Below are 476,487 nucleotides of genomic sequence, written 5' to 3'. Positions count from 1 at the left end.
TTTTAAACTAAATCAGTGGGAATTGTGTTTCCTTACCACCATGCTTTGTGCCTTCCCCAAGAAAAGGCTCTGTATACCACACTGGGATCAGAAATTTGTTTTTACCTGAAGCAGCTTCTGCCAGGTCTTATTGTTGCAACAGATTAAGGGATTTGGTTTTTTTTTTTTTTCTGATTTGATAGCCTGTGTGCAAGAACTCAGTATATTTGGAATTACTATTTCAGAAATTGCACAAGATACATTCTTTAGAGGTTATCATAAAGAATTTCCAAACACTTTGTACACATAGAGTTAACTTACAGACATCTCTGAAAGTGGTGGAGTTCAGGAGGTTTCAGACTCAACTTTGTAGAAGTGCTCAGAGGGACAGTGATTCCAGTGTACCAGGAAACAACACATTACTGCAGCTGGTGAAGCTACACCTGTCTCATGGTCAGCTGGTGTATTCTGGGTCAAGGATAGAGGCAAAAAGGAAAAGTCAGGATAGATATTATGAAATTATTACTCTCCCCTCCACACCAGAATTAGATTTTAGAAGCCCTAACAGCATATTGAAACTGTCAAAGGAAGCAATCAGCGTGCAATGCTGCAAGTCTCAGTTTAAAAATCACAGGGGAAAAAAAAAGTATATATATAATTTATTAACAGATACAAATTTACTCCAGAGACTTCCCAATTTCCCAAATTCAGGCTAATGAGATTGAGGCAGATTTTGAGGTGCCCACCAAGCTGAGTTCCACCACATTTGGGGTTTTATAGGAGTAGTCTGTCAGAGGGGGTGATGTTGTAGAGCAGGAGACAGCTGGCATGATCTATTCACATGGTATCATTTACTTTCCCCCATGCTATAGGTAGAAAATGGATGCAGATATGAAATATTACAGAGATTCAAACATTTCTCCCATTTTTAGGAAGCACTGATCAGTTTTGAGTTAGAGTAGGAGGGACTGCATTTATTTATTAATAAGCATACCACTGTGTTAACACACTGCTGCTGGACTATTTTAATTGGGTAACAACAGCCCTATGTGGAGGCTAGAATTTGTAGTGCTGTAGTGTTACACATTGAAGCTGCAATATCATCCTTCTAGAATTGGGGCTGTGTGTTCAACCATGCATTATTATTCTGGGGACTACTGACCTGAAAAAAAAACTGAAAAAAGACCTGCTTGTCTTTGCTTCAGTACAAGCACATTGGATGCTTTTAGCTGTGGTTATCTGAAGCACTTACGAAATCTCAGCTCAACTCAAAAAACTTTATCTTTCTTCAGCAGGAGCTGCATCGAATTCCCAATTACACAGGGAAAGCTGGATGGGTGATAACAGCCCCGCCAGGATTTTAACTGACAATGCTGCAGTTGCAATTCTGCTCTTTCAGCTGCAAAAGCAAACTGGGAAATACAAATGATTGCCTGGAAACTGCAGGATATACTAGTTAAAGCTGCCCTATTTGAATTTGCAGGATAATGCAAATAGGTCTCCCAGGCAACAATTAGAAATCACCATACCATCTTTTATTGCTTGAATTAGATAAAATTTGTATCTGAGAAATATGATAGTGCAAAAAGATAGACCTGCAGCACTTCATCAGGACACTATGTATCAGGATCCTACCAAAAAGACTTGAGCGTCAGCTTTTAGGTCTTTCATTCATTTATTTGTTACACAGCACTGGATGTTGTCCTTTTAAGCGAAAGGCCAGAGTGCTGCTAGGGGTAAACCCCTAGAAGATTACTAAAGCTCACAGCAGAAGTGTGAGTTCAGCACTAAGAGAAGTGGGTGAAAGATCCTGGAGAAAGCATGCTGCTAAAGGTGGGAAGTGCGTGAGGCTCCCCTGGCAGGATCTCCCTGGTGCCTCCCTGGGGCTGCTGCGCTGTGCAAACACCTCCTGGGAGACCTCGGTGTAGCTTCAGACTTCACAAGAATGTACCAGCATCACCCATGGAAGGATTTTCCTGTGACTTTAGAATGGTCCATGGGCAACGTCCATGCAGTTGGAGGAGCAGACAAGAGATACTTGAACACCTGTGCTGCAGTAGCCCTTGACAAGCCTTAGAAATTGTAAAGGTACACTTTCCACCCACGCAAATACTCAAGACAGCAAGGTATCTGTGCCCTCTTTGCTCACAATATGTATCTACTTTCTATAAAAGGGAAACAGAACAGTAGTAATTCATTTGCTTATATCCCAGACAAAGAGAGGCTGTACAAAGAATGTTAAGATATATGTTAAGACATTCTGGTTGAGGATTATATTAATTAAAATAGCACCCTGCTACTCTCCTGTCTCTCCATATTCTCTCTGAGTTCTCATGAAACTGGACTGTCTCTGTCTGTTAAGGAGGGACTCAGAAATAACTTTTAAGATGTTTGCTGTCATTCTGGTCATTTCTTGTATGCTGTTGTATGGACTGTGCACCATTTGTTATCTTCCATGGCATATGTCAGAGCATATTCATGCTGCAACATGCTGGTGCTGAAGGTTCAGTTACTCAGTGCCAGACCACGGGATGAGGAACAGAAGGAGTCGTGTCTGTAAAAAAGCCAAGTGACCACACTGCTGACAGAAAGAACAACTGTTGCAAAAACTGTTGCAAAAACTGTTGCAAAAAGCTGCTTCTGCTGCTTATTCCACAGTGAAAAGTGAACTCTGCTTAGCTCCAGAGGCTGGACTGCTGGCTCCCCTGTCCTCTCATTAGACTGGAACCTAACTGTGTCTAGCACACAAGCATACAGTGTCCCTGACTGGCCTGTCAGGATCTGTGAAGTTTTGCTACTCCAGCTGCAAAGTCACACAGCCCAGAGGAGTCAGTGTGTCCAGCCCTTGTCTATGCAGCAATAAATATTGTTAACTGTGTGCCAGATTGCAAACAGTACAGAAGCACCTGCAGCCTGGGCTGGAAAGCTAACTGAGCATTTTTCTACCTTCTTCAAGAGAAGAAAAAAAAAAAAAAAGAAAAAAGACAACAACACCTTCAAGTCTGTTACATTAGATGTATTTATTAAGTAATATAAGATAAACGGATTTCTTGTCTCTGTTGAAGAGAAATCTCTACTAATGATTATGGGCCAACAGCACAGCTGCAGATTCTCTTGCCTATTTTATGAATTTATGTATGAATTGCCAAACAACGGCAGTGCTGATGCAGGGCACACAGCTCCTTGACAGCTCCTTGCCCTGTTTTAAACACAGCTCCACTTTCTAGCAAAGAGTTTTCTTAGACCTGATGCTTCTGCTTATGTGGGATATGAGATTCCTTTACCCAAGATCCAGTTTTTTCAGGCTCACAACAAAAAGCACCAGGAAAAGGAAAAAGTCTGTTTTATAACAGCAACTTGCAGCTATTTTTGCCTTTGGAATGTAACTTCCAAAAGAAAGATAAACAAAATACTAACTATAGACAGCAAAGATTTATTAGGACAGATAGTATTTCATTGGATTCCTGCACCTATTTCTTTACTGCACATATTACTCGTAAAATCAATTTCTACATTCTTTCCAAGTTGAATGGCATCTGTTTTTCCACAGTAGCAAGCACAATTTATAGCTACCCACATCAACTACCTTGGTGCAAAACATTGTCCTCTTCTATATCACCCATGCTCCCTTTTAATTTTTTTAAACTTTTAAAAATAGATTCATTCCAGATGATTCAAGCTATTCCCTATATGTGAACTCAGTTATGGTTTTCTTCTTTCCAAAGATGGCAGAACTGCCATCACCCTCTTTACCTTTACCTCCTTTATTAATTAGACACAAGTATATAACAACTACTAATAATTAGAGTATGGCAATAAAAGTGAACCTAATTCCACTTCAGTGTTTTCACCATACATGAGATATATTATTGCTACACCTGACAAGACCTTTCATCAACTCCAGATTCTCCAGTCATCTTTCTCTTCCACCTTATGCTCCCATGCCATCCCACCTCTGGAAGCACAGCAGCTCTTCCCTGACCTCCACGCCATGGCACACAGCCCCAGGTGGCTGTGGGAGAGCCCTGGGACCCAAGGGAGGGACAGCCTCTGGCCCTGCAGCCTTGCTCTGCTTCATCTCCCAGCACCAATCTTCTGTTTCCACTACACAGGGCCTGCCTGAAGCTCCACAAGGTACTGTTGTTTCTTCAAACCATTAAATGAGTGTTCTGAAGGGATTTTATACTTTCAAGGATCCCTGCTGTCAACAGGATTTTCACAGGTTGTGAGTTAAATTTGCAGAAAATTACTGTGCAGCTCCTGCACAGTAATTACTCTGACAGCTCCTCGACCTTCTCTCAAAGTGACACTAAATACACCAAAGTTCAAGACCTGTTTTAAGACCATGAAATGATATATATGATATACAGGAAAGCATTCAAGATTGTCAGTAATACAGAATGTTATCCTCCAAAGGGGCTGAAGCTCATTAGATGCTTCTGAGTAATTTCAGAATGCTGTTTGTCCACATCCAAACTCAGTGCTAATTTTTAACCTTGCTTTTCTTTTGATTAACATAAAACTGAACATTAATTCAGTGATTAACCCCCAGCAGATAAAAAATAAATAGTCTGAAGGGGGATGTAACATAGTCAGAATTGGGTTTAAGCATGGTAGTGTACTGAGTTGTTTACCAAGGGCATTCAATCTCACTTTATTAAGCTTTTACTTAGAGTCTCCTGAAACTACATACAAAAATCTTCCTCTTTCTTTCCCTTTAGAAATCTGTAGCAATCTGGACACCACACCCACAGACACAGCAATTTGGAGAAACTTCATTGTACAGGGATACTAAAAATGTATGTTCTCATAAATTAAAATTTTTGTCTAAAAGAAAAAAAGTTTTGCCAGTGTTTTGAACCTTAAAATTATTATGAATGTACCAAGTAACAGTAGTAGATGAAAGAGAAATCACCAATTAAAATGAAGATGAAAAAATACGTTCATGAAAAAAAAGCAAATTTTAACCAAAGAGATACAAGAAAGGGCTGAGAAACATAGGGGTCAAAAATACTTAACTTTGCTTCTGCAGATTTTGCAATTTAGGAAAGAATTTTTGTATCACACACAGATGTTTACCAAAGCCATGCCACAGCGAGCAAAGTGGATGAAGCCCATGTATGAAAAATAATGGAAGCAACATTTCATCAGATCTTAATACAGGCAAGCTTTACACTCCAGTGATGAGTCCTCAAACAAATGACTGCAGGAGATATATTCTGAGTCATGAGAACACAGCATTCTATGAGACTCTGGCTGTACTGCTGCAAAGAATGGCTGCATAAAAACATCTTAAATTCTTAAAGGCTGTGATATAAACACTTTTTTCATAGCCACCCTGCCAGCATTACTAACAGCTCTGCTTCTCATCTCCAGCTCCAGTGTGAATGTAGCACTCACCCTACATTCCAAGCTATAGCCAGATACTGGAGTCTGTCCAGCCAGCCCCAGGACAAGCACTCTGAGCTCTCCCAGAGAAGCAGGCCTGGGCAGCTCTTCAGAGGGGATGACATAATGGCTTGCAGCTGAAAGGTTCCCTTTGGAACAAGCTGCTTTTTCAGAGCTGCATACAGCCTATTTACTCTGGTACAGCTCATCTGGAAGAGATAATACAAATGTTCCCACTACTCTCCCATGAATTGCTTGAGTTATTGAAGTGCTGGACATGACAAAAAAATTGGACTGTATAATTTTAGGTGTTAGGATTGCATATATTAAAATATGTGCTTTTTAATCACAGAAAGAACTAGGTTGAACATTTAAGGGTTGAAAGCAGGTACCTTTATTAATTTTCTTTCTAGAGTGTGTAATTCCCCATCAAACATGCATAGATAATGCCTTGCAGCCAGCAGCACCACAACATATGGAGCTTTGCAGTTCATGTAAGGAGAGAACTGGGTAGTTTGTATCTAGGACATAATTGCTTAGCAATGTTTTAAATAACACTTAAAACCCTGCAATAAAGTGAAAACTAGGCTTAATGTATTCAAAGCCTCTTCAAACTTAGAAATTCCAGAGACCCACAATCTCTTTTAAATTTAACAAAACACTTGCAAATATCTTTCCTCCAAATATCTTACAGCAGGTAGGTTAAATTTCAGACCCTGCATTGCTTTTCTCCCACAGAAGACAACATTGGATTGAGTGAGCTGTGCTACCAAATCCCAGGGCAGCAATCTCCAGCATCCAAAGGTGTGTGGATGAGTCAACCCTACAGCAGAGCTATGGTATCTTGTTCGTTGTCCCGACATCACTGAAAGCAACACATGATGAGGAATCTCTGCTGTCATCACCAGTGATAAAAATGTACACTGGATATAAATTAGACTAGAAAAGCAACATCTGCTACTATGTTTGTTTGATACTAGGAAAACTTGATGAAATTTTTAAAAATAACTTCAAAGACCTGAAGAATTGTCTCTTTTCATTACCATGGCATTCAACTGATTCTTTCAAATATGAAACCAAAACACTACACAGACATCTCCTATACCTCTCTGTTATGTTCCATACAACTATGCTGACTGTATACAGGTAAATACTTTACCTTTTTCAGATGTTTAGTCATAAAATGAAAGGGTTTTTTTTTCATACACAGTGTCTGAACATAGGAGTTAGAGAACACTAAGACTCCATGAAACAGTCCAACAAAACATTTGAAAGCAAAAGGAAGAGCTACACTGCCAAACCCAGTACCCAAGCCTAAATAGCTAAAATAACCTCTTCTAATAACCTATCCACTCTACTAAATGCTTGGTTACCATAGGAAATTATTAGCATGGCTTTTTTAGTGATGCCCTAAAAAAACCAGATGATAGCACTACAGCCCGTACTGTAGATGAATTAAATCAATTTAAGTCTTAGAGAATTATGTTTTAAATAATCAGGTTATTTCTATAAGCCCACTTCTTAGTTATGGCCTGCAAACATTTTTGATTCTGCCCAAAATAGCTAGGCAGCATGGCATATGATAAAATCACAAGGCTGCATTAGTGGCTGAGTGTACTATTTAGATTAGAGAAATTACTTAAGCTTTTCATAAACCAGGTTGAAGCTTTTCTGGTGTCAATTCCCATTCACACAACAAACACCATTGTACAGAGTTCTGCTGTAAGTACAGGCACTTGTGCTTATCTACTAACAAGACTCTGATGGGAATGGCAGGGCTCTGCTTCCCCTTGTCAGTCAGTTCAAGTACCTGCTCAGTCAGAACTCACTGTTCCCTTCTCCTTCCACAGCAATTAGCACTGACACTACAGAACTTGCTGCAGTGCTCACACTGCACCAACACTTGGACCTCAGGCAACGATCCAGCATGCAGGGAAAATTGTAGTGACTCTTTATTTGACATAAGCCTTAAACATTGGCTTATTTGTTGGAGACTGTCTTTGCTACAGTTATTTTTATGCACTGTTAGCTGCAGAAGCCATAGCAAATCAGGTAATTGGCTGAAATAGGTTTAGACCTCTATTCGTCCCACCTAATTTCAGGCATCTGAGGCATCTGAACTGTTAATACAGTCACCCAAACTGCACAAAGCAGGTGCCCAAAGACAGCATTCTTTAGCAAGTGCTCAACTTTGTAATTTATTATTTCCTTTAATGCAATCTGTACATCTATGTTTTGTTTAATAAAGTATGGAAGTTAACTTTTTTACAGCATTTCCACTATTTGCAGTCAGAACTTACTGCATCAATGACTGCCAGGTTTGGAAAGTATTTGAAGTCTGGGCTCCAACAAGACACAGGTGCAAAGTGCCCTGAAGAGTGCACACCCAGCCTTAAGCTCAGAGCACAGTCTGCTTCGGGGAAAAATCTGAGTGTGTCTGCAAAGAAACAAACCATGACAGATGACTCTGCCAGTTTCATTCCTGCCAGACTGGAGAGATGACATAACCACGGGTCTTGTGTTGTGACTTGGCACTTCTTTAGCACCTCCTCATCCAATAAGAAAAAAGATGCAATTTAAAAACAAGTGATGTTGAATGTGCTGGGCTGGGTGAGACTGCATTCTGGTGTACCTTCAGTTCTGAGGCCTTGCTCACACAGGAAAACTACAGGGTCTAAACTGCAGTTTAAATTAAAACAAAATGAATCATATCCCATCTAGTTAAATCAGTGGAAATCACTTCAAGGGTACTAATTTAATTTCTACAGATTGTCTCATTGCAGCTCAGCTATTGCAGATACTCATGGTTAAACATTAAAACCTGCTGCAGACTCTTAAAAAATGAATTTCAGTGTGATTTGAGTAATTTCAAAATTCTATTTATTCTAAGCTATAGATGTTCATATGCCTTCTGGTACTCTAAATCCTCAAAAATTACAAGCTGAACAGTGTAAACTAAAATCATAACCGGTGATTTTTCATTAAAAGATCTTCCAGTTTTTCTGCCAACACTGGCATAAACACATCTAGTAAGACTGTGTCACGACTCACAGACAGTCAGTATTTTCATTTACTGTGAAAGGGGAACTTTGCCCCTGTAAGTATAGATGACATGAGTACAGAGACTCATGTACAGCATAATTGACAGAAGAATACCTGTTAAAACAGGAGAAGGTATCATAGAAATGGATGCAGTTAATAGGAAATGAAAATCTACATATAGATGACAGAGGTATCTGCAGCTTGAAGAGTTGGGATAAAGCTCCTCTTTTACTCTCTGCTTCTCTCTCTCACTCTGTCAATCAATAATACACACACAGAGAATCTGTGCTTTTAGAAAAGATGGAAAAAAAGAAGTACAGTAGCAGGTCTGACTAAAGGAGTGGGAGTAAGTGGGGAGGGATGACATCACACAGAGGTGTAAAACAGGCCTAAAATTGTAACATGGTGTCCTCACCCCAGAGGGATAATTCACGATCAAAGGAATTCAACGGTAACATACTAGACAGGATTATAAATTGGGAAGTGAGCAAATTGTGCCTTTTTCCAGAATGGGCATAGGCTGTTGATAGGAGGATTGTGCACAGTCCTTAAGGCTCAAAGAATTTCACCCCAGAATTGGCAGGAAGGGTGGCATCCTTTATGTGATGCCCAAAACACCTGAAGAGACTTTGGGAATCGAAGGAAAAAGTATAAATATAACTCATTTCCCCTGTTAAGGGAGTTGCCATTCACCAACTCTTGCATCACATCTGTAGGACTTAATTTCCTTAAGCATCTTTGGATTCTCTGGCAGAAAGAGGGCAGCACAGTAATGCTGGAGATCTAGGAGAAATGAGAGCCCTTTAAAAACACTTCAGTGAGAGCTTTAAACTCTTCTACTTCATATCCAAAAAGATTCCTAAATCCACAGTGTACTAGTTTTGTTCCCTATCTGACTATTTATATCTTCTGTTGGGCCGTAATGAAATCTGATGTTAAATGACAAGCTTCATTCATGCTGCCAAAATTCTAACGAGCTGCATTCCCAGCTTTCTGAATGAGGAACGAGATTCCTTTCCCATAGAAAATGCTGGGGAGTGGAGAGGCAGCAGACACATGGCAGCAGTAGCAGAAGGACTGCATGGACTGCAGCACTGGCCAGGGAATTGGGAAGGCAGTGGAAGAGGAACATTGTTCCCCTCACAAAAGAGGCTGTTCTAATGACAGAAGTCTCACAAGTGAGGATTAGATATTCCTGTACCACACACACACAATGCTCCATTCATTCCTCTGGAAGGAATGAACTGCTGTCACCCAAACACAAGACAAAAATTGGATTCCCTACAAGAAAAGTTCAGTGTATGTCAAAGTCCACATCATTCCACTGTGATAACAAGCCTGAAGTATCAAAAGGCATATGCCTTTTATTTTGCTGATGGATTGCAGAAACATTTCACTTCCTACATGAAATGGTAAACAGGACTTTGTTTTCACCAGTACACATACATTCATAAAGACTGGTATGTTGTGTTACCTAAACTCCACAGAAAACTGGCCAAATGTAAGAAAAGTTAGGATGTGTCCACTTATGGTAAAATATTTTCTTTGTCGGTCTCTTCTTCATCTATATAGAATATGGCCCTAGAAAGAAAAGTTGAGGAATAACATTCCTAGAAATATCAAATGAAGGTGGTCTCTTCTTACTGGTTTTTATACATAGACCATGGTATTCCCTTGTTCATGAGTTGTGCCTACATTCCCTGCTTACATAAACCTAAGCATGGTGGCTTTAGATCTGTGGGGATTCTTACATGGGAGCTTATTCCAGGTGTCTCGTAAGTTGAATGTATGTCATGTTCTCTGGAGAAGCCTAATATGCAAACTGAACAAATGAATCAATGACTGCACTAAACATTGGCTAAGATATTCTGTCTGCCTCTGTTTGTCACACCTTGGCTGGGTAGTTCTGAATATACAAACAGCTTAGAAAAAAACAGGCAAGGAATTTATGGAACAGTATTCCACATGATCTCAGAATTTCTTACAGCTTTCAAACAGGGACTGTTCCTTAATTCTGCTGCACAATGTGGAAGGAAAGATACTGGAAATAAACTGTGGACATTTTGTAATACCGCTACAGAGAGTGCAAGGGAGGCAGCAGCACCTATTGCTATACCTACCCCAGAAAACAAGAGATATCCATCAGTGTGAATGAGCTGCCATCTTCCTTTTTATCCTAATGTTCTCTAAGTTACTTCTAACGCAGCCCACAGACTAGCAACAATAAATTCACTTGGAGCTATTTTAAGGATGGACAGTTCTGGTTTAAAACAAATTTCATTACCGCATCATTTATACAAAGAAACAAATTAACTCATATCAGCATTAAATTATAGGCTGTGGTAGTATTGTAACCCCTGCTGGAAAATCTGCATTGTGCAGTTCAGCTGCTAATCAGATCTTTAGTTTAATAAAATTGTTTCCATTTAAGGTTAATCACATTTGCAATTTGCTGCTGCCAGAGTTTCTAATTGCTCCTAGTAAGGGCTTTCAGGACACTAGGGAACTGCACATTCAGTTCTTGATCTGATTCTATTTTGTGCTCCATCTTACAATGGATTGCTCAAATAATTATTTTTAAATAATTCTGTGACTATTCAGCCGAAGTTCTATCTCACAGGCTATAGGGAGACTGCATGTCCTTTGAATACTGATGCAAGACCAAGAACTCTATTTAGCTGCAAAAACATTTATGGGAAGTGAATTTCAAAGCAATTGCAGCATGCTGACAATCTGTGTACAATCATTTAAATCACTGAAGTGCTACCACAAGATGCTCAATTAAGCACCAGTGCCTAGATGTAGAGATTGTGATTGAAAAATTGGAGAAATAGCTTGGGGCTATTTTGAAATTGCAGAAATTTTGAATATATACAAAATCCTAAAAGTAAATAAATAAACATTAGTTCTGTTCAAGAAAGTCACTACGCTAGGAATAGTTGTCTCAAATTGTTGTGTTTGGAACTCCACAAAACTGTAGCATGAGTTTTCCCCTTACACAAGAACTGTGTGATGAATAGAACAAACACAGATCTCTTCTGATAAGGGTACTTTTGAATTCAAAAGTGTTTCTCACATCTTGTGCTTGAAAATGTATGACAAAAGCAAAAATCAGCCATGGAATGCTGCTAAGAGTTCACTCAAAATATCGAGTTTCTCTATGCCTTTCTTACTAAAGTGCTGATACTTGATGCACTTACAGAAAGTAGATGTTCAGCTTCGAATATAAAATTAGTCCTGTTTCAGCAGTGAAATAATCTTCTACCTGATTTTTCCAATTCAGTCTTCAATAGTGGTTTATCACAAATGCATAATTGTAGATGACCAATGCTTTGAAACCATTGAGAATGCAAATATTTCTACAGGATTGCTAGCTCAGCCTATCTACTGCTGTCTTGCATTCAAATTTCTCAACAGAGTTTATTTATGTTACAGTCTTAAATTGTGCTATTAAGACATTGAATGTCCTGTGACTAATTCAAAATATTCTTGGTTCCTCATAATTGCAAATGTACAGCTTTCTCCCTCTCTCCCAACACTAGAATTAATTTTGCCCTCAGCTGTATCTATTCAATTTCCATATATTATAACTGCAGTTAGAACTGCAAGGGCCTTGTTTTGCTCCATTGAAATCAATGTTAAAACAGCAGTTTAGTTCAATGACAATGTGCACTAAATTAGGCCTCAGTCTTTGCTACCTATTGAAAAGAGAGACTAGGAAATAGGGTTCAGCAGCTCCTGGCTGCTCTCCCTGAGGAGCTCCTGCACAGCTGCTCATGTCTTCAGCTTGACGCTGTAATGGCAAGAGCATTAGCAAAGAGATGGAATTAGAGACAGCCTGCCCCAGAACTCCCTCGAAACGCTTTGAAAATACTAATGAACTTGTATCCCCTGCACTTTGCTGTTTGACATGCTTAGGTATCATCCTATCCTTATCTTTGTGGAGTTGTTTTTTTTAATTTCTTGCCATGAAAGAAGCTTTAGAAGCTTCTTACTAAGTACAAATGAAGTTGACAGAGCTTCCCCTCTTTTTCCTTTAATTTGGTTTTACTCTGACAAAGCACTTTCAGTATCTGTCAGGTGAAAGTTCTCACACACTGAAAACCACCAAAATATGTAGAGCAGAATGCTAACGCAATCTTAAAGAGATTAACAAAATCTTGTGAGCACAGACATTATTGCACTACACCAGTTGCTAGTTTCTCATGCTTTAGAAATTATTTCATTGCAACAAAACTACCCAGGATTCCCCCTCTTGAGGACAAAAGTCAAATCTACAGCTACAGCCAATATCAGACTTGCCAATACAAGATACAGCTTTGTGCTGCCTAAAAGAGGCAGCTGCCTATGGGACCCATGATCTGTGCAGTAACTCCAGAATGTTGATGCAAATATAGGAAGAAGTGACAAAGGAGGCAGAAGATTTTAAAAGTACTGAGAACTAACATCAGAACTTGGGTTTGAGACATTGTGATGATATACTGCTCATGCCACTGGGGCTAATGCCAGACAACAAAAAAAGGAGGCATAGAGAATGAAAAAATAATCAGTCTTTGGGTTAAGTAGACAATTTTGCTCCTGCCTCAGGCAGTCTGTGAATGCAGCACAAACACACCAGCCTAGGCTCCAGGGTGTTGCAGACTGGAGCTACATTTTCTGCCATTTACTGCCTATCTTCAACAATCAGATTTTGGCAATAGTTGTTTTAAAGCTTGCTGAGTACAGAAAATCTCTCCCTACAAGTGGAACAAAGACATTAAAAAATATGAGGACAAGCAATTACACTTCAAATTAAAAACTGTGGCAATCAGTTTCAAATATTTCGGAAGAAACTAAGACAATTGTTTCACCCAGTCTGAAATGCAGTTTTTAATATACACAGGAAGCATAAGAATTTTATTCAAAGGCAAATGCTATTTTTTTCTGGCTTTACATTTTTCCCCACAGAGTAGTGGATTAAATGCAACCAGTAAAATATATTCCTCACAGTACAAGTTGGCTGAAGTGGCATTGGCTGTATACAAATGCTGTATAACATGCCTGTACCAAAGGTAAATTTAGTTTTTGGTGGAGATGGAGGAGAGACAGACCCAGAAATGGAAGAACATCCCTCAAGCAGCTGGGCATTTGAAATGTTATATGTAATTATCCCATGACAATGTGTGCACATGCACTTCATCTGAAGAAGATTCACTCAGCAGCAGAGCTATTACTTGTAATTACATGTTCAGTGCAGTAGTACAAAGTGTCTAATATAGAGTCATTCAGTGGGATTTGATCTGTTGCATTCCTACAAAGGTTTATGCCTAAGAGTTAGTTATTTAAAGCTGTGAGTGTGAGGATTATCCTCTTCAAAAAGGGAAGCATATTTTCATATCCTTTGCCCATCTGTCAGATATCACTATCTGCTTTACATCAGCTGAAATTAGCTGCCACGTGGGAGCCATAAAGAACTACCAATTACTTTTTCTCTCTTGCATTAAATGAGCTGTGGTTCTTCATATTAGCTGAGGAGTACATTTCTATCAATACATCTACTGCAAGATGGTTCATATTTATACACAATAACCTGGCTGTGATGGTTTGGATGCAAAAACATTTCAAATGTCAAACAAGTTGATACCATCATGCACGAACACTTTCGATATCTACTCATCATTTATAAAAGTGTTGTGTGCAATCTGAAGTTCAAGATGGCTTCTCAATGCTCTTGCACAGTTAGACTGGTGATGAGGCTCTTCAAACTCAATGTGCATTTATCTGTACTACAGGCATACTGATTACACCATGTCCCAAACAGCCTCCAAACCGTTCATACAGTTTGCCACAGGCATTCAAAGCAGAGGCCCATCCTGGATATCCCTTGGCAACTCCCAAAGTCCTTTGGGGTAGCACTTGCATCACAAACACCATCTCAAGTGGCATGTTCTGTGAAGTTAACTTTTTTAAAACAATACATTTTTAAAATGTTCATGATGCTGGATCTATGGACACCATTTAAAAATAAAGGCCTCATTTAAATGAAAAGATACTTTTAAAATGTTGTTAATGGAAAAAAACATTCAAAATCCACCAAAAAAGTCCTTTCGCTGAAGATATAATAGAGTGGATTCAATTTTTAATTTTCCTTCCACATCTCAAAAAATTAGAAACACATAAATGAAATTTCAGCAAGCTGAGCAGGTCTTTTGCGACCCTTAGAAACAATTTGGCAAGTTGTTTTAAAGGGCTGCCCTCAGCCATGCCACAAATAGAAGGAACAGATTAAGAAAGTGCAGAGCTGATGTTACTCTCCACAGAAAGGAAACTACACAGTGATAGCACCAAAAATATATTACAAACTTTCTCCTTGTTTTAAAATACTCTAGACTTCTTTGTAGCATAGTAAAAATAGAACAAATGTATTGATTCTACTGCCTAATCCTCTGGTCCTAAACTTCTGATTCCTGTACAAAGCAGGGCCAGGCAAGTTCTCGGCACCTTCTGCAGACCGAACGCTTTCTTATCAAGTTCTGTGGAGCAGAAAATACTAATCCACTCTGCTGGCTAGGATATTTTAGGCAGTGGATGAGAAGAGGGAAGAGAATAAAAATAGCTTTATTATCCTAGTCCTTGAAAGGCAAAAGTGACATACAGCAGTCTTAAAAATATTCTGTAGATAAATTAAGAAAATGAAATCTTTTATTCTTCCACACCTATATTTTTCAAAAATTTCTTTTGGGTTTGCTGCATATTTTAAGGTTAGTCTGGCAACCAATACCCTTCACAGGAAAGTTGATTCTTTTACACTGGCCAAGTCCAAGTTTTCCAGGAATATAATGGAAAAATCACTTGTTAATGTGAGACATGGACAACGTGTCACCAGTAGGCTCCATGCTGTTCCTTTACCCTCCTTTTGCCTGCCCTTCCCTCCCCTCCATCAAGTTTAAGGGTAGTGATGACTGTCTTCACAGACTGATTAATAACATTTCAGATCTGCTCTTTCACCGTATTAATGCAGATTGTATTTACAGTTCTGACCTGACCTGAATGACCAAGAGCTGTACTCTGCAAATAAATTGTCAGATCCAGTACAGTATTTTAGAAACTTATCATCGAGGCAGTCTTCCTTCCAAATGTATAAACTTAGGTATTAAACCTAGAGATAGATGCTCTCTAAAAATACAAATGTACAAATGAATCATTTTTATTTGAAAATATCAGCATCTGTTGAGACTGCAGCATAAAGGTTTAGTTTGGAACTGGTCCAGGCAAAATAAATCTTTACAACTGAAGGATAATATGACAGCAGAGGTAAATCTAAGCATTAGGAACCAAATAGTTCCTTTTCTGTAAATTACAGAATTTTAGATCTCATATGAGTTCTTTTTTATCTGGACTTCTTAGTACATTTGGAATTAAACATTACATAGAGAAGAAAGGAAAGGGAAAAACAGTTAATCTTTCAGATATGTTGTTCAAAAAGGCAAAGTCATTACCATGTAAAAGATGGAATTAAAATACATTCTTGACAAAAGAACTAACAGAACTAAAGAACTATGTTTGAAATTAACATTTTATTTTACTTTTATCTTTGTTTATGCATAAAATTTCCAGATGCCAGTGAATCATTACAGAGTGCTTTAATTAAAAACATCTCCATTGACCGAGTGCATGAAGGTCTATTGAACACAGTGTCTATATTGGTAGAGCCAATATAGCTTGACCTATCATCTGTGTGTAGGGTAGGTGGAATACAACCAGAAAGCACATTAGAACAACACAGCTCAATATTTATTGGATTCCAAGTCCAATTCAGTTCCCTTCTTGCACCAAATAGTCTGAAAAACTGAAATGTAATTGGCTTAAAAACAAATGAGATAATGCATCATAAGGCAGAATATTTTACACATATAAATCTACTGCACTCAGGACTGAACTTCTGTCTTCACAGCTATTTGGATGACATTTTTACTCTATTCACCCTGGGTTTTAATTCCTGTAGGCAGGATTATAATAAAGAGCTGATCAATACAATAAATTTGTTCAGATCTGCTGGTCATTAAGGAATAAGAGTGTTTTGAAGCTTACAATAATTTAGATTATTCACATTTTACAGTCATGCAGTCATAAAAGCATGTTTCTTCATGATACCTATGAAATCAGCATTTGAGTTTCAAAATATACTTAACATGCACAAGGAACATTAGACACATGTTCACTGAAATTACTGGTAAAGCAGTAGGAATACACCTTTCCCATTTCATGCACCTGTTAATGTTGGTGGATTAGCAATCCAAAACCAGTAAACTTATACTTTCCACTTTTAATCTAAAACTTTGAAAATAAACTTTCACTATGTTTCAAAGAATCCATTTTCAAATAATGTTTTGCACATTTCTAATTTCAATGCAAATAAACATACTATTTTATTAACATCTCACACTAACTCCAGGAAAGGGCAACCTGGATGGACAACATGATTTAAACTAAATCCATGGATGGTCACATAGAGATTGTGTTAGGAGCAAAATCAGAACACCTGTTTGCCTCAGTGTTAGGCAAGAGCCAAGAGCTGTGCCTCTGGCAGAAGGCAGTGGGTTTCCTTGCCATTTGCCACACTTGTAAGAGAGTCAAGTTAAAACACCTCTTGGATACATCAAAAGGGGCTCTTTTTTGCTAGTTACCTATGAACAAGGCCCATTTAGGTCATACTTTCTGGAAATATTTAATATGAGAATAATTTAATTGGATAATGTGCCAACGAGTACCTACCCAAACAAAGAGAAGTGGCCTACTTTCACTCTTATTTCAGGCCCCAAGGAAGGATTACAATATTCTCCAACATTATGCCATGAGCAGCTGTCTTTCCTGTTCTTGTACTGCCTCACCAGTGAGGAGGCTGCGGGTGCATGAGAGCTTGGGAGGGGCTCAGCTGGGATGGCAGATCTCAACCAAGGGAGCACATGAAACACATCCTTAGGAAAGCATCCTCTGAAATACAGGTGCAATATCAACACCCTTCTGGGCCAAACAGGCTTAGAAGATTCAGAGCAGAAATAACAGGCAGATACTCTGAAACACAGTATATTTTTCTAGACGAGACTTTGCTGCTCATAAGTTCATGTAATAAATTTCTGCTTTTCTGATGATGATGGAGAGATTGCAAAACAGCTGCCTTTCCTTGGATAAATCTGCTCCCCCTGAAGCCTTTCCTTTTTTAAAATAAATTTGCTGTTATTTCAATAAGGACAAAAAAATCCTTCACTGTAAAAAGTCTGCAGAGTGGAATGAGAAAAGTCTATAAGCATTTTTGAAGGATACATTAAACAAATTAGATACATAGAACATCATATTTCTGGAAAGAAAAAGTGTTTGTTTCCTTTTCTTCATTTTTCATTCTTTTTACCCAGAGAGCTTTGATCATGACAAACTGAATCCAGTTGGCTCAGCAGAAAGAAGTAAGTCATTAATGAATTTAAATCCTGAGGAAATTCTTCTGGCTTCAAATAGAATATTATAGTTGTTGGCAGTCAATAATTTATATTGGTCATTATTTGTTTATCATTAAAAATTGCTAATTTTGATACATGTTAATCACATTGCTTTGGATACATGGTAATCAGATCACTGTATTATTCAGCAGGAAATTCTGAAGGTACTTCACCTCCTGTGGCGGACTGGCAGTAACCAGCCACTGAGAAGAAAGGTCAAACTTACACTGACTTACCTCCTGGGGAAAAAAAAGGTAATGGAAAGGGAGATGAAATGCTGGAAAACAAGTTTTCCTCAATACTCCCTTATACACCACCATGACTGCTGGGACATTCAAGTCCAGATGCTGCCTTATTCCCTTCAGCAAGCACTGCTACAGCCCCAGAGAAATTGCATCATATTTTATGTGTATAAATCAAAGAATGAAATTGATTCATGAGGTCTAGAGGAATGTGTAGATTTTTTTCCCCTCACAGTTTAGTCCTGCTTCTGGACTGACTTCTGCACATTGATTTTTTTTTCCTGTGCAATCAATTTCACTTTGGATTGCTTCTAGCAGTTATTTTGTTGCTATAGGAGCTTCCACATTTTCTCTAAACTATACTGATGTGCAGTTATCTCACTATTCAGCTTCTCCTGATGAACCCATGACACTGACATCACCTTGGTCCAAGTGTCTTCATTTCTCCCACTTTCTTTTCCTAGTCCCTTGTAAGCAGCACAGAATAGTGACTTCTACACAGCTTTATCTCAACTATTTCCTTTTGGATACACATTCCATTTTTTGCAGCTGTAACCTTTGCACTGAAGAAGCAGGAGTTGAAATACCCCATTCTTGCCCATCTGTATAAAGGGCTGTCACATTATTCAGAATTCCATCACAAAACACAAACCCACAAAGGTTTCACCTCCCAAAGCTCTCCTTAGGCTGGCACCCCGGCACACTGCTGGTGATGGAAAGCTCCCAAAGAGTGAAGTGCATGAGAAATCAGGTCCATGTGAAAGATGCTTAACCCTCACTAGAAATAGTGGTGAGGTTCCAAAGCTCATATTAGCGAAAAAGGAAAAACATATGTCATCATCCTGGCTAATAAGCAGAGTCACTGTCTATTGAATTTAACAGCAAAGAGCTTTGTTTCCTCTTTTAAAAATTGTTAGCTTTTACATCCTGTGCTAGCAAGTACTCATTTTCCTTAACATCTAACACTTTTTTAGAAAAGGAAAAAAAGGTTTCAGCCTCGACAATTGATTAAACATATGAAGGATGGAAATGCCTCTCGTTGAACAACCCTTCCATGGATTGTCAGCCTAGACATTTGGAAGTCTTGCAGCTTACATTACCATAGTGAATTTTGGCATAGTTAATTTTTCTGAGAATAAGATCTGACAGCCATCAAAACCACCAGGATATCTGCATCACCAGGAAAGGACTGAAAAAAACCCAGTTCTATTTATTGCGCAGATATTCCAGGATATCACACAGTGCTGCCACAATGTATCCACATTGCCCCTTGGCTGGTTGAACTGCACAGCCATTCATCCTTCAATAGCCATATCCCACTGCAGAGCCTTGGGAGGAATTTAATCACTTGCTCTTCCCACTGAGAGCTCAACATCAATGAAAATACAAAAGCAAATACTAACGAATAAAAGGTCAAGTCAGCTAAAGACACAGGAAAGGGAATGCTAATCCTTGCTTAGGAATTGTCAGTATATCTCCCTTTCTGCCAGCAGCAATATTTTAGGCCCGTCTTCAAAAAGGGTGCCCTGAGTATGAAAATCCTCCTGCTATTCTGAATGTCTTTGACATGAACTGAATGCCTGTTTGAGCAGTTTCTTGCAAGCACAGAACCAGACACTGCACTACAATCACAGGCACATGAGACTGTCTGGCTCACTGCACACTGTTGATCCAACACAGAATAGACACCCTAAAGGCTTCTGCAAACATCATCATGAGACAACTGCTATTTTTAACCTAGTTCATCCACTACTCTATGCACTTACCAGTGTAGCTAATAAGAGTATAAGATGAGGATCTTAGTATTTCCCCAAAATAAACAGCCTATTTAAATGTAATTATAATTTAGAATTATGAAGCTATACAATCAGCTTCTGTACAACTCTGGGATAAAAAGGAGTATCAATTTGATTAGTGCCAAAATGCAGAGATGAATGCTTAGAGCTGCCATACCAGCCTCAAAGGGCACTGGCTGCAGAAACATGTAGGAATAAGCTGGTGGATGCCTTTAGAGAAGCTGGCAGATAGCAGTTTTTCTTTAATTTCTTCACTTGATAGATAATAGAACCGCTTCCTTTAATTCAAGAAGCAGCAGCTTGTGTGCTGAATTGAATGCTATGTAGTGCCTTTCCAGTGCCCATTTAGGTAAGCAGCTGTCCAGGGCAGCTGTAGGTCACTGCAGGCAATGTAGGGTTAAGAGACTGAGCAGAACTGAGTACAGAACAGCTGAGAGAAAATCAAGTAAATCCAGTTACCCAACTTCTAACATTTAAAATGAAAATACCAGTATTGTGTTACTGTAGCAATATTTAAACTCATTCTTTTCAGAGAACTTTAAGTTCAGTTCTTTGCAGTCAGGTCATTCCAGTAACATTTATCTCAGCATTTCTATTCTAATAGCCTCCTATTTTAGATGTTTTATAACTCACCTACCTATAAAAATATGCTTCAGACTCAGAAAATACAATCTCCTTTTCCTGGTATTACTTATGAATATAGCACAAATTTTAACCCAATTCCACATTAGTTCACAGGTGAGTAAGAAAAGCAAAAGTCTTTAACATGGCATTGAAACAGTATTGGTTGTATAGAGAGGAAAAAAACAAGACATAGAAAAGAGGAATGAGAAAGAAAGTAACACCAAATTAGGATGGAACAGACAAAAAATAAGTGGAAAGGAAAAATCTAGCAAATGAAATGTTCTCTACATTTTCAAAAGTGTTAAGCCAGCCATTAAGCAGTCTACCCAATAGCAGGTGCTTAAAAAAATACACTTAATCTGGACTGGCTAAGCAGGCAAATCCAGACTATTGGGTAGAAGTGAAAAGAAACAATTATTTACATGAAGAGAAGGAGATTGAAAAGTTTGAATTTAAAGCTCCTGAATTGGCTTTTCGTCTTTGGCTTGTCAAGATGAAGAGGTTGCAGAACTGTCTGAAGTGGCCTTTTGGCATTTCCCTGGCTGGTACAGACCCTTTAGAACAGTTTTACTTCTCTTTGATCCTCATACCTCCAATCAGATGCACATTTCAGAGAAAAGGGAAAGCACTTCCACACTCTGCTCAGTGCACAGGGGATAAATAAAAGAGGCACTCTGGAAAGCATTTTGAAAACTGACAGTTCAAAGAGAGTCAGGACGTTCAAAGCTGCAGAGACATAAATTAATCATTCTTCATCCAGCACGTAAGTGCTATGTTTTTACTGTGTTTCTTCATTTGATGTCAGCAGTCTACCATATCTGTGAGGCACAGGAGCACACAAGTTCATTCCCCATGATAGTAATCTGACACTATTCACTTTGAATCCTATTGCACATTTTAGAAATAGATAAATTTCACAGTTCCTTTGTGTTTCCGTTTTGTTTAAACAACTGTGGCTAAAAGAAAATAGTAAGTTGCATTTCCCTGCCCTCCACAAAATACTGATCTTTATGTTTAATTTTTTTCCTGTGTATGTTGACGTTTGCTTTATTGATTGTGCAAGCATTCAGACCTGTCATGCTGTGGGAATCAAGGCATGCATTTCTTACGGAGCCAATTACTTTCCATAAATTTAATCTTCTCTTTCACTGGTTTTAGCAGCATACGAGAGAGTTCAGTGTTATTTTTATGCTCTGTGTTAGAGAAGAAAAAAAACTTGCTTTCGAAATGTAAAAAGGGGCAATGGCTGGGACAATTTTATGTGTATTCTTGAGGCCAAATAACTGGAATCTTGTGTCTGATGTTTTGTAGAACAGGGATGTGTTCTGGTTTAGAGTTATATTGCAGTGGGGTAGATTTCTAGAAAGAAAGGAAAAACAGTTTTATACTAGCTAATTTTAAATGTGGTTTTTACTGGAATACCCTCTCATGACTTCTACTCATGGATTTTCCTTTTCAGTACAGTAAATTAGTTAACATATGAGTGTGGACCACAGTTTCTGTCACTGGCTGCTGCTATGCAGACAGTGAGAGGTGGTGGTGTTTATTTTTATTAGGCTATGTATTATGTAAGAATAAAAATGTAGGTTTGCTTTTGCTTAAGTGAAAGGAAAGTTCTGAAGGAAAGTAAAAGAAAAAAATCAAATCTCTAAAACTGCATACATGACCAACAGTAATCTAATTCAGTAGGAAAGGGGATTCTACCAGAACTTGTGAAGAGCTTTCACAGACTTGCTGTTAATCTTCTGAAAATGTGAAAATCCCTGTTTTATTTTAAAACAGTGCAGGCAAGGATTCCACTTTTATCACCCTTCTGTCACACACAAAATTGTATGCAAGGAAAGAAAACTTATTTGAGGGAACACAACCAGCCTACACTGGAACAAAAGCGCTTCTGCCAGGAACATACAGGTCTGCAGAGATGGGAACTAAAGTAAAGAAAAGGAACTCTGGCTACACACCGACACTCCAGCAAACAGAAATAACTGTTACTACATAAAATAGAAATATGAGATACAAATAATCCCGCTGGTCACATCTCCATCCAGGTATCTGATAACAAATAAGCTCCAAGGGAAGTCATACTTATATATAAAGCGAAACTGCTCACAGTTATATCTGTGAGCAGATCTAAATTGTGCACTAGTAATACCTTTCAAGTTTGAATACCTACATATTTGCTTGATTTTTCTGTTAAAAAAATATGTACCTGAATCCAGAAGACTATTCCCAAAATCACTTCATGTCTGATATCCTCTATCCCAGCTGAAGCCACAATCAGTCTTTCCAGTTACAGTGTTTCAACAACAAGTAAAATGGAGAGGAGCTATAATTTTTAGGATACTCTCCACAAGTTTCTGGGGTGATACTGTCACTGCCTCCCAGTGCTCTCTATCTTCCTTTAGCTTTTTCAAGCATTTTTCTTGTCCTTCAGATTGCCTGCTCTCTGTTTTTCTCGCTAATATTCTTACCATAGAGTCCTTGACACTTCAGAAGACTAAAGTAATGAAGAAAATTGCCCTGTATTCATAAGTAACTGCTCTCCCAGCAGCAGCACTCACTGTAAGTCCTGTTACTCAATTTGCAATATCCCACAAGCCCCAATACAGCACATTGTCTTTGCCAGCACTCAGCCAGTGCCATGGCCAGCTGCCAGCATGGCAACAGCTACAGTGTCTAACTCTGGAGAGTCTAGGCTGGCCAGAAAATTCATCATTAGTATAGCTGCAGTAATGAGTAATAGTAGAGAAGCCTCACAGGGAAGTCTAGTAGATGTGAGACTCTTCAAAAACAAAGAGGTCTCTAAAATGGAGAGCAGGTATTCAGAGCAGGTGTAAGAGCATCTAGAGAATAGACAGGAAAAAGAAGAATGTCTTAATTGTATTTAAAGGAATATATACTTTTCCATGTAGCAAAGTGAATCTGATTCTGTACAGCAATTAATATGAGCTTCAAATATGCACTTCTGGTTTTGGAATTCTGAAATGCAGTGGAAGAAAAAAATTCAAATATTTTCTACAAAAGTTGCCTTCCAGGGAATGACTGCTGACTGGAGACCTCACCATAAAGTTTTCTTTTACAGAAGAATGCAGTGCTGTTTTGAAGCCCTGTGCATTCACCCTGGGGAATCTGCAGAGCACTTTGTACTGTAAGAAAGATATCTTGCCATTAATGACTAATGACTGGTGGGTAATCCTGCAGCAGAGTCCCTTTATCTGACAGGGCTGCACACATGGATGACTTGCAGCACAATTATCCTACTGTGGTTGCTAGGTGGCAAATGTAGTGCCTAGAAAACATCTGATGCTGACAGCGACTGTAAACTGTTTTGTAGGAACAGCTTTGCCAGTGCATAAATTCTGCAATAAAGGATTTTCTAAACTAGAGCTATTGCAAACAAAAGCACCACAAAAATCAAATTTATACTGAACTTTTGACATATACAGCTTAACCCACATTTCTCAAGATAAAAATTTATAAAAAACAGAATTTTGTAAAAGCTGAGTCAACAAAACAGCTAGGTCACTAGAGGAAAGGTTGTTCAGATCCACCATTTACAGGCACTCATAACTCTGCCCTCCCTGGAGGGAGTTGGCACTGCTCAAATAAGCATCTTAGCTGGTGAAACAAGGATGTAAAATTTTACTTGCAAAATAGTCAAGCACCAATGCAGACTTGTGCACTGCTCACCATGCAGAGTTAACACCTTGAATTCCTTAGTCTTCAACCTCCCCCTTCCCTAAGGATTTGCGTATGTTGGTAGCTGGAGTACCAAGATTCACACCCTGAACTCTGTGATCCTTGCAGCTTTGTGGCCTTCTTCAGGAGACATGAGCCTCACACAGTGACCAGTGCACCCTCTACCACTGCCAACTTCCATTTCATACCTTCATCATTTCTGCTCCCTCTGTCTAAACTGGTCACAGAATGCTACCAATAATCAAAATGTAGCAAAAAGCACATTCTCTGACATTTAGGATTTGACACAGCTTAATGCAGTTACAGTAGCAGAATCAGCCCAAGTTATGTCCAGCTACAGATTTTCAGAGGGAGAGTACATGTAATCCTAACAACCAGATACAAAATCTTTACTAGACCCTTGAAACAATGGAAGTAAATGGAAGAGGGGAAAGTTACAGATAGGTTAAGTTGCAGGAATCTGAAGGAGAGCGAAGGTCTTTGAATAAACAGCATCAGAGCATCTTATGGCTCATAGTAGAGTGAGTAATTGCTAGTACTCAGGAAATTAATCTGAAGATCTTAATTGCAACTCAAACAATTACTCAAAATCAGACTACTGTAATATTCTTCCCTACTAGTAGATAAAATAGCTCCTTCATGTATTAAATATTGCCTATGTTAAATGTTCTGATTACTCTGATGCAATATTCCCATCCTCGGTTTCATAGGTTGTGTTTATTCCCAGAGGAATAAACAACAACATCAAGGCAAAATTTACCAGGAAACTTGCAGGAAAAAAAAAGATGACTGAAGTTACCAAGAGACTAGACGAAGCTGTCTGAATTGATTTGTCAATTTGGGCTTAGGTTTCCAGATTGCTTCCACCTTCCCTTTGTACATCACTCAACAGCCTATTTTGTCTCTAAATCACCCCTAGCTTCTCTCCTAACACCAGGCAGTTAGTCCTGAAGTGCAGTAGCAAATGTTTCATTCAATTTCTATTCTGGGTAGGTATCAGCCATGTAGTATTCTCTGATTCCCATAAGGGCTGACACTTCCAGTTTGAACTGTTTACCTTGATCCGTTTTCAGAAGTGCTCCTAAAATTCAATGCTAAATCAGGCAAATTGGCACAAATGTTGACATAACAAGGGATTTCTTTTTCTCTTTGCTGCAGAAGGGAAGGTTCAAACTAGGCTTCATCTGGAGAGATGTTTCACTGCAAGGCAATCTGTCACACTAAATGCAATGCACTGGGGGCCACTTTGATTTGTGTCACTGCTCTTACACTGTTTCAGGAAGCACCTGCTGTAAAAAGCAGAACTACTGTGATAAAGTCTAATAAGACTGTCAAGAAGTTACTAAACATTTCACTACTCAGTCTCAAAACAATCCTACTCCAATCTGAATGCCTACTTCTATATGCATGTAGCTCAAGTACACTGTGACGCATATGGACCAAATTCTACTCTATATGTTGAAAAGGTAGAAAAAGCCTGATGTAAACACATAAATTTGCAATCTAAATTTGGGTTTCCCTAGCTAATACATCCAGTACATGTCTTGAAGACCAGACAGGAAATGTGGCTCAAGTAGGGGATGCAGTAACAGGGAGAGGGCTAAAAATCTATTAGATGTTCAAAGCCACTTTTTGTTTATTGGATCAAAAGCACTTAAAATGGTAAACCTGAGAGAGAAAACTTCAGTTTCAGTGTAGAGGATGCAGTACTTACTGATCCATACCTCCAAATAGGCCAAAGTCTAACAAGATCCATACATAAACACTAAAGACTTCTTTACAATTGGGGGTTTTAATACCTGGAAGAAAGAAGTTACTTAATAAAATTTAGGGGCCCATAGTCCAGAGGCTTTTTCTGAACAAAAAACCCAAAAACCCCAAGCACATACATAATGGTTAGCAATGACTTTTTTTAAAGACATTTTTTAAATTTTGGTTCCTGCTCCTCTGGTCTACCTGCAGGCTATGAAGGTTGCTAAGCTCATGCTAATCTAATCTTCCATTTTTGCAGTCCTTCAGTTTCCTACTAAGAAACCAGCCAGAAGCTGATTGCAGACTGTTTGTCCTAAAAAAAGAGGCTGCTTTGCCAAAGGAAGAGCATATTCTGGGCCACATTACTGATGACAGAAGGAAATAAGAGCATTCTAGATTCATCCAGGCTAGGAAGAGGTTGCTACACACAGGAACACAAAATATGTGGGGTTTTATCCATGGATGAGAGAAGGAATGAAAATAAAAATGTTTGCCTCTGATTCCAGTCTTGCAACAGGGAATAGCTTTGTTGGAAATCTCTTCATGGCAAAGTCAAATTGAAAGAAAATGCTGAACCACTCTACCAAATGTTCTTTCCAAATGTATATCAAAGAATCTATTTTTCAGCATAACAGTGTTACCTATAGTGCCAAGCAAATGCTGTTCCTGCAAAGTGAAGTTTGTTACACTGCCAGATCTTTCAACTAGGGAACAGTCACCTCTCATGTCTGCCACACATTGGGCCTGCAGCCTAATTACAGAGCAACATTTGATTTTGCTAAAACCTGTATGGCGTCAAGTTTAATGTAACATGTTTTAAAATGGCTGTTGGATGCTAAGTAATAATCTGGAAGGATGGAACTGTCTGCACCCAGTTGCACGGAGTGAGCCTGAGATGGTGGCACACTCATCAGATGTCTTTCTGGCAGAGAGCTTTAGAAATAACTGCTGCACAAAGGAAATGCTTTGTACCTTGTTCATCAGTTTTCAGGTACAAAAACAGTCTCCAAAGCATGAGAGAAGGATGTTTCAACACAGCAAATTTATATTTTTGCATATTTTGAAGCAGTGGAAGTGAATAGGAGATAGCTGCAGCTATCTCCTAGTGCAGCAGCAGAATAAAGATTATACTTTTTATTGTCAATATGACATATAGCACTGTTTTCACCTTTTATCATCTATGGAGTTACATATAAAAGCTGTCTTGTCAGGACAGAAGGCAAGGCATTCAAGCAGAAACACCTCTTGTCCCAGCTTACATTCTATGCCAAAAAAGGGCTACAGCCTTCAGAATCCTAAATTAAAGCTTATGCTCAAATGGGTTTTGAACAATCCATTTTCCCTGGCCTGGATTCACAGTCCTTCATTATGAAGTAGCACTTACAGCACTAATCAGCATTAGAGAATGCATCATTCAATTATGTTGTCATACAAAAACTATCTTTTGAGGCTTTTCTTTTAAAGAGGTAAGGTGGGCATTCCTAGCAATAATGCAGAAGTGGATTGATTCTACTATTCAGATACACAGTGAGTCTATTCTCACACTAATCTTAAAAAGGCTTTTACACTTCATGAATCATACCCATAATTACAAATAGCTGAGTACAAAACCCAACAGATGCTTTCTTAAGCAGAAGGCTAAGGGAAACTGGTAGGGTTCCACAGCAGAAGAATGCAAGAAAAGCTTCAGTGATGTGTACAGCATGCCCTGGTAGAGGAAGCAAATACTGGTTTAGTATTACCCTGAGGTTTTGCAAAATTTAAAAAAAAATTAAACTTTGACCTGTCCAAACTCCTCATACACTTTCATCCCTTTTCATGCACAGAACTGGATTAATAATTTCTCATGCCTTTCTTTCAGATTAAATAAGAAAAGATGAAACCTGCTCAAGTTGCTGGAGAGGGTCAGCCTGGTCCCATCTTCTCTGTATATGTGGTCTTGAGTAACCTGTAAGTAAAGGTGCAAATTGTCACTCAGACCTTCTCAAAGAGAGACAGCAGCACTTTGTCCTCTTTAACAATCCCCCCACATACCTGCAAAACAGCTATTTCTAAGGAACAGTTAAAACACACTCAAGAAAACAGTTCTGTGTGGTCTCTTTCCCTGATAAACTTTCTAGAGTGCAAAATGGTTACTGAACACATTTTGCACCAAAGAGTGCTACAAAACAACAGAAAATAGAACAGATATTAGGGGTGTAATGTGTGTCTGTTGCATATTCACTGTCTTTCCAAGTGCAAATGGAGGAAGCACATGGTTTATTTTACTAGCCACCGTTTCAGAAGTAACACAACATATGCCCCTAATTAAAGGAACAAATATTGGCAGTAACTGTTCAAAAATTAAGAGTAATAAATACACAAAGAATATACTTAGAGGGCACAGGATGTAACTGACAGAAGGAAACTCCAAAAATAAGTACATTTAAATTAGCCACATTAGCAGACAAGAAGTGTGTGATGTGAATTTGCAACAATGGAAACAATTTATTTCTAACAAAACAAAATACAGGCAAATCATAATCTAGTCGTTAATTTCTGTGACAGTGGTACAGCCCCTAAAGAGAAACCAAAGAATCTCTATAATTAGTAACACTTAAAATCAACACTGTTGGAAACTATGCTGGGGTCAGAGTAGCTACAGCAGAGAGCTCGATGATGTGACAATGGCAACTACAACTGACCCGAGAATTCTTCTGTGGATAATTCCCAGTGAATTCCATAAGCACATGTAATGGTTTAAAATGCTGAGTGTTTGTGATATGAAAATATCAAAGCAGGAGAGTATGCTTTAAATGATAGTATAAATTCAGAAAATTGTCAAATCTGTTTATGTAACTTATGAATATTGAGGAAGAAATCTTACTGATAAACTTGTAATTCTTTTTCAAGGAAGAGAAAACTATCTCCTGTACCAGCATGTTGCATGTTCACAGATGTACATTACTTGTGCACAGCTAAGGAGCAACAGTAAATAAATGAGAGAAAACTCTCATTTTTTCCTCCTTAGCACAGCTGAAAAACATATCACTCAATGGCTTTAACTGAGAATGTCAGTATGTTTCAGCAGCTCCTAGTGAAGAATCAAGTGGGTTCTTTGCTCCCCATGTGTGGATCTGAGATCATTATATCTTTGTCCCTGCTATAAGCCTTAGGCATTAACTGGGACTGGGTGAATGTGGAAAAGTAAGAGAAGCTTTTGAGCAATTTTGAAGGATTAACAACCCTGTACTTTCTTCACAGCAGACTAGAAATTTCCCATCCAAGCCTGCACAGTGCAAGCAGCCCGTTTACAAAGATAAGAAATTGATGTGAATGAACCTGCTTTGTTCTCTGTGACATTTACTAAATATGAGATACAAAATTACTGTTAAAACTTTCTCAAAGGCAAAAAGTTTTCAAATTACACCAAAAGAGATTGCTGGTCTTTTTCTCTTAAGGCTGAGCTATTGCTGGATGGCTTTTACCAGTCAGCTTTGTCATAATTGCATTCATGATTTTTGTACAAAAGGGCATGACTCTTCTCACTGAAATGGATTGGGACACTTTATATACAGTGGAGACTCCATCCATGGTTATGTAAGTAAAACAGGCATCTCTACAGAGATTAAAGTATCTAAATTGGATTCTGACATTTTATTAAAGTACTGGCCCAAAGGCTACCTCTGTATCTGCTCACCTGACGGTTACTGCCATGACCAATACTGCTTTGCCAGACAATCCAGACCATTAATTACCAATAGTGAAAGTAACCCAGTGTCTGTGCTTGCTCTTCCACATCTTTCAAAAAAGATTCTGAGCTTTTAATGGTATGTTTACTACTACTTTATCATCTCTTCTATGGTGGTTGATGCATAAAGACTGTGTAAACTGATGCTGTGCTACACTTATTAGGTCCAAAGCTTAAGTAAACTATTAATTTCACATTAAACAATGACTTTTATAAAAACGTTCTTAACTGGCTGTGGTATCTCAGATATTCCACGCCACCACGCATTTTTGATTGAACAAACTACAGGATGGTGTGCTTAGGGCAGTGTGTACCATGAAACAGCTGCTCTGCTAATGCTGCAATTTGGCTAGATAGGATTCAGGGGCAGTCCAGTTACCTGTCATCTTATGAAAGTCTCCTGACATGCCAAGATGTGTGAAGGGGGTTTACAGCTTCCAGGCAAAAGATGCCTCATGTCTGGATGGTTTGGACAGCAAGCAGAGGAGGTGAGGCATCCATGTGGGTACTGGGCCATATTTAGCTTTCCACTGAATGAGAATGGAACGAGACCATGCATCTTGTCACATGCTTATGGTGGACACTGCATTTATGGAAGGAAAAATTATTTTTACTCCATAGAAAATTTTGCAGTTGCACTGGTTTTGGTTAGAAGAGGGAGTTTTCTTCACAGTAGCTAGTATGGGGCTATGTCTTTGATCTGCCCTGAAAGCAAGGTTGATACTTAAAAGTGAATAATAAAGTTATCTAATTCTCTCCCCCATCCTGCTGATGGGGAGCTCGGTTGCTGACTGGAGTTAAACCACAATGAGATAGACTGTGTTGTAAATCAGGTTTTTATATAAGTCATGGTGACTTCCAAACTTGATCTTCTGTCACAGTCTATTCCCTCAAAACTCATTTTGCCAGACTTTAGATGAACCTCAGACAAGTTGGGATCTGTGTTACCAGTAACTATACCACATCAGAGGAGTTGCAATATTCATTTCTACTCCATAAGAACTAACTTCAGTGGAAGGGTGAAAAAACCCTGTATTGGGCAACTTCCTAACTGCACCACCACGGCACGAATTATCAAATACAATGGGTATACTGGGAATGGGACCTTACTGACCGTTCGAGGCAGACGCCCTCAGGGCAGCCGGGCCCGCTGGCTGCTCGAGGCTCACAGAAGGAGAGCTGGCCGGGCCCAGCGGGGCCATCAGTGCCCCAACAGCGTGGCCTCCTTGCCCTGATGCTGCCCGGAGAGCCGAGAAGGCGCCTCTTGCGGGATCACAGACGCGTCCGAGGGGTTTTACCCCAGGGAGCTGGCGAGGGGAGCGCTGGGGCTGGGTCAGCGACGTTCGGCGCCCTCAGAGCCTGCGGGGGCGGCTGCGCCCTCACGGCCTGGCGGCGGGAAGGAGCGCGACCCTTCATGGGAGACCTTAGCACAGCCTCGCCTTCCGCGGGCCGCCAGCGCCCAGATCCAACGGCACCAGGACAACACAGCCTAGGGAAAGCGGCTGAGGGAGCTGGGTTTCTTTAGTCCCGAGAAGAGGAGGCTAAGGGTGGACCTCATCACTCTCTACAACTGCCTGAAAGGAAGTTCTAGTGGGCTGGGGGCCGATCTCTTCTACCGTGCTTCTACCACTAGTGAGAGGACCAGAGGAAATAGCTTTAAGATGAGCAGGGGGCTGTTCGGGTGGTCAGGCACTGGAATAGGTTGACCAGGGTAGGGTGGCAGCACTGTCCCAGGGACAGTCTGGATGTGGCGCTGGGTGATGCGGTTTAGAGGTTTAGGGGTGATTGTGGTGGTGCTGGGTTGACGGTTGGACTAGACGTTATTAAAGGTCTTTTCCAACCTTCAGGTTGCCACTATTCCATGTCTCCACGATTCTCTGACTCCACGGGTCTACGAATCCATTCTGACCCCTCGCGGGGCGGGGCGGGAGCGATCGCGGCTGTCACGGCAGGGAGGGAAGGGCCGGGAGGGCTCCGCCCGTCAGCTGTTGCTGCCCGGGCCCCGATTGGCGCCGCGCGGCGCCGCCCGGCCCCCGCTATAAGGCGGCGGCGCGGGCGGGGAAGGAGTTGCCGCGGCCGCAGCGGGGTTGGTGAGTGTGCGGGCGTTGTGTAGGACGGTGATCGTGGGGAAGCGATGCGGGGGGAGGCTGGGCTCGGCTGGGCACCGTGCGGCGAGGGGTGGGCTCGCCGCGCTGTGAGCCGGGGCGGGGGTCGGTGAGGCGGGTAGGGACCCGCGCTGGGGTTGGGGAGGCCGCCTGAGTGCCCCCCGCCCCTGGGCCGGGGCCGCCCCTTGCTCTTTGTGTGCGCGGCGGCCCGCGGGAGGGTCCGCGCCCGGCCCTGCCGGGGTCCGAGCGCTGCTGGGCGCCCCGCAGGCCTCGCTGAGCCCCGTGGGTGACTCGGGGTTCCCCCGGGCCAGGGCGGCCCGTGCCGCTTCGCCGCCTGCCCCGGGGCCCGGCCCCGTCTCCCGGCGGTTTGCAGCCGCTCTGCCGTGCTGCAGTCACAAGGCAATGCCTCACGGCTCCTTGGTGGCTGCTAGGGGTGGGCGCCGAGCTCCTCTCGACTGGAGAGGCTCGTCCCTGTTCACCCAATGCGAGGAGTTCAGTACATGCTGTAGGGTATGTCCAAACCGACCTTTATGATGACAGTCCTGGAGTTTACGGTAACGCAAGTTGTTAAAACTGAATCTTGTTCCTTCCTCCGCGTATCTGCAGTGTACCGTGCTGTCTCGTGCTCTTCCTTTTCCAGATACAAATGCAGGTGTAGTAGACGTTACATCTGTCAGTAGATGTTGCTTTTGAATAGACCTAAAGAACTTGAAACCACTTATGAGACTCTTGCCTTGATTAGCAGGTAGGTGAAACAGTAAGGGATCTTTCCCTGACAGCTTGTGCCAGAAGCCAGTAGTTAAACATGATTATGTAATTAGAAAGCCAAGAGTGAAAGGCACTCAGGATGCAGAGCAGCTAGAGACCAATGTGATCTCCCTCCACAGGGGAAGAGTGAGGATGAAGACTTGCTAGACAAGATCCAAAACCAGCGTGACCTTCGCCTTTCTAATAAGGTGACTCAGAAACTCTGCGTAGAGGACTCCTAGCCAGACCTGCTGGTGTAGGTACGTGACTGATTCTTGAGTACTTGCTGTCTGAAGATTTGACCTGTGTATAAAAACTCTTTGCATATCAGGAACATCAGCTGCTGTGTAGCTGCTGTTAGACAAAGCCAGACATCCCCAAAACTGTCCATCTGGAGAGCTACCTTGAATCTAAATAGAAAAACTTACTCTTATCAGTAAAGTTAATGTTGGCATCTCAACAATTTTCCTAATATATCAAGAATTAAGCTATGCCACAAGATATATACAACATGTTACTTCTGGTAATGGAATGTCGAAGTTACTCTTATCATGTCATTAGAGCTTATCATTTTCATTAGAGCTCCATGTGGACGTGACACTGACAGATAAAAATCTAGAGTCTAACAGATGTTTTGCCAGCAATGCAATTGCCTCTGAAGCAAACATGGTCTTAACACTGTAAGCATGTTTCCAGGTCTACATAAACTGGCTGACTTGCCTGACAGGCAGTTACAGCATAAACCTCCTCCACTTGCTGTGCTGCTGAGAAAGTCTGTCTGCTCTTGAAACTGTCGTAGCGTCTGGAAAACATCTTAGACTGCTGCTCTCTCATCTCTCCGTCTTGTCTTCTGTAAGCTACTAACTTCTGTGTGTTTAGCTTGGTGCAAAGCTCTAAAAGTGAGCCTTGATTAAGTCTAAGGTACCACTACACCTCATGTGGGAACTAACTGCTGTTCCAGCCAATGCCATTAGGTATCAACTTTCATTCTAGAGTTTCTAACAGTTGCTTGAATGCTAAGTTCTTGGAATACAGTCCACAGCTAATTAGCCACAGAAAAGCCTTCCCTGTTCTTCTATTCCTCATCAAAACTGTAACAAGAGTTGGGAAAAGATTATTTGCCTTGAAGGCTTCTACTAAACAGCTCCTTGCTTCTAAAATAGCCTCTGGCCAAGCCCCAGCTTGTGCAGCGTAACTTGGCATTATCAGAAAGAGGTGGTATTAACCAGAGTTAACGAAGAATAACAGTGACGCCACTTCTTTTATCTGTAAGTGGTGAAGCTTGAGCACTCCTGTATTGTAAACACCTTGCTTTCTGTTGCTGGGCACACTTGTGTGCCAGTGGTAAATGCACAGCACTGGTATTCCCAATGGGTTCTCCTCTTGTCTTCCAGTGGCAAGGATGAGTATGCAGCATTCCTCAAAAGGAATCTTACCAGCACATACAGGAGAAAGCATTTTTCACAATTAGAAGCATGTTGATTACAAGCTCTTGTTGGAGGCTTTTTAACTAATGAGCCTTTACTGATTTTTTTTTTTTAATTTTTTTTAAGCTGAAGGTCACTGATCGTTTTATTCTCATTTCCTTTACTGTGCCCCATTTAACTTACTTTAGATGGAATACTACAATACAATACAATAGCTCCCACCTCCTTCCCCCCAAAAAAGCCTAAGGACTTAGTACTTGAACCTTGAACATAACTGCTTGATAAGGATTTCAGTATATTTGGGTGACCTATAGTAGATTTACTATGGAAGCCTCTTCCTATAGCTTTGGTTTCAATGGTAGCAGTGAAATATGCCTGCAGGCGTTAACAATAGTGAACTTACCAGCATAATGCCTGTAATAATGAAAAACTTGGTTTAGAAACTAATTCCAGCCTTGCACTGCATTTGTTCCCTAGCAGCCTTCTGCAATTTGAACTGCCTTTCTGTTTGTCCTTTAGTTACAGCTTCTGAATTGGATAATAAAACTTCACAAATGAATTTCTGAGTAGAAGCTGGTATTAGCAAAAAAAGCAAAAGCAGCAGTTACTTATGGAAATATGGTTTTTAGCTGGTATTTTCACTACTTGATTGCTGAAAGAACTGAAATAGGCTATTTGCAGTTCACACCTGTAATCGTGACTAATCTTGCTAATGAGTAAATATACTTAGATACTTGATTTGATAGCAAGTATGGTAGGAAGGGACGTAGCACTACAAGTGCCACCAAATATGTATGGATGGTGTTGGCAATCCCTTTGAAGATCAGGAATTTACAGCCTCTAGTATCTTACAGTAAAAGTGATAACTGAAGGCACTGCTGCTCCTGGTATGCTCATGGGGTTTTTTAGCTCAGGTAGGCTTTAAGGGGAAAGTGAGTCAGAAACCTAGTTGTGGCTTTTAGATCAGTTTAAGAGGATCTACAGAACACAGCATTTCCCCTATCAAGAAGGGGAGTATGGAGACTGCTTAATCTGCATTTCAGTTGCTGCTGGAAGTAGCCAGGTTGGGGCTGTGTGTCTAGAAAACAACAGAGAACCCACAGGCCTCTCTGGAAGTTCTTAGTAATATAATGTGCAAATGTGCAGTGCCTGCCTGAGAAACAAGGTAAACTATCTTTTATGCTGATGGTATTCTGTTTTAGCTGGATCAAACAGTGCTGCTGTTCAGACATGCCCTGAGGAAAATGAACTACATGAAAGTCACTCTTAATCACCCTCAGCTGATCACCCTGTGTTGAATAAGCATTGCAGAATCAAGGTGATTATGACAAATCATACACTTCTCTGGCTGCAGTGGGCACACAGCCCTGCTGAGGGTGTGTGGTGTGGTCAGGTATGGTTTTACTACTCAGGCAAAATTGGGTCTGCAGAACTTGGCTGGTTCTATCAGATACACCACAAGCTATTGATTGCTGTAGTTTACTGGGCTGAAATGTAACCAGAGTGTCTGCAAGTTACGTGACACTGGACTCTAATACATGCTGAACTTCTCTGTTGTAGAGGCATCCCTGCTGAAATGGTTATACACATGGGTCTGTCATTCCATGAGACATCAGGGAACAAACTTAGTCTCCAGCTTGAGCTGTCTTGGTTAAGATTCTGCACTGTAATTGCCTTTACTCGTGTTGAAATGCAATGTTCTGGTGCAGTGGGTAACACTCACTAACCCAGCAGTCCTGGCTCAAGGTGGGTTAAGACTGACTCCTCCTAAGGGGTTTGTATGAAGATGCTGCACTTGCAGCTGAGACTGCAGCCTTGATGGTGAGGAAGAGCCTTTCCTGGAAAGGCGTATGTGACTCTCAACAGACTAGCAGGCAGAGTTACTCCTGTTGCCCCACTGCCAGTCAGTGGGTACAGGTCAGGAGAAAGGCAGATGTGTACTTACAGACTCTAAGGACTGCACTTTTCATACCTGAAATGGCAGTATTGAGTCCTAGCCTGATCTTTACAGTGGTACAGAGGTAAGAGATGTTCCTGTGTAGGAGTGCCTCTGGTCTCTACTGAAGTCTTCACTGAGTTTGTGTTTTGTTGTAGAGCTAGGGTAGTAGGAAAGAAATGGTAATGAATGAATGACTAGTTGAAGGAAGGAAGTGAAGCTATCAGCTTTATAAACAATAACTTTGAAACTGAAGACAAGGCTCACATGACCTTTTAAATAGGCTTGTGACTTTGGAAGGGGAAGTAGCAAATGATAGTACCTGTATATTTTTTGTCCTTCTCAAACTACGGAAGTCTTGGAGCTCTTCCAATTTCCTGCCTGCTGCCTCTCTTCTAATTCCAGCGGTAGTCCTAACAGGCTGCCTTTCTCTTATGGTTTTAAAGCCAGTAAGAGGAGCAGAAGCTTTAAATAATGATATTCCCATTGTGCTTCGTTAGTCTTAAATATAGGTCTATCTGCTTCTTATGAAAAATAACTCAAGTTTTACAGGCATTTATCAGCTCAATGAACAAACAATTAATTACCATGTACTCAGCCCTTCTAAGCAGACCAGTGTTATGGACAGACTTAAGAGTAGTGCATTAGCATTGTAATTACCTTCACAATTAGTTTACCAATCCAGAAATTCTTAGTATATAAGAAGGATGTTTGTAAATTAAATTTTAAAAAGGGCCAGACATTTAAATGTACTTTTTCTGTAGGATTCCTTGAGGAAAACTAAAGGTAGTTGAATTGCTACCTTGTCACGGATTTGAGATCTCACTCATGATACAGCATTTCTATCAAATAATCTTAAATCTCCCTATACTAAACTATAAATTCCATACAGCCTTCTGCCTTGTTTAATTAACATCTCCTAGTAAAAATTGTTACCTCTTAGTAGGCTGACAACGTGCTATCTCAACAAGCATGTCAAGAGCCAAAGCATGGTTCTGTTATTCTGTGACTGAGCACCACAAAGCACTGAGTGCAAGAGGGTCACATACTATTGTGGAGGATACCAGCCATGAATATAATCTTGCTGAGTGGTGAAACTGCACAACTTCATTATGTATTTTTAACCCTTCAGGAGTTTGAAGATGCATCGACTGACAGTGAGGACAGAAGGATCTCCTTAAAGAAGAGTACGACCTGAGCTACTGGCCATGTCTATCACGGATCACAGCCCCACCACTGGTGTGGTGACTGTCATTGTTATCCTGATTGCTATCGCGGCTCTGGGAGCCCTGATCCTGGGCTGCTGGTGCTACCTGCGGCTGCAGAAAATCAGCCAGTCTGAGGATGAGGAGAGCATTGTGGGCGAAGGAGAAACCAAAGAGCCCTTTCTGCTGGTGCAGTACTCTGCTAAAGGACCCTGTGTGGAGAGGAAAGCTAAGCTAACTCCAAATGGCCCAGAAGTACACAGTTAACTTGGGACAACATGTGCAGATGGACTATGCTCATGATGTGTGTAACCAGCAGAAGCATCTCAATACTGTGAAGAACCTGGTCATGTGCACACTACTCATCAGAAGACACCCTGATGAGAATAAAATAAGCTTTGTTTGCAACTGCATGCACTGAGAAGTTGCACTTTGCATCGACTGTGTATCCTAATTCCTCTGTGTCAGGAACTGACTCGCCTGGCGCAATGCCTATTGCTGGCAATGGGCACAGGGATATACTAGTGTGAAGAGACTACTACTGGATTTTGTTACTTGAATGTTTAGCTGAGCCTATTTTGATGGATCTACTACTGTAATGTGAACTACTTTACAACTGTGAACTGTAAATAGGCTGCCAGAAACGTCTTGCTTTGTGTTCTGTAGCATATGGGAATATGATGCAACTGTATATAATATACAAGGGGACTCCTGAGCCACAACCATGGATGGGATTCCAGACATTCAAAACCAAATCTGCAGTTAAGGCTTGCTTCTGCTACTAGATTGAGTGTGCAGCCATTAAGTCAGAACTCCTCTGAACAATTTATTGGACTAATGCGGAGTACTTCATTTGAAAAGATGGGATAAGCCTTCAGTAATATGCTGAGGGAGGAAACAGGAGCTACAAGAAAGGAACAAAGTTCCTTTAGTTGCAGCTATGTTGGTTAACTTTTGGCTGCTAGAACTGAGTTCTCTATGTAGCTACTGCAAGGAAAATGCTATTTTGATGGATTCTAACCTGGGAACTAATGATGGATACTGAAACCTCAGGGAAAGTCCAGACGGTTTCCAGGAGTTTGAAACAGCAGTAGAGCAGGCTTTTCTCTTCCATAGGTCTGTGTGCTGAAACTGCAGAAGTGGTTCCTTAGCAAAACTGGCTTAAGTGCAACTAGTATGAATTCTTCCCAGAACCCTAGTTTGTGTACTTAGCAGATAGGGTGTATGTTAACAGCCTGTTATAAAAAGGCATTTTAGTCTACAGACAGTCAGTTCTAGAATTCAATTAAAGTATCTTGTATATAACTTTTGATCTAACTACTGCAACAGAAGTTTCAGTCTTTTCTACTGTCAACAGGGGGCAAGGGTTATTGCTGGTTAGTTTGTAGAAGTTTTTAGCTAGCAATGGCCAAGTCTTTCCAGATGACATACATTTCCTGCTCTGTGCTGGCGTTCAGCTATAGGAACTGTAAAAATGTCTTAAATGGGAAGGTCTGGATCTTAGAGGTTTGGGGGAAGGATAGGAGACTGAAGGGGAAGGAATAACCCTGAGCAACCACTGGCAGCTTACATATTCTAAAACACTTTGCATAGGCACACATGCTTAGAGGCCACTGGCCTGTTTTCTATTACTTTATACATGGCCTCCTTTGCATACTGATATTTTTAAACACTTAATTGCCTAGCCTTAATTCAGCTCTAGAGGAAGCATTAGACTTGCTTCTTGGACCTGTACATATGGAATAACTAAGGCCTAGCAAGCTTGCCTGAGAATTTTAATTATATGCAAGACAAGAATGGCCTAGACAAAAGTTGTCCCCTCCTTCTACACTAAGAGGCTGAATTGCATTGTTAATGCTACATTTGCCTTTTTTAAATTGAAAGCTGTAATTTGAAGTAAAATAAATGCTGTCAGTAGCAAAAACTTAGCAAAAAGCTCCTGCTGTTGCCCTAGAGTACAACATAAAGGGTACAGCTGATAGATGCACTTACCCTGACACATGCTTTTTTAAGATACTACTCTCAAGAGACGCATGTATAGCCAGACCTATACACTTAAATTGCTGTATTCCAGACCTCTTAAAAGCAAAGAAAAAAGGATTAATTCAGTAAGACTTCCTTTAGTTTTCAGCAGAGAGCAGTTCACACATGGCTCTTGTGTCCAGGACAGTCAGAATACCAGTATACAAAAGTGATACAAAGTGCTGAAGTTCTAGAACAGAACAGTTGTAGCAAGATGACTTTGTCCATTCAAGTTTACTGATTACACAGATGAAGTATCTCTATTTTAATTCAGCAAAGAGAATGCAGTGTAAAGGGCAACTTCAGAAATTATGGAAAAATATAAATCAAAGGTCTAATTTCTCTTCTAGGAGCTGTAAGAGAAAGCCAGTGAAAAGTAACTGGTCCTAAGTCAGAGGTGCTTCATACTGCTGCCCCTAAAAACCAGTATCTTTAATTTAAATGGATAGGTGTTTGCAAGTTAGTGCAATAGTAAAGTGCAGAAAGTGTTTTCCATTCTCCTCTTCTCTTTAGATGGGCGTATCTAATACGTTGTTCAAGTATACAAAAATATTCCATTTGATTTTTTTTTTTCTAGATCACGTGGGGGAAGAAGTCTTTATTTACAATGAATGTCAATAAAATTTGCATAAATACCTACCTAATACTGCATCATTTGACTTGTGTAAGCAATTATTCTGTCCTATTTCCACTACTGTACTCTGTCTCTACAGTATCAATATCATCAATCCTTTTTTCCTCTAATGTGGCAGTAGCTGTAGAAAGAGATATATCATTATCTTCAGAAAGTGTTTGCTCAGATTGAAGGGATTTTTTAATTTCATCTTTGCTCTGTAGCTTTCCTCCCCTTGCTGCCACCAGAATTCTCAGTAAAGCATTCTCTTTAAGGAGGTTTTCTGATGCATCAGCTAATTCTTGAAGCTTTTCAGCCATTTCTAACAATTCTTGATTCTTCTGGTCATATGTGGCCTGTAACTGCTCACTGTGGAGCTGCAGAGTCTTGTGCTGCTTTTCCAGTGTGTGTTTTTGCTGCTGTAGTCTCTGCTCCTCTCTCCTGGCTTCAGAAAGCTGTGCTTCAAGCTGGTCATGGGCCTGATGAAGGGCACTGATTTCTGATCTTAACTTCTGAATTTCTTCCTCTAAGTGTGAGATGTGTCCCTGCTGTAGAACTGACTCCTTATGTAGGCATTCTTTGGTACAGGGCTCTGATGAAGAAAGACTTGAGTGATGTAAAACAAATTTCAGGAGATTAGGAAGGTTAACTGAAAAGTCTTCAGGGAACTTCACACTTTGCTCCTTCCTAAAAAGACATAACAAATTAATAGTAAAATGCTCAGGAAGATTAAGCAACTATAATTTTTATCAAAGATCTACTGTTCAACTCCAGTTTGATATCTTGGGGTTTTTTAACAAGCACAGTTAGTACAGCAGCTAACAGAAACCCAAACTCATGTAATAAAGATGGAGCACATGGATTTGATGAACCCTTTTCCCTGTATGCCAGTCTGGGTGCTGTAAGCATCTCTGCACAGGATTACACTTGAGAAAAAAAATTTCTGCTCACTTTCAGAAAACTGATTTTACTCTTCAAAATAAAGAAGTATCCTGAACATGGGTTATGAGCTTAAAGTACATACTGGCAGCATCACTGTGTGATCAGAGCACACTGACGTTAATATTTGTAAGTTGAAGGATGATATTTGAATATTCTTAACTCTACATATATTGTTAGAATTTAATTCCAGAGGTATAAAGCTATCTGATGGGAAATGACTGTTTTGAACCTGTAACTTATCCTGGAAGCAGCAGCTAAGTGTGTTCCATCTGAAATGCACTGCAAGGGAGCAGTTTGCTTTTAAACAGTAAGTCACTTTAGTCAGAAGTAAGGCCTTTTGTTATCAAAGAAATAAATCTCTTGTTCCTCTTACTGCTTTGTCTTCATGTCAGAGGTGATGAAGGAAGCAAACCAAACAAGGTTTTTCGCTTGGTTTTTGTTGGTGGTTTTCTCCCCTGAAGCTGTGAATACTAAGCCCAGCATATGGAGTAGGTAAGCCCCCTGCCTTCTGCAACAACATAAACTGTTCCAACCTGGCAAGAGAGGCCAAGAACAGCAAGTACCAAATGTCCTCCTCAAGACTACCAACCACTAAAAACACCACCTCCAGCTGTGACAAATGTTACAATTACTGTCCTTTGTGGACCCTGTACACACATATGAGGCTAAATTGTTCCCTGAGGACTAGACTGGAACTAATTCTTGATCTCTTTCTGAACAAGTTACATCTTCCACCTTTCACTTAGCATGTTCCAGTATAACACAAGTTTACTTCCTCCTGCAGCACAGCCACTTCCACCTCACTATGTGTCACTGGGAAGCCAGCTAATACTTTATCACTTTCTATCTGCTCCAGCTTTGCCAGTCAGCAGCATATTCTCTCTTTCCTGAGGCAGCCATTAAAATGAAGAAAAGCTCAGTTTACTTCCCCTTGGCTGTAAAATTCATGGCTAGGGTAATGGTATGTAGTATACATTGATACGGGTTAATTACACAAGTGAGAAAAAGGACATAGAATAAGACCAGAGAAAAATCATTGCAAAGCAAGAAAGCCTGATTCACATATAATACCCAAAGCCTCCTGGTGCGTCTGTACAACACACACCACAGACAACTCTTGTGTTCCCTTGTGTGGATGTTATGTTCTGAATTGCTTACCACATGCATCTGGAACAGGAGTTCCTCAGTTACCAATTACGCTTCACTCAAAAATGCCTTCTGTGAAATCCAACTCATAAGCATGTGGGATATAAAACCATTTACTGAAAACTACTTATTGTACTTTAGGTAGAAGACAGATACCATATTTTATCAATAATTCAAGAACTTCAGTCAGATGAGGCTCCTGGTCATCAAGATGAAGTTATTTCTGGCAGTGTAAGCAACAAGAGTTTTTCTCCCCTGCAGACTCCTGGTGATCAACCAAGTTACTCCTGTAATTACCATCAGCAGTTTCTCAGCTGACAATCAGCTCACATCCCAGATTAATGAATCATGACATGATTTAGGCAAAAAATAGTCTGCACTAAATCAAAATTGACTCATTATACTGTGGTAATATTTTACTATATCATCATCCACATTTATTGATCAAAACCACAGCGTGTATCAAAGAAGCTAAAAGGCTATTTAAAACAAATAGCAGAACAAAATATTAACAGCATGTGGTGGAAAGAAATTAAAAATTGAGTTAATTTGCAAAAATTGTCTCATAAGGCAAATGGATAAGAAGCTGAATAAAAAAAACCTTAATATGAGGCACCTTTATACCAAAACTGAATATATGACTACTCTAGTAGTGCTACAGATACTAAAAATACTATCAGATCCTAATTTTTTACCTAATCCTAATTAACTACCTGCATGCAGCAAAACATAAAAAACACTGGAGAGGAACAGCAGGAGTGAAAGCAATGACTAGAGGTAAGGTACCTTTATGAAACAAGCTAGAACATTACAAAAATATTAAAACTACTCAGTCTGTCCCTCCAGAGACAGTCCCGAGCATTACAGAGACCAAGACAAAATGAGTACCTATGAAAAGAAAAAGGGAGATGATCCTTTACAAGTTGGAGTGACTCAGAACTGACATAAATGAAACAGTTTCTGTACTGGATTAAAACATGAAAGGCAAAACTCATGTTTAAAGGCACAGGTTTAAAGATTTTGTGGTAGGTAACTGCCCAGTAACAATAGTCTGAATTCCCATTTGCTGATGCTAAGAGTCCTTGAGGGAGATGGGTAGAAATATGTAACTACTGGTTGGGTTACTTTGTTGTTTTGCTAGTGGTGTTTTTTTTTAAACTAGAGTATGTATGAAGAAAGAATGCATATATAGAAATGAATTACTCTGTGACATGTAACCAGGTAATTACTGCACCTTAGTAAAATGGAAGTTAACTTAGTAAAATGGAAGTTAAAAATCCACAAGGAAAAGAATTACATTACCTCTGATGAGGAAAAAATAATATGGTTGGGAGACGGTCTGTCATAAATTCCCAGGGAAGGTCATTTCGAGTTACATCAATTCTGTGAGGAAAAGACACACTGATGAAGAGAACAGGCAGATGAAAAATCTGCATTTTCTTGTAAAATGCCATTTTAGGGATTGGGAAGAAGGAAATTTAACTATCTGTGAAAGTAAATGTCTTATGCCAGAAGTACATTGTGCATGTGAGTCAGCAGAATTAATTACCAATATTCAAGATGATGACTCTCAGTTTAACAAACATCTATGGATTTTTTTCCCTAGAAAAATATGTTCAGTATTGCCACTGCTCTCAGCTAGCAATTAAATCACAGTCGCTCACTGTGTACACATGGCACACACTGTGTACACACCTTCCTTCTGAGACAGACATGCCAAACAAGAGACAAGTTATTTCTATTCATGAATATGTTCCTCAAGTAAATCTCTCTTAATATTGTCCCCTCAAGCAGTCTGGGGAGTAAATTACTTTGCTTCTTCCAAGGACCAGCACATACTTAAAGGCAATCTTTTTTTCCTAAAGCTCTGTGGAGAAAGGGGCACAAGATGTTGTGCATGAAACACTTGGTTCAACTGTTTGTTATGGTGTTCTTCTGCATTTTAGGCTTTCTTTGATCACTAATAAAATTATTATTAATTACAAATTATTACAGAACAAGCTGACAATTACACCAGTAATACTGCTGTGAAAAAAATGGAGCAAATGAGAGAGCTTCAAAGCTTGGAAGACAATGGGTGTAGACTTGAAAATAGCATTGCATCTGTGGCAATAAAGCCACATTTATAAACAGGTGATGAAACTCCAGCTTTTTAATTAATTTATTTTTTTCTCTACATCTCATGCTGCCTTCTGGAGTAAGTTCAGTCAGAATGAAATAAAGATGTAATCAGAGCAGATGTTTTAAGTATTTATGCATATACTTAAGTATACTTATTGTTATCACATACACGAACAAGAATGTTTCAGTTGCACTGAAACATTAAAAAGCTGGAAATGCCACAGGAAAACATATAAAAATACATTTTAACATACATGATACACATGCACATACACATATAAAATATATTTCTGTAAACTGGTTTTAGCTGGGATAGAGTTAATTATCTTTACAGTAGATTGTAGGCTGCTGGTTTAGATTTGTGATGAAAATGGTGTTGCTAACAAAGACATATATATACAAATAGCATATTACTATTTGCTACAAATCATCCGAAAGAAAGTTATTGATCCACCTCCTGAAATTAGGAAGTTTCAAGGTTAATTGCACAGCTTAAAAATTAATTTTGATGAAAGTGGATAACTACTGCAGTGAGATTGAAAACCACCAAATTTATACAAAGGAAAAGAGAACAATGCATTCAAAGAGAAATGAAGCAGATGACATTCACATCTATATTGCAAGGTTTTAGAGAGAAAAAAAAAGTAATTATTTTCTAGGCTGATGACCTCAATGATCTTACATTATTCTGGAGAGATGAAATTAGAGTATTTTTTACCTTGCCACGGTGAAACTGTCAGGAGGCAAAAGCCGAGCAAGTTGAATAAAAATGTGATTAAGAGAAGCACAGAATCCACACCACTGTGCGTAATAGAGCAGCAAGACATTCTGGAAAATCAAATGGAGAAGAGTTTGGTTATCTACTGGAGTTAATCTGCAGAAAGGAGGACTAATTTTCACAACATCTAGAACAGGAACTCTTGAAATGTGAAATCAATTTTTTTCCTAATATTAATAAACTTTATTATAAGTTATTCACAGCTGCCTTCTGACTACTAACTTAACACACAAAAATTCTTGGGGAATTCTCTTTCAATTAAGTCAAAATGAAAAGATTATTTAGTTTAGGATCATTCCCTTTAAGTGAAAATGCACCAAACTTTACTACACTTCCCAAAATTATTCTGCAGTCTAAAAAATCCTATATATCTAACATTGACAGTACACTTCATATGGGGGGAAAAAAACGATATCCTGACTTCTGCTTTCTGCCTCTAACCAGCAAAGCAGGAGTTGGGGCTGCTGAAAACCAACTGGAGACACAGACATTCACTGCAGACTTGAATGACAATGGATATTAATCCTTACTGTCACGTATAGTAAAAGATCAAGGTAATTGAACTGTACTCAGGATGACATCTTATTTTCAGGGCATGCATTGGAAAGCTTTTGAATTCTTACAAACCATCATATTTTATGTTACAAGTAAGAAAAGCACATCAATATTAAACAAGACTGAGACCCCCTCCTTAAAATCTGTGCCATTTTCTACAAAAAAGCTTTCAAGTAATGAGGTGTACCTTTGCACTCAGAAACACAATCTCATGGAAGGTCTTAGTAGTCACTTCAGTGATCACATGCTGTTCATGAAAATGGACTGAAGGGTCATCAACCAGATGCCTTTTCAAGGGACTGTAGAGAACACTGAAATTTTTAATGAAGTTCTCTGAAATGAAATTGATACATAACAAAGTTACTTCAGTTTCACAGAGGTGATTTTGGCAGTTTTTTATTTGGAACTCACAACTTATAAAGAAAACACAAACTCAAACCTGGTTTCATGTCATTAATTTCTGGCAGTTTGGTATCAACTCTTGAGTAACCACAACTGATGTAAAAACCAGATAAAGTTTCACCACTGGGTTTTTTTTTTAATTTTGCTCATTACAGTCTTGTCACTTCCCACACCAGACTTTAATCTTGTGTCAATGTGCTCTAACAATAATTCTCTGTTCTCCAAACCACACATCTGCTAAATCATAAACAGTATCCTCTCTCTATTTTTTACCTTCTACATTATCTTGAAAGCCTTCCATATTTATTTGCATTTATTTTTCCATTTTTAGTTACTTTCTCTGCAGTTCTTTTCTTTTGACCTTTAATTATCAGCTGTTTCCATGCCAATATCACTGAGCCCCTTTTATCTACCAGTGACCACCTTGTTCTTTGTCCTATTTTCTCCTTAAGGTATTTAACAAGTAGCTAGCCACTGGTAAAAATTTAAAATAAGCTCCAAAGCCTTCAACTACTTTCAGCTACATTACTCTGAGCTTGCACTACACTCTCTAAGTTGCTGCAAGGTATCAGCAATATCCCTGTTCTTAATTTGGATACAGAAATATTATTCTGTGCATTAAAAAATCAAAGTATTCAATAATCAAGACAAAAGGTAAATTATGAAAAACAATAATTAATTGATCAAACAGAAACACCTTGTGCTTGTACTTCTAGCACAAAAACTAGGCCCAAGTAAAACTGGCACTTCTGTACAGACAATACAAAATACCAGATCATCAAGTTTATCTCTGAAATGCAAACAGCAGTACATTTAGTTCTTTATTCAGCATTTCATTAAATTCTCACATCAGGCCAAAACAGGCTTTTTTCTTTTTAGATCTCCAGATTTGGACTATCTATGCATGATAGTAACTGAAAGGAAGGGGTTAATTAAAAGACATATTCCTGAATTTCTAGAAACCATCTGTGAAGACTGAGATCTCACAAAGGTATTAAGCACCAAACTGTTTTCATAGTATGAAATATTAAAAGAACTTAGAGAAGTAAAACAAAATTAAAATAAAAAGCACAAAACCCAAGTATAAATCAGAGACTCCTTGACAAAATACACAGAAGCAAAAGTTTTCTGGAAGTTCAAATGATGGAACAGAAATACACTGAGTTTTACTCTGCAGAGAAACCTTCACCACACTCAGGAAATCCTGTGACCTAAAACATGTTTGAGACAGAAAGTACTGGGAGCACAAAGACGGAAGGAAATTTGTATGTCTTCATTCTGATCTTAGTATTTCCTAAGTATCCTTTTATGGTCACTGAGGTTTTAGTTTGTTTTTCCAGAGTCTTTTCCTGAGGGGTTTGGGATAGAGACAGGATACAGGGCTGCATGTGATCCTTAAGAAGAACATGGCTATTTGTTCTGTTGTGCATACTTTTGTACTTAGATTTATGGCAAAAAGGAAATGTAATTAGTGCTATGAAAAGCATATTGATATATGTTCTTGGGCAATTTATTTTAGTACATTAATTTTCTTCCATGTATACTTATATAGCTAACATTAAAAAACCCAGTATTTTCTGAAGGTAGGCTCAGTTTTGCACATCAGCATGACAGGCAAATAAATGAACATGGTTAGGAATATTTTGTCTTATTCAAGAATTGCAAATAAATGAGAATTGCAATCCTTGGCTTCTTTGGTTTGGGTTTTTTTTTTATTTCTTTTTTCCTCCTCGAATTCACACAGAAAGATCGAGCATTGGCAGATTTGGCCACAACCACGTCAGAGCTCTACCTTGCTACCTTGAAAACAGACACACTTTTCAAAATAAATTTAAAACAATTTACGTTGGTTTCAGATGACAAGAGGATAGGGAACTCTCTGCTGAGACTGACCCCCTAAGTGGTCAGTATCTCCCAAAATTCTGTGATATTTTAGTACACAGAACAGCTGAAAAAACACCAACACATACAAATGTCTTCTGTAATATCAAGTATGTTACATAAATAGAAATTTTTCTTCCACATGGAAATTTAGATCTTACCAATTCCACTAATGCACTAGGCAGTAAAGAATCACACACTTTAAGGTTCACTTCTTTTAAAGCAAATTACTTATGGTATATGGAACTTATTTCTTACAACACCTAGAATATTATTCTGTTCTAGACAACAGAATCATTCATAACTGCTTGAAGTTAAATAGAATAGAATAAATTACAATTCCCAATGTTAACTTCACAGAGCAGTCGCCCTGTTCAAAATGGCATTAAGTTTTCCATTCCTGCTTGGAAACACAGTTTTCTGAATTCAAGCATTTGTATAGTTGATACTGTACCCAGGGTAGGTCCAACAAGTGACTGATTCTGGTCCAGGACATAATGCACTTCCTCTTTCAGGTCAACAATGGCAGCAAATTCCTTAAGATGAGTAGATCTTGATGCTCCTAGTCTCTCTGCATATATCCAAAAAAGATTTGAATCCAGTAGGTAGAGATTCAAGGTTTTGTTGGTCCTGCAGCTCAGACCAGTAATGTTCGTGCTACTAATATTAAAGTCAGGAATAAAACAATTCCTATCCTCAATGTGAGGAATAGAAAATTGAGTATTATCTTTCTTCCCATGGGAAGAAAATGCTACTTTGGGGGTCTGAAAGATGGTCTTCTCAGAACTAATGAAACTTAAAAAATGCCTGTTTACTGTCCTGCAACATGCAGTGTAATAGCTAAAGGGACTATAGAAACTTAAGAAATTGCTGCATTCTATGGTATTTGATATTACTTGAAAAAAGGTATGTTCCTGGAGGTAGAAAGAGTCCAAAGCTGCTTCTATCTCTAAAAAGTTACAGTGTGGCACATGAACTTTATTTGGTTTGACACCAAGAGTCTGGTTAACACAGAGCTCACAGACATTGTGAGTTCTGGAGATCGAATGCCACTGTGGAAGCACCACTGTGTTACAGCACGGGTACTTGGCTATGGAAAATGGTTCAGAGAACTTCACGGGTGCATCTGTCACAGAGGAATCAGAAGCTGGTGAATCAGAGTCTCCTAAGTGCTGAAGATCTGGCTCAGCTGCTTGGCTTTTATTACACTTGTGGTATTCCAAGGCCACTTTGGTAATCTTTGGGGAGGAACAAAAGATAGAAAAAAAAAAATCAAGATTAGCTGTACATAGTTCACCCAAATGCAGTTATCTGTTGCAGGTTTAACAACATTATTTGCAATTAGAGATGGAATTTCAGAAACACGAAGCTGATTAATCTTTGTTCTTACAAAAACTTACAGAAGGCTCCAACTTGACAACAAAGTTAAATTTTCAGGTATTTCAGAATATAAACATTAAATATACGGAACAACAATGTCACTTTAAAATATTATTCAGTCCACCACACCAATTGCACAGGTGGTGCACAGATTTTCTAAGAATCACTAAGAGGGCTGAAGCAATGTTTGTATTCTCCCAATCATGGGCATGTATTTGTAATACTCCAAGTGTCCTCTGCATATTGTAACTTATTGGGAGAAGAAAGAAAGCAGGAAAAAAACCCTGTCCCTCAAAGCAAATATTTCTATGCTACATTACCATTTTGCTTTTCATAACCAAGGGTAAATAAGGAGAAAAAGAAATGTGTATGGACCATAGAAGGAATTCCCTTTCCAGAAGACAAGTAACAGAACATGTAAGAAAGAAAAATGAAAGAGGAAGTTTCCTTTCATCCTTATTAACATGTTAAACAAAATACAAAACATACACACACTGCTTACAGAAGAACACTTCCACAAAAACCATTATAATTATCAAAGGAATGTAGAAATGTCACATCCAGGAGGGTTGTTGCGTACAATACCATCAGTATTACCACGTGGTCTACAGCAAAACTTTGTCACACTGTTTTAGAATTAGTTGTTAGGAGTTTTCATCCTGAAAATGCTTAACTGAATACTCAAAAAAAGCTTGTCCCCTCATACTATAAACTATTCTGAAGATACTGACTAGCTCGAGAAACACGAAAAGATAGTAGGAAAAAAAAACCCCAGATTTGTGGTCAGAAATCTCATTTCAGTGAGCTGTGATCAGGAAAAAAATATGCTCTGAGATCTTTCGACATACAACTTGAGAGCCTTGTTCTCTGCAACTGCCTTACGGTCAAGCGGTTTCATTTCTTGATGAAACCCACAGGCTGGCTGAAGTAAACAGCTATTCCCAGGGTAAACAAGTTGCATAATATCTCTGTCAAAGTGAAGCTATACAAGGACAACTGGAATATTTTGTATCTCATTTCAAATTTTGATATAGATAAACACTGATATTCAGTAGAATGAAATTTGAAACAGAACATCCACGTTATGTTGAACTGATTTGACCTAAATAAGTGGTACCTGTTATTGGAATGCTTAATCTGTGACAAGCATCACTGAAATAAGTGTAAGACAGGTTACTATGAGTAATGGCAGCTCTTTTCCAGGCATAGATTTCCCCAACTCTATTTTGTAGCAGTCTAATGTAGCTTTTATCATGTCTATTTAGTTTGGCTGAATACAGTATCATAAGGTGCTTTCCTTCTTTCCTTTTGTTTCACACACTGCAATATTAATTAGGCCTCCTTGTGGAAACTATATATTTCAGGACACATGTAAGTAAGTCGGCACTGTTACTGAAACTCAGCCCTGCTTTTGGTCTTTCACAAACACTTTCACAAACACTTAGAGCTACATGATCACCACTGCAATGTGCAGCTGTGTGTTATACTAAATGGGATGATGGGCTCCAGCTGAAAAATAGCCCAGGGACATAAAACTAGTTTTCAGCCAAGTTAATTTCCCTATCTCATTTCTGCACAGCTCCACAAACTCCTGTCCTAGGCAGTTCAGAATGGAAATAAATGGCAGAGGAAGAGAAAATTGGAAGGTGACGTAGGAAGCACAAGCACCACTGGAAAGACAGGAGAGGAGAAATAGAATGGGGTGGACAAAACAAACGAGGCTTCAGTTCCAGCTGGCAAAGACCTGCATCTCTTACACAGCACTCACCACAAAAAGGAGGAGGTCAAGGAAGAGTTAGATGCTTGTTCTAAACAGATGTCGAATGAGACAAAGGCACGTTTGTGTGGGATGCAAACCAGTGTAAGGGAGTTGTGATAATAGGGCTTAAAAAGTAGTTTTAAACAAAACTGGATACATGGAACAGTGAAATAAAATGAGGTATCTGTCACGATTAAGCACAGACCCCTGACTACAGCTCTCAAGTTGCAGTATTTTTGAATTTAAAAACAATTATTTCACTTACTTCATCTAAAAGAGGATGAATTTCTGCTAGGGGATTGTAAGGTATAAATATAAGAAGTGCTGGTCCTTTCTTCAGCTCATTGTTCAGAAGAAGGCTTTTCCCACCATGCGGTCTAAGCCAGCGTATGAGCATCTCCCGATTTTCCAGAGCCCATTTGCAAATGTTCTCAGCAGTGAAGTTCATGATGTCTTTTGGATAGATCTTGAAGGGAGAAAAAATAGTTCTTTGTCCTTAACCTGATTTAGTAACAAATGCAGTTCTTCAGTATGGCATTGCTTTGTTACTGTAACAACTAGAACTCTCTTTCTAAACATAATGCCACTACTCAGCAAACTTCAGCATTTCATACACCCTTTCCCTTTGGAAAAGCTTTCCAAATGCTCATCAGATTATAGTAACATCCACATGCAAAAAGGATTCTTCCAGGGAAGCTCTTCTTTCTTTTACTACATCTCTATAATCGTGACTTTTCTCAATAGTACAAATTTTCTTTTTAAGTGAAAGAGCTCTAAGCTGGTACCAACACATGTTTTGATTTACAGAATGTTATAACATTTTTTCCCACTACTCAGTCACCATATTAACTTATTTTAAATTAGCCTTTTAAAACCCAAACATCAAGGCCACATTTAAAACTAATATTTCTTATTCCTAAACACAGAGAAAAGAAATGTATAATAAAAAGTGCTCATAGCTTCTAGGATCAATTTTAATATATTAAGGAAAGTTTATTTTACATAATTTGCATAGGCAAAAGTAATTTTATGTTATTTCAAAATATCCCTGCTTTCCCTAGTCTCAACTGAATAAAATACACATCACAATAATTCACAGAGTTTCCACTCAGTACTAGTGTGGGTAGGTAGTGTCTCTAAGCCAAAGAGCAAATTTGAAAGTTAGTATTTTCAGCCTTAGCTTTTCAAAAAAAACCAGGGCATGTGGATTGTTATTATAAATTCAACTAACTTAATTAGTGTGATTTTTCTAATCAGTGTCATGTTATACTTTGAAACCAAAATGCAAGTTTTCACTATTCCTACTATCCCTCCACAAAATCTTTGTCCATATCCTCATTCAAGTAGTCTTCTAATTCTGATCCCCTGAGCATCTGTGTAGCATCTCAGAGTCCCTAGAGCACAGAGCAATACTCACAAGAGATGTGTTGGCATGTCTGTGCAAATACACACTGCCGGGATGCACCAGGGAGATCTCCTCTGCCACACGTTTATCTGTGATCACTCCAAAGCGTATCGTCCCCAGGTAGTCTGAAAGGGCAGATTTTCAGTCTTTAAATACAATTACCCACACTGAACTCTCCTGAAAGCCCTAGAACACCACCCTCAAACCAGAACATGTAACAGTGCTGTGTAAAGGCACAGAAATCTGTGAATAGAGACTGCCAATACTGGTGACTTAGGCAGAAGAAAGGTGGCAGAAAGGACAAAAGTGTTCTTCTTCTGCACTCCACGTATAGAGAACATTTACCTCAATTGTCCAAATTCTTGACTTGCTTATTAAATATAGTATGTGGTACCATACTATAAACCTTGCTATGGTTTATGGCATCTCAAAAGCCAAGATGATATATGTAAGAGAAAGGAATGAACACTGTTTAAGTGATGTACATTTACAGTAAATATGTGTTATTTATAAATATTTATTCTATATTTATAAACTGCTTATCTTTATGTTGCAAAGCACTAATTCAACATATAAATGTGAAAATCACAGAACAAAATATAGAACAGGCTCTTTACCATAATAGTGGCACAGTAAAAAATAAGAATAGTGGTATCAATCTCCTTCATACGCTGACAGGAAGGAATATTCACAAAACCTGTTACTCTTAATATGAAAGTTCTATCCAAACTTGATGACCCAAAAGGAGGTATTAATCACCACAAAGTTTGCATGTGTAAACACAAACAAGAGGTTCTGTATTTTAGATTATCAGTGCAAAACAAGACCGGGAGAAAGCCCTTCTCAGGCTGCCTTGTATGCTGGTGTATCCTTCAATTGCAGCCTGCCATATCTTTTATTCCATGGGGGCTGATCACACAGTAAGCTTTCTATGTAAGCAATCCTCACACTGTAATGAGACAGCCTCACAATTAGATCAACATCAAGAAACACTCAGAAGGAATTAATTCTTAAGTTACAAAATATGGCAAAAAACTACTGAAGCTCTTACACATAACTAATTGACAGACACCTTAAATTATGAAAATGGAGTTTTTACCTTTCTTTAATGAATGTAATGCTGATGTGAAGAATGTTAAATAGCCAGGAGGTTGAGGTGAAGCATTGAATTCAAAAAATCCCACAACTCCAGGCTGAAATAATAAGAATTAGAGTTACTTAAGCAATTTTCAAGTATAAATATATGGGACTACAGTAAAACACAAAAGACTCTTAAAAGACAACAATGTTTACTGAAGAGCAGACTCTTTTTGCTGCAATAAAAATTTTAATATTAAAAGACTGAATCAAGATCAGTTCTCATTCAAACAATGAAGCTGTCATTCAAAAGCTTATGTAAGAGAGAGGGGCTTTATGGATGCTACGTTTCTAATGGTGTGTTTCCCATGTTAGAGTTCACCAAAAACAATTAATATTTGCTTTGAAATTATATTTTCAATCAGTTGCAGCACCAAGATAAGAACCATAAGGATCATAAAGATTTACTTTAGAACTGGAATATCAAATATAATTTTTTAGAGTATAAAGGCCTTAAGCAGTAACACTTTGTTTATGTTGCACATGAGCATTTACATATGAATTCACGCATTTTGTGTGTGAATACCTGAACTGCTAAGACAAGTGATCATTCCATTTTAAAGCAACAGTCACAGCAAATCCTTTCAGTATATCCTGCAAGAGTCAGTGAGAGACCAACTGCACAAAAATCTTGAGAACTCCACATTCCATCTGCATATCCACAAAGCTCATCAAATTGCCATACAGACAATTCAAAATTTAAAAGACTCATCCCAGAATACACCTACTGATTTTCCAGGTGAATGACTATTAAATTCAGGAAAAGAATCTGGCAGAAGCTGACTTGGAACAGAGAGATACATAGTCTAGGCTTCTCTTGATCCAATATTTTAGTTAAGCTTTGGTTTTAAATTTTTAAAAATAGAATCCATTAAAATTATTATTCATTATGTTTTTAATGCATCACTCAAATGGGCTTAAAAAACTTTCAGGACGGAGTAAGTGATGGAATTTGGTTATTTGGTGTTATTTGTCTCTCAGTTCCACCAGTACATACAGAAAGTATTTCATACACAAAGCAAAAGCACTCCAGGGACTGCTGTGGAACAGAAGATTCCAGACTCACTGAGCACCCATTTGTGTGGCAAATATATTCTCACAGAAGTATTTTCATTTGGTATTTCAGAGGCTGCTTTTTTTTTTTTTTTTTTGAGTTCTACATATAAAACATTTCTTTTTAAAACATGAACATACATTTAACCTGTTATTATTATTAATATGGATTTAGTTATTCATACCAGCCTTATACACTGACCTAATTCAGTACTAATTAGCAATCTGAAGATGTTCACCAATAACAACATTGCCCATTCCAGCTCATGACTTCTCTTTCTAGGCAAGAATTCTCTTCATGAATGAATGCTCAGCACAGACCCTTGTTCATAAAGATACCTCATGAGGTGCCCCAAGAAAATTCTCAATAATAAAAATGACTTACAAGCAATTTGTGAAATTTCTGCAATAATAATTATGAGAACAAAATAAAAATATGAATAAAATACTAGTGAAAAAACACAGCAAAATAACAGCACTCACTCTTTCTTTTTTAAACAAAATACAGGTTAGTAATTAATGTCCATCTTTTTCTCTTAGTTCCATACTAAGACAGTTAAAAGAAACAATCCCTTCTAAAGAACTTTTAAAGCATTCAACTGAACCAAAATAAGGAGACAGGTAAGATTATCAAACTTTTAGCTTGTCATTTCCTAGGCCCATTTTTGAATACTAATGCTGTACCAAGTGAATTTAGGGCACCAAACAGTGAATGAATGGAGAATCAAAAGTGACAGTAAATGTGACAAGCCAGAAGTCAGATGTAGAAATATTTATGTTATTTAAAAGGTAGCATTCTGATTCTGACTGCCAGTTCTGTTACACAGTAAAAGCAGCTTAAGACTTCCAGATTGTGAAGAACATTTCCCAAAGAAAATTTTTGTAAAGTGTTTTTTCAACAAAAAAAATTGTAGTGGGAGAATAGATGCTACTATATACTAATATAGTATATTAATATATAGTATATTAATATATATTAATATATAATATATTAATATATAGTATATATATAGTATATCTAGTATATATAGTATATATAGTATATATAGTATATATAGTATATTAATATATTATATATATTAATATTTACTAATGCTCTATGCCTAATCAGTAATCTGGTTAAATTATGTCCTTTTAATGATCATCCCAGACCAGTCAAAATTGCCACTCTGTTACAGGCTGCAATTACACATATGAGAAAAGGGACTAAAATGTTGTATTTCTTCCCAAGCACCATGAAAATTTGCAAATGAAGTTTTTTACAAGACTGAACATTTCCAGGTGCTGCAACTAACCACAATTCTCTGTTGTACAAGTGAGATTCAAGTCTCACAGAAGAGGTATCTCTATGTAAACAAGAGGCTCTTAGTTTGGAATACAAGTAGGCCAAGGAGAGCTTGACAGCAACACCTCCTTTCATGTAACACCCTCCAAAACTCAGCAACTGCTGCAGCAACATCTGTCTGCAAACAATTCACAAGGACATCTGCATCCAGTCTGCTATTGATGATCAGATGCTTCCAGGCAACCACCTGTGTGCAGTTCTGGGTACCCAACTTCATGTAGGCACTTTGAAATAATCAGCTGAGCAGGGTATGACCAGCTGCTGTCCAAGGTCAGAGGAATAAATACTGACATGTGACACGAGGATGCTTAGGAGCATTAGGAGCAGGGGCAGTGCTAGAGTGGAGCTTGATGGAGCTTTTGTTTCAGTGAAACAATTCTCAGTCCCTGTCTCAAACCAAGTGCCTGTAGGAAGGGCTTTGGAACAAACCTGAGGACATCAGTAGTGAAAAGTTTGTAGCACCATCTCCTAATGAAACTCATATATGGAAAGACGAAGTCATTAATTGCAACAAAGCTTATTTCTTGCTTGGTCTCTTCACTACAGGAATGGAAAGTAATGTGGCATGCAATAAAATCAAGTAACAGACTTGCCAAGAATCTCAACAAGTACAAAACAGCAAGTTCATGAAAACTTTCACAATGAACAGAGATTTTCAGATGAGCAATTTCTGTTGGAAAAAAGCCAGCACAGTTTTATTACTGAGCCATGCCTCAAACCTATCAGTCATTGGAAGGAATAAGCAAGCATGTAGATGATGAGCAGCATGCTGGAATTCCCTGAAGTCTAGAAGAAATTACCAACCACTCAGGCAGAAACCAAGGTGATGAGGAATAACATGGGAGGCCCTTTTCCCGATTAGTTGAAAAGACAAAAACCTACAGCTAGAAGTTAATGTTTTTCATCTGCCAAAGACAGTCAGCCAGGATGTGTACTGATACTCAAGCAATTCAGTATTTCTATAAACACTTTAGAAAAGGGAGAAAAGGGTGAGTAGCAAAATTTGTAAAGGTTGGTGGGAATCATTGAAACTACAGCTGACTTGAAGAGCTGCAGAAAGACAGCATTAAATGACTGTGATGAAAGAGCTCTGAAATTTAAAGGCCACAAAAAGCGAAACAATTTTCAGAAGAAACAGAAGATAGGAAAAAACCCACAGCTACCGATTAGTTTTTACAATTAGATAAATGCATTTAATATGCAAGTTATTTTTATCCCTATTTGTTATTTTTAAAAAATGTTTTGGCTATATTGCATTGAGGTAAGGTGGATGATTTTTTTCAGACTCTCAGACTTCAGCAGGCAGGCAGTTCCTGTCAGATGAGGAATGAGAGATGCCAGTTTGGATTAAAATGAAACTGGTACACCTCTGCAGTTCAGAAAACAAAAGAAATCTGATTACAGGTACTCACAAGTACCTCGAGTTATGGCAAGAACTGCATGTCTTTCTCCTCGTTTAACTTAGATCTTCCTTAACATTCCAAGATTTTAACTGCTTTCCAAACAGCATATTTTCCTTGCTCTCAAAAATTAATTCTTATCCATTTCTACTTTTGCACTAGTATTGTTCCACAACCACAAAGAAACCAACGTTAAATAGCATCAGAGAACAGAGGATCTCAACTGCCGAGTTGTCAACCGGATTTTTTTCATGGGGTTTGAGCGCCCTCTTGTGAGAGCAACATGGCATGTCACGATAGTCGTGATTAGGTCGGGGAAAGAACAAAAGACCGAGTAACAAACACCACTTGTTCTTACATTTAACTGGATTCTGGTCATCAGTTTTTTCTGCATTTGGTATCAGAACACAGCACGGAAAATTAGACACTGATGATGACAAATCTTTCACAAATTATTCTGAGCTTGAAATTCATCAGCTTTTCAATGAAATCATAAAAATATGATCCAGCAGCAGGCAGTTGCCAAAGTGCCCCAAAACAATCCTTGAGAGCCTTCTGCCTTTCTCTTCTGCTAAGTATTATTTTTATATAGAGAAGATGAAAAATCAAAGGAAGACACTAGCCAAGCATCTCAAAATAGCAATTCATTTGCGCCATATGTGTCCAAATTTCCTGTAATGTACCCTATTCCCCAAACTTTCTCACTTAAACACAGGACTAACTCCTGGATTGTATCTTCGCCTACAAAAGGTATGAATTTCTCAACTCACATGGAAAACATTGTAAATTGTTCACATTGCTGACTGTTTGAAGTGATAAAACAACCTGTCTCTTTCTAGTTTAAAACTAACTTTCCCTTTGTGTTTGTTTTTCTCTGCATCCAACTTCATAAACAACTCTGTTGCTTTCACCTTATCTATATCTGTTACTTTTGTATCCCCTCCCTCCCCTCTAGCCCAACTTTACAGAAGGAAGATATTGAGCACCCGGAGCCATGCTTGGGGACAGAACCTCAGGCAGGAATGACTGTGGGGCACCACAGCAGAGCAGCCTCTATTCATGGCCATTTCTGAAAAAAACCAGAACTAACAAATGCTGAATGTAAACAGAGACTCAGCACTTGGAGCCACAGAATTTCAAGCACAGGAACGGGGGAAGTTTGAATACAGGAACAAAAATATCTGTTCAACTGCTAAGCAGCATTTAAAAAATACTTTCTGTTCCCCCCTAAATTTGCCTTTTATCTTAGTCTTTTTCCAATGGAAGTGCACCTCTTACTGTAAAGCAAATTTAAGCTTAATGACAATATGCTCATTAGTTACCTTCTGCAGTCTACCAAGAAACAACACAAATCAAAAACCAAGCATGGTTTTTTTCAAATCTCTATAAGACTATTTAAGAGTTTTAGAACAGCAAAACTGGACCAATGGAAGGAGAACAGAATTGTATGTGATCATAGAAAGTATCAGCACCAGAGACAGGCCACAACTCACTACTCCTGACTCACAGTCCCTGCTTAAAATACTGGAAAACCAAACCCAGCAACAGTTCCTGGCAAGAACAGCACAGCACCTACCCATGGGAACTGGCACTGTGTGTCTCCTATGCTGTGGCAGCTGCCACTCAACAGCACATCTCAGACACCACCCTGCAGCAGAACCACTCACTCCAACATGCACCAGCTCACACAGGATCTGCTTCAGCCCAAGACACTGGAGGGTCCCTCCCATGTTGTGCTCACTACCACAGCACTGATTTGTTGATCAGGTTTTCGACACTGCTCTAAATTCCCCACTGTGCACTACAAGAATGAACAGTTATGAAGGGATTTTAAATGGCTCTGTTTTAAGAACATTTTGTCTAATTGAAGATACCAGTCCAGTATTGTTACCAGTCTTGGCACCCCTGAACACAACAGACCAAAATGAATAAAACACCATGTACCAGTGGATTAAAATCATCAAGTTACCACATACAAAGTGATTAGGAGTCCTTACTTTAACTGGTCTCACATTTGTTTCCATTTAACAGACTTATCCTACTAAAAAAGCTTAATACTCCTTTAAAAATTAAACTAATGATTATATATATATATATATAATCAAATGCTGTCCCAACTTAGACTGCAGGATTTTTGTGAAAAGATTTCTCCCTTCTTTCTTGTTCGTATGTAACAGTTTGGTGAGGTAACAACTTTGATTGTTGTCTCTACAAATTAAAGTAATGTACATTAAGAGCATCACTAAATCATAATGGTAACTACACAGGGAACCAACATTATGAATTTGTCATTTCATATTTTTATGATTTTAACAAATTTACAGGGCAGTGATTTACAGGATCCTGAAAATAAGCTAGTACTTTGGAGCAGATCAAATTTAATCCTTAAACAAGTCACACTCTTTCTGAACCACAGTGGTAAAGCTAGAGAAGAGAGACAAGTACCTCATAATTTGAGAGGAAATCTAGTAATTTTGATCGAGACGAGATGTAGAGTAGTGGTGTCATCACCCGGCGAACAAACTTTTCAATATAAACAGCACTCATAGGGCCTTTGTATTCAATTGGTCCAAAACTAGTACCAAAAAAAATAATAAAACATTAAGACTTAAATTAACAATAGAGAGTCCCTCCTGGGGGTGGCAGATAGGAGTTACATAGACAGCATGCTCAGCCTCTAGGGGATTGCTCTCCGTGCTTCACCAGTGGCTTCTGTAACTGATCAGGGAGTTGTGTTAGCAGAGGGATGCGCTGGAATATCTGTGGAAGGGGCAGAGTGTTGGTGAGCATGGAGGGATGGAGACCACTTCTGAATCCCATTAAAGAACTTGGTATAAATTACATGATCATATACAAATCTTTCCACTTTGTCTGAAGTAAACACATGTAACCTAAGAATACAGATTTGAAAAGACTATATTCACTTCTTTTTCACTGTCTCAAACAGTATCAATCTGAAAAGGTGCAATATTTGTACATAGGCTTTTACAAGCAGCAATCAGTAAAGCAGGGACAAATTCAGTTTCACTGCTGATGAACAGACTCAGCAAAGCTGCAGTTTCCCCCCTGCAGCCGTCTGATAAAACAGCTCACACCACATTAGGCAGTGCTAAAACAGCAGGTGGGCTGTGTCCTGCAGCTATGATTTCCAGAGGCTCTCCTCCTAATTATCATTGGGTTGGACAAAGCATCATTGTCCCAAATGAAATCAAACACAAAAAGCATAAAGAATTAGTCCATTTCCACTGAAGAATTTAATGTGATGCATATTTAACACAGCTTGTACACACAGACACACTGGAAATTATCCAACTTGCACTGAGATACCTATATTGAGGTGCTTCAAAATGGTCTTCTAGAGCTCACTAGATCATTCTATGTCCTACACTGGTGTATTATAAACCTCCTTCTTCACAGCAACACTCACTGCTCAACATGTCCCATGCCCAGGGCACCACATGTGAGGTCTAGTATCTCAGGCATGAGGGGTGCATTGCCCTTCAGGGTTTTTATGAAGTATCAGTAGGGATTTACACCTCATCTTGTTACAACTCTGTTTAATGTTACTGATGATAACAAGTGCATCCACATACTGGGCAGTAATTTCAAAATCAAGTAAGCTTAAATCAATGTACATCCAAGTGGGATTGTAGGGTTTTTTCATTACATTTTGAATTATGCCAGTATCTCTTGTGTCTATTACAAGTTCATCTTATAAAGACCAGGACCGTTCCTCCTCAGTGCAAGAATTCCCCCCAAAAAACAAAATCAGCCTCTGTAATGAAAGAGAGCTGCAGTTCAAGACTAGTAAAATAGAAGGGATAAACTCTTGTCTGCAGCATTAGAAACTGTGTTTCCTTACCTTGTGCTCCACACAAAGAGAAAAAAAATGGATAATACATGCAAATACTAAAAAATAAAAGTGGGTTTATATAAAATTTTATACAATGATATCTCAACATCGGGATCATAAAAAAGTGAGTGCAAATTTCAAGACTAGAACAAGGTCTTCAGTATGTAGTGCAATTTAAATATGTGCTTAAATTCCACTAACTTCAACAATCCTTAAGTACATTCTTTAATCCTGTCACAAATTAGGACCAGTTGTTATAATCCATCTACAGAGCAAGCAGACATCTGAAATTAATACATAACTCTGAATTCTTTTCATTGGAGGCAGAACTTCCAGGAGATGCACAGGCAAACTGAAATTTCCATAAGGATGGATTGCCCAGCATGTCATTTAATTGACATTTACAGCCCTACTTGGTACTTGAGTTGCATACAGGATGAGCTCACCTAGAATCTCCTCAACAACTATTTACTGAAGCCAGAAATGTAACATTTTCAAAATGCAGCACTTTATATGACATCTCTGTTTCCCAAAACAACAATAAAAAACCTAGACTGTACATATGAAGTCTTACCTCCGATGGTACAAGTGTATCACAGGAAAATAAAAGAAATGCTTCTGCTTCCTGCATTTCCCCTGGTTCCACCAGCAATTTACAGCCACAAACAGCACCTGCAAAGCAGGTAAAAATTCACAGCTAACGAAGTGCATTACTGTGACCTATTTTATCCAAGATGTACTTTATGTACTTTTTCTAATCCATTTCATCTGATATTTTCAGGGCCTTTTCAACTCAGTATTCCATATCTGGCACACACAGACCTTTTTCTTTTCTTTTTTTTTTTTTTTTTTTTGCAACAGCAGTCCTTTTGGTCACTATTCTTTCTAGCTTTTATGCTTCTCAATCTAAATGCTTCAAATTTATTAATTTAGTCATAACCCACATTAATTACTTGTTCTTAAGAGTGGAGCCCAACAAGTGGAGGTTTAGGACAGCTGTGAAGTGTTCACAGGCACCCAACTGCTTGAAAGCAGTGCTATAGCTACAATCTCTACTTGATTATCAGTGTCTCCAAGGACCCCAGAACTGGAAGCAAACTCCATGGAATTTCTGTCTGAAGGCAGCTGAATAAATCTGAAAACACTTCACAACAAGAAATTCGTAGACTTCCCCATTCAGAAGCAGAAATAACAGACAACTGAGCAGGAATCACAGGCTGTCTCCATTTAACACTCTGTATGCTAAATTAAAATGAAGGTGACACATGAATTACCCTAAAATGTAAGCACTTGAGTCCTACTGTTTTCCATGAGAAGGCAGAAATTAGCATCAGCTTGGACAGCAAGAAGCTGTCAGGTCATGTTTAAAATTGATATCTTCTCTGAAGTTACCTGGTCTGACAATCTGCTGGCCACGTGTTCTATTTCTTCTCTCACTGCAATGGACTGCCCGCACCACGGCGCGTAGAAGAAATACAGCACAATTTCTGAATCCTGACGGAGCTGATCTGCATAGTCTAACTGCCCCCGGAAAAGATCAATGACTGGAGATCGTGTGGAGAAAAAATTCACTGGAAGCTTTGCTGGCATTGTTACATCTTTTGCTCGGCTGCAGGAAGAAAATGAAGAGTGGTTATTGAGACTGTACAACAGTTATTTTAAAAGTGTGCCCAAAGCCCTAAGTTTTATTCTCAGCAAAAGTCATGCAATGAGAAAACTTTAGAAATTGATGCAAAATGACTACAATTTGTGTTACCTGAGTCAGTTTCAAGCAATATTATAAACATTTAAAGATAACCCTTCACAAGCTTTAGAAAGTCACACTGTGATACCATGCACTGTATTTATGGTACATTAGCACACACTCTTATGGTTGGTTGCTGTAGAGCATAAAATTACCAGGAAGAGTGATTTCTTTGGATTTCTTCCCTGGCCTCATCCTCTTTTAACACCTGTACTTTAGGTAACAGCACCCTGATAAGAAAAGAGATACTGGTCATAAAGTTTTGTGATGTGATCTTTATATAAACACAGACTATTACCCTGCCTTATGCTTTGTTTTAAAGTATTCTATACTTCAGTTCTTATAGATTGTATTAGGAAAAAATATGTAAATGTGTGCTTGTTTATTTTACTGAGGAGAGCAGAGATTGCACTGTTCAGGGCACATCCATATACAGACAGTATCAACAAACAGAGAGTCTAAATTTAAGGAGACTATGACAGAGTAAGTTTCTTAAAAGTTTCTTAAGAGAAATTAGATTGGCCAGTAAGCAATATGAAGAACATAAACCAACTACTCAAGAAATTATTTCTATCCAATCATCAATCAAACAATCCAGAATTTGGCACTTCCAAGGTGTTAAGAAATTGCTATGGTATACACTGCCCCAAACGCAGGTGAGTGATCAAACTCTCTTTTTATATTCTCCCAATTTAAAAATTTTACACTAGCTGTATTTACACTAGAGTAAGTCAGACTGAAAACTGGACCACACTACTGTCATGCTCAATTTTGCCTTGGTTCATAATGGGACTGGAAGCTTTAGGAAAGATTGTGCATTTCTTTACTTAGTGTTGCAATAAAAAGCTAATACAATAGTCTTATCACCTGATATTTGATCCTTCTCAGGTTAAAATTTTAGCAATTGTGATACAATCATTGAACCCTGAACACTGTCAAACATATATTAAGCAATCTCCTAACAACTCTGCCACATTTTCAGACTTTACAATCTTTCTAGTTTTTAAGAAGTACCTTTGTCTTTACAATACAGCAAAAACCTGTATTGTAGCTCTTCTCTCATTTCCAGGCTATTCACTTAGAGCTTAACATATTAGAATTGCCCCCAGTATATTTTCTACAAGTTATGGAAATTCTTAGTTTGTATGCAAGAGAAAATTGCTTCAAAATCCAGAATTTTGAAAATATTAAATGGTTCCTAATGTTTATAATTCATTAATTCCCCCACTCACAACATTATGTTTTAACACAGACAATCAAGTATCTGCTTTCTTCTATGGACTTCCACTTTTGTTCCTTCCCTTGTCCCCCAACAACCAACACAGCACCTCATTCCCAACTCTTAAGTTCTTCAGTCACCTCATAACCAACACCTCTGGTTCCCTGCCATTCCTGCACCCTGTGCTTATCCAAACTGCCAGCTGCTTCCCATGATTTCTGCCTGGACAGGACACAACTCCAGTGTGAGCTCTGGCACACACAGAGGCTGAGCAGCTGCTGAAAGCACAACACGGCAGCAAATGCTGGTCTCACACCTACCTCTTCAGAGACATCAGACAGACTTTATCCTCTTTATCTAGTTTAATGAAAATACAGCCTCAGTATGTTTAAAACCTCTGCTTCCTCTACTGAATCAAACTGAAAGAGGATGACTGGTTCAAGAATTACAACGTAAGCCTTAAAAATGAGATAATGAATTGGCCCCAAACTGCAAGAATGGGTAGAACAAATCAGCAGAAGTCTCGTGACATAAATGAGTCAGAATCTACAGGACTCCCTTCAAATATGAAAAATCTCCAGTAATTACTAAAAACCAAAACACAGTAAATCAATAGCTAGCAGCTGCTTAAGGAGATTTACTAAGTAATGTCTTCCTCTGCAATACCAAACACAAATAGAATACCTTGACTAATTCCCAGGTTTCCTAAGAAAACCCCTAAAATTTAAACATGTAAAAACTGAGGATTACATAAGAAATGATTACACAAACATAATAATCACAAACTCTTTATTAAAACACTGATTGTGTTATTTGCCTGCTGCCCAGAGCCTATAAAAACTTAAACTTTCCATGAGAACACCCTGGTAATAAAGGAAAGCACATGCAAGTGCCTGCAGGACAAGTCCCTTTGAGCACAACCAGAATGGGACTGTCTCAAAGACATTTGCATAGGGTCAGAAATAACTCAGGTTCTAGACCACAGGCTTTCCGTAACAACCCATGCTAAGTCAGGTCTCATTTGACTGTTCCTTGAGTCACTGCAAACCTGCAATACTTCAAATCTCACTAATGGATTGCCTTGTAGTAAAGGAATTTTCCCTTTCCATAGCTTTTATCCATTGATCTTGAAAGTGATATATAGCAGTGGTAGTACCTATGATCTGGTGCTGCGTCTTGCTAGGAAATCATACTGACATGTGGTGAGAAACTATGTCCTGTATTCACAGTTAACATGTGCAATTAACCATCCTGCAAACTGCACGAGGAATTTTTACACCTGAATTTTCTGTGTTTCTGACAGCAACCAACCAGGGAATACCTTTGTGATATTAAGTATGTCTACTTAACTACAATCTGAAAAGCTGAACCCCTTTAATCAAACTTCCAGAGTACAGGGTGGTGAGAACCACATTCCAATCACATTCCGTCTGTGAGCTTTCAAACACAGCTGGCAGTAAAATGAAAGGAATATGCAGGTTTTAAATAGAGGACAGCAGCAAGCATCACTGTAAGTATTAAAAAAAGCATTATTTTTTTAGTAATAGACAGTACACCAGGGAGGTGATTATGTTCAGAAATCCTTCACCATATATTCTGTAATATGGAAAGAGCTTTACAATTTCATCTACATTATCTGGTCACGGTGAAATACAGACTCCTGCAATGGAGGCACAGCTACTCATAGGCTTAAAATTAAAATTATTCATAGACTTAAAATTCACTCTGATTCAAATAATACACCTCTGTATTACAGGTAAGCAAAAAAGGCCTTAGCATTTTTCAGAAGCATTACCTTCTGAAGGTAATGCTTCTGAATCAAGTGTTTTGTAAAATAAAAATTTGTCAGATGCTGAGGAACAGGGACATGATCAGTTCCGTGTAGCCTTCTCCTAAGCTCAAAATTAAACCCCAACCACAATAGATGTTCTTAATATAGTATGACCTGAAGCACGTAACAGTCACCTTGACCTAAAACCCATGCAGAAGGTTCAGACCCTGGTTTAGGCTCTAGAACCAAGCAGTCTGTGCCCACCGCTCATGGCCGCCGCTCCCCGCCCTGCCAGTACAAACATCTGCTGGTTCAACGTACACCAGCTCCGGGCAAACAGCAACTGGACAGCCCTCTGCACAGAAGGAAGCTCCAGCTCCCAAGAGGAGCACCACCAGATCGGCAGGGAAACCACAGAACACCTTTCTATCCGAAGCAGGTGCAGGCAAAGGGGGGTGACGATATCAACACAAGAGCCAGAAGAGACTCGTTTGGCCCCCAGCGATGCTGAGAGCGCCGAGGGCAGGGCTGCACCCCGAGCCCCCTCAGCCCTTCTGTGGCACGGCGAGGTTCCAGTTTCCTCTGGAGATGAGCAAAAGCAGCTCTGTCTCAACAATGTGCCTGTCACAGGACCACAGAATGGGGCGGCTTGGCAGGGACCACAGTGGCTCATCTGCTCCCACCTCCCTGCTCAGGCAGGGTCATTCCATAGCACATGGCACAGGGTTGTGTCCAGACGGTTCTGGAATATCTCCAGTGAGGGACACTCCACAGCCTCTCTGGACTATCTGTTCCAGTGCTCGGTCACTGCACAGAGAAGTTCTTCCTCATGTTCAGGTGGAGCTTCCTGGGCATCAGCTCCTGCCCATTGCCTCCTGGCCCACTGCTGGGGGCCACAGAGCAGGGCCTGGTCCCTGCATATCCTGATCTTGCCCTCAGGAGCTGTCCCCGCGAACCTGCCGCCACAGCACGACAGCCCCGCTGGGGCAGACAAAACACTCCGCTCCTCCCCACCCACGTTCTTATAGCCCCTGCCCACCTCGGGACGCCGCTGAGGGGGACACAGCGTCCCGCCGACACACGACGGGGCGCGGCTGCCATGGGCACCTCCTGTGGTGGGGCCCGGGAGGAGGGTCCGTCCCCCAGCCCGGGGATGCCCGTGCCCGACGCGGCCCGGCCGCAGGGCCACACGGCGCCACAGGGCGAGCCCTACCGCCGGGCTCCGCCCGCGGCTCTGCCCCAGGCCCTGTGCGGCAGCGCCAGGGCGAACAGCGGCGGGCCGGCGGCCGCTGCCCCCCGCCCGAGCCCCGGGTCCGCCCGCTCCCCCGCCGGTACCTGCAGGTGACTTTGAGGGCGACGAGGAAGGCGCAGCCCAGCACGATGGCCGCGCCGCACAGCAGCTCGGGCCGTCGCGCCATGAGGGCGACGCGAGGCCGCAGCCGCGGAGCCGCCGCGTCGCCAGGGCCGCCGCACACCGACATGGCCCGGCCGAGGGGGGCAGGGCCGCGGCCCCGGGCCGCTCCCGCTCGCACACGTCTCCCACCGCCCGCCCGTGAGGCGCGCCGGCCCGGGCGGGGCCACTCCTCCCGCCCGCCAACCCGCCGCCGCCACGTCCGCCCGCCCGAGCAGGCGCACAGCCCGCCGGGCGCTCGTCCTGCCCGCGGCACCGGGAGAGCGGCGCGGGAAGTGCTGTGCCTCAGGCTCTCGGCTTTGGGAAGAACGGCACGGGCAGTACTGTGCCTCCCGCTCTCGGCTCTGGGAAGAACGGCACGGGCGGTACTGTGCTCGCCTCCCGCGCTCAGTGTTCCAGTTCCGTCAGCGGGATCAGTGGGTGGATAAACCCTCAGCCTCCCCCGGCCCCAGCTCTTCCCCACCAGCCCCGCGCCGCAGCCACGAAAGATTGCACACCGGCCTTACAGAACAAGGATGTCATGTTTAGTTTTGTCTAGAATTACTTCCAATGATTTACAGAGCACTTACATTAAACAATGAAAGCATTAAATTGAGAAAACAATTCAGAAAGGCACACGATACAATCAGGTTTTGTCACACAAATAACAGTGTCCATAGTACTCTGTCTCACGCTCACTTTATTACAAACAATGTAAAAAAATCAGCACTGCAGCAGGTGGTATTTCAAGCACCAAGCTAATTTCATACTCCAAGGTACTGCAGCCCAGCCTGGAAGGAGCAGTCACTTCACAAGATCCCCAAGCTCTGGCTGAAGCACACATAAGGTGTTGGTTTCAAATTTGTTGTGCTTTTGTGAAGTGAAAGGGACACAGGATCCATGGCGTGTATGGATATCATTGAACTTTGGTTCAACACTTTTTACATACACAATGTATGCCCAATGACTACATTCGAACTACTGAGGTCATTGTTAAAGCTCTTCTAATTAAGGTCAGCCAGGAACAGAGAAAAATACTTGGGGGAGGGAAGAAATCTAGTTTTAGTTATTTTGAATGAACAGCTGAAAAAAGCTTAGTTTGGGGGGAAAAAAAGGGGAATAAGCAAACACATAAAAAAGCTGAAAGCAGGATCTGCAGAAGCCAAAACACAACAGAAGCTCCAGTGACTGGAAAGCCCAAAGGCTCAGCAGTCAGGAGTCACCTCAGCCTGCAAATTGTTCCATTTCCTGTGCTCTGCAGGAAAGGCAATGGGAAGCATCATCCAGCGTGAAGCTGAGGCACTGGTTCACATCCATGGCCAAGGCTGAAAACATGTCCCAGCACCAAATAGCTCCAAACTGCTTGTCTACATCACAACTTATTGGCCATTTCTGTTACTTTAGTAATGCCATGAGCTAATGACAATACAGAAAACTGCAAACAAGCAGCTAGCGACACAAATACCAACCCAGTAAATGTTTAGCTACAGGTGCTCAAGCTTTTGCTAACTGGCAAATCATTGTTTTTACAAAATCTCAGTCCTGAGAGGCTACATGCAGAAAACAGCTTTGTGTAAAGTTCTCTTTATTACAGGCAACATTAGTCCATACAATAATACACAATACTGACATACAAGTGTAATCTTTCAAAATCATCATTTAAACAGCAAAGACCAAGAAACAGAATTTTAACTACTTCATTTTCAAAAATTAATACTTTTTTCCTCCCAAGATCCTTTTTCAGTAAATTATATTGAAACATACAAATAGAGAAAAAATACCCATTCAACGTATATTGTAGTTAAATGGTTATTTTGTTTAAAATCTTTAATAAGAAAATCCTTTTTAGCAACCTACATATAGATAAGTAGCAAACTTTGTTTTAAACAAATCCTCTCCATTAAAAGATCTGAAGAATTTTCATCCATCATTTTCTTAGCCCACTAACACTCTCTTTTGCAATACCTTGATACCTTAAAGTTTTTCAACTGAAGGTCTGAGACTAGGGGGCTTCCTAGATATTATAACCACTCTTCCCCCCTTCTATTTCCTAACTTTCTGTCCAACAGGAGGTGAGTAAGCACATAATACTTCAGATTTTTTTAATCACCACTCTGTTTCATGAGAGCATAGACAGGTCTGCTCAATCCCCCTAAATCTACCATACTTTGCTGTTCAGGAGGAACAATGTATGCCAATAAAAGCAGAAAACCTGCAGCTTTTCTGTCACATGCTTTTGATTATTGTCAAATTTTCTGGTTTATGCTTCCAGTTGATAACATGTATGTGTCATCTCAGTATTAGTTTAAATCTTTAAACAAAAAACTATATTTTCCAAAGTCATTATCACTGGGAGCAATCAAGTGGTCTTTTCTTGCTTTGCTGAGTTTCATTCTTAAAACTTGTCTTCGTTCTTCCCACTCACGGAGTTCAGCATTTCCATGAGCAAATTTACAGTTGTTTCCTTCAGTGCAAGTACCAGCCATATATCTGTTAAGATAGATTTTACACAGTGTTTTCATAGAATTATCATGATCACTACTGTGTCTAAATTAGAGTATTTACTTTTAATATAAGATGATACGGAGGTTGTCTTCATCATGTTCATAAATACTTTCTAGTAACAAATACTCGATTTTAACAAATTTGGATAGATGCTAACAACATTTCTACTTGCCTTAAAGCTCCAGTATCACTGTCCAGCTAGGTACTATTCTTGGGCTCTAATTAATATGCAGATGCCTGAGTAAATTTGTAATAATACCAGCAATATTCACTTCACACAGCTGCAATGAACCTACAACCCTTCATTAACATCACACAGGCAATTAATTTGTTCCACAATTAGGCACCTTGTCCCTCCCTGAGTTCTAAAAGTTCTAAAAGAGACATACCTATCACAAATGCTAAAATATCCGGTTGGGAAGCGATACTGCCAGCAGTTTTGATCATCCTCAGTGTGGAAAACCTTCTCCTTATGCTTTTCAGAAGAAATGTGACCCTGCCATTGCTTCTCACTATTACAGTTCTTCCCACACATCCAACAATGAAAATCCACCTGTTTTACAAAGAATTTGAAAACAAAACATTGAGAATTCAATGCTGTAAGCACAGAACTTCTCCTAATACATTTTGAATGTTTTCTTTATATTGGTCTGCAGAATATTGTTTACCTAAACAGACAGAGTTACTAAAACAATCACCTAAAGTTTATGATCTCCAGTGGCTTTAGAAGAACTGAAGTACAGCGTCAGTTACATTTACCATAGCTATCTATGGTCTAAGGAAGCACCAAGAAAATAAGGGAGACAACCTAAGTTACTGACTGGGAAAAAACAAAGCCCAACAAAACCCCACGTGCTTGGATTTAGGATTATACCTATGAGTACTTACTGTAACTTCAGCATAGTCAGTTGGCATGTGAATTTGCTTCCCATTTTCTTTGTTTGCCTGAGCAGCTGTATCATCTCCTTTTTCTGGTTTTTGACTTTTTAGCCATATTTCATACAACTGCTCCAAGTCTTGAACTAATGAGAGCAGAAGCTAAAATAAGTAATTAGCAATTAAGGCAAGAGTTTGAGAACACTAGATAAATGACTGAGTTTGTGAGCATAATTCAGCCCCGCCTATTCTAAGAAGAAAAAGGGAAGGAAACAAATGTAGACAGTTACACAGTTCAGAGATGAAGAGCCAAGGGGAACAGGCATCTCTGGCTACTTACCAAGACCCCTCTGTGCCTATCAAGGGGACAGCAAGAGGTTACAGGTTTCTGAATGGACACTCAAAATACAGATAACAACTGTGCTGCTGTGTATTAACACCTGAATTTTAAAGTACTGATCTAATGTGTGCTACAGTTTTTGGTAAATTCAGTTATTGTTAAAAAACTCATCAAGCAACAAATATACAATACAGCTATTTTTATTTAAAATAAATGGGTTTACTTAAAGTCAAAGAAAAGGGCACCTGCAAGATTTACTACAAAAGACAGTGAAAGAGAGTAGATTAAAAGGTAATTGAAGTACAAGAATGAAAAGCAGAACAGTTAGATTTACAACACTAGATTTACTCTTCTACTTACTGCTGTTCTCCTTCATGTAGGTCCACATCTCTCTCTCCTCAGGACTGTGAGCAAATGAGCAGTTTCCATCATACTGACATTTCTTGCCTGAAGCAATATGATTGCACAACTGGAACATGAATTTTAAAAAAATCCTTAAGAATGTAAAGCAGAATGGATGCTAGTAGAATTCTTAATTTTTGTCAGCCTTGGACAGTGTCACCCCTCCCAGTCAAACACTTACATAATGTGAAAAATAAAAATGTTTATTTTACAAAAACACTAATTTAATGTAGTTAGAAAAAGTAAACTGCTGGAAGCGAGTACTATGAATGCTTTTTGCCTCCTACCACACTACCAGACCACAGACTAAATTATTTCAGAAATATTTGCTTCCACTGACAAGTAAGGGCTTCAATAGTAACATGAGATCAGTGCTTTTCTAAGGCTGAACGTTGTAGGAACACTATGAACATCTTCCTACCAACTCCCATGGGAATTTCTGCAGAACTGATGAAACCAGCCCAATTACTAGTATTTACCAGTTACTATTATCTATTTTCTTAACCAAAACGTTAGTTTTAGGTTAACATACATCAAACTGCAGAGGCACTTGTTTCTTTGCAGGAAGAGGACGAATGGTCATCCACTTTTTACGTTCATTAGACATTACCAGCACCACACGGCGATCTTTGGTCCATCTAGAAACCACAAGCATTCAATGAACGAAAATACTGTTTAAAAAGCCACAATCTGTGCACAGAAGCAGAACCACAAAAGTTCAGAAAGGTTATTTTTAAAGCTTTCACCATGTATTTGAGATTCAACTAAGTTCTATTGAAACTTGACCAAAACTGTTAATACAAAAAAAACCTCCAAAACCAAAACACAAATGCTTTGGCAGCCACCAAATTGTTTCTCAGTACCAATTATTAGCATACTACAAAGACATGACGCTTTCCTACTTCACTACGTTGGGTTCTTTTTAAATTCCTTCAATGAGGCTTTCCTAAGAAGCACCATAGTTCCCAAAAGAGGTTTAAAATGGCTGACAAAACAGTAGAATTTTCACCATTTGATTTACTTACGGATGTCTTGCCTTTGCACTACAGTATTTTTTGTTTCTGTCTGGCTCACTAACTTGACCATTTCTCCAGCACTGCCCACAAACAAACTTCATCTTCAAATTAAGTGATCCATATTTCATTTGGTTCCCAAGAATCTTAAGCCAAAAAAATAACAACAACAATAAAAGGAATTTTGTATCTACAAAGAAATCCATACATAATTATGAATTACCCCCTATGGCAGGAGTTTCAACACATGCTGGGAAGCAGATATTACACTTCATGCATTGTAATAGCTCAGCTTGTCATTTCAAACTAGACATTTCCTAACAAATGCATTTTTTATTGAACTTATTTCTGATTTAGGTATATGCACCCTGAAGTGGTGATAATACGTACAAACTAAACACGTAAAAGGGCTGTGTATTGAAAGGATAATTAATTGCCTCAGAGCAGTTGACTTTGACCTTATATTTACATTTTATGTTCCACCTGGGTGGGACAGAACAAGCAAAGAAAAAAAGGAGTTGCACAGCAGGAAAGCAGGCATTTTAGTCTGAGTGAGCAAGCTGAAGAAATCCTCCAGTGGAAGAGATTACTTGGAGATCATTAGAAAAGTAATTTCTAAAATAAACTATATTAAACACACGCATTAACAAAAGTATATCACCAGAGTCACTGGAGAATTAGATGAATTGAAAAATGAAAATACCTGTGATCCATGTGCACTAGCTTCCATGTTCTGCCAGTATTTCTTTGATTCTTGAACTATAGTATCATGTGAAATACCTGTAAAGGAAGGGCAACAGTCTTTTGAGTACTTATGACTGTTGTAGCCTCACAGACATGCTCAAACTGGAATGCTACTGAAGCTCCAAAGCTTTTATCAGTTTAGGTTTTTTTTAATGTATTATGTAAATATTCACCCATTCATGTGATATACATAACACACATTTACATCATGGATATACATTAAGTCCATACACGCACACACACACATATACACACACCCACACACACACTTAAGAACATCATAAGGGCATCCAAAACAGAAATACTGTCTATATCATCACAACGGAAAACATACAAGTTTTTAAATTACAGATTGTTCACAAAAGGTGCATCTTTGAGTGTTTACACATTATGTACTAGAGCTCTAATGACAATACAATTATAAATGCTGCACTGTAGTGTGTATCATAGAAAACCTATCCAAAATGCAAGCTGAGAAGCACCATGCTTGCTTCCCGCACTGATCCCAAGTTGCTAATTTCAGAGGGAGTCAAGAAAAGGAAGGAGTGGCAATACAATGAAGAGTAAAGCAAGCATTTTACCAAACATACCTGATTCCTTTTGCATTATCCAGACCTTAAGCTCTACCAGACTGTGAGCATAAAAGCATTTATCTTCTCGTAGGCAGCCATAATGCACCTCATGTCTGCACAGGTCAAGCTGACACCGCACTTGGAAAGGGCGGATTTTGGAATACTTCACCATAGTCTCTCGCAGAATGTGGACAAGGCACCTGTTTTAAAAACATTCAGCTTTACGTATTTTTTAAAATAACCATCCCTCACCATAGCATATTCAAATATCCTTTAAATACTTTTCACTTGAAATCAGAAAATGAGAAAAGTTGCCAGAAGGAGGTCACATCTAAGCATCGTTTCTAGGCTGAGTGAACAGCACTAAACAGCACTCTTGTGATTCCATTGTCCCCTTCTACAAAGCATTGGTGAATTCCATCCAACTGGATCATTGATTTCCAAGAGGAAAAGCATATCATGTCCACTTTCAAGTACATATTCTGATCTAATTACTAACACAAGTACTTATTCTTTTGTAGAGCACCATTACAGGAAGAGGTGATGCATTGCAGGAACAGCCTAGCACTTGTAGCAGCAATGTTTCCTCAATACAGGGAACTGGAGTACAAAGCAATTCCAATGCTCCCACTTATTTTCCATCATACAAAGACAAAAGTCTCTTAATTCTCTAACACTTATTTTATACTATTACAACTATAAAAACTTAGTTAGCTTTCCAAGAATAATTAAAGACACTTCCCTCACATTGTTTTTTATCAACTGAGTTAATAAGAACTATGGTCTATTTCATACACTGTAATTAAAGTAAACCTGAGTTAAAACTACAGCAAAATAAGCAAAACAGTTCCAAGAAGGAGCAAACTTAGGTGGTCATGTATTAATTTAACATTACACATTTATTTACATCAATACAGCTCACCAGGTAGATAAGCTATTAACAGCCTGACACCAAACCCCATAAGATTCAAAGATGAGAGCAGACACCACTAAATGTAAATCATTGATAAAGAAACAGTCAACTTTAATTTAGTTACATTTGTTAGCCCTTGTTCTCTGTCTTGCCTACACAGCCAAAGTGTAACAGTCAGTTAGCAGGGAAGAGAAGTTAACTAACAGGTAAAAAATGAAATTCAGTATTAAAAACTGCCTTTGCTTTTAAATGGCAATTTATAGAGATGGTATTTCAAACATACTTGTTATCTTCAAAATCATGCATAGCAGGGTGAGAACAAGAAGATGAGTTATCCTTGTTCCTTTTGCTTATTATTCTGGGCTTGTGATCAAAACATTTCTGGAACATAAAAACAAGAATTGTACAGTATGTATTTTAGACAATTAAAAATATACTTTACCTTTAAGTATTTGTTAAAATCTTTTTCTATTCTCTAATCTAAAGGTAGCCAGATTATTGTGGAAAATCCATTTCAAAAGTTACAAAATAGTCACGCATGAACCAAAGCATTTCTTTCCACATAATTTTATCATCTGTTACCATTTCTACTGTGTTATGAGAAATAAAGCAGCACCTCACAAAGAAACATAAATAATCCATGGTATTCTTGAAGAAGTTGGGACACAGTCAAGTTGATTTTTCCAGGTCCTCCAAAAAGATCTTCTCGACTGAAGGCTCCTTTGCGTTCCAATGTCCACACATCGATCTCCTCTTGGCAATATGCAAACGTGCAATGGCCTGGGTATCTGCATTCCTCCTCAGCAGCAACATCTCAAAGGATAGCATTGAATAGGACATTGCTTTTACACAACTTTTATTGGAGATCCATCTTAAAACTTCCACTATATCCATTTTGGATACTTTTAATAAAGAAGTTCCATAGATCTGTTGTAAATGGGTCACTTAAATCTAACAGAAGCAAAACCTTATGCTGAAAGATTTGCTGAAAATGTAGAACTCCTCAAAACAGCTAATGTTTACCCACATCAACTATCCTGTACTAATCTATGGCAACAATGCTGAGAGCCCAGAATTCCCTCTGCTCAAACAAAGCTGCTCATTAATCCACAAGTCATCTTGTTTACATCACAAGCAGAGGTTCATACTGCAAAAGTTTTAACAAAAATGCTTTTTTACTGCTGTGTTTAACTGTGACCGTCCAACACTCAAAAGCAAAATTATTCCTGATGAAGAACAATACAGAAGTATGCTGCATGTTCTCTAAATAATCATATTGATGGTCAAAATATGGCTCTCCTTACAGCCTTTGAAATTATAAACAACCCAGAACTTCCTTCTCCACCTCCCATAAGCACAAATAAAAATTCATTCCATACTTCACTACGGAAAAGCTAAACTATATTACTTTGAGTGCATTTGCATTTTACTCTCTATAACACATACCTTTACATATATGATATGGTCCCACATACTGTGTCTTTGTTGGTCTTGGACGTATTTTTTTCCATGATTTATCTTCAGAGTTTTTTATTCTGCCAATTAAAATATCCTTCTTACATTTATGTTCTAAATTGGGATGGTAAGCGTAATCCAATAATTTAGGACCTGAAACAATCACAGAAAATTGCTTGTATTTGCATAAATTTCATCAAACATTAACCTGTCCCTACACAGACTGGCACAGAAGCCCAAAAGCAAAGTCCACAAACACACTGTATGGAATTCCTACTTGCAGCAGCAGCTCTGAAGAAGCAAAAGTCATTAACCACCACGTTGAGCACTAAAAAACCCCAAAAACCCAAATACTTACAAAAGGCAATCTCAGCAGAAAAAAACCCACAAGTTATTTTATATTTGGGGAGGGATATTGTGTTCAACCTTAAGGTTACTTTGGGTCAGCATATTGTTGCATTTTTCAAATTCCGAAGTATCCATTCCCATAACACTAGTTTAAAACTTAAATTGCTTATGTGTAGTAAGTCAATGCAGATGAATTTCAATGATCATTAAATGGCTCTCTTAACCTTCAACATTTATTTTATTAGGAGAGGTACTATGTTCAGAGACAAAACAACCTTGGTAAGAAGTTGACACATTCGAAAAGGATAAATGCCAATCCCAGAATTTTGTGATTTTGGAAACAAAAATATGGGTAGCTTCAAACTGTCTTTAGGATGGTACTAACTGAAGACATCAGGAAGAGCATCTGATGATGAGCAATGCTCACTGAATTTTGAGACTGAAGAACAAGAGCATGACCCAGTTTACTCTGGACAGGAAGATGATGGAAGAGTGTAATTTCAAAAGGTAGTAAAAGCAGGATACATTTAAAGGCTGTGATAGGGATGGAAAGAAATAGAAGAAGTAGATGCATTGACACCAAAAGTGAAGCCAGGAACATGCTAAATATTTTCACCAATATTTTATAGCTCCTACTTAAGCACATGTTCTATGGTTTTTCAAACTTCACTTTGTGGATTTTCTTGTAAAATAATTTTAAACTAGCATGGAAGTTCTCAGGTGTGACAATAGTCATCTTCTAAATGTCTCAATTCTTTATTAGTATATCAATACCAATGATACCTGCAACTTTAAACACAACGCTTATTTTTAAGATTAGTTTTAATAGAAGCTATTGCCTTTAGAATATGGCTCAGTTTAACAGCAACAGCTCAGGCCTAAAAGATTAGTTATATTAAAGACCAATACTGGTTAAGCTCCTTTAAGTCAATACAGTGGAGTTAATTATTACTAAAGTTTGGAAGCCTTATGATTATGATTTAGAATTAGTTTGAAAGAACAATAAAACAGATGGGATGTGAAGGTTACCAGGTACTTTGAACTGCAGTTCAATTCCCCATGGCCAATCAGAGAGAGAGTATTGCAAGTTTTATTTAGTCTTGAGCAAAGGTGTCACTCTTCACAGTACCCTGGGGTTTGGGAGGAAAGCGGATACAGAATGTGAATGACCTCACACACAGGGAAAGCGTGTGGTGATTTGTGCTGGGTTTAGGAATCAAGAATCTATTAGGACAAGAAATAAAGACAAGAAGAAAGAAGATAAAATAGTGACTGAAATAGTTCACCAATCAAGAGATCGCGCTACATGTGCAAAGAACAAGGCAGGATTGACATGGGTTTAGAAGCCAACAGTGTTAAATTATGAACATGAAGATTTTAAATGTATGCTTTTTAATTAAAAAAATAATAAAAAAAATAAAAATCAACCAGATCAAGTCCAACAGCCCCTTACCTTTTTTGACAAAACATAACTGGCAGGCCTGTCTTAGCTCATGTGTGCCTTCCAGTGGGTTCCTCCCCGCCAGGGCTGGAGATACAGGTATATTAGCAGTTGTACTGCTAAAAACATTGGAAAAGTCATTTCTAGTTTGGCCTGCAATTCCCATGTAATTTTCGGACCCAAACAAACTACTAGGACCATTTATCTGTTGAAAGAAAACATATTTTACTTGATACATATAATTTATTTATCTACAATTAAAACTTAACCAACAGAAATTTTTCTTCAAAGCCATAATATAAATACCAACTTAAAACACACACCTGAGAAGAGACATGGAGATTTTACAAAGGCCACAAACACAGCACAAACTAAGCATAAAACAAGAGCCAACCAGGTACAGGCAAAACAGCAGCCTCTGTCAGGCTAATTATTACTCCCTCCTGGCTCCTAAGGATGCAATCCTTCATGCCACTCTGCCCACATAATCAATACCAGCAGCATGACTGAAAATGCACAGCATGACTGCAATACAGAGACCAGACAGATTCTCAGACACAAGGTGGCATCTGCTCTGTTCCTGAATCAGGACAGCTCTACAGGATTCCTAGCATTTGGTACTCAGATCATAAGGGATTTTAGATTGATTATTTTACAATTCAACAGTATTTTACAGGAAGTTCCCCAGAATGGAAAAACGGTTGTCACAGTAGTCAAAATTTGCATACATAAAACAACCCTGTAAATTTTTTGTGTTACTGTTCCTGTGAGTTCCTTTACAACCATTTTCCAATACAGAACCCACTTTTAATGCCAGAAATGCTATTTTAAAAGAAAAATATAAACTTCAGCTGTAAAAATTCAGATCTGTGTAAAGCCTCCAAGGTGTTAACATTTGAACTAACATGAACAAACACATGAAAAATACGTACAAACAATGGGGAATTATTGCTGCTAAGTGTTGGTGTTCCATCTCTAGAAGCTGAACTTGAGACATCTAAAGGAATAAAAAGATGTTTTAATTATATGAGTTCCCCAGAACATCCCATGCAAAAAATAATTTATCATTCCTGAGAAATATCAGGTTTGTGTTTTTTTGACAAACACCAAAGTTTGTTTGTTTGCTACAAGAAGTTTTTTTTAATCATGTAAAAGCCCTTTGTAAACATCTGGGCTGAAAAGTTATTAGGCAATCATCTTCAAAATAACCATCCAGTTACCACCAGCAGTAGCTTCACAGCCAGATACTGAAGCAACATGAAGGTACTTGTGCAGTGTAAAAAGGATAGAAGATAAGCAATATGTGACTATGAAAAAATGAGGAAAGAAGGGTAAGAGGATTCTTCAATTTTTGATTTTATTTTGCAAATTTGGCTTTGTTCTGAAGACAGCATGGTCCTGTAACACTGGTAATTAAAGAGAAACTCTATTTTATCTTTTGTAGTTTGTTATTTATATCTTGTTATTTCACATACCTGATTTCACTACATAATTATAGCCTGTATAGCTTGAATCCAAACATGTAATACTGGTATCTCCTCAGAGTACACAGTTATATTACCCTTTTAGAATTCTTGTTTATTGCCAAATCATGACAAATGGTTTAAGCTGTATGATGAAGTTTGTTTAAAAAAAAAAATTGATGGAATATTGTTTCTCCTTTAAACTTATTCACCTGAAACAAATACATTTACATAATAGATGCAGAAAATCTAAACAGAGGGAGCTTGGAGCATGCTTCTGCAGACCCCAAGGAAACAAAAGCTTTATTTTTGAATTCTTGCATACAACCAACACTCAAAAACTATTAGCACAGACCAAATGTTATGCGTTAAATATTACTGAATAGCTATGAAAATTAATTTATTAAAAAGAAAAGCCACTCAGCTAATGCAGAACTCTCATGATCATAAAAGGTTAAATATTAAGACTAATTTCTTACCTCTTTTTGGGTCACTGATTGAAAAGGTGCTTAATGGTGAACAAAAGTTTTCCAGCGAAGAAGCCAAAGGCTGTGAAAAGATTTCTGAAAGAGAAGCTGAAGGAACAAATCCTGCAGTAACTGGCAGTGTCCCCAACAAAGAGGCAGAGAAAGGTACACTAGGAGCTACACTTCCTGCAGGGATAGGTCCTCTGGCTCCTGTGGTTTGCTGGAAAAAAAGAGAATTTAAAGAATGTTCACACCAAGAAAGAAAGACCTCAAGAACATAATCTACCACAGCCTTTCTTTTAGTAAAGTTTCTGCACAGAGCTACAGTAACCAAACCCTAAATAATGCCCTAGGTGCAAGGCATTATCCATTGGCCAAACACTTTAAAGGTTCAGTTACCAAACACTTACTAAATTAGCAATAGGTTTGGATTTTTTTTATCACTCGGATCATAGCTGAATTTCCAAACCATGTTAAAAACATAGACAACAAGGAAGAGTAGGAAGAGTCAGATATTAACAGTATTTGGTTCTAAATAAAGAGAACATAATTCAAACTGTAGTACAGCAAAGAGGTGAGAGCTAGCTTTGAAGCAAATCCCCAGATCAAATCAAATGATAACATGTTCCACAAAGGCCAGGTCACATTCTTTCCTCCCATGAAAAATAACATAACCTTCTGTACACTTTTGTTAAGGACATACCAAGTGGAGGGAGTTTTGCCTCCCCTCTTCCTGCCATCCCAAGAAACTCCCTCCTTGTCTGGAGGTTGACCAAGTAGGTCTGCACAGAGTCTGCTCAATGGGAAACTCCACGTTCCCCAGGTCACCAGTCTACAATTCACTCAGGCCAGCTGTACAACTCACTCAGTTCTACACTCCAAAAGACTGCAGCCTATCTTGGAAGACTGCATTTCCTCCTGGCTTTCACTATGGCAAACTTCCTTGGGTGTCTTAAAACTTTCTCAATTTCTGAAATATTTTCTAAAACACAAAGTGCATGAAATAGAAAATTAGAAGCCCAAGTGTTTTTTATTTAAAGATTTACAACTGTATCCAGAGCTGAATGAGGAATTAAAATCACTACTAATTGAAGAACTGAATATGCCACAGCCTCATTTAACACTGCAATACTAATGCAGTACAAAATAAATATTGCAAATGACTGGCAGAGCCACAGCAGGAAGTTAGTAACGTCGGTAAAAAGTTCAGATATCTCTGCTTATCAATCAGAGCTCTCATTGTGACTAACAGCTGAGGAACACTGGAGGCTTCACAGTCTGTTCTAGGTCCGGAATAATGGTGGAAGTAGGAACAACAATTCATATAACTAAATTTCTCCAAAATCTCTTCTAAAAATCTAAGAAGTCAGACTCATGATAGCCTATTGCTGTTCAGCCAGGTGCTGGACCTGGATAAAGCTCTGATTGCATACATACTAGAGAGCACCCTAGAAGGTCACAGCTCAAGTATTAGTCTCCTGCAAAGCTTTTTGCTCATGTTTAACTATAGTTCCTATAGCTACAGGGTGAGCATTCCGACACACTCTCCAGGTTCTAAGGGGGTTTATTTGCACAAAAAACCCCACACTAGCCCAGACTTCAAATGTCCAATTCACTTTTCACAACACTTCCTTTAAGTAGTACTGGGAGTAGCACAACATTATTTCTGTAGTAGTCCTGCTATCTTTACAGCCACATTTACAAGAATCTGCACCTGAAATAAAAAAATCAACCTATGTACAAATACAGCTCAATCTAACTAGGAAGGGTAACACACACTTCACCACTAGCCCACTTGATAAAAATATGAGATTCCATTCATGAAGAGTGTCTTTTGAGAAAGAAAACAGACAAAAAAGTCTTACCATTACACTTTCATCTGGATCAGGCACAGAATCAAGTAACTCATCAAGTTCTTCTCCAATAATTATATCTCCATCTCCACAATCTAAACATGCTTCAGGCATAGAGAAAGAAACATTCCCTCCATTTGCCAACACTGCAGAAGGCAAAGGAACCTTTTCCATCTGAAGAGGCATAACAGTAGGTAAAGATGGTACAGGTACTGGTGACACTTTAGACACTTCAGAAACAAAGTTTGATGAAGAAGCAGCAGAAACCATCTCTTGTTTCTGGTCAGATAAATCTGAAATAGGTAAGATGGGAATGACTGGAACCTTTGTTCAGAGATGGGAGGAGTTCTTGCATAACTTTTACCCTGACTGTGGAGGGTGAGCGAGTGAAGAAATGTGAAGAATGTTTAAGCAAAACCACATTAAATGTTTTCAGCTTCCATCAGCTTCCAAATCATGTGGACCTTTATCTCAGTGTTTATTTATTACTCAAGCTAAAACAGATAGAAGTTATAGACCTGATACTTTACTAAATCTTTGGCATATTCGCTGCTCCCTATTTTTCAAGTTAAAGAGAACAGCATGAGGACATGATCAATACAGGAGCAATTACAATCATAACAACTTGAGGAGACTGAAAGGAAATTTGCTCAGTCACTTTAATATGCTGTTTTACAGATAAACAGATCAGACTTTTTAGCACAGTACTTTCAAATGACAGGATGAATTTTCTTCCGAATTTTCCTAGCAAATACAGTGAGATATGCATGGCATATCTAGCTCCCTAGCATTAGTAATGTAACACAACAAGACTTACCTAACTCAATATCTTCTACAGAAGAACTCTGTAATTGAGAAAAAAAAAACAAAAACAAACCTCTCAGCACTTTCCACAAGAGCCATTAAAAATTTTCAATTACCTATTTATGGACAAAGAATGTAAGCCCTCTCAAATTCAGGTTTTATAAAATCTAAAACTTATGAAGTTTAAGGTAATTTAAAGATCAAGTTATTTTTTAGATAAAGCAACCATTTGCAGACTGAAACTCACTCATAGTATCACTAAAATTTGCACCCAGACAACTAAAGTGAGACTGATACTGCAGGGAATGAAAGAGTCTAAATGGTATGTTAAATGAGCTGTTCCTACATGTCCTCGTGCATTTACAGCTAAATTGTCTCTATGCCTGTGAAAGAAGTCTGTAAGACAAACATGAACTCCACTACTGCTATTCAGACACATTACAAAGAGCAAGATAAATGCCAGTTCAGCTGCTAATGAAGATCAAATTTGGACAAACACATACAGTAAATGGGGTTTTACCCCAGCACCCTTCATTTTGATAACTGTCAACTAAAGAAAATAAAAAATAAACCCATTAAATTTGCTCTTGCCTTATGACATGAAAAATAAATATATGCATTGCACTGGATTTAATGTTTTAGCTAACATTTATTCTACAAAGAGAACTTGAATGATAATCTTATGTCTTAGTCTGCCACAAGTGTACAGCAAAACTGAACATAAAGATCAGCAAAACCCTAAAATCCCAAATAACAGCCTCTAATATAAAGTGTCAGTTGCACCATTTTCTCTTCATCATCATGAAATTATGAAACAATTATTCCCTGCAATTTACAGTCAGCTTGCACTTGGAACATGTAAAACCTTACCTGAGTTGATACATCACTAGAAACTGAATTTGAGGAGGGTGGCTACAAAGAAAAGATACTTTCATTAAATACAAATTTGACATCAAGACAGGGAAAGCTTACTGTAAAATGTTAAAATCTTACCTTTGCTCTTACATATGCTTTCCTTATTTTTAACCCTAGTTTTTGAGCTAGTTCTTGGGTAAGCTTAATCACACTTTCATCCTAAAAGACATAAATAAAATTTCATCATTTACATGTACTGTCATCAAGCAAAAAGACACCTGTTTATATCTCAGTCTGCATTCTGCAAGATTCCTATATGCTGACAGAAAGTGGACAGTATCCTTCTCCATTTATTTGGATTTAAAATACTGTAAAGACTTTGCAACACCAGAGAAATCCAGAGTTTTTTGTTGGGTGGTTTTTTTGAGTTTTTTTTTGTGGGTGGGTGGTTTTTGTTTGTTTATTTGAGGAACACATTTGTTCTTTGAGGGGATGGGGGCTTATTTTTTTATGTTTTGTTTTTACACAACTTGAGGGCCACATTCCTGATTACCATATGAGCTACTACATGACACTGATGAATATTTAATAAGAAATCTGGGGTTTGGGAAGAATTGCATCCTACAATTAGTAAAGCTGAGTTAAAAACGTCATCATATTTCCCTCTGTCATACAATTATACTGTCTACCCATTTGAATTATTTTAAGATTTAGTATTCAGATCATGTCCTACAGCTAGAAAAAGCTATTTATAAAACTTATATAAAAGCATATTAACCTTAAGCAAAAACATTCGGAGCTGGAGGTGCAAAGTGAAGATCCAAAGTCCAAAGTTACACATTCAGATAAACTGTTTTGGAAACACAAGTGAAACCTTCTCTCTATCAAGAGGCAAACCTACGCCCAACACTTCCTCTGGTCACCTCACTGTAGTTTTAATGCAGAAAGGTGAAAAAGCAGCAAGTCAGTGTTCTGTCCTGTGATCAGTCTATTTTGAGCAAAGCATGTACAGATTCCATCAGCATTTAAGTTCAAATTAGGAATGAATTTCTGAAGTGAAACCTCTAAGTCATCCTCACTCACAGCATTTTAGTTTGCACTGTGAAAGGTCTCAGTGAACCAAATTGGTTTTGGATGTAACTAAAGCCCTGCAGGAATGCACTTGATACACTGCAGCTCTTAAAAATCCCAAACAAATAAAACAAAAAAAATCACAACCCAACCACACAACCAATTATAGAAACCAGATCATCAGGAGCAGCATTTCACTCTACGGATCATCTTCTACTACACCACACACTGCCTGCTAACACAGACAGAGCCCAAAATCAGGGGTGCACAGCAAGTGATTTACATGGAGGACAATGCACTGCTAAGAATGTTACTAAACACTTGGAAAGCTAAAATACAGTTATCAAAAGAATAAATGTACATTATAATTACAGTGGGGTTCTCTACATGCCATAGAGAATTCAAAAAAATTAATTCATTGGTTCTAGTGCTTATTGCAAACATTCACAGCACTTGACCCCTGCTGCATTTCTTCTGCTGAAAGTTAACACAACAAACTCAGCTTGGGGACTAATTTCTGCCCTCAGTCTGCACTTTCACAAGAAAAAATAATGCTTAGAGGAATAACAAAGATTTTATTGCATTAAAAAACCCTAAACCAGAAGAAACCACTTTGGTCTTGATATATGTTTCAATACTTTAAAAATAATCACCACTATACAATCTACCCACCTGTGGCACAGCAAGAGAACATTTTGCTACAGCATCATAAGCCTTTTTATACCTTCCCAGTTCATTCAAAGCTTTTGCTTTCCGATAGAGAGCTCTGAAATTGTTTTCATTCAATCTCAGTGCTATCTCACAATCTTCTAGAACTTTTTCATACAATCCCTAGGAGAAAAAATAAAAAAAAGATACTAAACAGAACTATTATCGTGGAAGTAGTGAATTTGAACTGTATTAGACAAAGATATTTAAACACTTTCAAACATTCACCAAGGCCACTGTACACTGCATTTGAGTTTTGCAAAGTCACCAAATTAGGCAACTGAAAACAAGCAGGATCATCATAATGTAAAATCCAGTAACAGTTACAAAGAAAATTTAGCTTTTTCACAAGAGCCATCTTGTTTCACAAAGAAAGCAGCCGACTCAGTGCAGTCAGCAGTGTAAATGGATAAAAATACTGTTCCATCAAATTCCAAGCCTAGTATGACTTTTATGTTAATTCTGGTGTTAGCAACTAAAAATACCTTGATTATACTTGTAAAAAGATTTTAACGAATGTGCCAAAGTGATGATTTGAAACATGTCAATCCTCAAACTACCATCAAGAGCTTTTCACTCACTAGACTTTGTGTCTTCATACCCTGTTTGCACCCTGCTCTGGAGAAATCCTAGTTTAAACAGCAGCTTACCATATTTGAAAAACACGCGATCCTGTTCACATGCAGCTTCTCTAAAACATCATCAGAAACATGGATTTCTTCAGAATTAGCATAATCAGCTATGTTTATAGCTTCTGTATAATGACTCAGTGATCCTCTCCAATCACCTTCTCGATATACATCATTTCCTTCATGAAAAAGATTTCTAACAAGATCTCGTATAAATAACTGGAACAAAGAACAGAAAAACTCATCAACAGCAGTTTTTTCTTTATCCTCCATATTTAAAAAAAATTAAGTAGAAAATTTATACTTGTAACTTCATGGAATTAGAGTGAAATGCAAAACTTTTGTCTACTTTAGTATTTTTCTTCTGACATTTTTCCAAGACAGCCTCAAAGATGTATTTATATGTTCCATATACTCTTTCAGCAAGCAGCAGCCATAGCAACTGGCAAAGTAGGAAAACGCAAAAGCTGCTTTTGCAAAAAGGGTTTTTTCATCAAAATGTGAATGACTGCATTTTTATCTAATATGTTCCAAAATCCAATGAAACCACCTACCACTAGAAAAAGAGCTAAAGAGTCGGAAAAAAAGCCACAATTATGCAAAATCATAACACATACAGAAACAAAATACATTCTGTAAGTTTATGTGACTGAAATCCTTTTATTGTGCTACTCTGAACTTTACTCAGAATAGCGCATTGTTTTATTCAATTAAGGCCCCAAATTTATCCCCAACACCAGCAGAGAAAGACTTCATCTGAACTGCTGTATGAATAAATTCAGGACACCCAAATATCTGAATACCTGTATCATACCTGTAGTAGTAGTACCTGCCCAGTTCCAATATTGAGACTTTTAAAATCACCATTCATACTATAACATTACCTAAATGATGACTAAAACCAAGAGTCACTGTAATAACATAGGCCTACGTTAAAAACCCTTCTGGAAATTAAAAAAGTAATTTCATTACCTCATATTGTTCTTGCGTCCCTGGATAGGGCAAAGTAGATCTAGAAAAAAATTACAAACTTCACTTATTATACATCTTGCTAAAAAGAGAATCACACTGAGGAATGCTAGCTCTTAGTAAAAGCAGCCTTGCTTCCTGCAACAGGCAAATAAATCTCTGATGTTTGCCCACAGCCTGCACTGAACAAGGAAGAGTGCTGTAGATGAGTTTTGATTTAAAAACTGTGCTTTCTTATTACTAATGACTCATTTTAAGTTACATAGTGAGTCTGAACTCTGCTGTTCAAGATGTAATAAGGTTTTGAATGATTTGAGAGTTTTAGACATCAATGTTGTTTGTTTAAAAGCAATTTCCTTCCTCTCCTCCACTGTGCAGAACCATATTGTAGATGAGGAGAACTGCAATCTTCTTGAAAGTATTATAAAATGACAAATTATCTGTCAAAAAGCACATCAATTTTAATTAAATCACACCAACTACAGGAATTTTAAGAGTTCTTTTGTATGACATGGAATAGAGATGTTCTCTAGCATGGAAGAGGTATTCTACCTTTTCAGGAAGAAAAACTGGAATTCTTTTCCATACAGATTAATGGAGATTCTGTTTTTAAATAATTTTAAAATTGAATGGAGGGTTTTGGTTGGGTTTTTTTTCTTTTTTTTGTGGTGGTGGGGGTTTTTGTCAGGTTGGTAGGGTTTTTGCTTTGTTTTTGTTTTCAAAGAATGCCTTATATGAGCAGTGAACTAGTATGAAATTTCAAAATTATTTTAAGACAACCAGGATATTCAAAAGAGTATGGCATTGACCCACATGAAAATTACTTAGATGGTTTCTCAGTGGTTTAAATTTTAGCTCCAGAGAGTTAAAACAGGTAGTGGTAAGCAAACCCATCCCTTTCAGTAGCAGCCCAGTATTAGGTGTTGCTATTATTAAGGTGGATTTTCAGGCTAGCAACATTTTCTACCCACAAAAAAAAAAAGATTAAATGCTGATTTTCCTCAAAGGCAGAAAAGGAACAACCTCTCACCTTCAATTTACTCTGTTTAAGCACAAAGAGGAGTTCTATCTTTTCTTTAAAGCTGCTCCCTATTTCGCATGTTAGTGCTAGCAAATATTCTGAGGAAAATCACAGAAGGACCTTCCCAGAGCTATCCATCTCCATATATATAAATATATATATATACACACATGTGAATGAGCATACAAGAATAAAAACCACAAAATCATACTCTATAAACTGGAGTCCTTTCTTAATGTCCTGTTGTCTAGTGCTTCTCTCTTCCGACACATTGGACATGTTATCCTGAACATCCACTTTTCGGATATGCCACTCCTCAAAAAGGAAGAGAGATAAATGGCTGTTACAATATGTATCAGTTTGCATTTGGACCAGAAGGATCCACTCTCACACCAACACCAAGTCCATTGTGCAAAGGTGATTCTGCACCTTTGAGAGCTTGAGAGATCACTGCACAAACTCCTGACACAACTGAAGTGCCACAGCGACAGAAGGAGAAGCCCGAGGTCACAACCAACACCCCCTCTGTCAGCACCCAGTTACACAACATTTCTGCAGAAAACCTTGCTTCCAATTTCTCATTTATCTTTTCTTTCCACTTCCTCCAGATGATGCAGAGTCCTGTTTGTGTAACTACACCAAGCTACAAGCCCAGCTTTTCATGCACTACTGCTAGACTGAGCTGAAGTTCCACACTGTCCCCTTTCAATAGCTTTACACTTACTTGCTTGTTGAAGTAGAAATAAACTCAAGATCCTGGTATACTTATTAATAAAACCCAAACTGATAAGAAAGCTATCATGAAGTCTAGTCCTAGAGCATCTCATCATCCCCCAAACACTAAGGTGTAATTAGAAGCAAACACTACTGCTTGATTAATATCTACCAGCTGGCCAAGATGAAAACCTTGGACACTTCACCAGTAGGAAAGACACCGACTTCACTTGAAAAACTGAATTACTTCAATGTAATTCCACATCATCAGCTTGACATTTTAATTTAATTTATCTCAATCTGTGATTTTTTTGTGTCTTCAATTTACTGAATATACAATACTCAAGTTAAGCTAAAATTATCAGTATAACCTTCAATATAAGGCTATTTGAAGTGTGCTGTCACAACTGTACATGGTTATGCCCAATTGCGATGCAAGAATACAACTTATTTTTACAAAAAAAAGATCAATAGGCCAAAGTTTTATTCTGAAAATACTCAAGTTCAGAAAAAGGCTTTTAGCTAGAGGAAATGCTTATGTTTTTTGAAGAAAATTACTTTTTGTAGGAATTTATAGCTTAAAAAAAATTTGAACTACATGCAGTACATTTCTGTGAGCATGAAACTAAGTTTAAAACAGCCAGTATTTTGTGCCAGGTTGCCATTTCACATCAGTGGCAGAAGAATGAAAACAAAGTGAAATGAAAAACAAACCAACCCCCTGCAAACTCCACAAAATCCTAGCTGAGGACAGAAACAGGCTGCAGAAGATACCCTACTTTCTCTGAATGACTTGAAATAAGGAAACAAACTGAAGAATTTTAAGCTCTGATAATGTTTACAAACCTTTTCAAAACCCCTTAAATGAATGTATGAAGTTTAGACTACTTCAAGTCATTATGAGTTAGTCCTATTATAATACATTCCTAAAATGAGCATTAAAAAAAAGAGGAATTTTCTTAAGGTCACTAAACAAATTATTGGAAGCATTCCAAGGTCCCCATTTCATCTCACTTCCCACTGTGATCTCTCGTAAGAGCAAGCTTTATAAAAACCATGAAAATAAAACTCAGACTTTACATAAATATCATGGACAGCTGTGATAGTTCACCAACACGAATTTCTCAGAAATTGCTTGCTTGCGTATATAAATAGCCCTCAGTAATCTACTCTTCAGAGAGGAAGTAACTGTTTTTCATGTCATTTTATGCATCACCTTTTCTTCCCTAAGTTAATGATACATATTGTGCTTTTGGCATCTATATTAAAGACTTTTATTATATTATAAAGGTTTTTATAAATAACAGCATATCTATGAAGAAATCAAAACGTAAATGCCTAAAGGGCATTTTACTGGGCATCTGAATAGTTTTTATTTACTCGCCCATGGATTAGGTTTTAGAATTCAAATGAAGTCTTGTAAGAATCAGAAATTCTCACACTAACTAAAGAAAGCAGGAATATTAGCACATGCTTTCCCACAGAAGTAAGCTTTGGAAAACACATTTTAGTCCTGTGAATTAACAACTGACAGTGTAATACCATGCCACACAAGGGTCTTGCATATGCCATGATGTGGGCAAATATTAAAATCAGCTTTACTAATTTTAAGAAATTCCAATATTCCACCTCAACTTGCAAAGATATGAAAAAAGTCCAACACAGTAACACCTGCATTTATTTATCACCTCTAACATAAACATCTAAGAATGATATATTGAGCTTGAGGATGTGCAGACTCAGTTTCTCCACAACAATAAAGTTAATGGAAATGTTACAAAATGGGATCACATATATAAGAATAGCTAGCAAGTCATGAACATATGTGAGTGCTGAAATTTATTATTCAAAACAGTTTTCTATTTTTTTCCTACTCAATTGCATCCACAAGATATTCAGGCAAAAATTATCTCTTCTTAAAATACTTTGACAATCAAATTGCTCCAATATCTGATGATTTTGCAGAGAATTTAAAACTGCTTCAGATGGCACCTGTAATAGTACCTCTTCCACTCAAATTTTCCTCAGATCCTCTGGAGCAACAAGAAACACGTTAGACTGAATTACATCCAAGGCAAACAACAATCATGTCTTGCCTTTTAATGTCATCCATCCACTTTCCAAGATAAAATCTCCACCAATATAGCAACACCCCTTTTCCTCCATTTACAGGGACAGAATTTAAAGAAAAATAAACGTAGGCTCCTACATACATTTCATCAAGTCTAAATGTTGTTTTGTTGCTTGAATTTTTACAAGAAAAGTAAAGCCTGTTGTTTTACTCTCTGTGCAATTCACTGAGAGAAACAAGCTACAGAAAAAAAATAGTATGTGAGCTGAAGAAAAAAGCAGACTAATGTATCACTAATTAACATCACAGGCAGAACTGACTGTTGCATTAAACGCAGTATTTCTACACCTGCTGCTATGAGATCAATATAAGCTCAATTTACTAAATGTTGTAAAGAAAAAAAAGCTGCCTAAACACAAACATTTAAAAGAACCATTTATCCTGTTTTATCTTTATCACAGGCTTTAACTCATCCTGTTTTCCAGAAGCAGAAGCCAAGTGACAGAAAGTACCCTGCCAGGAGCCAGTGACACCTTTTCTGACAGATGTTGGTCCATTTATACAAACAGGAGCTATGAAGGACAACAGGTTTGTGCCAGTGCAGGCAGACAGGAACATCTCCACTTCTCTCATACACAGCCACTTATAACTCTTACGGGTTATTTGCTTTTCTTCCAGCATATGGCAAGACAGTTTTCTTCTTTTCTGTATTTTAGCATTGCCGAGGCATTTAAGATTCATTTTAAAGGACATTCCCAATATCTAGTATGTGTCACGTGCCATATTCAGGTACAAGGGCTTTGAATACAACTGCTAGACTATCTTTACAAAACAATTTTCTGGAAAAAAAGCAAATAAATTAATACAGAATGTAGAGAATTGAGTTTTTCTGTAGAAGGAATAAAAGCCTTGACTATTGTAAAAAGGAAGGTCATGCTGTGTAAAACTTTGGAGAGTTGAGCCTTTCCATTTCTAAACTGCAGGACCAGAGAGCAACTATCTCCAGTTTGCCATGCACACAAGTTCCCCCAGTTGAAAATTCAGTCCCAAAGGACAGGGAACTGGGCAGGACTGATCCTTTCTCTTTTTGCACGTTGCTTATTTGGAGATGAATGGAGAATACTGTGAAAATGCATATAATTTGGGGGCCAGAACTATCCCCCCTGGGAATTAATAACCTTCAGCTGACCAAGTAATTCTGTTATTGTTTGTTATAGACATTCGTGGCTCTGGCTATTATAAATATTTCAAGTAAGTATTCTCTCTACCTTCAGGTCTAAATGCTGAAAACAACTGGAAGTCAGTGGTCCTTGCTGCACTTCCCTCTCCAGAGAGCTAAAACTTAAAAGCAAGTACAGCATATAGACATGTTCTTTTAAATTACAGGAGCACATCCTCTTGACATGTATCTCCAAGTTCACCATTAACACAATTACTGGGTTACAGAAATCTCAAATTGGACCTCTGTACAGTACAAAGCACATCAAAATTTTATCATTATTGTGGTTGATAGATCTCTACCAGCCTCGGTGGTTCAACTGACTTACCAAGTAAAATCACACCAAGGGAAGAGACCCCTTCTGTATTCTAGCATCAGCCTCCTCCCCTTCAACTCAGTCAGAAATTAACCCATCATCTACACCACCATATGGCAAAACTTTGGTCAGAAGCTGTGAAACCAGAAGACTGAGTATAAAACACCACCAAAAACAGTTCACCAGTGTTTCCATATAGGAAAACTGTACTCCAGAGGAGAGAAGTTACACCTATAATAAAGGGAACACCGGAAAGAGAAGAGCAAGACTCAGAACAGCAGGAGTGAATACATGACTAAGAGGCAAGCAGTATAAATCCCTTTCACCTACAAGAAGCAAAAGCCTCTCTCTGCTGCTACCTCTCACACCACTAACAACAGCAACAAGCATAACACATTCAGGCATTTGGATCCAAAAGCTACACACGCGTAATTCCCACCCCAGGGGCACAAGAAAGCAGAGCTCTGCCTCGACAGAGCCAAGTGAGAAGTGGCACTCGTGCAGCTACACCAAAACCACTTCCTTGAGAGATGCCACCAGCACAAACATCTCCATTACCCCCAGCTCCAACCCAGCCAAGGATCCAACTGGACATCGAGCACATGCCATCAGAGAATAAGCCTGACCCAAAGCAGACTTGTCAAAGCTATTTATTGCTCTACCCAACCATCTGACAGATTAAAAGCATAATTACAGATAATAAACTACAGCGCAAATCAAAGCATGCCTTACAGAGATTGTAAACTGCTCATCAGACTTGGACTGGCATCAAAATAAGGAAGTGAAAATAGAAATCTTACTACAAGATCTGTATAGAATAAATATGTTCCTCAGACAGCAAAAGCACAAAAGATTTTATGCTCATGTTCACACATCATTGAGCTGTTATATGAGACATTTCAAAAATGTAAGATGCTGGGGGAGGAACAGGAAAAGCATTACACAGCACACATTTCAATACTTCCAAGTCAACTCCCCTGCTTAATCTAATGCTTCTGGCCACAATCACAGAATTCTGTTATGTCAGCTCAAAAAAACCACCTGTAACACAGACATAACTCAGATCCACTTTTTATTTCTGAAAAGTGAACTTGACCGTTGTAAAAATGAAGTATCTGAATAAAATTAAATAGAATATATAGCAGCAATTTAAGCTCTACTCATTACCCACTCTTTACTTACCTTCGGTATTTAGTTGCATCTCCTCCCATTTGTTTCCTAACCACAAAATAATAAGATACTGCTCAAGATTTACTTTCTACTTTCACGGCTTTGCTACTTTTTTTTTTTTAAATCCACGTAAGAAACAGGAGAGAACAAAGACGCTTTGTGAAGTCACTGCATTTCCCCAGGAAATTAAGAAGTGGGGCTGGAAGACTTCGGTTTATGATTCTCAGATATTTCAGTAAAGAACAGATCCAAAAACCTAACTGAAGGAGGAGTATCTTACCAATAAATCCAGAATTATCAACAGGATTGACACCAAGATAAACTCTGACACTCGATTTTGATGACTGCAATCGCCAATATTTGAGTTTCGATGTTGGTTTTGGTTCTGGGGTTGGTTTGGGGTTTTTTTCCCACTTCCTGTAAGACAGTTCTGACTCTCCGTACCAAAGCACTGAGCGCTGCCGCCCGGAGCTGCCCGGGCACACGGCAGGCACGGCGGACAGGACCTTCCCCGGGCCGGAGGAACGACACCGCGCACTTGTCAGCACCGAGAGCCCCAGGAACGTCCCGGGGGGCCGCGAGCGAAGGACGAGCCCCGGCCCGGCCACTGTCAGCGCTCCAGGCTCTCCGGGTTTGCTCGAGTCCCGGCGCAACAGGAGAGCTCCCACCCTGCCGGTCCGGCTGCCCTCAGCGCGCCGCGCCCGCCGCCGCCTTTGTTCGGCCGAGCGGTTCCGGCAGCCGCCGAGAGCCCTCCGGCCCGGCCCGGCCCCTGCTCCGGCGGCACCGACAGCGGCCGGCCGGGAGGGGACACACGGCCACCCCCGGGAGCGGCGCGGCGACCCCGCAGCTCCGCCTCGGCGGGGAGCGGCGGCGCCGAGAGCCGTCGGGAGGGACGGGCGGGACCGGCTCCCCGCTCCCGGGGCGGAGTAGAACGGCAGCGGGGCCGGCCGCGTCTGGGCACTCGTCCCTCGGGCGGAGGGAGCCGCGGGGGCACCGGGATGCGGTGTGTCCGTCCCTCCCCCCGCCCGTACCTGCTGTGAGGCCGCGGGAGCGCAGCGGGAGGCGGGGCCGGCGGGACGGGCGCGACGGCGGCGACGGCGATAACGACACCGAGAGCGGCGGCAGCGCCTCCTCCGCGCCGCCCGCGAAGCGCCGCCGCCCCCGCGCGCCCCCTGCTGCCGGGAGGCCGCGGGCACAGCCCGGGGGCGGCCTGACCCGAGCTCGAGCAGTGCGGGCTTCCCATTGGCTCGCCACCATTGTTTTGGGAATCGCTGCTTCCGATTGGTGGCGGCTGGTTAGCGCTCAGCTGCTGAATGGCTGGCTGCCTGTGGCCCCGCCCCCGCGCGCCTTTCCCCTCAGCGGGCCGGAGCCCCCCGGCCGCTCCGTGGCCGTGTGTGAGCTGTGCTGTGTGACCGGTTGTACAGACAGCGGCACGACCGAGCCCGGGGCAGCCACCGCTCAGGGCCGCCGCTCCGGGCAGCGGGACGCTGCGGCCCTTTAAGGCTCCGGGTGGTTCTCCCGGAAGCCGCCTGACGTGGGCAGCTCGCGGGATTACTCTCGCCCAATGACGTCACTCCCGGCGGAGGGCCGCTGCGCGTGCGCCGGAGGGCGCAGCTGGGGGCGCGCCTCGCGCCGTGCGCGCGCCCCGGTGCGCTCAGGGCTGTGAGGCGGGACGGGAGCGCGCGTGAGCCCGGGGAGCCGAGCCCGGGGGGCCGAGCCCGGGGGGCCGAGCCCGGGGGGCCGAGCGCTGGGGGCCGAGCCCGGGGGGCCGAGCGCTGGGGGCCGAGCCCGGGGGGCCGAGCGCTGGGGGCCGAGCCCGGGGGGCCGAGCGCTGGGGCTCCTCGTGTCGGAACTCTCAGAATGCCAACAATTGTGCCCAGGCCCAAGGGGCGTTGCGCCGTCGTTCCTCTAAGCCGCGGCCGTGGCCAGTGTGATCAGCGGCAGGTCATGACCAACGTGGTGAAGGGTCTGGAGGGGAAGTCATTTGAGGAGTGCCGGGGGTCACTTGGTTTGTTCGGCCTGGAGGAGACTGAAGTCACACATCACTGTGCTCTTGCACCCTTCTCACGAGGGCCCCTGGAAGGGCAGATCCTGATCTCTGCTGTCGTGACCAATGACAGGACTCAAGGGAATGGCCTGAAGTTGTCAGGGGAGCTTTAGGCTGGATATTAGGGAAAGGTTCTTCCCCAGAGGGTGGTCAGACACTGAACAGACTCCCCAGGGAAGTGATAACAGCACCAAGCCTGGCAGAGTTCAAGAAGCATTTGGACAAGGCTCTCAAATCAGGAACACGGTGGGATTCTTGGGGATGTCCTGTGCAGGGCCAGGAGTTCGAGTCAGTGGTCTTTGTGGGTCCTTTACAACTGCGGATTTTCTAATTCTTTCCTTTTTTCAGCAGCATTAATGATGGCAATGTCAATAGTGCAGTTGACCAGACTTGTACAGATGCCCCCACAAATACTGTGGTGACTGATGTGACCTGTATGGTAGGACTGCATAAAAAAAGCTTTGGAAGTTTCAACCAGAATAGTATGAAGATTAAACTACCATTAATCAAGTCTGGAAGGGATGCAGCCAATTAGTAGCCCATCAAATGAAGTTATGCTGATGGAAAATTCCTTGACCTGGTGAGGCTTAAAACATTAATTATTAATAAATTAATGTATTAAACATTCCAGTCTAATTTCCCTAGAAGGACAGTGTCTAAATTGTTGAAGCTTTGCCTTGAGGCTTTTCCCAGTCCCAAAGGGTGACTTACCTCCATCTGATCTCAGCCCTGTCATTCTTGAGGCTAAGTGTGTGAATTCAATCACACCAGATATTAAACAGTGCTTAAGTGTATAGTATGGCATTTAACAGATCCCTAAGACTCAGTGTGAAATTAAGCCTTTGCTTACTGCAGGATCTAAAGGGGCATGAGAGAATAAAAGATCATGCATAGAACAACATTTATATAAATGGATCATAAACCATGAAATCGACCATAAAAATGGTAAGAAGGCTTATCCAATTCCAAATTACAATTGTTTGAACACTAAGCAGCTTAAGAAAGCAAGCAGTATGAACATTCTCATCCAGAGCAACAAACCACTGGTGAGGTAAAATCTTTTGGCTGGTAGTAGTATGATGAAAATATTAATCTTAGCTGTTAATCCTTTTGATCTATAGGTATTACATAAATCATGTTGCTGATTTTTCCAAGCCTGCTGTTAGGATTTCCTGCATATTATTCACCTGGAGAAAATGACCTGTTGGGAATTTCTGACTACTTTGGGAATACTTCAGATATAATAAGGACTGCAAATGTGAGCCTGAAAATCGCGCCAGGTAAAGCTGAATTACTAAAATGTCTATCCAAATACCCTGCCTTTCAAACTGTTAGAAAACAGAGTAAATGTTGGGTTAAAATTAGGAGGTTATTGAACAAACTCCTGATTTTAGAAGTTACATTCCTATAAAATCTGAAATTAGATTATGAAACAAAACAAGCAAAGGGACTTCTCTTGAACTCTAAACAAACTTTTGGAGAGGAGACTAAACCCGTCTGACCTTCTGTAATTCAAATATTATAAAGTAAATTCCTTTGGAACCCATATTTATTATGTGCTCACTGATCAAGAGGATTACATGGGTGTGAATGATAGTTCCGGATGAGTGGAAGATGCTTGTTTTTTCAGTCTATTCCTTCATCTGCAGCATCTGAAGTCCTTATCATGCAAGACCTTCTGATATGAGGATCACAGTTCACTGGAATTTCTGATGTGAATAAGTTATTTATGGGTGGAGATAATTTGAGGAATGTACTCCTTTCAAAACTGTTTTGATTTTGGTGTTTTGATTTTTTTTTTTACATTTTAATCAAGTTCTTGATCTTTCCCAGACTCAGAATTCCATAATAATATACGGATGATGACATTTCTCTCTTTCCTCACACAGTGGTTATGGAATACATGGTCATTCCAACGCTGCATGTGTTATGGGAAGGAAAAAAATTCTCCTTGAATAATTAAAACATGAAAATTCAATTTTTTTTTTTCTTTTACATCTGTAAAAAGAGTCAGTTGTGGTCACACATGAATTTATGTTATAATGTAACAGTAGTTATAACTACTACCCAAGGAAATATTCCACAACAAAGAATGCATACATTCTATAAATATTTCACCAAAACAGAGCTTTATCCAAACAAGAGTATGAAAAGGAGAATTCCTTTGGTGAAGGCATGCTTGGGAATCTTGACCTGAATTAACCAAACTGAAACGCTTAAGCCATACTAGAACTTTATCAGAAACCTGCAAAATTAAACTGAACTAAATTAGAGTATGAACAATTCCCTTCCAAAGTGATTTAACCAAAATACTGCTCTTTATTCAAAGTAATCATATATAGATTAAATATAGTCTAATGGAATGCATTCTAAAAGTCAATTTGCAGTTGGTGGCTATTGTTCAGTTTGCTGCCACTACATGACACCCCTGTTTTGCTTAGGATGCCCAGAGGTGAATGAGCTTTACTCTGCCCAGAACAGGATGATCTATGGCACATTCTTGTAACTGGCCAGCATATATGGAGGAAGACTCTCACCAAAGGTATTGCCAGTGTTAGGTTTTGTTTCTGCTTTTTTGTTGGTAGTGATGGATTCTTAATATCTCTGTGATACAGCATTGAGTATTGCATGCAAGTTATGCTCTTTGTGGTATTTTATTTGTTCTGTCATGTGCATACCATGCTTTTGAAAACCCTGACCTCTGCATCTCTGAAAGAGCAAAAGCTTTTCCTTTTTAAATGCTAATGAAATTGTACATTATAATTTCCAGCACTTACCAGTCAAATTATGGGTTTGAGTCTTGAAAATAAGATGATTTTTAGTTCAGCAGCAACTACATCAGTCTGTATGTTTTTTTAATCCATGCAAGAAAAAATATCCTGTAATAGACAACACTTGCCTCTGTATGAATGAAGAGGTTGTGGTGGTTTTTTTTTCCTTTTATGCTTATTCATTCTTAAGCATATATATGTTATAACTTGGTTACCCTGGGACGTGAGCTAAACAATGTATCAATATCTTCCAACTACACAAATGGGATGTTGCAAAGCTGTGTTTGTGACTTGTCACTTTAACAACTGTTAAAGTTCAAGTGCCTTTTGCCTGCCATTCTTGCCCTGGCACAGACGTGGTTTCTGCTATTGCTGGGAGATGGGCCGTGGTGGAGGGGAGCAGAGTATTTGACAACAGCCACAGGGCAAGTTAAACTGTAACTTTCATGGTATGAGCCCGATGTTACCTATGAACTTTTCGTTTCCTTGGGAAAGTATTTAGCATTTCTAAAATTAATTTAAGATTTCTGCCATGTTAAAATTTTGTTGGAATTGGTGGAGGGCAGTGAACACCTGTGGGCTTTTACAACAGATAGTATCTTGGACTGGTTTCAATGTCTCAATCGTAATCCGCAAAAATTAAACTCTCGTTAGCAGCCATTCCTTACCGCCTCGCCACGGATTACCTCTCTCGATCCACGGGGAATTTCGCTGCCACGGGCCAGCAGGGGGAGCGAGTCCCTCCCGGGGAAGTCTGACCCTGCCCACGACAGGTGGGAAACGAGGGTTCCTCTGGGCTGGAAGGGGTGACGTTAGAAAGGATCGCTCCAATTAAAAAAAAAAAAAAAGTCAACCGTTTCAGTGCAATGTTTGAGCACACGGAAACCAGACATACTAAGCGGGGCTAAGCTGGATTGTGTTCCTGCCAGCCACCACCAGGAGCATTAGCTTCAGACCTCAGGATGGCCTCAGAGGAGAGTCATGAGTAAAATATGATGCATTGTGATGAAGTCATGGATGACTGATCTAATGAGGATGTGAACAAAAAACACCCAAAACCATTTTTCAAATGGGTGACTGGTTAGAGATCTTCTGTTAGCCAGAAGAAAAGAAAAAGTGGAGGTGGGATAGTGCCGGTCTCTGCATTTAACCTTCTCTTAAGGGTGCTAACCATTATCATGGGCAGGGGGGAGATGGATCCAGGATTTTTTCCCCAGCTAGCTTTCCTCCCTGAGGTATCTAAGTTACTCAAACCTCTCAGTACATTTGGCAACAAATCAAACTGCACTATCTCACTTTGGCAAGGGGAAGGATAAGAGACAGAATCGTTAGGCTGTGGGTGGTGTTACAGCTTAGACTGTCTCCTGATGGTGTCACACAGACTGTAACAGGTAAAGTGGCAAAACTGAAGCCATTCCTGAAAGTGTTTCTGGAGCAAATACCCAAACCCTCTCTTCAAGCACACTGTTCCAAAAATGTAGTCATTAATTTTTTAATCATTACAATCAAGGTGCCTAGCTAAGATAGCCTTCCTAAGCATTAATTGTCCAAAGTATGTAAAAATTTGCAAATAAAGCTATTTTGCTAGACTACAATATTTAAGATTGGTTTGCAGAGCCACACACACACACAGAGCTTTCAAAATGTGTTTTAGAAATGAAATGGAAGATTCTGTATTAATTCAAACAAGGAATACTAAAGAGTAAATAAGTATGAGAGGCTGATGAAAGTTCTGTTCTGCTGGCTCTCAGTAGGTTAACTAGAGCTTTCCATCTACTGAGCCTTGACACTGCATACTGTTAAGATCTGTGGATTTTTTAAGGTGCTTACCATTTGCTTAGGAGAGTCATACATTTGCAAAATTTCTTACAATCAGACAAATGGTTTTGTGTGGACATAAAGGCTGTATTTCAATAGGAATCATCTATACATTGCTTCAATTCTTGATTTAGCAATATCCCAGCTCATTATAGGTAATTTTGGCCAGGGTAATGAGCAGTCACAAGTTCAGATAGTTCTATGGGCAGTTCCCACTTCATGTTCAGTGAGCTAAGGACCCTTTCTGAAAGTGCAGGATCTGTCTTGAAAAATGAAATACTGCTGTATTTCAAGATACTTCAGGGATTCAAGGAAAGCACATAATGAAGTTTTCAGTTTGTCAACTCTTCTTTCTGAGATGCTTGTCATTTTGTTAATATTATGTTATTTTTTACAGTTTCTCTAAAAAAATAGTAGAACTTTTCCTACCATTTAAAAATAATCTTTTTCTTCCTTATTATTTATTGTGGTTAGGAATTATTAAATTCGGCAATCTATGTCCTATGATATTGGATTATTTTATTCTATTCCATTTTCTCAGAAGTGTGGTCTTATTTGTATGTAATAAACAGGCTTTGAAGATTAAGGCGAGGAAAATTACACCTATTTTCTGACCTGTTTGCTACTATAATATTTATATCACTGTTGTAAGTAGCTAACCCATTATCATGAGCTTCAGCTGTTTACATCACATCTCAATTTTATCATTTGCTTTTCTGTAGCTGTGGGTGCACTGACTAATTTAGCAATATAAGGTGTGTCTGATTACTTCCTTTGGAAGACAGAGAATGTCACTGCGTTCACTGCTTGCATGAAACTCAGGAAGTGTTTTATTCAATGCATAATGCTCGTTGGAGCTGTACTTTAGAGCTATGTTTTTGTTACCTTCAAGATCTTGATTTTTCACCTGACCTTGTCCATATTTTCTTCGCTTTCTGTTTAGAGGTTAACTACAACAGGTCTTTAATGCTAGAGAACTCTGCTGGAACTGAAATGATGGAATATGGGTAAAGTGAATTGATCTCTTTTCTATCACAGGTTATATATGAGGTTTAAATCTGCCAATAAAGAAGATGGGGCAGGACAAAACAGTGGCTTGTAATCTAATTCAGTAAAGAATGGTGCTTTGCCACGTAACACAGCAGAACTGAGGAATAACTCTCTCCACAGGGAGTTTCCTGCCAAATTAGCAAAAAACCCTTTCTTTGTTTTTTAGCTTTGCTGGGATCTAGAAGGTCTCTTGGTAATGTAAAAGGCAAATTAGTGTGACATTTCAGAGTGTGTATTTAGTACAAGCTGTCCAGGGGAGACCAGGCAGGAAGGTGTGTGCTGGTGCTGCTGGCTTTGCCCATGCTTGTGCCTGTGGATGTGTGCAAGGATACACATCCAAAGGAAGCCCTTTTGTAAAGCAAACCTTGTGTGGCTGTCGAACGCTCAGCACCAGTGCACATTTCAGAGGTTAGCTTTGGAATAGTTTTAGCCTGAGCACACAGGTTGAATGTCATGGTTGGAGCACACCTTCCTGTCTTGTTCCCCAAAGGAATCCCATGCTCTGAGACAGCTCTATCAAATGAACCTAAGCACAGTACATGGGGATGATCAGTTTAGCTCACTTTTGAGCCACAATGAAGTACTAAATCAGACCCACTCTTGGCAAGTTAGATTGCCCTGAGCAGGAATGATTTCTCTGAAGCAAGTTTTGCCGGAGACTGCTAAGGTTGCTTACAATCCTCTTGAAGCTGGCAATCAGATTATCCTTTTCGTAGGTGAGCTAAGTAGGTTAAACGTCTTGAAAGCCTCTAAACTGTATCTCTCATATCCTGAAAGCTATTAACACATCAGCACTGAGTCTGCTTCCCTGCAGTCTTAGGTCAAAGGGGGTAAATGTTACACCTCTCTGCCTTGCTTAATCATATTCAAATAGAAATTCCCCAATCACCATATTGGCTCCTATGAATTCTCAACTCTCTCCATGTACTATGGAGGAAGCTCAAGCCCTTCATATAAAGAATGCCACCATGATGCTCAGTTATAGACCAATACCCTAATTCCTGCAAACAGGATAAGCATTTATTCATCAGCTTATTGTAACTGTCAACTGTTATTCTGAAAGGTCAAGGAGTCATCCAAAACTCTGGTTTACAAGCACTAGTGAAAATGGCAAAGTCTTTTGAAGCTGTCTGAGTCTAAAAGCATACTTAAGGAATTCTTCAGATTCACCTCTGGCACATTGCAAGCAATTGGAGTTTCAAGTTCCTAAAAACAGTGTTTGCTTTTGGTCTCTATCATTCTGCCTCACATTGCAGAAAAAACTGAAAAAAAATTTAATAATGTCTCCTGAAATGTAGTGAAACAAAGTCCATGTTACAAAACTAAAAAATTTTTATACATACTGAATAATTCTGAATTTAAATAACACTTGAAATAAGGAGTGGCCAGACTTGACTAGGGTCTTTCAAAGAAAATACCTTTGACAGAAACATAAGGAGAATGAAGTTCGCTGACGCATCTGATGTACTTCTGGTTTTATATTGCTAAGCATCAAACTGATGAGAGCTTTGTTTGTTTTCTTTACAATTATTACTGAAATACAGGATGCAAAATACATCTTTTTTAGAGGGCAGGGGGTAAAAGAATCTTCCCACTTTCCTGTAACACTCAGACTTTCCCAGATAAAATTTTTTTGTAGAATTCACCTTTCATTCCTTCCTGGCCATATTAATTTGAATTCTTGGCTTTTCTTGGGCAACGAAGTGTTTTAAAATACAAAAAGAATAAACAGTAATTTACTTGTTGTTTGTCAAACTAGAAGGATTAGCATTTTAAGGAAGTCATAGAAGTAGATCGGGAAAGCATGAGAATTCTTTGAATGCATCCCTGAAGCAACCTGTGCTAATGGAAAGTTCCCTGCCTGTGACAGAGGAGGGGGTTGGAATGAGATGATCTTTAAGGTTCCTTCCAACCCAAAGCATTCCATGACCCTATGAATGCTGCTATAGATGCCCTAAGAAAGAATTATACATTGCATTCCTCTGTTCAGCATCCTGGTATTCAAGCCAATATGACCCTAAAATGATAAAATCTCAGGGTAAAATTGATTTGCCGTATAGGCAACACAATTGTTGGAAGTTTGTGATTCCTCGGAGAATTATTCTGAAGAAATTAATATACCTAAAAACAAAGTTAGCACATTTTCTTGTTCCCTGAAAGAGTCAGTATTCCCCAGTAAGCACACAGCTCAGGATTTTGGGAAGCACATCTAAACTGCTGTGCTAGCACTGCCTAATTTAGTAGTGTTGACATAACTGCAGCTGTGAGCTGGATTGGAAGCATCCAGGTGTATAGAGACTACTCCGACAAACATAGACAATTTCAGAAATGATGAGAGTTCCATGACAGTGGACTAACAGACTAACAGAGTATCCTTAGTTTCATGGACTTCTCATTCTGCAGTATGGAAGAGAATCCACACAAATATGCGGTTTACAGTCGCCAGTACAAATAATGGCACCGATGGAGCAGCAAGACCTTTCACAACAGTCTTAGTCCACACAGCTGTTGCAAGGTAGGCTGGAGATACATGGAGTAATGTTTTTAGGGAACAACTGCAATTGCAACAGAATTGCACTGCCATTAAGAGTGAGGTTGCTACAACAGGCAGAGCCCTGCTGTTTCTCATACTTCACTTTAATCAACTTTTCAGTTTTTCCATGCTGTTTGAATCTGTTTTATGAATCTGTTTTTGTGTTTCCACAAGATTTGAGGTTTGAGTTTGTATGCTGTAAGACTCAAAACAAACCTTGGACAGTTGAGGTTTTAACTTAAATGCTGCACTCTCAAATGTGGCACCCCACCCATTTGCTGTATATAAGAGGAGGTTTTTAATTGACAGGAGAGTTAACATTCTTCCAAACCTCAGTCTGGAGCATGTATAATTATACTGAAGCATTGTTAGAAGCTATTTTAAAAGGAAATGTTGCCTGCCTTCTGAGGTTTTTCTATATACATGTAGTCTGGGCATGTCAGCCTTTCTTTAAAACTACAGCATTGTTATTCTTGATCAATAAGCAGCACTTTACTACAGAAAATTATGAGCAGCTGGGGTCTTCAGATTTGCACCTTGCCACTGACTTTGTAGAGAGCTTCAGTTATCCTGGGTCTCACTTAAATTTGTAAAATGGAACTTAGGCAGCTGTGATTATTTATTAACATAAAAAATGTATTTTCTTCTGTAAACTGCTCAATCTCAGGCATGAGATAGTTTATATATTTTTGTTACCTTGTAGGTATATACTGGTTTAACTGAGGTCAGAACCTATAATAAATATTGTTTACACCTTATTTATATTTTCTCAAGACTAAACCTTCTCTAACTGCCAGTTGAAATATTTTAGTCTTGAACTTACTGCCCTTCCTTCCTTTTCTCAAAGGTTCTCTGAATTATTACTTATAACAAATATTTTAATTAATAGCCTACATTTTTTCTGAGGGGAGGAAAAAGGTTGTCTTTATTAAATTTTATTTTTACTATAAAAATATGACACATTCTAAATGTGTGTAGTCCCATCTTACTGTTAGTCAATCAGTTTTAAAGAAATCCTTCCCTAATTAGGCTCTCCCATCTCTACCTCTTCTGCCTACTCCATTCAGCCTTTTTCCAGACACAGGCCCCTTCCAAGATGCTTTTCTGATAACAGAACAGGAAGTTCTTTATCTTCTAATGTTGTGTGACTCCAAATTTAATTATATACTTTAAGCAGGTGGAAAATATGCCTTGTTCAAAGAGAAATTACTTGGGCTGGCACGAGAAATTTCAGGGCCTATGGCATAAAGTCAGATCAGATGATCTGACCTTCAGCTCCTTGAACAAATGATGAGTAATTTAAGAAGCCCAAGATAAAAAGATGATGGACAGAGGCCAGAACAAAGTGATGGAAAACAAAATTCAAAGACCAAAAACTTGAAAGCAGCAGCACACCAGTAAGCAGTGACACTTGTTTTGAGAGTGACCCTTCTGCAGGGGATTGTGCTGCTCAGTGTCCTCACATAGGTTTCTAAATCCAGTATTTCAAGTAAAATTAGGACTGCTGCAGCTCCTCCTCTTCCTTCAACTTGCTGTCATAATGATCATAAAAGGACCCACCTCATTCCAGTCCTTCCAGTTGTGCAGTAATCAGCTAATTATGCAGATTACAGAAAACTGAGGGGGGGATGCAATATATGTCCTATGGTAGAAAATGTTTCTCTCCATACATGAGAAAAAGGATCATTTAATGCTTGTATTATTTAGATCTTAAGATACATTCCCTCCCCTAGGAACAGGAATGAAGTCATTACAGAGAATTAACTATTTTACATTGCCTTACATTTTAATTCTACTTTATTGTATGAATATGCAAAACATGTTTGCACATATCCATAGACAAAATATGTGTTGCTTCAGCAAAAATAAGTAAATGAAAAAGACCAGTCGATGGGAAGAAAATGGATGTTCAGCAGCATCTCTGTGCACAGTTATCCTTGAATATCCATCCATTTGGAAGAGTGATGTGCATTATTGGCTTTTTGATAAAAACCATACAGGTTGGTTTTTTTTTTTTTTTTGTAGCTGTCAGAAAGAACCAGTCTAAACAAAAATTCAATATAGTATTTTACAGGATAAAAATTAGGCTTGCTTATGTAATTAAGTTGGCCCTCCATTCTAAATAAGACTTGAACGCAACCAAAGATTATCTGTCCCAGGCAAATCCTTCCTAGGGATTACATGGTGCATAAACTAATAAGGATTTGTCTTTCTTTTCTTCTTTCTGAGAGAGGAAATAACTAGGGGAACATTAAAACATTAATGTGGCATTAAAGAATTGCAAACAGAATTAGGAAATTAGGTGGTTGTGAGTCTCACAGCAGCATCAAATCACCATTAATTTGAAGTATGCAGATCCTACGTTCAGACACACAAAATTTAGAATACATAGAACTGTTTTGCTCTGTGAAGTATAAAGGTCAATTATACATAAGATGTTTATTTTAAAAGATAATATGAACATGGTCAGCATAAAATTTAGTATGCACCATGTTACTCCTATTTTTGGGGTCACAAAACAAAGCTAGACAAATTTTTTATCATTCAGCACAATTTAGATGAAGATAGTTATGGTAAAGTAACTGAGGCACAATTAAAATGTGGTCGTTTACACCCTAAAAAGGAAAAAATATGTTTAGTACCAACCATCTGAAAGACTTGCATGAACACTGGAAAATGGCTATTTGGGAAAACATCTGTTTATTTAAAAGGCTAATCAGTGAAAGCTATAACCTAGACTTGAAACTAGAAAGCTGCCAAAGGAGTCAGAGAAATGAACTACTTTATTCCCAGTCACTTTTTGACTGTGGATTTTGAGATTACCCATTACTGGATACTATATATATATTGTAGGATAAATACCCAGAAGAATTTAAGTCCATTTAGTAAGATTCACACTTCTAACAGCTGAAGATAAAACTGCTATTTTTAAAGCTTTACTAGGACTGGTTCCTCACTCCCTTTTTTCCTTTCCAGCTTGCACATCCTGACATCAGTTAGCAAGGCCTGGTACACACGGTACAGCAAACTCCCTCATCCTATACAGTAAATGCAAAGAGAACAGTGGTTCCATCACTGCTGGTACTAGTGGGGTAGTTCATGGTGTTTGGTCTCTTAATTTTAGGCTGGTATTTCATATGCAATTAAAACCTTTTCTCCCTTATATGTAGGAAAAATAGTCTTTATACATGTTATTCTAAAGAATGCAGCTCTACCTGTTTAGGATGGTATGAACTTTATTAGTCACAGGAGCTGTAGATAGGATGGCTTGCTATGGAATTCAGTAAATATAGTATCACCATGAGAAATTTGCTTTATATTAAACCAAGGAAGTAATTTATGAATTTGGATCAGATCAGAGAATCACAGAATGGGTAAGGTTGGAGGTGACCACAGTGGGTCATCCAGTCCAACTTCCCTGCTCAAGCAGGGTCATCCTAGAGCACATGACACAGGATTGCATCCAGGTGGTTCTGGAATATCTCCAGTGAGGGAAGCTCTACAACCACTCTGCGCAATCTGTTCCAGTGCTTGGTCACCCAAAGATCATCTTCCTTGTATCAAAATAAAAAGAATGACGAAGTTTGAAGATTGCCAAACCCATTGGTGTGCTAGTTTGCCATCTGTACTACGAAATTATGCAACATATCTTTATGTCTTTGAAGATTTATTGAACTCTGTAAGAATTAAATATCATCCTCCCTGAGCACTGTCACATGTACAAGGTACTGGGACTTCAATTCAGCAGCTTCCTTCACACTCCACTGTTTCCTTAGCTCTTTGTGACAGTGAGTCTATAATTGTCCTGAATATGTGGTGTTCTGTCCATAACTGATCTTTTCAAAGGAAATATAAAGTCTATAGAATTATAAAATCTTTCTTAGTTTTAGGAAAAAGTATTCTTAAGCCAGTAATTGATGCTCCAAAGAAGAACAAGCTTAAGTCTTTATAATTATAGGGTATGTAAATTGTTCTAATTTATTTATATTGTATATTACCCATGGCATTTGTTGCCTTCCAATGCAGTGGAAAATAGGTCTACACAGAAAACATAACTATATGTTTGTCATGTTGGCCCAGATTTGAGAATGTAGTTAAACTCTTACCTTTTATTAAGATGAGAATCCCTACTTCTCACTGGAAATCAAACAGCTGCTAGTGCCTGAACAACATGTTGTTAACATCAGCCTGTTGTGCCCTGACACTCTGTGCATACTCTCAGCAAATGACTGTTGCACCTTCTGGCTGATTTGGAAGTATCTGGTTTATTTCAGGTATAGCAAAACATGATGTTAGTGCTGACAGTTCTCTGGTTCAATTACTTCTTATCCCAACTGCTCTGCAAAAGCAAAGAATAAAAGTAGAAGACCATCCCACAGAGATTTGGAGATGAGAGATTCAGAGCCTACTTGACAAGTGACATATACTCAGTTCTTCAGCACTATTTAGCATATTTTTGATCTTACATGTCTTAAGATACAAATTTTCCAATACTCACTTATTTCCTACTCTTAAATTCTCCAGCTAATCCCAATGTTCCCTACCCCTCAGTACTTCCAGGGATTTTTTGACCCTCAACTGTACATTCAGTAACTTACCAGTTCCCAAAGCAGTGTGGATGGTGTTTAAAGACAGAGGGCTCTTGTGCAGATTAGCCTGGAACAGAGGAGTGCTACATTCTACTCAGCTTTCCTTTGATGGACACATAACTTAGGGGTTTATCCTGGTAAGTGTTCAATTGCCATAAAACTGCACAGCTGAGGAGCAGCAAGAAAGACAGGTCCTGAAATAAAGCTGCAGGACAAGCAGACCAGACCAATAGGGTGCTCACTGTCGACAGGGTGAAGAACAAAACAATTAAGAGGTGAACAAATAAACAGGTAACAAAAATCTTCATTTTATTTTTAAGTCATTTAAAACGTGTAGAGACAATGAAAAGCAGTGGACATAGTAAAAGTTACCCAAAACCATGCATTTCTTTGTCTTCTCTCTAAATGGAATATAGTCTGCAGTCTCTATAAATCCATATTCTCCACCCTGGATACTGTGTTCAATTCTGCAGCCTCCCCCCAGCCTCAGTAAAAAGAGAACTGGAAGAAGATTCAGAAATGGCCAACAAGGACAAAGGCATAGACATGGGATTTCATAACACTGAGTTAAAATGGTAGGAAAGTAATTCTTTATGAAAAGGGCACTGCTTCTGTTTGTGACAAAGATGTCTAGATAATAAAAGCAGACAAAATCACAAGTCTCTTTGAATTCAGTACAGATGATTTCCCTGGTGCATTTGCATATTTTACTTGTGATAGATGGAAAAAATTATTATAAATTAATTTGTTATTGCAGTAGAACAGGCCTACTGCCTACAGGCCATGGTTTCATAACAACGTTTAGGCAAAGGGAAGTGATATTGGAGTCTCTTTCCCTGGAGTCTCTTTCCCTGGCGGGGTGGAAATGCTAATTTGAAGGTATCTGCTATCACATCACAACATAAGAATTGTGTAGGTGGCAAGAGACTTCTGCAAGTTCTGTAGTCCAACTTGCTCCTCATGGCAGGTCCCGTTAAAGCAGGTTTGCTTTTGGCCATGTTCAGTTGAGTTATGTGTATCTCTAAGGATGGAGTCCCCTCTCTGGGTAAGTTGTTGCAGTATTTGATCCTCTTGGTTGGGAAAAAAAAATTGTTTTCTATATTTTCTTGTTGTAGGTTGTGCTCATTGCTTCTTGAGCACCTCTGGGGAGAATATGTCTCCATCTTTTCTACAGCCTTCCATTAGGAAGTGGTACCCAGCACGATGATCTCCACTCACCATCTTCTTTAAACTTGAGCAAATCCAGCTCTCTCATCTTGTATGTCATGAACTGCAGCTGCCTGAGCAGTTTGGTGGCCTTCACTAGCCTTGCCTTAGTGCATCAATGGCTTTTTAAAATCAGACACAGAGCTGCAGATGTAGTGTCACAAGTGTCAGATGGAGGGGAAGAGTCAGTTCCCTCCATCCCACCAGTGGTACTCAGCCCGGTTTGCAGCTGGGCACGTTTGCTCCAGGAGCACACAGCTGACTCACTTTCAACTTGTCCACCACAACCCCCAGCTCCTTTTCTACAAAGCTGTTCTCTATCCAATCAGTTCCCAGCCTGTCCCACTCTGTGGGGTTACACCAACGCACTTGTAGGGCTTTGCATTTGCCTTTGTTGAGATTCATGAAGTCCCCAGGAGCTCATTTTTCCAGTCTGACTAGGTCTGTCTGAGTAGCAGCCCTGCCTTCCAGTGTATCAGCCACTCCCCCCAATTTTGTATCACCTACAAATGTGCTGAGAGGTCACTCTATCCCATCATCCTGGTCATTACATCAGCCATTGCAAGGCTGATGTAACCTATATAAAGAAAGCAGAGTTATCTTCCAGAGATGTGCTGTAGACTTCAAATTTTGTTTTAGAAAGTGCACACATTGCATTGCCAAGTCTTTTTTTTTCTCAAGATGTAAAAATAAGAAGTAGCCCTAGGTTCCACAAGAAGCAGGCTTTGGGTCTTTTTTTGGGTGCAAATGCCAAATGTAGGACTTGATTTAGAGAGTGCAAATCTTCTGGGAGGCAGAGATGACTGTCAGAACCTAAGAGCTAAGCAAGCTAGAAGTTATTTATAGAGTCCTTCCCCAGCATTTCCAGTGTGTGCCTTTGCTCAAAGACAGGCAATGTATTTCCAAGCTATAAAAATGGACAGAAATGCATCAGTATTTCTGTCTGAGGATGCTCTGAGGATGGTGCTCTGAGGGTGTTCTTGCAATCTTGTCACCTGCCTGGGTGGTTGTATGCACAGGATGGACTCTGTGTTAGCAGCTGTTGAACTTAAGGAGCAGAAGAGAGAATAGGGAACAGGAAAAAATCGAAACCAGGAGGATGAAAGAAAAAACTGTAGGAGCAATTCAGCTCCTCTACAGACATTATAGCCAGTTTCAAGAACATTTCTGCAAAAACAACCTCTCCAGCACGTAACTGTCTGTTATGGGCAGTGACACACTAGTGTTTTTGCAGCATGGACAGAGTAACATTGCTGCCAAAGGGCATGTAAAGGACAATGCTACAGACATGATCCCCAAAATTCTCTGAGGACATATTATTCTACCCACAGACTTACTATTACCAGAGACATTACAAGTTATGCTTTAGGCTGGTATAGTCTTAACGTTGGATTTTGTTCTGTGTGGTAGAACTGCATTTGAGATAATACATGTACATTGCAAAATAATATAAAATGGCTTAGTAGAATGTTTTCTAATCTTCCACGTGGATCTTGTATTTCCAAACTTCACTTTATAACTCTTGTACATTTTGGGACAACTTCTCCAACAGCATGGGCTGAAGTAAACATTGGTAAACAGGAAACATTGGTTGTGAAAAGGAACTAAGAGAAGATGGAAGGACATGAAAGCGAGGAAACCCAGCCAAACCTCCAAACATAGGAACAAAGGCACTGAATGTTTCCAAACAAATACTCAGATAATTAAGGCTGTTTGGTTTGGTATTTTTATGAAGACAACAAGGATAAAGGAGTCGTATACTACTTGACATTCAGCATCTGAAGGAGCATACACTTGTAAAGGATATATTCCTGGCAGAACCTGTGTCCCAGTCCAATGTTTAAGAAAATGTGGGATAACTCAGAGACATTTACCAAGTATAGCAAGAAGTAAACACAGTCATTTGACTTAACTGCTGGGAAGCAACTCTTCAGTTCTAATTATTCTCATACCCTTACAGTAAGGCACGTGCTTCTTTCCTTATTTTCCTCCAGAAGTCAGTGCCACAGAAGAACCCAATCTGGGACTTAACCTGGGATGCAAAACATCAAAGTTCTGTTTCCCAGCTCTGCTACAGCCATCGTAAAGCCCCTTAAGCAAATCATCCTGCCTCCATTCCCATCTCTAACAATGGGAAAATAATTTCTTTCACCATTCTTTATTAGTTCATTAATTCAGTGGGGCAGCAAGTATGTCCTGTGGCTCAATTGCCATATGCTTAATGCTGTAGGATCCTAATTTTTAGGGCTTTGCTTAGACACCTACAGACCCTAGTACTTCTGTTCTCATCAGCAACACTACATTTGTTCACAACAGCTAAATACAGAGTAGATATACATTTGGCACAGGTAGGTGCCATGCTTTTTCATTTCTCAGGAAAAATAACTGCTCTTACTAAATAAAAAAATTTAATGGAACTGTTATTACCACAAAAATATAGCTTTTCAGCTGTTTAGTCAGCAGTAAATCTACTGTTACACTGCTCTCAAAATCACTACCTTTACCTGGTCACAGGATAGTGGGTAACTTGCACTTATATTAACTATATTTTAGACCATTCTAGCACTTTCCATCAACATTTTAACATTTTGGGTTAATATAATCTATTATTTTCCTGCATGTACATAATCATGGACACTGAGGAATGAGGCTTTTAGAACTCACTGAACAAGTGTGCCGATGACAGTATTATGCTGTGAGAATGTTCCTCAGTACAGCCATGTGTCTCAATTATATTAATCTATTTCTCAGATTTAAAACCAAATTAGTTAAAGCAATCATAAGGCACATGCAGCCTTGCTTGAGAAAGTATATTTGAAAAGCAAATGCTTCTCCCCACCCCTGCACAGCTCCAGTTGACAGACAGAAAGAATTCATCTATAAGAGGGAAAATGCCATTTGTCACATATGACTTAGGCCAGTTTCCAACTGCTTCAAGTAGAAAAAGAAATATGACAGGTCTACACTGCCACATAAGTTTTTAGTTAAAAATTTAAAGGGAACTAAAGCTAATTAAAATAGGACTCCATCACTGTAATCCATATGAACTTCCAAACTGTTACTAGTATATTTTCTTAGCAATATGCCATGACAGTTAACTGGACAATCTAGCTCCCCCTCAGTAAAAGTATTTCCTTCTACCAGATTTCCTCCCCTCTCACCAATTTCACTAGATGTTCTCCTTTGAACTTTTACTACAGTCATGGGAATCAGAACTCATGACTTGCATTCCTTACTTCATCACTGTATACAGATTTTTGTGTACTACATATCTTTGTGTACTTTCTGATAGAAGCAGCTGTAGTCTGAACATTTCAGTTGCATTTGAGTTTTCAGTGGTTTTAAGGTTACTTTCCTTTCTTCAGAGAAAAACATATCAGCTGCACTAATACATTGCATCAGTCAGTCTCCTGAAGAGCGACATGAAATGTAATTCATCTTGCTCCCTTGGATACTGTTTTCATTGTCATATGCAATGGTATGCTGGATGGGATACTGTTCAACTGGAAGTTTCATTAAACAGCTCTCAGACACCATTAAAATGTTCTAATAGGTGTGACTTATTGACCGGAAGAGTCGGTAAACAAATGAAGTATAAGTGACAGTACAAGACCAGAGTAACAGTAATTAGCGATGTGACTCCATGAGTAATAGGAAAATTGCCCTGACCCAGTTGATGGCAATAGCAATGAAATCTTAAAAAAAAAAATTGAAAAGAAAAAATCCCTGATAGATGGGGTTTCTACCAACACTTATCAGGGTCATGGACAACATTTCTGGTTGCCACACAACCCATTTCACTATTCCGCTCCACCTCTGTTGGGACACACAGTGGTAGCTGTGCTCCCCATGTTGGCCAGAGCCAGGCACAGTGATGGAACAGAAGGACAGGCTGGCAGCATTGTCTTAGCACACTGTACCTGCAGCTGCTTGGTACAGATCTGCAGGGCATCCTGGGTTCACAGGAAGCCTCCAGCAACCTCTTTGCAGAGCACCAGCACTCAGGTGGGAACCCAGCAGGCTTCTGCTGTGTCAGGTTGACACCATCACCCTCTGCCTTGTCATGCGCCATGCACAGTCCTGGCTGAGCTGCCACACCTCTCCTGCTGTTCTGCACGTGGTTGCACCAAGGCCTACCAGGTGTATGAGAGCATATCAATATCCTGCCTTCAACTGATGTTCCACATTTATCCCACGCTACCCTCACTTCAGTGCCAACACAAACATTTCAGAGAGCCTGGATTAATGAGAGCATAACAAAAACAAATCTGATCTGTCTGTGCATGCTTTTTATCTGTTGGAATCACACCACATACGATTTTCTACCTCTGCTGAATAAAGAGGAATGTTATAACACAGAAATCAGGACATTTTAATGCAAAAGTAGAATTATCCTTCAGTATGTGCATGAAAAAAGATTTTGTTTCTTTGATGAAAATACCATTCACACAACTCCCCCACCAAACCACCAGCAGTTCCCCAATAGTACGATGATGTGGCCAAGAACAAGTTCTTGGTAAGTTCCATTAAAAAACTTTATTTTTATTTCTCTTTCCATATCCTAGCAGTGTAGGTCTCCATGGGATCCAATGGGGGTAATTTCCTGGAATATAATAATGCCAAAAAAAAGAAAAGGATGAACACCATAAGACAAAACACACGCACACAAAAATCAATACTCCAAATTTCAGGGCTCCTGGTTGCTTGAATAACTGACAGGAAATGCACTGGTTTCAGTGCAATAATAAAAGGTCTGAAGACATACTTGGAAAGCATGAGCATAGAAAAAATCCCATAAAAGCAAGTGGTATTGTCTGTGTGTTGAGAGAGACAATGAAACTGATTGCATTAAGGCACATAGTTGTAGTTTTTACAAAATAGTACAAGAGTTGGAAGGGGAATGGAAAAAATATGCAAATATTATACAACGTACAACAAAATACTTTGAGACTCTATTTTGTTTGAGGTACAATTTAAAATTTTTTATCAAGCTACAAATATCCATAATCAGTTTAGGCGTTGGTTGTTCTTTAGTCATCCAAGAAAAGGAGCAATCAGTAGATGAAGTCTGGCAGATGCAGACTCCAGATAGAGCACAAGTCTTCAGCACCGGTTATAATTAACCACTAGACTAACTTACAACACAGTTCCTGCCTTAACTCTTCAGATCTAGATTAAATCACCTAGGAACTGCTGTAATTGGAAAAGAAAATATAGCTACCCGAGCCGGAAGGTCTGGAGGAGCGGAGCGGCGGCCCCCGTCAGAGAGCTGCGGGGTGTGACCCCCTGTGCCTGCGCCGCGCTCCGCTGCCCGAGTGACAGATCTCAGCTCTCCCCGGCTCTTCCAGCGGCAGCTCCTCCCTTCTGGCCAGATGGACAGCACAGCTCGGTCTTGGGCTCCGGCTCCGGGGGACCCGGCTCGGGGCAGAAGGCAGCCTTTTATAGCCGGCACGCCGCCGCACCGGCTCACACCTACACACTCCGCTGTCGAGCACGGCGCCGCTGCCGGGACCCGCGTTCGCGCCCGCCGCTGCCCATGGCGCCGCTGCCCCCGCTCCTGCTGCTGCTGCTGCTGCCGGCGGCCGGTGAGTAGAGCCGGCCCCGGGCCGGAGCTCGGGACCCTCACGGTCCTTCCCGGTAGGGAAGTGGCCCCGTCCGGCGGCACCTCCGCGGGCTCTGCTGGGCGCGCTCCCTTGCCCGGACCCGGCCGGATGGGGCTTGGCAGCATTGGGGGGCAGGTGGGAAGGGGATAGAGAAAGGAGCGCTAGGAGAAACCCTCACGGGAAATGCCTCTCTTCCCACGCCGGAGAGCAGTGCCTGTGACAGGTGTCCGGCGCTCGGGCACAGCTGGGTGGAACTCGCCCACGGGAAAGCCCGATGTGCCGCTGACAGCGGCGGCTGAGTGTGTCCCGCCAGCCCGGCCGGTGCCAGCCCGCTCCTGCACACGGGACAGGTGCTGGGGGGGCTCGCATTGCTTCTGTAAAGTTCATCAGCAATGGACAACTCTGCTAACGAAGTGCCGTGTTTCAAACCAGTTTGCAGCTTGCACGTGCAATAACAATCTTTTTGATAAAGCCAGTGTCTTTACTCCCACTCTTCTCCGGGTATTGCAGTGAGCTGTCGCAGAGCACTTGAGTTACTAAGCAGTTCAGAAGCAGGAATTGCTAGAACTGAGATTGCCTACAAAACCCTAACTGGGTTGTTCTGAAAAATGAGTCAGTATTTATGAATAAGTTATGATGTGAGAATGTAATTAAAGGACCCCTGCCTCATACCTTCGCACAGCCAATTACTCACTTTGCAAATATTTAATTATTTTCTTTGTCTCCTACATTCTATTTATTAAGCAGTATTAAAGACCAGTTGGAACAATTCACAGTCCATTTCCTCATGGGTTTCCTGAGATATTAATCTGTATAATATCTGAATATACTCATTTCTCTGAAACTGTATTATCGTCCCTCTTTTTCCGATAGGTAGGTGGGCTGACACAAAAAAGCATCCTCTAATTTTAGATTCCCATGGTGACAAGGTAGAACCCAATTTTACCTACAACTACATAAAATTATGTGGAACTTCAGCTGCTCAAAGGCTGGTTCTCACTGAATACTGTGGTCGCTTGGTACTCCAACCTCAGGATATTCAGCAGGTGGGGAGCCTACTATTAGTAAACATCACTAGGCATTGTTTTAAAGTGATTAAATTAACCTCATGCTGAACCTTTGTGACAGCTGTAAGGATAAAATCCTGTCTTCCAGAATAGCATTCAGCTGCCTTAAGTAAAAGATTCTATTGCACTATTTTCTTTTTAATACATTCCTACACAGCTTGCAAATTCACCACACCAAATCTTGCAAATTGCAGAGTCCTAAGGAAAAGAACCTCAATTCAATCCTAGAACAGATTCTGGGCACAGAATGAAGCAGGGTCTGGGGGAAGGCAGTCGTGTTATTAAAGACCATGAGGTAAGGTGCTTGCATAATGGGGCCAACTTAGGGCCCCACCAAGCTCCCTGCCCCAATTCTACTTCCTGACCTCAGATTGCCCCTATGATTCCTTCTGCATTTTGATCATCCCCCAGACTTCATCCTTTGCATGGCACAAACCTCAGCAAGAACATTAAGGAAAGCAATGAAATCACTGCTCCTGCCAGCTTGCAGTGCTCATTACAGAGAGCCTGGCTGCGCTCCGGTAGCTCTGAGTCAGGCACCTCAGTCACCCATTCCGTGGGCAGTGAGGAGCACGGGAAATGCAATTTATGTTTCTCAATTGGTCCAAAGTATCAAAACAGGCAAATTCAACCTCTCCAAAAATTTACATGTGATCAGAGTTTGTGGAGATAGCATCTAAGTAGTCTGGGCAATAAAATGAGGTGAAAAAGGCCATTCCTGATAGCTTATGCAACAAGAGGTAAAAATCTAAGCAAAGACTAAGAAGATTCTATAAGGCATACGGTCCTTTTTGCAAGATTTTGGAGATATATCATGAAGCCTGCTTATTCCCAAGTTTCAAGTTCTGATCCACTGGAGCACTGTGACTGCACAGAGATATCCTTATAGGAAATTTTACACATATTTAACATCAAAAATGTTTCTGTAGCCTCAGTCTTTGAAAGAATGGCTTAAAAATTCTTTTTAAACCCACAAAGCATCATACACTGTATTAGATGCTAATAATGTAGTTAGGTATCATAATTATGCAAAGTTGTACATCTCAATAAAAATATGATAATCAATCTGGAAAAATAATCATTATCTTTGCATTGAGCCCATTGCAAAGAGTAAAATGTTATAGGAAATACGACCTTTCACAAAAAATTGATGTGATTCTAATTTTTTTCCCCTTTCCACATATGGAAATTTAAGGGAGTGTATTTTTAAAATACTCTTTAAAGCAGTGAAATTAAAATAAATGCAATCTGGCTCACCCCCTTTTCCCCCATCTACTATGTTGTGTTTGCAGACACAATCTGCATGACAAAACCCAAAACCAGACTAGACATCAAGGGACAACACTGCTCTTTCAGGAATGCATATTATGCAGAAAGTTCATCACTTCTACTTGTCATTGATATAAATCAAGGGACCAGAAATTGTCCAAAGTTAGCAAACAATTCTCTGATGAAACCTGGAATATGACTTGGAAATTCTTATTTTCTTCTTCCTGACTTGCAGCTCTCCTGTACCATTCTTCCCCACTGCAGAGGAAACCCAGCTTTGTCATTAACCATGTTTCCTTCAGACATTGCTGGCTGCCTACAAGAGCAACCATTACTAAACATTTAAGAGTATAAGCAGTTGTCATTTGTAAGGCTGCAGCCTTATTGCAGGGTTTTTCTCAGCTCAGAATTTACTGAACCTGTACTGACAATGAAGATAATGCTTTCAATACTATCATAAAAATAATCTGTTTATAAGCAAATATAACACTCAACATACAGGTAATATTCTGGAACAGGGGTCAGGCACAACAGATACTCTTCCCTATCTTAGCAAGGAAGTTTAGTGCCAATTCAGCAGTTTTGAAATGAAACTGCAATCGACTACATAGCAAGGAAGCTTTTCTTAATTCCTCAGGATGCAATACCTTTTAATCAATAGCCAAAGCTGCATGTGCAAGTTTAAGCGCCCTTGTTTCAACACTTCTCTCCCTGGATCACATGCCTACAAAGCAGGAGGTACAAGATCTGGGAGTAGTCACCAGTCAGAAAAGTACTAAATGCTGTCTCAGAATTCTTCCTGAAGTGTTTTTGTACCATTATCAAACACAAATCAATTGAATTTCTTAATGAGGTGATTTGCTGAGGTGTTTAAATTCCATTGTTTCATGAAATTACAAGTGCCGGAGGTCACCAGCATCCCACACATGTTACTCAACTGTGCTGGGGCCAGTATTTCTTTTTGGCAGATTTTCCATTAACTGATTATAGTTAATCATATAATCTATTATAATATAATCTATTACAAAAGATTACTCTATTAGGCTATTATAATAGATTATGTGATTATACAGATTATATAAAAACTGCATTTTTACATATAGTTACTCTACAGGAAAATAAATATCAAAGCCTTCAACAACGTCTAAATATTTTTTTCTGTTGCCTGTCTCCCTCACAGGTATGATCAGCTATTAAATCTTAATGTCTTTTGCAATCTGTAACCAGTACTGGGAGTTCAGGTTTATAAACTGTTCTCTTCATACCAAAATTAGTAATTAGTTTAATTAGTGAGAAACTCTAATCAGAAACTTTCCACTAATTTGTCGTATAGTCATTCAGTTTCTAAAACTTTGCTGTGAACAGCTTGGAGCCTGCACTGCAAGGAAAGGCTGTCCATTACCATTAGGCGTCTTCAACGTGTGAGTTCAGCCTGCAGGATGACAAGAAGCCCTTAGAAATGTCACCCAGTGCCTCAACATTTTGCTGCTGCTCGGGACCTCTTCCTTTAGTACTGACATGGGATAGTTAAAATACAGTTCCTAAAGAAAGTTTTGTTATGGAGAAATAATAGTGAGAATGCCTTAAACAACAACAACCCCAAACAAAATTAAACAGAAAAATAACCGAACCCCACCTTTCTTCTTTCCCTGGAAATGACTCCATGCATACATCCTGCTCTACATCCACCACACCATCCCCACCAGTTATTTGGCTGCTTTGTCTAAAAACGAGGAAAACCAGAACCCTATCATAAAGGACCTATTTGTTCCAATGGAAAGCACTACATTCTACAAAATAACGTGGGCAAAATTACATGTTATGTTATGGAGAAAGCACTGCAACCCTGGGGCAGCTAATCTTAGCAGATGGGTGAGCCTGGGCACAGAATGCACACTGGCCCTTGCCAGTTTGAGGACTGGAAATGACTGCAATCTGCCTTCATGGGAAGAAACCACTGTAGCTATTCTCACTGTTCAGTATTGTGCTCACTATGGACTAGGGGAAAAGGGACTGGGTCAAGCAGCGTGGCCCCAAAGCGTCAAAAATAAAACTGCATTATTTGCAAGTACTGTCATTTATTATCAGTGCTTTAAAAAACCCAAACAATCACCCCAATTTTCTGCTTGCATGTTGGATTCAACAAGAGTTTTTCTTCCACAGTTTATAAAGGCACTTTTGGGGAAGGCCATTTTAGAAATCGAAGAGGAATTCTGGAATTAGCAGGAGCCATCAGATGTACCACAGGGCGCTCTCCTTTTGCCTACCTACGCTATGGATGCTACTGTGGCCTGGGAGGAAAAGGATGGCCCAAGGACAGAGTAGACTGGTGAGAGTAACTATTTATCTGAGTAATTAAGTGCTGAATGCAGATGACAGATAAAAGGGCTAAAATATAAATTAGGCCTATTTAATTTGAGAGATGGAACTGAGTTTATACACACCTCGGACTGCTAAGAAACTCTGAAGCATTCTAATTGCATTTGTGTAGATCTACATGATCTTGCTTTTAATTCAAACTCTCATTGCATTAATACAGGATTCACAGCACAACTGAGTTTCGTTGCTGTTGCTGTTCAGCAAAGAGCTGAATAATTAAAGTCTTGTTGGAGAAGCTTTAAAGCTTAAACACTGAAGTAAAAATTTTTTTTAAGTCAATTAAAAATCTTTTGATTTTACTATCTTCCATGTTATTAGTATTCAAAATAATATATTAAAAATTATGCAAAATTCAACCTGTTGAAAAACAAGAATAATTCTAAAAACCAAGCCTTTCAATTTAGTACTGAATTTAGCATACTGACTATCATCCATGAATTTAGAATTGAACATTGGCTGACAATAAGATGATTTTCTGGATTATGTTCTGGTTTTGTTTGCTTCTTTTCTTCTTGTTCTGTGATTTGGGATTTTTAAAAAACTTTCTATGCATGAAACGGAGTTACTGAGCTGTGTTGTTCAACTGTTAGGATCTTTACACAGCGATTCGTGGGGAATGACCAAGTAATTACTTAATAAGCACAGGAAAAAACAATAATTGCAAAGTGAGGGCTCACAGCATTAACTTTTCCTATTGCAGATACAAATTCCTCAGGCAGCTTAAACACCATGTGCCTACTGTAATATGATGGTTTTAGGCTACCAGGAGGAAACTGAATGGATGAATGAACACTTTGTGGATACACCCTGTTCTTCCACCAAGTCAAAAAGAAAGGGTGTAATTAGTTTGCAGCAAAAACTTACGAGCTGCCTAATTTCAGGTCCTTGTTACCTCCCCTACTTTTTGTTCTGGGCTTGCAATGACTCTACACCAGCATATTTTAATGCCTTTTTAAAGCATTAAAATGTCATTAATACTTGCCTGTACTGTTCAGTTTCACAAAATCATAGAAAGTCAATAAATTCTTTGTGCCAGTTATGACAAGAATAATTTTGAAATAACAATTTTGAGCAATTGTCCAAACTTCTGATGATACTGAGCTAACAGTTCCTTTTGTGGAAGGGGCTAGGAGAAAAGCATATCCACAAAACACTGAGAATGCTTTGAAGATTCAACTAGCTCAATGTATATCAGACATTCTTCTTATCATTGATTTCATGAAAAAGCAATAGTTTTTCCCAGGGAATGTATTAAACAATTACCCTGGTTTGGTTACTGAGCAGGTAATGTTTGTACACTCACTGAGTTGACTGTTTTATTGTTTCATAGCTGTAGTAACCCACTGATAAAGCCTACCCTAAATGTATGACCATAAATTACCATTTCTGTTGCTCTCAGGTGCTGCTTTCACCACGACTGCTGCTACGGTAGGGCAGAACAAGCGGGCTGTCAGCCAAAGACTGAAAGTTACCACTGGGAATGTGAAGACCATTCTGCTGTGTGTGGTGAGTGAGCACTTGGAGGGTTTTGGTGTTGGGTTTTGAGGGTCAGTTGTTTGTTTTGTTTGTTTCTTACTTCTACTGATTATCTCATTAGAAAGATATTTTCTTAATTTACCGTAAAACTCTTAGTTTACCATCCTTTCTTTTGTGACATTTTTTGGCCAGGATACTGTGCCTCCAGAAAGCACAGCTATACCAATCAACTGAATGCAGTTTTCTTCTTCTTAATCCTTCCCTACTGACTGACATAAGCAAACAAAACAGTGATCTAGAAGTGTCTATTACCTTTCCAGAAAATACAACCAAAACCTTCCTCCTTTTACTCAGCATTGACATTTGTTGAGGAACCTATGTTACACTACTCCCTGCAGGTCTCCAGCTGGAGAGCAATGACAAACAGAAGACAAAAAAATTTAACAGTTTATAAAGGATCTTCTCCCTACTTAGCAGAAAATATTTCCCAGCAGTTGTAAGCTTATAATGGACAAGTTTTTGGCATATTTACCCCACATCAATTGCACTGATGGCTGCAAATTATGAATGAATTCATAATTACAGTTTACAATTTCAAACAGTGAAGTAATAAAATATTTGATGCATATGTTTATTTCTGGAAGTTAAATTAACAAATGTTAATTTGAAAATATTTATATAATACAAGTGAACAAATTGCAACAGATTGCTGACCACATCCTGATAAATTTTGTTTGAGTGTTCCAAAATGTACTTGCCATGCTGTGGTAAGGCAAGGACAAAGAGATCTCAAAGAAAAAAAACCCAAAAAAAAAGCTTAACAGGAAAATCCAGCTTTTCTCTTACATTATTTGTTCACAACTCCCAAAGCTTTAGCAAATGTTTTCCAATATACCTCAAAGACTCAATGAAACTGTGCTTCTCACAAGCCCCCAACATTTGCAGGGCTTTTTTTCTTGTCACGTTTTTGTTTTCATTTTTTGTGTGTTATCTGGGGGCTTGTTTGCTTGGTTTTTGTATTTTTTTTTTAAATCAGGTACAGATCAATTACTTTGCATGTAATGTTAAACTTCTACATAGCATGCAAAGCAGCTTGAGAATTGGTTATTATTTGCACTACAGAAATGCATAAACTTGTTTAATTCATAAACTTGTTAAAAACAAGTTTGAGTTTCTGACTACCATGGTTTAAAGGCAACAGAGCTGGCCATTCACAGAGAACATAAAAACCTCTCATTTCATATCTCAGTTTAGAATTTGCTGAAAATAAACAAGAGTTTTGACATTACTTCCTTTCCTCCTTCATATTCAACCTTTACTTCATTCAAGTGGCTCCCTCATTCAGAATGTCTACTTGCTCATTTCTTTCTGTGCTCCAAATGGACAAAGCATCTTCTTTCTCACACTAATTAATCACATTACAGTCCACCCTTATTTGGCTGTGAAGATTCTGCTCCTGACAATATTTAAAATAGTGGCCAAGACAGCAGACATGTTGTCAGGAAACAAAGTCCCTGGCATCATGGAGAAGATAAAGTCTGGAGCAGTACCAGGAGAAGAATAGAAGGAATAGTTCCCAGTTAACATGTTTTGATTTTTTATCCTCTCATGTTCCTTATGCTATTGAGTAGCTCTTAGGGTAGCTAGTTGCAGCATAAACAAATATACATTAAGAACACTTCGATTTCATGGCAGAATCTGAGTTTGTTCACAAAACTGAACACTTGTTCTGCTCCTGGACAGATCTCAAACAGAGATTTGGCTAAGCTTTTAAAATGGTAAACACTCAGACAAATGTAATCAAGGATTCTTCAGTTTACAGACAGTTACAGAGAGAAAAAAACACACACTTCTGGGTTGGCACACTGAAACCAAAATACGTTGCTGTAGAAGAAAATGTTCATGCCAAGAAGAAATGCTCATGCCAAGAAATCTGTTACGTTACAACACTACAATTATAAAACAAACATGACAAGACGTGGATTTTATCACACTTAAACACACTTAACCTAACTTCTTACTGAATGCCTTAATAAAAAAAGGTGAGAAATTTAGGCTAGACATGGAACATCTTTGCATGCCATGTATATATCCCATATATTATGTTTCATGCTCTATCCTTTTGTAGATTGAAGGGTATGTGAATGGAAATACTTTCCCAAAGTCAAGTTTCACTAGAGCAAGAGGGCAGCCAGGGAGGGTCACATAACAATTCTAAAGAGGGATCAGTTATCAGAGTTCCGTTATTTAAAAACTTGAAGAAGAGTATTTAAGTCTTTTTCTGTCTACTGTATTTTCACCTGCCAAGATCAGTGATCACTGATTGATCCATATGTTCTGTCTTACCAAAGCTCAGTACAGTTCCTATTGCCTTTGAAATATGAGGCATTTTTACAGCAAATATGGAATGCGAGGGAGAAATTCTTGGTATTCCATTTGGTATTTTTAATTTCTTTAGGCTAATAGCAAATTTATTTTGTTTTCTTTCAGACTCACTAGAAGATAAATGTCAAAAAATGGCATGTGAATGTGACCGTGAAGCTGCCAAATGTTTTTCTAAAGCTCCCTACCATAGAAAATACCTTTTGTGGCCAGACTTTATGTGTGGTGAGATTCAGCCTTTGTGTAGGTATTAGACATATGATTCTGGATGTATTTAAACCTAAGATGACTTTTTGTCACAGTAATGACAACAAATTATTTTCCCCTTTCTTGATACTTCTTCCTGCCACCTCAGCCTCTCCACCCCAGAATGGCCAAAAGTAAACATTTTTCCTCTTATTTACCTTCTCCAGTGCACTCTTATTGGCTAAATAGAAATCTGAGTATATCAGTTTAATGAGTAACTGACAACATTCATTTTGTTTATATTCAGATTCACAGAATCATTTGCTGTGAACTTTTTATCCCTCCTCCACTGGCTGTAAGATACAAATCAAACTTCTCCACTAATATTTATCTTAACATTGTCCAGCTTTGAACTGACTGGAAACAATGCATAAAGTGACAGTGTCAGCACAAAGAGCCCTCTCATCCACATTAAACACGTATTATAAAGCCTAATTTAACTGTTGCATCTCATTCATCTTAAGTAATCCTACCTGCATTAAAGAAGGCCTAATATAATATTTTTTTCCTAGCATTTACTTTTAAAATAGATTTCTAAACAGCTGCCTGTTTGATTCGGCTCAAGCTCCTTACTCTACGTATACCCTGAATTTCCTGTAAGCACAGAGAGAAGTTCTACCCTTAGAACTTCAGTCAGATTTAAAAATGCAAATGCAAACCATCACCAAAACAGTAACATGAAGAAATGTAGAAGTCTTTGGGATCAACTGGCTTTGCCATAAGTGTTTGATCCTGGACAGCAAGAAGTGTATATACCTCAGCAGGATGTAAAGATCATTTTAGCTAGGATCACTTTATAGACTTTTTTAACCTTTTGGGAAGAGATATCAGTACCATGAGTTGCTGATAATCCACTGTTCTATATCTGCTAATTTTAACAGTTATAGAGGCAGGAGTGTTTTACGTCTACTTTCCCCCACCCCAACTCACTCAAAGATGCAGGGCTAGAGAACAGTTTTGCACAAGTCAAAGCTAATGACATGTCCTTCAATATTAAAAAAAAAAAAAAACCCAAACAAAATAACCCACCTCTATAGGAACAGTGAAGATTTCAAAAGAGATCTTTAATCTTGAAAAATATTGATAGGCAAATTTTGTTCATATTACTGACACAAATGAAATAAATGAAACAACAAACCAATGTGGAATGCAAAGGGACAAAGCTCTCGAAAAATCTTAACTCTTGCTTCAGTCAAACGAACATACATTAACAAATACCAATCCAGCTTACACAAAATAACTTTCCTGGCAAGATTTGCTTACAGATATCAATACACACATTATATTGCTGCAAGTAATTACAGTGTCAGGTCACTTTTCCAAAATAATCCTTTTTAAGAGATAACCCTGAATTCAAGAATTAGCAACAGAATTCAAGAGGAGAGAATTAAAAGAGCTATTGATGACGTCTAAGTGATCTGAATAAAACATTTTCCATGGCAATCACATTTTTCAAGACACAAGAAAAACTCAAGCAGTCTTTGCCTTCAACTGCAGGAATTTTAGAACAAACTCTACTGTGAGACTGTGTATAGGGCAGTCACAACTTGACATGTAAAGAAGACTGAAATAAATTAATTACTTTCAATATCAAGCCTATCCAGGAAGGGCATTCCTTTGGCACACTTAAGTTGAGGAACGCATCACTGGTATGAAATGCTAAGTTTAAAAGGAAAAGAAAGAAAAAAATCACTGAAGCAGTGCAAAAGACACTGATTTTAAGGCAGGCTTGAAAGTACACAGAATGCTGAGGACAGAACAAAGAAGTTTATCTAATCACAAATAGGGTGAGATGACTGTATGAATTTTACATGGCTATACAGAAATGTGCTTTTTTTTTCCCTTCATCCTCCAATTTGGAATCAGCTGGTTTAAAAGTAAGTTACCTTAAAGCTTTTTTGTATGTTTAAATTAACATAATCCACCATTTTCACTACCACATACATAAAGAAGAAAAGCAAAGTTTATTCAAAATGTCCATTTTTAGAAGCTAAACAGCTCAAGAGTTCCAATGCCAATCACTGCACTTGTGTCTCCAGACGCCTTATCTCTGTAACCACAAGATCAATGTTTATAATTGGGTTAAAATACAAGGCCCAGTAAAACAAACAATTGCAGACAAACTGAGGAATAAAAGGCCAAAAAATGGCAACAAAAAGTCCCTGGGTTGAGACTTTCCAGAAATGTCTCCACATTCTGTGAGGAATAGTCCTGTGAAAAAGGAAAGGGAGAGGCTTAGAAGAACTTTTTGGTTCCTTTTTGCCCATTCTAAGAAGAGCTCTGATAGGTGCTGCAGCTTTAAATTACTTAGCCCTTACTCAGATACCTGTCAAAACACCATTTTGAGCTCCAGGAAAAACTTTCTTAAAACCCAGTAGTACCAGATTTAAAGAGGAAGCACTAAGTCAGTGCACTTAGAGCCCAAAGCCCAGCAGGTGCCAAGCGCCATCCCAGCTCTGCCTCAGGTTAGCCCATGTTCCCTGGGCTGCTCTAGGCACGTTCTGCCCTCTATCGGCTGGCAAAGGGAAAACCCACTACACACTAAGACAAGAATTCCTCCCATTCAGTTTCCAAAAACTGGGAATAAAATATCACACCAACTATGAAGTAATATAAGTATGCTGAGGTACTAACAGAAAACACAAATTCTGCTAAATTATCAGAACCAGTATCAGTACAACTGAACTTATTTATGATTCTGAGGACTCATCCTTTCTTCACTACACTCTAAGAATATCGTGACTAAATTCTGTTGTATTTAGCTCTCAGCTGACAGCTAATACCAGGCACTGTAAGAGGCATTTCTCAAGGTAAGGGTTAATATCTCCCAGTGGTTAAGAACATACTTATTACTGTTTCCGCATTGCTATATCTGATAAGTAAGAGCAACTGTAAAAAACCCTTGGGAGCATGCACTCCCAATATTCAGGAGTATTCAGGAGCAATAAAATATTCAGGAGCAAGCAGTAGCATATGTGGGAATTCAGACTCACATATTGTTATTAACGTCAGATTTCAGGTAATTTCAGTGAGCAACTGTAAAATTATAAGACTCTTACTTTCTCTTTATAAGGCCATGTACTTCCTACCCTCTTAAGCAAGCTCAGTAAGACTTACTTCAATTCTCTTCTTGACCAGAGCCTCCAAAAGGAGAATAATTCCAGAACAGAGAGCAACATGGCATTCACAATTATAAATCTTGATGTCCAGTAGTGCACATCGAGCCAATCCCAAGCAAATTCAGCAATCAGCTGGTATGGCAAAAATAAATACTTTACAATGAATTCTCTCCATTGTCTCCAAGAAGGATCTTCAAGGTCCTGTAAATTAGGATAAAAAGACTGTTAATCAATTTTCAAACAAACACAACACTGGCTTATTTACACTAGCCTTTTGTTGAAAAGCTGTGTTTTTTATACACTGAAAGTAGTAATTTATTACACTTGCTAGCAGGTAATACTGTAATGCAGTCATTTCCATTAGATTAGAACATTCACAGACAGCCAGACCTGATAATGCCATTTGTTAAAATGAGTTAAGAGCCTTTCTGCAGTCATGTGAACTTCAGAATGATCAGTTTCACACATTTAAAGTCTTAAAAGCCTTAAATCAATCTTATTAAAGGTAATGGGTGCAACACTGGTGATTGCATACAATAAGATCAAAGAACCACTTACTCTGTAGGTTTGTTGTTTTTAAAGTCAGAGTATAAAGAGATAAAATGGTGAATAATTACATCATGTGTTTTTATGCTGCTAGTATGAAAATCCTTATAAGTAAAGCACTAGCATGTTACATATTTTGAACACTTACTAGCACTTTTGTGACAGTATCTTCATACTGATCCTCTTGCATAGGACAAATTGTGTGGATGAAAGGTAGGAAAGCTTCTGTATAATCAAACAAATACAGGTATAACATACTGAGTCTTGGAGAACTCTTCAGTGCATACAGAAGAAAGAGTGATTTTCCGGGGTTGACAGCCTGAAAGGTATCAAATTATCAAGTTTCAATCAGTGAAAAAATAAAATTAAAGGGACATGCTAGCTTTTAGGTTTTCTGACAATCACTTTGCAAAGGATTGTTTTTCAAATACAACAGTTCATTAAACTGAGCAGTTTTACACAGGTAATTTCACTACCTTAACACTCCTCCTGGCTTTAAGAGAATCTTCTATTAAAGACATTATTTTAAAAATAATTAATATACATGACATGATACACTTTATATAAAATTTACCTTATATTCCCAAAGGTTCTGTGGTGGTTTAACACCTAAAGCTTTCACACATTCCAATTCTGTGATAATAGCTCTCCTATGGTTACTGTTCTCTATACTGTAAGGCTCTTTGGTGAAATCCTCCTCAGTCAGTGTTAGGAGGAGTCTACAAAACCAGAATTCAGAGGGTTAACAGTGTCTATTAATCAAAAAAGATATGAGTAACAAATACACAACTACATACTGAAACAATAAGCTACTGATACAAGGTAGCATCTTTTGGTTTACAGAATCACAGAATACTTTGGGTTGGCAGAGACCTTCAAAGATCATCATTACATTCCATATCAAGTGTTCTATACCAACTGCATCTCAGAGCCTGGGTTTTAAATTTCCTTCTTTTCCAGTTGCCTCTCGCCTGTTTTCAGCACGGCTGTTGGGTGGAATATATATGCATATAGCACATGCATATCTCCACAAGAAAGGAAAGGTGGAAGGGGTGGATAATACATCAGTAGAATTTTACTCTCAGTATCATTTCAGTCTGCATTGTCAGCATTTTAAAAGGTTCTTAGAAAACTTTCATGTGGCTTGCTTAGTATCTACTACTAACGCTTTCAACAGTTAAAACTTCCTCTGAATTTTTTTCTAATACATCAACAGCATATTCCCACAATCTGTGAAACAAAGTATGGTCATTTCACAATAAGCCATCCCTAATGGATCTATCAGTAGTCCAATCACATGACAGTTGTCCTTGACCATCAGGCCTCTCACCTTCCGTTTACTTTCTCCAGTAAAAATCTTTCTTTGTAATGCGAAGCCCATGGGCCCAGCTGCTCTAGCCAGAGTATCACTTCCTCAGCAGTCCACTTAGCAACAGGCTTGTGGACAAGAAGATCATCTTCAAATTCTCTGCTACTCCAGTGATAGCCAAGTAGAACTACCTACAGGTAGATTACAAAGATAAATTAAAAAAGATCTTTTACTTGCAATGCAAATACATTAATGATATAAATAAGCACACAATAAGGGGCTTCATGTGTAGAATGTTCCATTTCATGGAGACTAGAATATTCAGATTATAAGAAAGTATCTTGAAGTTTTATCCTCTTTGTCTAACTTCCATTTGCTGTACATTGCAGTTGTAGTTCCTAACAGCTCTGAAGGCCACATTACTTACTCTGAGACTACAGCTGAGCTTTTGTGCTGTCTTTTTTAGGTGCATGCAATTTAAGAATATTTGATTGCATGCTTAGTGAAGCAAACAGAAAACCAAGCAGATAAAACTTACTGCTACACAAGTTAAAGCTGTCAGAACGCCTGAGAAAAACCCTCCTCCACGAGGACTGAGTCTTCCTATGTTCGGAACTGTAGGCATCTGGTCATTCCCATATTTTTGGAAAGTTGCTAAGCTGCGTGCTACATCACTGTTTTGTTGAATATCTTCTTTTCTTTGTTCAATGGCATCAGAAAATAGCTTTTCAATAACATCCCTAATAGAAAAAATATTATAGTGTAACCATTTAGGCTTAACATTCAGAAAAGGGACTCATTTTTGGAGTTTTGTTTTCCAGCCTCTACTGAAGACTATCATTTTGAAAGCAAGAAAAAATTAGTTATTAAAGCTTAGTAAACTTTAAATTGTATCAATCACTTCCAATATTTTCCTCAGCTTCTAAACCTAAAATACCATGTAACTCCGAAGTTATTTCTTATATAAAATTAGAATTCTGTGTGCTACTGGTAAGCAGCCTCAATTATTAAAAATGCTAAGCAAAAGACAACAAAAAAGCCTACCATCACTCCTACCATCTATTTACTAAAATATTATTAACCCCAGATAAAGTATTATTAACAAAAGGACTTGTGGGTAACTCAAGACAGCAAATAGATATTTCTAGCTTTGTTCTGCAAAATGATCACATTTTTTTCAATAAATAATTCCTGTAACAGTAATAACTACCCAATTATCAAAGATCACTCTAACTTAGAATTATTAGAAAACAACCAGCAATATTAAAAGATTCAGGATCCCACCTCTCCATCTCCCAAAAAATTTAGAAGAGGGGGAATGCCCTCTTCCCAAACAAACCTCCTCCCTCAAAACAAAACCAATCAACCAATTCACTACTTAATTCCCTGTGCTTGAACAGTTCATTACAAGTGCAGAAGATGAAAGTCTTTGGGATTTAAATTTCTTTGCGACAGTTCAGATTACCAATAAACTAAGAAAATTTGCAGCAACCTCAAGAAACCAGAAAGCTAGTTTCAGTGGTTTAATTTATCCAAAAAGAGCATTCACAAAACAGTTCACTCACCTGAGGAGGATGTTGACTTTGGGGAATCCTTCCCATTTTTCTCTGCATTCAGGGCATTCATTCTTCTTCGACGACACCCACCACAGGGCCAAGCAATGCCTACAGAAGCTGTGCCCACAGTTCAGGGTGGTGGGATTGACCAGAATGTCATAGCAGCAGTGGCACAGGAACTCACTGACAGATATCTGCCGACCCATGCCAGGAGTAGCACATGGTTCAACATTTGCCCTCTCTGTTTCCCCTTCTAAAGTCTCATCTTCTTCCATTTTCTTTTACACCTTACACAAACAGAAAGCTCTCTTAGATCCTCAATCCAGTCAAGGCATTACTTCTGCAAAGCAACAAGAAGAAAGCTATTACAGAAATTTAGAATTGTAAGCAATGTGATTTATCATTGCACTGCTTTTGTCCCTCAGATGTTTTTAAACTTTTTAAGTAACTCAGCCCTCCTCAAAATGAAACATGATCTACTTTTCAATAACATACTCATTGCCAACTACAATCAAAACCAGATTCTAGATGTAAATAGCTCCACTCAATCTCCCTACACTTTCTTCTCCTGTGTTACAAAACACATAAAAGTGAAACAAAGTAACTCACTATGATTCACGTAACTTTTGACAGTATCTTTAAACAAAGTTTTAGTAAAAGTCACCAGTTAAAGGCAGTATCATTAGAAAATACCATCAGAGGATACAAAGATAAAACACCAGTATAACCAGTAATGATCTAATTTACTTCATCCCTCTTCTTTCCAAGCGTATGGAATAAAACATTACTAACAGAGGTCAATGCTAGACATTGCTGGACAATGTAAAAAAACCGTTTGATCCATGAAAACATATGCTTCAGCATCATAAGGTATTGACCTGCACACCTTCCCAGCAAAGCTCTGAACTCCGCATTAACTTCACTCACAGTTACTTAGTATTACAGAAAATGCACAGATAAGAAGAGTTTAAGATGTTTGCAAGCTTACCAAAAATATGAACCTACTTGTTTGACGTTCCTATTTCATTCTCTTAGATGGCAGTATATAGTTTCTTAAGAAAAACACTGACTGAGATCACTCCCACTTATGATATGTTATAAGATACCAAGAACTAAACAATTTTCTCCTCAGGCACTGCCAAACCAAAATACGATTACACTCTCCACCATGTGGCTTGCTTACTATTAAGTTACCAACTTGCCATCCAGATCAAGCACAAAGAGGTAAGCATGCAAGCACGTAAAGAATAGAAATTAAGGAAAAAAATCTAGTTTCACTATTGGTTTCTCAGAAAGAGAAACCAATAGTGAAACTAGATTCCTCAGACCTGCAAACCTGTATCTCCCTGGCAAAGCACAGGCTATTGGCTTTCTAAAACACAAACCTGAAACAGCACTTATAAGAGGAGAAATAAAAACAAAGTTTTGCACCTAATAACATTCTTCTTTTTCCTGAAAGACAGAGGCAACAAGATTTCTGTGGGTAGAAAGATATTTCACCGCTCAGTCTGCGTCAAGTAAGTCAGCAGTAGAATGATTCCTAGCTCCTCTCCTGTCTCTTCCCAGCTCCAACTTCCTGCCCTCCGCACTGCTTCCTCAGGCGCGGCACGACCGGTGCGGGCCCGCGGCGTTTCCTCAGCGGGCAGGGCAGGGCAGGGCAGGGCAGGGCAGGGCAGGGCAGAGCAGGGCAGGGCAGGGCCGGCCCAGCCAGATCCCCCAGCAGCAGGCTCGGACCCGCGTTGCCCCGGCTGCAGCCCCGGGCCGAGGAGGGGCCGGGCCCGCGCCGCCGCTTCCGCCCCGCCCCGCGGACACCGAGGCACCGCGGCTCCTCCCCCGCCGCTGCGCCGCGTAACGCCGCGGCCGCTCGCCTTCTCACTGCCAGCGTTTAACATCACGGTTACCATCACTCTATGCTCACGGTTTTGGAAATACATGCACTTCTCACATATTCGTGAGAACTGCGGTACGTTTGCTTAATGTACACTACACACCCAGGTAGCCTTCCCACGCAGAAATTGTTCGAGGCTGATCTTACAATAAAGATTCGAGGTGTAATCTCAGAAGCAAATGAGACTTTCAGGTGCTAGTTTGATTGCAGTGCTAACCCATCCTGTCCAGAGACTATTTTTACCACGTAAGAGTCTATCTATCCACACACTCATGGTTACTTATATCAGTCTCTTGCTCCTTTACTGCAACTCTTTTTGACTAGAGTCCAAATCAAATTGATTCACTCTCTACAGAAGGGGTTGGGCCTCTTCTCCCAGGGAACAAGTGACAGGATGAGAGGACATAGTCTTGATCTGCACCAGAGAAGTTTAGGTTGGACATAGGAAAGGGTGATTAGACATTGGAATGGGCTGCAGAGGGAGGTTGTGGAACCACCATCCCGGAGGTGTTTAAGGACTGGACCATGGCACTAAGTGCCACAGTCTGATTGATTATGGTGGTGTTTGGTCATAGGTGGGACTCAATGCTCTCAGAGGTTTTCTCCAACCTAATTGATTCTGTGATTCTGTGACTTTTTAAAGTACCCCTGAGATGTATTTTTTCCACTGTTCAACACAGCAACATTTTCTTGAAGATTTTGTTCCAGTTTGATACAAGCTACTAGTGCAGTTCAAATGACATGTCAGTTAACTATTCCAGCCTACTTCAATAAAGAAAATAATAGTCTCTCATTGCTTCCTCTCTCATATTACCCAGCTTTTTCCAGAGAACTAAACAGCCAATCCTTAAATTACCCCAGCATAAAAGAATTCAAACTCTTCTGGATCTGAGGAAGTTCATCTAGATCTACCTCAGTATGTGAGGTGAAAATGTAGCCCAGAATACTTAGGCCTTGTTCTAGAATATAATTTTTTACTATTTTTGTGTGTGTGTTTTCACTTAGCTTTACATTCACTATTAGTAAAGTGACAGAACATATAAGTGTTTGATAGTCTGTGCAGCAGACTTGATGCGAAAACGTGGCCTTTCTGTTTCCAGTTTATAAAACTTTTGACATATCAAAAAGCCACAGAGTCTCATAACTCAGTGCTTGTATTGCTCTCTCTCACTTTTTAGATGTTCCTTCTGCTTATGTAACAATACATACATGTTGAGGTAAAAAATGTCTAATCTGTATGACATAGCACTTCAATTCCTATTGCAGTACTTTATTACACCATCTCACTGTTTGACTTGCAGTTTATTTTGTAGGTGAGGGAAGCATAAGAGTTCCTGAATTTGTCACCTACTTGGGGGAAAATGTCAGGCTTTTAAAATAGCCATCAACCACTTTGAATTGCCACGAGCACTTAAACTAGAAACTGCAGAAATGCATCTTAAAAAAACTGAGCAGTAACCTGAAAATTTTAGGCTTTTGCCAATTTACTGCAAAATAGAAACAACTCTACTACCATCTCTTCTAGTACTATCTACAACTGTACTAGTATCTTTCTGGGAACCATTTAATCATACTAGTTGCTTTGCTGGAAGTGCCTGTAGAATAAATTCCTTATACTGAAAAGGCAAAACTTAATTCTGAAGAACCTTTAAAAGCTCTAAGTCCTGCATAATTTCTATCTTGTCCCGTATACAGAATTTACCCTCCAGTTTATGCAGAACTTTCAGTTTGTTTTCATTCTGCTGGAATTCTGGAAAAGACACTTTAAGAGCAGTGTGAACTCCAGCCCTGCAGCACACACACTGAGCAGCTCTGCCGCCCGTCCCACAGCTCCTGCCCTCTGCCCTGTGCAGCACCTTGTCTCGGGCAGCTCCTCCTGGCTCGGCACTGCTGCGGGACACTGCTGGGCGCTGAGCACCTTGTCTCGGGCAGCTCCTCCCTGCTCGGCACTGCTGCGGGACACTGCTGGGCGCTGAGCACCTTGTCTCGGGCAGCTCCTCCCTGCTCGGCACTGCTGCGGGACACTGCTGGGCGCTGAGCTCTGCCCTGCTGCAGTGAGTGTCAAAGCGGCCGTTGTGACGGGCAAACGCTTCTGCTGTAATGCTGCAAGACTTCCAGTTCCGCTGGACTTATCATCGTTAAGGCATCGTCACTAGCAGTTCTCCACCATCCTCCCGGTGTCTCCTAGGCAGATTCCTATCCCGTCTTTCTTGCTGGTGCTAGTTACGCACTTCTGGCCTGAACGGTGAGGGCTTTGTGGGCGAGGCCCACATCCAGGACATTTCACCACAGCCCACAGAACTGCGGCTGGTGTAGGACTTCCTTCCCCACTGCAGCCCTGCTGCAGGCACTCGGGTCCCGCGGCGGCCTCAGGGACGGGCAGGCGGCGGAGGGCACGGTTCGGGGCAGGCGGCGGAGGGCACGGTTCGGGGCAGGCGGCCGAGGGCACGGTTCGGGGCTGGCGGCCGAGGGCACGCTCCGAGGCTGGCGGCGGGCGGACGGGGCAGTGCTGCCCTGAGGGCTCCGCCCCGGCAGGAAATGGCGGCGCTCCGCGCTCACGTGCGCGCTCACGTGCGGCGCGCGGGGCGGCCCCGGAAGCGCTCGGCGGGGCGGCGGGCGGTGCCGGGCGGTGCCGGGCCGAGCTCCGGCGGGCGGGGGCGCGGGATGGAGGTGATCCGGAGCAGTGAGTGACTACCCAGCCCTGCGCCCCGAATGCCCCCGGCTCTGCGCCGGCGGCGCACAGCTGTCCCGGCTTCCCGGCTTCCCTGCCCTGGGCTGGCGGCTGCTCCGGCCTCAGCCTCTCCTCCGTGGCGAAGGGGTCCCCGCTCTCCCGCTCACCCATGAGGCGAGCCCTGAGCGGGGAGGCGCCCCGGGGCTGAGGGGTGGCGGGCAGGCCCAGGGCCCGCGGTGCCCGCCTGAGGGGGCCGGGCTGCCGGAGGATGCCGCTCGCAGTCTCAAGTGTGTTTTACCCCTTTACTCGCAGATTTTAAGGATAACCTAAACAAAGTGTATGAAGCCATTGAAGAGTCGGACTTCCTGGCCATCGACGGGGAGTTTTCAGGTACGGTGGCAGCTGTGTTGTGATTGTGAGCTGCTGGCAGTGTCTGAGGGGTCGTTTGCCCTCGGTGCCCGAGTTCGCTCCTCTGATGTGTCTCACGCTTGGTTTGAACAAGCTAAAGCTGAGGCTACCAGAAAGTGATTAAAACATTTGCTACGTGCGATAGCAAGACTTTGGTCAAAGATACAGGTTATGCTCATGCTGCTTCTGCTCCCACAGTGATCCTTCAACATATTAACTGATAGTTGCAGCTCAGGGTAGAAAAGACAAGTATTATATATCTCAGGAAAGCAATGAATTGACATAAGTGAGGGAAGCCCTGCAAGTGTTTGGATAGTGAAAGGCAGCACTAAAAACGTGTGTGTTTGTAAAACCCAGAGGGTGTATGCAGCAGAGCAATGCATTAATAGGTACTTTGCTTTTGGAATCTGGAGTTTGGTTCACCCATGAGACATAAATGTGAGCAAGACTAGGTTTAGTTACAAGTGGTGCTTATGTAAATACAATTGTTACTTATTGCCTAAGGTGACTAAGTTATTCAGTAAATCTCAGGGCAGCACTCTTCCCATTTGTAGTTTGGCTTTGATGCTGCATTGTGTTGTAAAGCCCATCTACATTAGGATACTGGTAGGTCTTGCCCTGTTACTGATGTATTGAATAGGAACTAGAATGACAGAACTTTTGCAGAGGAGCTTTTCTTCTATAACACCACTATTAAAATGAGTGGCTTTTATGCAGTAGTATTTATCTCAACTGAAGTAATTGTAGCATGTACTTTTAAGTGAAAACATTTTTCTTAAATTACCAGTTATTGCATTGCTTTGCTGTGGTTAATTTTTAAAAGCTTACCGAAAGCAAAATATATTCTGCTTTTTCAGGGATCAGTGATGGGCCTTCAGTTAGTGCACTAACAAATGGCTTTGACACTCCAGAAGAAAGGTATCAGAAACTTAAAAAGGTAAAGTGTTTACATGGACTAAAATGAAAACTGGAGCTGCTTCAGGTGCATCTTTTGTGTGGGACCAACAGGTGGAAAGAGAGATGGAGCTTCCCTCAGTTCTTGTCTGTTTGTGGAATGAAAGTGCATCCTGAAGTCATCTTGGGCCAATAGTAAGATGATTAAATGGGGATGAAAATTAGTTGAGAAACTCTGGTGTATTTACCTTAAAATTACCAGCAAAACAAATACTGGTTAAGAAGATTCACTTAATTTTGAAAGGGAGAGAAATCATATGTGGATCCTGGTAATCTTTAAAGGTGTACATGTTTTATTCTCATACAAAGTTTTCCTTTCCTTTCCAGCATTCCATGGATTTTTTGCTCTTTCAGTTTGGCCTTTGCACTTTTAAATATGATGACACAGAAGAAAAGTATGTTACTCTCTTATTACTTGTTTTTTTTAATTGAGGATTGTCTTAAGTAATGCTGATAAGCTGTATTGACATGTATCTCATCTTTTCTACAGGTATATAATGAAGTCGTTTAACTTCTATATTTTTCCAAAACCCTTTAACAGAAATTCGCCAGATGTCAAATTTGTCTGTCAGGTTAGTAGAAAAACAAGTCTGATTTTTGTTGGTTAAGGTATATCTGAAACAAACTTCAACTTAAAAGGTAGAAAACTGTACGTTTCTGTTCCTGTTTCTTTTTGGTTTTTGTTTTTTGGTTTTTTTCTTATAAGTAAGCACAGTTAAGAGCAATCCCAAAAATGAGCTTTAAAGGAGTATCCTTGACTTCAGTTTTTAAATCTTGTTACGCATTACATTGTGTGGTTTCTGGAACTGGAGATAACATTCCAAACCTAGCAAGATGATTCTATTTTTTTTCCCTTTCTCATTGAACTTCCAGTTTCCTTGCTTTTTTAATCCTTTATTCTCATCTGCTTATCTCACTTTTGCTGCTTCCCAGGCTATTGCCAACATTTTTCTGGTCTCAGATTTGTTCTCCTGAACTGCATTTTGGTTTCTTTAGTTTCCTCTCTCCACACAGTTTGTTCTTTCATCTTTATCCCTTAACCTATTCATTGTTCTCGTACTTTATGGAAGTTGAAAATAAATAGAAGTAGCATACTCTAAATTCTTAGTGGCTTCTTTAGAGTCACAGACTTGATTGTTCTTGGCTTTGGACTTTGTATAATTTCTTGAAAACTGTGAAAATAACTGAGTTGATCTTTTATCCCACAGCTACTTTTGCCAATAGTAAAGCGTTTTTCCTCTTGTTGCAGAGTTCAAGTATAGATTTTTTAGCAAACCAAGGATTTGATTTTAATAAAGTTTTTCGCAATGGTGAGTTGTTTTGGTTTTTGGGTTTTTTCAATTTCTTTCAATGATGACACCTTTCATCGTTTTCTGCAAAAAGAAAAAAGGCTGCCATTCATGATACTGTCTTAACACGTAATGAAGTTCTTGAATTATTCTTATCCAGTCACTGTTGTGCTGATAGTAACTCCCTTTCCAGGAATTCATTGCATAATTGAACAGAATGGAATTCCCACTTACATGAGAGCTTGGTTGTTTATTTTTGTATAGAGGCAAAGCATGAATAGAGAGAGTTACAATGTGTGGAGCTGTAATGCACCAGTAGTAATGTCTGGGAAAGGTACCAGTGCATTGTGATAGGGGCTGCTGCAGTCTACTATTGAAGTGATGCAGATAGCAAGGAAGAGAAGTGCTCTTTGTGGTTGTGATCTGCAGCTCTGCAGTGCTGGGGCACATGCCTTGTGCAGAGGAGGCTCTTTAGGGCAGTGCTGCCAGCTCACCTGGCATGTGCTGGAAGGCTGGACAGACACAGAACCAGTGGGATCTAGAGCAGATGACTGAAAAGGAAGGATCTGTTTTCAGCCTTCAGGGGTGTAACAGAGGCAAATGCTTGAATGCCTACACAGCCCTAATTTGTCTCTAATTATAATGAGTTTTTACTTTTTTTTTTTTTAAATTAGGAATTCCATATTTAAATCAGGAAGAAGAGAGACAGCTAAGGGAACAGTATGATGAAAAACGTTCTCAAGCCAATGGTGCAGGATCTCTGTCATACATTTCTCCTAATTCCACAAAGTGCCCTGTTACAATTCCTGAAGATCAGAAAAAATTCGTTGACAAAGTAGTGTAAGTAACACTGTTTAATATCCTTTGATGTTGTTAAAAGTGAAATGTGAACAGTAGTGGACTTTTTGTGTGTTGAAGCCATTTTTATTAGTTCACTGTTTGTAAAATGCTGCTCTTTTTGTTATGAAGCATTTTCTTGTCTTTTTGGGGAGAGCTGTAAACTTCCAAGAAATAAAACAGTAGATATAGCAGCAAATAATCTCTTTGTTCCAGGGAACAAATAGAAGACTTATTAAAGAATGAAGAAAATGAAAGTTTGGAACTGGAGCCATGTACAGGGTCAGTTTCTGAAATTGCATATCTTCTAACTTTTATTTTGCTCATACAGAATTAGGGGAGTGACAAGGAAGACTATGTTTACTTGGGTTGACTGTAGCAAAGTCTACATTTAACTGACTTTTTAATGTTGAGAAAACATGGTGTCTACGGGTGTTGTAATTTATTTTGAGCTGTAACTTCTGCAGGTAGTGGCAAAATATTTAAGCATAGCCAAGAAATGTCTTGTATATGTGAGCTGCCTTTTGTTGTTGCTGAAGTGTTCCATAAGCCTTGGATATGCATTTTATAATCAAACTTTTCAAATCTATTGAGCTATCAGTTTTTCACAGTGGACAGTGTGTGACTGTTTTTAGTAGGTCTCCTTCCCAAAAATCTATTTAGTTTCAGAGTCTAGGTATTTGGAGAGTATGATTACATAAAAAACTTTAAAAAAAAAGAATTTAGAAGTAGTAGAACATGGTGAAGCTGGGGACAAGGTACCATTACTGTATCTATATTGAGTGGTCATGACTACAGAATACTCTCTTACGAGAAGAGATTTGGGTAACTGTAAAAAATGGTGTAAATGCCTTTACAGCTTGGCAACAGAACATCAGAATTCAGTAAATCTCTTCCTAGCTTATAGGTTCTGGTGGAAGTGACTTTTGCATTAAAAATCTTTCTAAAAATGAATACAGAGTCAGCTTTTACTGAGTATAATTTCTTGGAAACACTGTGTAAGGGGATTATTAGTAACATGATTGTCTTTTGGTTTTAGATTTCAAAGGAAATTAATTTATCAGACCTTGAGCTGGAAGTAAGTTACTGGTAATACTGCCTTACTGTATATTTTTGTACTTTTGATAAAAAATCTGGGTAAGATCTGATCTACTTAACCTTGGGTGATTCATTTAGACGTTTCTTTCCCTTTAAAAGAAGACTTGTATAATGTTCTGAAGATAAATTACCTTAAACTTATTTGTAATGATTAACTTAGGTATTTTACAGCTTAGTATTTGTTTTATCTTGGCTAAATAAACGCTCTGAATAGAGTAGCACAGCCTAGAATTATGTAACAAATGCAGCATGCTAGGTTTTCAGTGAACAGAAAGTGCATGTGCTTATACAGATTTCAGGGCTCTGCCTGAAAACTGCAAGTTCTGTGGTAGGTACTAGTATGTTTATAGTTTCCTGTTAGATGGCAAGCATAAGCATTTCTGATAACTTATTACATTGCCTAAATATATCCCTTAAGGCCTTAGGAGAAACTCTAAAACTGTAGAGTAAGGTTTTCACTGTTCTGATTTTACCAAGATGTGGAAAATCCACAAGTCTTTTTTTTTTTTTTTTGTATGTTTAGTAAATTCGGTGTTGCAGCACTGAATCTGGCACTCTGTTACTTACACTGGAAGTGGATAAAACAAAGATTCTCTCTATAAAGTGGAATCTCAAGAAGTGAGCTTGAGAACTAATCTGAAAGGAGGCTGAATTGTTTTCAACAATTTTTTCAGTGAAATTTTTTAAATATATGGGTAGAATATCTATAGCTTTCTGTAGCATATAGCTTTATGTTTGTCTGACACTTATCTTTGCATCTTCTCTGAGTGGATGGAAGAATGTGTTCTTGAGTTATGTTTTTTTAACATTCAGCAGTGTTGCTCTACTGCAGCTGTGTACACTGTGGGTGTGTATTGGAGAGAGAAAGCTGAGCTGTGAAGGTAGCATGGAGATAATTAAAGCAGAAAACAGTGAAGTTACTGATTGTGTCCTGACCTCTTCACAGGTCGTTTTCTCTATTGAGGTGTTCTCTTGTGCGTCAGTGTTTTGGTGCATCCACATGAGGCAACTCATAAGTGAGATGTAGACTCAAAACTCTGAGGAGTCAGGGTGGAGAGGACCCAAGTGTTTGGAATGTACTCTCCAGTACTAATTTTAGGAGTAGCTGGAGGACAAGGAAACTTGCTGGTTCTGCAGTGGTTAACACAGTTGTGGTTAGTTTATTATAACGAGATGATGAGACTAATTGCTATTCATTAGGCAGTAAAAGGCAACATTCTTTTATCAGTTGGATGCTCTGTGTATGGTAGTACTTTAGAAATTGAATGTGATTGTGGTGGCATGATGCAACCCTGTAACAGCAGTGATGACATTTGAGTTAATAATTCCTATTAAAATCTACTGCTAGCAGAAAGTTAAGGGCTGTTAATATATCCTTAAATAAGTGACAGGTTAAAGGTATGCAGTCTCCAAAGAAGCTGTCTTGAGGCTGCGAGTAAATGAGAGCCTTCTCACCAGTATTTTTGTTTTGGGTTTCTTGAAAGCTAAGATTCTAGATTGTGATGAAATATATAGATGATGTTTACTTAATATCACTAAAATAAGAAGTTACAGGTTCCACAGCCATAGCATGGGAAATTATGTAAGTACTAGTTACAGTTTAAGTAATGTAAGGATACCAGTTAAACTAGCCTATTGCTTATAATTTTCCATTATTTAAAATTAAAAAGAAACTTGTAATAATTCTTTTACACCTAAGACTTACAGTAATAATGCAACATGAAATTACTGAATCACTGTTGTGGTTTCAATATGCTAGATGCCAAATGAATAGCTATTTATATGTACTTTTCATTTGTTTTCATGTAGGTATCCAAAAGGTATCCATGTAGAAACTCTGGAGTCAGATAAGGTAACTAGGCCTGTTATTGCCTCTAACATTTGTTCTGTTTAAAGGAAATTGTAGTTCTCAATTTTACCATCTCTCCTGACTTCTAGATCTAAAACTTGAGCTTTGTTATGCAAATGCATATATTGGAATACAGTGAACTAGTTCCTAAATAAATAAATCTTCCCAACATGTGGAGTGTGGGCATGTATTTGTGTGGCTTAATATTACTTTTAATGGGTATTAAAAGGTGTTTTAAAATACAGTGGATCTGATGTTCAGTATTTGTGAAAAGTAGATTGTGATGTTAGAGGAAAAACTTCGGCATCACATGCTGTATCCTCACTTCCCAGCACAAGTCTCTGCTCCAAAAGGTATTTGAAGCAATATATTTATAAGAAAATGCTGATAACGTTTTTTGAGAAGTGAAAACTGGATTTAGGAAAAGTTGGGTTTGGTGGATGAATCAAATACAGCTTTCTAAAGCAGGCTTCTGGGAGTAGGTGATAAAGTGGTGCCTACAATAGAAACAGTTGTGTTGCCAAGTAACTGCTGCTGAGGTATGACAGTTTTCTTTACAATGTAAATTTACAGAAACTTGCAGCAACCTCAAGTCTGAACTTTCCAGTCATTCCTCAAACTATACATTTTTTATTTTAGAAGGAGAGATACATTGTTATTAGTAAGGTAGATGAAGAGGAACGAAAAAGAAGAGAGCAGCAGAAACAAGCAAAAGAGCAGGTAAGTAAATTCAATTTGATTTGTTTTTGTGAGAGAGGATGGGGGAGAATCTCTGACTTCACTCAGCAATGTAAAAATGCGGGGTAGGGTTTGGTAGTGTTTCCCTTTGGCTTGCTGTGGGTGGCTGAAACTGATCTTCTAAATTCTACCAGATAACTCAGGCTTTGCAACAGAACAAAAAGAGTTGCAAGGCACTCTAAAAAACTTTTAAAAATCAGACTTTGTGGAATACTGATTGAGGGTATTCTGGAGCAGTGAATACCTCCTTCATGTATCTGCTCTCTCCCAGAAGCGTGGCCTAGTGATAGGAAACATCAGTTTCTTGCAGAAATTCTTGAGCAAGTTGTTACATTGTTTGGATTCACAGTCTCCCCTTCGGCTTCAAAGCTTGATTGTTCTTGGCTGTCTGAGTTAGTGTCCTGTGCAGTTAATGTGTCATTTTTCAAGAGAAACACTGCTATGGTTACAAGCTGACCAGAAGGTCATGCCTGGTATATTCAGGCACTCTCACTGTTTATGGGACTTCGTATTTTGCTTCCTGAGTGATGCAAGTTTCAGGAGGTCTTAAGACTTGAATTGTGGGAATTCTTGATCAGACTCTTGTGATTTGTCCTTTCATATATCAAGATAAAGTCAGTTTGGACGGAGCAAATAATACTTCCATGCAGAAAGTCTTTTAAGAGGGAAAAGAGACATCTAAAGAGACATTAACTAATGTGACATCTCTTTACAGAAGGCAAGTCAGGAACAATTTACTGCTATAGTAGATTTTTCTGAAGCATTTTTAGTGGGCATATTACTTGCTCTGATGAGTGACATTCAGAGCTGAACTAAAGTAACAGTGAATGTTTTTATTGAATTTCAGTTACGGTTGAATAAAGACAGATAACACAAGGCAGAAATTACTTCCCTAGACCTGAAAAAGAAAAATCCGTTACAAAAGTATGTGCTGTAGTCAGATACCCCCCTGTTGCTGTTGAGCAGTTAGCAGAGTAATGAAGGTACCAGTTCTCAGTGGCAAGAAGGAATGACCTTTATTGTTTTGATTTCATCATATATATAGAGTTCTCAAAAGTCACCCAGATTGGTCAGTCAGAAGCCTTCCCCCAGGCCTGATTGGCCAGGCCTGCACTGTCCAAGTTCTAGGACACTGTTCCAACAACATCCAAACTTTATCTTTATTTATAAAACACAAGAAAATTCTCATGGGAAAAGCCTGTGCTAGCCACACCCCCCAACCAATCAAGAGTCAGTTTATACAACAATATTATATAATGTATATAATTTTAATGTTTCTTCTTGGTTTTGTTTATATAAATAATGAAGAATGTATATTCCCCAATCTTAGTGTTAGCATAAAAGTACAATCTGATTTAATAGAAGTAACAAGCAGGATTCAAACAATATATGTAAAAGGCACAGCTGAAGATATGTAGGTTAATTTTAATATCTGCTGAGCTGTTTGCAGTGTAATAGCTGCTGAGCACTACTGGAGATCCTGTGCTGACAATGAACTGAGTGCAGCTGTTACAGCTCTGGTTGGGATGAAGTTACCCTTCTTTGTAGCAGCCCAGATTTTGCTGTGCTTTGCATTTGTGGCTACACCACCAGTGATACTATCCATGTGTTTTGTCTACTGCTGAACAGCATTTGCACAGTGTCAAAGCTTTCTCTCCCACCCTCCTCCAAAAGCAAGGAGGCTGGAGGGGTTGGGCTCTTGTTATCTTTATCCACAAGTCTTGTTGTCTGTCTTTGAATTTTTGAGTGAGGGGAGTGAGCAAGGGGCAGAGTGGCTATTTGGATTCTCACTAGGGGCACCAGGGCAACAGCCTGTGAGTTGTCCTATTTGACAGAGAAATCGAGCTACTTGTAAAACAGGAATTCTGTCAGCAACATCCTGCTTTGACCTCTTGTATCCTCCAAATATTGACATTTCCTCTGTGATCTGTTCTTGGTTATGTCTGAGAAACAGTTTGAGACAAACTGGGTATATCTACCAGTTTTCAGGTACAGTTTTGGCAATATTTGTATTTATGTTTCATTAATTTCAACAATATTTGCTTACAGGAAGAATTGAATGATGCTGTAGGATTTTCCAGAGTTGTTCATGCCATTGCTAATTCTGTAAGTTAACATGATTTTTAATCTACCTCTGTTCATAAGAAAGAAATAATTCAAAGAAAGGACTCTCTTGCTGTAACATTTTGGAAGAAAAGGTGAAATACAAGTTAAAGTGACTTAAGTTTGTGTTGCTTCATGTTTTACAGTTATTGATCCTAGTTGGCTAAGTAAGCTCTTAAACTGAAGAATGATGTGAAGAGTTATTATCTGTGAAAGTCAACAATACCAATTTCTTAGGGCTTTTACATATCTAAGCTTTGGGATTTTTTTTCTCTGTTCTAAAATGATTGTGTGTTTTTTCCCTTTTTTTTTCCTGGCAGTTAAAGGCTATCAAAGGAGGACTGTTGTCATGTCAGATGAATCAAAGTTAACATTTAAAAAACTTCTTGTGTTTTCTCAAGAAGGAGCTTGCTTGTACAACATCTGGCATGAAAGGTTCTGCACTGTGATAAGCCAGACCATGCCCTTAATACCTATTGTGTATTATAACCATAAGGAATATATTGTGTGTTGTTGTATAAGTAAATTAAAAGGAAATTACTTCAATGTCAAATAAATTACATCTGGAAACCAAGTTGTAAGTTCTAGTGCATCTTCTCAACATTTGAAGCTGCTGCAGAAGCCTGTGATAAATTGTTGGGAGTAGAGGAAAAAGGAGTGGCTGCTCTGAGAGAATGGAGGAGTGTGTGGGCCAGGCACGGAGCAAATGGGGAGGTTTGATGTGTATTTGTTCCCAGCTGCTCCTGGATAGCATCTGGGATAGGGGATTTTACAGATTCCCTTTGCCATGGCTGGGACTGGAAGTGTAACAAACATTTAATGTTCTTTTTGCAGGGCAAGCTTGTTATTGGGCACAACATGCTGCTGGATGTTATGCACACCATACATCAGTTCTATTGTCCCCTGCCTGATGTAAGTAATCTTTTGAGTGTTCCGATGATGAAATAAATGCCTTTATATATTTGTCTTTTAGTCTTATCTCTCCACACTTTCTTGTGAATGGAAGAATTGGTCTGTCTGTGAAGAATTATAGGAAAGTGTTTTTAAAAACATCCATTTGTTACTTCTGGGCTACGGCCTTATTTTCTTAAGTCTTTATCTAGAAAGTTTAGTTGGATTCTGTTGTTCTCCTTTGCATTTTAAAATGTTCGAATCAAATACTGAAATTGTGTTTTTTGCATATATCAGATATATTTAACTGTCTGACGTTATAAGATAATGGTGTGGAGCTTCAGAACAATTGTGGTGTTTATCCTGTTGTTTACAAAATGGAGATTATGTGCTTTCCTATAATATAGTACACTTCAAATGATAAGCAGTCTTGTAGCAGGATGATATTCACCGGGGTGAAGAGGTGTAATGTTAGAATAATTGGAGGGAGCACACTTTGACTGCAGCAGGGCAGTCTGACAGCTCATGTCTGGACAGTCTCACAGTTCAGTTAAACTAAGCAATGTATTGGCGCCAAGAATATTGTCTGAAGACCCCAAAGCTCTTACTGGAAGGATGCCTCATATGACATTGTTACTTGCAGTCTTAAAGGGCTTGTGGGTGTTATGGGAAGGAATTGATTGTAAGATGGGAAAAAGAAGTTTGGGACCTGTCTGGATGGTGTTGGAACATAAGCAATTGTTAGTTGTTCCTGTACTTTTGACACTTGGCTGATCTAAACCTGTAGGCAGTCACTGAATATCTGGAGTGACTGCTTATATTCCATTGAAATGCTAAATGCTGGGAACACTTAAGAAGAACTGTTAACTAGGCTGGAATTAGAGGTAGCCCAGGTTATAGAATAGGATAAGGTGTTGGCAGTGATAGAACACCTAATTACTAATCACAGACAAATCAGAAATACTTAGTCTGTAGTTGTGTGCAATTGCAGATGGTGTCTATGGTAGTGCTGACAGATACATCTCTTACATGGTGAGAATTCAGTTACTGTAGCTCACTTTTAGAGACTGTTTGGATTATTGTAGCTACTGCTATCTGTCCTCCTGAGGCTGTAAACAGTTCACTGACTTGGATTTTATCTTCCGGTTTAATGTTAAATTAGGACCTAAGTGAGTTCAAGGAAGTAACATCATGTGTCTTTCCCCGGTAAGTTCTTAGTTCAAACTTTCAACCATTTCAGTATAGTCTTAGCAAGCTGATCTTGTTTGTCCTAGCCCTGTACCCTAGCTGTTACTGGAAAAGAAATTTGGATCAAGTTAGGCAAATACAATTTTTAAAGTGTTCCTGAGTAGCTTTTCTTTTTTTTTTTTTTTTTGGAAAAGCAGTGCTGTTGGTTCACTTCTTGGCAAAAGATGCACCTTTGCTACTCCCCTGGTTTTGGCATGATGTTTGGTGTTTTGAGCATATACTTCATTTGGAACAAGATTTATTTATACTAGTTGTTTGCATCTCTTGCTGTTCCTTAGTTGCTGTCCTTTTTCATGCTGAACAAAGCCAAGGAATGTGTTGGCTGTTCCAAGATCCAGCAGTAATTTTCAGTAGGGTGTATCTGCTGTTTCCCAGCTAATACACTAAAACGTTTTTTGAGGATTTGGCAAAATGGGCATTCTTCTGTTTCAACCTATTTAGCTCTTGTTTTGTTTCTAGGTTACTGGATACTAAACTGATGGCAAGTACACAACCTTTTAAGGTAAATTAATATTATAGAATGATTTGGAGGATACAAACTTGCATTAATATGTGTATTGAAACAAATTATATTTCTTTTTAGAGAAAAACATCTAATAATGTTTTCTCTGATGCTCCTTTTATTGTAGAAGAATGATTTTTCTTTACCTCTTATCTGAACTTGCAAAATTTATAGAACACAAATTTTTACTCTCCTACAAGTCCCACTAGTGACTTTTGTGTTTGAACCTTTAAGGTAACCTGGCAGCTTTGAATTCCAAAATGGTTTTTGGTAGTTAAAATGTGATCTGTAGATTATTTTCTTCCTGTTAAGTAGTGCATCCCCTCAGGAGTTTAAAAAAAGTGCTGTTCATGAACAAATAGGACCTGAAGCTGCTCCTATATTCAAAGTCCTGGAGTACTGTGAATGCTGACTTGGATTTTTCTGGAAAAATGCTTTATCATCATTAGGTTCTCTTGTGGCCTATTGCTTAGTGGGTAGTCAGCAGGAGGAAAAAAAAATATGGGTTTCTCCTAAAATCTCTTAGAGCATGAATTTTATTCCTCTAAAGAAGTATTGAGATAAGTGTTCATAAGCTCTTGTTTTCCCGTGTGCCTTTGAATTTATTAAAAAAACATGCTGAGGAAGCAGCATCTATCTTTGTGCATAACTCTGTGACTCGAGAGCATTGCATAACAAAGCCTTACTAAAATATACTTGTAGGTATTGTCAGGTTTGTGTTTCACACTGCTGTGGTAAGAATAGAGGCTTTGGCATTCTGAAAAGTAAGAATCCTCCACGGGTTTTATGGTTGGTACAGTTATGTTGATATTTGTAATTTCAGAGCAGGTGCTTGGGTTCTTAGGCTGTTGTTACGAAATGCTGCTTTGGGTTGCCAAATTGATGCATCATTTGAGCTTGTTCGTTGTACTTGGTTCTTGATAACTCTTCAGTCTGCAGACTTGATGAGGAATGTAAACAGCTAAGCTTGATTCAGAACCAAAGGAAATCTGGTCCTCATAAGTCTCAAACAACTTTAAGAAAGATTGTGTGAGATGTTTTGCTTTCCCTGGCTGTTGATTCTGCATGTCTCCACTGTACTGATTGGCAACATGTATTTGATGAAGAACTTCAGTAAGAAATTAATCTGTAATACATCTTTGTGGCTTTGTCGTTTTCATGCATATGTAGATTCAATGATGCTGCTCAGCTCAGTTGAAGTGTAGGAGCAATTTTCTGATTGTCAGGCTTCTTTCACTGTCTCTGTATTACTTTAAATCAGCAGTATTCACACTTAAAAAACTATTCAGGAATGTCCAGTCAGCAAGCACATTTCAATACTCACCTTGAATGACCTCAACCATTATGATCAATATTTAGAATATTTTGGCTTGCTGTTTGTGTTGCCTTTTCCCTTGCCACATGTGCCCTGCATGAAACCAGATTCAGATAGAAATATTACTGTGGCACAATTAATCAATAATTCTGAGAAGTATTAATTAACGCTTATGACTCATTATGATGCAGGTGAGGCAAGTTAACTTTGAAATTTGTCATGACACACCTCTGGTGCATTAGTTTGAAATGGGGCTAAGTGTAAATCCTTAGAGAACACAAGGTGGCAGCAGTAAATACTCATTTGATCCTATTTGATTTCAGTTTCCAGGGAAAATGTGCTTGGCATTGGCAGTTAATGATGGCTTTTCTTGCAGGAGATCATTAATAATACATCACTTGCAGAACTGGAAAAGCGTTTAAAAGAGGTTCCATTCAGCCCTCCTAAAGTTGGTAAGGATATATCAAAATGCTCTTATTTCTGAAGTGTTTTCTTCTTCCAGAGGAAACAAAATGTTTTGATTATTTTTGTTCTTGGTCTGAAATATAAATTCCTGTACTACTACTTGATGTTTTGATGAAGGGACTTGAAATGAGGGCGTTATACCTACAGTGCAGTTTTATTTGGAAGTGTGACCAGAACTTAATAGGAATCCAGATAGTAAAAGAATGGATGTGTGCAGTAAACAGCAGCTTCACCATCTTCTGGGATGTTTTTTTAGATTAATTTTTGAGGATTAATTTGAAATTGGTTTAAAACTTTCATTTGGTTGTTGTCCTTCAGATCAAAGCCAGAGCACTCCAAGAGGCACTTGGACAAACTAAACCAAGAAAACTTACACAGTAGTGACCAGTTGTGTGTGTTCTAGAAATTATTGAGGTTCCTTTAGTAGGAAAATGTTTTTTTTTTTGCTTTGAGGTGAGCACAAGGATATGTAATCAAAGGGCAAGCTTAGCTCAAGGTTCTGGAATTTTTCTTAAGCTGCTGATTTAGAAAAGGGAGGGTAATACTGAAGAGTGAAGATATTCTTTGTGGGGAATCCTACTGTCATTGTCTTAGAATTAACACTCCATTTTGGCTAAGTAGGTCTGGGGATTAAGGGCTTTTTATTAGGAAATACTTTCCATCTTAGGAGCCTTTTCGTATTTAAAAATGCCAAACAAAATTGCCTTTTCAAGAACTTAAGAAGTTTCAAAGATTCTGAAAATTTTATAAAATTCTCTGAGTGATGTAATGGTCTGACAAAATCAGCCTGTGGGTAAGCATACAGGATTATCTTTATCTTTTGTGGTAATACATTTATAAATGGCTTTTTCCCCTCAGAAAGTGCAGAAGGATTTCCACGTTATGATACAGCATCTGAACAACTCCATGAAGCAGGATATGATGCTTACATAACTGGACTGTGCTTCATTTCCATGGCTAATTTCCTAGGTACCTATGAAATCTTTTCCAAACCTTCTCCCTGGTGCTGTCTGTAGCTGCTTATTACATACTGAATTTGTGCTTCATTTATCAGGTTCATTCCTCAGTCCTCCGAAAAACCATGTGTCTGCTAGATCAGAACTCATTGAACCTTTTTATAACAAGTAAGTAGTTGTATTAAAAAACCTGCTGAAACATGGAAATACAGCACCAGCTTTAGCAGATCTATCTGTAGCCTTGGAATCAATGGCTAACTGCATTTCTCTTTAAACAGAAGTTTGATTGCTTTTCTGGTTCATGCTGGTAGTGCTGGATAGAGGCTGTGAAGGAAATGCCTTTTCTTTTGAGAATGGTTTACTTTCTGCTGACCTGTGAAAGGACACTTTCAGGAGTACCCAGCCTGTTTTAATGGCCGTGCCCATGCCAGTTAGATATGTTTAGTTGAGGATGTATTTACAATTAAGAAAATTATTTCTGGAGTAAGCTTCTGAAGTAGTGGAACTGAAGAAAAACTGGTCAGGTGCTCTTATGTTGTAGGACACTCAGAAACTGGTGACAGTGAAAACTGAGTACACCTAACAGTCTGGGAGAGCTGAAGTCTCCATATGGTAATGTCAATCCAAGGAACACAAAGCACTGGTATTAACATTGTTGGGTAACCCATTTCTAAGATGGCATAAGAAACATACGTGTGTGAGTTATGAGATGGTGCTATGAGCAGTATTTTACTTTTGAATTGGATCTTCATGCAAACTCCTTGAACAAATGGAAGTAAGAACTGAGGAATCTAGAAGCCTTTATGCACAGATTTGATTCTCTACATATTTAATCTGTAGATTTTACCTTAGGAAACTTCTAAAGGTACTAAAATGTGTTACATAAAGGAAAAGGAGTTGACAAAAAGATTCTAGAACTTACTCTGTTTAAATTTGTGATAAATTCCATCCTTTCAAACCAAGTAATACAAGAGTTGGCAAAATTAATTATTTTAGCTTCAGATGGCCCACACAAATGAGGAAATAATTGTGATCAGTGGCTTTCACCTTTCATTGTTCTGAAAGTTGTATTATTATAGTGAGAGCAGTTATGTGAATCTCTTGACACTGAGACGTGAGGCAGTAACTCCGTATATTTTAGCAGATCTTACAAATATTCCCTAGATAAAACATGGACCCACAGTGACTGCTTGATTTGAAGGTGAAGATAAGATTGATCAGCACAATTTCATTTTAAGATGGGATTTGTTGTAGGTTGTTTTCAGGAACACCAACACACACACATGGCAGCTAGTAGATGCCAGTTAAGCAGGTTAATTTTTCAATCATTAACCAAAATTCTTTCTAGAAATGCATATTTGCAACAAGCACAAACTGCAGCTTCTGCAACTGTCACAATAATACGTTAAATTTAAGCTTTTCAAATTAATTGTGTACTTCAAATATGACATTCCTCTAGCAGTGACATTTCAGAGTTCTGAGAGTGAAAGGAAGCTTGCTGTGTCTGTTCTGGCTTCAGAGTTAATGCTGCCTAACTGTAATGGAAGGAAGAGTTAACAAAAAAATTGTAGGGAAAACAGCTGCCTTTTTTTTTTCCTTTTTTTAAGCAAGAACTGAAAATTACTGTTTGCTAGAAAAGAATGTTTATCCATTCTGTCATTATTCAGAACTTGTAGCTTCTTGTTTCAGAAAAGCTGTATATTATTTTTGAATCATGGAAACCTGGAAGACTTTCCACATCTTACTTTCACACGATTTTAGTAGCTTAGCCGTATTCTAACTAACATCTGCCACATCACCTAAGTCAGAGCCTAGAGATGAGGCTATCTCACCTTTTCCTTACAGTGAGCAGGTGAAGGCTTGTATTTTAAGCTGGTTTTCTTTCTCCTATAATGCAAACTAACAAACCAGAATAAGATAATTCTACTTATTTTTTAAATAAAGAAGATTTAAGTACGTGTCAGAAGTCAGGGCTGTGAGGTATTTAAATGAACAAGTCTCTTGCTCTGTTCAGTTGGTCTCTGTCTGCAGCACTTGGTGTTTTTAGCACCTGTAGTAGCATCCAGGGCTCTGCAGTTCAGAGGTACCCAAGGGTGCCTAGTGAGTGTGTTGCTTCTGGGCCTTTTTGGCAGGTGTGCTCTGGGCTGCCAGCCACCTTCCTGCTACATCTAGTTGTCCCTAGTTTGTGGTCTAGAATCTTTCCCTAGCTGAGCATTCTCTCTTCCTACTGGGGAGAAAAAAAAACTATCTTCCTCCTTCCTCCAGAAGTTCTACCTGATCCTGTGGGCAGCAGTCAGAACAAGGAAACCTTTTCCTTTGTGCTGTAGTCATGTTCTTCAAGCAAAACACAAACTACAGCATGCAAACAGTAAGCTAAACAAATGAAGGTTATACCTTATGTCACAAATTTTTTCCTGAAAGAAGCTGAGGACAGGAGTTTATTGTAAGGCAGCTTTTAGAAGCAGCTCTGTTTGAGCTATTATCAAGATAGTCTTGCAAATGTTCTTTAAAGCAGACCATGATTCTTGGGGTTGCTCATAAAGTCTTAATTTCAAGATCTCTGAATATCTCTGAATATTAGATGTTAATACTTAAATACGGTTTAGTGATGAAACTTTCACATCATTGCTAGGATTTTGGAAATGTTTCCTGTTTGAATGGGCTTGTCACTACTGTGATTAGTGAGAGTAAATACAAAATTGAAACATCAAACTCTGATTTTTATTAACTTAGCTTTCAAATGAAGGTGATAGCTTTTTCAAGAATAAATTTAATGTCTTTCATTGTATCAGCAAAATTATGGAACTTCCTGGCTTGCTGTTCAAGAGTGATGGCCAATATAGGTTAATGTTCATAAAGGTTAATGATGAACATAGGTAAAATCTTTAGTTTTAGGACTTTTGTGAGAGTGGAACTGATTAAAAACAGACTTTGCCTTAGGGTTGTTTGGCTCTTTTAGGCATAATGCAGTGAGTTATATGATAAACAACTCAATAAGCCAGGAATTCCAGAGATGCATTTCTGTAATCTTTATGCTTTATTGTATATACAACATCTTTGAAAAATCCTGTTCGTCTGCTGTGAGTAATCCCTGATGAACATTTACGAGTTGAGATGGGACTCTTTATTGCAGTATCTAAACTCTTATGTGTATCATTTGGATACTGTTATTGCGTCATGTACTTTGGAGTTGATTTGAAATTTTTTGACTGTTTGGTTTAGGGCAACAGCTCTTTTCTTCCTTATTTTCTTGCCCCCACCCATGAGAACCTCAAACTTTTAATGACAATGTTCTTTTCTGTCTCTTTGGGTTGTTCGAATGCTGTTTATTCTCTTGATGGAGCTGGAGGCAGGGCGTGGAAGAGGTGTAGAGAAATGAGAACACCATGTTTTATGGAGCTGAATAGCGTCATGATCTGTAGAAATATAAATTATCTTAGAAATGTTTTTTTAATAAAATGGATATCAGAAACCAAAATCCATGTAAATCACTTGGTTTTGTGCTATATTTGTGAAAATTTTCTCAAAGGGAGCTGGGTTCTCTGGCATGTATTGCAAATCCATCAGCTTTTCTATATTAAATTTTCTTTGCAAAATTATTGCAAAAGGAGATTGGTGTGCTTTTGTACAGTTTGACCAATAACTTTCCACTCACAGTGTAGGAATGAACAGTCGCTCTTCTTGTTCTTGCAGCCACATGTGGCTGAAATAGTCACTGACCTGGACTGGTAATCTGAGCTGGGTTTAAAAAGATGCTTTTTCTTTTTTCAGCTGGGTCGGTTTCTCTACACAGTTCATCACACAGCTGGGAAAACTTTCATGCTAGCTCAGTGCAGAGGAACAGTGTTGACTTCTTGAGACGTTTATGTGAATGGCACAATGATAGCATTCCTCTTCTCATTTTACTTGACTTGCCACAGAAACAATTGTCTTCCAAGTAGCTACCTCAAAATACCTCAGAGTTCTTATGGAGAAATGGATCTCTGTCCTCTGACTGTAGTCCCTAAACAGTGTAGGAAATAACTTTTTTTGTAGCTTGGTCTGCTTAGCTTGTAAAGAAATGTAGCTGTGACATTGATTTTCACAACATTAACTCACAACTTCATGAATCTTGCTAATTTAATAAAGTGTTCATGCTGTCATACAGAAAAGCCTTATTAATGTTCTGCAGACAGGTGAGGAATCTTAGAACCATAGTTATGGATTCTTAATTATGAATTATGTTGGAACTCAGTGTTCATAATCCATGTGGTGTAAGTTAGTGCTACAAGATGAAGTTAATTCTGTAACATACTTGAAGTGCACTAAATATTAAAAGGACTATTTAGACTACAGGGAGTATGTGTGTTTGTGTGTGTATATGCTGTTTAGTGACATAATTGTTTGGCCAAACAAATAAATGTAGGATTTGTCTCAGGCAATAAAAAACTGATCTTAATTAATTTCAGATATATATATATTTTTTTCTTGGCATAAGTCTGTTCTTGCTGTTGGCCACTGTATAGCTTGCTTCAATATGATAATCCTGGGGGAGGGAAGCTTAACTAGTGTTCTCACCAGAAGTTTTTGTTGTGTTTTTAGTAGACATCATCTTTATTTTCAAGAAAACTACTACCTACAAAACTTAAACTAACTATTTGAGTGCTTTAAAAAGTAGTTGGTTTCAAGAACTTTGCAAAAGTTTGTTCAGACAGGTCAGCTTAAAACAAACCTGCTTTTTTTTTTTTTTTTTTTTTTTTGTAAAACCCCCCACTTTTCCTATCCTGCATGGATAATGGACATCCTCTATCTAGCAGATACTAAACTGCTCTTATTGTCCACTAAAAATACTGTATTTAGCCTATTTAGGCTGTGCTCTTTCTCTGCACTGGGGTCTGAAGAAGGCTGTGTCTCCTACTAACAATGACCTTGACCTTATTTCAGATGAAGATGTGAGCACAAATCATAGGTAATAAATCAAATTGAGCGTCTTCTGGCAGTCTGCAGTCCAGCTTACTAGCAGAGCACAGATCCCAGTTCTTTTCTGCCCAGCTGGATGCCTGTTACAGTGTTGTGATCCTGCCTGATGTCTTCCACCAGAGGTGGAATGTAGTCATATCCCTTCTATTGCTCCTTGGATGATGTGCCCCATGCTCCTTTCTTTGTTTTCCCCCTCCCTTTAATTCCGTCAAAGATACCCTTGTGGTGTGATCACTGTGCCTCCTTGTTTTCTGAGTAGATGGCTTTTTTTGTTTCATTTTTGAGCAACAGTGCTGTCACTATTACCCTGGATCTCTAGGGTATGTCAGAGGAAGGATATCTTCCTTTGTTTCCTTGTGGAAGCTGTGTTTTGAAGCTTGATTCCCAAGATGCCACTCTTCAGTTTAGACAGGTATGATGAAGCCAAGTCTACAGGAATCTGGCACCTGAGGCTAAACATAAGAAGAAACTCTGGCTTCTTTGTAGAATGTCTTTATCACTCAGTACTGTGCTGGAATTGGTGAAGTTCCTGAAGTTAATTGTTGAAGCTGTTTCTAATTTTTATAGATAAAGTTCCTTTTAGGTGCTGCAGTGCTCAGAGGGATGCAGTGCATGTTATACCATACCTTCCCTGAGACTCAGGAAGATAAATTGGATGGGACAGTGTGTGGCACAACTGGGGACAGTTCTCTCACCCTGTGGCTCACATGTGAACCTGTCATACAGTACATTTTACCTCAGTGTTTGGGGCTTTTTTCTTTCTCCTATTTAGAGCAAAAACAAGTTAACAACTGTATTTCAGTAGACTTTTCAGTGATACGGGGAATCGTAAAGGCATGATATCCTAACTCTTAGAAACTGCTAGTGAGTGTGGTATGATACAAAGAATCTCTAGGGACTTACAGATCAGTCTGTACACTTAAAATGTTTTTATCAGCTGTTTACATCAGTTAGTACTTAGTTGAATGCTGTAACTGTAATCTGATAAGCATTTTAGAAGCTTTTTAAAGTTACGATGGACAAGTTATTTATTTTAGCCCTCCAGTGAACACTCTACACAGCAAATGTTGTGTAACATCAATGTGGCATCGGTACCTATGACAGGATTTTAGGCTGTTTATCTTATTTTGGAAGGAAATATTTTTCAGAGCTGAGTAAGAGCTTTTATTAAAAGCATTTCTTGAATGTTTTGAGAAACTCTTCAGTTACATGTTAAAGAGGAAAAGACTCATTCCAGTTATCTCTGAAGAAGTCATGATGGCTTTTGCAGTTTTAGGTTTTAAGATCCATTCTGTCTAAAGCATGGTGAAGTGCTCAGAAAATGGGGAGATTTATGTGTGTTTAGAATGATGGCAGCTTTTACACTACCCACTGTGCAAAGGGCTCTTACTGCGCAGAGCTGCCACTTGTTACGTGTTCCTTCCCCACTTGTCTTAATTGTTTTCAACAGTAACAATTTGGGGCTTTTTTCTCCTTGTTTTCTTGAATAAGTAAAATTGCAGGCATAATGCCAAGTAACTTTTTGAATCTGGTGGTTGAATAAGAGATTAGACTTTGTTTGTTTTAACATAGCTTAAGATAAGTTTGGGTTGGTTAATTCTGCTTCTTCAGAAGAAACATGTAGAAAGAGTGTGAAAAGGAAAAGGTCTTCAGGCAGCAATTTGCTAATGGTTCTTTTCCATTTTGCTTTAGGCTATTTCTTATGAGAGTAATGGACATACCATATCTCAATTTGGAAGGACCAGACTGTAAGTAGCTTCTTTCACTGTAAACTTAGTACCATTCTGACAAACTTCCTGGAGGAGGAAGTGTAAAGATTAATTATATGTATCTATAGCATGGGATATCAGCATATCTGTCAGCTGTGTTTAGATTATTAGCAACTTATGAAATTATTTAAATATCTGCTCCCTTTTATTTTCTTAAAAAAAATAGTAAACACAGAAATTCTTCAACTTTGACCAGAGAATCTGCATTATAAATGGGGTTAATGAGAACAAATTACGTTAATGTTACTAAATGAAAGAATTCAAAATTAACAGTTTTATGGTTATTTTGGGTCACTATTCTTATGTACCATGGCACATAAAAAGTGGGATCTTAACACTGTCCTCTCACCCCAGCACTAGGTGCAGGATGCAAATTAGCGTATAACAAATGGTTCTCAAAACCTGGTGGCCACTTTGTTCTTTGAATTGATGTGCAGCAGTACCTCTCCTTATCTTCAACCTCAACAGCAGATGTGCCGCATGGAATTATGATAATGGAAAAACATTACTTAAAACATTTTTATGTTTCAGGTTATTTCAGTTTACAGGCCTGGAGCTGTAATTAGTTGATAATACATTTAACGGAAAAGAGATTTTACTAATGTAAAAAATGTCCTTACTCTTATGGGATGTTTCATTATGAGGAGGAAACCTTTGGATGAGTGTTTCCACTGATGCCTTAACTTAGGAAAATGTGAAGCTCTGGAGGTCAATCTGGTCCTTGACTAGGTGAAAGCTTAATTTTATATTATGAAGTCAGATACACGATGTCTTGAAAATTATACCCATTTGGAAGCAATGCTGATGGGGAGACATTTTCCACTTCTTGCATCGGAAAGCTCCGACTGGAGTGTGACTCTATTAGATGCCAGTTTAATAGTAACAGAATGCAGTTCTGGAGAGATGGAAGTAACTGTTGGAGAGGGAAATACATGCAGTAAGGGCATATATTTAATTTTAAATTCAGTTAGGTGGTCAGATCACTGAGCTCTGGCTCTGTGGATCTGTTGGAATGGTAATCTAATTACGTTGCATCTTCCTTCCCCAACTGTTTGATACTTAGTGGAAGAATGGGTAAATACTTTGGGTCATTGAGAGAATGCCAAAGCTACTAATTTGTAAAGATGCTACTTCCACTTGCTGGCCAACTTACAGGATTGTTTTGATACTTTGCCAAGAAGGGTTGCCAAAAAAGAGTCTGCCTCTGAGAGTCTGTCTCTTTTATCTGAAAGCCGCTCCTGTAGAGCAGACTGATGCAGATGTTACAGGAGAACCTGAGCCAGGGAGGCTTTCTAAGCCTCGGAAGGGAAAGCACTCAGGGGGTGGCATGTTGGACTGGCTGTTCTAGACACTTTTGTTGCTATTCTGAGATGTAAACACTACTGTAGGTTGAGGAAGCTGTCTGGTGGTTGTCTGTGGGGACAGTTTTGCAGAGAGGCAAAGCCATATAAAGAATATAGCCTTGTTTCAATGGTAGGTGCACTTGGAGTCTGTATTTTTTAAAAAGAGATTGAGGCACAGCTAGCTGGGTGACTGTTGGAAGTTGTGGTTTGTTTGTTTGTTGTGTAGTAACACAGCAAGTTTGTGCTATTTTTCTTGAAATAGCGGATTTCAGTTAGGTTAAATAGAATGAATGTGACTTTCATCGTCTTCTTTCATTACTGTGTATTAGAAACTCGTTTAAAAGAATGAAGTTGCCACACAAAATAATTGCAAAGCAGAATAAAAGTCAAATCTTTTTCACCTGAGTAGGTAGAAGTTAGAGGTGTTGACAGCAGATTCGCAGTGAATTTAGGGACAAACTGATACAGGAAGGTTAGGAATAGTTTATTAATCAATATAAAAAGGCTGTAATATCTGAAACTGGAGTTGTTCATGCTACAGTTTTCTACTACTGGATTACAAATGATTAAACTTTGAGTTGCTCTCTGTTCACTAGGCTGTACAGCAATCAATTGATCTTCTGTTGCTTGTGGGGGCTTGGTATTTGACTCATATAATGCAAAAAAATTGAATTTTAGTCCTTAAATGTGGTGTCCTTTTAGTTTAAGTAGCAGATTTAGGGAACAGGATTTCACCTCTGCTCATGAAGGTATTGCCTTTATAACTGCTTGTGTCTCTGTCCAGCCTGAGTGAGCTCTCAGTGCTCATGTACACCTGTAATTTATTACTAGGGAGTTTCTGGTAAACTCAGGCTAACTGACTTGTTCAGGTGAAACAGATGAAGACACTTAGCAGTAAGAAGTGGTTGATGGTCTGATTTTGGACATCTGCCTTGGAAAGCTCTCCAGTTTTAATGCTGAAAGCTAAGGACTTCAGAAACTAGAAAAGTTTGTATTACAAAAGAATTCAGGAGGGTAATTCACTAATTTATTCACTAAAATGAAAAACAGTCCCTATGTCTCTATACCAAAAGAAGAGAGAAGCTTTTCCTGAGAGTGTTACCAGGTGGTCAGATTAAAATCTGATCCCATCAAGCCGTTTGTAGTTAACCCTTGAGTTACCTTGAAGAAAGTGGAGCAGAACATTGCAAAGTGGAGCACTGGACTTTAATGGTTCAGCCTCTGTCATCAAATGTGAAACAACACATAAGACTTGGCAATGTGTCATGCATAACAAAATAGATCTCTGCAGATACCTGTGGAGAGGCCCAATTAATGATTTGCAAATGGTTTTATAGGAAAACGTAAAATATTGCAGCATCTTTGCACCTGAAAATAGTGATCCACTTGTTTATTTATGATTGGAATTCACAGGTTATAAAGGCTCATGTTTCTAGTGAAAGAAACTTCAGGGAGAAGTGTGTAAAAGTAAGATATATAGTGATAATTTCTGCTGTACTCTTACGATTTCCAGCAGTTTGATTTGGATTCTCTCTCTCAAAATCACTAAGTTCCAAATTACTTTCTATGTACACTATAGACTTCTTTTGTACTTCTTTAGATGTTGGCCTTATTAAGCTTTTTTTTAATTGTAATTTTAAATAATAATAAAAAGTCAGTTGTATATGCTAGCTTGTACCTAATATTATATGAAAGCTGAGTTGAACATTGTTTCACAGGAAGTTTTTTATTGATGGAAAAATGGCAAAATTGAATCCGTAATAGGAATTTTTTAAAGGTGGAGCATGAAGGGGCTGTTGTTTTTTTCTTCTGTCCTTGAATTTGGTTTGGTGCAAGGGATGGGAAGGACTAAATTAGTGGACGTTTCCCACTGCATGAAACGCTGTTTCAATTTCTTTTACAGATGAGCTAGTAGGATTTAGTATATCTGTCATGCCTAAGTGCAGGCATCTTCTCACTGTGCCTGGTGTGGTTTAATAGATCTTGGCCTATTTTCTTATTTAAAAAAGGAAGTGGGGGTTAAAAGATGACTGTTTTTAGGATATTCTAAAGATACTAGTAAGTGACTCTTATTTTAACAAAAGCGTTTTTGTTTTGTAGTGCAGCCAAAACGAGATCATGTTCTTCATGTTACTTTTCCCAAAGAGTGGAAGACTAGTGACCTATACCAGCTTTTCAGTGCCTTTGGTGAGTGATATAGTCTATCTTTCCTTACCTTTTTTATTTTTTCTTATTATTAGCAATAAATCTGGTTTGCTTTGTTATTTTAGTCTGTTGATGCAGACTTCCTCCTAGTGTAGGTAACGATGAATCTCTTCTTGTAATTATTGAATGGTGTCCTGTGGACTTTGTAATGATGTGTTGAAAATTACTGGTCTTATTAACTGCTCTTTAGAAAACTTTATATGGGGTGCTTGTTGAATATTGTGAGTCTTTTATCCTTCTATATATAGCCTCTCCTGAAAGGAGGTAAGAAAGGGAATGGGGATTGGTGTGAAAGGCAGATCGAGGTTTTAGGAACAGGGTTCATCCTGAAGTCTGCATAAAGCCAAACTGCAGTGTATGTAAGTCTAGGCAAGTAAGCAAGCTTGAAAATCAACTAATTTGATTTCAAGGTTGTGATCACCATCCAAGTCAGAAGAAACAGCAAAAAAGGTGTTTAACAACTGAGGACCTGTAGTGCTGTTGTTGCTCTACTAAGTAGAAGTATAAAATGTAGGTGCCTAGAGAGCTGAACTAGTTAATGATGGTCTCCTGATCCTTATCTCTTGTGGCTTGGTACTCTGTCTGTGCAGGGTCTCTGGACCTGTATAAAACTCCCTCAGTTCCTTCTGACAATTTGATTTTCACTGCAGCACAAGGCCAGTGGAGTGGATGAGATTTAATAGTCCTGACTGGGCAATGTAGAATGTGAGAATGTAGAGATGACAGGGGTTCTCCTGGGATTGCTGTTCTAGGGCAAGGAACATCCCTTTGGCCTCTGTTTCCATAGGTTTTTAAACCCTCAGCTCCGGTTTTCCCTGTGTCAGTGTGTCACGCGGGGACAGCACCGCCGCCAGGGGGCGCACTTGCACACCGCAAAACGCTGGATTTGGGAATTGCCAATTCTCGCATTTCAGATTGTAGAGCTGAATGTTTTCAAATTTCGGTTTACAAGCTCCAGGTTCAATAATTAATCTATATTTTTGTTTAGGTCTTATTGCCATGGTGTCTCAAAGAAACTGCAGATTATTCCTTCCCAAATTCTGGAATACAGAAGTACCCATGCTTCCCTAGTTGTAGGTGGACAGAGGCAGAGTGGCACAGCGTGAGGTTGAGCAATTTGCCAAAAACAAACAAAAAAAAAAGGCAGTAACAGGCATGATTTATAGCAGTTAAAGAAAAGTGTTTTGAAATCAGCAGTATTAATTGAATTTTACAGAAAAGTTATTTTAGAATGAGTTGAAGCAGAGTTATCTTCCATGAAGCTTCTAACAAAAGCAGTGAAACAGCTGAAGGGCTGCAGTGTCACACTTGGAAGTGGTTTACGTTTGCTGCTCTAGAAGGGGTGTGCATGATTCCGGAATCCTTCAGGACTGCCTGCATACCAAGTGGACACCTGTTCATGCAGGATGTTTTTATAGTCTCAGGGGTGAATGTAGTTTCACTGTACAAGTACTTGCAGCACTATGCAGTCTCTTAGAACGCTTACTTTAGACTCTTAAATTTGTGTTTGGTTGTGCTTATGTGAAATATGAAACCATTAAAACAGGATTTGGTAGAATACAGCTTTAGTATATCACCTTCACTTCTACATAAGTGAATGTCTTTGGGTTTTTAATTAAAACTCATACTATCAATGTACTATAAAAACTACTACTTAAATACCTGTAAAAGTTGTGTAGGAAATATATAAGAATAGAGTATGAAAAAGGAAAAATGTTTCAGTGATGTAATCCATCAGTATAATTTTATCCTGTGGATTAAATATTGTTTGCATGTTTGAGTTTATATAGAGAACATTTTCAAATTTATTTTTAGAAAAAATGCATGTTACTTGCACCTTCATGTCATAGGCCACCAATGGCATTCTTCAAACTGCTGAAGACTCTTGATATATTCTAGAAGTGCAAGGAGAGGTGTTTCCTGGTTTATTTCTCTAGAGTTGGTATTCCATTACATTGCTGCCATCCATGACTTATCTGGATTGGCCTTGCAGTGAGCTGGCACAGGGCTCTGGTGATTGCTAAATACTGACCTGCAAGTGCAGATGCATTTGCTTTCCAGAGCTTTATTTGCATTTCACCATACTTTTGAAATGCACAACATTTACTGAATGCTTAGCAGTACTGCTGAACAATTTAATTTATTAATCTTATCTCTCCTAAATTCTTTCTTCAGAATAATAATGCAATGTGGCATAGTCTGAAGAGAGCATCTCTTAAGCATGGAGAGTTGCATAAGAGCATTTGTTGCAGTTCGCTTCAGATTGTAACTCAGTGTCCTCTATTTAATGTTTGACTTTCTTTAAATTCTATATTTAAACTGTATAAATCGGAGTATAAAGGGAACATATGTTGGCAGGCATTGAAACCCTTTATTAGCTAAAAATACAAAGTCAGAAGTCAAATAGAGTGCAGCAGCCTTTCTGCAACAATGAGTAAGGATCTGATACTGAAATGATGTGCCACCAATAGACTGGTTTTTTATTGATTTATTTTCATTTGGCACTTAGTGAAAATATGGACACTGAAGTTCATTTGAATAGCAGCTGAATTCCTTCAGGAGATTTTTTTTTTTTGGTCTATCAGTGATCCTCTTTCTTATTTTACACCGAGGACACAACTGCCAGACATTCAGGAGAATTTTTCTTTCTGATCTTTCCGTTTGCTCAGGTAGATGGAAATTAATTAACTGTATATATAGGAAAGGAACACTGTCTGGACAGCATTTCTGTGTTCCAGAGTTATGAGAGAATATGGTCTCAGATGTCTCAGACGATTGTTTAAAAATTTTGTAATTAGTAATACAAAAATGGAGAACTTGATATACAAAGAATTTTAAAGCAATGACTTGTCAATGTGTGTGGAACAATATGAATTTGTGCAGTAATTTCTGTCCTTTCAAAGAAGCTCACTGTCAGAGTCCTACCAAATGCAGTACAGTTTTAAGTTGCAATCATAAGTCGGCTCAGGCTTTTCTTGTGTTGGGAAATGTTAGTGTCCTGTCAAAAGGGTGTTCTCCCTTCTGTAAAGACCCTTACCCATAGGCAGCAAAGTTCTGTGTTCTTCAAGGACAGAATTATTAAAAATTGAATTTGTGTGCCCTAAAAAGTGTTCAAAGAAAATCTAACTTCTCGGTGTAGGCTCATCTTAATAGCAGCCTTAGCCCTTCAGTACAGGGAGATGTCAGAAACCATACTGAATTAATTATGGTTTTGGCAATGATCAAAATGATTATAACTTAAACTTCTAAATAGCTGGCTACTCAAATATATCACATGTGAATGAAATCGATGTAGGCTTTTATTTTTTTATAATTAGAAAATCTGTTTATAATCTGGCTAGATTTCAGAAGAGATTTCTATAACCTTGTAACCTGTAGACTAAATTAGATTTCAATAGATTAAACAACTGAGAATAAATGTATTTTCAGCCTTTTTGCATCATTGTTTTTAACCTTGTAGTGTCTGAAGGTTAAATGGTGGTGTAACATTATACATAAATTGATTTCCTACTCTACGTGAAAAAAATGGCACCAATTTTCAATATCTGAATTGTACTTACAGTAACGCATTTAGATAAGGACAGGAGATGTAAATGGATTTCAGACTATAATAAGACCTTGTGTCTGGAATGGGAATCCTTTCCTCTGCTTTTGCTTGATTATGAGCTCTTTTAGTGCTAATGTGACATTTTAAGCCATTCACATAGAAAATGCACTAACTGCTTGATGAATAGAGGAACTTATTTCCAGTCACTGTTCCATTGTAACAGCTTCCAAATGAGGTCCATGATTTTGTGCATTTGTCCTCATATTGACTCAAATTAAGTTTTTATTGCACATCCAGGAAATTATGTATAGTGGGATCCAAACAAACCAGAGTTTGAAGATTTAGTGTCCCAATAGTGGAGCTCTCCATTCATGTGATCACTCTTCTGCCTACCCTGCTTGACTGCAATTTATAATTACTCGAAGAGCTGTTCTTTATTTGAGTAAAGGGCTGAAATTCCCAGAAAATTTGCTCAATTTATTTAGTAGAATCATACAGAAGCCATGAAGGGAGGATCTGAGGGTCTGAGGGTGTACTAGAGCATGTAACCCTAACTTTGAAAAGTTCCAGGCCCTTGTGCTGCTGGGTATGAGCTACACACCTTTACAGTGCACAAAAGACTCCTCAGGTGCAGTTAGTCTTAGTTGGCTCTCTTATGTCAGGGCACATTAGATAAAAATCTGTGACTGAGTCTAAGATAAAAATAGTCATAATAATTTATTTTGCTTTTTCTAGGTAACATTCAGGTTTCGTGGATTGATGACACATCAGCATTTGTATCATTGAGCCAGCCGGAGCAAGTCCAAATAGGTAAGTACTGCTGAATTTACTTCAGCATTAAGACTTTAACTGGCTCCTGCAAAATGCTTGGAGCCAGCAGGGTCTGTGATTCTAATGGTAAAAGACAAGCCCAACCCAGACTTGCTGGAGAGTTTTGTGTTTCATTCTGTGATCCTCCAAGTACCTAAACTTGTAGGTAGAGTAGTGCTGGTTTCTTCGTTTGGTGCAATATTCATTGAGGTTATTTACTGTTACTTTGCACAGAGCAGAACTGTTGAAGACTTTTATGGTCTTTACCTCCAAATACCCTTTGGACTGATACACAGTTAGTTTGGTTTACATTTGCAAGGAGAAAATGCAGTGAGAAGCCTTTTGGTGAATTGTAGAACATGTGCAAAGTAATAGTCTCCAAAGAGCCTACACTGTAAATGTGTCCACCGTCTGTGTATGAACAATGTGCCATCTCTCCAGACTTGAGGTTTTTTTAATTTTTATTTGAACATTGGAAAATATTGCTGTTATGTGGAAAAACAGTCTTTTTGGTGTGGTGGATGTTTCGTATTGGGTTTGTTTGTGGCATGGGGATTTTCTTACGTTCTTTTGGAGGTGGTTTTATTTGTGTATTGGGGTAGGGTTTTTAAAAGATTTTTGGTTGACTGTAGTTGAATCCACGAGCTCTGAGTGGTTTCTGTAGTTCTTTTGGGCATATATTTGAGGACTGACCCACAAACTTCCTTCAGGGAACAATGGCTGGGAATAGACCATTACGATAATTATTTAGGATATGTTCTGGTAGTGTCATCCCCATTTGCTGAAATGTTTGCATCAAATGCTGTGGAGCCAGTGAGAACAGCAGTGCATGTAGCATTTCTGATTAAGTGGCTGAAATCTTGTTGCACTTAAGAGCTATCCAGACAGAATTCCCACGGTTAAGTTCTGAAAAGAAATAAAACGGATTAGAAAAGCCCACTGAGTTCACCATCATCTATCTTACTAAGCTCAAGTAAAGAAGCTTTCAGGGTCTGGATGCACAATCAGTGCATCTAATTCCTTACTAACATCCTGGGAATGTTTATCATACTTCCTCATATATTCATAGCTCTGCAGAGGATTTTGAGGGCTCACCAGCAGCCTCCTTACAGCAATTGTTCCACAGCAGCAAGAATCATTGTTTCTTCATCTAGATATAAGAATGATACGACTTGTAATGAGAAATTCTAGATAAATTATTTTAAATAAAGCCTTTCTAGATTCTGCTACAGTGAATTCTCTACTGCTCTTACCTCACTCATTGTCTATATGCTTGGCATATACATTATCACCATTGCTTTGTTGTTGTTGTTGTTCTGTTGTTTGGTTTGGTTTTGTTTTTTTGTTCTGTTTTCGTTATGGCAACTACATATTTTGGAAAGAACTGACTGTCTGCAGAATACTGAAACTGAATTTTTCTGGCACTGCTGTGTGTCTTTTTTTTGTGCTTTGACAAACAGGGAGGCTTGTTCTGTGGCCTACGTGCTGGGAAACATGTTATTTATTTGAAAGCTCAGGTGATTATAGTCTGTCATAGATTTTTATGGAATCGGGTTAGTAGAAGCTCATATACTGAAAGCAGTGAGCCAACCAAGCTGATAAACTATATCAATCTCAATTACCAAAAATCGTGCAATTTTTTTACTGTAAAATTGCTTAAAATTCTTAGGTTTGGGTTTTGGTTTTTTTTTTTTCTGTAACAAATGCATCTTAAAATCAATTCTGTTATTCTATTTCCTGATCTTAAATTCTTTAATGAACTGTTTTGGTATTAAAAGTCACTGTACTTGGGATTTAGTGAGATGTGCTTAAGTGAAGAACTTAGGAAAAACTAATAACATGGCCTGTTTTTTAACCTGTTTATATAAATGTCTGCATCTTCTGCACTGTATAAAAAGCCTTGGAGGACTGTCAAACAATATGAATACAAGGCAAGATGTTGCTACAGGCATACTTCTGTGCTTACCTCTTAGAGAGGTGTCTGACTTTGAGCTGGTGTTAGTATGTATAGTTAAGAAAACACAAATGCAACAAAAACGTCTACGGGACATAAATGGATCAAGGACATGAAGAGTGTATGGAAGTTTCCCCCTAAAGTGTTTAGATTTCCATTATAGATGAGTGTAAGCACTGTAAAAACATCGAGGCTTACTTTGCATCTTATTAATAAGGAAATTGTGTGTGAAAAAGTGATGAAAATAGGACTGGTTTTGTAATTATCTGCATGGAGTGTTAACTGATTCTGGGTCTATCAGATTTTTAAACCCAGTTCACACCTGAGAGGTGTCTTTGTTTCTGTTACAGCAGTGATTCAAATACTGAATATTTGGCTGAACTAACATAGAAACTTGAACAGCAGATCATTCAAAGACCAGTCTGCTGCCCTCCCTTGATTTACATGCTCAAGATAACCAGTTGATGAATCTGCCTAGTTTCTTAACAATTTATCTCTAATGCCTTTTAATTTTGTTCAGCTTCAGGGGTGTTACAAGACAACTTGAAATATGATTTGTCTATATTACTAGTTTTGTGTAACTGTATCTAAGAGTAGTATTGAAATTGTGATGGTTGTCTTTCCTATTTCAAATAATTAATTATCATGCTTAACTATCAAATCATGCAAATGACAGACCTCTCAAAATGTGGCACTTTGCATAAGCTGTTTCTGCTATGCTGTTTCTGTTACTTCTAACTCTCCTGGCTTTAGTATTTTAAATGGGCTAAAAACTTGTTCATCAGCACCCTGGGAATATGTTGTATTTCTCACAGATTCAAAAATCCATTTTGAATATGTAGGGAATAACATGTATCTCTTCATCCCTCAGTGCTCTTTAAAACAATGTTCCTGGGTTAGGTAATATCATGAATGGTAACCACTAAAACCTAATCCAAAACTGATAGACAAAACATTGGTCCATATGATTTTCTATTTAAAAAGTATACATTTGGTTAGTTGAATTAAGCTAATGAGCAGCTCTTCAAATTTCCCATGGTAATCAGTAGTGTTTATGTTGCCAGGGAGAACATGCATTCCAATTTCTTTAATTGTTAAAGTGTTACCCTGAAGGACCTATGAATCTTTGCATAATATAAAAAGACTTTTTTCCTCTTCACTTATTTTCCTCTGAAAAACTAAGTAGGGAAAAGGGCAATATTTTTATAGGCAATTTTGGAGTTGCTCCTAACTTTCCAAGTGAATATGGCCTGCTTAAAACACACAAACCAGAAACCTTGGGAAACAAGAATCAAATGCCTTAAATCTCTCATTTTGCTGCTTATAATGATGTCCAAGAACCTTCACTTTATTTGGTTTTTCATGCAACTCACACATTGGCAGTCTCTCTGTTTTATTATGAGAAGAAAAGGCTTGTTCTTGTATAAAATGGTATTGCTCTCTATAGCTTAAAGTGAAAGCTACATCAGGACAAATGCTAAGGAACAGTTACACAGTCCCCCTGCCCTGCCTGGCTGTGCAAGCTGGACCTGATCCTTGCCAGGGGAAGGTTCTTGACTTCAGTGGGCTCCATGTCACTCATACTGTTGGACTGCCACAATGTCAGCTCAAAGCAAATAACAAGGTTATTAAAGTGGTGCTTTAGATGGCCCTAATTTGTCACTTTTTGCAGTATGCTGTGCTGGAAACTGATTTCCAGACTACATGCACCTGAAAACTATAATGGACAATAAACACAGTCTATTTTCTGTTGGGATTTGCTGTTCAAAGTATGTAATTAATAAGAATTTGTTAAATACTTGATACTCCTTTAGTTGGACATCTGGGAGACAAAACTTTCTGTTGCCAAGTTGCACTTCAAAAGTGGTCTCAGCATTGCTGTCAAACATGAAGCACATACTCATTATGTGTGTGGCAAAAGATAAACATTGTGCACTGTTAGAACTGATGAACACAAGAAACTTCAGAACTAACTTTTGGCATCCAAAAATCTTAAGAGCCAGAAGTTGTCTTGCTAGATAAGTTTGCCTTTGGATGCTGTTCAGCTTTGTGTATTTATAAAGCTGGCTTTTCATTTGGAGAGGTTAGTATGGAATAAGTGCTGTTTAGTATGGAATAAGTGCTGTTTCAATGGTTCTGTGACTTACAAGGGTCTAGACTTCATTCAAATAGTCTGGAAATGGTGGGAAAAATGGGAGAGACTTCAGCTTGTCTTAACTGTAAAGTAAACCCAGTATTTTAATTAATAAATTGGTATAACCTGAAATATTTCAGTGTTTCAGCCCCTCAGCTGTTCTGTGCAGTTAACTCTGTGAGTCCTCAGTTAGTGCTTTGTATCAGTGTTAAGCTCTTGTTATTCATGGTTTCCTTGAATATTGTTGTCATCCAGCTTTGTTTGTTAAAATGACTATTTAGGTTGCTGGTCTAAAAAGAACCTTGATACACTCTTAAAGGGAGCTTCCTGTAGATGTCTTTGCACTTGTGGAGTCTTTATAGGCCATCTAAAATGTACTCTTAAAAAACCACCAGTATTTGGAATGGGTTAATTTTTAAAATATGGGAAAGTCTTATAAATATGTTTAAAGTTTTAAAGTGCTTGAAAATAGAATTGGGCTTCTGAGGCATTTTACATGATTATATGTTAATGAAAATAATGGGCAAATTTATCAGTGGTACCCCAAAAAAAAAGCTAATTTATTTTCCCTTAGCAGCCAACACTTGGACTTAATTGCCTTTACCAAAGGCTTAGGTGCAGTTTAATGACATAATGTTTTGGTTATGACTAACTTCTGCAATATTTTAAGACCACTGGTTCGACTTTAGAATAATTTTAACCTGAGAATCTTCCTGAGAATGTGTTTCTTGCTGTTTTAAAATGCAATAAATACACTCAACCTGAAATTTTAAATACACGTGAAAAGCAATTGCTTGTTGTAAATGGCAAGCATTGAAATAATGTTAAGTTATTCCATGTGTTGGTGCCCTGATACATGAGCTCATATAGAATTTAGTGTGTGCAAGATATCTTCTTCCTCTCGGCACTGAGAAGCCTGATGCCTTCAGACAGCAGGGGAGCAATGGACTAAAGCAGGTGCAGCAGCTGAAATCCTGATGGCCTTTCAATGATTTGTGTTTAAATCATTAATCTTTCTGAACTTGGGAGTTTCTCAGACAGGGCTGGACTTTATGGTTTGTTAGTGTTCTATAAGGTTTACTATAGAGCCTTCTACTTAGTGTGAGTGCTTACCACCACAATTTTAAAATGTAAGAAGTATTTTGAGATTGTGTGTATATCACTTCTCACTGAATTAGGGGAAAGGGCAGGTAGTAGATCCTGTATTACCCAAAGTCTGTGAAAAATTACATTTCACATGACTGTGTTCTCAGCAATGAGTTAATGTGAAATTTATGCCAGGTATATTCTAAAAGGAGGTTGTAGCTAGGTGGGGATTGGTCTCTTCTCCCGGGTAAGAAGTGATAGAACAAGGGGAAATGGCCTCCAGATGCACTAGAAGAGGTTCAGGTTGGATATAAGGGGAAATTTCTTCATGGAAAGAGTTGTCAAGCATTGGAACATGCTGCCCAGGGAAGCAGTGGAGTCACCATCCCTGGAGGTATTTAAAAGATGTGGGACCAGGTGGTTTGAAGCAGTGGCTAAGGAGCAAAGCATGAGGTTCTCCCATTTGGTACCAGGGTGGAACTTGTGTGTCTGCACTGTGTGTCCATTTCTGTCTGCAAAGTCCTGCAGCTCTGAACTCTCTGCGCTTTGAGTAGCAATAGACATGGGACTTTCTGACTAGAATGGAAATGTTCTGAACACATTATGCTTTTAAGTTTTTAGGCTCACAGATCTAAACACTTTACTAGCAATCCTGGGAGTTAAAATTCTCTGTTGTTTATTTAAAATCATTTCTGTAGTAAATGCAGGGATTGAGATGTGGTAAGTTTCAGTTTGTGTTGTTCAGGAATCTCGACCACAGCAGGAAAATGAATTACTGGTTTTACAGTGGAACCTGTAGTATAAATCATATTCAGAGATAGCTGTTTTACAACTTCCAGCATTACTGATGTGGAATTAAGAGGACAGATTATAGACTCGCCTTCACGGCACCCTGCAGCCATATTTTTTTCTCATCAGCTAATAAACAAAACAAACAAAAAAACCCCCAAACCCCAAATGCCCTTTATACCCCATAAGTTTGCATATGTTAGGGTTCTTTTCTTAATTTAATGTTGGAAGTCTTGTGACTACCTTTGCACTTGATTTGGATTTTTTGAAATTAATTGAAACAAAAGCTATGAAATGTATTAATTACTGAGGTATTTAAACAGGGTGCAAAGGTTAAGTAGCTTGAATTCTTTCACAAATTAAATAACTTCGTCTGTCAGGGAGTTAAAGTCCTTTATAACAATCTTCATAAATGTGCATAGCATGAAATGTCTCAGTGGACTTATACAATCATCTCTCTTCTTTGTTGAGGGAAATATTTAAGCATTGCATAAGGATCCTTCCTCTTTCTTTGCTATGCAGAGCACTTTATCTTCTGTAAAACCATTTTCTTTCAGATCACCTGTTCATTTTGCTCTGTTCTCCAGCATGGAGATTCAGAGCCTTGGTTTGGTTTGCTCTCTAGTTTGCCATCCTCCTTTGCAAAGTGAAGAGCTGCTTTGTCACTGCATTAATACTGCTCTTTGCTCTGCATTCAGACACCAAGAGAAGTGACAACCTTTGTACAACACTTCTATTTAGCATCTGTATGGGCATCTTCTATCTTAAGCTGATACAGGAGAGGAGAACAAAGGGATGGGCAGCACCACATACAAATTGGTGTTGTCAGTTTGGGTACAGCCTGCAGATAGCTGCTGTTATCAAATATACTTAAGAGACTCTGGTCCAACTAATTTGTCATGCATGTTAACATCTTGATGCCTTGCAGCAGAAATTGTCCAGGTAGGCTTGAAAGACTGAAAACTGTATATAGGCTAACTAAAGGGGCTATTAATATTACAATGACAATTTCACTAATATTTAACATAATATAGTTGAATTATGCTTATGCCTTGATAATGTCCACAGCTACATGATCATGTACTGTTTCTTTAGGATTTGTGGCTTCTCTAGGATTATGTTTGTACATTTGTTGTGGAGGAACTCAGCCCTGAATGTTCTGTAGGGGACAATTTAATTCCAGTTAGGTGAATTTAAAAGATGCCTTCTCATTTGGGGTGTTGAGTCTTCTGCTTTCTGTTTATAAAATAGGCCCACAGCACTGCTGCTTCCACTCCTGAGCTTTATTTTTAAATATTGGACTATGCATGTGCACCTTTGTCATCATGGCAAACTTCTGGATTGTTACATTTGGCATGAATAAGCCCTAGTAGTCAATGAATAAGGCTATGGAACCATACAGTGAGTATTGAGAGTAAAACAAAATACTGACTTAGCTACTCACAAATTGCACACTTGCTCTGGCTGAGACAGTGGTCCCATGTTTTAAGTAGAACATGATCAGATAAGATCAATGCAGCATAGATACAGAGGTCACTTAAAGGCTTCACAGGTGAAATTTTACTTCACGATTTCATAAGCTTAAGTGTTTAGTACTGCAGCATCAATCTGTATGGCTCTGTGTGTTTATTGTATTGATATATTGTGGTTTTGCTTTTACCTACACAGTTCACCAACATATTTGTCTATTTATTAAGAGGCTTAATCTTGTCAGTGGCCATCTGTCAGGATGTTGCTGTGCATAAAACAGGGACTTGGCAAAAGGGTATTTTTGTAAACATTCCTCTTGGACCACTCAACAACAGCCACCCTGTTCAATGTCTTCCCTAATGATGAGGGAAGGTACCACCCTCTAGAAATGCTTTTCCTAAAATAATTTGCAATTACTATTATTCTGCTAAGAGACAGAAACTTTAGGGCTGCAATTAATGTGAAATGCAGTCCTGTGGTGTTGGTTACTAGGTCAGGTTTCTCACAGAAAGATTTGTCTCATCTCTTACAATTTAAAGAAATAAGTAAATAGTCCCCCTGAGTTCAGTTTTTTAGAATTCACAGAGCATTCTAGCAATGCATTTCTTCTGCTGGCAGTGCAGAACGATGTAACTGTATTTGCTTTGTTTGGCAATATGGACAGCATTCATCAAAAAAGCATCAGAGAAAATGTATTAGACTCTTACAGGGAGCTGCTCTTCAGTTTTCAGTTCAAGACCATGCAAGATTGATTTATCTGTGTGGCTCCTTAGACATCTCCATATGCCTTCATTTCAGTTGTTCAATTATGAAGGAATATATTCAGCATGTAACATTTTATATTAAATATATATGCTATATATGTATATACATATATTTGTGTGTCTATCTGCCGTATGAATGGATTGCTGTAAGATACATGCCTTATTTCAAGAGTTGTCTTTGTTCAAAAGTACTGACTTACAGATTTATTTTAGAATTATCTTTAGGCCTCAAATTATTTGGGTTGATTTTTTTTTCCTTAAGAAAGGGCTGAGTTTTCAGGGAGTTAAATGGCAGACCCATAACTTTGGTTCATAGCTTGTAGCAAAACAAATAATGTTATTGTGTTTTAACAAATGAGTATGTATCAGATGATCCATGGTAACTTTGTGCTTGATTTTAGCAAGTAAAAACATGCTTGAGTTTAACTAAACAAATTTTACCCTGAGGAATGTCAGCTGGCATGCAGTAAATTCTAGTGAGCCTTATTAATTCATTCATGATGCCTGCACCATAACTTCATGGGCAATAAATATCGTCCTAATTCTTACAAACAGATCCGGTAACTTCACAGTTCAAAACAAATATAAGGGGGGTGAAAGGAAGTATGTCTGACACTTCTTGGTTAGTGCAACAATCTCATGAGGCTGTTCATCATAACTGCTGGTATCTATACTTGGGATTAAAATTAAATAGACTACACTCTTGCCTGGTTTAATGTGCATTACAAAGACATTGCAACAGCAGCATCTATATGCTATGGCAGATATCAGAGATAACTCATTTCACTGTAACACAGCAAACAGAACAGATGATCCATCCTTAAAGAGGTGGAAAAAGCACATCCACCCATCTTCCTCACCTTTTCTGAAATTTGATGTTGGAGCTTGCCATTTCTAGTGCTTGCACCAGAGGTAGCACAAAATACCTGTATTTAAGGTAAAACAGCTCAGCTAGAGTCCAAAAGTTGGATGTGCATCTGAAATTGCTCAAAAAAAAAATTGGATGTACATAATAAAATAAGGATTTTGTCTCCCCGGCAAGTGTGGTATTTTAAAATGTGCAGAAACACAATCTGAGGTTTGGGGTTGGTGTTTTTGTTTTGTTTTACATTTAAACTGGTTTATTGGTTGGTTTACAATACTTCCTTTCAGAGAGCTAGGCTGAAAGCAGCAGAAGACACCAGTTGACAGTCAGTTTAATTTGCTGATTCATCTGTTACAGGGATGGCATCAGGCCAGAGCTTGGCTCACAGACTAAAGGCTGAGAGCTGTGAAGATGCTGGGACTTGAAGGAATGTTGTTAAATTGTTACTGAGTGGAGGCAGTGAAAGTTTTTTTTCTTTACTTTTAAAATGCTTCTAATTTTGCATTGACAGAAATCTTTCTACCTTGAGCTTGCAGTCTTTTTTAGTTAAAGGGAGATCAGACATTAGAAAGATACAAGGATGGAACAGCTGGATATTAGTTAAATGCTTCTTCCATGGATATCTTGTGCAACCAAAAATGCAGCTCAAATAAGCTTATGTTTCACAGCAATCAAACAGAGTTTTGGCAAAGGCTTTGCAAATGTCGTCTTTTCCTGGCAGACTTGCAAAATAAACCTGCTGGGTTAAGTAATGAGACTAAAAGGGAAAAAATCCAGGAAATCTTTTCTTGCCAACAAGCAATCTGGAAGAGGGTTACGACTGAAGAATTGATCGTTTCTAATTTAAAAGAAATGTCTTAAGTAGGTTTAACTCTTTTTGCACAAAGTCTGAATTTGAGAAGAGCTTTGCGCATCTAATTCAGACATTGTGCCTTTTGGAGAGTATGGCATTTTGGTTTGGTTTTGTTTTTTAATTGCTAACAATGTAACCAGAAATTGTTTTATGAGCAGAACAAATAGCTTGCAGCCTTCTGCTTCTCCAAATAAGTTATTTTAGGAGAGGGCATGCTGTCACTTAAGTGTTTTGTATATAACATCATTCTTCTTCTCCATAGCTGTAAACACCAGCCGGTATGCTGAAAGTTATAGGATCCAGACATATGCAGAATATGTGGAGAAAAAACATGAAGAAAAACAGGCCAAGAGAAAATGTACAGAAGATAGTTGGAAGGAGATGGAGAGGAAGAGATTAAAAACCCAGGGCACACCTTACATTTCCCAGAGTCGATACTACTGTATAAACAGGTGAGACCTGTGCGCTGCCAGCTCATGTCCTTACTGCATTTCTACTTGAAATCTAGCAATCTTTGGGTAGTTCTTCAGTAATACAGGACGTTTTTCTGTATGTATTTCTTTGTATATAAATCAGTAGTGGTACATCAGCTGTCACAAGCTGATAGGTAAAGGAACAGAGGGAATTTCATCATGAATGTGATTAGAAGATTTTTAAATTCTGGGATCTTGAGGGCAGGTCACATCACAGCTTCTGAGCTTGATGCAGCAGCACCATTTCTTATAACCAAAATAAAAAAATTATTTTCTTGTGAATGGCTTGTGTCATGTGGATACTTGGCTGTCATTGTATGTGCTTGTAAAGACCATGTTGGTTTTCAGATTACTTTGCCTGGTGCTAACAAAGAAGGGTATAAATTACCTCCTACAGCAGTCCAGATGAAGCTGTCCTTATGCTTCAGAAACAGGATGGCAATGATGATATTTGCATGGTTTTAAGCTTTTAGTATAAAACTTAAAAAGGGTTGAAGTTCATTAAGGACAAAATTAAGTCAGAACATGTTGCTTTTGATGCTTGTACAGTATGCTTCCTACGTTGCTGTGTGTATTTCTTGTTCCATTTTTACCCTCTGATAATAATGATAGGCTTTGGATATGATAGTAACAGGCAGCATCTTTCTCAGTCGTTTGTGTAGCTGAGCATGTGAAAAGTGTTTTAGTGTTACCTATCAAGTTTAGTGTAACCTATCAAGTTATTGCCATTCTTCCCCCTCCCTTCTCCTGCACTGCCCCCCCAGCTCGATCAATTTTATATGAAAATAAGTTTGAGTGGAGTGTATAAGGTACATTTCTCTAAGGTGATGTTTTGGTTTGGTTTTGGGGCGTTTTCTCTCTCCTCTTCTTCCCTGCCCCATGGTTAGACAAACCAAATATGGTGATCATAAACCCAATGCTGAGGTCTTTTCTGCTTTATCTTTCTTGGGAATGCTGTGTTAAGTTCTAGTTCTCATATCTTCCTGTATATGTTAATCTGTCGTGTAACAAATTTGCTAAACTTGTTCTCTTCTTCTCGTGACCTTATGATTTTGCAGGTGTGTATTTTGGCAAGCTGTCAGATGTTCATGGCTTTTGTCATGGTGGGAATTCTAAATGTGTTAGACATGTTTGAGTCAAAAACACATGTGGAGGAAGCTGATGATAAAATCCATATCAAATGAAGTTAGTTTAATTGAACTGTTGTACTCTGGGAGCCTTGGAAGTACATGCTGTGGAGAGATGAGGAGCTTTAAGGATTGTCCTGGCACCAGCCTGCATGTGGCTAAGGCTTAGGTCTGTAACTAAGGCAGTAGACTATTAAATAGTCTGAAAATACTTACTGCACCTTGGGTTTGCTGCAAAGAAATACCAAGTCCTAGTTTTGTTTCTGCCAGAGGAAGTGTCTGCTCTCAAAAACGTTGGGTTTTGGGTACCTGACAGGTTCCAGTCAGATGCTAATGGTGGCAGCTTATGGAGAGCAGGAAATGCAGAAAGCTGATTTGCTGTTGTCTTGCAAGGAAGTTACAGGTCTGCCACAAATGTGTAATTTGGAAAATTGTTGAACGAAATTTTCAGTAAATTCTTACCCTATAAGTTTGGCATACCCCAATGAGTTGTTTGCCTAAGCACTTATTCTCCTTGCAAATTTTAATTTTTTTTTCATTTAGTGTTGTAAAATTCCACAAGAAGTCGCTTTTTGTTTTTACATGATCAACATTTCGATAGTCTTGGATAGCAGCCTTTATTTTGTTGACAGATCTTCTTTTGTAATTGATGTTACATAAATTTTTGTTCTCTTATTATTCCATTAGTAAAGTGATTTAGTTCTGTCCTGAATTCTCTCTCATGCAGGTCTTTTGATATGTTTTTCTTAATTTTATTTTTACTTGTTACTAGCTATATTTTATGACTTTTGTCAACTCATCTTTACTTGTAAATACTTCCTCTGAAGTGTAATCTGGTTAGATAGAATGTGGAACTGCAAACCATGTTTTTTCATTTCACTCAAGATGCAAATTTTCTTTGTCTTCAAGATAAAGGTATTTAAAAACATTTTAAAATAAATGTATATAAAATATTTATATTTTAATATTATATACAACCATTTTAATATAAAATATAATAACATAGTATTTATATAGACAATCAGGACAAATATGTATATGTGTGCATGTGTGTATTTGTCCAGATTAGTTGAAGCCATATCTAGTTGAGCACTCAGTACTGTGATGCATCTAGCAGCTGATCCCTTATAATAGCTTCATGTTACTACATCCTTTATTTATTTATTATTTAATAAGCTTGCTGCATCAGCTTCTGCCAAGGAGCACAGCTGCAGAATAGCTGCTTGTCTCTAGGATGACAATATGTCCTGGCTACTTTTTCATTCAGTAAGGAAGTTGTTGGGTATTTCTGGTAAGGAATTTTTGTCTTAAATTTACAGATTGTTACATATTTATCAAAGGTTCTTTAATTCTTGTTTTGCTGAAAAAACTGGAGTCCCATATTGTAAAGGAACTTCTCTTCAGAAAATTAATAGTATTGCTAGCAGTCACCAGGTAAAATTATTTATAATCACTATATATCCCTTGCATATAACTTAATACTACTGTTATATGTAAAAAATTATTTCAGAGGAAATATGCCTAATTATTAATGTAAGATGGAGAAGTAGAGAAAAAACTGCTGCATTTGACAAAACTTCAAGTAGTAAATAAGATCCCCTTCTCTAAAGCTGTTGCTATTCAGAACACACTTAGGAAACAGATGGAACTGGCTATGTTGTGCTTAGCAAATGACTGCCTGCCAGCTCTGCCATGACTGTTACATGCATGGCTTTAAGAGCTTCTCCTTAGCAAAACAGTGTTAAACCACAGCAGGAAAAGTCAAATAGGGTATGCTCTGTGGAAAACTAGGTATCCTGCTCTATTTGTACTTGCTTATTCTAATTCTCCTGATCATCATCTAGGAATTGTAAAATAGAATAAGGCCAATGGCAAAAGACTACTACAAAATACAGGAAGGTCATATATCATTTTGCCTTACAAGTTTTTTACTCATGTAAAATATGAATGCTTCATCTTCTGTCAAGTCACGGTGTTGTTTGTAGTACCACTTCCTTGAATGTCTTAATTTTGTCAAAGATTATCTGATTTGTGAAATGTTTGAGTGTTTCTACTTATGATTCTTTTGGGTTTTTTACAGAAATTATTGTTTATATTGGTTTACTACCAGCTAAAGATTAAGAATTGGCAAAAGCTGAGGCAATAAGGATATGGGATAACAAATATTGCAGGCAAATTATTATAGTCTTCCTGCATTGTAATGTTATTTCAGGTGATTTCACCTGCTCTTAAGCTGAAATTACTGATTTTTATGATGGATCAGTATCTACTCACACCCCTCAATGTTGTTTTGAGCGTCAAGAGAACTTACTTTCTCTTTATGTGCAATAACTTCGTGAGAGTCTTAAGTTGAAAAAATTAAATTCAGCCATAGGACCATTCAGGAAGGGATCTTCCTCCTACAGAGAGTGCAAGTTCCCTTCTGAGAGCCAAGTGCTCATAATATGTCTGAAGAAATCCTGGGATCATAATTTATGGCTCCGGAATTTTTTCTTCCTAATGTATTTTTCAGAATGGCTTTCCCCAAAGTAGAATTCTTACAAGCTTTTCTAAACTACATTTAAAAAGATACAGTAGATTTTAATTTTCTAAATGCTCCTTCTTTACTAGACTTTTTTTCTTTCCAACCCTAGTTTTTGCCAGTTTTGCAATATTGAAGTGTGTACGTAGGAGTAACAGTTCTATCCAGCTTTTTGGCTTCCATCTTTTTATTGGTGGTAGTTGTGGTATGACTCAAAATGATGATTTGTAAGAAACCATGCAAGAAGGCCTTCTGTGTGCGAATGTTTGGAGGAAAAACAGCTATTCATCAAAGTAAATGGTGTTTGTGCTCCTAAAGTGGAAGTAAGAGCATGAGACGTAATCATATGTTTCATCTTTGTTTATTGCCTTTGGACATCCCAGACAGAGTCTGTTTTAAGTTGCAAAATGTTCAGCTGAAAAAATTCCATTTCAAAGCCAAAACTATACTGCGAAATTTAACAGTTCTTAATTTAGCTGAAACCTTATTGAAACTCTGTAACTGCTATTGATAAAAAAGAAAAATATACCTTGTAAAGTTTTAGTTTATAACTTAGTATTAATATTTATTTAAATCACAGAATAGAACATGGATTAAATGCATATAACCATGTTGTGTAGTTCTAATTAAAAAGTAAAAGTTTGTAAGTCTAAAACTACCCTTTTTTAAAATTTGGTTGTTCTAAAAGCATTAAATTAGACATTTAAGTAGCTGGTGTTTACATATCTAGAAGTTCCTAATGGGAACTGGTTTTTAATTAGCCCCTTTGGTACTGCATTCTTTTTTATACTCATGCTAATTTGATTTTAATATTGTCATTTGTCTTTTAAGGAAATTTAACAATAGCATTGCAGTGGAACGAAAGCCTACGCAGGGTTATTTCAGTGTGTGCTGAATGAAGTGGAGCTCCAAGTTCATCTTCATCCTGTGTTAGTCAGACTTCATTCAAATGCTACTAATGAAATGAGTGTGCAATTTTTTGTGCTTTTTATTTTACCGGCCCCGTGAATAATAAGGCTCTCCACTTGAAAGCCAGATTTAAAGTTTATATATGGAGCTTGATGGTTTTCTCTACCTTTATATAGAAATGCTTTTAAAATAACCAGTAGTTCCAGGAGAGAGGATGAAGTTAGCATGTAGAACCCTTCAATATCAAGGTGTGTTTTTGAGGCTTGATTTGTACATAACTTGGTGTCTTCTGGCTGCTTTACAAGAGCTTGCATAACTATGAGAAAAAAATGTAAAACTGTGCAGGGATAGAGAACTGATTTAATTACATTTCAGCTGAATGATCTCATCAGGATAGCAGCTAAGTCTGAGACATCGATAGTACAAAGAATGAATGCTTTGCTCTACATAAGATTGGATTAGATAACCAATTTATGGCATTTTATAGTTAAGTCAGATTTTCTAGATAATGTAATTCCATGGTACACCAATTATGACAGTTTCTTTTTCTACCTCCGAAAGCATTTAATAGATGTACAACAATGTGTACATATGTAATAGTTACGCTTGACCTTTTCATAATCATCTTTCTTATGTGTTCCAGTTTTACAGATACCAGTACAGTGGGGAAGAGAAGCATGAGTCCTATTGAGGAAGAAACTGGTTCTGATGATATGGAAGAGGGAGAAGGGCAAGATCCAGAAAATGATCAGACAGACTCCTGTGCAGAGTCCCTTGCAGATGGTAAGAAGAGAGCCAAAAAGTTGAAGAAGATCAAGACAGAACAAGTTCCAGCAGGTAAGTGCAATGTTCATGCAAGTGGTTTTCTGTTCTGTTTGAAACTGTTCTAGGCCTGAACATAACTGAAATTGTTTTCTTGAAAGTCTTCACTTCTAGCAGTAACTTACTCCATTACATTCAAAGTTCTTCTAGAAACTGAAGACTGCATCATACAAAAATTGTAAAAAAACTCAACAAACAAACCCAAAACAACATCAAAAAGCAAAGAACTCACCCAAAACTGAAAAACTCACAACCAACCAAAACCCAATCTGACTCCAACCAAAGGAATCAGAATGTAGCTGATTTATTACTTTTGCTTTCTTTCTTTCTTAAAACAGAGATTTTGAATTTTTTTAGCTGTTCTGAATATTTTTTAATGTGACTTTGTAGTTAAGGTTACTCAGTGCATTTTGTGTATCATAAGCAAAATTGAAGGAACTCTGTTTTGATGCATGCATTAGTATATGCAATGTTGTGTGTGGTGTTTGTAACCATAACCTTCATTGTGCTTTATTTGGTTGAAGACTTTTCACCTAGGGTTGATGTGAAAGTGGGTATTTTCAGATTTTAATACCTATATATTTTTTTAGCCAAAATACTTGGAACTAAATGTCTGACTAAATGCAGGCAAGTTACAATCAGATGAAGATGTTTCACCTCTTAATTTTTGCTATGTTTTGTGAGCTATTGCAACTTGTACCAAAAAAAAAGGAAATAACTAACCTTAGCCCACATGAATTTAAACATCAAAATACTTTATTTTTATTGATCTATTTATTGTTGATTCTATTTCAATTTTTGCTAGTAATTTCTTGAAGAAATTGGACTACAACAAAAATTAAATTGTATTTTAATTCAGTCCAGATGACTATACCATATTAGTCATTGAGGTAAATTCAAATATTCATAATTAAAGCTTCTTTTCAGTATCTGCACTAGTAGCTTTTATCCAGAAAGTGGTATTGTATACCAAGTACCCTTTCTCCTGATTTGGTAGAGTAAAATGTTAGTTAGCTGATTCAAAAGCTGTGTTTGGAAACTGTTTTCTTCTTGTTATTCAGTAGGGCAGTTGGGGCATGTAAGCATATGCAAAATGACAAGAGTGTCTACTGTAATTCCAAGTAGAAAGTTCAGGCTCTGTATTTGGCATTAGGGAAGTATGCATTATCGGTATTAGTGTGATTCATCTTTATTCTCCAATTAATTTGGGCTGGAAATATTCTTCACTATCTTAAATGCCTTAAAAAAAATAACAACAAAGTACCCTTGGGAAAATAGTACGTTTTAACTTTATTATTCCAGTAATTGCAAAACCAAAATTACCTAATTACTAGGATTAAAAATACAGAAATTTACCATTCATGTAAGAAACATGAAATTAATATTTATTTTTTTCTCTTTTTCTTTTTTTAAGTGCCTATTCATAAACAGTCTCTTGGTTTCTCTTTGTAAATACTGGCTTGCCAGTGATGTATCTAGAGCCACTCTCTATAGGAAAATATGTCTTAATATCCTCTGAAAGAACAAAAAAAATCTTGGTTTAATTGTTGTTCCCTGATTCTGTCTTTTAGGAAGTCTCACAACTAGTTCCACTGGAATTTTTGAGGTCCCTGAAACATGGTAGGAAGCAACTGCCTTAACAAGTGGAATTGATTGAAAGCAGTTGAGAGAATACACCTCTTGGAAGCCATACTTTATTTAAATAAAGTGGTGTTAACAAAGCAGTATGTGTCCTGAAAATCAGTTTAATTATTTTAAACTGTTTCTTGAACAATCACTGTCAGTTTTACTTGTGTGTTTATCAACTAGTATATGACTCGTTGATCCTGTGAAATCCTTGCTGTTGTAACTGATGTTAGGTTTAATAAGCAAGACTCAGTGTCCTTTGGTCACCTCCTTTGGCATGCTGGCTATGAACTGTACAAGAACTGGCACTCTGTGACTTTGTGCTAGACTGTTCCCTCTGCTTGGAGAGTTCCCACAGCTCTCCTAATATTTAGCTATTTTTCCAGGCAGCATCAGCATGCTGTCAGCATTCTGGAAACAGGTAGAACTGCAGTTTCACATATTGCTTTCTACCAGTTACTTTATCTGGGAACATTTTCTTGGATTTGTTCTCTACCCCCCACCCCCTATGCAGGTGGTATTCCTCTAAATACCAGCTTTACACATACCTTACCCTTTCAAAAAACTGTAACTTAAAAGTTTCTCAAACATTAATTTCCTGGTGGGAGGTAGTTTTCCTTTGTATTCACATCTGTTGTTATTTCCACTTTTAAGTCCTGATTTTGTAAAAAATGTTTTTTGGTACCTGTGATAAACCTGCTAACTGCACCAGCCCTTTATTTGTTTAAAAAAAGGATCTGCATTGGTAGATTTCAGAAAATGTTTGATATTTAAATTTTTGTATCATGGAAATAAAACCAAAATATGTATTTCCATAACATGAAAATTAAAGACATTTTCTTAGGAATTGGCTTGTTTTTATTTATTAGCATCTGAAATGGTATTAATGAAATCTTTTTTTTTTTCCCCCCTTCTTCCTAATATAACAATTTTTTGTCATCCTGTGAGTAGCAGACCCTTTTGGTCCATGGACTATTTTCAAGATATTTGTGAAATGTAACCAAGAAAAGCAAGCCTATTGTCGTAAGATTTAAATCGCTTATGTGTTTCCCTTGGAGGTGTGAAAACAAAAGAGTTCTACAAATCAGCAAGTTCAGAACCATTGCTGTGGAAGAGTGGAATATTAAGCAAGCTTCATCATATTGTATTTAGACTAGAATGGGAACCACTGTCATTTAAACATGCAATAACGTGTTTGAAGGTATGTCAAAATTCATGGGTTTTTAAATGACTGTGAACTTGCATTGCAAAGGGAAAAATAATTTTAAGATGTTAAATGTGAGGTGTTGAATTTCTAACCTTAGAATACTCCCAGAAGTACTATAATTAAATTGTTTAATAGCAGCTCTATCATCACATTCTCACACTAAAATGTGGGAAAGAAGACTTGCTGTTAGTGATGCAAGGGAAAATTAGTAACTGAACTCTTCTGCTCTCAAGGATCCAGAGACTTTTCTTCCCCAAGACTCATGACCTTAGGTCTAAATACTTAAATCACTTTCATCTTGAGTATCCAAACCAATTGCAAATTTAGTTCTCAAAATATATGCAACACCTAATAAAAGTTGTATAGAATATTCATCTCTCATGGAGGTGATTCAGGTAAGTCACATGCTGTTCTATCCAAGTGTCGGGGTGTGTTATTAAATGTGTATCCTAAAGAAGTGGCATAATATAATTTGGGACAGAGCTTAGGACTCATGATGACAAAGGGATACAGAAGCATTTAATGGGATTATCAAAAGTACAGGTTAATAGGCAAGGAATTAACTGCTGGAGAGACACAGAGGGTCATGCTGTCACAGAGAATTCACCTGGAGTCTGTACCCCCAGGCCATTAGGATCTTCTCCACCCTTGAAAAGCAATGCTTATGTACCTGCAGGGAAAATATAAGTCTTAATTGTGTTACAATACAATCCCTTAAAACTTGTTTCTTCAGAGCAGGCTATGCACAAGCTTCTCTACACTACAAAGGTTAACAGCTTTACCTACTATTTCCACCCACCTGCTCTTGTCATTTTGAGAAGCTGGATGTTACTAATCTCTATCAGTAATTAATACCGCTTAAGCAAACAGGGCTCTTGAATATTGTAGCCCTTATGTGTATTTCATTTTACCAGTTGACACCTGGGTAAGCTACTCAGCTGTGCTGGATGGAGCAGTAATGTTTCAGCACTAAGTTTGGGTGGACGAGTGTCAGGGCAGGGCCGCTGTGTCCTGAGCAGGGCCTGGCCCCACTCATCCTGTGCGGTTTGGTCTGCTCCCCTGCGCCTTACATGAAATCATTAATGCTAGGAGAGAAAGAATGTGGCTTAAATTAGATCCACATTTATTTCATAATGTATGTTTAAAATATGTGCCTAGAATTTGTTTTGGGAAAGCGAAGCTGTCATCGCTGGTTGTGATGGCTCTGGGGGTTCCTGCTCACTGGGGGTTTATGTGCTGTTACTGACTCCAGAGGTCATGGAATCGCAGAATATCCTGAACATCGTCCCATCCAGCTCCTGGCCCTGCACCGGCCAGCCCCCAGAGTCCAACGTGTGTCTGGGAGCTAATTCCCGGCGCCTCTCGCCCTCCAGTGCTCCGCTCCGCTCCCCTCAGGCCGGGCACGGCCTCCTCCCCTCCCCTCCCCTCCCCTCGGGCGCTGCGGGGCCGTGTGGGGCCGCGTGGGGCCGCGTGGGGCCGCGGGCTGCAGCCGCCTTGAGGGGCTGTGCTTCTGCCTTCCGCCTGCGAAGGAGCCGGCTTACCTTGCCCTCGGTAGCGCTGCTGTGGAGCATTTTCCTCGGCACTGTGCAGAGGGTGGCTGTGGTGGTGGGTGCCCCGTGCCCGTGCTCGGGCGAGGGTAGAGCCGCCAGTGCTCAGCGCTGGCTCTGACGGGCTGGGGGACGCTGGGGAGGGTGTGAGGAGCAGCAACAATATATAGAAGTGGTGGAAGTGCGCTTTGAAGGAAGCGAGGAGTTTCCTTGAGAAAATGAGGGAAGTTTGTGAGAAGTGTTTAAAAATAAAAAAGAGCATTTGGGAGTGTAGGCCTGAACATGGAGTATCTGACAGAACGGTGTGGAGAACCATGAGGGAGGTCTGGCCCAGCAGCAAGGGAGGTAGGTGAGTTGAAACCCTGCCAGTGCAGAGGAATAAGAATGGGCTTTTTTGGCTGGAATTTGTACTTGACAGTGATAATTTATCTGTGGTGATGGAGTGCTTTGTTGCTCACCTCAGAAAGCACATTAAAACTGTATTTGAAGTAATAATTTTCAAATTCCTCTCAAGCATTTATGGGTGAGAAGTGTTAATGTGTCAAAATGCACAAGATTGCAGCACAGGATATGGAAAGTTGCTAGTAAATGAGAAATAAAGATAATTGTGTAGTGTGGACTTAGGGAAGAGTGTGAGTGTCCCTAAAGCATGGATTTGAATGGAGACAGGTAAGAGAGTGAGTGAACCCCATGTGAAATTAAGAATACTGCGAGTGCAACAGCCTGTTCTTGGTCTCAGATTTGAGTTTACGGTTTGGAGCAAAAAGTTGACAGCTTCAGGTGATTTAGATGGAGAGCTAAATTAAATTATAGAACCAGTGGTAAAACCAAGGGAGAGATAGAAAGCTAAAACTTCTGGTGATGGTGGGAAAAAGTGAATGTAATTCTTTCTTTCTTTAAACTTTTGAGTTCTGTCATGGTGCCCAGAAAATGTCTGGTACCCTGGATGTGTTCACTGTCTTTAAATCAAAGTAAATGTAATGCAGACAAAAATGTCCTCTGCAATTCAGCGTCGGAGCATAAAGAACACTCCTGACAATCAAAAGTTCTTGGCTTCTGATGTAGTTAGACTACTGCCAGCTGAGCAGATGTGTACATTGAAGAAGATTCCTCAAGTTACTCCACAGTGCATTTAGTAAATGAATAAATATTTGCTTGTTTGTATTGTACTGTTGTGGCTTTTAAACTTACACTAAACTAACACACCATGTGTGCTTTACAGAAATACTGCCACATGTGCATTGGATGGGGAGCAATAGATGGTGGGTTAGACTGAGGTTTATAAGGTCAATGTATTCAGTTAGGATGTTCTTTTTGCTTTAATAGGTATGCAGTAAGCTAATTTAAAAAATACTCTTTTTCCATTGGAATAATTACTGGCAACCATGTGCTTCCATGAGTGCTATAGCAGAGCACAAGTCAGTCCCAGCTCAAAGCAGATTTGCATGCAGCACATCTATTCATAAATGCCAAACTCAGAAAAGTTAGATTTCCCTGCATTTATATTAATTTCTTTAAAAGAGCTGATAGTTGTATTTGTACGTGAGCAGTTTATAGTCTGCAAGTTTTGCAAACAATGTTGTGGTATATTACCAGGGTGACCCTGTGTGATGGGGTTGGTGGTGGTGTGCAGCTGAACATGAAAGTCTGGAGGTTGTGGCTGTCCTGAGCTACTTGAATCCTAATCTGTGATCTGTTTTCAACCCATCAAATGACTGAAGATACAATTTTATTAAAGCTGATTGCTTAAAAAAACTTTTGAAGTTACCAATTCTTTATATAAGCCTCAAAAAGCTTTGCACTGTTACTGAGGTAAGAATGGCTGTTTTGTTTGGTTCTAAATATGTATTTGAACTTTTACTTTGAATATTTCTTTCAAATGGTGTTTTAAACTTAGAATGCTTAAGGGTGACTGAACATGTTTAGTTCATGTATATACTCAGGGGTGGGGTTTACTTGTTGTTCGTTTTTTTAATTAGATGTTAGATGACTTAACTGTAGCATGCTTCTTACTTCAAAAATAGATCTGCTCCAAGCATGTACAGCATGCATGGGGTCTAACATTTAAAATATTTGCATTAGGGGAAGTTGCTTGCCTCATGTGCAATAAATAACTGATAGATGTTTGCTGACAAAACCACAGTAATTTTTAATTGAACCTCAGTTCTGTTTGAAAAAGGTCTATGCTTCAGCCTTTCCTTTCAGTTCTCTCATATGCTCGATTTAATTCCAGTTATCCTATTTTTGATGTGCTGTTGAGAAACTGCCAGTTACCATTAGAAACTTCTTACTACAATGGTGTGGAACTGCTGGAAGTGGAAATAATAGTTCAGTTGTTTGGTCCTATGCTGAGCATGTTGTCTTCAATGAATAATGCAGTGTTGCAAAGAGATGATTTCCAGAGAATTTCACCTCAGTATTACTGGACTCCCTCACCCGTAGACTAATAACCCTTTCTGCTGGTTGTGCCATAGTCCCCTGGGGTTTTACAGTAATTGTTACTAAAACAGATTAAAGGATGGTAGTACTTAATGATGAGTCTGTGAAGAAGTTAATGGGAAGTGTTTATACTGGCAGATTTTAGGGGGTAAATGAGATGTTGCTTGAAATGTTTAATATTCCGTTCTCATAGAACAGATCGCTATTTTTTTAGTACTTCAGTCAGGTTTCTTAATTAAAGTAAGTTCTTCTGTCTCTTGGAGGGTGCAGCTCTAAAGTCTTCTAAAGTGCTTATAACACCTTAATAATAATTTGTAATGGATATTTGTAACGATACACAGAGGAGTTTTTGAGATTCACGCCTTTGGTTTTATTAATGTACAAGAACAGGAATTTAACATCTCATTGTTCATCTAATTGATGTCTAACGTGAAATTTGGGATGGGAATGTGTCTAAATTCAGTGGCATTCACTTGTTTCAGTGGCAGAATCACTTGTTTAATACCTTTTAGCCTTTTATGCCTTCTTTTTGCTTTTTGAAGAAAAGCCTAGAAGAATTAAATTAAATGCAACTCAATATGAAATTAGACTGATGGTTTTAAAAATACCTCTTTTCCTTAGAACTACTCTGAAAGATACTTTGAAACACTTATGATGACAGTAGTAATAAGTCAATTCGGTTTGAGGACTAGCTTATACTAAAATCTAAATTAATGTAGTTTATCCTGAAAAAAATTATAGCAGCAGCTATACAAACTCTACAAAAAAAAACCTGTTGAATTTCTAAGAAGACTGAAGAATAGAATGATACTCAATTTAATATATTTCCATACTAGTAGCACTCTAAGGTTAGCAGGTGGAACTGAGTTTTTGCTTTGAAAGTAATCTGCAAAAGACATGCATCTGAAATTGCTACTCCAACATATAAAATAACTCTAATAAGCAATAGTAAAAAGTAGCATTTTCTGAGGAAAGTGCACTATTTTTCATGGCAAAAAAGGGCTTCAGTGCCCTGAGAGGATTCCCAGCTATAGTCCAACAATTTTCAAAGACTTGCTGAATGTACAAACTCATATTTGAAGAGACCTTGTTTGGTTTCTTTTTGTGTATATGATACGTAATCTTAGCGTATGTGTGTTATGAACAAGACTTAGAAGCTTTTGTGCATGTGTTCCAGTATCCTAAAAAGCACACAGACTTTCTTATTCTGGCTTGCCAAAACAGCCCCTCAGGCCAGTGTATTTTGGTGAAACAGAAGATTTCCCCTCAGTAGATGCTTTTCAATCTAGTGTAGATGTTTTGTCAGTTCGTATAAGGAATTTGGAAAGTTCTGTGTTTTGCTTCTACAGGAGTTCAGATGAGACAAGAATTGTGATATGTTCTGAATTCCAGTTTCTTAAGATACTTTCCTGCGTTCCTTCCCCTGCATATTTCAACATTTTAAGGTAATGCACAGCAAATTTAAAGGTGGCTGTCACATTCTCATCTATTTCTGTTTACAAAAGGCTTGCTTCCATTAAATAAACCAAACACCTTCTTGTTTCTTGAATACATTTCTGAAAAACAAACACACACATAAACAGCATTTAAAATTAAAGTAAAAAAACCTTTGAAAAATGTTGAATGTTTGCACTACATGCAATTTTACTTGGATGTATTTTACCTTTATATTTAGGAATAAATTATTGGGATAAAATTCTGCTGTGAATTGAACATTGAGTACAATTTAAAATGTAGTCCCACAGTTTAAGGTAGATTTGTGAACTGTAATCAGTATTTATAGTTCCATTACTCATTTTGGCAAGTAGGTTTCACGTTGTTTCTCTCTGCAAGAACTGAAATTATCACTGTGTTTGAAATTGCAGTCTCTTTACCTCTCACAGGCTGTTGTATGGCTCAGGCAATCTGTGTAATCTCTGTATTCATGGGTGGAGCTCTACATTCCCACATGAAGTGGAATATGAAATGAATAATCTGGCATGATGACTGTTTAACGTACTGCACTGGTTGTGTTCAGCCGTGCTACCACCAGTGCAGAGGAGCTCCGGCAAGCAGGAAGGCTGGAGGCACTGACAAACAGCTCATCATTTGTACATTGTCAAATATTATAAAAGCTAGAGAAAACTGCAAGAGTTTTGCTTGGAGGCTGAAGAGCTAGCCCAAAACCTAGAAAATCCTAAAACTGCTTAAAGATAATGGACAAAGGTTATCAGTAAAGAATGGGAAGTTAATTAATCGTTAAACTCTTGCCTATGTCTTCACATTTAATATTTCTTAAACAGAACCAAAATGTCTTGTGCAGGGAAGACTTCATGCAGGGATACCCTTTGACAAATGTGACATTAGAGAGAGAACAGATAAAGTTGTTTACCTGTTGTGTTGAATAGCATGCAGCTCTATCAACACTGCCTAGAAGTGTTGAGCATTCAGCTGGACCCCAGGATATAGGTGTTTCACACTGGAGAAGATTTTATGTCTTGTCCTTGTTAGGGACAGTTAATTCATTGTCACTGACATATTCCTGTTTAACATATGTAACAAGCTCTAAGGTTACTACTACCTATTTCCCACAGCTCTTCTATTCAATGTCAATACTGTGGTATTTGTATCACAAATCTTTACAAGTGTCTGCTTTTTTATTCTAGCAAGCAATATGCAAACATTTAGTCAAATAGACACTGGAAAATTAAAGAAATTGTTTGTACTGTACAAATTCCTTTACTTGGTCCTTTTTACATCCTTAATAAGGACCCTGGCACCTCATTTAATAATTTAATTTTAGTTTCTAAAAGTGAGAAATATTTTCTTACCGAACATTCCTGGTAGGTTTACTTATCTGTGTGTTTCTTTGAGACAGCTGGAAGATGCTATATATACTTTCAAGTTTTTCAGTTTTCTGCTTAATTTTTCAGTTGATAGATAATTACTGAGACAGTTCGCAGATTTTGCTGAGAAAGACTTCACTACAAGACATGTTTGTCTTAGCACTCTTTGAAGAGAATATTCAATATCTATTCCATCCTGGTTTTGGGAGGTCTTGGTTGTATTACAAGGCACATTCTAAAAATAAAATACAAAAATGTGTTGTCTAGCACTAGATGGGAGTATGTGATGACTGCAGATGTGTATATGATATGCACAGGAAGAATAAGGCCGAGCACTGGCATCTCAGTACTGTGGGAAACAGAACAGAGTAAGTGATCTTTCTGGCCTGTAAATCTGACTGAAGTTATATTTGCTAAAAGTCCAACTGTAGAAACTTCTGGGAAAAAACAGCAGGAAGCTGACACTCTTTTAGTGTTCTGAGTAACTTAAGTGCCAGTTAACTCATGTTCAGGAAACTTGGAGATTTGTCCTTTTTTCTTAATTCTGAAACGTATTTGCATCTCAGATAGGCTTAGGGTTCAGTCTGGCAAAAAGGTCAGATGATTTTCAAGTTTCCTCTAAGGAGAAGTGAGTTGCTTGCCAAGTTTAATGTAGTCTAACCTAAAAACCAGTAAAAATGTTTACTGTAGTGAGATGTAAATACAAGTGCTTGGAGTGGATCAGAAAAATTTGCAGGACTTGTGTGTTAGCTTTCATATATTTTCCATTGCTGCTCTTTGCTTTGTGTATTCTGAACCTACCAGACATGGATGTTTACTCCATAGATTGGGAGAGCCCTACTAAGGTCTGTCCACATTCAAACTAAAAAAAAACACTATCACACTGAATTTTCAAAGCTGTTAGTCCAAGCAGCACAGAGCTATTATTGTAGATAACAAACTGCGAGTGCTGCCATGTTCTGAGGTTTTTTCTGTGAAATAGAAATCAGTGTGAATGATCCTAAGAGAAAATCTGAACTGTGCCACTGTGTGATCCTTCTGGTTGGGTGGATCCATTTTAGCATGCTCTGGCTGGGTTTTAGGTAACTGAAATTAGTACTGGAAACTGGAATGGAAAAAATGGGTAATACAAATAAGTTAAAGCATCCATAATCATAGATACACAGTATCTGCTTAATAATAAAGCCAAGGCAGGGACTTATAAAATTCAAAATATCCAAACAGAAGAATAACTGGCAAATTGACATAGCTGAGTTGAAAATCATGAGTGCTTTACTTGTATTTCATTAGAAGAAGGCAATGGCTTAGTGATTAAATAATATTATGCCACATTCAAAAGCACAGTCTCTCACTCCGCCTTCATTTCCTGAAGTTTGAGCCCTGTTTAAATCACTGTAGAACAGCTTGGCACTTAGTCAGATTCAGACATGCCAGTTCATGCACTTCTCTGTGATCCAGCTCACTCTCACGTGTCTGCAGCTATCTCACACCTTTCTTGCTCTGGAAGATTTTTTTCCTTCTAGCACTGAGTTGAGAGAGGGCAAGTCTTGGCGTTTAAGCAGCTGCATGAGTTCCCTTGTACAATGCCCAATTCTTATGCCATATGTGCTACTGAATATTATATTCTACTGAATCCTGAATTTGGAAGCTAAAAAGCTTCTAGAAATCATTTGTCTGAAACTAAAGCAATTCTTCATAGCGTGATTTGTCTCCATTCCACGCTGCAATGTTTATCATGAGTTTAACACTGAAATTCATGGTTGGTGGAAATCTGCAAACATTGTGATCTTTGTTTTTGTATGTACTTACTTGAGATTTTGTAATGAATATGAATAATGAATTTTTCTTCTCCTTTAGTTTATTTGTATTTCTACTGCTCAGTTGAGGATTATACAGCAGCATACAACTTAACCAGAACAGTTCACAAATCTATTTTCAAACGTAATGTAGAATAAGATACAATTTAAGGGATGTCTTACTTGCCTTCACAGTGCTTTTTATTCTTCTGACACAATCTTATTCTCAAAGGACAAAAGTCCTTGATTATTGGAACTATATGTAAGTAGCTATGGCCGGGAGACTCAACACTGAGTCAACCTGCAGAGGTTTAAAGCATTTTGTAAATGTGAATTTGATATTTTATTTAGCTAAAGTTTTTAGTTGAGCATTGTTCTTCAGGGAACCTGTGAAGATTTACATTGCAAGGGCAAACAGTACATTATTTCCTGTCTTTGCTAGCTCTAGATAGAGTAATTGCTCTGGCAATTTTACTGGCACTTCTTTCAATTAACTACAAAATCACATCAAAACGAACTTCACATTTTTCCAACAAAGTCAAAGCAGAAAAATTAATATTTCAATAGATCCCAGGGCTAGAACGACTCCAGGACTTAATCTGATGGTTATTGTATGGAGGTTTTAATGCTACAAAGTTACTAGAGGATGTTCTACTTAAGTTATGTTTCATTAGTGTAATATAAGTGTGTTCTATTGTCTGGTTTTGTGCTGTTATTCTTCCATTTAATAGCCACCTAAAAGGAACAGCCACTGAATTGCTAAAAATGAGGATGAATGACACATTGTAAGGAAAGAGGCTCAATGCCAAATTCCACACATTTACACTGCCAACATTTATCCACAATGTTGGCAAAGTGGAGAAACACTTCTAAGCTGCTCTGTTATTTATGAGACAGATAATTTTTTTTCCTGGTAGGATGGCGCTGGATAATCTGATTTTTGTCACTGTCAGCTTAGCTACCAGTTTTTAGGGTGACATTGGGCAACACACTTTAACCCTTCTATGTCTCTGGTTTCTCCATCTGTAAAATGGAAGTGATAGTTAACATATCTGATGTTACTCTGAGATTGAATTCAGTTAAGCTCCAGAAGTATTTTTTATTTTTATGTGAGGCATTATTGCGTATGAAAAGAATAATTGCTAACATGAATGTAGTACTTATTTACTCAGGATTATGTGAATTTTTTCCATGAAACCAGTGCATGGTGAATTAAACTTGTTTTACACCTATTATAAAGTGTTTGACAAAATCCGGTATGACAGTTTTCTTCAATTTCATTTGACAAATATGACCATACACACTTGAAGATATTCTGCCTCATTTCTCTTTCTGAAATCATTCCAGGATCTGTTTGCACTGAGAAATACAATGTTTTTGTGTCTAGGTCCTTCCCCTCCTCTCTGCCTCCTCAGTGTTTAACTAAACGGTGTTATTTAGCTGAACTGTGTTATTCTAATTCAATGCATAGGACAGTGTTGTTTTGTAGAATCTTAGTTTATGCAGTGATCTCAATCCCTGCCCCCCCGCCTTCTTGTCCTGAAAAGACCTGCAATGCAGCTTTTCCTGGTATTGTAAACTTCCAACTCAGAGCATGGAGTTAGAAATGTGTGTTCATTCAGTGATATGTTAGTTTGAACAATGTGTACTAAGGCTTTGTGTATGTGGAAATTAATTACTTTGAAAAGATTCCATATAGGAGTTCATTCTGAGCAGTTGCCTTAGGCAAAAAAGGAAAATTCTTACTTTTTGAGGTGTCTTCACAACAGTAGGCACTGAGAGCATGCCTGAGGTCCCACAGATAAATATTCACTGTAAACCTAACCTGGGCAATTACACACAGAGGCTGGTTTTTAATGCCACTTGAATGCTACAAGCAATAATGTAGCTGGGAGGAGGCAGGGGAAAAGAAGTAAAAGAGCAATTAGAATAGCTGTTCTTCTAAATCATAGTACAGGCTTTCTTGGTTAATACTAAGTGTGTATTTGTGTAGGAATAGAGATCTGTGGGACTACAGAGCCTTTTTATCTTGATACTTGTAGAATAGGCACGAAGTTTTTTGAAGTCCTTGAATAAATACACAAAAATACTTTCCAGTGACATTTAGTATCTGCTACAGTTCTCTTCAGATATTTTCCTGGTGTAGTTTAAGCATCTTGTAAGCCCAAAGAAAAGGGTTTGTCCTGCTGCATGCGGTCAGTGTTGTTAGATGTACTAATTTCAGTTCATATCCAGTGCATTCAGTCTTCCCCAGCAGACAGGACTCTAAGGTTCAGGTCACTTATTTGTAATGCTCTGATTGCATTACACGTGGGAGTAAGTTGAATTTGGATTTTATTTTAATAATTATTATTTTTGGTTTTGAGTTTGTGTGGAAGACAGAGCATACTGAAGAAGAAACAATGCTTCAATTTATTTTTTATTTCAACTTCCAGGTATGCTCTTTTTGTTTCTCTGTAGTCTTATTTTTTAAACTTAAACGTTAATTTCACATTCAAGATTTTTTTTTTAAAGTTTCAACAAAGTCTTTCTTTTGTTTTATTCCAATACAGTGTTTTCTCTTGTGCTTTGTTTTGACTTATTAGGACATCTAAGCAAAAACTAAAGATTGCTTTTTTTAAAGGTCGCGTACATTCTGCCAACTACACACATTGTTGGTGAGCCAGATATCTGCAGGAGAAGCCTTATGAAGGTGGCTTGAAAGTGTCTGGGATTTAAAAAACACGCAGAGTAGGAATTCATAAAACATATTATTTATGCAGAGAGAGTTCTTTGACTGTAGAGAAAAGGTCTCTGGGGCTCACAAAGAAAGGTAGCAAACTATAAAAAATATTTTTAATTTTCTTAGGATATAATTCTTCATGTAATATATGCAGTGCCTGCAAAGTGCAGTAGCCAACTGTAATACAAGCACCTCAAGCTTGAACTTGATTTGGTCCAAAATAATGTAGCCAAGCTGAACCATACATAAGTCACTTGCACTTTTTTTTTTAAATTTACGGTGTAAAGTTTAAAAATATTTTGCTGTGATATCAATGTTGAATGTCTGCAGTAAGAGGGAGATTTTTGTGCGCATTAACTTTAGCACTTATGGTTTCCTGACCTTCAACTGACGTTTTTTTTTCCAAGTTGCAGTCTTAGATTGCTGCAACAGAAAATCACCTTTATAAACAGAAATAATGCAATTAATGCTTCTGATTAAAAGCTTGTGGAGTCCTACTGTACAGAGTGCTTTCAATTTAAAAGGTGAACAATTGTTAGTTTTCACGTTATTTCCCTTGCCCTAAAGGGAATGTTTGTGGACAGGCATATAACTTTAGTATCACAGGAGCTTCTGAAGAAATCTTTCTTGTCCTAGTGCTGGGCTGTTGGACCCTCCTGTGACAGTGGGACAGAAGGCCTTGTTGGAAAAGGAGTGTGCATGAGGAGCAACTTGACCACCTTCTGAAGCCTTGGAGGTAAAGAAAGGGGGAATAGAAAAGACAAGTGTGATAAAGAATAATAGAATTGCAGTATTGAAACACCACCTGACAGGCTTGCTTCTGTTTGAGATTCTTTCTCCTTAAATGTACAAAGAAGAGATTTGTTAATATAAAGTAAAAATACAAATACCTTTCTTTTTAATTTTTTTAACAAGTAACCTTTAGTTAGTTTCGTTAGTGTAGATCACATAAATGGAATTGGGACTTTTTCCAAGATGAGGGCATATGAAGATGCTACAAACTGTATTGTAGGAATTATCTTCTCTAAAGGAATGGCTACATCGGAAATTAGCTATTAACATTACAGTAAAAGCAATCAGACTAACCTTCAAACCATGCTAACACTGAATTATTTGGATTTTGTGACTGATTGATTATATGCAACAGAGTTGGACTTTGTGATTGATAATTCACTACTGTTATATGACAAGTCCCTTATGATAAAGGTATACATCAAAATGTGACTGTGGTTAAAACATCAGAGTGATTTTAAATAGCAAGCTTTCCCTTTGGTGGAAGATAGCAGGCAGGAAAAGTATATTTAAACCACCTATTTAAAATAATTTTTAAGTACAAAGCAAATTTTCCTTTCCAGTCTCATGCTTAGGAGTTCAAGAAGCATTTGGACAATGCTCTCAGGCACAGGGTGGGATTGTTGGGGTATCCTCTACAGGGCCACGAGTTGGATTTGAGGATCCTTGTGGGTCCCTTCCAACTAAGGCTATTCTGTGAAAATATGTATTAAATAAATGGGAATAAAGAAAATAACATCTTTATTTGCAAAAGAGCCAAATGATGTAACAAGTTACTTTTTATTTCAGGATGACCTAATTAGGACATTAAGGCCAGGGTTTCCAAAGATTCATTGGTTTGACCTTCCTGAAAACTTCTTTCCCAAAAGCATACTGTAATTTCTTTGACCTCGATTTAAAAATTCTGTAGTGCATCTTTAGGGACTTTGTACAGAGTAAGTACACACTGTGTTTCATTAAATGCATTTTAATAAAAAGACCAAATTTGTAAACAAGACAATCAAACCAAATGTATTCAGGGCTGAGCTTAATTTTACTTTTGCACAGGCCTATGCAAACCAATAGCTGTTTGAAATGACTGAGTCAATAAATAGCAGTATTTAATGAGATTTTGGAAATTGAATCAGCTTCAGACAAGTTAGAGTTCAAGCCTTGTGCAAACAGGTGCAATTGAAGTGGCTTGAATGGCTTTGATTATTGACATTTCTTGGGAGGCTGAAAGAAACTGAGATAAAGCTTTTTGAAAGGCTGCACATAAGGGGCAGTTGTGTGTTTCCTCACAGAATTTTAAGATGTAAATTTTACATCCTGGTGAAATTTTCTATTTCAAATGTTATAAATTTGCCATTGTTGCACTTGCCAATATTGTGTCACATTTGCAGTATGAAAACTACTAACTTACTGTGCATGAGCTTGAACTATTTTGCACATATACAATTAGAAATTATTAAACAGGGTTTCAGTTAAACAGTCTTCCCCTGACAAGCTTAAGGAGAATTATATTTCAATAAAAAAAACCATTAGGAAGCCATTTGTTTGAAAATTATCTAATATTTGGAACCTAATATTTGTGTCTGCATTACCTGTTATTTAATTGTTGACTCTTGTGTTCATAATTATGTGAAACCCACATGCAGGATATAAAAATATTGGGATTTATATATAGTAACTCTAATTAATGTTTGTGATTATTTGTTTGCTGCTATAAATTGTCATAACACCAATCAGTTGGTCTCCTAACTCTCATTTCCCTAAAGAACTGTTCACAGTCTCCATCACTTTCCTAACCCGTATTTTTCATAAGTTAAGTGGAGAAATAATGTCATACACATGGCAAACTGTTAAAAAATCTCCTGTTTTGTTACCTTTTGCTTAGCAGTTTCCCATTTGGTACTTTACTCTGGATGGTATATAAAGCCAATAAGCAGGTGGAAATTGGGTCATAGGAATCTTTCTGGTGCCAAAACCCAACTTAATGGAAATTGTTAAACATAGCTGTATTTTGTAAAGGAGCTTTACTGTTCTCATCTGACTTTGGCATAATATTCTGTATTATGTATGTTTGAAACAATTGTAAATTAATGCTGAATCCAGTTGGCTCTCATCAGCCCCTGTCAACAGCAAACACATTTCGTGCAGATACACGTTCACTGGAAATAGGAAGTATTTTATTTGAAATGTTACAGCTTTAGTTTTACATTTTTATTATATTTAATTTTCAATATTCTTAATCTAGACAAGAGCTGAAGCTGTAAAATTTGTCTCCTGAGAGCTGTTTATTAGGTTAATGCTTACTTTGAAAATTATTAAATAAAAACAGGTTTTTGAGTAGGACTGACAGTTGAATGGGTGATATCTAATGCTGCACAGAAGTCTTAAATTTCCTGCTATTTTCATACCTGACTGACTGTGCTTAAAGACAGATTTTTTTGAAAGTCAGTACACAGCAACTACTATTGTACTGTTGCTGTGTGCTTTTGGTATACAAAAGTGGTAATTCAGTGAATGATCTCAGATGTTGACTTTGACATCCTGGAGTGAAGGGCTATTTTCTACATGAGTGCTGAGTTCCAAAAGATATCTGAACTTCATATTTCATTCAGCTTTGCTCTTCCTTGTTCTTCTCCCTTGAGATTCAAGCCTCCAATTCAAATGTTTCCTCAAGTAGATACTCATAATGAGAAAATAAATTAGAATGCATTCTGTACTATTCTGAGCACTAGTAGCAGATCTTAGCTATTTGAATTATATAATTATATATTTGTAATTAAATGGGTACGTGCTTTACATAATCCTTTTTTCTTTCAAAAAAGGGGGTTCATATAAAGATTTTATAGAGCATATCCTATCTTACACTGAAATAAGTGTGTTGTTTTATATAGTTGAAATAAAAATCAGGTTTATATCTGCAAGCAAAAAAAAAAAAAAATTTAAATGCTTTAGAAGAAATATTTCTGGAGAAGTGCTAAGCAAGATTTTGCAAGATTTGCCATACAGTTGAAGGATTGGCTTGCTTTTAGAAGTTTGGACAAATGTGCAATTTTGTTAGAGGAGATGCAGATCTTTTATTAAACTTGAAATGCCTTTCAAAAGAAAAGACATTTCATAATCTCTGTATCAGAATTTGTGGTAATGCAAATTCATGATATATGTTAATGCTTCCTTAATTAGCTTGATGTTTAATTTTGCAAAACATTAAATTTTCTATGAGCTAAGTTACACAAATTTTGTCATACTTAAATTTTTTTCTGAGTAATAAACCCAAAACAAGTTAGAGTGCTCTGGAGTGACTTACACCAAACTCTGTCAGATTTAGTGACATAAAATGTTTCAGGGTTTGTTTGTCACAGTTTGTCAGAGTTAGGAGTGAGTTAAATCTGTATCTGGAATTTTAATGTGTGAGTCACAGCGAGATCTTCAATAACAAATGTTTAAACTGGGTGTCCCAGGTGGAAAAAAAAATTGGTCACTCAGATCTCACTGAAGAACAGTTCTGTAGTTCTCTCTTGACCTTACTTTTTTATTAATGTTTTATTGTTTCCTGTATGGAGAGAAAAAAACCAACCAACATTCACACAGCTTCTTTTATGGTCATGATTCACCACTATGGCAATCAAGCAAACCTTGGAAGAACACTGTGTGGGGCTTTGCCAGTGCTTTGAAGTGCAGGCAGCCAGAGCTGTTTGGACATGGTTTGACTTGAATGTTGTGCTAATGTGTGATTTCCAAAGTTCCTGCTTGCGGTTCTCCACCCAGAAAAAAGAAGACAATCACAATGCACCCTCATACTTTTTTCCTAAGAACACATAATAAATACATAATAATGAAGAGGCATTGAAAACATTAAAAATGCAAATTTCTGTCTTACGAATAAATTATTCTTATGAGTAAAGAAGGACAGAATTAGTTACCTATAATATTAAGAAAACAGCTCTGAATGTTGTCCTGATCCTCTTTTTGGTACATATGTTTGTTTGGAATTCCAATTTAGTAGCTTGAGTGTAATTTTACAATACATTGAAGAATATAGATTTCATTAGGAACAAGTACTCATCTCAGGTAGGAAATCTTCCTCTGACATTTGGCTAAAACCGTAGGAAGATAGACAAGTAACAGCTCAAATTTTGTAAAAGTTATTTAATGAAGAGCACCTCTGTAGTGAAGAGCCATTTGTAAGTACAACTGCATGGAAGGTTTCCTAAAATAATCATAATTATGTTAACTTTCATTGAAAGTGAAAATTTGACAACTGACCTGCAAATTTCAACTGATGCAATAGTGAGAAGAAACAGGCTTGTCACAGGCTTCATCATGTCCAGTCAGCTGGAAATGGACTGGATTGCTTCGTTTCCATTCTTTCTCTCTACGCCCATATACCTTCAAGCTTTGTTTGATCTAATTTGAAAGCAGGTTTCTCTCTGGTTCAGTTTCCAGTCAGATTATTTGTCTTCTATTCCTTGGTAAATGTGAGACTTTGCTGGCTACTTGCATATGTGCCCCTGCCCCAAGGATGTGTTGCTACATTCTCTGAAAGATTAAGCACAGCTTTTCCCTTTGCCCCCTTTTTACTCATTCAAGGTTTATAGTTTGCCTCTTAGAAAGATGTGATAGTTGAAGGAGACAAGCACAGGTGTAAAAATTTCAAAAAATCAATGATTCTTTATATTAGCTGGCATCTACCATACAGCTGAGAAAACACTGAATGTACTGTGTATACTTCCCTTCCTCGGTTCTGATGTTGTTTTGGGCATAGTCCGTGCACGCCGTGCCATCCACTTCTGTACATAACTTCGCTAAATGATGTTGCATACATGTCTGTGTCACAGTTTTGAAGCCAGCTTCCTTCTCGTTTGGCAGGCCCTCAGTTAGCAAAGCACACCTCACTGTTCCTTCTCCATGCACAAGTTTTCTGCCGTTCTGTGATTCCTGGTATTTCTCAAATGCTTTAGTTTTTGAGGTCTGGTTGTAGCTGTTGGTCTTGCTTTTATTTTTGGGGAAAATCTGTCGCTTAAGACCCTGGCTTGCAGGAAGAGTTTGGGTGAATTGGTTGCCATCTGGCTCAGAGACCCCATTGTTCTTTTATGTTCCCTCTTAACTGGGAACTGCTAGGGTGGGACATTTTCCACAGCCCCATGTCTGAGACATGGATGACTCAGCCCTGACAGCATATGGCTGATTTCACATCCTCTGAGGTATTTAATGATACAGCAATTTCATAACCACAACCACAATTCCTACTTCGCGCACAGATAGATTTCCCACATCGGCACAGATGCTTTTTCAAAGGTAGTTTCTTAGCAGTTCTGAGTATTTTACCTACAAGCTCTACTGGTGGCATTCTCTATTTCAGACAATAGTTACTCACCTGACTGCTTCTTATGTGGAGAGTATGTAAGAGGTGTTAGTGTGGAATAAAATACAAAAAGTGAGAATTATCATACCACATAATTTCTATGTAGAAAAGTGAGTTATAAAGCCAGCAGCTGCTTTGTATAAATCTTATGATATAACCAGTACTTCCCTGAGCAAGAGAGTCTCACACTGATTATGAATCAGAAACCTGAGAAAAACTAATAGACACAGAGAAGGCTAGAAGCTTGGAAGCATAATTGTGGCTTTAAAAGCCCCATCTCTTTTTTTGCCCTGCTATTGTTTCAAAGAGAATAATACCATTATCTCTTCTTTTTGACTTGCACACAGTAAACTTCCAGATGGGACTGGTTGTCTTGATACTGGCTTCATATTCCTACCCTGCTGTTGTACCAGTTCAGGAAAGTGAACTGGCAGAAAATAATTCCCTTTTTTTGTAAGGATAAAATCTTGCTTCACTCCTTGAGCTTACTAAAAAAGATGAGCAGGGTCCTTCTGACCAGCATCTTGTCAGACTATCACAGGTTTGTGGGGGAGGGAATAAGAATGTGTGACCAGAGACAAGGGAAGCCCCTTATGTCAGCACCTAAGGGATTGCATTGCATTAGCTTCATCATCCCCACCTTCTCTGTCATGTTGAGCATTTTCAAATTAAATTGCTTTGCTTAGATTTTTCCAGACTATCATACGTACAAATTTAGTAGCTAAAACTCACAGTGTTAAAAACTCTTTAGAAACTGAGTGAGCGTGGAGAAGGAAGAATTACTAAGAGGCAATTTTAAGTGTTCTAATTTAATATCAGCGTACATTTTATCGTATCTGCTTGTATCCCATAATGTTATATATATTTCTTGCATGTGAAGAAAATAATTGAAAGAAATGTTAAGCTTCAGATTCTGCAGGAGTAATGTTTTGGCACGCGGTCCAAATATCTACAAATTCTAAATGAGTACTCCTAGAAGGTATGTTGCTGTACCCAATATCTACATGTGATAGTCTGGGATGTAGTTTGGGTAAATTATGAATACCATAGCAATCCTTAAAACAAACAAACAAATCCAGAGAAATATCAACTTAGAAAATCAACATGGTAAACTTCTTAATTTTTTTTTAAAGTGAGCTTGGGACGTGTGTTCTGTATTGTCCTTACTGAAAAACAAAGGTCTGGCAACTTTATTCTTTGAAATACTGGAATCACCCAAAGGCTTGGAATTGAGATTTGATGTTGGCAGGAAAGTGACCTGCCTGTTGAGCATGTGCTTTTTGTTATTTCTGTGAAAAATCTACATATTTAACCAAGTTTTAACCCTTATGGGCATAACTCCTAGTATGATCTCTGCTTGCTGGATTTAAACAGCAAGATCTTTGATAACTGTATTCCCAATTATTTCCATAAGCTTTCTCCACTTGGAGTATGTGCATAGGAGCTCCACAGAGCTGTTGGTTGTGGTCTGTCCCCTTACAGGTCTCAGTGGGAGTGGACTGCAGATGTTCTGGCATAATGAATACAGAATTCTTCTTTTAACTGCCAGAGAAGGTAATTCAGCTGAACCCAGCTAGCTCAGGAAGGCAGTTCCATTTACTGGGGCTTGAGGATGATAAATTAGTAAAAGGAGTGACATCTTAAGACTATCACAGCTGTGTCTGAAGCTGTGTCTGACACAGTGTGTCACAGCTGGGGAGCCCAGGTAGGTGAATTTCATGGTTCCAGAGTTTACTGCATCTGTCAGCTCTGCAGCTCAGCTGGCAGTGCCTGTCCCATTCCAGGGCTGCAGGGCCAAAGGAATGTTGGCTCTGTGGGCATTGCAGGTCACAGGTCTGTGTGTTAAGATTTAACAAATAGCAGCTTCATTTCACTTGCTCAGCAGTGAACTGTAGTTGTTCCCCTCCCCCCTTCCTCTCCCCCCCTGGTTTTTAGCCTGAGGAATTAGCATAAAAGGTTATGAAGCTAAATTGGGGATGTGGCTAGCATGAAAAAAGTACAGTGTGTAAAGGTTGGCCTTATTTGATGTTACCAACAGTTAATGGTTACAAAGCGTTTGCAGTTACTCAACCTTTTCACCTGCTGCTAAGAGCGTTGAGACATGACAGTTATATTTGATTATAATGCTTTAAAGGATGTATTCTGTCCAAGGCATTCTGCAAAACTAGTGAATTGCAGAAGTTCTGAACTTGCTTTGTCTTTGTGAGTCAGATTTTTTTTACAGCATCAACTCAATGTGTGAACCACCTTATATGAGTTACTGGTAGCTGTAAAAATTAATTATTTTCAAGTATTTAGCATTAATTCTGCTCTCTGTAATTCCTGTCACTCCTCGTAGTAGTTATTAAATAAGTATGAAGTGTAATGCTTTTAATTTTATGGAAATCCTAAGTAATTTAGGATTCCTGTAGGAATCCAGATGTTTGAAAAAAACACTTTTTTAAAGAAGTAATTCACTGGGAACATCAGTTTAATGTTGACCTTTCTCAGGACTAATCATCTTAATTATTAAGACTTTTGGTGACTAATTTTTTATGATTAATCTGTTTAAATATTGGGTTCCTGACTGCACTATGACTAAGCAGTCTGGGTGCTTAAATCTTGAACTGAGAGCAGAAAGAATTCCAAAACTATGCAGTGAAATAAATCTCAAGCAACAAATTTCCAGTCATCTCATAAGCACACATATAAAGCTACACGTGGAACTTGCAGAGGGGAATCAAGAAGTCACATCTCATTTTGTGCTGTCTCCAGTGTCTGTCAAAAATTAGTGCAAATGACTGTTAGAAATACTGAGTACAAAATCTTAGTTCAACTTACAGTTCGCACTCAAATGAATATGTCAAGTGCCACAAGGGAGAGAATAAGGCCCCCAAAATCACTTCCTTTTAACTCCAGGTATTTGTTATTTTCTGCTTTTATTTTTATGGACATAAGCTTAATAGTTAGAATGAAATAACTGACATGTAAACAATTCCTTTATGTTGATTATATTTTTCTTCTGAGCCTATTGAATCTTTGCAAAGTTTGTGCAGGGATTGTAGCATGCTCCTCAATATTAGGCTTATCTGCTAAGAATCCTCTCCAGTTGTGCTAAAACGTTTCTTTGTTCCTGTAAGTCTGGAAAATACTATCTTTTAGTAACTCAAAATATTTTAGATAACTGACTTATCTTTGATAAGTCAGTGCCATAATTAAACTCCAGTGAGTGTGCTTCATCCTGTGCATCTTGCCTTTTAGATCCACTCTTTTCTTAAAGCATCTTTTCAGTAACAGTGCATTTCCTGAAAGCAGCAAGATGATTTATAAATTAAAAATATGAAATTACTAATACATAATGTTACTTAAAAAGAAGTTAACAATTTGCCCTTTATATCAGTTGATCTGTATGGGCAGTCTATTAGAAAATTATAATTAAAGAGACTGAAAAGGAAGCATTTCTGTGCTTTTGCTTTTCTTTATAAACATTCAATTTAAACATTCCACGGTCCTCCTACTCCACAATATAAGTATTCAAACAGCTTGATATATATTCCTATAAAAAATGAAGCAGGTTTTTCATATGTTAATGGTAGTTTATGGTAGTGATCTTCCGATGGTTGTGTTTTAAATATGCAGAAAATATAAAGCAGAATGTCTGTTTAGTGAAAAAAAAGAAATACATAGACATTCCCATGCATTGCTGCCAAAAACATGACTTATAAATTAATAAAAATAGTGTAAGTGTTGACTGCCATTCCTTATGTTTTCCCTTGCAGAATGGGATGTTTTCTTTTTTGTGTGACTTGCAATGAAAGTGCATGAATTTAAAAAAACAAAAAACAACCAAACAAAACAACAACCGAAAAAACCCTGAAAACAAAACCAAAAAAGAGTTGCAGTTACTTCATAGATCAACGTCTGATTCATGGAGACCACAGTCTGAGAAGCTCTGATTGGAAAGGTTAGATTTTAACCAGCTGAATTTCATTGAAAACTTGGAGAGTGAGAGAAATGGCAGTTACAACATAATTTATCTTGATAATCAGAGAGAGACTTCCCACATTCTCATAGTGCAAATATTTGTGTGACTAGGTTTTCTGGTTCTTTTTTCTGTCTACTCTGAGTCTTTGACAGCTTTCCTGTGTGGCTTTCTAATGTGGATTTCTTCTGGGCTTTTCCTAGAGAGGTATTGAAGAACATGAGAGAAGCACGAAGACTTTATTTCTCATGTTTTATTACCAGCTCATTACCTTTACCTGCTGTATTATAAATGCACACATGGTGAGGTAATACAAATAAAGGCACAGCACATAACAGAGATATATAAAGAGTTTCAGAAAGCAGAGCTTCTAACCAAGGGGCATTATTTTCTACATGTGATTTGGGACTATGGAAAAAGAACTAGAAGTTTTGTTTCAAACTTCTGAAGTTACTCAGGATTTTGTGGAGAGTTTAATGCAGATGTTTTTATTCCAAATTGTTCAAATCTACAAGCTGGTTAAAGGACCTTGCAAAGGTATATAATTTTGTCAGTGGTCAATTGTATAGAAGAATGTATCTTTGATGTCAAAATGAATTAAAGTTCATAATGGATATATTTTAGTTTCATAGGCCTTTCAGAAAGTGAGAAGCATCAAAAAATTGGGTGAATATGTGTGGTTTTGAATTTGTTTTTAAGAGATGAAAATGATTCTTTGAACAGCTGTGGTATGTGGCTTGGGTGGATAAAGGAGAAATAAGCCAACAGCAACTGAATATTTGTGGGGATTTAAAATATTATATGAATAACACATGCCATCTTTGGAGCGATGTTACAGGGTACATCAGAGATGTTCGGGACAGATTTGTACAGTCATTGGGATTCTTCCCAGGGGAGTTCTTTTCCACACTGTTGTAGTCCATGGCCATATGAGTGTCCCTGAGTCCCCTTTGTGAGTGTCATCTCTGAGGAACAGCCATCCCAGGTGAGTGCAGTGGAAAGTACACCTCTGTTCCCCAGGTCACAACTGCTGCTGGCATGGATTCTGGGACACCTTGGTGGGTTTTTTCTGACTGTATCCACCATGAAGTACCAGAATGCCTACACAGTAGCTACTGAAATCCAGTATATTCTCAAGAGACAGACTGTTATAAATTCTCACTAGTAGAGAAAAAATGCTATGCTGGAAGCACAGTGCTTTTCCTCAAGCTTCTCAGCAAATACTTAGTACTTATTTTAGCACTGAGAGGCCAACAATCAGATTATACAAATTTGTGTTACCAAGAAGCTAGGCAGGAAATGTAGTCAGTGTCACAAATTATCTTCTTATCAGATTCAGGTTTGCTGTCCCACTTAGCTATTCCAAACTCTACATTGACAAATTCCATTTTAGCAATCAGAAATTCCATTTTAGCAATCTGGAATTTGTCCCCTTCACTTCTGAAGCCACATGAGAGGGAAATGTCTGTATATTTCCAGTTACCACAGAAATCTTTGTTTTACAGAAGTCTTTTGAATTCTTTTATGATTTTCTTTCTTTTGAATCCTTTCTTTAGGAAATTTGATTAATTTTTTTGAGGGGGGAGAGAATATTTTTAAAATTCCTACTAATATAATTGTATAAAATGTAATATACTTTCTTCATCATAATAATAATAATAATAATAATAATAATAAAATATTAGAATGAAGTAGAGAGGTATTGACAGTAACAGATTGAAAAACTGAGACAGAAATTATATAAAGGGTTTACTAATTGTTTACAGTCAGTTTGATGTCAGAGAGTCTCAATACAGAAATTGTAGCAGGATTTGATATTTACAGGACACATGTAGTACTTACATTCTTGTATATTCCTTACAATACAATTCCCAGATATTATGATGAACCAAAAGGGGAAAAAAAAGAAATTAAAATCATGCTTCTGTTTGGGATTTCTTGTTATTAGTTTTGGGTTTGTTTCCAATGAAAAGGTGGAAATTTCCTTTTAAAAAGATGAAAAGTATAATAATAAAAAAAAAAATAATATAATAGCAGACTTGTTGAGGCAAACACATTGAAGTCATTCAGAAAAATAACTGCATGACATCATGGGAGAAAGATAGAACCAAAAAAGGACAAGTTTTGTCGGCCAAATAGCTTCTATTCATTCCCAAAGTATTTGTCCTACTCACACAAGAATTGGGAGAAGGAAAGAGAGAAAGAAAACCTTCATCCTTGGAAGCTCACAAAACACAAATATGTTATCCCAGATAGAAAAGGTCAAAAAAGTAAAAAAAAAAAAAAGCAAAAAAAAAGCCGTGACTCTAATCAGGAATGCTTACTGAGAAATACTGACTTGCTGCTTAAAAAAACAGAGTTGAAAGCTACTCTCAGTAATCCAAAGAACTCCTGGAGCCATTGTGAATCACTATATGCTTTTGTTATCTTACATTTTCAGCAAACTAGTATTTGCATATTAAAGGATGATTTTTGACATGTTTTTCTATCTCGATGGCTTAGAGCAGCAGGAGTTTTACACCTTTATGAATTTAGCAAGGTGATTCCCAGGCACTTGCTTGGCACTAGGAAATGTCAGAAACAGGAGCTGCACCACAGGCTGGTCTTTGCCCTATAGCTTGTCCTGTTCTTCGGCAAATAATTGTGTTGCCTAAACCAACCCACATAGTTCAGGAGGAAACAAAGCATTTGGGTTCAGAAGGCTTCCAGGACTAAAGTACCACATAATCTCAGGTTTTATGCTCCTTGATATATCCAGGCTACTGTGAAATAAATGCTAGGCTAAATACCATGAGGTAAATCTTTCTCTGCTACCACAGGCCTGTTTATCTGCCCTGTTTCTTCACCTGTCCTGTATTATTTTGTGGCTTTCTGTACTTCAAGGGCAGATACCTGCCACCTGCCTCTGTGTTGCCTCTACACTGTCTAATGATGGCCAGTTGCCATTACTGCTCCTTCCCTCCTGTTGTTTGCAATTTTCACATAATGTAGTTCAATCCATTATCTTAATAGAAATCTTATTTGTCGTTGAATTTACTCAATATTCTTAAAAATGAGTATATTATCAAATTAACATATAAAAGTCTTTGAAGCTGATATTTCTGAGGATATTGTTAAGCTCATGCACTATGTTAGTCCCAGCATTCTCCTTTTATTAAACAGAATGAAGCAGCTGCTCTTGTCAAGAAGAAAATAGAACAGCAAAAAAAAAAAAAAAAAGTGTCAGAAGTTTACAAAAGCAGGCAGGTAATGCCAATCGGGAAGTGGCTGTGTTGGCTGAAAGGTGAAAATGAACATCTTTAAATGGATACAGCTGGACAAGATTAGGGTCGTTGGGTACCCTTTAGTGCACATATGTAAGCAATCACAATTATTTTCTTGAATCATGCTGGGGCTACCTTCAGAAGGTGGTGCATCCTAAAATAGCATTGTTGTCACTCAGGAATGTAATTTCCAGAAATAACCTAAGGCTTCAGAGATATATTGGTGCTTAAAAGCAGATTTGCTGGCTTCCTGGCATATAGATTTTGATGAGCTTTATCGGTAAAATGATGACATAGAGTATTTGAGACATTCTTAGCTTTGTGATCTGAAGCCAAACAACAGTAGTCCTAAAGTGCCAAAACTCTAGAAAGGAAGAGCCATTCCTAGAGGAAATTACTTAGATAATGAAATTTGCTCTTTAGGACCATGCAGAGTTTTAAGGCAGCAGACCAAATCAGACTAAAAATGTGGCTGTAATGATGAGCAGTGCCATTTGAATGTTTTACAAATCTAATATGAGAAGTAATGTGAGATTTCTAAACTTCTGGGCACAAGCTTTGCACTGTGGAAACATGGTATTACTGTTACCAGTAATTTTGGTTCTATTTATTTCTGTGCATGTGGGGATTTAAAATCACAGTTGTACTGTGTAATGAATGTATCTTAGGTACTTCATACATATACTCCTAATGAAAAAGTCGCAATGTTAAGGTTCAGGAACATTTCTCACTTGTGAAGAATGTGAGTCTAAACTTCTCAGCAATTTTTGGGTAAGACAAGATGTATCCTTTGTGTCACTGTTAGAGGGAGGTGAAGTGGCATTACCCTACACACATTTAGATGAAAGCTGCATTTAGCTGCAAACTCGAAGAGTAAATTATAGTTTAAAGTAATTTTTTGCTACTGTTATGCTTACAAAATATTTCTGTAGTAGCTGTGATAGTCTTCAATGTTGCATGATGTGCTATACAATACAAATTGGCCTACTGCCTGTAGGCTTGCGTTTGGTTTGCAGCTGTCTGTAGTTCTGCAGGATTGGTTTTTGGGATAGTCAATTAAAACCAAAAAACCAGTATTAATTTCTGAGCTATGAGCTGTGTGTATTCAAACATCCATTTCTGATGGGCCAGTTCCCAGGATATTTCTGTGAAAAGAGGTGATTGTTCTGATCTGTGCTCAACTCAGAGATTAAGTGTTTATCTCTTCTGTAACAATGTTCTCACCCCACCTTTTTCAAAATTGGCTTTTTAGTCTCAGTTAGTTACTCTGGTGTTCGTGAAGAGTCAGTTCCCAGGGAATGGCCACCCTTTTTTTTCCTTTTAAAAACCAGTCACTTCCCGAAGGCAGCTTTTCTGCTTTCCATCTCTTTCCCCAGACTATACAGACAGTGCAGATTTAGATGAACAATTTTATTGGAATATCTACAAAAAATCAATTCCCCCTAATAGTAGATAGTAATGGTCCTGCTTCTTCTGCCTTGTTTTCTTACACTGATAGCATTGAGAAAGTCTTCCAGTCAGTATTTTATGATGGCAGAGTCCTCTATAGAAAGCATATGTGAAATATGCCTAGGTGGTAGCAACTAAAAAAGGAAAAACCCTTTCTTTTGCTCTGTCCAGAAAGAATTCCACATCCTTGTTTCACTCTAAATTCACTCTAAAATGTAATTGAACGATCCTGCAGATTTACTGAGTAAATTGTCATCTAAATACATTGAGCAATGAAATGTTTACTGTAATAGTCCAGAAATCTTTATAAATGTAATAGTTAATCCCTTATGATTCAGGCCCAACAAAAATGTGTGCCAATATTTCTTTCTCATAATTGAAGGATATTCATCTTTCTGAACAGATGAAATGCATTTGTCGTATTTATCAGGAAATCTAGGGAGGAAAACCCAGCATTCTATCTGCACCTTTAGTAAGAATAAAAGAGTTGTAGGTATGGCATAAAAAAAAAGTCATGACAATGCTTTTTTTCATGTAGATACAAGGAAACACCACCCAGAAAGATAATTAAGATCTGTATTAAGGAATAGCTTTCAAAAACTTATGGTTTGGATTATTTCAATTGCCAGCACTTTAGAGTTTGATTCCCAAAATGAGAAAATGATACATGGAGAATAAATAGAAGAACACTCAGTGTTTCATTTTTTGGCATTATTAGTGCATTTTAGATGGCATGTACTAGTAAAACTCAGAGCACAGCATTGGAATTTGGATGAAATTATATGTTTTATTTCTTCCAACAGAGATAAATTAAAACAAATCCTGTGTGAGCTGGTTTGAGATCAGCATTTCGCAATCAGTGCAGTTAAGTAAGCAGTTGAACTAACCTATACACTATGTGTCAAATCTTCTCTTATAAACTAATGCATTTGAGTATATAAAAAGCACTTCTTACTGTTACATTCCAAATGGTGTATGTGGTAATAGATAAAATAAACATCCATAGAGAAAAACACTTCTAGTTTTTATAGTTTGTAGATTGATGTTAAAAATAAATCCAAAACTCCCTGCAACAAGCAATTAATTTCAACCCATAAGACCAGTAAAACAATGGCAAGTATGCAGTCTGCCTCGCAAAAAGATAACTTAATGTCTTTACTGCTCTAAAAGAGCCTGATGTGGCCTTCAGTCTCAAAGACAATTTCACCTCTTGCAAAGCTTGTCTGAATTATCAAAGCATGTCTTAGAATAACAAATTCAAGGTATTATTTTATTTATTTTTAAAGCCATGTGCAGCTGTAAAGGTTTTGCTTCTATACATTGGAATAGAAAGAACAGTTTCCACATTTTAAAAGCACTTGATCAAATTAGATGTCTTTTACTATTGCAAACTGCAAAGAACAGGTGAATTTCCTGTAACTTAACTGCAAATACTACTTTTAATTCAGAAATCTAACTAATTTCTCTTTCACTAAGTATAAAAATAAAACATTTAAAATAAACTAAGAAAAATTATTTGCTGTCATCCAGAAGATAAGCAGGAACAACAATCCAAGTTAACCAAGTTTGATTTCCCCCTATGACACAGTAGCAGCTCTTGTGAATGAGGGATAGGCAGTTGTATATTTTAATTTTAATATGGCTTTTGAAAAATGTCTCAAATAACATTCTCATAAACTATCTAGGGAAATGCAATCTAGGTCAGACATTAGCAACATTAAGGGCTGTATGCCAGATTGAATTTCCCTCTCCAAATTATGTGATTAAGACCCTTGTGCAAGTTGTGAGACGTCACCTCTCACACAAGATGCTTTGTCCCAGTAAGGTCACCTCTGTGAAAAGTGGTGGCTTCTCACATATATCCCTCTGAGTGTGCAGTGAGCCCTGTTGTCAGGGCAGGCACGAGGACAGAGACAGAACTGGAGGATGAGGGTGCTGTAACAAGCAACAGCTCAAAGAAGTTGAGCTCTGCCTGCTAGCCAGCTTTATTAGCTCTCCTGATGGCAACTGTAAGGACTGCTGAAAACCCAGTATTTATAGAATGTAGTCTCCTTTGAACAGGTACAGTATAACTATGCATCTGTCTCCTGGCCTTTCTTGCAGCAAGTCAAAATATATGCATAAGTTTTTGTGTTACTCTTGCTGTAGATATAGTGGTAGTTGAAAAATACTCAAAAATTATCAGCTGTGGAAGCCTTTTGCTACTTGGTCTATAACAAATGGAACTGCTCAGCAGACAAAATGTGAAGAGATGTATATGGAACCAGTGCTGACAGCTTGAGAAATAACAGGTAATAACGAATCAGTACCATCAGCTAACTGTTCATTCTCTGCTAGACTGTCCAAAGCTTGGCTTAGAAGGACAAGAATTAATTAGCTGATGTCATGAATAGAAGCAATGATCAGTAATGGACCACCTGGGCATATTCATGTCCACTGAAGTCAGTGGATAGTGCTGATATCAGCAAGAGAGCAGGACAGATAGAAGCCAGGAAAGTGACCTGGCTCTGCTTCTGAGTTTGTTTTGGAGGTAGATTAGTAGCAGCGTTTTCTGTCTGGTGAATGACTCTGATCTGTTACTCATCAACTAAACAAGCCAACACAGAACTAAAACAAAGCAACTCTCCCCCAAATGAAGTGGAGCACGGGTGCCAGCTGTGCTCAGCTCTTGCTCCAGAGTGAATCTGTCAGCCTGCAGGTTCAGACAGTTGCTATTGCTATACGTGGGGAAGAGGATCAAAGAAAAGATACTGAGAACAGCTCAGATAAAGTCTTCTGGAGTCCAACTCCAAATAGTTCTTTTGTTTGAGAACAGCAAAAAAGTCTTTATGAAAAGATGAAAAATACTTCCCTAACACTGAGAAAGTATTCTTCTGTTAACACACCTTCATTCAGTGATTCACAGAACACACCTCATCCTGCATAACTTTAGTTGCTGATTTGTAAATTTTGAGTGTAGTCATCTTAGGCTCTTGTGTCATCATCAGAAAGTTACTTTCAGAGCAGGTAACTTTTCAGGGCTCAGCCTTCCTGAAGTCTTGGTTGCCTCTGGAAGTAGTTTGCTTTCTGGCTGGAGTCACTCCATGGCTGGAGCCAGTTACAGATGCTTTTGACAGGTATAAAATACCTTGGACACAAAGGGCTTCTGAGCTTAGCTCCACACAAATGCCACCTGTATTTCCCCTCAAGTTCCTCCTGTCTCAGAGGTATAGGAAGGAACAGGTGAGGGGATTGTAGCTGAAATGCATTGTGGACTGAATGTTCTCAGCTCTGGCTATTCTGTGCCATTAGGGAACCTCTGCACAAGAATGAAAAATTGTGTTTGATTAAGTCTGCAGCAGAAAGACCCTTAGCCTGTGGGATCAGTTTTGGGTATGATTGGAAGTGTAGTGTTTAACAGGATATGTTTTGTTTCCTTGACCTAAAGAGAGAATTGGTCATGAGTAACAGACTAGGAATCTACCTAGGATCTACACAGAAAGAATAAGGGAGCAGTGGAGTTAACAGGAAACTCAGGCGTCTTCCATTGGGATTCCAAATTTCTTCTGCAGAATATTGGGAACTGTTCTGGAAGCAAGGGCTTTCTGACACTTTATTAGGTGATCCAGACACTTCTTGGTCCAATAAAGGTGCTTACTGTGCAATCTGCTCTGGGTGAACCTGCTTCAGCAGGGGGATTGGGCTACATGATCTCCAGAGGTCCCTTCCACCCCAGCTATTCTCGGCTTCTGCGTGACAAATGTGGCACAGCCAGCCAAAGAGCAAAGAATGACTCAGCTAAGAAAAGCCAACATTTCATTAACCCATCAGTTGGAAAAATATGAGGAATAGAGAAAAGCTGTGCAAAGTACAATAAAGCTTTACTAGATGATCCCACAGGACTATAGTATCGGTGAAGAGAATACAGTCAGCCTTTATGAAATCTTGGTTAACCCACATTGGGATGAATAAGATAAAATGTTGCAACAGAAGTGTACTGGTATAATGTGGTTTACTGACATACTTGTATACAAATACCTTGACTAGTATGGGTAATTGTAATAAATACTAAAAGTTGCGGCAAGAAATTTCTACAAACACTAAAATTATTAACTCACATTTTAAAATGTTGATAAAACAGCAGAAGTCAGCAAGACTGCTGTTTTTACAGGACATTGAAGGATAGCTATTAAAACTTTTTGCCCTGCACATGAGTATTTTGAACGATGCAAGTTACAGTTCTGTGCTTCCCTACAAAGGTCTGTAGGCAATAAGATTTCTCTTTCCAAATGTTAATTTTTTCTTTAAAGAATGTGTGTACATGATTAAACCAAGCTTGCTCTTCTACCTACTTTTTTAGAGAAGAACCATGTTTCTATTGGTGTATTATAGGAATGAAGCTCACTCCCCCTTCACAGAAGATGGCACAATTCTGAAGAAGTTGTTTCAGAACATACTCAGTTTAATTACAGGATCAGTGAACACAGCAACATTTTCTTGGCAACAGGTAGAAAAGCTGGCAGTTAGTTTCTCTGGAGCAGTTTCTTGGCATTACATTGCTGCATTAGAAACTTGGATTTCATTTCTTACTTTGTTTTTCTGTTCCCCTGCTTCATTTCCTCTTTATCAGCTTTCTCCTAGTGGTACATAAAAATTACATACTGCATTCTTTATTATGAAGAAAGAATCAACTCATTTGCTTTTAAAATTCATAAAAGTAATTGAATGTGGTAAGAATCCTATGCATATATATATGCATTATCTGATAACAAATAAGGTAGATAAATGAAGATCATGAAGAAGAGATAAATGTTGAATGTTAAACTGATGCAATTGCCATTGCTTAACTTATATATTAAAATATATTACATGCATAAGAAAAAATCAGATTTATAATGTAAATCTACTGGTACATCAGGCAAGAGAAAACCCTTAGGGCAGAAAGACAGAGAACAGCCACCAACAGTACTTGTGACTTATGGTAGTGTTTAATCGCTGTAGCCTTACTGCCTCACTGCCCCATGAAGTTCATATGTATTGATCACTGCATATATTAAGTTGAATTTAGTACTTGGAAGTAGATATCGTATATTATGAGCAGTATTTTTGAGTGAAAATCTATTGTTCTCCTTCCCTTGTCCCTCTGAGAGACTAAACAAATAACAGAAGTAACTGCTTACTGAAAAGAAAGATGATGTAAGCCCTGTGTTTCTTCACTTTTCTATAATATACTCATACACAGAGAATATGAAGAATTAATCCACAATCTGCATTAGATCAATGATGGAGCTCTCTGGACAAAGATGAGCCATAAAGAATGACATGCTTAATAGTAACCAATAGAAGTTTTAGGAAATAATTTGTATACCTGTCCAGCATTCAAAGCCATCTCACTTTTTGCTATATACTTACCTTTATTTTTATCATTGTTGCTTTCAAAGCTATCTCAAAATAGTTTAATTAATAATTTTCTTTTCTTTTCATAAATAAAATGTTGTCTTTTTGCTCAGATACGTCATTATTTTTGTGTTTGTACAGCATATGGAAGACATAAACAGACAGATTCTTCTTGGGAGCATACTATGCCTGTACTCTGGCCTTATAATTTTAGTTCATTTTTGTAACTACGCAAACTCATTTCATCCAAAGGAAAAAGCAGCATTGGAAATGTTTCTTTTCTGTCGTCCTTTCCACTTACTTAATGCCATTGTACAACAGTAATTGAATGTGGCTCCCATTGCTGATTCACATCATGTACATTGTCACGTCTCGTAACAGTTTCTGGTTCCACAGTTTCTAGGACTGGAAGGAGTACCAAGATAAGGTAATTTTTTCAGTTTGTTTTTTTTGTCTGAGGAAGTAGTTTTGCCCCAGTGCCAAAGTAAAATATTTAAATTCCTGTTTTGAGGTCTGCAAATCAGAAAGTAGGGCAGTACTTTATTAGGTTAAGATGTTATGCTGTGTTTTGTTGAATGCAGAGCTTTAGAGTTGGGAATTTTTTAATATGAATTGTGAAACAGTTTCTGCACATTTGTGCCCTTCCATAAAAACAAAACAAAATATTTTCAGAGGTAAAGAGGAACAGGGAAAAAAGAGTTAAAAATCAAACACTACAGCTTCTGGAAAACTTTAAACTTCTCTTCTAAAGACTCAGCACAGCAGTAGCCTAAAATTTAATTTAAATTTTTGCATGATGCTATGAAGTATATATAAGACTGCAGTGTTTTTCATCAAGTCTGGAAAGAATACATTAAAGTTTTTTTCCAAAAGTATTGATTATCTCTGTGTAGCTCTCACTTAAGCAGCTTGAGCTTATCCCTAATAATGTTTTTTTAAGACAGGGATGGCATAGGTCTCTACCCAGAGATGCTAGATTTTCTGCACAATTTCAGTATACTGTAATCTGTCAGGAAAACTGTTAATAGAACTAGGGAATTGAAGTTGTAAAGGTCCGGAGGGGTCCGGCCGCCTGGCCCCAACGAGCTTCCGGGGCTTCGGGAGACCTCGGGGGCCTCACCTGGCCCAAGCTCTCAGCCCTCCCGGCTGTTCAGCTCTGTCCAGAGGCGGCTGCAGTCAGCCTCGGTGTTCCCAGGGTCGCTCCTTGGAGCGGCAGGGACCACGCGGCGGAGGCGGGTGCCTGCCGGGCAGGAACGCCGTGGAGTCGCTGGTCGCTTCCCGTGATAAAGAAAGGGCAACGAGCCGAGAGTCAGCAGTGTGCAGTTTATTAAGGAGAAGCGGCGCGGGGGAGGCACACTGAGGGCTCTCGGGTGGGGCGGTCCACGCAGCTACCGGGCGCAGAACCCGGCGGGGCTGGGGTCGCGGCCACACCACGCCGAGAGAACAAAGGGAAGGGGTTTTTAGGGGGAAATACGGGGTTTCCCGGGGAGGAACAGCAGGGGCGGAGCCAACGGGGCTCCGGGACAACATGAGGGACAAGCGGGGGAGCAAATGAAATATAAGTAGGGAGGGGATTACAAGCAACTCATGGGGGAAGCCCGGCAACAGAACATTCTAGTGAGGGCAAGCAGCGGGGGCGGTGATAGGGGCGGGGAAGCAAACTTTAAACCAATAAGCTTAGGAAAAACTTTCCAGGGGAGGGAGAGAGCGGTTTACGGCCCGGCCTCCTCCGAGTCCCAGGCGATGGCATCCTCGGCAGCGTCCCCGTGGATTACGCCGACCACCGGCCTCGGGGACTCGGGATCCGCAGCATCGGGCCGCCGCACCCCCACAGGGAATGTTTCTCGTTTTGCAGAGACACCTTCATTCTAGAGCAAGATTCTGTTTATCTGATTACGTACATAGCAAATATTAAATTCAGTGCTCAGTACCCTTTGTCTTCAAATAGTTTATTGAATCAGGCTGGTATTACCTAGAGTAATTTCCTGAACCTGGGTGCTAAATTATGCAAGTATTTGGAAGCAAGACTCATGTTCAGCTACTCACTTGTTTAAGTATGTCACTAAACTATGCCTCAAAAAAGGGCTGTACCGAACCTTTGTAACATTTTTGTGCGTTTAAAAAAATTGTAAATCTCTACATACAGTATCTGAATTTGAGTTCAAAGGATTTGTCTGGAAAACCTAAACTGGAATGTTATTTCACTGGTTTTAATTCTTTTTCAGAAGTCATTTGAGAGCTTAAAGAAGAATTTTCTATTTAATGCTACTTTTGGTAGTACGCTTCTCAAATTTTAGTGCTGTTCTCAAATATTCTTTCTTTGGAGAGAATATTAAAGATGAATTTGCTCTTTTCATCTGGCTGCTTCTTTTGCTCTTGACTGCATTCTTACACTACAGTTTATATAATGATAAATATGAGAGTAACGCCTGGTGATTTTGACTCACTTTGGATGATAAATATGAGAGTAACCACTAAATGATTTTGACTCACTTCTGATTTCCTTTCAGGGCTTTTCTTCTTTTATTTTCAGGCTTAATCATTGCTATTGTAAAAATATTTGTTGTCTTTACAGAAGTTTCCAAATGATTTTTGACTATGACTTGGGTGTGTCCTGTTATTCATACATATATAATTGATCCACATATACACATTGTTAATTCTGCTAGTAAAGTAGAAACCTCCTCATTTTTTTCCAAAGTACACTCTTTTCCTATCCTATGCTGTGCTACCCTTTAAATAGCGTTTGAGGAACTTTCCCAATCTTCATTTAGATACACTCATCCTGGTAAAAGATAAAAAAAAATTTTGGTAGCTAAACTTAATAGGTTTTTTAATAGTTCTACTTTTACTAGATGTAGTATCTAAATTTGGTGCAAGAATATAATTTTTTTCCTGAGGTGCCCAGGATTGTCACGTTTCCAGATTGAAAGTACTGAGAAGAATTCAGACTTATTTCCGCAAAAATTTCTGTACTCTGAATCTAGAGTGAATATTCTGTTTCCACTTTCAAGTGTTAAGAAAAAGTTTCTTTTTTCTTTTAAAAGTATCTTATTTATTTCTAACAGAATACTTACTTAGTCACATGGCATTTACTATGACTTCTCAATAGTGTGTGTGATTCTTTTGCAGAAGTTGTAAGTCATTTATTTCCAGAGTAGAGGCTTAGTATTAGTCTGGTTATCGTACAAATTGCTGATAATAAATGTAAGAAAAAAGCTTTTTCTGGACTGAAATTGTGGCCATTTATATCTTACTTTTGACCCATTCTAGTGTATAAAGCAAGCGAATTTGTTTCCAGTTTTTCACATAGCTAATTTTCAGTTTGATTTATATTTTTCATAATCTTTTTTGTATGTTGTTTTCTTTCAACTGAGTTGTATTATTGCCATTTACAGTATCAAACCACATAAGAGTGAGGAATAGAGGACAGAAAGGAAAAGTAAGAGTAAACAACTTATGGTCTTAATAATTCTTAATTAGCTGCTGCTTTAGATCCTTTAAACATGGTGATAATTAATGTGGAAAGCTCTGGGAGCCTTCGTAAGCTAGCTTGATCATCTGAAGAATGCCGGTACTTATTAGGGAAAGTTCATGATTCATACACAAGGATTAAGCCAACGGAATCTTGTGACCTAAGCAGCCTGGCTCTCCAGTGGTAAAAATGGGATTTTCTTATCTTACGAAAAATAATAATTGTGACAGAGAGCAGAGATGGAAGCAGACAGGACACGTTTGGTTTGAGAGGGAGCAACACACATGGTGTAGGGAAGTCAATGTTTTGGCACATTGCTGGAACCGTGAAAGAAAAGTAAAGTTAAACTACAGCACACAAAGTGTTCCACAGGGATGAATCAGAACATTCCTGAGAAATGGTAGTGATGAGAATTGTAACATGAAATGTTAGGGGGTTTTATGTTCAACATCTGAGTTATCCATAAGAAATTTTTAGTAATTTATCTGATCGCTCTTCCCAGGGTATTAAGCACTTAAACCCGAACACATGAATACGTGTCATGGTGTGGTAGGTAGGCAATAGTGGATGCAAGATTTGGAGGGATGACATGAAATCTAATCCTATTTCTAATAGTAAATATTGATTTGACAGAGTCAATCAGCTTCAATACTTCAATTTCCACAACTGAGTTAATAATTTAACTTTTGATTTGTATGTTTAGAGCCTTGAAAACAAAGACCTTTGAAATATGAACAATAAGGGATGCCCAGCATAAGGGAGTATTGCAAACCAGCTCCCTGAGACAGTCACATAAACACACTATCCTTTTGCAGAGCTCATTAACATAAACAATCTTGGTTATATTTAGATGCTTTGCCACCTCTATTCTCTATTCTTCTTTTTTTAGTGCTCTATCTCACTGTATTTGACGAATTGGAGGGGGAAATGAACGTACAAAAGCTGTAACCATCATCACTTTTTAACTGGAATCTGCATTCACACGCCTGAGAGAAGTAAAACACATATTGCTTTCATCTCCTTTTAAGAACGGATGAGTATCAGTGGGCAAAAATGTAATCATTGTATAGAACTGGTGCTCCTGTTGGCTTCTTTAAAAACTATGCTGGCAATTTCTTTAGCCTTCCCAATGCAGAAATTTCTGGCAGGCATTGAGGGAAGTTTCAGTGGTAGCTTTTGTGGGAACTGCAGAGGTGAGGTCACAGCAAACTCCTTTCTGTGCAGTCTTCTCTTGTACAAAGCAGTTGTAAGGAATGATGCAGTAAAAGACATACATGGGCAAGCCACTCACTTTAATAACACCAAGGGGTTAGTCTGAGTTCTGTGGAGTAAATGCATTTAAAGCCTCATTCAAAGAGACGATTTGTAGGAAAAATTTCCCATCATTACACTCCTGTGCTTAGTTGCAACATCTCTCATTTATGTTTATTCAAACCTTTCTTTGCCATCCTGTTGAATTGTAGTTGAAATAAAAAAATCATACAATGAAAAAGTACAATCCATAGCAGTACATACAGTAAATTCCATCACTGCTATAAATTATATCTTTGCTACTATTAGCTAGAAATGTCTTATTTTTTAGCATTTATTCCTATAATCAGTGTCTGTATTGGAAGGCTTCTGCCTCAGAGGAAAGTGGGCCCTAGAACATTTGTGAGGATTATATAGTCTTTCAAAAATTTATACAGTTTGTGTTGGGAAAAGTATTTTATTCATGTTTTATTCACATTCCAAAGTTATACTCGTTGTGAATATCTAAATATACATAATATACATAATCCTGACACTTGTATGGACGTGAACTACCTCAGTTTTCAACATAGCTTTAAATAACAGAATAGAATATTTTACCCATAAGAAAAGAATAAGCAAAACAAGGATTATGACAAAATTTAGATATTTTAATTTTCCCATAAGCATTGTAAAAGAGTAGCAAAATATACTTTTATTTATTTTCTGCTGAGTAAAAAGAATAAAAATTTCTCAGTTCTACATGGCATTGTATCTAGGCAGTCCAGTTCCTCTGTGGAGTTCCATCATTGAATTACATTCAATGAAGATTACAGAGCTTCTTGCAAAAGCACAGTTTGCACAGGGAAGAATAATACATTTATATATAATAAATAAAAACTACTTTCACAGGTTTAGGATTTAGATTTTGGAGCCAAAGCCACCTCCGTGCTTGTTGTCTGCTTCTTTATGAGTCTTGCCACTATCTGTAACTCAAAATTATAAAAGATTTCTTCATTATAGGAAATGGGCTGAACAACTCAATTTTACAAATACCTGGAAAATAGAGATTACTGTAAAAACGATGCTGCATTTTTCTGAGTTTTAACTTGCAGTATTTATTTTGACACCTATAAAAATTTCATGTAAGTCACTGAAACTCAGTCTTTATCAACATTTTAGGAATGTGGCGTATGGACTCTCTAAATTCCACCAGTGCCTTTAAATTCCACAAATGGAGTGGGGTTCCCCACAGAGTGCTCTGCAGCAAGATTGTATCAGAGAACCACTATTTGCTAAATCTTTCTAAGTATAAGTAACTTGGGCATTTTTCTGAGCAATAGTTAATTTGAACAATCTCATTGTAATGTGTCTTAATTAGGATATATCTGTTTTTCCCAGCTCTAAGCCGTTTTTAGACATTGAACCAATCCAGGTTTACAAAGCTCTGATATGTAAGGCTGGAAGCATTTTTTCAGATGGAGCAAACTTCATTACTAAATCAAACCTTCCCACAAACAGAACAGGTAGCAGAAACAGCAATAACACATTCATAAGTCTTTCACTAACAGATTAACAATGATAACTACAGTTATGTGGTTATTTTAAAAAACTTTAATTTTCAGAGTATAAATATTATTGTAGTGAAATTATAGTAAAGTCTCTCAGAAAATTGTAGTAAAGCTGATTTTCTCATAAAAGTGAGAGAGATTTCTGCAATATTTATATACTCCTACACATGATAAATGGTGTCAGTGCTGTCTTTTTTATTAGCATGTCTTTCCTACAGTATTCATGACATTAGAGGATTAATAGTATTGGCTGCAGTCAAATTGAGTGCAGAGAGCACCATAAAGGCTTCTCCTATGTATTTTAACTAAACTGTTGCATTTTAGGACAGACTCTTAGGCTAACAACAGAGTTGGCCTTTTCCAGTAAATCCTTATAAGATTTTCTATTGCAACTTGTCCATGGTGGTAAAGACTTGAGGAATTCTGATGGAATTGTGTATGTGTACTTCTTGTTTTGGTGAAGAAGCAGTTATCGCAATTAATTCAAGCTGGTGAAGATTTTGCCAGAAAGCTTCAATCCAAGAATTAAAAGATCTAATCGCAAACTATAACCAAGTTGTTTTCTATCACCCTGAGTGATTCATGTAGGTCATTGTTAAGGTGGCTGCACTGAAAATGTGCTTTTTACATTATTCACTATTGTCAAGCAGTTGCTTTAAGGATAAACCTTATGCTACAGGTAAAAATCCATTCTACAATAGAGAGTAAGAGTCACATTAATAATGGGTGTGTATGAAGAGTATAAACATTGAGTGAAAATGTCTAATTGTATAATTGAAACATGGGATCAATTGTTTGTTGTGCACAGTATGAAATAACACCTACAAGCAATACTTCCGAACATCAGTTTTAAGGACAAAATGTCGTTTTCCTAGATGATTTCTGGATTATACTACTCATTTGATAGTGTTCTACAGCTCCAAGCAAGTTGATGAGATGTGTCTCTGGGATAACAGCTCTTTATTTGGCCCAGCTACTGGAATAATGTAAAAATAATTTTCCAGTTATCAGGCAACATGCTTTTTTATAACAAAGTCAACCAGTCTCCTTCTTGCCTGAGGTCACAGCCCCAGCCCAGACAGTGTTTGGTGTGAAGGGTTGTACAGATACACAGCTGTGGGACACCTCACCCTCACACACAAAAATTCTCATTACAGTGGCAACTCCCGCTGCAGCAAAGGAGCCTGTTTAAATGCAGAATTAAGCATAGGACTTACGGTTAATTTGTTGTGCCCTCTCCTCCTAAACCAACAGAAGTATTCCAGGGGAATGAGCACAAAGAAATTGCCAGTTGTAATATCTAGAAGGTCATTGTCTTTATTTATTCAGTGTGTTAATCCAGCCATCAGAGTCTGTGTTCCAGAGAGAACCTCCTCTGGGACAGGCTCAGCCACTTCTATCAACAAGCATTTACAGTCTCCAATGTTTAATCACTCTGCATTTCATAAGAGAGGGAACCTTCCTTGTTCAGCACAGTCATACAAAATGGGATTTTTGTTTTATGAATATAGCAAAAACTTTTCACTTTGGTAAATAATTTGGCATGAAAAGGTAAGCATGGATAATTCCTTCACTTTTGTACTGCTTTCACATACTTCAGACTTACTAATTCTCCAGATTCCACATGAATCATGGCCAAAAACTCTTGAGTTTCATGTTATTACCTGTCACCAGTACTATTTACTGTGTTGAAATGAAACCAAAATCAACTCAAGCATACTGAATATGTTAAAGGGAATTTGGTCTGGGTTTCCAGTGATTTAAAAGCAAAACAGCCTATTCAAATCAAGACTCTTCTCACAGATTGAGATTTGGTTTTTAACTCACACCATTCTATGTGACAGTCATAATTTATAAAAGTGATTTTTAGGGTGAAATATAGAAATAGGGACTCCGAATAAAATGTTCTGTCAAAAGAATATTTTGCTGTATTCCATTAAAAGCAAAATGGTCTCTTAAAAATCTATTTGAAGGAATGCTAAACTTACGGTTGTGCAGATCAGTTTCTGATTTCAAAGCCTTGTAGGGATGTCAGGTAATAGAGAGACACCTGTTTCTGCTGTTCTTGATTTTCAGTGGGGCTCTTCTAACTAAAGGAATTCAATAGTTTCATTGTAACTTATACCACAGGGGATTTTACAACACAATGTTTAGTGTATACTCTTATACTGTAGAAAGTTTTATCGATATGATAATGACATAAAAATCTTATTGCCAGTAATTTTATGTAGACAATTACTAACTCTTTTGTCATTTAGACTTTTATCTTTGATCATGTTACTTCTTGTGAGTTAAATGTCTAGTTGCTTTATTTTTTATGTGATACTAGCCTTGTCTGGTACAATTTAGAATGTGTTTATAGGTGGAAATTATTTCTGCATGATAAATGCATGATGTTATCTATATTCATACTCAATTTTATTTTGCCATGTAGAGTTTCTGTAGGTTGCAGGAATAGATTTGTGCAATTCATAAAGTGGTGTCATAAATAGAATAGGCAGCCACTATGAGACAATATTAGAATAGTCCTTTTCTTCAGGATTCCTTCTGATCTTATATGTAAGAAAAATAGTGTGCTGACTTTTCATTTTTTAATCCTCTAAGGAACGTAGTGACTTTAAGGATAATTAATCCCTCCTTACTTTGTGTGTCTAAAATCTAGGGACCATGATGAACACGAAGACCATTTATCAGTGAAGAGTAATGGGTACTGTCAGAGAGTTATTCATCCTCTCACATGATAAGCATCTAAGGCAGGTAGGACTCAAAGAGGAATTTGCTGAGTTTTGAAAGATTCTACTCTGAATTTGGATTTGCTTACAAATCCAGATGTCATCTTTAGGGGAGTTAAGCTGTTAAGTCACCCTAGAACCATTAAAATGTGGATTTTATAGAACAGGGCTATTTCCTTTGCCTCTACTAAAGCAAACCATAAGTGTGCATATATAGCTATATATATCTAAATAGGTACTGGTTAGGTGTTGTTCCTTAAATGATCATTGGTTGCAGTGAGGAAGAACCATTTACATTACCTGCATTCTGAAATGTTTGTTCATTATTTTAATCACCTGCATTTAGACCTTGCCTAAGAACAATCAATATGGCTGTAAATCTACAAATTACGTAGAAATAGATATTTCATTTATAGCATTACAGATAAGGTACTTCCCATGTTATAAAAAAAAAAGTTAATAAAGATTTATTAATTTTTAAAAGTTGTTACTTCACTAAGAACTGCACTAGTCATGCTCTGTAGGAATTCTTTCTAATACTCTACTCAGTTTCTACTTTTCTGTAAAGAACTTACCATCAGCTCTGTAGTATTTTTTTTTCCATAGAGGACGATATTCTTTTAATTCCATTCATCTTTACATTCCATTTGCTGCTTTACTAGGATTAACAAAGCGTTCCAAGTATTTTAACAGGAAAGTAATACATTCACAAAAATTCTCATTAAAGTCCTTATCTTCAAGTTACAAAAGACTGCACTTTTTAATGATTAAAAACCACATACTGAAGCAGCACATACTTAGAGAATTGTTCTGATAGTCCTTTGGTTGCATAGATTTGGGACGATCCCTCTCTTTTGCTACCACATTCTTGTGTCTTGGAGCTTTTTTACTGCAGTAATAAAGACTGTATTCTTACTCAGGGACATAATATGTGGCTATCAATGCCTAACTAATACATCTCTTCTGTTATTAAAACAATTCCAGTATGGAAAAGTTCTGTCTTAAATGTAGACGATCGAATAATATTTGGGTTTGTATGAGTTGAGAAAGGCTACAAGTACAACTAAATAGCACATTTGCATCAAAGGTTTATTGCCTTGCAAGATTTATGTCTCTGCAGATGAAAATCTGAGAGGATTCGTAATTCATACTGTATTATTTTTAAAATTCAGAAGGAACTCTATGTAGTTCTAATCAGTACTGGAATACATGATGCAAGAGCAGACTAGGTGCATTATCTGTCTGAGCAGAGATAAACACCAGAGCTTGGTGGGATGAATTCCTATGCAGTACTCCTGATGCACCACCTTGGAGCCATTACTTCAGAACAGTTTCTCCACCTCCAAATAAACACAATTCTCTACAACAAATTCTGAAAAAGAAAAGACTTTCAGAATCAGGGCCTGCTCCCAATATGCATCCTCAAAAAAAAAAACCAAAAAAGAAAAAAACCAATTATTGCTGGCTTACTGTTTTAAATAAAGGGGCCCTTGAAGTGTCTTTGTAGATTACTTCTGCAATGATGTGTGAGACCCAACCTAACCTAATAGAACCTGATAAAAAAAGTTTAAAAAAATCTGCTTTAGGCAGATAAATGAGTCTAAAGAGCTAGATCAATGATCTTTTAGGATATATGAGCTTTATTATACCCTGAACATGAAATCTGTCAGACCCAATATAAGACAAATGTTATCAAACAATATTCTATTCCATTTTATCTTATTTTTATTAGCTCCTTACAGCACAAACAAAGCAAAATATTCTTAAACCTCAAAAGAAAAATAGTATCTGCCTGTTTTCTGTGCTTGCCATATGTGATCTATTCATCTAAGGAAATACTCTCTGCCACGCTGTTGGTGTGAAGTTGAAAGACAGTTGATTCTTTAAGCAGTGTGATGCTCCTGTAGGCAGCCAGTCAGCTCATCTGGGACATTTCTCCTTGTTCCTGCATTCTCACAGGTTCCTGGTTATGATATGAGACCACATAAATTCCCTTGATCCACAGCTAAAAAGCCAGTGGAATGATGATCCATGTCCTCCTTTTTCCATGCCACTGTCAAGGTATAGTAGTTTCATAAAATGTGTTACCTGCTAATTTACATGTACATTTCACTGTCTGGTCTGTTCTCTAAGGTTTAATATTCTAGACTGGAGAACCAGAATAAGCAATTAAATATGTGAATTTAATAAATAACTGATTGAAAAATAATTTATTAAATTATTGAACTTATTTACTTAATTAATTGAAAATATCTAGCATGCCAATAGCAATACTTCTGTGCTATTAGCCTCAGAGTAGTTCAATTTAAAAAATAATAACCCCTAGTTGACTCATATTAATATGGTGAATAAATATGCTACCAAGAACACTGTTTATATTTTCAAGGAAGGCAAGCATCTGCACACAAACGATTTGTGTCTTGCAGCAGAATATGATTCAGTGTCTGAGAATACAGAGGAAAAAAAGCCCTTGCTCTTTCTCCCTCAAAACAGACAGGAGCGTGTTTATTTTCACCAAATATCCACATATGTGTAACACTCTCTCATGAGCATTCAGTTGCTGTAAGACTAAAATTTTTTATTCTTTTCCATAAACATCCTGCACATGCATCTCCCATGACTGTGCCCTCAATAAAGGAGGAAGTCCTGAAAGACTGTCAGTGTATTCAGTCGTGAGCTCCCAGTGGGAAGCCAAGGCAAAGGACACAATTCTTATACAATGGGCAAAGGTATCTACATTCCACAGTGCCAAGCAACCATCAAATCCAGAAGTTCCTAGTCCTTATCCTTGCCCTACTTCAGGCATCTGGGAATCACTGAAGTCTTGCAAATAACTGAAAGTATTACCTGACTGGTCACTGATCACATCTTGCTAAAGTGTATATTTGATCTTATCCTAATTTTCTGGTCCCTGTTACCCCATATTGTGAGACAGGATATTCAAATAAGTTCTTCTTACACCTTTGGCAGAGTGTAACAGCATTTGCCAGACAAAATGTAGAATTTTCTCCTAAATGTGTTAATGTTATTTCTCTAGAGCCATAAAAATTGGCATACCACAAATGTTAATGGTGCCTCAAAGCCTGTCTTAGTGGGGCAAAGGGACTATAGAATATTATGGCTACTTCTGTAAGAAAAACAAAATGAAAAACTTTCTAAAAATAATTGTTCGATAAATGATACAAAAAAGTCATTGTCTCTTCCTGTGATCTAGGAAGACCTTTTTCCTTAAGTTATCATCGGTGATTAACATACCCACATGCAGGTTTTGCCAGTAAACCCTCATCCTACATCCCTGCCTTATCTCTTTGTTTCCCCTTGTTTATATTATGCTGCATACCCTTACAAAAAGGAAACTAAAAGTGACATTTGGGATGTATGGCAGGATTTTTAATATTTACTTTGGCAGATCTTAGTTCAAATACAGATTTGGTGACAATATCAAGAGTCAAACACTATCAGTTTGTTGTAAGGCATTTAGGCATACATCAGAAAAATCATCAGGCAAGAATTTAATCAGGCAAGTGCTAAATCAACGGGTACAGCAGAACCCAAATACACTGTATTTAGTTTTCTGGAACTACAACAGGCAAAATACATGGAAACAAGATCTCAGCATCTACATTTAATGTGAAAAGACACCAAGCAGAAGTGACTAAGTCACTAAACCAAGTCTGCCTGTTGTGCCATGACTTTAACAGAGTTCCTTATGAGTGTAGAATTTAGAAAGCTATGCCTGTACCACCTGAAAATACAGATCCATAGAGCAGTGGTGTAAGTTGTACAATGGATGCAGATACACTGAGGAATTTGCTACAAACAAGAAGAAAAATTGTCTGTAGCAATGAAAGCTCCAATCACTAAGAATAGAAACCCTTTCTTCAGCTGAACAGTTTTTGGCATTGACCAGTTATTTTTCATTTTTCAGAGCACATCAGAACTTTCTACCATGTTTCTATCTTGCTCAAATGAACTAATAAACTCCTGATATGACTCTTGATAGCCCTTATCAACTTGTCACGCACGGTAGTGTTTGCTAACTTGCAACAAGAACATGTTTATCTTTTTGCTGCACTCAAAGCAAGCAGCAGAACTGATGTAAGAGGCAGCTGGCAAGTGGCCTGCAGTCTAGAGACTTTGCTTTACTCTTCTATTTTTTGTTCTCATGCCTTTTCTCAGCCCAAATTTTTCTGTATTCCTGATGATAAAGATTGGCAGTAATTTTTTACAGCCTAAAAAATATTCCAAAATATGGTACAGCACCTGGAATTTATTATTTGTTCTTTTCAACCTTTTAACACCTGAGTATTAAACACACACATCAGGACTGGGAGATGCAGAATCACAGAACAGAACCAAAATGTCTGTCTCCCAGTTATGTTTAAAACTCCATGTTTCTGCTGTAATGCTGCCATAGTCTGGCACATTAGCATAAAATACTGAATTATTTTTGAGTGTTCGGTATGTAGAATAGGAAAATACATTTTTCTGTTCTCTGTAAAAAGATGAAAGAGAGAGACTATATCCTTGGAATATATAATAATGCAAATACCACCCAATATTGTGCTTCATTAGAAATGTTGCAATTTTTTGTGCAATGAGATAAACTTGCTATTACAGGAATTGTAACATACTCTGCCAGTTTGCTGTTCAAAGGTACTGCTCTGCTTATATTAATTCCTAGTGAAATGAGTTAAAACTGTATGGTTAAAGCTTGACTGATTTGTTTGCCAACCAGAGCTGTGGGCAGTTTTTCTATTCTATTATTAACAGTGATATAGGAAACTCTCTTAGGGTGTTGGGTGAGATGAAACTCAAGATGCAGCAGTTCACCATCTCTTGCTATCTTGTGGGTGATGTCTGAGAAAAAGTGAAACCATAAAATAGCAACAATAAAAGTGCAGTGTGCTGTGCTTGGTGAGCAGTCGCAGCTGCAGCACAAAGGACAGAGGCACAGGACAGCCCGGCAGGAGGGACTGGTGTCCCCCAGGTCCCACTGAGCACCGGGGGCTGCCAGGCACAGCCCCAGCCTTGCCGGTTGTGGGACAGCCTGGCAAAGGTGGCCTTTTGGACACTGCCTCCACCCTGCAGGCACAGCCAGGTCCTGCTTTACACAAAGATCCAGAGGCTTGAGCTGCCTAATTGGTGTCATTTCTCCACTCACACCCCCCCGCCCTGGGATGTTTGTGAGAGGGGAGTTATCAGGAAATTGCAGCTGTGGCTCCGTCTTTACTTCCTGGCAGGAGGAGTTACCTCTGGTTTTGGGTGGGTTTTTGACTTCTTGGAACTTTCTGTTTATTAACTGGATAATCAGGAAAGGAGATAGGAATGGAGCTGGTACAGAAAGATACTGCATTTAAGGCCAGAGTTGACTATTCCAGATCAAAATGCATTCTGGAATTAGGTGGTAGCTGTACTGATCCCTCTGACAGGTGAAGTGCTGGCAATGCACCACCTTACCTTGCCTTACTTGGCTTCTAGGTGCATTTGGCACCTTCTGTCACCGGCCAGAGGGCAAATCAGGGCCCAGACCTTGAATCCAAAACCTCCTACTGCAACATTCATCTCCTAATGCTCAGACTAGAACCAGAACTCTATCATTTCAGATACGTTCTAAGAAGAGCGTTCTTTCCGTTTTGGTTTTAGATACACCCAGAGTATTAAGAGAATAAAATTGTGACGTTCTGGTACAAGTTAGAGGAAATTTATAAGATGATTTTATATGAATTATCGAGGTTCTAAATCTAGATTATTTGAATATGAGCAGATTATATCACAAAGTCTATGTTTGAATCAGACTACAATCTGGGGATCCTCTGGACTCACTCAGTTCTCCATATTGCCAACTGCAGTCATAGGATAATTTTGTTATGGATTAGTTCCCAAAGTGCTGTTAGCTTCAGTGGACAGTTTCACAGATGAGTTTTTCAGTCCTTCCTCTGGGGCTATATCAGATCCAAAGATTTTTGTGACATACTATTTCATACCAGAATGATTTAAATACTTAAACAATTTGAAGCAAGTATTTGAATTCAAAAGTTTAAGTACACATCTCAAACCAAGTGCTTGACTCTCATTTTCTAATGTTTATTCTTCAGTGATAAAAATGTCTAAAAAAAAAAGACATTTGTATGTCAGGTGATTCCTATGAGACGTAAAAGGGACTGGAATATAATGTTACTTGTTTTTATTCTGTTCCTTGAATTTAATCTCAGGATTGCTAGGTCTCAGCAATATTTTTCTTGAAAGTAGTGTCATACAATAAATATATTTTTACATATTTACAGAACACACATTCAGAAGGAATCTGGCTTTTGCTACAACCTGTATGTTTATAAGTAAGCATATATGCAAGAATTAGCTGTTCAATCTACTAGTTATTCATGCAAGAAATTATATGAAAGATTGCTTACACTGTGAAAAAAATAATTCTGAGATCCTTGAAAGATTACATGTAAGATAAGATGGTAACATAGGACAAATGGAAAATTAGATCAGTTTTAGTGCTCAAATCTATCACAGTATTCTTTACATAGTATTCTTACCAGCATAGCCTCTACAAGACTTTTACAAAAATCTCCAGTCTGTTCGTATTAAGTCTTCTGTACAGAGGTGATAGAATTGTAGTTCAAGGAGTGCTCCCTTCACTGGTCCTTAATACTGCAGAACTCCATAGAATTTATGCTGTCACATGATTTATTGGTTTTTTTCAACATTTTCAATTATATGCAGAGTCTTTACCTAGGAGTATCGCTTGGAAATAAAAAAAAAGCTGAACATACACCTTGGCGTATTTAGAATAGTAACATGCAAAAAACTTTATGAATAATATTAGTCGTTCAATTAGTTTCATATGTTGTAAGTAACTGTAATTTTAAAGGCTGGAAAAGCCTCAAGCCAGTCTGTGTTACACCTTCCATTTATGTCAGAAGGTGCTAGGGGTCATCTTGTGATCAGTGGTGCAAATAGGAACACTGAAACATTGATATGAAAATTTCAAATTAATGTTATGACTGTGTTTTCTACTGGCTCTCTGTCTATACATTAATTTGAAAGGCTGTTGCATATTGCAGTATTTTGTGTTGAAGGACACATGCCAGTGTGTTTTGACCTATGAATGCAACATTGTTCAACACTGTTCATTCTGTCCTTCTAGAAAGGAATTTTCTTGTTATTGTAGTATTTCTCTGCTTTGTGACCTATAGGATGTGACTTGATCTATAAGATTTTATTGCATGAAAAATGAGACACATTTCTATAGCAGAATGAAGAAAAGCATCTCCCTGGAGATTAAACTTTAAAATAAAAGTGGTCTGGTGAATCTAGCCAATTAGTTTCTTTCCTATGTCACCAAATATTTTGATGGCTATTTAAAGACATTAGTAGACACTGTCAGAGGGACCATGCGACACCATCTATAATTTCTTTTGAGTCAGTGAAGTCAAGAGTACATTTAACACAAACCAATGACAGTACCACAGTCAGCTACTGAAATAAATGTTACCAGCACTGCACATGTCAAACTGATGATGTATTGCTCTGCAAGACCAAGACAACAACAAACCATGTTTACGTGTGTATGTTCTGCCTCCTCATTCCAGAACTGGAAAACTGCAAACTCCAGGGAAGCTGCCACCTAGCAGGAATGAACTGTGCATGGGAGATCCCTGGACATGTCTCACGTCATGGGAGGAGCCACAAAGCATGACTGCATTCCCAATGGACTGTGCCATCCTGCCTTCCTCAGGAGCCTCAGCAAGAGGTACAACCACACAAAGACCTTTTGAGTTGAGTACGCACAGAGCAGCTGACAACCCACAGTGCTTTCTTTAGGTTTAATCATAAATTTCTTTTGAGACTGTATAAAAACATAATCTGAATATTTTTGTGCATTTAATTTAAATAAATGTACTGGACAGATCTATGCATTTGATAAATGGCTTGATGTGTGTTTCCAAAAGCAGTAAATATTCTAAGTGAGGCTCACTACAGCAGTCTTTCAAGTTAGCTTGTAAAACATCTGTCATATTTTCAGAGACATAAATGCTTAAATTCTTATGTTAAATATAAGTTAATTGTACCAAAAAAAATGAAGCTCTCACTCTTAAGCCAAAACAGATCCCTCTTCATAATCCCATGCAGTTATCAGCATGTCCCTTGGATTTATGACTTATGACATTTATTTACCAACAGGTGGTTGCATATCTTGCCATTTATATTTTAAGCAACAGTAAACACAACTAAAAATAATATAAGACAAACAAAATAAAACTCAGTGGTGTTTTTAAAGTGTTTTTAGAGAAAAGCTGCATTTGTAAACTAGGTCTTCAAGTAGTTCTCACCAGATCCAGCAACACAGAAGAATACTGCAAGAGCAATAAGGATTTTTAGGGGCATTATGATAGTGTAATGGAAACACATCTGCCCCCAAAAGTCCCTCATTTTCCCTGCGGTTAAGAGCCATGCAGGAAGTGGTGGATGCTGTGGAACATCAAGAATGAAACTATAAAGAAAAGATTTTTAGGTTAGAGCAACTTTCCAGCAATACTTCAGGATTTCATCATCTTCTGTTAGTCCACTGCATAGGAAAATTGTACCTTTTCAAAGATCTTCTAATTCATTTGCTCTGAATGTGTAGAATGGTTCTGTCCATGCAACAAAGTGAATTCTGAGGCAGCTACCCTAGAAATACTTTTAGTATTGGGAAGCAAAAAACATTTTGCATGAAGCCCAGACAATACAGGACAATTTTTCTTCTTTCAGCTCTCCAAAGGAAAAAAAAAAACCAAAAAACCCCAACAGGATAATCATCATTAAGTGCTGACGTGCATTTCTCATTTTTAAGAGTACTTCAGTGACAGAGTGAACCTTAGTTTATAGAAGAAAATTATACATAATAGAATTATAGAACATCTTTCATTTTAAAGAATTTTAAAATATTTTCCAGTGAACTGTCTGGACAGTTTTCCATATATACAGAAGGACCAGTCAAAGTTAAAATACAAAGAGGAATCCAAATTTAGTGGGCTGAATTATCCATATTTATAAATATCCTTAGAAAAACAGGTAGCACATTTGAACTTTAAGTTATTAAAGTTAACTTTAAGTTATTATAAGCTCATTCAATTGACATGCCCAATGAAAAGGTACTATTTTAAAATAATCCACACTGAATAGCACCTAACAGGCATATTCTTCACAGATTCTTGTAGCATAAAGCATAAAATATCATTATATTGTTGAAAAAAAGCAATGCTCAATTCCTCATGTTATTTAATATTATGTTCTGTGTATTACATTTGCCCTTTGTTAGTGTTAAAATATAAAAAATGAACTCAATTATTTTCTCAGATTCCAGAAATTTTAACATGATCTCACTTGTGTTTCTTGTGGCTGTAGGTCCAGTGAATTCAGTGGAGACACTTCTGACTTACACCAGCATCCAGGCACTACTGATAGAGGTGTGTGTGCTTTGTGTGATTTGAAATAGGCCTTCAATTACAAAAGAAAGGTTTAATACAAACAGCAGCAGCATCAAAGCAAAAATCTAGATTTTGCTGACTTTATAATAGAAATTTTTAACAGCAGCAATGTATAACAACTAGAAATGCCCCTTCAGTGCAATTACTGCATTCATTTGTTTTTCCTGACACATGTGGGCCAATCCTGAAACATCCTGAATTATTTTTCTCACCTCTTCCTACAAGCCTTTATATGTGCCTTGTTGTAGCTGACAAAACACATATTGTATTTTTTGGGGTATGTGTGTTTTAATTCTTGTCCTGACCTACAAACAAAAGAAAAGCTTTACTTAAAAAATTAGTGTCTAGGCACTATTTTATATTGGTTCATATAGAAGGGACATGCTTGCAGCAAAAGGATTTGGACTGTCTGACTGAAGCTGAGATACTTAAAATAGCAAAAATGTATCAATACTACTTTATACTCTTGAATTGCAGTCTCCCCCATTAACAGCTAAATTAAAACTATCAGTATTAACTGAAAATAGCAAAACAGTTTTGTTTCAAGCTTTACATGTACATCAACAATGTAACTATTCAGTACATTAGGAAATCAGAGAGGACTAATTTTTAAGACTTCTTTTGAGCTCAGCTAGGAGCAGGTATGCTCCAAGCAGGGAAAGAAAAAACCTCTGGAGCCTGTCTGTAGAGAATTGCAATTCCAATACAAGAAATAAAATGCTGATAATTGAAGAGTCTTATATCCTACAGGCAGTCAGAGATCAGAGTAACCTTCTGAAACCAACTGCTAATGTGTAGCACTGTCAGCTACCTCACAAAGCCAGTTACCTCAGTAATGCATGGGGCTTTATTTCTGTTGGTATTATCTTTATTTAGTCTGTAGATGTTGTAGATAGGTCCTGAAAAAAATTCACAAGCTGAATAAGACACTAGAATACAGAATGATTGCCCTTTCATCCAAACCTCATAAACAGGAATTATCTGGGTATTTTGACAACAGGCAAAACCCCCTGATTCTTTGTTTCTTTTTTCCATGTTTATACCTTTACCAGATTCTCTACATGTTTGCATTGTTTGACTCAGAAAAGCAAATGGCATTGCAGCAAGAGAGTACTGTACTTATTAACTGATGTGCACTGTGAACTGGGCAAATTATGCTTTAAATTTATTTAATTTCACCAGAAGCTTCATAGTCTCAAGCCACATGGTCTGAACCAATTTCCTACCATTTCTTCCACTAAAGGTGCAGCTTCCAGGTGATAGCAGTGTTTTTCCCCTAATATTTCAAACTTGTTAAATCCAGTTCTTTTTTGGATTTTTTTTTTTTTTGCTTCATAGCCTACTAAATTCAATTTCTAAGGCAAGTGAAATGCTCTTTTGAGTGATGTCTTTTAAAAATATGCCTGAACATACTGATGTGTGTTTGCATAGATTTTCCTTGTGACATGAGCTTTGGGTTTTCCGCAGGGAAGCAGTGCTGGTGTGTAACACTGCAACAGGGAGCGGAGAACAAAGCACAGTTTAAAAATCAGACCTTGGATGTCTGTGTTCTTGCCTGGAAAAAACTCTGGATAGCTTCCTAGGAAAGGACAATTGATTCTGTAGCCTTAACTAAGGCAAAATTTTTAGTTGTTCCAGGTCATGAGTTTCTAAACTCAGGGTCGTTACCTCTCTCTCTCTTTTTCTATGGCTGGATCAGAGGGGAGTCACAAAACTTTTCTGTTGCAACATGGGGTCAGGAGGTGTCAAAGGTTGAGGCCTTGCTTCAGAAAATGCAGGCCCCAGACCAACCTCCAAACTGTGCCACAGGATTCTGGGGGAGATCCTGATCTATTCACTGCTTTCAATAAAATTTCAAAAGTAAACAGATCAGGCCATTTGATAATCCTCTGCTGATTCAGTGTCTTCGTAAGCTGGTTTTTTAAAGGTTTGCTTATAAATGCAGAAAAGTTATTCTAAAAAGGTAGTTTCAAATTTATTCTAAATAGAAAGATAGCTAGTAGGACTTTCAATTTTATAAATTATAAATGCAATAAATAATTTGGGTTGATATTTCTAAATATTATTTTTTCAATAATTAATGACATTTTTATCTGAACAAAAATTAGTTTTTATTACAAACATACCATCTACTTTTTATCTTCTGTAAATTTCTCTTTTCATATCAAATAGCAAGATAGACTGATCCCAGGTATTTAATTATTAATGCTCTGGATACACAGTGCACTTCAGGAGTCTCAGCTCTGAGGCCAGCACCCCAAGCTGCACGCAAACCTGCTGGGAAAACCAGTGTGAGGGAAAGAGATCAAATTTTTATAACACAGATGTTTAGGAAATCTATCACTTTTTGTGTAATCATCATTAATTTAAGTAACAAATACAAAATGAACATACATTTAAAGTTTAAAATATAGGCATGATATCTATATCAGCAGAAAATTGTCTGCTTTACTGCACACCAGAGACAAACAGGAGCTCTTTCTGTAAGCTTATTAATGGGAAAAAAATGTGAATAAAAATATTGTATGAGGAAGGCCTACAGAAGCATAACTGTGTTCTTTAACACTGCTCATTAATCATTTAAATAGTGTATTAATTCTATAGCTAGGCTATTGGTGCTAGAAGGAATGCAAGTGAATTTTATATATCCTCAATAGAGAATCAGATAGAATCTATTTTAAAGAATAATCTAAAAATAGCTGATTAACAAAGTGTGATGCATAAAGCACATCTTACTGGAAGTAGCTGTACAAAATTACATTTTAATTTAAGAGCTTTAAAGTAACAGTTGGTAAGAAGCAACTGTGGTATTTCAGCAGAGCAGAGCTGATCTTTGCTGGTGTTTGGATATGTGTTTCTCTTTTCCCTTAAAGCAAGATCCTCACATTGATCCACTTTCTAATCTCTGATTCTCTGCCCTTACATTCTCAGAATACTAGTGAAGAGACCACAGGAGTTAAACCAATCCAAATCTGACAACTTGGAAGACTGGACAGGTCTGGAATGTGTTCACAAACTATGTACTGTAATTCAAAAATAAAAAATGTCTACAGTTAATTTTTTTAGCTTAATTGGCTTATGAAAATTTAACCTTTCATAAATGCTGCTTCCAAACAGCATTATTTCATGGAAAATAGCTAAAAGGCATATTAGCACCACAGTTCTGACCTAAGCTCCTCCAAATCAGATTTCAGTCTTAAACAAGTGAGGAATTTGTTGCACTGAGGTTTGGATATGTCCTATTTCACTTGTGTTGTGATTATATTGCTAAAAAATGTAAAATGTCAGAATTCTATAGAAAAATCTTGATAATTCATCCTGATATTCATTTGCATAAATGTACAGATCCTGCATATAGTCATATGATAAATCACATACCAACAACTTTGCTTTAAGAGCGTATCACTGTCTAACTTCAACTGAATTTCCAGGCCTTTATGAAATACTCAAATTTATTCAGTCTGTGTAGGTCAACACTTAAAATTAACCTGACTGCAATGACAATGTGACCACAATGTGAATGTCTAGATGTTTATGTGTAGCTTAAGCAGGTGATTAGCTGGCATTAAGTGTCAAAACTATGACAGACACTTTTACACCAACTGAGAGGATGCTCCTGCACATATGTTGTGTGAATATGCTTTATATATGAACCACTGTATAAATCACATTGTGAACATCATGTGCTCATTCAGTGTTAAATATCTGTGCAGTGTATTTGGAATCCTGAGAAAGTTCAGTGCATCTACCAGCATTTTCAACACTTACTAGAATCCCATGAGGAAATTACAGCTATGTAGCTTTTAAGTAAAAATAATACTTAAATTCTTTAGGATATTGATACCAAAATGTAAATAGTAACATGAACTTAAACAGCTCTGCCAAGCTCAGGTTTACACTGCCTTACTCATAAAAGTATACTCTACAACTCTTATCAGGTACAAAAATTAACAGTCTTTGAACTCAAACATAGAAACAGACCATACACATGTAGACACACAGACACACATAAAGGAACAGCTCGTTCAAGAGAAACATTACAACTGAATACTTTATGAGCAAAAAAAAAAATGAGGAGGGGATTGACAATATAAATGCTACCAGTGTTTAAAGGATTTAAACTGCTTCTCTTTTCTAGGGACTGTCTTCTCTCCCAGTTCACCTATATTGAGTGACCACACGTTGAAAGGTGACATTTTCTTCAGCTTTTGCTGGCTTTTTAAGAGAAAAACACCACCAACAGTTAGAAAACTTTTATGTTTAACTTTCAGAATTACTGTATTTTCTATCCAATTTTTATTGCTGAAGACAACACTAAAGTTAGAATATGATTATTTTAAGTGTATAGCAGCCCTTTACTAAGTGCAGCAGTAGTTGACAACTAAATTTACTATCCAGTGTGAGAGCCACAACATGCTGTTTTCTTTGCAGAACAAAGTGACCACCAAAAGCGGGACTTTGTGGGCCAGTTGGATAAAACATAAGCTCATCTCGCCCCCAAAACCCCGACTCTGGAACCACAGCCTTCCAATTTGTAAGTAAAGTATCTTTGTAAAGTATGCCAAATCAACGGAGTCATTGCTTATAGAGTGGGTAATTTTCAGACTAATCAGAAGAGAACATTATAGCCCAGTCACAATACACACTCCTTCATTTTCTGGACAGCAGGAATTGCTAACAGATACTAACTGGTTTTATGAATATTTTATTATTTATTTATCAAGCAAGTAAGTACCTTTTCTAAATGTCTATAAAATGACACAGAATAAGTCATTAGACCCAGCACTCAAAATATATATTAAGATTTCTTCTCAAAGTACGTAGCAAGTTATTATTTATCTGTTCCACTGTATTTCAGACTAAAGTTGACACATTACAGAGAAATGTCTGTCATTATTCTAAATTTGTTATTTGTACAGTAAACTAGAAATTATTTTCACTTTACTTGAAAACAGATCTCATCCTACTAACTAATAGTCTCAAGTATTCAGCTGTACGTCATCATCTTACTACCTTCAACATTATGTTTCATAAGAACTTCTTTCAAAGATGAGAGGAAAAGTAGAGATTCGTGGACAAAAGGAACGTATTTTCTAAATCTTCACCTTATAATTCTAACAGAACTTCTCAATAAAATACAAGTTTAAAAGCATTATAGTTTACACTTGGATGGCTGAAGTAGGTTAATGCTGTCAGTTACTTTAAAAGAAACTAACTACTGTGCTTGAAAAAACACTATTACATACATTCTGCTCTTGATAATCAAAATGCAGACCCAAAGAATGCTGTCCTAGCTGAACTGCTGTATAATCAGCAAATACACCCTGAAAGGAAAATGCAGAGAAGTTGATGAAAATTCTGGCTAAGTAGAAATGTATAAATAATTCCTCTTTCTACAGACCATACATTTTAACTGACTTATTTATGTCTGTGATGATTTAAGAGATTTTTCTGGCCGTGCTTTCACACGAGCTGATCAGACGGTGCGTATCGACACCCCTCGGCACGCGCATTTGTAGTTATTTGTGCTGGGCGAAAGTCGCCACAGAAGGCACGCGGAGGGAGCGGGACGGGAGCGGCGGCCGGACGGACACCGCGGGGAGCGGACACCGCGGGGAGCGGACACCTGTAGCTCCCGAGGGTGCCGGGCACGGCGGCGAACCGCCCCTTCCCCGCGGGGCGCGGCGGGCCCGACCCCCCGCCCGCCGCGCCCCCTCCGCGGCCTGCGGCAGGTGGGCGCGGGGCCGCGCCGGGAGCCGCCCGGGGACGCGCGCCCGCCGATGCGCGGCCCCGCCGCCGCCGGGGCGCCTTTCCGCGGCCGCGCCGCCTCGGCCGCGCCCGCCGGCCCCGGTGCCCGCCCGGCGCGGAGCCGCCCCATCCCCGCGCAGGGCGCGGCCCCGGCTGCCCGCGGAAGGGGGCGCGGGGCGGCGGCCGCACCTGCGGCCTCGGTGGGGACGGCGCGGGGCCGCGCTGCTTCCCGCGGGAGGGCGGGCGGCGCGGAGCGGGGGCGCGGAGGGAGAGCGCAACTCACCACTTGTCGGTGCCCCCGGCGGTGTCCCCGCCAGCCGGGAACGGATCAGCGCCCGCAGCGAGCGGGGATCCCGAGCACAGGGAGCCGCTCGCCGGGCAGGTCTCTGTTCTTGAAAGGAGACAGCCCTCCGGTCCTCGCTCCGAGCCGGCTCCTTCCGTTGGCAAAATCCTGACTCATTACATAAAAAGATCACCCTGCCAGGCGCCCTGAAACATTTCTTCATCACGGTCACGCCACAAGCTAAACAAGAGGCCACATGAAGGGGAGGGGGAGAGGGGGAAACGGAGAGGAAAAAAAAAATCCAGTTTTTTTTTTTTTTCCAATTAAGATCCTCTTCGTTGAAAAAAGAAAAAAAAAAGTGCAAGGAGAAAAAAAAAAAAAAAAGAACAGCCACCAGGAAAAAAAACTAGAGAAGATTCACTCATTGTTGCCACAAAGACACCTCTCCCCTTCCCACTCCTTCTCCATGCTCATTCCTCCAACAGTGCTACAAAGACGTGCAGTCTGCGCCGGGAGTTGCGAGCCCGAGCCGTGAGCTCCTCAACTCCGCGGGGGCCGTGCCAGGAGACCCGGGGCGCAGAGTCCTCCGAGAGGAGGTGTGGTGAGTCCAAGACCGTCCGAAAATTATTTTTTTTCCTAGAAACTACCACCAAATATAGTAACAGGGAAGGGGTATTCCTAGAAATTCGGGAGACGTCAGAAAGGGAAGATTTGTGAAATTCAGCTTCACTTCCTGCAGAGGGCTCCTAGCACAGGGATAAAAAAAAGGCAATAAAGTGCTTTTCATGCTTCTCTGATCAGATAATGGTTAAAAAAAAGAATGGTAAAATACTTAACTCACATTTCTCCGATACAATCTAGTAGTTTCATATGGGAAGAAAGCTAATCAGTAACCTCCTTTCCTCATTTTCTGCTAATGTTTATTAGATGTCTATCTTCTGTATTTATTTTCTCCGTATCCTCATATCAGACCTATACACGCAGCAAATAAAAGGAATATGCATGTGAGTGAAAAATGGGCCAAATGATAACCCTCCCACATATCACAGAAGCACTGAGTGTTTGTGTGTTATTTTAAACAGGCTTTGCCGTTTGCATCTTTCATGCTACACTGCTGTGAATAATTCATGTCCCCACTGTAGATGTGTGCAATATTGTTACTCGCATGAATGGGAATTTGTAGGTTGGCTTTTATTTAAGGGCTTCAACACTGAGAACTGCTGAGCACTGTCAGTCTCCGTGGACTTAATGGTATCGTAGGCTGTTAATTAATTCATTTCGGCAATTCACAGGATCAGGCCCTGACCGACAAACGCAGACCCGCACCCTGTCAGGAGCCACATTATTCCTCATGTGTCTCCTAAATCTGTGTTTGCTTTGTGCTAGTGCCTAACACCCATCCTTCCTGAATCATATCTTCTTAAAAAACCACTATTTGATACATTTCATAAGAAGCAGAATTGAATGTTTGCAAAGCAGAGATGAATGAAGATGTTATTATATGCTGTTAACTATATAAAGATGTCAGTGCACTTCTAATAAAGTATTATTTATCCAAGGATAGCAAAGGTTGCTATAAAAACCACAAAGCCAGCTTTTGGGGGAAGATAATACATTTCAATGTGTGCAACACTTGCAGGTTAATTGGATTTCCTTAATGAAATTCCCCTCAGCCACATTAAATCCTTGGGTTTGTTCTTTGAATTTCATTATGACTTGCAGAGTCTTCTCTGCCCCCAAATCAAATGCAATAAAAACACCAGAGCTGGCTTCACTTCAGTGTTTTATGAACACTCACATTTAATCAAAACTTAGTTACCGACACCTTGTCTGTCTGCAGTTTTGAAGGGGAATTAGCAGAGTTCACCTGACACTCCTGAGTGTGCTTTGACTCCTAAGTGTGTTTTGACTGTTCTTGCAGTGCTCAGTAAACAATTGCCTCAAAATACAGAGCCAGGTTTCAGAGAGGTGCACCCACAGTGTTTCGTTAGCAGTAATGCCTGGTTAGAAGTAGATTTACTTTAAGTAATCTCCTGGAATTCAAAACAGCTCTAGTTAATTGCAAAAAGGCCTTTTTAATCTGGCTGGCTTACTTATGGCACACTGCTCCGCTCTGCCTGTCACTCTCATTTCCTGAGTGAAAAACTGAATGGCAGCTTCAAGCTCAGAATCTTTTAATCATTAAAAGAAATGGATGTGCTGTCCTCTGTTGGTCATACTGGTTGTCACAAGTAACATTCAATTAAAAAGGCAGCAAGAGGCTGTTAGAGCGACAAAAAAACCCCAAAAAAACCAAACTAAATTAAATTTGCTTCACCTTCTGCTTTCACCAATAACACTGCACAGCGTCAGGGATTTTATTTTTTTTAAAGATGCAATGATATAAACTGGAATATGGAGAGGACTCCTTTCACATGACTGTACTGCAGGTTCTGCCCTGGCATTCCCCATACCCCGGCTGCTTGTTCACCCTCTGTGCCCGGTGTGTGGGTGCCACAGGGAGCTGCAGGCTGCCTCGGGAGTCAGGGCTGCAGGGGGCTGCAGTGCTGCCAAGCACGTGGCGAGAGAGGAAGTTTGGGGTTTAAATTTCACATCCCACGGGCTGGGCTAGGGACAGCGCCGTGGGTGCCAGCTGGTGCTCAGTGTGGTGACTCGGGTGGTGCGATGGCAGCTGGGCAGCCTCTCGGGGCACTGTGGCGATGGCAGCGCGGCCTTTACTGGCTCTGTGTAATGCAAATTCCCACCTGGCCTCTCCCAGGGTCCTTCCGTGGGTCCTGCTGGGCAGAAATGCCCTGCTCTGTGCACTGGTGCTAAGCAGTGGTGTGACCTCGCTGGGTGCTCATTTCAAGAACAGAGAGCATCTAGAGAGGATCTGGTAATTGTAGCAAGGATGATCAGAGGTGCAGGAAAACTGGCCAGAGAGATTTTAAAATTTGGTCCTTGTGTTGTCTAGAAAGAAGAAAGCTGAAGGCAAATAGAGCAACACTTTATAAAAATGTTTAACATCATGTAAGTGAATCTGTTGTGGCAGTAAACCTGTGTGATATGTTAATTATTTCCACCTCTTAACTGCTGCTGGGGTTACCATTTCTGGGCTGCACTAGTTTCTCCTAGGCTGTGAGTGCACAGATAGTTTTCAAATTACAAAATTAATTTCAAGTAAATAATCACAAGACATGTCTTTAAACTTAGCAACATTGTTAACATTAGCAACATGTCTTTACTTAGCAACATTGTTATCATGTTAATAGTTTAGCAATGTTATTAAACAAAATGTAAGTTCTGTCTGCAAACTGTGGTAAAACAGGCTCTGTGTTACCTGATTTCTGTGTCATCTAACACAGACTCAGGCCTCAAACCATTGTTAAGAGGGTGAGACACAGACACAGCTCTTGCACATAGCTGGCTTAGTCCTATGAATATATTATTTCTAAAAAACAAGCAAGAATTTATGAAGGCTTTACTGATCAGTGGCAAGGTGGCTCATCACTGCCACCCTCCCTGTGAGTCTTATCCCTGAGGCAGCAGTAAACAGAAAGCAGTATTTATCAGATATGTCTTTTGATCTTGAGTTTGATTTTTGCATTTAGTTTTTAAAACCCTCCTATGAAAGCAGTTTCAGGGACATGGCTGTACCTCACTGTCTTTTGTATCCCTAAGTAAAAATACCGAAGAATATATACAAAATCCAACGTAAATCGTTAAAGACATTTATTTATTTTCATACTACAAATGTACAGTTTAGATTCTTGACAACAGTGATGTGGAATATGAGAGGAAGATTTGTGAAGAAGAGAACAAAACTGATTGTGTGGACACAGTGGTCAGTAAAATTTCAAATGGTAGGTAAATATCAAACATGAATCAATAAAGATTTCCTTCAATTAGTAATGCTGTTACTATTTACACTGTTAGGTGGGTTTAAGTGCTGTCAGCCCTTAACTGTGTGTGCAGGTTTGGTGACTGATCCCAGCAGTGCCATCAAGTTGGGCCTCCTGACCACTCGTGGTCCCGCTGGATCAGCTGTGTCAGAAGCACCCAGTGTTTATGTCACCTGGGGAAAGGGAGCACTTCTTGGCTCCTGTGAATGGAACCAACACACCCTTTCCTTACCCATTTTCAGTGCCACAGGGAGCTTTTTTTATTAAAAAATATAACATGTAAAGTACACACTAAATGGATTGCAAATAATTCTTCAAAGTGGTTAGTGATACCAATAAAGAAACTTCATGGTTTACTAATCAGAAGACAGAACCAAATTAATACATGCTTAATTACACGGTGGCAGGGTGGGGGTAAACCAGTGAAAGGGACCTGGAATTACAGGATGATCTTGGTAGCTGCAGCCTGTAGAGTTTGAAGGAGCTGGAGGATCTCTGCAGAGGCTCCACTTGCTCCTGCCAGGAATGTCTCGATGTTGAGGTGGGCTCCAGCACCTGCCTCAAGGCTGCTGTGTAGAAAATGCGTGTGACACGACTTCCACTCGGCCTCTGCAGTCAGCTTGGCCTTACACATTTCAAACTGTCTTTTACTTTTGTTTCTTCAGGCTGAGCTGAGGGGCTCTTGGAAACAGGATTAGGCTCCAAGAAAAAACGAAGAACATTTCTGTTGCTGCAGATGTGAGGAGGGAGGTCGTGCAGCTGGTGAAGGACGCAGCAGGGCACGGCTAACCGAGGTGGAATTTCGAGGAGCAGGACAGTCACCAGGACTCTTTATTGGGGTCGCAGGAACCGAGCCGTTGCCGCCGGTGCGAGACCCTTGGCTCGGTACCTTTGCTCGGGGACCCAACCAGGGGGATCGGCTCTCCCGCTGTCCGGTGTGCTCCGGCCGGCAGAGCTCGGCGGGGCTGTGAGCCGCGATCCCCGGTGCCGAGCGGGTCCGGCGGCTCCGCGCGAGGTCCCGGCTGCGGCCACCGGGCCGGACTTCTGCCTTCCCCTAAAAAGGAGGGGGAAAGCTCCCGCCAGCGCGGACCCGCCAAGGCACGGACGGGGTTCGAACCCGTGATCTTCGGTTTACGAGACCGACGCCTTACCACTTGGCCACCGCGCCTGCGTTAAGGGCTCCTCCTGACGCCCTTCTATCGCTGGCGCCACTCCCGCGAGCCCGCCCACGCCCCGCCCTCGCGCGCGTCTGCGCCGCCACCTGCCGGGGGCGCGCGGCCCTGAGGTGCTGATGGCGCGGAACGGGAGGGAGGAGCTGTGGCTGCTCCTGCTCGCCTTCTCGCCCTGGCTTCGTTTCCCTCTCTCCCGCTGTCCGACCTGCCAGGAGCTTCTCCTCCGGCTGCCGAGGCGTTCTGAGGGCAGCGCCCTCCGCCCGCGTAGGCCCGGGGGCTGTGAGGGCGCGGTGCCCGAGATGGCACTCGAGGGGCTGTGAGGGCGCGGTGCCCGAGATGGCACTCGAGGGGCTGCTTCAACCGGCCAGAACGGCCTAGAGAGGGGAAAAAAGCGGCATTAAGACTTCCCTCCTCCGAGAAGAGAAGCAGAAATGCAAAACGTTGGGATAATTAAATGGTAAATGCTAAATTGAACACCCTTGCTGCCTGGTAGCTGTTCCCTCAAAAACTCAGTGTCGTGAAATGCAGAAAAGATACTAAAATATTTATTACTTTGTAGATTAGGTCTCCTAGATTTTTGCAAGTGTTTTAATTCTCCATGAAACTGTTGCTGGACACCCACGTTTTATATTCTTTTTGGTTTGGTTTTGGTTTCCTTGTCGACGAAGCATGTGAACATATTACAGAGGTACCTTTGTAAGGGTTGAGATCAGAGTTACTGATTTGGTAGCTTTGTAATGCAGGTGCATTAAAAGGTTGATACAGAAGCAGAATAGCTTGGCTTGGAAGAAACCTTGAAAGGTCATCTGGTTGAACCACCCCGCAGTGAGCAGGAAAATACTTAGTGTTCCTGTGGGATGTTCTTTGAACTCTCATCATGGAAACTCACGCTTGATGGTTTGAATGTATGAGAAAAATTAGTTCTTTAAAAGTTACCATTTGGTAGTTTGTCTGTGGTAACTCTATGCTTGCCTGTGTTTGAGCAGCTCAGAGTGATTTGAATTGGCTTCACCTGCAGTGAAAAGTGTCTAGTTTAAATCACCTTCCTGGATAGTCAGCCCCTGTTAAATGTGTTTGCTGCTGCCTTGGAAAAGCTGCCCCAAAGGTGATCTGATTTTCCAGTCCCTATGGGCATAACTGATGGCCTGGCCAACCCAAATGCTTGCTGGAATTTATCTGCTCATCTTGTTCATCACATGCTCTCAATCTGGACTATGGGAGGCTGGGAAGTGAGAATAGCACTGTTGTATTCTGCTCTTGTCTTGCCAGTGTAATCACTGCAGCATTTCAGTGTGATGGTGTGTAGGAGTGGAAGCTGCCTCCCTCAACTCTCACACCGGTCATGTTCATGAAAGGGGTGACCTCAGAGGGCCACTTACCTACTGTGGCTGAAGGAGTTACTTTAGTGTTACCAAGCTGGCAGCAGGAAGGAGTTCAATTTTAATCAATCATGTTTGATTGATGATGGTCCATTTCTGGCCTACTTGCTTATTACCAAATATGCTCTTTTATGTGCCATACTTGCCAGTTGTAACTTGCCATCACAGCTCCTGCGCAGCTCGCATCTGTGTTTATGAGTGGTTTTGGATTCTTGTGAGCTGAGAGGTAATTTTGTGGTGAGAGAAGCAGAGGGTGCTGTTTGAATTGTTGGTGGAACTCATGAGAGTTTTCTCTCTTCAAATACACTATGTATTTGCTTGGCATCAGAAACAGTATTTAATGATAAATCAACTTCTGTTGATCAAGTTCTTCCTTAAACTGTATGGGCAGATGGAAACTTCAATTTGAATTCATGAAGACCTTCTAACTAGATGAAGAGGAAGTAGTTGATTTGGTTTAAAAAATTTGTCTGCTCTCTGAGTCTAACTTCCTCAATGTCTGAAAAAACTGTTTCTATCTAAACAAAGTGCTGTTTAATAGTAAGCTGATTTATCGCAACAAAAGGTTTTATAACTGAAAATGTAAACTTGGTTTTAAAAAGTATAATTGCCCTTTTGGTGTCTGGGTACTTTTGTTTGGAAGTGTCTCTTATCTGGCCCCTTACCCTGGTTTGAGCTCTGTGTGAAAGCCCTTCCTCTTCATGCTGAATCCTCCTTGTTCACTGATCTCTTCTGACACAAGCTTTTTCTTAAACATAGCATGGCTTTCCTAAAGGGAAATCTTTAGAGGACTCCATTGCTGAAAAAATATTGGCAGAGATTTTGTTGGATTGAGAAAAAATCCCCAGTTGGTTGTTTTTCTTTCCTTAGCCTCACCCATATGAGATGGAGATACTACTTTAGGAGAGGCTTTGGTGTCTGTTTTCATGTGCAAAACCGACCAACACGTTCTCTGACTCTTCTGAGATACGGGGAAGAATCATATTTATGTAGATTTGGTGCAATTTATGAAGGCTGGCCATGGGGTAGTTGGAATGCTCCTCAGTTGCAGTTACATGAGCTTTGACTTGGTCCTGGCTGTGTGAAAGAACATTTCTGTTCACTATTTAAACTTCTAACCCACAGCACTTGTCTTGGAGGGGTTCAAGAGTGATGCAGTAGATGGCAGAGTGGCCCTGCAGTCCCTTTTCTGCAGAGGAGACTGGAGATTCAACTTCAGGTAATTTTTTTACATGAAGGGAAGTATTTATCTTAGAGTTACTTGTTACATTTATGGATAAACACTTGAAGGAAAAAACACAAGCCCTGGCTGTTGGGTCTCAGAAGCTCTAATTTGTTACTTTGATTTTGCGTTAGGGATATCTCAATAGGGTTGCAGACTCTGTGGGGTGTGGGAAATCTGTGTGATTTCTTTGCCATCAAAGAAACAGTTCCTACTTGAGAATCCTACTTGAGAAAGTACAAATACTCTAAGGAATATGTCACTCTAGCAACATCTGTCCAATACACAACAAGCCAATAGGCAGGAGCAAATGGCATTTACTGTGGTACAAAGTAAAGACAAATGTGGTGATGGCCATCTGTAGAACATGTTTGAATAAACTGAGGTTTTATTGAAAATCGGGGTTAGCCTGTGGAAAAAGTTCACTGCATAATCTCACGTTTCATCAGGCCTTGTTTTGTGTTTACATCATGATAGTAATACGAACACAGCTTGTGAGGGAGGGTTATGTTTATATTCTTTGTCATGGTAAAACAATCAAACGCCCAGATTGCCAGTTGGCACTAAGTATTTTATCTCTGTTATACTCCAGCTGTAATTTCTGTCACGCATAAATACATGGTCAAAAAATGCTGCACTTGTTTTGCAGCATTTCCTTTTGGTGTATGATATCTGAAGGTAAGTTTGTGGCACATATAGCCTACAAACTTTTACAATGGTTAAAGTTTATAGAGAAAAGGTATTTTATAAAATTTACAGGGTATATTAGTAATTTTTAATTTGTTCTGTTTTACTTATTTAATTACTACTTAATACGTCATGGGGTTTTTAGTATTTGGCCAAGTTCTGATGTCATCAGTGTAGAACAGACTTCCAAGAGGAAAGGCTGGGTGATGTAGTACAGGACTACCTTCACTAGACGACGTATAATATTAAATATTTAAATGAAACAGTTTCATGCTTAAAAGAAGCTTGTACAAACACCTCATAGCTCATTCTCCAGAAGAAATGCATTCAGGTGTTCTAGGAGCTGAGCAGAATGCAAATTGCAAATACAAAATCTCACAACCTAACACATCTTGAAAACCTTGGAAGAATTTGGGAAGTCACACATTAAAGTGCATTGCAAGAGGTATGTAGTGAGGAGACAAGGGGGAACAGATTCGAACTGAAAGAGAGTAGGTTTAGATTGGGTATTAGGAGGAAGTTCTTTACTGTGCAGGTGGTGAGATAGTGGAATGAGTCACCCAGAGAAGCTGTGGCTGCCCTGTGCCTGGAAGTGTCCCAGGCCAGGCTGGATGAGGCTTGGAGCAACCTGTGATAGTGGAAGGTGTCCCTGCCCATGGCAGATGGTGCAACAAGAAGAGCTTTACGGCCCTTCCAACCCAGGCCATTCTATATAATTGTATTGCTTAAGAAAAATGAAAGTCCAAATCTAAACTCTGACAGTTCAAGAAATCTCTATTGTTGCAGACTCTGGCTCCGATTTTGAAGACAAACCATCGTTCTTTTGGAGTTTGTCTAAGTGCAGATTCGTTCTTACTCCTTTTTGCGAGAAAGATACTTAGAACGTAGGCCAAATGTTTCAGATTCATAGAAGTCAGAGTGCTATTCTTCACTTCTAAGCAGTAACCATGGACAAATGAACACAGTTTTCCTTTTTTATTTGAGACACTTAGCAAAAATGCTGAAATATCAAACATTTCCTCAGTAGCTACAATATTGCCACTATGTACAAAATATTTGATAAATGTAGTACACATATAAAAATACAGTATGCATTACATATATACAGTACAATGTGCAAAACATATGGCATTCAAACATATGGAATTGATTTTAGGGGTGCAAACAGCAAATACAAAGGCATCATGGTTTCTTATAGAAAGGCAATACATAAACTGACGCCCTGATTGCCATAATTTGCATTTAGTAAAGTAGTGCTTAAATGAAGAGGGCCCCAGAGACAGGTGTTAATCTTCTTCTTTTCACAAAATGAGATGCTAAGACATAATTATGACTATGAAAATAAGAAGAGAAACACCTCCTAGGGTTAGCGTTATTTCTACTGCAAGCAGTACTGTGAAGAAAGTCCTATCTGGAAAAAAAGCCTGTGCTATTACTTACTACAAATTTCTCAAACAACAAAAACAAATCTGTACTGTTAAACATCAAAAACAGCTTTGAAAATATCTACATCCTTAATTTTAAAAAAGTAGTATGGATAACACTTTTGGGGACTTAATTTCCTATGTTTCAAAATACAAAGTGCCTCCTTTGGCAATATAAATGGCAATGCTTTGGTTCCTATTTAAATTTTTATATTATTATAATTTATTTTAGTCTGTCTTTTGAATATCTGAGCTGTATATTTTTATAAAAATAGTGTGATTATATAGTTATTAACCATTCCCTGCTTTTTTTTGAGAATTTGCTCTCATAGCTAGAATGGCTTTTTTTGGCTAGATTTCTACAAATACATCTATGCATTTTTAACTTAAAAAGACTTTATATTCAGTATTGGACACTACAAAATGATGTAGGTGTCTCTTTTTTGCACTTTATTCCTAGCAAACTGGTAAAAAAGGAATATTTGAGATTATTTCAGGTTTTAATGGATACTGTTTATTGGCCATGTATATACTATATGCAACTCAATGCCACAGATCTCACATAAAAAATACCATCTCAGTATGGTCTAAAAGTCACTGAAAGGTGATTTCATAGACCACAATATGAAGAGTTTCAACAGAACATTTACTAGAGATACATGGAAGATTTTTTTTTTCCAGTTTTAATAGAGTTTGCTTAAAGTTTATAATACCCTTAAGATGCCATCCCAATAAGAATTGTTTACATCGGTGAGCTGTCCCGTGTTTTGATTACATAATGCCCTTCCAGTTCAATGTATCCTGTAATTGCATTTTCTCCACCTTGGAAATAGTTCAGCAGCTTGTGCTTGGGTTCCAATTATGGTGCCTACACTTTTGAGGCATCTGAATGTTTGAGATTATGTAACAGAAAAGTTTAATATTGACACTTCTGTTTTGATCACCACCTTCCCTGAACATGACTCCTGTTGATGAATTTAGAAATACCTGGGAAATAAACATCATTAAGTAGTGATTAGTTCTAAAAGCTGTGGCCTCAGCTTTGTAAAGATCTGATTCTGCAAGCCCACATTGCTGGATTACACTTTAAATTTCTGTAGAGAACAACTGCCATAAATTAATTTTATTCTCAGAGTATGACAATGCTTTTTAAACTATTTCTAATGTTGAAGTTTGCCTGTAAACTTCCTCGTTGTAACTGATGCTGAATGGCACTAAAAGTGCATAACAAATTACATTTCTCTACTGAACACAGGATGTGACTCCTCTTGAATATCACGAGCCTTGTAAAACTTGTCTGAGCTCTCTCTGTGTCTAGATGTGTAAACAACCAACTTTTGATTTTCAGACTGATAAAATGGTATTAATTACTTTGAAGGACCTACTAACACCACATTTGATAGGATGCTATCTGTTAGTATACTGCAGCCATGAAATGGCAAATTTAGTGCCAGTGCATTCCTTTGCAACTGTTCTCTTAATGAGAAAGGTTCAGTTCTGTACAGTCAAACTGTACAGTCATGATTCAATTTCTAAGATGTATTGTATTTGTGCTACAAAAATTTTCATGTAAAACATGCACACACAAAAGTCTAAGCAAAACCTATTTCTGCCATAAACAGGCATATACAACTATGGCAAACATATCACATTTCAGAACAAAGTCTAAAGCAAACCATTTAATATAAGGTTTAATACACAATTCTGAAATGTACAAAAAAGTAATCACACATTCTCTACACTAGAATATTTGTACTTCAGAAACTAAAATGATCCCTTAATTTTTATCTTTTTTTCAGATAGACGTTTAGAGTAGAAAGCTATACCGTACTGATAACAAGACATCTCAACTGTTTGGGTTTATTTCTGCACATAGATTCCTATGGGTTAATTAACATTCTACACTGCCAATAAGGGTAATTTTGTAGCAAGATGACTTTGCCAGTTTCAAGCTCTATTTACATGCACATCAAAAATGACAGTACAGTTGCTCTAGGATAATTTGTCCTCTAAAAATTAATTTACTTGCCTCTCATTTAATCAGGAGGTCAAAAAGGGATGACTCTAACCACACATTTGTTGTATGATGTCTGGTGTATCACACATAATAAACTGACAGTACTGCAGAACACTAAATTTCATTCAGAGTTGACAGAGTTGTTCCTATCAGACCAAGAGTCCTTAATTCTTATTCTCATAACAGCCGAGGGCACTTAGTATCTCAGAGTATTAGCTCCCAAGATAGAATGATGAACAGGAATGCAAAAAGTTGAATGTAAGAGTTCACTGTTACTGAAGAGTCCTACACCATCAAAGCTTAAGGCAGACAGTCCACATGTAATATTGTACTCAAGTACTGTAGGCACAGCAAGAAGGAATAAGGAATTATGTCTTTCAAGTGCGTGTAATGAAAATCTCCAAAGATTGTTTTCTTGTACTTAGTTTCATATTAAAGTAATTCTTGGCCAGTAAAACTAGTGAAGATACATAATGATTTAAAGTGCTGTAGCTGATATGATGAAAACATATGATATCAGTTTAAATCTTGAAACAATGATGTAATCCATTATTTTATCTGAAGCCAATGGAATTCTGTAATGTCAGTAAACCAGACTGCATTACATCTGGAGATGCAAATTTGCAGTTAATTCCATAACATTTTCTGACAAAGGTATTTGTTTCATGTTAACATGATTGTGTTGTGTTTTTATTTTTGGAAAATGTGACAAAGGGTGCTAAATGGTTAACAGCTACTTAGTGTCTGCAGTATTCCTTTGATACATATCATTATTCTAAGAAGTAGGCAAAAGCTTCAGGGCATTTTTTCATTCATTCCTACAAAACTTTATTTTTGAAAGTTGTTGGTGAGGAAAGAACCATGCAATGAGATCAGTTTTTAGACTAGAAAATATACCACATTTCTCTCTTTCAGGAAATGGGAGACTGTTTCCTTTTATCTTAATTTAGGAATTGCCTAATAGGAAATTCCAATTTTGTGTTTGATTATCAGCCCCCATCATCTATGGCAACATTTAACAGCTATTACCTGAGAGACAACCACAGAATGTCAAAGTATATTAATTCTATTTGAATTTTTTGTTTGTTTTTCTAACTGTTTTCATAATAGACTCTGAAAACAATAACTAAGGGCTTTAAAACAAAAAAAAAATTCATGTGCTGTGCAGTGAGGTAAGAGCTTAATTTTTGCTATTATCTGTTTCAGGTACACAAATGCCTTCTTATCACGAAACAGTACATTCTGGTGTTTAGGATTCTCACAGAACAGCTTCTCTGTTGGCTTCCCTGATGTTATGTAGTGATAGACAAAGCTGTTCAATGGACAAAGTATTCATTAAGAAATGATGGTTATCCTGTCAGTACTGTCCTCTGCAACTTGCTCTCACCCTACAAACATCTTTTATTGAGGGCATTGGGACTACTCTTGCATAGATGCTTGCAGGATTGTAGAGTACAACAGCATTAATTAAACTTTTCTACTTCCTCAAACTGTTCTAATATGCTGAGATACTGAATTCAATGATCTAACAAATATCCTCAAACACAAAGCAAAATAGGATATTTACTTGCATGATAATAATCTCTTGTTTGAAGACCACTGTGTTCCCCTCTGTTCACAAAAATAAGCTATATAAAGTTAAGAGTATACAAATAACTGTCTGATATACACATTAAAACCTAGCTATTAAATCCAGAGCATTGCTATAGAAAATTCAGTGTTCTCAATATTACCTGGCATAGCTACAGTGGATTTCTTGCAGTTACACTTAATATCCCTTTGGATGCATTTAAATTCCTCCCTCATGATTAAAGAATGGGGGAAGTGTTTTAAAATCCACAAAAGCAAAATATAAAAACAACTTGAACAAATTAAGAGACTAGATATATGAAATTTCACTGAACCAGCCAGTGCTTCTACTTGCCTTTGCCCTCACAATTAGTTCTGAACCTGGCTCAGGCTTTCCACAGGAACAATGAAGTGCAGTGATACCTCCCCTCCCCCAGACATTTGATCACTGGGTCAATACAGACAATTGACATCTCACTCTAAGTTTAGCCATGTTGTGTTGCTCAAGTAAGCGTTACAAAGTCAGAGACATAACTTCCTTCTTAAATATTTGTGATACATTAATCTTGGGGTACTTTTAATCAGCAAGTACAATCATCTTTCTTGACTTGTGAAATACAGCTTTCAGAGGGCCCTGATGTGCATTACTGATAGGTGCATAAAGTGATTCACTGTTGTAAACTTGAAAATCAATAAGGAATTAGCTTCAAGCGTTTGTTCATTTTTTCTTCCAAACATTACTGTCTTAATTTATGTTAACTGCAATCAGAATGGTATAATAATGGACCTCTGCTGTAAAGAGACTTGCAGGTCTTGTTCTCATTGGCTATAGCTTAATCCCAGTGCAACTGTAGATCTTGTGGATCTAGAAAGTCAGTGGAAAACACGCTCGGGGCAGCAGAACTGAGAGGGGTGAGTCCAGATGAGGAGCTGGGCATTGTAATGTCTAGCCATTCCATATTGTCCAAATTTGTATCAGGAAGATCAAGAGACAGACAAGAATTATTAGTAGTAAACTGTGGGTCAGATGTTTCCATGGGTGAATGAGAGTGATCTAAAATGCTGGAGTGATTAAGCAGATCATTCTGGAGGTCTTCAATTAAAGAAAATGACTCTCTGTCCTCATTACTGCTTGTCAGCTGAGGAATTTCATTACCTGATGGTAAAGTTCCATCCAAGAGGGCTTCAAGTTGGTTTTCCAAACTTATAGACAAGCTGGTTGTTGGTTCTAAGGACACAGGAGGAGGGGCCATCTGGATCTGCGGAGGTGGACGGGATATCACTGTATTCACTGGCATTGTAGTGATGTTGGCTGTTACTGGTCTCATTTTAGATATGGGAGATGGTTCTTCTTTTATTGGAAGGGAAATCTCTGTAATAAAAAAACCCCACTGTTGAGTTCAAAAAGATAATGACATAATATCCTCATCCTTAGAACTACAGCCCTTCTTGGCCCACTTCAGGATGCATCCACAGTGAACTCAGTGGAGTAAGAGTCACTTTGCTGCTCTACTCATACTCACATACTTCAGACTCTGGCAAGGCCTCTATGAACAACAAAGTATTTTAAAACAAGTTCCAGAGTTCTGCTTTCAGTGATAGTTCAGCCAATTAGTATGAGTATTGATGAAAAAAGGAACATAGTTCTAGATGTCAGCTTTACCTCCTTCATGTTTATAGTTCTTCTCATCAACTAGAACAATTATGGAACCAATACATTTTCTCATTTAGAGAAGTACACCCAAACCAATTCCCAGTTTCATCCTCATTTAGTACTGTCCACATTGCTTAATTAAGAGTCCATGAGATGAACTGATGTGATTAGGAAGCATTTGTTCCCAATTCTAGAACCTAAAACTACACTTCTCTCAAGAAGTTCTATATACGATAGCGGCAGTAACAATAAAGGGAAATAAACCATAAGTTCCAGTTTATTCTTAGATGTGAATGAAGTCCAAAAATAAGACAGACAAATATGAAAATAAATCCTCTAGCACAAGTGATATTCCTACCGGCAAAAACATACCTGACAATATGTTTTGTGCTAGTTTTCCAAGCAAAAACCCACATCCTTCTCACTCTCCTGAAGTATATTATTAAACTGAACATTTTTCAGTGCAGAGCTTGCTTACATTAAATACAAGAGCCCTGAATGCTTTACTTTGTTTTTCATAGAGATGATCAAGAATTATTTGGTTTTTTATTGCAGAACTACTTCTAACTACCTGTGCAATATTTTAATAAAAGCACATTTTTTAACTTAGCTTGAGTTGTTGACTACACAAGTTACTTATCTCAGTCTGTCACTGTCTACTCATTTTCTTCAGCTGATTTTCCAATTTGCTTTGAAAAAGAAAAAAATACTCTGATGTTTACAATATGGCTAACATCCTCCAGTAGCCTACAACGAGTCACTTCTGCCCTGGCATTCACTACTGTCAAGATCCTTCTATGACAGTAATTACAAACTATTCAGTTAATTGAATTGCTTGGCACCAGAACATTTCCCAGTATTGTAATGGCTTCTTAGTCTACTAAGCCTAATTATGGCTGAAAGCCTCCTTCTTTTATTGCCCAGCTACTCTGTATATTACTTATTTCAGTGCCTTCCTGATAGCTCCCTCATTTTAACTGACATAAAGTTGTTATTCATTAATGCCTCTATGTAGTTCATACATACTTTTCCCAGTAATGTATCTTTGATGTTTATAGTTGATAAAACATGGTTATATTTAATGAAATTCTAGTATCAACATGCTTTAATTCTTACCTTATTCTAGTCTTTGTATAATTTCAATAAACATTATATGGACTTGCTCCACTTTTCCAATTTTGATAAAATATGTCTGTGCTAATCTCAGGTGTTATTTTAATGATTTGAATGCAGTATAGATTATTGCAAAGAGCTGTCTGAGCTGATTTGCAAACAGTGAAGTTCCACAGCAGGTTGACTACATGTTTCTGAAAATGTTTTCTTTAATAAGGAACTATATAAAGTTTCAGAAATTTAGCTTCATTCAGGCTGGATAGCTTCTAACTCCTGTTCCTAAAAGAATTCTGATTTGATTATAGCAATGAGTTTTTATTACCAGGTTTGAAATCTCTGCATGACACAGTTGTCAATGCACTTACCTCCACTCTTGATGAGAATGTCAAAAAGATCATCCATCTGCTGACTGTGTGCATTGGAAATCTGTAGTGCAGGAGAACAGAGTTATTCTCTTTCATGTAGTATTTTTTCCTATGTTCATTGTTCCTAGTTTCTCTCAACAGTATGTAAGTACTAACCTATGATCAAGATTAAAATGCTTAATATGACATAGTCTATCTTGAAAACAGATACTTTGGAGAGACATTTGCATTCCCTGTGGTCGATTTCAGTACAAATAGGGAAAAAACATGACAAAGATTTCATAAAGGCAGCCTAGGAGAGAGGAGCAGAAACCTAGGGATCAGGAGAAGAGTTACTGCCCCTGTGTTGTAGCAGGGTAATAGTAACTGCAGCACTTTGGGGGCTGCAAACTCTGAACTGTTTTGTCTCAGAGATGGCCTGTGAATGGCCATGATGTAAGATGCATTTCATTAGGTATGTTTGGGATCTTTTCCCCAATTTGTAGATTTATGTTCTTTCACTTTTTAAAGGGCGGGGGGTAAGCTTTCTCTGTTTTTTTAGCCATCCCCTAAATATCTGAACCTTAAGCAAAAGGTAACAAAACCCCCCACAAACCCAATCATGCAAAAACAAGTGTCGAAAAAGTGGAGACTTTCATGGAGGTCTCCAAAGGGTTTTAAACCATTGCTTATACCCAAGGAATGGAAAGTAATTTGTCATCAGGAGATCTAGTGGGGAGCTCTTGGCTAACTGGTAGTGATAGAGTGACCTAAGACAACCTGTGTGCCCTCACTGTGGGGATGTCCCACACGTGCCAAGAGCACATGAAAAATGGTATTAGACGCTCACAGCTCTGCCTGAAAACTGCCACAACAAAAACCCAACCAACACTAGGGAGTACAAGGTTTTAATCTTTTGTGATAGTTCTGAAATGCAGAAAATTAGGGATTCTCATTAGTTTTGTTTACATATTTCCTCCAATACAAAGGAACATTTACACTTACCAAGGTAAACTGACAAAGCACTACACGGGATTATTCACCAAGATCACTAAATACAGACTCTTTTCAATCAAGCACCTATGCTCATGTTTGCCTGTGTGTATAAACACTTTCACACACATTCTCCTCAAGTTTACTCACTTTGGAAAATATAAACATATTTCCTCTCTTAAGTGTGAGGTTTGGGTATCATACATCCTCAAAACAAGTCATCTGAAGGCTAGTTACTGTTAAGTAGCAATAGCAGCATTATCCCAATTATATGTTTTACCAACTGGATACTGCAAGACTTATTTACTTATCTGTTGCTTTAATAAAAGAATAATGAAACAGGAGTCCTGTAATTGAACACAGTCATTAAACTAATAAGAGATAGGTATGTTAGAAAATCTTGACACAAAAAAAACCCCACAATAAAATCAACCCCTAAAAAAAGGAAAAGTTTTGATAATTGTAAGAGAAAAGCTATGTTTTTAATAGACTAAAGACGAGAAAACAACTACCTCACGCTGTGATGGCTGAATATTGCGGGTCTGTTTTATGGCCTCTTCATAACGAGGAGGATCTTTTGTCTTGGACACTGTGTTGTTGAAGAGGGGTTGCTGAACAATGTAAGGCTGGGCTTGAGATGGAGACCCAGGCTGTGTGAAATAACAAAATAATGACTAAATAATATGATTTAGTGAATTGAAGAGGTATCAAGCTCTACAGATTATTCTATTCTGTCACATCAATCTACATATTAGTGTAATCAGAGGGATAAAATAAGTTTCTTTCTCCCTTTCTCACACATTTGCAAGTAAAAGTATTAAAATCTACAAAACATTATTCCTTGAGTGAATGCAGTATGTAAATAGTCACATGTTATATAAGAATACTAATATAAAATGGAACTTTATGGAACACTGTTGAGCTATCTTTACCTTGTTGGGAGCAGCAGGTCCATTCTGTACAGAGGAGACCTGATTACCACCAGGGTGAATGTTAGAGTTTGATGTTTTATTAATAAAAGATTGTGAAGGTGTTGTAACTGGTGCAGTCTGATAGGAAAATACTGCATTTGATGTGGCAGGTGGAAAAACCTGTAAAAGATTAACAGATCAGTCTTAGATTGTGGGGTTTTTATTAAAAATAAAAAGGGTAAGATTGGGTAAATTACATTAATAAAATTTAAGACTTCTTTTTCTAAAATACTTGCTTGGTTAAATTCCCTATTAAGTGAATGTTATTTATACTGACTTTTTATTTCAGTGGAATAATTTGCAAATTCAGAACAGTTAGTCTCTGAAAGAAGCATTGCATTCTGACATGCTTCACTAACATCATTCATCACTGATTATTAAATTGCATTTTCCTGCAATTTTACAGAAAGCATGAGGAAAGTGTATGGAACAGTTTAATAGCATACCCATGATTTCCCCACCTAGTGGACAGTCAATAACATGAACTTATTTCTGGCCTGATACAAACTGTACATGTATCCAACTTGCCCTCTCCTGCTCTTTTTAAGACAGCACCATTTGGTCTGTGCCATATAATTCTAATTTAACTACAGGTATGTATGAGGACTGAGGGGGAGGCAAAAGACGTAACTGATGAACATAAGTATCAGCTATGAATTAACCAAACTATCAATTTGGTTACTGGTATATTCAACTTTTTATTTCTTCAACTGTTAAGTCCACATACTCATTGCAAATGCCTCCAAGCAGTACTCATTGCAAATTCCAAGCAGTTCATTGCAAATGATTCCAAGCAGTATCCCACTTCTCACACTTTTGAGTTAAAGGGAGATGAAGAGAAGCTATGAATGCATCAGCACGTAGGCTGTTCTTAAATTCAGTATCACTCCCAGATATCTTTATGACAAAGGTGACAAATCTTAGGTCATGGATGGAGAGAGATAGATCTAATGCTGAATGCATGAGGAGTGTCCTGATCTGTTTTATCACATCAGTATTTTACATTTTGATATCAAAACCAGTGTAATTATGCTGCCCTGTTTCCTTTGTAAAGAGGGCAGTAGGTGTGGGAGAAAACCAGCTGGGGGACAGGTAGGCTGCAAACTTTGCTGGAAACTGTGTGGTCTTCATGACAACTGATGTGAAGAGTGGGGGAGACTGGAGGGTCCAGTTCTTGGTTATGTCCTGCTGACATTTCAAGGAACTTGTAGGCAGCAATGGCAGCAAGCTGCCAATCTCTGGCACAAGTACATGCCTCAGAATGACTCAAAAATTTCTCTATAGGACATGTTGAATTAACAAGGTAACACTAGCCTCACATCATATCCCAGAGAATCTGCATGAAATTTGGGGTTTGGATATATGACAGTTTTGGCTTCTGGAGGATAACCTCAATGTCCATGAAATTAAACAGACTGAACAAGCTGTCTCAAGAGTATTGGTGCTCCTCTAGTTGTGTTCCCCTTTATTAGACAGCTCTCTAAAGAAGGCATAACCATACATCTTCTAAGGTAAGTTCTCATCTGGAACAAGAGCCCAGGCAGAAGCAGATTAGGTGACACTGCTCAGGTACAATCCCCAAATCACAGCAGAACATAGGGTTCACGATGCACTTCTGTAAACTGAAATATGAACTTTGAAGGCTGAGATATTTTATAACAGTTACATAATATACTGTAAAAATTACCCTCTTCATCCTGAAATTTCAGTTGTTTCTGAATTATCAGTCCCTCAGGGCAGGCTGAAAAACCTTGCTATCCTAAAGGAGCCCTCCAGTCAGTAGCACTGATAAGGAAGCAATAAAGGTCCAAAAATAATCTCCAAGTTCCTAATAATAGAGGTCAGTCTGGAAGAGGCTCAGAGGAGGAGAAAACCTTTTCTTTTGTGATGACTGGTGCTGATGTGTTGATATCAGTTCCCAGATGAACATGACTGGATTGGCACTCACAACTGTACATCCAGTGCTGATGAACATCTGCTGGAATGGGACATTACAGCGCTGATTGTTTTCGGTAGAGAGGAAGAGAAGGATCTCTCTCTGAATCATACCCTCCATTCCTTAGGAAGAGGTATGGTAGGGTTTTGACTCACTGGAATTACCATCCTCAGGATCTGAGTCCATAGCTTTCTTCATAAGGAAGGATGAAATCAACAAGGAAGAAAACCAAAATGAACTTCTATAAGAGAATAAACCGCTGAAATCATACGTAAAAGCTTTCTATTAAGAACTGCCTATAAGAATCTTCTATTTAAAGCCAGTGGCAAATAAGAGAAACTGACTGGAATATACCTGTACACACCACTTGTGCCAAGTGTGAGAAAGGATGTAGTAAGAGTCATGCCCTAAGAGAACCATTAAGATAAAAAGTCTCTAGACAATGTATTGATTTGCAACTGAAAAATAAAGTCCTGCATGGACTAAAATTTTGGAAAGAGAAGGAGTTACAAGCCCACTGTATCACACAGAAAAACATGGTACAGATAGGTTAGGTGACTCGATCATTTCTTTGTAACACAGATGAGACAAAAGATTCTAAAAGCACTACCTAGAATTAGACTATACGGCTATTTATCTTAATGTTTATTGCTATCCACAAACCTTTCTGATTTGTTGGGTCTGACCAAGTGCATGCTGCGTGATGGTATTTTGTTTTGATTGTGGAGTATGCATCTGAGGTGCTGTCTGCACCAGGCCTGAGGAAGAAATAGGAGCAGGTATTTGTGATGGGGTCTGTATTCCAGCTTGTGGTTGAGCCTAAAGGATGAAGATAAAAGATTTGCATTATTTGTATCTCTCAATAAGTTACATCATGTAAAAATCTATTGAACACCTTATGCAGAACAGCACTAACATATATTCTGGGAAGGATGAGTGTGAACTGTGGACAGGAAACCAAACTGTTACTGGGGATTTCCCAGCTAAAAGGGGATATTTGTTTTGCCAACAGGGTCTTGAAGAAAATTACAAACTGGAGAGAGTCCAGTGGATAGCAATGAAAATAACAGGGAACAGAAAGAGCAGAAGAGATCAGTAAGAAAGGACTGTAAGAATTGGTTTGAATACCAGAAGACAAAACTGATGATGCAAGAAAGAGGATGCTTTTAAGACCATGGTAATTTTTAATGGCCAATGAAAGGCAAGAAGTGTGTACTACCTCATGGAAAACAATTTTAGCTGGTAGTGGAAAACTTTCTGGAGTACTGGTGAAGTAAAATACCAGGACAAGCTGCTTAAGGTTGTCATAGAATTCTAGCAGGGTTTTAGAACAATTCAGATGGAGACCTGGGTGTATAGCTCCTAGGAAGAGTTCTTGCAGTGCAGACTGGGGCCCATCCTCACCAGAATTTTCCACCTCTCGTAAGGACTGCTAAATGTGCTGGTGCACAGGCTTGCAGCAAGCTTAGGCCCACAGCATGCACAACAGCCAAAGACACACTGCAGCTGAAAGAATACTTTGCTGTCATGATAGGTAATGCCACTGAGAAGTGCATTACTGCTTAATTCTACCTCAGACCAACAGGTTACACTGGTTCAGCTTGGTCAATTTACTCTTATACCTCTGTATTTATAGCCAGTCTTAATTTACGCGGCATTGATTCACTGTGATACTACCTATAATCAGCCTAGAAATAATATCTGCGTAACCATGAGATTTTTTTCTAAGTCCACACAAGAGTTCTACAACCTGGCATTCACATTTGTAAATATAGTGAGCCACCACCACACAAGAAAGCTCACACATGTTTTGCAAACAGGGCTATCTCTAAATAAAGTACTGAGACTGTAGCTCTCTATTACAATTTGCAGTTAACAAAATGGTAGTATATGCTACTATAAATCAAATTGTGCATGGAGGCAGTACATGGTAAGACAATTGCTTTTCAGGGAAAGAGTATCTGGGAACAAAAGTTCCAAAGAAACAAGTATTAGAAGCAAGTATAAAGGAGATTGGCTCTTAAGTTTTTCCACTGTTTTCCTTTAGCAGAAAGGTGGAAAGCGAAGCCTGGTTTCTTACAAGCAGCACATTTACGTATTTATACTAAATTATGAAATACTGCCTCGCAGTTTACGTGATAAAAAATAAAAACACCCTTACCTGCAATTTGATATTTCCAACTGGTAGCTGCACTGCAGTGGCAGCATTCGGTCCCTGGATAGACAGTGGGAGGAGCAGCTGTGCAGTTCCTTGGGTAGTTAATAAAGCTTGAGGCTGGGCAACAACTGCAGTTTGTGGCTGCCTCTGTGGACTAACGTAAAACTGAGAAATGGCATTCTGAGGTTCAGCTTTGGCCACGGGTATCTCCTGCTTGATAACAACCGCCTTTTTGGCAACTGGATTCAGGCCGCTGGTGTACACTGACTGTCCTAAGGAATGGCTGGCTACAGGTACAGACTGACTTGTACTTGAGCAGTCAGCAGGAGCAGTTTCATCTTTGACAGCAGCACTGAATTGCTTCTGTTCCAAAGCAGCTGAGTTACCAAAAGTCTGAGACTGTTGCTGTTGTCCCCTTTTTTCAACCTCAAGTTGCATTTTCAATACTTCCACAAGTTTTTGCTCTTGTTCCAGTTTTCTTTTGAGCTCTTCAATCTGCTTTTCCTTTTCTTGAAGCTTGCGGTCCTTTTCTGCTACATCAAATTCCATGGTTGAGATGTTTCCACTGCTGCGATTCTGATTATCCTCGTTTGTATTTGCTCTCAGTGGTGAAGTACTTAGGAACTGGGACGGTGACATCATGGTAATTTCTGGGAAAGTATCTGCCATACTCGTGTCATCTGTGCTTAGACTCGACTGTTCAGAAGGAGAGGGAGATATAGGCAAAGGAGAGCTGATGTTTTCGGTATTTACTGCTTTGCTGCCAGGTGCAGTTGATGTTTTTTCTGGAGGGAAGCTGGATATCGTATTAGCCACTGGTTTATTTAGTGTAGCAACAGGAAATGCCACAGTCACTTCCCCAGTGTTAGCAGTGGCTCCACTAGAAGTGGTCACTGTCACAGAGGTACTTGTAGCAACCCCATTGTTGTTAAGATCTTGATAGGTTTTCAGACGCTCAATAAGATCTGTTTTTGTTCCAGACACTGGTAATCCCCTCAGTTTCAGCTCCATTTTAAGCTCTGCTACCTGAAATAAAATAAAATAAAACAAAACACTATAATAAAAAATTAAAATATTAAAACTTACTGATATACATACTTTTTACATCTTAAAAATAAAAATTATTTTCATTAGCGTATTTGCTAGTTATTACACCTCTGGGTTCTGACAGCATACTGACATGATCCATGAACACATTTCCACAACCTGCTACTTACTTCAGTGTTTAAGCAGCCAAAATCTTAGTAGCGTTGAGTTGTACAGTGAATGGTCGCAACCTGATGATGTTTTTTCATAAATATTCAACATGGAAAAGTGCACCTACAGCTCCAGTTCTGAGCTAAAAACCTCTGAAGCAAACCAGCAGACAATGGCAGCAGTGCAGATAAAAGCAGTGAACAGCAGCATGCTGAATCCCTTTGTTATGCCATCAGGACAGACAGATCTGTTTCTGAGAAACTTTATCAGGACAGTTGATGATTCAATAGACCCATCAAACACAAAAGGTTCTCTTGCTAATTAGCAACTAGTTACTCTATGTGCCATCTGGGTTTCTTTTACATAGACAGTATATGTAGTCAAAATTACTTTCTGGTAGCAAAATGTTCTCAGTTTTTTCCAATAAGCTTACAGACAAAGTAAAGTGCAAATGTGTTGAGTGTAAATTAATCCTGTGCTTCAAAATATCAGTTAAAGAAGAACAGTCACAAAGAATGGCTTCTGTTTATCATAAACATCTACCACAGCTAACTGCAGAGTTTGGGTTCTATGTATGTTAGAGCTACCTCTAATAGAACGAAAGGTAGTGACCTTAGTAGTATTTCAGTAGCCAACCAGTCTAGACTTTAAGCTGGAGGTCTTTGTGATTTGGAAATGATGAAAAGTCACAGCAATACCTTTTAGATCTCTAAAAACCACAGCAATTTTATGTTAAATAACTCCCTAGCCAATGATTATCAGCTCTTTCCCCCCAGACCACCAGCAGGTCTGCAAGGAAGGCTTATGTTAGTGTTACCACATCAGCAGGAATACCAATAAATTGTGCAGAAATTGGTAAGTGAACAGCTTTAATCACTGTGAAGCACAATTTCAGATATTAAATATCTTTAGAAGTTTTTAGTTAAAAATTTAAAGATGGAAAACTTATTTCAAACACTGTTGTTTGAATTGCATTTTATAGACTTATTTAATATTAAAAGATTCAGGACAATACATTATTGTCTTGAGAATCCGATCTTCTGAAATTTCTTCTTTTAATCCCTTCAAGCCTAAAAAAATCCTCCCTCCCACCCCTCACAAACCTTGGTAAAGGCAGAGAAAGGAATGAATTGCCCACTAGATGTCCCTACTCCGCCGCGCAGCCTTGGCACATTCCTGCAGCTGCTGAATCCGAACCTCCCATGAGCTGCTTCAGACTCGTAATTAGGTCGCTCACAGTCTTTATTCCTGATAATGTATTTCTGAAGGAAGAAGAACCTATGCAATGCCCTCATAGTGCAATCCAAACACCTTACATGGTTAGTTATAACTTCAAGAAACTTCTACAAAATTTAGTGATCGTTTTCAGATGATGTGTTGAACTCTGGTAAGAAGATCTTTTGTATTCTCTTTCTACAGTCTTATTTCCATTTCTATTTATAGCAGTGACCTCTCTGAATATGTTTGTATTAGGGCAGCTTTTAATTTATATTTCTTACTAAACCTCTTCACTGATACACTGAAATTGTCAAGAGGAAATTACTACTCCAGTGTTTAAATTTGCCTGGGCTGAAACTTCACATGAAGTGAACCTCACAGTTTACCCAAGCTGTCATAGTGAGGGACCTGTAAGATGTGTCTGAAATTCTTCCTCTTCTTATTCTTTGGGAAAAATTGTCATTTCTGGAACGTATGCATATGAGGATTCAAATATTTCAGTCCAGAAGAGTTGTGTATGAAAACGTTGACAATCTTAATCTAAACAATTAGAAGGAAAGTACAGTTTTCATTGGTACAAATAATCAGGCATATTCTCAACAGTAACAGTTCACAAGTTATGAATTACAGTAATGCATGGGAATGGACAAATCTCTCTTATCTTTTACCTTCAAGTCGTCCAAGCTTGAAGGTAGAGGTCCTGGTTTCCTACTGGGAACATTGCTGTTCTGTCTTGGTGAGCTGGCAGCTGATGTTGGTGTACTGTTGTTCAGAGTATTCAGTGGTGAATTCCCATTGTTGCTCTGTTTGTCATTCAGTGGCCTTCAAGTAATAGGAAAAAAGAGGGACAAGAATGTCAGTGCTAAATATATTATGTTTTCAGTCAAGAAGCTGTGATTCTGAATCTCATGTCTGTGAAGCTAATGAACAAATTAACTTTTTTTACAAATACATGCTTAACCTAAAACATTACCATTAAGTATTTTCAGTAAAACAAAACAGACAAGAAAACAGAGAGTAGTATGTTGCTATTTTGGTTTGGTTTTGCAGTTAAGCATACCAATTTATGCTTCATAGTTTTGATTATTATCATGGTATCCCTGAAGAACACTATGGACTGCAAACTCAGTTTATACAAATTAAACATCAGCCAGGGCAATTAGTTTTTTGTTTAGCATCAATGTCCCTGCTCCAGTACTGAACTCTGTGTATCAACCCTTCCATATGTGTCCAATGTCCACACATAGTATGGACTGACATAAAACAGTTCACTTTGAAGATGATGCATTTTTATCAGCTGTACTCAAGAATCTCATATAAGGATTTAGAAGTAATTGCAAAAAAATTAAAAATGCCATAATTTACACTAGGTACCATAAGTCAGCTCTTTTATTCCGTTCAGCTGATTTATGAAGAAATGTTTCTGAAATGTCAGTAAATGGAACATAAGAAGCGTGGGTAAGCAGGCAGAAACATCGCCAGTCCAAATGTTAGGATACATGGTAATTATAAATACAACCACAGATGGTAGCTTTAACTTTTCTAGCCTCACTTGCTGGGGAAAAAGAACTCAGTGAAAACTCATTTAAAAAAAAAGCTGAAAGTAAATTTGAATTTAGGGTTGTGTGACTGTGGCATATTACACTTTAAGCACTTCTAGGAAAAGATTGGTCTTAGATGATGAGAATGAAATTCTGCAGATAGTCAGCTTCTTGTTTTGTTATGGGGTGCTGGCAACTCTTTAAACGTTTATTTTTCTGACTGCTTCTCCCTGTAAATCAGGGAGTGTACATCTCACTGTTAGAAGTGCTAAAGATCAGTACTAATGAGGAACTCATATAAGCATCAGAGATGAGGCTATAAACAACAGACAGATCTTATCAAAATTAAAATGACTGTTATGTCTTACTTGTAAAGTGCAAAAATGTGGTTTGTGAATCTGATATAAAAAAAACAAAACCCACAAGAATAGTGTGTAGTGAATAGTACTTTTACTTTGTAAAAGACATGGTCTGCAAGCTTCTCTTCTCCTCTGCCTACCTATGTCATAGTTGAGTGAAAATGGTGTCAAAACTTCCTTGATTTTGCACAAATGCTTTTGAGTTTCAAATATGCATTTGGTCAGAAAAAATGCATCTGACAGGTAAGATGTTCTTTTCCATGTCGCATAAAAATAACTACGACCACTTCAAGACTTACCAGACTTTGGGATTATTTTAACAAGAGAACAACCTCATCACCTCATTAAATAAGGCAAATAATACCCCCAGTAATGCACAATGCCATTTAAAGTTTTCTTGGGTTTCAACTGTCTTTAACATTTGCAAATCATGTTTATTTCTGAAGCCCTAAGCCTATAACTGATGTATATGTCTTTTCTGTAAAGGACACAAACAATGTTTCACATACTTCAGCGGTGCAGGCAGAATTGTCTGGTAGTTGTAGTGTTGTTGCTGTTGGCTCAGGATCTGCAGCTGCAAAAACAGTTGCTGCTGTTGTAGCAGACGAGCATAGTTGGAGTCCATCTGTGGCTCATTTTTCTCACCTTTCTGATCAGGTGGAATATATTGATGATACTTCAGTTTTTTCACTCTTGGCTTAGGTTCTTTACATTTCTTGCTCCGATGCTTATCATTTGGGTTCTTTGGGTGGGTTTGCTGTTCATGTATAGAAAAGATTGAAACAAAACCACAACAGATGTCATTTAAAGCAGTTATGCATGGCAGTTACATCACAGAGATGCAGCATACTGGAGCACTTTAACTTCAAAGAGCTGCTGAAAACAATTATTCCTGAAAACTTCCCCAAATGAACCATCCTTGGAAGATTAACATACTCCAGCTGGCTTATACCCTGCAGAAGTGGGGGTCATCAATCACAGTTTGTGAATGGTTTTTCAAAGATGGCAGAGCTAAGGGATTCTACTAGTAATGAACTGTCATTGCAAAAAGGCATTCTTCTTAAATAGGTAAGTTCAAAGCCACTCAGCAGTTTGTGGAAGTAGAAGCCACTATCCTAAATTCCATCTGTAAACATCTGAGGTACTTAGAGGTCTAGACTAAAAGCACAGACAGACACTCCTATAAATTACAGGCAGCAATATCTTCATTAGCAATACCTGTTCAATTGGTAAAACTCTCTTCCTTTACAAGCTCTTTGAAATTATTTTGAGTGAAAAACTGAAGGCAGTTACCTAATCATACAGAAGGTATCAAGGCACAAATGCTGTGTAGATCCTTGTACATTTACCACCTCTTTTAGCCTCTTTTGGGGCATATCTGTATTTGTCATTAAGGTTCTGCATTAATTAAGCTGACAAAAGTCCAGTGATTTCAAATTTGTATTAGAAACTGACTGCCAGAGGTCATCGTTGTACATTTAACTGAATTAATTTCATGTAGTTAGGTAGAAGTCTACAAACACATATTCATTACACAGCAGAAGACAGTGAAGTTACTGAAATGAAACATTATAGACATCTAACACAAATCACTCTCTAACTGTATTTGAAAGGGTTTTCAATGCTGCTGGCTGGGTCAGTGCAGAAAAGAGAATAAAGTATGTTCTTTGATATTCAACAAGGATACAGTAACTTCTCCCTCACAATACATTCTGCTGATACATTGAATCAACTAAGAAAATAGTTCTGGAAAAGGAGCAATGCTGTTCACCATTTGGTTACAAGTAGACTATGAATACAGATGGTTGTTAATCTCTTTCTATTAAATTATCCTCCACACAAAACTAGATTAGAAGATAGATAGAAAGTAGAAACTCTGTATTGCAACAATCTATTGTCCTTATTTCTTAAAAACTTCCATAGCAATGTAATGCCCAATTCTGCCTGAAAACTTCTGTCATCTGTACTCTAAGGACCTCCTGGAATAATGAGCTGGCCCCTACAAATGTTACTGGCTGACCTTAGCACACAAAAGCTTTGAGTCACCAGCCCAGTATGCTCCCCTGAGCACCAGCAGAAGTTGTTCTTGGCTACAGGCACTATAAGGTTACTTGTGTAGTTTTCCATTAAAACCAGCACTGGAAAAGGACACAGATTAAGAATGTTGTCCTTAGGTGCCACAGTTCCAGGTACCCACCTTCACTAACGTTGGCCCAGGCTTTGCTGCAGATACAGTGGTTGTGGTCAGGGTGGTTGCAGCAGTGGAACGTGTCACATGCTGTTCGATTGTAGAGGGAGTTTTGAGGAATTCAGGAACTGGAGAGGTTAAAGGTGGATACTAGTATTAAAAAAATATAAGGAAAAAGAGAAACATTATAAACATCGACTGGACAAAATGTGAAAAAGTTAAGACAGTTCACTATCATGTGAAATTTGCAAAGTATTTTTAGAAGGAATGGTGATAACAGAACTCCTGTTCTGTTCTGTTGCACATGTGTACAAGTATTCTATAAGGGCACATTTTGGCACACTTCAAATATAGCAAATAAAATGGTTTCTTACATTGACTTCCTAGTTTGCTAAGAAAAGACTGTTTTATTACTATAAAATTGAGGCCTTCAGTATTTTTTGTCTGTGGAGTCAGAATTTTGTGTACACAAGGAGAATCTGACCACCCAAACAAGTACTGTCAGAAAAGCACTGCTTTCACGAAGGTCAAATATCAAGACAGGCAAACTTTTTGTTTCAGAATGATCATGCAGCAGCACAGCAGGTGTATTTTGTGGACACCCTTCCTATGCTATTTTCACAGAACTCCACCTCTGATTGTGCCAGGATTGTGCGTTTCTTCTGTATCTGATGCCAGCAGAAGTGTAAGCCCAAACATTGCTCAGCTTAAATCTGTCATACCAGTTTTATTGTGCTGAAATTGTTTTGTGATTTTAAGTCTTAAAGAAACCTTACCATTTCCTTCTGTGGTGAATGTCCCTCTGATGGGATATATACTCTACATAAACAGATCTCAGCCCTTGAGTTCCCAGACATACAAAGAAATGTTTATTCTTTTCTCACAAAGAGATTTTTCATTCTCTGATTATCGTTACCTTTTACAGGTAATTGTGTTAACAGTTTTCATTAGTCTTTCTTGGATATAAGTAACCAAAAATATATAAGATATTCCACACAGAGTCTCACTGGATCCTTACATCGGCATTAGCATTTCTTCTTGAATCATCTCTTCCAACAAACTTGCAGTTTTACAGAGAATGTCCACAGTAGCTCACTGACCCCACTGTTAAACACTGCACCTGAGCTGTCTTCCTCCCCAGTTTTCACAAGAGTCCCCAGGTTTCCACATTTCTTTGCCATGGGAAGGAGGGCCATTGTGTATTGTTCTTTCCAAGAACTATTCATTCTATTGGAATTGCATTTCTCTCCTAAAGCCAAATCAGCAGAGTGATAATCCAACACTGTGTTGACTATGCCTTCCTACTTTTGTTAGGTTACACGTTCTTACGTCAAGGTTGTTAATGGTAACATGAAACCAGAATATCCCCAAATCAACTCCTGCAGAGCACTGACACCAGCTTCCTTTCCACACAGGACTTCCCTCTTTCTGTCTCATTTCTGGTAATCTCCATTCTTTGTGTTTCGTATTATCCAGTATTAAGTCCAGCCAGAGGACATCAGTTGCACTTCCATTGTTTAAGAAAGCAATTAGATCACCTAGTACAATATTCCTTTTATAAAACCCCCTTCTTTATATTCCTATTAGTAAACATCCTTTTTCTTCCCAATTAGTTCCAAGACTTGCATTCTAATTAACTCCGACAGGTACTTCTCTCTAATTCATCTCTTCCCATACCCTTCCTGTATTTTTCCATGAGATTGTACCACAAAGGACTTAAATCAGTTTGCTAAAAACACTTGATATACATGTTGCAACTTTATGTCCTGGTTCTTTTGTATTTCTGGAATAGCAGTTCCCAAACTGCCAGTCTGCATGCACAAAGCTCTCTGACTTTTGCTTACAATTAATTTGTAATAAATTTCCATTTTATCTTTGTGTTTCATTTAGACATTTTGCTGTGTTCCTAACCATCAGCTGCCAAGAGGCATCTAGAGCTGGCCTCCCATAATCCAACAAAATTAAACATGGGTTTGATCCTTCTGTAGTGCAGCCATACAGAGGAACAGCATCTGATGATAGCTTTCCTGAATGGCAGGATTTAACATGCCCTCCCTAGTCACTGAAACATTGTACACATGCCTGCCTTGGGGTCGTGTCAGTTTATGGTGGCAGGCTAAAGATACAAATGTCTCTATATTTATATCCAAGTTTCAAAGTGTTTGCTCTGGAAAGTGTCTGATATCTACACAGTATCTGTTATTTGCTGGACTTGCCTAAGAATTGGCAGGAGACCTTAGAGAGACCCAGCCTTTGAAAAAGGGTTCTGGATGCTGTATTCCAACATACTGCACTCCTGTTGCTATCAAGTTTAAAAGGCTTATTCTACTTATAGCAGTAAAATTTTTTTAAGCACTTCGTTGGTCTTTGAATCAAAGTGTCAAGTATTATATTACTATAAGGCACAGAGGAATTAAAATGACCTCATGATTTTCACTATTTCTTATATTTTTTATCATGAAGTCCCAGCTAAACACCATTTTAAATGTCTGCTACTTCACTTCTTCATTACATAGTCTTTTACTGTTATGATCTTTCTTGAACCCAAACAACTTGACTTCAAACGTACTATTTAATAGCCTTTTACAGGCTAGGAAAACAAATCCATGATGACAGCCAAACCGGACTCCTTGAAATGGGAAAGTTAGTAAATTTAAAAAAAAAAGCCCAAACAAAACCAAACACCAAAAATAAGTACCACCAAAACCCCTAACTACTCTTTAATTCAAGTTTTGTGAAAATCATGGTGTTAAACATTTTCCTCTTGCCAGAGAGTAAGTTACTTTTTCCTTACACTGGTCATTATCCTAACCTAGCCACAAAGCTTTTTACAGACTTCCCAATTTTACCTGCATTAGATGAGGCAATGAACCATGAGCATCATTTACTTTATATATTTTTAAATTAAAAAAAATAGATTTAACAGGTCTTGACTTCTTAACTTGATTACTTCATAAACTAGTAATTATTTAATTTAAACAGATCTCTATTTCCAGATAATATGACTTCTGCACCTTTTCTGCTAGATGCCTAAAAGAATCTAGCAAGTCAACAAGCTACAGTGAATATATTAAGAAAACAGTCATTCTGTGCCATCAAGCAAAATTCTTTGGCTGTTTTGCAGATAACTGTTTAATATCTTCTGAATTGTGAATACCACAATTTGATCTGTTTAGAGAATGGATAAAATGCCTAATCCTTACCAGATGCAAATACACTGGGTTAAAGCAAGTTTTAGGTCATCAGTCAACAAGAGCTGAAGGTTCTCAAAATTATGTTACATCCTCTGAAGTCTGGAAATGTGCGGAGGAGGAAGCCTTGAAAAGAACTCTGGCTGCACTCCGCTTTATTCAAAACATTCTTTGTATTTTTTTGTTGTAATAAAATATAAAATTTATCAGAGGAAATTAAAAGAATAAAGGAGCCATTTCCAGACAAGTCTCCTGGAGAGACCTGCTGTGCTGTTATTCTTTAATTCAAAAGAAACAACAAGGTAAGCATCTTTTATTCTGCAGAAGTGCAACTTCTCATTTCAGATCTGTGCACAGAAGTGGCTGTAATATGATATGAAATCCATATGCAAAGGATTGAAGCTCTGTCTGAAGTGCTTTTTCAATCAAATTCAAGTACCTTACTCTTTGTTTCTGCAATCACAGATCTCTCTTATGCTTCCTGCTCGGAAAGCTTTTGGCATGTATTGCTTTGAATATTTTTATTTAACGCTCCATTAGGAACCTAATTCCTTAGTCAGGAATCTTAATTTCATGTGGTTTGTTTTCAATTTATTCAACACAAATTAGATTCTGTCAACGTGAAACCAAATTCACATTTTAATCTGTATATTAGGGAACAGTGAAACAGAATGGATGTGCCATACATTGTGTCCAGCATAGTTTTTGAATATGAACTTTGCAATACTTTTTCTATCTACTGTGGGTAATAAGAAAACCAAGGAGAGTAATACCAGATCCTGAACCACTCAGTTGTCAAGTGTCCATGGTCATCAACACAATATAGTCTTTGGAGAATTAACAATAGCTATCTCCTTTTTACCTATTTAACAGTTCAATTTTACATTACTTTCTTCAGTAAGAAGCAAATCCACGGCTCTCTTAATCCTCACACATTTAAATGCTCTACTATAAAATATCTGCCATGACACAGTTACTTTCTTTGTAAGTACCTTGAGAAAATACTAAAAACCTATTAGAAAAATCAATATAAATGTTATTTTGATTTCTTAAATAGTAAATTCCTAGGCAGTATTCTAAAACTATAGGAAAGAATATTTAAATTATGTGGGAAACATTTTTATGGACTTTTCTGAAGATAATGGAACTGATGTCAACTGTTGTTTCAGCTAAGTTTAATTCTAAATGAGTTCAAGACCTTGCCCAGAAGGAAGACAGACATTAAGTAATCAATAACAGCTGGAGTAAACCATGGCCATGACCTTTTAAACAACTTCTGGGAAAGCTGCAGATCTTCTGTGGGTCATAATGAATTTCAGGGAATTTATGGCTTCACTGCAGCCTATGGGAATTTCATCACTGCCACCAGCTAAGCCAGGGTTCTACTCTATGCACTCCCAACCAGAAAACAGAGTCCCAGATAGCCCTTTGCAGCAGCAGATGTACTCATTCCATGTGAAACCATGCCCCATTTCTACAGTGGCCAACCAAAAAACATACTGTGAAGATCTGAACATTTAAAAACTGTACCTGTGTTGATGTAGCAGCATTTGGGGTTATAGGTGAAGGTGAGTCACTTGGTTTTGGCTCACCAGGGGAAGCTGCTGAACCCTGGGATTCTTGGCTGGCTGGTTGATCTGGTGATAAAGCATCACTGCTGTCTTCATCAAAGGAAAAATCATCCAAAGTTTGAGGATAATTCTCTTGTCCAACTGCTAAAATGTTTACACAGAAACAAACAATTTTTTTTTTTTTTTAGTTACACAAATTGAATTTAGACATTCATGGCAGAATTAGCTAATTGCTGGAAAATGACCAATTTTCAGCAGTCTAAAGATATGGTACCTAAGAATTTATTGTGTTTTTAATATGAGAGCCATATTGTATCATATTCAAGGAATCAATAAAACCAAGTGTGGAGCAGAAGTGGTTTTAGTAAGAGATTAAAAAGGTATGTTCAACATATGTAGAGTGCACACAGACACCTACAGCAGGCTGAGGAATGGCCACAGATGTTTGATTACTTTGCAATTATTTTTATTAAAAAAAACAAGTATTTTCAAAGTTTCATATAAATATAGGATTACTTTATTTAAATGATGACAGAATTTAGGACTCAGAAGCTGAAAGAATAAGTAGTAATAAACTTAGCATAAGTTATCTTCTAGTGAATTTTACCCTCAAGAGTTAAATAATGATTTTCCTCAATGCCAGATAGATCACAAACAGAAGGATTTCTACTTGCCTATAATGGCTTCTTTAACACTGGAGTCTACAGGGAGAATGTTTTTTTCTACCAGTTCCATAGGGCCAGGTCTCTGAGCAATCTTCTCATTCAGGTCATCTGCCAACCGAGCTCTCTTCAGTTTCATCTGAGTGGCTTGTAGAGAAGGCTCTGCAAAGGTCTCTAAAAGGATATATTGATTTAAATATCCTGTTACAAGTTTTTCCCAATTTCTTGACAAACAACACTGTCTTGTCTTTGCAATAACCATTCCACTTTAATCAAAAACAGTCAAGGTACAATTCTGAAAGTTTTCCAATTAATAAGCAAAAATATTATATGGTAGATATTCATTGCCAGGATCATGCTTTTCTAGAAATTTAATCTCTTTTTTAACAGCAATAATACCTTTGGTAAACATCTCTATAATGTCTGACAATAAAGCAGAGAATATAAAATAACAAATACCAATTATAATTTAGGGTATTTGCTTCTCTTTAGCAATGTGAGCTATGGTAAAGGTTTAATTAATCCATTGATTTTTGGACTGTCTCTTCACAAATATCTTTTAAGTTTACCTTAAAAACAGCTTCTAGCAAAAATCTCAGTCTTCAGAATTGTTTTGCAATGAAATTATGGAGATTGTCAATATGGATGTGACCTATCAATATGCAGGCTCCTACCAGGATTTAGTATTCAAATGCATGTTTTGAAAACTAATGACTATTAAATTTTCTTGGATTATGGTTATTTGGTAATTTCTGTCCTTGGCAAGCTCATGGTGAATCACAGTAATCAGCCCTTTTCATCAAGAGACTGTTGTTTCCAATCACCTGCAAGGAAAATAATGAGGCAGGGTAACAGTCATTTTTATTAAAGGTTCTTCAGGGTCAGGGAAAGCACAAGGCTGCCAGGTCATTTGAGGGCATGTGTAGAAATTGAAGCACTATAAACACTCCATGTACACACACCATGGTGTAATTACCATCATAGAATAAGAACAATATGCAACAGCAGACAAATACACTGCTGAGAATACCTTCCCTGCCATAGATGCATCTATTACTACACAGATTTAGAATACAGACTAGTATGGACACTGGAGAAGTAGAGAAATAGAGCATATAAACCTTTTGAAATAATTCACATCAAAGTGTGATTCAGTGAGACAACTGAATGCACAACCAAGTCCCTCCCGTGAGCAGCTCTGAAGCCCAGAGCTGGCACATACCTTCCAGGATGTGCATTCTGACCAGCTCAGAGCGATCCGGCCTGCTGCGAATCTTGTGCTTCAAGAAATTCTCAGTCTTAAAAGAAATGAGGAAACAGCATTAACTACTTTTCACCAAAAAACCCTCAAAGCAGTTTGATAAATCGCCTATGTCCAATGAATGAATATTTGCAGTTTCAGTAAGTGGGTGGGTATCACTGTCAGAACACGGGCAGTAGAGGGGTTCCTTTTGTTTTGTGCGGCTTTCCTAGCAGATAAGCAGGGCTGATGAATTTCCAGCTTCCCCAAATAAGATGGGAATGTTTCTGGATTTGATCCCACACCATCACATAATCACAAAAGTATAGATTTGCTACAGAAATACTGCACAAGCACTATTTAGCCAAGTAGGCAATCCTTAACTGGAGGTAGCTATGTGTTAACCCCCCGTAAGTTTAACCCCCTGCCTTGATCTGTAAAGGCTTAGAGAAGTTCGTCTCAGATTTGACACCCATATTTTATTTTAATGAATTCTTCCAAGACAAAAGCACATGTTATTACTGTAATGGTAATAATTTTTCCATGTACTCAGAGAATTTAGAATCACAAAAAGCTGACTATCCATTTTCAGATGTTAATCACAAGTGTACACGAAGTGGTTTACCCTGGCTCGCTCCAGGCTCTTGATCTGCTCATGGAATGCAGCTGGACTTTTCAAAGCTGTGAAGGAAGAGTAAGAGTTAAACTGACAGGAAGTGATTTTCAAAAGAAATATGCTAACCAGTATGTGTGTATGGGTGTTTAACACCATCTCAGAGACATGCTTGCATCTGACCAGGCTTACATTTGATTCATGCTAGTTGTACCTACCTATATTTAGCAGAGATGAGCAATACTCCTATACAGAATACTTGGAATATTTGATTTTAACAGATTATTACCATGTAATGGTTAACTTTTTTGATATGTACAAAAAATATATTAAATTTTATTAGATAAGGTTTAGCATGCCAAAATGCCATTTAATATATTCCACTGAAATGTCTGTCTGTCCATACCTCATACTTGCTGTTATTAGAGAGAACTGGACCATCCCTTCAGAAATATGTTCTGATATTAAAAGAAAATTGGAAAATGTAGAGGCCTTAAATGTTCAGCTTAGAAAACAGAATGATGGTTAGCTACTAAATAGCCAGAAAGAGTAAAAAACCCCACTATTCACTTAGAAATAACATAAATTGTAGAGTGCTCCATCTCAGTGCTTAAGGATTCTTCACGTTTTTTGTGTACTTCTCATCGGTTTGGCAACCCATGCCATTCTACTCTTTAAAAACTTCTGTCTTTGTTATTAATGTCCACTCATTTAAGTAATTCAATTTATTTAATAAATCAGCCATAATTATTTAAATAGAGAAAATAAAAGCAGAATCAGACTATGCCTACAAATTCTTGCATTTTCATCACAATGGCTACTTTAACTGAAACATGATGGAAGCATGATGAATTTACTACATGCTCATTTAGGTTATCAAATGGATCCCACAAGTCTTTTGAAATGCTAAAGTTATTTTTAGTGAATCTCATAGAAATGCTTATCTTCATTATTTTATGTATTCAAATAATGACTAATAGTACAGAAATACAAATTACTAGAAGTAAGTCTTACGTGGCATGATGCCCTGGTCCACCAGCTGTTCTCGTGTCCGTCTCTGTTGCAGCCTCAGCTGAAGTACTGACAAAAGAAAACATTCATTCCTGTGTAAGCCCAGCTTCCTCAGAAAGTGCAAAAACCTCATTCAAATGATATCAAGTATTGCAACTTTAGAAATATTTTTGCTATGTGCATTCAGATGTGACAGTAACCCCTAAGAGCCTTCCTAGGGAACAGCTGCTGTTAACACACTTCCCAGGGATTACTTCCCATCCCAGTTTCATTGGAGTTTGCTGCTTTTCAGTCACGTCTGATGCCAGGACTGTGTTTCACACATGCATCCACTTTTCCTATCAGCCAGGCCTCATAAGGGGTATTTAGATTACATCAAGAAAACAGTGAGGTAAAGAGTTTAAACCATAAACTGGAACACATAACGATTACAGAGCCTTCCTGCATGGCCTAATCTTACATGACTTCACTGTGCTGAAATAGAAAGAATTTATGTTTGTAGAGCATTTTAGAAGAAAAGCAGTGTGTTTGGTTGATTGTTTCTTCTCAAGGGTTTTTTTTTAATATAAAGTCTGATTGTACATTTAAGTAAACCTTGCTGAAACACAAGAAACTGAAGAGCAGCGGGATTTCAGCTGCCTTATTTAGAAACAACACAGAAGTGTTACAATCAGGAACAGATCCCATTCTTTCTCTAAACATCAGAAAATGTTGGGTTTTTTTGATTGAGAGATGTGTTATCATAATTATTTAAAGGACAAAATAAAGCCAGTACTGTCAAATGTGGAAAAACTGTTTATAAAGCTTCAGAGGTAACTTAGGTTTCATTACATTTAATAAAACATTTCTTATAGTTACTGTGTGATTAACCAAGGTGATATACAATAAGTACTACACCAGAAACCACAAAACCTGGGGGAAGATGTAGACGTAAAAGCTTTATACTTTCGAAGATTATGGCTTTTTGTTCCCAGGAAAAAAATAATGAAAAAAAAATAGTTGTTTCTTTTTTCTACTGGTTCCCTTCCCCTTGTTTCTATATCAATTTATCATATTGCTTCATTATCTCTTTGACACATACAGCTACTACCCCAAAGTGAAATTTCATCTTCTGAACAAGGTCAAGAGAAAAAATATATTAAAGATGTAATATTTACATGCTGAAATTCAGACTTGAGAGCTTATTATGAGTGTATGATTATGGTATGCTGTTCCCATTGTATTTCACAAGGAAGCAAAACAAGCTAATGCATTGTCCAAAACATCAAAATGAATGTAATTTCTAAAAAATTAAACTAAGGACAAAGTTCATTGTTTCCAGAATTTAAAAGGAACCAGCTTATTTCCTGTTCTGCAGTACAGGAAGGATATTCCTCTGGCTAAAGCATTAAGACTGAGAATAGCAAGTCCTGAAAACAAGGACATTATTTTTTTGTGTCACACAAACACTGAGAGTTCAAATACAAACATTTCAGGGCTGTGGCACAGCAGATCTGTTCAGACTTTACAATATTGTTACACAAGAGTCAAAAAGGACAGAAATGGGAGAATGCAAAAGAACAACACTTAAATGTAAACAGATGAAAAGTCATTCAAAAGGTATTAAGTTCCTCTGGAAGCTTGAAAATACCTGCTTTAAGTAGGGCATTGTATTTTTTCAAGTAATATTAACTGCAAAAAGTTAACTGAAGAATTATTTTATAATGGTTTATTTTTGTGTTCCTTGGTTTCCTGAGGCTCCAGGTTAAGCCATGAGCTCTTCTAAAGGTATCTCTCACCAGTAGGTGCAAACTTGTACTGCCTGGCATCCTGCACCAGCTTTACTAGACAAGTGCATTAAAAAAATCATTTCAATGGAAATGCATTTCAAGCATACAGTATAATGTTGTGGTGTTAAGCTTCTAATCCTGGGGCTACATGACAAGCACAAAGCACAGAGAAAACTCACTGACTGCTGTAGTGTTTATAGGAAAGCAAAAGAACTGTGGTATGTTTTTGGTTTGGGTTTCCTTGCTTACAATTAGTAAGGTAAAAAAGCTCAGAGTCAGATTCAAAACTGCATGTGCAATCCCTTTAAAAAATCTTATATAAATTTTACCCATCCAAATGATGTGAAAGGCAATTTATAAGCAGGATGGCAAGACTACTGTATTCCAATGTTTTTAGTCCTGAGTACATTAAAACTTGCCTTTCTTCTGTTCTTTGCTTAAACTATGCTTTCTTTTACTTAACTCAGAGACTGTGACAAAGCTTGAAAATCATGTCCTGCTCTGGGCAGGAATCTCATCCATGTTAACAGCTCTGCTTGGTCTGAATTCACACCATACTTAAATTTGGCTTTCTTTGTACACTAAGCACACAACAAATGTGCCTACCAAATTTTTTACCTAGCTACAGATCAGTTTTAAACATATGCTTCTTTATTTCAGGCCCAAGGTCTTCAAGCAAAATGATCTGCTCCTACAACAGTGATGTCCATAGCAGAGCTGATGTATGTCAGACACAGTAAGTAAATCAGAATTAGTATTTCTTTTTCAGTTCCATTACCTGAAACACAGTGGATCAACAAGTGAATGCTGGCAGTATCACAGCAGGTGCAGAAATGTTAATACTGGTATGACTCATATACCAACATATCATAGGCAGGTAATCTATTAAGAAGTAATGCATTTATGGAGATATTTCTGATTTCTAACATGCTTTTTACTCAGACCTTCTTTTTCACTAAGCTTTCTCATTAAAGCCCATTGTGGAGGTGTAACTGGTTCAGCTGTAGCTACCTAAGCATTGCTAGGATTGTGCATTCAATGTTAGTAATCACAAGTGGGAAAGAACATTATTATTGAATATATTATACTGAACACTATTTCTAAATATAAATGATGACAAGCCCTGCTGTGTAGTTCAGGAATATATCTATGATTTGTAGCTTAAATTATGGTCAGATATTTGGCTTAAGCTTTGCAGAAAGAGTAAAAACTGACCCATATGCTAAACAATGTACAGTGTAACAAGAGAATATGGACTGGACTACAGCAGAAGGGAGAGAAGAACAGTAAGAATGTACCTGCACATAAATCTTATGTGCTCACATATGCATCTTTGTTTAACAAAAACATGTAACAAACCATTCTTGTTTCTCATAACATTACTTATCTGCCCATCATCTGTTAATCTACACTTGGCATTACAAAGCAATAAGGGAGGGTTTTGAAGTTGTCCCATCTGTGTCTGGACAAGTCATAAAAACAATGGGAAAATTGAGAAAATGAGAGATATAGAAGATACAGAACATGTAATTATTCCTTACTAAAAAATATCATGAACTTATATATTACATAATAAGGAAAGGACAGCCTGTGGCATGACTAATAGGGAAGCACTGCAGGGGGAATGCTAAAGAAGAAATGACTCATATTTAGAAAGATGGTGTAAGAAATTAACTGAAGATTTTGACTTGACCAGAGCAAGGAGGTTAAACAGAAACAAAGCTGGATGAAAACCAGATGTTTGCTTTTGCAATCAGCTCCAAAACTAAGGTTAAAAAACAGTTTGGTGCTTAAACTTTTTCAAAAGATAAATATTGAGCAGTTGAATGCATTATTAAAGAAAAGAAAATTTTCAAATAGAAAGCAAGTGTTAATAAAGACCCTAAATATATTACTTTTAAAAGCTGGAAAGCTAAAAAGGTTTTGCTTTTCCAAAGCAAATCCATCAGAAAAAAAGCCAATATTGATATCTTTACAAAAGAGATAAAAAGATCTAGAGGATCTAAAATACTTTCAGCCCTTACAGTGACACAAAGTAAAAAGCAGAGCTGTTTCTAAGGAAGAAATAGTACCAGCTGTCTGTGAGTTGAATAACTTCATGCAGTCAGAGCACACGTGGGTCTGGGTATCAGAGCAGGTGGTCACACTCCAGGCAGGAGTGACCCTTCCATTGTCTCTGTAGTTACAGACAAATGTGTATCTTTACACTGGAGGTGACCCTGAAGTGGGTATAAAGGAAGGGAGCAGGAATGAGGCTGGTGAAAAGCTCAGAAGGAAATGGGGACTCACAAGAAGCAGCTCAAAGAACAGCCAGTGAGATAGGAGGATGGGAGCCATGGAAACTAAATCACACGTTTTCAATAAGGAAAATATGATTAAATTCTCTTCAAAGACAAGGATGAACCATCTGAGAATTGCACTTATGGCAAAGAATTGCTCATTTATTTCTGTGAGAAACTATCTAGAATAGAATGCAGGTTGTTTTAAATCTAATGTAATTAAAGCTAATACAGACTTTGCTTATCATATATATGGAAATCTATATAGCAAAAGATTTCTAGAACAGTCAGTAACATACAAAGTAGTAAATCTAGTAAAGTTGGATGAGATAAGAGGACACAGCCTAAAAAATCTAGAAACCACTGAAGCATTACCCAAATATTATATATATATATATATATATACACATTTTACTATTTGTTCTAGTATGGGTTGGGATTCTTCTTTCCTTCTTCCCCCTCCCCCCTTTATCTCAAAGAACTGTTTACAGACAAACCATCATGGAATCTGGGGAAGGGAGGATTCAAAAGACAAGAGCTGTAGGTACTACAAAGCAAAGCTCCCCTTGTGATGGTACTTACTCAAACACTGTGTTTAACAGATGGTTCTTATCAGGGTAAATCCATTTAGCTTGCTGCCAAATAGTTTACCTTTCACTTTTACACTTTTAAAATCAGGCAGTTACCTACATAACATCTAAAATCATAGGTGATCTCCAAAATAAAGGTCCAAAATAAACAAATATTTAGATATGTTAACATGCTATTAACATTGTTAATATCGTTCCTCCTATTTAAAGTACATGTGCAAAAGAAAGGCTATGTTAACACCACTGAGCAAATGTAGTTGCTAAAAGACAGAACAAATATTTTGCACTTCATGTTATCTGGCAGGAATCCTCCTTCACACCACTGCAACTCTAAAAATTGTCTGTGAACTGCTTCTGAATAAAAGCCATGCACAGAGAGGTCAGTCAAACTCCTGCTTTGACTGAGGGAGAAGGGAGGATATTCTTTTTTGTTTTCAAGTAAGTGTATGATTTTAACACTTGAACACCAGGTGGAGAGATTCCAAAATTTCCATGTGTTTTCTTAAGTGAATAAAATGATTGTTAAAGCTTGGATAGCTTATTTAATACTTACTGACAAAACAAAAAAGCATAATCCCTCCTCACAGTAAGAACATCTGGTTATCTGACTCTCAGAGTCAGCAGAAGTCTTGTGACTGCACTGGAGGTGCAGATTTTTTGCCAGCTGAAAAGCTGAGTGCCAGAGGCTGGTGCTCCAACACTTAAAGCTCCTTCCAGTGTTAGCACACCAGGGAATCGACACTTCTCTAAGCCAGGGAATGGAGATGGTGGTGCAGAAAGGAGAGGTCATCCGTTAACCAATGTACCTGATTGTGTGGAAGTGTGTTTCTGTAAAGCAGTAACGTTTATAAAGCCAATGGCCCCTGTTCTCACCCAGTGAATCCTGCTCAGGTTCACCCTAAAGGCACAGACACTGAGGATAACCAGAATCAGCAGCTCTCAATCTCCTGCTGAAGTGCACGGAGGGGGTGAAAGCAGAAGTGCACAAACAGGCACTTGAGGAGACACAGCACGTTCTGTGTAAACCCTTGGGAGGGCAGGAAACACAGCGGTGCAGGCACGTCTTACTTGCTGTGAATGGCAGAATGAGTGAAATAAAGTGTATTATTAAATCGCCTAGAACAAACAGCTTTTATCAGAGCTGAGCAAGTGATTCCTGTTATGAATCTGTAATGTGTATCCTATAGAAGAGCAGTGTCAAAGTAGTACTACATAATCACAAGCACTGGAATGTAAAGAGGCCAAAAATAAATTCGTAGTTGTCCTGCAGGAACAATGCTATCTACACTGATTGACAAGCTTTCACCACTGCTTCTTGCCTTGACAAAGAACAGAACACATACTACGCACAGTTCCAGGACTAATAATTCCACATCTAACACAGTTCATTACATAGCCTATTAATTTAAGATCAAATTTAATTTATAGAAGGTACTATGAAACAGCAAATAGTTGTTGCCATTTCCCAGTTACAGCTGTAATAAACACTCCACCGTGGACAAGGGGTCCAGCAGACACCACACAGTCCTTTCAAACGGCAGCAAGAAGAAAAACACATCAAGATTTTTTTTAATGTTCTGTACATAATAATCTCATTCTTTCTCTCAAAGTTAAAATCCAGTCGATATTAGCTTTTTAAAACCTTAAAACTGCAAGTAAAAATGAGAAAATATAATGTCCAACATTCCTGTATACCCCCTTGGAAATTTCCAAGAGCGGCAGAAACTCCAGCGCAGGCTGCTAGGCTGGCTGCCATGGAAACAGACAGTGCTGGAAACACGGCCGTTTCCTTTAACTGCAAAGCTGTTACACTGAAAGCCTCCGTTTCTTTCTGCCAGCTTCAAACAGCTTTTCTGCAGCCGGTGCCTCTCAGACGCTGAGGCCGAAGCACAGAGGGCAGAGGCTCCAGCAGGCGCTGTAGGGGCACCGGGGCACTGCTGATGGGCACAGAGCTGCCCCTGGGACAGCTGTATCCTTAACACGGGTGTGTCACCTGCAGGGTGGCAGTGAAGTAGAGCTGAGAATTTCATCAGATGTAGGTGAACTGCAGGAGTGATCAGAACATCAGCTTTGTCCTGGAACTGTGGGCCAGCTTCACAGGGCAGGAGTTCCAAAACTGCAAAGCTGCAGTACTGAGTACTCTGTGTCCTGCAGCTGTTACCCTGCATCCTAAACCCCGTTTGCTTGCACTCCAAAGTTTTCATTTTCTGAACACCATAATTTTACACTGGGTTAATCTTCCAGGGATAGCTTTTGCTTTCTCCTGAGTTGTGACTATTTCTCCCTCAACTCTATGAGGTATTGTACTCTATTTATAAAAAAATGGCTAATCTTTCTTACTAGTATTTGTTCTATGAATTAAAAAAAAGCAGAAAGTATGTTTTGTATAGTAGGTAAAAGAGCAGGTGATAGGCAAGGTGCATATTTCAGGGAGGTTATGGAACATGATCGTTTGCACATGGCATTACACATTCCACCAGTCCAAAGTCAGAAATTTGTTAATATAATGTTCACTTCATTTATATGGCATGTCAAAGAAGGAGAGGAGGGAAAACCATGAAAATAGCTACCTGTTGGAAGTGATTCTACATAATTTGAACAGCATTAAAAAATAAAATGCATTTAAAATTGTGGCATTCGTTCCCCGTCAGCCTGAAGATGGTAATACAGTATGTTATATGCTCTCAATTTTAAAACAAAAATAATTCATCACCAGTTCATCTAGTCAAAAATATCAGACATCATCTAATCATGAGTGATTATGTTATACTGGGTTCAGTCTTCAAAATTTCCATGTATGCCAGGATTTAATTTAAAAAAGGAAATATTTTACTTAGTTTAACTTGTTTTTGTTAAAAAATACCCTTATTTATTTGTTATACAATTTTAATGTTCTTTTTTCCATTATTATATAAGTGACTTTTCTGCTAAGGCTATATCCAATATAATTAAGAAAAGTGAAATAGATCTTTTGCATACTCATTTTAAGCAATTATTCAGTCATACTTCAATTTTAGCTTAGAAATGTACTGGATAAATGTAAAGTATGTGAGAGGAGACTACTGAGGGCCATTTCAGCTAATCTTTTCAGAATTCTGGAGGGAAGCCCTGGAGGACCTGCAAATCTCTTAAATGATAGCACTGTGATTTAAAGCTTTTGTATGTATCAGTGCTGATGCTCAGGTAAGTGCTGCCAGCAGTAACAGTATCCCCTGAAAACAGAAAATGAAAACCCAGACGGCAAAGAGAGCTCCATTTAAACTCAGTATTTCAAACAAACATATGAACTATAACAATATTATTAGCTGAGAGGCTTAAATGACTAGGATATAGGACAATCTGTATTGTATCCTATTGCTATGGAACATGTTGCTTAGAAACAAGCCAGAACATACACAAGCCTCCAAACAAATTACTGGGATGTCTGCTGGGATGAATATATATATGCATGGTCATATAAAAAGCAAAATCTATACTTTTCACTTTATACTTCAATTCTGTTTGCATCTTTAAAATGAGAATAATCATGACCATCTCAAGCAAAAAGACTCAATACACTAAAGCTTTTATTTCCAATTTCTGTCAGATTGCATAATCTAAGTATATTAACAATAACATTTTGTAAATCTGCAAGTATTCCTCTGATTAGTACAGTCTTCTGATTTTTAAAAAAATAATCTGCATTTCCTTAAATACTAGTATTAGCCAAAAAATGTACTGTCAAGGGACTCATGAAACTTGAGTTTAAATTCTACATCTACTATGACTTCCTTTGTGATAATTTGGAGTATATTGCATTGAATGATGACAGATGATTTCCAGCCAAGCCCCCTCCATTGTCCATGGTATTCCTAGGCACAGCAAACAAAATGCACACCCAAGCAGATTCTCCAACTCAGGAGATTACACATTAATTCAAAACAGAGGAAGGTGGTTTGACACTGAGCGGCCTGATTGCAAACGGGGATGTAAGCAATGGTATTGAGTCAACTCTGCTCCACAGCCAGCACCACACTCTGCAGATGCTCAGTGGGTGAGTCCAGTGGCTCACAGGGATGCTGAAGTTGCTGCATGAGGGAGGACTCTGCACTAGAGGCTGAGGTTCACATGTGTTGTGTTGGATGTGACAAGAAAGGAGAATCCCCCAGCACAGCAGCAAAGCAGACAGTGGTTTGAGAGCATGGTTTCATAACTCAGTATGATCTAATACAGGACTACTGATGAAAAGCCAATGGTCTGTTCCTCCCTTCAATGCCAGCTGCTCCTGCTGCTTCCACGCTGGCAGAGATGCCTCCTGTCAGGTCTGTGCTCTGGCCTGGCTGTGAACCAGCACCAGGAAGTAAGTGCTCTTCAGTCTTACCTGGGCACTGACCCTGCTCACTTTGGGGCCACGTAACTCCTAATGCCAACACAAGAAAGAAGCTGGCAGTAAGCAGGGCAGGGCTGGATGGGAATACACCTGCTCTTGGCAGCAGCAATCCTAATCCTAACCTTTCACAAAAACTTCAAGAAATCTTAGAGTTGCCATAGCAAGTTTTTTAAAAACTCTTGGTTAGCCACCATCATCTTCTAATTGTATACAGATTACATACAAAATCAAATTAATACATTGTGGTCTTGGTTTATTGAAATAATTAAGCGTGTGTTTATTATAATGGTATTACAATATATTTATTATTCATTGAAGTGCTACATTGAAGAAGAAAATGCTGTGGAATATCTGCTGATTTACTTTTACAACACACAATTATCCCACTGACATTAAAGAGACTGTTTATGGTGAGCTTAGCACAGCCTCACAGGATCAGTATATAGAATTTACAGTGTTTCCTTTATTAACAAAGGAATAACATTTCTTTCGCCAGTATTTTTCTCATTATCTGTGTCTCAAGAAATATACCTGATGGACTACCACTGACAAGGGGTCCTAAAAACATCTCTAGACACCAGATAACACAACTTAAGAGCTTTTTCTTTATTAAAAAACCCAAACCAACCAAGCAACCCAGCAAACCAACAGCAGAATCTTTATCATGCCAGCACAGGAGAGCAGAAGAGGTCAAGAGTATCATCAATACTCACATGCCAGCAATAGCAGGAAGTCTGTTGAATAAACAATTCCCATGCAACATGGATTTGATTGCAAGGGATGAGGGGAAGAAGTCCTTCCTGACTACACCTGGTAATCTGCTACTCAGGCAACACAAAGACAATTCCAGTGCGCACCTGAAAAATCCACTCATTCCCCCCAGTATCCTGTTTCCAGCATTTGCCAATGTCCAGTTCCTCACAAACCAGTAAATTTAAAATGCAAAACAAATCCGGGAAAGAAATTATATTACAAGGTGGAAACAAAATTTCCTTCCTGGCTGTTTTGGGGTTTTTTTTTTGTTTGTTTGTTTTTTTTTAATTTAGAGTAACCTGCAGGCAACTGGTAACTGAAGCTCAGATTATCATACGAAAAATATGGTGCAAACAAACTGGGATCCAACCTCCTTTTAAATCCCACTTAAGATGGCATCACACTGATCTGTTTCACGAATGTAATACTGTGTCTTCAAGAGTTCTACATGGTGATAGAGCTCATCCATCTCTATACTGAAACAATTTAGGGTACAAAGCAAGACTTACTCAACTCTCTCCACTGCTGTAAGAAACCTTTCAATCTGCCGTCCAGATATATTTATAGTTCCTATTACATGCATTGTTTGATGACACTGAATCTTCCTTAGTAACTGTACACACATTTAAGGCTTTTTGCTTGAATTTTCCAAATGTTTTAGTCACTTACTTGACAGTGCTACAAGATGCTGCAGGAGGTACAGTCAATGGTACAGGAATTTTTGAAAAAGCTATTTAGTTAGCACTGTGTGGTTGGCCTCAGAGACAGAAAATATCTTTGTTCCTTGCTCATACAAAAGGTAATTTTGGTAAGGCAGATAAAAGAATGAACTGTTTTCACCAAAATGGCAATATGCAACAATAACATCTGAGCTGTTTACAATAAAGTAAGGTGATTAAGAGGATTTCCTCCCAAGCTACAGGATGCTATAACGTCTATCAGTAGCCTAAGCAAAGAAAAAACCTCAGCTTTACAATGTAAACTGCTAATGTCCTTAATATTGATTTGTTGAAGACAGTGTTGGGGTTTTTGTTTCTATCAAAAGTCTCTTTCCTTATAAAGAAATAAGGGATAAAAAAAGAATTGCACCCAACAATTCTCTTAAGGTACTCATTGCTGAAATAAGCACTGTACTATCTCAGGATTTTTAAACTTATCAAACCTGTGCAAAGTAGACTAGGAAACAAAGGCACCTTTTGAATTACTGGATCTCTACATACTTCATCTGGGTTTGCCAATACAATTGCATTTTTAATTTTTGCAGGTTTAACAATTTGCATATAATATTTCTAAGTATTTTTGTGTGCTAAGAAAAAACATTTGAGCATTCATGTGGCAAAACCAGCCATATCACTTAAAGGCAAAAAAAAAGGAGGAGAAAAGAGGAGAGAAAAGAAAAAAGAGCTACAGAATGGCACAAGTTAATTCAGAATGTACTATTCAGTAAAATAAGTTTTCTTATTATTTAAATAGGATTAAACTAACAACTGCAACTGAATTTTTAAAAATCTATAAAATACCTGAACTACATATTTCATAACATTATAAACTGGAAAGGTGAAGCTGTGTTTTAGTCTCTCTAGATGTAAATCAAGCAGATTTGAAGTGTTTTCAATAATTCATTCTATATACCACAAGAAAGAAAATTACTGTTTTTCTAAGCCTTAGAAGGGGGAAAGACTGGAAGAGGAGATCCTGTAGTCAGTCAAACTCTCAAGAAGAGGTTCATTATTTTAATCATTACATTGCCAAACCTGGGAGAGATAAAAGGATAAGCAATATTCACTGGGGAAAAGTGAAAACGGAGAACAGGTACTAAAACACATAAAAGGAAGCAAAGACAGTGATTATGGAAAACAATTATATCTTCTTTTATGCACTGAATAATTTAAGCTCTAAAATATTCATGAATTTAGACTGGCAGAGTGTCCCATAATTGCAGGTTTTTTGCTACTCTGACAGACCATCATTACTGTAATGTACATCCTTTCATCCACTTTCTACTTAACTGACGTGCTTGAAGAGGCCTGAAGATAATCATTACCGTGCTTACTCATTAGCCCACCTACACTACCCACCATGCTGCGTTTTGCCATGTTTTTCTCCTCTTTATTTCTTGGTACCCTAGACTGGTTTTGTTTCTCTACAGCACTGCCCACTCCTCTGTCCCTCTGAACTTCCTCGCTTCTTTTTCTCGCTGTTGTCCCCAGCGCCTCAGCAGCAGCAGGGCCAGCTTTAACTGGGCCTGTTCCGAGTTGCAAAGACATCACAAAAAAGAGACCACTGCTGGCCCTTTCTTTCAGTCACTGTCTCCCAGGCAGTACTTTCCTGCCACAAAGGAAGCAAAACTGTTCTCTCAGCCACTGCCACATGCAGTTACACTCAACTTCTTTCCTTTCTAATCAATAACAGACCTTTGATACCCTTTGGTATCAGTACATTACATAAAAATAGTGTTTTCTCTAGCTCTAACTTAAAGCAAAGTAATGGGGTTTTTAAACTGTTAGCTACTGAATTTAATAGTGAATGTAGGCTATCTTTTTGCCATTTTAAACATTATTAAGGTAGAAATTTAAAAATAAATCAACAAAACCCCCAAACAAAGCCAGCATTTAAATTCTGAGAAAGGCAAAATATCATGTAGAAGTCTTGCCACCACACCAAGGGAAAAATCTCTGAATCACCAGACAATCCAGACATATCTGGAGGAAAAGCAAAGGCAGAGTGCTGTAAAAGTAAAGCAAGAATTTTGGCTACTACAAATACAGTTTGTGTCTGATTGATTAAGAAGCTGGAGTTGAGCCCAGGGCTGCAAGAGCCTGGTGTGTTAACTCACACCAGTATCAGAGCGCTCTGGGCAGGGCTGGCAGCTGACCTCCAGAGGTCTCTTCCTTCTCCTCCTGCCCCCAGGCCAGCTGGAAGAATCCTGCCTGCCAGGAGTAAGACAATTTCCCTGTCTCAGCAGCATTATTGCCTCAGCCCAACAGAGATTACTTTAAATGAATCTCATATATTTCTATTTGTCAGCTTTAGATGATGTTCCAAATAGTCTCAGACTATTGCTGTTTTACAAACTAATGCCTGTACATTTTATCAATTTAATGCATAATTTAAATCCAATCATTTAGAAAGACATAATGTGGTTTGAAGAGCACATGTCTCAAAAACAGAATCAAATCTATTTTGAAGTATGAGGGGAGAAGGGAATTCAAAGAAAGACAAGAGCTGAGAAAAGCTATTGAAAATGAGGTAGCAATATGTCTAATACTAAAGGTTTGTACGGTTTTATTTTGACATGCCATATTTAATCACGTTTATTTCATTATATTTATTTCAATAGTGACATGTTGAAGTACTTTGTGCAATATTTACAGGACAATTTCAGAGTCCTTCATTAATTCAGCACTAAATGATACTCTGAAAAGACTACTTGACCGCTCATTTTTCTTCATACTACCATTCCTATCAAGCTATCATCATCATTATTATCACAGTCTCAGGTAAAATTTGCATTCAGCTTTTAGAGGTTTTTTTAAAAGAAGAAAAACAATACCTCATTAATGTACAATAACTCTTCCTGCCCTACAGCATTACACCACACATGGTGGTGAACTGAATGTGCCCAGGACTTCTGCATTCTGTCCCCCAACCAGCAAGTGACTGACCTTCCTTGAGACTTTTCTGGCTGTTCACCTCAAGGCATTCCTTCTCCTTCAGGGGCTTAAGATCTCCTGCCGGTAAAATCTCGGAGAAGCCCTGCTGCTGTTTCTTGGAGCTGTCGATCATGGTGAGAATCCTTTAGAATGGCAGCATCCAGCAGAGAAAAAGCCCAGGCCGCGGTGGCGGGCGGTGCAGCGCGGTCCCGCTCACGGCCCCGCAGCGCTGTCCTACGGCAGCAGCCCCCGCGCCGCGCCGCCCATGGCGCTGCCGCTGCGAGCCTGCAGCCGCTCTCCCGGCGGGCACGGAGCATGGGAAGCACAACTCCCAAAGCCCACCTCTCTTCCCAGACAGCCACTCCCCCTCTGCCTTCAGTTACGCTCGCTTCCTCTGCACATTGGTGTTTCAATATGCAGCTCGCTGGTCAATCATCTGACAAAGAATGAGTCAAGCGGTTAAAAATAAATCCAGCAGTTGCTGGAGCAGCATTCGCTGATACCTAAGACAAACTACTGCTGAGGGCTCTCTCTCTTTCCCCCCTTCCTTCTCCCTGCCCCCACTCCTCGGAACACTGCTGCAGGCAGCAGAAATACTTCATCTTTGCCTGACCGGCACATTCATTACTCATTAAGTTTCACCAGTAAACAAAGCTGCATAGTGGCATTTGAAAAAGTTATGTTAAGGAACCTTCCCACCCACCCCAACCCCAGGTCTGGTTTCAGAGACATTTATCTAGCAGAGGTAACTGGGAAAACCAGTGATTTTTTCTATGCCTTTCCTTGCAGTATGAGAGATTCTGTTCCTTGTTGTAAATATCTAAGCCCCGAGTATTTTGTTATTTTCCTTTTTGCATTAGTTACACATCTCATTATTCCCAGCAGTTTCAGGAGTGTTTCCTCCCACAGCTTCTGATCTGCCATTCTCTGCAGCATATTCCATTTATCTTACATGAGTCATCAACTTCAGTGTCAACCTGGAAGATTTCAGGGAAATGGATCCCCTCTAATTATCTGGCTGGCATTGGCCATGAGGGAACAGCAGATGAACCTGCATTTAATTTCCTGTACTTAGAGAAAATAAACTATACATAACATTAAGTAGTCACTACATGTCAACTAGTAATTCTGGCAGGTGTATTTTCCCTTCCCTTTGGCCTCAAAATGCTATCGTTGGACACATTTTCCACACCTCTACTTTGTATTTTAAATCTTTCAGCCTGAAATTATAAAGGATATCTCCATTCTGAAAAACTGTTCCATTTCCATAGAATCAGATTTGAAAAGATCTGTAAACAATCACAAACACCCAATACAGAATTTTGAAAAGTGGAATCTAGGAAAAAAACCCCATCTTTCCTCTTTGGCTCTTTTCACAACTCAGTCACTCAGCACTGACTCTTCACCTTGACAGTGCACTCCCAGGGCAACTGATACCACGGGGTGTGAAGCTGCCTGACCCAGCCAGCAGCATTTGGAAGCCTCTCCCTGTTTCCCTACTGCTGGGAGAAGGGAGACCTAGATCTCCTCAGAAATGCAGACTCAAAAGAGGCGTGAGCTCATCAGGCTTTATCAACTTCTTGACATGTAACAAGCTGACAATACAGGCAAAAATCTCTTTGCAGCATGAATGATTTGAGGCCACTCTCCCAGCCTAAAAATCAGTTGTTTGCACATCATTTGTACAAAAATGATCATCTTAAATTATGTTTTGCCTAAAAACAAGCTACAGACTATTCCAATACATTTGCTTTTGCAGTGATTTTTACTAAACAGAAGAAAAAAACCTACTGTGGAAAAGCTCCTTCATAAATCAAATCAACTTCCTCACTGCCTGCAGCTGAACACTTACCGTGCATAAGAAACAAAATCACTGTTGAGAAACTCCACACATTCAGAAAATAAAAACTCAAGCAGATTACAAACACATACTGCCCAAACTTAAACATATATTAAACTCTGACAAAGTCAATAAACAGAATCTTACACACTTAAGAGACAGAACACATTATAAGCACATTTGTCTTGTACCAAGAGAGAAGTTAACAGTTTGGATGGACAAACTATATTCTAACAGTGCAACAATATATAACAGCAGCAATTGTTTTATGGGAAGGGCACGGTGCACTTCACACATTCTGAACTGATTTCACAATGATTCAGAAAACAGAGTATTTTGAAATTTGAAAGATTCCATGCTTTAATGAGGAAGTGTGTAATTAAAGAACCCAGAATAAGACATTTTCCTTCAAACATTGTATTCCTAAGGAAGTTCTATCCATTCCTGTCTGTTGCTAGTGCTTTATATTAATTGAGAGTGCCAGTGCTCAGGTGAATGCTGATCACAGTAACTGGCTGGGAGTTAGCTGTATGGGAGCAGTTCAAGCCTGCAGGAGCATTTCTCTTGTTCAGAAAGATAAGTTTAGCCAGGAGTTCATGCTATCCACTCCTCCTTTCTAAGGATATCCACTTCACAGCAGATCAATGTGCTTTTGCCTCAGCCACTTGGACTTATGCCTAGTATTTTGCTTCAAGTTCACCTCTTAGTTTAATACAAATTTAACATCAAAACGAGTATTTTAAAAGGCCTTTAAGAAGTCTGATCAAAATCTCAACAGTAATTTGCAAAAACCTTTAGTAATAAAAGCAGGAATCACAGAATTTATGGAAAATAAGAATGAGGAAATTCTTGTACAGACTAGGAGAGATGAATGTTCAAAATGATGCTGTGTATTTTTCATGTAACCAAATACTGCCATTGCCAATAAATGCTATATAATATTGAATAGTTGGGTGGGGACAGACATAACAAATGAAGACAAAGAATAGATGTCTTCAAAGAAGAAAATAGTTCTGAGATTCAGTTTACTGTGAATATTGAGAATGTCTGGATATTCTTCTCAGGCAAAAGTTTATCTTAAATCCCTGCATGAAAAATAACATTTATCTCCCCTATCATAAAGTAAAAGGAAAAAGTATTCCTATTCCAACAACCTCTTGTTTTCCCAGCAGTCTTGAATATACATTAATCCAAGCTCAATTGATAACTTGGTTATACTGGTTACTTGAGTGAGCAACAATATAGTTCTTGTATTTTTAGTGATAAGGCTTCAAAGAAAAACTAATCATCAGCTCAACATGTCTGTTGGAAAAGTCTAAATCTCAAGACAATTTCACAGGTACCTGGGGGCATCTCACAACTCCCAGCTCCACAACACTGCAACATGGGAAAAGTGCATGTTCTTATGAGAACTGCACTCGAAGGAACAGAAACACTGCTAGCACATTCCAGTACTAAATTCACCTGCTGACTACCAATAGCCAGGTGTTCAAAGGTGTCATGAGCAGGTCCCCCATTACAAACAGCATCAGTGTATCAAAACCAGAGGCTGAAGTAGAAGACACACAACAAGCTCTTGGTTTCAATGAAAATTAAATCTGTTATTATTTGCATTATCTTCGGAGGGCAGAAGTACCTCTCATTTGAATTTCAATTTAAATTGAAAATATTGCATTAGAGTGGGTGAAATGAAGAAAAAAGGCCTCAGAATGGAACATCTCTGTCAGTTTCACAAACCAGAATCCAGTAACATCTCATTTAGTAGCAATGTATTGCACAAGTTTTTCATAAACGTTTGCTTTACATCTAAGGTCATCAGCGATTGTTCCTTCCATTCTTCTGCAACACAGACTTCCAACTGTTCTGCCAAACTTCAGCCTACAGAAAAGGTGTTATTTTAAGAGTGAAAGTGTCTAGTAGATATTAACCAAAATCCCAAGTACAGGCAGAAGCAATGCAGCCCCACAGTACCTCTCCAGTGCCTGCCTGTCTGCCACTCACACCAGACCCCTTATCTGGGTGAAGTATCAGTGATCTGCTGAGTGACATCACTGACTGGGAGCCACTTCACAACCTTATTAAACATCAAGTTACTAAGCAACAATTGCTTTAACAGTACATTCCAACTCTTCACATCATATGGAACTCATTCCTTTACAAACCCATCAAAAAGAAAAACAAAACCAAACCAAACCCAACCCACTCGGGTATTTAAAGTCTTTCACTACCACAATAACGTTTTCAAGTGGGAAAAAGGCCTAATTACTCCAACATCTATTTCACATTGGCTTTAAATACACCTTGATGAATATCTTGTTGCTTTATATTGTGTTAGGATAATCTAGTTCTTGATCATGGTGTAATAATTTCTTCACATAGGACAATAGTGCTCTGACTACACAATCTAAAGCATTAGTTTATATAACCCCTCTTATAATTTATTTTATTACGTCTATAAACATTAAGAACATTGCTTCAAACAGTTAATAAGGGTTTTTGTTTCAGGGGTTCCATTCTGCCTATATTCTCCACTACTGTGGCAACAAAGACCCAAACAATGCAAATAATGGTCACCATCTACCTCAGTCACTCTTCCCAGAAAAATACCAAACACTTACAGTGATGTCAAATTTATAAGTCTGCATGTTCTACTTCTCTTCTCCCACTAAAACCCACACAAATTCCTTTTAAGGGAGGACATATGTTGGCAGTGTTCACTGCTTTAATGAAAACTACCCTCCATTTGGTCTTGCCCATATACACATCTAAATTAATAAATATTTTTAAAGTGTGTATATAAAGTACATAAAAATATGTATTTTTGTGTAAGTTTAAGTATACAGATCTACATTTAACTGCATACATATAAATCCTTTAGAGGACAATATTTAGTTGTCCACTGTGCTACCTATGATTTGTAAAAGGTGCCTGTAATAAGTGCTGCCCAGCAATTACCAGTTCTGTTTGTCCCATGTTACCTTCTTGTAGTAACTGTCACAAGCTGACACTTCAATGATAACATCTGCAGCTAGGATTTAGTTCTAACAACTTACAGCAATTATACAATGGAATTTAAAATTAACTCAACATTCTTTTCAAGCTATGCATTCAGTTATGCACAAGGAATTTCAAGAAAAAAGGTCAGAATAAGACAGTTTGATCAAGTGATCTCTTTAAAGGAAAACATGCTTTCTCTATCTCCTGTAATCATTCAAATGCCAAGCCCTCAAACAGGATTTCATATATACCAGATGCCTTGAGTCAGTCACAGGTCATGTCTCTTGTGTTAATCTCTTCACAATAAGCAGATAATTAAAAAAAATAATATCTATAAATCAAACTAAAATGATGGAATGTTTGTTTAGAAGTTTACCAAATGGAATGACCCTGCTGGAATTCTTTCATGTAGCCTGTGAAAATGTCAGAATATATTCCATTTAAGAGGTCACAGTCCCTAGAGATCTCTGAGTTTTGGCTTGTATGTCTTTTCACATGCTTTAATATTTGAAAATTGTTCCTTGTAGACACTGACTGATGGCCTGGGAATGCTAGGATTGTGGGAACTGGCAGTACCAATGACAAAGACAGACTTACTGGGAAATCAGTACCTACTCAGTTTGCGCTCTCATCTCAGAACAGATAGGACGACATTCAAATATTTACAGGGAGATGAAGGGGCATTTGTTTTTTCTACTGACAGATTTTTAAAAACCAAACAAAACCCCAAAAACAAACTCTCAAAAAAAAGCGCCAAAAAACCAAAAGAGAGCACTCCCAAAAAGCCCCAAAGCATAGAGACAAATATACATTAATTACAATATGCTGTGGGTTCTCACCAAAGATTATTTAGTAGAATATTTGCATTGGATGCTCCATGGACTATTAAATCCTTAATGGAAAGACAAATCCCAGAATCACTGAGGCTGGCAGCAGCCTCTTGAGATCACCTGGCCCAATCCCTGCTGGAGCAAAGTCAGCTGGAAGAGGCTGCCCAGGACACTGCCCAGGCTGATTTTTAGTATCTCCACGGGTGGAGATTCCACAACCTCTCTGGGCAACCACTGTACCACATACATTATTAACGCGCTACACTATATATACATACACACATTTCTACTGTGAACTTACAGAAACTATACACTTCTTTACCTAGATAGGTCTTTCAGGATATACTTCCTTTGAGGTCTGGTTTTGTGGGGGATTTTTATGTTTGGTTTGCTGATGTTGTTGGGGGTTGCTGCTGGTCATAAGGGTATCTGCATGCTGTTTTCCAGATCTCACTGCTTTCAGCTTAGTGATTATGAAACTGCTGAATTTAAGATGACATTTTCAATCATTTTCCACACCAAACTATTACTTTAATCAGAGCTAATTTTTCCATTTGTTGTTCTCTAGTCTTGCCACTAGTTATCTTTTCTACACTGCGTCTTTCCCAACTCTCTCAAGAAAATAAATTCCAAGCACAGTCACCTACCTGTACATCATTACAAGACAAAAAACCACACCTTATCACTGATCTCAGAGGAGTGGAGAAAAACCTGTCATACACAGATGCAAGGAGAATGTCCCAAATCTCACCTGATTCCCTAATATCAAATTTGCAGTTCAAATCTATTAACTGCACAGAGGATTAAGAATTTGTTCAGAAGCCATAAAACTATGCCAAGAATGCATGTTACCAGTGCTACATACTGAGGGAATGGAAGATAAGAGATAGCAGGCAAATTGATATACCACAACTCTTTCAGATGCCAGAAAAAATTCCCCTGGATCATCAAATTTATTTAAGTAATACCATTAGGTTAAGTGTGATGTGGATTTCATTCAGTTATTTTAAGAACTGTGTCTCCCAGCTGACTCGACTGGTCCCTTAGGAGGACTCAATATACGCCATTTGGAGTATTTGTTTTTGTTTTGGTTTGTGTTGCGTTGTGTGTGTGTGTTCCATCTTCCCCTGAATTCCCCACAGTTCCCCACAAGCTCTCCAGCCCCAGAGGAAGCTGCAACTCTCACCTGACCTTCGGTGCCTCAGGGTCTCTGCTCCTGACTGTCCCTGTTCTTACACAGCCAGAGGCACTGCTTTCTTTGGGCTTATTTCTTCTAATTGACATTTTACCAGCGTTGCTTTTACTTTCAGGTGTTCACTGTCCCAAGGCCTTTTTCCTACAAAACATCCAAGACTCTTGGTTCTTCTGTCAGTTAGCCCAATTCTGCTGGAGAGCAGTAGCTGCCAGCCATGGGAGGCACAGCACCACCTTCTCTAACCTCCTCCACTTCATGATGCACAACCCCAAACAGAAGCAGAAGAAATCTTATTCCTTTGCTGGCTCTGAATTTGGAGGAGCAGACACCTCACAGCCCCCACTGCCTGGAACACAACTGCTTCTCCTCACCACGCAGAGGGCAGGGAATGGGCATACTCCCCATCTGACAGGATTTATGACCAAGATGCAGAGCTGAAGCTACATACAGAGTGCTGCAGGGCAGTCAGTGGCCCAGAGCCAGCCACTTACCCATCCATGTTACACAACATAATCAGCCTCCCATCTATGGGTGACAACTGCACAAGAGCAACTTACATTGTCTCTTTTTCAGAAACTAATAGCCACTGTCTCAAGAAGATTTTGGCACAATTAGCTAGTCAAGGAAGCCACTGCAGAGCCAAGAGAGGTTGCTGTAAAACACAAGCTAGGAGCTTTCCATTTTACATGTACCTTCAAATACTGATTGCATGGCTCCTCACACCCAGACCCTCACACCTCCCTCTACCAGCCAAAGTGGCATGCTCACCAATTCTGGAAAAGTACTAATTCAGCATGCAAAAAGCTCTGATCGTGCACTGCTTCCTTTTTTTGATGGTATCTACATGTGCAATCTCTTCCTATCATTTGGCTCTGAAACAGCAGGTTGGAAAGCTGCAGGCAGCATCACTCCCATCCACCCTCCTGCTGTCAGCAGCAGACAGCCTATCCTTCCCTCCCTTGCCACCTCCCGGCTCTCAGACAGAAGCTCGTGAAACTGTGGTACAGTGTGTGGGCAGCACATTGTTCTGACTGGTACTTGGGCTGTGCCACGCTGCTGCTACTCGTCATCCTTCCTCCACTGCAGCCCAACTCAACATCCAGTCATCAGTCTTCTCCCTCCTGCTTCCAAAGAGCCTCATCCGTGTCACTCTTCCCCCAAGATGTCCTTCCTTAGGACACAGCGTCTTGCTAAAAAGCACACACATTTGACCCAAGCTGGCATCCTTCAGGCAGGGAATCAAACCCAGAGCCTGCTTCCCAAAATCCATGGATGTGAGCAGCCCCACTGCTCATGACAGGGACTGTACACCCGTGGTTGTCATGAGACTGCCAGAATCACAGACACGTCTTCATCATCACTCAGGAGGTGACAAGTGTGATAAGCAGAACCAATGAAATGGTAACTTTTGCTGCTTTTTAGCAAGTGGAACAAGAGCTGGCCTCCAGAGAACAGGCATGATAAAACACTGCAGTACACAAGGCACAGGTTTACATGATGAATGCACTGTATGTACTGCCTAATTATCCCAAAAGATGCAGACTAAGGAGAACCTGAAATTAGTTTCATTAGTAGTCCAGTATTGCCCACAACCATTAACTTGAAAATAGCTCAAATGAAGTAGGAGAACCTTAAAATTGTGACATTACAGGAGACCAACATACAACATCCACCTCCCAAAAGTATCAATTTGTCTTTATTCAGGGAGTAAATACCTGCATGTAATAAGTGACTGGAAAAGCTTAAGCTCCTAATGCACTCCAACTGTTTTGTTATTGATCCTCTGCTGGAAGTTAAAACCTCTTCGACAGAGTTGGCACAGCATATAAATGTTCCTTTGTAAACTTAAGGGACAATAATTCCACTGGAGCTTAAGCTAACCATGAGAATTTGCAAACCCACCGAGCTCTGCCCACCCCAGCTCTTACGCCTGCTTTGTTCTGTGACTGGGATCTCTGGGGCAGAGGGCAGGGGAGAGAAGGAAAATGTGAAAAAGGAGAAGGTAATAACATCTCCAGTGACTGCTGGCTTACCAGGCATGCTGTGATTACCTCCATGGTAAACAAAACCAAACCAGAGCAGAAGCCTCCCACCCTTGCAGTGACATTGGAAAAGCTGGAAACAGTTTCTGTACTAACTTGTGCAAGTCAGCTTAACAACACTGTGCAGAACAACACTAGAACAGTTCAGCCTTCTACTGGGTTACTGCCAAAAGACTCTTTCAAGTAAACAAAAGGTTTAAAGGATCACTACCAAAGCTCACAGTAAGCATAATGCTTCCTGCATAAAAATATCCAACCAAAAAAACCCCTTAAACATTTCAGAATTTTTAAGTGCCACTGTAATTCTATGTACTGCAATCTTTTATGCCTATAGAAAGTAGTGACATGCTAAAATACTCTTGACGATATCCATTGTTTAGTAGAAAGTATAAACAAGGACCAAATATTAGAACTGCTTTTAATTTGAATCCATCAAGTTAAAAGTTTACTTTTACATATTTTCTTTTGACTTTCATAATTTTTACCAAAAAAGTGTTTCTAACCAAATTAACCAAAATTACTAAATCTGAACTTAGAGCTTAGCAATAGTTTGGTTGCTCTGGAGGTTTGACATGACACAGATACCCACATCATCCATTTCAGTTTTACAAGAAATTGAAAAAACCCAAATTTTCCAGAGGTACACCAATATTGAATTAAACCTTCTAGGATAGAATGTGAAACATTAGTTATGTATTATTTTTGCAGAAAGAAACCTGTTCTTGAAGATGATCCCTTTTTGTCTGGTAATAATACCACTCTCAAAAACATTTAATCAATACTTGCAGTGTAGCTGAGCTGTAGTGTACTACTTAGAAATCTGCACAACTCCATTCTAGGCTCAGAGCTGCCCCGCCAGGTGAAGCTCCCGGGACAGACCTCCCACCACCCCCCAGCACCTGGACGTGGCGAGGGCAAGCGAGCAGAGTCCCTCCCCGTTACGGGCAGCGGTCCATGCCCGCGGATCCCACGGAGCCCCGTGCACTCACCATTCTTGCGCTCGGTGAGGGGCGGCAGGCAGGGGCTGGGCTGCAGCGACAGTCCCCGCAGCTCGTGTGCCACGGCCTCGCTGTGCGGGCTGGGCGCCAGGCGCCGCGGCGGCCCGGGCTCGTCCTCGCCGTCCGCCGGCCCCGCGGGCTCCATCGTGGGCACGCCTCGGCACTCTGCGGAAACAACGCGGCTCAGGGTCACTCATACTGCGCTTCGGCAACACTCAGCCTCGCATACACTTCTGTTCCTTCACAAGTGGGGTTTGGTCAGTGCTTTCGCACGCAAAACTCAACTTTGGAATTGTATAGACATTACATACTGATTTCCCGCTTTGCAAGAACAGTCAGGCAATGCGTTTATAGGCAATCTAACAGAGAAACAGGACAGTTTCTCCGCTCCCACTGACAGAAAAATCACCCAGCATTAACCTTCACCATGGATGTCCAGAAGCTCCCGTGCCCCACCCTGTGCTCCCACCGGCTGTCAGCACAACATCCCTTTTTTCAGTTGCTTACAATAGAGAATGCTGAATTAATATATCGTACTAACATCCTAATGGCTCTTAATGTTTTGAAGCTCTGCACAACTCTCCTTCAGATCCCAAATCAACGTTAGTACTAATACAGCACTTCACACCACCAAAGGACTGTATTACAACTAGTTATTCCTCAGTCTCTCCAGCAAGGAAGACTTTTTGCCATGAATATTTTAAAATTAATTTTACTGCACACTAGCTACTTATTGAAATATTTCACAGAGGCGAAGAAAAGTCCCAATTTACTATCTTCTTCCTTTTTATCATTACTGTAATACTTAATCTACAGTGAGGAGAGACAGAAGTATGAATTACTGGTACAGGCTTTTTATAACTCAACTATCAAGTCATTAAAATTTCAATAAATCAATATGGACTTCAGTGAAGTCGATCCCTGGATTCTTGGAAACTTGAACATTAGGAAATATAAACGATTCAGAGAGATCCATAAAAATGAAGAAATGTCTTTGTGAGATTTTTCTGGTAATTTTAAAACTATTTTTTCTTAAGAAACACAACTGCTTGCTACAGTCAACCTTACATTTCAAACTTCCAGTATTCTGAATATAAATACCATATTTCAAAGGTGTGTATTCAAAGGCTTCTAATAAGCAATACATGTTTCAGTCATCAATCCATTTCAAGTGTTAAGATGATATTTAAAAAACTTAAGATCACAAAAAAATTAGCATGACCACCAAAGAATGGCCAACACTACAAAAGGGCAGAGAATCATGTTCTGAAAGTGTGAATTGGAAAATATGAAATATCAGCAAGTACTGCTTGATGTATACACCTCAGTAGAACAATTATCATGGATAAATGCATATTTTTCATTATTTTCCCTAGTTACCAACTGGTGCTTTCACATTAAATGAAGACACATTAACTTACTGTTATGCAAGATTTTTTTCTTTGTTCTTAGCTTTTAGAAGCATAATTTACTCAGCTCTCATTCGATTTCCTGACATTACACTCTCTTCAAACTCCCACTCACCCATACAAATTAAGTACATTATTAGCCAAGCAGGTCTCTTCAGAGCAGAATTTATGTGAAAATGTAGCTGCTTATCTGCTCATACTCACAGCATTTTATCCACAATTTACTAGTTATGAGTTGCCTTGGAGTCACTTTTCAAAGAGATTAAGCCACAAAAGCTGTATTCATGCTCTCAAACCCAGATGAAATTACTAGAAACACCTTCTTCTACTAAAGGTTTAACATTTGTTATGCTGCAGGTTAGCTTTGACTAATTCTTTTCCCCATGACAGATAACTAAACATCATGTTTTGAATTAAACCAGCTTGACTTTCATCACTTCTGCTATGCACTGCGAAATTGGTAACACGTCCATCTCTTAATTTTTGTTTCAGAAATGTACAGCAATGTGGGTTTATTGTCCAGATCCAACTGAGAACACAGCATGCAATTAAATGATGTTGATTGCAGCACTGCAGCACAACTCAAAACAAGTTTTACTTCCCACACAAAATGTGCTCAATCTGTAGTTTGAACATTAATCAACCAGGTTGGAAGGGACTTTCTGGAGGTCATCTAGTCCACCCTCCTATCCCATGGGATTATCAACTCTCAGGAATTTGTCTTGGCAGGTTCTGAAAATCTCCAAAGCAGGTGATTTCACCACCTCTGGGTAACCTTACTATGAATGCTATGCCCACCCCCTTCACACAGAAATTCTTTCCTGCTGATTGTGACTCTCAGGTCCCTGTTTTCACTGTGGTTGCATACAGTACATGAACTTCATCATTGGGAAACCTCTAAATCCAAAGTTCTCCAGGGCAGAACTCTAACCCTAATTTTAAGCTTTCCAATTCACATTAAAGTGTCAGATGCTGCATCTCCCTTCTCATAAATCTTTTAGATAGGCTGCTAAAAATCCAAGTATTTTCTCAAATTATTCTTTAACACTAGAACAACCTTATTGCTACGTTGCTACATAATCTTTGAACAAAAGACACTCTAGAATTCCCAGAAAGTCTGAATTCTTCAAATTCTTCAGTCATATCTCAAATCACATTTTGCTCTCATTTCATTATTACTTATTAACTGCTGCTGTATGAGACTACGGAAATATTTCTGAGCTAAAAACAACAAATTCTCTTAACCTTCCCCAGAAAACACACATCCCCACCCAACATGTATAGGGTTTTTTTGTAGGGGGGAAAAAGTTTGTGACCTACATCATCAATATCTGGCTTAGATACCTTAGGATCCTTAGAGGTCCCTAATCAATCAATGAACAGAACTTCTAAAAAATATTATAAAGATGACAAATTGAAGACTTGCAATAATAAAATATAAACAAATAATTTATTTCTTATCTCTTGTTCTATTAGAATCTAAATAAGAATTCAGCTGTTCAGCTTTCTAAAGGCAACTCCTAAACGTGGCATCCATGAAATTACTAGTTTGTCTTTGGCATAGGATTTTCCTTATCGATTGAAAAACTAATTTGGAAACTTAAAAATAACTTCTATAAATACCTTTCCAAACAAATAATCAAAAAAGAAACAAATGAGGAAAAAAGATATTTCTCTGTAAACATTTTTTTACACTGCTGCATGTATGAGATAATAAACCATTACCATTTTTAGTACACTCATTTTAACTGCTCCAGATGAATACAACTGCTTTAGCATCAGGTGCAAGCTACAACCAGCAGCATTTACTTCACATGAAACTCAACTAAAGATATGCAGAATGTCTCCGATCTATTTTCAGCCTTCAAAAGCCATATTTCATTCTGATATTTCTAATATAACCAAATTTTTGTACACCAACAATTCAAACACAAAAGTGAGTAGCAGCAAACATTAGTTCACCTTGTTTAAAATCAAACCCTGTACAATAAACACTTTATCTAGCAACCATGCCCAAACTGAAAAATCTCCAATTTAGAATGTAAACCTGAAATATCTTTTATACTAAAGATAACAATTTGCCTCCCCTTTCTCATTTATTTGAAGCCTTCTCAGTCTTGAAGAATTATTTAATATTTGCCATCTGCATTTACAGATGGTAACCATTATCTGTGTAACCCCTGACTTGAAGCAGACCTGTACACTAAGTATATTAATAACACAACTGAAACTCAACAGCAAAAACATGTACCGGAAAAATACAATTTTAAAAAAATCCATACTATTAAAGTTTCAATATTCTACTTTGCATAATCCAAAACACCTTTTATACCAGACTGATCTGACAGAAATCACTTGTCACTTCAGGGGTTTCTGCTGCCTTCCTTGAAACTAAGACACCTGAAGTTAAAGCTGTGTGAGCCATTACTCTGGTAGATATGAAAACCATTTCTACTGATGAACTGTTGGGGAGCATAATACCAATTTATTTCTGGCAACTAAAATAAAACTACTCCATTGTTCCAATAGTCCTAAACAATTTCAGGTGGTTATTTTTTGTTTTTTTGTTTTAACATATAATTAAGCAAAGCGTTTAAGTGTAGTAAACAGAAAACTAGAGCAATATTTTTTCCTACTTAGTCTTTAGAATACATTATCAAAATAGAATCTGCACCAGCACTGCTAGGAAGGCTTTGATTCTCATTTCCCTGACAAGTACATAGGAACAGTGTTGCAGCACTGGCAAACGAGAACTCCTGTACAATGCATGAGCCTTATGTAAGTGTTCTCACAGATTGTAGGTGGTTGCTATCTTCTTAACTGCTGAAGACAAACGATCCTTTTATTTTTAAACATTTTATCTTCAAAAGACAAAATGTATTTCCTTGGAAAAATCTTATGGAGGGAGGGAATACATACTTCCCTGCTACACCAGAACTGGTATTTTATTTGGCACAAACTGTGAAATCTGGATGACGCTTCGGTAGTAAATCAGCTTTTATTTTACCAATCTGCTGGAAAATAACAGTTCAAGAATCACAGTGTATTCAAGCTCTGGCCAAGTCAAGTGGCTGATGCTAACACTGCTCACTCACTCACACCTGCAAGGAACCCAGGTCACTATACCCAGTGCAATACTGAATTGAATTAACAGTCACCAGACATTAGCAATACCAGCTCCAGAATTTACAGAATCATGGTGTGAACACTCAGTTTCTCCATTTATAAAACTCAAAATTTAAAACTCTACCAGTTTGTAATATACCAGAATATTTAGTGGGAAGAATACTAGAATTGTAAAATGGTAGGTTTCTTTTGATTTCTTACTTTTTTCTTCAATGTATCAGAAAACACTAAAAAAGGCACTTAAAAAGTGTGAGATCCAGCAGGCTAACAGCTGCCAAAGAAGGCCATTGCATTAAGCTCCTCAGTCTCCCTGTCACGGCCTAGAAAGACTTGGAGATCTGTGCAGTGGGAATGGTGATCTCTGCCACTGAGGCCAGTAAGCATTTTGGAGCTGTTACAGGTTCAAATATTCCTTCCATTTGAGCAGTGGGCATTAATGATTTGTACCTGAGAGAATGTGCTAAGTCACGATCGGAGACTATTCCCCTTTCCCTCTCATGAAGAAGGGCAAGGACTGTGCTTTCAGAATGCAGCAGACCCTACCAGTGCCTACACAAGCCTACTGCAAACTTCCTTCCTAGGCTACAAATCAGCCCAGTCAGTGGTCAGCCCCTTGGAATGCTCAGTATCTCCTGTCTTCCAAGGATCAACACACGTCAGACTTGAACATAAACAGAGCATTCGGGAACATTTCGCTCACTGAACAGTCTGGGAACTGGAAGCTACAAGAGTCACTTCCCGGAGAAAAACCCTGGGATGAAACACCCACCACAGCCAGAGGAAGAGATGCAGAGTTTTAAAGCATGGCTCCTCTTGGCTTGCTGCCTATCAGCAAGGGGGCAAGAGAAAATAAACAAATAGTGGGCTTGGCTGCAGTCTCCATCTGCATTAGTTCCTGGAGCAACACCAAAGAGAGGTTGTGCTACAAGGAGGGTAACGCTGCTCAGCCCAGACACAGAGGCTGCCCAGAGCTCAGAAACGCAGCATGGCCTGTGGTGGGCATGAGCCTCGACTGTGTAGGCACACCTTCACCTCTGCTGTGCTGACATCCCTTCACACAGACACCGTCTTACTAACAGAGCCAGGTGAACTCTGACATGAAAAATGACATGAAATCGTTATATTGAAAGAGAAACTGCAATCCTGCGGTTAAAATACAGTATCGATAAACTTCATTAATTAAGTTTTGTGGTCAAATACAGGGCAACAAGGATTTAAATCATACAGCTATTTTTATGAAGGTAATTATACAAAAGCAGAAAAAGATGAGAAATATCAGCAGCTGACTAACCATGAGTAATCATCTTGGATTATGCATTATGAAAAACTCACTATTACTATTCATTTCTTTAAAAAACAGTGTGCAGAAGTATCTGACAAAACTGAAGACCTGTCACGCTTCTCACTGTACCAGTACCTGGAATGACGCATTTCTTCCAGGAGCACAGAGTCCACACTGGACTGCTCAATACTGCAGAAAAAGTCTACTTTTATTAAATAACTGACTGAGATTAAATTTTTGGAACTGTCTGCTCTAAATTAATACCACTGAACAGACACTAAAAGACCTCCAGAAACTCATTTAACACTTCTGCATATTCTGCATAGCTCAATGCTACATTGAGATTCTCTTTATTAATTCTTAAAAAATTTTTTTTTAAATCTTAAGTCTTTGGACTGATCAAAAAATGAAAAGTAAGCTACACTGGCAAAAGCACACCATAAACAAGGTAATGTATAGAAAATTACTTGTATCTGGACAGAGGTTGGAGATGAGTCAGGAGAATCCTTGATGATACATTGCCTCCAGTGCTACCTCCAGGCAGGAAAAAAAAAAAAGCTGACAGTAATTGGTAACAGGAGCTGTGCCCTGCTAAGTGCAAATGAATTACCCGGCAGAGTGCGGGGCTGTGAGGAATAAAGGCAGCCTCCCACAGCTCCATTAAAGCGTGGGGAAACTAAAGCCTACCCTGTCGCAGTGTAGGGCCATAGAGATGATTTATCTATTCTTCTCTCACATTACTGCCTTCTCAAACGAACCTGTTCAAACAAGAGTTGGTAAAATCTTCTGGGCTACACAGAAACCATCACTTGAGAGAATCTACCTTACAGCAATGTTGTGAAGCTTAGTGTTCAAATACCTTAAGGTTTCAGACAAATGTTTTAAGTAGTTGTAACTATTACAACTATCTTCTGTATTCACATTAAAGAACTTTAAAATCATAATAATAGAATTCATTCAAAATGCTAAACTTCTTACAGATATTTTAAGTAAATCAAGCAAAGGTTTTGCTTGAATATGCATAATATTCATCACTAAAACAAAATCCATCCCTTCAGATGAAGTGATGTTTCAGTTGTTTACTGATTACATAAAACTGTTCAAATATATCATCTTCCTTTAGAAAACAGTTATAAGACTCTGCAGTGTGCACTGAAATCAGTACATCCTTCTGAGGAACCAAACAAAACGTAAAGTCTAAAATTAGCTGCCTCTTAAAGGTAATACATAGTCGGCAACCTTTATCTTTAAGAAGTCTGAACTGCTCTGCTATTCCACCCTGTGAGAGAGAGATGCTCACCTAGGGAGCTGCTTAGGACCAAGCAGGGAAGCAAACATCCATTAACCCATCTGGATAACAGGACAGCTTTTAATTTATCTTCTATTGATGCAATGCTTTGTAAGCAGAAGCTACACTGTGTTAACTTTCAGTGTTTGTAGCAGAGTTCATTGAGATTGTGTTGAAAACTCCGAATCACAAGAGGAAGATGAATTATTTCATCTACAGCTAAGTCCATCTTTCCTAACAGCTGCTGCCTGAGCACTTAGCAGCAACCAGAATTCTGGCCACACTACTTGAAAGTGTAAAAAACGTTGGCCCATGACTTCTTGTAAGTGAAGGACTTCAGACACAGTCCTCAACAACTTTTTACTTTAAATGAGCAGACATAATTTGATTTAATCTCATCTTTTCTGTTGATTTTTTAATCAACAATGCTCCTATATTAAGGCAACATTAGGTGGTTCAGCTGGATCAACTTAATTAAATAAAAACAAAGCTGTCATAGCACATATCCTCACTAGTTCTATTAAAATAAAGAGCTTCAGGAAAACACTTAAAACATGAAGTAGTATCTTCTTTAGATACTAGGCAAAACATAGGCAAACCATGAAGTAGTATCTTCCTTAGATGTTACACACACTGTATATGGAAATATGTTGTGTGTAAATGGTCAGAAAAATCTAAACATGACATTCCTATTTTTAGTCTATGAAGATGATGGTGATTGTAAATATTTTAATTTGCTTTAATATTTTAATTAAAAAAGCCAGTATTAACACTGGCAACAAATACATTTAGACTCCGTTTACAAAGCAACACAAGGTCAGCTTTACACCTAAATTTAGCAAGACAAAGAAACAAAAAAAACCCCAACCAACAGAAAAGATATCTGCATTATGGGTATGCAAACAAATGATGCTTCTAGTTTCTCACCCTCATAAATGTCTACATATTTAAATTAGATTTTTTTTTACAATGAAACATAGTGACATAAGATTTCAGAAGCAACTTATTTGAATTCCAATTAACAAAAATTCCAAAATTCTTAATTTCAGTTTTAATATGAAGTGCTTTTCAGTAGTGTTTGAATAAGTGTGAGACCAACTCAGATTAACCTGCCAAAAAGCAAGTTCAGTTCTTCTGATCTATGACAGAACTTAATAGAAGGAATTAGTAAGATCCCGTGTGGCCCAAGATTCCTTGTGGCCAGCAAACATAAAGTGTAGTCAGAAGAATCTTCAAATGTATTTGAAGTTGCCAACATATGAAAAGTCAAAACGCAAGTGTTCATTTTGGTATTATAAATGCACTTGATAGCTCAAGTCTGGAGAAAGGGTCAAATATTTATATGAACACATCACACGATTGCTATCGTGTTTTAGAAATGGGACTTTATGGAAAAAAAAAAGGCGGAGAACATATACAGAGCTTTTTACAAAAGGTTCTGACAATAATTAGTAACTTTTATCAATGAATTGGATCATAATCTTTCACAATTCCTCTATGTGTTCACAGACCTATAATAGCCAAATAGTGATCTATCCTAAAAATGAATGTTGGTAGAGCTTTTAAGGCATTTCAGGAAAGGTTAGATGACTCCATGATTTCATTTGTTTGCTTGGATACTGCAAGATGTTCCCATTTATGACTAAACTGCAGGTGCTATTCTGTTTATTTTACTGCCTGTAAACCAAGCCCTTGAATTGAACAAAGCAAGGAAAGCACAAGGATTCAAGTCAAAGAGGAAGGAACTGCAGGACTGTTTCCCGTTAAACCTGCTGCTTTCTGCCTCCCATCATAAGTGTGACTGACCGCTGCACAATCATTTCTATTAGATGGAATTTCTTGAAAAATCTATACTTCTTTTTATATCTACACACTGTTACAGAGATTAGCAAAGATTTATTACCGTAGTATTTGGTGTTTTCTTAAAAAATACAATCAACTTCTATTGGACAGAATTTAACATACTATTCCCATTCAGCAATAAACTAAGTACTAATTAGACATTAATTCAAAATAATGTAATTATAATTAGAGATTACGAGCAACTTCAATTTAGGGGATCTTGCAAAAATCAGAATGATTATGTCTGAGCTGAAATTCAGTGACATGTGCAGAAAGTCCTCAGTTAAGCAATCTCTACTCACAACCTTAGGACAACTAAGAAAATCTCTCTTTCACAAACCTTTTGCTGCAATATTGACTTGGAACAACAGAGCTACTTTGAGGTATTACCAATGCAAACAATTACTTGAATTAGCTCCCATGGAAACCAGTCAACTTGTTGCTCCCAACTTCTGAAAATAAAACTTTTAATATTTGATCTGCTAATGGACAAAAGAAAAACTTAGGTGACGGATTAATGTTTCATTGAGAAAATATAAAAATCAACTTGCAGTGCATCTTAAGCAGCAATTTACCATGCATTCTTTACCTGATTTACACCAAGTGCTTAGAGTTCATCTACAATATTCTTTCCTGTTTCTTTCTTCTGATCATGTACCTGCCATGTAAAATCATGGCAGAGCCTTACCACATGTATTTAACTGTCTCAAATGACTGGCTTTACTTTAAAGTAAGATTCATGGCTCCAGGAGGATGACCCTCTTCCTCCCCAGTCTTTCTCCAAGTTACACCTGATATAGCAGGGATAAGTTGTTATGCCTTACCTGGAGGCAGAACGGTATCACACTGCACTGCTCACCTGCTCAGATCCCACGTCATGTTAAGTGGCCTCATTTTTTATACAGCAGTGACAAAAGGTCACAATGTGAATGCAGTTATATCACTTTTAATAGATTTACACCTTACAGCACCTTCCCAAGAATTAAGGTGGGGGTTTTTCTAATAGAAACAAGGATGCAGACTGAAAGAATGCTAAATTCCATGCAGTTAAGCAGACTTCAGGAAGAAAAATCCCACAACAAACCACAAAATCCCAACCCTGAGGTTCCTAAACACTGGAAATTAAGCATGAAGATATACTATACACATAATACACATAGTATTATGAGTAAGAGAAAAATAAATTTGTTAAAAACAAAATTAAACTCTTCTCTAAACAAAAGCCAGATTTTTACTTTTCAAATCAACACATCTCTTCTAACAAGGACAATCCTCTCTGTGAACAGGGTAAGACCACAGGAAGGAATATCACTTATTGCTTCTTTATAAATACAGATCCAAGATTATAAGTGATGAAGCTCAATCTCCAGACCAACACCCATATTCTAAAATAATCAGAAAAAGTATGTTATTAGTATGGTGCCTGAAAACTGATGTTCTAAACAGTTTAATGCTATAATCCATAGTCCATGCCCTCAGTGCTTTAAGAACCAATTTCTCACGATCTCCAAAGCTAAAATGAACTTGAATTCCATTTTCCCTACTGAAATTAGCTAAAGACTAATAGGGCAGAAACTCTGGGTCAGGAGAGTTTATGCTGCCTAAGGCCAATTTCAAAGAAGTCTTATCTGTTAAACTATTGTGTTCCAATATTTCATTCCATACAAAGCTGCTTGTTTAAAAATAAATAAGAAAGAGATGGTAACATTAAATTGTTTACAACAGATTACAGATTTCTGCACTTAGCAGCTGTCACACATCTAATTTCTGTAGTTCTTGTAGTTTGAGCAGCACTCAAAATATTTTAAAAAGATACTACAAAGCTTTACTAGAACCTCTGTTGGAAAATACTGATTATCTGATGAAAACAAGACATTCATTAAACATAGTCTGGTCAGATATAAATACTATAGCCCAGGGTTTTTTTCTCTTGGTTTATTTTGATTGTTCTTTTTCTAGCGTCAGACAAGTTATTTCTTCCCCAGCTCACTTCAGTACCCACTCATCTGATTTCTTGAATTCTCTATTTTTTCTATCCTCCACATATCACTGAATCACCTCTCAACTCAGCTCTACCCATCAAAAATGCTCTGTATACCATCCTGCCTTGATAACCTTTTCTTGAGCATGTTCCTCAGCCAGCTAGCACAATGCTTGGCTTAGGCTTTCCCAAGTCTACTACATATGCCAAGAACCCACAGACAGATGGGAGACAACACAGAATTCCATCTTCTGGAACATCTTCAGGGCCCAACTGCCCCAGGTATTTGAGGAACAGTAGATGCAGAACTGTGTCTGTGTCCAAGGGGCTCCTGGGAGTGTGGTTTACTCTGCAGAACAGGGAGGCACCTCACTGTTTCATCCATCCCCCTAGTCTGACAGCTGCTCTGCCTCCACATTCCCCACCTGTGCTCCTCCTCATTCTCAGGACAGCAAGGATGAACTATGGGCTGGAACAGGTTCTCAGCACCTGCCTTTCATCCTTTCCAGGAGACTCCACTTTTCTCAATTCTACACAACAAGTTTTTAAAGTTAGGTTTATTATGCAGGACCTGGTGAAAGAGCCTTCAAATGGTGCAACTGGCAGAACAGAGGAAGGGTGGAACATCTGGCAGAGGAAGGAGGATCTGATTCCAGAAGAAATCAAAAATTACACTGTTATTCATAGAAGCAAAGGAAGTTGGTTGAAACTTTCTACAGCTGTAGAGAGAATTATATGGGGCTTGATTCACATTGGAAGATTTATAATCCCCATAACCATAAAGATGGTTTGTATTTTGCAAAAAATGACAGTATTTGCTCAGTACTTTGTATTAGAATGATGCTGTATTATTTGACATTAACATCAAGAAGCATTACTGTAATTAACCCATACAAATTCAGAAATAATTTCAAAAAGACTGCAAAATAAAGCAGCAGCTTCTCTTGAGTAAAGTATTTACTAGAAACACCATAAGTGAGATCTACCCTCATAAACTGGGGATTAAAAACCATCTGCTGTACAGACACTCCAGATGAAATTAGTGTTGAATACAATAAATAGATAATGGAAAGATTTCCAGTTGTTTCTATAAATTCTAAATTCACACATGTTACAAGTCTTTAACAAAAACCTTATAAATATACTAAGTATGTTTATAAAGAGTATAGCTGTAAAAAGAGTACAAGTTACATACTGGAAAACATTAGCAAAACATTAAGGCATTTCTTTTTGGATACCTGTCTGAGTTGTACTTTCCATGGAAAAATATGATTAAAATTTTATTTTTTAAAAAGAAAAATCCTAAAAAAAAATAGCTTACCAAGTAATATATAATTAAAAAACACACTCAAAAATAGTTCAGAGAGATTTATTAGTCTATTCAAAAACTCCTAAAATAATACACAAATGGTACAATTCAGACCAACCAGAAAGAACAGGAAGATCCCATTAGTTTCTGTATAGCCATCTCAGTATATTCAGCAAGCTCCATTCTCAGAATACACCAATCCTGAGACCCTCACCTGCCTGAGCACCAAGGAAAGATTATAAAAGCACCAACACTCCTTTGCTTTTACACTTGCAGTCATTCATGTACAAGGGAATGTGCCAAGATGGCCAACTCCCAATGTACAAAAAGACTGGTAACACACACAATTTATCTGCATTTTGAAACACAGCATGAGATAAATAGTGATATCAGGTGTTCTCTCAGATAACCCCCAAGGACAAACAGCAAACCCTAATTCCCAACTTCCACTGAACCCCTGCCAATGTGAGAACCCCTGCACACAGACCTGCACTGTGAGGAAACAGCCACCACAGAAACATTCACATGCACATTGCCTTGCTTGTGTCACAGCATTACTTTCCTAAAGCTCTACTAACATGTGCTTCGAAATCCTGAAAAGCTTTAAGCGTGTGGTCGACTTTGTGCAACCCATTTAGTGTCACAAACAAGTGCTTAAAGCTTTGCTGGATTGCAACTTTGCCAAGCTATACATTTTCAATTTTAAAAATATGGGGAACTAAATGAAGCATTGCAGTAGCAATGTAATTAGACAGCATTTCAGTAGCTGGAATTCTGTCTCTTCTACCTTTTTTGTGTAGGAAATACTGGGAAATTTCCCACTACATGAGATGTAAAGGACCATTTATGGGTATTAACTGGACTTTACTGAATACACTAACAATTTGAACTTATTTTAATGAGTTTCTCTGCTGAATTTTTATGAGCTACCTCTTTTACATTTAGAATAAAGAATGACTGGCAAACCAAACTAATTTTAATGTCTCTAGAATCTGTAAACAAGTTTTCAGCAACTGTTCCCTAGCCTTCCAGCAGGCTAGCATTAGACACAAAATGTGGAAATAAGAACACAACTGCATGTCCTTCTCAGAAATATAACTAGGACTGACTCTATCATAAATTCACTGTCTTAGAAGAGTAGAAAACCAGTGGGTTTTCTTTTTGTCTTTGATTTTTGTTTTGTTCATTTGTGTCTTCACTGTTTTGTGGTTCACTGGTGTGAAGATCAAAAATTAGTGTAACTATGACTTCTCTCTCATTTTGTTGCTTTTGGTACTATGCCCAGGTAAAAACCCCTTTTCAAACATTTAATTAATGGCTTAAGCCAAGTACCAAATATGAAATCTTAAAATACTTTCTACTGAGTCAACAATCACAGAGATCCAGTTTATTGCACAAGTGCAAAACTGTTACATTAACATCTGGATTTAATAACAGTAATCTGAACACTTCAATGAATTCTGTAATGTGCATTTGCTTTGGAGTTTCAGGATATGGAAGATTTTTGTGGTAGACATCAATCTTTGCCACAGAAGGAAAGTTTGAAAAAAGTATTCATAACTAACACTATGCAATTTTGGATCTTGGACTTCAGGTGCTAAAAAGGGTTAAAAACAATGCCAGGAATACAGGTTCTCTGTCCTCAGCACAACACGGAATTATTTCATTTGAAGAAGCAAACATGAAACATTCACGGTTGTCAAGTGCAAACAGGCTTAATTTCAATTGTTCATCTCTTTTTTTGGACAAGCAGCTAAAAAAGCAGAAGATTTATTCACAGTAAGAAACAAAGGTTGCAGATTTACTAAAGAGGACACAAAGTGAACTGGTTTGCCAAGTCTAATCAAACCTGCTCTTCAATTCTGCACACAATCCTGAAACACACCTTGCCTTCAGGTTAGAGGAAGCTCCCCTACCCTTAAGTGTTTCCAGTAGGGGTTTTTTGCCTAACACTACAGTTTGGGGGTTTGTTGGAATACATCAGTGCTACAGATACATACCCCCTTCTGTGTATATCCAGTTCTGTACATCTTGTTCTTCCAGTCTCTGCTGCAGTTCTTAGCCATGAAAGTCGTATGCAGTGTCTGGCATTTCTGTAGAGGTGGAACCAATGCTCTGGTGCATCTAAGAGGCCTCAGTGGAAACTATCAAGAGGCTTTAAGTTTGATGCTCTGTCTTGGTTATCCTGAAGATCAGGTAACCCATGCGCCCCCCCCCCCCTTTTCCCATACAAAAGATGAGGAGGGAGGGGCAGGATCAGAATTTTCACCATTTGAGGACCAGCTAAACACCAGAAGCACACAGTTCCCAAACTGAGAATGTTTTGGTCAATAAAACCCAACTTCCTTATTTACTAAGCTGCTTGACTTCCCTTCCTAACACCTCCTGAACCAGCACTAACAGCAGTCATTAAACATCCTTGGTTACTCCCTTTCAGACAGAAGTTTTCTCATCTAAAACTGGATTGATTCAACCAAACCACACAGGGTCTGGAGGCCCCCTGGAAGTGCTGTGCTGGTACAAGCCTGAGTCACTGCACAGAAACTGTTAAAAATAAACAAAATGCTCTACAGGCCAAAGTTTTAATATCAAAACTATTCACATCTGGAAAAAGTCTAACATCTGTGAAGGCTTGCAAGCATGACAGTCCTTTAAAAAGAGAAAATATTGTTTAATCAGCATATGAATATTTAAGTCAATCTTAAGAGGTGATTAAAAACGACTCATATCAAAGGCCAAAGCATTAAATCACAGTAACTTGCTCTTAAGTTTATGTAATACAGGTTCTACATATAACCTCATTTCTGTTTGTATAGGAACAGATCTCTTTGAAAACCTTCCATTTTCACAGGATTATAAAACCTGCACAATTTAAAGGGATACACTGCTCACTAAAAAAATAGCACAGTAGCTTTATTTTAAAAATGTATTTAGAAAGTTAAAATTTTTTAAGATACAGCACTTACCTTGTATGTCTAGCACCCTTCTAGAGTGTCTGTTTCAGCACATTCCTGGTTGGTTGGAAAGCAAAAAGGAAAAACAAAAATCACAAAGATGTCTCAAGGATTCTTTATTTTAAAAGTCATGTATTTTGTTCTACCTGAGAAGTTAAAGCCTTAAGAATACTAGTTCAGCTTTGTGTGTTTCTGCAGTTTTAGGATGTTAAAGTGTGTTATTAGATTAAAACCCTGAGAGTAACATGGTTTCAATATACTCTATGTGCATCTTTTAGCACTTTCCATATTTCTACTCCAAGACAGCATTTGTCTTTCCAATTACCTTGGCACAAACAGCAGTACCAGAGGTGCATCAACTACTCCTTTTAACTCAACTACAATCACAAACTCAGCCCTAGTTCCTTCAAGTCTTCACACTTGGAAGCGTCAGTTATACCACAGAAATATATTTTAGTTTTCTATAGATTCCAATACAATGGAACCTTGGTAAAGAAAAAGAGAAGGAAACTGCTACACATCCACATTTTGTCTTTTTGTTACGACAACTCAAATGGATTTGTTCAAACATCAACATTTCAGTTATTATCTTAGAGTATGTCTGTACATATATACATATACACATATGATAAAGTCAATAGAAACCTATTGAACATTATATTTAAAAAAGTTAAAGAAATCAGTTGTTTTTAAGGCTGGCATTTATCAAATGCTGTTTCATGTGGTAATATTAATGGGGTTTTCCAGTTTTGGCTTTGAACCCACAGGTAGCAACCTCAAAACATCCTATACATTGCCCAGCCACAAAATTTTACTTTTGATCCCAGAGATGAATCCTAACAGATTATTGTTAATTCTTTTAAAGGCTTAAGCTGATGCTATGGTTTCTGTACATAACAGTGACAGAGCTTAAAAGCTGAACATGTGAAAAACCAAACCAAAACACACAAGAGGAAGAGGTTACAAGACGGAAATGCCAAAAAGGCCCATAAAAATAAATTGCCTATGATAAAATATATTCCCTCTTCCTTCCAATAATGGAATGCTGTTTAAAAAACCCCAAACCACAACTAAGTATACTCCCTATACAATATTATATTAATCCATTGTGTCATCAATTATCTAACTTCATTGCTAGGCTAACAAGCAAAAGTTCCAATTTATTAAATATTTTATGCATATAAACCATTAAATTTGTCTGAATATCTGTGTATTAACCCTCAGTGTTAAAGCTTTTTTATAACACCTCATTCAAGAGAATCTGACAAATAGAAAAGGTAAATATTAAGGTGATTTTCATATTATTGTATGAGTGCTTCTAAAAATGTATTTCCATCATTAAATTCAGTTTTCTACATTTCTGCAAATACTGCCAAATCCTGAAAGATGTTCTGCACTTCCTATTATGTACTAAGGATCTTCAGCTTCCAGATGTTTTTATTTGCTTAGTAACTGGTGTCATTACCAGACAGCAATCTTGTCAAGTTTTAAATTCAAGTTATATACCACGAAGCCACATCTGCCCTAAGTAATTACACAGGAAAGAAAACTTCAGGAAGGAACAAGATAAAATGTCAAATACTGAAAGCGTAATTTTATGAAATACCAGCTGTGCCTTCATTGAGAGCTTCAAAACCTCAATTAATTCAAAACCTGGGCATGTTTTCATCATAAAGGAAAAGATGCAGCATGAGGAAGAAGGGTAAACACCTTCCCATAAACAAGAACTTTAAAACATGCCGTACTCACAGGACAGTGTAAGCTTGGCTTTCTTTATCAAAAGGTGAATGATGTTTAAGTATTTTAGACATATTGACATAACAGATTTCATGGTGGTGTTTTTGAAACCTTCATGAAAAGATAATTTTTCTGATATTTACTTCATAACTGAACAAGTTATTCACTCTAAATCCTGTAGTCTTTATTTCAACTAATTGCCTGCTGCAGCCAGAAGTCCTGGTATTATCTCCGATTGCACTGAGACTGACAAACAGCAGTTTTCTGCACTACACACTTGCACACCAATACAAAACCCACAAAAATGAACAAAGGCAAATGTATTTGCAGGCAGAAAGGCACGGCACGGTAGCACAGCTCTGCCCCTGGCTCCCTGTGTCCCAAAGAATGTCACTGCCACAAGTGTCAGCCAAGTGACCTGCACAGATGTGGATCTGTGCCTACAGGTGCTGGGGATAGTCTTGGTAAAGCTGATTCTAGAATCATGCAATCATCAAGCTTGGAAGAGACCTTTAATATCGTCCAGTCCAACTATCAAACCAGCACTACCACTGAAACCTCTAAACCACACCACCCAGCGCCGCATCCAGTCTTTTAAACGCCTTAGGGATGGTGTCCACCACCTTCCTGGGCAACCTATTCCACTGCCTGACCACCCCAAAATGGATCAACCGAGTGCCATCTAAAATCCGGGCATGTCGCAGGGAACAAGCCGAGCTCGTTAACAGCCCTTGGTCTAAGGGTCGCTGCTCTTCTCGCAGCTCAGTGAGCTCCGCTGCAGCTGCACTAAGGGGTCACGGAGCGCTCAGCTCTCCGCGGCTCCGGGCGAGGCGCTCCCAGCTCAGCGCCCGCAGGGCTCGGGCCGGGCCCGCAGTGCCGCCCTGCTGCCCACAGCGCGCACCTCACCCGGGAGCGAGCGCTCCTCACTAACAAATAACAACACAGGACACATCCACCAGCGGCCGCACGGCAGCGGCCGGGCCGGTGCGAGCCGCGTCCCGGGGCGCGTTGCGGACACGGGCACCTCCACCTGCTCGGGGCCCAGAGCGGCCCGGCGGAGCTGGGGGCCGCCCCGCCACCGTGTCCCCGGCTGCCGCCCCGCGGGAACCCTGCCCGCCCCCGGCAGGGAGGGGGCGGCCGCCGCTCCGGGCACTCCCGCCCGCCTCAACCTCCTTCAGCAGGCTCCGCGGGCGGGGCGGCGCGCAGCCCACCCCGGGGCCGGGCGGCGGCGGCTGCCGGCGGTGCCGCTCCCGTTCGGCGGCCCGGGCCCGGCGCGTTCCAGCTTGCGGCAGCGCGGCCGCCCCGTGAGGCGCGGAGCCCGTGAGGTGCCGCCCGGCCGCGTGCCCCGCGCCCCCCGCCCGCTCTGCCCCGCTCACCCCGGCCCGCTGCGGCCATGTTCCTCTCGCGAGCTCTGCGCCCGAGACCGCCCTCCCCGAGCGCGCGCCCCGGCGGTTGGCCCGCGGGCGGGGGCGGGGGAGCCGCGCGCTGGCGCCGCGCACGTGCGGGAGGCGGGGCTGCACATCCGGGCACTCGCGCCCTCACAGAGCGGGCTGAGGGCAGCTGTGCTTCGCTGCCCCCGGCACAGTCACCCGACCATTGAGGCTCGGAAAGAACTCTGAGATCACCGAGTCCAACCTGTGACCGAGCACCACCGTGTCAAGTAGACCGTGGCACTAAGGCCACGTCCAGCCGGTCTTTAAACACCTCCAGGGACGGTGACTCCACTACCTCCCTGGGCAGCCCATTCCAATGTCTAATCACCCTTTCTGGGAAGAAGTTTCTCCTATGTCCAAGCTAAGCCCTCCAGTGGTGCAGCTTAAGACTGTGTCCTCTGGTCCTGTCGCTGGTTGCCAAGGTAGAAGAGGTCGACTCCTACCGCTACAACCTCCTTTCAGGTATTTGTAGAGCAATAAGGTCCTCCCGAGCCTACTTTTCTCCAAGCTGAGCCTCCTCAGCTGCTCCTCGTAGGAGTGGTGCTCCAGAGCCTCCCCCAGTTTCGCTTCCTTTTCTCTGGACCCAGTCCAGCACCTCAGTGTCCTTCCTGCACTGAGGGGCCCAGAACTGGACTCTGCACTCGAGCTGTGCCCTCACCAGTGCCGAGCACAGGACAAGCATTTACCCAGTCCTGCTGGCAACACTATTCCTGGTTCAGGTATTTTTGAACGTTCTCTGAGGTCACTCCCCAGTCCCAGGCAAATCGCCCTGTCCCTCCCAGCGGTGCCTCGGCCGAGGCAAGCCCGCCGCTCCCCGGGGCACCGGGCGGTGACCGGAGGGCCGCACTGAGCCGTGCCCGGGGCCTGTCCCGGGCGGGCGAGGCTGAGGCGGCTGAGCAGCGCTCGGTCCCTCAGCGCTCTCCTTCAGGTCCTGCAGCCGCACGGATTTGGAATTGGAAGCAAAACTCAGGGCATGGCTTCAAACGTTGGCTGTGCAAACACTCACGAACAAGATGAGACTCATACCTCGTGTATTTCACCTTCAGGCTTAGCTGTCAGTGGCTGAGGTGACTGGACTTGATTCAACATCAAACCAATCACGAGGAAAAAATTCTTCAAAGAAGTTTTGGAAACCCGATGATTTATGCTTGAGAATGTGCAATAGAGAACACAGGCATTTATTCTGTGAGCAGAGTAAGATCATGCACGCACACAATAATTTATTGCACATATTGTGCAACACTGTGCTCACAGCAAATATCTAACAAATTGACTTTTACTAATACCAAGCCAGTCCTGTTCTGTAAGTATATACTGCATCAGGCCCAGTATTATGCAACCCTGCTTTTGGGTTGTACTTTTTTTTATGTCACAAATTAAGGACTAAGCTGCAACTTGGTGCAATGGTCTAATACAACTTTTTTGTTATTTGTAATTTGCTGGTGTCCAGGAGCTCGCTAGGAGACAGCATCAAGCTTATGCTCTGTGCTGACCAAGCCAAACATGGTTCCCTGCTCCAAAACAGTTTTTCAGTGCACTTGTTCAGCAGTGATACCACAGACACAAATAAAGAGCCATTTTTTAATTCCCTATGATTTTAAGACAACATTCCAATATGCTTCACTATAAATGAGTGCTTTGACATTTGAAGAATTACTTGTTTGAATTGTTTTAGGTGGATTGGAGGGTTATTTTTTGTTAGGCTTTTTAACACAAGATAAATTTCTCTTCCGTTTCTCTAGATTACAGTTAGCTAATCAGATTTTATCCAATTTCAGAAGCAAACTAAATCCAACAATGACCTGGAAACTTAGCAATGATCTATGTAAAGATCTCATTAAAAACAGTAATTTGGTCCAGATTTACTTCTGTTCCTCTTCAAATGAAATAGTTCGTTCAGATGTGCGTCTGCTTTTAAAACCAGAATGCAAACAACTACAAAGAAGTGCTCAGTCTACTGTGTAGCATCTAATCAATCAAATTAAGATTACAAAGCACTTAAGGTGTCCTGCTTTTTTGGAATAGCTTATATTTGAAAGAATTCTTCATTTTCAGTTTTCCTAAGAGCACAGCAGCTCCCTTTGCTAGCAAGAGATACATTGATGAAGTTGTCTGCCTCTTCACCTTTTTTGCATTTCAGTTAGCCAGCACATTTAAAAGTCAGAAAGATAAAAAGATTAGCTGTGATTTTAGGTGATGGCAACATATAAATCATGTGTCTATCTTTCTTAAGAATTGAAATTACATAATTATTACAGAAATGCAAATTACCTCTGTAGAGAGTGTATGAGGAAACAAGCATGTACAAGAGCATTGTGCAAGAGGTGTAAATCTCTTTAATGTTACAATGCAGCCTGGATCATTCTAGATATTCCAGTGGCTGCATTAATGGGCATTGCCCATTCATTGATGAGAAGGATACAGACATGGTTCATATTGGGAACACATGGACTATTCCTTCATAAAGAACACTGTAGAATATGAAAAATTACATCTGAGACAAAGGTGTGCTAAGGGGTTTGACATTAAACACAGATGGTGCTCATTTCTTGTAGGCATTTGTACTTTATGAAACAACATGGTGATGGGAGACAATGAAAAAAATACATTTAAAACAGCAAATAACTACTTAAAAGCAGTTTCTTCCATAAAATCACTCTAAGGAAATTGTCCAGCTCTGCACAATTGTTCTAGTCTTTTGAGCACCACCTTTCCTGTCTTGGGCATGGACTTGTACAACACTTCCTTCTTATTACAGAATAGTTCAATAAGAGCCCTCAGCATTTGCCTCCAAGAATAACAATGGACTCTATATTCCTTTTTTTGCAACAGAATAAGGATAAGAAGCAGTGGTACAAGGGTTTAAGCTGCCAGAGCAATGCAATGCTCTGCAATGAAAGGATGGACCCAACTCTCCCTCTCTCGCTTTCAATCCAGTGTTCTGCTGTTAGAAACTGCTGAACATGAAAAGCAGAGAAATTACACAACATGAGCATTTCAATATCCAAAATAATGCACAAATAAAAATATTTGTTGTGATTTATAGTGAATATGTATTTAGTCATGCAGTTGTAAGCTGTATATTTTAGGGAAGGATTGTTTGTTTAGTGAAACAATGCAAATTAATTTTAGAAATTATTTTCAGTTCTAGTACAGGCTTTATATAAAGGATTTGATTATTCTAGAGATGTAAACACTTGTGTTCAGATTTGTTAACAAAGACAATTCATTATTTAAAACATACAATAATATATTCTGTAGTAGTGTCAGCTATGTGTTTGAGGGGGGTATTGCATTTCTAGATGGAATTCATTGAGTAAAGACCACAATTTTGCCACCTAACTTGCAGGGTTACAGAACAGTAGTGCATTTGGCTTACAGTTGAGCAAGCTACTTTGAAACTAGGGCAAGAACTACTACAGCTTCTCCTAGTGTCATATAATTTGTGATTATTACATTCCAATATATTCCTTAAAGGCCTGAGATCAAAAGATTGACAAAACATGTTATGCAAGGAAGAAATAACTACTTTCTCTGCTGAGCTTTCTCCAAAGAGCTGGAACTGAGGGGGGAGGGAATGGGTTGTTGGTACACTGTTATTTGGATTTTAATAAGCTTGTAACACTCTCGTTACAAAATGGCAGCAGAGTTAACAAGAAGTGCTTCTCTCACAGGGGAACAACTCGTTGAATTCAGTAGGAAAAAAAAGGATGGGAATGTCTTTGTGAAGTATCCTGTTGTGGCTACTCCTCAAGGGAACATGCTGGAGTAGGCAGACTTCTAGTGTAAACCACAGAACCAGTTCTTATTTGACAAGGAAATTGAAAGAGGAAAAGACAGCATTTATCAGCATAATAGCTATGAACAAAAGAAAAAAGCAAAACCAAACAAAAACAAAAACAAACACCCCCAAAAAGCCCAACCACTGTTACCATCTTACTGGTTAAACTAGTAGGTTAAATAAGTAATAGAAATCATTATGAAATTGAAACAACCACATTACAGAAATATCAGGCTGACCTTATCTCTGCTAGGATGGTTTTGTATTCTCTAGAGAAACTTGCAGTGCTTTGAGCCCGGTGATTCTACTGAAGGGACTCAATGTCTGGAAGCAGCAATCCTGCAGTTTTGGTCTCCATTGCCAACTGTAATCATGCTGACCTTACGGAGTGGAGCTCACTGGAGGTCATTAGTGGCTTCTCATAAAAGAAAACAGTATTACACTTGAGGTTACATCTGAGAAAATAATATAACTGATCACCATTGGCTGTTATTGCATTAGGTTTTAACACTACCAAACAGCAGTTACTCATATTAATTGTAAATTTAGTCTTGCACTGAAGCTTTAATTGTCTGTCACAAGAAGTGAATATTTGTTAATGACATTTAAGTTCTATTTTTTCATTTTTGTTTGATCTTTTCATTAGTTTCTTTCCTCTAATCCTCCTAATAGCTTCCCTTTCTGGTTATTTTCTCCTATGGGATACCGGTATCCCCTCTAGCAGCCCATTTTGCCTGCATTAGACCTTTCTGACTGTTTTGCCTGTCATGTAAATGCAGCCTCACCTTTGAATATGTGTGTATTCCATCTCTTCAGCCTCCTCATGGCCCTTCTCATGGCCCTCCTGCAGTTTTGCAGATGCTGAAGGCTTACAGGGAGGAGGTTAAGTTGACAACAGAAGTCTGCCTAACTACCCCTAGGCTGCAGGTTTTGTTACCTGCTTCATGTCCTGCTACTCAATAGCTGGTAGAGACAAAAAGAGGTGAACAGATTAAAAAAAAACAGACTCTCTGTTTCTCTTTCCTCCAGGTATAACAAAAAGAGTGAGGAAAAGAGCACTCTTGACTGGTGCTCGTGCAAAAAATTTGGCTTTGGACATACCCTTGTGTAGATGTAAAGTGTAGGTCCCCAGCTACTCCTGGGCAGTAGGTGAATATAACTGCCCAGGTTATTAAAGCTGTTCTGTTAATATTTCAATTTATATGAAACAAAAATCATCTGCAATAAGCAATACTGCTTGCCAAAAGAGTGATGGCCTAATCAGTGGCAGAACAGTGAAGCTGCTCCAAGTTTGGGGTGTAGAGCTAGAGATGGGGCCAGGTAGAATTATTGCTTTGGTGAATGCTGAGGCATCTGGGAGGATATGAAAAGTCATAGATTAATGTGTGTGGGTTTGGGCCAGTGGCTGTGTGAGAAGTGTTTGTTAGCTGTGGGGCTCTGAAGGCTGCTACAGTTAGCCAAGGAGACTTGGGAACCTTTTGGAACATCCCTTTGGGAAATGTTTTTCTAGAGAGCTGAGGGTACATGCTTTGGTTTGGCAGAGGACTCCAGAATCTCCAACCAGTCTCTTGATAGTGGTAAAGAAACCTTAACAAACAAGAAGCCTGAATGATGGTAACTATGGTCTTATTTACAGCTGTCTTGTAGAGATACCAGCAAGAAAAGGTACAATTTATCACCTTGGTGCTGGTTTAGCAAGAGCCTTCTGCATTTTCTGTAGAAATGTGGGAAAAGACATGCAGTAATACTGAGTATGTATTTTCTCTCATTGGAAGGCATTTTCTGCTTCAGGCCACATACTCCACAGGATGACCGGTGTTATTCAGCTTTATGATTTGTTCATTTCATGAATAATCAAAGATGGAACTGATGGGCAGTTTGCACTTTAAAATGATTCCTCATTTTGTTTAGCTGATCTACCAGTGTAGAGTGGTTAAACTGCAAGACATGTGGGATCTAAGTGTGAGGAATTAATTGCCCACAGTTGGTGAAAGAACCTGAACTCTGTCACTTGCTTCTCTTGGTCTCCAAGAATGAGGATTTCTGAAATTTCTGGTAGTTAATCAAAGCATTTGTGGAGAGGGTGTTTGCAGTGGGGATGTTTGGTATTAGTTTTGGAACACTGGCAGCCAGCCCTGTACTTCTAATTAAATGAGAGAATTTCTAACAGAGAGAGCTCCTTGATTTAATTTTAATTTTTGTCAGAATGCCCAGAGCATTGAATGGGTGTCTGATCATTGGAACAACATCCTTAGCACACACTGAAAGAATTAATACAATTAATTTACTACCACCACAGGAAAAATTCTAAGATTTTGTTTACACAGATTGAAACTGATAACGAATATTCAAACCAATTGTATGATACTCATGCCTTTTCTATGATGCAAGTTCAAATTCTCATGTACAGATCAGGGCTGAGAGGCAGAAAGCAATTCCTTTGGTACATGGAAGACAGAGGCTTTCTAATTCCTTACTGGGGACTGGAGAGTCCATGGGCTGCTTGTCCCAGGCAGTAACTGAAACCTTTTCCCAAAGAATGCATCTATCTCAGTGCTCATCTTATTTTGTTTTAGAGCATTTTGAAATATAGTTATAATGCAAGCTTGGCAAAAGAACAGTGTAAAAGGGAAAAACAGCAAAATGTGTGGAGACTGCTGTTCATTTTGTAAGGCAAAGCTTGTGACTTAAGAACGCTGCTTAGCAACAGATGGGGAAAATCTGAAGGTGATCACATCATCTTGCAGTACCTGAAAATTAATTATTAATATTCATCCAGCCTTTTAAGTCCCATCCTTTTCATGCCCCTGTCCTGCTTGTTCCTTGAGATGAGGACTGTGAGACGGCTCAGCCACGCAGCCCAGTTTTGTTATCCCCCGTTCTCATGCTGATGCAGTGGTGATTCAGCTGCAGAGCTCTGGATCAGGCTTCTCCAGTTCCTGCCCCACTATGCTGAACACAATGCCCACTGATCACTAGGGAATAGGATCCAGAGGTGTCTGGGAGGGAAGGAAGGACTGGCACCACAGACTGTGCAGTTTCTGTGGGTGGCTCTGTCACTAAGCCCACACATCTGTCTCTACTAGCACCATTCACCACCAACCCTTGGTGCAACTCCTCCTCTGCAACTTCTTCTCACACCTTGTTATCCAACAGTTTGGCTTCATATGTATTTTTCATACTTTCAAAGAGCACAGGGTGGCTTTTCTAAGTTTGGTTTCCTTAGGAAATTACTCAGATTCCAGATGGAAAAATTTATTTTATGGTATTGCTAATGAAATTGGCAGATTGTGGCATTTGGGAAGCTGTGAAGTCCCCATTTGATTAATGTGCCACTGCCATCATTCAGCATGCACAGGGTAGAAGCATAAATACAATATTATAAATTGGCAAGTAGTGTTTGATTTATTTATCTGCAGATGCCTTCCCTGTGAACCAAGGCTTATGTTGACCAAGTCATTAATCAGCTTGGTAGGCTTAAAGTATAAACATCTCATACCCAACTGAAAGATTCATTTGCATAAATAGTTAAGGAAGCAGGGATTTGCATTCATATTTAACTGGTACATGGTACCAGGGATGTTTTGCTTTTCCCTGGGGGAACTTCAACTTTTCAAATGCAGTTGTGACACAATGTAGCTCAGGATTTACCTAGAACTGTTACTTTTTTTGTTGTTTCTTATTGGCACTAAAGCAAGGCACCTTCGAGGAAGAATACTGGTTTTCTCTACATAGAGCGCTGAGAAAACTTCGGGTGAATTATTCAAGATATTGATTAGGGATACAGCAGACTGTAAGAAGTTTCATTGTTTTTTTAAAGACTGTAACCATATATTGATTATGCTTATTACTTCATAAAACCACATTTAAAGACTTGAGTTTTCAAAGCCTTGAAGTTACTTGCTCTCTCGTATGACTCAGTGGCATATAAATACATTTAAATTAACAGAAAGGATAATCCTTTTAAAAAATAAAGTAGAACAGCATTTGTCAGTATGTAAATAGGCACTAATAAAAGTGAAGAATATTTAAACTTTCTGGAAGAATGCATTGTACAAAAGATCATCTTGCTGCCTGGTTTGTAAGGAAGATACACTTTACATCACATGCTGTAACTATTTACAGCAATGCAGACAGTGGACTTGAAGTTTTCTTTTTTTTTTTTTTTTTTTTCCTTACCAACCAGCATAACAACCTGGACTAGCAGAGACAGGTTATTGTATGCTTTACAGAGTTACAAAAAGGTGCAGTTAGAAGTGCAATCTGTACACAAATGAGATTTGGGATGAAAACTTCTTGCTTTTTTTTTTTTTTTTTAATTTTTTTAAACAGTTGGAATGGAATAGGCTGGTGTATGGATTATTTGCTTGCACTGAAAAAAGACTTTTGACTCCCAAAATGTACATTATAAGAACTGGTAGATAATTAAATAATAGACACCCAGTGCAGAAAATGTTAAGTTTTTACATATTCTCAAAGGCAAAAAAGTAAAGCAGAAGTGTTCTTGTGTGAGTAGGGGATAGGACACAGATCTCCTCTGCAGAAAAGGCTCCCTCCTCTCTCCTGCTTTTCCTGGGTTGTATAACTATTGCTTCCCCACACTTTCCCCTCTTACTTGGCTAAAGTTGATTAAAGAGTTCCAATTTGTATTTCAATCTATTTCATGCAGTACTTGTAAGCCTAGATCCTCCAGTTGGCATCTACACACAACCGGGGAAAAAAACTACCATCATATAGCTGCTAATTTGAGCTTCCAAATTGAAGGTTTCAATGTTCAGTTAAGATGCAATTAGTTGAAAATGAGGCATTATGTACCAAAATCCCCGTGTCAGCTTTGAAACTTAATCTTATGATGAAGTAAGACATTCCAACATTGAAGTTATGGCTGCATTCTCTCTTCCTCTCTATGCCAAACATGTGTTCATAATCCTTTATGCTTATTATTTCTTAACACAAAATAGCAAATTAGGTCCGTATGAGCCTTTTAGATAAATAAAACCAGAGCATAACTGATTTGGCCCTCAGCCTCTTTCGATATCTGCTGGTTTAACAGTGTGACCCTAAAAATAAGGGTCAAGCTAATTACAGTTGCTCAGAAATCCAGATTTTCCAGGTCTGATCTGGGTTCTGCCTGCCAACCCGAATTTCTCTGTAGTACTCACTCTTAGGACAAGGATTTGAACTGAAAAAGTCTAGCAGCAAACAGTAACTTCTTGGTCCTTGACTCCATGCTATCACTTAATCCCCAGCTTTCCTGTCTTACAGGGTAGTTAGAGACAACCCAGAAGGTAAGATTAAACTGGCTTCTGGATAGGTTTTATTGGTGAGTTCGTGCCATGGGATAGGTGTCATATTTGATCCCAAAGCTATACTGGAGGTAGCAGAATGTTTTTGCATGTGATTTAGGATGAATTGGTGCATCAGTGCTAGGAATCAAGCGAAACTTCAGTGTAAGCTGCTCAGAGTATCACTAGACTCTTACTGAAATAAAGATTTTAATCTTAAACTGGTAATAAGCAACAGCATATCAGAGATGAAAAAGCATATGGAAATGTATGAAAGATAAGATTTTAAGGTTTAAACTGACCTGTGAATCAATGGTGAGTTTCAATTGCTCACTTCATGGACTTGCTTTATCAGCTTGGGCATAACCTTTTGCCTTTAGTTTTTCTGGCTCCGTATTTGTGAGATAAAATGAATACATCACTGACTGCATGACAGAATTAAGTTCTTAATTTTGTAACCTAGCAAACAGACACATGACTCTTCTCACAGGGTCTAGTTAGTATTTGACTAGGCCTTGTATTCTTTCTACTACAGTAGGTCAAGTTAAATGAGTTCCATTTATGTTCTTAATCATTAAAAAGGACAATTACTGTATTAATGTTAGAAATCATCAAGTTAGTGAGCAAGCCTACTCTGTTACTGGACACTGAACTTTGTATGTTACTTTTTATCTCATCTCTTTGTTAGTGCACTGACTGAGATGCAGAGACCCGTGGACATTGCTGGTACGTTTGAACAGGGCAAAATACAAGAGAAGGTATTTTTAGAAACAATTATTATCAAGCCCTTATAATCTATTACAGCTAAAAAGTTAATGAAAAATTTGAAAAAGGAATTACTGTATCTGTTTAAGTTATTTTTAAAACCTTCTACAATAAAATTTGTAGTTAAATTCCTTGTATTTAACTGTTATTAAGCAAGATAAATAAGGTCTGTACAATATATTGGAAAACTCTGGTGGTAGTATTCCCTAACTGACTGAGAGTACAGGAAAGCTTTTGTTTTGGTTTGTTGTTCTTGTTGTTTCTTTCTTTCTTTTTTTTTTTTTTTTAATGGAAGAAACATCTCCAATCTGGTTAGAATCCTTGATCCTGTTTTAGTATTTCAACTTTTAACTATTTTTATCTTCAGTAAACAAACACTCCAAAACCTCACTTATGTGCAGAATGCTTCAGGCTTGAAATATTGTACTGTTCCTACACTTGCATTTAGATAAAGCTGTTCACCTTCTGATAATGGAACCATTAAAAACACCAAAATCCAAAAACCCAAACAAAGGAGAGGAGAGAGTTCTGATTTGCGGAAACAATCTGAGCTGGCTGTTCTGGGAATGATCTTCAGAATTAGCTCATTATTTATTCTTGGTGCACTCCACCAATTAAACAAACAGTTTTATATATAGAACAAGGGATGGGCTTAGCTTGCTTTTTCGGGGTCATTGCAGAGCCACAGGCACTGAAGATGTGCAGGCTCGTGTTACCCACCCTGCAGGTACTCCGGGGGTGTGCAAGTGCAGATGCCGATGTGGGACAGCACAGGCTGAAGCTGGGAATGGCTGAAGGAAAGTCAGACATTCCTGGTGGACACCAGTTGAAATTCCTCTGTTTGGGTAATACAAGAGTTATTCAAGACACTGAAAATATGTCAGGGATCCCTAAGGAGCTGGTGGGGCTGACCAAAAAACCCCAAACCACTACATTTTAACACCAATAGCACTTCGTGGAAAAGAACTCAGATAACTTAGTATGTGATCCAAACCTTCTGGCAAGCAAATATTAAAGTGAAAAAGAAAAACTTGATTATGATTTCTGTCAGCTAGTGATGTGCAGTATAATGCAAATATTTAAGAAAACACCAACTTACTATAATAGTTCTGTGAACTGTAGTACAGCAGATTTATTGCGGCAGTTCAGGGCTTGGCTGAGACATCTTCTTTATCTGAAAGATATACTTACTGCTGTCTGTGTACATAGTGCCTCAAGCACCAAGGTTTGTATAGGACATGTTTCAAAGATTTTAGGTATTCTTCATATTTGGTATGGGGAGGACTTTTCTTGAAGTATCTCTAGACTTTTGCTGTGGTGTTATAGCTGCAGGTGATCGAAACATTTACATCCTGGCTAGCTTTTGCTAATTGTCTGCTGCCCTTGCTGTCCCACTGCAAGTGTTGGAAAGACATTATGTAAGGTGTAAAGTGAATTGATACACTGCCAAATACATCTGTAACAAATGAAACAAGAGGATTACAGAGACTTCAGCAGTTCAAATAATGTAATAGTTTAATACAAATATATGTTGATTTTTGGGACCATAGTTCTTCCTAATACTTAACATTCCGAGATTTAAGATGAGGCAGAAACAAAGCTTATTTTGACTGTAGGAAAAGTTAGAGATAGGATTTCAATAAAGGAAAATTAGGCAAAAGTAGATGTGGAATTAACATTTTTGCTCTTGCACATCTCCCACATCCTAATGTAAATGCTTAAGCATGGAATAAGAGTTTTTGCAGGATCTGAGAACTTGCCAATTGTATTACTGCAATATGTAAAAATGGTTGTGAGATATAAATGCCACAAGAAAGTTTGCAACTTCTGCCATCTATGCATAAGATTCCAAGGATTTTGTGATACATAAAAAATACTTTGAAAATTTTCCAGGGTGGGAACAATTTGTAAAACCAACTGATTATGATTTTATTGTGTCTGTTATTTGGACTGCTTGTAATCTGTTTAAAAAGAAATCTAAGACAAAACTGAGAATTAAATGTTGCAAGTACTGCTAACGTGCTGCTCTCTTTTCTCTGAGTGTCAGCTTTCCAAGTGTGACATGTCACAAGTCTGGGACCAAAATGAAAACAAAGTACAATACCTATTTTTTGTAAGCCCCTGGATATTAAGTACTGGACAAGGCTCCAGTGCAACCAGTCTTGGAAAGAATTCTGTGTTATTTGTGCTCAATAGACATCACAAATTGTAAAATATTTAAGCAGCATTCTTGAAGAGAAACAGGACAAGAATACAGACAATCATGGTCAGGATAAGAGATGTGAAAAAGAAATAAATCAGAAAATTCCAGAGGAAAAATAGAAGAAAGATAATAGTTAAATAGGGAATCTGAGAATAATATAAGTGCAGCATCAGAAGAAAAAAAAGTGATGAAGACACTGTAAGATGTTACTTAATTCAGTGTTAAATGATGCTGTGAGTATAGGACACACAGATCTCCACTGCAGCTGCACAGCTGGGACATGGCTGGGACATTCCATTCACCCACGAGGACGCTCAGAGGAAGGATAATGTGTGTGTCCCACTGTGTATCCTCATGGAACTGCAGGGCTCTAAGCAAAGAGCTCAAATTAGAACTATGCTGCCTATTTTTAGGGGCCTGAAATGCAGCCTTGTCAAGTTTAGGCTTCATGTGCCAGTTTCACTGGGAAAACTCCTGGGCTTTGAATCACTTGGGAGATAGTTTGGTATGTGCTTGAAATTTGAAGGTGGTTAGCATGTTGCTGTGGATAACAGGTAATAGCCACTCAGGAGAGAGAAACCAGAGCTATTGCACTGAATTTACAGGTGGGAATTTGTTTCTCTTCTTGCTAATTCAGTTATGTAAAATTCCACGTTATCTGAGTTAGGGTGGATGAAATTTGAATTCATTGAACTATTTATCAAAGTAAAGCTGAAGATATGAATGGTGATTTAAAAATAAAAGTCTTTATAAATTTATTATACATATGTGATAGATTTAGTAGTGATTCTGAAAATTCTACCCTCAAAATTATAAATTTACTCTCTGTGTCCTGGCTTAAATCCTTTAATCAGTAGTCCCAGCTTAATAGTTTCTGAAACTGCATTTAGTCCTCTTTGGATCTAGCTCACGGTAAACCTTTGCACCTCATAAACAGGAAGACTCCTGTGTGGTATTACTTTGACTATTGATTGTGATCTGAACTTACATGAGAAAGGTTACATTAAAAAAGGCAATTCAGTTCCACCAACTTTTGCCAGGTGGCCACTGTGTTTTCATAAACAAAAAATAAAAATGAGAATGGTCTAAGTGCCATTGTGAGAGCTGAGGAAGAAGCTGAGAGTTCCAAGAACAAGACTGCACTGCTGACTAATAATGCCAGCTTGGAAACAATGTCAGCTGGTTAATAAATCTCTGGGCTCCTGCTCTTTGATAGGAAATGATCAAGGTAAAAGAAAAAAGAAGTAACACTGAGGAACAGAGGACTCTAGAAATGAAAACTACGGGAAGCTCTCACAGAGAGAACTAGGGTAAAATGCAAGCTGAGACAACGGAATCTATTTAGCCCTGATTTAATATTCTTAGGAAGTCTGCTTTATAGCAGTTGTGGCTTAAGGTAATTTTGCCATGCTTTAAAAAAAATGACACTAAAATTAGTACATGCCCAGGCCCATTTTGATATATTGCAGCAACATCTTCTGTTTAGACAACAAATCACCATAGCAGTGTAGTAGCCCTGGTTACCCTTACTAACTTCAGTAAGAATTCATCTCTCAGCTAAGTATTAGCTAGCCAAGCTACTGAACAGTTCTTCCCTGTTTTCAAGAGTGTGACTGAGGATATTTCTTCCTTTTAATTTATTGAGGGGAAGCTTTCAAAATACAGATCAAAACTCAAGTAAAAAAATGGCCAGCCTATTTGTATTGAAAAGTCTGAGAGATGACATTTTGTACTTAAAATAAAAAATGGCACAGAAACTTTGAAACACTTGAATATTTCCTTGTACAACCTTATCAAAACATGCAAATTAAGAAAGTGCATATACTGTTGATAAGTGTGTTTTCAATGTAAGAAGGTACCTAACAGTTAAGCAGATATTAAAGCCTTCATGTGAAGCATATAAACATACAAAAAGGTTTATTATTAGTTTGATTCTGCAAATATCCAAAATTCTTGCTATTACATGAAGAATGAACATATGAAATAAATTTTAATGACAAAGTATTACAAAATACTGGAGCAACGGTTTCTGACCCTACTTGCATTTCTTAAAATCACATATTTTAGAAAACAGATCAACTGAATCTTAATTTAATTTAGGTTATCTTTGAGTAAGGTCTAAGGAGAACTTTATTCTAAAATGGTCCTTGTGAAAGGATTGTAAACCCACCTCATGGAGTTGGAAATACCATAAACAGGACGAGTTTCTTTAATGACCCTCAGTTACACTTCATTATGCTGTTGGGCATAAAAATAATGTATCAATTTAGTAATGTTTTTGGGAAATGTTTGCTTTTGGATTCTATTCTACAGTCAGAATTAGAATCCTGACTAAGGAAAGCTTTAGAGACAAATATTTTAATTCTTAAAAATTAAGTTATTTGTGGTTGTACTGTCACTGTGCAAATGAGAAATCACAATCACAACAAAGCTCACACTAAAACCTTTCCACTTTCCAAAAGAGTCACTGTTTTTAACAGCATAGCTACATATTTTATAAACTCTGTGGACTTCTGGTCAACTGGCTTACATTCAAGTTTTGAAAGCAATCAATGCAGCTGCCACCAAAAAAGCCCTACTTCACATGTTCATGCAGAAGAAGTAATTTTGCAGGTGAAGTTTGCTTTGGTTAGGGGCTGCACAGTGACCACACTGCCAGCAAAAGCCTACTTTTGCAGCTGGAGCTCAAAACTGCAAGTGTCCCCTCGAGCAGGAATAGTATCCAGGTAACTTAAACACAGGGACTACAGCTTAATCTATCCTGTGCTAAATATATTTGCTAATATAAGCAGCATTTGCTCCTAAGAGGTTGTGTGGTTATTCTAGAAGAAGTCTCGTATGATCAAAGCCCAGGAGAAGCTGCAGAAATGAGCAACTTGCCAACTTACTTCTTTATAGCATGGGAACCCCACACAGGGGTCTTCACCTGTTGAGGGACCTGGGAACGTGTAGTCTTGGTTTGGGCATAAGGAAGAAGCTGAGACACTCCCAAAATGAAGGCAGGGGGTTTGTGTTTGCTTTTTTTAATAAAAAAGCACAGATTTAAAACATCAAGCAAGGACAAGACGTACAAATTCCATGACTGTTGATCAAAGAGAGCCACAGAACACCCCAAGGGCAGGATTGTTCACCCAACTTTGTGTTGTGACTGCATTCAGGCAGAGCCTTTGGCTCAGTTATCTCAGTGAAAAGTGGTTTCAGGTCACAAGACCTCTTCCACCTGGGAGCACAATCCATACCTACTGCCCCAGGAGGACACAGCTCTAACTGGCAATTGAACCTAAACCCGTGAAATGCCAAAGCACAGGAGCAATAATAACATGCAGCAATGCTCCTTATGGCTGTTTAGAGAAAAAGGCAAATCCTGCACAGAGAAAGAAAAAGGAAAAAGCTTTACAAAAATTCCATATGCACATAAGCAAAATACAATTTCATCAACATTTTTAGCAAATAATTATTTAATTGCATTATGTAACTTTGTTCTAGCATGCAACACAAAGCTACAACTTTATCACCTCTTCCTATACCCTTCATTTTCACCCCATACACATCTCTGCAAAAGCCCCAAACCTCACTGACAGAGCTGAGGCAATATCTGTGAGAAATCCCAAGCCCACAATTCATGGAGCACCCTAATGATGCAACTGCATAAACAGTCTGTTCTCTAAGGCTGGTGAGCTCCCCTTTTTTGAATTAGGCTCTACAGTCCTTGCACTCAGGACAGATATGATCTTACTCTGATTTTCCCTTCTCTTAGCACCAATTTACAGGCATTCTCATCCCTGAGCATACCTGACAATGTTAGTGTGAATAAGCAAAAGTCTCATGGAAAGATTTCATATTAAATAAATTAGAATCTAGGGTAATAGAAACCCTAAGATCTGGATTATAAACCACATACTAAAAATAAAAATGTTCTGATATCAATACAGCCAAATGAGAAACAAGATAATTAACAAATTTTAATCTTATTATGGGTGTATTTAATACTGAAATTTGCATCTGCAGAAAAATGTTCCCTTGGAAATTTGTCACAGCTCAGCCATAGAATAAAGTTAACAACTCATAATTCACACTTAAAATGCACAATAAACATTAAACCTGAAAGTGCACAGTCCAGTTTTTACTGAACCTGAACAGAAAAAATATTTTCTCCTTTCATGAAGGAGATACTATTGATCTGTTGTTCCCATTAAAATCGTATAAATACATGTGCAAGTCATAGATAAAGGTTTTGTAAATAGCAAATGTAAATACATTAGCATGGAGTGCCACTGGACCAACCCTTTTGACAATGGCAGTTTGTTACACAGTTGTATCAAAGTTCAATGTAGAATATATAATTTAACAAGGAACATATTCACAAACTTTTCCTTCTTTTATGCTACACAAAATGCTAAAAGTGTTATCTTCTACGTGACAATGGCTTTACAGAATTTATTGACAGACAGTCAATTTGAGACAAAAATGGAAGTGCAATAGGACACAAAAGAAGTCAATATTGGAAGAATTTTCAATGGTTTTGGAAAATCTTGCTTAGAAAACTACTGCACTTTACAAGAGGAAATTTTCTTTGGTATAAAGGAACAGTGCCAACAGTATACCCAGGTTTTTCACTTTCCAGTGAAAGATGTGAAAGAGCTATCAAAACTGAGTTAGAAAATAAAGCCTCTTAAAAGTAAAAGTAAGGCACACTGAAAATTAAGTTGCACTGTGGCACCACAGAATCTCTATCCAGTCAGACCAAAGGAAAGCACTTTGCAAAATCTAGCAAGACAGAGCTGTACTGGTATTGGAATGGCAAAAAGTATAACTGGTAGTAAGGTAAGCAAGCATAATGTAGAGCATAGCATACGAATGTATTTTACTGTGCCAAAGGCTTATGGTCATGTTCTAAAATTCTGGATTCAGTCCGAGCAAAAAATAAACTCCTGAGCAAAGACTGCAATGTGTTTCAAATAGCTCCATCACTGTCAACCCAAAACTGGCAGTTTCCAGAGAGTGACACATTAAAAATGGCAAAAGCAGTGTTGTATCATGCAGCAGGTCATGGACTAATCAAAACATGGCACATTTTCAGCTTGAACAAGACATTGTAACTTTCACAAGAAAACACCTTTATCAGTTAGTCTTAGCACTTAATTCTTAAGGTCTTGGGGAAAAACTTCATTTAGTTAATTCAGTGGTATTACAGAATTGGTTAAAGTGCTTCAAAAAGAATAAAAATAACTCACATTTCTCTATTAAAAATATTTTTTCCCTTTGGAATTTGCCTTCAGTAATAATTAACTCATGTGTTATAACTGATGGAACAGCATTAGCAAGAAACAGCTGGTTATCTTAAAGGGGGCATTTATTAAAGTATTTCATGTATTTGCCAAAGTACTGTGCCAGAAAAGCTTATCTGTGCTCTGTGTTGAACGATCTCATGAGTCATCTTTTGCTTTTTCCTTTTGCTAGTGCCTCGGCGTAGGTCAGGTGAATGAAGTCGAAGAGCTGTGTGGCATTGGCAGCATTACCCAAAATCTTGGTGAGCTCATCCTTGGACAGTGTCACCAGCTCTGCAATGCTTTTAACGTGGGTCATTAAGGCACGGCAGTTCTTTGCATTAACTCCTGGCATTTTTAACAGGAAGTCCTGAGGCCCAGGGTTGTACTTGTCTGACTCGGGGAGGATTTCGGAATCTGCAGTGACGGCCATCGCGGTTTCTGCGTCGGGTTGGGGATGGTTTTGTTTCAACTCTTCAAACAGTTCCGCAGTAGCATGGGGAGAGGGACACCACAGGATACGTAATTTTGGGAAGTGCAGTGTAAGAAGTGTTAGTTTAGAAGTAACATCATTACTGGAAATTTCTGGCTGTAAAGAGCCTCGTGGGATCAAGGAGAAGGGTTTGTTAGGATCAAATTCAATGAGGAGAACTGGCCGCTTGTAATAGCGGCACATGGAAACGCACTGTGCATACAGCCTGCCATTGTTCAAGGAACCAATCAGGTCACTGACACTCTTCCGCTCCACACAGATGTCAGGAGTTAGAATATAATCTCCCACTTCCAAAGTAACGGGCTCAATGTCGATCCCACGGCGATGGATCAGTGATGGAAGCTCACTGCGGAATTCCCGCATATCCACGATTATGGTTTGCTGAACACTCTTCTGTTCCTGTCCACCTAAATAGCAAAATAAACACAGTTATCCCCATACTTGGGACTTCCCACTTCAGTTGTTTCCCTGTGTGCTGCCAATGCTTCTGTAAGGGATGGACTTCTCATCTTAAATTATACCTCAAATTCAGCAGTATATTTAATCCAGACTTCATTTAATTTTTAATTACCATAGAGAAAAATTACTTGCCTAATTATGTACTGTAGTTTATGGAGCATGCTCTGCAGTTTAATGGAGCTACCATGCTACCTGGTGCAAGCTTTGTATAGGTGACAATGAAATATATGAAACCATAGATGAAAATTATTTAAATGAATCAGAGAAATCTTTAAAAGGTTGCCTGCAAAACAAGATAATGAACCTGACCCTTTTTATTTCCAGCTGTTTCTCACAGAAATACAGTACTTTATTGTAGGAATTATGTGTTGGCCTCTACAGCTCTGCAGAAGGACACATAAAGAGACTGCAGCACCAAGGCCACAAAAGACGTAATGGAAAAGATTAGAGAGCATGTGGCAAAGGAGAGCATCTGTAGACTTCAATTTATATGTTTTAATTTCTCTTCTTAGAAGCAGCACTCGACAGTCTCATAACTAACAATCTGCCTAAAAACAACCCAAATGGTATCTGTCTTAATGGTAAAACACATTAACCTGTATTTTCAAAGGAAACCACAGTTCATTGTCAGTGAGAAATAATGTTTCTTTAGCATGAAGAATGCAGCCAATGTACAATGTATCTCTGCCCCAGGTGCTTTGAGGGGGAATTAAAAGTGCAATAGTTGTGGGACTTTTGGAAAGCTCCAAAGTCTGACCTAGGACCTGCTCACCTGCTTTGCGTGTGTCAGCAGAGACAGAGGCAGGTCTAGCGTCTCTGAGGAGGTCTAAGTTTGTTTCATCTCTTCCTTCTCTTTCTTCAGGGACAACCATGCTGGCCTTCTCTCTAAGGAACCACAAACACACACACAAACCTGCAAATTTTAAAAACTAAAACCTGCATTTTAAAAACTGCAAATGTAGGAGAGAAGTGGATTAAAATACTTCAATACCCTTCATCCAGGTGTAAAATTATATATAGTTTTATACTAAATGCAAACCCATTCAGAAATGCAATTTACTGGGTTTTACTACGTTTTTCCTTTTACAAAGGAACTAATGACTAGTAATAGCACTGTAACCCCCTGAGAAGGCACTCTCTGTAAAAATACTGTCTTATACAGTGTAAGAAAATAACTGTTTTGTTTCTCCAATTGACTTAGGTTATAAAAGCTTTAGATATTATCTTACAAGAAACCTGCAAAAACATTACACAAATGAACTTCATAGACAATTACGAAAAAAATCTAAGTGGTTCTGTTTAATATTAAATTAATATTAAATCCTGCTAAAATTATTAAACAAAACAGTAGGTGCTTTGAAAAGGAAAGTTTTGACTTTTTGGTGATTCTCAGTAGGAACATGCTCTTTACATGCAAAAGGAATTGAATTAGCAATTTATTTAAAGCCTTCACGCAGTTAAGAACTTCTCTTTATTAAAACGTAAGCACATTGGGGAATTACATGAAACACTAATTATGAAGGCAGTTAAACAAACTGTGTTACCGAATGAGTTTTTCGAAGGCCTCCTTCTCTTTCCTCAGAGCAGTGAGGTAACGCTGCTCTTCTGTGGAGCCCCCATATATGAGGAAATAAACTCTGGAGGTATAAAAGAGAAAAAAAAAAAAAAAAGACGTCACAAAACTTTGTATTAAGTTTAAAAAAAATTCACAACCAATAAATTTAAGATAAGTAGCAGTAAGAGCAGCAGTAAGAGCCTGACAAGTTAGTTAACAGTATATTAAATTATAAGTTTTCTATATTTTTAATTAGTATGTGACATTTATTGATAAAACTGAGTTTTGCAATTTCCAGGTGCATCAAATACATACCCAATGTGGTGATCTTTCAGCAAATGCTATAACTGCAAATAGTCATAATCTTTACTGTCTTTTCCTTCACTTGTTTTTCTGTTACAGTTTCTGAATTACTGGTCTTCATCATGACAAACGTGAGGAAATGTGAAAATGAATTAAATCCAAAATGAATCCTTTTGTTTAAAAATCATATTTTCAGAGGTGGTTTAAAGTGAGACTACACCACCTCAAAATGATCCACTGCCACTAAAATCGTAGAGGCAGAGGTCTTCGAACTGTTTTTTTTAAACAGATATGCTTCTGCTGTTAAGGGACTAAATACCACTGGAAAGTAAAAATTTTGGTAACACAGGAAATTATGATTTTGTTTAAGGGCTAAACAGGAACTAAAAGGTAGCTAATGAAAATCAAGAGCAGCATGTTCTGCATTGACAGCTGACAGTGCAGTTTTAATTTTTTCTTTCAGACTAGAATTATCCTGACCAAGACAACTTGCCTCAGAGGCTTCCCAGGCCGGCTTGCCTTGTAGATTTCCAGCTGCCGAACAAAAGTGAGTTCTGCATCGTATAACACAACATATCTGGGTTCTACCTCGTGCAGCACCCGAGTGAGCGCGTAGGGATCACCACAGCTCTGCAGGGGGTGGATAATGGTGAGGGGGTCCTTGAAAATCCCATAGTAACAATCGGAGGGCAAGTTCACATCAAAATCTTCGGGAATGCTCTCTTCAGTGTTGCTTTCTTGGCTACCACTTAATTCTTTGTTGTCTTCCTCCTCGACCTCCTCTCTCTTTTCCTCCTCAGTTTTCCCTATCATTTGGATTATAGTCCGGTCTTTCTGCTTCTTGAGTTTATTTTGTTTTGAAGAAGCTGTGAGTTTGGCTTTTTTGGCTTGAGGCCCTGTGTCTGGTTTGGCATTTCCTTTGGATTTGCCGTTTTTTCTGTCCATAATCCACACTTCCGCAGCTTTCTCATCCTTTCCGAACGTTTTGTTATACAGCCTTGTTAAAAAAGCTTCTGCTCCAGCAATAATATACTCCCTGAGCTGTGCACAGGCTCGGTCATCACTGGCACAAATGAGCACTTGCCCTGCAGTCAAGAAACAATACCATGTTTACAGCCTGTAATGCTCTGTTTCCTATCCAGCTACAAGCACCTCCTGAGCCAATGGGTTGCACTGATCCAAGCACTATGCCTGCCAAATGCCTTGACATTGGGACTTTGAGAGAATTTAAATTGCATGGCTTTTTGTACCAAATGAGATTAGAGAAGATTAATGGAAATTCAGCATTCCTTATTCTTACAGTGTCTAAATTTGTGAAGTTTTCCTTCTGAGCATTGGAAACAAGACAGATACAGGGTGTGTAGAAACATACTCGAACAACTACTCGTTTTAAGATGTGGAATAAGAGAGAACTTAATTTAGACCATTCTAATCTGTCAGCTGTGTTAGAAAATCTACAAAACACATGTTTCACACAGTATTATTGACATTTGTGAATAACAATTCTCCACAAGCTGACTCAGATAAACTCCTACAACACTAGGTGAGAGAGCCAGTTCTTAACCAGTCAGAACACTGTGGGTGGGAGAAAAGAGCACTTTTTTACCCTCACTATTTCCTAAAATAAAACTTGCTAAAATTTAAGGGAATGAAAAGCCCTAAAATAGGAAAGGCAGCAAAGCAGTTAGACTCTCTTCCCTGCCTCCTAATCTCTACCTCATTTATATGCAACTCATGAGAAGCAAATTTTTAGGTGCATGAGAAAAATGTGCAAGTTAGAAAGGGCATAAAACAGACCCCCTATTTTTGTTTTGAACCCAAACTTAAGAAATGACTGAATGGTAACTTGATTATTATAAATTTCCAATTCAGTTTTATTGGGCTTGGAACTAAGGTATCAGTACAATACTGAAATGTAACTTAAAATATTTTTTCAGAATATAACAGGTTCTTTCCTAAAAGTATCGCATAGGAACCAACAACATTTCTAGAGCAAGACCTAATAACAGTGTAAGTAAAGCTATTTAATTTTACATAGTTTATGTACATAATGTACATAAGACCACAAATTACTAAATCTAAACTAGCTCTTTGATAAAACTACAGAGAAGAGTTAGTCCCTTCTCTCCAAGGTCAAGTAGAAGTACAAACCAGTAGAAATACTGTGAAAACTTACATCATTTAGGATTCTCTCACCTGGACCACCAAGGTTGTCACTGTTCTTATTTTCATTTTCAATCTCTTTCAGTACTTCTCTCAAAGCTTCCCATTTTGGGTTACTTTCTAGAACCAATTCCCTTTTCAGTTCTGAAACAAAGTAAGATTGAACATAACAGCTCTTGCAGCCAAAATATCCTTCAGACTTTAAATCAGTGGTTAGATGTCAATAGTGTGATGGTTGTTGGCAAATACGATATTCCACAGCCTACATAAGCAACTTGTTATGCTAATGAGCTGGAGAACACTCTTAAATTTAAAAATGCGGATAAGTGCTTTTGTGAAGCAAAAAGCTGAAATATTCACTCATTCTTCAATTCTGAAACTCCTGAATATATTTTTTTAATAAAAGCAACCACAGCCTCCTACCCTTTCACATAAGATAATAAAGACGAAGCTGAATACCAATGGAATGCAAGAACATCCACAAAGTCTCTCCCAGTGATCAGCTGAGCAAGCTTAGGAGAACCCCCTACTTCTTCGTGACTCTTTTATGTTGTTTATTATATGCTTTTGGAACAAAGATTATGTCTCAATTTATCCCAGCTAACAGATTGAGAGCCTGAGCTGTGGAAGTTCATGCAGGGAACCAGAGCACAAGTAATAATATGCAAAGCACTTGAAATCGTGTGACACTCTCAAACTTAAAATTAGGAATGATCAGTACCATTTCCCTTCTTTCCATCACGTTTTTCAAAACCTTTGCCTTTCTGGTTCAGTTTTTCATCTGCAATGCGATAAACTCGAGCTCGAGCATTCACAAACATTGAAGTACTGGAGTCAAGGAACAGCCAACCTGGAGAGGAAATGAGAAGGAAGCAATAGTAGTTTGACATCTGCAATATGCATGTGTTTCAACCCTTTGCAGTAAAAGCCCCAGATCTTCATCTGGCATACCTGCCCTACCTGCTTGCTGTGTAATTACCAGCTTAGTAAAAGACAGAAATGTGAGGCAAATCTCACACTGTTAAGTAACAGCAGTTAAGTGGGAAGATGAAAGAATTATCTGTCAATAAAAACCTACGTCCTTCTGGCTGGTTATGTAAAACCTAATTAGATACCTTCATATGTTTGGGAATGTTAATTAAAAACATCAACATTGCACTGTTTCATACGTTAACTTGTATGGTTATTCGGTGTTTACCTGAATTCTCCCCAAAAGCTTTTTCACTCGCTCTCAATGACTCCAGGAGATTAAGGAAAGTGACACAATCATACTGGGTTAGATACAGAAGCAAAGTACGCAGGACCTTCAAATCCTGGACCAACGACTTTGTCTTAGCTCCAAGCTGATGCCAGAGAGGATCCAAATAATGACGTATTGTCTGGAAATATAAATTGGAAAGTTTAGAGTGTCAAACATACAATATTGTATTATAGCTTCTATTCAAGCTGAAAATGCACTTTCACTTTTCAGGGGATGCTACCGGTTTCCCAAAGTTATTATAGATACCAAAATAAAGATGTGCTGGTGAGATACTTGTTTTGATACAAGTTACCATGTTTTAGCAAAGCTAACATAATATAGATGTCTTTATGCAAAACATTTCAGCAATTAGCAGATATATATAATTGACTACTTTCAGTACATGTTTTCCTTTCCATCTAATACTAAAATACTGGTAAAATATCCCCCTTGCCCCCACCTTGTTTTACTGGCCTGTTGTGTTTAGTACTTAGTGTCCTTTACTTAAGTACAGCTTAAACCATTATAATGTCATTTAATTTCCAAAATAAGATCTCTACCATGAAGATGTGCAACCTATAGAGATTAAGGCAAAAAACCCTCAAATATCTAAACTACAGAAGGCCTGCCATCCAGATTAAATCACAGTTAACAAATAACCGTGCTGCACTCTGACAATTGAAATTTTATGATTTCACCCTACAGAAAGTGTATTAATGCCAAACATTGCAGGTCTGCCAAAAAGAACAATGAACACACAATTATTGATGTACATAATGATTACAGATACAGCAGATGCATGCATGTTCATATTGTCTATTGTGTACAGTGCTTCTCCTACTAGAGAAAATAAAAAACACAAGCAGGAAATTGAAAAGGTAAAGCAGAGTATGCGTGTGGCAATAACTACATACTTATCTCCAAAGTATTCTGAACTGAAATTGCAGCTTTCTAATAACAGCAGCAACAATTATTATTGAATTCATGAATTGGGATGTTCTTACTGTTGGGACTTTGGAAACAAAGGAAGAACAATAATACCAATACATCAAAAACCCTACTGGCAGCTGTCACATCACCATTACAGTCCCTTGTACCAGTAATAAACATGTCATGGGAGAATGCTCAGCTGCTGCTGGTTATTTATTTTACAAATAACATTTCTGTTTGCATGGCAGGCACTTCAGAGAACTACATCCTGTTAGTTAAGACACTGCAGAACAATCAAAACGGTTACCTTGTCAAAAGGTTTAGCAATAGCATTCTCTAAAGAGAGATCTTCTACTTCAAGAGCTGGATTGTAACGTTTGAGTTCCCTGAGACATGCGTTCAGAATGTCCAGGATTGCAGTCTGGATAGCAAGCATAGCAGGGGTCATTGCCACGTGTATTTCCACCACTTCAGGTTTATGTTTCTCCAAAAATGAGTGCACTGCTATATGAAATCTAAGAGAAAAACAGCTTCTTAAGACTTACATGGATAGTTTTATTTGACTTAGAATTACTCAGAAGTTTGTATAAACTACAATTACAATTGTTTTAAATGTAAACAAGTAAGTAAATTCCAAAATCAGTTTCTACTGATGTGAAGACTGCAATCTTATGAACAGCTTCAGAAAACCATCTGTTCCACAATTATGACTGTACTCATTCTAGTCATGTGAGCCTATAGTGCTGCTGAATGATCCACGGAAAATTACTGCACTGGATTCTGCATCATTATTACTCATAAAAAATACTAAAGTAAACCCAAAAAATCTTATAAGGGAGAAACTGGAAGGGGTTCACAAATTCTTTGAAATCACACGGCTGCATCAGCAGATTCTGTAACATTCCCATCTTGCAATGACATCCAGCAGGTCCTTGTTGCAACCCTGCCCTTGGAGCCACTCTGGCTGCACAGGTCTGGAGATGCCAGCTGACTGTGACTGACAGCATGAGGCTCAGAGAGCTTGATGTCTGCTGAGGTCTGGAGCTCCATGGGCATCTCCTCTACTGCATGCTGCACCCCCAGGTCTTTTCATGGAAGTCAAGGAAGGAAATTTAGAGAACTTCCACTCAACCTTTCCTACCCTAGGTATGTCCACTTCTTCTTCCCTGGGATACTGAAAGAAAGACTGTTAAGGAATTTGCGATGCAGAGGAACAGTTCATTAAGATGGAGTGAAACACATTCCAGCCCAGCCTAACAGAACAAATGGGCAGAGCTCCTCCCAAGGCAAGAGCACTGACTGGGTCACCAGTGTCCAGTTCCATTTCTGGCTCTGCTACTGGAAGACTTAGTGCATGCCACATCTTGGCAATTTGCTTTTTAACAGTCATCAAGAAATATTCTTCATATACAACATACATGTATAAGAAGAATAAAAAAATCTGACACGTAGAAAGAGATGCATGGAGTTTCATCACAGCTGGAAACAAGTATCTCCATGATGGCAGAATGGAGAGACTGTATTCCTGTCACTTCATGGCTTAAATGCTCTTGTTTAGTAAGAGAGGTTTGTCTTAAACTGTTAAGAATGTCACTTTTTGCTGTGATTTCTGTTGACTAAAAGGACAGCTCTACCATAAAGTTCATCCCCTCATAGAGTTAAATTGAATCTATTTTCACAAACACTCTCAGAAATTTAGCCTCTTTAGGACCATTTCTGTCAAAAACTGAAAAATTTTCTTTGAGACTACAGGAAGGAACACAGATTAGCAATGTAACTGCATACACCTCATTTTCTTAGGAGACTGCTGTAACATCCTTCATCTTTCATAAGTTTAACTTTCCAGTGAAGTAAAGAAGTGCCTCACCTTGGCCACAGATAAAGCTTCCCGACAAAAAGATTTTTCATCACTCTTTCCACGTGACAAAAGCCAGTGTTAAATGCAACTGCATTATCTGTAAAGGCTTTAATGAAGCCTTGCTTGTTCTTCTGGCGATAAAGTCGCAAGATAAATGCTTCCTGACAGGACTCAATGATTCTGTGTGCTTTGTATACCAAAATGCCTGGCAAAAGAAAAAAAATTCAAGTTAAAAAAAGGTACAGAAAGGTCCAGGTTTGTATAGATTTTTCCTCACAACTGTCTTATACTTCTACTGTTCTTTTAATTACAGAAATTTGTCTTCTAAAATGAAGGTTAAACAAACTTTCTGGGGTTGAAATGAGTGATTCCTTAGTCTCAGTACCATGGAATTGCCAAATAACAGAACTGGGTTAATGATGCATCTCTAAGAGAAAAAAAAAAAGCTTGTGCATGAGTGGCAGGACTTACTAGTTCAGAAAATTCTTTACTCCTGAGGCATAACTTGAACTTGAGCCTTTTAAAAGCAGGAAAAGCAAATGCATGACATAACACACTGTTAGCACAAAGCAACTTTGATATGTTCAAGGCCATGATAGTTGAATTCTTTTGTTAAGAGAAATTCTGGAATTACAGACTTGTCAAGTATGTTCATTGGTAACAGTTCAAGTGTTTACATAATCAAAGAAGTTCTGAAAACATTTATTTTGCTTTTCTCTCCCATCTGACAGTCATATTCACACTTAAGGACAGCAAGTATTATCAAATGTATGAGTGCACCACCAATTTTCTTCATGGCTATGGGTGTAGTAGGAATAAAAGATCTATCAAGCATATTTTAGTAAAGAGAAATGAAACAACAGTTTAATTTAATTATGTATTTGAGGTGAACACTTCTGGGATTCACAGTTCATTCAGCCAAGACCTGCTAAACCAAGTCTTTTTCTTTCCTCATGTTTAATCATGTTAAACAGCACATTGCATTATTTTCCCTCTCCCCCTACTGAAGCGAGGGCTATGTGGTATCTGTTTACAGCTTCCAGTGGAATCATAGGTTCCTTTCTAAAATGGAAGGGAAGGACATCAAACATCACAGGTTCTACCTTGTGCCTAGATAAGCTGACGAACTTACAGAGCATTTAATTTCTGTAACAAGTTTCTTCAACTCAGACCCCAGCCATTGATTTTAACATGCCTTTGCTTGCTAAATGAAAAACATCCATAAAAAAAGACTTCCATATAACTGCTTGCCATGCACGATTAAGTCATGCAATAATCCACTACAAGACATTTTTTAATCTAGATATTGTTAGATCTGTCCTATGAAGCAAATTTTTCAGGACATAATAATGATCATAGTAATCTCTGAACAACTTCCAGGTTATCAAGATGTGACTCCAGATGGACATGATGGGAAACACAGAATTTGTAACAGGTCAGTAAGACTGTGTTTATCACAATACCTTCCTGTTTTACTCAATATATATCTGCTTATGAAGTAAGTTCACACCTGCTCTATAAGCCTTGGTAGAAACAACTTGGCACTTTTTATTACAGCAACTTGCATCAGCTTCACTGTGCAGTCAAATACATCACTTCTACTCAGCTAAAACCACCAGGAATAACTCTTCTTTATTGCACTGATAATTTCTTATCTTCATGTAGCTGGATTTATGAGTTCATCAGCCAAAGTTCACACTGATTTTACATATCACATTTGTAACAGCTAGAAAGACTTTTACTATGTTACCTCCTCATGAAACACTATTACAAGATTTTGCTGGTTTTGTTGTACAATCTCACACACAGACAAGGCACACAGACCCAGATGTTGGGAAGCTGGGAATGAAGCTGCCAGTCTATTGTCTATCTGTTCTTGCACCGACCTCTGGTGGTAATGCAAAACCTGTCACAGCTCTGTGGCACTATAGAACAGCACTATTTTTAAATCTTTACTGTATTTCTTCTTTTCATCTTTCTTCTGCTTTTTTCCTTTTTTCTTTGGTAGGGTAGAAAAATAGAGAGGAAGGAGTCAAGGGGAAGAAGACAAATTACTACAGGTTGCCCAGAAAACTCATTCACTTCTTATGAACTTAGAAATATGAGAATAGACAAATCTGGTGTCCTCTGACTCCAGCATAAAGCTGTTCAAAATGTTTTAGAGTAGAGCTTTTTATAGATTAGCTAAAAGGAAGGAGATACAGCTTCTGAAGCAGAAACTTACACTCTTCTAAGCATTCAATATTCAGCTATGTTTAATTGTTAAGATGTTAACTCCTAGCGAACAGTAAAATATTCTTATATCCCTGCCTGTTAGATATCTCTTTTCCCAGCTCTCCAGGCTGTAACAGCATTTCCAGCTTGCACAGGAACATAAAAACAAGAGTGGCTGGGGCACAAGAGGAGCAGAACATGAGAAGAAAAGGGTAACTCTCACATCTTCCATGTATAACTTCTATATAACAACCAAAAAAAAAATGGTTGCAAAGACCTTTACAATCACAGTAACAGCATTACTTTGTAATACTGCTATTTGCATAGTGTCCAAGTGTGTCAATACAGAGATTAGTCAAGTATTGCTATTTTTTTATGAGAAGTCATGAGGAGTAATTTGTTAATGCAAAAAAAATAAAAAAGGTAGTGTGCATGGCTGATAAAGCATGACATCTAAAATCAGTTTTAATTGTAGGCCAGTGTCCAACAGACCACAGGACACTATTTCACCAAGTGCAACCAATTATTCTCCTTTGAAAGCCTTTTTAAAGTGCATGATTAAATAAAGCAAACAAATCTAGAGGAAAAAACCCCAATTAAAAATATGAAAGAACTACACATTTGCACCTTTTACCTCAGTCTTGGTGAGGGAAAAAAAGGAATAATTCTTCAACCTCAATACCTACTAGGAGAACTCTTCATATAAAATTAAGCTGTGTATTTTCAAACAGAACATTCTTACCTTTACTCTATTGCTCTTACCAGTAATGAGATTTGCCGGAATTCTGTCAGTAAGGAAATCTACCACAAGGATCCGACTTGTTGCAAAGATGACTCCTCCTTGTGTGTAAAATTCATATCGAGTATTATTTGCAATTTCATTGGTAACACGCCGAGGGAGATGAACAACTCCATCTGACCTCAGCTGCTCAATAAAATACTCCTAAACCAAATACAATAAAAACACATTATCATGGTAACTAGTGAAAGGGATGCAAAAAGTACCTTTATTACACATACTCTGGTAATTTTGAGGAGCTGTCCAAAACAAATTAAGACATGACAGTATACCACAACTAAAGAAAGTCAGAATTGTTATGATTTTTTCTGCTTTGGTACACTTTGATCAGTTTCAAACTCACATGTGTGATTTACAAATCTACACAGTCAGTAGTCTCTAAACAACACTTACATAAATATGGGCAACTGCCACTCAAAAAAGCTTACTTTTTCTTGTATTTCAATAGCTCATTGTCAGAGAATATGCACTTAAGAACAGAGAATTGGGAAGAGATCATCCTTTAGTGCCCTCAGCTGTCATTGGATGACTATAACAGGTAGATCATATACAACAAATTTAATCTTATAAACTATGGCTGTGATCTTCATTCACCTATGGTTGCTATAAAATGTCCCCAGGACTTCCCCTTCCTGATGGTGGGAAATTTGCATGGTTCCAGAGAAAAAATAGCAGCTTTTCTTTTTTTGTACAAGTAAGGGAAAACCTGTCATCATGTTTCACCCCTTTCTCCTCACTGGTTACTTATAAGTTATGTACTTGTTTTAGCTCATTAGTGTTATTAGAACTTCATCATACTGCAGGAGTAGAAATTCAACTGCCATGATCCCGAATGTTTGTGGTTTGACAGCTTCCCCAGGACATGGGGGGAGACACCAAACTGTCCCTTGTGGCCAAGAAGGCCAATGGGATCCTGGGGTGCATTAGGAAGGGCACTGCAGGCAGGTCAGGGAGGTGACCCTGCCCCTCTGCTCAGCCCTGCTGGGGCACATCTGGAGTGCTGGGTCCAGCTCTGGGCTCCTCAGGACTAAAGGGACATGGAGTTCCTGGAGCACAGGGTGACAGAGGGTGAGGGGACTGGAGCAGCTCTCTTGTGAGGAAAGGCTGAGGGAGCTGGGGCTGTTCAGCCTCCAGAGGAGATGGCTGAGAGGAAACCTCAGATTGTCTGTCAGTGTGAGCAGGGAGGCTCAGAGCAGGGCCAGGCTCTGCTCCCCGGGCACAGCAATGGCACCAGAGCAATGAGCAGAACTGATGCCCAGGAGCTCCACCTGAGGAAGAACTTCCCTGTGCAGTGACCGAGCACTAGAACAGATTGTCCAGAGAGGCCGTGGAGTGTCCCTCACTGGAGATATTCTAGAACCATCTGGACACAACCCTGTGCTGTGTGCTCTGGGCTGACCCTGCCTGAGCAGGAAAGTGGGACCAGATGAGCCACTGTGGTCCCTCCCACCCCGCCCCACTCTGTGGGTCTGTGCCGGGCCGGTGCGCAGGGCCCTACCCGCCCCCGGTGCCCTCCCCGCAGCCCGCACACCCTCCGCCAGCCCGGGGAGCCGCTCCGCCGACCGGGGCGGCCACAGAGCCGCCGGCTGCCCTGGGACCCGCCCGCCGCACCGCGAAGGGAACGGCGGGCGCTGACAGCTGCCCTCACCTCCTCGGCGGGGCTGGTGTTGAGCACGAGCACGAGGCTGGCGGGCTCGCAGTAGAGGCGCAGGAAGCGCAGCAGCAGGCGGTCGATGCCGAGCCCGCGGGCGCACACGGCCAGCCCGTCGTGGTGGAACAGCTCCAGGAAGATCTGGCTCTCGTGCTCCAGCAGCGCCGCCATCACGGCGCCGCGCCCGCGCACGCGCGCGCCCCGCCGCAGCGCCCCCTGCCGGCCCCGCGCGCGGTCCTCCAGCCCGGGAGGCTTCCCGCCGCGCGCGAGCGCCCTGAGGCGCGGGGACAGCAGCGTCCCTGAGGGAAAAGTTCGTGGGGAAAAAACGTGGCGTGGAAAACCATAGCGGGCGGGACCGGAGCCCAGCTGAACTTCCGCTTCTCCCCGTGCGGAGCGTGTGTGTCCAGTGTTAATGTGAGGTAGTCTCTCTTCTTCAATCAGTTTGTGTTTATTGTGACCCGAGGGAACGGCCTGAAGTTTTCTCAGGGGACGTTTGGGTTAGACGTTAGGAAAAGGTTCTTCATCCACAGGGTGGGCACTGGTTCCTGAGGGAATGGTCAGGGCCCCAAGGCTGACAGAGCTCCAGAGGTGTTAGCATAGCCCTCTCAGGCGCAGGGTGGGAATCTTGGAGTGTCCCGTCCAAGGGCCAGCAGTTGCACCTATGATTCCTGCGAGCCTTTCCTACTCACTATATTTTGCGATTCCGTTATTTTTTCTGGGAACTTGCATTTCTTAAGCCCCGAGCCCAAACCCTCCCGGGCACTCCTCACACACCCAAGGCACCAGCACCTCCCTGTTCCCTTGGTCTCCGCCCCGCTGAGCGCAGAAAACCCTTCTTGTGCCCAGAGGGGTGAGGAAACTCAGTCCTGCCTTCAGAAACAGCTGGAGGAGAAGGACACTCCTCACACCTCCCCTGCCATTCAGCTGAGGGTCATGGAATCACAGGAGGGTTTGGGATGGAGGGACCTTCACATCTCCCAGTTCCACGGCCTGCCATGGCACGGACAGCTCCCCAGGGTGGCCACGGTTCAGCTGGGTGTAAATCCCCCTCTGGAAGGTGAAAGGAGAAGGCTGGCAGCGTTTTGTGCAGGGCTGTCGGGCAGAGGGGCAGAGTGCAGCCTGCTCCTTCCAGCCCGGGAACCTGGGCGAAACTCCCGATCCCTTCTGCTCACGCTGGGGATTGCTCTGAGTTATCTCTATCCGTATCGCCCCCTTTCGCTAAAATGCCATTAAAATGCCATCAGCGGTCAAATATATTCAAATAAACACTTTCAGTTCTCTGTTCCACACTGTCACACGTGGGCAGCTGCGGTGGGGCTTCCTTCGGGTTTTGGTGTTTTTCTAAGTAAGGGAAATTAGGTGCACAGCTGCCAATGTGCTCTTTTACTGCACACGTGTTCAAGTCAGCACTGTTAATGAATACAGACTTTGCAAAACATTCTTTGTGAATTTGCCATGCAGTCAGAGTTATGCTATGGAACATTTTAAATGAATGTAGGAAAAATGCAAATTATTTACAATACATGCCTTTATATTTTAAAATGCGGTACAGGTTCTCAGGGTCAAGTGGAAAACAAGTATTTAAAACCAGGCAAAAATTAATAAAATATGGGGACTGTTCTTGGTTTTTCTCATACATATTTCGTATTTATGAGATTTTATGCTGCTACCCAAACAATTTTTTCTTTGCAAGTTGGATCATATTGCTAACTGTTGCACCAAATACCGTGCTTTGGTTCTCATTTTTATCTGGCTGCTAAGAAGCCCTGTGGTGTTTGCATTTAAAACTAATTTTAGACCATAAAAATGTCAGAAAATCAGTATTGTTTTTTGGCAACATTTCATTTTTATGGACTGCAGGTCATTTAATTGAGCAAAACAAAGCTTTACACAGTAACACAATAATTGCCATTAACATTTGTTAGTGTTTTTGAGTACTGTATGGAAAACTGCAGCCCAATAATGCTACTTCTTTGAGGAATTTCAGTATTCTATAGAATGGTCCATATAATTTAGGAACCAGCCATTTCCTTGCCCTGCTGTTTCCTACAGGAAGTAGAAAGAATCTTTCATTATGATCCAGATAAAATATTTCCGGCATCCCCGTATTATAATTTTATTTTGTACTATATGTATTTTTATACACTTTTACTTTGGCTAAATGTAGTATTAATGTAAGGCCGTTGTGAGATGTCCTTCTTGTGGGTACACATTTATTAGCCAGCAGAGGGCTGTCATTTCTTACCTTAGAGGACCAGAATTTAGGCCTAAATCTTGCAATTTATTTTCATGCAATTTTTCTTTGCAAAACACTAGATTAATATTTTAAAAAAATCATAAACCCACAAGAAATAACTTGAATAGGAACAGGATAAATAAAATTTGTCTAAGAATTAGCTAAGATGTAATTTTTAAGTTGGGAATAATAGGGTAGGAGAATGTTATTCAGGAGAGTGCATGAATACATTTCCATATTCAACAATCAAGGTTTGCTTTTAATTTTAAACATATTCAAACTTGTGCTTTATGTACTCATGTAATATACATTTGGAGTAACTTCAGGGATTTCATTCCATATAAAATATAAACACACACAAATTATAACTTACTTTCAAACTTATAAATATGAGTTGGTCAGTACAGCCCATTATCAACCTCCCAAGAAAGATATTTACTTGTGTATTTTAGAAATGCATTAACAGATCTATTTATTTCATCCTATTAACATGAAATGAAAGTCAGGTTAATTGCCTGGGAAGTGCAATAGAACAAATCCCTGAAGGGGGGATTAGTATTTGGCTCACTCCTCGTTATTTCAATCAGCAATATTAATATTAGTCTTCATGATATGCTTTTGACAACTGATTTGTTTTTAAATTTTAATTTTTACAAGTTATTGGTCATTACTGTGAAAGAGGAAAATCCAAGAATCATGACTAAGTCATTAATCTGCCCATTTGTGTAATGACAACAGTCTTGTCTGATGACAGTAACAGTTATTTTGTGTCATATTAATCAACTGTTATAACTGATCATGTAAAGAGCTGAAGAGGACTCCCTGTGAGAAGAAAAACAATATTTAAATAACTTACGTGAAACTTGTATTTAAATAAAACTCTATCTTTTCAGCTGTGAAAATGTGGTGAGTATGCTAGCTCTGTGGATTTTTTTATTGTGTCTTTGATTTAGTTTGCTGCTTGGACTTAGAAATAGTGATATTTGCCTGTATGTTTAAATATACATTGGAAATTGAAAAAAAAATGTGTTCCATAATCTGGAAATTTATTATAAACTGTGTTTTAGTCACATTGATTCATATTCTTAGAATATGTAGTTCTGAGGGGGGCACTTTCTTTGATCTGCAATTGGCTGAAATATATTTTTTCCAGCAGACTACATACAGAACATTCTTTATAAGATAAAAAAATATTACCCCTATAAAAGAAAACCTAATTATTCTTTTTCAATGAGGCTATTGGAAAAATTAAATATGACATGTTTTTGCTGGGTTAAAAATGAACTCCAAGAAAAGAACTGATTTGGACTGTGGTCTGATGGATCGGGAACATTAGCAAGGGAAAGGTAAGCTCTCCTCCTGCACTGACTCTGCACAGACCAGGAGACACTGGAATTACCAACAACCTTTGCTTCTCCCTTAGGAGTAATTGCCATACAAGTCACAGCAAATGTGTTCAATGTAATTTGTCTTAAGTAAACGCTGAATTAAACTTCAGCAGCTCTTAGTGATTTCCACAGGGTTTTTTTCCTCCACAATTACAAAGCTGGGTTTAAAACTTTAAAGATACACACATACAGTTTGTACTTCAGTATCCTGAACAACCTTAATTTGGATTTTTTTCCACTCTATTTCTGCATCTTGTATAAATAATACATGTGGTGACTGTGTAGAATATCCAACTTAATAATTTCTGGATGAAAAAGTCATGAAATGCAATGGGGTTTTTTTTATTGTAGCAATATATAGAAATGACAGATAGATGAAGTGTTTTAATACATTACTTGTGTTCAAGTCTATCACACATTTCTAAGGGACCTGGGCATATTCACCCAGCAATGTTTAGCTGTTCATTTATTTACTTAATAGAAGTAATTTTACAAATTACCTACTTTGTAATTAACAAAAGCAGAAGCAGTAGATGGTGCAGTGGGGAATATTTCAGTGTGTAAACATTTGCACCATCGTGACCAGTGTAGAGTTATTGTATAGTAGTGGCAATACAGATCTTCTTTTTCAATTTTAGTTGAAGATTTTGTGTTTTCTGACCCAAAATGAAAAAGATATTGGTGACAATATGATGTTATGAGTGCTATTAAAAGTGTGGTTTTTCTTGCCTTTTTAAAATACGTTAATTTGGTAACTTAGATGATATCCCAGTGAAGGATTTTAGAGAGGCCAAAAAATGGCATTGAATGTAGTTACATGTTTTCAGGTTTCCCAAAATTTCTGTAAAATTAGGATTAGCAGTAAAATTAGGATTACTTGTAGGTTAAATAAATAGTATCATTTTATTTTTGTAACATCTGTAGTGATTCTGCCAGCCCTAAGGGCTACTTAAGCAGAAATTTGGGAAGCCCAGGCAGAAATAAATACCAAAGTTCTCATCCACATAAATATGCTGCAAAAGGAACCTGGGAGATGGGAGAACATGAAAGCTTTTCCTACGCAGTGGTTTAATTTTCTCCTGAATTTTGAACTTTGAAGTCTTAGGCAGTATGACACTTTGTTTTGCTGTCAGTTTATTATGATTTGCCTCTGATGCTCTGAAGCAAAAGACTATTACTAGAGATGGTTTCCATAGCAATTACAACTATCTGAATATGCACGGCGCTGCCTTCTCATTGTTTCCATTTTTCCAAGGACTTTTATTTACCAGGTGAATGGTGCAAGGTAACTTTGTTAGGGAGCTGCAAGGGAGATTTGTTGAGTGCTTTTGGGAAATGGACCAGCTATTTTAGCCATGGCATTTGTCAAAAACATAGTGAATAATTTGGCAATTAAAAAATACCTTTATTATCTCCCCACATTCGTAGCCTAATGGAATATATAAGTATGCCACAACCATTTCAGTTCACAGGGCATTGGCTTCATGCAGATTGTTCAGAGTTTGAGCTCTGAGTGGTTGAGTTGGGTGGACATGCTTAATTTTCCTGGCTCTTCAGAGTGGAGTCAAATAGAGCAAGAGATATCATCACTTGTAAAATCCTTTTTGTTTGTACACTACCAAAAGAGGATCAGATGCTCTTTGTGGTCTCTGGAGTCTGCTGTGATATAAAAAGCAAGTACTGACAAGTATATTTGGTCCAGTTCTGTGCTGCCTTTTGCCTTTTTGATCATGATCCCCTGACAGGATTTCCAAGTTATGACAAAGTTCTCCATTATGTCTACTATCTGTGTATCATTTTCTGTATTATACTCTAGTGATACAGCAGCAATTAATTGTTCCACACCACTTTCACAAATCAAAAATGCTCACTTCTTTTGGAAGTTAAATTAATTCAGCACTGGGAATTGCCCAGTAGCTCACTGGGAAGTCATGAAAACAAGAACAGAAGAGTATGTGTCATACATGGAAACTATTAGAGTTCTTAATCAGAAATAAATGTCTGCCTTGACTCTTCTTACACTTTGTCAAATTTGATTCAGAGGATGAGTTGTTCTACTGCTTGCTATTTCCTGGCAGATCTTTCACTGTGTAATCACTCTTAGTCCCTCTAGTTCTTATATTTCGTGTCTCTTCCCTTGCCCAGCCTCTATTGACACTTGATTTGTAATTTCTCCTCACCAAAGTAGGGCTTTAACTTCTAGAGAGTTACATCTTGCATCTGATTATTTGCAGTTTGTTTTGTGTCAAGTTCTTTTGTACTCACACAGCCAAAAACCAGCGAGCTACGCAGATTTGTTATGAGATAAAGTGTCTGACTCTCTAGAGTTGCACAGATGGAACGGTGCTACTTTCATAGGGGATGTGCTACTAAAATTTAAAAGGAACAGCATGAAAAACATCTTATCTGTAAGTGAAGATTCTCATTGAAATGTCTGTCTTTGGAATCCAAAAATGGTGACTGAATGCATAAGGTGTTTGTTAAGGAATTAACTCAAGCTGTTCAGCTCTTTTTCAAACTTTACTGTGATGGATAAACTAAATTTTCTTTGGATTTTTTTAGAAAGTTTTTTCTTATGGGAAATAGATATGTGTAGAATTTCTGCTGAAGTTTGTCAGCACTTTTCAAAGTAACCACTTACTTTGCACAAGCACTTTAGACAAGAATTTAGAGTTGAATTCTAGATTCAGTCATGAGATGTGGAAATGCTACTGCTGTGGATCCTAAGGAATCAAAGTTAATTGCAGTAATTTACTGCTGAGCTGTGTGGTGCATAAAATCAAAATATATAGAGTGACAAGAAAATCTACAGGCAAGCATATTCATTTTAATAAATGAATGGTGCAATTTCAGTACCATTAATAACTCATTGTGGGTATTATTTCTTCTGCTATGCCTCCTTTGACACACTCTTGGTGTACCAAATCTGCCTTCTGTTCTTTCTTGGTGCCGTTATCAACCACTGTCTCCCCTCTAGAGGTTTTTCAGGGACCTCAATCCCCTCTACCCTGTACAAAACCCATTTTACTTCTGAAAACAAAGCCTGGCAGGGCTCCTCTCAGGATATGATGCCTATGGGGTGAAAGACAGAGGCCAGTCCATCCCCAGGGGCTGCGTGGCTGAGAAGGGTAAGAGGTGGTGGGACTGGCACCCCTTACAGATAGATACAATTCAAAATCTCCAGGGAAGATTGAACTAATTTTTTTCTGGATTTCACTGCACCTCTTTTTTAAAGCTCTTTTTGGCTGTGATATGTCACAATGTGCCCCTCCTGTGCTGTCTGGCCATGTGCTTAATGCTGGTTCTTGCCTGCCTAGAGAGTTGCCGGTAGAGCCACTTATGGACAGAGAGCTACACTCTGTCCTGAGTCTCTTTACATCCTTTTTTGCAAGCAGGGCTGTGCTAAACTCCCATTCTGTCTTTGCAGACCTATCCTATTTATTATTTAATGTTGATTTTTTTTGTTCCTCTAATGAGCAGAAAACTCCTCAGAAGAGATAGTTACAAAACAGCCACAGAGATGCTCAACCATAATCTGTTTACTTATCAATCCTTGCACACTGTTGCTTAGTAAATTAAATTCATCAACTCAGTCGTTCATATACATAGCTTTAATTTTATGGCTTTATTTTAATTTTATTTGAATGAAACTCCTATAACTTACTTTTGGATAAAATTAATTTTATTAGTCATTTTGGATAAGTTATTTTGGATAAAATGGTGCAGATATTATCATCATCATCATCACAGGAAAGCAGTGGGGAAGGAGAACAGTAACATATGTATAAATATATGCAAAAATTGGTAAAATTCAAAGGGAAGGCTGACACTTAAAATGTGGCAAAATATATTGGGCAGTGCATCTGATTTTGAAATATGTTGAAGAGTTTTAAAAAATATATCTTGATCTTTTCAGCATTTGAAGATTTACTACATGACCCCATTTGCAAATATTCATAATCCTGTAAAAGAGATACATTGTGAGGTTCTTAAAAGCCCTTTAACACTGATTAAACTACTTTAGAATCCAAACAATCATACTCCTATTCCTGCATAATAAAACAAGGGCCTTTACATTAAAACTGGTTACCTGCAAAGTCTTATAGGCATTTCACTTTTTGTTTCTGTCTGCTCTAGGGCTGGTGTTTGATTTGTCCTACAGCCAGATCTCCCATTTAGATTACCTGGGAAATTGGGATTACACTTTCAATGCCTTATTGAAAATGCACATGGATTAGAAAAGGAATAGATAAATAGATGACTGGGAAACAAACAGATTCTGGTGTTTGTACTTTCCTTTGTCCATTTTTAACTAGAATGACCTGCCTCATAGGTAGTATTTAAGTATAGTTTTTTTCAGTATGAAATACGAAATACGAAATTATTTCTAATATCATGTTTTGATAACATTTGAATTTTAATGGCATGCATCAAAGTAATGAAAATACATAGGTTAAGGCTGATTAAATGTGTGTAACTATGTAGTTTCTAGGCAACATAGGCAACACAGTGTATCACTATAAAGTATTAATTGTAGCAGTTGTAATATTCAGCAACTCTTTTGTTGTTTGGTTCATCTTGTAATAATGCTTTAATACTTTCTCAATATTTATGCTAATGAACATAATTTTTTATAATTCTCTGCTTTTAGGGAATGAAACAATTGGAGCCTTATAGGACAAATTACTTAGTCGTTCTAGAAGTAGTCTCTTGGCACTTTTCTAGAAAACTTAAGAGAACTTCCAGCTTAAACTGCACAATGTAGGCATTTTCTGATGGAGGAATATGTTTGTAATATCTACATGGCTAATCTTGGTTAGTAACTGAAGGTTGCAGATCCATACAGAGGGTCTTTAGATACAGATGCAAAGTAGTTTGATAGTATAAATCCAATATCTCTTGACTAGGTGTCCATATCACAGAAAAACCTGTCATGATTGGCATTAATTGCCAACCTTCTTGGCAGATTCTGAAATATGGCCCAAAGACTGATTGGATAAAGATGAACTCTTGCATCCACCCACATTCAGAGGTAGCTGTTTCTTGTCAGGATTGACAGATGTTAGTGGGGTGGGATATGAACCTTAGAAGGTCTTTTCCTTTGGTCCTTTTTCTTCATCCTTTCTTTGAGTTTTGCTTTTTAGTGTCTCAGCATAATACTAATACTTTTCAGAGAAACAAAGATCACTTCAAGACTTAATAAAAAGAAATCAAGTCGATACTGTTCCTGAAATTTCATACAAGAACAAAGGTTAGCAGAAGAGATGAGGTATTTTTCTTGTCAGTCATATCTGGAAAGTTGCTATTTTGACTTCTGCCAGGAGGGAGGAATGCCATAATGTTTCTCAGTATGGAAGATGAATTCAGGGGAGTGAAGTGGTGATGAATCATCTCAATACGGCAATGGAATATCCTTTGTAGGGAAACAATCAAGATTCTTTTCTGTTTGTTTTTTTTTTTCTCCCCTTAGGCCCCAGAATGCTAGTTAAAAATACGTATGTTGGATGATTTTTAGGAGATTTTTTTTTGCTTACGTATATTAATTCAGACAGCCTCAGACTGTTGTAGTGCAAACCAGTATTTTAATAAGCAGCTGGTTTTGGTTACCATGTTGACATTCATAGTGCAGATCTGGATAGAAGTTTCTATGAGCAATTCCTTACTTTTTCTCTTAGGATTTCCAGCTCTCACACTGAAAATTAATTTAAAACTAATTAAAAAGATGAAAATACTTGGGATCATTTATACTTTTAATTAAATTAAAAGACTTGAGGGAATGTTTGCGGTCATTTTTGACCACTCACGCATTTCAGTGGAAAATTAATGGGAAATAAGTTCCCAGAGTCATCTGTGAATAGTCCCATGAGTCACATTACTGCTGCTTTTTCCGAAAACTTCAGCGAATGTAGGCTGGGATAATCTGATTGAGAAGTATTACACTAGACTGCAACTTATGAGAAATACCTTCTTCAAACACCAAGTATTGTTTGAAACATTCAAATATGTTGTGAAGCTTTTACAAAGAGTTCATACTAAAGCCCAAGAAACTTTTATGGTGGATTTCAGTTTGCAGACCTCTGTTGATACATGGGATTTAATATGCACTCCCTTAATAAAATGTATAGTCAAAAATACAAACATTCAAGTTTACTTGGTAGTGTGGCATAGAGGTTTATGTGGAGTGCATGTGGTGACATGCTGATTTGTGATGTCCAATCCATGTCAAAGCTCCCAGAAGGACAAAGATTCTGTAACAAGGAAATAAGGACCAATCCCACAGTTGTCTCCAGAATCCAGGGAGACATTTTTTGTAGTGTTGTGGAAAGTTACCTCAGTCATCTGGCCTAAAAGCACTTCTGACCTGATTTACTTTAATGGCATTAGATGATGGAAACATTAGAGATCAGGGTTCTGTGTTACGTGAATTAGGCAATTCTGCTCTGCATTTTCATGTCATCTGAACTGTATTGAAAATGCTTCCTGCTAAGAAGTACCACTAGGCTGAAAATCAAATATATGTAGTACTTATGTATGATGTGTTCACTGAGGACACTTCTGCAAGGTGTTCAACCTCTTACAGGACAAAGAGGATAGAAAGAAAATTAAGCAGCTCATTCTGCACCACTTGGTATTAATGAGAAGTGTTAAAGTGTGGACCTTTTTGGGAGAATGCTATGGGTAAATGAAATGAAACAGTAGAGTATAAATAAAAATACTGGGCAGATTGTTGCTGCTCTTGGTGAAGTTGTGTAAATTATACATGAAAGGAAATACCTGCAGTAAATAAAACTTGCATGTAAAAACATCTAAGGCTAAATCATTACCAAAGGCAGAAGTTGAACTGAGCTGAAATCACACGAGGAATCTCATCTTCCACAAGATGGAGCTGTGTGATTTCTGCTTTTGGAAGCAATTCAGTCTATTAGCAAATGATTCTTTGATTCTGTACAAGGACAGGAGAATCACAGTGATCTATCATTTCTTGCTTTCTCAGATGCTAAGGAACTGCTGCAATTTAATTCTAGATGGTCGTGGGGGTGCTAAAAATATTGAATTTAACATGAAGGCCTCTGAATCTAGAAGAAAAGCAATATCAAAAAGAAAAGAAAAAAAGAAAACCATTACCTTTCTCTGTGAAGATCACAGCAATTTGCCTAGCGTGTGAGGGCCTGTCAGCTTTTCTTTATTTACTCACTTTGATGATAACTGCAATGCAGATTTCTTGGGAATGGTTTCTTATCATTTATGCTCTGCAACATCCGAATGAGGGAGAGATATTACTGCCTAAATGATAATTCAAACAAGTATTTTGAGCAACATTGATGGACCTCCAGTTCTGGAGTGTTTATTAGGTCTGAGCAGATGTAAGTGAAGTACTTCATCAGCAGAATGCAATACTGTCTTTGGAAGCAATGACTGGAAAAGATCAAGGATTCATAGTAGTAGAAAAATAACAGAACACGAGGTCCTGGTGCGATGGTTTTGCATAAAAAGGTAATGTAATCCTTTTCCTGAATAAGCTGGGAAATTAAACAGGAGTAAGGAGCGGGGGGAGCTTGTTTTTCCTGATTACATGGCATTGGAGAGAGTGGCTGAGGAGACAGGAAAAGAAACATAGTATAACCTTCAGAGCCAGGGGCTGTCATCAGCACAACTGGGCAGAAGTGAAGAACCAGCATCACTGGGAATCTCTCAGTTAGATGTGTGCCAAGGATCATCCAGACAAAGGCCTGGAAAGGTACAAGAGTTCTTTCACAATGTATCAAGAATTCTAAAAGATATAAGTTACTCAGGTAGTATCACGGGATGTGTCCCCAACAAGCCCCGTGGCAACTGGACAATTCCCAGCAGGGCTCTTGTGGCCCCAACCAAAACAGGCTGGGATTGCCTGGGGCCTTCTGGAGCAAGGGCTGGCACCCCAAGGACTCCTTGAACTAGCACTGAAGAGTGCAAACAGCAACTTGTGTGCAGCATTGTTAAATCACACTAAGTGTCACAGCGATTTTTTCCAACCAATCCCTGAGTTTTACTGTTTTGGATTGTAGTGAGTTAATGATTATAAATATTCTGGAAACTTAAAAAAATTAATGTGATTTCAGTATATCTGCTGAAGTTTGGTTTCAAATGTGGTTATGTCCAATCAAATTACAGCTCCCTTCGTCATTCACTTTTAATTGCTAAAACCTCCAAAATTTACTGCCAACCATTCCTCTGTTTCCCAGCCTGTGGCTGGCAGAGAAAAGGGAGGCCTGTAATTGCTTCCAAATTCCACGCAAGTGGATTGTGTGGCTGATATATACACAATCATCGTATGGTGGGTATGTCAAGTGTAATAGATAATTGCTGAGCTTACACAGCAATATTTTCCTCACTGGGAAGACTCACGTCAGTCTTTATCTCCTACTCAACTGTCAGTTCTCATGGAAACTTGTTGGAACTTCATGTCTTTTAGACCAGGTCCTCTTGTCAAATTTGATCAAAATTAGCCAATTCATTCAAAAGTTGTGGGGGAGGGGTTAAGAACTGACAGGCTCTCAGTGCATCTGTGTAATTTATTTCCTTGCAAAACTAGTGTGGAAAGCAAAATTTTGTAATTTTCAAAATAGGCAGTCGGAATTCAGTAACCTGCATTTAACTGAACTTACAGAAATTCACATGACTAAGTCAATGTGCACAACTTAGTGTTTGAGTCACAATGTTGAGAATCCTCACCCTTTTGGGTTTGTGTGCATATGGATATATATAAACTGATATATAAACCACATTCACTCCTGGAGTACCTGAGGATAAAAACTAGATCATCTAGCAGTTTTTCAGTTTATTTCCTAACTCAAGCCAATTTTCAAAAAAACCAAAACCAAACCCACCCTTGTTCCAGCCGTGTTGATTTTTCAACTTTTTTTTTTACCTGTGGCAAACATTTTTACCAAAAGGGAAAAGCTGAAGGAGATAGCTGATAGCAGATAACAATGATGTTTTCATATATCCAGATCTAATTTGATCTCCATTACAGTGAACAGACCTATCTAATTTTGAAAATAGGACTAAAGGGAACATTACATGAACAGGAGGGCTCATATAGTTAATGAGTTTGCAGTCTATGGATAAAAATTCTGTTGCAGATTTAGATATTAAACAACTTAGTAGAATTGTCTCTTCTTTAATTATACATTTCTGAAATGGTAAAGTGCATGATTTATTTTTTAAAGAAATTAAAATATTTTAAGTAATAATAAAACATATGTACCAAGTCCATGCATTTTTAATTGATATTAAGTAAAATCAGGCATATAGGTAATTTGGTTTGCCTACTTTACTTTTTTATATGTTTGTCTTAAGCATTTTGAGGTGTAAGGGTCTTTAGTTTGTAAAAACAACCTTACATTTGAAGAAGTCATAAGAAACAATCCTGTGATCACAGAAAAACTGATTTTGGCTGGGCACAGTAGTCCTTCTAGATAGGGATTTTAACTTTAACACTATCTGTTGAGAAAGATGATTATGTATATTGTGTTATTAAATATATGAAAGGAGGGAAAGTCTTTAATAAGATTCTTCCTTCTTTCTGAGGGAAAAAACAGGAACCTGCTTGTTTCAGACCTACTTGAAAGATTTTCAGAAATGAATAATTCACATCAATAATGTGAGTTGAATTGCATCCCATGAGGGAAAGCATGAAAAGAAAAAGGCAGGCATTACTAGTCAAGCTTTACTTTTGTGCCACCAATAAACAAGGCTTTAAATGAAACACAAAAGCAGTGAAGTGTGTGAAATTCATAATTTGAAAAGGAGGCATGTAATAACAGGGAAAGCTGCTGAAGTAACTTAAGAACCAGATGAAGGTGCTTTATTTGCAGGTAAGTATAGTGCAACCTACACACTTCAATCAAGCCAACAGTAGGCTTTAGTAAGAGATAATAAAGTGTGAAAGGTGGTTTTGTGAGGAGGATGGAAAGATGCTTGTACTAACTGCTCATATTTATATATCCAGTAAACACCAAAATAGACCCACTGTGTTGCCTTGCACTGTGACACCCAAACATATCGTTATCCATGGGCTCACTTTTAAGTGAAACTTGAATTTTGGACAGGGGGAAATCAAAGTTCATGGGTAGGAAACATAAACTATGATAATCCACCTAAATAAAATACTCACATAGGTGCTTTGCAAGTATCTCAGCAGTTATCAGGCTGTATAATTAAAAGCATACAAAAGGCTTACAAATGGTGTATTGGAATGTTATGGTTTATCGAACTAGAATGAAAAAGCTTGCTTATTCACTTGTAAATGAAAGTTCATTTGGGGTACAATACCTTTGAGATCTGATGATGTGTTCTTATGTAGAGCCATATTTCAGTCTCCCTGGCCCATTTCAACTTTTTCACATGTAGGTTGTTCCTGAAATTATGTAGAAATGAACAGAGGCAAAGAGCTTATAGTCTGAATGTAACTAATGTGTTGTAACTCCCTATTCAAAACAAGATGAAGTGTGTTCCTAATTACTTTTAGGCAAGCCTGATGTGTTGTGGGGCAACTTTTTTTTCTGCAGTCAGACTCCACCTGCAATAAAAACATAACTGACTAGTGCCTGCTGTGCTCTTTGTAGGCTCCCCAGGGAATGTGTGTTGTCACCGTGTAACACACCCTTCGTTTGAAGGGAGAAATGTCTCCAACTCTTTTACTCCAAAAGTGGCATTAGAGTGAATGTTGTGACACAAAAAAAGAGTCGGCAATTTTCTAAGTCTTCTTCCAGGACTTTTAGGGAGCTTTTGCTTGCAGTCTGGTTATTTTATTTTATTCCTGTGGTGGGTTTTTTTGTTTGTTTGTTTTTGGTTTTTTTTGTTTTGTTTTGGTTTGTTTTTTTTTGAGAAGCAATGTACTTGATTTACGACATTCTTCCCAGTGCCTATTGAGGCTGGATAACTATTCTTAACATTAGCTTTTAGGAAAATATCTGGGTTGGGGTAAAGACTAAAGGAAGAAGGAAGCATTGAGAAAGAATAAAATTACATTTTTGATTGCAACGTGTATTTTAGAACCCATAGTTTTTCTGTTGTCCTTCAGTGGGAGGAATATTTTCTCAGGACAAATTTTTTACTTATATTCCCATAGGAATGGTGGAATTTGCAGCCTGATGGATGAAATAACTTCTTAGGATCTCTCCTTCCTTTTGTTCTTTTATATTTACCACTATGAGCTCTGAATGCTGCATTCCTTTATTTATTCCTTATTTATCACTGTGAGCTCTGAATGTTGGCTGAGACTTGGAGGACAGCTTTGTCGTGCAGCCTGTTCCTTTGGTTCTAGAATTTACTTTCTTTCACACTTTACAGCAACTCTTTAGAATCCATGTCATGTATAAAATCTGTCATCCTCCCCAAAGCCCAGTTGTAAAATATACATTACTGTACAGTGGATACTTGATCAGCTTTGTAGTTGAGCCCTTGGTGTGCCCCAAAAGGGTCTGTAAATACAACGAGCTGTAATGAAATGTGTCAGCTTGGAATGGAGCGTCCCGGCTGAGGAGCAGGGCTCTGTCTCTGGGAATCAGTGTGGTGCTCTGTTAATATTGCAGGCTCATGAATGTTTTAGTTTGAGTAAATGCAAAAATCCTTCAAACTCTGTCCTTTCTAGATTTGGTTGGCAGAAGAATCTGCTGCAGGGTTAGTTGGCTTTCTGCTATGATTCATAGATGTGCTTTCTCATCTCTTATACAGAGAATGTTGCTACGTTCTCTCTCCTTTCTTTGAAATGAAATGCCTGTTTTTTTAGAGCTATTTTGAAAAGTATAATTAAATGTCACCAAAAGAATATATTACTTTTTTTGAGGGGTGATCCCTGCTCAGCTGCACCTGTTTGCCTGTTCACTCAACATGAATTAATTGGAGCTTTATCTTCTCTCCTTCCTTTCTGTATTTTATCCTCCTCTTTGTAGAAAGGCAAAAGCTCAGCCCCAGAGATCCAGCTGGAAAATCTCCTTGCATGTAGACAAATGATGGCCATGGGGTATAGAATGGGAGGGAGAATATGAGGAAAAAGTAGGATAAGAAATACTTTATTCAGATAATGTGTTTACCAAACAAGAGACAGAGGTCTAGAAAACCAAAGGAAAAAAAAAAAAAAAGACATGCACTGGCTGTCTCCAGCAGACCTCCTGCAGACATTTCAGACATTTCAGGTGTATATTTTGATAAAATATTTTCTGGCTTTTTAGAGGTGCCCTCAGTTTTTGAACTATGGCATTGGCATAGGAAACACTTAATAAGATATTTCTGACAAAACCCGATTACTTCAGTCCAGAAATATAAAATAACACATGCCCAAAATTCTGGTCCTTCCAGGTATATTTTGATAAGAACTTATACAGAGATCAATATTTTAAATAATTATTTTAAATAATCACTTTTAAATAATCCTGACAGACTCTTTGTAGGGTTAATTACAGTTTAAGAGGAAAGAATGACATACAGACTGTAATATTAAGCACTTGGCTCATAATATGGATCTCTGTGTCTTAACTACATGAAAGCATTTCCTTGTTCTGAGTGTTCCATGTGGTTTTTTTTCTTTTTCTGTCATCAGTGCCATGAGCTTATGTGGACAGTTGTTTTGGAGATAGTGTGGCTCACATATGTGAAGTATAAGTCTCTGTAAAAACAAAGGAAACCAAAGGAACTATTAAAAGACTGGCTAAAAAGGAGGTACTTTTGCAGCTGAATGTATTTTTGTATGTTTTCAGCTGCTGTAAGAAAAAAAGGTGCCATCCATATTTATGCTTCATTAAATAAGCATAAGGAGACCTGAAAAATAAAAAGAAAAACTGAAACTTCCTTCCTTGTCAGCATGAAGGAACCTGTCAGTGAAAGATTCACTGTTTAAATTGTGCCACCCTAAAATGGGGATCAGGAACAAAGCAGATGAATAGAGCCTGTTTCACAGATTCCAAAAGAAAGAAATCTCAATTATTGTAAGTCAATAAACATGAGATTGTTTCCTACATGGTTCTAAATTCTGACATGAACAATTAAAACCACCTAGATTGGTTTGATATTCTCAGTATTTCAGAAAATTAAATAATTGATTGTTTCTTCCTGTCTGAAGTTGGGAGCTTTTTTTTGATGCTAGCTCTAGAAGCTCTGTTTTTGTCTATTTTATAAATACTATTAGTAAAAATAATTGCAGCTACCCATAAACATTGGCAATGCTTATTATATCATATAACAAATTATATTTTAATTTTTTTATTTAATCACTCACATTTTGCTATGGCTTTCAGTTCTTTAAATATGATGAAAATGCATTATGGAGATGCATGAGTTTTATGATTTTATGGGGTAAAAATATTATTTCTATTATCTATTTGTGCTAGAAAGAACATTTTCCTCATACACATGGAGAAACTGCAATGATGGTCACTATTAAAGTGTTTTTCCTGGTAAGAAATTAGGGGGTGGGAAAGGAGAAAATCAGAAACATTCATGAATGCTAAAGCTAAATCTCTTTTTTGATATGTTCTAACTTCTGCAACCTTTCTCTGACAGTGCTGGGGTACTGCTGCAAGTGAACACAGGTTACCTGGAGCTCTGAAAACTGGCCTCTGCAGTCAGGGTATGTGTGCTTGGGCAACAGCAGCAGATTCTTGATATGTAGAGAATGGGAAAGGACAGCATTCAGATTGATTTGGCTATTTGTGTCTTTTAATCATTGGTAGTTCAGTCATCAAAGAATAATGTGGAAAACATTGTCACCCCAATTGATAATGCAAACCCTTGAGCTCACTCAGACATTGATTCTGTGTTCAATTCCTGTTACCATTACACCAGATCTCCTAGATTTACTTCAGCTTCTTTGTCCTCAGATGTTCAACTGGCAGAGTTGGTTTTGGTTTAGCTCTTTTGTTTCAGCTGAGCGAATGGTAAGTTTTGTATTTTCATATCCAGATACTCCTTGGTTTTAAAAGTCCGTCTCCTAAGCACATTGCCTGGTTTTAGGTTCCTCTCTTTACAGGAGTGTGTGAGCAGCTGTTTCTAAACTTACCCATTCCTTACTATGATTTCTAACTTGGGTCTCTGCAGACTATCAGAACAGAAGCTGATGGAACAGGTAAGCTAATAAACAGGATTTTCAACCCTTTTGCATTAGAATACAGTTTTGTATGAAACACTGCACTGTGGAAGCTGCATTAAAAATGTTTAGAACAAAACAGGGATTTGCTAAGGTACATGTGAATGTGTTTGTACTTTGAAATTAACTGTAATGTGGTTTTGTTTGAAAATACCTTTTGTCATCAGTGTTCTATTCTGGTAATGTTAGAATGGAAATAACTTGGAAATTTGTAAAATACTTATATTTATAGCATGTTTGGGAAAAGTAATGCCCAAATTCCAAAAGAAATCCCCCCCACCCAGAAACAACCTCCAAATCTTGTGTTGTTGCAATGTGCTAATGTTGTTTGGCTTATTAAATAGGAGGGAAAGTCAGTAGAATATATTAGAAAAAGTGTTCTCTATGATTTAATCAAATGGGCTGCTGTCAAATACTTGATTTTATAATTGCTACAATGTAGTTACCATTCTCTGTTGTTTTGGGCTGGAACCTTACTGAAGGAAACTAAGTATTCTTCTACTGCATCTATATAAGATGGCTCAAACAATTCTTTCTCCTATACATCTCAAAGTTATTTACCTATAGAGTTGCATCATTACTTATACAGGGAATATTATCATGGGCATGTGTGGAAAATGGCTCTGTAAGTAAATGACAGGAAGCATTCCTCAAAAATCATGGTACAGAGTACCTTTTCCTTTTTTGTCTCTTTGGGCCTGCTCTTTCTGTTACATTTGCTAAGAGGTGTCCCTCAAGTAGACTGTTACCAGCTTCATGTTATTCTGCTACTGTCCTACTTCCTTGGTGTGTTTTGTACAGTAAGACATCAATTTCCCAGACACTGGTGTCAACTTAATTTCAAAATTTCTTTCAAATGAATTTTGTGTGGTATTCATGTTATTCTCAAAGAAAGACATCATCTCTTTGTAGAAGTGAGGAAATCCTCCTGGGAGTCACCTTCTCTCTGTGTGATTTCCTCTGCAGAAATTATGATCACATGAGAAACAATGAATTTGGGTTGATATAATGCCTGAATTGTAGATAGCCTTAACACTGTTTATTAAGCATTGTATATTTAGATCTAAATTGCTCCAATTAAACTATTCTTTCAGTCATGATAATATGTTTTTATTTCAACTGAAAAAAATAGCACATTTTCATAACAAAAGAAAGAAAATAGGTAGTTATTGCTAACATGTACATGTAATTTGTGATTGAATGTTATACAATATCTTCTGTATTAGGAATTCAGGATTCAGTAGAAAGCTGGCTAAGTAATGAGGAAATTTTACATTAGGAAGTTATATAAATTCCTTAAATTTTTGTCTCCCTGCTAACATAATTTAAAAAGACCAAATCTTGATACTGTCTGCTGTATTAAAGAGCCATGGTAAAGAAGAACTATTTGAAAAACAAGAAGTGGATTGTATGCTACTTTTTTCTTTTCTAATTAGCAGGATGGGTTCCAGAAATAGAGGTTGAAGCATTTTAAACAGAACTGAAGATACTTTGGGATTCCTGTGAATGTGACCTCTTTCCTCTCTTCCTTTGCCAATGCCCCATATCTTACTGTATACTGAGCTATTCCAGGAAACTACAGCAGTGAAAAACACGCATGTGGTGCACCATATTGTGAGAAAAAAATTCACTTGCCAGCTTGAAGTAGGAGGGATGCATATTCAAGAAGGCAGGCTGTAACTAGCTCCTGCTCTTTACAACTTTCTTTTACTTTGCCTTTTACTGTAGTACCCTTTTGTGACTCTAGTTCCACAGAAAGCTCAGTTCTGTCCTTTGGTGTGATCTAGGATTGCAGGTGAGTTTATCTTTCTCCCACTGTACTGTGGGTACATCAGGGGTAGCCAGCTCTTGCTCTGGAAAACTTCAAGTTTTTCTCTATTACCATGCAAGCTGATAATGCTTATCTTACAGAACTAACAGGTTTACTTTCCCTCATGTGATGAAAAATATGTGCATTTGTTATGTTAACCCTATAACCACTTAGAAATGTGCTCCACAATGGGTCACAAGCGTTTGCCCTGTGGAAAACAAGCACTTGGGTCTGAGGAATCTCAGAAAAGTTAATGGTAAAGACCAACACTTTATGAAAGGCTCTGTGAGTTGTTCTGATTGGTTCCTCCCTGGCACGAGAATGGCAAATCTTACATGCAGCATAAAGAGATCCTTATAGCATCTGCCAACAGAGTAGGTGCTGCCATCTATACCATTATTTGGAGGGTTCTTGCTCATAGTAAAAAGTGTCATCTCTTTTTTTTTAATACAAAGTTCACTGTTCCTTGTATGTGATTCTATTTGCATGTGACAGTTTCTCAGACATGTGATAATCTGCCAACACTGGAATTTATTTATTTGGACAGTATTTCCCCTCTTGATAGATCTTGGTTTTACTCTGTTTCAACATCTGATCAAAGATGAACCAGATGCTGACAAAACCTATACCTGCTGAACCATTGTCTGTTCTCACTGTGTCAGCTTCCTGATCTCAGATGTCTCTTGAGATGGTTCTTTCAGTTGTTGCTTTGACATACAACTAGAAAATGATAGACAAAGTTCATATGAGTCTGATTTTTTTCTATAAAACATGTTTTATATCTTCAGTAGGCATCTTTTCTATGTAAGACTATAATTTCCATATTTTCACACAGTAAAAATTACATAGCAAAAAGGGAATTGGAAAACTTGGAACTTTTTGAATTAAGAAGCATGTAAATGTGTAAAATGAAAGATTATTCTGTGTTGCATATTGTGTATGTGCACACAATTATCTCACCAAGTCTTGCAACAGAGTAAGCTAAAAATATTGCTCACTCTCAGATTGCCTTTTGATGGCCAGGCAGCTACAGATTTTTGCCTTTGCATCAGCACTTGATACCTGGTTTACTGCTGCAATTAGTGTCAAACTAGAAAATATGGATTCTGGCCAGTTTGAGGGTCTGTTATCATTGCAGAAATGTGATGACTGCAATTGTAGCAGGCAGAAGAGATGATGAGCATGAAAGAAAAGAGATTAAGGATTTATCTGAGGTCTTGCCTAGCCCTAGAAATAGAATCCAAGCATTCTTCTTCCCAGTGCAGTATCTGTTTTGATGGATGCTTGCGTGACTTCAAAATTTTGTTCACATAGTCTGCTGAAAAATTGCACAACACAAGTAGTGCTATGAAATACCCTTCTGCAGAAGTTTCTCATCGTTTTTTAAGTCTAGTTAAACTTTTGATTAGCATTCCAGGAGCTGAATGTTTGTATTTGGGAAATTTTTACATCTTTGTGTATTTTTCTGCTTGTCTGGAAAATATTGAGATACATTGTGAGTCTATTCTAGGTAATTGTATATATACTAGTTTCAGAATTATTTTTAAAAATTACCAGAATACATGTATGAAATACTATATTTGTGAATCTTCATGTTTGCCCAGTTATCAATTTTAGGACGCATTTTTATTTGATCTCCAAAACACACAGTCTCCATAAATCTAGACTGAAATTAGCAGGAGCTGCAGACAGTGCCTCAAAAGATCATGGTTTTTGTTTGATAGATATATGACAGTAAGACCTGGAAAATAAACAGATGGTCAGGCATATCAGGGTCTTGACTGACAGCAACATGGGAACCACTTCAAGTTTTGAGGCTCATTATTAAAATATTTAGTATCATTTTGAACCCTTGCCCAGAAACCGAGGGGATTTTCCATTCTCTTGTAGCTGAGAAATAAGCGCTTTTTCCAGATTTGTAACAGTAAGGTGAGGATTCGAAATAGCTGAGGCAACAGGCAACAGAAAGAAACTACAATAAAATGCCAACTTAGAAAAGCAGAAAAAAGTCAAAAAAAGCCAAGTTGCCTGTTCAGTGTCCTTGAAAGCCATGCTCCCTGCTAGTTATTCTCAGCTGCTTTGACTGGATTCCCCCAGCATCGTTAATCGCTCCATCTGTTCTGCAGCTTGCAGTCCTCCCTTTGCTCTTTGCTCCCTCTGATCCACTTGGCTGTAGTTCACAGCAGCCTCTACACTTCTTCAGTGAGTTCAGAATAAGATAAATGACAAAAGAAGTCTTTGCTAAAGAAAATGTGACTCCTGGTTTGGTGTCTTCTCCTTACCTTTCTCTAAAATAAAACCCAAAGTAAGCCTGTTTTGCTTATAATTTCTCTAGTAACTTTGGAAGGTCTATGTTTAGTCAAAATAACTTCTTCCTGATGAAAATTTATTGCTGGATAAGTGGGTGCAGTTTAGTTTCCCATCCTTGAATGGCTGTGTGTTGTATTTCCCTCTGCTCTACAGTTTAGCTGTCATTTAAAGAAAGGTTCCAAAACCCATTGTGTATCGAGGGGGCCTGCTTTGCCGTGCTCCTTTGTCCCACCTTAGTCAATCTGGAATGCTTTCAGAGCTCTCCAGATCTGCATGGGATGTTCCTACCCCTTGGAGCTTCTCTCTGGGTTTCAGCAATAGGTGTGGTTAACCCAAAGGCTGGAAGGAGGCAGTGCTCATGCTGTTCTGATCTGTGATGTACCTTCCGAAGGCTGAGGCTTTTGTATCAGGTCCCCAAATATATACTGCAAAGAGAATTAGTGTTTGCACAATGTGGGAGGATGGGATAGTAAATAGTGACAACAACACCATGTAGATTTTTTAAAGTTTCAAACATTTTAATAGTTTTATTTCATGTTGTTCTATTTTTCGAATAAAAATTCCAAACATTTACAGAACTGAATCACTAAGGATTTTGATTTTAGTTTGTATCCTTACCATGGTTTTAATTTCTCAGTTGTTTTGTCTAAAATACCTCCTTTTCCCCACAAAACCTCCTTTTTCAAACCCACGTCTGTTAAAAATTTGCCATTACAGAATGCAAATAATTACTCTGTGGTAGCAGAGGGGAATTTATTTGCCTTGATTTCTGTAGGTGATTATCTCCTGGAGCATGCAGGGAATCCCTCAGCTCGGTGAGCAGTTGTGAAGCAGCAGCAGAGAGGTCTGTGCAGTGTGGGCAGCTCAGGGCTGAGCTCAGGGCTGAGCACCCAGCAGGGCAATTCCTGTGCTCCTCACAGAGCTTCCTGCTCACTGCCTCCAGCCCGGGGGCTTCTCATGGCCAAAGTGGAATTGTACGTTTATATCTGCAGGCCTCATGCTGAAGTCCTTTTTCTTAATCATATTCAAACAAGTTCTCCTTCAGATTATTAATATCTCTGGGCGCATTTGAAATTATGCTGCCGGGAGGACAAAAACCAAATATTAGAATCTTTCCAGGTGTCTTTCATGTGCATTCGATTTTCTTCTGACTGTGAAGAATATGCATCTTTTCCCCTCTCCTCACCCTCCAATCTAGCAGAAGAGGCTACTTCTTTTTTTTTTTTTTCTAGTGGTTCCCTGTTTTTTCCTCAGTTTTTCTTTACCCATGATACAATTTTCAGGATTAATCCCACTTTTATAGCTATATATCTGGTGACTGCAGGACTTAATTGTAACATTTCTAATGATCAACTCTGTCACTGCTTCTTACAATATATAGAAAAAAATCAAGATATGGGACACCAAAATGACTTTTTGTTATTTTCTTTCCTGTCACTCAGTAGCAGTGAGGCAGAACATTGCAGAAGTGAAGTATTAAACCACAGAGAAGGCTAAGAAACTGCCTTTTATTTCTTTATTTTGAGATAGTGTCAAAAGTCTTCTTTCAAGATGACTTTTTTAGTCTTCTACCACTTGGTCTCAAGAGTTTTTTCTGTGGATGTTCAAAAGTGAAGGGAAGGTACATCTCATGCCCAGCACTGTGAGATCACAATGTCAGACTCTTTTCAGGTTTCTTTCATTCCTACTCTCTAAATAGTTCCTTTGTAAAATGGTTTTACACATTTTGATCATCTGAAAATTTTTAGGTGTTGTATGAATTTTTCTTTAAATTACCGGAAGGTTCTGTCAGATCTCATGACACATAGAAATATCCCATTGTCTGTTGAACTACAGCTGAAACAGGCTGGGCAAGGCAGCAGTTCTAGGCATGTACAGTGTAGGTGATGAAGTTTGCAGCTGTGGAGCTGCTCTTGTGGGACAATACTGAGCAGCCACTGTGGCCACTGAGAGGTGACAGTGTAACATCAATTACAGACTGCTGAAACATTGGTCGCTGATTAAATGTGTATTTGGGAGGACCTAAACTTTGTTTTGTGGATGGGGGATATTATGTCACATGATGTATCTGCCAAATTATTTCCAATAGCAAGGTCATTTAGTTCACTCATTCTTCAAATAAGCATAGCAAAGTGTATTTTTTCTTATCTCTTATTGGTAGCTGGAGAATTATTTTACAACTGTGTTTTTAGTCTGGAAAAACAAACACCACTCCTGGAGACTATAGAGTGGCCTGTATGTGAGTAAAATATAAAAACTAGGTGTTTCCTTAGGGTGCTGGAAACTTTATGGATATCAGGGATGATTTAGATGTATCTAGCTGGTCACTGATTATTTCTGGACAGCTTTGCTAGAAGGTCCTAATTGATGCTTATTGAAGTTTTCATTTCTCAGAATAACAAAGAAGCTTAGTCTTGGACAAAGCACCATGAAAATGTCAATTTTCCTTGTGTTTCTTCCTTATCTTCCTTCTTTCTTTTCAGAAATACTTGCAATACAAATACAAGTTCTCTTGCTTCTAAATCTAATTTTCTTTTTTTTTTTTTTTTAATCTGTTTCTTGCTCCAGTATTACTGGTATCCAGCTGAGTCTGTCTCTGAACTCTGTCACTTTTTTCCCTTTTTTCTTTTTTTCTGGTTTTTTTCCCCAGTTCCAGTAATTTCCCTTCATCTCTGTCTGTTCAAGTTAACTGGAGAAAAAACCTTTTCATCTTTGCAATCTGATAACAAGAAATTTCTTTGAAAGCTGGTTTAAGGTTGTCCTTTCTCAGTGTCATTGTTTGCCTGACAATATTTTGGTTATTGATGACATTTCCTGCTGCTTCCATTTTGTACTGGTGACCCAAATCCTGAATTCATCTAACTTGATCTTTCTTTGGTTTCATGTCCTCTAAGTGTTGTCAGATTGTTTTGTGACCTGGTTTACTATGTGCAACTGGGGAGAACTTTTTCCCCTCTTGTCCTTTCCCCTGTCCCCTGGCATACATGATGTGTTTTATAGAAGATACAGGTCTTGCTGCCTACTTGTAAGTCCCTGTTTTAGTTGCTCTTGGTTTGTGCCACTGATGCAAAAGATAAATTATTTCCAATTCACAGTGTGCCAGGGAAGGTGTATGTTGTTATCTCTGCTTCAATATGGCCAAATTCAAATTAGCTTTCATATTGTAAAATTATTTATGGCAGTTTATTTTCCACTAGGGATTAAACGATTATGTATTTTTTCCTGTGGTTTTTCCTGTTAGCTTTGCCAAAATCTGGAAGCATAAAAGGGAGACATTTTGTCCTGCTTTTCATGATAGCAATGAAACTATTAGCCAGGATTTAAGTCTAGTCCTATATTAAGAGCCAATGTGAAGCTTGTGCACAAAAGAAGTTTATTTTAGAGCCTGAGTAAAATTTAAGAAAAAATATTTAGAGACTATATGGACAATTTCCTGGTCTGGAGTCTTTGTATTGAATTATGAGCTAAATTAAGAATGTGCCTTATTTTAGGGACACTTACTAGTCAAAATTAAGCTACAAAGAGCACAGATTGACTCTCGGTTAATGAAAATGGTGTTTTCATTAAACATTCCCATTAGTCATTGATATTGGTTTGTTACTGCTTCTATCTCTGCCATGATCTTAAGAATTATATGCTGGATTTTGTAAGAAAAACATTTCAATACTAAAGTCACTGGTAGGCGTTTGAAAGAGCTGCCTGTTTTCTTCCCAAAGAAACACAATGCTTCTGATCTGCTCTCCGGTGCTATCATACTCCTTTTTGATATCAGGCAGTTCCTGTAGAATTCTGCTGTGAAGATGTGTGATGCTGGAGTTAAGCTGAGGCAGTGCTTGCTGCCCTGCTCCTGCCCCTTTCCTTGGGCTGGCTGTGTTGCTGCAGTGCCCTCAGTGTGCCCAGGCTGAGGAGCACACTGACAAATCTCACCCCAGCTGGCATGGATTGTCCTGATCCCCTTCTCCAAACCAGCTCACTGCCGGGAATGGCAAAGCTTTTGCACAGGGAACAGCAAAAGTTGTAGGTAAAGGAGAAATAAGAATAAGAACTTTCTTCCTAGCAGCAATTAGTGAGTTACAATAACGAATACATTTAGCTTTTGGAGCTGCTGTGGTTATATACTATCTGTATTATGGTTGAAAGATGACTCACAATTTTCCAGCTTTTACCCAGTTCTGCAGGAGCTCCACTAACTGACTCTGGCTGATTGGTGAGAGCTCAGAAGTGGATGTGCAATACTGCTTGCCTGTATTGGGCAGATAATAGCAACAATTCTTTGTTATTCCACTTACCAGCTATGTGATTCCAGGTAAGGGTTCAGGCTAAGCCAGAAGGTGCAGGTTTTGTAGGATTCTCAGAAGATGCCACCACTTCCATGGCTCTGCACTATGCACATTTCTCAGAGTACATGCAGGGCTGCTTTGCACAGATGCAGAGTAGCAGCCTGGGCTGGGTTTGTGCAGTGCACAAACATAAAACACATCATAAACCACTCAAATGACCTCACCAGAGACAGTTTCCACGTCAGTTTTGTCAGTGCCAAGACTGAATGATGATGAGCAAACTATTCAGTAATTCGGTGTCTGGCTTTTTTTTTAATCAGCATTGTGTTACTGCATGCCTTGAACACGATCTGGAAATTTGGTGTTGTGGAAAAACCTCTGGAGCAGATGCCTTGGATTATTATGTGATGCATGAGGCTGATAGAGCTGGCATGCAGTTATACAGGTAATAATAAAGCTGGCATACGGTTGTACATATGTGTGGCTTTCATAACCATTCCCCCCCTAAGATACCTTTGCTTACATTTTCCAGTACTTAAAAAGGAGTTTCCTTTTAACCACTCAAATTCAATTAAGTACCTATTTCATTTACTATGTGTTTGAAGGCAGAACCATTGCAACCCACTTTGCTTCTGGAGCTGCAGTAAGCAAGGGTTTCCTTTGGCCAGCAATCTAATGAGACTTGCATTTTATTGCTGACTTCATCAGTTACTGTTGATAGCAAAAGAGTATTAACTCAGAGGCTCTGCTCTTTACTAGAGAGTACCATAATGAGACTATTCTGACCTATTTTAAGTATCTCTCTCTCTGACACTTCCCTCTGGTCCTCCCACTTGTGTCCTCCACTTTCCTTAGCTCTGTGGGTGTTCTCCCTTTTACTGAGCCCTGAATACTATTTCCAAGACCATAAGGAACCCTGGCATTAGCGTGAGCAAAAAATTAAAGTAATTGCAACAGTAAACATTGGTAAAGAGTCCTACAAAGTTTTTCTGTCTGCAAGTCCCATTTGTCTCTTTCCAAATGCCAGAAGATATATTTACAAATGCCAAATAAAACTAAATAAAGTTTGCTGCATGCCCCGAAGGTCAACACACACTGGCTGTTTTAGACAAAGAATGGGTAATAAAAAATTGACTTTTCATCTTCTTCAGATAAAGTGTTTTTTTCTTCCTTTATATTTTCATCTTTGTTAATATATTTGTTATTTTGGATGCAAAGCATTTTGTATCTTCTCCACTGACTCATTGTTCAGTGAATATGGTAGTGGACTCCAAAATACCCCAAAGACAAAAGCATTTAACTACTAACTGTGTGCTTGATGTGTATTCTTGGCAACTTGTTCCGTGTTGTTTACTGAAAACCAGATGAAAATACTTGTAATACAGCTATCAGTTTATTTTAGCAAAATCTTAAATAATAAGACAACAGCAGTTACATTTTTTTCTGTGAATTACAGTGTTAATTGTTAATGATTTCAGTAGCTATTGGCATTTTCTAGAGCTCTTCCTTAGAACAGTAGTACCTGTTGTTTTCTCCTATATTTCTCTTTCAGACATTTTAAAAATAAGCCTTATCGAACATTGAAAGCACATTTCTCTTCAATTTGGTCCATCTTTTTTTTCAGAAGTCCTGTGGTTTTGTTATTGAGGGAAATGGTAGATGCTGATCAGACCTCACTTGTTTATTTATCTATACTCATAATCTTCAAAATCATGGTCACAATTGTTATTACTCAGCTACAGAAGAGATTCACTTGGATACAAAATGTCTCAGTTATTGTAAAAATCTTTACAATATCAAATAGAAGATTTGGGATTAAGAATTTGTTGTATTACAAACAATAAATCCATTTTTTTTTCCTGGTATTTGTTTTCCTGCATGTAATGGTGTTTCCAAGGTGATGAAAATAAGGAGAGATACTGATGCTGTTGTAACTTGTGAACTCATATAAGAAAATCTTCAAAGATGAAATAGAGTAATTTTAACTAAAGAAAGCATTATAATGGCACAAGCTTTTGTGATTTGGTATGTATGTTGAACTCCAAGCCCTACTCTTAGTTTGTTTTGCTATACTGTGAAGGTGAGATAAATTCATAATTTCACCTATATGATAAGTCTTCAGAAAAAGTGGGTTTGGGGAAGATTTTAGAAATATTTAAAACTCTGTTCCTATGTGGAAGCACTTGTCTTCTGCTTCAACACAACTGATGAGTATTTCTAGGTGGCATGGTCTTGTACAATTTATTTTCCTGGCTTCAGAAAGTTTAATCTATAATTCTGGACTCTTGCAGGGTGTTTTTTAATGCATTTGTAGACTGCACTGAAGTCTTTGTTTGGGAGATGCTGGGAAATAGGAATCTGTATCATAATCAATTTGGAAGAGCAGTTTTCTGCTGCCTGCCCTCACAAGGTGCAGTCTGGCAATAATACAGATATGCTTCTAGAGTAACGGGGGCTGTTTACAAGTCTGCAAGCAACCTTCCCTCCCTGCAACTGTTTTCAGGGAGCAGAGTCAGTGACAGATGCCCTAGAAATAACTAAGCAGTGTGTGTTGCTATGGAAGCTGTTCTACTGCTTGATGTGCACTGTATCATCCAATTTAGAAGAGCTTTAGAGCCAATCAAATAGCCTTTTTTTTTTTCCCCTAAAATTTGCCTTTAGGGGCAAATCCTGGGAATTGGAGCACAGCCTAAGCAACTAGAGAATTCCACATGCCAAAAAAGAAGTGAACTGATGTTTGGTGTAGCTCTTCAGCTACTTTGCAGCCCCTCTGCCCCTTTCCCAGGCAGTGTTTGTGTTGTGTGTGTTCCTTTTGGTAGGTTGCAGTTTTGGAGCAGGTGAGTATCAAGGTCTGGTGTAGAGTTTAGGAGACCTCTTGTACTGCTGCAAAACTTCTTTTCATGTCTTTGTGCATCTAGTATGATGGGATTCCATTCCTAAAGCTCCTGGAATATGACTAGTCAGCCATGACCACTCCTTAGCCCACTCCCTCCTGCCCCAAAGCTAATGCAATATGGGAAGGAGGGATATTTTTCCTTTTCTAAAAGATGGGCTCTTGTATATTCTGCTCTGATTTTTAATGCAGCAAAACTGCCAGTTTCCAGTGTACTGGGGGTGGAGAATAGAAAGAATTGATTGCTGCCTTGGAGCTAAGGGAGAAAAAACAACATCATTGGGTTGTTAAACATTTATGTTCATTTTTTTTTAAAGGGTTGTGTAATCTTAACTACTATGCTCTCCTTTTCTTAATTTTTTTTTTCCTTTGTACTGGTTCAGATAAATTCCCATTAGAGGGTTTATATTTTCATGATGTGGAGTACCTGCTTTTTTCCTGAGCAGGGAATATTTGAAACTTCCCAGCAGAGGCTAGCACCAGTTTCTACTGAAACTTTAAAATAGCTGAAGCTGTTCTGTTTTAAGTATTTGGAAGGATATTTACAGTATCTAAATAATTACTTGTGCCATATAGGAGATATTGTTGTGATGTATGTGGAGCAGACCTTATAATTAGTTCCCTAGGGAACTGAATGAAAATGTGACTCCACTCTGCACTTTTAAATAAAATGTGGCCTTGCTAATTAATCAAGTTTAAGAATACCACGTACAGTCACATAAAACTCACCATTAATGCTGGGACAAAGGTTGACAACTTTTGCTAGGAATACAAACGAAGGAGAGAACAGCAATGATTAATCATTCCTCTACTTGAAAGTGATTTTTATTTAAACCCATCCTCCTTATTATATTTAACTGCAAGCTTGATAATGGCTTAAAACTTCTTATTGCATGCTGTTAAGTAGTTTGGCAGATCACAAATGTTACTTTAAATGAGCACTTAATAAGACTGAGTGACTTTTTAAGGTAGTTAGTGAAGTATGAATACTTCCACTGTAAAGTAACTTTGTGTGAGGCTGTGGCATGCAAAAAAGGAAAGATGTAATTTCTTCAGAGCAGAAATCCAAAGGCAGAGTACAGCAAGGTGTTCCCTCTCTATCATTACTCCTAGCAAATTCAGCTGTAAGGTGAGAACATCTGTATCTCCCTTCTTGAAAACGTGTGAAATATCTCAACATTCTCTTGCTCACACTTAAACTATATGGATGAATTATGTGGTTTGCAGTAACTGCAATTTCACTTCTCCACTGAGCCACAGCAGATTTAGTACCCTGTAGCAGTAATAGCCTCACACATTGGATGCAAAGGTTGTAACTCAGTAATAAGCATCCACTCGAGCTTGAGAATAGTGTTTTGTTTTCTAACTGAAGCACCAGTGGCAAAACAAATATGCTGTAAGTGCTAACCATATTCCTCACACCTTAAACATACCAGACTAATGTTTCAGGATACCAAACTGATGTCCTGCATCTGTAAAAGGTTTTTCTACATCCCTAGCAAACCAATATAAACTGAAAGACAAAAAAGTATCTTAATTGTATACATTTAGAACTATTAGCAATGAGAGAAAGCTGGGAGCTTCCCCATCTACCTATGTAGGGATGCCTCTGTGTGTTTATATATAATGCATACATTTTCTCCATTATGAATGTTTCTACCAAATGCACCATGTCAGATCAGAAAAAACTGTCAAAAATAATCCAATGGCATTTTGAACTGTGCAGCTCAAATCAGTTTCTCATGATCTTCAGAGGCTCATTACACGTGGCTTCATAACCCCCTGCATCTTATCAGTCATTTTGATGTTCTTAGTGCTATAAAAGCATTTCAAAATTTGTAATTTTCCAGAAGCTCAAGCTGGTTAAGACTTAGGTAAGTAGGTATAGTAATAGCCAACGACTTGCTGCTGCTAACTTAAGTTGGATAACACAATACACCTTCTTTGAATTAGGAGTCAATTAGTGTCAGGCCTTAAGTGCAACCCCTTCCCCTTGCCCTGGCTTTGCTGCCTGGGCTCAAAGGCAGTGCTGCTGGGGGACAGCTGTGAGGTGAGCATTGTGAAGCTGTGCTGGAGACCTCTGTGCTTCTTGGGAGCTGCTGGGCCGAGCTTTGCTGCCTGGTCTGGGCTGTTTACCTCGCTGACCCTGATCCTGACTCACTGACTTGCTCCCTGGCTTGGCCCCAGACCTGCTGCCCTGCCCTGCACTCGGCTGGCACTGGTGTGTGCCTGGCCCTAGCTGCTGCTGCTGGCCATCTCCTCTCCCTGCTCAGATCCTGTGGGGTGCCCTTTGTCAGCCAGGACACTGCCCCTGCCTCCCTTGTCCCTGGTCTTGCTGGTCCCTTACACTAAAAGCAGTGATTGTGGGAACTCCAGGAAATTTTGTGATGGGAATGAATTATTTGTTTCTTAGTATTTTTGAGATGTTGAAAATGAGTTAGAGATGGGCTGCTTTCCATTTCCCGGGAATGGCTTTTATAATATGTGTTTCATCTCCCAAAGCTTTCAGAACACATTTGTGTGTATAATCCTCCTGCAGTGAACACTGCCGGGCCCACTTCTTCCTGCCACCCCAGTCTCTGTTAGACCAAAATGGTTTGCTTTTGAAGATACAGAGAAACTGTATCCCTCATGGCATGATTTTGAGTACAAAGTGACAGCTATTCAGAGATGCTTGGAGAGGTAGAGGATATAAAGGCATTACTGTGGAGTTACATTGGGAATGTTGTGCAGTGGGGTCCTGTATATGCAAATCTTTACAACAGATGCATATGGCTAGGGCCTGTCACTATTTTGTTGTATTTATAATGTGCATGTCAAACATCAATTGTAACTGGTTTTATCTGCTGTGTGAATAGAAGCTCTCAAGGCACACAAATGCTTACCATATTTCTAAATTGTACCAGTAAAATTAGTTCTTAATGTTGGTGGCTCTAAATAGTATTTCTGTCCATAAATGACTAAGGACTCAGATTCCAACATCCAGCAGAATTCTCTGGGTGTTGGTGGCCCAGTGCTGTGACAATTTGAAGATTCTTCTATATTCATTATGTACAATATTATTCTGATTATAGTATTCTTTCTTCCAAGGGAATATGCTGCAGAAGCAATGCTTCTTTAATATGGGATTGAATTACTGTAGTTACAAAAGATTAAAAGCAAATCTCAAATTAGAATAATTTCTCATTTTATTCTCTGCAGTAAAATGTGTGTTTGTGTTTCCTATGCAGATTTAATTTGGTAGTGTGTGTCAGTTAAATGAAGAAAATGATTCTGACAGCAAAGGGAGAATTTTGTGTAACATGCCAGTGCTTGAAACAAATAAGAATTTTAATTTTTTTTTTTTCATATTAAGCTATGAAGAGTGTGTGTGCATGTGGACACACACTTTTTAATAAATGCACAAGGGTACACTATGAAGAGCTGTTTTGGAGAAGCTGAGCCAAGCTTGGTTAAGGAAACTCACTGGCTTAAACTTAATTTGGTGTAGGGAGCAGATGCTGTACAGCAAATGGGCATGGAACAGAAAGGAGACTCACCAGGCAGGTAAACAAGGCTGAGGAGAGACAGAGTGAGAAATTTCATTTGAACAAAGACTTGAACACACATGTCCTAACTGTGAAGGTTGAATGCCCTTTGAGGTGGAAGGGGTTTACAGATTCTGACATGTCATCCTGAAGCAAAACTAATGCATGTTTCTTTTGATAGCTCTGTGTCTGGCCTCATCTGAGTCTTTTTCCACTTCATAGAGAGTGTTAATATCCTATGTGGTGTTGTGTGGGTCCAGTTGTTTACTCTGGAGAACAGGCACTGTCTGACTCTGTAAAATCATTTTCATATGAAGCAGTCCTTAGGTAGAGGTTGCTGCTCAGTTGTCCTTCTTTAATGTCTTCTTTTCCCTGAATTTTGTGTTTACAAAAAGAAAGTCTTTATCTAGCTGAATAAGAAAAAAGCTTGTAGCAAGGAATTTCACTGAAGGAGAAGGGGCAGTGCAAAGCCTTTGCTGAACTGTTTGAAGGGCTGTAATCTCCTGTCTGTGTTCCAATAGATGGGTCACAGGGATAACCTGGGTGATCTAGATATTAAACTGCTCTTTAAAAGGCGTGTCTATCTTAAAACGGAACTCCTGCATTTCAGATCTTTTGTTTGCTTTTATCTGCTGAATTACTGACTCAAGTAGCTGATTTTTAAAATGAATTTCTTTTTTTCTCTGCACTCAGAAGTGATAAAGCTGCAGAAGAGCTGACCAGAGTTTTTTGACTACTGGTGCCAGAATCCTCCTCCTGAGTTGCCATGCAGAAAGGGGTCCTAGTGTTTTATTGCATCTCTGAACTGCATGGAAAGCACTAGACCTGCACGGGAATCCGTGAGGAGCAATATTGAGAAAACTGTCATTTTATGTGTGTTCCTTAAAGAAAATGAATTTGCAGCCATGCCTTGTTGAGGCTCAGACCTTTGCTGGTGGTGATGGGGGTATGAGAGAAAAGCCAGAGTGGCTGTTTAATCCAATATGAGTTGGCAGGGCTGTTGGTACAAAAAGATGAAATAAAGCTAAATTTGAGGTCTCCAGTGTAGAGACTGTTTGAATCTAAGATGTTTTGGATCTAATTTCAGATAAAATGTTCATGTGAGGCTTGTATGGGATATGATTCAGTACTACTGTCAAATACCTGAAGAATAGCCAAATTATTTAAAAGATAAGCTGCTCTCCTGACTACCTCTGAAAGTCCAATGTGCAATAAATCCTGTGAAATACAAAAAATACAAGCTTTAGATAACTTGATATGTTAAAGGATGGTGCATTCTCTAATCTTTGTCAGAGGTTTGTCACTTCTTCTCAAAAGCAAGAAAAGGTGACTTGCATGGGAATTATTTTTTCTACATTGAAATGAAGCTACGTCGACAAAGTATTCTTCCTATATTTTTTTAAAGCATGGAGAATATGCATAGTGCTGGTAAGAGTAGCAGTGGAAAGTTATTTATCCTAAATTAGCAATTTTCTTCCTTCCATTAAGACAAGCTGAATTTCTTTTTCAAAGTCACTCAAGATAAATGCAGTCTTGCATGCCAGGTTTCAGCTAGCCTCTGAAAAACTTTTTATTTAGTAATAAATCCATTGGATAAGAGCTTTACAAGGAAAATGCTGACACAACCTTAACCATCCTGGCACAATTAGTTTAGCTGTAGGTTTGTTGTAATCCCAAAACAATAACAGAAAATTGTTATGTCATACAAATTCCATCTGCACTTTGTATCATGCAGTCCCTGGATTAGAACTCTTAATGTATGATTATGTACTCTTTAATCAAGCTTTCTGATATCAAAATTGCATCCAGCCCCTCTTAAAGGAGATACTACATTCATGTATTTACCACTTCCAGTGATACATAGAATTTCTGTGGTTTTTTCCATTTTTAAAAAACCTTTTTAGGGTTGAGAAAATTGTTCTGTATTTAAGATAAATGTCGACCAGACCAAGTCCTTTTATAACCTTGCCACAATAACATGATGTAGTAAGTGGGCAACAGTAAGTCTTATGTCTCTGACCTGCAGTAAGAACAGATAGAAAAATTGCATTTAATTTTGGTGTAATTGTTTAAGCTATTTATCACCACCATGACCACATGCCAAAAGAAGTGCTAAAATCTTTTTGCTGGAGAAGGAAGAAGAAGAGATGACTGAAAATCTACTAAATCACTTCATCAGTCTCTGATATTACCATTTAATATATCTTGATACACTGGGACTCATATTTCTAAAAGACTTGTAGAAAGAATATTTTTGTGATGGAGCAACACACTGAGATTTGAACTGAACTGAAAGTGGTATATTTTTTTACTCTGGTTTTGTAGAGGCAGCATAAAAACTGATAAAAAAATGGCAGAACATAGTATATTACTGTAGAAAATTAAGCCTTAAGTTCTGTGTAAAGAAATGGAATCCTTACGTCTGCAAGATTTCTTCGCTTACCTTTCCTATAGATATATAACCTAGGAAAAGTTTCTTTTTCAGTGAGAGAAGAGATAAACAACTGATCCTTTGTGTACTTCGTTGAATGGCTCATGAAGAGTTCAGGTGTTACTCAAATCTAAATTGTAGGCAGCTAAACAGGTGAGGCAAGGAGTTTGTGTTTCCATGGCCATTCTGAGTTCGGCTGTGGCTCAGCTGGGCAGCTGTGGGTTTACTTCTGGCCATTAGGAGTGGTTCTGTCCCTGCAGGACTGAAACTGAAATTCTAGATGTGATTTTAGTAGGAAGACAGTGACTGTTCACATGTAAGGTTCATGTCTAGGAACACCTTCTCAGAATATCTGGCATAAAGAGTTTTAACTTCTTCCCAAAGTTCTGGACTTAAATGCCATTGTCACCTGGAGGGACGTAGAATCAGATATATGCTTTGAGTGTGTAGACCCTGCATTTTGTTTGCTTTGATAGTGGCTTCTTTAGTATCTGCAGTGTAAAAGAATTTAGGCAAAACAGTATGTATAAGTATGAATTTTCACATTGATGAAGTCAAAGGAATCACATTTTTCTAAATGTATTGAATTAAACAAAATTTTTGTTGGATTTGGAGACTTTTTTTTTAATCAAAGGTGTAATCTGGCAGTAGCTAACTCAATGATAGGTAATTATATCCCTTAGGAAGGAATAGGATGCAACTGGGTTCTGGCCATGGTGTGTTCACATTTTTCTCACATGGAAAAACTTCTTTACACAGAAATACATAGTGCAGAGTTTCTCTTCTTGTATCTTTTTAAAATTCAGGTGCTGTGTTCTAAGAGAAAAAACGCTATCTAGGCTTGGCATAAGGGATTGATTGCCTTGTCACCAGACTGTAGTTCCTGATCCTACTGCTGCACTGAATACAGCTCTTCATGGGATGTGCCCTACTTTTCCATACTAATATGTTGTTTCATTCTTGCTTTGTCCCACTTTTAATTTCAATTTAAGTTGGAAAAGAACTCAGCAAGGATGTAATCTTTGAACAAGTTTATTATCACAAAGGAACCCAGAGTCCCTTTGGTTCCTTTATTGCATGATTATGGTCTTAATGTTCTGAGAGTGAGCTCTTCATCCTTCCTGTGAGAGAACAGCTCAATGGTTATGGCACTGCCAGACTGGTTGCAGTGCTACAGCTGTTGTGCAAACCCCATTTTCTGTGTTCGGCTGGGTACTTGACAGAATGTGTGCAGAGCACTGGATAAACTCCCCCCAGTGAGCTGTAGTTTGAGTGTTTGGCAGGAAAAAAAGAGCAGTTTCCAATACTGAATGTACCTTTTGAGGATGTTTCCTGCCACTGTGTTTATGCTGAGGTGAGAACCCAGGCCCAAATACTGACTTTTCCTTGATGATGATGCTATTTCTCTTGTGAGGTTCCCTTGCTTGTGTGATCTATGATCTGCCCCATTCTTACAGATCATAGAAATGGAAAAACTGAGTCCCAAACCAGAAAATTCTGATGAAAACTAGAAGTAGGATGCTGGTGACACAGGTCCATAATAAGGCCCAGTTTTAACAGTCATCATGAATAAATATAATATGAGTTCTCAGAGCTAAGATAAAGAACAGACGAGTTTAGGCAAAAAAATGGTTTGCTGACACTATTATGTACTTTCTTCAGCCTTTAAACTAATGGGAAGATGAATTAACAGCTGTCCCCAAGAGTTTCTGCAGTAGGATGCTGAGGGGCAATTGAAGGTGGTAAAACCAGCCGCAGCACCTGTTGAAAATAGCATCCTTAATTTTTTTTCTTGCAACTAAAGTAGTTTTACTTTACAGTTGGAAAAGTGTCAATGGGTTATCCAGGGCAAAATGTAGGGATCAATACTGGTACATATTGCAGGCTAGAGAAGGTTTGTGCAGTCAGCACAGGGCCTGTAGTAACTGCAGAGGAGATAATAACTGTGTGAACTGTACGGAGTGTACATCATTTTCTTGCTCCTGGGCCAGTGCAGTAATCACAGAAAGTACCATTACCTCCTGTGCAAAGAGGTTGTTCTTCCTGCAGTATGTCACCCCTACCAGGTCTGCTGTAGGACAGTTTTCTGAATTAATCTGTGACCTGCAAATTAGCAGCACATAAATTGTTCAAAAGCATCATTTGTCTGTATTAGTCACCTCCCTTTATCTGGGGGGCACAATTCATCAGTCTTTTTCTCCTGCAGCTGCTGCCAGACTTTGCTTGTCCACCATCACTTATTCCTGCTGCTGGTAAATTTGTTTACAGGCTGAATACACTTGACTGAAAGCTGGATAGTCAAGCCACAGCTGCCACTGCTGTAGGTAGAGCTCCTGCAACTGAGGAATGAAGTTCTTTACACCACTGAGGGGGGAATGTCTGTTGAGGGCTTTGGATGTGAATAATTTGAAATCAATAGTTCTGTTTTGCTGAGTAAAGCAGCAGTGTTGAGCTCAAGATTTAGGGAAGATAGTTTAGAAGGGAAAAGAAAAAGGATTAAGGACAGACAATTATCTTTAGCTTCAGAGGTGGTCACATACTGAATTCCTTGGTGGGGCTTGAGAACCTCAGTGCTTCTCTACAATCTTAAAAAAAACCACCTCATACTAAACCCAGAGATTTAAGAGCACTTCAAACTTAGAATTATTGCTATTTCTCAGTTTTGTTTGTCTGGAATACTATGGGAATGCCTGTAACTCCTTTTTTTTTTCCTCCTATTTTTTAAAATTAAGCACAGACAGCAGAATTCATCAGTGACTGGTAAATGCTACCAGGAATCACAAAAATCTCATAGGCTGTATATATCTATAAGAAACATCAAAAAAGCCATGCTAGCTGTATGCAAGCTCCCCAGAAGGCCAGAAGCTGAGGAATATCTAAAAGAGTCTGAGAAAATCCTCTCATGAGAAAATACAAGGAAGGGCACATAGAGCACTGTCTGTAAGGGAAGTTTTGGTGGTGAGCACCCTGGTGAAGGTCTGCAGGATGAGCTGTGCACAGTGCAGGACAGGCTGCTGCAGCATCCTCTGAGCACAGCACTGCACCACTGGATGTGCAGTGTGCAATTCCTGTCTCCTCTGGAATGCACAGATTTATTACTCAAGTGCCTTTGTTCACTTCTGTGACTAGCTAGCAGTAAAAGCTATTGCATTGGCGAGTTAGTAGTATCTTTTTGTGGTGAAATACCATCTTTTCAGGAATTTCTCCAGTCCTTGGGGAGAGCAGAGCAGTTCTGGTGCGCTTTTACCAGTTTATTTTCAGAAGAAAAAGACCAAAAATTCTGTTCTGGGTGCACAGGAACTCTGCTTTGACTCTTAGTGGAACTGTAAGAGTCCAGACCAATGACTTGCTGTTTGAATTGTGCTCATGATGGCAACATTTGGTCCAGGCGACGAGACTAGGTAGACTTTGAAGTAAAACCCTAGAACATCATGTGATGTAGATTGATACACTGACCTCTTCTCTGGCTGCTTTATCTCCTGATTAGGTGCTATTTTATCAAACTATTTGCCAAAGCAGCCATAGCTGCAGTGAGCTAACATTTTCTCTGAAAGCAGTGGAAGCACTTAAATGAGATAAATTGTTTGCTTACAGAAGATAAGTGGTGCTTATTTTATAAAAGATTTACATATTTATGTATTTAAAATAATGAGATCCGGAACTACAATGTGCAAGAACAAAAAACTATCTTTCTGTAAGTTTTTAAAAAGCCACTTTTTTGCTTTTTTGGTCCTTTTACCTTTCTCATTTCTACCTCCATGTTTTTAATTGCTGAATTGTTAGAATTTAATTCTAGAGATGTGAAACACTTGCCTTTGCCAGTATGCAGTAAAGACTCTACCAGAATTCTGTCAAAAATTTCTCATTGATTAGAGTCTAAAAGCTGTCATAAAAGGAGGTCATTCACTGAACTTCAACCTATTGTCCATTAGTAAGCATCATACCCAAATTAATCATCTGTAATTCAGACTTTTTTTCAGGTGAGCATATCTTATTTGTTGGTGTAACTTTTCCAATATTTTAGTTTTTTAAAAACACAGATTACTGTGTGGTATTAGTGGATAGAGTCTTAGATGTTCTAGTGGGCTGCATTTTGTTTCTTCCTGGGTGTGTGAATGGCTGTTAGGGCACGAGGGCACTTGGCAGGATGTGTCCAGGATGTGGATGGGAAATGGCCTGGAGAATTGGGAATAAGGGTAACTAGAGCAAATTCCCCACAGCAACATTTATTTTAAACTACTAATGGTTTCTCAAGAGAACACACTCATTAGTTCTGAGCTCTTATCTCACTGTAATTTGGTTGGAATTTTAGGCTTATGGCTTTACTGTATGTTTGATCTTATTTCAGTATGGGAAATCTCCCTTGTCTTGCTACATTCTTGTTTCACTGTAGGTTTCATTCATTTGGGCATTCTCAAGAGAAGGTTTTTCTTACATGCAAATATTTTAATTGCTTAATGTACAATTCAGTAAAGTAAATATCAATGTTGAAAAAACACACAATTTTATTATGGCTGGAGAAGATGCAACCTTGAAAAACTGTGTTTTCCTGGGGGCTGAAGGAACAGGCTACAGGACATGCATACCAATGTTTTTCCAAGTCTTTTGGTAGATGGTAGGGTGGGAGGATTTTTAAGTGCTGTAGTGTTCTTTGACTCATCACTTATTTCAAGCTTCTCTGTATCCCTCGTTTCCTTTCAGACATTTCATTAGTATTCATCTATATTCAGGAGGATCTGGGCTGTAATAACTGGTGGCCTGCTTCCTGTCTGAGTAATCCCACCTCTCTCATTAGCAATGAATAAATGAACCTTCAAGGCTGGTCATATATCCCAAAGTAGCTTTCATAAAAAAGAAACCCAAAATATGTTTTGAGTTTAATTAATTCCTTTCAAGCAATAGTATTTTTTTTTCTTGTAGATTGCATCAAATCATCTGCCTATGAGTGAATGTGCCAATTTAAGATTAGAATAGTGTTTTGTCTTAATCTTACATAATCAAAATGTTAAAAAGGGTTATATATGTGCGTGTGTGTGTGTGTATATGTATATATGCAAACTTCCAAATGCTCATAACTTTCAAAAATACTCTCTGAAGACTCAGAAATTAATGGCTGTTTTGAACTATTACTTTGTTGTCATTTTGGGCTGGATTCTCCAGTGATACTCCATCAGATCATTTAGTTGACTCCAGAGAGTCTGTACTAGTTTAACACAGCTGAAGACTGTCTGGTAGTTCTCAAGTTTTGTATTAATAGTGATGCCAATAAAACCTGAACTTACTTCCAACATGTTTGTAAATAAAATTCCCATATTTGTTCCCTGATGGTGGGACTGTGGAAGTCTTTGAAAAACAAACTAAATACCCAAAAAACTGTGCTGAGTGACAATGATTTACACATTCGCATCTCAGTTTTTCTTGATGAATTATCCTTGGTTCTTAAAGCAAAATTCCCTTGCTAACTTTTGCTTCTTTTTTGGGCATGAGGGTGAGGGGAAGGATGTACTGTCTAGGTAGAGAAGGAATTTCCAGATGGATAAGGTCTTATCACATTTCTTTTTAAAAATGGATGCAGTTGCATGGTCTGAGAAAAAATGTGGGACATTTCAGCTTTATTCAGAAAGAAATTTATCTGTGAACTTTTCTGTGTCTGCCACAGAAATGCCAGACTTGTAAACCAGCAGAGCCAGCAGAATTTTGTACTTGTTTGCACTCATCCCTCATTTTTCTCACAGAAGTAATTTCCCAAGTGGACAGTGTCCTTTAAGGTGAGAAGTATAACAGTATGAAAACCTCCATCTAGAAACTTTAGCTAGTAAATCATTCTGTTTTACTTTTTTCTTATATGAAGCTGTTCATATCCTGGTATAGGATCATCTGCCCAGCCATGTGGCTCATTGGCAAGTGTTATGAATTAGTGTGTGTATGTGAATCTGTGAAATTATCTAGATGAAAATGCACCTTTACGTGGCTGACACAGAACTTACTCTCTAAAGGTGCCACTACTTGATCCAGTATCCTGTAGGGGATGTCAAGTGAGCTTGTTTTCAGAATGTGTCTTTACTGTAATGGTTGATTTTGTTTTATATTTAGACATTCTGCCTTCCTCTTGGGCTGTGGACAAAACTGTCTACAGAGAAAAGCTTTTAAGTAATTATGTGGAAACAGGTGTGATGTATTTGCATCCCAACCTTAAATCGTGTTCATTTAGAACTGGCCAGAAACAGGGGGGTATTTTTGAACAAACAAGCTCAAGTAATTATAATCTATTTCAAAACTATAGTAGTACTGAAGTCCTTAACAGCACTGCAGGCCATATATTCAATCAGGATGAAGTCACAGTATTTGCAAGTATTTGTACTCTGTGGCTGTTCCAGCACTTGATAGTGAGAAGGAGGCACTTTTTTGCAACCACTTTAACTTGTTGCCCCTGCAACAAGGGGGATATCTCCAAAGATATGATCTCTCTCTGAGGGAGATCTCTAAAGATATTATCAACATATTATGATTAAAATAATACTGTTAACGGCATTATTTTATAGGATTTTGTAACTTTCACAGTCTTTTTATTTGATGTTTTTCATATTGCTAGTGAATTTGAAAATATTACAGTGTGAGGAGTCATGTAATCTTTTGCTGTAATCTTAGGAAAAAAATTAAGTCAGCCATGTTCACAAGAGCAGTAATAGCTAAATTATACCAGAAATTGCTTACTTTTTGGGATTCCTGCTTTAGAATTGTCAACAAGCCATGTCTTAGGGCAGTGTAAATGTATGGGAAAGTCTTGGTCCTTAAAGTGTACGGGAAAGCTAAAAGAAATCCCTACAGAAAGTGTATGGTTTTTCAACAATAAGGCAACTCTAAAGGCCAGTGTCTTGACCAAACCTCAGCAGCTCCTTGTCTACTTAGACTGCTTTAAAAAATAAGGAAACTGGAAATTGCTTTGTTCTGGTTTTGCTTCTAGATCAAAACTGTGATCTGTTGTCTGGCTGTACTTTGTTAAACTGCTGCTCTGTTTTCTCCTGGAGAGAGGTTTATGTCTGTAATGTGTGAAATGATCCTTGGTTATTATATAGCAATTTAACAAAGCTTTCTGTTACCTCTAATTTACCTTGAGAGAAACTAACATGCAGTGCTTTATTTGCTCAACTGCAGTATTTACTGGTGCTTTTCTTTTTTTCCTTTCTTTAAAACTTTTCCTGCTTCCTGCATAGAAAAGATACTGATTTTGATAACTTGAAAAAACACCTCTGGAAAGAGCTGGAGGAACTCATCTCTTATTTCAAACTGTGTGCCAAATACAGAGTTTTCAGGTTTATGGCAAGGTAGTGGCCCTCAATGTGGAAGGAGATTTATTTAATGCAATATTGTTGCCATTTTCTTTAATATTGCAAATCTATCACTCCTAAACTATTTTCTAGTGTCTACCTGAAGTTTTATAGAAAATTATGTGGAGATTCCTTTTGCTGTAGCCATATTTTAAAGAACCTGTATCTACCACCCCATATTCAAGTATCTTGAGTAAGAGGAAATATAGATGATGACATTTTTATAGTCAGAGAGATAATGATTTAACTAAGGGCCAAAGTCAAAAGAGTTGAGATTAATTAGAAAGTAAAAGCAGTGACTCTGCTATGCCTGTATGTTCTCCTTCTGTTGCATATATAGTAGGTGGCAAATTTACATCATTTTTCATTCTTGAAGAACAGTTCCATATTATAATTATCCTGCCCAAATTTCTGAGTGCTTTTAGCAATAGCTATGCCCTGTACACTGAAATTACAGGATGAAGAAAAAAACCTGTAATTTCTAATCACTTACTTAAAGATAGCTGAATATTTTTTATGTATAGGCTTTAAGATCTTTAATATTTTAAAAGTTTCTTCACATTTTTCTTGACTTCTGGCTTTCTTTCCCCAGAAATGAAGCAGTGATATGCTAAAGAGAACAATCTAAAATTGCCCAATTTTCACATTTTAAGAAATAATTTCCTACCTACTGTTTATTTTTTTTACTTTTCCCAAATGACAATAGAATGCTATAACTGTAAGGAAAAAACCCAAAACAAGTGATTCTTCTTCAGTAATGCAGGTGAAGGTTACCCAGAGTTCTCTCCTGCATTTCAAATAACCAAACAACTCACAGAATAACTCAGACTGGAAAGAACCTCAGGGTTTAAAATAATGTTGGTGTTGGATGAGAAAAAGGGGTCTTGGAACTGATTCCAGAGGCTGCTGCTGTTTTCAGGTGTTTCCTACTCATGCTATGGATTTTAACATACAACCCTTTAAAACAAAGCTCACGTGTTTATTGCACAAAAGAATGCAAAGAAACAGGTGGGCAGGCAGGTGTTTTCCCGCAAAAATTTTTTCTGGAAATGTGTGAATCTCTTGTAGTTCATGTCAGTAATAGATGCTATCTGTAATTCCAGGTTGACAGAGGGCCTCCTGCCTTGGAGCTGCAGTGTTCTGTGTAATGTATTTTACATATACATCCACCTCTGGCAGCAAAATTTCAATTCCCTTGCTCTAAGGTTTATTCTTTGAAACCAAAGGTGCTCAGGGTTTGGACTATATGTAAGTTTATAAATGGACCCATGGTTAGTGCTGCATGGACAATGACCTAAATTCAGATTAGATCTGCTCCATGAGCTCTGAAGCCATGAGCTTCCCCGGCACTGAGGTCAGGCTGACAGGCCTGTAGTTCTCTGTATTCTCCTTCTGACTCTTCTTGCGGATGAGTGTCATGTTTGCCAGCCTCCAGTCACCTTGAGCCTCTTTAGTTAACCAGGACTGATGATAAATGGGTGAAAGTGGCTCAGTGAGCACTTCCAGCATCTCCCTCCCTGCACTTGGGTGGGTCCCATGTGGCCCCATAGAGCTGTGTGTGTCCAAGTGGTTTGGCAGGTTGCTGACCATCATCCCTCAAACACTGGGCTGCTGCCCCCAGGCTTATCTCCAGAAAGCCTGTTTTTATCCCTTTCCCTTTTCAAATCTAGTTTAAAGCTGTGTGATCCCTGCTAAGTCCTGTGCAAAGATCTTTTCCCCACTGGAGTCAGGTGTACCCAGTCTGTTGTCAGCTGGCCTGTTGTCCTGTAAACATGCCCACCATCACAAACCCCAACATTCTGCTGGTGACACCAAGATCAGAGCAGTAGTGATCTGCTGGCTCTTCCTGTTTCTTCTGTCATCATTCCCTGCAACTGGAAGGAGAAAAGATGTGATACTTTATTTCCAAAGGTGTTCTGAGGCCTTAATCTCTGATGTTTGAAAAGTGCCTTTTGATTTGCCTTTGAAGGAATTACACTGTGTGTGAACAGAAGTGAAGAGAGAAGTGAAGAACAGAGAGTGAAGTTGGAGAAGTTCCTTATGATTCTGACAGTTGTCCTCCTACTGAGGACTCAGCCAAGCCCAGCACAGAGCACTACTACTTAAACTGTTAAAATGCTATTCATTGTCACATGTAGTGAATCACAATTTTGCTTTATGCTTCTTTCTGCAGGAGCACTGGCATAATTTGAAGCAGCAACTACTTTAATGGGATGTAATGAGCAATTAATGAGCAAAATAATATCTGTAGTGTACATGGTAACAGCTTGTCACTGCTCCTTTGTTCCTGTTCTTATCATCTTCGTCAGCATCTGACCTATAATAAGGGTTTTTTCATGCTTATCCACAGTACTATTATTTTAGGCAAGGCCTCATCGTCCCTTTCAGCACAGAGAAAATTGATTGTGTGAAGAACTACATGAAAAGAGAATAATATGCTTTCTTGACAGAACCAGTTTCCCTTGCTCTCCACCTGTGTTGACAACAATGACTTCCTTAACCAATTTTTTCAGTCTTGATTTCCCCAGAGTAATGTTGTTTATAAATCTTTCCTTTCAAGCTGGAACGTGTCCTGAATTTTGCAGTAGGATTTGCAAATGCTTAATCCTGAACTTTTTTCAAGTCCTGTTGACTTTTAATATCTTTCATTGGGTCCTCTGTTCCAGGGCATTTTGTGCTCCCCTTTCCTCAAGAGCTCTGCCTGTGCAGTTATCACAAGGAGGAGGCACAGACCCAGCTCCATTCCTTGTCTTTGTGTGGCATTTGTGTGCAGCTGCTTGCTCCATGCTGAGCTGGGCAAAGGGAAAGGCATTTGCTTGGTTTTATATGGATCAAGGGTCAAAATAGTCTTTTCCATCATCAGATAACTGAGGAGGAAAAAATACAATCTGGGAAAAAATGTTTCAGATGTAACTTTGTTTCAATAATTCAAGATTGTCAGAGCTATTTATTCTCATTCTCCAAATGGTGTTTGTCTTGAGAGCTCAGGAGAATCAGCTGTCTTCTCTGTGGCCTCAAGGTGTATTACGGATGGTATTCAAGAGCAATAACTGCACTGGAAATCAGGAAGCAATAAAGTACAACTTATTCTATAATTTTTTTTTAATATTTACATTTCTTTTTACATTTTACATTAATATTTACATTAATATTTACATTTTAATATTACATCACAAGGTTGTTTCTAACAAAGAAGAAATGTTTCAGTCATGAACTTTAACATTCCTGAGAACTCCACTTTAGTAAAAGATGTAGAAGTTAGTTCATTATGAGTACATACACACTATTTCTGCACTCCAGGACCATAATGTGAAATCTATTTTGTAGGCTTCCTGGGGAGCAAACAGTACAGTGATATGTAAATACAGCTTTTCCATAGCAGTGATTGATGCTACAGTGCTCAGATATTAATAACAGCAGGGCAGTATGATACTAATAAAGTTGTAATTTACCTGTAACAAGAGAAAAAAACTCTTTAAAAATCTACTTGGCAGATGCTTTTTTTTTTGTTTTCTTTTTTTTTTTTTGCCAGCGTGTAGCATAGATGTGAGGAAAAGCAGGATCAAAGTGCTCCCAAAATAATAAGGATGTCCCTTCTGAGTTCATCTTCTTGGGATTGCTTATGTGTGCAGGTAAGCAGGTTTATAAGGTTTTGGACAGATGAATGGTGAGAGTTGAGTCATAAACCTGGATAAACCAATTCAGCTGCATTGAAAAGACCAGTCTGTAGTGTTTGAAAGCTTGAGAACCTTGCAGTATGTGCATTGAACAACAGAGACATGCAAGTGGGAGCAAAACTGTTGGTCCTTTCTCCAAAGGAAAGTTTGCTGCCATTTGTATGTTTACATTTTTTTTTTCTCATTGTAACTGCATGGCTTTGCTTACTGGAGTTTAGTTGAGTGTGTGTCAGGAGAGTTGGAAACTTTTGGGCCTGAAAAACTGATATTCTTTGGGAAAGGACTTGCCCAATTGTGTGTTTGTTTTTCAGGCATGGTGGAAAAACACTGGAAAGATAGGTGAGGGAGGGAGGAGCAGCAGGCCATGCAGATTTGCAAACTGATTTTAAACTAGGGGAGCCAGTTTGTACTAAGTGTTGCTCTTGCAGCACATGTAGGCAAGTGTAAAGATAAATCTTAGTGTCCTGGTACCCACAAATTCTAAGTTTTGAAGCATTGCTCATGTTGTCTCTTCAACACACTGAAGTTTGGTTTTATTGTTTGTTTCAAGCTTTTTGTGCTTACCATATGCTTTTTTCAATCTTCCCCTGATAAAATTATAGAAAAAAATGCTACTTTGCTTTTCCTACATGGAAGGTGAAGCGGTGAAAGAGGCTGTGTGTAGCTGGGTTTTATGTTCTCTAATCTACAATGAATGTCCATCTTCCCCTACGTTAAGAGATTGCAGGAGAAGATTTGTGGCAGTTCAAGCCACACTGCCTCCTCTAATTTGCCTGCCCCCATTCTTCATTTTGGAGTACCATGGAAAACTCTGGTGTTCTTCCTCACAGAAGCAGGCATTTTGAGCCAATCTGTTTTCAGTAAAATCCTCTTTCAGTTCTGATAAAATTTTCCCACTGTGTTGATCTATGGAGCTGAATTGCTGATTTGATAAACTGTGGTGAAAAAGTAATTTGTCTCTCTGAAATAAAGGTTAACTGCCTGCCAGATTTCACTGTTGAAAACAACTGTTCTTTGCCTACAGAAAAATGAGTTAGAGGAAAATTGAAACCTGTTGAAAGCATCTTCTCCTCCTGTTAATCATAAGGCTTAACAGGTTTTGCTAAATGTGAGTTGCTTCTGTCCAAGGTGAGGTGAAACCTGAGTGCATAGATTCAAATCAAGAGTGATCTCACCTTGGTAACTGCCAAAAAGAGGTCAGAGATGAATGTGTCCTGTGAAGTACATGTGGATTGGATGTGTATCCATACTGCATTGCTTGGCAAAGGTGGAAGGCCCACTGCAATCCTCTGTGGCTCTGAAGGGGTTGGTCTTGCTGACCTGATGCCATGCAGGTCACGCAGACAGTCCAGCTCAGCTTCCCTGAGCATTGAAGCAGCAGCAGCTGTGCTGTTCCCATTAATTGCCCTGGAGATGAGTGAATTGCCCAGGTCCTGCAGGCAGGTCAAACAGTCCTCAAGAAAGAATTTATTGACTTTCCCTCAGGTATTGTAGTGTGTCCTAAATGTATTCTTGAAACTAATAGTACTTACAAGTCATTCAGCACTTGATGCGTTGTTTGTTTTCATGCAGAGAAAATATTCTTACAATTTAGTTACAGAATAGTTTTGGCAGATTGTTTGTTTTTCTGATAAACACAGGTAAATAACTATTTTTAAAAAAAGATTCTCTCACAGAGGGAATATGCATAAGTGTCCTGATAGGAAAGAAGTACACTGTTTTGGAAGTTTGCATATAGAATATTAAACTGTATTCCTACTGCAATATGTATTATTTAAGTTCAGTTGTAGGTTGAATAATGTCTAGTAGTTGTAGTATATTTGCATTTGTAATATCCTGCATGTCTTAGGCATTAGTGTGTGTTCCATCTAAAGACAAATAATTTGTGAGATATTTTGAGCACTTTTGTTTTTTGGCAGGAATAAGTGCTGACATTTAAAAAACCTATCTCAGCACAGATCATGGGCACGCAAGGTAAAGGTCATATTGGTCAACACAGACAACTTTTGATTCATTAGAAACTTGAAGGTGGACTAACAACCACCAGTATTTGTTGAGTGATCAATTAATTTCTCAGTGATAAACATGAAAGAAAATCTTTATGCCACAAGCAGTTTTGTCAAGTAGCTTGAAAAGGCTCTTTGATAGATGGAGCCTTCAGGGAAGAAGCTAACAGGAATCAATTGTTGTCCTGACTATAACTTAGCATGAGTTCCTCATTAGCAGCTCAACTTGTCATTAATTCTCAGCAGCCCATCTGCCTTTGGTTTATGTTCATGTGCTACCTATTTTTCACTCTCTAATCACCTGCAAAAATTTGAACTGTGTATTTAATATTCAAAATACTTGTCCCAGTAGATAAGAACTTCAAGTTTTTGTTCCAGAAACATGTATTTGTGTCACGTTCCACTGAGGAGAACTGCGAGGAGTTTTTAGAATTAGATGGTCAGGAATGAAATTAAGTCAACTGAGACAAACTGACAATCATTTTTGAGACAAATCAAAACTAAATTGGCTCCTTACAATTTGTCAGCTAAAACCAAACAGATTTTAGATGGGGAAGCAGAAATGTTTGTTTACATTTGAACAAAGTATTATTGTGTCTTTAGCAAGTCACCATTTGCTGTCTGTCATAGCTGCTCTCAGGTTAGCACCAGATCCTTCCCAGCTGATAGAAGGGGGACAAGCCTATATTTTGTCTGGTTGTATCATATGAGGGACAGAAACACTTGCTGCATTTTAATGTCATCCATCCTTTTGTAAACAACCCTAGAAATGAATTGTGCTTTTCTGACACTTTGGTTCCATCTAGAAATGATTTCTGATCCAACATAAGTGACAACACCTGGTCAGCTAGACTGGGCATATCAAAAGCAAGTATATGAAGAAAACCAGTTACTGATTAAGATTATGCAAATATGAGAACGTTAGTGTGTTGTTACTTAGGCATTATTATTTTTTGGAAAGAGACATAGAGTGAATTGCACAACAGGACTTTGGTTTTCTCTTTGAGACAATTCTTTTGCCTTAGGACTCTTAGCTGCCTTGGTCTTTTTAGTTTACCAAATAGATACCAAGGGAAATTTTGCTTTTGTCAATAATAACTGTGAGATCAGGGTTCCCAGATAATAAAAATCCTCTCTTTATTTTGAGTTTGGCTTTGAAACTTTGCCTAATCTTTAAATTTTGCATTATCATCTATGTATTAGCAGACATTTATTTTAAAATAAAATCTTCTTTTTCATAACAACATGCCAAAAATCTCTGGAAAATTTAAAATACTTTTTTTTTTTTTAATTATTCATCAGTGACTTTAATGCAGCTATCATGAATGATGAACTTGATTTACTTGAAATTGCTGACAGGAACTGTTGCAGGGGGGAGAGAGCCGAAAAATGTTTTTCAGTTTTTGTACAGTACAAAATGTTTGATTTCAATTTGGCAAGGTTGGGGGACAAATGTGTGGCACGGCTTGTGGCAGTGCCAGAACATGTCTCAGCTGCCCTGTGAGCAGTCGGTGCTTACTCTGGAGTCCCAAGTCTTGGGAATTTGGAGATATTATATTACTTGAACACATTATGGCTGTGAAACATCCACTCCACACTGAGAATTCACCAGCAAAGCTACTCTTGTCCCATTTATTTGCTAAGAATTCTTCTTGTACTCCCTGAATTCATAAGGGTTACCAATGTACTCACACACGGAGTTCATCATAGTCTCCTTTTCCATCCGTTTCATTAAATGAAATAGGAGATCTACAGCAATAATCAAACCCTCCCTCTTTCTATCATCTCTGTTGTTCTTAACAAGCATGTAAAAAAATCAAGAATTTTATTTACGAAAGAGAGCAAGATCCCACACTGATGTTTTAATGAGGAATCCACTTAAGAGGAGTTCAGTTAAAATTGTCTACCTTGGTGTGCATTTTCTGTATTGATGCTAAAAAGACACCATATATACAAGTTTTTACTCTATGTTCTACTTCACAAAGCAGCTGTTAAAGAGGGAGAGAAGTGGTGATGTGCCACCTCTTTATCACCTGGCCTCCTGAGTCTGTGTGTTAAAGGGAGTAATTTTGTTTCTGGCTATAAACTGGCTGGGCTGGCAACCTCCAGAAATGTGGTATAATGTTCTTAGTAGCTAGCCCTACTTTCAGATTCCTATTTTCTTTTTTTCCCCTAAGAGTTTCCTCTTTTGCTTTTTCTGATGACCACAGATTTCCACAGCAGTGTTTGTAACTTGAGCAGTAGGTTTTGTAATAACAGTCCCCACCCTCAAGTAGAGTCTTTATAAATGTTATCCCATCTGTGTGGCTGCAGTGGTAAAATTACAGCTCGTAAAACACCCGTTATGGCCAAAAAGAGTCCAGTAAGCATTCTGGAAGATGATTTTTCAGTTACAATTACATGTTGTGTAAATTGAACACAAACTTAGGAGAGATTTTGATATTTTGTAGTCCCAGAGTGCAGCACATTTGAGAAAAGTATAATGAAACCAAGTCTACAGCTGGCCTTTGCAGATGTCAGTTTTGTGGAAATAAAGAAATGAAAACACCTTCTGGGCTCAAGTGAGGACTGACCTACATTGCTACTCAAAGCTAAGTGCTCACTGAAGAAAAAACTGTGGAATGGTTGTTCAGCACCAGAAAGACCTCAGTAAAGAACTTAGACAGTTTCTATAGGTCCCAAATGTACAGGGAGGCTGATGAGACTGCTCAGGCTCATATTATATGCAGGAAATCCAGGCAGAGTTGAACAATATTGTCCTGTGCTGGGAGCTGCAATAAGAACAAACCAGGTGTACGTTGACCTAGTCTGGAAGTCATAGTGCAGTTTTTGTAGATTAATACTTACCAAATAGTTCCCAAATTCCCTGTGCCTTGGTGGGAGTAATGTGTTGAGCAGTGACAATAGGAGAATAGCAGCTTTAAAACAGCCATGGCACAAGTCACAGTGATACCTATTTCTTTCATGCTCTCTAATTTATTTGAAGATCAAAATTCTGCTTTTGTAATTTACTTTTCTTCCAGTCTGTGCATCTAATTTTGTTGTTTTGTTTTTATTTTTTAATTTTTTCACAGCAGAGTCATCAAAATACTCTTTCAAAAATAGTTATAAAAAAAGGTGTATAAAAAGCCAGAAGATTTCGGACAAATAAATTCAACCGTGTTATAGTATGAATATAAGTGAATCTTTTAATTTAGTGTAGTAGTACTGTAGTTCTTGTGATCAAGATTTAGAAGTACTTTTTGGTAGAAATATTTTGTTTCTCAGCAGAAGCTGACAGAATCCAATTCAAAAAGTTGTAATTGGCCTTCCAGTATAAAATGCCAGTTTCCTCCACCCTCTCCTCAATATAGCACAAGATTATATGTTTTTATGTGCCTGCCAAGCTGAAATCTCAAGGAATAGATTTACATGGAGCATTAACTGCAATATGTAGCTAGGAAGCTGTGCAATAAAAGAAAGATATGCTGAAATTCCTGCAAATTACAGACCTAATCCACTTCCTGGATGGCTCCAGGGAGCTCAGTTATAAAGGACAGCCTCATCTTACCAAAGAATAGATGAGCTCAAATGTATCTCTTGTAATTAATGAGGAGGAAAACCCTGAAGGTTCAACTAAAAGAAGGCAAAATTGCAGAGAGCAGAGTGAGGAAAGTAGGATTTTATATGTAGACTGGAACAACTAATTAAATTTTATTTTTCATCAAATATAGGACTTTAATTTTGCAGGGAAGTCCTGAAGTGGTAGCTAGCCATTGATACAAGAGAGGAATTGATTTGTTACTACTGAGTCATGAAAAGGTTTGTTACTGCTACTGAAATTGCTGAGAGTTAAACTTTAGGAATGAGTTGTGTCCTGAAGTGAATCCAGGCTGGAGTGAGCAACAGCAGCTGGGAGGCGCCAGGGAAACCACTGAGTGTGAGCACCTTGGAGGATTCCCACCTCCCCTAGAGCTGTTCTCAGTCCTTCAGAGTGGCACTCAAAACCCTTTGGTTTGTCCATGCTGCCTCTCTGAGGTGAACACCAAGGTACCTCAGACATGAAAGGAATCTCTCAACATTCCTTGCATTGGTAGTTCCACGTGTAAAAGAATGGAAGCAATTATAAGCCACACAGTAAAGAATGCACTGGAATAAAGCATTAATACCAGGCTGTGCAGGGGGTTATTAAGGTTAATGGAAATTTAGTGTGTTTTTGTGACAAGATATTTGTGAATGTGTGTGTACATTTGGAAATAATGTCATATTTTGTTTCAGTAACATTTGTTGAGATGCAGTGACTACTTTCTGGAGAAGACAAATACACATGAAAGTGAATAACAATGGCTGTTCTTTCAGCAACATTTTATTATATCCTATTTAAGCGTCATGGGAAAGTCAACACAAACCACTACAAATATTTACATCTTCAAGAAGACCTTAAATTCTTTGTGATTTATACTGATGGAAGAACTGGAAGCTTATTCCATACTTCCAATCTGTAATGAATTCTTCAGATTCTAGAAGTAGTAATTGGTCAGTAGATTATTTATCTCTGTCTGTTATTAATGGCATGCATGGGATGTTGCACAGCTGGACAGGTTGTATAAGCTGTTACCAGACCAGTGATATTTTCTTTGTTTTGAAGCAATTAGTCATTAGTCTTGGGGCAAGAGACCATTCCAAAGTATATTTAGTTAGGCTGAAATCTTCAAAAATTGGATTAATTGTGGTTTTGTGGCCATTTTGAACTTAAGTTTTGAGGTGATGTTTCTTTAAAGCGTTAAAACTTGAACTTACATTAAAGAAAAATAAATTCAGTGAAATATGACTTAATCCGTATGTGTTGCCTAAAGATGTCAAAATTGCTATAATTATATTTCATCAAGTGTAACTTCATATTTTAATAGGTGTCTAGTGCTGATCTGTCAATGATTTTTAAAAATTTTGAAATGAATCCTCAAAATAAGAAAACATGTTACTTAAACACATGATTTAATGATTCGTTTCTATAACTCAGGGACTTTCTAGAAGTGCCAGAGAAATATTTCACTTAGAAGGGGCTCTGTTATATTTTGAAGTATATGGTTTTGATTTCAGAGAGTGAAAAAACCCCTCATACTTTCCTTTTCCCTTGGGGCAGAGTAAGGCCAGCCCTTTGCTAGAAGTCTGTAGCATAACTTTAGGCTGAATCAGTGCAAATTCTTGAAAATATAATTAATTGTATTACATTAAAGTTATCCAACAAGTCCTTCAAGTGCATAATCAACAGCAGTAATTTGACAAGTTTATCAATCACTTTACAAGACAAATCCTGTTTTAATAGGAAAGGGACTTAATCTTTGCAATACAACATAAATCATGTGTACTGCTCACTAAGAGAGAGGTTCAATTTAATTTTCTACAGCTGTGCTACTGGCAGCTATTGTTTAGGAATTGTTTAGAATTGCTTGCATTAAATCAAGAACTTGGCTGGAAGTGGCTGCATCTCCACTTGCCTGGGCCAGAAGAGAAGGGAAGGCACCTGTGTCTGACTTGATGTGATGGAGCAGCTCCTTGTGCCAGGCCTGGGACTGCTGGGGTTCCATCTGGGGAGAGGCAGCTCTGCAGAGGTGCTGGGCCAGGGGAGCCCATTTGCTCTTGGAGCAGTGGGGACTGGGGACAGTCCTGCCCTGCATGGGGAGGGATTGTCCATTGTCCCTGAGTATCAGCAGAGCACAGCCCACGTGCAGGGCAGGTGTGTGTTGACACGGGTTTGGAGCATTCTGGGTATGTGGTTAATCTAATCCAGGGCTTTATTAAACCCTAATAGAGTCAGTCTGCAGAGGAACCTGAAATGTCTAATGCTTCTTACCATTTGCTTCCTCCCTCCCTCCCTCTCTCCTTCAGTCCTTTCTCTTTCTTAATTATGTTAATTGTCCCTTTTGTTTCTAATTTGGTGACTGAATTCTCATTGTGTGTCCAATACTGGTGTCCAACATTGCAACTTAATAGCTTTGTTTATACAGGATTAGACTTAAAGAGAAGTCTAAAACCCTGACATGGAGCTAGTAAATCTTTGTGTTTTTAACAGCATAGTTGCAAAAGATATTAAGAAGTTGCTTAGCGTATGCATCTACAAAATCAGAAGGAAAACATAAAGCTGGGAGCCAATTTTTGTGCTCCGATACATGTATAATTCTGCTAATAAAAACCACAGTCTTCCAATGAAGACAAGTTGCAACTGTGTAACAGAGGGGACTAACCTGTGCTGGCCTCTGGCTTGTTTTGAAAAAGGGGGAGGCCCAAAGTGTTAAAATTTATGTGCTGTAGATTGTCAGCAGGGTGCATGAGGAATATAATTTTTTTTAATGTAAATTCTAATTTCTTTTAAATATACTCCCTCAGTTGTAGCTGTAATTTACTGAATATTTCTGAATACTCTAATGTGTTTTTATTAAAGAATAGGAAATAGCTTCCTGCTGGTTGTGCACTACTTTTGGTGGTTTAATTAATTGTCTAGACTAAAGGTATGGTGTACTTTTTAGTACAGATGTCTCCTACAGCTAAAGGCATGCATTTCTTGAAGGGATTAAGTAGCGATGAGTGCTGGGGAATGAATGGACTTTGGAAACCTCCCAAAAATTTCTTGTGTAATGATTTTTGTCATGGTGAAAGCTGCAGTGTCTGGAGTTCCAGGCAGAAAAATTAATCTCTTTCAACACAGTGAAACAATTGCTGAATATTTCTGTTGATGTTCCTCTTCAAGAGAAAACTTCTTGTAAATATTTGTTGTTTTTCTCTAGGTTTGGAGCCACTGTCACTCTGCCAAAAGCAGAAAACTGTGGACTTCACAGTTTACTTGGGACACTAATAGAAATATTCTACTGATCATAAAGACTGCACATGTTGCTGGATAAAAACAGTCAGGCTTGGACCTTGCTATGAGATTTGGTACCTACATACAGTAGAAGGGTCTCATTACTGGAAAATTTGATAGAGTAAATGAGACCTAGGGATAAAATAAATAGTGATAAAGTACAAAAAATATTAACATTTTGTACATGGAAGAAAGATGCTTGAGAATTAAAACTGTATTTGGGGTTTTAATCTGGGAGACTGCTTGCAATTAAATGAATCACTTATTGTTTTGATGTGCTGTTGTATGAAACAAGATGAGTTAAAAATGTATTCTTCAGTATCAGTGGAAAGAAAAGTGAGGAGGCTTTTCTCTCCGGGAGGAGAGCCTTTGTGGCACTCTGAATTTTATTGTCCCTGTGGATTGCTCTTTGACTTCCTGGCTCAGCTTCTGAACCGGGTTGGTTCTGTGCAGTTATGACTCAGTGGCTGGGGCAGTGGCAGTGAGATCATTGCTCTGCTTTGCTGCCTTTGCCTTAGAGATGGACACTGCATGGAGCAGAGCTCATGGCAGCTGCTGGCTCCAGGGACTTGGCAGACACTAGGGATGCTCAGAGGTGCAACAGGAGCTGCTCTGCCTGAGTGTTGCTGCCTTCTGGCTTGCCTGGATTTTACAGACAAAGAATAAACTTTAAAAGCTCTCCCTGCTCCCTCCCTCCCTGTCAGAGGTGCTCTTTTTTCGGGATGCATTCCTTAGCACACATGCTGCACTCTGTAATGTCATCACTGACCTCTCCATTACCACTGACATATTTTCCCAGGAATGATAAAAGGTTATGTTTTTGTAGTCTCACTTTTGATTGCCAAAATGTGAAATATGTCATAAATCCTGATAATGATTCATCACACTGTTGCTCAGAGGTGACAGTGACTTTTTAATGCATATTGTGTGAAAATTGGGTGTGAGAAACTGCACTGGCAGCATTAGTTGTTACAGTCATTAGTACTGATCTGATTGCAGGCTTTTTTGGTTTGGGTTTTGGTTTTTTTTTTTTTTTTAAGTTTATAGACATTTCTCATGCTCATGCAGGCCACCTTGGAAGCTTTAGTGAAGAGAAATGCACACCTTGAGGAGTGGCCACACAAACACTTGAAATTGTTATTAATGATTCTAACTCCCTCTTGCCCTAGAGTTAATAGAAGAGAACAGAAATTATTTCACTGGAACTCATCTCACTTGCTTGTTCAAGATTTCCAGCAACAACATAATTATTGTACAAGGGCTTGGTTTTTGTTATGACAGCTGTGGTCACTTCCTACATTGTAGTCTGAGCTGCCTGAGCACCCCAAGCTCCCCTGCCATCTCTGGGCCTTGTGCCATTGCAGGGGTGGCTGGTGGTCACAGCAGGGATTGTCTCCCCAGCCAGGGGGAGTGTCCAGGGCACTAACACACCACAGGCTTGATTGGTTCTTCAGCTCCTGTCTTCTTTAGAGCAAAGCGAGTTCATGGCTAGAGCTTAGGAGATTATTTTCCAGGGATGTAGAATTTGGTCTGGAACATGGATTGTTAGTCATCTTCAGAAGAATGTCTTGGAACCTTTTCAATACAGTGTGCTTTTTTTAGAGGAAATCTTTTATACTGACTTTGGAACTTCTTCCAAGTTGTTCATGTGTGCAAATCACTTCTGTAGACATTTGCAGTCTTAAAAGCTACTTTCATGCTTCTCATCCTGTTTTGATATTTTCCATTGCTGTTGACTTCAGGAATGTAAGACATGGAGGCTCAGAATGAAAGGATGTCTTGAAAGAGCTGTCATTCTAATGAGAAATGCTCCTGGTGAAGGTAGTCTCAGGATTTTAATTGAATAATTCCATAGATTGTCATTTTTGTTTGAAGCAGGAATGTCATGAGCAGAATAAGACAAATGTGAAAACCTAAGTACTGCAGAACTTAATTTATATTTTTGCTTGAAAAGGAATATCAAATGGTATCATTGTGTGTTGCTTATGTAAGTGCACATCTCTTATTTGTACATAGCTATTTTCATTTCTAGATGTCACAATTCAAGAAAATACCTGATATCAACCTTACAATGAAAAAGAAAAGCATTAAAGGAACCCATCCATGTTGTTTCTGATGTGGATCAAAGGAAGTTGTACCCTTTTGGGACAGATGCTAAAGTAATGGAAAACTTGCATGATCTTCAGTTGGATTCTTTGTGTACCTTAAGAAAGAAGACAGAGAAGGGGGATTTTGGGACTAGCAGAGAGCTCTGGGGCTGTCAGGAAGACATCAGGATCTTTCTGATTCTGAAAATGAATTGATCTTTAAAAATAGACCCCAGTATCCATATTTAGATATTTAAAAAATAAAAAAAACCTGAGTGTAATTAAGTTTGTATGTCAAAACTCATCAGATTTTTTTAGCACTTCTTTTTTAAGACTCAACACAGCTATTTTTATTTCATCTGATGAATTAAATCTTTCATTTCTACTTCCTTTTTATTACTGAATCTCTGCTAATCTCTGTTTGAAGTATATGCAAGAATATTTTATCTATTCATTGTATTTTCTTTTCCTGGCAACAAAAGTTTGCCATTCCATAGCTGAACATTAGAAGCAGTACAAGTATCCATGATCTTTGCATTTATCATTTTTCTGTAGAGTTGTTTCAGAAAGTCAAAGAACTTGAAATGTGTTATATTCTCAAATTAGAAATGAAGAATATAGATGGCCTTTGAAGAGGGAGTTATGAAGACTCATGAAAAGGCAAAATAAGTTTTTGTTACCAAATTGAAAAAAGATATCCCAAAATATGTCCTGTTCAATATAATTATTAAAATCAGACCAATATGTTTCATTTAATAGGTCATCTATTAAAAAGCTGAAGTAATAACTCTACCAAATCTTCCAACAAATCATGGATAAATGTGACATTTTTCAGTTTGCGTTTATTGCTCACATTTTGATGAATGCTCATTTGGTCAGAAAGAATAATTTTTATAATTGATTCTGTGATGGTTATTGCCATTTGAGAAATCAAGAGTATTGATTTTTTTTTAATTGAAACTAGCATAACTAAACTTTTTGGAATTATAAGCTTTTCTTGAGATTCTGTGTAGCTGGTGTAACTTCTCTTGTCCTTCCTTCTGTGCTGATCCTGTCAACAGACTCTGATTTTTTTGGATTGCAGGCTAACTGTGGCAGTTTGTCGAGAGATAAAGCCACATGTCACTTCAGGATGTGTTAGCAAGAGTTTTGTATGTAAAAAACAGGAGGCAATTAATCTGTGCTCTTTGGAGCTAATGAGGCAGAAACATTGCTCAGATTTGGACATCATGCTGATGGTGTCTGACACAGTGATGTCAAACATGCTGACAAATTTCAAAGGAGAGCAAAATGGAAATGCTGACCTGTGCCCAAGACTAAGTGAAGCAGGTTGATTTAGTCAGAAGTGTGGAGAAGGCAGGGCACTGGGGCTCCTCAGCTGCTCCTTGCTCCATGCCCACGTTGTGCAGGAAGGTGGAGAGCAGCTGCTGCCACCAAAGCCTGAGAGTGCCTAAAGCAGCAGCTGGGCAGGTAACAGGGACCTTGCTGCTCATGGCTCATGTGAGGGATGAACATAACAGTTTTACCTCTCCCTGCAGCCTCTGCACTTTGAAACCTTGAAAGCTGTAAGGAGCAAAGCTCACCCTGTGAGGAGTCAGTGTGGAACTGCTGGCTCTGTGCTGGAAAACGGAGCAGTGACAAATGATCACTCAGTGTCAGCAGAACCAGCCAACAAGCAGTTATGATGGGGCAGATTGTTCTGTATTATGCCACTGCTTTTTATGTGTGCATGTAATCTGAGGGAGTTCCTCCTCAATGGTTTAAAAATGTGTTTCCAAAAACTTAATAAGACCCTTTTGAATAATTACATGGACAATTTTTTTTTTTTAAACCAGCTGTGGGACTCTGTGTAGTATTTGAAGTAAAAGTTATTATGGATGCAGGCAAATACTTTAGGTTGTATATTTTTTGGAAAGAGGAAGAGTATGAAAGCACTAGAGCAGGCTAATTAGAGAGGTTACAGAAATTCCTTTGTTGCTTGTTAAGAATATGTTTGATAAATATCTGTCATAGATAACATCAAATTTCTTCAGTCTTTAATGGCAAGTATGCATTATAGTCTTCTGCCATCTGTTCCAAACCTCTCCTTCAATGATGCTATGTAAAAACACAGAAATGCTTCCCTTTTTTCTTTCAAACTAAGATTTGGATTTTTTTCTTCATCTTTTACAATGTCATCTTTGAAGTCACTTTTTTTTTTTTTGTCATCTTGTATGATTTCTTCTCTGCTCACATCTGTTTGTCTCAACAAAATAAAGGCAAAAAATACTTAAAAGGGAAAAGTACTAAGCAGTAGAAAAGGTAAAAAGAAGATTGGAATCAGAAAGGGGAAATAATTGTCTAATTACAATATTGTGTGTGTAGAATCCAAAGGGAATGCTCCTGCTGTTATAGAATGAAATGCTGCAGGAAGGAGCTGTAATATGGAGGAAAACAGTGAATAAAACAGGACAACAGAGCAGGTAAGGGGGAATTCAGAAAGCTTGGGGGAGTTGAAAGAAGAATGAAAACAGCCAAGGGAATGAAGAGAGAGCAGCTGACAAATGGAGAAAGAAGCTGAAAGGGGACTGGAGTAGAGCAGATGGTGGGTGGGGTAGGCAAAGCAGGAAAGTGAAAGAGCTGAAAAACTAGTTCAGAGGAGGTACTAGAAATGGGAACCAGCTATGTCCAGGGAGAGCTGAGTATAACGACTAGAGTTGGCAGAATGGCAGGAAAGTGCTGAAGGAAATTAAGAATTGATGTGAGACAACAAAATTAACGTTTGATAAGTGCAGACAATGTAATTTCAAGGAGAAGAGCTCTACAAAAGGTTTTTACATCCTTCAGCAATGTCCTGTTTTGGAGCTGCTGTTGCCACCAGCTCTATAGATTCCTTTTCCAGGTGCAGGTTATTTATTCCAGTGTTAATAGGGCTTCTGCAACTATTTTCAAAACCAGGTTTGATCTTCTGTTTGAGCTCTTACTCTTCACAAATTTTACAGACATAATCATCCATTGTAAACACATAGGAGAAAGCTTCTTTGCCTTTAATTTCTTAAGACAAGGAATTCTGAAATGTTAGCAGTTCTGTGGGATTGTCTGGTTTACTGTATTCTTTTGTAACTTGCATCATAGAGATTTCACATTTCATTTCTTTAAATGGGTTAATAACATTTTAATGTTCTCGCTTTTCAGTTTTATGAGGAAAAAACAGGGAAAAAAGTGAAAATTTAATCATGGAGTAGCAAGTCTGAAGTCTGATGGTTAAACATTTCCACTGAGTTATTCTCAGGATAGAAGAGTTTTAAGTGTTCTGGTTGAACAACTTGTAGTACTCTGTTGAACAGGAACAGGTTTGTTCCCAAGATTTGTTGCAGTAAGACTGAGCCTATTTGGAACAGACAGTACTGGTGCCTTTGCTGGCCAAAAATGAAACGTTGCAGATTGCAGTTCTTGCAGTGCTGGATATTTATCTGTGTGTCTCATGGCTAAAAGGGGTGAAAACCTGTAAGGAAAAGGCTGATGGAGTGGGGAAAGGGCACTCTCCAGCCTCTGCTGCAAACCGCATCAGCAATCCTACACTTAGTGCAAGATTGAAGTGGTAAAGCCTTGCATTCACCAAGGACTGTCTGGATTTAACTTCCTGATGCAGAGATACAAATGTTTTTACATGTTCTCATAGTGTTCTATGAGAGTCTTGAATTTAGGTTCTTTTCCATTAGGGGAGTTAAAGGGGTAGTATTTCCTTTTTTTCAGATCTTCCACAAATTATTTTTGTTTATTTTCATGCAAGGGGCATAATTAATAATGCTGATATTTAAAGTATTCCTGACTAAATCGTGTATGTTCATATCAATACAACACGTCATGTTTCTCAGAATTATTTTTCAAGATCCAACAAACATAGACAGATGTCATGATACTCAGATTGCTTCGTTCACATTCCAAGGATATCTCAAGAACTGCGGGAGGAAACCACTTGTAGCAAAACCTGCTAAGATAGGTGGGGTCCCATATTCAACAGAAATGGCTTTTAACATCCATAGTCAGAAATGGAAACAGGAAAGGCCACCAGGAAACCAGGGCACACATAAAGAGCTCTCACACTGATTCTGTTTTGAAAAGTTGTCCAGTGTAGTTTATAACATTTATATAGACAAGCAGGTTTATTCTCAGAAGTGTGAGATAGATTGGAAATACTTAAATTTTGAAATAAGTGTCTTAGCCCTGGTTTATCAAGGGTCTTTCTCTGCTTTTCTTCCTTACCTTTTTCACCCCATACCTTTGAATAAATTGGCCAATTTTAGCTGTTTTGGAAGGGACTAGAGATCTCAGGAGAAATGTTTGTTTTGATTTTTTTTTCTCGCAGTTTATTTTATTTTGTGACATGGGATATAGACTATAAGTGCCTCCACTGAAAGCAACAATGGAAAGTTCTTTATTTGACATGAGAGAATATATGTGAAGTGAGACTGGAAATCAGCCTGTATTATATCACTGCTCACAGACTTCTTTCTAATACTTTGTCTGCTGTTGTAGGAGAATTGGTTGAACTTCTGGGGCAGTAGAGTTCATGACTCTTCAGATGATATTTGCATTCATTTAATTAAGTTATTTTGCAGTCAACCCCATGACTTTGGATTTCAGTGTCGAATAGTTAATAGTATGTATGCTTACACACTCCAATTTATAATTTGGCTATGCAGTGGAGAGAACTTAGGGGATGCATGCTCAGATTCTTTAATAATAAATGTTATGGCTCTGATACACAATTTCTATGAGAAATCAGATTAGGAAAAAGGCTTTGGATGTTTCTGTTTTTAAAGTTAGGAGTTAAGAAAAATCTCTCAACCTCTGAAATATGTCTTAATAAGACAAAACAAACCGTGACAGAGACCAATTTGGACCATCTCTCTAGGCATGAAAGCTGTATGAAAACACAGCAGAGTGATTTTCTTTCATCAAACACTTAGCAGCAGAGCTAAAGCAGCTTGGGCTGCCAAAGCTTCTGTTCCATGCCCAGCCCTGCTCACCAACTGGCCTGTGTGACCATCTGGGGGGCCTGGGAGGGGTTTTGAAGCATTTATTATTTTTATCTGGGATATAAATGGACCAAATGCTTGTAAATGTTTAATATGCATGTAAGAGATGTGCAGCCACAGAAGCAGCCAACAGAGCATGGCTGGAGAGGGGGAGCTCCAGGTGAGACACCTTTGACCAGACCCTGCCCTTCTGGCTCAGGGCAACTGCGGTGCAAATGCAGCTAAGTAAATAACAATTAAACCCTTAAATCCTCCATTTAGGGTTAATACTGATGGCCTGTGCATAAATTAAAGTCAGAGGTCTGAAAAAAAATTAACATGATAATCCATGCTTGGAATCTAGAGTGAAAGTCACTCATTGCATTAATAGTTTCTAATGTGTCTGAACAGTGTTGTTGAAACACTTTACATTTGGCAGAAAAAGATCCTAAAAAACTGGCACAATAATGTAATTATTGATGCATACAAACCAATTATCTGTGCAGCGTTGTCATCCAAGGACACTAGTGAAGTTGTTGTTGCCAAAATATTGGTTAAAATCAGTATTGATGCAATTCTGCCTGAGTGTTTTCATGTTCAGTGCTGTTTCCCTGCACACACACATTCACAATACATAATGGAGTGTGTACATCTAACAAGCAACTGAAAAAATCTGCTCCTGTGCCCTCTCATGAACGGTTCAGCTGAGCTTTTCAAAGGAATCCAATGAAATTAGCACTCAGGATTTGTGTCTAAGGGGTAGCACAGCACCAAATTCTTTTGACACCTTTTTAGATGAGGAAAGCTTTGGGCTTCTTTTGCTAGATTTTTTTCTGTAACTCTTCCGTTTTTGGAATTTGGTCTGCTGAGAGCAGCACTACAATGTCAGAGAGAGAACTAATCAAAACAAATAGTAGATGTATTGGGCAATAATATCTAGTGCTATCTACTCTAATATCATATTCTTCTGATGTAAACAAAGGCTATCTAATTTTCTATTTGCAAACAAGATTTTGAGGCATCTTAAGTGAAAAAAGTTCTTTTTTCAGATTAAAAGCATCCATCTGGTAAAGGAGGAGGTAAGAAATAGCAAGTTTGTTGATTTTCTAGTTGTTCTTTAAGAAGCTTTGAGTGTCTCAAAGAACTCTAGGCTACAAGTTCAAGGCAGAACATTTTACTTTCCAATTCTGTTTGCTAGAACTTAGATTTTTACCTTTGATTTCTTGTCTCAAAACTAAGAAGTTAAATATGTTTACAGCACCAATTTGTGACTGCTCGGGTTGAGGAGTCTGCTTGGCCTCTGGTGACATTGCTGCCCCCAGGCCATGGAGCAGCTGTAGCTGCTTATCTCACCTGTCCTTTTCCTCGGTGTTATCACAGTAAGGCCAGAGTCCTTAATGAAACTTGGGCCTTTCATAAAGAGAGAGAGATGTTTGGGTTTGAACAAGGGTTAGCTGTGATGCCCTATGGCTTTGTACCACTGTTTTATTGAACAATCCTGGTTCTGCAAGCAGCAGACAGGTGATGAGGAAAGGCAGTGTTGTGTCACACAGCAAATGCTTCAAGGAAAGTGCCTGGCAGTCTGGTCTGCATGAGCCCATCAAGCCTTGCCCAGGCACCTCACCCTGCACTGCTGTTTGCCCATTGTCCCCCTTGGGGTGACAACAAGAGGGTGCATTCACAAGGCTCCCAGCCCACTGTGCAAGCCAGGCTTTTCTCGAGGTAGAACAGGCTCAAGCCAGGGTTACCCAAGTTAGCACCAAGCACGGTGTGACTCTGGAGGTGAAGGTACCTGAGCTGCACCAGCTGCTCTAAGGGCTGTGGTGGCACCAGTGGTGACCTGGCTCTGGCAGGGCTTGCTTGTGCATAAATCTTACACTTTTCCCTCCTCCACTAATCCTTTTACTACAGGAAACCGTTCATTTGGCAGTAGTGTGGTAGCTCTTCATTTTGAGCATGCTCTATTGCTAATAAGTATATCAAAGTGTGTTGTTTAATTGAAAAACTGTGGAGTAGCATTTAACTTAATGTGCAATTACTATGTGGCAGTTAATGACATTAACATATTAAACATCAAAAAGTGTTTTTGCCTGTAGCAAAGAGAACTAATCTTAATCATTTTTGGAATGCTCTTGCAATGCAGCAACCCAGCTTTATTGCTGTGTTAATGACATTAACAACAAGATCTGGGTCCTGGAAGTTGGCAAGATCTATAAAACATCATCACTTTCACCTCTGAACTTTGTTATTAGTAGAAAATATTATTTTCTTGTGTAGATGTTTCCTGTGTGGTCCTGTGGATGGTGCTCAGAGCATTGGTTCCAGGGTGCTGTACAATTTATTATTCCCAAGTGCTACAGCATCAGTGCTGCATGACGAATGTCCTCTTGTATTCAACCCATGCTACATCAGCTCTCCCCAGATGCTCACACAGGGCAAGGGATGCAATGGCTGTGATGAGTTCATGAGCACAGAACAGGGCTCACTGACATGGCTGGTTCAACTCTTGCTGTATTTTCTGTAGCTAATGCCAGTGCTTTTCAAAGAAATCAGGAGTGCTTGACTGCCAGTGGTATTCCATATTTTCCACCTGTCTGTGCTTATCAGTGGGTACAGCTCTTGACCTCAGTGGCTAATTTCTTGTGAATTCGTGTATTTTGGTGAGGAGCAATGCTGTTTGCCTAATCCATATGCCATTTAATTCCCCCCCAAGGCCCATTAAGTGTTAAGAGCCTGTAAGACTCATTCCAACACTGATAATTAACTGCCTGAAACTTGACATAGCCTTAAATTTTAAAACAGATTTTATAACATTTGTAAACAACAGTTAGCAGGAAAAAAGGTAAAATTGTATGTGTCATTCTGTTTTCTACCGTACACAATTTGCAGTTCAAAGTGAATATATTTAAATGAACTCCCCTGCAGCTACTGTTTACAGTAGCCTTCAAAGAATGATGAAAGCTTTTAAATAATGTAGAATATTACATGACTTGTTTTTCAAAACACATGCACTGAATGTTTCAGAGTGAAATGTCTGTGTTTCAGATTAGATGGATTGCAGACAGCTGCTGTGTTTACTGAATGTTACAGATGGCATGGAAAATAGATGTAGGGAGAAGACTAAGAAAATGAAGCATTCTTAAGAGTGCCTTATGTCTGAACAGCAGTAACTTAAAGGTGGATCAGATTATCTCATACATCACCTTGATAGCTAAGGAAATCTCACTCTCTCATCCTCTTAAAAAAAAAAAAAGAGCAGGCAAAATAAATATGGGAAATATGGGATCTCTGCTATATGTATATTTTCTGGGAAAGGGATGTGATGCTCCTCTTTCCCAACTTCTCGAGTTGTTATCTATAACCAGCATTCCTTGTCTATGCTCCTTTATCAAGGAAATCCTTAGGTGTCATGTACTGAGGTTATTACAGAGTTTAGGATGCAGATGGACATTTCTCCATTAGATCATACATTTGAGTCCTTTTAGCCAGGAATTCCTTCTCTTGATACATTTGTAATGAATTAACTGCTGCTTTTGTGTGTGTGCCTTGACAGGGTGCAAGACAAGTAGTGAGAAGACTGACCTGGCTTCATGCTGATGGCCCATCAGCCACATACCTATCCACCTTTTTCTTTTGGATGGCTTTTGCATTTTAAACTAAGCCCTAGCCTGTCAAAATTGCACAGCTTACACTGTGAAAGACTGCTTAAATTTAACATAATTTATATCTACAGAGACCACTAGAATTACTGCCTTGTAAAAGTGTGGTAAAGATGCAAACAGAAACATAATTATATGTATTTATGGGATAATTAGGATTAAATTTTATTTGATCTCACCTCAGCTAGAGAATGAATTATGCTCTGAGCGGAAAGCTCTACACCCCACAACTTTTAATTTCTTTTAATAAGAAGTTGTTACTCAAAACTAGGGTCTAGCTAGCATTCTCCAGATTCAGAACTGAAATTGGGCAGATAATGCTTTCCTCCTTCAAAAGTGAAATTACAGTGAAATCAGTTATTCCATCACTATATTTTACTTATGATATCTTTATAAATGTGCTGTTTTGCAGAAGAAGAGTAAAAGAAATGAATCTTTAATATTTGTATCACAGTGAGAGTTAATGAGAGAAAAAGAAATGTAGTTTCTTGCAATAGGAAGCAACATTACTAAAATTTCCTTCCCTTAATTGGGGGAAAGAAGTCTTCTGATGAATGGGCAGAAAATATCCATTTATCATAACATACACCTTACAGTAGCTGGAAACAACACTCCTCTATAATATTCTTCTAGAAATTCAGTTAGGGTTTAGAAATATGCTTCTCATCAGGGTACAATAGCCTATGTGGAATTCTATTCTTCAATGCTTTTCTTGTTTCCTTATTCCCTAATGTCAGGAGATTGAAGAAAAAAAAAAAAATTGAAGCCTTGGGGTACATGACTGTTAATCTGTACAGCTGAGAGGTGAAATGCAGGTGAGTAAATGGGTTTTTCCACTAGGAATTATTTTGCTTCTGTTCCTTGAAGACTGTTATTTAAAACCAAAGGAGGATAATGTAGGGAAAAGATGGGATACAGCTTGTGGTGGTGATGTGCTCTCTCTGCTGCTCCTCTCTCTGCAATTGGTCAGCCTGGAGATTGTCTTTGGCACTTCATGCTCTTCTACCACTCTCTCCCCTTGCCTCCTTTGTGTAGGATAAAGTGCAGAAGCAGGAGAAAAATGGCAATATTTCTCTGTACTCATCAGTGTGGCCATGAAGGATGAATTCTTCTGGGCTCCATGCAGTTCTCCAGAAAACAACTCTGGAAATTGTCAGCAATATGAACATCTACACCTGCTTTTCCAGTGCCTTGGGAAGGTATGGTGATGTGTGTTTAACTTTGCTGTCAGAGTAATCACCCCCTTGTTAGACTAAACTACATCCCAGAATGATCAGTAAAGAAGTTTGATCCTCTGCTAATGTTTTATATGCTGAATGAGGCATGCTGTCAAAAAGGGTTTCATGCCTCATCTACCTCTAAGTGCACTTCCAAGGGCTTTTAAAGGATTGTCTTTCTCATTCACTCAGCAGAATGACCCTGAGAATTGATTTCATTATCTAGGCAAGTTAGTACCCTGTCTTGCTCTGGATTAACTGCAACTCTGGAACTGATAATGTGTTCTTAATTTGAAATAATGTTTTCACCTCGTGGTTTCTGAAGCCAATCAAATGAAAAACAGGAAACTGGCAGAATTCACTAGTGGGAAATGTAGGAATTCTTTTGTTCATTAGCATTTTAGAACTACACTGAGATGCATAGCAATGACTGTAAAGATATTAATTTGGATTCATGTAAGCATCCAGTCCCTAACAAGTTTAAGCCAGTATATTGCATGAGACAGTCAAATCAGTGGACTGCATTCTGAAAACTGTATTTTAAAGGATTTTATCAGATCAGAAGGAAAAAGAGACTACAAAAGTCCATACATTTCTATTTTTTACAGCATCTGTAAGCAATTTATATTAAAATATAATTTTAACTTTTCTGTAACTTTTTAACACCTCATATGCTCTTCAGAAATTCAAAATTTCTATTGATCTTCATCCATTTAGCAAAGCTTGAGTACTGAGTTATTCTTTGTTCATTGAAACAAGGTTGTTTCCAGCATTGTCTTTCTCTATAAGTGTTCAGTTCCATTCATACCAAAGTTGTGTTATCTTCTTTCGTCTGTGTTTTCTGCTGCCTCATCACACTTGTCATGAAAATGACAAGGTAAGTAGACAGTGCTGTAACTTAGCATCATTGTCTGGAATGTCCTTATGTGAGTTACTGAACAGCTGGACATAGTGGCTTTTTTGTTGAAATGTTGGATAACATCACTAATTAATTGCTCATTTGCTCACAAGTTACGGGGATTTTGAGAAGTTCTCCCTGCAGTCATATATTGGATACCAAAGATGGTTTTGGCTGCTGAGCAGGCTACAGCATGGTCTTTTATAAAGTATTGCTCAAGAGCTTTGAGGCCCACACAACCTGTTGGCATAAACTCATTAGATGCAGGAAAATTTAGGTTGAGATATATTGTATATTGAGGTTAAACAGAACCAAATGGATAAAAGATAAAATTAGAAATTCTTTAACAACACAGAGACTTCCAGGCAGAGTCTTACATGTCCTGGTGTCTATTTTCTTACACTGTGACCATCACCCAGGGGAGCACAAGGGAAGCTAATTGAAAATAAGCTTGTGCCATTGGGAAAGCCCTGGCCATTGCTGACCTAAGCCATGCAACCAGAAACCTACACAGATCAATTAAAAAGGGAGTTGATGGTTATTTTTTAATTACTAATAGCTCTCTTACTGCAACTGGATGAGGAATAACCGCAGTGAATATTAAGGCAAAGAAGATGCCAGTTGCTTGTTCTGACCTTTCAGCATACTTTGTGGTTTCTAATTTTTGAAATTTCATTTAGAGAGATAAATATGCCACAGTTTCTTGCCATTATATCACTAGGCTACAGAATTTCTTTTTAATTGAAAGCCTAGAGAATTTGAAAGGAAAGAATAATCTTGATCATTAGAGCAGAACTTTCCTACCTGTTTTATTTTTGCCATCAGCACGCATGTGGAAAACCAGGTCTTTGGTCTTTCAAGGGCAAAGATAAATTTGTATTTCTTTTGCAAAGGGCCTTCACTGGAAATCTCTCCTGTAGAGAATACTGAGGGTAATGAAAGAAAGGTCTTTGTATCTTTATTGTCAATAGCTCAAGATGATATTCTTATGTCTTAGAAGGTACAAGTCAAAATATATTCATCATATGCCTCCAGCATGTATAAAAACTATTATTTGAGCAGAGTTCTGCATCTGAACAAATCTGTGCTGAAATGGGATGACAGTGATTTTCGGCAAATATTTGAAGATGTCAAAGATTCATAAGTTTGGGATTTTAGTTAGTTCTTTATAAAATAAAATTTGATTATACATCAGAGAGAGGGGGAAATATTTAATTTAAAAGGTACTTCCAGGCTTCAGGCTGAATGGACAAGTGTCATCCTTTAAACATTCTATCAATCATGTAGCCACTTGAGTCCGATGCTCAACAAAAATTAACACATTTTTCTGTCTAGTGTGAGTCTGTGTTCTTGCTACAAACTTCTGTTACAGCCCATTTTGGAAATTATTGTGTTATTATAACTTTATAAATTGACTATTTGAATTCTGAAGAATAAAGATTACTGATGACAGCCCTAGATCTGTGGTGCTCGTACTTTTCTAATCTTGGTGCAATTTCATCTATTCTTTTACAGATTCCTATTTTAAATCTTCACTGCTCTCTAAGGGGAGTCCTTCAATTCAAAGCTTTGCTTGGATGTCTAAAAATGGCACCAAGATTCTTGCATTTACCTAATGAATTTCTTTGAAACACTGCACAGCACCTCTTCTGTAACCTCTCGCTGTTAGTGCCTGCCAAACCTTTTTGAGTTTCATGGTGATTGCTTTTTGTTTTTTACAGCAATTCATAAACTGACACATCAGTAAAACAAAGTGGGAGGGGAACTCCCTGTTTTGTGACTTCAGCAAAGGGACAGCACTCTTAGTTCTCCATCTAATGTGATAGATTTTTAAAAGTTCTACTTAAATTAAGATCAAGTTGAAAGGGGAGTTCAGCTCTTCAGTGTTACCAGGGTCATCCCTGTGTGCACCAGGCAGAGAAGTGCATTTCAATAATGTGTGAACAAAGCTCTGTCTTGATGAAAAGCAAGCACAGAGAATTGGGGCCACGCAAAATACATATTATGATTAAATATGTAAATGTCTTTTCATTACTTGAATTTTCCTGGTTGTTTCTCCTTAATGTCTTTTTCTGTAAAGTTTTGTTATTCATATAAACCAGATTTCTACAGGCTGAGTGTCATGCAAATGTTATCTTGCATATGTTCAAAACAAGTATATGTTTTGGGAAGTATTATTCAATTTTTTTATTTATTAAAATAAAAATATGGAAACAGATTATGACTTCCTAAAGTCATAGTCTGTGACAGATGATGGAACAGAACCAAACTTTCAGGAGTGTGATCACAATTCCTGCTCAGTCACAGTGTTTAAAGAGGCTCAGATGTTGCTTATTTAGCAAATTATCTTTTCCACTTTATAATCAAATATAGGGTTTAGAAAAATCTCTCCTCTAGTAAGTGATTAATCTTTCTAAACTATAATCCTGAAAAGCAGCAAAGCAACTTTTAAGTTTATTCGTTTTGACAAAAGCTTTTCCAAATGGGAATGAAGATTTTCCTTTCTCTGTGAAGAATATAAAAATGGAAGGTAGTTCCCTGGTGTGACATATTTTGAGAAAATACAATTTCACATGAATAGATTATAGCACTTTTAAAAAGTTCATTTATATTATCTGAGCTGGAATTGTTAAGAAATTGTACAGGGAGGAATATATTGGTCCTGCTCATTGGACTCATCATATGGAACTTTTTGGGGTGTTTGCAAAGAATATTTGGAGAGCCAGCCTGCAGGGGCATGGTAGGTTTTCCCATTGCTTGACTGGAAAAATGCTGTCAGAAGATTAGTTTTGTGAGCTTAAGTCATACTGGCTTGTGATTTGGACCTTCATTTCATTTGATGTGAAAGATGTAAATACTGGAGAAACACTAGAAAAAAATAAAAAAAGAAAAAGAAACACAGAGACAACCCCCCCCTTCAAATCCAGAGCAACTTGTATGGATTTTACCTACTTAAGTAAGAAGAGGGGAAATGTGAGGAGTTAAATACTGAAACCAGGCTGCCCAGGTGGAACTGCTGCAGGTGTTGGGAATTTGGCTGGGTAAGGTCATGGGCAACCAGACAGAGCTTTGCACTTGGCTTTGCTTCGATTCGAGGGTTAGGCTGGATGACTGCCAGAGGTAGCTTTCAGCCACAAGGGTACTAAGACCCTATGAAAGCAGGCACTAATCCTGCTGAAAATCTCCCCTGCAGTTTGATTTTGGAGTTCAGTAGTACCAAATGAAGAGACTGCAGTCACCCAAAGCCATAGTCAATCAGCAGAGCTATGGTGTGAAATGAGGAGTGGAGCACTTGCTGCCATGAGCTGTGTGTGCAGTACCTGGGCTATAAACCAGTGCATCAATACTCTAAAGATTGGCTGCAATCAAGTGTCAGTGCAATTACCTATTTGTGACCCACCTGAGCACTCTGCAAGAAGATCTACATTAAATACTCCTCATTAACTAGAATGCATATCCATGATTCAGTTCACATTTTCTTAGAGAGTTAGGATTGGAAGTGGCTTGTTTTGCAATTGAATTGCCACAGCCATTCAATGTAGGTAGAGTTTCATTAGTACTTTGCTAATTGGCATCAGTAAGTTTAGGTATCAAGAAAAGAGACTAGAAAGTAACATCCCTGAACTAGTTTCCTGACCTCATTCTTGTTGCTAGATAACGTTAAACTCTGAAAATGCTGGTACCAAGCTGAATAGTGTATCACCACAAGCTGTTAATTGCCAGAGGAGAAATGAGAGCAGTAGTGAACTCTGAATGTCTTCAGCCTCATCCTTATAAAAAGTCAGATTCTCTTGCCAGGAAAGCTAACCTGATGAGTCTCTGTACTGCCATTAAGGAAAGGAATTGATCAAAGGTTTTAAACAAGGGTTTGTTGCACCATGGGCAATCACAGCTACCACTTTTTCCTATCCAGTCTGGAAAGGCTGTCTGTGTTCATGACGATATTTATTTTTCAAAGAAAGCTGTCAAATAGTTAAGCTAGTTAGTCTTTCTAGTAGTGCTTGTGTTTAAAAAGTTTTGAATTTCTCAGCTGGCCAGTAAATTGGAAAGAAAAATAACACAGGAAATCCATATGCTTTAACTGTGTTGTCTTTGGTGGTCCCTGAAAGCCCTCGGAGCTGGGCTGGCTGAGCTGTTGGAGGGCAGGCAGTTCCTGCTAGCAGCACAGCACAGTCCTGTCTGTCTCCTTGTCCCGGATGGAAGTGGAATCTGTGCCCACAGTGTGTACTGCCAGGCAGACATTCCTCTCTCTGCAGCACACTTTTAGCTCTTGTCTCATTTAAAGAGGATTCTTGGCCCCTCCTATCTAAAGAGGATTTGCGTAGAATAATATAGGCTTGAAAGAATCTCTGGAGGTCATCAAGTCCAGCTGCTGCTTAAAGCAGAGCAGCGCTAGCTTTAAATGAGGTCTGGTTCCTCAGGGTCTTGGTTAGTGGAGACTGAGTCTCAAAAAGCTCTTCTGAGCCTGATGGAGGCACACGGAAAACGACAATGTCCTACACAGAGAGAGGGTTACTGTAAACTGCCTGTGCCAAAAGTCTCATCCAGTGAAGAGCTCACTTCTGAAACACTTGGGGAAGAGAACTGCTGGGAACGAGCTGTGGTGCACTCTAGTGGTTCCAGAGCAGGAGTTGTGCTCACTGCGGTGCAGTCGAGCTGCTGGGGTTGGCTCTGAGGGTCTCTGGGTAATGAAGGCTGAAGGAACTGAGTTGTATCCAAAGGCTCCGTGTGTGTGTGTGTGTGTGTGTGTGTGACTCCAAAGTGAAACAATCTAGCGACCCAGTGAAAGCAACTTGGAATTCAGCGGCGATGTATCCCTCAAGGAAAGGGACACAGGTCACAGATAGCCATAGAAAACACTGAAAATAAAAACTGTAAAGGTCGGGAGCAGTGTAGCAGTGCTGTGGAGAGGGAGGTGCCATCAGCTGTTCTAGCTTTCTGGGTGTGCCTGGGTGAGGCATGGAGAGCTCAGCGAGTGACAGGCACGTGAGGTGGAGGTGAAGCACCAGCAATGATTTCAGGAAAACTCTCTCTGAATTATATGCTATGAAGCTAATCAATAATGTCTTCACCAACTGCTTTAGGCTGCTGATGCTGTGAAAGGCTGGACTGTGAACTCCTGTCTCTGTTGCATTTCTTTCCACACGAGGCAGCTCAGATTCAAACAATATAGATCTCTCAAAGCAGCTCACTTTGCATTTTTGCGGACTCTTCTGGGTACATCCTGGCCATTTACCCAGCAAGTTATCTAGAAATAACGACACAAACAAAACTGTTGTAAAGTAACTTGTAAAAATCCTCCTACTTGCATTAACATCTGTGAAAGAAGGCTGGCCTGCCTTTGCTGGTGCTCTGACTCCCTGTAGTTTATCCCACAAGTTACTTTTCAGAGGGTGGAATTTGGGAAATGTTAGGAAAAAAAGGCAGTTTTGAACTAGCAAACTTCAACCTGTCCATATGCTTGGAAGAAAAGTTTGTCTTGCAACCTCAAACGTTGCTTAGTTTAGTGAGCTCAGCAGGTTATGAGTATATAGGGAGTTTCAGTTAAAAGTTTAAATGTGCCTACCTGTCTTAAAAATCTCCTGCTTATGAAATGCATGTGAATTCACTGGATAGAGTACTGGGTTTAAGGAAAGAAGAAAAAATCTGCACTTTCTACTCTTGCTGAAAACTCTTGTGTTGTCTGATAGTTGTGCACATTTCAGCCCGAGTGAGACATTAACCTTACACTATCCACTGTATTCCTTAACAGCTCCTACATCCTGACCCTCACTCATGGCAGAACTGCAGCAAACCATCACCCAGCTTATACTCACCAGCAGATTTAAAAGTGCTTCTGATGTTGAACACTGGGCTTGTGAGATCACAAAAGTTTATTTGGCTCATTAATCCCATTATTTTCCGGGTGTATTTCTCTTCCCTGACATGCCAGGGCACATGCAAACCTCCTGAACTTTATTCTGGATCTGTGAGTTGAATGGAGCATAGCTGGTTCTTAGTCAGGGCCAGGGGGAGAAAGTTTATGAAATAGTACTGAGCACCATCTGTGCTTATATGTAAAAATGCATTAGGGTTTAAAATGTCAACAATAAATTAAGCCAGGTGCTCCAACATAAAAGGTTTACTGCTGTTCCCCTGTGAGAAATCTAATTAGGATGTTTTACTTGGTAAAATGGTAGATGCTCATTTACAGTGTGCTCTCAGCCTTCTTAGTGATTTCTTCCTTTTTCCACAGTTTATCACAGAAAAATAATTTTTTCTATTTGTCTTACAAGTACAACAGTTACCCATCTTGATATTTGCACTGTCTTGTCCCCGTAGTATGAGATTTTCATGACTTTCCTGTCAGGTTTGCTGCAATCTCTTTTGTGATGGGTAAATTGGCTTCACATGCACTGTTCCCAAGCAACCCAGCTCCTCTGAGGCTGGGTTTCCCTGTATCCTCAGGGAATGGGTGTTCCAGGAGACACAGTTATCACTCCATTTGCCTCAGTCTGTGCTATGTTGGTGAGATAGAAGCTTGGCCATCACGTAAAGATGATCTCTTTTGTAGTGAGGCACGATGGTGCAGAAGATAACTGGACATCCTAAGCCAAGTGGGACATTTTAAATACTCATTTTAAAGGGATATTGGTGCATGTTTGGGTGAGGTGATAGCAGCTCTTGACAGTAGAAAGAAAAGCCACAAGAAGGAGCTAGATGAACAGGTAGGACAGAAACTTGTAGCTGTGTTTTTGTATTCATAAAGATCTATGTAGATAAGTGATTGACTAAATAACAAATAGGAAAAGATATAATAAGGCCAGAAAAAAAGCAGATAATTTTCAGTTAATACTGTTTGTCTTGGCATCCTTTCAGTGGTATTATTGACCAAAAGCAAGAAAATAAAGTTGAGAAGCTTGAAGGCATCTTTAAGTGGTCTTGGAGGTTTTATAAGATGCCAAATAATGTTGGAAAAAATGAGGCTGCAAGTCTGGTGTGTTCATTTGGAACTGCTTGGGTAAAAAGAACCTGAAATGCCTGTGACTCAATGACATTAGGCAGGACCAGTGTATTTGCACCTGAAGGCAGCACTGGTCTCACAGTGTGGTTACATGATTGCACTATTTAGAAACTGCATTGCCAGATGGAGTTAAAAATGAGTTGTCTGCCTGAACACTAGACTGCCTGGTTGTTAGCTTAGGCAAGCTGTGTATCTCATTCAACGTGATGAAGAATTTTTGGAACAGAATCCTGTAGTAGAAAAGAAACTACGATGAGAGCTGTCAAGTCTTGCTGATTCAGTCTATGACAGGCAGTTTGCAAGTGGAAAGGAAGATGAGATATCTTACAATTCTACTATGGTCTCCAGTTGAGACCTGAGTTGCTCAAGTCACACTTTGTCCTTTAAAATCAAGCATGGAACAGTGAGAGTGCTAGGGTCAAATAAAATGCCACGGAAATTGTGTTGGGAAGAAAACAGAAAGTTTTCAGGCTTCAACAAAAAGTTTTTCTAGAGAAAATAGCAAAAATAAAAAGAGGCCTCCGGATGAGTGGTTGACATTAAAATGCATTTTCTTGCTTTCTGAGTGCAATACAGAACCACCGAAGTATTAAATACTAAAGTCAATGTGACTCTGAGTGTGAGGGGAGCCCTCTGCAGTGCTGTCACCTGTCACAGGCCTCTCAGAACAAAGGGCCACCTCTGACCAGCAGTAAGAAAGAAAGGAACCTCTGCAGGTGATAAGCAATGGATTTCTTTGCAGAGATTTTGAAACACCACTGACTAAACCTCTGCTCATATCTAGCCGAGCACGGAATTGTGCAGCAAAACCCAAACCCACAATGTATAAAATGTACATGAAAATCCCTTAGGCATTTAGCAGAAAGCCAACTCATTTATTCATTGTGGCAGCTGTCACACCAACCTGTAGTTGGTGTGAGTTGCTTGGTTGTTTTGAAATTGTTAATATTTTATATTTGAGAGGCTGTTTGACATTAGCATAACAGAAAGTAGCTCACTTTAGTTTTTCTGCAGGATATAAATTAAGTTTAGCTAGAATGAACTTTTTAAGGAGCCTTGTGACTTGATGTGAGTTTCTGAAATGTGCTGCATGGCTGATAGAAAGCTGAGTATAAATCACATAAAAGGTGTAAGAGTATTATGGTAAATTGTTTTCTGCATTTAAAAGAACCCAAAACTATGCCATGGTGTTGCCTTTTCAAATAGAATATGTTTATATTTCTGCCCTGTTTTCCTGTTCATTTGTGAAACTCCCAGATGGAGTAACAGTTGTATGTAGGTTTATAAGTCGAAACCTGTCCCTGCATCACTCTGAACCATTCTTATTGCTTAGCCATCAGAAATGAAATTCATGCATCTATAAAAGAGGCGCCTGATGTAGCTTTGCTTGAAGTGTGTAGGCTGAAAGCAGTGACATCATGAAGGGTGAGTCAAACCAAACAGACCTTTTTGTGTGTTTAACACTGACATATCCTCCCAAGGCACTTGATTCTGTCTTGTGCGAGGAGCACTGCAAGTCAAGGAAAGGGATTTATGGTTTTCACTCAGAAGCTCTTTCATACTCTGTGTGAAGCACCTAAGAGATAACATCCCAACCTCTGTTGGGGTTAATTATTGGGGCTATCCTGGCATGTATCATAAGGTTAAATATCTGAACTAGTATCAAAAGTTGAATACTTTGGTTTAGAAACGAATAGTAGTGAAACAGAGATAGAAAAATATCTTTGGAAAGCTAATGTGACATTTTATATGGGCAGTGTTGTTTCACATTAGACATCTACATCCACCTACATTCTTCTCCAAATACATAAGGATGAAAAAAGATTGATTAGATGTTTTTCTGAGTACAAGTCTAGCAGCACACTTTCATGCTAACTCTAAGTTCTGCTCCAAGACATTCTCAGAAAACTGTGAAATCTTGGAATATATTACTAAATCACAGCCGTTATGTTTACAGTGTAAATTCCAGTTAACTTGACATTATGGCCTTCTTGACAGTTGGCTGACAATAAAACTTACCTGCAATTACTTCTGACAGTGGTGTTAGCTGACTGATACAGTGACCTTTGGAACACTTGATCAAAAAAGTCCCATTAAGATTATTAGAGACAACCTTTGCAATCCCAAACCAAACCCACCGAAATGTAAAATTTGTTATTTAAATGCATAACCCTTGTCTCACTTTGGTTTACAGTTTTTAACCTCCTGTGACATACAGAAACACTGTGCTCTGATAACAGAATATTCCCTTGCTAGAAGTCTAATGAAGAAAGATGGGGTTGCAAAATTGCAAACTAAACATGAAAGAATTACTAACTGACTGAAAGCAGTCAGCTATCAATTTCTGCATCTAATTCACCACAGTTTTAAAACTTCCTTAAACCTAATCAAACTTACCTGATTTCTCTTCCATACTTGCTCAGGATTATTAATATTAAATAGTCTCAGCATCAATGGGAATTTAGATATGGAGCAGAAGCTATGTCCCGCAGGACTCCAAATTTTTAACTGGTGTCGAATAGATTTTATTTCTATTTATTTTTTATGAATTTTTTTATTATTAATAGTGTTCTCAAAATAAGCTAATGAACTGTAATAGATTTGCATAATCATGAAGACTGATAATTTATTCATGGCCATGGCAGACAGAATGAAGGATTGGCAATAGTTCTGCCAGAAGTTCGCTGAAAATACACACTGCTCTGCACTCTGTTTTGGGGCTTTCAGTGGAACAAAAATAGAGGAAAATTCCACTTAGAAGAAGTGTCCTATTTGAAATGTTTTGTGAAATAGTTCTGAAATAATTCTGAAATCGAAACTGTATAGATTTGATTTACAAACCATTGAAATGTAAGAAATAGTATATCCTGCCAGCAGGTGTGCTCTGGGTGTGGGTGACTAGGGCAGAAATAATTTTTTCAATACTGACATTAATCAAACACTTTTTCACCCCATTCAGAGCAAACCTGTTTCAAAGCTCTACAGTGAGGATATGTAGGCAAATGCATCATATAGTGAGCAGTATGTTACCTGAAACTGAATTAATTTTACGTTCTTGCATCAGTTAATAAGTGGACCTGAATCTTACAGAGTGTCAGAACACACCAGCATCTCAGGGGCCCTCAGGAAGGGCATGGATCTAGTGTGGTTGAACTGAAAATAATAATGTTTTGCTCTTTTTTTCCACCTTCCTTCTAAACATTGCATAAACTTCAATCTTCACATCCTCTCCATATTATCAGAGGAAGGCCAAGAGCTTATAGCAGTCAGTGCTCTCAGGCATTGCAGCTCTCACTGCTGAGTACAAATTGCCCTGTGCCCACTCCTCAGATAACTTGGCCACAACTTGAATTCAACACTATTGTTTTCTAAAGAGCTATAAAGCCACGGATTCTCAGAAACTGTGTGCTCTAACAAATGCATGGAATACTCACTATTCAGGGGGTTGACACCTGAAATATGTAATCTGTGGTGAGAGCTCATGTTTTGGGAGGACACATGTTCCCTGTCAGGTAATTTCACTTTGAGTTGTTGTTCAGTGAGACACATTTAGTGGTTGGAATGAATCTAAGTTATGGCCTGAAATTTGCTGTGTGTGAACATTTATGTGTGACCTTTTTGCTCATACATCTTCTAGAGCAGCACTGAGAATAGAGGAAGCTTGCTATAAGACCTATTGTATTTCAGATTTACAGTGTGTGCAGTGCTGGGATTTGCTCAGCAATAAACAACTGGGCAAACTGAAACAGAGATGCTCAATGTGCTGAGAAAACATAATGATAAAAAGTGTGGTGTATAGGGAACTTTCATCTTGATGACGGCTAGAAATGTGCAGGAGAAAGCAATTTTCATCCTTTGTTAGAGAAAATGAAGCTGCAAATTTAGGCTCTGAAACTGAACAGGACTACTTCAGAGATGTTCAACCCGGGAATTATTTTCTAGGTTGCACAAGAAGAAACAGTGGCAGTGACAACAGCAGTAGCTTTTTTTTTGTTGTGATTCGTAGTACCAATAAGTCCTAAAGTATTATCCAAAGTTTCTTGGGGATTTTTATTTTGTTTTGTTGTTTGTTTGGTTGGTTGGTTTTCTCCCCGTTAATAATACTCTGGCACACTGGTTCATTTTTCTTGCTACATAATAAAAAGATTAAGATAATCAGAATAATATCAAATCAGAAAACCTTGTGCACTGCAGGACCAAAGTGGCTGCAGTCCTGCTGCTCTAACCCAGGATGTGTGTGTTTTTCTGAGTAGTGAATTGGAGATAAACATGTCCTGGTTTTGACTGGGACAGAGTTAATTTTCTTCCTAGTGGCTTGTAGAGTGCTGGGGGGGCACAAGATTCTTCCTCTACATAGTTGTCTACAGGAGGCACTGGGAAAAGGGAAGTAGCTGCATGTCTTCAGTGTTGGAAGTGTTAGCAAGAGTTCATACAGGAATGTTCAAAACATTGGATGCAGGAGCTCTGCACCAAAATGAGGAGACAGTTTAAATTTGGAAAGGTTTTGATTTTTAAAAAATTATTATTTTTATTATTATGAACAACTAATTATCAATATTAATGGAGAGGGTTATCTTTGAGTTCATGTCACATGGTAAAAGGTTACTGGCTCCAAACATGTCAAGAACAGTCCATAGAGTATGGCCTCACTCTTTACAGGGTAGAGCAGGTCCAATGTACTTGAAAATGAAAGGAAGCTGGACCAGAACTCAATTGTGAGGACTTACCAATCTGAGCCCAAAAGAGTAAATTACAGGATATTTATCTTCCTAGCTTTTTAAAGAAATCTGCCTGTCTTTCTTTGGATTTATTTTAATTTCTATTTTTGTGGTCAACTAGTGAATTTACTCATTCTTTCTATTCCAGTTGCTTTTTCCTTCCTGAACTGTTCCTGACAAACCAATTGACAAAAGGAATCAAAACAAGTCTCCAAATTAGATTCTTCTACACTTGGAGGTAAGCAGCAACCATGTAGTCCATCATGATACTGATTTTTGTTTGTAGATTAACTCTCAAACCAACCATCTGCTTGGTTTAAGCTGTCTTCCTGTTCCATCCAGGGGGAAGTAATTTAGCAGCAGAAAAACCTGATATCAAGAAAATTATAAAGGTTTTCAGAAGAGCTGAAGCTGCTATGCTTTTGATTACATTTCCTTTGTGGTTTCAGTTTTTGGAAAATTTGAGGTTTGATGCTTAGGGAAACAAGCTTTTGAAATAAACTCCAGAGTTAAAAAACCATCCCAGATATGGTCAGATATTCTCAGGAATGTCCAATAAATGATAGAAACTAATTACATTTTCTGTTATAAACTTGAGGATTTAAGAATCAACTATCAACAACCCCAGGTTTGTGTGAGGTTGGTTGACCCTGAGCAGGGCAACATGTACAGATTTCACTGTTATGTGAACTACTAGAACTTGCTTAATGACATCAATTAATCACATTAGTGCTTTAATGCCCTTGACTGACATCTTTCAACTTGCAGAAACTTTGTGTTATGGATTTTGTTGAAGCAGGAAATATTTTGATGATATTTTTTCTTTAGATACCCTTTTAACCTTCTCAAGCAATTTAGAGTACGTATCTTGTGATAACCCAATTTCCTGTCTTAATTGCACATCGTTACTTCCTGAGATGGGGTGAGCATGCTGAAAATACCAATTTTCCACTTCAGTATCCTGTCTGGAGAGGAATGTGTCTTTGAGGGGTGGGCTTTGGAAGAGCTATAAATGAACAAGGGAGTCACAGGAGAGGCATAATAAAATATAGTTCTAGTTTTTCACCTTCCCTTTCCAGAAGGAGTTGCTTAAGAGTGTCTTGTGAAATATTTTTGAGTTCTAGAAAGGAATGAGTTTGACAGTCCATAAATATGAGAGCCCTTTCGGGTGCACTGAGAGTGCTTCCTTTATGCCTGCCCTCTGGCAATCCTATAAAGCTGCAAGGAAGTATCCAATAGATGATACTTTAGCTGACACAAAGGTAAAGATCAATATTGGCGAACTATCAAGTTCAAGTTAATTTTACAGAAGTCCTCAAGGATCAATAACACACCTGTCATGGATACAGTCAAGCTGAACTGGGGTTTGAGGGGTGAAATGGCTGAGTATGATGTACTCAGTTGTTCTCTCTCCCCACTTAGTGCTGATTTTGTCTTCTTGCTGAAAATTGTCATAATAGGTCAAATTCACCTATTGAATTTGATGGTTATTTGAAATATTTAATCATATTCTCAATAAGGAAAATCCCAAGATTATTCACTAATCCTTTTTTTATTTCCTGCTTTTGCCTCCTTCCTAAATGAAGACAGTATTCTCATTTCTGTTTTCTTTGTGCAGGTTTTCAGTGCTGCTTTTCGGTGTTGCCCATTCTGTCTGCTGTAGTCAGCTCTTGCCCTTAGTGCCCTGTAGTGCTTTATATTTGCAGTGCTTCACTATGGCAGGAATTTTTTGTTTCGTTTGGGTTTTGGGTTTTTTCCCCTTTCTTTCAATATGCTTGACTATTGAGTTTGACTCAATAGTCAAACTTTTGTTCATTTTGTTGGCTTTTGAGCACATTGCCTCAGTAGAAAAAATACTGAAAAGCAGAAAATAGAGGTGATTGTTTGGAAAAATAAATTCAGAAGGATAGGAGTTAGGCTTCCTCAAGTCCTCTCTTAGATGTCTTGTTCAGTAGGAAAATGTGTTCTGCAGGATTGTTTATACATCCTTCACTAAACTGTGTGTTTGGTCCTGTATTTTATGCTGAATGAAGAGCCAATGTCTATTAAAAGGCTCTTGGAAAGCCCATTGTAAAGAGAAAATACGTATTCCCTGTGCAAATAGGAGTAATCATGTCATCCCTGGGCTTATGTTTCTTCTCGTTTTCGCTGTTCTAAGAATATTCTTGAAGGCTCTGCAGACAAGGAGGTAAATAGATAAATCTGAGTGGATCAAGTCTAACTGTGATCAGCTGATTGCAGTGCTTGGCTAATATCCTCTGCTGAAGGAAATTAATTTTTATTGATGCTTACACATGATCTCAGCACAGAACTTTTTGCCATCACTTGGGGTGCCTGCTGTGAACTGATGGTACACTAAACCAAAAAATATTTAGAAACAAATGTATGTGACAAAAGCCAAAAGTAAGCATTTAGTAAAATGAAATGGTTTGCTCTTTGAGCTTGGAGTTTTAGCAGCTGAGTGTGTGAGTTTCTGTGTAAGGACTGCAGCAGCCAACAGGTGCCTAGCCAAGAGTGTCAACATTTCAAGATAAATGTATACTGAGCAAGTCTGGGCTCTAATGGCCTTGGAGGATATGCCTTTGCTATGGACTTCAGTCCTTTGAGGAAAAGTGAGATTTGGGTGAGACTCTTCTATCTTTAAGTGGAGGTATCTACGTTTAATCTAGGCATTTGATTCCCTTCATAAATCATGGAAAGGCTTCCTTTCATCTCATCTGAAAGTTGACATGTAAAACAGCTTAGGTGACTAACAGGCTTCTGTTCCTGGACTTCAAAACCAATCAAGATGACTAGCTTGCTTGAAGTATCCAAGTGTGTGGGAGAAACCTGTGCCAGGAGCCTAAATTAAAAAGGGGTTCAAGAAATTGAAATTAATTAACTTGAAGTTAGTGGCACGGTATTTGGGAATGCAGGTCCATTTCTAAGCAGAATTAATCCTGGCACTGAGTGCAACTGTGCTGTTGTTGGAGAGATGAAGGGAAGGATACCCAAACCTGTGCCAATAGAAGACAGGAGTGCCTTCAGTTCCCTTGGCTTTATTTGTTTGTCTCTGTTCTGTGTTCACAAGGTATAAAATTAAGTAAACTGGGTAGCAAGTGCTGGCTTCCATTGCCAAATCTTCTGGTTACCTCTAAGGAGATGGTCTCGAGTTTGAAGTGTTTTGGAAGGGAGCAAAATGCATGGTACATCTGCCATTGGTTCATGTTCTAGAACACTTCAAGTGAAGTTTTATTTCAGATGATGAAGCTATTGCTTAGAGCAATGTTTGCTTTGTAATCATTTCTGCAATAACTTATCCCAGCAGTTATTGTAAAGAAGCAAAAAGTCCCCATAAATGTGGCATAAGCCAACAGAATAGGGTATTTTCATTATAGATAGTTTGGGTTATTTATGCCCCCCTGAAAGGAGCACACAGTGTTATTAAATAACTCTACATTAAGTCAATCGGTAGAACTCCCACTGAATCAAGGTTCACTGTGCTCAAATGATTCCAGACAAGCAGGGAGGACAGACTCCCTGTGCAGTCTGATCTGGAATTGCTTCACCTTATGGCTTGGATAATGAGATATTGATTTTCACAGGGCAGGTCATGTTAGAGAAAAAATGAGAGACTCAGGTGCAATTATGAAAGTCATTTACCATTGGAAGTGGAGAAATGTTTTCTTTCTGGATAGCAGATAATATTCTTTAGCCAAGTCTTTCTCACAGTTGTCAGGATTTGATACAAAGAAAAACAAAACTGAAAATAAAAAGACACTATCAAATACATAGGCTTCTGTTTTCATAAGTGGTACTTAAAGGATGTGTTCTAACTATTTTGCAGGAAAGATAAGTGGAGTCTGTTAAATACTTAATGTCTCACAGCTCCAGCTGTAAGTCACAGGGACTTTGCATAAAATCCTAGCAATGCTCTCTGGTTTCAGCAGCTCTGAGCAATCTTTTCAGCTGACCTACAATGGCAGAAACAGCAGAAAACATAACCTTCAAGATGCTCTTTTCTTATTACAAGCATAACATTATTCATTCCTAAACTCAGTTGTCTGCTCTTGCTAAAATCAAACTCTCTCTCCTTAGGCATGGATCTGTGACAGCGTTTCTTGGGATTTGATGGATGAGGGCAGAGAGGCTGCAGGAGAACTGTGAGGCTCCAGGCTGAGGGAGTGTGGGATCCCCCTGTACTGGGGCTGCCAGGGATGGAGTTACTTTTCTCTTCATTAGCTGGTGTCAAGCCATTGCTTTACATTTGTGATGCAAACGTTGTCAGCAATACACCAATGGTTTAGCATTGCTGAGCAGTGCTTCCACAATGGTGAATCTCTGTGTTTCCTTTCTGTCCTCCCCAAGGAATTATAGAATAGCCTGGGTTGGAACAGACTTTAAAAACCATCCAGTTGCACCCCGCTGCCATGGGCAGGGACACCTTCCACTAGATCAGGTTGCTCAAAGCCCCATCCATCCTGGTCTTGAACATTTGCAGGGATGGGGCATCCACAGCTTCTCTGAGCAGCCTGTGCCAGGGTCTCACCACCCTCACAGTTGAGAATTTCTTCCTCACATCTAATCTAAATCTCTCTTCTCTCAATTTAAAGCCATTACTTTTGTCCTATCACTATGTGCTCTTGGCAAAGTCCCTTCCCAGTTTTCTTAAAGGCCCTCTTTGAAAAGTGGTGGCTTCCCCTTCTGTCCCATTGAAAACACAGCATTAAGAGACTCAGCTTCTATTTTCTGTTTCCCTCCTTTTGCTTCTCTCTCATGTCCCTCTGACTTTTCCCTCTCAGTAGCCACTGCTCCTTGCTAGACTTGTGCTTGCCTGGTTTCTGGAGAGATCCTGGCAGAGGACACCCAGAGGCTGCACCTGGGCAGGTATTGCCACAAGTGGTTCTTTGATCATGTACTGCTCATTGAGAACTTGCATCAATTTTTACCTGGGATTTGAGGTTAACACCTTAATACATTTAATTTGTAAGATTTAGTTTTTCTAGTAAGAGATTGATTAGCAGTCTAATCTGTAGGTTTCCTGTGGGATATTATCCTCTCCAGACCTATTTGAAGTAACTTTATTATATGATTTTTTAATACCTTGCAAAATTACTTCCTCAGGAAAAGTGCTTGTGTGGATAACAGAGATGATGTCTTTAGTACTTTCTGGCTAGGGAAAAAACCAAACAAATGGGTCCTTAAGGATCTCATTTTGATTTTTTTCTCCAAAGACGTTGTCCTCCTTTTTCCTATTCCCTTGAGACTACTTGTCAGAGGGCAAGAATGCTATTTAGGAATGTTCAAGTGTTCTTTACACCTGAGTGACTTCATAAAGCAGGGAAATATTAGAGAATATTTTGTTGTTTTACATATGGACAGCTTTTTACGTCTGGAGAGGTAGAAAGTTATGCCTCTCTTTCTATTCGTTGCTGCCCTGCTATGTCCTCTCCTCTGGTTTTATTCTCTGTTTACAGCATGCTCTTCTGTTTCAATGTTTATAAGTTGGTCTAAAACTTCCAGTATCTCCAGACCAATAAAAAGAATTAGAAATGTTACTCTGAAAGCATTGTATTGAAAGAAAGTAATGAAATTAAGATGGAAAATGCCATTATAAATTATGTATTTTAATAAATAACTGCACACTGTAGAATTTCAATTACAGAAAAACACACTTTACACAAGTAATTACTAAAGAAATTGCTGTAGGAACACATCCATTCATTGAATTACAGGACATAAATTCTTCCTCTGATTGCATCTTCCGTTGTGAGGGGAGCAATCACAGCAAACACCAAGCTCTAATAACACCCTCTCTTCAGGAATGAGAATTTACTGATGGATGGGGGATGTGGAAAGGCTAATGAAAGGTTGGTGTTTCCTGTGTGCAGAGGGAGTGAATGGAACTAGTCAGACACAAAGCAAGAGCTTTGATCACTGGCAGCTAACTCAGCAGCTCGTCCAGGCCGTGCCTTTCAGCAGGTGTGGGGGTTCAGGGGGTCTGCAGGAAATTTGGGTGTACTATGTGTTCAGCCATGCAGCTTCCTGGGGAGCATTTCATGTGCACAGTGCAATAATGCCCTGTGAGAAGAGAGCAGAGCACCCCTGGGGCATGACAGGAAACGCTGTTTGTTGTGGTGTCTTTTACATGGGTTGGGCTGAGAATTTGGTGGCTTTAGAGTCCATTCTGGAGGAGAGCGAATGCCTGAGATGTTTGCCACAGTTCAAATAAGCAATGGATGCTTCAGTACCATGAGGATGTGTAGCATCACCTCTCCATCTCCTGTCCATCCCTGGAGCTATCAGCTGGGTTGGGATAATCCAGCTAGATCTTCCCCACCTGTGGTGGTGACTTTGGAGCAGAGACTGGTGCCACTCCAGGATAGGAAAAGACACACTGGACTATTCACAGTGGTGACTATAACACAGCCCAAGGAATCTTCATGTTTCAGGGTTCAGTGTTGAAAAGGTCTCTTCTGGCAGTGGTTTTCAAAGGAGGGAGGAAATTGGGAAATGTCTGGAACAGAGCTGTGACAGAAGTTTGCAGCAGAGATCTGCTTTTCTGATTGCTATATGGTGGCAATAAGAAAAGCTCGGGGCGAAAAAAAAGTGATTTAGAAATTTAATGTAATCACTGAAAATTAACAGATTACATGGGAAACATGCAGTTCATGCAAGGTTATGCTCTATGTGCAAAGTTAGCAATAAGAAAACTACGAGTATAGCCTCATTCTTTTAGTGTTTCCTTAGGTGACTTGTGGAGCCACATCCTGTTACAGTTTGTTCATACTTGAGAACAGTCTATTGATTGTAAAGTGTTTGTTTACATCTTAGATGACAACCAACCAACAATGATTCTGTCGTCTCAAGTCAGAATTTTGCAGGGTATTTTCTTTTTCCCTCAGTAAATGACCTTCCTTTTTGTTGTGTAACTGGACACCTTTCTTTGCCCTGATGTTTGTATGGATTGAGTTTAGAAGTATTGATGTGTTTTTAACTTCTGTCAAAGAAAGGTAATTTGTTCATTTTTCCCCCTAGATTTTCTATTAAAGCTGTCTTTTTATTTTTTTCTCCTACATTGGTAGCATTTCTTAATGCTTCCTTGAGTCTGTTCTTATTGGGCTATGAGTTCAAGAATGTTCTTGTAGAAACTGGTTATTTTTTCATCCTAATGTCACCAGTGAGTCAGTCCAGCACACATTCTTATTACAGGATTACTCTAGATTTCTTTTTTATTTAGTAAGAAACATCTGAGTTCTCTTTGAATTTTCTGTGCAAAGACAATCTATAAAGGTCTTCAGCAGACACTGTACAAAGAAAAATGTGTCTATGGGGATACAGATTGTTCCTGTTGGTGGTATTGCTGTAGGGTTTTGATCAACCATTTATGGAGGAAATGAGAAGTTCTTTTGCTTTCCTCTGGAAAATGACTTATACATTTATCAGCTTCTCTTCCTGGAATAATATTTATGGTAGAAGTCCAAATATTTTTTACAGGATACTCAGTGCTTTAGAACAACAGATAGAGGAATAAAACTTTTTCTATTATAGTCTGACTCTTTGTGAAGCAATTTCAGATATCACCAAAAATTTGAACATGGACATTGCACAAATATTTGTGCTTTTAAAATCACATTTACATAGGTATTTGCTTGATGCTATTAGTTTCCATAAAAATGTAATGAGATACTAGTGTAGAAATCCATTTATAGTAGAAACTACAAGATGTTTAAACATCTTAAAGAGGAAAAAAGCCTGTCCTGGGATTGGTCTGTACAGCTTGCCTAAAGTTCTGGGTTAGACTACAACTTTAAGGAAGGGCACTGATCTATTATTACAACCTTTGTGTTTTATGTTCTGCACAAATTGTCTCTGAGACCCACTTAGATATGGAACACAGAGCATGAAGTTGGCAAACACTTCAACAGCTTGGCACTGCTTCCAGAAGTGAGCAAACCAGTCGTTAATTCTGGGAGTGTTCTGACACAAAGAAGTTAATGCACTGTAGGTTATGCTATAAATTTCCATCACCATGGCTATTTTGCACTAAGTGTCTGAATGGACACACACGGATTTGCATGGCGAGTTGATGTGAAGTAAATTGGTTATGGATTCACAACACAGCATTTTAAAGCAACTCACGTAGCAAAAAACCAAGGTTGTTGTCCTTTCCTGCTTTCAACTGCTCTGGAGGAGCTACCAGATCCAGCTGCTGCAAACTGCAAACTGCACAGCTCTTTTTGATGATTTAGGTTGCTGTGCAGCCCCATTTGGGAGTGCATGGCAGGAGCTCTCCAGCTACAGGGATGGCAGTGCCTGGTGGCTGCAGCCAGGGACAGCAAGACCTGACCTTTCAAGGTCTTGAGCATGTAGGAGAATGAGCTCTATTTCTAAAACAATGAATTCAATAAATTCAAACCCCAAAATTCCACAAAAGCTTAGTCCTCAATCTGTTAGAATAAGCAGATCACAATTTTTAAAGTTAAAATAGTTTTCGTTACAGATATAATTTTTATCAAATTCTATGTGCTTGAAAATGGTCAACATTTGGTTTAGAAAATATTGAAAAATCATATCAAAATACATGATTACTGCACTTCCATAATAAAATGTTCTGATTTTTGTATTGAACTGGATTTTATAACAAGCAAACCCAAAACTCTGTGCTTTATATGAAAAGATTTCAAATGTCATTACCAGTATGGCATATTTCTAGGGCACACAGAAGAAATTCCCCCCACACCTATTTTGACCAGAAACTTGGTTTTTCAGTATCAGTCTGTCAAACTCATGATTTACACTGTGTGCGGAAAGACTTGTAAATGCTGCCAATTTTGAAAAAATGGCAATGATCTGTAACTCTAGACCTGAGAAGTCTTTGGACATGCTCTGCAGTCATTATGCTTATTAAAGTTCCTAGTAATGGGAATCAAATAGATATTAATTGGCTAGAGCGAAGTCAAACTTACTTAGCATAAAATGTGAGTGTTTGGTAGTGCACTGTAATGGATTGAGTTGGATGACTCCCCAGGCATTCTCCAGCTGGAACACAATGGTCTGGTTGCCTCTTTTGGCTCAGCCTCCTCTGTTAAACTTCCTGATGTCTGAAGTTGCAAAAGAGAAAACTTCATCACTGCCAGCTGGGAGGTGCCATTGGTTCTTTTTTATATATTCCTGAAAATATGAACAGAGATGACTGATTTAAAAACAGACTGGTAGAAAGTAGATAATGTAAAGAGGAAACGGTTGTTCATGTTTCTTTTCTCTTGTCTAATCCTCTCCAGCATCCTCACAAATATGGAGGAAATCTCCATGAAATCAATTAAATCAGTTATAGTGTTATGTAGATATAGCCTTAAAAATGCTATTTAATAATCGTGGATTGAAATGGGAATTTCAAGGCAATCTTTCTTTGCTCTGAACAGCTTAAACTCAGGGGTAAATCTTGACAGAGTTTCCAACTTTCAGATGTGTGTGGCCATTAGAGATCTGAAGGTGCTTCTTGCCCTGCTTACTGCTGCCCTGCCCAGTTCAGTTCCCACCGGGTTGTTGTGGCACATTGGTTCGAGCAGGCACATTAAAGCCTGTGTGACTAAACCAGCCAGGGCTGGGTGTTTCATGTTTTGGTGATGCTCTAAGAACAAATCTGAAGATAATTTTTTTTCAGTATTTTGTTTTTATCTTTGTAAATGGCACTTTTCTAATAGCAGTAAAACAAATAAAAAAACAGTAATGGCAAAGTTCATGTTTGCTCACAGGTCTCTTTACTCACTCCCTGTTAAAGCTTTGGCTTTTATGAGGAAGATTTCCTTGTGTTGTTTTGAACTTTCCATGTTTGATTTCTTCAACTTCAAATTGGCATTGACTACGAAACTGACCTGAGCAATTTATGAGACAAAACTAATTCTAAATCTGAATTCCTGTAGCAAAAAGGTTGAACTAGTTTGAAATCAAATGGGGTATAAATTGCTACATTTAACTGCAGCACAGGCATTAACAATGTTTGGCTCACTCCACAGGTCGGGCTCAAAAGCTGTACCACAAACTGAATGCCTTCCTAGGATTTCGGCCTGGAGATGGCACCTGACCCCAGGGTGGTTGGGCTCTGCCCACAGCACCCGCCTGGGAGCTGCTGGGGATGATGGAATAGGAGGGAGGAGAGCTGAAACACTTGGAGCATAAAAAATTCTCATTGAAAATTCAGTTGTTTGAGCATCCAGTTCATTTGATCTCACATGAGGCATCCTCTTGACAATTCTTTTTTTTTTTTTTCTTTTAAGGAGAAGGCATGTCATAACTTCTAAATTTTTCCTCTATGAGTAAAATTTCAATGTCAAAATGCCAAAGGTTGCACGCAAGGCCCTGGGAGGCAAACAGGCATTAAAGTACTAGTGGGACACAGCAGGCAGCAGAGCTCTCTCCCTCAGTGCCTGTTCCCATGCCCCTGGCTCTTCATTCCAGTGGGACCTGCAAACATGCAGAGCTGTTGGGATGCCCATTAGTCCTGAGGCAGGTGAAGATTACTCTCCCCAGGGTGCTTCCATGGAGCTGCCATAGGTGGGCTGGATGTGCCACCGACTCCACTGCAGTAGTCAGGCAGTAAAAATCCAAACATCAACTAACTCAGTAGGAATACACGCAGAAACATATCTGTAAGACTTTGTGGAAGAGGGAAGTGTCAAGCACTTCTGGAAAGTAGAGTGACTGGGAAAAAGCAAAGGGAATTGGGAGAAAACAGTATCCTTGGAGAGTTTTTTGTAAGAAGGTGGAATCCAGGATAACGAGCCAGAAGAGGGAGAGGCTGTGTTTTTACATGCCTGTAAACTTTCCATGACACCTCTGTTTTAATTGTAAATAAGCTTTTGCTTTCCATGTGGTCGGTGCACTCCAAAGGCAAGTTGTGTTTGTTTATTCTGCAGATTAGGCATCTTTTCTCAACTCTGTCATGTCTCTGCTTCTCTCCCCAGGAACACTGGCGCTGCAAAGGGCCTGCTAAGGCAAACACAGCAAGGCCCCAACCTTGCTGCCGCTGCCTCAGCTTTCTGATCCGGAGGTGTCACAGGGGTGAGCACCTCAGCCCTGGCCACAAGCTGCCCTGTGTGCTGGGGGCTGGGCTTCAGAGAGCTGTGGAGCCTACAGCTGCAGGGACACTGGCATGGGATGAGCCATTGCAAGAACTTCCATCAGGGCAGGCTGCTGTCAGAGACTGGAGGTTGCCTGTCTCGGAACATTTTGGAACACCAGTGCCTGGCTCTGCTGGGAGGGGCTGGCCAGCTGGGCTTTGCTGAAGGTGAGGCCTTTAGCACCTGCTGTGCCCCAGAGCCGCCCCAAGGCCTGGCTGAGCTGACAATCCCGGACTCAGGGGGTGGCCAAGATGCTCACCTGGGCTCTGACTGACCTGGGCACCAGCAGTCCCACCTGAGGGGAGGCATATGAAGGCCATGGGGCTTAAAACACCCGAGCTTGAGGTCAGCACAGTTCCTGGCCCAGGCCACTGCATGCAGTTCCCAGCCTGCCCCCGCTGGAATGCTAGGAGGTGGGAGCTCTCTGTGTTTTTCTAGATCTCTTCTCTCCTTTTGTCTTCCTCTGTGCCTCTCTTTCTTTTCCTGCTTTGCCTGGAACTCACCATTTATGTGTAACATAGCATTTCATAAGTATCAAGGTTTTTCTCAGCTGGGCTAAGTGTATGCTAGGTAAATGCTAAATTAACACCAAATAATGCTCTGATAAAGGGTTTTATGTTGTGTTTTATGTTGTATTTAATGATTTGCTGAAGATCATTCCTTTCAGATTGTTTGATTTTGATCCTTTTGCCAGTGAACATTAGTGTGATTGTCACCTCTTGAGTATGTGTGGTGGGGATTTCGCCTTTGCACTAAAACTGAGGAATAGAACCTTGAACTAAACACAGGGATGAGAAATAATCAGTACTTATTCTGAGAACTAAATTTATTCTCTTTTACATTGTATGGGATGGTTTGACAAATAAATTATTTGGTAACAACATCTCTTATGAAAGAACCATAACTTCTTCCTGCAGTAATAGCTTTTATAATCTTCATTGATTCAGGAAATTGGAATTAATGTCTTTGCTTATTAGAATATTATGTAGATAACTTTGAAAAATGCTGAAAGCTGCTTACTATTTCATGCCCAAAATGAAATAGTTCAGTCTCCTCAGAAAAAAAGAAAAAAAATCTGTGCAGGCTGACAAACAGGCAGTAACTGGTGTGTTATTTTCAGAGCAAGGGAGAAGGTCAGCTGCAGCTTTGAGTCTGAATGGACAAAGCTCATGCAGATAAGCAGTAGCATGGCTGCACTCATGAACAGATGGGTAGAAGGCTAAGGACAGCAACAACTGGTAAGTATTTGGTGTAAATAAACACAAGACTAGCTAATATTGCTGTGCCAGCCACCTTTGCTCAGCTATAGACACAGAAAAAATCCATGCTTATCTATCCAGTGCCTTTGGCCTCATTTTTATTTTTTCTTTAAATAAGTCCTTTCAAAGAGGCTCTCCCAGGTGCCAGTTGTGTAAAGAAGTTGTCCATTCTTTTGTGAAATCTGGTTTATTGCTTCTCTTATTCAGGCTTTTCATTTACTTGTAGTTAATTTTTTTTCTTATTATGCAAGTGACTTAGTAATGGGTGGTTATTTGAGCATGGCACATTTTCAGCTCATGTCAGTTCAGGTACAAGTCAAGTCTCTTGATGCCTTGATAAAAATGTTAAAAAACTTCAAACCACCACTCCCACTCTCATATGTTTCCTATTTTCTAGTGTGGAGTCTACTTACGGCCATAGAGTCCAAAGAAAGTTACTTGTAGGAGTTTTTTCTTGATCTTTTCTTTATTGTCTCAAGAATAAATTTAGAATTTTTAAAAAGGAGAAAGGCTTTCACTTACAAACTGCAAGTGATTATTCTGTCTTAATCTACAGTGAAATACAAAGCTATTTAGAGGCAAAAGTTTTAAACTGGGGGAAACGAGTTGTGTGTCTGAATTACGTACTTGGCAGATTGTGGAAAGACTGAGAGGCAGATTCTGTGGCATACTTTTATTGATTTTTTTCTGGATTCTTTACTTAAAATTGCTGTACTTCTACCAGAAGCAGGTACTAAAAGTTCTGCACTCCTTCAGTGACTGGACTGGTGTGGGTTGCTGAGGATGTCAGTGCTTGCCTTTGAACTGACATTCCAGATAAGAACTGACTCCTGCCGTGTGTGGTTCTAATCATCTACACTTTGTCCATGGGACCTAAGGAGTTGGACAGATCTGTTTGAAAGTTAAGCAAACAAGTTACTTGCTACTGTTTTTGTATGCAGTTTAGTTAAAGCACAAGAACTAAAGATAAATTTGATCTTCTGTCTCCTCTTTATTGCCCTTGATTTTTAGAAGAATCCCATGCAGGAAAGAAGGTTCCCTGCTGTGACTTCCAACTGGGAGTTTACATTATTCTTCAAATACCTATTTATCATTTTTCTCAACAACCTACCCAAATTATTTTTGGCATAGGTACTTCCTTTATGGCTTAGTACAATTTTTTGGCCATTAGGCATAATTGTTCATGACACCATATCAGTCAGGAAACACACAGGGAGATTTGCCTGGACAAAGGACTCAGAGCTGGATACAGTACATCCTTTTTTTTGAGCAAAATAATACAGCAGTGCTCAGATGAGATGACAGAGGAGCTAATTTGACAGAACTGAAAGAAGTATACCCAGCCTTGACTCATCTCTGTAGAAATGGGGCTTTTTTGAGATTTCACGAGATAATAACATAATTTCTATTGTTAAATTTTGCTCTTTTGATAAGTTTTTGTTGTGTTTCTCTGTATTCTATTCCTAAGGCCATGTCCTTGAAAATAGATTTTCCTGGCAGTAGGGCTCTCTGAGTCTTCCTGCTGTCCATGTAATGTACCATTTTCTGTTTGGAAGTTCAGGATGTACATAAATTTCTCTCTAAATTATTATCTATCGGACTGAGCTTAAGACTAGCAATGTCCTACCTTCTTGTGATGGAAAAATTTCAAGAACTGCTAAGTCCCTCCATTTTGGGTTTCCTGTCTCTTTTTCTGTTGTGCTGGTAAATAACCCTTATTTTTATGGCAAACTATTACAGTCATGTGGAGTTAAAATATGCAATTAATGAGACTGTACAATATATTTCACTCAAGCTAAGTACTGTCTGGCAAAGTAATCAGAGGCTCCCTGGTGCCTGCTCTGTGCTGGAAGTGTGACACTGTTTCTTTTAGTGCCAGATGGCAGGTCAGTTGTAATCTGTAGTTCCCAAACATGCACTGGGCAGTAATTTCCTTGGGCTGAATAGCTCATTCTGCAGAGCCTGCTCCTCTGCACATCAGTGGTGTTTTGTTATAAATTTCATTAAAGCACTGCTGTACTCGCCACTTCTGCATTCTCATATCGTTATTAAAAGACAAGCAATTCTAAGGGCAGAAATTTGAAGCAGAACCTTGTTCTCCCCCTTTATCTACACCTGCCAATAGCCTTTTATTACAGCACAGTGAGAACTGGACAGCAAGTAGACTATGAATTTATCAGCTGCTGCAGGCACTCTGCTACAGGAGCTGCATGTCATTATTAGGGCAGTTCAGTAGCTATGAGAACGTTTCAGGATGTCTTGTCTTACTGATCTGCCCGTGGCATGACTGACAGGGATCTGAATGAGGCTGATGAGCCATTTGGATGGGGGACATTCTGACATTGCCTACAGCAAATGGAATGGGAACTATTGTTTTCTGGTAGCACATAAAATTTGCAAAACCAGGGAGTAAAAAAGAGAAGCTCAAAGGCAATGTTGTGAATTCCTTGTAATAAAACATAGCAATGCTTACACCAAAGTGGTTGATCCTCCAGCCAGTGGTTAGCTAAGGCTGCCTCTCTGTTCTCACCACTCCTATAAAGCACAGAACAGATCCATCATCTAGGGGAGACAATAACCATGCTATCTCAGGAAAGATTATACTTTCCTAGTCAGGGCAAATTTATTAAGCATCAGAAAGTGTAACAGGCACAAAATCATAACAAATGCTAAGGAACAGGCTCCCTTCCAACTTTTTGCAACTGACCAGAGGTAGGACGTTATTACTGTACACCTTCTTGCCTTTTTTCAACCATTTTGTGTTTCTGATAGCACAGGTTTTCTGCACTGTGAGTAGATACCACTTAAAGTCTACACTTAAATCACTGCAACCAAATGTTACATGTCCCCATACTTTAGTTTCATAGTATTTTTTTAAAGTAATGTTTTGGAACAAAGTAGTGGTGAATTAAATCCCGCTTTTTGTGCAGATACAGGGTGACAGGTTTTGTAGTTAAACAAAATCCTGCTGCTTGATGCAAAAGGACAGACACAAGAAGGTCTCTGACACAAGCAGTTGTACAGGGACATTCTCCACACAGGAAATACTAGGATGCTTTGCTAGTAGAAAAGCAATGGAAAATCCATCATTATTTTTTTCTCCCTTATCACTCTAAAGTGCGCATTGCATGGAATGAGAACATTAACTTAAGTTTGTTGCCTCAAGATTATTATCTTCAAAACTCCATTGCTCATCTGACTTCTAAACACAAAACCTGGTGTTGGTTTCCAGTCATTAACTGACTTTCACACAGTTATGCCATAAGCTTCAGCTAATGTAATTCCAGGTAAACAGCTGGAACCATAAACAAAACATTATCCCTTTAACAGGTAAGTGAATTATGCTACTATTTAATCACCTAATTAAAAATTAACTTTATGATTCATAGAAGTAATAATGCACAACAGATGGATTGGTACTGCTGCTAAAGGGTCGGATATGTGACATTCCTTTAGCTTGAAATGTAGTTTAAGGTTAGTCATGAGGTGTTTGGGGAAGAATTGGCAACAAATGGATTGTGGTTCCACTAATTGTGACACAGTACAGTTGATCTGTGTTATAAGAAACCTTGTGAGAAGGCAAAAGTGTAAACTCATAGAGAAGTTAGGTCTGCAGATGTCATGGGATTTTGTATGTAATTCCACCCTCCAAATTTATATAAATTTTAGGGAAAATGCCATTGCTAATGCATTGGAAATATTCTATGAGAGAGAGAGATCCTGTTTGTTGGTTTTGGGTTCCTTTTGTGTATACTTTTTGGTGTGTGGGGTTTTTTTTTGATTTTTTTTTGTTTTGGTTTGGTTTTTTGTTTGGGTTTTTTGTGGATTTTACTGGGGGGATGTTTGTTGTTTTTTTGGTTTTGGTTTGGGGTTTTTTTTTAAGACAGAAAAGGGAGAGGGAAAAAGGATCAAAGTTCAGGGAAGAAGTTCTCTGATGTCAAAAGTTAAACTTTTGAAAGCTTTGTGGTATATTTTGGCACTGTTATTGCAGGAGACTCGTTTTAAACCCAATACTTTTAAGGGTATCTGAAGCTACAAATACCTTTTTTTTATTACAGTTCAGAAGTAGAGTAGAGTATATTCGATGGTGTTACTATTATACATACCTGCCCTAGAGCAGATAAACATTGCAATTCTTCTGTCAGTGTACTTTTCTGTTGCTTTTATTTTTGTGCTTTTGTAGTATAGCAACTGAATGGTGCATGTTGGATTGTATTGCTGAAAGCAGGGCAATTATAAGGCCTGGGAATGATGCTAAATTAGTTTCCATGCTGGAGGCTGACAGAAGCTGTTTGCCTACCTTCTGCAAGATTCGATTTTATTCTAAAGGTTTGGTCCCATTCCTTCTACTACCTAGTGGGAATATCAGAGAATGAGCCTTAGAACTAAAAGTTGCTGCCCTATTTACTTTATTTTTTTTGGTTACCTATTTTCTAGTTTCTTAATTGCTACTTGGTAGCAGGTCAGTAATGTGCAGGATAAAAATTATATTAATGTCTCTTAAATCTTCATTACTGTAGTATCTCAGAATCTTCTGGTAGCACATTGAACCAAATGATTCTGGTTTGTCATATATGCCTACATCTCTTAATCTCTCCAGAGGCAGGACTGTGTGCAGAGTTGTGTTTGGGATTTAGAGATACAGTCAGTTGCCATAATTCCCCTGGGACAAGATGAATTTGCTTTCTCCTTTAATGTTACAGGCCATGTACTTTGTACTTTGATCAAAACTTCAAGTTTTGAAAGGGCAGAGGAAGAGATTTATTGTTCTTTAAAGAAAAACATTTTTGTGAATACTTTACAGGATTGGAAACTACAGTTCAGAACCAGAAGCCCTTTGTGCTCTTGCTCTGATGTCAGATCCTTTCGACTGCTTTGACTCATCGTCTGTCTGCTGTAACTTCTTGCCTATTCGGGCCTTATTTTCCATATGTCCTTTCCAGCACAGAGCAGTGCAAAAGGACATGGGGGAGTGAGGCAAGTGGGCTCTAAGTCCTTCTGCTGAGCTTTTAGAATGACAGTTGAATAATTGCTCATAATCTCCTTACTAGAAAGACCCATGACACTTTCTTAGGTGTGTGTGGCCAGAATGTCTCCCTGTGTCTTTGTGATTAACTAAGAGGGAGAAAAAAACTCCCACAAAAATCCAACCACACTTCTGAAGTGTGTCCCTGTGTTCATTTAAAAACAATGTACAGTGAATTGGTAAACCTTAACTTCAATCATAATTCTCTGTCCTTAGATCTATTTAGGACTTTAGGACTATTTAGGACTTGTCTTGTTGACAGATGTGTTTAGTGCTTTCAAAAATAACAGCAATCATGGATAGATTCCCAGGCTTGCTTCAGCCAACAGCTGTGCACATCCAGCAAAGCTTCAGGATGTCTGATCATGCGTCAAAGGCCACTGCTGAGATCCAGGATGAGCTTATTCTAAAATAGTGCCCTTATTCTTGTCCAGTGTTTTCCCCATAAATCTTTCCTGTCTAATTGTATCCCCATATATTTTTCCGTAGTTATTTTTTTTCAAAACTGGAAGGAAAGAGTCTGATCAGCTCCATTAAAGCCTTTTAGAAATTCGAATTTATTTAGCAAAATGCTTACCAGTAAGCCTGGAGAAGAGTGGATTTTCAGGACTTATAATACATTTTTAACAAAACACAAAAATCATCAATCTCTACAAATTTTTGCAAATCATGAGATCTGTCTTGGGACATCAATACTTACATTTGAAATCGTAAGCTTTTAATATCGATATTGCCATTAGCCAGTGAGGCACAAACTGAGGAAGTTCAGTTCATCACTGAATTGACTCAAAAGAACGGTTCAACAAAGCAAGTACCTACATAAGAAGGAAGCTATCTTGGAAAGACATATCTCCTGCAAAAAAAGTTGAATACTTTGTGTCGCTGTTGAGCAGCTAGCAGAGTAATGAATGCATCGGTTCTCAGTGGCAAGAAGGAATGACCTTTATTGTTTTGATTTCATCACATATATAGAGTTCTCAAAAGTCACCCAGATTGGTCAGTCAGAAGCCTTCCCCCAGGCCTGATTGGCCAGGCCTGCACTGCCCAAGTTCTGGGACACTGTTCCAAAACATCCAAACTTTATCTTTATTTACAAAACACAAGAAAACTTCTCATGGGAAAAACTGTGCTAGCCACAACTTTGCAATTTCAAAAAGTATCTAAATATTTTGAAGAAAAATCTCTGGGGAAAAAGGTGTGTGTTAACAGCATTCTGACAGGACTTGTACAGCATCCACAGCAACTTCAGTTATGGAATGATTGTATTTACTGTGCAGAAAGAGGATGATGGCTTCCTGAAGATAAGGAAACTGCTCTAAATAGCTAAGAATCTATTTCCTAAAACACAGCTGAATGCCATGACTGATGAAACATTAATTACACAGGTGTTTTATAGGACACCTACCCCACCATGAAGCTCAAACTCATTACCTGCTCCTGTCATTATTTGTACATTCTTCTTTTGTTCATATTTCTAAAAACTCTTAAACTCTTCAAGAAAAAAGTTGATTTTAAGGGCAGTCTTATTTGGAAACAGCAGTCATTCTTTAGTGTCATATGCATTTATCAGATTTATTCTCTGCAATCACATGAGTGACAAGCCCATATTTAGTGATGGCCATAGTTCAGCTCATTCTCTAGGCTTTCCATCAGCTCCCTGCAGCTGGATTAGTCTGCTTGCTGTTCTGCCATCACAATTGCCCTGTGCCAGTCAGGGAATTGGAGGCAAATCATGCATGAAAGGAAAGGGAAATAAGTTCAGTGTGTTGAGAAATGATGCCCAGTACTTTAATCTATGGGTTGCATGACATAGTTTATAATTCACATGTCCTGAATAAAAACTGTGTATTTCTTCAGCCTTTCTCTCCCATCCTTGATAGTCAGAGATGCTGAAACAAAAGCAGACACTCTGAGGGCTGGGAATGAAAACCAAAACATCTGTGCTTGTGATAGCACGATTTATAGAGCTGGGATCTAACTCTCCTAACTCCCATCCTGATCCACAGCCAAACAGGGCTAGTGAAGGAAACTATGGTATTATGCTCACTCATGGTGAGAATAGGTTATGACCAAAAAATTACTGTTCCTATGAAAGTTTTCTGGGACATATCCTTCTCTATTTCTGATAATTTTCTTTTCAGACATGTGATGTTTTAATAGCTTTAATCCTTTTGTATCTTTAGAGCAGTATAGTGTGATGGGGGGACAAGTCAAAAATTGGTTCATCCTACTGGGATCTGTGTTCTTTATGAAAAAACCTGTTTTCCTAAACGTAGATTGAAGAACCAATTTTTCTATCAATAGTAGTGTCTACATATTCTGGAGTGGGATAGGTGACACATTTCTCCACAAAATAATTGCTGAATCTGTGAAAAACTTTCCATTTTAGCTCTGCTCTTGGTTATTAATGAGAATTTTATAGAAATAGAAAATACAATATACCAGGAGATCACTAGTTAAAATTTTCTTACATTAAATTGAAATAAAGAAGGAGTAGACTTTGTGTTACAAAAGCTGAAGCTGCAAAAAATTCAGGAGTGGAAGAAAGTCAACCAGGTATTGTGAGATCTCTTCTCAATAAAATATAAGTCTTTAGAATGCTTTTTTAACAGTAAGAGTGAATAAATAAGTTGTTAATGGGAAGTAGAATCTGACATGCTGTTCCTTTACCAGGGATAAATTAGGTGATCTTAAGTTACTCTTTTTGAGAAGATAACTGAGGCAGAATTTAATCAATGTAGATTTCATGAACATAGAGATAAATACAAATTTATTAATTCAGGTGCAGAACTAATGATCTGTGCACATCTTTATGCAAAAATTCAAAGGTTAGTGGAAGTTAGTAAACAACACACAGTGGTGGTTTGCAGTGGAGGAGAAAGTGCCGAACTGATGCATTTAGAATTCCCAGGAAACTTTTTCTTGTGATCTTGGCATTACAAGTACAAATGTGCTAATTAACTTGCTTATAACTCAGACTTGAAGATGACATCAATTTGGCGAAGTAGTAGAATACTAAACAGGGAAGAATGAGTGATATTAAGGGCTGTAATGATAGAAATCAGATGAAAGTATAGGAATACAGCCTGTGTGATCAGGAAAATCTGCTTAAGTTTGAGACTCAGCAATTATAATCAAGAGTCAGAAGGCCACCACTGTGCAATGGTTTCTTGCTGATCAGAAGGAAACTTTTAGCTGCAGTGAGATATAAAAGTGCAAAAAATATGCATGTGATTTGAGCTGTTGCATGGCAGGGTTTTACAGCAGAAATTAATGCCTTCATAAAAGACAGTAGTGGACTGCATTTGGGATATTCTAAACTATCCTGGTCAGCAGTTTCAAGGAAAAACTGCCAAGCCAACTATGAAAGAAAAGTCAATCTTACAAGAAACTATAAAAGTATGACACATAATGCATTGCTCTCTCTAATATATGAAGCAGCTAGGTACCAGTGGGGGAAAAGGTGGATTTGGGCTAAAAGAAAACACAAAGTCAAAATGTAATAAACTGATTATAAATGAATTTTAAGTAGAAATTATGAGATCATTCCTTGCTCTGATGGGTATCTTGTTCTGGAATAAACACCCATTGTTACACTAAAAATATAAAAAGGACAAAAAGCATTTGCTATGAGTTTTCACATAATTATGTGGTGAAGAATTATTATTTTAGGATATTACCTGTAATTTTTGTTACCATATATAAAATTTATGGAGTCATTTCATTAGCATAGCATCAGTGAGTGCATGGAGAACCAGAAATGTGTTTCAGAAATCTTACTGTAGAAGGTTTCTGTTTCAAATATATGCATTTGTATTTTAAAACAAACAAACAAAACCCAGTTCTATTTAAGAACAGGGTTCTGAATGTTATGTGGAAGATGGCAATGCACATCTTCTAACAGCAAGGATTTTAGTCCTGATCATCCTTAAACCTTGAAGTGTCTTCTTTTATTCCACAGAGTTTTCTCAAATGATCACAATGTTCTGCCAGGGAGATAAATATAAGGTATTCCCATATGCATGTGCCTGCAGCTGACAGCATTCCTTCCTGACTGTAACCTGTTATGGATTGCAAACAAACCCCAGTGACAGACAATATATATAATATGCTTTGCTGAACCTGATGCTGTTCATTAAATAGAAATACCTCTTTATCTGGACATGCACTTTCCTTTACATTTGTAGTATGTGAATATTAAGCACATATGCAATAACTTTACAGGTGACCTGAAGGATTATTAGTGCTTCTTGCTAAGGCTTTGCTCATAACTGGAGATGAAGCTGTTTTGATGTATAAACATTGCTGAGATGGGTTTGCATTATCTCAGTTGATGCAGCTCCTGACTTGCTGTGTGTCTGCAGTGGCAGCAAGAGGGGCTGTGGGCTCAGCCCTGCACAAGGTGTCCTGGTGCTGTGGTGTCAGGGGAGGCTTTGGAAAGCAGCCTGTGGCACTTGGACACAACTGGAAGGAGATGATTAGTGTGGCTGACAGAATGGAAGAAAATGACTTTTGCATCAGCTTCTTGCATTGCTGGGCACTGCCAGGAACCACGGCTGTGCTACAGCCTGTCAAGTGTGTTTAACTCCAGCTGAACAGCAAGTGCCCAGCGCTGGAAATCTCCAGTGTTACAGCCATGCTGAACACTGGGAGTTTGAATTGAATCACTGCTGCTCAAGGTCCACAAGATCTGTGAAGCCAGGCTAACAGAGTGGTTGTCAGGGAGGGGTTTTCATTCAGAAAGTCACAAGAAAGCAGGTCTGAGAGTGTGGAAAAGAGAGCAGTGTTTGTGTGAATTAGATCTTGTACTGCAGCTGCTGGAAAACTGTAAGTCTGAGAACCCAAAACACAACCCAGATGTGCTGTGATGGAGCCAGTAGATACCCAGTACTTCCACTGTTCTTTAGGAATGCCTGCCATGAGCTACAACAATTGGTCAGTCTTAACATTCATGTTTTTCTTATATTATTTGCTATGAACTTGCATTTGTAGCTGGATGATCTGTGTGACCTAGGCCACACTTGGAGCACTGGGTCCAATTCTGGGCTCCCCAGCAAGAGGGAGTCATGAAACTGCTGGGAAGAATCCAGCAAAGAGCTACAAAGGTGATAAAGGGACTAGGACATCTCTCCTATGAGGAAGGGCTGAAAGAGCTGTTCAGCCTGGAGAAGAGAAGGAGGATCTTATCAATGAATCTAAATACCTGAAGGGAGAACGTGAAGAGGACAGGGTCAGACTTTTTATTTGTGGTGCCTAGAGACAAGACCAGAGAAAATGGACAAGAACTAAAGCACTGGAGGTTTTTCTGAACATCACACAATCATAGAATGGTTTTGGTTGGAAGGGATCTTTAAAGATCAACATCAGGAAACACTTGTTTGATGTGAGGATGACTAAGAATTGGCACAGTTTTCCAGGGAGGTTGTGGAGTCTTCCTCCTTAGAGATATTCAGAAGCTGTCTGCACACTGTCCTGGGCTCTAGGTGGCCCTGCTGGAGCAGGTGGGTTGGATCAGATGAGCTTCCAGAGGTCTCTCCCTGCCATTCTCAGCCAGTCTGGGATTCTGTCATTCTCTGGTTCTTACCCTCAGGAAACACACTTGCTCCTGGTTTTAGACAAGGTAAACTACTAAGTGCTAATGGCATGACAGTGAAAATTATAGCAAGCTGCTTTATTAAATCCAGTGACAATAACAGCTAGGTGTGCTGGGGACTGATTTACTTTTAATGCAGTGAATTTCTCTAAATTGTTGCATCCCTGCTGCGTAGCCTCCCTGCTTAGCTGTGAGAGATATCCAGTGTGACATAGTGAAATAGGCATTTATCTCCAATGGAAACAACGAGCTGGCCCTTCCTGCAGCTTCACAGGCCAGGTTAAGAAAATGGAGGAGTGCCAATGCAGGAATGGAAGGGAGGAAACCCAAAATTGTACTTCATGGTTCTGACATCCAAGTGAAGACATGGAAGTGTGAGGAGAGAGACACTGCAGGTTTTATAACATGTGAATAGCTCAAGTCTGCTAGACACAGTGATGAAAGTGGATCAAAATTATAAACAGCTCTTAACCATCTGTTGAGAGGTGGGAATTGGGTCTCTGCTACTTCTTCTTCCTGGCTCTTTCTCAAGCCTGTGTGCAACTGCCTGAGGTAACTCATGCTTGTGAGACATGACTGTTAAATTGCCATGGCATGGCCCCAACCTTGCTGCTCCCACACCTTTCTGCCCTGGACCTGCCACAGGGGTGAGCCCCTCAGCCCAGGGCCAAGCTGCCATCACAGGCCAGGGTCAGGCTGGAAAGATCTAAAGAGCTGGAGCTGCAGGCACAGCGGGGCTGCAAAGGGCCTGCAGGGCCATGATGGCAGGGCCCTGACATTGCTGCTCCTGCATCTTTCTGCCAGGGAGAACCCAGGCAGTGTGCTGGGCTAATTGACTAGGGTTAGGGTTATGCCTAGGGTTAGGGTTGAGAAATCTAAAGGGCCTGGAGCTGCAGGAACGGTGGGGCTGCAAAGGGCCTGCCAAGGCAAACACGGCAAGGCCTCAGCCTTGCTGCTCCCACACAGGTCTTATAGAGAAGTTTCATCTGTATTTTGTCATTATGTATCAGTTGTTTTCTGTGTGCAAGTGTCTATTGTGGTTTTACCTGTTATAATTGCATCAGATCTGTATAACTTCTGCCATTTTATGTGTATAACAAGTATCAGACCCAAAAAATCCAGTTTGAAAACTTTTCATAAAAAATTGCTAATTAATTTTGTATATTTAAAAAAGGTACAATGCATCTTGTGTTCTGTTCTTGCCATGATTGTTTCAGGGGCCTGAAATTTGTCAGTGGTCCTGTGAGATCTGTTCTGAGAGCAGCAAGGTTTGCATTTGTCTGTAATTAATTGTGATACGACAATCTTTTCTTTGGTATTCAGTGGGAATTTGCTGTGAACAAGGGAAAGCAAGAAATGTGAACCAAAATCCTCTGATAGATTCACAACTACTTAAGCATGAGGATGGGAAAAAGGAATATTCATCAAAATTTCACTTAAGTTTTTTGTTGTTGTTGTTGTTGCTAAATTTGTAACGAATCAGTTTTATTTCCTTTTTTGTTTTTCGGTTTTGTTGTTTGTCTGTTGGCTTGGTTGCTTTGTTTTGTTATTATCACTAAAGATGCTGCTATGCAAATAAGATCCAAGGCAGTTTAGAAGTAAGGTTGAACTAATCTGCTCCTTTTTTGCCATGACATTGCTCAGCCTTTCCTAACTCATCTACCAATAAGCCCTGGCTTTTATAACTGGACAGTACTAATAGTGGAAAAACTTGGGAGAGTGAGCAAGCAAATTAAACCACAGAGCACATGAATGCTGAAGATGCCTAAAACCTCACACAGCTCAAAGGCTTCCTTAGCTACAAAGTTATCCCACTAAACTTAATAGGGTTACTTGTGTGAAATGCGGCTGGAGAGTGAGTATTGACTGCTACAGGTTATTACCAGTATAATTTATCATGTGTTCACCAGAGCTTTGGCTCCGGCCCTCACCACTGCAATGAGAAAATAACAGATGTGGAATGGAGCATAAAATACCTAATGCATTGTGGTTGTGTTTTATATACCATGCAATGGCTAAAAATTGTGGTATAAATAAAACAAGGTGTTAATATCATAATATAATATATCATAAAATATTTTTATAAAGCCAAACAAATACTTACCAAGCTATTCTTAAATTTGCTGCAAGTTGATTAAAAAAGTTTTCTTTCATCTTCTCCCTTTCTCTCCCATGTGAAATGGGAAAGCATTAGTGAGGGAATTTAGTAAAAGAAGTTAACTAGGAGCAGGATCTCCTACAAAGCCCTAATTTATCTCTGATCAAAGTATCAGAGCCATTCTAATTAGCCCAAGTGTTCTAGCTTTTGAAAATGGAATTGCTTTTCTGGCATGAAATGTGCTATTTCTTGTAATATTCCAGGACCTCACCAACATAGCAAAGAGAGAGGTGATCTGTTCCCTGAAAAATTAAAAGTCAAATTCATATTGACAGCACAATTCTTCTATTAATGCCACTCTGCCTTTCCATCCATATCTTTTTGTGGATCAGCTAAAGCATCTGCATGTATGTCATAAATAGCTGTCTTCATTTAAAATAAGGATTGAGATAACTAATGATATGTTTAGAAAAGTGCTGTTGTCTCTCTCTGACACCCAAACTCACTGTGAGACAAGCTGGGAGCAAGAAGGCAGCACTTGGCTTATGGGATGGGAAGTCCAGGACAGGTTCCTCCTTGGAGCTGCTAGAATTGGTTGTGTGCCTAGGTACTTGGACTCCTTGGTTTCCTTGGGAATTGTGGAAGGTTTATTTCCTCTGGAAGCCAAGGGCTGTGTGTGGCTCACGTTTGACTGACAGCAGTGAATTTGTTGGACATCCAGCTCTTGATGAGCCCCAAGGCACTCTCCTCACAGCCCTAGGAAAGCAGCTAGTGCTTGGCTTCAGAGAGCTCCTGCTTTGAAGGTTAGTACATTAGCCTGGAGGAATGTCTTCTTCTGATTTGAACTCTTGTGAGCATCTGAAGTAAAGCAGCTTCCATTTAGCATGAAAAATGGTACAGTGCTGTGAGGTTTTCAAAATTAAACCAGGCCCTGGCAGCACATGACAACATGAGCCTCTCCTCCTTCCCACGTCTCCCTTTTGTTCAGTGTAATACTCACAGCATCAAGGAGATCTTCCCAGCACATAAGAACTGAGCAAACTACATGCAAGGAGTTAAGCAGGTGTCTGAAAGCACTCAAAGTTTCCAGCTTAAGGACAAGACGGCTGTTTCTCAGTACTTCAAGACATGTCCTGAGCAACAGCATGCCTTGTCTCCCTGAGGCAAAGTGGAGGCCCTTCTGGAAATGTTGTGCCATTTGATTTCCCTTGTTTCTCAGTTATATTCTCAGGTTGCCATAGAACTGCTTTGTCAGTGTGCAGCAATTGCAGCACTTAAATGAAACTGTGAGGGATGGAAATGTGCTTTCTTCCTTGGGCTAGCAGGGGACATGTGTGCATCTGAAAGGACAGCTGCTTATCTGGTCAGGAGTATCCCAAAGGGCTACTGTAATGCAATTACTGATTTATTTATCCAGAGTGCTAAGGTTTAGAGACAAGTCAATAGCATCCTGAATAACTGCAGATACACTGAGGGCTGGCAAGCAGTGTAGTATTAATGAAACAGCTGTACCTGTTGAGCCTCTGCATGTTAGCCTGCAAAGTATGTTATTTTAAAGTTTCCTTGTGATTCTGACAAACTTTAGGTCAAGCTCTTTGTTCTTTCACTCAGAAAGTGGCAAAGGTTTTATGAAACTTGGTTTGGGGAGATAATTTTCACATTTGAATGAACTTCTCAAATGTGCTGACAGTTTTTATTGCAGAGTGACATGCTCATGTCTGTGTTTCCAGTACCTTCCCCCACTCAGAGCAACTGGATTTTAGTTTGAACAAGTGTCTCCTGTTCCATCTGCTCTGTCAGTCATTGGATTTTTTTTCCTGGGAAGGCTGTGCAGCATTTGGGCACGTCTTGACAAAACACTTGTATTTGGGTTTTTGACTAAATATCTTTGAGGTTTGTCTCCTGGAAGGGCCGATAGCCTGGTCTGTACACGAACAGGATAAGGCATCAGCAATGTGTGTGAGACTATTGCATGTGTCAGTGCAGGCTGTGTTACACACCCAGTTGTACTGGAGGAGTCTCTTTTATCTTTTTCCTTTGCTGTTCATTCTAGTGAAATGAAATCTCATTTTCATTGTCTAAAATTCATGCATGCTGACAACATTTTGTGAGCATTTGGATTTTTTTTTAAATGACAAAAAAAGAAAACTCTCTTTCACTGAGAAACCTGTTTGAAAGGACTGTAGGAACTAAGCATGCAAGGACCTTGTAAAGGAAGCCAGTATATTTGATGACCACTCAAATTTGTCCTTTCTCCTGTGATCTGGACTCCTAACAGAGTATAACAAGTTGGGTTTTCTTGGCATTAGCTGCATGGTGGCTTACATGGCCACAAAATTGCCATTTCAGTCCAAACTGTAGCTGATGAGCCTCCTGTTTTCTGGCAGTATCAACAGAGAAAAAAGGACTGAGTTAGCAGAGAGTCTTAAGTGAAAATCCCATAATTATTCTCTGCAGATGAGAGATGAGGAGTGGAATAAGCAATGTTTCATCATCAGTGCCCATACTGAGAACAAACAGAAGGTTTCCAGTAATGCAACTTTCACTCAATTAAAATTCATTATAATATTTTCTTAAGAAATATTTTATATGTAGTAATTAAAAATATTTTCTATTGCCATTATGACTTATGTAACTGTCTTTCCTGAGACAGTAGAAAATAGTAAAATGACTTAGCTGTTGCAATTTCTGAAGCTTTACAGATTTAAAATTGGGGACAACAAAACACATGACTCAGACTGTCAATAAAAAAAATTCTAGATTATCCACCAACTTCTGATTTGGAACAATTAAAATAATTTTTGAGTGACTTTATAGAACTCTACTGGAACATCATCACAGATCCTTCTTTTAGGCTGTTGTTAGGCTTCTTTTCCAGATGTAGTCTGTGCTTTTGGTTGCTTTTGCTTAGGACAGGGTTAGGTTAGGTCTGAGGTCAGATTTGAGATCACTGTGTGTTCTTATAAACACTTGTGGATGTACCACAGTACCAATTGCTGGCACAGCTCTTTTGTCACTCTGGAGTCAGATTTACAGCACTGTCCCCAGCCAAGAGCACAGTGTGCTCTCATTCCCCTCAGACCTTTTAAGAATGCAAGTGACAAACAGGACTCTGAAATACTCACTTTCTAGCTACTGTATATTAGCTTATTGAAGTTTCAATCATTATATTTCACCTGTGCATCCAGGAACATCTCCTTCCTTTGGGTAATCAGAAGGTTAGATTAATTATGCTAATCAGCTAATCCAGGCTGACACAATTAGCCAGAACATGCAGTATCTCTGGAAATCTGTACAGGATCTTTCCTACTTGATGACTTTAATTTCATGATCCAGTGCAGCAATTATAGGAAAAGAGAGAGCTCTTCATTTGTGTTTTCAATCATTCCACATTTCTACTAATTGCAATAAAACTTGTCCCAGATTCTGGGACAGGGGAGTCCCTTTGTCAGGCTGCCTCTGCACTCACTGCTCTGCAGGGATTTTTGTTTTCTGTTCTCTCTCAACTTGAAAGGAAAGGTGTGTTTCTGCAGTTACCAAACACTTAACTGAAGCACATTTGTGTCCTGCTCATCACAGGAAGGTGCCAAGAAGCTCTGCTGTGGATCTGGCTGGTGGAGCAATGGATCTACATGTGGTGGTGTAGATGGAGCTCATAGAGCCTAAACAGGTAATTAAATTACAGAGAACATAGAAAAGATCAATGGGAAAAGCTAATGAAAACTCACCTACCCCCTGTACTGTAAGAATGTGAAGAAATATTTCTGGGAGTGATTTCTAAACATCTTAAAAGCTGCAGAGTAGAAAAAGGGAAAACTAAAGGAAAAGATAGTGAAAATTTTGTAGATTTTTTCCCAGAAGTCCATAACTATAATTTCATTTCATTTTTTTTAATAGGTCAGCACTGATGCTTCTTGTCCTTAGTCCACTTCAGTATTTTTTTTCCCTTGAATGCATTTTGTTCTCTCAATTTGTTTCCTTTCTCCCAAAAGTCATGATTGCAGCAGAATGACTTCTCTGCAAGCTATAAATTTTAGATTGTGCCTTAACGTGCACTCACCCATCTGACCAGTAGTTACACCTGTCTGTTCTGCCTGGGAAAATCCCACCTTGCCCTGCAGACATCAAAATCCCTGTCCATCCAGCTGTCAGGCGCTCAGGGACAGAATGTGCCAGGATTGTCAGGAAGCTCTGCAGTGCAGCCTGTGGTCCATGTCAAGTACTCCTTGCTTTTCTAGGGATGGTAAAGTGTGAGCTCACCTTTGTCAAGCAGGCAGAGCACAAATGGTAGATAGGGGACAACATCCTCAAATGAACAAGAGGGAGGATATATTCCCAGTGAGAAGAAACCCTGTTTTTCTCTGTTCCCATCCATTGTGGGCACTTGTTTAGTTCTTGGGAAGCCACCTGGTTTTGCAACAGCAGTCTGAATGGATAGGAGTAGGCCAGAGGAGATATTGCAATTGAAGACATGAGGTAATGAGATTCTTGACAAGAATTTGGCATGTGTATATTTAAAGTGATTAATGTTTAATGTAATGATATTACAATTAAAAAAGGGGACTACGGGTGGTAAAGGAAACCAATCATATGAGTCTGTACAGTGACACTGATCTGGCTTTGAAATACCTTCAAAGGATTACACTCTGGTTTAATTAAATCCTTTGCTCTCCCTAACATTGCTTAACAATTTTTAGTATCTTCCAGATTTCTAACATTATAGGGAAGAGAGTTATGAGTCAGATCACTTTGTGTGTTGAGTTCTAAACATGAGCCATGAATCCCTGAAATTCTTTGTTTGTGCAGAATACATTTTACTCTCCCCACTTAAGGTTTAGTCATCCTTTTCATAAGTCTTTTGACGAATAAGGTCATTAAAATTAACACAATATTAAAATACCTGGTCTTGGTAATTATAATGTTTAACCATGTTTTCTCCTGAAATTAAAAACTCTGTTAATTTTATCTTTCAATCCCAGAACTTTACCAAACCTTATTTATAGCAGCTTGAAGACTTGTAGCTGGGTATAGCTTAAGGCAACCACACTATTCTTGTGAACCAATGACATCGTATGTTTCTATGGTGAAGTAACTTTTAATACTCTTTTTCACTCCTCACCTCACATTTAAATATGTTGCTTGTTTTTTTTTTTCTTTTTTGTAATAATTTAAAAATATTTCAGTCCTTCCTAATGCTAATAGGTATTTTGTTTGATACTCTCATTAAGTTTTCCATTAACAAATTTTATCTGTCATATATTCCCACCTACCCATTAACTGAGTCACTGGATGTTGACATGTATTGTGCAATGGGTTTTATGTAAGAAGAACCAAAAGTTTTATGCATAGTAAAACAAAGATTGAAATTAAATTTATGGAAAAAATTTTCTCTTAAAATGTTACAAGTCTTCCCATTTAATAAAGAGACCAGGACATGCTGGAACAAGAGAACTTTAGCTAAAACCTCATGGCTCATAACAGTGGGGAATATATTTAACTTACTGTATTTAAATGAGCCACTTTTGTAAGGTATTCTTGTAAATACTTCCTGAAAACTGCCTACAGGTAGCTCTAGGGAAAAAGCAAATTTGATACAAATTAGGTGAAGGTGTTAGTTACTTGCCTATTGTATTCAATAATGCATAAATCCTTTAAAGTTAGAGATCCTGAATTTCTGCTGCAGATCCCTGGCTGGATTTTGAGTCTAGTTCAGGCCATACCAGTCTTCTTCGTACTCTATATAGGATATCTTGAAAACAGCTGAATCAAATTTTGCAGGAACTCTGCTAACTTTCTGTTTCTTTCTCTATAATGTCTTCTGCAATCCTCCTCTTGGCTGAGAGGAGTAAACTCTTCTCCTGGGCAGTGCAAACTGCAGCACACTGTGAGCTAATTACCTTATATTAGCCAGTTCAGAAATTACTGGCAGCTAATCTTCATAATGCTAATCAGTCAGGAAAAAAGGCACTCAGCAAATAAATACCACACATCTTTGTGCTTGAAACAATTAGGACTGACCCTAATCTGATTTAAAGAATTGGAGTGCTTCCTGAAAGGGAACAGTGTGTGGCTCTCTTCACTAATTCCATAAAGGTCTTGTGGTTTTTTAATTGGCCCATCTTCTTGATGCACTTTGTTGTTTTTCCATTTGGATTCCTCTGAGCTTGAATTTTCAAAAGCTCTTATAAATCCAAAAAGGTAATGTCAGCTTGTCCACTTCATCCGTTAGTTCTAGCTTTTAGGTCTGCTCTTCCAAATACAAAATAAATTTCAAAATGTTAATTTAAATATTTGTTGGTTTTTTTCATTTCACTCATATTTGAGTTGAGAGAGTGAGAATATTTTCCCTTTCATATTGGCTCTCTCCTCCTACTCTCTTTAAAATGTCCTGATTCTGCTATGCTGCTGAAGTGGTTTTAAAAATTATACTACTTCAAACAACAGTTTCCCAGTTTTGCTGGATATGGGTTGTACTGCTTACTGCTGAAGAAAGTAAATATCCAGAATTCAAACTCCTTAGAAATAACTTAGTACCTGGGTATCCTGTCATGGTACCTTGGCATGTTAATTAACATCCTACAGAACACAACTGAGCATGTTGTTCAAAGGGAGATTCTGCAGAAGTAGGTATATTTTTAATACAGATGGCCTAAATCTGAATGCCTCCAAGCTTTGGAAATATTAAATGCATAGCCATGCACCCTGCATTGGTAGGAACATTCAATCAACTGTGTACTTATGGGACAGGAGAATGATCCTGGAGGATCAGGGGTGTCAGCAGAGTCAAGAGGTGCTGGCACTGAGCAGAGCAAACTCTTACAGAAAATGCTGCAACTGAGTGACGGTGGTTTTCCCACAACTGATTTCCAAGGGGGAAGGTTAGTCTGGGATCAAAATGGCATTTTTTTCAGCTGTATTTGAAATTAGTTATGCAGAAGTTTGTAAATGTTAGATCCAGAAAACCAGGTGCCCTTCAGAGCCCTGAAAACATTCCCAATTATGTCACTGACCATTTGTGACAGTTAAAAAATACAGAAAAATAAAAAGGATTAGGAACAGCATGTTATGTATTGTCACTTCCAAATGAAATCTGGGGAGATGCTCTTAAGACAGCCGATAACAATCAGACCCAGAAAAGTACATTAATATTGCAGCTAGAAATGCTGCTCTGAATAGGGTGGTGTGACAAGATCGATGGAAGATATCAAATGATTGCTGAACTCTTAGATTCCATTAAAACAAAGGAATAAAAGAGCTTCCAGCTCATCTCCTTGATGGTATAGGAATGTCACTTGTAAAATGATCACTGAGGAAGCTTGTCAGTGAAGAAGACTTATGTATGCTAATTAATTGGATTAATCATTTGTATACTGGCATCTTAAAATAAGTAGTGGATATCAAAGATGGAAAAATTTCTGTTACTGGTTTTTTTTCTTTTTTTGTTTGTTGTTTATTTTTTCCCCCTCTAGGTCCTGTCATTGCCCACTGCTACTGCCCTCTCTTACTGGGCAGATGGCTGTGTATTACAAATCTCATTGTGGTTTTGGGTAGCAGGATTGTTTGAGATGAATTAAACTGACAGAATTCTCTGTTTACAACGGTGATGTCTGTGACCTGAACCACTGGGGTGTGTCACTGTGCTCGATTGTTCCATAAAACTAACCCTAAGGAGTTTGAAGACTTCTGGCATTAAGTCCAGTGTTCAGTGTTGGAAGTACAGGGAAGATGTGGGTGAAGGTGAGCAAGCCCAGTGGAGCCCAAGATGGTGAGGGAGCTGGAGTTCCCTGTGAGGTGATGCTGAGGGACTTGGGCTTGTTTAGCCTGGGGAAGAAATGGCTTAGAGTACCTCACAACAGCTTTCCACTGCATGAATGGTTTTATGATTCCGTGTGGAGTGAGTGTACCTAGTGGAAAAAAGGTTTAAATCACTAAGCCCACAGGGCCTGGTGCCATCTGGGGAACAACTGCAGCTTTTCTGCACTCTGCAAGTCTTGTGGGCTGAAAGGTGCCCTTTGCCTCTCTGGTACCCTGATGGCTTTGAAAGGTTCCTGTGTCTTCCACGTGGATGAGGATTTGCAGCAGAACTTCATAAAAACAAACTTGCAAGAATCTCCTTTGATCCATTCTTCAAGTTATGGAGCAAATATCAGTATGTCCAAACACAAAATCTATTTCAGGAGAATGTTTTTGCTAAAGGCTGAAAGAAGAAAATTGTCTTATCCCCAGTCAGACAGACAATGGAAATGTGGTTTCCTTCTTCTAGTTTTTCCCCTTTTGTATTCCTGTCTCTTTTAACTTCTGGATTTTAAAATTGTTACTGGTGTTAGATGGGAAAATCAGAAATCTATTAACTAAAACTGGCTGTAACTTTTCCTCAGCTTGTGCTTAAAGAAGGGATAAGTGACAGGCCCTGGCTGCTTTCTGATTTTTTCTTATTTTTTCCTCTCTCTTTATTCTTCTGCCTCTCACATTTCAAAGACACCCAAGTGATGTGGAGCCTACATATTATTTTTCCTAAGAGCTGTGGTGTCCCTGTGTTGTTGAAGATGTTATGTGCAATGTCTGGCTATTTCCAAAGAAGCCCCAAAGAACCACTCGTAGCTGCTAACTTTGCAATGCAGGCCTTGGAAAATCCTTTTTCAAAGATCTTTTTTTTTCCTCCCTCCCTTCATTTGTTTGGCTCTCAGTACCTGGCTCTAATGGTAATCACTGCATTTCCTCAAGAGAATGAATGGTACTGCAAAAGTTCTTCCTAAAATAGCAGGTTTTCTGTTTGTAATTTTCACCATTCCATATTTTTTCTTGCATAAATCTACACTGGAAGTAAAATCATATCATGCCTCTAAATGAAAGAATTTTAAACCAGCTGTGTAGCTGTCTTTTACAATAAATTCTCTGCTTATGTTAAAACAGCCATCATCCTCTTTCCTGAAGTTTCCACAAAGCAGGCAGGTCAATGGTTTGAAATTTCAGTTAAGCTGGCTCTTGGATTATGGTGTTATTGCTATAAATTGGTTCTTGTCCAGTTTGAGTACACTGTAATTGCTACTTTGCACTGCAAGTAGATTTTCAGTGTCAGAATAATCAAATTAACAGGGATGACCCTTCAACTATTCATTGATGCCTCTGTTGTGTTTTCAAAGGTCTCATTTTTTAATTTGTCTTAAATATGTCAAGTTCTTACTGCTGTTCATTATGCTAAAGCATCTGGATGTGTATTGAGTGTGCTATAAAATAAACCACATCCTAAAGTTTCATTTAGGCTATAAGAAATGGAAAAAAAGGGAAGAGAATTGCTGCAGTAAAGGGATGCAAAGTATTATGTAAAAGACTCATAGACGTTGAGGGGAATTGTTTTTGATTTATATAAGTAATTATTATCTTGTTTAAATTGTGATGTATAATTAGATATTATTTTTTGCATGCAGATAGTAGCATATAGAAGGAAATCCAGCAGGGGAATGAGGATTGTACAGTAGAGTCTTTGTTGTCCAAGCTGGAAGCTAATGCCAGTGCTTGGAGATGCAGCAGAGGTTTACAGCATGATTTAGGGATCTGCTTGCCAAGTGTGCACATCCTGCTCCTCCCTAAACAACCAACAACTGGAGCCCAGTGTCAGTGTCAGCTGGTGTGACACTCCTCAGAATTAGGCAAGAGCATTCCCAGTTTATGAGCTGACTTGATGGCTTGGGGTGGTTCCTGGGAGTGAACAGGGATGAGGCTATGGGAAAAGTTTGTGTGGGAAGATTCAAAAATTTAATTTTGTTTGGACAAATTGTGTGTGTTGGATAAGAGAGATGCAGCAGGGCTGTGACTCCTGTGTTTTCCTGCTTGGCTCTGGATGCACAGCCAGGTGATTGCAGTGTCACTGAGTGGGTGTGGCACAGCCACTGTGAAACTGCTGAATGTGACACAGTTTGGAAGTTATTTATCTGCATCTATACTTCACTACATTACTGTTATATTTCCTCATAACAGTAACATATATTTTCAGTTTTCATCCTGAAACCGTTGCTTTCTCTTCCCTGGCAAAAAACTCCCACCTCTGTGGTTGGATACTAGATTGCCTCCCTGCTTTTCCCAGCTGGAATAAACTGGGAGAAATTGGGCTGTGTTTGGGCTTGGCATGACTTTAGAAAATAATGATGTTCCATGTCCATATTAGGATTTTGATGCATGGTCATAAAAAACAAAATAAACAGCCTTCTGCTTAATTTTTTAATTTCAGATGTAATTCTGCTGCCAAAATGAAGCAGAAATGGCAGACACACACCTTGTGTTCGTAGGAAATTTCAAGGGAAAAATAAGAAAAGAATCATAGTTCTGCTATTAAACATCAATTTGAAAGTAACTCTGCTTATATTCTTTGGGGTATCCTTTTCCCATTAAGTGTATTTTAAAAAGTAACAATGTTAGTAAAAACATTTACAGGTTAGCAAAAATATTTTTCCCCCAAAAAATCTTGAAAAGAAAGTATATGACATGGAAATAAGTTATAGACGGTTTACAGAGCTTTTTGATTTTGTGGATTAGATTTATTTTTGATGGGTAGTATTTTTCACAGCTGTATTTACTGCTTTGATATTTGATAAAAGGAAACTAATGTGACAAAATAAAATAGAAAAAAGGAGGGTTTATTTAACAGGTAAGGCTTTTATTAAAACTTAAACATACTGTTCCATTTTTTTCAACAGTGGTCTAAATTCAATATACATAGAAGTCCTTCAGATTCCTATCAGGGGAACTGGTGGTCTCACAAATAATGTTTTCAAATGTAATCCATAAATTGTACAGAAGAATGTCCAAATGTAACTAGGTCGTGTTTGAATTTAGGTGTGATCATGTTATTTCAGCCCCTATATAGATTTATTAAATGTTTCTCTGCCAATGGGAAAACAATTTCAGTATGCATGAGAGCTGCATACATTTTTGTGGAGGTGGGAACAACCCTTTTAATTTAATCTTTGCCTTTGAATATACTCTGGTCCCAGAGGCTGTTCTGAAAATGGTTACATTTTTCTGACAGCTGTTCAGTCACTGTGAGCCTGTCTTCAAAGGAAAGGCCCTCATTTCCAATTGGCAAATTTCTAATATTAGGTTTCAGACTATAAAAAACCTCACCCTAAACCCTTCTTTACTTCACGGCTTCTTGATAAAATCCAATCAGCCCAGAGGGAATTTATAATTCAGCAATTGCAGCAGATGATTACTACCTGCAGGAGCAATCACTTATCGTACATCACCTGCGGACTGATGAACCATTTATTATCAAGGGTTTAATTGCTTGTACTACATCCTTGGGGCAAGATACACACATCCACCTCCTTTATACATATGGATAAATGCAGGCCACTTGGTAAGGGTGGGAAATGCTTCGTTCAGGTTAGATTTTGCAGAATGAAAAATACTCACATTATCTAAGAAATGCCTGACTCTGGAATTCTCAGTCTGTGTTCACCCATTTCTGGATCTACTTTAAGACAAGAAGTAAACAAGACAGAAGGAAAGAGTGTGTGTATGTGTGTATGCAGAGGCTTTTACTTATTTATTTGAATAAGGCAGAGAGTTGCCACATGATCACTAGAGTTTGATGTGAAGATTTTGGGACTCTCGTTCAATCTCCTCTATTTTTTACAATTTTTAAATGAGCTGCTGTCATGGCTTAAGATGCTCACAATGGGACCACCATCAAGAGGTGCTTCCTTGTGTGCTCTGCACATATGGGCAGGAAAAGATCCCTGGGGCACAATTAAATGCAGTACTGGGGTTTGTTTTATCCACAAAAGTTTGCCCATCGTTATATTACTATGTCAAAACAGTGCCAGATGTACTTAACACTAACAATATCACAGTTAGTGTTAAAGCTGGGAGCCAGTTGCAAGGTACACACTGAGAACAGCCCTAGGTGAAGGATTGAGGCAAGAGAGAAAAGTAAAGTAAATTGAAGTAATTCTGGTCCTGAAGCCATGTGAAAAATGAAACAAACTCTGACACCATGAAGAAATCATAAGGCTTATTTAAATTATTTTACCTGGAGCAGTCCCTGCTGCATCAGCTGAAGAAAGCCAGTGTTGCCTTCCCTCTGGATGCTGCTCCTCTGCAAAGCAGGTGTGGAGCAAAAGGGAGTTGGTTTAAAGTGGTGGTGTGTGGGGATGAAAAGATTGTATTAAGCTATCATTGATCAGTTATTGGGATGAATGTGAACTTCCCTTTCTTGTTTTGGTTAATCTGCTAATGCAGTCCTGTGGGGGAACCTGAGCCTGGAGAGGCTGTGTGCCTCACCCAGAGAGCTGACCCTGCCCAGAGCTTGGCCAGCACCTTGGCCATGGTACGGTCCTGCCTTCGCAGCAGCCTCCCCCAGGCCTTGTCTCCACAGCTGGGAGCACAAAATGTGGGGATTTGCAGACTCTTCGCACTGGAGGAACAGTTGTGTTTCTGGATTCTTGGGAGCCTAGGTCTTATCTGCAATTAAAATGTGAGTTCCATGATAAAAGGTATTAATGAGGCAGCCCAAATGAGAACATTTCCAAAAAAGTGATTTTTGCAGCTATTCTGGATTCCATGAGAAACTTCTAATATTGTTTCTTTGATACAGAGTTAATCTTTTTGATAATGAGAATATTGCAAAATACACTACTGGCAGGAGTGTGTAAATATTTTATATTAGAGATAATATAAGTAGGATCAAATCCTGCTTGCCTCAGTCGTGCAGCTAGTCCCATTGCATTTAAACAGGAATGCCACAGTGAATAAAGAAGCCAGGATTGGTCCTATATGTGGTATTTCTATTTTCCATTTTCATCTTGAGTTCAGCTTCATTTGTAATTAACACAGTATACTGATTAAATCATTAACTATACAGTTCATCTTTCATCAGCAGCTTGTAGATTGAGATCCTAATGTACTGTAACCCATTGCTAGGATAGCTATAAAATTTTGATTTATGGAGGCAAATATTTTCTGTTCTGGTATCATTTGTGATCAAGAAATGATACAAACAAATTTATCTAAGATAATTGCATCCTCATGTCTGACAGTGCTAGAAAATTCATCATAAGGATATCTAGGATAAAGGGAGGATGAATTCTTAATTCTTTTGAAGCATATTAAACTGAACTTCTTTGAGGTGCCAAGTGCAGAGATTAGAGATTTACTGAAATAAAATGGGAAGTGTCCTTGCTTTCATACAGCTGCTGTCAGGATGGTGGCAGTGTTAGAGTCAGTCTCACTGGAAATTACCTTGTAGATTTTTTTTCTTGTTTTTCTATCCCAGTTGCTGAAAGTCTGAAGTTTTAAACTTTTTGTTGTCTAGATCCATCTATTTCAATAATTGTCTCAGCACCTCTACATTGTAAAGTTCTAATGAAAAGCACCTAAGTGACCTCGTGAAGTCTGGTAAAGAGAGCAGAAATCAGTGCTGTGTTTAGGATTTTTATTTTCTTAGCAATATCTTAAGGCATAAATGTTTTGGGTATATGAAAAAGCTACTGCTATCTTCACAGAGTGGCACTTGGTAGTTCTTGGAAAGTCTTGGAAGGATATCCACTGTCTCTCTGCTAGAGGCATGTGTCCTAGAACAGATGTTACAGTGCCATCTCCCAAACATACAGCAATTTATAGAGCCCATAAGTGGTGCAGTATTAACAGTCCTTTATCCAGTAGATGCCAATGTCATTCTTAACAAACAAGGCATTAATTGCAATAATGAGGGTTGAAAATATCTCCAGCAAAACCGAATATTTTGAGTGCTACTATAGGAGAAATGATCTCACAAAACCGCGTCTGGTTATTTAAATATAGTTTATAGTGGCATTTACAAATATAACTTTGGATTCTGATCCTATCTTTATGAACTAGGACTAAATGGGAAATGAAGAGGTACATTTGGCAGAAGAGGTGATTTAAGGCTTCTGATCCTCCAGTCTCTTCTCTGCATGGCTTATTGCCAATAATGTGAAATATTAGCCACAAGATGTCCTCACAAGAAAAATATTTGTTGCCAGCTCTTCTGTCAGAGCCTGTGCAAACCAAGCCGGTGCTTCCTGGTTTTAGGCATCCAGTGGTTTTCTGGATACCTCCATGAGCCAGCAAAGTGTCCGTGGGGCAAAGGCAGTGAATGGACTCTGGGCTGCATCAGAGAAGCATTTCCAGGAGGCTGAGGGAGCTGATCCTCCCCCTCTGCTCAGGCCACAGCTGGAGCTCTGTGCCCACTTCTGGGCTCCCCAGTACAAAAGACAGGGACATCCTGGAGAGCATCCACTGAAAGGCTAGGAAGGTGAGCAAGGAACTGGAGCATCTCTCCTGTGAGGAAAGGCTGAAAGAGCTGGGGCTGTTCAGCCTGGAGCAGTGAAGGCTCAGGGGGACTCTCAATGTACAGAAGGATGGGAAGGGAGGGTGCCAAGTGGACAGAGCCAGGCTCCCCTCAGTGGTGCCCCTGCCAGGACCACAGGCCATGGGCACAAAGTCAGACATGGGGGGTTCCCTCAGAGCATCAGGAAACACTTTTTCTCTGTGAGGCTCACTGAGCACTGGCACAGCTTACCAAGGAAGTCTTGCTCCTTGGAGGTATTTCAAATCCATCTGGATGTGGTCCTGAGCTTTAGCTGCCCTTGCTTCAGTGGGGAGGTTGGACCAGATGAGCTCTGGACATCCCTGCCAATGTCAACCAGTCTGTGGTTCTGAGAATGAAAATTAGTCTTGTGTCAGTGCTTCAGATTTCCTAAAATATTTAGAAAGCCGTGTGGCTGCTTTAACTGACCCATTTGCTGAGTAATATCCTAAAAATATTGTAGTCATAGCATTATTTGACCAATAAAGGTTATCTGGTAAATAACCTGAAAACCATTATTTTTTTAAAAATAGTTATTGAAACAATGCAGAAAATTTCCTCCTATATAGCAAAATAGACTTGCCCAATCACTTCCAACTGTAATTTCCTGTTGCCCAGCATTAAGGCAGTGTAAGAAAATTGGATATCCCTGTGGTGCCTCGGAAGGGATCTGCTACAGCACCACCAAACCCCAAATGTGTGAGTGCCAATGGGGAATTTTATGGAAGAACTGTCCTGGGAGCTGTCAGCAATAAACCTGCACAGGGTTCAGCTCTCACAAACACAGTGAAAACCAAAAGGAATTATTTATAGTCGCCTAGGGATTTTGAGACTGTCCATCACCCCAGGGGCTGAACCTGTGGTATGACCCTATTTTGGGCCAAAGTCTGCAGCAGGAAAAAGGGGCCACAAATCATGCCTAGATCTGGTAGAAGATGATCTCAGTCCCAGGTGTGCCAGTGACTCTAAGGGCTCTCTCTCTTCCTGGGCAGCACTACTGGCACCTCAGCCAGGAAGGGCACCAACAGCTGTCATCAGGCAGGAGGGCCACAATGAGATATTTGCAGCAGCAACTCTGCAGAAATTCACCTGGTGCCACAGTTTAGCTGGTAAGAGTTAACACATGTTCTTTGTTGAGGAATTTGTGACAGAAATAGGAGAAAATCCTTTCTTGCAACCAGCAAAGTAGGTTGAAAACAGTGTTAGGAAGATGAACATGACAGCAAAGTGGACAAGGGAGAGTTAATGACAAGACATCCAGGCAAAAATCTTTTATCTCTAGGGGTTGTAGTGAAATTCAGATACTTCTTTCTTTAACGTGGCTGAATGAGAGACTAGGAGAGAATCAAAAGCATATAGGATATCCTGAAGCAGTGAGCCTTGGGTTTTTTACTCCCCTGTCCTTTTTTCACATCACACCATGCTCCTTTCCATCAGGTTTTGATCACAGGCTCTGGTTTGTCTGCAGTTCCTTTTCTATCTTTGATCAATGTTTGTCTTTGATCTCCATGTTTCTGTCTATTCTATTCTTTTGTCTCCAGTCTATGACTATTATATTTTCCTTTTTTTTTCTGTGCTATTATTTGCCTTCCAGTGGGTATTTCTTCTTGTTTCATTGTACTTATCTCTGTCCAAAATGGTGTACTGGGTGGGAACAATGAATGGATTGATTTCAAATGAGTTGATGACAGTGCTTAGCCAATCCATATCATACGTAACAGCCCACTGAGTGAGTACAATAAGTGACTCAAATCAAAATTAATTCACACTGATGCTTGGAAAATCCATATGGAAGGCTGTAGAGCCACAGATCAGAATGGTTTTGTGTAACCAGAGTTTTAGGAAAATGTGTCTTTAAGTAGAAAAAAAATCTATGACTGCCTTTTTCTTCTGCTTTGTTATCTTCGGATAAAACAGATTAGCAAGTGTGTAATTGATTAGTTAATTAGTAAGAGTGGGCCCTGAAGACTGGTTACCAAAGACATGAGGAATGATTACAGACTAAAAATGTAATAATAAAGCAAAAATTTGATGGTGCATTCATGCCTACCATAGAAAATCTTAAAGCCATGAAAATGCAAACAGGCTTTCTAGCACAGGTTGCTCCTGCTCCTGAGAGATGGAGCTGCTTTATTACTGCTCTGTGACTGAGACATGTGAGTTGAAAGGAAATATAAATAACTAGGAAGAGAAGACTAATAATTGGAAAAGCTGACAGAAACTCCTTTGTGTCATGTTCCCAATCTTTGGTTTGCCACAGGCTCATTCCTACTAATTCCAGCCATTGAGCTCAAACTGTTATCCAAAGAATCATGTCTGAATTTAAATTAGTTTTTCAGTTATTATTTTTGAGTGGCTCCATCAAATATATATATACATAAAACTAGTGGGAAGGCCTTGTTGTTTTTACATACAAGTGCTCTTTCCAGAGCATGCCAGAACCTGACATTTCTTTGAAGCTTTTCTAAATTTCAAAGGAGGCAATATATTTAAAACATCTGAAAGTTTTTATGTCTCTCTCTCTCTAATTATTTTTGATGTGATACTTCTCAGGACACATAAAATAAAACCATTTTCTGCCTGATCTTAATTGAGGAGACTCTTATCTCCTTCTGTAATTACTGATGAACAAGATTTCTACATGGATTAAATTGCATATTCTCACAAACTGGAACAGGGGTTTTTTTTGTCTTTCATAACACACTTTTCTAAAGCTCTGCCATGTCTCCATCCCCATGTAAACACTTTATTTACAGCTGTCCACAGCTGTATTACACTGAGTGCTATATAATTACTTTTATTTCTGCAGATTATAACTACCTTAGGTATTCAGAGAGGATATATAAGCATAATTACTGTAAGTGGAGAATATTACCATGGTGATTCCAGCAGACTCCCAGGAAGGATCCTCAGGAATGTACTGAGTTCAGAAGTGTTTACCTCAGCCAAGGTAAAGCACAGTGACTCAGGCAAAGCCATTTATGCTCACAGCAATGTCTTGGCAAAGGTGGGCTTCATCTTGCCACTGATATTAGGACAAAGTACATTTGTGTCATTCAGCACAGCCTGATGGGAATTCATCTCCTGAAATTCCTGAGGGGGGTAGCAGGGAAGAGTTTGGTATGTGGGAGGACAGAAGTTTGCTCAGGTCACTTTCCCTCGAGGTTCAGCACAGCACCTTAGGATAGTCTGCATTGCTGGGTTCTTGGTACACTGCTGAGATGTTCATGGGCATTTTTGTATTTTTAGACTGAAGTTGGATGCTGATATTAATCAATAATGTGCTTTGGCCTCCTCCATGTGTTGCTTTGACTGGCTTTCCTCCAAAGAATGAATTTCTGCATTGATTTTTGGTTTTAAACACTTCAAAGAAATTTGAAATACTTTTTTATGCTGAAAAAAAAGTTCAAATTCTTGTCTTTTCCAGATTTTGTTTTTTTGGTCAGGCATGACCTTTGGCTAAGTAATTTTCTTCATAATAATTACCAAATAGAAATAATTTTCTGCAATGATCATGCCTCCTGGCGCTTTCCAGTTGTGTTTCTGAGGTAGCACATTGGGTTTTAACTCCCATAATCCTACAAAGTCTTAAAAGCATATCCAGTATTTTTCAAAACAATATAAAGACTGTGTTCAGATTAAGAACTTTATGAGTCTATGTATCACAGCACAGGCAGATATTTGCAGAGTTGGTAGTATTTTCTGAAAAAATGAAGGGAACTCACTACACCTGTGATGTGTTCACTTGAGCTCTGTGCACAGCCTTGGAGCCTCTTTTAACCTCAGGTGTCCTTAAGTGGCTTAAAGCAGTGCTAAGAGAGAGACAAAAATCATAGTTAAACAAAAAGGGATGGAAAAGAGCTTGACAATTCCAATAGAAGTGTTGCAAAGATACCAGTAAATAGCACAGATTTCCTATCAGTGCCTGGAATTTCACTAAACCCACAGCTGAATGTCATTGTGGGGCATTGTCTCTGGCATCCAGAGCCTGGGAGCATTGTGGAAATGTTGCTTGTTCAGTGTATTACTAATTCAGAAGGAGTTCTGCCATCCAGGGAATTGCCTTTGCTGACCACTGGTGTCAATAAAGGGAAAAAAAAAGCCCAAACTGCCTGGAAACCCAGTTTAGCTCTTTCTTTGGGCTCTTAATTCTACAGCTCTGCTCGGTAAGGTGTAACTGGGTTTGTAGTTATTGATTCTTTTGTGAGCACTGCAGAAGTTCATGAAGAATATTGAATATTCAGCTTGTGTGTCTCTCACTGACTACTGGTAAATGCACATTTTTCACAGCGCTATTGAACACTTGTTTGTTATCTTGGAAAGCAGAAGTACTCACATATCAGAGTATTCCTCACATGGGCTTTGTTTCCTGGTAGCTGGCAGGAATTCTAAGTAGATAAAATAAGAATAGTATGAAGCAGCACCTTGTTATTTTTTGAATGTAAAAAAAGCCACAAGTCCTGAGAATCCTGAAACCAGTGAACCATACTAAAGGTCTCAAAAAGCATGGCTTTCAGTCTGAATAACAAAGCATCATGGTGTAGCTTAAGTCACAGTTCCAACTAAATCTGAATTACAGTATCAGCAAACACCTTTGCCATTTTGTACTGTTTTGATTTTATTATTTTGCTGCATGTTCTGTTCAAGGATTAACTTGAATAGACTTGAGAAAGTTGATCAGTGCAAAGACACAGCAATTACAGATGAATAAATTACAGGCCTTCTTCAGCTGAACTGCAGTAAGAGTTGGAAACTCGTGTGTGGGGTTCACTGTGTTTTCCCACCGAGACTGTCAGATTTGTTATTGCTAAACAATGTTGTGTGTGCTGTGGGCAGAAAAAGCTGCAGGGTTGTGTTTAGAATAACAGTGTGTTCACAAATAGTACTCAAATAGCTCTGAAATATCACAGTTAGCTGCATCTTCATTCTATTATCTCACTGCTTCATGCTTCTGAGACCTTTTCCTAGCAGACTATGAAATCATTCCAAATGTAAGATGATGAATTAATAGAACAAAACAAATTGGAGCCAGTAGGAGTGCATTTAGCACTAACAAGACCCATCTGAGTTTCACATTTTCTCTTGCTATTATAAAAAATAAGGCTTGTGTCAGAACTCATCTTTTTTTTAATTGCTCTTGCACAAAGCACTGGATATTATTTTAAGGGCTAATGGAAAGGAGCAGTCTCTCCAATTCTTCACAAAATAATTTTTTTAAAGTAGGATGGAAAAATGTGAGATATAAGAAGAAATAGATTTCATATCACCTAAGGCAGAAGGAATGGATATTTGGTTTTTTGCACTGCATCACAATGTACAGGGATTGCTTTAGGGTAAATAATGTTAAATATTTGCATGAGAACTCAAACCAGACACATTAAGAGGTAGGGTGTTTGATGTTATATTTGAAGAGGCAAAGTTTCCTGTGCTCTCCCTAAAAATAGGAATGGTTTTTGAGTTTTGCTGGGCTTTTTCCCCTTGGTGTGGAAGGAAAGCTATTGAAACATCTCTTTTTTGCTAAACATATTCCTTATCTGCCAATGAACCCCAGCAGCCTGGAAATTAAGGAACTGAGATCCTATTCTTCTAGAGAATAAAAGACCATTAAACTCTGCCTCCTTCACCTGATGCTTATAATGAAATTTTCTACTAGCAAGCACCAAAGGTGTTTCATTTGCTGATCTGTTCTTTGATTTGACTTCCTAAGATTAAGCAGATATTACAGAGCACTTTTGCTGTTCTTTTGATAATACTTCATCATAGTTCCTTTGCTTTAGCTGATTCTAATAGCATCCCTGTAAAGAAATGTTCAAGTCAACTTGAGCATAAGTGACTTTATTATGAATACAAGAATATACAGCATTCAGAAAAGAGTCTTTCATGCACTTACCTGGAGTTAAAATATTGTGTTCCCCACATCCAGAGATGCTTTCCTGTTGTTGAAGGCCACAGTAACATTCTGAGAGTTTACATGCCCCCCTGTCTCATATGGCTGGATTTTTGTGCCTTTGCAGGCAATCTCAGCAGAGTTTGGAAAGACCTGTAAACTTTAAAGAGCTCAGATAACAGTCTTGAGGTTTGCCAACTGTTTATGTTCTTATACAATCTTCTCAAAATAATTTGCAACATTGGCATCATTGAGTTGGGTGGAAAGGGGTTTCATCAAGTCAAAGGAAAATACCACAAAGGAGTGGGAGCTGAGTGGGAGAAGTAAGGGGATAAGTTTGTCAGTGATACACTTTCTTTCCCTGAAACAATTAGCCTTTGTTGCAATGCGTTCATCATTGAATTGCTGTGCAGGGAGGAGGCCAACCACAGTGTAGTGGAATTAATAAAACTGATCAGCTCTGCTCTGACATGTTAAAGTGGTGCCATTTATTAAAAATGTTTTCAGTAACTCTTTTCTGTTTCCTCTTGAAAGAGAAAAGAGGTGATGAAGGAGCCAACTTCTGTCCAAGAGATGCTTTATGTTCAATGATTTGGCCACATTATAAGCAATTTTGTGCTGAACTGAGAATTTCTACTGTTTGGTAGGAACAGAAAAGAAAAATGATTGCAGGACTCATTATCTTTAAGTATAAGAATAAATTACTTTGCCCTAAATACATAGTTACAGATATTAATGGCACTTTAGATTCAGTTGCATGTCACTGTCTGTGTAAAATTTGTATTAATGATGCTCTCTTTCTCTACTCGTGACCACTGAAGTCAAAATCCAGCTTTTTGTGTTCCTCTGCCATTGCTGTCACCTTCTGCAGGTGGTGTAATGTGAGAAGCACAGCTGAGCATCCAGCAAAGCACGGAGCTTCAGCGAGTTCAGACATCCAACAGTATCTGAGGGACCCACAGCCAAACAAAACAGAACAAGAGGGGTTGGAGTCAAAGAAGTGTCCACAGTGGCACTCTTTGGGCAAAGATGCAGAGCTGCTGAGGAGGCAGCTGCTGGCCAAGCTGTGGGTGGCTTTGCTCATGCCAGTGTGCAGGGCACAGGAGGTGGGGAGGAGGCTCTGGCCCTGCCTGCCTTGTGGAACAGCAGTGGGGCTCTGTGTGAGTTGAGCACAGGATCCAAAGTGTTATAAACGATATGAGGAGAACAGAGATGTCTGCGTTTGCTAAATGATTGTATTTTGTTTGTATTTAATTATTTTTGCAGTAATTATGAGCGTTTGCTCATTCCTTGAGAACTTGATGATCAGTTAGGAATAATAAAGTAATAATGTATTATTCCTTCACAGAATAAATGAAATGAAATTAGTCTTTCACAGTAGCTAAGCATAATCTATCGATTAAGCAAAACAACACAGTACACATGCTATGTATGTTTAATTTCTTTCCCTGGATGTTAGTTTATGTAAAACTGCAGTTAGCTCCATTGAAATGTCCCCCAAAAATTGTGGAGAGGAGTAAAAAAATTCCAGGAGGAGTATATTAATAATCTTGATTATCAGACTGAAAGTGTGAAAATTTTAGAAGTCAAAAGCTCTTTTTTCCCCCCAATTTGGAACATAAGTATGAACAATTGATTTGGAACTTGTAAGCCTTTATAAATGCTGAAGTTTATATCGAGTGGGTGCAGTGAGCTTAGTTTCAGAGGCAACTGATAAGAGGTTTATATTCTATAAGTAAATGCTTGTTAGTTACAGACTATTTTTCAGAACCAGAAAAGATTACATTTAAGACACGGACCTTTTGCTGTATGTGCCTCTGCTGACTTTTACTAAGTATTATATATGGATGTTGGTTTCTGAAATTTGTGAGAAATTTGTAAAATTCGTAAATTTGTAACTGGTTTGATCTTGTAAATTAATTTCAGAAATGCTCAGAAACTGGGTTCTTGGTTGTGCATCACCTTGGAACCATTTCTGGATCTCTCTGTCTTAGACTCGGAAGATTTGGGTATTATTTTGGTATTTTAAGTTACATTGCTGTGGTTTGCAGAGCTTAGGGGTTGTTTATCTGGAAACAGATAAACCTAGTTAGAAAGGAAGACTTAGATTGGAGAGTGATCCCATTATGGTAAACCTTCATAATATCTTCAAATAAAAGTAAATATTCAAATCATTATAGTTGAGAGCTCAAATACAGCGGCAGCAGTTGTTCTCTGTACAAGAGACTGGCAGTCTGGGCTTGTAGCAGCTCCAGTCAGCATGTATTGGTCTTACTGGAAAGGTGAAGAAAGTCTTGCTGCCTTCAGCTCTGATTAGGGATGGCCCTATTTGAGAAGGTATTTAAGCCCTTTTAACGTGTTTTTCTTCATAGCATGCTTGATATTATGTGTATATATGTAAGAGTGTGTATATGTGACAGAATATACACATTGTTATATATAGTGTGAATAATGCTCTGTCTGGTTTGTGTGTTCACAGGGTTGTGCGTAGGAGAGTCTGGAGGGGTCAGAGGATGAATCCTGGTCCTGCCCTGCTCCAGGGGGCCTGGCCAGCAGACTGGGAAAGTGGATCCTCCTGCACAAGAGTGGCTGTGCATTCTCAGCTCAGAGAGCTTTCTGCAGTATCCTGGAGCAGAAGGTGTTGGGGGAGAGCTAGAAAGAGGTGAGGAGTGCAGAAGATGATTGGGAGCAGCTCTTACAAAAGCTGAGTGCAGGTCACAGACAAGCCTTAGAGGTGATGGCAGAGGACACTTTCCATGTACAGAAATCAAGAAAGAACTAGTAGAGCTCACAGGAAACCAAGAAGCCATGGAAATATGTTGGATTAGAAAGGATGACTGAGGCCCAGGCTTCCTCCAGCAATGATTTAACTGGAGAGTGGATCTGTAACAAATCCCTTTATTTTAACCTGATTTTCCCACCTCAGAGTTTCTCTACTGAGGAATTCTAGTCTATTTTGATCTATTTTCAAATAACATTCAATTCTATATTTTTACAATGTAGTGTGTTTACATTAGAAGAAAGCAGATTCATCTCATAGCCTTGGCTAACTTGGAATCCAATGGAAGTGTCATTTGAACTGGGGCCTGTTAGTGGGAGGATTTGAGTAATGATTTTCCATGATATGAATCAAAGTAACTCTAAAGTCTGAACAGCCCAAACAGACAAAAAGCCCCTGGGTGGTGACTGAAGATCAGCTTTGTGATTTTGTTAATTTCTGTGCCAATAAATCCAAAACTGAGAATAGATGTGCCAGAGCAAGAGTAGAGACTTTCCTTTTCAAAGCCAGTTTGAAAGAGTTCATGATTAAAGACTAACTTTCAGGCTCTTGTCAATAGTTCCAAAATTAAGTTT

General features: G+C 38.6%; 9 protein-coding genes, 5 long non-coding RNA genes and 1 other non-coding gene across 41 annotated transcripts; 8 read left to right on the top strand and 7 right to left on the bottom strand.

The window, feature by feature from the left end:
* Window positions 1-30,944: 30,944 nt before the first annotated feature.
* SNN (stannin) lies at window positions 30,945-39,811 on the top strand. 9 transcript variants are annotated; one of them, XR_014855144.1, is made up of 5 exons: window positions 30,945-31,811; window positions 32,718-32,837; window positions 35,207-35,322; window positions 35,565-35,654; window positions 37,073-37,159. XR_014855144.1 is itself a non-coding variant. In XM_085074845.1 (4 exons), exon 4 carries the CDS (start codon window positions 37,149-37,151, stop codon window positions 37,410-37,412), a length of 264 nt encoding a protein of 87 aa, XP_084930971.1. In that variant the 5' UTR covers window positions 32,336-32,575; window positions 32,718-32,837; window positions 35,207-35,322; window positions 37,073-37,148; the 3' UTR covers window positions 37,413-39,811. The 9 variants fall into 9 exon arrangements, 3 of the variants coding, with proteins under 3 accessions (XP_084930971.1, XP_084930970.1, XP_084930972.1); XR_014855141.1 differs by lacking the exon at window positions 30,945-31,811 and adding an exon at window positions 32,333-32,575; XR_014855139.1 differs by lacking the exons at window positions 35,207-35,322; window positions 35,565-35,654 and adding an exon at window positions 32,471-32,575 and having other exon boundaries at window positions 30,965-31,811; window positions 37,073-37,148.
* On the bottom strand, window positions 39,383-67,236 carry TXNDC11 (thioredoxin domain containing 11). Of its 2 annotated transcripts, XM_085074840.1 has the most exons (13): window positions 67,007-67,236; window positions 62,837-62,911; window positions 62,330-62,546; window positions 61,512-61,609; window positions 59,530-59,659; window positions 53,249-53,342; window positions 52,162-52,274; window positions 51,010-51,210; window positions 48,060-48,843; window positions 45,510-45,655; window positions 44,708-44,817; window positions 43,171-43,251; window positions 39,383-40,467 (listed from the first exon to the last, which is right to left on the bottom strand). In XM_085074840.1, exons 1-13 carry the CDS (start codon window positions 67,150-67,152, stop codon window positions 39,840-39,842), a joined length of 2,823 nt encoding a protein of 940 aa, XP_084930966.1. In that variant the 5' UTR covers window positions 67,153-67,236; the 3' UTR covers window positions 39,383-39,839. The 2 variants fall into 2 exon arrangements, with proteins under 2 accessions (XP_084930966.1, XP_084930965.1); XM_085074839.1 differs by lacking the exon at window positions 62,837-62,911.
* A 348-nt stretch (window positions 67,237-67,584) lies between these two features.
* ZC3H7A (zinc finger CCCH-type containing 7A) lies at window positions 67,585-94,164 on the bottom strand. Of its 2 annotated transcripts, none has more exons than XM_085074827.1 (23): window positions 94,032-94,164; window positions 87,722-87,825; window positions 86,493-86,532; window positions 85,542-85,739; window positions 84,856-85,014; window positions 83,251-83,331; window positions 83,128-83,169; window positions 82,271-82,298; window positions 81,466-81,746; window positions 79,613-79,820; window positions 78,603-78,667; window positions 77,683-77,875; window positions 75,873-76,034; window positions 75,043-75,239; window positions 74,710-74,807; window positions 73,532-73,713; window positions 72,901-72,977; window positions 72,210-72,343; window positions 71,717-71,822; window positions 71,143-71,251; window positions 70,455-70,588; window positions 69,956-70,119; window positions 67,585-69,551 (listed from the first exon to the last, which is right to left on the bottom strand). In XM_085074827.1, exons 2-23 carry the CDS (start codon window positions 87,787-87,789, stop codon window positions 69,362-69,364), a joined length of 2,916 nt encoding a protein of 971 aa, XP_084930953.1. In that variant the 5' UTR covers window positions 87,790-87,825; window positions 94,032-94,164; the 3' UTR covers window positions 67,585-69,361. The 2 variants fall into 2 exon arrangements, with proteins under 2 accessions (XP_084930953.1, XP_084930952.1); XM_085074826.1 differs by lacking the exon at window positions 94,032-94,164 and adding an exon at window positions 93,281-93,412.
* Window positions 93,371-100,216, top strand: LOC146430833 (uncharacterized). 2 transcript variants are annotated; one of them, XM_085074836.1, is made up of 4 exons: window positions 93,371-94,534; window positions 96,169-96,327; window positions 97,489-97,589; window positions 98,473-100,216. In XM_085074836.1, the coding sequence occupies exon 1, from the start codon at window positions 93,371-93,373 to the stop codon at window positions 94,499-94,501; it is 1,131 nt and encodes a 376-aa protein (XP_084930962.1). In that variant the 3' UTR covers window positions 94,502-94,534; window positions 96,169-96,327; window positions 97,489-97,589; window positions 98,473-100,216. The 2 variants fall into 2 exon arrangements, with proteins under 2 accessions (XP_084930962.1, XP_084930961.1); XM_085074835.1 differs by having other exon boundaries at window positions 97,489-100,216.
* A 5,026-nt stretch (window positions 100,217-105,242) lies between these two features.
* Window positions 105,243-123,589, top strand: PLA2G10 (phospholipase A2 group X). Of its 2 annotated transcripts, none has more exons than XM_085074837.1 (4): window positions 105,243-114,603; window positions 119,117-119,282; window positions 120,732-120,838; window positions 123,299-123,589. In XM_085074837.1, exons 1-4 carry the CDS (start codon window positions 114,387-114,389, stop codon window positions 123,442-123,444), a joined length of 636 nt encoding a protein of 211 aa, XP_084930963.1. In that variant the 5' UTR covers window positions 105,243-114,386; the 3' UTR covers window positions 123,445-123,589. The 2 variants fall into 2 exon arrangements, with proteins under 2 accessions (XP_084930963.1, XP_084930964.1); XM_085074838.1 differs by having other exon boundaries at window positions 114,401-114,599.
* Window positions 123,590-124,479: 890 nt separating this feature from the next.
* BFAR (bifunctional apoptosis regulator) lies at window positions 124,480-134,279 on the bottom strand. Of its 4 annotated transcripts, none has more exons than XM_085074833.1 (8): window positions 133,835-134,279; window positions 129,976-130,306; window positions 128,949-129,150; window positions 128,432-128,601; window positions 127,676-127,820; window positions 127,250-127,420; window positions 126,554-126,756; window positions 124,480-125,647 (listed from the first exon to the last, which is right to left on the bottom strand). In XM_085074833.1, exons 2-8 carry the CDS (start codon window positions 130,239-130,241, stop codon window positions 125,455-125,457), a joined length of 1,350 nt encoding a protein of 449 aa, XP_084930959.1. In that variant the 5' UTR covers window positions 130,242-130,306; window positions 133,835-134,279; the 3' UTR covers window positions 124,480-125,454. The 4 variants fall into 4 exon arrangements, with proteins under 4 accessions (XP_084930959.1, XP_084930958.1, XP_084930960.1 ...); XM_085074832.1 differs by lacking the exon at window positions 133,835-134,279 and adding an exon at window positions 133,711-133,832; XM_085074834.1 differs by lacking the exon at window positions 133,835-134,279 and adding an exon at window positions 133,557-133,710.
* A 138-nt stretch (window positions 134,280-134,417) lies between these two features.
* Window positions 134,418-182,051, top strand: PARN (poly(A)-specific ribonuclease). Of its 2 annotated transcripts, XM_085074828.1 has the most exons (24): window positions 134,418-134,537; window positions 134,838-134,915; window positions 135,791-135,870; window positions 136,215-136,282; window positions 136,378-136,459; window positions 137,137-137,197; window positions 137,851-138,016; window positions 138,230-138,295; window positions 139,053-139,091; window positions 140,921-140,963; window positions 141,600-141,680; window positions 143,748-143,804; window positions 144,636-144,713; window positions 145,855-145,898; window positions 146,400-146,442; window positions 148,134-148,209; window positions 149,081-149,191; window positions 149,277-149,346; window positions 155,830-155,885; window positions 159,350-159,436; window positions 163,737-163,811; window positions 173,989-174,178; window positions 179,400-179,593; window positions 181,150-182,051. In XM_085074828.1, the coding sequence occupies exons 1-24, from the start codon at window positions 134,519-134,521 to the stop codon at window positions 181,200-181,202; spliced, it is 1,917 nt and encodes a 638-aa protein (XP_084930954.1). In that variant the 5' UTR covers window positions 134,418-134,518; the 3' UTR covers window positions 181,203-182,051. The 2 variants fall into 2 exon arrangements, with proteins under 2 accessions (XP_084930954.1, XP_084930956.1); XM_085074830.1 differs by lacking the exon at window positions 134,418-134,537 and having other exon boundaries at window positions 134,851-134,915; window positions 135,791-135,851.
* Window positions 182,052-182,521: 470 nt separating this feature from the next.
* Window positions 182,522-183,806, bottom strand: LOC146430829 (uncharacterized). Its single transcript, XR_014855134.1, has 3 exons — window positions 183,634-183,806; window positions 183,207-183,496; window positions 182,522-183,081 (listed from the first exon to the last, which is right to left on the bottom strand). It is a non-coding gene; the product is annotated as an uncharacterized LOC146430829 (long non-coding RNA).
* A 314-nt stretch (window positions 183,807-184,120) lies between these two features.
* Window positions 184,121-201,546, top strand: LOC146430828 (uncharacterized). The gene is made up of 3 exons (XR_014855135.1): window positions 184,121-184,303; window positions 194,377-194,476; window positions 201,368-201,546. It is a non-coding gene; the product is annotated as an uncharacterized LOC146430828 (long non-coding RNA).
* A 2,117-nt stretch (window positions 201,547-203,663) lies between these two features.
* On the top strand, window positions 203,664-310,940 carry LOC146430825 (uncharacterized). Of its 9 annotated transcripts, XR_014855127.1 has the most exons (15): window positions 203,668-204,831; window positions 207,009-207,092; window positions 222,873-222,967; window positions 224,902-225,003; window positions 230,544-230,704; window positions 232,342-232,403; window positions 235,356-235,420; window positions 236,563-236,613; window positions 236,856-236,958; window positions 238,941-239,056; window positions 242,196-242,297; window positions 243,002-243,965; window positions 246,013-246,106; window positions 278,196-278,271; window positions 296,157-310,940. It is a non-coding gene; the product is annotated as an uncharacterized LOC146430825 (long non-coding RNA). The 9 variants fall into 9 exon arrangements; XR_014855128.1 differs by having other exon boundaries at window positions 203,664-204,831; window positions 242,196-243,965; window positions 300,983-310,940; XR_014855126.1 differs by having other exon boundaries at window positions 203,664-204,831; window positions 230,544-230,729; window positions 242,196-243,965.
* Window positions 243,433-243,504, bottom strand: TRNAT-CGU (transfer RNA threonine (anticodon CGU)). The gene has a single exon. It is a non-coding gene; the product is annotated as a tRNA-Thr (tRNA).
* Window positions 247,757-299,226, bottom strand: MRTFB (myocardin related transcription factor B). 3 transcript variants are annotated; one of them, XM_085074821.1, is made up of 15 exons: window positions 299,073-299,226; window positions 275,770-275,835; window positions 274,768-274,823; window positions 274,125-274,200; window positions 272,915-273,076; window positions 272,200-272,384; window positions 267,488-267,628; window positions 265,800-266,047; window positions 264,059-264,212; window positions 260,979-262,001; window positions 259,481-259,636; window positions 256,843-257,001; window positions 256,423-256,560; window positions 254,939-254,999; window positions 247,757-253,178 (listed from the first exon to the last, which is right to left on the bottom strand). In XM_085074821.1, the coding sequence occupies exons 1-15, from the start codon at window positions 299,224-299,226 to the stop codon at window positions 252,640-252,642; spliced, it is 3,318 nt and encodes a 1,105-aa protein (XP_084930947.1). In that variant the 3' UTR covers window positions 247,757-252,639. The 3 variants fall into 3 exon arrangements, with proteins under 3 accessions (XP_084930947.1, XP_084930948.1, XP_084930949.1); XM_085074822.1 differs by lacking the exon at window positions 299,073-299,226 and adding an exon at window positions 289,192-289,332; XM_085074823.1 differs by lacking the exon at window positions 259,481-259,636.
* Window positions 310,941-317,741: 6,801 nt separating the features above from the next.
* LOC146430824 (uncharacterized) lies at window positions 317,742-340,629 on the top strand. Its single transcript, XR_014855132.1, has 4 exons — window positions 317,742-318,745; window positions 327,197-327,266; window positions 338,017-338,100; window positions 340,490-340,629. It is a non-coding gene; the product is annotated as an uncharacterized LOC146430824 (long non-coding RNA).
* ERCC4 (ERCC excision repair 4, endonuclease catalytic subunit) lies at window positions 331,377-348,616 on the bottom strand. The gene is made up of 11 exons (XM_085074824.1): window positions 348,406-348,616; window positions 346,721-346,901; window positions 343,754-343,949; window positions 342,194-342,401; window positions 340,915-341,095; window positions 340,438-340,566; window positions 339,750-339,860; window positions 338,047-338,638; window positions 337,240-337,332; window positions 336,468-336,580; window positions 331,377-335,643 (listed from the first exon to the last, which is right to left on the bottom strand). The coding sequence occupies exons 1-11, from the start codon at window positions 348,577-348,579 to the stop codon at window positions 334,910-334,912; spliced, it is 2,712 nt and encodes a 903-aa protein (XP_084930950.1). The 5' UTR covers window positions 348,580-348,616; the 3' UTR covers window positions 331,377-334,909.
* Window positions 348,617-348,654: 38 nt separating this feature from the next.
* On the top strand, window positions 348,655-428,078 carry LOC146430822 (uncharacterized). The gene is made up of 6 exons (XR_014855131.1): window positions 348,655-348,827; window positions 364,616-364,734; window positions 365,575-365,641; window positions 365,892-365,948; window positions 366,025-366,136; window positions 427,988-428,078. It is a non-coding gene; the product is annotated as an uncharacterized LOC146430822 (long non-coding RNA).
* Window positions 428,079-476,487: the final 48,409 nt, after the last annotated feature.

This window comes from Lichenostomus cassidix, chromosome 14, assembly GCF_008360975.1.
Source record: "Lichenostomus cassidix isolate B80296 chromosome 14, HeHo_3.0, whole genome shotgun sequence".
Taxonomy (NCBI): Eukaryota; Metazoa; Chordata; class Aves; order Passeriformes; family Meliphagidae; genus Lichenostomus; species Lichenostomus cassidix.
Note: the sequence above shows the minus strand (reverse complement) of the source record. Positions and strands in the feature narration are given on the sequence as shown.

Bases quoted from the DNA above. Each gene is read 5' to 3' on its own strand.
- SNN (XM_085074845.1), top strand. From the start codon at position 37,149: ATGTCTATCACGGATCACAGCCCCACCACTGGTGTGGTGACTGTCATT.
- TXNDC11 (XM_085074840.1), bottom strand. From the start codon at position 67,152: ATGTCGGTGTGCGGCGGCCCTGGCGACGCGGCGGCTCCGCGGCTGCGG. The intron at 48,844-51,009 runs GTAAGTGAAATA...TCCTCCCCAAAG, and splicing joins TTCATCCTCTTTTAGATGAA to ATTACCAAAGTGGCCTTGGA. The intron at 40,468-43,170 runs GTAATGTAATTC...ATGTCTTTTTAG, and splicing joins TTATTTTTTCCTCATCAGAG to GAAGGAGCAAAGTGTGAAGT.
- ZC3H7A (XM_085074827.1), bottom strand. From the start codon at position 87,789: ATGTCCAATGTGTCGGAAGAGAGAAGCACTAGACAACAGGACATTAAG. The intron at 79,821-81,465 runs GTAAGACTTTTT...CTTTTTTTCCAG, and splicing joins ATCCAGATGAAAGTGTAATG to CAAACCACAGGAGCCAGAGG. The intron at 71,252-71,716 runs GTATGTTAACCT...TTCATGTTCCAG, and splicing joins AAGTGCCTCTGCAGTTTGAT to TTGTGCAATCATATTGCTTC.
- LOC146430833 (XM_085074836.1), top strand. From the start codon at position 93,371: ATGTTGGTTTTGGTTCTGGGGTTGGTTTGGGGTTTTTTTCCCACTTCC.
- PLA2G10 (XM_085074837.1), top strand. From the start codon at position 114,387: ATGGACAGCACAGCTCGGTCTTGGGCTCCGGCTCCGGGGGACCCGGCT. The intron at 119,283-120,731 runs GTGAGAGTAACT...TGTTGCTCTCAG, and splicing joins CCCAAGGACAGAGTAGACTG to GTGCTGCTTTCACCACGACT. The intron at 120,839-123,298 runs GTGAGTGAGCAC...GTTTTCTTTCAG, and splicing joins AGACCATTCTGCTGTGTGTG to ACTCACTAGAAGATAAATGT.
- BFAR (XM_085074833.1), bottom strand. From the start codon at position 130,241: ATGGAAGAAGATGAGACTTTAGAAGGGGAAACAGAGAGGGCAAATGTT. The intron at 129,151-129,975 runs GTGAGTGAACTG...TTTTTCTATTAG, and splicing joins AAAGTCAACATCCTCCTCAG to GGATGTTATTGAAAAGCTAT. The intron at 127,821-128,431 runs GTGAGAGGCCTG...CTGGTTTTGTAG, and splicing joins CTGGAGAAAGTAAACGGAAG to ACTCCTCCTAACACTGACTG.
- PARN (XM_085074828.1), top strand. The intron at 139,092-140,920 runs GTAAGTTACTGG...GTTTTCATGTAG, and splicing joins TATCAGACCTTGAGCTGGAA to GTATCCAAAAGGTATCCATG. The intron at 159,437-163,736 runs GTGAGTGATATA...TGCTTTTTCTAG, and splicing joins CCAGCTTTTCAGTGCCTTTG to GTAACATTCAGGTTTCGTGG.
- MRTFB (XM_085074821.1), bottom strand. From the start codon at position 299,226: ATGGAGCCCGCGGGGCCGGCGGACGGCGAGGACGAGCCCGGGCCGCCG. The intron at 264,213-265,799 runs GTATGTGAAACA...TATTACTTGAAG, and splicing joins ATTCTGCCTGCACCGCTGAA to GCCACTGAATGACAAACAGA. The intron at 256,561-256,842 runs GTAAAGATAGCT...TATTTCACACAG, and splicing joins GACCTGCTGCTCCCAACAAG to CCTGGGTCTCCATCTCAAGC.
- ERCC4 (XM_085074824.1), bottom strand. From the start codon at position 348,579: ATGGCGGCGCTGCTGGAGCACGAGAGCCAGATCTTCCTGGAGCTGTTC. The intron at 342,402-343,753 runs GTGAGGCACTTC...TTTTTCTCTTAG, and splicing joins AAGCTTTATCTGTGGCCAAG to ATTTCATATAGCAGTGCACT. The intron at 339,861-340,437 runs GTACTGATCATT...ACTTTGTTTCAG, and splicing joins TGATGGAAAGAAGGGAAATG to AACTGAAAAGGGAATTGGTT.